We start from the raw sequence: 576,716 nt of genomic DNA on the forward strand, positions 1-576,716 counted from the left end.
TAAACAGCCAATAAGATCGCCTGAAACACTGATGTTTAGCCTATGATTGGTGCTGTATGAGCACCTATCATAGGCTGGAGACTAGCAACGCCAGGATCATCAGGGCCAGCTGACTGGTGCGATCGACGATGCATTGAGACATCAATAATGGGCAATGTCCTCCCCGAGATGACCCCAACTTTGACTGTCTTTTCAAAGTTCAGCCGGTCATTGATCACTTCAGCAACAGGTTTGCTGATGTGTGCATGCTTCAAACGGACATCTACGTGGATGAATTTCTAATCCATTTCAAGATGAGGCTCAAATTCCAGCAATACCTGCCCAATAAGAGGAACAGGTATGGAATTAAGCTCTACAAACTGGGTGAGAGTACCTCGAGGTACACCTACAAGTTCAGGATATATGAAGGGAAGGACTCCTGGATTGAATGCCCCCCTGTCCTGGGAGCGAGTGGGAATATTTTGTGGGACTTGGTGCTCCCACTGCTGATCAAGGTTATCACCTCTACTTAACTTTTATACAAGCATCCCACTATTCAAGTCCCTCTCTGTAGTTTTCCACACAGTCTGCGCTGCTGTCCTAACAATAAAAAAAAAAAATCATAGGCCTCCTTAAGACTTTGTGGACAGCTGCTCAGAAAGGGTGAGAGCAGAGCCCAATGTAGTGACAAACAGGGCTGTGGAGTTGGTAAGCCAAACCAGACTCCGACGTCTCAGTTTTCCTGACTTCATGATTCCGACTCCCCAGCACTGCCTCACTACTGAGCATGTACATAAAGTGCAGCACAGATTCATCTCACTAAAATCGGAGAACCTTAGATCAGGAAAAGAACAGACATTTATAGGACATTTCATAACTTTCCCAAATTCTCATGAAAACATTTACTGCACATCCTGCACTGAACTACTGAACCCAATGTATTATGTATTTTCAGAGTCTGTCCATTTTATCACGACTACCACTCCGACTCCATCAAAATGGACATAGACTCAACAGCCCTGGAGACAACATGCTGGTGGTCAAGTACAAGGACAAGCAGGAAGTCATTTTCTTGACCACCATACATGGTGATGGCAGCAACCCCAGCACTGTACAAGGTACTTCTAATTACCGTATTTTACGCTTTGTAAGACGCACTTTATTTCCCCCAAATTTGGGGGGGAAATGTGGGTGCGTCTAACAAAGCGGATATACCGCTTACCATTACAGGCTGGGATGAGGGGGTGTCCGCCGCTGCTACCGCCCGCCGCCGCTGTCACCCGCCGCCACTGCCGGGGTTGTCCGCTGCTGCCCCGGGTGATGCTGGAGGCTCCGGTGCTGCGGGGGGCTCTGGCGACATTTTGTGAAAGACCAGAGCCCCCCGGCAGTTCGTCCATGCGTTCTAGTATGACTAACTCCTGGAAAATGGCCGCCGGAATCTCGGGAGATGAGATTTCAGCACTGAGATCTCATCTCTCGAGATTCCGGCGGCCATTTTCCCGGAGTCAGTCATACAGGAACGCATGGACGAACTGCTGGGGGCTCTGGTCTTTCACAAAATGTTGCCAGAGCCCCCTGCAGCACCAGAGACAGCCCTGGAGACAGCCCTGCAGCACCACAGCCCCCTGTAGTACCAGAGCCCCCTGCAGCACCAGAGCCCCCTGCAGCACCCCTCATCCCAGCCTGCAGCACAGCAGCCCCCATGCAGCACCGAAGCCCCCCTGCAGACCCCATCATCCCAGCCTGCAGCAATGCTCCACTCCTGCCTCCAGCAACGACCCTGGGACCCTGATCCACCGCAGCCACAACCCCTGGTAAGCAATAAGACGCATGGATTATAAGAAGCCCCCTCAATTTATTAAAAAAAGTTTTTTCCTATTTTTCTCCTCAAAATTTGGGGTGCGTCTTATAATCCGGAGCGTCTTACAAAGCGAAAAATACGGTAGGTCCACAAACCACGCTGTGTACTGGGGTACAACAAGAACATGGGGGTGAGCGAGAGATGATCTTTGATTTAAGTCCCCAAGCTGTACAGTGCTATGAGAAAAGCCAAGGAGTGGTACAAGAAGCTGGCTGTGCACATTGTACAGATGGAAGTTATCACGATGTGTAGGCTAGACCGGTATGTTGTAGTGTCAGTTCCAGAGAGCAGAAAGGAGCGGGCCCCAGTATTTATGGAACTGAAGGTCCTCGTATTGTACCAGGCCAACATTTCCCTGGGGATATCCCTCAAACCACAAAGATCGCAATTAGGTGCCGAGTGTTCTACACAAGGGGAATACGCATGGCTTGTGTATAAAAGAATTCTTCAAACTGTACCACACATCCATGGACTACTAAATTCATTTCTGACTTGCACAACTCACATATATCAACCTGATGCTCTCTACACATCTTACGTATGCCACTATATTTTAAAATTCACATACTAGGAAACAGTAGACCAGATAAAAAATGGTGTAACTTGTGGGGGATATCCGCTGTTTAGGCACACCAGGGACTCTCCAGACGCGACATGACGCCCGCAAACCATTCCATCAAAGGCTACATTCCAAAATGTCACTCCTTCCCTTCCGAGCCCTGCCATTCACCCAAACAGTGGTTTTCCCCCATATGGGGTATCCGTGTACTGAGGAGAAATTGCGCAACAATATTTGGGGTCCATATTTTCCTTGTAAAAATTAAAAATTTGTGACTAAAACATCATTTTTGTGGAAAAAAGGTGACTTATTTTCATGGCTCTACGTTATAAACTTCTGTAAAGGATCTGGGGTTGAAAGTGCTCACCCCACATCTAGATAAGTTCCTTGAGGGGTCTAGTTTCCAAAATGGGGGCTGTGATGGTGTGATATGCTATGTGGGTATCATTTTTGTGTATTTCTGATGGACAGAGGCCGGAGTCCATACACTCCAGGAGGGGTATCTATGGTGCCGTGGTTGGTGGTCCACTCTGGTGGGGGGGTGGTTCCTCTTCCTCAGGCGGGATGGAGTGTACAAGATGCACTGGACGTGGTGGGGCTCCCTCCGAATCCTTGAGGGACAGCAAGACTGCAAATGTCCAGGTTGCCCACACCTGTAACATCTCTCTGTGATACCCCCAGGTCGTGGTCGGAACTGTTGGGGCCCAGGATTGTGAGCTGTGATTGTCATTGGCCTGCGGCTGGGTGGAGGGGCAGATATAATCGGAGGGGGACGGGGCACAGTCGAAGGCTGTGGTTCATTGTCCAGAAGCCTCCTCCATTGCGGTCGGATAGTAAGGGTTTCATCGGCCAGGGCTGCAGCTGTATCCACGGTGCGCGGCGTGCGCTCCCGGACCCATTCCCGTACCGCTGCGGGGCACTTGGCAAGAAATTGTTCTATAAGGAATGCTTGTATAACATCTTCCACAGTAAAGGCATTTTCTGCTTCCAGCCACCTCTGACATGCCTGGGACATCTTATGTGCATACATCCTAAACGATCCCCCCGTAGTGCATGGGAGGTCTCGGAACTTGGCCCTATATGAGTCTGGGGTGATAGCATGGTAATCCAGGATAGTCTGCTTTACAATGTTATAATCCCGATTCCGCTGTGAGTCAATGGTTCGGTAAGCCTCCGCAAGGCTACCATTCAGGAGTCCCACTAACAAACGCATCCAGCCAGAGTGGGGCACCTCCATCACGGCACACTGCTGCTCAAAGTCCTTGAAGAACCTCTCCACATCTCCGGAAGCCTCATCAAATGGCTTAAACTCTGTCCGGGTGATCCGTACAGGCTCCCGGATCGTTGGGTTTACATTCCACATTGCGTTACTTCCTCTTTCAAGCTCCATTGCTTCTTATCTCCGCTGTGCCCGGCGGGCAGCCTCCTCCTTGTACTCCTGAGAGACGCCTGGGCCCAGAACCGCCATCTCTTCTTCGTACCACACCACCCACTGGCTTTTTGGGGTGGGGGTCCCCATCTCCAGTGCTCGTCCTTCAGACATATGGGAGTAGGTGGTCTGGCTAGCACCCACCAGTAGATCAATTAAGGCCTCTTTAGTCAGTCCCTGGTAGTTCAGGCCCAAGTCTCTGGCTCTCTCCTGTAAACTGGATACAGTCCAATTTCTGTACTCATTCTGTGTGTGGTTCTCCATTAGGTTACGCTCTGTTGATCCCTCTGCTGCCACCAGTTGTCACGGGTTCCTTCTCCGGTATCACACAATCAACAGAGCAAGAGAATAGTGAACAATTCCAAGACCTTTATTTAGGCAAAACACGAAAGGTCCATATATACGATCCATCACACAAAGGATTAAATATTCCAGAACACGAATACAGTTCAGTTACAGAATAAAATTCCAACAATCCAGCACAGAGGATAACAGTCCATATTCCCTTCTTTCTCTCTGATATGCTCTTCACATCATGGTTCCATATCAGACTGATCTTTGTGTCTCACCTCCCTGATATTTACAAATCTCCCCCCTCATTCACAGGCCAGGAGGGGGAAGGACCTCCTGGGCCCCTGGGCTCATTGTTTCAACAAGCTAGGTCAACATGTCATTAGCATATTAGCAAACATTATTCAATGACCCTGTGGAGAGATAACAATACAGAACTGTGGGGAGAATATCAGATGGCAAATAACAACTCATCCTACATGATACAGTAAAGGCCCCGTCTCACATAGCGAGATCGCTAGCGAGATCGCTGCTGAGTCACAAGTTTTGTGACGCAACAGCGACCTCAGTAGCGATCTCGCTATGTTTGACACGTACCAGCGACCAGGCCCCTGCTGCGAGATCGCTGGTCGTGTCGGAATGGCCTGGACCTTTTTTTGGTCGTTGAGGTCCCGCTGACATCGCTGAATCGGTGTGTGTGACACGGATTCAGCGATGTCTTCACTGGTAACCAGGGTAAACATCGGGTTACTAAGCGCAGGGCCGCGCTTAGTAACCCGATGTTTACCCTGGTTACCATCGTAAATGTAAAAAAACCAAACAGTACATACTCACATTCCGGTGTCCGTCAGGTCCCTTGCCGTCCGCTTCCCACACTGACTGACTGCCGGCCGGAAAGTGAAAGTACAGCACAGCGGTGACGTCACCGCTCTGCTGTTAGGGCCGGCGCTGAGTCAGTGCAGGAAGCGGACGCCGGGGGACGCGAAGGTGAGTATGCACTGTTTGTTTTTTTAACTTTTACGCTGGTAACCAGGGTAAACATCGGGTTACTAAGCGCGGCCCTGCGCTTAGCAACCCGATGTTTACCCTGGTTACCCGGGGACCTCGGCATCGTTGGTCGCTGGAGAGCGGTCTGTGTGACAGCTCTCCAGCGACCACACAGCGACTAAACAGCGACGCTGCAGCGATCAGCTTGTCTGTATCGCTGCAGCGTCGCTGTGTGTGACGGGGCCTTACCACCATGATAATCAGTAAAATAGAAATATACACAAAAATTATACCCACATAGCATATCACACCATCACAGGGGCTCTCCAAGATTCGTTTGCGTTCAAGAGGTCAAACTAGCTCACAGTTACATTACAACATAGGTATGGATATTCACTAAAAAAACAATATACCTACTCAAAATTAGTGAATAAACAAAATGAGAGAAAATGTATATAAAATTTGAATTAAATCATGATATTAAAATATAAAAGACATATAAAGGGGGAGACCAAATGACAAAATATGCTGAAACCACAGCACACATTATTGTAATGGGTACAATGGCTGAATAACATGATCATGCATATTAAAACCTCATATAAATAGCCTATTGAATAAATATAAATAAGTATAGCAAACATGCATATCTGAAAAAAAGCATAGAAAAAAGGGAGAATATGATAAGATATACCAGTACCCAGTGGCTCCTGTGACTCCAACGCACGTTTCACCTTTTTGTTTTTCCAAGTAACATAACAGTAAAGTACCTGTAATGTTGTTTACCAGAATAACGTTTTATTACAAATCTACACTCACCGGCCACTTTATTAGGTACACCATGCTAGTAACGGGTTGGACCCCCTTTTGCCTTCAGAACTGCCTCAATTCTTCGTGGCATAGATTCAACAAGGTGCTGGAAGCATTCCTCAGAGATTTTGGTCCATATTGACATGATGGCATCACACAGTTGCCGCAGATTTGTCGGCTGCACATCCCAAAGATGCTCCATACAAGGCAGGATGGATCCATGCTTTCATGTTGTTTACGCCAAATTCTGACCCTACCATCCGAATGTTGCAGCAGAAATCGAGACTCATCAGACCAAGCAACGTTTTTCCAATCTTCTACTGTCCAATTTCGATGAGCTTGTACAAATTGTAGCCTCAGTTTCCTGTTCTTAGCTGAAAGGAGTGGTACCCGGTGTGGTCTTCTGCTGCTGTAGCCCATCTGCCTCAAAGTTCGACGCACTGTGCGTTCAGAGATGCTCTTAGGCCTACCTTGGTTGTAACGGGTGGCGATTTGAGTCACTGTTGCCTTTCTATCAGCTCGAACCAGTCTGCCCATTCTCCTCTGACCTCTGGCATCAACAAGGCATTTCCGCCCACAGAACTGCCGCTCACTGGATTTTTTTTCTTTTTCGGACCATTCTCTGTAAACCCTAGAGATGGTTGTGCGTGAAAATCCCAGTAGATCAGCAGTTTCTGAAATACTCAGACCAGCCCTTCTGGCACCAACAACCATGCCACGTTCAAAGGCACTCAAATCACCTTTGTTCCCCATACTGATGCTCGGTTTGAACTGCAGGAGATTGTCTTGACCATGTCTACATGCCTAAATGCACTGAGTTGCCGCCATGTGATTGGCTGATTAGAAATTAAGTGTTAACAAGAAGTTGGACAGGTGTACCTAATAAAGTGGCCAGTGAGTGTATGTCTCAGTTGTCTTGTAATCTATCATGTATTTCTTATGCAAATGAGCTTGCAAGTACAGGGAGCTTGGTCTGCACTTACTACTCTTTCTTTTCTATGGCCTTTCTTCTTCCTTCTCCGGCCTCCTGCCAGTGATTGAAAGTCACTGCTTTCTTTGACCTGCTCCACCTGGCCAACATCTTGTGTAGACAGCATCACGTTGTGATGATGTTGCAAGACCCGGAATATCCATCTGTCCATTCGCCTTCCAGGAAGATACTGTGCCTGTGCAATATGTCAGCTTGGGAAGCAGGTGACAGAGAATAGTGACCTGTCAATCACTAGCACGAGGCCAGCACTGGGAGGAGAAAGAGGCTGGAGAGCTGTAATTGCAGAACAAGCACTTGCAAGCTCATTTGCATAAGAATTTGCCAATGGATTACAAGACAATGGAGACACAGATTTGTAATACAATTATTGCCAAAAATGTTGGCACCCTTGAAATTGTTGCAGAAAAATAAGTATTTCTCCCAGAAAATTATTGCAATTACACATGTTTTGTTACAGATGTGTTTATTTCCTTTGTGTATATTGGAATAAAAAAAAAAACTGAAAAAAAGGCAATTTGGACATTATTTCAAACGAAACTCCCAAAATGGGCTGGACAAAATTGTTGGCACCATTACAAAATTATGGGTAAACAACTTTCATTAAAGCATGTGATGCTCATTAAAACTCACCTCAACTTAATATTTAGTTAGACGCCCTTTGGAATAAATAACTGCAATTAATCGCCTTCTATCACCGTTAACAAGCTTCTTACACCACTCAACTGGAATTTTGGACCACTCTTCTTTTGCAAACTGCTCCTAGTCTCTCATATTTGAAGTGTGCCTTCTCCCAACAGCAATTTTAAGATCTTTCCACAGGTTTTTAATGGCATTTATATCCAGAATCATTGCTGCCCATTTCAGAACACTCCAGCACCTTGTTTCCCTCCATTTCTGGGTGCTTCTTGAAGTATGTTTGGGGTCATTGTAGTGCTGGAAGACCCTTGACCTAGAATGCAAATCCAGCTTTCTGACACTAGGCACTACATTGCAACCCAAAATACTTTGGTAATCTTCAGATTTCATTATGAATTTCACACAATCAAGGCACCCAGTATCCGAGACAGCAAAACAATCCCAAAACATCTTTGAACCTCCACAATATTTGACTGTAGGTACTATTGTTTTTTTCTTTATAGGCCTCATCTGTTTTTGGTAAACAGTAGAAGGATGTGCTTTACCAAAAAGCTCTATCTTGTCTCATCTGTCCACAAGAAGCGTTCCCAGAAGGATTTTGGCTTACGCAGATTTTGGCAAACTGCATCTAGATTTTGTTGTCTCTGTGTCAGCAGTTGGGTCCTCCTGGACCCCCTCCATAATGTTTAATTTAATTCAACTGTCAGCGTATAATTTGCTCTCACACTGATGCATCCTGAAGTTACAGGACAGCTTAAATTTCTTTGGAACTTGATTGGGGCTGCTTATCCACCATCGGAACTACCCTGCTTTGCAACCTTTCATCAATTTTTCTCTGCCATACGTCTAGGGAGATTAGCTACAGTGTAATGGGTTGTAAACTTCTTGGTTATGTTGCGCACCATGGACAAAGGAACATCAATATCTCTGGAAATGGACTTGTAAAAATGAAATGGGTTGATATTTTTCAACCATGTAGGTTCTCAAGTTCTCAGACAGTTCTCTTCTCTTTCTATTCTCCATGTTTAGTATGGCACACACAATGCAAAGATTGAGTCAACTTCTCAATTTATCTGGTTTCAGGTGTAATTTTTATATTGCCCACACCTGTTGCCCACACCTTGCCACAGATGAGTTTGAATGAGCATCACACATGCTTGAAACCAATATATTTTCCCACAATTTTGGAATGGTGCCAACAATTTCATCCAGCCCATTTTTGGGGTTTTGTGTGAAATTATGTCCGATTCGGCTTTTTTTCTCTTTTTTTTTTTGTGTTGTTCAAATACACACAAAGGATTATATCCTTTGTGTGTATTTGAACAACACAAAAAAAAAAAAATGTGTATAACAAAATGTGTAATTGCAATGATTTTCTGGGAGAAATACTTCATTTTCTGGAACAATTTCAATGGTGCCAACATTTTTGACCATGACTATATAAGGATATGGTGGTAATCATCATTACAGATACTTTAATGTGATGTTACTTTTGGGTCTAGAAACTTTGCTGACAGTTTCCCTTTAAAGCCAATCCAGTTCTCTCCTCTTTTGCACAGATTGAGGGTAAATACCTCAAAACAATTGTCTGCAAATAGATTTTCTGGTTGGGCTTCTTATACTAAGTCACATGGTAAAGTCCTTTAAAGGGAACCTGTCACCCCGTTTTTTCAAGATGAGATAAAAATAGCGTTAAATAGGGGCAGAGCTGTGCTTTACATTAGTGTATTTTTTGTGCCTTTATTCCCCACCTATGCTGCCGAAATACCTTTGTAAAGTCGCCGTTTTGGGCTGTCACTCATGCTGGTCTGGTCATATGGGCGTGGTGACAGCGCTGTTTCTCCCCCAGATCTTGCTCATCTTTCCGTTGGTGGCGTAGTGGTGTGCGCATGCCCAACAGGCGAATCCACTGCGCAGCTGAAGGAATTCAAGGAAAAGAGCGCGATCTGCGCTATTCAGCGGTTTATCGGTGGGCGCGGCCATCTTCCTGAGGCCGCGCGTGCGCAGATGGTATTGCTCAGCTTCCCGGGGCTTCAGGAAAATAGCCGCTGGATGCCGCGCGTGCGCAGATGGAGATCGCGGTGGCCATTTTCCTGAAGCCCCGGGAAGCTGAGCAATACCATCTGCGCACGCGCGGCCTCAGGAAGATGGCCGCGCCCACCGATAAACCGCTGAATAGCGCAGATCGCGCTCTTTTCCTTGAATTCCTTCAGCTGCGCAGTGGATTCGCCTGTTGGGCATGCTCACACCCCTACACCACCAACGGAAAGATGAGCAAGATCTGGGGGGGGGAAACAGTGCTGTCACCACGCCCATATGACCAGACCAGCGTGAGTGACAGCCCAAAACGGCGACTTTACAAAGGTATTTCGGCAGCATAGGTGGGGAATAAAGGCACAAAACATACACTTAGGCTACGTTCACATTTGCGTTGTGCGCCGCAGCGTCGGCGCCGCAGCGCACAACGCAAACAAAAACGCAGCAAAACGCATGCACAACGCTGCGTTTTGCGCCGCATGCGTCCTTTTTTAATTGATTTTGGACGCAGCAAAAATGCAACTTGCTGCGTCCTCTGCGCCCGGACGCGGGCGCCGCAGCGACGCATGCGGCGCAAAACGCAAGTGCGACGCATGTCCATGCGCCCCCATGTTAAATATAGGGGCGCATGACGCATGCGGCGCCGCTGCGGCGCCCGCCGCTGCGGCGCCCGCCGCTAATGTGAACGTAGCCTAATGTAAAGCACAGCTCTGCCCCTATTTAACGCTATTTTTATCTCATCTTGAAAAAACGGGGTGACAGGTTCCCTTTAAAGGGTAGATAATGACATTTATGATTGCTACCCCCAATAAGTGACACTACAGTTCCAGTCCTCTTCTGTTTAAAGACCTTTTCTGAGGTTCCTTAGTTTTTAGTTTCTGAGAACACTGTCCTACATTTTACCTAGCCACATTACATTTTCCACATGAGTTGTCACCCTGCTGTCCTAGACTCCCCGATCTGCCTGGTAATGAATGCTATGATAAATCGCTGGCTCCTGCATAACTGTATAACTAGATTTCCTGCTCACTTGATTTTCACTGACTGGGCACCGTAGTCCTGCACCAATTGCATATGTTGTGCCATAGTCTATTAACTCAGATTAATGTATATATCAGCAAGTTAGTTTATCAAGACATATGCATACGTCAAGGATTCAGTCTTTGTTTAGTCCAAACATCTGTATGAGTGATTGATGGTGGTGGATGAGTGGCTATGTATCTCTAATACCGCTGATCACAAAAATAGCTTTAAGGGTATGTGTCCACGTTCAGGATTGCATCAGGATTTGGTCAGGATATTCCATCAGTATTTGTAAGCCAAAACCAGGAGTGGAACAATTAGAGGAAAAGTATAATAGAAACATATGCTCCACTTCTGTATTTATCACCCACTCCTGGTTTTGGCTTACAAATACTGATGAAAAATCCTGACCAAATCCTGATGCAATCCTGAACGTGGACACATACCCTTAGAGAACAGCTATGTAACTGAATGCAACTGCTAGTGAATGTCATGTCAATATACAATATATCAGCTGATGACTAGTTTGCCAGCAGTGTGGTTGTGACATGGTTAAAACACACACATGCAGTTCAATATATGCAGTTTTTACAATATTCAATATATTCTACTCTCATAGATAAACCAGCACTTTAGGCTCATTTAAAAATCCATAAAAGCATGTCATGTATCCAGCCCAACCTAAAGTTTCACTCTTAGGCCGGAATCACACTAGAGAGGAATACGGACGATTGCTATGCGAGAAAAAATCGCCTAGCACTCGGACCAATGTTAATCTATGGGGCAGCTCCCATCATCTGTTTTTTTTTTTTATCTCGGCCGTATTATACGTGCAAGAGACTCGCCAATGAAAATCTATGGGTGCGAGAAAAACTCGCACACCACACGGACCATCAGTGTGACATCTGTATGGCATCTGTATGCAATGAGATCTTAACATGAGCTTTTACATAGAGAGAACTTCTGTATGTAAAAGCTCACGTTAAAATCGCATTGCATACGGATGTCATACGGATGTCACATTGTTACTAGATGCGAGGAAATCACATCATCGCATTGCAAACGGATTAAATATGGATCACTGTTCAGGAACATTTGTGCGATTCTCGGCCGTCAAAATCGGACTGATTTTTTATACGGTAAGTGTGACCCCAGCCTTATGGCTTTGTCCAGGGCTTATCATCGCCATAAAGAGGTGAAACCCTAGGACAGGCTGGAGACATGCTGTTTTATGACCTTAAAGGGAATCTGGCAGCATATTTTGGCTAGTTAATCTGAGAACAGCATAATATAGAATTATAGAGACTGATTACGGGGATGCATCACTTATTAGGCTACGTGTTGTAGTTTCAATACATAGTAAATATAGGTAAACTGACTGAACAGCAATCTAGTCTGAACTGGTGCATAACCAAAAAAGTCTTACATAGCAAATAGATCAATGGCTGCACTCAATTGTACTAAAGCAAGGGAAATGTGAGATACATGAAATGTGAATAGCATAATGGCTTGTGAAATCTATGAAAAAACACATGAGATGCTTAGCACAAGATTTGGCCAAAAATTGTGAGCCCATCCACCAAACGTCAAGGTAATCTCAGATCGGATGGGTACCTGACCTGACTACCTAGTGTGAACACTTACCTATGGCTAATAGCATGGTAAAGCCTGCATTTATAGGAAGGTCAGAACCAACTGTGTTTGGATGTAATTAAAATCACAGCATGGTTGAGGGGCGGGGCGTTCAAGTCAGAAAAAATAGTACATAGTAAATATAGGTAAACTGACTGAACAGCAATCTAGTCTGAACTGGTGCATAACCCAAAAAGTCTTACATAGCAAATAGATCAATGGCTGCACTCAATTGTACTAAAGCAAGGAAATGTGAGATACATGAAATGTGAATAGCATAATGGCTTGTGAAATCTATGAAAAAACACATGAGATGCTTAGCACAAGATTTGGCCAAAAATTGTGAGCCCATCCACCAAACGTCAAGGTAATCTCAGATCGGATGGGTAACTGAGCTGACTGCCTAGTATGAACACTTACCTATGGCTAATACCATGGTAAAGCCTGCATTTATAAGGAAGGTCAAAACCAACTGTGTTTGTATGTAATTAAAATCACAGCATGGTGAAGGGCGGGTAGTTTCAATACAATTAGGAGATTATCACTGCCGGACTAGGTCTCACGTGCACGGGAGTCCAACTAGTATGTGTAACCCCGCCCCACCACTGATTAGCAGCTTGCTGATAATGTACACTAAATACAAGAAGCTGCCAATCAGGTGTGTGGGCGGGATATCCAGATCTCTGTTTACTGCTACATGTTCAACAGAGAAAACGGGGATTCCATCCCTAGAATCTGTCTCTCTTGACCTATATTATGCTGCTCTGAGATTATATAGCAAAAACTTGCTGACAGATTCCCTTTAACGTGCTGTTTTATCTATGTGATTAAAATATATTTGACTTAATAAATCAATCTTCACTATTTTACAATATTGTTAGATGTCTGTGTTACAATAGTAGTGGCCGGAAAATTATTCCCCTGGATGCTATGCGCTCTGTGGAGCAAAAGACGATGCTGCATGGTGGTTTAAATAGAGATCTCCCTTATGAGACGTCTGAACACGCCTATAAGGGCATCTATGAATTAATACAAAAATCTATTTTATGTTTTGAAGGGTGTGATAACTTGTTTAGACTATAGGAAAAGTATCAGGACTTACAGAACTCAGAATCAGGCAATTAAATATGAAACAAGTGTAAAAGTACAGGATTTATGTGGGGAGAGGTAATACCGGTAATTCGGCTCCCCATTGTGGTCCACATTTGCTTTCAGATCTGCACAAATACTAGGGAGTTTCCAATAGCTGGCTTTGAGGATACAGACAAATTAGTCTGTTCTCATGAATTCTTTGTAAACAATAATAACACATTAACATCTCATAGCTTTGAGGATAGCATATCCCTTCATCAGGAGCTATAAAGCTGAGCACACGCCAACAATATATACATACACACACACATATACAGTTAACTTTTTTTTCTTATACTGGAATGTCCCTTTAACCCTTTCAAACCCCCATCCAGCCCCCAGCCTGTTTTTCACCTTCCTGACCAGGCCACATTTTACCATTCTGACCAATGTCACTTTATGTGGTAATAACTCTGGAACGCTTCAACGGATCCTACTTTATGGCAGTAGTGGTACCACTACTTATTGGTACTAGTTTAATTTGTTCAATATGACTTGCATTTATTTCTGAAAATATAAAAAATTTGGTACAAATTTTGAAAATGTCCCAATTTGCAAGCTTTTATGTCTTACGCTCTTAAATTGGAGAGCTATATCAAACAATATAGTTCATAACATTTCCTCTAAGTCTACTTTACATCTGCATAATTTTTTTAACTTTTTTTTGGTTAGGAAGTTAGAAGGGTTAAAAGTTGATCAGCAATTTCTCATTTTTATGACAAAATTTACAAAACAATTTTTTTCAGGCATCATATCACATTTGAAGTCACTTTTAGGGGCCTATATGACATAAAATACCCAAAAGTGACACTATTCTAAAAACTGCACCGCTCAAAGTGCTCAAAACCACATTCAAGAAGTTTATTAACACTTCAGGTGCTTCACAGGAATTAAAGCAATGCAGATGGAAAAAAATAACATTTTACTTTTTTTCACAAAAAAAAGAAAAATAATAATAATCTTTATTTATATAGCGCCAACATATTCCGCAGCGCTTTACAGTTTCAAACACAACAGTCATAAGTAACAACGTTAACAATACAATAATTAAAGCGAAATAAGACGACCCTGCTCGTGAGAGCTTACAATCTACAATGAGGTGGGGGAGATACAAAGTACAGGTGTGTATTTACAATGATATATTTACAATGATGGTCCTGCCATCTTCAGGGGATGGGGGATAGATGGAGATAGTGAATGGGCTGCACACACACACACAAACATAAAATGACTTTGATTAGTGAACGTGGTAGGCCGCTCTGAACAAATGTGTTTTGAGCGAGCGCCTAAAACTATGCAAATTGTGGATGGTCCTAATATCTTGGGGTAGAGCATTCCAGAGGATTGGCGCAGCATGGGAGAAGTCTTGGAGTCGGGAGTGGGAGGTACGGATTAGTGCAGAGGTTAGTCGAAAGTCATTTGCAGAGCGCAGTGGTCGGTTAGGCCGATAGACAGAAATGAGGGAGGAGATGTAAGGGGGTGCCGCACTGTGCAGAGCTTTGTGGGTGAGAGAAAGTACTTTGAATTGTATCCTGTAATGAATGGGCAGCCAGTGTAACGACTGGCGAAGAGCGGACGCGTCCGAGTAACGATTAGCTAGATGGACAACCCTGGCTGCTGCATTAAGGATAGACTGGAGAGGGGAAAGTCGAGTAAGGGGGAGGCCAATTAATAGAGCATTGCGGTAGTCCAGGCAGGAGTGGATCAGGGCGACAGTGAGGGTTTTTGTTATTTCCATGGTGAGAAAAGGGCGGATTCTAGAGATGTTCTTTAGGTGTAAGTGGCACAAGCGGGCAAGAGATTGTATATGGGAGGTGAAGGAGAGATCGAAGTCAAACATAACACCTAGACAGCACGCCTGCTGCCGGGGCGTTATTATGGTGCCACCCACGGAGAGGGAAATGTCAGATTTAGGGAGGTTAGTAGACGGCGGGAGCAGAAGAAGTTCAGTTTTGGGGACGTTGAGTTTCAGATAGTGAGCGGACATGATGTTGGAGACTGTAGACAGACAGTCACTGGCGTTCTGTAGTACAGCGGGGGTAAGGTCAGGGGCTGACGTGTATAGTTGTGTGTCATCAGCATAAAGATGGTACTGAAAGCCAAATCTGCTGATGGTCTGTCCAATTGGAGCTGTATAGAGGGAGAAGAGAAGGGGGCCAAGGACTGAGCCCTGAGGTACCCCGACAGTCAGAGGAAGAGGAGAAGAAGTGGAGCCAGAGAACAGAACACTGAAGGAGCGGTCAGAAAGATAGGAGTTGAACCAGGAGAGAGCAGTGTCCTTAATGCTTAGTGACTGGAGCCTAGAGAGTAGGAGAGGGTGTTCAACAGTGTCGAAAGCTGCAGAAACGTCAAGAAGAATGAGCAGAGAGTGGTCACCATTACATTTTGCTGTCAGAAGGTCATTGGTCACTTTGATGAGTGCAGTTTCTGTCGAATATAGGGGGCGGAAACCGGACTGTGAAGGGTCTAGGAGGGAGTGAGTGGAGAGTTAACGAGTAAGGCGGGAGTAGATCAGGCGCTCCAAGAGTTTAGAGATGAAGGGGAGATTGGAGACCAGTCTGTAGTTGTTTGTGCAGGATGGGTCGAGGGTGGGTTTCTTTAGTAATGGAGTAATGATAGAGTGTTTGAAGGAGGAGGGGAAAATGCCAGAGGAGAGGGAGAGATTAAAGATTGTAGTTAGGCGAGTTGTGACGACTGGAGAGAGTGACAGGAGGAGATGTGAGGGAATGGGGTCGGTGGTGCATGTAGTCGGACGAGAAGAGGAGAGGAGCTTGGAGACTTCTTCTGTGATGGGATCGAATGTGGAGAGTGAGCCAGGGGAGATGCAGGGAGGGATGGGAGTCACTGCACTTGGTGTCTGGGAGCAGATTTCCTGACGGATATTGTCTATTTTCTCTATAAAGTCAGAGGCCAGGTCATCAGCACATTTGTCTGTGATAGGGGCTTGTGCTTTTGGCCTGAGGAGGCAGTGAAAGGTGTCAAAAAGTTTCTTAGGGTTGTTGGATAGTGAGGAGATCAGGGTGGTGAAGTAGGTCTGTTTGGCGAGGTGAAGGGCAGAGTTATAGGTCCTTAACATAAATTTGAAGTGTATGAAGTCTTCTGGTGTGCGTGTTTTCCTCCATAAGCGTTCAGCACACCTAGAGCATCGCTGGAGAAATCGGGTTTACGATGTGAGCCAGGGCTGTTTCACTCTGTGTTTGGAGGTTCAGAGAGTGAGGGGAGCTACTTGGTCAAGGGTGCTTCTAAGAGTGTCATTGAAGTGATGTACAGCCAGATTAGGACAGGAAAAAGATGAGATTGGGGACAATGATGAGTGTAGGGAGTCTGAAAGTGCGTGAGGATTAATAGCAAGTAGATTTCTGAATGTGTGGTAGGTAGGAGTGTGCTGGGGTGAACGAGGATTTGTGAGCATGAAGGAGAGAATGTTGTGGTCAGAGAGGGGAAGCAGTGAGTTATCTAGGTAGGAGATTGAACAGACCCGGACAAAGACCAGGTCCAGGGTGTTACCGTTTTTGTGTGTTTCAGAGGTTGAGAGCTGTGAGAGGGCTAGAGAAGTGGTTAGTGATAGAAGCTGCGATGCAGATGTGGCAGTGGGGCTGTTAATGGGGATGTTGAAGTCTCCCAGGATAAGGGTTGGTGTTATGGTTCTCAATGGCAAGAGAACATAGCCCAGCAAACATAAGAACTAGCTCTTGGAAGGATGGAAACTAAACTGACCATGAACTAAACCTGCCGCACAACTAACAGTAGCCGGGTAGCGTAGCCTGCGTTTTATCCCTAGACGCCCAGCGCCGGCCGGAGGACTAACTAATCCTGGCAGAGGAAAATATAGTCCTGGCTCACCTCTAGAGAAATTTCCCCGAAAGGCAGACAGAGGCCCCCACAAATATTGGCGGTGATTTTAGATGAAATGACAAACGTAGTATGAAAATAGGTTTAGCAAAATTGAGGTCCGCTTACTAGATAGCAGGAAGACAGAAAGGGCACTTTCATGGTCAGCTGAAAACCCTATCAAAATACCATCCTGAAATTACTTTAAGACTCTAGTATTAACTCATAACATCAGAGTGGCAATTTCAGATCACAAGAGCTTTCCAGACACAGAAACGAAACTACAGCTGTGAACTGGAACAAAATGCAAAAACAAACAAGGACTAAGTCCAACTTAGCTGGGAGTTGTCTAGCAGCAGGAACATGCACAGAAAGGCTTCTGATTACAATGTTGACCGGCATGGAAGTGACAGAGGAGCAAGGCTAAATAGCGACTCCCACATCCTGATGGAAACAGGTGAACAGAGAGGATGATGCACACCAGTTCAATTCCACCAGTGGCCACCGGGGGAGCCCAAAATCCAATTTCACAACAGTACCCCCCCCTCAAGGAGGGGGCACCGAACCCTCACCAGAACCACCAGGGCGATCAGGATGAGCCCTATGAAAGGCACGGACCAAATCGGAGGCATGAACATCAGAGGCAGTCACCCAAGAATTATCCTCCTGACCGTATCCCTTCCATTTGACCAGATACTGGAGTTTCCGTCTGGAAACACGGGAGTCCAAGATTTTTTCCACAACGTACTCCAACTCGCCCTCAACCAACACCGGAGCAGGAGGCTCAACGGAAGGCACAACCGGTACCTCATACCTGCGCAATAATGACCGATGAAAAACATTATGAATAGAAAAAGATGCAGGGAGGTCCAAACGGAAGGACACAGGGTTAAGAATCTCCAATATCTTGTACGGGCCGATGAACCGAGGCTTAAACTTGGGAGAAGAAACCCTCATAGGGACAAAACGAGAAGACAACCACACCAAGTCCCCAACACAAAGCCGAGGACCAAACCGACGCCGGCGGTTGGCAAAAAGCTGAGTCTTCTCCTGGGACAACTTCAAATTGTCCACTACCTGCCCCCAAATCTGATGCAACCTCTCCACCACAGCATCCACTCCAGGACAATCCGAAGATTCCACCTGACCAGAAGAAAATCGAGGATGAAACCCCGAATTACAGAAAAAGGGAGACACCAAGGTGGCAGAGCTGGCCCGATTATTGAGGGCAAACTCCGCTAAAGGCAAAAAAGCAACCCAATCATCCTGATCTGCAGACACAAAACACCTCAAATATGTCTCCAAGGTCTGATTCGTCTGCTCGGTCTGGCCATTAGTCTGAGGATGGAAAGCAGACGAGAAAGACAAATCTATGCCCATCCTAGCACAGAATGCTCGCCAAAATCTAGACACGAATTGGGTACCTCTGTCAGAAACGATATTCTCCGGAATACCATGCAAACGGACCACATTTTGAAAAAACAGAGGAACCAACTCGGAAGAAGAAGGCAACTTAGGCAGGGGAACCAAATGGACCATCTTAGAGAAACGATCACACACCACCCAGATGACAGACATCTTCTGAGAAACAGGAAGATCCGAAATAAAATCCATCGAGATGTGCGTCCAGGGCCTCTTCGGGATAGGCAAGGGCAACAACAATCCACTAGCCCGAGAACAACAAGGCTTGGCCCGAGCACAAACGTCACAAGACTGCACGAAGCCTCGCACATCTCGAGACAGGGAAGGCCACCAGAAGGACCTTGCCACCAAATCCCTGGTACCAAAGATTCCAGGATGACCTGCCAACGCAGAAGAATGAACCTCAGAAATGACTTTACTGGTCCAATCATCAGGAACAAACAGTCTACCAGGTGGGCAACGATCAGGTCTATCCGCCTGAAACTCCTGCAAGGCCCGCCGCAGGTCTGGAGAAACGGCAGACAATATCACTCCATCCTTAAGGATACCTGTAGGTTCAGAATTACCAGGGGAGTCAGGCTCAAAACTCCTAGAAAGGGCATCCGCCTTAACATTCTTAGAACCCGGCAGGTAGGACACCACAAAATTAAACCGAGAGAAAAACAACGACCAGCGCGCCTGTCTAGGATTCAGGCGTCTGGCAGACTCAAGATAAATTAGATTTTTGTGGTCAGTCAATACCACCACCTGATGTCTAGCCCCCTCAAGCCAATGACGCCACTCCTCAAAAGCCCACTTCATGGCCAAAAGCTCCCGATTCCCAACATCATAATTCCGCTCGGCGGGCGAAAATTTACGCGAGAAAAAAGCACAAGGTCTCATCACGGAGCAATCGGAACTTCTCTGCGACAAAACCGCCCCAGCTCCGATTTCAGAAGCGTCGACCTCAACCTGAAAAGGAAGAGCAACATCAGGCTGACGCAACACAGGGGCGGAAGAAAAGCGGCGCTTAAGCTCCCGAAAGGCCTCCACAGCAGCAGGGGACCAATCAGCAACATCAGCACCCTTCTTAGTCAAATCAGTCAATGGTTTAACAACATCAGAAAAACCAGCAATAAATCGACGATAAAAGTTAGCAAAGCCCAAAAATTTCTGAAGACTCTTAAGAGAAGAGGGTTGCGTCCAATCACAAATAGCCTGAACCTTGACAGGATCCATCTCGATGGAAGAGGGGGAAAAAATATATCCCAAAAAGGAAATCTTTTGAACCCCAAAAACGCACTTAGAACCCTTCACACACAAGGAATTAGACCGCAAAACCTGAAAAACCCTCCTGACCTGCTGGACATGAGAGTCCCAGTCATCCGAAAAAATCAAAATATCATCCAGATACACAATCATAAATTTATCCAAATAATCACGGAAAATGTCATGCAAAAAGGACTGAAAGACTGAAGGGGCATTTGAAAGACCAAAAGGCATCACCAAATACTCAAAGTGGCCCTCGGGCGTATTAAATGCGGTTTTCCACTCATCCCCCTGCTTAATTCGCACCAAATTATACGCCCCACGAAGATCTATCTTAGAGAACCACTTGGCCCCCTTTATGCGAGCAAACAAATCAGTCAGCAGTGGCAACGGATATTGATATTTAACCGTGATTTTATTCAAAAGCCGATAATCAATGCACGGCCTCAAAGAGCCATCTTTCTTAGCCACAAAGAAAAAACCGGCTCCTAAGGGAGATGACGAAGGACGAATATGTCCCTTTTCCAAGGACTCCTTTATATATTCTCGCATAGCAGCATGTTCAGGCACAGACAGATTAAATAAACGACCCTTAGGGTATTTACTACCCGGAATCAAATCTATGGCACAATCGCACTCCCGGTGCGGAGGTAATGAACCAAGTTTAGGTTCTTCAAAAACGTCACGATATTCAGTCAAGAATTCAGGAATCTCAGAGGGAATAGATGATGAAATGGAAACCACAGGTACGTCCCCATGCGTCCCCTTACATCCCCAGCTTAACACAGACATAGCTTTCCAGTCAAGGACTGGGTTATGAGATTGCAGCCATGGCAATCCAAGCACCAACACATCATGTAGGTTATACAGCACAAGAAAGCGAATAATCTCCTGGTGATCCGGATTAATCCGCATAGTTACTTGTGTCCAGTATTGTGGTTTATTGCTAGCGAATGGGGTGGAGTCAATCCCCTTCAGGGGTATAGGAGTTTCAAGAGGCTCCAAATCATACCCACAGCGTTTGGCAAAGGACCAATCCATAAGACTCAAAGCGGCGCCAGAGTCGACATAGGCATCCGCGGTAATAGATGATAAAGAACAAATCAGGGTCACAGATAGAATAAACTTAGACTGTAAAGTGCCAATTGAAACAGACTTATCAAGCTTCTTAGTACGCTTAGAGCATGCTGATATAACATGAGTTGAATCACCGCAATAGAAGCACAACCCATTTTTTCGTCTAAAATTCTGCCGTTCACTTCTGGACAGAATTCTATCACATTGCATATTCTCTGGCGTCTTCTCAGTAGACACCGCCAAATGGTGCACAGGTTTGCGCTCCCGCAGACGCCTATCGATCTGGATAGCCATTGTCATGGACTCATTCAGACCCGCAGGCACAGGGAACCCCACCATAACATCCTTAATGGCATCAGAGAGACCCTCTCTGAAATTCGCCACCAGGGCGCACTCATTCCACTGAGTAAGCACAGCCCATTTACGGAATTTCTGGCAGTATATTTCAGCTTCGTCTTGCCCCTGAGATAGGGACATCAAGGCCTTTTCCGCCTGAAGTTCTAACTGAGGTTCCTCATAAAGCAACCCCAAGGCCAGAAAAAACGCATCCACATTGAGCAACGCAGGATCCCCTGGAGCCAATGCAAAAGCCCAATCCTGAGGGTCGCCCCGGAGCAAAGAAATCACAATCCTGACCTGCTGAGCAGGATCTCCAGCAGAGCGAGATTTCAGGGACAAAAACAACTTGCAATTATTTTTGAAATTTTGAAAGCAAGATCTATTCCCCGAGAAAAATTCAGGCAAAGGAATTCTAGGTTCAGATATAGGAACATGAACAACAAAATCTTGTAAGTTTTGAACTTTCGTGGTGAGATTATTCAAACCTGCAGCTAAACTCTGAATATCCATTTTAAACAGGTGAACACAGAGCCATTCCAGGATTAGAAGGAGAGAGAGAGAGAGAAAGGCTGCAATCTAGGCAGACTTGCAAGAGATTCAATTACAAGCACACTCAGAACTGAGAAAAAAAAAAAAAAAAAAAATCTTCAGCAGACTTCTCTTTTCTCTCCTTTCTCTGTCAATTAATTTAACCCCTTTGTGGCCGGTCAAACTGTTATGGTTCTCAATGGCAAGAGAACATAGCCCAGCAAACATAAGAACTAGCTCTTGGAAGGATGGAAACTAAACTGACCATGAACTAAACCTGCCGCACAACTAACAGTAGCCGGGTAGCGTAGCCTGCGTTTTATCCCTAGACGCCCAGCGCCGGCCGGAGGACTAACTAATCCTGGCAGAGGAAAATATAGTCCTGGCTCACCTCTAGAGAAATTTCCCCGAAAGGCAGACAGAGGCCCCCACAAATATTGGCGGTGATTTTAGATGAAATGACAAACGTAGTATGAAAATAGGTTTAGCAAAATTGAGGTCCGCTTACTAGATAGCAGGAAGACAGAAAGGGCACTTTCATGGTCAGCTGAAAACCCTATCAAAATACCATCCTGAAATTACTTTAAGACTCTAGTATTAACTCATAACATCAGAGTGGCAATTTCAGATCACAAGAGCTTTCCAGACACAGAAACGAAACTACAGCTGTGAACTGGAACAAAATGCAAAAACAAACAAGGACTAAGTCCAACTTAGCTGGGAGTTGTCTAGCAGCAGGAACATGCACAGAAAGGCTTCTGATTACAATGTTGACCGGCATGGAAGTGACAGAGGAGCAAGGCTAAATAGCGACTCCCACATCCTGATGGAAACAGGTGAACAGAGAGGATGATGCACACCAGTTCAATTCCACCAGTGGCCACCGGGGGAGTCCAAAATCCAATTTCACAACAGGTTGGGAGTTCTGAGGACATGAAGTGCGGCAGCCAGGCAGAGAAATGGTCCAGGAAGTGGGTGGGTGAGCCTGGGGGCTGGTATTTGACCGTTACTCTGAGGCAGAGGGGACAAAAGAGCCTGATAGTGTGGACCTCAAAAGAAGGGAATGAGAGTGATGGAACTGGGGGAATGACCTAGAAAGTGCATTGTGGGGAAATGAGTATGCCGACTCCACCACCATGTCTGTTTGTAGGTCTCGGGGAATGTGAGAATTGTAAGCCACCATGGGAAATGGCAGCAGGAGAGACAGTGTCGGCATCCTGAATCCAGGTTTCCGTGAGGTCCAACAGATTCAGAGAGTTTTTCACAAAGTAATTGTGTATGAAAGGGAGCTTGTTACATACAAACCGTGGATTCAAAAGGGCACAATTAAATGAAGGAGATGAAGGAGTGCAATTAATATTAGTAAGATTATTAAGGTTTCAATGTGGGGTAGGGTAGGGATTGAGGTTGGGGGATGGTGGACCAGAGTTGGGGGAGATGTCCCCTGAAATCAGTAGGAGTAGGAAGATAAAGAGCAAGTAGTTTTTGGAATTGTATGAAGTTTTTTTGTGCAGTGTGTTTGGGCAAGATGGACTGAGGTTTTTCAGGAAGGTGAGAAGTGCATGGGAGCTGTGCATGGAAGAGGGAAGGAGAGATGAGCTGACGTATATGAGTTGTGATGGAGGGGGGATTGGGCGGTGTATGTGGATTGCAAGGGAGCATAGGAGGATAGGAATAAAGCACATGGATAGAAGGGAGTGCAGAGTGTTGGTTACCTGACTCCTGCCCTGACTAACTGCCATGGAATAACTGCTGTATCACGACGCTTAGCTTCGTGATGCTTTGCTTCTGGGATGCTTGCGTGCAAAATGTAACTTTTCCCCCAAATTTTTATTTTCACAAGCGTAACAGGAGAAAATTGACCCCAAAATTTGTTGTGCTATTTCTCCTGAGTATGCCGATACCCCATATGTGGGGAAAAACTACTGTTTGGGGGAACTGCAGGGCTTGGAAAGGAAGGAGTGACGTTTGACTTTGTGAACGCACAATTAGCTGGAATTGAAAGCAGATGCCATGTCAAGTTTGGAGAGCCCCTTATGCGCCTAAACAGTGAAAAACCCCCACAAGTGACCCCTTTTTGGAAACTAGACCCTTCAAGGAATTTATCTAGATGTGTGGTAACCCCCTGTGGGCCCACAGGTGCTTCACAGATTTTTATCATGTTGAACTGGGAAAGTGAAAAAACATTTTTTTCACACAAAAATGCTTTTAGCCCAAATTTTTTAATCTTCACAAGGATGTCTCTCTTCCTTCCAGGCTGGGAGAGAATTTCTTCCAGTACCTGGATCCTTGGTATAATAGGATCAGGTTTAAAGGCTGGATTCTCATCCACAAAAAAACTCTGACAGCGGCATTCTACGCGCGCTTCCGGCTATCTGGCAGGAAATCCGCCCACCGGTGACCCACGTCACTTGATTGCGGGTCACTGGTGGGTTGGCATGACAACCAGAGGTCTTCTACAGACCTCTATGTTTGTCATTGCCAGCTTGCTATGAACACCACCCAGTGGTCAGCGCTCATGGCACGTCAGCAATTCTGCTACATATAGGTGATCTGATCATCGCCTGTATGTAGCAGAGCCGATCGGGTTATGGCAGTTTCTAGCCTCCCATAGAGACTATTGAAGCATGCCAAGAGTGGAAGAAAAATGTTTTTAAAAATGTTTAAAAAAATTTAAAAGTTCAAATCACCCCCCTTAGGCCCCATTAAAAATAAAACAATAAAAAAATCAAACATACACATTTTTGGTATCGATGCATTCAGAATCGCCCGATCTATTAATAAAAAAAGGATTAACCTAATCGCTAAACAGCGTAATGAGAAAAAAAGTCAAAACACCAGAATTACGTTTTTTTGGTCGCCGCCACATTGCATTAAAATGCAATAATGGGTGATCAAAAAATTGTATCTGCGCCAAATTGGAATCAATAAAAATACCAAGTAAAACATCCAAAAACCTGAAGGCCAACCTGGAACAGTCTGGTTTCAATAAGTACCATTCGCCACACACTAAACCAAGCAGAGCTTTATGGGCAAAGGCCAAGGAAGAAACAAATACTGAAGAAAAGACATAAAAATGAACGACTGATCTTTGCCAAAGAGTACCTTGACATACCACAATCCTTCTGGGACAATGTTCTGTGGCAGATGAAACAAAAAATAGAGCTTTTTGGCGATGCAAAGCTACAGTATGTTTAAAGACAGCGCAATAAAGCTTATAAGGAAAAGAACACCCTACCAACAGTTAAGCATGGTGGAGGATCCATAATGCTGTGGGGTTGCTTTGCTGCGTATGGTACTGGAGACTGTGACTGTATCACAGGAAACATGAAATCAGAGAATTATCAAGAGATTTTAGAGCAAAATGTCCTGCCCAGTGTAAGAAAACTTGGTTTGACTCAAAGGTCATTGGCCCTCCAGCAAGACAATGACCCAAAGCACACATCCAAAAGTACACAGGAATGGTTTAAAAAGAAAAATTGGACTGTTTTAAAATGGCCAGCAATGAGTTCTGTCCTCAATACCATTAAAATTCTTTGGGGTGAACTGAAATCTGCCATTAGAAAAAAAGAACCTTGCACATATTCAAGAGCTTGAACAAACTGCAAAGGAAGAGTAAGAGAAAATACCAGCTGAGAAGTGCAAAAAGCTTATCGATGGCTACAAGAAACATTTGGAGGCTGTCATTAATGCCAAAGGATGTGCAACCAAGTATTAATTAGGGGTGCCTTTACTGCTGCACATGCTGTTTATTCTGGTTCTTCTTTGAAATTGCAACATGTAAGATGAAAACAATGTTTTATTGTTTTATTACTTTGGACCACAAATTTTAAAATCCTGAGGATATAACTTTAGTACATTTACATTTATTTCCGAAGACATTGTACAGTCTATAAAAAATATGGGGTGCCAATAATGATGAGCGCCACTGTATTTATACACACATGCTGTAAAACTAGTGTATAGAAGTCAATAGATGTGCACTTATTATTTCTCCACATGTACATACACATGATGCATACTTATGTGTATAGAAGTCAATAGATGTGCAGATATACATACATCGGCTGCAGAAACACTAATAAGCAGATAATAGTTTGGGTGAATTATTGGATAATGAGAGCAACATGTCAAACAAACCAAAACAAAGTCCTAAAAAGGTTTTCATTGCAACTGCCCAGCAGAGGTCAGAGTTGATCAGAAATACAGAGAAGCTAATATTCCAGCACAACCGTAGCCTTTATGATCCTCACCTATTATTTCTCAAAACTCCACATAGTATTCTCAAACCCCAGCAAACTAGTGTCATAATTGCTGATATTCAGACTCAATATATTTATTCAATTATTTTCCATCAGGTCAAAAGCTGGATTAGTAGACATGCAGGATGAAATCTTTATCATTCAAGAAATTAAGAATTTTGGAGGCTATTTCTGCAATTTTAGTGCAATATTATTATTTGCTCTTTTATTAAGCTTAAATATTATGCATTTGAATCAGGAAATGCAAGGACAACACAATGGTTTTATACCAATTTTAACAGGTGAAAAACATCTCTGTGTTTCTTCTGTAAAAAAGATGCAGCATTGATATAAAAAACCCATGCTGTAAAACCACAAAAAAGTAGGATGGAAACCTAGCCTAATAGTATCTGATCTTAGGATGGGTCTAATGCAAGGTTCAGACGGCCATATTTCGTAGTCTGTATTCGGACCACAGTTCACGTAGTTACTGTAGGTCTTGCGACCCAAACTTACAGCCTTGTGTTTGCCTATGAGGCTGTAAGTTTGTGTCAGAAGATGCACGGTCAGCATGTGCATTATTGTTTGTACTACACATGCAGTGTGGCACGGGCGTTACCTGTGAGCAAGGTACTTATGTTTCATGCCCTGGCACGCTACATGAAAATGGAGGTCCTGACTAGGTGTGAGGACTTTAACAACGGGGGTTCTTCAGCACTGCTGACTGCATGGGGTCGGTGACTTAGGCTGGTCAGAACCGGATGTTATAGAGTTCATCTTAAAAATAAACTGTCTTTTAGAACCATAACATGGAGAGGAATATGTACAGTGGATAACAGATACAATCTTCATGGATGTTTCTCTTAACACAGGGAACATCTTTTTGCACATTCTTTCTTTACTTACTCAGCATACACGTTTCTGCCTCAGTTGATCCCTCTGCCTTCACCACAACCCAGCACAGTGCTTCGGGAGCTTCTGGTGTCCCCAAGTCCCCAATAACAAAACTGTAGTTCAGTAAGCGAGAAACCTAACTTTCAACCTCCCCCGGTTTAGCTTCCTTTTTTCTTAAGTGGTGAGCAGCACTTCAGTTACTGTGGCCTTTACTTAGCTTCTCTGCTTGCTGACACCTCAAAACTACAATACGGGGCACTCTCTTCGTCTCGCGCTCCCTGCTCTGATTCGTCCTGTACCTCTTTGGCTTACGAACTCGGGACTGTCCCGTTAGGCCTCCTGTCCCAGATCCCTTCTCCAGACAAATACTCCTTTTACTTCTTTTTCTTGTCGCTACTATAGATCACGCTATCAGTTGCCTCAGTCTCCTCTCACATCAGGGACACCTAATTCATGCAGCTCTGCTCATTAGGCAGTGGTCACACATACACGAGATACGGCCGAGTTTCGCAGGTGAAAACCCTCCTCTGGCGTCGGCACTTGGGAGCGGAGCGTGTAGCCTCACAGCAACACATGGAGCCGCACGCTCCGCTCCCAAGTGCCGGTGCCAGAGGAGGGATTTCACCTGCGAGACTCGGCCATATCACGCGTATGTGTGATCCCGGCCTTAGTCAGACAATACGTCTGCCTCTCCTGCATGCTGGGGACTATCTGACCTCCTGACAGGAAACTGTATCTGTCCCTTCACCTCAGCCCCTCCCAATCTGGGCTAGTGTCAACTTGAGCCCTAACTGAGTCAGGACTGACATATTGATGATCTATCCATGTGTTTTTTGGAAAAATGCAGGTTGGCACAACAGGGCAACATGTTGGGAAATGTATTGCACAAATATCAATTGTGCCAAATTTTGTGATACCAGAATACTGTAGGAAAAAATAAATTATCCCCTAGAAGACAGGCTCAGACTTAAGAGTACAAAGAATCGCACAATTAAATGGACTCAAAACAATGCAGTCTTTAAATGTATTAAACACACAGCTAGTTGGAAAGTAGGATATGTAACCTTCCTATAGCAGGTGGAAAAACCTGTTTCTGGCAATCAAGAATGACACAGAAAGGAAGCTCCTCTACTCTCAGGACAAGGAAATGCTTTGTGGAAATTAATTGTGAAACCTCTTGAATAAATATCTAAACTATAACAGATACCATGATTATAATGAATAGAGGATTTCTTTAGACCAGAGCATTCAATTCTACTGGTGACATACCATTCACTTTGTAGCTGGATTTACCACAATTTTCATGCCAAATATATACAGCTGAGCTCAAAACTTTACATACCCCGGCAGCTGCAAACCACTCATGGTTAGTGGTTGGGTGAAGCCATTTATTGTCAAACTACTGTGTTTTCTTTTTTAAAATCATAATGACAACGCAAAACATCCAAATGACCCCGATAAAAAGTTTACATGCCCTGGTGATTTTGGCCTGATAACTTGCACAGAAGTTGACACAAATGGGTTTGAATGGCTACAAAAGGTAACATCCTCACCTGTGACCTGTTTGCTTGTAATCAGTGTATGTGCATAAAAGCTGAGTGAGTTTCTGGGATCCAGACAGGGTCTTGCATCTTTCATCCAGCCATTGACATTTCTGGATTGTGAGTCCAGAAGCAAAAGAATTGTCAACAGATCTACGGGAAAAGTAGTTGAACTGTATAAAACAGGAAAGGGATACAAAAAGATATCCAAAGAATTGATAATGCCAGTCAGCAGCATTCAAACTGTGATTAACAAATGGAAAATCAGTGGCTCTGTAAAAACAAAACCACGGTCAGGTAGACCAACCAAAATGTCATCCACAACTGCCAGGAAAATATTCTGGGATGCAAAGAAAACCCCACAAATAACATCAGCTGAAATATAGGACTCTGAAAACTAGCGGTGTGGCTGTATCAAAATGCACAATAAGGAGGCACTTGAAGAAAAATGTGCTGCATGGTCAAGTCGCCAGAAGAAAGCCATTACTTCGTAAATTCCACAAGGTATCTCGCCTACAATACGCAAAACAGCACAGGAACAAGCCTCAAAACTTCTGGAACAAGGTAATTTGGAGTGATGAGACCAAAATTGAACTTTTTGGCCACAACCATAAACGTTACATTTGGAGAGAGGTCAACGAGGCCTATGATGAAAGGAACACCATTCCTACTGTAAAGCACGGAGTTGGATCACTGATGTTTTGGGTATGTGTAAGCTACAAAGGCACAGGAAACTTGGTCAAAGATGAAGGAAAAATGAAGGCAGCACGTTATCAGCAAATACTGGAGGCACATTTGCACTCATCAGCCCGGAAGCTGCACATGGGACGTACTTGGCCATTCCAACATGACAACAATCCGAAGCACAAGGCCAAGTCGACCTGTCATTGGCTACAGCAGAACAAAGTGAAGACTCTGAAGTGGCCATCTCAATCTTCTGCCTCAATATCAGTTAATGCTAGACAGCTCAGGAATTTACATGCATCGGAGTCTTTTTGCCAAGAAGAGTGGGCAGCTTTACCATCTGAGAAAATAAAAAACCTCATCCAAAACTACCACAAAAGACTTCAAGCTGTCATTGATGTAAGAAATGGGGTATGTGAACATTTGATCAGGGTCATTTGGATGTTTTGAGTTTTCATTATGATTTAAAAAGAGAAAACACAGTAGTTTGACAATAAATGGCTTCACCCAACCACTAACCATGAGTGGAGAAAAAATTTTGGTGTCATCATTCATATTCTCTGGAAAAAAAAAGCCAAGAAAGCAAAAATTCTGTTGGGGTATGTAAACTTTTGAGCACAACTGTATATTTTATGTCATGTATTTTGTAATTTCTACAATGGCTTTCGAGTAGGATAAATAAGGTGTGACGGTCTCATAACCAAATACGATGCCAGTTCCTCAGATAAGCAAGACCTGAATGGAGGAAGCTAGTGTGGCTACCAATGTAAAATCTGTAACCAGATTTTTGCTACACCATCTGAGAGCAGCGAAATATAGGGGCAGAGACTCTGATCAGAGTGATCGGGCAGCACGGTGGCGCAGTGGTTAGCACTGCAGCCTTGCAGTGCTGGAGTCCTGGGTTCTAATTATACCCAGGACAACATCTGCAAAGAGTTTGTATGTTCTCTCCATGTTTGCGTGGGTTTCCTCCGGGTACTCTGGTTTCCTCCCACATTCCAAAGACATACTGATAGGGAATTTAGATTGTGAGCCCCATCGGGGACAGTGATGATAATGTGTGCAAACTGTAAAGCGCTGCATAATATGTTAGCGCTATATAAAAATAAAGATTATTACACTGGTCAACAGCATTTTTGGTGCCAAAGATATTTAATCGAATTTAGGGTATTTTTGGGGTGCTGATTCTGAATATGTCATCAGTTTTGCCAGATTGGCTCAAGTTTTTGAGATTTTTGGTATCTTATTTATAGCACTTGTTGGTAAATGCGACGCATCATCTCATTAATTTCTTTGGATTAGTACTTGAACTGAGCAGTTCTCAATATAGTTTTGTGTTAATTAGTGTTCTAAAAGTTTGTTCATAGCTTGATTTTTGCACTAACTTTATGTTGTTGTCTGTTTTCCAGTGAAAAGCATGAACTCATCAAGAAGAAGTTGTCTTAACGATCCAGACTCATTCTGTTACATTTGTGGTGAATACACACTGCCAAAACATAGAAGAAACATAACAGACTTCGTAAAAAAAAGTGTATTTTGCCTATTTTGGGGTTATGCTTGGGGACCAAGACAAGTTTTGGGCACCACACATAGTGTGCAAAGCATGTATCGAATTATTACGAAAATGGAGCAAAGGACAAAGAAAAAGCTTCAAATTTGGTGTTCCAATGGTGTGGAGAGAGCCAAAAAATCATCATGATGACTGTTATTTATGGTAAACACAGGTACAGGCACATCTTCACAATGAGGGACAGGCCTTCTTGCAGATTCCATGTTACTCCCATTTTCGTTTCTTATGCTTATTGAATCCTTGCACTTGCACTGCACAGAAATAACAGTCATCATGATGATTTTTTGGCTCTCTCCACACCATTGGAACACCAAATTTGAAGCTTTTTCTTTGTCCTTTGCTCCATTTTCGTAATAATTCGATACATGCTTTGCACACTATGTGTGGTGCCCAAAACTTGTCTTGGTCCCCAAGCATAACCCCAAAATAGGCAAAATACACTTTTTTTACGAAGTCTGTTATGTTTCTTCTATGTTTTGGCAGTGTGTATTCACCACAAATGTAACAGAATGAGTCTGGATCGTTAAGACAACTTCTTCTTGATGAGTTCATGCTTTTCACTGGAAAACAGACAACAACATAAAGTTAGTGCAAAAATCAAGCTATGAACAAACTTTTAGAACACTAATTAACACAAAACTATATTGAGAACTGCTCAGTTCAAGTACTAATCCAAAGAAATTAATGAGATGATGCGTCGCATTTACCAACAAGTGCTATAAATAAGATACCAAAAATGTCAAAAACTTGAGCCAATCTGGCAAAACTGATAGCATATTCAGAATCAGCACCCCAAAAATACCCCAAATTCATTAAAATATTTTGGACACCAGAAAAAAAATTTTTTTTTGTTGACCTGTGTTATTATTATCATTATGTGTCACTTACTGGGCTATTGCTGTGGTTTTAATAAAATCATGGATTTATCTGCTGCAGATCTAGCAGTTCTCTGAATGCTGAACTCTGTATAACTACTCCCCCACCGCTAATTTGCAGCCTTCTACCTATATACAGTTAGGTCCATATATATTTGGACAGAGACAACATTTTTCTAATTTTGGTTATAGACATTACCACAATGAATTTTAAACAAAGCAATTCAGATGCAGTTGAAGTTCAGACTTTCAGCTTTCATTTGAGGGTATCTACATTAAAATTGGATGAAGGGTTTAGGAGTTTCAACTCCTTAACATGTGCCACCCTGTTTTTAAAGGGACCAAAAGTAATCACATCACCAGACGCTGTGTTTCCTCCTTTTTGATGCTCTGCCAGGCCTTCACTGCGGTGGTTTTCAGTTGCTGTTTGTTTGAGGGCCTTTCTGTCTGAAGTTTAGTCTTTAACTAGTGAAATGCATGCTCAATTGGGTTGAAATCAGGTGACTGACTTGGCCATTCAAGAATATTCTACTTCTTTGCTTTAATAGACTCCTGGGTTGCTTTGGCTTTATGTTTTGGGTCATTGTCCATCTGTAGTATGAAACGACGACCAATCAGTTTGGTTGCATTTGGCTGGATCTGAGCACACAGTGTGGCTCTGAATACCTCAGAATTCATTCGGCTGCTTCTGTCCTGTGTCACATCATCAATAAACACTAGTGACCCAGTGCTACTGGCAGCCATGCATGCCCAAGCCATCACACTGCCTCCGCCGTGTTTTACAGATGATGTGGTATGCTTTGGATCATGAGCTGTACCACGCCTTCGCCATACTTTTCTCTTTCCATCATTCTGGTAGAGGATGATCTTGGTTTCATCTGTCCAAAGAATGTTCTTCCAGAACTGTGCTGGCTTTTTTAGATGTTTTTTAGCAAAGTCCAGTCTAGCCTTTTTATTCTTGATGTTTATGAGTGGCTTGCACCGTGCAGTGAACCCTCTGTATCTACTTTCATGCAGTCTTCTCTTTATGGTAGATTTGGATATTGATATGCTTACCTCCTGGAGAGTGTTGTTCACTTGGTTGGCTGTTGTGAAGGGGTTTCTCTTCACCATGGAGATTATTCTGCGATCATCCACCACTGTTGTCTTCCGTGGGCGCCCAGGTCTTTTTGCATTGATGAGTTCACCAGTGCTTTCTTTCTCAGGATGTACCAAACTGTAGATTTTGCCACTCCTAATATTGTAGCAATTTCTCGGATGGGTTTTTTCTGTTTTCGCAGCTTAAGGATGGCTTGTTTCACCTGCATGGAGAGCTCCTTTGACCACATGTTTACTTCACAGCAAAACTTTCTAAATGCAAGCACCACACTTCAAATCAACTCCAGGCCTTTTATCTGCTTAATTGAGAATTACATAACGAAGGGATTGCCCACACCTGTCCATGAAATAGCCTTGGAGTCAATTGTCCAATTACTTCTGATCCCTTTAAAAACAGGGTGGCACATGTTAAGGAGCTGAAACTCCTAAATCCTTCATCCAATTTTAATGTGGATACCCTCAAATGCCTCAAATGAAAGCTGAAAGTCTGAACTTCAACTGCATCTGAATTGCTTTGTTTAAAATTCATTGTGGTAATGTCTATAACCAAAATTAGAAAAATGTCTCTGTCCAAATATATATGGACCTAACTGTACATTGTACACAGAAAACTGCCAATCAGTGGTGTGGGCATACAGAGCTCATGAATATGGAGGACTAAATATAGCATAGGTAAGTACTGCACTCCAAATTCCGGAGCGTGCTTGGATAGGGTCCAAGCCTGTATTATATACAGAAAAGAATACAGCACTCCAAATCAAAGAAAGAAATCTTGAATTTATTATGTACAATCCAGTCAGTCCAGCGTTGTGAATATACTGTATATGTGATGATTCAGTCAATCAGCCCTTTCTCAATCAGACACGGTTTAATTTTGCTACTTGTGACTGCATCGCTAAAAGAAATGTCCCTTTCAGAGCTAAATATTTTCCTTTCTGTAGTAATTGCTATTACCTGCATTCAGTGGAGGGATAGTTTTGAATTAGAGGTATCTAGGCAGGGATTAATACTATTGTTGCAGTACTTGTATACCGCTGCTGCACCGTTAAAAAGAAAGTCCTTATCAGGGCTAAATATTTTCTTTTCCCTATTAATACCAGAACGTTTGCAGGCATATATACCGTTTTCGGACTATAAGATGCCCTTTTTTCCTCCAAAAATGTGGAGGAAAAAGGGGGTGCGTCTTGTAGTCCGCATGTTACGGCTCTGACTGTGGTGGGGAGGTGGGGGAGTGGCATCGGAGGAGCAGTGGGTCACAGAGGCAGGAGCCGGCAGCTGAGGCTAACTCCTGTGCCTGCTGCTAAAGAAAAATGAATATTCATGAATATTCATTGCATTTAGTGTCCATGGGGGTGAAGGGCAATGAGTATTAATTTCTCTTTAATAGCATCCTGGTATGATTGGCCCCATCCCCGTACTGGTATGCATGGCCCCATCCTTATCCTGGTATGATTGTCCCCCACCCCCATACTGGTATGCAGGGCCCCATCCGAAAACATAAAAAAAACCCAAACCAATACACTTACCTTCCCGGTGTTCCCTAGCAGCATCTTGTTCCGATGCCAGCAGCTGCTATATGCTTGTAAGCAGCGAATGGCAGGAACATCATGCGCTGCTTGCAAGCCGAAGGGCAGCTGCCGGAATACTCACTGCTCTGCATGCTGGGACTATGTGCATGGAGAGCAGTTAGTATTCATTGCTCTTTAATAGCGAAAACAGTGACAGCTGTAGCAGCTGCTGGCATCAGAACAAGACCCTACTAGGGAGCACCGGGAAGGTAAGTGTAATGTTTTATTTTTTTTAAATGTTTTCTGCCATGCATACCAGTATGGGGGTGGAGGACAATCATACCAGAATAAGGATGGGGCCATGCATACCAGGACAGGGATGGGGCCATGCATACTAGGACTAGATGGGGGCCCTGAATACCAGGATAAGGATGAGGGGGACTATTCCTACCAGGATAGGGATGAGGGGGTCATGCCTACCAGGCTAGAGATAAGGGGGCATGCATACCAGGCTAGGGGTAAGGAGGCCATGCATACCAGGATGGGGATGAGGGCCATGCATACCAGGATAGGGATAAGGGGGGTATGTACACCAGATTAGGGATGAGGGAGCCATGCATACCAGGATAGGCATGAGGGGGCCATGCATACCAGTGTAAGGATGAGGGGGCATGCATACTAGAATAGGGATGGCAGGGCAATGTGTATCAGGATGGAGATGAGGGGACCATATATACCAGGAAAGAGGATATTAAATAAAGAATTGACCACATTTTTTACTTCAATTTTTTCCCTAATTTCCTCCTCTAAAACCTAGTTGCGTCTTATGGTCTGAAAAATACGGTACCTAATTTAAATTCCGCAAGGCATGCAGTAAGGGATGGGGAAGTGGAGGTGCTGCTGAAGGTGCACGCAGAGGCTGAGGCTGTGGGTCAGGTGAAACTGAGCCCAGGGCAGCCTCCAGGTTTTCATGGGCCACAGGAAAAAGAGTCTCAGTGGGCTCCTTTAACATATGCCACGATTAATGATGCACAGATAAGAAATATAGGTATAAAACAAAGGTATAGTACTTATTAAATTACATGAGTGATATCTATTGTAAATTCTACAATAACTCAGAAACTGGCGAATCCTCGCAATGCACAGCACACAGAGTGACTGCAGACTTCACATTTTAGATTAATCAGTATAGTCTTCCATACTGTAATATGGGCACCACATAGTCCTCCATACAGTATTATGGGCACCACATAGTCATCCATACATACTTATGGGCATCACACAGTACCCCAGACAGAATTATGGGCACCACATATTCCTCCATGCAGTATAATGGGCCCCATATATTGTTCCATACAGTATTAGGGGCACCATATAATGCTCCATACAGTATTATGGGCTCCATATATTGCTCCATACAGTAATAAGAGCTCCATATATTGCTCCATAGAGTTATATGGGCCCCATATATTGCTCCACGCAGTATAATGGGCCACAGATAATGCTCCATATAGCATATTGGCCTCATATAATGCTCCATACAGAATAATGGACCCCGTACATAATTCCATACAGTGTAATTTGCCCCATATAATGCTCCATACAGTATAACGGGCCTCATATAATCCTGCATAATGCCCCCATATAATGCTTCACACAGTATAATGCCCCCAAATATTGCTTAAAAGAGCATATATTGGGCCCATATATTGCTCCATACAGTATAACGGTCCCAATTAGTGTTGAGCGATACCTTCCGATATCGGAAAGTATCGGTATCGGAAAGTATCGGCCGATACCGTCAAAGTATCGGATCTAATCCGATACCGATACCCGATCCCAATGCAAGTCAATGGGACGAAAATATCGGAATTAAAATAAACCCTTTCTTTCCTTGTAGGTAAATTCTACATGAAGGAAAACAACTAAGAATAATGTAGGATGTATTGGGGGAGGTGGCGGAGACATTAAAGGCACAGAGGTTTAGCCCAAACAAATAGAATAGCAGGTTTTTATAGTTTTTTTTTATGACGTTCGGCGTTAGAAAGATTTTGACTATGTTATTTATTTTTATTTTTTTTCAGATATTGATGTTTCACTACTTCCACGTCCTTCACCTTATTTTTTACTTCTCCCACTTTCTTCTTTATTATCCTCATCATCAGCTTCTTTGACATCAACTATCTTCACCTTATTCATCTTCTTCTTCTTCTACCTATATTTTTTTTTTTTTACATTGTTCATATTCTTTTTATTTAACTATTATCTTTTTCATATTCAACTTCTTCATCATATTCTTATTTGTGACAGGCATTCCCGTAGTTGTTATCTATAAAAGTTTGAAGATTACACCTTCCGTTCTGCCTGTCACAAAAGAGTTACATTTGTCCGCGTTCAGTTTGGCCTGCAGCATCAGGCTTTATCCAGGGGCACCACGAGGAGGAACGGACTCACCCCCATACACTGCTTAGTCTTCTTCTGCTTATAATTTAGATAATATCTTTTGCTCTGATATTTAGTCTTATGCTTAATGTTCTTCTGCTCTTTGTTCTGCAGCCTCTTGTTCTTCTGCTTCTCGGTCTCCCATGTCGTCGTCGTCTCCAGGGTCGTCGTCTCCAGGGTCATCGTCTCCGGGGTCGTCGTCATCGGGGTGGTCTTCAGGGTCATCGTCTCCAGGGTCGTCGTCATCTCAGTGGTCGTCGTCTCTGTTGTCGTCGTCATCTTAGGGGTGGTCTTCCGGGTCGTCGTCTTTAGGGTCTTGAACTTGGAAATGTAGCAGAAGGTACAAGAAGGCTGAGAAAATGCCGAGAAACAGCTGATGGAACTGGAACTCGGATGGCTACCCGAAGGTCCAAGAGCCAATGGAACTACCGAGGACCAGCTGACGTTACTGGAACCCGGTTACTAAGCAGGAGGTACCCGTGCCTGAAAGCACTACCAAGGACCACCTGACGTTGGTGGAACTCGGATACCCAGAGGGAGGCACCTAAGCCAAAGGCTCTGCCCGGAACCAGCTGACGGTACTGGAACCAGGATGGGGAGCAGAAGGTACAAGAGCAAAAGACACTGCCGAGAACCAGCTGACGGTACTGGAACCCGGATGGGTAGCCGAAGGTCCAAGAGCCAATGGAACTACCGAGGACCAGCTGACGTTACTGGAACCCGGTTACTAAGCAGGAGGTACCCGTGCTGAAAGCACTACCAAGGACCACCTGACGTTGGTGGAACTCAGATACCCAGAGGGAGGCACCTAAGCCAAAGGCTCTGCCCGGAACCAGCTGACGGTACTGGAACCAGGATGGGGAGCAGAAGGTACAAGAGCAAAAGACACTGCCGAGAACCAGCTGACGGTGCTGGAACCCGGATGGGTAGCCGAAGGTCCAAGAGCCAATGGAACTACCGAGGACCAGCTGACGTTACTGGAACCCGGTTACTAAGCAGGAGGTACCCGTGCCTGAAAGCACTACCAAGGACCAACTGACGTTGGTGGAACTCGGATACCCAGAAGGAGGCACCTAAGCTAAAGGCTCTGCCCGGAACCAGCTGACGGTGCTGGAACCAGGATGGGGACCTATTCAAGCTTTGTCTTCCTAGAGCCCCAACTAGCAGTGTTGGAGCAAAGGGTCAGCAGGAGGAGGAGAGGGAGCAGAGTGTAGGCCGAAGCCTGCACTGGCGGCAGCTTTGGGTCTGTTGTGCCTGCGTGGCTGTTGCAGGACACGTTGCCAGCTACACAGCAGGGGAACAGCTGGGGGTGCTGAACCCCACTGACACATTGGCTGGTGTTTTTCTCTGTGCAGCTAGCAGTACCGGGCCCCAACTGACGGTGTTAGAGCCCAGGCTCTGCAGGGGGAGCAGAGTGTAGGCCGAAGCCTAATTGAACCAATTTTAAAGGTAACCTTTAACCCCCCCTCAGGTGTTACAAACTAGAAGAGCCACAGCTTATGCAGCAGTAGTGCTGCACAAGTCAAAGGTTGCTCTTTTAATTTTTCTCCTTGCACACGCTGAATGAAACACGTATAACATTTAGCCCTTTATACAGTCAAACTGTGTTGGAGGCGGGAGTTCCCTTCGTAATGAGACGCATCACAGATGTCAAGAATCCCACCTTGGTGCTGGGCGCAGCCTCCTGAGCGTTGTTATTTGCTGTACAGGAGTCTGCGCTGTCGTTTTATCCCTTGGCCTTGCGCTGTTAGCGCTGCCCATCTTCTGGCATCATTTAATGTCGGCCGGTGCGGTTCGCGATGACCATGAATCCCAGCCCCGCAGTGTCTTTACATAGTTAAAACACTGCGGGGCTGGGATTCATGGCCTGGCGCAGTACATCTGTTGGCCTCTCACACTCGGGTCCTTACACCCGCTTCAGACTGTGCGGCGTCAGCTGATCCCTTATCGCATGCCGCGGCCATGAAGCCGCGCACAGTCTGAGGAAGGCGGAAGGAGATGAGGGACAGGCGAACATATGCACTGCTCATGCCCATCAATCACACCCTCGCAGTCCAAATAAATAAGACACCGAGGGGCGTTGTGTGGGGCAGGGCGGCCGCAGAGGCGCAGGCAACCAAACAATGATGCCAGAAGACGGGCAGCGCTACCAAGGGGGTTGCAGCGTGTCATTACAAAGGAAAGTCACACCTCCGGGACGGTTAAATGGTCACAGAGGACACATTTTAGACGTGTTCAGTTCCACATGTGTTGTGTATCCGCTTTTTGGGCTCCCCTGGTGGTTGCTGGTGGTACTGGTGACTTGTTTGCACTTTGCTTCTTCTGTTCACCTGCTTCCATCAGTGTTTGGGAGTTTCCTATTTAGCCTTGCTCTCCAGTCATTTCCTTGCCGGTCACCATTGTAACCAGAGCCTTCGGTTGCATGTTCCTGCTACTAGTCTGCTGATCAGCTAAGTGGACTTTGTCCCTTTGTTTTGTACCTTTTGTCCAGTTTGCAGTTTTTGTAATTCTCTGTAGCTGGAAGCTCTTGCGGGCTGAAATTGCCACTCCTGTGTCATGAGTTGACACAGGAGTCTTAAAGTAATTTCAGGATGGTTTTTGAAAGGGTTTTCAGTAGACCGTGAAGTCCTCTTTTGTATCCTTCTGCTATCTAGTAAGTGGACCTCTCTTTGCTAAATCTACTTTCATACTGTGTATGTCTTTTCCTCTTAATTCACCGTTATTACATGTGGGGGGCTGCTATCATCTTTTGGGGTATTTCCCTAGAGGTAAGCCAGGTCTGTTTCTTCCTCTACTAGGCGTAGTTAGTCCTCCGGCTGGCGCGTGGCATATAGGAAGCCGTAGGTATGCTCCCTGGCTACTGTTAGTTGTGTGATAGATTTAGCTCACGGTCAACTCGAGTTTCCATCACCCGAGAGCTCGTTCGTTACTTATGTGTTTTTACGTTCCCTTGCCATTGGGAACCATGACAGTATGACCGGCCTACAAAGTGTTAATTGTTTGGGCTGAAGCAGGAGAAAAAGAAGTGTTGAAGGGAAATTTTTTTTTTTTTTCTTTCCCTCAGAGTTTTGCTGTCTAGCCCTTAATTGCTGTCTAGCTGCTTCTTACCTCCTCTTAACCCTTGAATGGCTCTGACCTTAGCTGTTTAACATGGATGTCCAGAGTTTGGCTGCAGGTTTAAATAATCTTGCTACGAAGGTTCAAAATTTACAAGATTTTGTTATACATGCTCCTATTTCTGAACCTAAAATCCCTACACCAGAGGTGTTTTCCGGAGATAGATCTCGGTTTTTGAATTTCAAATATAATTGTAAATTATTCCTTTCTCTCAGACCTCACTCCTCAGGAGATCCTGTCCAGCAGGTTAAGATTGTAATCTCTTTGCTGCGAGGTGACCCTCAAAATTGGGCATTTTCATTGGCACCAGGGGATCCTGCGTTGCTCAATGTGGATGCGTTTTTCCTGGCTTTAGGGTTGCTTTATGAGGAACCTAATTTGGAGATTCAAGCTGAAAAAGCTTTGATAGCCCTATCTCAAGGGCAAGATGAAGCGGAGATATACTGCCAAAAATTTCGTAGGTGGTCTGTGCTTACTCAGTGGAATGAGTGCGCCTTAGCGGCAAATTTCAGAGAGGGCCTTTCTGATGCCGTTAAAGATGTTATGGTCGGGTTCCCTGCGCCTACAGGTCTGAATGAGTCCATGACAATGGCAATTCAGATTGATCGGCGTTTGCGGGAGCGCAAACCCGTGCACCATTTGGCGGTATCTTCTGAAGAGACGCCAGAGAAAATGCAATGTGACAGAGTTATGTCCAGAAGCGAGCGGCAGAATTATAGGCGTAAAAATGGGTTATGCTTCTATTGTGGTGATTCTGCTCATGTTATATCGGCATGCTCTAAGCGTACTAGGAAGGTTGATAAGTCCATATCAATTGGCACTTTACAGTCCAAATTTATTTTGTCTGTAACCTTGATTTGTTCATTATCAGTTATTACCGTGGATGCCTATGTGGACTCGGGCGCCGCTCTGAGTCTTATGGACTGGTCCTTTGCCAGGCGCTGTGGGTTTGATTTAGAGCCTCTGGAAGTCCCTATACCTCTGAAGGGTATTGATTCTACACCTTTGGCTTGTAATAAACCACAGTTCTGGACGCAAGTGACTATGCGTATGACTCCAGACCATCAGGAGGTGATTCGCTTCCTTGTGTTGTACAATTTACATGATGTTTTGGTGCTTGGATTACCATGGTTACAGTCTCATAACCCAGTCCTTGACTGGAAAGCTATGTCTGTGTTAAGCTGGGGATGTCGGGGGGCTCATGGGGACACTCCTATGGTGCCCATTTCGTCATCTATTCCATCTGAGATTCCGGCATTTTTGTCTGATTATCGTGATATTTTTGAAGAGCCTAAGATTGGTTCACTCCCTCCTCACAGGGATTGTGATTGCGCCATAGATCTGATTCCTGGCAGTAAATTTCCAAAGGGTCGTTTGTTTAATCTATCTGTACCTGAACATGCTGCTATGCGCGAGTATATTAAGGAGTCCCTGGAAAAGGGACATATTCGTCCTTCTTCATCACCTTTAGGAGCCGGTTTTTTCTTTGTCTCTAAAAAGGATGGCTCTCTGAGGCCTTGTATTGATTATCGACTCCTGAATAAAATTACAGTCAAATATCAGTATCCGTTGCCTTTGCTGACTGATTTGTTTGCTCGCATAAGGGGGGCTAAGTGGTTCTCTAAGATTGATCTTCGTGGGGCGTATAATTTGGTGCGAATTAAGCAGGGGGATGAGTGGAAAACCGCATTTAATACGCCTGAGGGCCATTTTGAGTATTTGGTAATGCCTTTCGGCCTTTCTAATGCACCTTCTGTCTTTCAGTCCTTAATGCATGATATTTTCCGTGAATATTTGGATAAATTTATGATAGTGTACTTGGATGATATTTTGATTTTTTCTGATGACTGGGAGTCTCATGTTCAGCAGGTCAGGAGGGTTTTTCAGGTTTTGCGGGAGAATTCTTTGTGTGTAAAGGGTTCAAAGTGTGTTTTTGGGGTTCAAAAAATTTCCTTTTTGGGGTACATTTTTTCCCCTTCTTCTATTGAGATGGACCCTGTCAAGGTTCGGGCTATTTACGACTGGACGCAGCCTACTTCTCTGAAGAGTCTCCAGAAATTCTTGGGCTTTGCTAATTTTTATCGTCGATTTATAGCTGGTTTTTCTGGCGTTGCTAAACCTCTGACGGATTTGACTAAGAAGGGTGCTGATGTTGCCAATTGGTCCCCTGCTGCTGTGGAGGCCTTTCGGGAGCTTAAGCGCCGCTTTTTGTCTGCCCCTGTGTTGCGCCAGCCTGATGTTTCCCTTCCCTTTCAGGTTGAGGTCGATGCTTCCGAGATTGGAGCGGGGGCGGTTTTGTCGCAGAAAAGTCCCGACTGCTCAGTGATGAGACCTTGTGCGTTCTTTTCGCGAAAATTTTCGGCCGCCGAGCGAAACTATGATGTTGGTAATCGGGAGCTTTTGGCCATGAAGTGGGCATTTGAGGAGTGGCGTCATTGGCTTGAGGGTGCCAAACATCAGGTGGTAGTTTTGACTGATCACAAGAATTTAATTTATTTGGAGTCTGCCAGGCGCCTGAATCCTAGACAGGCACGTTGGTCGTTGTTCTTTTCCCGGTTTAATTTTGTGGTCTCGTACTTACCGGGTTCTAGGAATGTGAAGGCAGATGCTCTTTCTAGGAGTTTTGAGCCTGACTCTCCTGGGAATTCTGAACCTGCTGGTGTCCTTAAGGATGGAGTGGTTTTGTCTGCTGTCTCTCCTGATTTGCGACGTGCTTTGCAAGAATTTCAGGCGGATAGACCTGATCGTTGTCCGTCTGGTAGACTGTTTGTTCCTGACGAGTGGACCACTAGAGTCATCTCGGAAGTTCATTCTTCTACTCTGGCAGGTCATCCGGGAATTTTTGGCACCAGAGATTTGGTGGCTAGATCCTTCTGGTGGCCTTCCCTGTCTCGAGATGTGCGTGTTTTTGTGCAGTCTTGCGATGTGTGTGCTCGGGCCAAGCCTTGTTGTTCTAGGGCTAGTGGGTTGTTGTTGCCCTTGCCTATTCCGAAGAGGCCTTGGACGCACATCTCTATGGACTTTATCTCGGACCTCCCTGTTTCTCAGAAGATGTCTGTCATCTGGGTGGTGGGTGACCGTTTTTCTAAAATGGTTCATTTGGTGCCATTGCCTAAGTTGCCTTCCTCATCTGAGTTGGTCCCTCTGTTTTTTCAAAATGTGGTTCGCCTGCATGGTATTCCGGAAAACATCGTTTCTGACAGGGGTACCCAGTTCGTGTCTAGATTTTGGCGGGCAGCCTGTGCCAGGTTGGGCATTGATTTGTCTTTTTCGTCTGCATTCCATCCTCAGACCAATGGCCAGACGGAACGAACTAATCAAACTTTGGAGACTTATTTGAGGTGTTTTGTGTCTGCGGATCAGGATGATTGGGTTGCCTTTCTGCCGTTGGCGGAGTTTGCTCTTAATAAGCGGGCTAGTTCTGCCACTTTGGTTTCTCCTTTCTTTTGCAATTCAGGGTTTCATCCGCGTTTTTCATCTGGTCAGGTTGAATCTTCGGATTGTCCTGGAGTGGATGCGGTAGTGGATCGGTTGCATCAGATTTGGGGACAAGTGGTGGATAATTTGGAATCGTCCCAGGAGAGGACTCAGCAGTTTGCTAACCGCCGTCGTCGTGTTGGTCCCCACCTTCGTGTTGGGGACTTGGTGTGGTTGTCTTCCCGTTTTGTCCCTATGAGGGTTTCTTCTCCTAAATTTAAGCCTCGGTTCATCGGTCCTTATAGGATTTTGGAGATTCTTAACCCTGTCTCCTTTCGTTTGGACCTCCCGGCATCTTTCGCTATCCATAATGTGTTCCATCGGTCGCTGTTGCGGAGATATGAGGTACCGGTGGTTCCTTCTACTGAACCTCCTGCTCCTGTGCTGGTGGAGGGTGAATTGGAGTACGTCGTGGAGAAGATCTTGGACTCCCGTATTTCCAGACGGAGACTTCAATATCTGGTTAAATGGAAAGGCTATGGTCAGGAAGATAATTCTTGGGTAACTGCCTCTGATGTTCATGCCTCGGATTTGGTTCGTGCCTTTCATAGGGCTCATCCAGATCGCCCTGGCGGTTCTTGTGAGGGTTCGGTGCCCCCTCCTTAAGGGGAGGGTACTGTTGTGTATCCGCTTTTTGGGCTCCCCTGGTGGTTGCTGGTGGTACTGGTGACTTGTTTGCACTTTGCTTCTTCTGTTCACCTGCTTCCATCAGTGTTTGGGAGTTTCCTATTTAGCCTTGCTCTCCAGTCATTTCCTTGCCGGTCACCATTGTAACCAGAGCCTTCGGTTGCATGTTCCTGCTACTAGTCTGCTGATCAGCTAAGTGGACTTTGTCCCTTTGTTTTGTACCTTTTGTCCAGTTTGCAGTTTTTGTAATTCTCTGTAGCTGGAAGCTCTTGCGGGCTGAAATTGCCACTCCTGTGTCATGAGTTGACACAGGAGTCTTAAAGTAATTTCAGGATGGTTTTTGAAAGGGTTTTCAGTTGACCGTGAAGTCCTCTTTTGTATCCTTCTGCTATCTAGTAAGTGGACCTCTCTTTGCTAAATCTACTTTCATACTGTGTATGTCTTTTCCTCTTAATTCACCGTTATTACATGTGGGGGGCTGCTATCATCTTTTGGGGTATTTCCCTAGAGGTAAGCCAGGTCTGTTTCTTCCTCTACCAGGCGTAGTTAGTCCTCCGGCTGGCGCGTGGCATATAGGAAGCCGTAGGTATGCTCCCTGGCTACTGTTAGTTGTGTGGTAGATTTAGCTCACGGTCAACTCGAGTTTCCATCACCCGAGAGCTCGTTCGTTACTTATGTGTTTTTACATTCCCTTGCCATTGGGAACCATGACACACATGTGCGAAGAGAATAAGTTTATGAGCCACCTTGCACACATGCAGCATTACCGCTGTACAAGGTGGCTGTAAAACATACAAACGCCTGGGGGAGGGGGGACAGGTTCCCTTCAATTTCAGTTCTTGTGTCTGCGTGGCTTTTGCAGGACACGATGCCGGCTACACAGCAGGGGAACAGCTGGCGGTGCTGAACCCCACTGACTCATTGGCTGGTGTTTTGCTCTGTGCAGCTAGCAGTACCGGCCCCAACTGGCGGTGTTAGAGCCCAGAGTCAGCAGGAGGAGGAGAGGGAGCAGAGTGTAGGCCGAAGCCTGCACTGGCGGCAGCTTTGGGTCTGTTGTGTCTGCGTGGCAGTTGCAGGACACGTTGCCGGCTACACAGCAGGGGAACAGCTGGCGGTGCTGAACCCCACTGACACATTGGCGAGGTGTTTGGCTCTGTGCAGCCAGCACATCTGGGCCCCAACTGGCGGTGTTAGAGCCCAGGGACAGCAGGAGGAGGAGAGGGAGCAGAGTGTAGGCCGAAGCCTAATTGAACCAATTTCAAAGGTAACCTTTAACCCCCCCTCAGGGGTTACAAACTAGAAGAGCCACAGCTTATGCAGCAGTAATGCTGCACAAGTCAAAGGTTGCTCTTTTAATTTTGCTCCTTGCACACGCTGAAAGGAACACGTATAACATTTAGGCCCTTACACAGTCAAACTGATTTTGAGGCGTGAGTTCCCTTCGTAAAGAGACGCAGTACAGCTGGCAAAAATGCCACCTTGGTGCTTTGCGCGGCCTCCTGAGCATCGTTATTTGTTGCACAGGAGTCTGCGCTTTTGTGTTATCCCTTGGCCTTGCGCTGTTAGCGCTGCCCATCCTCTGACATCATGTAATGTCGGCCGTTGCGGTTTGCGATGACCATGAATCCCAGCCCCGCAGTGTCTTAACATTGTTAAAACACTGCGGGGCTGGGATTCATGGCCTGGCGCAGTACATATGTTCGCCTCTCGCTTGGGTTCTTACACCCGCTTCAGACTATGCGGCATCAGCTGATCCCTTATCGCATGCCACGGCCATGAAGACGCACAGTCCGAAGAAGGCGGAAGGAGATGAGGGACAGGCGAAGAAATGCACCGTTCATGCCCATCAATCACACCCTCGCAGTACAAATAAATAAGACACCGAGGGGCGTTGTGTGGGGCAAGGCGGCCGCAGAGGCGCAGGCAGCCAAACAATGATGCCAGAAGACGGGCAGCGCTACCAAGGAGCTTGTTGCGTGTCAATACAAAGGAAAATCACACCTGAGGGACGTTTTAATGGTCGCAGAGGACTCATTTTAGACGTGTTCAGTTCAACCTGGGCGAGGAGAATAAGTTTCTGAGCCACCTTGCACACATGCAGCATTACCGCTGTACAAGGTGGCTGTAAAACATACAAACGCCTGGGGGAGGGGGGACAGGTTCCCTTCAATTTCAGTTCTTGAGTCTGCGTGGCTTTTGCAGGACACGATGCCGGCTACACAGCAGGGGAACAGCTGGCGGTGCTGAACCCCACTGACACATTGGCTGGTGTTTTGCTCTGTGCAGCTAGCAGTACCGGGCCCCAACTGGCGGTGTTAGAGCCCAGAGTCAGCAGGAGGAGGAGAGGGAGCAGAGTGTAGGCCGAAGCCTGCACTGGCGGCAGCTTTGGGTCTGTTGTGCCTGCGTGGCTGTTGCAGGACACGTTGCCGGCTACACAGCAGGGGAACAGCTGGCGGTGCTGAACCCCACTGACACATTGGCTGGTGTTTTTCTCTGTGCAGCTAGCAGTACCGGGCCCCAACTGGCGGTGTTAGAGCCCAGGCTCTGCAGGGGGAGCAGAGTGTAGGCCGAAGCCTAATTGAACCAATTTTAAAGGTAACCTTTAACCCCCCCTCAGGGGTTACAAACTAGAAGAGCCACAGCTTATGCAGCAGTAGTGCTGCACAAGTCAAAGGTTGCTCTTTTAATTTTTCTCCTTGCACACGCTGAATGAAACACGTATAACATTTAGCCCTTTATACAGTCAAACTGTGTTGGAGGCGGGAGTTCCCTTCGTAATGAGACGCAGCACAGATGTCAAGAATCCCACCTTGGTGCTGGGCGCAGCCTCCTGAGCGTTGTTATTTGCTGTACAGGAGTCTGCGCTGTCGTTTTATCCCTTGGCCTTGCGCTGTTAGCGCTGCCTATCTTCTGGCATCATTTAATGTCGGCCGGTGCGGTTCGCGATGACCATGAATCCCAGCCCCGCAGTGTCTTTACATAGTTAAAACACTGCGGGGCTGGGATTCATGGCCTGGCGCAGTACATATGTTCGCCTCTCGCTCGGGTCCTTACACCTGCTACCGACTGTGCGGCATCAGCTGATCCCTTATCGCATGCCACGGCCATGAAGCCGCACAGTCTGAAGAAGACGGAAGGAGATGAGTGACAACAGGCGAAGATATGCACTGCTCCTGCCCGTCAATCACACCCTCGCAGTCAAAATAAATAAGACACCGAGGGGCGTTGTGTCGGGCAGGGCTGCCGCAGAGGCGTAGCCAGCCAAACAATGATGTCAGAAGACGGGCAGTGCTACCAAGGGGGTTGTTGCGTGTCAATACAAAGGAAAATCACACCTGAGGGACGTTTTAATGGTCGCAGAGGACTTATTTTAGACGTGTTCAGTTCAACCTGGGCAAGGAGAATAAGTTTCTGAGCCACCGTGCACACATGCAGCATTACCGCTGTACAAGGTGGCTGTAAAACATACAAACGCCTGGGGGAGGGGGGACAGGTTCCCTTCAATTTCAGTTCTTGTGTCTGCGTGGCTTTTGCAGGACACGATGCCGGCTACACAGCAGGGGAACAGCTGGCGGTGCTGAACCCCACTGACACATTGGCTGGTGTTTTGCTCTGTGCAGCTAGCAGTACCGGGCCCCAACTGGAGGTGTTAGAGCCCAGAGTCAGCAGGAGGAGGAGAGGGAGCAGAGTGTAGGCCGAAGCCTGCACTGGCGGCAGCTTTGGGTCTGTTGTGCCTGCGTGGCTGTTGCAGGACATGTTGCCGGCTACACAGCAGGGGAACAGCTGGCGGTGCTGAACCCCACTGACACATTGGCTGGTGTTTTTCTCTGTGCAGCTAGCAGTACCGGGCCCCAACTGGCGGTGTTAGAGCCCAGAGTCAGCAGGAGGAGGAGAGGGAGCAGAGTGTAGGCCGAAGCCTGCACTGGCGGCAGCTTTGGGTCTGTTGTGCCTGCGTGGCTGTTGCAGGACACGTTGCCGGCTACACAGCAGGGGAACAGCTGGCGGTGCTGAACCCCACTGACACATTGGCTGGTGTTTTTCTCTGTGCAGCTAGCAGTACCGGGCCCCAACTGGCGGTGTTAGAGCCCAGGCTCTGCAGGGGGAGCAGAGTGTAGGCCGAAGCCTAATTGAACCAATTTTAAAGGTAACCTTTAACCCCCCCTCAGGGGTTACAAACTAGAAGAGCCACAGCTTATGCAGCAGTAGTGCTGCACAAGTCAAAGGTTGCTCTTTTAATTTTTCTCCTTGCACACGCTGAATGAAACACGTATAACATTTAGCCCTTTATACAGTCAAACTGTGTTGGAGGCGGGAGTTCCCTTCGTAATGAGACGCAGCACAGATGTCAAGAATCCCACCTTGGTGCTGGGCGCAGCCTCCTGAGCGTTGTTATTTGCTGTACAGGAGTCTGCGCTGTCGTTTTATCCCTTGGCCTTGCGCTGTTAGCGCTGCCCATCTTCTGGCATCATTTAGTGTCGGCCGGTGCGGTTCGCGATGACCATGAATCCCAGCCCCGCAGTGTCTTTACATAGTTAAAACACTGCGGGGCTGGGATTCATGGCCTGGCGCAGTACATATGTTCGCCTCTCGCTCGGGTCCTTACACCTGCTACCGACTGTGCGGCGTCAGCTGATCCCTTATCGCATGCCACGGCCATGAAGCCGCACAGTCTGAAGAAGACGGAAGGAGATGAGTGACAACAGGCGAAGATATGCACTGCTCCTGCCCATCAATCACACCCTCGCAGTCAAAATAAATAAGACACCGAGGGGCGTTGTGTCGGGCAGGGCTGCCGCAGAGGCGTAGCCAGCCAAACAATGATGTCAGAAGACGGGCAGTGCTACCAAGGGGGTTGTTGCGTGTCAATACAAAGGAAAATCACACCTGAGGGACGTTTTAATGGTCGCAGAGGACTTATTTTAGACGTGTTCAGTTCAACCTGGGCAAGGAGAATAAGTTTCTGAGCCACCTTGCACACATGCAGCATTACCGCTGTACAAGGTGGCTGTAAAACATACAAACGCCTGGGGGAGGGGGGACAGGTTCCCTTCAATTTCAGTTCTTGTGTCTGCGTGGCTTTTGCAGGACACGATGCCGGCTACACAGCAGGGGAACAGCTGGCGGTGCTGAACCCCACTGACACATTGGCTGGTGTTTTGCTCTGTGCAGCTAGCAGTACCGGGCCCCAACTGGAGGTGTTAGAGCCCAGAGTCAGCAGGAGGAGGAGAGGGAGCAGAGTGTAGGCCGAAGCCTGCACTGGCGGCAGCTTTGGGTCTGTTGTGCCTGCGTGGCTGTTGCAGGACATGTTGCCGGCTACACAGCAGGGGAACAGCTGGCGGTGCTGAACCCCACTGACACATTGGCTGGTGTTTTTCTCTGTGCAGCTAGCAGTACCGGGCCCCAACTGGCGGTGTTAGAGCCCAGAGTCAGCAGGAGGAGGAGAGGGAGCAGAGTGTAGGCCGAAGCCTGCACTGGCGGCAGCTTTGGGTCTGTTGTGCCTGCGTGGCTGTTGCAGGACACGTTGCCGGCTACACAGCAGGGGAACAGCTGGCGGTGCTGAACCCCACTGACACATTGGCTGGTGTTTTTCTCTGTGCAGCTAGCAGTACCGGGCCCCAACTGGCGGTGTTAGAGCCCAGGCTCTGCAGGGGGAGCAGAGTGTAGGCCGAAGCCTAATTGAACCAATTTTAAAGGTAACCTTTAACCCCCCCTCAGGGGTTACAAACTAGAAGAGCCACAGCTTATGCAGCAGTAGTGCTGCACAAGTCAAAGGTTGCTCTTTTAATTTTTCTCCTTGCACACGCTGAATGAAACACGTATAACATTTAGCCCTTTATACAGTCAAACTGTGTTGGAGGCGGGAGTTCCCTTCGTAATGAGACGCAGCACAGATGTCAAGAATCCCACCTTGGTGCTGGGCGCAGCCTCCTGAGCGTTGTTATTTGCTGTACAGGAGTCTGCGCTGTCGTTTTATCCCTTGGCCTTGCGCTGTTAGCGCTGCCCATCTTCTGGCATCATTTAGTGTCGGCCGGTGCGGTTCGCGATGACCATGAATCCCAGCCCCGCAGTGTCTTAACATTGTTAAAACACTGCGGGGCAGGGATTCATTACCTGGCGCAGTACATATGTTCGCCTCTCGCTTGGGTTCTTACACCCGCTTCAGACTATGCGGCGTCAGCTGTTCCCTTATCGCATGCCACGGCCATGAAGACACACAGTCCGAAGAAGGCGGAAGGAGATGACGGACAGGCGAAGAAATGCACCGTTCATGCCCATCAATCACACCCTCGCAGTACAAATAAATAAGACACCGAGGGGCGTTGTGTGGGGCAAGGCGGCCGCAGAGGCGCAGGCAGCCAAACAATGATGCCAGAAGACGGGCAGCGCTACCAAGGAGCTTGTTGCGTGTCAATACAAAGGAAAATCACACCTGAGGGACGTTTTAATGGTCGCAGAGGACTCATTTTAGACGTGTTCAGTTCAACCTGGGCAAGGAGAATAAGTTTCTGAGCCACCTTGCACACATGCAGCATTACCGCTGTACAAGGTGGCTGTAAAACATACAAACGCCTGGGGGAGGGGGGACAGGTTCCCTTCAATTTCAGTTCTTGTGTCTGCGTGGCTTTTGCAGGACACGATGCCGGCTACACAGCAGGGGAACAGCTGGCGGTGCTGAACCCCACTGACACATTGGCTGGTGTTTTGCTCTGTGCAGCTAGCAGTACCGGGCCCCAACTGGCGGTGTTAGAGCCCAGAGTCAGCAGGAGGAGGAGAGGGAGCAGAGTGTAGGCCGAAGCCTGCACTGGCGGCAGCTTTGGGTCTGTTGTGCCTGCGTGGCTGTTGCAGGACACGTTGCCGGCTACACAGCAGGGGAACAGCTGGCGGTGCTGAACCCCACTGACACATTGGCTGGTGTTTTTCTCTGTGCAGCTAGCAGTACCGGGCCCCAACTGGCGGTGTTAGAGCCCAGGCTCTGCAGGGGGAGCAGAGTGTAGGCCGAAGCCTAATTGAACCAATTTTAAAGGTAACCTTTAACCCCCCCTCAGGGGTTACAAACTAGAAGAGCCACAGCTTATGCAGCAGTAGTGCTGCACAAGTCAAAGGTTGCTCTTTTAATTTTTCTCCTTGCACACGCTGAATGAAACACGTATAACATTTAGCCCTTTATACAGTCAAACTGTGTTGGAGGCGGGAGTTCCCTTCGTAATGAGACGCAGCACAGATGTCAAGAATCCCACCTTGGTGCTGGGCGCAGCCTCCTGAGCGTTGTTATTTGCTGTACAGGAGTCTGCGCTGTCGTTTTATCCCTTGGCCTTGCGCTGTTAGCGCTGCCCATCTTCTGGCATCATTTAATGTCGGCCGGTGCGGTTTGCGATGACCATGAATCCCAGCCCCGCAGTGTCTTTACATAGTTAAAACACTGCGGGGCTGGGATTCATGGCCTGGCGCAGTACATATGTTCGCCTCTCGCTCGGGTCCTTACACCTGCTACAGACTGTGCGGCGTCAGCTGATCCCTTATCGCATGCCACGGCCATGAAGCCGCACAGTCTGAAGAAGACGGAAGGAGATGAGTGACAACAGGCGAAGATATGCACTGCTCCTGCCCGTCAATCACACCCTCGCAGTCAAAATAAATAAGACACCGAGGGGCGTTGTGTCGGGCAGGGCTGCCGCAGAGGCGCAGCCAGCCAAACAATGATGTCAGAAGACGGGCAGTGCTACCAAGGGGGTTGTTGCGTGTCAATACAAAGGAAAATCACACCTGAGGGACGTTTTAATGGTCGCAGAGGACTTATTTTAGACGTGTTCAGTTCAACCTGGGCAAGGAGAATAAGTTTCTGAGCCACCTTGCACACATGCAGCATTACCGCTGTACAAGGTGGCTGTAAAACATACAAACGCCTGGGGGAGGGGGGACAGGTTCCCTTCAATTTCAGTTCTTGTGTCTGCGTGGCTTTTGCAGGACACGATGCCGGCTACACAGCAGGGGAACAGCTGGCGGTGCTGAACCCCACTGACACATTGGCTGGTGTTTTTCTCTGTGCAGCTAGCAGTACCGGGCCCCAACTGGAGGTGTTAGAGCCCAGAGTCAGCAGGAGGAGGAGAGGGAGCAGAGTGTAGGCCGAAGCCTGCACTGGCGGCAGCTTTGGGTCTGTTGTGCCTGCGTGGCTGTTGCAGGACACGTTGCCGGCTACACAGCAGGGGAACAGCTGGCGGTGCTGAACCCCACTGACACATTGGCTGGTGTTTTTCTCTGTGCAGCTAGCAGTACCGGGCCCCAACTGGCGGTGTTAGAGCCCAGAGTCAGCAGGAGGAGGAGAGGGAGCAGAGTGTAGGCCGAAGCCTGCACTGGCGGCAGCTTTGGGTCTGTTGTGCCTGCGTGGCTGTTGCAGGACACGTTGCCGGCTACACAGCAGGGGAACAGCTGGCGGTGCTGAACCCCACTGACACATTGGCTGGTGTTTTTCTCTGTGCAGCTAGCAGTACCAGGCCCCAACTGGCGGTGTTAGAGCCCAGGCTCTGCAGGGGGAGCAGAGTGTAGGCCGAAGCCTAATTGAACCAATTTTAAAGGTAACCTTTAACCCCCCCTCAGGGGTTACAAACTAGAAGAGCCACAGCTTATGCAGCAGTAGCATACCTCCCAACCGTCCCGGATCCCGCGGGACTGTCCTGATTTTGACAGCCAGCCCCGGGATCCCGGGCGGGACACTAATGTCCCGCACTACGTGCCTAGGGCGGGGACAATGCAGGGGGCGGCACCTGAGTAGCTTAGGTTTGTGGCTGTTTTTTTTTTCTTATACATGCTGGGTCTCCTCCCGACCGATCCCACCCCCAAACCCCCCCCCCCCGCCCCCTGTGTGTGCGGCGCTGCCACGCTGAGGAAGAGAGCCAGCAGCGATCAAGATGAGAGGTCAGCGACTCACTACCTGAGGTGTGTGCACGCAGCTCCGGCTTCTCCTGCTCTTAGCTGCTATTCCGGCAGAGAAGGAGAGACGGGGGAGGTGCCGGGACAGTGCAGAGCTGTGAGCAGCCGGAGAAACTGAAGAGCTGCAGTGCACATCATGGACAGATCAGCTGCCCCTGCACCACAGAGGAGTGTGTGTGTGTGATGTGTGTGATGCTGCATGTGTGTGTGTGTGTGTGTGTGTGTGTGTGAGATGTGTGCGTGTGTGTTTGATGCTGCATGTGTGTGTCATTGTGTGTGTGTGATGCTGCATTTGTGTGTGTGTCATGTGTGTATGAGGTATCTGGTGTGTGTGATGGCTGGGTGTGTGTGTGTGATGGCTGGGTGTGTGTGTGATGGCTGGGTGTGTGTGTGTGATGGCTGGGTGTGTGTGTGTGTGATGGCTGTGTGTGTGTGTGTGATGGCTGGGTGTGTGTGTGTGTGATGGCTGCGTGTGTGTGTGATGGCTGCGTGTGTGTGTGTGATGGCTGCATGTGTGTGATGGCTGCGTGTGTGTGTGATGGCTGCGTGTGTGTGTGATGGCTGCATGTGTGTGATGGCTGCATGTGTGTGATGGCTGCGTGTGTGTGATGGCTGCGTGTGTGTGTGATGGCTGCATGTGTGTGTGTGATGGCTGCGTGTGTGTGTGATGGCTGCGTGTGTGTGTTTGATGGCTGCGTGTGTGTCTGTGATGGCTGCGTGTGTGTGTGATGACTGCGTGTGTGTGTGATGACTGCGTGTGTGTGTGATGGCTGTGTGTGTGTGTGATTGCTGCGTGTGTGTGTGTGATGACTGCGTGTGTGTGTGATGGCTGCGTGTGTGTGTGTGATGACTGCGTGTGTGTGTGTGATGGCTGCGTGTGTGATGCATTTGTGTCAAAGCTGCATGTGTTTGTGAGCTGCGTTTGTGATGCTGCGTGTGTATGTGTGATACTGTGTGTGTGATGCTGCATGTGTGTGAGCTGCGTGCGTGTGTGAGCTGTGTGTGTGAGCGTGTGTGTGAGCTGCGTGCCTGTATGTCATTATACAGTATGGAGAACTGTGGCCATTATACAGTATGGAGCATCATGTGCGGTCATTATACAGTATGCAGCATCATGTGCAGCCAGCATACAGTATGGAGCATTATGTGCGGTCATTATACAGTATGGCGCATCATGTGCGGTCATTATACAGTATGGAGCATCATGTGCAGTCATTATACAGTATGGAGCATCATGTGCAGTCATTATACAGTATGCAGCATCATGTGCGGTCATTATACAGTATGAAGCATCATGTGCAGCCAGCATACAGTATGGAGCATCATGTGCGGTCATTATACAGTATGAAGCATCATGTGCAGCCAGCATACAGTATGGAGCATTATGTGCGGTCATTATACAGTATGGAGCATCATGTGCGGCCATTATACAGTATGGAGCATCATGTGCGTTCATTATACAGTATGGAGCATCATGTGCGGCCATTATACAGTATGCATGCGGTCATTATACAGTATGGAGCATCATGTGCGGTCATTATACAGTATGGAGCATCATGTGCGGCCATTATACAGTATGCATGCGGTCATTATACAGTATGGAGCGTCATGTGTGTTCATTATACAGTATGGAGCGTCATGTGCGGTCATTATACAGTATGGGGCATCATGTGGGGTCATTATACAGTATGGAGCATCATGTGCGGTCATTATACAGTATGGAGCATCATGTGCGGCCATTATACAGTATGCATGCGGTCATTATACAGTATGGAGCATCATGTGCAGTCATTATACAGTATGGAGCATCATGTGCGGTCATTATACAGTATGGAGCATCATGTGCGGCCATTATACAGTATGGAGCATCATGTGCAGTCATTATACAGTATGGAGCATCATGTGCGGTCATTATACAGTATGGAGCATCATGTGCGGCCAGTATACAGTATGGAGCATCATGTGCGGTCATTATACAGTATGGAGCATCATGTGCGGTCATTATACAGTATGGAGCATCATGTGCGGTCATTATACAGTATGGAGCATCATGTGCGGCCATTATACAGTATGGAGCATCATGTGCGGTCATTATACAGTATGGAGCATCATGTGCGGTCATTATACAGTATGGAGCATCATGTGCGGCCAGTATACAGTATAAAGCATCATGTGCGGCCATTATACAGTATGGAGCATCATGTGCAGTCATTATACAGTATGGAGCATCATGTGCGGTCATTATACAGTATGGAGCATCATGTGCGGCCAGTATACAGTATGGATTATCATGTGCGGTCATTATACAGTATGGAGCATCATGTACGGTCATTATACAGTATGGAGCATCATGTGCGGTCATTATACAGTATGGAGCATCATGTGCGGCCATTATACAGTATGGAGCATCATGTGCGGTCATTATACAGTATGGAGCATCATGTGCGGCCATTATACAGTATGGAGCATCATGTGCGGCCAGTATACAGTATGGAGCATCATGTGCGGTCATTATACAGTATGGAGCATCATGTGCGGTCATTATACAATATGGAGCATCATGTGCAGCCAGTATACAGTATGGAGCATCATGTGCGGTCATTATACAATATGGAGCATCATGTGCGGCCATTATACAGAATGGAGCATCATGTGCAGTCATTATACAGTATGGAGCATCATGTGCGGTCATTATACAATATGGAGCATCATGTGCAGCCAGTATACAGTATGGAGCATCATGTGCGGTCATTATACAATATGGAGCATCATGTGCAGTCATTATACAGTATGGAGCATCATGTGCGGTCATTATACAATATGGAGCATCATGTGCGTTCATTATACAGTATGGAGCATCATGTGCGGCCAGTATACAGTATGGAGCATCATGTGCGGTCATTATACAGTATGGAGCATCATGTGCGGTCATTATACAGTATGGAGCATCATGTGCGGTCATTATACAATATGGAGCATCATGTGCAGCCAGTATACAGTATGGAGCATCATGTGCGGTCATTATACAATATGGAGCATCATGTGCAGTCATTATACAGTATGGAGCATCATGTGCGGTCATTATACAATATGGAGCATCATGTGCGTTCATTATACAGTATGGAGCATCATGTGCGGCCATTATACAGTATGCATGCGGTCATTATACAGTATGGAGCGTCATGTGTGTTCATTATACAGTATGGAGCGTCATGTGTGGCCATTATACAGTATGGGGCATCATGTATGGTCATTATACAGTATGGAGCACTGTGTGGCCATATATTTTTGTTTATAACTATTGTATATGAAACAGTGTGATCGGCAGTGCTAAATGGGTGTGGTTGGGACGTGGATATGGGTGTGACTAATTATGAATGGGTGTGGTCAGAGGCGTGGTCTAAAATTTGCCACGGCGCGCTTCGCGCGCCGCAAACTTTATCCCTCTTTCCCATCTTCAAAAGTTGGGAGGTATGGCAGTAGTGCTGCACAAGTCAAAGGTTGCTCTTTTAATTTTTCTCCTTGCACACGCTGAATGAAACACGTATAACATTTAGCCCTTTATACAGTCAAACTGTGTTGGAGGCGGGAGTTCCCTTCGTAATGAGACGCAGCACAGATGTCAAGAATCCCACCTTGGTGCTGGGCGCAGCCTCCTGAGCGTTGTTATTTGCTGTACAGGAGTCTGCGCTGTCGTTTTATCCCTTGGCCTTGCGCTGTTAGCGCTGCCCATCTTCTGGCATCATTTAGTGTCGGCCGGTGCGGTTCGCGATGACCATGAATCCCAGCCCCGCAGTGTCTTTACATAGTTAAAACACTGCGGGGCTGGGATTCATGGCCTGGCGCAGTACATATGTTCGCCTCTCGCTCGGGTCCTTACACCTGCTACAGACTGTGCAGCGTCAGCTGATCCCTTATCGCATGCCACGGCCATGAAGCCGCACAGTCTGAAGAAGACGGAAGGAGATGAGTGACAACAGGCGAAGATATGCACTGCTCCTGCCCGTCAATCACACCCTCGCAGTCAAAATAAATAAGACACCGAGGGGCGTTGTGTCGGGCAGGGCTGCCGCAGAGGCGCAGCCAGCCAAACAATGATGTCAGAAGACGGGCAGTGCTACCAAGGGGGTTGTTGCGTGTCAATACAAAGGAAAATCACACCTGAGGGACGTTTTAATGGTCGCAGAGGACTCATTTTAGACGTGTTCAGTTCAACCTGGGCAAGGAGAATAAGTTTCTGAGCCACCTTGCACACATGCAGCATTACCGCTGTACAAGGTGGCTGTAAAACATACAAACGCCTGGGGGAGGGGGGACAGGTTCCCTTCAATTTCAGTTCTTGTGTCTGCGTGGCTTTTGCAGGACACGATGCCAGCTACACAGCAGGGGAACAGCTGGCGGTGCTGAACCCCACTGACACATTGGCTGGTGTTTTGCTCTGTGCAGCTAGCAGTACCGGGCCCCAACTGGCGGTGTTAGAGCCCAGAGTCAGCAGGAGGAGGAGAGGGAGCAGAGTGTAGGCCGAAGCCTGCACTGGCGGCAGCTTTAGGTCTGTTGTGCCTGCGTGGCTGTTGCAGGACACGTTGCCGGCTACACAGCAGGGGAACAGCTGGCGGTGCTGAACCCCACTGACACATTGGCTGGTGTTTTTCTCTGTGCAGCTAGCAGTACCGGGCCCCAACTGGCGGTGTTAGAGCCCAGAGTCAGCAGGAGGAGGAGAGGGAGCAGAGTGTAGGCCGAAGCCTGCACTGGCGGCAGCTTTGGGTCTGTTGTGCCTGCGTGGCTGTTGCAGGACACGTTGCCGGCTACACAGCAGGGGAACAGCTGGCGGTGCTGAACCCCACTGACACATTGGCTGGTGTTTTTCTCTGTGCAGCTAGCAGTACCGGGCCCCAACTGGCGGTGTTAGAGCCCAGAGTCAGCAGGAGGAGGAGAGGGAGCAGAGTGTAGGCCGAAGCCTGCACTGGCGGCAGCTTTGGGTCTGTGTTGCCTGCGTGGCTGTTGCAGGACACGTTGCCGGCTACACAGCAGGGGAACAGCTGGCGGTGCTGAACCCCACTGACACATTGGCTGGTGTTTTTCTCTGTGCAGCTAGCAGTACCGGGCCCCAACTGGCGGTGTTAGAGCCCAGGCTCTGCAGGGGGAGCAGAGTGTAGGCCGAAGCCTAATTGAACCAATTTCAAAGGTAACCTTTAACCCCCCCTCAGGGGTTACAAATTAGAAAAGCCACAGCTTATGCAGCAGTAATGCTGCAAAAGTCAAAGGTTGCTCTTTTAATTTTGCTCCTTGCACACGCTGAAAGGAACACGTATAACATTTAGGCCCTTACACAGTCAAACTGATTTTGAGGCGTGAGTTCCCTTCGTAAAGAGACGCAGTACAGCTGGCAAAAATGCCACCTTGGTGCTTTGCGCGGCCTCCTGAGCATCGTTATTTGTTGCACAGGAGTCTGCGCTTTTGTGTTATCCCTTGGCCTTGCGCTGTTAGCGCTGGCCATCCTCTGACATCATGTAATGTCGGCCGTTGCGGTTTGCGATGACCATGAATCCCAGCCCCGCAGTGTCTTAACATTGTTAAAACACTGCGGGGCAGGGATTCATTACCTGGCGCAGTACATATGTTCGCCTCTCGCTTGGGTTCTTACACCCGCTTCAGACTATGCGGCGTCAGCTGTTCCCTTATCGCATGCCACGGCCATGAAGACACACAGTCCGAAGAAGGCGGAAGGAGATGACGGACAGGCGAAGAAATGCACCGTTCATGCCCATCAATCACACCCTCGCAGTACAAATAAATAAGACACCGAGGGGCGTTGTGTGGGGCAAGGCGGCCGCAGAGGCGCAGGCAGCCAAACAATGATGCCAGAAGACGGGCAGCGCTACCAAGGAGCTTGTTGCGTGTCAATACAAAGGAAAATCACACCTGAGGGACGTTTTAATGGTCGCAGAGGACTCATTTTAGACGTGTTCAGTTCAACCTGGGCAAGGAGAATAAGTTTCTGAGCCACCTTGCACACATGCAGCATTACCGCTGTACAAGGTGGCTGTAAAACATACAAACGCCTGGGGGAGGGGGGACAGGTTCCCTTCAATTTCAGTTCTTGTGTCTGCGTGGCTTTTGCAGGACACGATGCCGGCTACACAGCAGGGGAACAGCTGGCGGTGCTGAACCCCACTGACACATTGGCTGGTGTTTTGCTCTGTGCAGCTAGCAGTACCGGGCCCCAACTGGCGGTGTTAGAGCCCAGAGTCAGCAGGAGGAGGAGAGGGAGCAGAGTGTAGGCCGAAGCCTGCACTGGCGGCAGCTTTGGGTCTGTTGTGCCTGCGTGGCTGTTGCAGGACACGTTGCCGGCTACACAGCAGGGGAACAGCTGGCGGTGCTGAACCCCACTGACACATTGGCTGGTGTTTTTCTCTGTGCAGCTAGCAGTACCGGGCCCCAACTGGCGGTGTTAGAGCCCAGGCTCTGCAGGGGGAGCAGAGTGTAGGCCGAAGCCTAATTGAACCAATTTTAAAGGTAACCTTTAACCCCCCTCAGGGGTTACAAACTAGAAGAGCCACAGCTTATGCAGCAGTAGTGCTGCACAAGTCAAAGGTTGCTCTTTTAATTTTTCTCCTTGCACACGCTGAATGAAACACGTATAACATTTAGCCCTTTATACAGTCAAACTGTGTTGGAGGCGGGAGTTCCCTTCGTAATGAGACGCAGCACAGATGTCAAGAATCCCACCTTGGTGCTGGGCGCAGCCTCCTGAGCGTTGTTATTTGCTGTACAGGAGTCTGCGCTGTCGTTTTATCCCTTGGCCTTGCGCTGTTAGCGCTGCCCATCTTCTGGCATCATTTAATGTCGGCCGGTGCGGTTTGCGATGACCATGAATCCCAGCCCCGCAGTGTCTTTACATAGTTAAAACACTGCGGGGCTGGGATTCATGGCCTGGCGCAGTACATATGTTCGCCTCTCGCTCGGGTCCTTACACCTGCTACAGACTGTGCGGCGTCAGCTGATCCCTTATCGCATGCCACGGCCATGAAGCCGCACAGTCTGAAGAAGACGGAAGGAGATGAGTGACAACAGGCGAAGATATGCACTGCTCCTGCCCGTCAATCACACCCTCGCAGTCAAAATAAATAAGACACCGAGGGGCGTTGTGTCGGGCAGGGCTGCCGCAGAGGCGCAGCCAGCCAAACAATGATGTCAGAAGACGGGCAGTGCTACCAAGGGGGTTGTTGCGTGTCAATACAAAGGAAAATCACACCTGAGGGACGTTTTAATGGTCGCAGAGGACTTATTTTAGACGTGTTCAGTTCAACCTGGGCAAGGAGAATAAGTTTCTGAGCCACCTTGCACACATGCAGCATTACCGCTGTACAAGGTGGCTGTAAAACATACAAACGCCTGGGGGAGGGGGGACAGGTTCCCTTCAATTTCAGTTCTTGTGTCTGCGTGGCTTTTGCAGGACACGATGCCGGCTACACAGCAGGGGAACAGCTGGCGGTGCTGAACCCCACTGACACATTGGCTGGTGTTTTTCTCTGTGCAGCTAGCAGTACCGGGCCCCAACTGGAGGTGTTAGAGCCCAGAGTCAGCAGGAGGAGGAGAGGGAGCAGAGTGTAGGCCGAAGCCTGCACTGGCGGCAGCTTTGGGTCTGTTGTGCCTGCGTGGCTGTTGCAGGACACGTTGCCGGCTACACAGCAGGGGAACAGCTGGCGGTGCTGAACCCCACTGACACATTGGCTGGTGTTTTTCTCTGTGCAGCTAGCAGTACCGGGCCCCAACTGGCGGTGTTAGAGCCCAGAGTCAGCAGGAGGAGGAGAGGGAGCAGAGTGTAGGCCGAAGCCTGCACTGGCGGCAGCTTTGGGTCTGTTGTGCCTGCGTGGCTGTTGCAGGACACGTTGCCGGCTACACAGCAGGGGAACAGCTGGCGGTGCTGAACCCCACTGACACATTGGCTGGTGTTTTTCTCTGTGCAGCTAGCAGTACCAGGCCCCAACTGGCGGTGTTAGAGCCCAGGCTCTGCAGGGGGAGCAGAGTGTAGGCCGAAGCCTAATTGAACCAATTTTAAAGGTAACCTTTAACCCCCCCTCAGGGGTTACAAACTAGAAGAGCCACAGCTTATGCAGCAGTAGCATACCTCCCAACCGTCCCGGATCCCGCGGGACTGTCCTGATTTTGACAGCCAGCCCCGGGATCCCGGGCGGGACACTAATGTCCCGCACTACGTGCCTAGGGCGGGGACAATGCAGGGGGCGGCACCTGAGTAGCTTAGGTTTGTGGCTGTTTTTTTTTTCTTATACATGCTGGGTCTCCTCCCGACCGATCCCGCCCCCAAACCCCCCCCCCGCCCCCTGTGTGTGCGGCGCTGCCACGCTGAGGAAGAGAGCCAGCAGCGATCAAGATGAGAGGTCAGCGACTCACTACCTGAGGTGTGTGCACGCAGCTCCGGCTTCTCCTGCTCTTAGCTGCTATTCCGGCAGAGAAGGAGAGACGGGGGAGGTGCCGGGACAGTGCAGAGCTGTGAGCAGCCGGAGAAACTGAAGAGCTGCAGTGCACATCATGGACAGATCAGCTGCCCCTGCACCACAGAGGAGTGTGTGTGTGTGATGTGTGTGATGCTGCATGTGTGTGTGTGTGTGTGTGTGTGTGTGTGAGATGTGTGCGTGTGTGTTTGATGCTGCATGTGTGTGTCATTGTGTGTGTGTGATGCTGCATTTGTGTGTGTGTCATGTGTGTATGAGGTATCTGGTGTGTGTGATGGCTGGGTGTGTGTGTGTGATGGCTGGGTGTGTGTGTGATGGCTGGGTGTGTGTGTGTGATGGCTGGGTGTGTGTGTGTGTGATGGCTGTGTGTGTGTGTGTGATGGCTGGGTGTGTGTGTGTGATGGCTGCGTGTGTGTGTGATGGCTGCGTGTGTGTGTGTGATGGCTGCATGTGTGTGATGGCTGCGTGTGTGTGTGATGGCTGCGTGTGTGTGTGATGGCTGCATGTGTGTGATGGCTGCATGTGTGTGATGGCTGCGTGTGTGTGTGTGATGGCTGCGTGTGTGTGTGATGGCTGCATGTGTGTGTGTGATGGCTGCGTGTGTGTGTGATGGCTGCGTGTGTGTGTGTGATGGCTGCGTGTGTGTCTGTGATGGCTGCGTGTGTGTGTGATGACTGCGTGTGTGTGTGATGACTGCGTGTGTGTGTGATGGCTGTGTGTGTGTGTGATTGCTGCGTGTGTGTGTGTGATGACTGCGTGTGTGTGTGATGGCTGCGTGTGTGTGTGTGATGACTGCGTGTGTGTGTGTGATGGCTGCGTGTGTGATGCATTTGTGTCAAAGCTGCATGTGTTTGTGAGCTGCGTTTGTGATGCTGCGTGTGTATGTGTGATACTGTGTGTGTGATGCTGCATGTGTGTGAGCTGCGTGCGTGTGTGAGCTGTGTGTGTGAGCGTGTGTGTGAGCTGCGTGCCTGTATGTCATTATACAGTATGGAGAACTGTGGCCATTATACAGTATGGAGCATCATGTGCGGTCATTATACAGTATGCAGCATCATGTGCAGCCAGCATACAGTATGGAGCATTATGTGCGGTCATTATACAGTATGGCGCATCATGTGCGGTCATTATACAGTATGGAGCATCATGTGCAGTCATTATACAGTATGGAGCATCATGTGCAGTCATTATACAGTATGCAGCATCATGTGCGGTCATTATACAGTATGAAGCATCATGTGCAGCCAGCATACAGTATGGAGCATCATGTGCGGTCATTATACAGTATGAAGCATCATGTGCAGCCAGCATACAGTATGGAGCATTATGTGCGGTCATTATACAGTATGGAGCATCATGTGCGGCCATTATACAGTATGGAGCATCATGTGCGTTCATTATACAGTATGGAGCATCATGTGCGGCCATTATACAGTATGCATGCGGTCATTATACAGTATGGAGCATCATGTGGGGTCATTATACAGTATGGAGCATCATGTGCGGCCATTATACAGTATGCATGCGGTCATTATACAGTATGGAGCGTCATGTGTGTTCATTATACAGTATGGAGCGTCATGTGCGGTCATTATACAGTATGGGGCATCATGTGGGGTCATTATACAGTATGGAGCATCATGTGCGGTCATTATACAGTATGGAGCATCATGTGCGGCCATTATACAGTATGCATGCGGTCATTATACAGTATGGAGCATCATGTGCAGTCATTATACAGTATGGAGCATCATGTGCGGTCATTATACAGTATGGAGCATCATGTGCGGCCATTATACAGTATGGAGCATCATGTGCAGTCATTATACAGTATGGAGCATCATGTGCGGTCATTATACAGTATGGAGCATCATGTGCGGCCAGTATACAGTATGGAGCATCATGTGCGGTCATTATACAGTATGGAGCATCATGTGCGGTCATTATACAGTATGGAGCATCATGTGCGGCCAGTATACAGTATGGAGCATCATGTGCGGTCATTATACAGTATGGAGCATCATGTACGGTCATTATACAGTATGGAGCATCATGTGCGGTCATTATACAGTATGGAGCATCATGTGCGGCCATTATACAGTATGGAGCATCATGTGCGGTCATTATACAGTATGGAGCATCATGTGCGGTCATTATACAGTATGGAGCATCATGTGCGGCCAGTATACAGTATGGAGCATCATGTGCGGTCATTATACAGTATGGAGCATCATGTGCGGTCATTATACAATATGGAGCATCATGTGCAGCCAGTATACAGTATGGAGCATCATGTGCGGTCATTATACAATATGGAGCATCATGTGCGGCCATTATACAGAATGGAGCATCATGTGCAGTCATTATACAGTATGGAGCATCATGTGCGGTCATTATACAATATGGAGCATCATGTGCAGCCAGTATACAGTATGGAGCATCATGTGCGGTCATTATACAATATGGAGCATCATGTGCAGTCATTATACAGTATGGAGCATCATGTGCGGTCATTATACAATATGGAGCATCATGTGCGTTCATTATACAGTATGGAGCATCATGTGCGGCCAGTATACAGTATGGAGCATCATGTGCGGTCATTATACAGTATGGAGCATCATGTGCGGTCATTATACAGTATGGAGCATCATGTGCGGTCATTATACAATATGGAGCATCATGTGCAGCCAGTATACAGTATGGAGCATCATGTGCGGTCATTATACAATATGGAGCATCATGTGCAGTCATTATACAGTATGGAGCATCATGTGCGGTCATTATACAATATGGAGCATCATGTGCGTTCATTATACAGTATGGAGCATCATGTGCGGCCATTATACAGTATGCATGCGGTCATTATACAGTATGGAGCGTCATGTGTGTTCATTATACAGTATGGAGCGTCATGTGTGGCCATTATACAGTATGGGGCATCATGTATGGTCATTATACAGTATGGAGCACTGTGTGGCCATATATTTTTGTTTATAACTATTGTATATGAAACAGTGTGATCGGCAGTGCTAAATGGGTGTGGTTGGGACGTGGATATGGGTGTGACTAATTATGAATGGGTGTGGTCAGAGGCGTGGCCTAAAATTTGCCACGGCGCGCTTCGCGCGCCGCAAACTTTATCCCTCTTTCCCATCTTCAAAAGTTGGGAGGTATGGCAGTAGTGCTGCACAAGTCAAAGGTTGCTCTTTTAATTTTTCTCCTTGCACACGCTGAATGAAACACGTATAACATTTAGCCCTTTATACAGTCAAACTGTGTTGGAGGCGGGAGTTCCCTTCGTAATGAGACGCAGCACAGATGTCAAGAATCCCACCTTGGTGCTGCCCGCAGCCTCCTGAGCGTTGTTATTTGCTGTACAGGAGTCTGCGCTGTCGTTTTATCCCTTGGCCTTGCGCTGTTAGCGCTGCCCATCTTCTGGCATCATTTAGTGTCGGCCGGTGCGGTTCGCGATGACCATGAATCCCAGCCCCGCAGTGTCTTTACATAGTTAAAACACTGCGGGGCTGGGATTCATGGCCTGGCGCAGTACATATGTTCGCCTCTCGCTCGGGTCCTTACACCTGCTACAGACTGTGCGGCGTCAGCTGATCCCTTATCGCATGCCACGGCCATGAAGCCGCACAGTCTGAAGAAGACGGAAGGAGATGAGTGACAACAGGCGAAGATATGCACTGCTCCTGCCCGTCAATCACACCCTCGCAGTCAAAATAAATAAGACACCGAGGGGCGTTGTGTCGGGCAGGGCTGCCGCAGAGGCGCAGCCAGCCAAACAATGATGTCAGAAGACGGGCAGTGCTACCAAGGGGGTTGTTGCGTGTCAATACAAAGGAAAATCACACCTGAGGGACGTTTTAATGGTCGCAGAGGACTCATTTTAGACGTGTTCAGTTCAACCTGGGCAAGGAGAATAAGTTTCTGAGCCACCTTGCACACATGCAGCATTACCGCTGTACAAGGTGGCTGTAAAACATACAAACGCCTGGGGGAGGGGGGACAGGTTCCCTTCAATTTCAGTTCTTGTGTCTGCGTGGCTTTTGCAGGACACGATGCCAGCTACACAGCAGGGGAACAGCTGGCGGTGCTGAACCCCACTGACACATTGGCTGGTGTTTTGCTCTGTGCAGCTAGCAGTACCGGGCCCCAACTGGCGGTGTTAGAGCCCAGAGTCAGCAGGAGGAGGAGAGGGAGCAGAGTGTAGGCCGAAGCCTGCACTGGCGGCAGCTTTGGGTCTGTTGTGCCTGCGTGGCTGTTGCAGGACACGTTGCCGGCTACACAGCAGGGGAACAGCTGGCGGTGCTGAACCCCACTGACACATTGGCTGGTGTTTTTCTCTGTGCAGCTAGCAGTACCGGGCCCCAACTGGCGGTGTTAGAGCCCAGAGTCAGCAGGAGGAGGAGAGGGAGCAGAGTGTAGGCCGAAGCCTGCACTGGCGGCAGCTTTGGGTCTGTTGTGCCTGCGTGGCTGTTGCAGGACACGTTGCCGGCTACACAGCAGGGGAACAGCTGGCGGTGCTGAACCCCACTGACACATTGGCTGGTGTTTTTCTCTGTGCAGCTAGCAGTACCGGGCCCCAACTGGCGGTGTTAGAGCCCAGAGTCAGCAGGAGGAGGAGAGGGAGCAGAGTGTAGGCCGAAGCCTGCACTGGCGGCAGCTTTGGGTCTGTTGTGCCTGCGTGGCTGTTGCAGGACACGTTGCCGGCTACACAGCAGGGGAACAGCTGGCGGTGCTGAACCCCACTGACACATTGGCTGGTGTTTTTCTCTGTGCAGCTAGCAGTACCGGGCCCCAACTGGCGGTGTTAGAGCCCAGAGTCAGCAGGAGGAGGAGAGGGAGCAGAGTGTAGGCCGAAGCCTGCACTGGCGGCAGCTTTGGGTCTGTGTTGCCTGCGTGGCTGTTGCAGGACACGTTGCCGGCTACACAGCAGGGGAACAGCTGGCGGTGCTGAACCCCACTGACACATTGGCTGGTGTTTTTCTCTGTGCAGCTAGCAGTACCGGGCCCCAACTGGCGGTGTTAGAGCCCAGGCTCTGCAGGGGGAGCAGAGTGTAGGCCGAAGCCTAATTGAACCAATTTCAAAGGTAACCTTTAACCCCCCCTCAGGGGTTACAAATTAGAAGAGCCACAGCTTATGCAGCAGTAATGCTGCACAAGTCAAAGGTTGCTCTTTTAATTTTGCTCCTTGCACACGCTGAAAGGAACACGTATAACATTTAGGCCCTTACACAGTCAAACTGATTTTGAGGCGTGAGTTCCCTTCGTAAAGAGACGCAGTACAGCTGGCAAAAATGCCACCTTGGTGCTTTGCGCGGCCAACTGAGCATCGTTATTTGTTGCACAGGAGTCTGCGCTTTTGTGTTATCCCTTGGCCTTGCGCTGTTAGCGCTGCCCATCCTCTGACATCATGTAATGTCGGCCGTTGCGGTTTGCGATGACCATGAATCCCAGCCCCGCAGTGTCTTAACATTGTTAAAACACTGCGGGGCAGGGATTGATGGCCTGGCGCAGTACATATGTTCGCCTCTCGCTTGGGTTCTTACACCCGCTTCAGACTATGCGGCGTCAGCTGATCCCTTATCGCATGCCACGGCCATGAAGACACACAGTCCGAAGAAGGCGGAAGGAGATGAGGGACAGGCGAAGAAATGCACCGTTCATGCCCATCAATCACACCCTCGCAGTACAAATAAATAAGACACCGAGGGGCGTTGTGTGGGGCAAGGCGGCCGCAGAGGCGCAGGCAGCCAAACAATGATGCCAGAAGACGGGCAGCGCTACCAAGGAGCTTGTTGCGTGTCAATACAAAGGAAAATCACACCTGAGGGACGTTTTAATGGTCGCAGAGGACTCATTTTAGACGTGTTCAGTTCAACCTGGGCAAGGAGAATAAGTTTCTGAGCCACCTTGCACACATGCAGCATTACCGCTGTACAAGGTGGCTGTAAAACATACAAACGCCTGGGGGAGGGGGGACAGGTTCCCTTCAATTTCAGTTCTTGTGTCTGCGTGGCTGTTGCAGGACACGTTGCTGGCTGCACAGCAGGGGAACAGCTGGCGGTGCTGAACCCCACTGACACATTGGCTGGTGTTTTGCTCTGTGCAGCTAGCAGTACCGGGCCCCAACTGGCGGTGTTAGAGCCCAGGGTCAGCAGGAGGAGGAGAGGGAGCAGAGTGTAGGCCGAAGCCTGCACTGGCGGCAGCTTTGGGTCTGTTGTGTCTGCGTGGCAGTTGCAGGACACGTTGCCGGCTACAAAGCAGGGGAACAGCTTGCGGTGCTGAACCCCACTAACACATTGGCGAGGTGTTTGGCTCTGTGCAGCCAGCACATCTGGGCCCCAACTGGCGGTGTTAGAGCCCAGGGTCAGCAGGAGGAGGAGAGGGATTAGAGTGTAGGCCGAAGCCTGCACTGGAGCAAGTTGAAAGGGAAACTTTAACCCCCCCCCAAGCGTTTGTAGCTGAAAGAGCCATCGTGTACAGCAGTAATGCTGGAAAAGGTAAACTTAGCTCTTTTAATTATGGTCCTTGCACATGCTGAACCTAACACTTATGAAAAGTGTCCCCTCCTACCGTGATACCGTCCGGTTGGTGGAACTTTCCTTTGTGATGTGACGCAGCACAGCCGTCATTCTTACCCCCTTGGCGCCGTGCGCCGCCTCCTCAGCGTTGTTTGAATCAGTCCCGGAGCCTGCGCTGTTAGGTTAGCCCTTGGCCATGCACACATTTTGCGCTGCCCGTCTTCTGACATCATTTGGTGTCAGACTGGCTGCGCCTGTGCGGCTGCGCTGGCCGAGATCCCGCCTCGCAGTGTCGTCTAATGTAATCCCACCGCGGGCCTGGGATCCGTGGCCATGCGCAGTGCATATCCTCACCTCTCACTCCCCTCCCTACGGCTTCTTCAGACTGTGCGGTGTCACGGCCGTGGCATGCTATTAGGGACCAGCTGACACCGCACAGTCTGAAGAAGCCGTAGGGAGATGAGTGAGAGGTGGAGGTTCTGATATGCACTGCGCATGTCCATGGATCTCAGACCCCCAGTGGGATTAAATCAGAAGACAGTACGAGGCGGGATCTCGTCCAGCGCGGCCGCACAGGCGCAGCCAGCCTGACACCAAATGATGTCAGAAGACGGGCAGCGCAAAATGTGTGCATGGCCAAGGGCTAACCTAACAGCGCAGGCTCCGGGACTGATTCAAACAACGCTGAGGAGGCGGCGCACGGCGCCAAGGGGGTAAGAATGACGGCTGTGCTGCGTCACATCACAAAGGAAAGTTCCACCAACCGGACGGTATCACGGTAGGAGGGGACACTTTTCATAAGTGTTAGGTTCAGCATGTGCAAGGAGCACCACGAAAAGAGGCACTTTTTCCCTTTGCATGATTACTGCTGCACAAGGTGGCTCCTTCAGTAACAAACGCCTGGGGGGGGGGACAGGTTCCCTTAAATTTAACTTGTTGTGCCTGCGTGGCGGTCGCAGTACACGTTGCCGTATACACAGCAGGGGAACAGCTGGCGGTGCTGAACCCCACTAACACATTGGCGAGGTGTTTGGCTCTGTGCGGACAGCACTTCTGGACGGCAACTAGCGGTGTTGGAGCCCAGGGACAGGAGGGGGAGGAGGAGGTGGAGGAGATAGGAGGGATTGCCACACACACAGCTGGGGAACAGCTGACGTTACTGAACCCCAATAACAGAGGAGGGACTGTAGGGACTGTGCTGACAGCACTTCTGGACGGCAACTAGCGGTGTTGGAGCCCAGGGACAGGAGGAAAAGCAGAGGAACACAATGTAGGCCGAAGCCTGATTGGAGAAAGTCGAAAGGGAACCTTTAACCCCCCCCCAAGGCGTTTGTAGCTGAAAGAGCCAGCTTGTGCAGCACAAAAGATGCAAAAGGAAAAGGTGGCTCTTTTCATTATGCTCCTTGCAAACACAGAACTAAACACTTATAAAATGTGTCCCCTGAAACCGTGAGACCGTCCCGGAGGTGGGACTTTCCTTCGTAATATGACGCAGCACAGCCGTCATTCCTACCCCCTTGGCGCCATGCCCCGGCTCCTCAGCGTTGTTTGATTCCGTCCCGGAGCCTACGCTGTTATGTTATCCCTTGGCCAGGCACACTTAGCGCTGCCCATCTTCTGACATCATTCGGTGTCAGGATGGCTGCGCCTGTGCGGACGCGCTGGCCGAGAGTCCGCCTCGCATTGTCGTCTAATGTAATCCCACCGCGGGCCTGGGATCCATGGCCATGTGCAGTGCATATCCTCGCCTCTCACTCCCCTCCCTACGGCTTCTTATGACTGTGCGGTGTCACGGCCGTGGCATGCTATAAGGGACCAGCTGACACCGCACAGTCTGAAGAAGCCGTAGGGAGATGAGTGAGAGGTGGAGGTTCAGATATGCACTGCGCATGTCCATGGATCTCAGGCCCCCAGTGGGATTAAATCAGAAGACACTGCGAGGCGGGCTCTCGGCCAGCGCGGCCGCACAGGCGCAGCCATCCTGACACCAAATGATGTCAGAAGACGGGCAGCGCTAAGTGTGCCTGGCCAAGGGATAACATAACAGCGCAGGCTCCGGGACGGAATCAAACAACGCTGAGGAGCCGGGGCACGGCGCCAAGGGGGTAGGAATGATGGCTGTGCTGCGTCATATTACGAAGGAAAGTCCCACCTCCGGGACGGTTTTACGGTATCAGTGGACACATTTTATAAGTGTTAAGTTCTGCGTGTGCAAGGAGCTAAACAAAAATAACTACCTTTTCCTTGTGCAGCATTACTGCTGCACAAGGTGTCTCTTTCAGTAACAAACGCCTTGGGGGGGGGGGGGGGGACAGGTTCCCTTACATTTCAGTTGTTGTGTCAGCGTGGCGGTCGCAGGACACATTGCCGGCTACACAGCTGGGGATCAGCTGACGTTACTGAAACCCAATAACACTGGGTCGTATGTTTTGACTGTGCAGACGGCACTTCTGAGCCTCAACTGGCGGTGTTGGAGCCCAGGAATTAAAGTTCAGGTGGTAGAAAGATGAACACAACAGGAGACCTGGATACTGTAGACAGTGACCTAATTATTTAATCAGGAAGAGGAGTGGCAAATTCCTGGGAGATCCAGGCCTTGTTCATTTTCAGGAAAGTAAGCCGGTCAACGTTATCGGAGGATAGTCGCATGCGACGGTCAGTTAGTACACCACCTGCAGCACTAAAGACACGTTCCGATAATACACTGGCCGCAGGGCAAGACAGCACCTCCAATGCATACTGGCTTAGCTCTGGCCATGTATCCAGCTTTGAGACCCAAAACTTGAAAGGTGAAGAGCCGTCTGGGAGTACAGCAAGAGGGCAAGACATGTAGTCTGTCACCATCTGACGGAACCGTTGCCTCCTGCTGACTGGAGCCGTCTGTGATGGTGTAGACTTTTGTGGCGGGCACAGAAAACTGTGCCACAGTTGGGCCATACTGGTCTTGCCTTGGGCAGAGGCACTGCTTCTGCTCCCTCTTTGTGCAGAGCCTCCACCACTGCCTGGACGCACTGAGCTGCTTTGGAATGCACTAGCAGCACTTCTCTCAGTTGGAATGGAGAAGATGATGGAATTCACCAGTGTGTCTTGGTACTCCCGCATTTTTCGCTCCCGGTTCAACGGTGTGATGAGGCTTTCTACGTTGTCCCAGTAGCGAGGATCGAGGAGGGTAAACACCCAATAATCAGACATGTTGAGAATGTGGGCGATGCGGCGGTCGTTTCTCAGGCACTGCAGCATGTAATCCACCATGTGCTGCAGACTGCCAACTGCCCAAGAAACGCTGTCCCCTGCTGGAGGCGTGATCTCTGCCCGCTCGTCATCACCCCACCCTCGCTGTACACACTGAGTACTGGACAATTGTGTAACTCCCTCCTCTGGACGGATGTCTTCCTCCTCCATTGACTCCTCCTCATCCTCCTCACAAACTGTCCCCTGCCTACGCGTTTGTGAGGAACCACGTGGCGCTGACTGTCCAGAAGATGATGGAAATGCTGAATCCTCATCCTCCACCTCTTCCACAACATCATCCCTTAGCGCTTGCAGTGATTTTTCAAGCAGGCAGATAAGGGGGACAGTCATGCTGACTAGTGCATCATCTGCACTCGCCATCCGCGTGGAATAATCAAAGGGACGCAAAACCTGGCAGACGTCATTCATAGTGGCCCACTCTGTGGTTGTGAAGTCTGTACGGCGCGGAGGGCGACTTCTTTGCGCCTGATGCAGCTGGTACTCCATTACAGCTTGCTGCTGCTCACACAACTGCTCCAACATATGTAAAGTGGAATTCCACCTGGTAGGTAGGTCACATATGATGCGATGTTCCGGCAGGCGGTGTCGGCGCTGCAGAGCCGCAATGCGCGCTTTTGCCGTGCTGGAACGCCGCAAGTGAGCACACTCTAGGCGGACCTTTTGCAGCAGTGCATCAAGATCCGGATAGTCCCTCAAAAAACTCTGCACTATCAAATTGAGCACATGTGCCAGACATGGGATGTGAGTGAGGTTGCCGAGGCCCAGAGCTGCCACCAGATTTCGGCCATTATCACACACTACCATGCCTGGCTGGAGATTCGCTGGCACAAGCCACACATCGCTCTCCTGCTTGATGGCATTCCAGAGCTCCTGCGCTGTGTGGCTTTGATTCCCCAAATAAATTAATTTCAAGACGGCCTGTTGACGTTTGGCCACGGCTGTGCTCATGTCGGTCGTAACAGGTAAACGTTCATCACGGGTCCATGTGGAGGTGGACTGTGACGGCTCCTGCAGCGATGATTCTGAGGAACTGGTGTAAGAGGAGGAGTCAATGCGTACAGAATGGATTCCTGCAATCCTTGGAGTGGGCAGGACACGTCCTGCGCCACTCGCACGATCTGTACCCGGCTCAACGACATTAACCCAATGGGCAGTGAGGGAAAGGTATCGCCCCTGTCCATGTTGACTGGTCCACGCATCGGTGGTGAGGTGGACCTTGCTACTGACGGCGTTCAGTAGCGCGTGTTTTATGTGTCCCTCCACATGCTTGTGCAGGGCAGGGACGGCTTGCCTGCTGAAGTACAAGCGGCTGGGCACATTGTACTGTGGGACTGCCAATGACATCAAGTCACGGAAGCTGTCAGTCTCCACCAGCCTGAATGACAGCATTTCCAGTGACAGAAGTTTGGCAATGCCTGCAGTCAGAGCCTGTGCTCGTGGGTGGTTTGACGAGAAAGGCCACCTTTTCTCCCATGCCTGTACTACCGATGGCTGTAGACTGGGCTGGGAGTGTGTGGATGACTGGGAAAGTGGTGCTGCGGGTGGAATTACAGCGGGTCTCTGGACAACAAGGCCAGAGGTTCTTCCACGGCGTTCCTGGGAGGAAGCCGAACCAGCTGCGTGTGAGCTGGAGGAAGAGGCAACACGAGCTGAAGAGGTGGTAGCTGCCGCTGTTGGTTGGCCTAGCTCTTCAGTGTGTTTTTCTAACTCCGCCGTGTGCCTGGTGCGCACATGTTTCCACATGTTGGAGGTATTGAGGTTGCTGACATTTTTCCCTCTTTTGACTTTTTGATGACACACCTTGCATTTGACATAGCAAATGTCATCTGCAACTGTGTCAAAAAAGGACCAGGCACTGCAAGTCTTGGGAGCGCCCTTTTTGGCTTTTGGAAGAGACATGCTCCTAACGGGTGCCAAAGCGGAGGCTGCAGGATCCGCAGTCTTCCCCCTCCCTCTCCCTCTTTGGGCCGTACGGGGAATCTCTTCCTCAGAGCTGCTCCCACCACCTTCCTGTCCCTCACGCCAAGATGGGTCAAGGACCTCATCATCTACACTACCCTCTGCCCCCAACTGCTCCTCCTGGGTAGTCTCAGCAGCAGAGCACGCACCAGTAAGTGGCACCTGAGTGTCATCATCAGCTGATGCGGCCTGCGATGTGGTGAACGGAGCCACTGGCCCACCCGCCTCTTCAGAGGAAGAGAGAAAAAGCTGTTGGGCATCACTGCACCCTGCCTCTTCTTCCATTTCTCCAATGCTGCTTGGCTGGCCCCCTGTTTCCAAGCCAAGAGATTCAGAGAACAGAAGTAGAGACGGCTCCTGTCCTGGGCTCTCTGTCTGCCTGGGCAATTTGGCAGGTGGTGAAGAGACCGATGGCTGCTCTCCAGTGCTCTGTGTCTGAGAGGATATGGCACTAATTGAGGTTGATGCATTAGCTGCCATCCATCCGACAACGGCTTCAATTTGTTCTTCACGCAGCAGCGGTGTACGGCGCTCTGCGACAAAGCTGCGCATGAATGACTGTTCCCTGGTGAAAGTGGGTGCTGATGAGTCACCGGTGCCCGCAGCAGGCACAGAATCCCCACGTCCCCTCCCTGCTCCGCGCCCACGCCCACGCCCACGTGCCTTACTCACTGCCTTCTTCATCTTGGTTGACTGATAAAGATAAGCAGAAAAGTACTAACGGCTTTGTGTGCTTATTCCTGAACAACTCCTCCTAACAGGTATAAGAAACACTAATTTTCTAAAGTGTGGACTAGACTTTAATATGAGCTAATGTGGCCTACACAAATGTAAAGTGGTGTCACTGGTGTGTTTGGTAAACTTTATTATTTATTTATTTTTTGGGGGCTGAACTGACAACAGATAGAGCTGCAGTCACACGGAGACCGTGCAGACAGCCGTAAACGGCGCTGCAAGGCCCAAAAACCCTCCTCTACGTTATCCTATGTAGTGTTTTTCCACAAGTTAGCTGGAGACGGGTGGAAAGACACTAATAGGAATTTTTTGAAAAAATGTGCAGCAGCCTGCACTACTTAAAACAAAATGAAAATTGATTTTGCGGTATGACGCAGTGAAGAACCCTGAGCTGGAGACAACCAGGCTATGGCTGCTCACAGACTACAGGGCGAGCTGCAGTCACACGGAGACCGTGCAGACAGCCGTAAACGGCGCTGCAAGGCCAAAAAACCCTCCTCTACGTTATCCTATGTAGTGTTTTTCCACAAATTAGCTGGAGACGGGTGGAAAGACACTAATAGGAATTTTTTGAAAAAATGTGCAGCAGCCTGCACTACTTAAAACAAAATGAAAATTGATTTTGCGGTATGACGCAGTGAAGAACCCTGAGCTGGAGACAACCAGGCTATGGCTGCTCACAGACTACAGGGCGAGCTACAGTCACACGGAGACCGTGCAGACAGCCGTAAACGGCGCTGCAAGGCCCAAAAACCCTCCTCTACGTTATCCTATGTAGTGTTTTTCCACAAATTAGCTGGAGACGGGTGGAAAGACACTAATAGGAATTTTTTGAAAAAATTAGCAGCAGACTACACTACTTGAAAAAAAAAAAAAAAAAGAACAGTATGAGGCAATGAACCACCCTCCCTGAACTGAATACAACCAGCTATGGATGGCCTATGTGGCTGCACTCAGACTAGAGAGTGGGCTGCACTCACACACACACACACACAGACCTTGCAGATCGCTGTGAAAACAGCGCTACAAGGCAAAAGCAAGGTGAATAGTAGGTGAACACAGCGGTTGCTAAATTAGCCTTTGAAAAGCACAAAGAAGCAAATCGCTATCTCTAAACTGGCCCTCAGTCAGCAAACAGCGTCCTGTCACTAACTGAATTCACAGCAGAGTGAGCGCAAAATGGCGCCAGCGACTTTTAAACTGCATCATGACATCATTTCAGCAGCCAATCACAGCCATGCCAGTAGTTTCATGCCCTCCATGCTGAACAGGATGTGCCCACACTTGGAATCATTCTCATTGGCTGAATTTGTGCAGTTTGAATCTGGGAACTTCCGATTCCGGTATCCGATACGCGGCAAGTATCGGAATCCCGGTATCGGAATTCCGATACCGCAAGTATCGGCCGATACCCGATACTTGCGGTATCGGAATGCTCAACACTAGTCCCAATATATTGCTCTATACAGTATTATGAGCCCCATATACTGCTCAATACAGTGTAATGACCCCATATATTGCTCCATACAGTATAATGGTCCCATATTTTGCTCCACACAGTACAGTATATGATGGCTCATATATTGCTCCATACAGTATAATGGGACACACATATTACTATATACAGTATAATTGTCCTCACATAGTGCTCCATACAGTATAATGGCCCCATACAGTGCTCCATGCAGTATAGTGGACCCATATATTGCTATGTACAGAATAATGCCAAAAGATATTGCTCCACACAGTATAATGGGCCCCATATATTGCTCCATACAGTATAATGGCCCTAATATAATGCTCCATACAGTATAATGGGCCCCATATAATGCTCCAAATTGTATAATGGGCCCCATATATTGCTCCATACAGTATAATAGGCCCCATATATTGCTCCATACAGTATAATGGCCCCATATATTGCTCCATACAGTATATAATGGCCCCATATATTGCTCCATGCAGTATAATGGCCCCATAAATTGCTTCATGCAGTATTATGGTCCCAGATATTGCTCCATACAGTATAATGGGCCCTGCATATTGCTCCATACAGTATAATGGGCCCCATTTAATGTTCTAAACTGTATAGTGGGCTCTATATATTGCTCCATACAGTATAATGGGCCCCATATATTACACCAAACAGTATAATTCCCCCATATATTGCTCTATACATTATAACGGCCCCATATATTGTCCATACAGTACAATGGCCCTAAATATTGCTCCATACAGTATAATGGGCCCCATTTATTGCTTCATACAGTATAATGGCTCCAAATATTGCTCCATACAGTATAATGAACACTGTTGTGAATTCCGCTTTTGGGCTCCCTCCGGTGGTTGTAAGTAGCACTTTTGTGAATTCTGCTCTTGGGCTCCCTCCTGTGGTTTTGAGTGGTATAGCTGCTTCTTGGATTTAGCATCAGCAGCTGCTTCCACTGATCGTCTTTCTGGCTCAGCTATTTTAGTCTGGCCTTATCCCTCAATCAATGCCAGTTGTCAATTGTTCCTGCTTGGAGCCACTGCTCTTTTGGATGTCCCTGACACTCTGTCCAGTTCAGCAAAAGATAAGTCCTTGCTTGTCCTTTTGCAGTCCACTTGTTGTGGACTTATTTGTTCAGCACATTCTATGTTTTGCTCATTTGTCCAGCTTATCAGTATGGATCTATTCAGCTAAGCTGGAAGCTCTGGGCTGCAGATTTTGCCCTCCACACCTTTAGTCAGGTGTGGAGATTTTTGCATATCTCTGCGGTGGACTTTTTCTAGTTTTTATTACTGACCGCACAGTGCTCTTTCCTGTACTATCTATCTAGCTAGAAGTGTCCTCCTTTGCTAAATCTTGTTTCATACTACGTATGTCACTTCCTTCTCCTCTCACAGTCAATATTTGTGGGGGGCTGTCCTATCCTTTGGGGATCTTCTCTGAGGCAAGATAGCTTTCCTATTCCTACCTTTAGGGGTAGCTAGTTCTCCGGCTGTGACGAGGTGTCCAGGGAGTGACAGGAACATCCCACGGCTACTGCTAGTGTTGTGTTAAGATCAGGAAATGCGGTCTGTATAGTTACCACCTGCTCAGAGCTAGTCGCATGTCGCTCCTAAATTACCAGTCCATAACAGTACAACTGGCCAAAAATGAGTTGAATGCATCTCAAAAGAAGGAAAAGAAAAAGAGTTCTGAGCCATTTTTTTTCTTTAGTCTGTTTTGTCTTTTTCCTTCCTCTTAATCTCTGGGTGGATTTGGGCGCGGACATGGATGTTCAGGGTTTGTTTTCTCGTGTGGATCAGCTTGCTGCAAGAGTTCAGAGTATCCAAGATTATGTTGTTCAGACTCCAGCCTTAGAGCCTAGAATTCCTACTCCAGATTTGTTTTACGGGGATAGATCTAAGTTTTTGAACATTAAAAATAACTGCAAATTGTTTTTTGCTCTGAAACCCCGTTCCTCTGGTGACCCCACTCAGCAAGTTAAAATAGTTATTTCTCTGCTGCGTGGTGACCCTCAGCACTGGGCATTCTCCCTTGAGTCAGGGGATCCGGCATTGCTTAACGTAGATGCATTTTTTCAATCGCTCGGATTATTGTATGACGAACCTAACTCTGTGGATCATGCGGAAAAAACCTTGTTGGCCCTGTGCCAGGGTCAGGAAGCGGCAGAATTATACTGCCAGAAATTTAGAAAATGGTCTGTGCTCACTAAATGGAATGAGGACGCTCTGGCAGCAATTTTCAGAAAGGGTCTTTCTGAAGCCCTTAAAGATGTTATGGTGGGGTTCCCCACGCCTGTTGGTCTGAGCGAATCTATGTCTCTAGCCATTCAGATTGATCGGCGCCTGCTGTGCGAGCGCAAAGTGGTGCACCATATGGCAGCATCCTCTGAACAGAGTCCTGAGCCTATGCAATGTGATAGGATTTTGACCAGAGCGGAACAGAGGGGATACAGACGTCAGAATGGGCTGTGTTTTTACTGTGGTGATTCAGCTCATACTATCTCTGATTGCCCTAAGTGTATTAAGAGGGTCGCTAGATCTGTTACCATTAGTACTGTACAGCCTAAGTTTCTCCTGTCTGTGACCCTGATTTGCTCATTGTCATCTTTCTCTGTCATGGCATTTGTGGATTCAGGCGCTGCCCTGAACTTAATGGACTTAGAATTCGCCAGGCGCTGTGGTTTTTCTTTGCAGCCTTTGCAGAGCCCTATTCCTGTGAGGGGTATTGATGCTACACCGTTGGCAAAGAATAAACCTCAGTATTGGACTCAGCTGACTATGTGCATGGCTCCAGCACATCAGGAAGAATGTCGTTTTCTGGTGTTGCATAATTTACATGATGTTGTTGTACTGGGTTTTCCATGGTTACAAGTACACAATCCAGTGTTGGATTGGAAATCGATGTCTGTGACTAGTTGGGGTTGTCAAGGGGTACATAGTGACGTTCCTTTAATGTCAATTTCCTCTTCCCCCTCTTCTGATGTTCCTGAATTTTTGTCAGATTTCCAGGATGTATTCGATGAGCCCAAGTCCAGTTCCCTTCCTCCACATAGGGACTGTGATTGTCCTATTGACTTGATTCCAGGCTCTACGTTCCCTAAGGGACGACTTTTCAACCTGTCTGTGCCAGAACATACCGCTATGCGGAGCTATGTTAAGGAGTCCTTGGAGAAGGGGCATATTCGTCCATCTTCGTCACCATTGGGAGCGGGATTCTTTTTTGTTGCCAAGAAGGATGGCTCCTTGAGACCCTGTATTGATTATCGCCTTCTTAATAAGATCACGGTCAAATTCCAATACCCTTTACCTTTGCTCTCTGATTTGTTTGCTCGGATTAAGGGGGCTAGTTGGTTTACCAAGATTGACCTTCGTGGGGCATATAATCTTGTTCGTATTAAACAGGGTGACGAATGGAAAACTGCATTTAATACGCCCGAAGGCCATTTTGAATACATGGTGATGCCTTTTGGGCTTTCTAATGCTCCTTCTGTATTTCAGTCCTTCATGCATGACATTTTTCGCAATTATCTTGATAAATCCTTGATTGTGTATTTGGATGATATTTTGATTTTTTCCAATGATTGGGAGTCTCATGTGAAGCAGGTCAGGATGGTATTCCAGATCCTTTGTGATAATGCTCTATTTGTGAAGAGGTCTAAGTGCCTATTTGGAGTTCAGAAGGTCTCTTTTTTGGGGTTTATTTTTTCTCCTTCGTCTATAGAAATGGATCCTGTTAAGGTCCAAGCCATTCATGAATGGATTCAACCCACATCTGTGAAGAGCCTTCAGAAATTTTTGGGCTTTGCTAGTTTTTATCGCCGGTTCATTGCCAACTTCTCTAGTGTGGTTAAGCCCCTGACCGATTTGACGAAGAAAGGCGCTGATGTGACAAATTGGTCCTCTGAGGCTGTTGAGGCCTTTCAGGAGCTTAAGCGCCGATTTACTTCTGCCCCTGTCTTGCGTCAGCCGGATGTGTCTCTTCCTTTTCAGGTTGAGGTTGACGCTTCTGAGATTGGGGCAGGGGACGTTTTGTCACAGAGGAATTCTGATGGTTCCTTGATGAAACCATGTGCCTTCTTTTCCCAAAAGTTTTCGCCTGCGGAACGCAATTATGATGTCGGCAATCGGGAGTTGTTGGCTATAAAGTGAGCATTTGAGGAGTGGCGACATTGGCTTGAGGGAGCCAAGCACCGCGTTGTGGTCCTGACCGATCATAAGAATTTGATTTACCTCGAGTCGGCCAAGGGGCTGAACCCTAGACAGGCTCGATGGTCCCTGTTTTTCTCCCGTTTCGATTTTGTGGTTTCATATCTTCCGGGATCTAAGAATGTTAAAGCGGATGCCCTCTCTAGGAGTTTTTTGCCTGATTCTCCTGGAGTTCTTGAGCCGGTTGGCATTCTTAGGGAAGGGGTGGTTCTTTCTGCCATCTCCCCTGATTTACGGCGGGTGCTTCAGGAATTTCAGGCTGATAAACCTGACCGCTGTCTTGTGGGGAAGCTGTTTGTTCCTGATAGATGGACAAGTAAGGTAATTTCTGAGGTCCATTGTTCGGTGTTGGCCGGTCATCCTGGGATTTTTGGTACCAGAGATTTGGTGGCTAGGTCCTTTTGGTGGCCTTCCTTGTCGCGGGATGTGCGTTCTTTTGTGCAGTCCTGTGGGACTTGTGCCCGGGATAAGCCTTGCTGTTCCCGCGCTAGTGGGTTGCTTTTGCCTTTGCCTGTCCCTGAGAGGCCCTGGACGCATATTTCCATGGATTTTATTTCGGATCTTCCTGTGTCCCAGAGGATGTCTGTTATCTGGGTGGTTTGTGACCGGTTCTCTAAAATGGTCCATTTGGTACCTTTGCCTAAATTGCCTTCCTCCTCTGATTTGGTTCCATTGTTTTTTCAGCATGTGGTTCGTTTGCATGGCATTCCGGAAAATATTGTGTCTGACAGAGGTTCCCAGTTTGTTTCCAGGTTTTACATAGTTACATAGTTACATAGTTATTAAGGTTGAAGGAAGACTGTAAGTCCATCTAGTTCAACCCATAGCCTAACCTAACATGCCCTAACATGTTGATCCAGGGGAAGGCAAAAAAAACCCATGTGGCAAAGAGTAACTCCACCATGGGGAAAAAAATTCCTTCCCGACTCCACATACGGCAATCAGACTAGTTCCCTGGATCAACGCCTTATCAAGGAATCTAGTGTATATACCCTGTAACATTATACTTTTCCAGAAAGGTATCCAGTCCCCTCTTAAATTTAATTAATGAATCACTCATTACAACATCATATGGCAGAGAGTTCCATAGTCTCACTGCTCTTACAGTAAAGAATCCGCGTCTGTTATTATGCTTAAACCTTCTTTCCTCCAGACGTAGAGGATGCCCCCTTGTCCCTGTCTCAGGTCTATGATTACAAAGATCATCAGAAAGGTCTTTGTACTGTCCCCTCATATATTTATACATTAACATAAGATCACCCCTTAGTCTTCGTTTTTCCAAACTAAATAGCCCCAAGTGTAATAACCTATCTTGGTATTGCAGACCCCCCAGTCCTCTAATAACCTTGGTCGCTCTTCTCTGCACCCGCTCCAGTTCAGCTATGTCTTTCTTATACACTGGAGACCAGAACTGTGCACAGTATTCTAAGTGTGGTCGAACTAGTGACTTGTATAGAGGTAAAATTATGTTCTCCTCATGAGCATCTATGCCTCTTTTAATACATCCCATTATTTTATTTGCCTTTGTAGCAGCTGCCTGACACTGGCCACTGAATATGAGTTTGTCATCCACCCATACACCCAGGTCTTTTTCATTGACGGTTTTGCCCAGAGTTTTAGAATTAAGCACATAGTTATACATCTTATTACTTCTACCCAAGTGCATGACCTTACATTTATCCCCATTAAAGCTCATTTGCCATTTATCAGCCCAAGCTTCTAGTTTACATAAATCATCCTGTAATATAAAATTGTCCTCCCCTGTATTGATTACCCTGCAGAGTTTAGTGTCATCTGCAAATATTGAAATTCTACTCTGAATGCCCCCTACAAGGTCATTAATGAATATGTTAAAAAGAAGAGGGCCCAATACTGACCCCTGTGGTACCCCACTGCTAACCGTGACCCAGTCCGAGTGTGCTCCATTAATAACCACCCTTTGTTTCCTATCCCTGAGCCAGCTCTCAACCCACTTACACAAATTTTCCCCTATCCCCATTACTCTCATTTTATGTAACAACCTTTTGTGTGGCACCGTATCAAAAGCTTTGGAAAAGTCCATATATACTACGTCCACTGGGTTCCCTTGGTCCAGTCCGGAACTTACCTCTTCATAGAAGCTGATCAAATTAGTCTGACATGAACGGTCCCTAGTAAACCCGTGCTGATACTGGGTCATGAGGTTATTCCTCTTCAGATACTCCAGCATAGCATCCCTTAGAATGCCCTCCAGGATTTTACCCACAGTAGAGGTTAAACTTACTGGCCTATAATTACCGAGTTCAGTTTTTGCCCCTTTTTTGAATATTGGCACCACATTTGCTATACGCCAGTCCTGTGGTACAGACCCTGTTATTATGGAGTCTTTAAAGATTAAAAATAATGGTCTATCAATGACTGTACTTAGTTCCTGCAGTACTCGGGGGTGTATCCCATCCGGGCCCGGAGATTTGTCAATTTTAGTTATTTTTAGACGCCGCTGTACTTCCTGCTGGGTTAAGCAGGTGACATTTAATGGGGAATTTTTATCACTAGTCATTTTGTCTGCCATGGGATTTTCTTTTGTAAATACTGATGAAAAAAAGTCATTTAGCATATTGGCTTTTTCCTCATCCTCATCCACCATTTCACCCAGACTATTTTTAAGGGGGCCAACACTGTCATTTTTTAGTTTCTTACTATTTATATAGTTAAAGAATATTTTGGGATTATTTTTACTCTCTCTGGCAATGAGTCTCTCTGTCTCAATCTTTGCTGCCTTGATTTGCTTTTTACAGAATGTATTTAATTTTCTGTATTTATTTAATGCCTCCTCACTACCTACTTCCTTTAATTCTCTAAATGCTTTCTTTTTGTCCCTTATTGCGCCCCTTACAGCTCTATTTAGCCATATTGGTTTCCTCCTATTTCTAGTATGTTTATTCCCATACGGTATATACTGTGCACAGGTCCTATCCAGGATGCTAATAAATGTCTCCCATTTTCTTTGTGTATTTTTGTGTCTCAGGCCTTTTTGGCGGGCCTTTTGTGCTAGGATGGGCATTAATTTGTCTTTTTCTTCGGCGTTCCATCCTCAGACAAATGGCCAAACTGAGCGAACTAATCAAACCTTGGAAACCTATTTGAGATGCTTTGTGTCTGCTGATCAGGATGATTGGGTGGCTTTCTTGCCGTTGGCCGAGTTTGCCCTTAATAATCGGGCCAGTTCGGCTACTTTGGTTTCGCCTTTTTTTTGTAATTTTAGTTTCCATCCTCGTTTTTCTTCAGGGCAGGTTGAGCCTTCTGATTGTCCTGGTGTAGATTCTGTGATGGACAGGTTACAGCAGATTTGGACTCATGTGGTAGACAATTTGACGTTGTCTCAGGAAAAGGCTCAGCGTTTTGCTAACCGCCGTCGGTGTGTTGGTCCTCGGCTTCGTGTGGGGGATTTAGTCTGGTTATCTTCTCGTCATGTTCCTATGAAGGTTTCTTCCCCTAAGTTCAAGCCTCGGTTTATTGGTCCTTATAAGATTTCTGAGATTATCAATCCAGTGTCTTTTCGTTTGGCCCTTCCAGCCTCTTTAGCCATCCACAATGTTTTCCATAGATCTTTGTTGCGGAGATATGTGGTACCCGTTGTTCCCTCTGTTGATCCTCCTGCCCCGGTGTTGGTTGAGGGGGAGTTGGAATATGTGGTTGAGAAAATTTTGGATTCTCGTTTTTTGAGGCGGAGGCTTCAGTATCTTGTTAAGTGGAAGGGTTATGGCCAGGAGGATAATTCTTGGGTGGTTGCCTCCGATGTCCATGCTGCCGATTTGGTTCGTGCTTTTCACTTGGCTTGTCCTGATCGGCCTGGGGGCTCTGGTGAGGGTTCGGTGACCCCTCCTCAAGGGGGGGGGGGTACTGTTGTGAATTCCGCTCTTGGGCTCCCTCCGGTGGTTGTAAGTAGCACTTTTGTGAATTCTGCTCTTGGGCTCCCTCCTGTGGTATTGAGTGGTATAGCTGCTTCTTGGATTTAGCATCAGCAGCTGCTTCCACTGATCGTCTTTCTGGCTCAGCTATTTTAGTCTGGCCTTATCCCTCAATCAATGCCAGTTGTCAATTGTTCCTGCTTGCAGCCACTGCTCTTTTGGATGTCCCTGACACTCTGTCCAGTTCAGCAAAGATAAGTCCTTGCTTGTCCTTTTGCAGTCCACTTGTTGTGGACTTATTTGTTCAGCACATTCTATGTTTTGTTCATTTGTCCAGCTTATCAGTATGGATCTATTCAGCTAAGCTGGAAGCTCTGGGCTGCAGATTTTGCCCTCCATACCTTTAGTCAGGTGTGGAGATTTTTGCATATCTCTGCGGTGGACTTTTTCTAGTTTTTATTACTGACCGCACAGTGCTCTTTCCTGTACTATCTATCTAGCTAGAAGTGGCCTCCTTTGCTAAATCTTGTTTCATACTACGTATGTCATTTCCTTCTCCTCTCACAGTCAATATTTGTGGGGGGCTGTCCTATCCTTTGGGGATCTTCTCTGAGGCAAGATAGCTTTCCTATTCCTACCTTTAGGGGTAGCTAGTTCTCCGGCTGTGACGAGGTGTCCAGGGAGTGACAGGAACATCCCACGGCTACTGCTAGTGTTGTGTTAAGATCAGGAACTGCGGTCTGTATAGTTACCACCTGCTCAGAGCTAGTCGCATGTCGCTCCTAAATTACCAGTCCATAACAGTACAACTGGCCAAAAATGAGTTGAATGCATCTCAAAAGAAGGAAAAGAAAAAGAGTTCTGAGCCATTTTTTTTTCTTTAGTCTGTTTTGTCTTTTTCCTTCCTCTTAATCTCTGGGTGGATTTGGGCGCGGACATGGATGTTCAGGGTTTGTTTTCTCGTGTGGATCAGCTCCTAAATTACCAGTCCATAACAGAACACATATATTGCTACATACAGTATATTGGGCCCCATATATTACTCCATACAATATAATAGACCACATATATTACTACAAACAGTATAATGGGCTCCACATAGTGCTACATACAGTATAATGGCCCCACACAGTGCTCCATAAAGAAAAGTGTTCCCATATATTCTTCCATATAGAATATTGACCCAATAAACTGCTCCATACAGTGTAATGGGCCCCATGTATCGCTCCATATAGTATAATGGGCCCCATATAATGCTCCATACAGTATATAATGGCCCCATATATTGATCCAAATAATATAATGGCCCCATATATTGCTCCGTACAGCATATTATGGACCCATATAACGCTCCATACAGTATAATGGGCCTCATATAATGCCCCATACAGCATAATGGGCCCCATATATTACTCCATATAGTATATTGGGCCCAAGATAGTGCTCCATTAAGTATAATGGCCTAAACAGTGCTCCATACAGTACAGTGGCCCCATACATTGCCCCAAACAGAATAATGGCCCCATATATTGCTCAATACAGTATAATAGGCCTCATATAATGTTCCATAAAGTATATAATGGCTCATATATTGCTCCATACAGTATAATGGACCCCATATATTGCTCCATACAGTATAATGGGCCTCATATAATGTTCCATACAGTATATAATGGCTCATATATTGCTCCATACAGTATAATGGCCCTATATATTGCTCCATACAGTATAATGGGCCCCATATATTGCTCCATGCAGTATATGATGGCCCATATATTGCTCTACACAGTATAATGGGCTCCATGTTGCTCCATACAATATAATGGGCCCTGTATATTGCGCCATACAGTATAATGGGCCACATGTATTGCTCCATACAGTATATGATGGCCCCATATATTGCTTCATACAGTATAATGGGCCCCATATAATGTTCCATACATTATAATGGGCCACCTATAATGCTCCATACAGTATAATGGGCCCCATATATTGCTCCATATAGTATAGTCTGCTTCATATAATGCTCCATCCAGCATATAATGGCCACATATAGTGCTCCATACTGTATATAATGGGCCAATATAATGCTCCATACAGTATAATGAGCTCCATATAATGCTGCATACAGTATGATGTACCCCATATATTGCTCAATATAGTATAACTAGACTGTGGCCCGATTCTAACGCATCGGGTATTCTAGAATATGCATGTCCCTGTAGTATATGGACAATGATGATTCCAGAATTCGCAGCAGACTGTGCCCGTCGCTGATTGGTCGGCAACCTTTATGACATCATCGTCGCCATGGCAACCATTATGACATCTACGTCGATACTGTGCCCATTGCTGATTGGTCGAGGCCTGGCGGCCTCGACCAATCAGAGACGCGGGATTTCCATTATGACATCATCGTCGCCATGCTGTGCCCGTCGCTGATTGGTCGAGGCCTGGCGGCCTCGACCAATCAGAGACGTGGGATAGATGGCCTACAAACCGTCGACCACTCCATATAAGGTATGGTCTACAAACCGCCGACCACTCCATATAAGGTATGGTCTACAAACCGCCGACCACTCCATATAAGGTATGGTCTACAAACCACCGACCACTCCATATAAGGTATGGTCTACAAACCGCCGACCACTCCATATAAGGTATGGTCTACAAACCGCCGACCACTCCATATAAGGTATGGTCTACAAACCGCCGACCACTCCATATAAGGTATGATTTCCAGGACAGACAGACAGACAGACAGACAGACAGAAAGACAGACAGACAGACAGACAGACAGACAGACAGACAGACGGAAAAACCCTTAGACAATTATATATATAGATGGGCCCCATATCATGCTCCATACAGTATAATGGCCCCCATATGTTACTCCATATGGTATAATAGGACCCACATATTGCTCCATATAGTATAATGGCCCCAGAGTGCTCTATACAGTATAGTGGCCCCATATATTGCTCTATACAGAATAATGGCCCCACATAGCGCTACATACAGTATAATGGGCCCCATGTAATGCTCCATACAGTATAATGGGCCTCATATATTGCTCTATGTAGTATAATTGGCCCCATATAATGCTCCATACAGTATATAATGGCCCCATATATTGCTCCATACAGTATATAATGGCTCCATACAGTATAATGGCCCCATATTTTGCTCCATACAGTATATAATGGCTCATATTTTGCTCCATACAATATAATGGGCCCTGTATATTGCGCCATACAGTATAATGGGCCACATGTATTGCTCCATACAGTATATGATGGCCCCATATATTGCTTCATACAGTATAATGGGCCCCATATAATGTTCCATACATTATAATGGGCCACCTATAATGCTCCATACAGTATAATGGGCCCCATATATTGCTCCATATAGTATATTCTGCTTCATATAATGCTCCATCCAGCATATAATGGCCACATATAGTGCTCCATACTGTATATAATGGGCCCATATAATGCTCCATACAGTATAATGAGCTCCATATAATGCTGCATACAGTATGATGTACCCCATATATTGCTCAATATAGTATAATGGGCCCCATATCATGCTCCATACAGTATAATGGCCCCCATATGTTACTCCATATGGTATAATAGGACCCACATATTGCTCCATATAGTATAATGGCCCCAGAGTGCTCTATACAGTATAGTGGCCCCATATATTGCTCCATACAGAATAATGGCCCCACATAGCGCTACATACAGTATAATGGGCCCCATGTAATGCTCCATACAGTATAATGGGCCTCATATATTGCTCTATGTAGTATAATTGGCCCCATATAATGCTCCATACAGTATATAATGGCCCCATATATTGCTCCATACAGTATATAATGGCTCCATACAGTATAATGGCCCGATATTTTGCTCCATACAGTATATAATGGCTCATATTTTGCTCCATACAATATAATTGGCCCCACATATTACTCCATTCAGTATAATTGGCCTCACATAGTGTTCCATACAGTATAATGGACCCATATATTGTTCCATACAGTATAATGGGCCCCATATATTGCTCTATATAGTATGAAGGCCCCATATAATGCTCCATGCAGTATAATGGCCCCATTTAATGCTTTATACAGTATAATGGGCCCCATATATTACTCCAAACAGTATAATTCCCCCATATATTGCTCCATACATTATAACGGCCCCATATATTGTCCATACAGTGCAATGGCCCTATAAATTGCTCCCTACAGTATAATCGGTCCAAACATTGCTCCACACAGTATAATGAACACATACTGTATATTGCTACACACAGTATATTGGGCCCCATATATTACTCCAGACAATATAATAGACCACATATATTACTACAAACAGTATAATGAGCTCCACATAGTGCTACATACAGTATAATGGCCCCACACAGTGCTCCATAAAGTAAAGTGTTCCCATATATTCTTCCATATAGAATATTGACCTAATATACTGCTCCATACAGTGTAATGGGCCCCATGTATCGCTCCATATAGTATAATGGGCCCCATATAATGCTCCATACAGTATATAATGGCCCCATATATTACTCCAAATAATATAATGGCCCCATATATTGCTCCGTACAGCATATTATGGACCCATATAACCCTCCAAACAGTATAATGGGCCTCATATAATGCCCCATACAGCATAATGGGCCCCATATATTACTCCATATAGTATATTGGGCCCAAGATAGTGCTCCATTAAGTATAATGGCCTAAACAGTGCTCCATACAGTACGGTGGCCCCATACATTGCCCCAAACAGAATAATGGCCCCATATATTGCTCAATACAGTATAATAGGCCTCATATAATGTTCCATAAAGTATATAATGGCTCATATATTGCTCCATACAGTATAATGGACCCCATATAGTGCTCCATACAGTATAATGGGCCTCATATAATGTTCCATACAGTATATAATGGCTCATATATTGCTCCATACAGTATAATGGCCCTATATATTGCTCCATACAGTATAATGGGCCTCATATATTGCTCCATGCAGTATATGATGGCCCATATATTGCTCTACACAGTATAATGGGCTCCATGTTGCTCCATACAATATAATGGGCCCTGTATATTGCGCCATACAGTATAATGGGCCACATGTATTGCTCCATACAGTATATGATGGCCCCATATATTGCTTCATACAGTATAATGGGCCCCATATAATGTTCCATACATTATAATGGGCCACCTATAATGCTCCATACAGTATAATGGGCCCCATATATTGCTCCATATAGTATAGTCTGCTTCATATAATGCTCCATCCAGCATATAATGGCCACATATAGTGCTCCATACTGTATATAATGGGCCAATATAATGCTCCATACAGTATAATGAGCTCCATATAATGCTGCATACAGTATGATGTACCCCATATATTGCTCAATATAGTATAATGGGCCCCATATCATGCTCCATACAGTATAATGGCCCCCATATGTTACTCCATATGGTATAATAGGACCCACATATTGCTCCATATAGTATAATGGCCCCAGAGTGCTCTATACAGTATAGTGGCCCCATATATTGCTCCATACAGAATAATGGCCCCACATAGTGCTACATACAGTATAATGGGCCCCATGTAATGCTCCATACAGTATAATGGGCCTCATATATTGCTCTATGTAGTATAATTGGCCCCATATAATGCTCCATACAGTATATAATGGCCCCATATATTGCTCCATACAGTATATAATGGCCCCATATATTGCTCTATTCAGTATATAATGGGCCCATATAATGATCCATATAGTATAATGGGCCAAAGATTATGCTCCATATAGTATAATGGCCCCAAACAATGCTCCATACAGTATAGTGACCCCACATATTGCTCCAAAAAGAATAATGGCCCCAAATATTGCTTCATACAGTATAATGGGCCTCGTATATTGCTAAATACAGTAGAATGCACCACATACAGTGGATATGGAAAGTATTCAGACCCCCTTTAAATTTTTCACTCTTTATTTCATTGCAGGAATTTGGGAAATTAAAAAAAGTTCATTTTTTTTTCATTAATGTACACTCTGCACCCCATCTTGAATGAAAAAAAAAAACAGAAATGTAGTAATTTTTGCAATTTTATTAAAAAGAAAAACTGAAATATCACATGGTCATAAGTATTCAGACCCTTTGCTCAGTATTGAGTAGAAGCACTCTTTTGAGCTAGTACAGCCATGAGTCTTTTTGGGAATGATGCAACGAGTTTTTCAAACCTGGATTTAGGGATCCTCTGCCATTCTTTCTTGCATATGCTCTCCAGTTCCATCAGGTTGGATGGTGAACATTGGTGGACTGCCATTTTCAGGTCTCTCCAGAGATACTCAATTGGGATTAGGTCAGAGCTCTGGCTGGGCCAGTCAAGAATTGTCACAGAGTTTTTCTGAAACCACTTCTTTGTTATTTTAGCTGTGTGCTTAGGGTCATTGTCTTGTTGGAAGGTGAACCTTCGGCTAAGTCTGAGGTCCAGGGAAATCTGGAAGAGGTTTTTATCCAGGATATCTCTGTACTTGGCTGCATTCATGTTTGCTTCAATGACAACCAGTCGTCCTGTTCCTGCAGCTGAAAAACATCCCCATAGCATGATGCTGCCACCACCATGCTTCACTGTTGGGATTGTATTGGGCAGGTGATGAGCAGTGCCCGGTTTTCTCCACACATAGCACTTAGAATTATCACCAAAAAGGTCTATCTTCATCTCATCAGACCAGAGAATCTTATTTCTCATAGTCTGGGAGTCCTTCATGTGTTTTTTAGCAAACTCTATGACGGCTTTCATATGTCTTGCACTGAGGAGAGGCTTCTGTCGAGCCACTCTGCCATAAAAGCCTGACTGGTGGAGGGCTGCAGTGATAGTTGACTTTGTGGAACTTTTTCCTATCTCCCTACTGCATCTCTGGAGCTCAGCCACAATGATCTTAGGGTTCTTCTTTACCTCTCTCACCAAGGCTCTCCTCCCACGATTGCTCAGTTTGGCTGGTCGGCCAGGTCTAGGAAGACTTCTGTTGGTCCCAAACTTATTCCTTTTAAGGATTATGGAGGCCACTGTGCCCTTAGGAACCTTGAGTACTGCAGACATTTTTTTGTAACTTTGGCCAGATCTGTGCCTTGCCATAATTCTGTCTCTGAGCTCCTTGGCCAGTTCCTTTGACCTCATGATTCTCATGTGGTCTGACATGCACTGTGAGCTGTGAGGTCTTATATAGACAGGTGTGTGCCTTTACAAATCAAGTCCTATCAGTTTAATTATAGATAGGATATTCAAGATGCCGACAATTCCACGCTCCTCCAAAATCAGGCAAGGGAACCACAAAGTTCAGTAGAGTTGCATACTTTATTCAGGGCTATACATTTCCTGGATGTCCTGTCCACTTCCTCAGGTACATAGCCAATACTAACCACATGGTATTATTCACACATATAGGGTAGGCTGGACATAGAAAAAATGGGCGTCAAACACACCTGGCGCCCTGAATGCGGCAGCTATATACAGTCTACAGTCTAATCCTGGTCTGCAACAAAGACAAGAGAATACTAAGAAAAAGGGTTTTTCAATCCTAGCAGACTTTTTATTTCCCTTCTTTTTAATTTTACTTGCAGAAAAATCTTACATTTTAATGTCATATATAATTTTTAGGCCAATAAATTGTATTTAATTGCTGTTGTATAGATATGCAACAAATTTATGATTGTATATAACTGGCGCATTCAGAGCGCCAGGTGTGTTTGACGCCCATTTTTTCTATGTCCATCCCACCCTATATTTGTGAGTAATACCATGTGGTTACTATTGGCTATGTACCTGAGGAAGTGGACAGGACGTCCACGAAACGCGTAGTTTTATAGCCCTGAATAAAGTATGCAACTCTACTGAACTTTGTGGTTCCTTTGCCTGATTTTGGAGGAGCGCAGAATTGTCGGCATCTTGAATTTCCTATCTAGAATTTCTTGAAGATTCTTTGCGGGTCCGGTGCCATCCGTATCCCTCCTATCATACTCATTATATGTGTTGTGCATAGTCACAACTCTCTTTACCGTTTCTACTGCATCAGTTTAATTAAACACAGCTGGACTCCAATGAAAAAGTAGAACCATCTCAAGGAGGATCACAAGGAAATGGACAGCATGTAACTTAAATATGAGTGTCTGAGCAAAGGGTCTGAATATTTATGATCATGTGATATTTCAGTTTTTCTTTTTTAATAAATATGCAAAAATTACTACATTTCTGTTTTTTTTAGTCAAGATGGGGTGTAGAGTGTACAATAATTAGAAAAAAATGAACTATTTTGAATTTACCAAATGGCTGCAATGAAACAAAGAGTGATAAAATTTAAAGGGGTCTGAATACTTTCCGTACCCACTGTATGTGCTCTCCAGAATTTACTTGGACCGATAGACTTGTATGGGTGCTTTTTATCTGTGGCGCAAAAAATACAGACATGCGAACAACTCCATAAATTATAATGAGTATGTGAAAAACAACTATAATGGGTATATAGAACACGTACAGTATAAACCAAAAGTTTGGACACACCTTCCCATTTAAAGATTTTTCTGTATTTTCATTACTATGAAAATTGTACATTCACACTGAAGGCATCGAAACTATGAATTAACACATGTGTAATTATATACTTAACAAAAAAGTGTGAAACAACTGAAATTATGTCTTATATTCTAGGTTCTTCAAAGTAGCCACCTTTTGCTTTGATGACTGCTTTGCACACTCTTGGCATTCTCTTGATGAGCTTCAAGAGGTAGTCACCGGGAATGGTTTTCACTTCACAGGTGTGCCCTGTCTGGTTTAATAAATGGGATGTCTTGCCTTATAAATGGGGTTGGGACCATCAGTTGTGTTGTGCAGCAGTCTGGTGGATACACAGCTGATAGTCCTACTGAAAAGACTGTTAGAATTTGTATTATGGCAAGAAAAAAGCAGCTAAGTACAGAAAAATGAGTGGCCATCATTACTTTAAGAAATGAAGGTCAGTCAGTCCGAAAAATTGGGAAAACTTTGAAAGTGTCCCAAAGTGCAGTTGCAAAAACCATCAAGCGCTACAAAGAAACTAGCTCACATGAGGACCGCCCCAGGAAAGGAAGACCAAGAGTCACCTCTGCTTCTGAGGATAAGTTTATCCGAGACACCAGCCTCAGAAATCGCAGCTCAGATTAGAGACCATGTCAATGCCACACAGAGTTATAGCAGCAGACACATCTCTACAACAACTGTTAAGAGGAGACTTTGTGCAGCAGGCCTTCATGGTAAAATAGCTGCTAGGAAACCACTGCTAAGGACAGGCAACAAGCAGAAGAGACTTGTTTGGGCTAAAGAACACAAGGAATGGACATTAGACCAGTGGAAATCTGTGCTTTGGTCTTATGAGTCCAAATTTGAGATCTTTGGTTCCAACCACCGTGTCTTTGTGCGACGCAGAAAAGGTGAACAGATGGACTCTACATGCCTGCTTCCCACCATGAAGCATGGAGGAGGAGGTGTGATGGTGTGGGGGTGCTTTGCTGGTGACACTGTTGGGGATTTATTCAAAATTGAAGGCATACTGAACCCGCATGGCTACCACAGCATCTTGCAGTGGCATGCTATTCCATCCGGTTTGCGTTTAGTTGGGCCAATATTTATTTTTCAATAGGACAATGACCCCAAACACATCTCCAGGCTGTGTAAGGGCTATTTGACCAAGAAGGAGAGTGATGGGGTGCTACGCCAGATGACCTGGCCTCCACAGTCATCAGACCTAAACCCAAGATGGTTTTGGGGAGCTGGACCTCAGAGTGAAGGCAAAAGGGCCAACAAGTGCTAAGCATCTCTGGGAACTCCTTCAAGATTGTTGGAAGACCATTCCCGGTGACTACCTCTTGAAGCTTTTCAAGAGAATGGCAAGAGTGTGCAAAGCAGTCATCAAAGCAAAAGGTGGCTACTTAGAAGAACCAAGAATATAAGACATAATTTCAGTTGTTTCACACTTGTTTGTTAAGTATATAATTCCACATGTGTTAATTCATAGTTTTGATGCCTTCAGTGTGAATGTACAATTTTCATAGTCATGAAAATACAGAAAAATCTTTAAATGAGAAGGTGTGTCCAAACTTTTGGTCAGTACTGTACATGAAAAGCGTACATTTGAATGAGACCTTACTTTGCAACCATCATTGTTACACTGTATACCTAAAATGAATAAAATGTTTAAAATAGAAACGGACTTTTATATGCAATGCAGACATGCCAAGATGAATAAATCACACAGTTTTAATTCTAAAGATGCCCATTATTATCTTCTAATTGTTGTATTGAACAATGTCCATCAGAAAATTAACAGAAAGCCTATCACTGTGTACGAAGCATTATGCTCACAGAAGATACATTCATAAGCCTCTTCTATTGGACATCAATCATTCCTTTACCACGTGAGTTAACTCAGAGAACAGGTTCCTTCCAAAAGTCAATTGGAAAAAGGCAGCAAAATAGATTTAAAGATCCATGTAGTGTGAATATATTCTTTGAATAGAAGTCACAATAGATTCAACAGAATCACCACTGTCATGATATATATAGCTTTCATCCAAGTAGAACTATAGGTCACAATAGATTCAACAGAATCACCACTGTCATGATATATATAGCTTTCATCCAAGTAGAACTACCACCCTTACAGGAAGTTAAGTTATGGCATTTGCTACTAGTTCTGTGATTTTTAGACCTTGCCTAAAAATGAATGGAGGGAGTCCCACTTGCGCTGCCATTTTTCCATTTAAGACCGCATGTAATGGTGCCTCTTTCTCTAGATAACTGTATTCCCCAGCTGCAAGACCTACATCTATGCATCATATACTATCGACATGTAATAGGTGTCCCAAGTTGGACAACCCCTTTAAGTACCACTTTATGTCCTCACGTGACACAATGTGTGATGTCTGTTACCTCAAATATATGATAACATGGTGATAGGAGGTTCGGCATGGCTGCTGCTAAAGCATTTTGTTATGTGCTGTTCCTCAGAGCCAACGTTTTGGTAACCACCATGTGGTGGTATCATTTAGACAATGTATGGTGCCGTTAGTAGTATTGCAATATAATTTAGCATTGTCTAGCTGAATTAATTGCCACCTGTATGGTGATAATATTTATACCCCATATCCCACTGGTACTTGGTCCCTGTAAGGTGGTTCGTATGACAGTGCTCTAGCTCTGGTACTTTATGACAGTTATATAGACATTGGGCCCGTTTCATCAAGACCAGAATGTAAAATACAAATGCAATAATAAACATTCTACACTTTAAAAAGGAAGTCATAGGTTATATAGGCTATATAAGCAGTGCATGTAATTTTAGAAAGTGAGATATAGCCTATACTCCTAGTTTCATCAATAGTAGAAGTTTTTATATAGACCACGAAATACTACTATGTTTTAAAATTGATTTATCCTTGGACGAAATGAAAAATTAAACTCAGCTTATGAACTTTCATGGTTGGTCTCCGTGATTGAATTTGGGCCCTTCCCTCTGAAATCCTGCAGTAGGCTGTTTTTCTTCAACTTTTACGTAAACTGTCATGGAATAATCAAACAAGTGTGAATTAATATATGGGGACGTTGATGCAGAACCTGTCTTTCACCAAGTCCTTAATTTAATGAGAAATAGTCACAGATGGTTCCTGTAGGTTTTGGAAGAAAAGATGAAGCAATTATATTTGGAGATGAATGTAAATCCTAATACAATCTGAGGCCATATTTCCGTACCATGGCAAGCAGAGCTTTCTGTCACAATGATATATTATTGCGTCTATCTGTCTCTTAGAATGAATTTGAAGTTTTAAGGCTGTCTTAATGAAATCTCTAAAATATTTGCAACACCTGACCCGTACAAAGAAACATAAATTTTTGTACAAATTATTGGGCGCAATATTGTCTATTTCTTAGATTATACAAACTTAAGCCTATGGAGTCTTAGAATGTACCAGATCGATTATAATACGTCATGTTGTTTGATAAATATTTCATATATAAAGACTGCCTAGTCTTAAGTTTACACCGCTTATTAGCTAACTTACTTTGTGCAAGAAATTGCCGCCAATATCCTTGTGCTAGATCACATCTCTAATCCAATAAATTGTACCCTTTTTCAGTGAAACCACACCCCATTGTTAGTGAAGGAGCAGAAAGTGACAAATATGCATAATAAATATGGCAGAAGTCATAAAAGACAGATTTTGATGCAAATTATGGCAGAATTTTGGGGCATTTAGCATCATAACTATGCCCTATTATGTAACTAGTAAGCCTTTTAGCCTATACTGTCTAAAGTAGTGGAAACAGATTGTCAATGTTATATTTATGGGTGTAGTTATGCAATTAGAGACTATGGAATATGTCTACCGATCTATTATTGCATGATCATTAAAGAGGTTCTCTAAGAATTTAATATAATGGCACCATCACGTACGGTAATTCAAAATTCCCAGTCATGTGTCAGGACAGATTGCAGTCTGAAGAAACACTGCTCCCGAGACCTGTGTCTTAACTGCCAGAAGAGCAGGATCATAAAAACAAATACCTCAGTGAGGCGCCGGAGTGAGGCTATGACATAAGGAAAATACATCTTCTTGCTGACTGATTAAAAAGTTTATTTTTTCTCTAGCCTCAGTCCTCCATGTGCAGTATCAGTGAGGAGATATATTTCCTTCTCATGTCACAGTCCTGCTCTAGCAGCTCACTGGGGAATGTGAGGCCATTTTATCACATTAATTAAGAACCTCTTTAAGGAAGCAGTCAGGCATTTGCATCCCCCCTTTCACACCTGATTGCAGACTTCACCCCGAAGCCTGTTCACCTTCCTGACAATACCAATTTTTACAATTCTGACCACTGTCCTTTTATGAGGTCACAACTCTGGAACTCTTCAATGGATCCAACTCATTCTGAGAATGTTTTCTCATGACATATTGTACTGCATAATATTGGTAAAATGTATTTGATATGACTTGCATTTACTTGTGAAAAAAACGGAAATTTGGCAAAAATTTTGCAATTTTCAAACTTTCAATTTTTGTGCCCTTAACCCCTTAAGCCCCGAGGGTGGTTTGCACGTTAATGACCGGGCCAATTTTTACAATTCTCACCACTGTCCCTTTATGAGGTTATAACTCTGGAACGCTTCAACGGATCTTGGCGATTCTGAAATTGTTTTCTCGTGACATATTGTACTTCATGATAGTGGTAACATTTATTTGATATAACTTGCGTTTATTTGTGAAAAAGATGGAAATTTGGCGAAAAGTTTGAAAATTTCACAATTTTCCAACTTTGAATTTTTATGCCCTTAAATCACAGAGATATGTCAAGCAAAATACTTAACAAGTAACATTTCCCACATGTCTACTTTACATCAGCACAATTTTGGAACCAAAATCTTTTTTTTGTTAGGGAGTTATAAGGGTTAAAAGTTGACCAGCAATTTCTCATTTTTACAACACCATTTTTTTTTAGGGACCACATCTCATTTGAAGTCATTTTGACGGGTCTATATGATAGAAAATACCCAAGTGTGACACCATTCTAAAAACTAAATTCCAACACCATTCGTAAAAATAAAAAATCATATTTTTTCACAAAAATGATTTTTTTGCCCCCAATTTTTTATTTTCCCAAGGCTAAGAGAGGAAATTGGACCCCAAAAGTTGTTGTGCAATTTGTCCTGAGTACGCTGATACCCCATATGTGGGGGTAAACGACTGTTTGTGTGCATGGCAGAGCTCGGAAGGGAAGGAGCGCCGTTTGACTTTTCAATGCAAAATTGACTGGAATTGAGTTGGGACACCATGTCGCATTTGGAGAGCCCCTGATGTGCCTAAACATTAAACCCCCCACAAGTGACACCATTTTGGAAAGTAGACCCCCTAAGGAACTTATCTAGATGTGTTTTGAGAGCTTTGAACCCCCAAGTGTTTCACTACAGTTTATAACGCAGAGCCGTGAAAATAGAAATTATTATTTATTATTAGCCCCCAGTTTTGTATTTTCCCAAGGGTAACAGGAGAAATTGGACCCCAAAAGTTGTTGTCCAATTTGTCCTGAGTACGCTGATATCCCGTATGTGGGGGGGAACCACTGTTTGGGCGCATGGCAGAGCTCGGAAGGGAAGGAGCGCCATTTGGAATGCAGACTTAGATGGATTGGTTTGCAGGCGTTTTTTTTGCATTTGCAGAGCCCCTGATGTACCCAAACAGTACAAACTCCCCACAAATGACCCCATATTGGAAACTAGACCTCCCAAGGAACTTATCTAGATGTGTTGTGAGAACTTTGAACCCTCAAGTGTTTCACTACAGTTTATAACGCAGAGCCGTGAAAATAATTTTTTTTTTTTTCACAAAAATGATTTTTTAGCCCCCAGTTTTGTATTTTCCCAAGGGTAACAGAAAATGGACCCCAAAAGTTGTTGTCCAATTTGTCCTGAGTACGCTGATACCCCGTATGTGGGGGAGAACCACTGTTTGGGCGCATGGCAGAGCTCGGAAGGGAAGGAGCGCCATTTGGAATGCAGACTTAGATGGATTGGTCTGCAGGCGTCACGTTGCATTTGTAGAGCCCCTGATGTACCTAAACAGTAGAAACCCCCCACAAGTGACCCCATATTGGAAACTAGACCTCCCAAGGAACTTATCTAGATATGTTGTGAGAACTTTGAACCCCCAAGTGTTTCACTACAGTTTACAACGCAGAGCCGTGAAAATAAAAAATCCTTTTTTTCCCACAAAAATGATTTTTAGCCCCCCCCAAATTTTTATTTTCCCAGGGATAACAAGAGAACTTGGACCCCAAAAGTTGTTGTCCAATTTGTCCCGAGTACGCTGATACCCCATATGTTGGGGTAAACTCCTGTTTGGGTGCACGGGAGAGCTCGGAAGGGAAGGAGCACTGTTTTACTTTTTCCACGCAGAATTGGCTGGAATTGAGATCGGACGCCATGTCACGTTTGGAGAGCCCCTGATGTGCCTGAACAGTGGAAATTCCCCAATTCTACCTGAAACCTTAATCCAAACACACCCCTAACCCTAATCCCAACGGTAACCCTAACCACACCCCTAACCCTGACACACCCCTAACCCTAATCCCAACCGTAAATGTAATCCAAACCCTAACTTTAGCCCCAACCTTAACCCTAACTGTAGCCCCAACCCTAACCCTAACTGTAGCCCCAACCCTAACCCTAACTTTAGCCCCAACCCTAACCCTAACTTTACCTCCAACCCTAGCCCTAGCCCTAACCCTAGCCCTAACCCTAGCCCTAACCCTAGCCCTAATCCTAATGGGAAAATGGAAATAAATAAATTTTTTTAATTTTATTATTTTTCCCTAACTAGGGGGGTGATGAAGGGGGGTTTGATTAACTTTTATAGCGTTTTTTATATCTGATTTTTATGATTGGCAGCTGTCACACACTAAAAGACGCTTTTTATAGCAAAAAAGTTTTTGCGTCTCCACACTTTGAGACCTATAATTTTTCCATATTTTGGTCCACAGAGTCATGTGAGGTCAAGTTTTTTGCGGGACGAGTTGACATTTTTATTGGTAACATATCTGGGCACATGACATTTTTTGATCGCTTTTTATTCCGATTTTTGTGAGGCAGAATGACCAAAAACCAGCTATTCATGAATTTCTTTTGGGGGAGGCGTTTATACCGTTCCACGTTTGGTAAAATTGATAAAGCAGTTTTATTCGTCGGGTCAGTACGATTACAGCAATATCTCATTTATATAATTTTTTTATGTTTTGGCTCTTTTATACGATAAAAGCTATTTTATAGAAAAAATAATTATTTTGGCATCGCTTTATTCTGAGGACTATAACTTTTTTATTTTTTTGCTTATGATGCTGTTTGGCAGCTTGTTTTTTTGCGGGACAAGATGAAGTTTTCAGCGGTACCATGGTTATTTATATCCATCTTTTTGATCGCGTGTTATTCCACTTTTTGTTCAGCAGTATGATAATAAAGCGTTGTTTTTTGGCTCGGTTTTTTTTTTTTTTTTTCCTTACGGTGTTCACTGAAGTGGTTAACTAGTGGGACAGTTTTATAGGATGGGTCGTTACGGACGCGGCGATACTAAATATGTGTACTTTTATTGTTTTTTTTTTATTTAGATAAAGATATGGATTTATGGGAATAATATTTTTTTTGTTTTTCTTTATTTAGGATTTTTTTTTTTTTTTTACACATGTGGAATTTTTTTTTTTACTTGTTTACTTTGTCCCGGGGGGGGGGGGGGGAACATCACAGATCGCTGATCTGACAGTTTGCACATCACTCTGTCAGATCAGCTATCTTACTGACAGGGCTGCAGGCTTACCAGCGCCTGCTGTGGACCCGGAAGTACTCCCTGCAGTACCCGGATGCAGCCCCGAAGCCATTTTGGATCCGGGGACTGCAGGGAAGAGACGTTCGGTACAAGGTGAGTACATCGCCTTGTACCGATCGTCTCAGGGAAGCACGCAGGGAGCCCCCTCCCTGCGCGATGCTTCCCTGTACTGCCGGTGCACTGCGATCATGTTTGATCGCAGTGTGCCGGGGGTTAATGTGCCAGGGGCGGTCCGTGACTGCTCCTGGCACATAGTGCCGGATGTCAGCTGACACCCGGCCGCAATCGGCCGCGCTCCCCCCGTGAGCGCGGCCAATCGCATATGACGTACTATCCCGTCACTGGGAATTAAGTCCCAGGTCACCTTGACGGGATAGTACATCATATGGGATTAAGGGGTTAAATCAGAGAGTCACAAAATAGTTAATAAATAACATTTCCCACATGTCTACTTTACATCAGCACAATTTTTGAAACATAATTTTTTTGTTAGGATTCGGAAGTTATAAGGTTTAAAAAGTTTACCAGCAATTTCTCATTTTTACAACAAAATTTGCAAAACCATTTTTTTTAGGGACCACATCACATTTGAAGTGACTTTGAGGGGCCTATATGACAGAAAATACCTAAAAGTTACACCATTCTAAAAACTTCTCCCCTCAAGGTACTCATAACCACATTCAAGAAGTTTATTAACCCTTCAGGTGCTTCACGGGAATTTTTGGAATGGAAAAAATAAAAACATTTACTTTTCTTTCACTAAAATTTTCCCTTAGACCTAATTGTTTTTTACTTTCGCAAGGGTAACAGGAGAAAATGGACAATATAATTTGGTTTGCAGTTTCTCCTGAGCATGCCGATACCCCATATGTGGGTGAAATATACTGTTTGTGCACACAGCAGGGCTCAGAAGAGAAGGAGCGCCATTTCACTTTTTGAATGTAAAATTTGCTGGCATAATTAGCGGATGCCATGTCCTGTTTAGAGAGCCCCTGATGTGCCTAAATAGTGGAAACCCCAACAAGTGACACCATTTTGGAATCTAGACCCCTAAGGGAACTTATCTAGATGTTTATTGAGCATGTTGACCCCACAGGTGCTTCACAGAAGTTTATAACGTAGAGTTTTGAAAATAAAAAATAACACATTTTTCCCAGATAAATCTTTTTAAGCTCCAAATTTTGCATTTCCATAAGGGTAACAGTAAAAATTGTTCCATACAATCTGTTGTGCAATTTCTACTGAATATGCAGATACCCAATATGTGGAGGAAAACAACTGCTTGGTCTCACGGCCGGGCTTAGAAGGGAAGAAACGCCATATTATAGTGCAGATCTTGCTACGCTTGTTTGAGGGTGCAATGTCACATTGGCAGAGCCCCTGAGGTGCCAACACAGCAGAACACCCATAAGTGACCCTATTTTACAAACTAAACTTCTCAAAGAATTCATCTAGGGATGCAGTGATTATATTGATACCACAGGTGTATCACAGACTTTTAAATACCATTGGGCAGTGAAGATAAAATAATTTACAGTTTTACCACCAAGATTGTGTGGTAGCCCCAAGTTTTACATTTCATACTGGGAAATGAGTAAAAATGTCACCAAAATTTGTCCCACAATTTCTATTGAATGTGGCAATACCCCATACTGGCTGTACAGTAATACTTAGCCATACGGAGAGACTCGGGAGGGACGGAACACTATTTGCCTCCTGGAATGCAGATTTTCCTAGAATAGTTTGCGGATTCCATATAACGAGCCCCTAAGTGCTAGAAAAGCAGAATCCCCCTCAAGCGACCCCATTTTGAAAATTACACCCCTTTGGGAATTTACAGATGTAATGACAATTTTGATACCATGGGTGTTTAACAGAAACCAGCAGCAGTGGATGTTGCTGAGTGAAAATTGCAAACTGCCGTTGTGGTCACTAGTACATTATGGCCAGCTCATGTTTCGGGAGACACGCACCCATAAATTAGCCAGGCTCTTATCACTACAGAAATGCCAAATATGTGGGTGCTAAATGTTTAGGCACACTAGGGCTCAGAAGGGAGGGGGCATTTGGATTTGGGAGCGGAGAATTTGCTGAATATCTTTTGGGGGACGAGGAGCCATTTTGCTTTTCCACAGCCTTTGAGCTACCAGTAACGTGGAAGCCCCCTATATTTCCGTTAGCAGATGACGGACTTGAGTGAGGGTTTGCTTTTTTTGGCAATTGAGTTGAAGCTTTTATTGGAAACATTTTATTTAACGTTTGGGATCACATTTATCCGGCACTCTACGCTGAGCACTTACATCGGGGTTTCCATCTAAATCTCCAAGTGATGTGACAGATGAAACCCCCGATGGATCCATTCACTATAATGAGGCAGCAGAGTTACTCTGGGCTCCGTCTGACCTCTGTTCAGTGGTGTCCTTCTATTCAGAAATGCTCAAAACTGTGGCCGACGGCACTTTTATGCAATCCTAAAAACACGGACATCGCCAGATCACAGCATCCACATCATGGCATCCACAGTGCTTCCATCTGCTTCATTATAGAGAATCTTTCAACAGAGGTTCGGTCTGAATCACGTATTTCAGAGATTCACATGGAAACCCAAGTGTAAGCACTAAGCGTAGTGCGCAGGATAAATGTGCGCCGAGCCTTAATGCGATCTTTGGGAGGCAGAATGAAAATATCAACAGCATGTGAAGAACTGGTTTTATTTATTTTGTACGCCACATCATGGCATCCACAGTGCCTCCATCTGCTTCATTATAGAGAATGTTTCAACAGAGGTTCGGTCTGAATCACGTATTTCAGAGATTTACATGGAAACCCCAGTGTAAGCACTAAGCGTAGAGCGCAGGATAAATGTGCACCGAGCCTTAATGCGATCTTTGGGAGACAGAATGAAAATAACAGCATGTGAAGAATTGGTTTTATTTATTTTGTACGCCATTCCCCATGCGATATAAGTGATTAGGCAACTTTATTTTTCGGGCGGTGCAGCGATACCAGATTTATATCGGGTTTTTATTTTTTTTCTGCTGTCACACACTGAAGGACACTTATTGCGAAAACTAGTTTTTGAATCACCATATTTTGAGAGCTATAATTTTTCCATATTTTGGCCGACACAGTCATGTTATGATTTGTTTTTTTTTAGCCGGTCAAACTGACATTTTATTGGTACCATTTTCGGCACATGACATTTTTTAATCGCTTTCTGTTCAGTTTTTTGGGAGACAGAAGGATCAAAAAACAGATTTAAAAAAAAAAAATGTTTTGATGCTTTTACACAATAAAAAATAATTTTATAGAAAAAATAAATATTTTGAATCGCTTTATTCTGAGAGCTATAACATTTTTATTTTTCTGCTGACAGAGCTGTATGATGGCTTGTTTTTTGCGGGACAAAATGACGTTTTCAGCGGTACCATTTACAGTCATCTTTTTTATTGTGTTTTATGGCACTTTTTGTTCGGCTACTGACAGCGGCATCAGAGGAGTTAAATACCCGCGATCGGTGCTAGCACCGATCATGAGTATTGCTGCAGGATGTAAGCTTTAAAACATATAGCTGCGGCTCTCAGCATAATCCCACGCAATCATACAGCCGTACATATAGTGCTCTTGAAAAAATGTCTTAAAATATCCAATACTCTTTTTACGTATATTTATTTATTTTTCTTTAAAGGAATGAGTCACATACATTTTCTAAAAATTACCATTAATACCACATACAAGGGACAAATACTGTCACACCATGACCAGACCACATATTACCACCACATAGTTACATAGTTATTAAGGTTGAAGGAAGACTGTAAGTCCATCTAGTTCAACCCATAGCCTAGCATGCCCTAACATGTTGATCCAGGGGAAGGCAAAAAAACCCCATGTGGTAAGAGTAAGCTCCATCATGGGGAAAAAAATTCCTTCCCGACCCCACATACGGCAATCAGACTAGTTCCCTGGATCAACGCCTTATCAAGGAATCTAATATATATACCCTGTAATATTATACTTTTCCAGAAAGGTATTCAGTCCCCTCTTAAATTGAAGCAATGAGTCACTCATTACAACATCATACGGCAGAGAGTTCCATAGTCTCACTGCTCTTACAGTAAAGAATCCGCGTCTGTTATTATGCTTAAACCTTTTTTCCTCCAGACGTAGAGGATGCCCCCTTGTCCCTGTCAGCGGTCTATGATTAAAAAGATCAGCAGAAAGGTCTTTGTACTGTCCCCTCATATATTTATACATTAACATAAGATCACCCCTTAGTCTTCGTTTTTCCAAACTAAATAGCCCCAAGTGTAATAACCTATCTTGGTATTGCAGACCCCCCAGTCCTCTAATAACCTTGGTTGCTCTTCTCTGCACCCGCTCCAGTTCAGCTATGTCTTTCTTATACACCGGAGACCAGAACTGTGCACAGTATTCTAAGTGTGGTCGCACTAGTGACTTGTATAGAGGTAAAATTATGTTCTCCTCATGAGCATCTATGCCTCTTTTAATGCATCCCATTATTTTATTTGCCTTTGTAGCAGCTGCCTGACACTGGCCACTGAATATGAGTTTGTCATCCACCCATACACCCAGGTCTTTTTCATTGACGGTTTTGCCCAGAGTTTTAGAATTAAGCACATAGTTATACATCTTATTACTTCTACCCAAGTGCATGACCTTACATTTATCCCCATTAAAGCTCATTTGCCATTTATCAGCCCAAGCTTCTAGTTTACATAAATCAGCCTGTAATATAAAATTGTCCTCCCCTGTATTGATTACCCTGCAGAGTTTAGTGTCATCTGCAAATATTGAAATTCTACTCTGAATGCCCCCTACAAGGTCATTAATAAATATGTTAAAAAGAAGAGGGCCCAATACTGACCCCTGTGGTACCCCACTACTAACCGTGACCCAGTCCGAGTGTGCTCCATTAATAACCACCCTTTGTTTCCTATCCCTGAGCCAACTCTCAACCCACTTGCACATATTTTCCCCTATCCCCATTATTCTCATTTTATGTATCAACCTTTTGTGTGGCACCTTATCAAAAGCTTTTGAAAAGTCCATATACACTACATCTACTGGGTTCCCTTGGTCCAGACCGGAACTTACCTCTTCATAGAAGCTGATCAAATTAGTCTGACATGATCGGTCCCTAGTAAACCCGTGCTGATACTGGGTCATGAGGTTATTCCTCTTCAGATACTCCAGTATAGCATCCCTTAGAATGCCCTCCAGGATTTTACCCACAGTAGAGGTTAAACTTACTGGCCTATAATTTCCGAGTTCAGTTTTTGTCCCCTTTTTGAATATTGGCACCACATTTGCTATACGCCAGTCCTGTGGTACAGACCCTGTTATTATGGACTCTTTAAAGATTAAAAATAATGGTCTATCAATGACTGTACTTAATTCCTGCAGTACTCGGGGGTGTATCCCATCCGGGCCCGGAGATTTGTCAATTTTTGTGATTTTTAGACGCCGCCGTACTTCCTGCTGGGTTAAGCAGGTAACATTAAATTGGGGATTATTATCACTAGTCATATTGGCTGCCATGGGATTTTCTTTTGTAAATACTGATGAAAAAAAGTCATTTAGCATATTGGCTTTTTCCTCATCCTCATCCACCATTTCACCCAGACTATTTTTAAGGGGGCCAACACTATCATTTTTTAGTTTCTTACTATTTATGTAGTTAAAGAATATTTTGGGGTTATTTTTGCTCTCTCTAGCAATGAGTCTCTCTGTCTCAATCTTTGCTGCCTTGATTTGCTTTTTACATAATTTATTTAATTTTTTTGTATTTATTTAATGCCTCCTCACTACCTACTTCCTTTAATTCTCTAAATGCTTTCTTTTTGTCACTTATTGCGCCCCTTACAGCTTTATTTAGCCATATTGGTTTCCTCCTATTTCTAGTATGTTTATTCCCATACGGTATATACTGTGCACAGGTCCTATCCAGGATGCTAATAAATGTCTCCCATTTTCTTTGTGTATTTTTATGCCTCAGGATATCGTCCCAGTTAATTGCACCAAGATCCTCTTTCATCCGTTGGAAATTTGCCCTCCTGAAGTTTAGTGTCCTTGTCACCCCTCTACTACACATCTTATTAAAGGAGACCTGAAAACTTATTATTTCGTGATCACTATTCCCCAAGTAACCCCCAACCCTTATATTTGATATGCGGTCTGGCCTGTTGGTTAATATTAAGTCTAGCAGTGCCCCCCTTCTTGTTGGGTCCTGAACCAGTTGTGAAAGGTAATTGTCTCTCATAGTTGTCAAAAACCGATTACCTTTACTGGAACTGCAGGTTTCTGTTCCCCAATCTATTTCAGGGTAGTTGAAGTCCCCCATAATAATGACTTCTCCTTGAGTCGCAGCTTCATCTATTTGCTTTACGAGGATATTCTCCATTGCTTCCATTATTTTTGGAGATTTATAACAAACCCCTATCAGTAATTTATTATTTTTTCCCCCTCCCCTTATCTCCACCCACATAGACTCTACATTTTCATTAGATTCACCTATATTATCACGCAGGATGGGTTTTAAGGTCGATTTTACATACAGACACACCCCACCCCCTCGCTTATCTGTACGGTCATTTCTGAACAGACTATAGCCCTGCAAGTTAACAGCCCAGTCATGGCTCTCATCCAGCCATGTTTCAGATATCCCCACCATGTCATAATTATGTTCCAACAACATTAGTTCTAATTCGTCCATTTTGTTGGCGAGGCTTCTGGCATTAGTATACATGCACTTGATGTTCCTCTCTGTACCTCTATTCTTTCTTAAATTACTAACTGTTCTAACCCCACCCCCCATGCCACCGCCACCCCCAGCTTCCATATTTGTGCCCAGGTCTCTATCTGCACTATCTTCCCCTCCTATAAAATGAATACCCTCCCCCCCAATCCCTAGTTTAAACACTCCTCCAACCTTCTAACCATTTTCTCCCCCAGCACAGCTGCACCTTCCCCATTGAGGTGCAGCCCATCCCTAGCGTAGAGCCTGTAGCCAACTGAGAAGTCGGCCCAGTTCTGCAGGAACCCAAACCCCTCCTTCCTACACCAATTCTTGAGCCACTTATTAACCTCCCTAATCTCCCGTTGCCTCTCTGGCGTGGCACGTGGTACAGGCAGTATTTCAGAAAATACCACGTTGGAGGTCCTTGCTTTCAGCTTGCAGCCTAATTCCCTGAAATCATCTTTAAGGACCTTCTACCTACCTCTAACTTTGTCATTTGTGCCAATGTGCACCATGACCGCTGGGTCCTCACCAGCCCCTCCCAGTAATCTGTCCACCCGATCAGCGATGTGTCGGACTCAAGCGCCAGGTAGGCAGCACACCGTTCGACGATCCCTGTCTTTGTGACAGATTGCCCTATCTGTTCCCCTAATAATTGAGTCCCCCACTACCAGCACCTGTCTGGCCTGCCCTGCTCTCCTATTTCCCTCCTTACTGGAGCAGTCACTCCTCCGGCTTTCAGAGGACATGCCTGGCTGCAGCAGTGCTACCCCTGTACTGGCACCCCCCTCATCTGCCAACTTAGCAAACTTATTGGGGTGTGCCAGATCAGGACTAGCCTCCCTGGCACTCTTCCCTCTACCACGCTTCCTAACTGTCACCCAGCTAACTGCCTCACTGTCCTGCAGCTCCATCCTACCATCCCCCTCCTCATCTATCCCATTGAGCGTCTGCTCTGTGAGCAGAAGACTCCTCTCCATATTGTCTATGGATCTCAGTGTTGCCAGCTGCACACTTAGATCCAGTATCTGGGTTTCCAAATGCACAACGTGCTCACATCTCGCACAGCAGTATGCACCCTCGACCGGCTGATCAAGGACTGCATACATAGTGACCAAATACTACCACATACAAGGGAGAAATACAGCCACACCATGACCAGACCACATATCACCACCATATATTGACTGAATAATACCACATACAAGGAACAAATACCGCCACACCATGACCAGACCACATATTACCACCACATAGTGACCAAATACTACAATACTGATCATTAATAAAAAAACACAATGCTAAGTGCCATTATACATAGGAGCTCTGTATATATTGTCAGTCTATAGGTAATACAGTGATCACCAATGACATTATACTCAGGAGCTTTGTATATAGTGTCAGCGTACAAGTAATAGTGATCATCAGTGGCATAATACACAGGATCTCTGCACATCGTATACAGTGTATAGTGTCAGCGTACAGGTAATACAGTGATCAATGGTGACATTATACACAGCTCTGTATATAGTGTCAGTGTACATAGTATACAGTGTATAGTGTCAGTGTACAGGTAACACACTGACTCACTAGTGATGTCTCTAGCTGAAATCCTTCATCTTTGCTTTTCTTTTTCATGCAGCGCAGACCACCATCACTTCTTCCAGCCAGGACTCGTCTCTACATAAAATAACACATAGTTACCTAGAGCCCCATGTCAAGAGTACATTCCCCACTTTTTCCCTTTGTTATACACTACACAGCTGAATACAGACGTGCGCTCACCATTAATATATAATTAGTTATTATGCAACCCAACATTCCAATATAAATTATAATCTAACACTGTGCCCCCACTAACTATATATAGCCACTTCCCTCATCTAATAAACATATAAATTAATTAGCACCTGTACTCTTTCTCCCAATTCATTACCAGCCACTGCATCCTCAACGCCCCACTATGTGCCTCCTGCTCCCCTGATTCATTATATTTACATGCCCCTTCTGCCCCAATTCATTGTCATGTTTTCTCTTTCTCCCACCTTCTAATCATTATCAACTGCTCTCCCCCACATTCAATACATCATTTACTCCCACCACCATTAAAATTCATCATTATTTGCTCCCCCCACCCCCTAGATTCAATTGCTGTGCCGTGTCCCTCACCTTCAATTCATAATTTGCAGTCAGCCGTTCTCCCCTTTCTTCTTCTGCAGCCACACCCGTCACTTCATCATTTGAAGTCTCCCATACCCCCTCACTTCATGATTTGCAGTCCCCCATTTCCCCTCACGATTTGCAGTACCCCATCTCCCCTCACTTCATTGTTTGCAGTCCCTCTCCCACCTCACTTCAATAGTTGCAGTCCCCAACCCCTCTCACTTCATTTGCAGTTCCCTTTCCTCCCACTTCATGATTTGCAGTCCCCCATCCGCCCCCTCACTTCATCATTTTCAGTCCCCCTCACCCCCACACTTCATCATATGCAGTCCCCCTCCACTTCGCCATGTGCAGTCTACTGTTATGATCTGGTGACCTTGAAGCCGCATGAGAGACTTTCTCAGGAGTAGGTGGTACCTGTACTGACCGCAAACCCTAAACTAACACCGCAACTAGAAGTAGCCGTGGGATGTACCTAAGACGTCCTAGACACCTCGACACAGCCGGAGAACTAAATACCCCTATAGATGGAAATGGGAATTCTTATCTTGCCTCAGAGCAGAAACCCAAAGGATAGGCAGCCCCCCACAAATATTGACTGTGAGTATAAGAGGAAAGACACACGCAGGCAGAAAAACAGGATTTAGTAAAAGAGGCACGTCTAGCTAAATAGAACAGGATAGGACAGAATTCTAAGCGGTCAGTATTAAAATCCTAAAAATATCCACAGCAGATAATACAAATATTCCACATCTAACTAAAGACATAGAAAGTATATCTGCATCTCCTGAGAATCCAGCATGACTGAAAAATCCAAACAAAGTCTACGCTGGACAAAAACACAATATATTGCACTGAATTGCAAAGCACACTGCATTTGTGCACAGAGACAAAAAAACAGACACTTATCTTATCTGAAATGGCAGCATGGCATGAGGAGCCAGAGAGAGATGCAATCCCACCAAGTACAATGGACAACTGGCACTGACTCATGGAGCCTGCACACCTAAATACCTAATAGAGCTGCAATCAACAGAAACACCTGCCCGGATTACAACCCCAAGACAACTGCACTAGCACCAACAACCACCGGAGGGAGCCCAAGAGCAGAATTCACAACAGTACCCCCCCCTTGAAGAGGAGTCACCGAACCCTCACCAGAGCCCCCAGGCCGATCAGGACGAGCCAGATGAAAGGCACGGACCAAATCAGCAGCATGGACATCAGAGGCAAAAACCCAAGAATTATCCTCCTGGCAATAACCCTTCCATTTGACAAGGTACTGAAGCCTCCGCCTCGAAAAGCGAGAATCCAAAATCTTCTCAACCACATACTCCAACTCCCCATCAACCAACACAGGAGCAGGAGGATCAACAGAGGGAACAACGGGCACCACATATTTCCGCAATAAAGATCTATGGAAAACATTATGGATGGCAAAAGAGGCCGGAAGGGCCAAACGAAAAGACACCGGATTGATAATCTCAGAAATCCATTAGATTAGCAATATCAAAAAGATGAGGCTTATGAGGCGGCTTCGGAGAACTGTACGACCTTCTACCCCATGTCTCTACTCACGGAACTTCAAATCATTTAACAAAGGGTTACAAAACCTTCCATTGCGTGGATTATTACTGAGCTCGGAAGCACTTTCAGCTCCTTCTGGTGAGTCACATGCAGCCCTGTAACAGTCTCTGATCAGTGCAAGAAAGGTTGTGCAGCAACCAGTACCACAGGGGTTAACAGTTACTCTGTCAGACAGTGATCAAACAGCAGCCATGTAAGCAGCACGCCCCCAGCAGTAACTCTTGCAGGGATGAAGTTTATAATCACTCCTCTACACACAACCCCCACCCCAGAGAATCTGCTCCATAGTGAGTCCTGTACGTGTGATAATCTTATCTCACTCCAGCCACAGACTAATAGCTGATGCGTTAGGTGACTTTCAGGCAGAGGGGGTTAACACAGTCTTCACTGCCCTGCACCGAGCAGCTCCCCTGTGAGAGGAGGGGGGAAAGGCCCCGTCTGTCCGTACACACTGCCCCTGCACAAACCTCCAAGTGACTCTCTCCTTTGTGCCTCCTTTAAGGTTAAGTCCTTGCTGGGGGGAGGAGGTGTTGCTGTCTCTCCGTGTGAGTCTGGGATCCCCGCAGAACAGACTCTCCCTCACCACAGTGATAGACGATCGATAATCTCAGAAATCCTATAAGGACCAATAAACCGAGACTTAAACTTAGGGGAAGAAACCTTCATAGGAACATGACGGGAAGACAACCAGACCAAATCCCCAACCTGAAGCCGGGAACCAACACACCGACGACGGTTAGCAAAACGCTGAGCCTCCTCCTGAGACAACACCAAATTGTTCACCACATGAGCCCAAATCTGCTGTAACCTGTCAACCACAGAATCCACACCAGGACAATCAGAAGGTTCAACTTGCCCCGAAGAAAAACGAGGATGAAAACCAAAATTACAAAAGAAGGGCGAAACCAAGGTAGCCGAACTAGCCCGATTATTAAGGGCAAACTCGGCCAATGGCAAGAAAGCCACCCAATCATCCTGATCTGCAGACACAAAGCATCTCAAATAAGTTTCCAAAGTCTGATTAGTTCGCTCGGTCTGGCCATTTGTCTGAGGATGAAATGCGGAAGAAAAAGACAAATCAATGCCCAGCCTAGCACAAAAGGCCCGCCAAAACCTAGAAACAAACTGGGAACCTCTGTCAGACACAATATTCTCCGGAATACCATGCAAACGAACCACATGCTGAAAATACAACGGAACCAAATCAGAAGAGGAAGGCAATTTAGGCAAAGGCACCAAATGAACCAACTTAGAAAACCGGTCACAAACCACCCAGATAACCGACATCCTCTGGGAAACCGGAAGATCTGAAATAAAATCCATAGAAATATGCGTCCAGGGCCTCTCAGGGACCGGCAAAGGCAAAAGCAACCCACTAGCACGGGAACAACAAGGCTTGGCCCGCGCACAAGTCCCACAGGACTGCACAAAAGAACGCACATCACGCGACAAAGAAGGCCACCAAAAGGACCTACCAACCAAATCTCTGGTACCAAAAATACCAGGATGGCCAGCCAACACAGAACAATGAACCTCAGAAATCACTCTACTAGTCCATCTATCAGGAACAAACAGTTTCCCCACTGGACAGCGGTCAGGTTTGTCAGCCTGAAATTCCTGCAGAACCCGTCGCAATTCAGGGGAAATGGCAGAAAGGACCACCCCTTCCTTCAGAATGCCGACCGGCTCAAGTACCTCAGGAGAATCAGGCAAAAAACTCCTAGAGAGGGCATCAGCCTTAACATTCTTAGAACCTGGAAGATACGAAACCATGAAATCAAAATGGGAGAAAAACAGGGACCATCGAGCCTGTCTAGGATTCAACCGTTTGGCAGATTCGAGGTAAATCAGATTTTTATGATCGGTCAAGACCACAATACGGTGCTTGGCTCCCTCAAGCCAATGTCGCTATTCCTCAAACGCCCACTTCATAGCCAACAACTCCCGATTGCCGACATCATAATTGCGTTCAGCAGGCGAAAACTTACGGGAAAAGAAGGCACACGGTTTCATCAAGGAACCATCAGAATTCCTCTGAGACAAAACGGCCCCTGCCCCAATCTCAGAAGCGTCAACCTCAACCTGAAACGGAAGAGAAACATCTGGCTGACGCAACACCGGGGCAGAAGTAAATCGGCGTTTAAGCTCCTGAAAGGCAGAGACAGCCACAGAGGACCAATTCGTCACATCAGCGCCCTTCTTCGTCAAATCGGTCAGGGGCTTAACCACACTGGAGAAGTTAGCAATGAAACGGCGATAAAAATTAGCAAAGCCCAAAAATTTCTGAAGGCTCTTCACGGATGTGGGCTGAATCCAATCATGAATGGCCTGAACCTTAACCGGATCCATCTCTAAAGATGAGGGACAAAGAGACACTTAGACCCCTTCACAAACAAAGCATTATCATGAAGGATCTGAAATACCATCCTGACCTGTTTCACATGAGACTCCCAATCATCGGAAAAAATTAAGATGTCATCCAAATATACAATCATGAATTTATCAAGATAATTCCGGAAGATATCATGCATGAAGGACTGAAAAACAGATGGAGCATTAGAGAGCCCGAATGGCATCACAAGGTATTCAAAATGGCCTTCGGGCGTATTAAACGCAGTTTTCCATTCGTCACCCTGCTTAATACGAACAAGATTATATGCCCCCTGAAGGTCAATTTTAGCAAACCAACTAGCCCCCTTAATCCTGGCAAACAAATCGGAAAGCAAAGGTAAAGGGTATTGAAACTTGACAGTGATCTTATTCAAGAGGCGATAATCAATACAGGGTCTCAAGGAGCCATCCTTCTTAGCAACAAAAAAAAATCCCACTCCCAACGGTGAAGAAGATGGCCGAATATGCCCTTTCTCCAAAGACTCCTTAACATAACTCCGCATGGCGGTATGTTCCGGCACAGACAGGTTGAAAAGTCGGCCCTTAGGAAACTTAGAGCCTGGAATCAAGTCAATAGCACAATCACAGTCCCTATGCGGTGGAAGGGAACTGGAATTGGGCTCATCGAATACATCCTGAAAATCAGACAAAAACTCTGGAACTTCAGAAGAGGAGGAAGAGGAGATTGACATCACAGGAATGTCATTATGAACCCCCTGACAACCCCAACTAGTCACAGACATAGACTTCCAATCCAACACAGGATTATGTTTCTGCAACCATGGAAAACCCAGCACAATAGCATCATGCAAATTATGCAACACCAGAAAACGACAATCTTCCTGATGGGCTGGCGCCATGCACATGGTCACCTGTGTCCAAAACTGGGGTTTATTTTTAGCCAAAGGTGTAGCATCAATGCCCCTTAAAGGAATAGGGTTCTGCAAAGACTGCAAGGGGAAACCACAACGCCTGGCAAATTCAAAGTCCATTAAGTTCAAAGCGGCGCCTGAATCCACAAACGCCATGACAGAAAATGACGACAATGAGCAGATCAAGGTCACAGATAACAGAAATTAAGGTTGTACAGTTCCGATGGTAACTGAACTAGCGATTCTCTTTGTACGCTTTGGGCAGACTGAAATGACATGAGAAGCATCGCCACAATAAAAACACAACCTATTCTGACGTCTGAATCCTTGTTGTTCTGTTCTAGACAGAATCCTATCACACTGCATAGGCTCAGGCATCTGCTCTGAGGACAACGCCACAGCGCGCACAGTTCTGCGCTCCCGCAAGCGCCGATCGATCTGAATGGCCAGAGACATAGAATCACTCAGACCAACAGGCGTGGGAAACCCCACCATAACATCTTTGACAGATTCAGAAAGACCCTTTCTGAAAATTGCTGCCAAAGCATCCTCATTCCATTTAGTCAGCACAGACCATTTTTTAAATTTCTGACAATACAATTCTGCCGCTTCTTGACCTTGAGACAGGGCCAACAAGGTCTTCTCCGCTTGATCCACAGAATTTGGTTCATCATATAGTAATCCTAGAGCCTGGAAAAAGGCATCTACATTAAGCAAGGCCGGATTCCCAGATTCCAGGGAAAATGCCCAATCCTGAGGGTCGCCACGCAGCAGGGATATGACAATTTTAACCTGCTGAATGGGATCACCAGAGGAACGAGGCTTCAGAGCAAAAAACAGTTTACAGTTGTTTTTAAAACTCAAAAATTTGGACCTGTCCCCAAAAAACAAATCAGGAGTAGGAATCCTAGGCTCTAAAAGCGGAGTCTGAGCAATATAATCAGAAATACCCTGTACCCTAGCAGCAAGCTGGTCTACACGAGAAACTAATCCCTGAACATCCATGCTAGCACAAGACTCCTCAGTCACCCAGAGGAAAAGAGGGAAGAAAAGCCAAAGCAGACTACAGAAAAAAAAATGGCTCTTTCTTCCCTTCTTCTGAGATGCATTTAACTAATTGTTGGCCAGTTGTACTGTTATGATCTGGTGACCTTGGAGCCGCATGAGAGACTTTCTCAGGAGTAGGTGGTACCTGTACTGACCGCAAACCCTAAACTAACACCGCAACTAGAAGTAGCCGTGGGATGTACCTAAGACGTCCTAGACACCTCGACACAGCCGGAGAACTAAATACCCCTATAGATGGAAATGGGAATTCTTATCTTGCCTCAGAGCAGAACCCCAAAGGATAGGCAGCCCCCCACAAATATTGACTGTGAGTATAAGAGGAAAGACACACGCAGGCAGAAAAACAGGATTTAGCAAAAGAGGCACGTCTAGCTAAATAGAACAGGATAGGACAGAATTCTAAGCGGTCAGTATTAAAATCCTAAAAATATCCACAGCAGATAATACAAATATTCCACATCTAACTAAAGACATAGAAAGTATATCTGCATCTCCTGAGAATCCAGCATGACTGAAAAATCCAAACAAAGTCTAAGCTGGACAAAAACACAATAAATTGCACTGAATTGCAAAGCACACTGCATGTGTGCACAGAGACAAAAAACCAGACACTTATCTTATCTGAATTGACAGCATGGCATGAGGAGCCAGAGAGAGATGCAATCCCTCCAAGTACAATGGACAACTGGCACTGACTCATGGAGCCTGCACACCTAAATACCTAATAGAGCTGCAATCAGCAGAAACACCTACCCGGATTACAACCCCAAGACAACTGCACTACCACAAACAACCACCGGAGGGAGCCCAAGAGCAGAATTCACAACAGTCTCCCTTCCCTCACTTTATCATGTGTAGTCCCCCCTCAGACACAATTCATCATGTGCAGTCCCCTACCCCCTCACTTCATTATGTGCAGTGCCCACACAGTTCTTTATGAGCAGTCCCCCTCCCCCACTGCTTCATCATGTGCAGTCCCCCTCAGACACACACTTCATCATGTGCAGTCCCCCAAACACAGTTCATCATGTGCAGTCCCCGCCCCCATTTCATCATGTCCATAATATATAAAATGGCACGATAGAATGCAACTTTTTTTGTATATTATATATGGAGGTAGCTGCTCCTGGTATGCATCTATTCACACTAGTTTGGATGTGCCAGTCGTTTTTCTGTCATTTCTATGTTAGCTGACTGACTGAGCACTCCTCCCTTCACCATCTGGTTTTTAATTACATCTAATCACACTTGGTTCCGGCCAACCCATAGTTAGGCTTTGCTGAGAGAGGTGTCCATATTCACCCAAGCATACAGACATTAGCCTTCGGTAAGTGTTCACATTTGGACAGGGAGGTCAGGTACCCATCAGTTTAATGAGACCACCTTGACGATGGTTGATGGGCTCACACTATTTGGCCAAATTCAGTGCTAAGCGTCTCAAATTTTTTTTCCTAATGTTCAAAAAGCCATTTTGCTATTCATATTTCATGTATTTCATATTTGACGTGTTTTGTCACGATAGAGTGCAACTTTTTTTGTATATTATATATGGAGGTAGCTGCTCCTGGTATGCACTTATTCACACTAGTTGGGTGAGAAACAAAGTCATAGTGCAGCGCCCCAGAGTCCTGGTCGTTGCACTACTGATGCTCCGCCGCTAAGGGGGGCTATGGTACGTCTGATTGCACTGAAGGAGTTCACCTGACCAGGTATCACAGACACCAATACACTTCACAGTCTGGCCTCCAGGGGGAGCTAAGGGTGCTATGTATTAGGCCACTCCTCACAATCTGGTAAAACTGGGGGTTAGATAGGAAGTTAGACAGAAGCTGACTGGGAATCGAACAGGCAACATCCTGTGGCAGAGGGTGTTGCGGGGAGAGACTCAGGGGGGTCACTGTCAGGGGTGGGATCCTGACAGAGGCCTAGCGAACAGAGAGAACGTTACGGGACCGCGCCTGCACGAAAGAAAGGACAAGAAGCGAGGTTTATTGTGCTGAGTGAGAAACGAGATCAACGCAACAAGGAGAAACACCAGTAGGAGTCGTGCTGTAAGACGAGGCAACATCCTACTGAGGCGCGCAGCCGGTGGCCGGAACGCCGAGGAAGTATAGAGCTCCAGGCCTAACTTCAAACCTACAGCAGGACAGTCAGTTATAGGCGGGCTGTCTCACTCAAATCACCTAAGAAGACATAGGGGGCAACATTTGGAGAGGGGCGACTCTAGGGTCCCGGAAGAACTCCGAGCCTACCCGTCATACGGGTGCGTCCTAGCCATATCATCTGGGGGACGAAGCAGAACATCATAATCGAGTTGTGAGGGAACTTCAGAAACAGACACAACAGTTGTGGGGACTATCCCGTAAGCACAGCAGGGGAGGACCACAACACACAAGCGCTAGAAGGTAGGCACAGATTTCCACCTGCAAAGGGAACTCTGGAGGTGCCATCGGACCGGCCGGACTTGCGCAGCCTAGTTAACCGTATTTCGGACTGAGGATCCTGAAGCCTTCAGTAAAGAGGTAAAGAGACTGCAACTTGGTGTCCTCGTTATTTACTGCGACCTGCACCACATCATAACATCATCCCCATACCTCCACTTTCATTGTGCGCCCCTCAGCAGGGTCACGGACCGGGTCTAGCCACTGTGACAACCCCAGAACAGAGACTCAGAGGCCCGGTACCGGGTACCCCTCGGCCCTGCGGCAGTGGGGGCGCTACAATAGCACAAGGAGATAAAACCAGAAGGAGTTCTGCCCTGTAAAAGGCTGCCTCCTTCTGAGGCGCAGAAGCCGGTAGCCAGAACACCGAGGGAGTAATAGTCTCTACGCTTTACTTCAGAGACTGGCAGGACAGTCAATTCCACGTTGGCTGCCCGACCATATACCCAGGAGGCACGGTGGCAACTTGTGGGGGCTGGGGCATCTCTAGGGTCCCTGTAAAAAAACCTCAGGCCATCAGTCATACGGGTTTGTCCTATCCATACCATCTGGGGGACAGAGAGGAAGACCTAACATCTAGAACATCTACAACAGTTGTGAGGACCTTACCGAGAAGCTCAGCAGGGAGGTACTACAACACACAGGCGCTAGAGGAAGGCTACTGATTTCCACCTGGATAAGGGGACTCTGGATTTGCCTTCCGACCGGCCGGACTCTGCCTGCCCTGTGATCTGGTGCCCTGGACTGTGGACACTGAAGCCTTCAGTAAAGGTAAAGAGACTGCAACCTTGTGTCCTCGTTATTCACTGTGCCTTACATCAACCACCATCACCATCTACATTCTGGGAAGCCCTGGGGATATACTTCACCTGTGGGAAGGTATACCATCTAGCTGCCATCACATCACCCCAGCGGACCCCTAAGCAGCGTCGGTCACCCTGAATGAATACCACAGGTGGCATCACAAACACTAAACCAACTTTCCCTTTTATTGGATGTCCCTCAAAGGGCCACGGACCGGGTTGGGCCACCGTGACATTCCCCGAACCGAGTACCCCATTGCCCTTATGTAGGGGCGCTCCATAGACAGGTACCAGGTCCTGCTGGAGAATGAAATTTTTATCTCCAAAAAGCTTGTCGGCAGAGGGAAGCATGAAGTGCTCTAAAATTTCCTGGTAGAGGGCTGTGCAGACTTTGGTCTTGATAAAACACAGTGGACCTACACCAGTAGATAACATGGCTCCCCAAACCATCACTGATTGTGGAAACTTCACACTTCACACTCAAGCAGCTCGGATTGTGTGCCTCTCCACTCTTCCTCCAGACCCTGGGACCTTGATTACCATATGAAATGCAAAATTTACTTTAATCTGAAAACAATGTAACAAGGTGGCACTGGGTGGTAGTCGTGGGCAAGTTCACTAAGCAACAGTCAGTGAGCACCCCGGCACCTTGTACATGAAAAGATAAATAAAGTCCCTCTGTCAGATTCCCCTCAGCTGCTGCCATGCCGGCTCTGCATTCATGAGCTCTGCAAATCATATCAGAGATGAAGTCTTTTTCCAACAGCTTAACTTTACTAGACAGCACCGTATTCCTCTCACTGACAGCACAGTTCAAACACAGAGACATCTTACTGCATTCTTCACATCTGCAACACAGTTCACACAGGGCAATATTTCCTGTACTTTCTCTTCCTTTGCCATACGGTCAGACTCTAGTATGTCATTTCTCTCTCTTTACTCGCGGCATTCACAACCATAACTCTAGCCAGACTCTGTCCTGTCTGCGCTTTCCTTTCTTCTGCCATCCGGGCAGCATCTTTGGACAGTTTGTGTCCCATCTGTACCTTCAGCATCACCAGCTCCCTGTCAGCCCCTTGTCCGGTTCCAATAGGGAAAGGTGCCGGGAATGCCATCTCAGCTGCTCCCACCCCGGTCATAGACCCCGGATCCTTCTTGGGGAAGGTCCTGTTGAGCTGGTGCCCGACTGCACTATTCTTAGGCCGGGGGGTGCCTTACTGCCATCTGCAGACTTATCCTCCACAGCTTGAAACTGCCTCACTGTATGCGTTCTGCCCTTTGGGCAGACTGCCCAGGTGTCTACTAGTGATGTGTCGTTTGCGAACGATTCGACACAAAGGGCCGGCTCCCTGCTGTGAATGACACCCCAGTGAGAGCCACTAAACTCCCTGAATGGCTCTCACTGGGTGTAAAATCCAGGACTTCGGCAGGCATAACTCCGGCCACTTGAGCAAAACTCCACCCACTCTTCAATTTAATTGGTTCCTAGCAAGTGGGAGGAGTTTCTGCAGTAGGTGGGAGGGGTTTCGGACGCCTGATCAGGTATTCAATAGGTATCCATTTAGGATCCAAAAAGAGTCATCTCTTTTTGGTGAGCGGAGCCATGAGAGTTGGATCACCAAAAAGAGCCGGACTGTCCATCACTAGAACCAGGAAGTGTCTGTCCTGCTCTGCTCTGTGCCCCTCCCATCTACTTAACTCCTTGCTGCCTGTGCCTAAACTAATACTCTTATCTATCCTATTCTGTATCTCTAATGTGCCCCCTCTATTCTAATCCCCCTATGGTCTTATACTGTCCCTAAGCTTACACACAGTATATAACACATGCATCACATTACAATACATGACACACATTAATGAACATTAGGAAACCACGCATTACATTAGCATTAGAGAACATGAATAACTGTCAGGGTTCCGCACGTGACACATGTGCTCAATGTTCAGGAGAGAGGAAGCACACGAGGGTCACTGCCACCTAATTACACCAACACCTTGGACCACTGAATTCTTTTTCTCCTTGGCCCAGGTAAGATACTTCTGGCGTTGTCTAATGGTCATGAGTGGCTTGACGCAAGGAATGAGTCACTTGTAGACCATGTCCTGGATACGTCTGTGTGTGGTGGCTCTTACAGCAATGACTCCTGCAGCAGTCCACTCCTTGTGAATCTCCCCCAAATTTTTGAGAGGACTATTCTTAGCAATCCTTTCAAGGCTGCAGTTATTGCGGTTGCTTGTGCACCTTTTTCTACCACTTTTTCCTTCCACTTATCCTTCCATTAATATGCTTGGATACAGCACTCTGTGAACAGATAGCTTATTTAACAATGACCTTTTGTGGCTTACCCTCCTTGTGGAGTGTGTCAATGACTTCCTTCTAGACATGTGTCACGTCAGCAGTCTTCCCCATGATTGTGGAGCCTACTGAAACAGACTATGGGACCTTTTTAAACGCTTAGGAAGCCTTTGCAGGTGTTTTTTGTTAATGATTCTAATTTATTGACTTTTGGGTTTTCAGTAGAGTTGAGCGAATTTAATCGGGTCCCAGCTTATTTGGCAAGCTATAGCGCTTGCCGAATAAGCTGCAGAGAGAACCCAGATACATGAGCGCGCCAGCTCATCAGCTATCCGGTGCCACAGCTGCTTGTGTCACAGGCAGCTGTGTGACAGTCACAATATATGCATGGAGAGCCTGTGTGTTGGGCTCTCCATACATGTGCAGTGCCCCAGGGTCTTGGTTGTTGCAGTAATGTCATTCTTCCACCAGGGGGAGTGATGTTACGTCTGAAGGCAATAAAGGAGATCTCTTTACCAGGTATCACAAACAACACAACACACTTCACACTCCAGTCCACCAGGGGGGAGCTATGCTATTTATTAGGGCACTCTTCACAATTAGGTAAAACTGGTGGTCTGGATAGGAAGTTAGGCACAAGCTTCACCCAGGCAGCACCCGTGAGGCAGCCAGAGGGGAAGGAGGAACATCTAAGAGCTGCAGACAGAGAGGTCCCTGACAGGGGTGGGATCCTGTCAGAGGCCTAGCCAGAAGGCCACGGAGCTGCACCTGCCCGACGTGCGGCAGCATCCTAAGGAAGGACACGAAAGAAAATTGTATTGTAGAGGGTGAGAAACGAAGTCATAGCAAAAGGAGAGGAAACCAGAAGGAGTTCTGCCCTGCAAAAGGCTGCCTCCTTTCTGAGGCGCAGGATCCGGTAGCCGGAACACCGATGGAGCAATCGTCTCCAAGCCTTGCTCCAAAGACCAGCAGGACAGCTAATTCCATATTATCTGCCCGACCCATACCAAGGAGGCACGGTGGCAACTTGTTGGGGCTGGGGCATGCTAAAGTCCCTGTAAAAAGCCTCAGGCCATCAGTCATATGGGTTGTTCCTATCCATCTGGGGACAGAGAGAAAGACATAACATCTAAAACATCTACAACAGTTGTGAGGACCTTATGAGAGGCTCAGCAGTAAGGTACTACAACATCCAGGCGCTAGAGGAAGGCTACTGATTTCCACCTGGATAAGGGGACTCTGGATTTGCCTTCAGACCGGCCGGACTCTGCCTGCCCTGTGATCTGGTGCTCTGGACTGTGGATGCTGAAGCCTTCAGTAAAGGTAAAGAGACTGCAACGTTGTGTCCTCGTTCTTCACTGCGCCTCACACCATCCACCATCTACACCTCTGGGAAGCCCTGGGGATACACTTCACCTGTGGGAAGGTATACCATCTAGCTGCCATAACATCACCCCAGCGGACCCCTCACAGCAGCGTCGGTCACCCTGACTGAGTACCACAGGTGGCGTCATGAACATATCCCTAAAAAGATACCCTTAAAGACCTTTCCCCATTTTACAACGGACGTCCTTAGGGCCATGGACCGGGTGAGCCACCATGACATCCCCCTTGAGAACCGAAGGACCCGTTAACGAGTACCCCACTGCCCTACTGGGGGCGATCCATTTTGGTGTCACGAACAGGATCTACTTAAGCCTGATAATCGGGTCATGTGCGCCTAAGAACTGTGCCAGAATTGAATTTGAACTGTGGTTTACTAAAAGACTGTGTATTGCAAAAGACCACCAAAATTCCCGCCAAAACTGCCGCCATTACAGCGCCACGAGGAGCGCAGAAGGGCGTGGCGTTGTGGGCGTGAACAAACTGAGAAGCGCGAAAAGTAATGGCTGCCCAGTCTAAATATCTATGTACTTTGAGGACATGTCCATCAGCAGCCGAGATCTGCCTCTTGATCCTCAATGGCGGGCGGAGACAAAGAAAACGAAACCACCCTAGGAGAAGAGAGCGGGAAAAGGACGAGGAAGGAGCCAGCCACGTGGAGGACGCCATGTCGAGCCGCCCAGAACCAGAGTATGGGGTCGGAGCAGAGGACTCCCCTAGCCACCTGGAGAGGCACCGCAACCAGGCATCCACAGTTGGCGCTGACTTCCTACAGGCCGGAGTGGATGAGCTGATCGATCAGCTTCTGCAGCTGCGGGTGACCACCAAGGCCGCATGCTGGACAACGCCTGCAGAGGACCCACCGGCACCGCCACAGCTTCCTGCACTGTCATGATCTCAATGGCAAGAGAACATAGCATAAGCATATATAGGAACTAGCTCTTGGAAGATGGGAACTGAGCTGACCATGAACTAAACCTAACGCACAACTAGCAGTGGCCGGGTAGCATGCCTACGTTGATTCTAGATGCCCAGCCCAGCCGGAGGACTAAATAAAGCTAGCAGAGGAAAATATTAGTCCTAGCTCACCTCTAGAGAAATACCCCGAAAGGAGACAGAGGCCCCCCACATGTATTGGCGGTGAGTTGAGATGAAATAACAAACGTAGTATGAAAATAGGTTTAGCAAATTTGAGGTCCACTTACTACATAGCAGAAGACAGAAAGGACACTTTCATGGTCAGCTGAAAACCCTATCAAAAAACACCATCCAGAAATTACTTTAAAACTCTGGCATTAACTCATAACACCAGAGTGGCAATTCCCGTTCACAAGAGCTTTCCAGACACAGTAACGAAACTACAGCTGTGAACTGGAACAAAATGCAAAAACAAACATGGACAAGAGTCCAACTTATCTAGTAGTTGTCTAGGAGCAGGAACAAGCACAGAGAGGCTTCTGATAACATTGTTGACCGGCAAGCAACTAACAGAGCAGCAAGGTTATATAGCGACTCCCAATCTTGATGGGAACAGGTGAACAGAGAAGATGAAGACACCAGTTCAATTCCACCAGTAGCCACCGGGGGAGCCCAGAATCCAAATTCACAACAGTACCCCCCCCTCAAGGAGGGGGCACCGAACCCTCACCAGAACCACCAGGGCGATCAGGATGGGCCCTATGAAAGGCACGAACCAGATCGGAGGCATGAACATCAGATGCATTCACCCAAGAATTATCCTCCTGGCCGTATCCCTTCCACTTGACCAGATACTGGAGTCTCCGTCTGGAAACACGAGAGTCCAAGATTTTCTCCACAACGTACTCCAACTCACCCTCAACCAACACCGGAGCAGGAGGCTCAACGGAAGGCACAACCGGTACCTCATACCTGCGCAATAATGACCGATGAAAAACGTTATGAATAGAAAAGGATGCAGGGAGGTCCAAACGGAAGGAAACAGGGTTAAGAATCTCCAATATCTTATACGGGCCGATAAACCGAGGCTTAAACTTAGGAGAAGAGACCCTCATAGGGACAAAACGAGAAGACAACCACACCAAATCCCCAACAGAAAGCCGAGGACCAACACGACGGTGGCGGTTGGCAAAAAGCTGAGTCTTCTCCTGGGACAACCTTAAATTGTCCACCACCTGCCCCCAGATCTGATGCAATCTCTCCACCACAGCATCCACTCCAGGACAATCCGAAGATTCCACCTGACCAGAGGAAAATCGAGGATGAAACCCCGAATTACAGAAAAACGGGGACACCAAAGTGGCAGAGCTGGCCCGATTATTGAGAGCGAACTCCGCCAATGGCAAAAAAGCAACCCAATCATCCTGGTCAGCAGACACAAAACACCTCAGATATGTCTCCAGGGTCTGATTAATCCGCTCGGTCTGGCCATTCGTCTGAGGATGGAAAGCGGACGAAAAAGATAAATCTATGCCCATCCTAGCACAGAATGCCCGCCAAAATCTAGACACGAATTGGGTCCCTCTGTCAGAAACGATATTCTCAGGAATACCATGCAAACGAACAACATTTTGAAAAAACAGAGGAACCAACTCGGAAGAAGAAGGTAACTTGGGCAGAGGAACCAAATGGACCATCTTAGAAAAACGGTCACACACCACCCAGATGACAGACATCTTCTGAGAAACAGGCAGATCTGAAATAAAATCCATCGAGATGTGCGTCCAAGGCCTCTTAGGAATAGGCAAGGGCAACAATAATCCACTAGCCCGAGAACAACAAGGCTTGGCCCGAGCACAAACGTCACAAGACTGCACAAAGCCTCGCACATCTCGTGACAGGGAAGGCCACCAGAAGGACCTTGCCACCAAATCCCTGGTACCAAAAATGCCAGGATGACCTGCCAACGCAGAAGAATGAACCTCAGAGATGACTCTACTGGTCCAATCATCAGGAACAAACAGTTTATCAGGTGGGCAACGATCAGGTCTCTCCGCCTGAAACTCCTGCAAGGCCCGCCGCAGGTCTGGAGAAACGGCTGACAATACCACTCCATCCTTAAGGATACCTGTGGGCTCAGAGTTACCAGGCGAGTCAGGCTCAAAACTCCTAGAAAGGGCATCCGCCTTAATATTCTTAGAACCCGGTAGGTATGACACCACAAAATTAAACCGAGAGAAAAATAATGACCAGCGCGCCTGTCTAGGATTCAGGCGCCTGGCGGTCTCAAGATAAATCAAATTTTTGTGGTCAGTCAATACCACCACCTGATGTCTGGCCCCCTCAAGCCAATGGCGCCACTCCTCAAAAGCCCACTTCATGGCCAAAAGCTCCCGATTCCCAACATCATAATTCCGCTCAGCGGGCGAAAATTTACGGGAAAAGAAGGCACAAGGCCTCATCACGGAGCAGTCAGAACTTTTCTGCGACAACACTGCCCCAGCTCCGATCTCAGAAGCGTCGACCTCAACCTGAAAAGGTAGAGCAACATCAGGCTGACGCAACACAGGGGCAGAGGAAAAACGGCGCTTAAGCTCCCGAAAGGCCTCCACAGCATCAGGGGACCAATCAGCAACATCAGCACCCTTCTTAGTCAAATCGGTCAATGGCTTAGCAATATCCGAAAAACCAGCAATAAATCGACGATAAAAGTTAGCAAAGCCCAAAAATTTCTGAAGACTCTTAAGAGAAGAGGGCTGCGTCCAATCACAAATAGCTTGAACCTTGACAGGATCCATTTCAATGGAAGAGGGGGAAAAAATATATCCCAAAAAGGAAATCCTCTGCACCCCAAAAACACACTTAGAACCCTTCACACACAAAGAATTAGACCGCAAAACCTGAAAAACCCTCCTGACTTGCTGGACATGAGAGTCCCAGTCATCCGAAAAAATCAGAATATCATCCAGATACACAATCATAAATTTATCCAAATAATCGCGAAAAATATCATGCATAAAGGACTGGAAAACTGACGGAGCATTAGAAAGACCAAAAGGCATCACTAAATACTCAAAGTGGCCCTCGGGCGTATTAAATGCGGTTTTCCACTCATCCCCCTGCCTGATTCGCACCAAATTATACGCCCCACGAAGGTCAATCTTAGAGAACCACTTGGCCCCCTTTATGCGAGCAAACAAATCAGTCAGCAACGGCAATGGGTATTGATATTTAACAGTGATTTTATTCAAAAGCCGATAATCAATACATGGTCTCAAAGAGCCGTCTTTTTTTGACACAAAGAAAAAACCGGCTCCTAAGGGAGATGACGATGGACGAATATGTCCCTTTTCCAAGGACTCCTTTATATATTCTCGCATAGCAGCATGTTCAGGCACAGACAGATTAAATAAACGACCCTTTGGGTATTTACTACCCGGGATTAAATCTATGGCACAATCGCACTCTCGGTGCGGAGGTAACGAACCAAGCTTGGATTCTTCAAAGACGTCACGATAGTCAGACAGGAACTCAGGAATTTCAGAGGGAATGGATGATGAAATGGAAACCACAGGTACATCCCCATGAGCCCCCTTACATCCCCAGCTCAACACAGACATAGCTCTCCAGTCGAGGACTGGGTTGTGAGATTGCAGCCAAGGCAATCCTAGCACCAAATCATCATGTAGATTATACAGCACCAGAAAGCGAATAATCTCCTGGTGATCCGGATTAATACGCATAGTTACTTGTGTCCAGTATTGTGGTTTATTATTAGCCAATGGGGTGGAGTCAATCCCCTTCAGAGGAATAGGAGTCTCCAAAGGCTCTAAATCATACCCACAGCGTTTGGCAAAGGACCAATCCATAAGACTCAAAGCGGCGCCAGAGTCGACATAGGCGTCCGTGGTAATAGATGACAAAGAGCAAATCAGGGTCACAGATAGAATAAATTTAGACGGTAAGGTGCAAATGGAAACAGATTTACCAAGCTTTTTAGTGCGCTTAGAGCATGCTGATATAACATGAGTAGAATCACCACAATAGAAACACAACCCATTTTTCCGTCTAAAATTCTGCCGCTCGCTTCGGGACAGAATTCTATCACACTGCATACTCTCTGGCGACTTCTCAGTGGACACCGCCAGATGGTGCACTGGTTTGCGCTCCCGCAAACGCCTATCGATCTGAATAGCCATTGTCATGGACTCATTCAGACCCGCAGGCACAGGGAACCCCACCATAACATCCTTAATGGCATCAGAGAGACCCTCTCTGAAAGTCGCCGCCAGGGCGCACTCATTCCACTGAGTAAGCACAGACCATTTACGGAATCTTTGGCAGTAAATTTCCGCTTCATCTTGCCCCTGAGATAGGGACATCAAAGTTTTTTCTGCCTGAAGCTCCAAATGAGGTTCGTCATAAAGCAACCCCAAGGCCAGAAAAAACGCATCCACATTGAGCAACGCAGGATCTCCTGGTGTCAATGAAAAAGCCCAGTCTTGAGGGTCGCCCCGGAGCAAGGAAATCACAATCCTGACCTGCTGTGCAGGGTCTCCGGCAGAGCGAGATTTCAGAGACAAAAATAATTTGCAATTATTTCGAAAATTCTGAAACCCGGATCTATTCCCCGAGAAAAATTCCGGCAAAGGAATTCTCGGCTCAGATACAGGTGCATGACAAACAAAATCTTGCAAATTTTGTACCTTCGTGGCGAGTTTATTCAAACCTGCAGTTACACTCTGAAGATCCATTACAAACAGGTGGACACAAAGCCATTCAAGGGTTAAGAGGAGGTAAGAAGCAGCTAGACAGCAATTAAGGGCTAGGCAGCAGAACTCTGAGGGGGGAAAAAGAAAAAAAAAAAAAAAAAAAAAAAATTTCCCTTCAACACTTCTTTTTCTCCTGCTTCAGCCCAAACAATTAACACTTTGCGGGCCGGTCAAACTGTCATGATCTCAATGGCAAGAGAACATAGCATAAGCATATATAGGAACTAGCTCTTGGAAGATGGGAACTGAGCTGACCATGAACTAAACCTAACGCACAACTAGCAGTGGCCGGGTAGCATGCCTACGTTGATTCTAGATGCCCAGCCCAGCCGGAGGACTAAATAAAGCTAGCAGAGGAAAATATTAGTCCTAGCTCACCTCTAGAGAAATACCCCGAAAGGAGACAGAGGCCCCCCACATGTATTGGCGGTGAGTTGAGATGAAATAACAAACGTAGTATGAAAATAGGTTTAGCAAATTTGAGGTCCACTTACTACATAGCAGAAGACAGAAAGGACACTTTCATGGTCAGCTGAAAACCCTATCAAAAAACACCATCCAGAAATTACTTTAAAACTCTGGCATTAACTCATAACACCAGAGTGGCAATTCCCGTTCACAAGAGCTTTCCAGACACAGTAACGAAACTACAGCTGTGAACTGGAACAAAATGCAAAAACAAACATGGACAAGAGTCCAACTTATCTAGTAGTTGTCTAGGAGCAGGAACAAGCACAGAGAGGCTTCTGATAACATTGTTGACCGGCAAGCAACTAACAGAGCAGCAAGGTTATATAGCGACTCCCAATCTTGATGGGAACAGGTGAACAGAGAAGATGAAGACACCAGTTCAATTCCACCAGTAGCCACCGGGGGAGCCCAGAATCCAAATTCACAACACTGCACTGCTACAAGAGCCGCTGCCAGCACGGCTGCAGACGCTGCCGCCAGCAGAGCTCGCCGACATCGAGGACACTGCTGTGGCAGGTAAGATCGCTGACCCTGCCCCGGTGACAGAAGATCTGCTGGTAGGCCCCGTAGCAGCGCCACCTCCCCGCGGTATCCGTCGGCTTCAGCGTCTTGAGCCTTGGGACCAGGCCACGGGGATGGAGCAATTCCTGAAAGCCCCAATTGCGCCCACCACCCTGCCGGGTGAGGTATATGCAGAGCGGACTGTAAACCGCTGGGTGAATCCCGGATCAGACTTTATGGAGTTCCCCGGGGCGGAAACACGGAAGGGAGAAACTGTAGAAGTTCTGAGTTGGGAGGACCACCAGGCCCAGCTTGCCCGCAAGTGGGAGGAAATGGAAGAGAGACATCAGGCCCAACGCAGAGCATTTGATAAACGAGACTTACAAGTCAAAGCCCAGGACCGCAAGGACCGCACCACAAACCAGGTACCGCGTAAGCAGGGCACAGTCGTCACATTTAAACTACAAGGAAGATGGGGTTTATTTAAGGAACAGGGACTCTATGCGGAGATCTTTGTTAACCGAAGGGATGTGGAATCTCACCTCTGGGAAGGACATCCAGACAGAAACTTGTACCCAGGAGACAATGTCACTTACACCAGACATTTTGGTGAAAAAGGCTGGTTTGCCCTGAATGTTCATAAGCAGAGAGGCCCAGTGACATACCATGCCAAAGCTCCAGCTATGCCGTCTCCTGTGAAAACAGCGCCACCATGCGTCAAGACCACCACCACTACTACCACTACCACTGTCACACCTACTTTTACCTTCACTAGGACCACTGTATGCACTGTCACAATCACCTAAACTGTCGTGGCCACAGAGCCAACTCCAATGGTAACCTGTGCTAAGGTTACCCCTGAACAGAGCTCAGTGGGTACTCAGACTCCTATCTGGAGTAAGGGAGCCCCCTATGTAGCACCTGGTAGCCGCCAGTACCCAACCGGGCTACCTGCGCTAGTGCTACCTCCAGAACTGCAATGAAGCCTCGAAACACTGAAAAGATTGTAAATAGTTAACTATTCATCCTTGCTGCTACTTTCAAGTAGTGAACCCGTGTGGGTTAGTTAAGAGTTTTACATTTAGAAGAGGAATAACTGTTTTGCATTTGAATAAAGATAAGATGTTTGCTTTTGCACTTAATAGATAGTATACCTGTATGGGTGGTTATATTCCATAGTTAGTCATCTGTTTTTGGTCAGATTGAAGCAAGTTGGCAATGTAAATATATCTCCTCCCTCATTTCTGTCTATCGGCCTAACCGACCTCTGCGCTCTGCAAATGACTTCCGACTAACCTCTGCACTAATCCGTACCTCCCACTCCCGACTCCAAGACTTCTCTCGTGCTGCGCCAATCCTCTGGAATGCTCTGCCCCAAGATATTAGGACCATCCACAATTTGCATAGTTTTAGGCGCTCCCTCAAAACACATTTGTTCAGAGCGGCCTACCACGTTCACTAATCAAACTCATTTTATATTTGTGTGTGTGTGTAGCCCATTCACTATCCCCATCTATCCCCCACCCCCTGAAGATGGCAGGACCATCATTGTAAATACACCATTGTAAATACACACCTGTGCTTTGTATCTCTCCCACCTCATTGTAGATTGTAAGCTCTCACGAGCAGGGTCCTCTTATTTCGCTTTAATTATTGTATTGTTAATGTTGTTACTTATGACTGTTGTGTTTGAAACTGTTAAACTGTAAAGCACTGCGGAATATGTTGGCGCTATATAAATAAAGATTATTATTATTATTATTATGTTCTTTTTTGTAACGTTCAAGTGTCCTCACCTCCCATAAAGGAAAGCATAGTTAAATCAATTTGTTATATAGCATTTCAAAAATTTGCATGTCTTTTGCTAATGTATTGTTGTTTTCTTTTCCCAGTCCGGGAGTACTGGATTTAACAGGGGGGAGTGCAGCGCCCCAGGGTCCTGGTCGTTGCAGTAATGTCATTCTTCCACCAGGGGGAGTGATGTTACGTCTGAAGGCAATAAAGGAGATCTCTTTACCAGGTATCACAAACAACACAACACACTTCACACTCCAGTCCACCAGGGGGAGCTATGCTCCTATTAGGGCACTCTTCACAATTAGGTAAAACTGGTGGTCTGGATAGGAAGTTAGGCAGAAGCTGACTGGGCTTCACCCAGGCAGCACCTGTCAGGCAGCCAGAGGGGAAGGAGGAACATCTAAGAGCTGCAGACAGAGAGGTCCCTGACATGGGGTGGGATCCTGTAAGAGGCCTAGCCAGAAGGCCAAGGAGTTGCACCTGCCTGACGTGCGGCAGCATCCTAAGGAAGGACACGAAAGAGAATTGTATTGTAGAGGGTGAGAAACGAAGTCATAGCAAAAGGAGAGGAAATCAGAAGGAGTTCTGCCCTGCAAAAGGCTGCCTCCTTTCTGAGGCGCAGAATCCGGTAGCCGGAACACCGATGGAGTAATTGTCTCCAAGCCTTGCTCCAAAGACCGGCAGGACAGCTAATTCCATATTATCTGCCCGACCCATGCCCAGGAGGCACGGTGGCAACTTGTGGGGGCTGGGGCGTGCTAGAGTCCTTGTAAAAAGCCTCAGGCCATCAGTCATATGGGTTGTTCCTATCCATCTGGGGGACAGAGAGAAAGACATAACATCTAGAACATCTACAACAGTTGTGAGGACCTTATGAGAGGCTCAGCAGTAAGGTACTACAACATCCAGGCGCTAGAGGAAGGCTACTGATTTCCACCTGGATAAGGGGACTCTGGATTTGCCTTCAGACCGGCCGGACTCTGCCTGTCCTGTGATCTGGTGCTCTGGACTGTGGATGCTGAAACCTTCAGTCAGGGCCGGCGTCAGCACCCGGCGTACCCGGGCAAGTGCCGGGGCCCTGGCGAGATGGGGGGGGCCATTTTTGGTAGTGCACTACATCCCTGCTGTGTGTGACTACAGTGACTCAGACTACTCAGTCATTCAAATCCCTCATCCCCGGCGCCCAACGGCGCCTCGGAAGCAGGCGGCACAGAGATCTAAGGGTTTCGCTGGCGCCTGGCGCCGCGCAGCTGCGATACTCACCTCCGCCGGCCCATCACCATGGATACAATACAAAGACAGTCACTTCCGGGTCATCTGCCTATCACTTCCGGTCGGCTCGTCATCCTAATAGCCGGCAAGAAGAGCACAGAGAAGAAGATCATCGGATCACATCCATTCCGTTTGTTCCATTCCACTTCCAGGACAGGTCCAGGCTCCAGCAGCGGCAGCGCCAAGCAGGAGAAGACGAGCAGCAGCTGCAGTCAGGACTCAGGAGGTGCACCTTCTCCGTGTCCACAACGAGGGTGACGGCGCCGAGTGAAGCAGTGAGTGAGTGACTCGTCTTCGGTGACGGTCCCAACGCTGCACATTGCGGGGGCGGGGGTGGGGGGGAATGGGATGCAGCCTGCCCCCCAGAGCAGCTTCATGTGCAGATCATCACCATGTCACATTACAGCAGAGCGCTTCCAGCCCGGTAATATATGAGCAGTCTCTGTCTCGTACAATGAGATGTGTATACCGAACTTGTAGTCCTCCAATAGCTGATAAGTTTCGTGGTCACCTTATTACTCCCATGCAGCTTGGTAACCGAGTCCTTAGTTACTGCTTTTGTTAACAGGAATTTGTCTTCAGTTTAGTGTGCAGAGCTAAATATTGGCAGCTGTTTTCCCGAAGACCAGACTGCACGTATTCCAATATCAGCGACCACGGCAATATGGCGGACATAGTGAGGACACAAACGATGGTAGTGTTAACGAGAAAAACCTCAGTGCAGCTGAAGGAGCGAGTGAGAGGAGCACAGCTAACAGAGGTAGTCCGGGTGTAGAAATGTGGGATTTAGTGCTGGGCCTGCTGCGTGCATCCTAATGCCAAGCTGTTTTGCTTGCTTCATTCAGAGTTTGTGAACCAGGCCTTTCCTGGTTTCTGATCCTGACGAGTTAGGTCATCATGTAGACTGAGGGTCTCTGAGGTTATTTCCCCTCCCTATTTTATCCCCCCATAGATAGTCAGAAGAGAACACTGAACACTGACCCTTTTACTTTCCAAATCTCAAATGTTGCAACTTGCATCATACAGACTAAAGGCATAGACTGCTGAGTCTGACTGTATATACTAAATGGCTGGCTGTGTTATATACTGCGTGGGCTGTGCTGTACACTACGTCACATGGGCTGCTATATACTGCGTGGCTGCTATATACTGCATGGGCTGTGTTATATACTGCGTTGGCTGTGTTATATACTATGTGGGCTGCTATATACTATGTGGGCTGCTATATACTACGTGGGCTGCTATATACTACGTGGGCTGTTATTTACTACGTGGGCTTTGTTATATACTATGTGGGCTGCTATATACTATGTGGGCTGCTATATACAATGTGGACTGTGTTATATACTACGTGGGCTGCTATATACTATGTGGGCAGTGCTGTATACTACTATGTAGGTAGTGCTATATACTACTATGTGGGCAGGGCTGTATTCTACTGTGTGGGCTGTGCTGTATACTACTGTGTGGGCTGTGCTGTATACTACATGGCTGTTCTATAAACTATATGGGCTGTTATATGCTACGTGGGCTGTGTTATATGCTACGTGGGCTGTTATATACTACATGGCTGTGTTATATGCTACGTGGCTGTGCTATATACTATGTGGGCTGTGTTATATACTACATGGCTGTGTTTAAATGTGATCATGAATCGTGGTATGTGTTAAAGGGGGGGCCCACTGAGACTCTTTCGCCCGGGGCCCTCAAAAACCTGGAGCCAGCCCTGCCTTCAGTAAAGGTAAAGAGACTGCAACCTTGTGTCCTCGTTCTTCACTGCGCCTCACACCATCCACCATCTACACCTCTGGGAAGCCCTGTGGGAAGGTATACCATCTAGCTGCCATAACATCACCCCAGCGGACCCCTCACAGCAGCGTCGGTCACCCTGACTGAGTACCACAGGTGGCGTCACGAACATATCCCTTTAAAGACCTTTCCCCATTTTACAACGGATGTCCCTAGGGCCACGGACCGGGTGAGCCACCATGACATCCCCCTTGAGAACCGAAGGACCCGGTACCGAGTACCCCACTCCCCTACTGGGGGCGCTCCACATGTGCTATGACAGTGACACAGCAGTGACATATGCTGCTGCGGCTCCGGACAGCTGATCAGCTGCTGCGCTCCATGTATCTGGGTTCCCTCTGCAGCTTATTCGACAAGCGCTATAGCTTGCCAAATAAGCAGGAACCCGATCAAATTCGCTCAACTCTAGTTTTCATTGGCTGTAAGTCATAATCATCAACATTAACAGAAATAAAACACTTGAAATAGATCACTCTGTTTGTAATGACTCTACATAATATATAAGTTTCACTTTCTGTATTGAAGGACTGAAATAAATTAACTTTTTAATGATATTCTAATTTTGTGCTGTGGCAAAAATTAAGAGACCACTGCACAGTTTTATAAAAATCAGCTTCTCTACATGTCTGACAGCCATTCCATTCCAGTGTCAGTTGAATTCCAACCAGAGTACACCTCATTCTACTTAATGTGCTTCTGATTAGGTGGTCACCTGAACCAAATCTTATTTAATGAAGGAAAGTATAAAAAAACCCCTGCTGTGATGTTCACAATCGTCTTGCTATAGGACGAGCTGGATGGCAAAACAAGTGTTAGTAATTTCCCAAAAGTAATAGGAATGAAAAAAAAACAACTTTTCACCATGCCAAAGGAGTTGAAAAGAAAAGTCTTGAGTGAGGGAAAGAAGGGCTCAATTCTGGCTTTACTAGCAGAGCGACACAGTGAGCATCATGTTGCCTCCATCCTTAAAATTTCTAATATGGCAGTCAATTGCGACAAGGTCAAGCAGCAGACATTGGGGACAACAAAGCTACAGACCGGCAGAGGGTGAAAACGACTCTCCACTGAACCGGGATGACGGTTATCTTATTCGAATGTCACTCAGCAACATCAGGATGACATCAATTGACCTACAAAAGGAAACAGCAAATGGCATATGGGGTGAAGAGCACGGCAAGAACAGTTCGTAACAGGCTCCTAGAGGCAGGACTCAAGTCATGTAAATCTCTCTCTTAAATCATGTGCTTGTTTCTCAAAATTGGTGTTAGACAAGCAGATTCTTCGCATATGTAGAAACTGACCGGTAGGTATACTGTTGATCAACTAGGTGGGATGAGAAGATTCCGCGTGTAAAAGCGTGTTTGCAGATGTATGGAACGCATATACACTGGATTTCCTGCCTACGTTATGTGCTCCCTATAAACACTACACTTTAGCACTTAGCATTCCACGTTGGAACTCACCCAGTACCGGATATCCGGTTTCACATTATGCATCTCCCTTAGCAGCTACATTCTAGCACTACTGCGTTCCACGCTGGAACGCACACGCTCGAACTTCCAATATGAGTGATGAACTCCATTGGATGCGCGTTACTCGGCACAGGAAGTGAAGTGTGAGTAATCATGGATTCGTGTACACACAATTGTTTAGGATACAGGACAGCTGTGTATTGGATCTCCTATTGGTTCTCCAGACTTTAAATAGGCACACTTTTCCTTTCTTCATTGTCCCTTGTGTAAGCTGTTGCAAAAAGCGCGTTGGACAGGGCGGTCTGTGCAGGTTAGCAGCCTCTATTTCCTATCTGGCATCACCTATCTCCTATATTGTGCACTAGTCACTTTATTTGTACTCTCTTACCATAAAGAGTTATGCCAGTGTGGTTTAAGTAGGTCAGTTTAGTCCCTATTAGTGATGAGCGAGTATACTCATTGCTCGGATCTCCCCGAGCACACTTGGGTGACCTCTGAGTATTTTGGCGTGCTCGGAGATTTAGTTTTCATCGCCTCAGTTGCATGATTTACTGCTGCTAGACAGGCTGAATACATGTGAGGATTGCATGTTTGTTAGGGAATTCTCACATGTATTCAGGCTGTCCAGCAGCCGTAAATCATGCAGCTGAGGTGACGAAATCTAAATCTCCGAGCATGCCAAAATACTCGTAGATCACCAAAGCATGCTCAGGGAGACCCGAGCAACAATGCTACCCGCCCATCACTAATCTCTATGTCCTAGATTCTATATTCCGGACTATATTTTATTATTGTAGGGACATAGTTGCAATTGTCATTGAGCATTGGTCAGTGCATTTGCTATTATAATAACATAATAATATAATAACATATAATAACATAATAATTATTATGTGACCTTTACTTTGAAATGCACTTGTGATTCTTTACCCCTTTTGCATAAAAACTTGGGTTGCTTGTGTGATTTTGCAATATTTTGAAAGCACTTTATTACGGTACATTCCGTCTACCGCCCAACACATTTTTTCTGTTGAGAGATTTGTTTTGTTATTTATATTCTAATTATGTTAATAAATATTTTAAATTTTTTTAATTTACTACAGTTGTGTTTCCACGGTATAGGTATAAAGTACAATATGTCACAAAAAAAAAAATTCTCAGAATTGCTGGAATCTGTTGACGCATTACAGAGTTATTAACTCATAAAGTGACACTGGTTAGATTTGAAAAATGATTCTCGGTCGTTAACGTACAAAGTGGCTCAGTCCTTAAGGGGTTAAAGAGGGAGATATACTGTTGCTAGCACTCAGCAAGGAACTTAGCTGGCAGTTATGGGTCATTGCGAATCACAGTTGTGTGCTTCTCTCATGAAGAGAATGAGGGATAATGGTATAAACCCAGGAGCACTAGAATTCAGAATTACACCACAATAATTTATTACCATCTCTTCACTATGATTGAATTTGATGCAACATGTTAGTCTGTTTATTTCCATATGTATATACACAGATAGACAAGTGTCACCGGTCAGCAACACTCTAGTTACCTGTCAGGCCTCAGTGCATATCTCTAATCCCACTATTCAGCTTCAGGGCCTACAGGCCCCGTCTCACATAGCGAGATCGCTAGCGAGATCGCTGCTGAGTCACAAGTTTTGTGACGCAACAGCGACCTCCATAGCGATCTCGCTATGTGTGACACGTACCAGCGATCAGGCCCCTGCTGCGAGATCGCTGGTCGTGTCGGAATGGCCTGGACCTTTTTTTGGTCGTTGAGGCCCCGCTGACATTGCTGAATCGGTGTGTGTGACACCGATCCAGCGATGTCTTCACTGGTAACCAGGGTAAACATCGGGTTACTAAGCGCAGGGCCGCGCTTAGTAACCCGATGTTTACCCTGGTTACCAGCGTAAATGTAAAAAAAAACAAACAATACATACTCGCCTTCTGATGTCCGTCAGGTCCCTTGCCGTCTGCTTCCTGCTCTCACTGACTCCCGGCCGTACAGTGAGAAGTGAGAGCACAGCAGTGACGTCACCGCTGCGCTCTGCTCTCAGTGTACGGCGGCTCAGTCAGTCAGAGCAGGAAGCAGACGGCGAGGGACCTGGACACCGAAAGGCGAGTATGTACTGTTTGTTTTTTTTGGTAACCAGGGTAAACATCGGGTTACTAAGCGCGGCCCTGCGCTTAGTAACCCGATGTTTACCCTGGTTACCCGGGTGCTGCAGGGGGACTTCGGCATCGTTGAAGACAGTTTCAACGATGCCGAAGTCGTTCCCCTGATCGTTGGTCGCTGGAGAGAGCGGTCTGTGTGACAGCTCCCCAGCGACCACACAGCGACTTACCAACGATCACGGCCAGGTCATATCGCTGGTCGTGATCGTTGGTAAATCGCTAAGTGAGACGGGGCCTTACCTCTCCACTATCACTTGAATGATTGTGTTTGTTTTGTTGCCCACATGGGGCCACCACTACCTCAATGTGCTTGATGGTTTCAATAATCAAGCACGTCTCAAGCACGTCGCCTAATGTAAAATTGAGTAACCATGAAGTTTTTTGCTTCCCTATGAAAAAAGTTCTTCAATTAGAAAATCTGTGTGCATTTACCTTTTTCCACCATTCTTTTTGTTGGTAACCATTCTACCACTACGGATCACTATATCCTATATTACTGAGCTGTGATGTAACTGTCATGTGTATCATGCCTTATAAAAGAGAACTGTAACCATCATGTGTAATGTGGCAATGTCATGTAAAACATGGCAAAAATAGGAGATGAAAAAGGAGTATCAAGTAATTATAATAAAAGCATATAAATTTTATTAAAGGGAACCTGTCACCCCCCCTCAGGCGTTTGTAACTAAAAGAGCCACCTTGTGCAGCACTAATGCTGCATTCTGACAAGGTGGCTCTTTTAGTTATGCTCCCTGCACATGCTGAAATAAACACTTATGCGCTGTTGCGCTGTAAGTTCGAAGGGCAGCGCAACAGCGCATGCCCGGAAAAATACATACAGCGCAGGCGCCGGGGACGATAATGAAGCAAGAGGAGGCGGCGCCCAGCACACGGGCCCGGAGTGACGGCTGTGCTGCATCTGATTAGGGGGGAAAGACCCGCCCCTGGGACCATTTCACGGTATGAGGGGGCACATTTTATAAGTGTTTATTTCAGCGTGTGCAGGGAGCATAACTAAAAGAGCCACCTTGTCAGAATGCAGCATTAGTGCTGCACAAGGTGGCTCTTTTAGTTACAAACGCCTGAGGGGGGTGACAGGTTCCCTTTAAGTAAGAAAACATGGAATCACAAAATACAAGACAAACAGGGTCATGTGCAGCAAATATTACATATAAAAACATCGCCCATGTGCTTAAGTAGTATGACACTGGGAGTAAGACATAGCGTGTATACTGGCAAGCGCTGTCCCAAAGTTAGAAGCATACATAATAGTAAAAACTCTAAGTAGAGTAGTAGACATATATGAGAGGCAGAGCTTACCAGAAAGCAAAAAGCACAGACCCTGCGCCAGATGGCAGGAACCCCAATGCGCGTTTTGCGTGTTTCCAAATTGCTTTCTCAAGCGAATGCAGTGGAATTGTGTGGCACGGAGCTGAAAAAGCCATGGTAACGGGTCACATGTCAGATCTCATGGCCGGAATAGGCCTGTGACAGTGGCGCTAGCGGGGCATGCGCAGTGCGCCCGGCGGGTCCCGGAAACAAGGGCACAGAACATCAAGCATCACTGTGCACGCGCAGGGAGGTGGAGGTCCCTGAGCGTGTGCAGGAGGCATAGAGATGTCCGGCCCAGTGCGGGACGCGGCGGGCAACAGTGCGCATGCGAAGGGCTCTAAAGGCAATAGATAGGCAGAGAACCACCCTCTGAACAGAACCGAGCAAGAAATATATATATATACTGTATATATATATATATGTATATATATATATATATATACAGTTAGGTCCATATATATTTGGACAGAGACAACATTTTTCTAATTTTGGTTATAGACATTACCACAATAATAATAATAATAATAATAATCTTTATTTTTATATAGCGCTAACATATTCCGCAGCGCTTTACAGTTTGCACATATTATCATCACTGTCCCCGATGGGGCTCACAATCTAAATTCCCTATCAGTATGTCTTTGGAATGTGGGAGGAAACCGGAGTACCCGGAGGAAACCCACGCAAACACAGAGAGAACACACAAACTCTTTGCAGATGTTGTCCTGGGTGGGATTAGAACCCAGGACTCCAGCGCTGCAAGGCTGCAGTGCTATCCACTGCGCCACCGTGCCACAATGAATTTTAACCAAAACAATTCAGATGCAGTTGAAGTTCAGACTTTCAGCTTTCATTTGAGGGTATCCACATTAAAATTGGATGAAGGGTTTAGGAGTTTCAGCTCCTTAACATGTGCCACCCTGTTTTTAAAGGGACCAAAAATAATTGGACAGATTCAATAATTTTAAATGAAATGTTCATTTTTAATACTTGGTTGAAAACCCTTTGTTGGCAATGACTGCCTGAAGTCTTGAACTCGTGGACATCACCAGACGCTGTGTTTCCTCCTTTTTGATGCTCTGCCAGGCCTTCACTGTGGTGGTTTTCAGTTGCTGTTTGTTTGTGGGCCTTTCTGTCTGAAGTTTAGTCTTTAACAAGTGAAATGCATGCTCAATTGGGTTGAGATCAGGTGACTGACTTGGCCATTCAAGAATATTCCACTTCTTTGCTTTAATAAACTCCTGGGTTGCTTTGGCTTTATGTTTTGGGTCATTGTCCATCTGTAGTATGAAACGACGACCAATCAGTTTGGCTGCATTTGGCTGCATCTGAGCACACAGAATGGCTCTGAATACCTCAGAATTCATTCGGCTGCTTCTGTCCTGTGTCACATCATCAATAAACACTAGTGACCCAGTGCCACAGGCAGCCATGCATACCCAAGCCATCACACTGCCTCCGCCGTGTTTTACAGATGATGTGGTATGCTTTGGATCATGAGCTGTACCACGCCTTCACCATACTTTTCTCTTTCCATCATTCTGGTAGAGGTTGATCTTGGTTTCATCTGTCCAAAGAATGTTCTTCCAGAACTGTGCTGGCTTTTTTAGATGTTTTTTAGCAAAGTCCAGTCTAGCCTTTTTATTCTTGATGCTTATGAGTGTCTTGCACCGTGCAGTGAACCCTCTGTATTTACTTTCATGCAGTCTTCTCTTTATGGTAGATTTGGATATTGATACGCCTACCTCCTGGAGAGTGTTGTTCACTTGGTTGGCTGTTGTGAAGGGGTTTCTCTTCACCATGGAGATTATTCTGCGATCATCCACCACTGTTGTCTTCCGTGGGCGCCCAGGTCTTTTTGCATTGATGAGTTCACCAGTGCTTTCTTTCTTTCTCAGGATGTACCAAACTGTATATTTTGCCACTCCTAATATTGTAACAATTTCTCGGATGGGTTTTTTCTGTTTTCGCAGCTTAAGGATGGTTTGCTTCACCTGCATGGGGAGCTCCTTTGACCGCATGTTTACTTCACAGCAAAACCTTCCAAATGCAAGCACCACACCTCAAATCAGCTCCAGGCCTTTTATCTGCTTAATTAAGAATGACATAACGAAGGGATTGCCCACACCTGTCCATGAAATAGCCTTGGAGTCAATTGTCCAATTACTTTTGGTCCCTTTAAAAACAGGGTGGCACATGTTAAGTAGCTGAAACTCCTTAACCCTTCATCCAATTTTAATGTGGATACCCTCAAATGAAAGCTGAAAGTCTGAACTTCAACTGCATCTGAATTGTTTTGTTTAAAATTCATTGTGGTAATGTCCATAACCAAAATTAGAAAAATGTTGTCTCTGTCCAAATATATATGGACCTAACTGTATATATATATAAGCCAGAACATAAATATGGCACCTGCCAATACAAGCAACAGGGAATCAATGTCTTACAGCATGTAAAAAAATCTAAAAATCAGAATTGCGTTTTTTCAGTCATCTTCCTTCCCTAAAGAATACATAATAAAAACACGATCAAAACTATCAGCTCACCACCCAGAAACAAGTCCTCTCGCACCTTTTTCAGCCAAAAAATAGAAATATTACAAGCCTCGGAAAATGGTGACACAAGCACAATGGTGACACAAGCTAAAAAAAAGGTTTTTTTTACAAATTTCTGAATTTCCTTTTGGGACTTTAAATGAAAAAAATCTACGCAAGCTGAGTATTGCCGTAATCTTACTGACATGGATGAACTTTGGAAAAAGAAAAGTCAAAAGACCATGGAGTGGTGTAATTAAAAACTATACCTCGTCCTGCAAAAAAAACAATCCTTCATAAGTCTTTGTGCACAGAAAAGTAAAAAAAAGTTAAGGTCCTTGGAAGAAGGGGAGGAAAAAACTAGAGTACAAAACAAAAAATCACCCGATCCTTAAGGAGTGAAATAATAAAATACATATACTATATATATACAGTATATATATATATATATATATATATATATATATATATATATATATATATACAGTAAAGACCAAAATTTTGGACACACCTTCTCAATTAAAGATTTTTCTATATTTTCATGACTATGAAAATTGTACATTCACACTGAAGGCATCAAAACTATGAATTAACACATGTAGAATTATATACTTAACAAAAAAGTGTGAAACAACTGAAAATATGTCTTATATTCTAGGTTCTTCAAAGTACCCACCTTTTGCTTTGATGACTGCTTTGCACACTCTTGGCATTCTCTTGATGAGCTTTAACAGGTAGTCACCGGGAATGGTCTTCCAACAATCTTGAAGGATTTCCCAGAGATGCTTAGCACTTGTTGGCCCTTTTGCCTTCACTCTGCAGTCCAGCTCACCCCAAACCATTTCGATTGGGTTCAGGTCTGGTCACTGAGGAGGCCATGTCATCTGGCGTAGCACCCCATCACTCTCCTTCTTGGTCAAATAGCCCTTACACAGCCTGGAGGTGTGTGTAAAAATCAGACTGCACTCAGATGTCATCCGAGTGCAGTCCTATTGTGAGATCTTTTGGAATACCTGGGGTGGACCCGCAGATCTACGACAACGAACCTCCCAAGGGTGAGCTGACCAGGTAAACCATCCCCTATACAGGGAGCGTTAGAGGCAGACCCAAGGGAGACTATTGCAGCAGAAGCTGGAACCCGGAGACAGGTAGTGGGAGGTAAGAGCTTTGTACAGGCGAGACCACAGGAGCACTGAGAAGGGGAAGACACAAAGGAAGCAGGACAGGACAGAGACACCAGACTAACAGAGTACGGAGAGGACACTGGGAGGACTGGACGAGGAGACAAGGAAGCCTGGGAGAGACAGAGAAGCTGAACTGGCTGGACAGAGTGGAGACTCAAAACAGGCAGTACAAAGACAAAGGTGGACCTGAGTCACAGAAGCACAAATGACGGACAGGCAAGGAGCAGAGGAAGGAAACGCCTTATATACATGGAGTGCTGGAGGACTTCCGGGTCACGGTCTTCCAGGATCACAGAGGAGATACAGAGCGCCTGTCAATCAGAAAGAGGAAGTGCTGGAGTGGGCGGTGAGCATGCGCAGCCGACGAGAACCAGGGAGCGGAGAAGAATGAAGGCGAGGACGCGCGCCTGCAGGAGGAGCGCGCCGCAGCGGGTAAGAATGAGCGGAAGGAGTGGCCGTGACAGTGTGTTTGGGGTCATTGTACTGTTGAAAAATAAATGATTGTCCAACTAAACACAAACCGGATGGAACAGCATGCCGCTGCAAGATGCTGTGGTAGCCATGCTGGTTCAGTAAGCCTTCAATTTTGAATAAATCCCCAACAGTGTCATCAGCAAAGCAGCCCCACACCATCACACCTCCTCCTCCATGCTTCACAGTGGGAACCAGGCATGTAGAGTCCATCCGTTCACCTTTTCTGCGTCGCACAAAGACACGGTGGTTGGAACCAAAGATCTCAAATTTGGACTCATCAGACCAAAGCACTGATTTCCACTGGTCTAATGTCCATTCCTTGTGTTCTTTAGCCCAAACAAGTCTCTTCTGCTTGTTGCCTGTCCTTAGCAGTGGTTTCCTAGCAGCTATTTTACCATGAAGGCCTGCTGCACAAAGTCTCCTCTTAACAGTTGTTGTAGAGATGTGTCTGCTGCTAGAACTCTGTGTGGCATTGACCTGGTCTCTAATCTGAGCTGCTATTAACCTGCGATTTCTCAGGCTGGTGACTCGGATAAACTTATCCTCAGAAGCAGAGGTGACTCTTGGTCTTCCTTTCCTAGGGCGGTCCTCATGTGAGCCAGTTTCTTTGTAGTGCTTGATGGTTTTTGCCACTGCACTTTCAAAGTTTTCCCAATTTTTCGGACTGACTGACCTTAATTTCTTAAAGTAATGATGGACACTCGTTTTTCTTTACTTAGCTGCTTTTTTCTTGCCATAATACAACTTCTAACAGTCTATTCAGTAGGACTATCAGCTATGCATCCACCAGACTTCTGCACAACACAACTGATGGTCCCAACACTATTTATAAGGCAAGAAATCCCACTTATTAAACCTGACAGGGCACACCTGTGAAGTGAAAACCATTCCCGGTGACTACCTCTTGAAGCTCATCAAGAGAATGCCAAGAGTGTGCAAAGCAGTCATCAGAGCAAAAGGTGGCTACTTTGAAGAACCTAGAATATAAGACATAATTTCAGTTGTTTCACACTTTTTTGTAAAGTATATAATTCCACATGTGTTAATTCATAGTTTTGATGCCTTCAGTGTGAATGTACAATTTTCATAGTCATGAAAATACAGAAAAATCTTTAAATGAGGTGTGTCCAAACTTTTGGTCTGTACTAACAAAAATGATGGAATCACCGGCCTTGGAGGATGTTCATACAGTTCTTTAATTTTAAGAATTCGGAGGAAAACCGAGTATACTGGGTTAAGACTGAATACTTTATTAATAAATCCGTCAGGTAACAAACAGTACAAAAAGTTATTTATATTAAAAGAACGGACAGGATGTATGGAAGATCTGTTATGATCCTAGTGGCAAGGATCGCAAATCTGACTAGCTAAGAAACTGAACCGACGACTAGCTCTGGGGAAGTGGTAACTGAATTGACCGCAACCTGATCCTATCCGCAAACAACTATAAGTAGCCGTGGAACGTTACCTGGAAATCCTAGACGTCTCGTCACGGCCTGAGAAACTGACTATTCCTAGAGAGAAAGTAAGTCCTCACTTGCCTCAGAGAAATGACCCCCAAAGATATAGAAAAGCCCCCCACAAATATTAACGGTGAGTTAAGGGGAAAGCACATACGCAGAGATGAAATAGATTTAGCAAATGAGGCCCACTAACACTAGATAGCAGAAAATAGGAAGAGAACTGTGCGGTCAATGAAAAACCCTATTCAAAATATCCACGCAGAGATTGCTCGAGCCCCCGCACCAACTAACGGTGCGGGGGAAGCAACTCCGTACCCCAGAGCTTACCAGCAGCAAGAAATCACATATTAGCAAGCTGGACTAAACTCATCATAAACAGAAATCATATTGCAGACAGATGAGCAAAAAACAATCAAACAGAACTTAGCTTCTCATGAAGAGACAGAAAACCAAGATAGTCAGGAGTAATCAGAATAGCACTGAATACATCGACAGCCGGCAACAAGTGGAGGTGAAGCAGAGCTAAATAGGAACCTCCCTAGAGAATAACGAGGCAGCTGATCCAGCCACAGACCCGCAAGATAACAAACAAAGCCACCAGGGGGAGCCCAAAAATAAAACTCACGCAATACCACCTGTGACCACAAGAGGGAGCCCGAAAACAGAGTTCACAACAAAGATCCCCAGCACCATCAGCCCTCCATTTGTATGGAAAGATTTTGAATGGCAAGACATCAGCCCTCCCTAAAGTGTGCGCATACAATAACCAAGTGGTTAATACAAGAATAATAAGTATACTGGAGCTGCGCTTACCCAAACAAGATATGCCAAAGTAACAAACACTGGATAGGTGATGGTACCGAATAGGATCTTGAAGACGCCCCAACGCACGTTTCGCTTCTTTAGTATCAAGCTTTTTCAAGGGGATACCGCCATGTCTCAGCAATGACCTTTTATAAGCCATATGACGTCACATACAGCCGGTCACATGTTGTGAGACCGACCAATGGTATCGGCATCAGCGGCGCATGCGTGCCGCAACCCGCAGGTCCTATTCCAGTCAGCGGCGTCAAGCACAGAAGCGCACGCGCGGCGACAGAATGTCACCGCGCACGCGCGAGAGGCCATGGAGACACCGCGACTGAGAAAGGAGACCGCGGAAGCCGGGCGCATGCGCACAGCCAGGTAACCATGACAAAGGCAAGATACATCTACACAATAATACAATGTCCATAAAAAGAGGAACGATCCTGTGGTGCAATAAAATTCTGTGGATCATAATAGGTCTCTGGTATTGTCCACAAATAATCTTCCTGTGGACGTAATTCCTCCACATAATGTGTAGCTTTTGCCAGTACATAACGTTCAGTCCGTATCTATGGGGTGGTTGGAAGTCTTTATAAACATCTATGGACATATTTAGGTCCGTGCCCTAAGAGTTAACAAAACTATAAAAGAAATCAGAAAACATAAGAGTTAAAAACAGTTGTTAAAAACAAGAAAAAAAAAAAGATCCAAACTAGGATCTAGGAGGAGCTAGATCTTACAGAAAATGGGGACGATATCGTAACTCCCATGAATAGATTCAGTGTCACAGAAATGAGGCAAAGCTTAGTCTCGTTTAACCCATTAGGCACCATTGTGTTGAGACGCACAATCCAGCCTGCCTCTCGTTGGGCCAAAAGTTTTTTATAATTCCCACCCCTCACGCCTAGATGTAGGCTTTCGATCCCCCTGACCCGGAGGGACCCCGCATCACAGCCATGAAAAGTCCTGAAGTGACACGGAATCGTCTTCAGACCAGAGGGATCAACCACCGTCCTGGCCGCGTCAATGTCCCGAACATGCTCACGCACCCTAATCCTGAATTCCCGAGACGTAAGGCCAATATAGACCTTGGGACAGGCACATGTGGCATAATATATGACATTCTTCGTGCCACAAGTAATGTGCTGTCTAATTTGGAATTGTTTTGAACCATCAGAGGTTTCAAAAGTAGAGGTGCGTTGGACATTGGCGCATGCCAGGCAGTGGCCACACTGAAAACAACCCGAAGGGGGGCCCCTGGTGCCAAATATGTTATTTATGGGTGGAATGTAGTGACTCCTGACTAATAGATTGCCAATGTTTGGTGCCCTTCTGGCAGTCATAGCAGGAAAGTCACCCAGACTGGCCCCCAGGGCGGGCTCGGTCTTCAAAACAGACCAATGTTTGTTCAGAATGCCCCTGATGTTAGCCCATTCATGGTTATAAGTACCAATAAACCTGATGGTGTCCTTCCCCCCTCCTTTTTTTTACATCTTTTGGTTGCATATAACAGGTCACCGCGCCGAGTTTCCCTTGCTCTATCAAATCCACGCTTGATGCATCTGCGGCTATAGCCGTGGGCCTCAAAGCGGGATTGTAGGTCTGCAGCTTGATTATAGAATTTTTGATCAGATGAGCAGATCCGTCTGACTCTTAGGAACTGTTCGACCGGGACAGCTCTGATAGTGGCAGGGTTGTGAGCCGAATAGGCACAAATCAAAGAATTGACAGAGGTTGGCTTACGAAAGACATCAGTCTGGATACACCGAACATTGTCGAGTTCCAGTGTGATGTCCAAAAAGTCAATCCTAATTGGATTATGTTGATAGGTCAATTTAATGTTATATGGATTCGTGTTCACATTCATTATGTGGGCTTCTGGCATTCTGATGTTATTAGTTGTTTAATTTTGTAGAAAAAAAGCAGATCACAGACATGGCACAAAACTAAAGTCATTTCAAATGGCAACTTTCCGGCTTTAAGAATCACTAAAAGAAATCAAGAACAAAAAATGTGATAGTCAGTAATGGTTACTTTTTTTAACCAAGCATAGGGGAAAAATTATGGAATCACTCAATTCTGAGGAAAAAATTATGGAATCATGAAAAACAAACAAACAAAAAAACACTCCAAAACATCACTAGTATTTTGTTGCACCACCTCTGGCTTTTATAACAGCTTGTAGTCTCTGAGGCATGGACTTAATGATTGTCAAACAGTACTCTTCATCAATCTGGCTTCAACTTTCTCTGATTGCTGTTGCCAGATCAGCTTTGCAGGTTGGAGTCTTGTCATGGACCATTTTCTTCAACTTCCACCAAAGATTTTCAATTGGATTGAGATCCGGACTATTTGCAGGCCATGACATTGACCTTATGTGTCTTTTTTCAAGGAATGTTTTCACAGTTTTTGCTCTATGGCAGGATGCATTATCATCTTGAAAAATGATTTAATCATCCCCAAACATCCTTTCAATTGATAGAATAAGAAAAGTGTCCAAAATATCAACATAAACTTGTGCATTTATTGAAGATGTAATGACAGCCATCTCCCCAGTGCCTTACCTGACATGCAGCCCCATATCATCAATTACTGTGGAAATTTGCATGTTCTCTTCAGGCAGTCATCTTTATAAATCTCATTGGAATGGCACCAAACTAAAGTTCCAGCATCATCACCTTGCCCAATGCAGATTCGCGATTCATCACTGAATATGACTTTCATCCAGTCATCCACAGTCCACGATTGCTTTTCCTTAGCCCATTGTACCCTTGTTCTTTTCTGTTTAGGTGTTAATGATGGCTTTCGTTTAGCTTTTCTTCATGTAAATCCCATTTCCTTTAGGCGGTTTCTTACAGTTCGGTCACAGACATTGACTCCAGTTTCCACCCATTCGTTCCTCATTTGTTTTGTTGTGCATTTCCTGTTTTGGAGACATATTGCTTGAAGTTTCCAGTCTTGACGCTATGATGTCCTCCTTGGTCTACCAGTATGTTTGCCTTTAACAACCTTCCCATGTTGTTTGTATTTGGTCCAGATTTTAGACACAGCTTACTGTGAACAACCAACATCTTTTGCAACATTGTGTGATGATTTACCCTCTTTTAAGAGTTTGATAATCCTCTCCTTTGTTTAAATTGACATCTCTCGTGTTGGAGCCATGATTCATGTCAGTCCACTTGGTGCAAAAGCTCTCCAAGGTGTGATCACTCCTTTTTAGATGCAGAGTAACGGGCAGATCTAATTTGATGCAGGTGTTATTTTTGGGTATGAAAATTTACAGGGTGATTCCATCATTTTTTCCTCAGAATTGAGTGATTCCATAATTTTTCCCCTATGCTTGGTTAAAAAAAGTAACCATTACTGACTATTACATTTTTTGTTCTTGATTTATTTTAGTGTTTCTTAAAGCCAGAAAGTTGCCATTTGAAATGACTTTAGTTTTGTGCCATGTCTGTGATCTGCTTTTTTCTACAAAATTAAACTGAATGAACATCCTCCAAGGCCGGTGATTCCATAATTTTTGCCAGGGGTTGTATATACAACTATTTGAAAAACACTGTAAGAAGTAAATAATTGATTAACAGATTGGGAATGAAATGAAAAATAAATTTTCCCTGTTTGACGTTTTATTTTGCATTGTCAGAATGTATGTCAAAGACCTTGGCGCAGCATGGCTGGATGCAGAAGGAGGATTTAGCAATAGTCTGTGACATATGAACAACTGGCCACATTATAAATGAAAGCCAGTCATTGAACAGTGTGGGACAAGCACTTAGTTTGGGCTGTCATATTCCGCTTTTAATCTCATCTTGACTAATTGGAAAAGTCTTACTTTATCATACAAGCCTATGATATTAATGTAGATGTCAGAATGATGCTGGTTTGTTGTAGCACCATAAAGAGGAGAAATGGAGGTTACCTTCTCGGAGATCGGTATGACACCTTTTTTTTTCACTTAATTTTAAAGCCTAAATATACGTCAAGATGATGAGAATTATTAAGGATGAAGTACGAGATGCTTGAAAGAGTTTAGCTTTGCATATGTCAGAATGAAATCACGTTCAAAGCTATGGGAGATTTGCATACACTGCTCTGTAGGATTTACCTTTCAAAGCTCTACTCCCCAGAGATACGAAGAGAGAGGATTGTTCTCATTTCAAAACCTTATCAAGGACAAGGGCATACAGTGGGAAACAAGGACACCCCGCTGAATTTCCCTGGCTAATTAATTCCAGCCTTGTTAAATTCCCCTATTATTGGTGTTTAAGCAGATGCTGCTTTAATTGTTAAAATAGATTGGAATTTTATTTTCCAAAGGTTGTTAAAGGTCTGTTACTGTTGTGCTTATAGCATCAAGTTGTTGAGGAAGTGGAAGTATCTGCTAATAGAGAGCAATTTGAATGATTCTACATCTCTTCATGTCTTTTGTCGTTTGCCAACTCCAGAGTACATACAGTACAGTAATGACCGCTGATACGCATTAAAACAGCGGTCGAAATAAGTATTTGATCCCTTGCTGATTTTGTAAGTTTGCCCACTGACAAAGACATGAACAGTCTATAATTTTAAGGTAGGTTAATTTTAACATTGCGAGATAAAATATCAAAAATAAAATCCAGAAAATCACATTGTATAAATTATATAAATGTATTTGCATTTTGCAGTGAGAAATAAGTATTTGATCCCTCTGGCAAACAAGACTTAATACTTGGTGGCAAAACCCTTGTTGGCAAGCACAACAGTCACGTTTTTTGTAGTTGATGATGAGGTTTGCGCACAAGTCAGGAGGAATTTTGGTCCACTCCTCTTTGCAGATCATCTCTAAATCATTTAGATTTTGAGACTGTTGCTTGACAACTCGGAGCTTCAACTCCCTCCATAAGTTTTCTATGGGATTAAGGTCCGGAGACTGGCTGGGCCACTCCATGACCCTAATGTGCTTCTTTTTGAGCCACTCCTTTGTTGCCTTGGCTGTATGTTTTGGGTCATTATCTTGCTGAAAGACCCAGCCACGATCCATTTTTAATGTCCTGGAGGAAGGAAGGAGGTTGTCACTCGGAATTTTACAGTACATGGCTCCATCCTATCTCCCATTGATGCGGTGAAGTAGTCCTGTGCCCTTAGCAGAGAAACACCCCCAAAACATAATGTTTCCACCTCCATACTTGACAGTGGGGACGGTGTTCTTTGGGTCATAGGTAGCATTTCTCTTCCTCCAAACACGGTGAGTTGAGTTAATGTCAAAGACCTCAATTTTTTTTTCATCTGACCACAGCACCTTCTCACAATCACTCACAGAATCATCCAGGTATTCATTGGCAAACTTCAGACGGGCCTGCACAAAACTATAGACTGTTCATGTCTTTGTCAGTGGGCAAACTTACAAAATCATCAAGGGATCAAATACTTATTTCCCCCACCTTAACAGCTGACACCCTTCAGTATTGGCCTCGACTGGTTTTGTGATGGATCATTGCCGATTAACCGCTTAAATACAGCAGTCAATCGCGACAGCGGTATTTAAGTGGTTGCAAGGGGGTCACAAGACCCCCTTATTAACCATTGGACCCCTGCAATGAGAATCACAGGTCCTGATAGCTACTATGGTACCTTGAGGTCATGTGATGAAGCTGGGTCTCACAGGCACAGTCAGTGAGACACTGACAGTCTCATGGACTGCAGTGCACAAGTAATGCATTGTATGAGACCAGCAATCAAAATAAAAATTATGCAGGTCCCACGGCAAAAAATAATAAAATATGTAAAAAAGTAAAAATACAAGTGCTTCTCACTAAATTAGAATATTATCAAAAAGTTAATTTTTTTCAGTTCTTCAATGCAAAAAGTGAAACTCATATACACTCACCGGCCACTTTATTAGGTACACCATGCTAGTAACGGGTTGGACCCCCTTTTGCCTTCAGAACTGCCTCAATTCTTCGTGGCATAGATTCAACAAGGTGCTGGAAGCATTCCTCAGAGATTTTGGTCCATATTGACATGATGGCATCACACAGTTGCCGCAGATTTGTCGGCTGCACATCCCAAAGATGCTCCATACAAGGCAGGATGGATCCATGCTTTCATGTTGTTTACGCCAAATTCTGACCCTACCATCCGAATGTCGCAGCAGAAATCGAGACTCATCAGACCAAGCAACGTTTTTCCAATCTTCTACTGTCCAATTTCGATGAGCTTGTACAAATTGTAGCCTCAGTTTCCTGTTCTTAGCTGAAAGGAGTGGTACCCGGTGTGGTCTTCTGCTGCTGTAGCCCATCTGCCTCAAAGTTCGACGCACTGTGCGTTCAGAGATGCTCTTAGGCCTACCTTGGTTGTAACGGGTGGTGATTTGAGTCACTGTTGCCTTTCTATTAGCTCAAACCAGTCTGCCCATTCTCCTCTGACCTCTGGCATCAACAAGGCATTTCCGCCCACAGAACTGCCGCTCACTGGATTTTTTTTCTTTTTCGGACCATTCTCTGTAAACCCTAGAGATGGTTGTGCGTGAAAATCCCAGTAGATCAGCAGTTTCTGAAATACTCAGACCAGCCCTTCTGGCACCAACAACCATGCCACGTTCAAAGGCACTCAAATCACCTTTCTTCCCCATACTGATGCTCGGTTTGAACTGCAGGAGATTGTCTTGACCATGTCTACATGCCTAAATGCACTGAGTTGCCGCCATGTGATTGGCTGATTAGAAATTAAGTGTTAACAAGAAGTTGGACAGGTGTACCTAATAAAGTGGCCAGTGAGTGTATTATATAGAGTCACTACAAACAGAGTGATCTATTTCAAGTGTTTATTTCTGTTAATGTTGATGATTACAGCTTACAGCCAATGAAAACTTAAACGTAATTATCTCAGTAAATTAGAATACTTTATAACACCAGCTTGAAAAATGATTTTAAAATCCGAAATGTTGGGCCTACTGAAATGTACTGTACGTTCAGTAAATCCCCTCAATACTTGGTCGGGGCTCCATTTGCATCAATTACTGCAATAAATGTGGCATGGCATGGAGGCGATCAGCCTGTGGCACTGCTGAGGTGTTATGGAAGCCCAGGTTGCTTTGATAGCGTGGCACGTGTCCGGACTTTGATATACTATGGGTAAGCAATGCTGATGGGGGGATGCTATAGGCTCCAGTGATCATGCGCGCACTTACAATGATCCCTGGAATATTTTGGCCTTTAACACTCATTCCCTCACACATAATTATGCACTAAGCACTTTATGGGTTGCATAGTATATCACTGGTTGTGTGGACATTAGTAGCCATCACTACCTGATCCTAGTCTGTAATGTTTTAATTGTTTTGATTAATAAAAGTTACACGTTTCTATACAACTGGACCTATTACTCCTATTTTTCTTGGGTTGATATGTTTTAGGTGGGAGTGTCCACCAGGTGTATCAGAGAGAGAGAGAACGTGATAAGTCGCTGGATTCCAGTGTTTCACAGTCAGCGATTTTCCAACGTGAACAAAAAACGTTCCTCTGAACGTTTTTTGTTCACGACGGACGGCTATTTTCTCACAGATCCAGTGCACGACAGACGAAACGTGTGGCCATTCGTCGCGATACGTCGCTAATACAAGTCTATGAGAAAATGCAGGATCTTGTTTTCTCATAAAATGACATATCTCGACGGGACTACAAAGACGGAAGTGTGAAAGAGGCCTAAGACAACCACATGGGGAGTAGTCTTTTTGGCACCTATATACGAATGTGGCCCTTTATGGTGTTGTTTTACCTTTGATAGCAGCCTTCAACTAGTCTGCATTGTTTGGTCTGGTGTCTCTCAACTTTCACTTGACAGTACCCCATAGATTCTCTATGGGGTTAAGGTCAGGCAAGTTTGCTGGCAAATCAAGCACAGTGATACTGTTGTATTTAAACCAGGTATTGGTACTTTTGGCAGTGTAGACAGGTGCGAAGTCCTGCTAGAGAATGAAAATCCATCTCCAAAAAGCTTGTCAGCAGAGGGAAGCATGAAGTGCTCTAAAATTTCCTGGTAGACGGCTGCAATGACTTTGGCCTTGATAAAACACAGTGGACCTACACCAGCAGATGATATGGCTCCCCAAACCATCACTGATTGTGGAAACTTCACACTAGACCTCAAGCAGCTTGGATTGTGTGCCTCTCCGCTCTTCCTTCAGACTCTGGGACCTTGATTTCCAAATGAAATGCAAAATTTACTTTCATCTGAAAACACCTTGGACCACTGAGCAGCAGTCCAGTTCTTTTTCTCCTTGGCCTAGGTAAGACGCTTCTGGCATTGTCTATTGGTCATTGGTGGCTTGACACAAGGAATGTGACACTTGTAGCCCATGTCCTCGATACGTCTGTGTGTGGTGGCTCTTGAAGCAATGACTTCAGCAGCAGTCCACTACTTGTGAATCACTCCCAAATTTTTGAATGGCCTTTTCTTAACAATCTTTTTAAGGCTGCAGTTGTCTCGGTTGCTTGTGCACCTTTTTCTACCACACTTTTTCCTTCCACTCAACTTTCCATTACTATGATTGGATACAGCACTCTGTGAACAGCCAGCTTCTTTAGCAATGACCTTTTGTGGCTTACACTCCTTGTGGAGTGTGTCAATGACTGCCTTCTGGACATCTGTCAAGTCAGCAGTCTTCCCCATGATTGCGGAGCCTACTGAAACAGAATAAGGGAACTTTTTAAATGCTTAGGAAGCCTTTGCAGGTGTTTTTTCTTAATTATTCTAATTTACTGAGATAATGACATTTGGGTTTTCATTGGCAGTAAGCCATAATCATCAACATTAACAGAAATAAACATTTGAAATAGATCACTTGCTTTGTAATGACTCTATATAATGTATGAGTTTCACTTTTTGTATTGAAGAACTCAAATAAATTCACTTTTTGATAATATTCTAATTTTGTGAGAATCACCTGTATATGTATATAGACCATTTATAGCTCATATATATAGGCCATATCTAGCTCATATATATGTATATAGGCCATATCTGGCTCACATGTGTGTATATAGATCATATCTCTTATATATGTATATAGGCAATATGTAGCTCATATATATGTATATAGACCATATATAGCTCATATATACATATAGACCATATCTAGCTCATATATACTTATTGTGAGGCAGGGGTGTCACAGGTAAGGGTCGCTGTATGTTCTTCCCAGGATGCAAACGGAGGAGTATGGAGGCCATGAGAGTGCATTGCAGTCACAGGCATAGTGTCATGTCGGATGCTGTTCACACTAGGGCGTCCGACAGACAGCGGTAATTCCTCATTCGTCCACTATATGCTCAGTGGCGCCGGCTAGATTGATCCAGATTGTCCGGGGTTAATCTGGCTGGTACTCGGGTTGGAGGCTTAGTCACGCCCATTGCGTTTAAATAGTTTTGCTGGGCTTTGGGCGTCGCCGATTATAGCTTGTGTCTTGTTCCTGGTGATCTCGGTCTGGAGTGGTGGTCTAGGAGAGGAAATATCGTATCTGGTGGTGTATTATCCTTCGTTATATTTCTCCTTCCTATATTTGTATTGTTTTGCCCTGTGCACATTATAGTGTTTTCCTGTGTGTCTGCGGCGTGGTGCGTTTTTTAGTTTTCCCTGTCTGTGCTTTCTGTAGGGGTTGGTGAGAGGTCTTATCACTGGGTGGCGGGTGGAGGTTTCAGCTTAGTACTGAAACAGGACTAAGGGCCTTGATCCCCCAATCGAAGCATTTCGGTGCGAAACGCGCGTCGGGTGTTGGTGGGCTTCCAGTAGCGCTTCATTTGGTAACTATACCTTTACTTGTTCTGTACTTATACACTGTCAATAGCTTACCTGCTTATTTGCACTTATATATTGTTAGTACTGTTATTACTTGCTCATTTGCACATGACCATTTGCACAATGTCTGGTTATATGGATTTATTGTGGTCTGTACTATTATACCACTGAATATGGAGCTCTTATCTGGTTAGCCCCCTTGTTCCTGTGTCTTAGGTGTTTACCCACACATATATTGTTATTTCTTCTTTTGGATAATAAAATTATTTATATTTTATTGGCCCTGTGTGAAGTTGATGTTTTTGGTGCGGTGTATTTTCGCTTCATGGCTACATAAGTTGGATATTATTAGGTGTTGTATAAATATTCTTATACAAACTTCTCACTCTCTCAACAAACTCAGAAGGAAACCCCATCTTCACCAACACACTAAACAAAAAACCATGCGCCAATCTATCATACGCCTTCTCAAAATCCAATCTCAACACATACACCCCTTTCTTACGATTCATGCAGTCCCCCAAACAATCTCTCAACATACACAAACTTCCATGTATTCGTCTTCCAGGTACCGCACAACATTGCTCCTCACCCACCACACTCCCAACCACGCCACGCATCCTGTTAGCCAAAAGTTTCGCATAAATCTTATAATCACAATTCAGCAATGTGATCGGCCTCCAATTTTTTAGATTTTTCAAATCACCTTTTTTTGGCAATAACACAACCACCCCTGCACGCATACCATTTGCCACCTCTGCATTCGCCCACATATACTTACATACATCCACAAAATCCTTCCCAATCACATCCCACATCGCACGATAAAATTCCACCGGTAGACCATCCTCCCCCGGAGTTTTATTCAGCGCCATACTGCACACCACCTTCCATACTTCTTCACCCGTCACATCACCCATCAAACTTTCCCTTTCTATCCTATTCAAACTATTTTCCAAAACACTCAACACCTCACCCTCCAAACCTTCATCCCTCCATTTCACAGCATACAAATCATCATAAAACTTTGCCACTTCCTCACACAAGTCCGCACCACTAACTTCATTTCCATCCATCCCATTCAAAACACTCATACTCTGTCTCTTCCCAAAAACTTTCTAAGGGTATGTTTCCACGGTCAGGATGGCCGGCGGTATCGCCGCAGCGGCGAAGCCGCTCGGCGCTAAGCCCCGCCCCCTTAATGGGACGCGATCATGCCGGATGTGTTAACTCTTCACATCCGGGATGATCGCTCTCTCCCATAGGGCCCTGTGATATGCCTTGCGGGGACGCTGCGTCTCCGCAAGGTGTACGGACATGCTGCGATCTGAAAAGACGCGCAGCATGTCCGTAGTCGCAGGGCCGCCGCGTGCGGGTTTCCACGCATAGTGGAGACGGGATTTCATCAAATCCCCTCCACTATGCTGGAACATCTGGACGCTGCATGTTTGACGCTGCAGCGCTGCGCAGCGTCAAACTCGCAGCGTTTACTGAACGTGGAAACATACCCTTAAAGAAAAAACGAGAACACTTCTCATTCTTCTCCAAATTCTCTAATTTGGCCCTATACACAATATTCCTCCCTCTTTCTAATAAAAAATCATTCACCTCTTTTTTCACTTTCACCAGATCTTCACTCACATCCCTCCCTCCAGCCCTCAACTTATACAACACACTCAGGGTATGTGCACACGTCCGGATTTCTTGCAGAAATTTCCTGAAGAAAACCGGAAATTTTCTGCAAGAAATCCGCATTTTTTTTTCCGTTTTTTTTAGCATTTTGCAAGCGTAATTAGCTTGCAGAATGCTAAAGTTTTCCAAGCGATCTGTAGCATCGCTTGGAAAACTGACTGACAGGTTGGTCACACTTGTCAAACATACTGTTTGACAAGTGTGACCAACTTTTTACTATAGATGCTGCTTATGCAGCATCTATAGTAAAAGATAGAATGTTTAAAAATAATAAAAAAAATAAAAAAATGGTTATACTCACCCTCTGCAGCCTCCGTTCCTATAGATGCCGGCGTGGTTCAGGGCCTTCGGTGACGTCACGGCTTGTGATTGGTCGCGAGCGGTCACATGAGCGGTCACGCGACCAATCACAAGACAGTGACGTCACCGCAGGTCCTGAACCACACCATCTATAGGAACAGAAGCGGCAGCATGCAGCGGTGAGAGGCGGGAACACTCCGGGGACATCGAAGGTGAGTATAGGACTATTTTTTATTTTAATTCTTTTTTTTTCGACCAATTATATGGTGCCCAGTGTGTGGAGGAGAGTCTCCTCTCCTCCACACTGGGTACCAACCGCACATAATCTGCTTACTTCCCGCATGGTGTGCACAGCCCTGTGCGGGAAGTAAGCAGATCAATGCACTCCTAGGTGTGCAGAATCCCCGCAATTCCGCATTTTTAATGAACATGTTGCTTTTTTTTCCGCGATGCGATTTTTTCGCGGAAAAAATCTCAACATTTGCACAAAAAATGCGGAATACCCTGTAAATAATAGGAGGCATAGGTTAGCGTTTTTTTCGCGTTTGTATCACGTTTTTATAGCGAAAAAACGCGAAAAAAAGGCGAAAAATCCTGAACGTGTGCACATGGCCTCAATCTTGCATTTAAAAAAACAAACCTTTCTCTCTTTGCAGCCGGACACTTGTACCCGAGTTTTCTAAAAAAAACTCTTGGTTTTCCATTTAACCCAATCCCACCATTCACACACATTTCTGAAATCACTCCTACACCCACACCACTCTGCATAATGTCTTTCATACTCCTCTCTCACCCCCCCTCCTTCCAGCAAACTCACATTCAACTTCCACACACCTTTCCCAGCCACCTCATTAACATGCAAATCCAATTCACACTTCATACACACATGATCCGGAAAAAACACCTTCTCCTGTGCATAACTAACAGGAATCAGATTTTTTGAAACAAAACAATAGTCCAATCTAGACTCCACCCTCCCACTGTCAGAAAAAAACGTATGGAGTTATCTTGCATACACGCTGCATATCTTTTAAACCAAAATCACTCACCATATCCATTAACACTTTCCCTGACACATCCACATTCACACTTCCCACATCACAGTTCATATCACCCACAATCACAACAGGCACTCTTCCTGGAATAAAAAATTTATTTTTTTCAAATAAAACTCTACGCTCCTGTTTATCCACAGGCGCATATACATTAATAACGCAAAAACGAACATTTCTAAACTCAAAATTAGCCAACACACACCTTCCATCCTCAATCACCATATAGTCACACAAACTCACATCATTTCGCTTCACCAAAAAACCCACACCATCATTTTTATTACAGGCACTCCCTGACCACACAGACACACCATGAGGCCATTCACTCCCCTTCACACCATCCACAATCCCACACTCCTGCAGACAAAAAATTCCTGCATTCTGGGTTGCAAAAAAATCCAAAATGGCTGCCTGCCGCAACCTGCTTTTAAAGACCCTCAAATTTTGTGATATGATTACAAAACCCATCACATACACAAAAAAACTAAAGAAAACAACCTACGAACATGACATTACTCAACTTACATGAAAAACACACACACAAAAAAAAACATTTTTAAAGGCAAATGCTATATACAAAACCACCTAGCTACTGAAATAATAGCACATAACTACACAGCACCGCCACTGTCCTCCTCCACCATCTGCGCTGAGCAGCTTTCAGAGCCGCTGACCTCCATACACTCCTCCACACGCGTCTTCTTCTGCCCAGCCTTCCTCTGGGGCCCTCCACCTTCACGAACCTCAGAGTCACAGATTTCCCCACCACCCTCCCTGGGACACGTTCGACCTCCAGGCTCCTCTTCTGAGGAAAAAACGCCAATGCTTACTGGATCAGAATCAAGAATCAACGACGCAGCCATCTCCTCCGCCCCAGAAGTGTCAAAATCCATCAAAACACCCAACTCCTCATCTTTGGTAACTGGGGCCTCCTTTTTTTTCTTTTTCTTTTTAACCATAGCACGCTCTTCTTGCTTTGCAGCTCTCCAGAATAACTTGTCCTCCAGCTCCTCCTTCCTCCTTTCAGCCTCCTTGTCCTCCTGCCGTCTATCCCGCCGTCTCTCAACCATGGAGGGCGGAATTACCTCAGCGCTTCGCTTTCCTCCCGCTTCCTCTCCTCCTCCCATTTCTTAACCTCCTCCTCTCTTTTTTCCTCCTCCTGCCTCCGCTCCTCCTTACGTTTCTTTTCTTCCTCCTCCCGCCTCTCCTCCTCTGTAGTTGGCCTCCTTGGCACACCATATGGACAGTCCTTATACAGGTGCCCTGTATTACCACACTGGTCACATTCACGTGGCATCGGACACTGAGCCGCCGCATGGCCTTCCTGCTTGCAGTTACGACAAACCATGCTCTTCTCACACGTGTTCTGTAAGTGCCCAAATTGGAAACACTTCCTGCAGTATAGAGGCTGCCCTGCATACGACAGAAAGCCCCTATGACCCGCCACTGAAAAGTTCGCCGGGGGATGGGTAAAACCTCCCAAACAGCTTGGGTCTTTCCTCAGTTTCACACGAAACACATATTTACAATTAAAAATGCCCAAACAATTTCTCTGTTTCTCTCCACTTTTGACATATTCGCAGTACCGAGCCAGGAACTGCTCCAGCAGCCTTACTTCTGTGTAAGGATTATACACGGTAACAGTCACTACTTTCTCCATGAGCCCAAACAGAGGCTCCACCCGCACTCCCCCCAGGCAGGGGTCACCATCATGGCTTCTTAACCACTCGAAGACAGTTAGGCAGCAAGGCTCACTCACAAAGGTTACGTCATATATACCTTGGTTGTGAAATTCATTCACACTGAAAATGTCAGTCCGATGAGCTCCAGCCTTTCCCTCCAGCAGGTCACGAACCACGTACTCCACGTTGTTTTTGGCACCATCCTCCATGACCACACGAATCGTATTCTTGATAAACATCTTGTCTACACTGCCGATACGAGTACCGCAGACGAAAATTAGCAGAAAGCTGCAAAGAAATACTCGCACCCTCTGACTGCGACACAAGATCGCAGCCAAAAGGCCGAGAGGCACTCCCACCCACAGACAGCTGATTCAGGGTTTTTGCCCCTCATCAGTGTGGAGTAGGAAACTGGCTATTAGGAGCAGTGCCTAGTGAAAAGGCTATAAACATAAGGATGAATGACCCCGGGGAGATCAAAACATCCAACACCGCGGAGACACCATCACGTGTTTCTCAACGCAGTGATCCAGAACACTGCCCCCATCCCTTATGGGAAATATGCAAATGCAAATACCCCGAAACAGCTGTCAGTGGATGGATACCATGTTTTGGCATAGGTGGTTTTCCTTTATTGGATGCTGCCCTTCCCGTGGTTGTTCCTTCCCGGTGAAAGACCTGGCTATTCATTGCTTGCGTTGAGAAACACGTGATGGTGTCTCCGCGGCTTTTCTACATGCATTTGCATATTTCCCATAAGGGATGGGGCAGTGTTCTGGATCACTGCATTGAGAAACACGTGATGGTGTCTCCGCGGTGTTGGATGTTTTGATCTCCCCGAGGTTATTCATCCTTATGTTTATAGCCTTTTCACTAGGCACTGCTCCTAATAGCCAGTTTCCTACTCCACACTGATGAGGGGCAAATACCCCGAAACAGCTGTCTGTGGATGGATACCATGTTTTGGCATAGGTGGTTTTCCTTTATTGGATGCTGCCCTTCCCGTGGTTGTTCCTTCCCAGTGAAATACCTGGCTATTCATTGCTTGCGTTGAGAAACACGTGATGGTGTCTCTGCGGCTTTTCTACATGCATTTGCATATTTCCCATAAGGGATGGGGGCAGTGTTCTGGATCACTGCGTTGAGAAACACGTGGTGTCTCCGCGGTGTTGGATGTTTTGATCTCCCTGAGGTCATTCATCCTTATGTTCATAGCCTTTTCACTAGGCACTGCTCCTAATAGCCAGTTTCCTACTCCACACTGATGAGGGGCAAATACCCCGAAACAGCTGTCTGTGGATGGATACCATGTTTTGGCATAGGTGGTTTTCCTTTATTGGATGCTGCCCTTCCCGTGGTTGTTCCTTCCCGGTGAAAGACCTGGCTATTCATTGCTTGCGTTGAGAAACACGTGATGGTGTCTCCGAGGCTTTTCTACATGCATTTGCATATTTCCCATAAGGGATGGGGGCAGTGTTCTGGATCACTGCGTTGAGAAACACGTGATGGTGTCTCCGCGGTGTTGGATGTTTTGATCTCCCCGAGGTCATTCATCCTTATGTTTATAAAAATAAGTGTTAGTCTTGGGCATGTTAGTGTCCAGGGCAGAGTTTGGAGAACCTGCTCTAGGGTTGTTGTGTTTTGAAACAGACTGCAGGATGGTAGTCGTGCAGTCCGGGTTTTCCATGTGGCTGAAGGCCACAGATCCCAGTTAAAATCCCTGCAGTAAAGGGTTTGGGTGTGTCAGGGTCGGAGTCAGTATCAGTCTGGTGTATGCTAGAAGGTAGAGCAATCGGTTCTGCAGAGCTCCTGTGTGAGGCAACACAGGCAAGCGGAGCTAACCAGCCAGGGGAGCTGAGATGTTTGTCACCTACAGTGTGCACATCGGTACAGTCACCCACGGTAACTGGTCAGAGGAGGACTGGCACGTTTAGTGGCTGTAAACTGAAGGATATCGTGTACTGTGGAAAGCTGTGAATAAAGAGACAGTAACACGGTGGGGCAGTCGCCCATGGCAACCAGTCATGTTTTGTGCCTGGCAGTGAACCAGAGGTAGACTGTCCTGTGCCCGAAGGAGGACTAGCGTGTTTAGTGACTGTAATCCGGAGGATATGATTCCCGGCAGAGATCAGGATGATACTGGGTACTATGTAGTGCTGTGAATTGGATTTTAATGATACATGCTTGTGTGAATTGGACACTTAATGCTGTGAAGTAACCGCATTAAAGAGACTTTGTGTTGAAACTTTGTTGGGTCACTGCCTCTTCAATGCAGAAGTGTGCTACCATTGCTCTACAGTATATAGGCCATATCTAGCTAATATATATGTATATAGGCCATATCTACCTCATATATGTATATAGGCCATATCTAGCTCACTTATATGTATATAGGCCATATCTAACACCTGTATATGTATATAGACCATATTTAGCTCATTTATATATATACAGCTCTGGCAAAAATTAAGAGACCACTGCAAAATGTTCAATTTATCTTATTTTTCTGTTTATAGGTATATTTTTGAGTACAATGTAAATTTTTTTACTCTATAAACTTCTGACAACATGTCTCCGAATTTCCAAGCAATACATTTTACATTTGTTTTCGGAAAATGAGAAATGGTCAAAATAACAAAAAAATGCATTTCCTGTAGACCTCAAATAATGAGAAAAAAAACAACAAGTTCATAATGATTTAGAAACAACAATACTAATGTTTTAACTCAGGAAGAGTTCAGAAATCAATATTTTGTGGAATAACCATGATTTTTAATCACAGCTTTCATGCATCTTGGCAAGCTTTACACCATTCTTTCACACTGCTTTTGGGTGACCTTATGCCACTCCTGGTACAAAAATTTAAGCAGTTCTTCTTTGTTTGATGGCTTGTGATGATTCATCTTCCTCTTGATTACATTCCAGAGGTTTTCAATGGGGTTCAGGTCTGCAGATTGGGCTGGCCATGGCAGGGATTTGATGTGGTGGTCCTTCATCCACACCTTGATTGACCTAGCTGTGTGGCATGGCGCATGGTCCTGCTGGAAAAAACAGTCCCCTGAGTTGGCAAACATTGCCTGAGAAGAAGGAATCAACTGTTTTTCCAGGGTAACCTTGTATGCGGCTTGATTCATACGCCCTTCGCAATGAACAGCCTGCCCAATTCCAGCCTTGCTGAAACATCCTCAGATCATCATCGATCCTCCACTAAATTTCACAGTGGGTGCAAGATACTGTGGGTTGTACCACTCTCCAGCTCTCCGTCTAACCATTAGACGACCAGGTGTTGGGCAAAGCTGAACATTAGACTCATCAGAGAAGATTACCTTTCTCCATTGCTCTATGGTCCAATCCTTATAGTCTTTGGCAAACTTCATTCTGGCTCTCCTTTGCTTCTCATTGATGAAATGCTTTTTTCTAGCTTTACATGACTTGGGTCCTGCCTCTAGGAGCCTGTTTTGAACTGTTCTTGCCATGCACTTCACCCCAGCTGCCATTTGCCATTCCTTTTGTAGGTCATTTGATGTCATCCTGTGGCTGCTGAGTGACATTCGAACAAGATGACGGTCATCCTGGTCAGTGGAGTCGTTTTTGCCCTCTGCCGGTCTGCAGCTTTGTTGTCCCCAATGTCTGCTGCTTGACCTTGTTGTAATAGATTGACGTCTTAGAAATTTTAAGGATGGAGGCGACATGAAGCTCACTGTATCTTTCTGCTAGTAAAGCCAGAATTGAGCCCTTCTTTTCCTCACTCAAGACTTTTCTTTTCAACTCCTTTAGCATGGTTAAAATTTATTTTTTCACTCCTATTACTTTTAGGATATTACTATCACTTGTTTTGCCATCCAGCTTGTCCTATTGCAAGAGGTTTGTGAACACCACAGCAGGGATTTTTATACTTTCCTTCATTAAATAAGATTTTGTTCGAGTAATCTCCTAATCAGAAGCTCATTAAGTAGAATGTACTTTTGGTTTGTCCTGTATATATATATATATATATATATATATATATATATATATATATATATATATATATATATATATATATATATAGACCATATCTAGCTCACATATATGTATATAGGCCACATCTAGCACCTGTGTATGTATATATACAGTACAGACCAAAAGTTTGGACACACCTTCTCATTTAAAGATTTTTCTGTATTTTCATGACTATGAAAATTGTAAATTCACACTGAAGGCATCAAAACTATGAATTAACACGTGGAATTATAAACTTAACAGACAAATGTGAATCAACTGAAATTATGTCTTATATTCTAGGTTCTTCAAAGTAGCCACCTTTTGCTTTGATGACTGCTTTTATTATTATTATTATTTATTGTTATAGCGCCATATATTCCATATATACATAATAAAAACAAGTACAATAATCTTGAACAATACAAGTCATAACTGGTACAGGAGGAGTGAGGACCCTGCCCGCGAGGGCTCACAATCTACAAGGGATGGGTGAGAATACAGTAGGTGAGGATAGAGCTGATCGTGCAGCGGTTGGTTGATCGGTGGTTACTGCAGGTTGTAGGCTTGTCGGAAGAGGTGGGTCTTCAGACTCTTTTTGAAGGTTTCGATGGTGGGCGAGAGTCTGATGTGTTGTGGTAGAGGGTTCCAGAGTAGGGGTGATACGCGAGAGAAATCTTGTATACGATTGTGGGAAGAGGAGATAAGAGGGGAGTAGAGAAGGAGATCTTGTGAGGATCGGAGGTTGCGTCTAGGAAAGTACCGGGAGATGAGGTCACAGATGTAAGGAGGAGACAGGTTGTGGATGGCTTTGTACGTCATGGTTAGGGTTTTGTACTGGAGTCTCTGGGCAATGGGGAGCCAGTGAAGGGATTGACAGAGGGGAGAGGCCGGAGAATAGCGGGGGGACAGGTGGATTAGTCGGGCAGCAGAGTTTAGAATAGATTGGAGGGGTGCGAGAGTGTTTGAGGGGAGGCCACAGAGCAGGAGGTTGCAGTAGTCAAGACGAGAGATGATGAGGGCATGGACTAGGGTTTTTGCAGATTCTTGGTTGAGGAATGAACGGATTCGTGCAATATTTTTGAGTTGAAGTCGGCAGGAAGTGGAAAGGGCTTGGATATGTGGTTTGAAGGAGAGATCAGCGTCAAGGATAACCCCGAGGCAGCGAGCTTGTGGGACTGGGGAGAGTGGGCAGCCATTTACTGTAATGGATAGGTTCGTTGGGGGGGTCACGTGAGATGGGGGAAAGATGATGAATTCTGTTTTGTCCATGTTAAGTTTCAGAAATTTAGCGGAGAAGAAGGATGAAATAGTGGACAGACATTGAGGGATTCTGGTTAGTAGGGAGGTGATATCTGGTCCAGAGATGTAGATCTGTGTGTCATAAGCATAGAGGTGATACTGAAAGCCATGAGATTCTATGAGCTGTCCCAGGCCAAAGGTGTAAATGGAGAAGAGCAGGGGCCCAAGGACTGAACCTTGTGGGATTCCGACAGAGAGGGGGCGAGGTGAGGAGGTGGTGTGTGAGTGGGAGACGCTGAATGTCCGGTCTGTTAGGTATGATGAGATCCAGGATAGGGCCAAGTCTGTGATGCCAAGGGATGAGAGGGTCTGTAATAATAGGGAATGGTCCACTGTGTCAAAGGCAGCCGACAGGTCGAGGAGGAGGAGAACAGAGTAGTGTCGCTTGCTCTTGGCGGTTAAAAGGTCAGTGGTGACCTTAGTTAGGGCAGTTTCAGTGGAATGGTGTGACCGGAAGCCAGATTGTAAGCGGTCAAAGAGGGAGCAAGAAGAGAGATGGGAGGACAGTTCAAGGTAGACGTGTTGTTCCAGTAGTTTTGAGGCATAGGGGAGAAGTGATATAGGGCGATAGCTAGATACAGAGGATGGGTCAAGAGAGGGCTTTTTGAGGATAGGTGTGATGGAGGCATGTTTAAAGCTTGAGGGGAAAACACCATTTGTTAGTGATAGGTTGAAGAGATGGGTTAGGGTTGGGATGAAGATTGTGGTGAGGTTTGGGATGAGGTGGGTTGGGAGCGGGTCAAGTGCACAGGTGGTGAGATGCGATCTTGAGAGTAGAGTGGCGAGTTGATCTTCTGTAATGGTGGAGTAGTTGGTTTTGGAGGTGGAGGGTAGGGAAGTTGGGAGGAAGGGCTCTGGGGCTTGTTGACCAAAACTGTCTCTGATGTTATCAATCTTCTGCTTGAAGAATGAGGCAAAGTCTTCAGCAGAGATAAGTGAGGAGGGAGGAGGTGCTGGGGGACGGAGGAGAGAATTGAAGGTGTTGAATAACTGTTTAGGGTTGTGAGACAGGGAGGATATGAGAGATGAGAAGTAGGTTTGTTTAGCTGTGGCGAGTGCGGTCTTGAAAGTAGTGAGGGACTGTTTGAATGCGATTAAGTGGTCATTGGAGTGGGATCTTTTCCATCTGCGCTCAGCAGCCCTGGAAGCTTGCCTCAGTTCTTTGGTCAGGCTGGTGTGCCAGGGCTGTCTGTTGATTTTGCGAGCTTTGGTATGTGTAAGTGGGGCAGCAGATTCCAAAGCTACAGCTATTGTGGTGTTATATAGAGCGGCAGCGTCATCCGCATTGTGTATGGAACTTATGTCTGTGAGAGGGAGGAGGGATTCAGAGAATGAATGTAGGTCAAGATGTTTAAGATTTCTGCGAGGGTGTGAAAGTTTGTGGGGTGGGGACTCTAGACATGGAGTGGAGAGAGATGAGAATGTGAGAAGGTTGTGGTCAGAGAGAGGAAGAGGCGAGTTAGAGAGGTTAGATAGGGAGCAGAGGCGGGTGAAGATGAGGTCCAGTGTGTGACCATCTTTGTGAGTGGCTGCAGAAGACCATTGAGTGAGGCCGAAGGAGGAAGAGAGAGATAGAAGTTTAGTGGCAGCTGAGAGGGAAGTGTCAATGGGTAAGTTGAAATCGCCCATGATGATAGTGGGGATGTCCGCAGAAAGGAAATGAAGTAGCCAGGTGGTGAAGTGGTCAAAGAAGGTGGTGGCTGGCCCTGGGGGGCGGTAAATGACAGCCAGTTGGAGGTTGGAGGGGGAGTAGATGCGCACAGAGTGCACCTCAAAGGAAGGGAGGGTAACAGAGGGTGGCAGTGGGATTGGGGTGAAGGAGCAGTTATCTGACAGGAGAAAACCAACTCCTCCACCATGCTTGCTGCTGGGGCGGGGTGTGTGAGAAAGGTGGAAGCCACCGTAAGAGAGTGCAGCAGGGGAGGCCGTGTCAGAAGGGGTGAGCCAGGTTTCGGTGATGGCGAGGAAGGAAAGTTTGGTAGTAACAAAAAGATCATGGATGTAGGAAAGCTTGTTACAGACAGAGCGAGCGTTCCACAGAGCTCCTGTTAGTGGGACTGGGGAAGCGGGGGCTGGGCGAATGGGTATAAGGTTAGAGAGGTTACGGAAGTTTGTGATGGAGCGTGGATGGGAGGTAGAAATGACTGTGGTAATATGGTGAGGAGGACCAGGATTTGGAGAGATATCACCAGCAGTGAGAAGGAGCAGAGATAGTGTTAGCAGGTGGGAGCAGGAGAGAGCGTGAGGGGGCTGCCTGTGCTTTGAGACAGAGGATTGTATGTTAAGGAACAGTTCTGAGGAGGAGGTGAGATGGATGGGGAGGATTGAAGAGGAGATGAACAGTTCCTTACTTGGTGTGGGGATTGGGGGAGGTTGCAGAAAGTGAAAGATTATAGGGGTAAAAGTGACAACAAACAGAAACATTGTTTGCAGTGATTGGCCAGTTACCTTCAGTTCCCTTCAGGTTCAATTCAGGTTTTAATTCTAATGTAATCCACACTTTTAGAACACACTTCTAGAAATCACACAGCAGACTAAAGTCCTGCAGACTTGTGCTATGCAATATATGGAAAACTAAGTGCGGTCAGGTGTGGAGCAGAGAGGAGTGGTCTCTGCTCATCTTGGTCAGAGAATTAAGGGTCGACCAGATGCATACAATCAAGACTAAGTAAACAAGGTCATAAATATCACAGAGTAAGTTGGGGGTTAGCTGAAAGGCATACCATCACAATGCTAGGAGCAGGGGAAAGTCTATGCGCAAAGCTGGGTGATGTATTATGTGCGCTTCATAGGAGAGCTGGATGAACATACCATCACAATGCTAGGAGCAGGGGAAAGTCTATGCGCAAAGCTGGGTGATGTATTATGTGCGCTTCATAGGAGAGCTGGATGAACATACCATCACAATGCTAGGAGCAGGGGAAAGTCTATGCGCAAAGCTGGGTGATGTATTATGTGCGCTTCATAGGAGAGCTGGATGAACATACCTGTTGGAAGAATAGAGATGCTTGTTAGAGTGCGATGGTGGCAGGTAGCAGGGCACAGTCTGTATACATCTTTCAGGTTTTAATTCTAATGTAATCCACACTTTTAGAACACACTTCTAGAAATCACACAGCAGACAGCACACTCTTGGCATTCTCTTGATGAGCTTCAAGAGGTAGTCACCGGAAATTGTTTTCACTTCACAGGTGTGCCCTGTCAGGTTTAATAAGTGGGATTTCTTGCCTTATAAATGGGGTTGGGACCATCAGTTGCGTTGTGCAGAAGTCTGGTGGATACACAGCTGATAGTCCTACTGAATAGACTGTTAGAATTTGTATTATGGCAAGAAAAAAGCAGTTAAGCAAAGAAAAACGAGTGTCCATCATTACTTTAAGAAATGAAGGTCAGTCAGTCTGAAAAATTGGGAAAACTTTGAAAGTGTCCCCAAGTGCAGTTGCAAAAACTATCAAGCGCTACAAAGAAACTGGCTCACATGAGGACCGCCCCAGGAAAGGAAGACCAAGAGTCACATCTGCTTCTGAGGATAAGTTTATCCGAGTCACCAGCCTCAGAAATTGCAGGTTAACAGCAGCTCAGATTAGAGACCAGGTCAATGCCACACAGAGTTCTAGCAGCAGACACATCTCTACAACAGCTGTTAAGAGGAGACTTTGTGCAGCAGGCCTTCATGGTAAAATAGCTGCTAGGAAACCACTTCTAAGGACAGGCAACAAGCAGAAGAGACTTGTTTGGGCTAAAGAACACAAGGAATGGACATTAGACCAGTGGAAATCTGTGTTTTGGTCTGATGAGTCCAAATTTGAGATCTTTGGTTCCAACCACCGTGTCTTTGTGCGACGCAGAAAAGGTGAACGGATGGACTCTACATGCCTGGTTCCCACCGTGAAGCATGGAGGAGGAGGTGTGATGATGTGGGGGTGCTTTGCTGGTGACACTGTTGGGGATTTATTCAAAATTGAAGGCAAAGAGTGTGCAAAATATAAGACATATTTTCATTTGTTTCACACTTTTTTGTTAAGTATATAATTCCACATGTGTTATTCCATAGTTTTGATGCCTTCAGTGTGAATGTACAATTTTCATAGTCATGAAAATACAGAAAAATCTTTAAATGAGGTGTGTCCAAACTTTTGGTCTGTACTATATGTATATAGGCCATATCTAGCTCTCATATATGTATACAGGCCATAGCCAGCTCACATATATGTATATAGGCCATATCTAGCTCTTATATGTATACAGGCCATATCTAGCTCACATATATGTATACAGGCCATATCTAGCTCTCATATATGTATACAGGCCATAGCCAGCTCACATATATGTATACAGGCCATATCTAGCTCTCATATATGTATGCAGGCTATATCTAGCTCATAGCTATGTATACAGGCCATATCTAGCTGACATATATGTATACAGGCCATATCTAGCTCTCATATATGTATACAGGCCACATCTAGCTGACATATATGTATACAGGCCATATCTAGCTCTTATATGTATACAGGCCATATCTAACACCTGTGTATGTATACAGGCCATATCTAGCTCTCATATATGTATACAGGCCATCTCTAGCTCACATATATGTATATAGGCCATATCTAGCTCACATATATGTATACAGGCCACATCTAGCTGACATATATGTATACAGGCCATATCTAGCTCTTATATGTATACAGGCCATATCTAACACCTGTGTATGTATACAGGCCATATCTAGCTCTCATATATGTATACAGGCCATCTCTAGCTCACATATATGTATATAGGCCACATCTAGCTCACATATATGTATGCAGGCTATATCTAGCTCTTATATGTATACAGGCCACATCTAGCTCACATATATGTATGCAGGCTATATCTAGCTCTTATATGTATACAGGCCATATCTAGCTCTCATATATGTATACAGGCCACATCTAGCTGACATATATGTATACAGGCCATCTCTAGCTCACATATATGTATATAGGCCATCTCTAGCTCTTATATGTATACAGGCCATCTCTAGCTCACATATATGTATATAGGCCATATCTAGCTCTTATATGTATACAGGCCACATCTAGCTGACATATATGTATACAGGCCATCTCTAGCTCACATATATGTATATAGGCCATCTCTAGCTCTTATATGTATACAGGCCATCTCTAGCTCACATATATGTATATAGGCCATATCTAGCTCTTATATGTATACAGGCCACATCTAGCTGACATATATGTATACAGGCCATATCTAGCTCATAGATATGTATATAGGCCATCTCTAGCTCTCATATATGTATACAGGCCATAGCCAGCTCACATATATGTATACAGGCCACATCTAGCTGACATATATGTATACAGGCCATATCTAGCTCATAGATATGTATATAGGCCATCTCTAGCTCTCATATATGTATACAGGCCATATCTAGCTCACATATATGTATACAGGCCACATCTAGCTGACATATATGTATACAGGCCATCTCTAGCTCACACTTATGGAGGGCGCCCTTTTCCTATCACGAGGTCAGTGCGCACGGCTTGTATCCAGCACACGGCCGGCTCCCCAGTCTCCTCTATGTCTGGGTGATGGTGGCGCCGCCGTCTTATTTTAGTCAAGTAGTCTACTATTGGTCAAAGTGAAAACGCTCTGTGAGGGCGGAGCCAGCAGGCAACAGCGCCAGGACTCAGGAGAGCGGCCTATACCGCGTAGTGAGTGGAGGACGTGAGTACTGGGCCCGGTGGGCTGGCGTTGGGGTTCCTGGACCAATACATGGGCACATCACCATGGGCACCACTTACTGGAGGGTGAGGGAGGCCTACGGCCTTTATGCTGACATCTGCTACATCCGGGCTCTGATGATGAGATCAGAGTGACAGGGCTGCACTGTAATAAATGCTGGTGCTGATCCCGTCCTGGTGGCCATTCTCCCATGTGACAACAGGGGGCACACACACAACAACCCTTCTGCCGTGCGAGGAATGGCAGCACTATGTGCAGCCTCAGTGATTGGGGGGAGAAACCATCATTCCTAATGGTGCTGGTGTGCACTGGTGAAATAATTATTCTAGGCCGTGCAGTCACAGGTGTAATAACAGCTCTAGAGCCGTGCAGGTCACTGGTGTAATAAGTGCACTAGAGCCATGCAGGTCACTGGTGTAATAAGTGCTCTAGAGCCATGCAGGTCACTGGTGTAATAAGTGCTCTAGAGCCATGCAGGTCACTGGTGTAATAAGTGCTCTAGAGCCATGCAGGTCACTGGTGTAATAAGTGCTCTAGAGCCATGCAGGTCACTGGTGTAATAAGTGCTCTAGAGCCGTGCAGGTCACTGGTGTAATAAGTGCACTAGAGCCATGCAGGTCACTGGTGTAATAAGTGCTCTAGAGCCGTGCAGGTCACTGGTGTAATAAGTGCTCTAGAGCCATGTAGTTAAAGGTGTAATAACAGCTCTAGAGCCGTGCAGGTCACTGGTGTAATAAGTGCACTAGAGCCATGCAGGTCACTGGTGTAATAAGTGCTCTAGAGCCATGCAGGTCACTGGTGTAATAAGTGCTCTAGAGCCATGTAGTTACAGGTGTAATAACAGCTCTAGAGCCGTGCAGGTCACTGGTGTAATAAGTGCACTAGAGCCATGCAGGTCACTGGTGTAATAAGTGCACTAGAGCCATGCAGGTCACTGGTGTAATAAGTGCTCTAGAGCCATGCAGGTCACTGGTGTAATAAGTGCTCTAGAGCCATGCAGGTCACTGGTGTAATAAGTGCTCTAGAGCCATGTAGTTACAGGTGTAATAACAGCTCTAGAGCCGTGCAGGTCACTGGTGTAATAAGTGCACTAGAGCCATGCAGGTCACTGGTGTAATAAGTGCTCTAGAGCCGTGCAGGTCACTGGTGTAATAAGTGCTCTAGAGCCATGTAGTTACAGGTGTAATAACAGCTCTAGAGCCGTGCAGGTCACTGGTGTAATAAGTGCACTAGAGCCATGCAGGTCACGGGTGTAATAAGTGCTCTAGAGCCATGCAGGTCACTGGTGTAATAAGTGCTCTAGAGCCATGTAGTTAAAGGTGTAATAACAGCTCTAGAGCCGTGCAGGTCACTGGTGTAATAAGTGCACTAGAGCCATGCAGGTCACTGGTGTAATAAGTGCTCTAGAGCCATGCAGGTCACTGGTGTAATAAGTGCTCTAGAGCCATGTAGTTACAGGTGTAATAACAGCTCTAGAGCCGTGCAGGTCACTGGTGTAATAAGTGCACTAGAGCCATGCAGGTCACGGGTGTAATAAGTGCTCTAGAGCCATGCAGGTCACTGGTGTAATAAGTGCTCTAGAGCCATGTAGTTACAGGTGTAATAACAGCTCTAGAGCCGTGCAGGTCACTGGTGTAATAAGAGCACTAGAGCCATGCAGGTCACTGGTGTAATAAGTGCTCTAGAGCCGTGCAGGTCACTGGTGTAATAAGTGCTCTAGAGCCATGTAGTTACAGGTGTAATAACAGCTCTAGAGCCGTGCAGGTCACTGGTGTAATAAGTGCACTAGAGCCATGCAGGTCACTGGTGTAATAAGTGCTCTAGAGCCATGCAGGTCACTGGTGTAATAAGTGCTCTAGAGCCATGTAGTTAAAGGTGTAATAACAGCTCTAGAGCCGTGCAGGTCACTGGTGTAATAAGTGCACTAGAGCCATGCAGGTCACTGGTGTAATAAGTGCACTAGAGCCATGTAGTTACAGGTGTAATAACAGCTCTAGAGCCGTGCAGGTCACTGGTGTAATAAGTGCACTAGAGCCATGCAGGTCACTGGTGTAATAAGTGCTCTAGAGCCATGTAGTTACAGGTGTAATAACAGCTCTAGAGCCGTGCAGGTCACTGGTGTAATAAGTGCACTAGAGCCATGCAGGTCACTGGTGTAATAAGTGCTCTAGAGCCATGCAGGTCACTGGTGTAATAAGTGCTCTAGAGCCATGCAGGTCACTGGTGTAATAAGTGCTCTAGAGCCATGCAGGTCACTGGTGTAATAAGTGCTCTAGAGCCATGCAGGTCACTGGTGTAATAAGTGCTCTAGAGCCGTGCAGGTCACTGGTGTAATAAGTGCTCTAGAGCCATGTAGTTACAGGTGTAATAACAGCTCTAGAGCCGTGCAGGTCACTGGTGTAATAAGTGCACTAGAGCCATGCAGGTCACTGGTGTAATAAGTGCTCTAGAGCCGTGCAGGTCACTGGTGTAATAAGTGCTCTAGAGCCATGTAGTTACAGGTGTAATAACAGCTCTAGAGCCGTGCAGGTCACTGGTGTAATAAGTGCACTAGAGCCATGCAGGTCACTGGTGTAATAAGTGCTCTAGAGCCGTGCAGGTCACTGGTGTAATAAGTGCTCTAGAGCCATGTAGTTAAAGGTGTAATAACAGCTCTAGAGCCGTGCAGGTCACTGGTGTAATAAGTGCACTAGAGCCATGCAGGTCACTGGTGTAATAAGTGCTCTAGAGCCATGCAGGTCACTGGTGTAATAAGTGCTCTAGAGCCATGTAGTTACAGGTGTAATAACAGCTCTAGAGCCGTGCAGGTCACTGGTGTAATAAGTGCACTAGAGCCATGCAGGTCACTGGTGTAATAAGTGCACTAGAGCCATGCAGGTCACTGGTGTAATAAGTGCTCTAGAGCCATGCAGGTCACTGGTGTAATAAGTGCTCTAGAGCCATGCAGGTCACTGGTGTAATAAGTGCTCTAGAGCCATGTAGTTACAGGTGTAATAACAGCTCTAGAGCCGTGCAGGTCACTGGTGTAATAAGTGCACTAGAGCCATGCAGGTCACTGGTGTAATAAGTGCTCTAGAGCCGTGCAGGTCACTGGTGTAATAAGTGCTCTAGAGCCATGTAGTTACAGGTGTAATAACAGCTCTAGAGCCGTGCAGGTCACTGGTGTAATAAGTGCACTAGAGCCATGCAGGTCACTGGTGTAATAAGTGCTCTAGAGCCATGCAGGTCACTGGTGTAATAAGTGCTCTAGAGCCATGTAGTTAAAGGTGTAATAACAGCTCTAGAGCCGTGCAGGTCACTGGTGTAATAAGTGCACTAGAGCCATGCAGGTCACTGGTGTAATAAGTGCTCTAGAGCCATGCAGGTCACTGGTGTAATAAGTGCTCTAGAGCCATGTAGTTACAGGTGTAATAACAGCTCTAGAGCAGTGCAGGTCACTGGTGTAATAAGTGCACTAGAGCCATGCAGGTCACGGGTGTAATAAGTGCTCTAGAGCCATGCAGGTCACTGGTGTAATAAGTGCTCTAGAGCCATGTAGTTACAGGTGTAATAACAGCTCTAGAGCCGTGCAGGTCACTGGTGTAATAAGAGCACTAGAGCCATGCAGGTCACTGGTGTAATAAGTGCTCTAGAGCCGTGCAGGTCACTGGTGTAATAAGTGCTCTAGAGCCATGTAGTTACAGGTGTAATAACAGCTCTAGAGCCGTGCAGGTCACTGGTGTAATAAGTGCACTAGAGCCATGCAGGTCACTGGTGTAATAAGTGCTCTAGAGCCATGCAGGTCACTGGTGTAATAAGTGCTCTAGAGCCATGTAGTTAAAGGTGTAATAACAGCTCTAGAGCCGTGCAGGTCACTGGTGTAATAAGTGCACTAGAGCCATGCAGGTCACTGGTGTAATAAGTGCTCTAGAGCCATGCAGGTCACTGGTGTAATAAGTGCCCTAGAGCCATGTAGTTACAGGTGTAATAACAGCTCTAGAGCCATGCAGGTCACTGGTGTAATAAGTGCTCTAGAGCCATGTAGTTACAGGTGTAATAACAGCTCTAGAGCCGTGCAGGTCACTGGTGTAATAAGTGCACTAGAGCCATGCAGGTCACTGGTGTAATAAGTGCTCTAGAGCCATGCAGGTCACTGGTGTAATAAGTGCTCTAGAGCCATGCAGGTCACTGGTGTAATAAGTGCTCTAGAGCCATGCAGGTCACTGGTGTAATAAGTGCTCTGGAGCCATGTAGTTACAGGTGTAATAACAGCTCTAGAGCCGTGCAGGTCACTGGTGTAATAAGTGTTTTAGAGCCGTACAGTCACTGATGTAATAAGTGCTCTAGAGCCGTGCAGGTCACTGGTGTAATAAGTGCTCTAGAGCCGTACAGGTCACTGGTGTAATTAGAGCTCTAGAGCCATGTAGTTACAGGTGTAATAACAGCTCTAGAGCCGTGCAAGTCACTGGTGTAATAAGTGCTCTAGAGCCGTGCAGGTCACTGGTGTAATAAGTGTTCTAGAGCCATGCAGTCACTGGTGTAATAAGTGCTCTAGAGCCGTGCAGTCACAGGTGTAATAACAGCTCTAGAGCCGTGCAGTCACTGGTGTAATAAGTGCACTAGAGCCATGCAGGTCACTGGTGTAATAAGTGCTCTAGAGCCATGTAGTTACAGGTGTAATAACAGCTATAGAGCCGTGCAGGTCACTGGTGTAATAAGTGTTTTAGAGCCGTACAGTCACTGATGTAATAAGTGCTCTAGAGCCGTGCAGGTCACTGGTGTAATAAGTGCTCTAGAGTTGTACAGGTCACTGGTGTAATTAGAGATCTAGAGCCATGTAGTTACAGGTGTAATAACAGCTCTAGAGCCGTGCAAGTCACTGGTGTAATAAGTGCTCTAGAGCCGTGCAGGTCACTGGTGTAATAAGTGTTCTAGAGCCATGCAGTCACTGGTGTAATAAGTGCTCTAGAGCCGTGCAGTCACAGGTGTAATAACAGCTCTAGAGCCGTGCAGGTCACTGGTGTAATAAGTGCACTAGAGCCATGCAGGTCACTGGTGTAAAAAGTGCTCTAGAGCCGTGCAGGTCACTGGTGTAATAAGTGTTTTAGAGCCTACAGTCACTGGTGTAATAAGTGCTCTAGAGCCATGCAGGTCACTGGTGTAATAAGTGCTCTAGAGCCGTACAGTCACTGGTGTAATATGTTCTAGAGCCGTGCAGTCACTAGTGTAATATGCTCTAGAGCCGCGCAGGTCACTGGTGTAATAAGTGCTTTAGAGCCGTGCCGTCACTGGTGTAATATGCTCTAGAGCCGTGCAGTCACTGGTGTAATAAGTGCTCTAGAGCCGTGCAGGTCACTGGTGTAATAAATGCTCTAGAGCCATGCAGGTCACTGGTGTCATAAGTGATCTAGAGCCGTGCCGTCACTGGTGTAATATGCTCTAGAGCCATGCAGTCACTGGTGTAGTAAGTGCTCTAGAGCCGTGCAGGTCACTGGTGTAATATGTTCTAGAGCCGTGCAGTCAGTAGTGTTATATGCTCTAGAACCATGCAGGTCACTGGTGTAATATGCTCTAGAGCCATGCAGTCACTGGTGTAGTAAGTGCTCTAGAGCCGTGCAGGTCACTGGTGTAATATGTTCTAGAGCCGTGCAGTCAGTAGTGTAATATGCTCTAGAACCATGCAGGTCACTGGTGTAATAAGTGCTCTAAAGCCGTGCTGTCACTGGTGTAATATGCTCTAGAGCCGTCCAGTCACTGGTGTAGTAAGTGCTCTAGAGCCGTGCAGGTCACTGGTGTAATAAGTGCTCTAGAGTCGTGCAGTCACTGGTGTAATAAGTGCTCTAGAGCCGTGCAGGTCACTGATTTAATTAGAGCTCTAGAGCCATGCAGTCACTGGTGTAATTAGAGCTCTAGAGCCGTGCAGTCACTGGTGTAATAAGTGCTCTAGAGCCATGCAGTGACTGTGTAATAAGTGCTCTAGAGTTGTGTAGTCACTGGTGTAATTAGAGCTCTAGAGTCGTGCAGTCACTGGTGTAATAAGTGCTCTAGAGCCGTGCAGGTCACTGATGTAATTAGAGCTGTAGAGCCGTGCAGTCACTGGTGTAATAAGTGCGCTAGAGCCATGCAGTCAATGGTGTAATTAGAGCTCTACAGTCGTGCACTCACTGGTGTAATTAGAGCTCTAGAGCCGTGCAGTCACGGGTGTAATTAGAGCTCTAGAGCCGTGCAGTCACTGGTGTAATTAGAGCTCTAGAGCCGTGCAGTCACTGGTGTAATAAGTGCTCTACAGCCGTGCAGTCACTGGTGTAATAAGTGGCTCTAGAGCTGTGCAGTCACTGGTGTAATTAGAGCTCTAGAGTCGTGCAGGTCACTGGTGTAATTAGAGCTCTAGAGCCATGCAGTCACTGGTGTAATTAGAGCTCTAGAGCCGGGCAGTCACTGGTGTAATTAGAGCTCTAGAGCCGTGCAGTCACGGGTTTAATTAGAGCTGTAGAGCCGTGCAGTCACTGGTGTAATTAGAGCTCTAGAGCCGTGCAGTCACTGGTGTAATAAGTGGCTCTAGAGCTGTGCAGTCACTGGTGTAATTAGAGCTCTAGAGTCGTGCAGTCACTGGTATAATTAGAGCTCTAGAGCCGTGCAGTCACGGGTGTAATTAGAGCTCTAGAGCCGTGCAGTCACTGGTGTAATTAGAGCTCTAGAGCCGTGCAGTCACTGGTGTTATTAGAGCTCTAGAGCCGTGCAGTCACTGGTGTAATTAGAGCTCTAGAGCCGTGCAGTCACGGGTGTAATTAGAGCTCTAGAGCCGTGCACTCACTGGTGTAATTAGAGCTCTAGAGCCGTGCAGTCACTGGTGTAATTAGAGCTCTAGAGCCGTGCAGGTCACTGGTGTAATAAGTGCTCTAGAGCCATGCAGGTCACTGGTGTAATAAGTGCTCTAGAGCCGTGCAGGTCACTGGTGTAATAAGTGCACTAGAGCCATGCAGGTCACTGGTGTAATAAGTGCACTAGAGCCATGCAGGTCACTTCTGTAATAAGTGCTCTAGAGCCATGTAGTTACAGGTGTAATAACAGCTCTAGAGCCGTGCAGGTCACTGGTGTAATAAGTGTTTTAGAGCCGTACAGTCACTGGTGTAATAAGTGCTCTAGAGCCGTGCAGGTCACTGGTGTAATAAGTGCTCTAGAGCCGTGCAGTCACTGATGTAATAAGTGCTCTAGAGCCGTGCAGGTCACTGGTGTAATAAGTGCTCTGGAGCCGTACAGGTCACTGGTGTAATTAGAGCTCTAGAGCCATGTAGTTACAGGTGTAATAACAGCTCTTGAGCCGTGCAGGTCACTGGTGTAATAAGTGCTCTAGAGCCATGCAGGTCACTGGTGTAATAAGTGCTCTAGAGCCGTACAGGTCACTGGTGTAATAAATGCTCTAGAGCCATGTAGTTACAGGTGTAATAACAGCTCTAGAGCCGTGCAAGTCACTGGTGTAATAAGTGCTCTAGAGCCGTGCAGGTCACTGGTGTAATAAGTGCTCTAGAGCCATGCAGTCACTGGTGTAATAAGTGCTCTAGAGCCGTGCAGTCACAGGTGTAATAACAGCTCTAGAGCCGTGCAGGTCACTGGTGTAATAAGTGCACTAGAGCCATGCAGGTCACTGGTGTAAAAAGTGCTCTAGAGCCGTGCAGGTCACTGGTGTAATAAGTGTTTTAGAGCCGTACAGTCACTGGTGTAATAAGTGCTCTAGAGCCATGCAGGTCACTGGTGTAATAAGTGCTCTAGAGCCGTACAGTCACTGGTGTAATATGTTCTAGAGCCGTGCAGTCACTAGTGTAATATGCTCTAGAGCCGCGCAGGTCACTGGTGTAACAAGTGCTTTAGAGCCGTGCCGTCACTGGTGTAATATGCTCTAGAGCCGTGCAGTCACTGGTGTAATAAGTGCTCTAGAGCCGTGCAGGTCACTGGTGTAATAAATGCTCTAGAGCCATGCAGGTCACTGGTGTCATAAGTGATCTAGAGCCGTGCCGTCACTGGTGTAATATGCTCTAGAGCCATGCTGTCAATGGTGTAGTAAGTGCTCTAGAGCCGTGCAGGTCACTGGTGTAATATGTTCTAGAGCCGTGCAGTCAGTAGTGTAATATGCTCTAGAACCATGCAGGTCACTGGTGTAATAAGTGCTCTAAAGCCGTGCTGTCACTGTTGTAATATGCTCTAGAGCCGTCCAGTCACTGGTGTAGTAAGTGCTCTAGAGCCGTGCAGGTCACTGGTGTAATAAGTGCTCTAGAGTCGTGCAGTCACTGGTGTAATAAGTGCTCTAGAGCCGTGCAGGTCACTGATTTAATTAGAGCTCTAGAGCCGTGCAGTCACTGGTGTAATAAGTGCTCTAGAGCCATGCAGTGACTGTGTAATAAGTGCTCTAGAGTCGTGTAGTCACTGGTGTAATTAGAGCTCTAGAGTCTTGCAGTCACTGGTGTAATAAGTGCTCTAGAGCCGTGCAGGTCACTGATGTAGTTAGAGCTGTAGAGCCGTGCAGTCACTGGTGTAATAAGTGCGCTAGAGCCATGCAGTCAATGGTGTAATTAGAGCTCTACAGTCGTGCACTCACTGGTGTAATTAGAGCTCTAGAGCCGTGCAGTCACGGGTGTAATTAGAGCTCTAGAGCCGTGCAGTCACTGGTGTAATTAGAGCTCTAGAGCCGTGCAGTCACTGGTGTAATAAGTGCTCTAGAGCCGTGCAGTCACTGGTGTAATAAGTGGCTCTAGAGTCGTGCAGGTCACTGGTGTAATTAGAGCTCTAGAGCCATGCAGTCACTGGTGTAATTAGAGCTCTAGAGCCGGGCAGTCACTGGTGTAATTAGAGCTCTAGAGCCGTGCAGTCACGGGTTTAATTAGAGCTGTAAAGCCGTGCAGTCACTGGTGTAATTAGAGCTCTAGAGCCGTGCAGTCACTGGTGTAATAAGTGGCTCTAGAGCTGTGCAGTCACTGGTGTAATTAGAGCTCTAGAGTCGTGCAGTCACTGGTGTAATTAGAGCTCTAGAGCCGTGCAGTCACGGGTGTAATTAGAGCTCTAGAGCCGTGCAGTCACTGGTGTAATTAGAGCTCTAGAGCCGTGCAGTCACTGGTGTAATTAGAGCTCTAGAGCCGTGCAGTCACGGGTGTAATTAGAGCTCTAGAGCCGTGCACTCACTAGTGTAATTAGAGCTCTAGAGCCGTGCAGTCACGGGTGTAATTAGAGCTCTAGAGCCGTGCAGGTCACTGGTGTAATAAGTGCTCTAGAGCCATGCAGGTCACTGGTGTAATAAGTGCTCTAGAGCCGTGCAGGTCACTGGTGTAATAAGTGCACTAGAGCCATGCAGGTCACTGGTGTAATAAGTGCACTAGAGCCATGCAGGTCACTGGTGTAATAAGTGCTCTAGAGACATGTAGTTACAGGTGTAATAACAGCTCTTGAGCCGTGCAGGTCACTGGTGTAATAAGTGCTCTAGAGCCATGCAGGTCACTGGTATAATAAGTGCTCTAGAGCCGTACAGGTCACTGGTGTAATAAGTGCTCTAGAGCCATGTAGTTACAGGTGTAATAACAGCTCTAGAGCCGTGCAAGTCACTGGTGTAATAAGTGCTCTAGAGCCGTGCAGGTCACTGGTGTAATAAGTGCTCTAGAGCCATGCAGTCACTGGTGTAATAAGTGCTCTAGAGCCGTGCAGTCACAGGTGTAATAACAGCTCTAGAGCCGTGCAGGTCACTGGTGTAATAAGTGCACTAGAGCCATGCAGGTCACTGGTGTAAAAAGTGCTCTAGAGCCGTGCAGGTCACTAGTGTAATAAGTGTTTTGGAGCCGTACAGTCACTGGTGTAATAAGTGCTCTAGAGCCATGCAGGTCACTGGTGTAATAAGTGCTCTAGAGTCGTACAGTCACTGGTGTAATATGTTCTAGAGCCGTGCAGTCACTAGTGTAATATGCTCTAGAGCCGCGCAGGTCACTGGTGTAATAAGTGCTTTAGAGCCGTGCCGTCACTGGTGTAATATGCTCTAGAGCCGTGCAGTCACTGGTGTAATAAGTGCTCTAGAGCCGTGCAGGTCACTGGTGTAATAAATGCTCTAGAGCCATGCAGGTCACTGGTGTCATAAGTGATCTAGAGCCGTGCCGTCACTGGTGTAATATGCTCTAGAGCCATGCAGTCAATGGTGTAGTAAGTGCTCTAGAGCCGTGCCGTCACTGGTGTAATATGCTCTAGAGCCATGCAGTCAATGGTGTAGTAAGTGCTCTAGAACCATGCAGGTCACTGGTGTAATAAGTGCTCTAAAGCCGTGCTGTCACTGGTGTAATATGCTCTAGAGCCGTCCAGTCACTGGTGTAGTAAGTGCTCTAGAGCCGTGCAGGTCACTGGTGTAATAAGTGCTCTAGAGTCGTGCTGGTCACTGATTTAATTAGAGCTCTAGAGCCATGCAGTCACTGGTGTAATTGGAGCTCTAGAGCCGTGCAGTCACTGGTGTAATAAGTGCTCTAGAGCCATGCAGTGACTGTGTAATAAGTGCTCTAGAGCCGTGCAGGTCACTGGTGTGAATGTGTGTGTGTGTGTATTGCTTACATGTGTGCATCAGAGTAAGGAGTGATCATAATGTTATTGGATTACATCTTACCTCAGCATCCCCACTTCAGAAACCAATCCACCAGTGATCCACAGACCTGAGTGATCATCAGCTGTGCTCATAGTAATGTGGCCAGCCCGGATTGGCATGTAGTGTTACGTGACACACACTATTATTAATGGACAATTGTGATTTTCACTGAAGCCTATGGGCAACATGACACCTTAATGAGAACCTGTCATTAGCTCCAAAGAGTTGCATTAAATGCCGTGCCAAACTTCCCGAGCGCCCTGATTCTGACGCTTTTTTCCATTTTGCAGATAATAATAATCTTTATTTTTATATAGCGCTAACATATTCCGCAGCGCTTTACAGTTTTTGCACACATTATCATCACTGTCCCCGTTGGGGCTCACAATCTAAATTCCCTATCAGTATGTCTTTGGAATGTGGGAGGAAACCGGAGTGCCCAGAGGAAACCCACGCAAACACGGAGAGAACATACAAACTCTTTGCAGATGTTGTCCTTGGTGGGGCTTGAACCCAGGACTCCAGCGCTGCAAGGCTGCTGTGCTATCCACTGCGCCACCGTGCTGCCCAGATTGTGCAAAAAAGGCACAAAAAGGAAACAAGTCTTAAAGTCAGAGGAGCTCAGAGATTTTTACAAGATATTGAAAGGGGTTATCCAGATTTATTTTAATTTTATCACTCTCGGCCTAAGAACAGGCATGTAGTTGCTAATTACCTGCCTGTTGTGTCGATTTCAGAGCTGTCACAAACCACTCCTGCCAGCGATTTGGCAGCTGCAGATGTCACATCGACAGAGCACCTCTTTCTCTTCCGCTCCGCTCTGACGATGGGGCGTGACTGGCAACATCATGCTGAATGACAGCCAGCTCCCCACTGCCTACCTGCAGGAAGCCAGCTGTCATTCAGCATGATGCAGGCAGTCACGCCCCATCATCAGAATGGAAGTAAAAGAGCTGCTCTGTCAACATGAACTAGTAGAATTGTTGGTAGAAGCGGTCCGTGACCCCCCGGAGCTGGGTAGTCAGCACCTACCTGCCTGTTAGTACTTAGGCCCATAATAAAAAGAAAAAAAAAATAGTTCCAGAAAACCCCTTTAAGTCAATTTTTTGAGCAAGTGACGCATCCTGTTTATGTCAGTACTAATAACATCAGAAGCTTCTAAAGTTAAATGTGAACATAGCCAAAATACAGAATAAAAAGTACTCCAGCTAAAACCTTCATACTGGCCCATTCGGCAAATTACCAGTAATTGATATTTTAACTGAATATTATGTGTTCTGTTTCAGACCAAGTAAGAACGATAAAACATGGATAAACGGCTGTGTGTGAATACAGCAGAGTCAGATGATCGTGAATGTCACAGCCCACTGGGCTTGTTTGAGAAATTCATGTTGAAAATCCCTCCAGATCCTGCATCGTTTACGGATGTACAGAGAGTATCAGAAGCTCCTTCCACATGGGAGTCAAAACATTCCACGGTCATCCCAAATTCTCAAGAAGTCAATGCATCCACCATGAATAAAAGTGGCTTCTTAGAGAAAATGCGCTCGGTTATGAGTACAGGCTCTGCTCTCAAAAATGTGAGTACTGCCATTTAATGCTTTTTTTTCTTCCATGTTTGCAAAATTGTTTTTAGAACCAGAAGTCTAAAAATATATCTCCAAGAAAGGTCATTAGAACAAAAATTGTTTTAGGAGGTATCTTTCTGTGATGAGAGATGAAATTATCTTTTCACTGCACGAGAGCACCTGAATGAGATAGACTTGTCCCCACTGACCCTCTGTCAGGGCACCATGAAGAACTGAGAAGGGCTTCTGCTTAGTGTTAGGTGGAGTAAGGCAAGAATGGAGCAATAGTTAAATTTTGCTGCTCATCTTCACAGCTATTACATCACTCTAAGTCTAAGGGTATGTGTCCACGTTCAGGAAACGCTGCGTTTTTGACGCAGCGCTGAGCCGCAGCATCAAAAACGCAGCGTCCAGATGTTACAGCATAGTGGAGGGGATTTAATGAAATCCCGTCTCCACTGTGCATTAAAAAACGCATGCGTTTTTCCCGCAAAAACGCACATGCGGTGCGTTTTTCCAGAACGCAGCATGTTGCTACTATGAGCAAAACACGCAGGAACACCGCAGGTGACCTGCTAGTGACTTCAGGTGCATTTTTGGTCAGGATTTTACCTGCATAAAATCCTGACCAAAGCCTGAAGCAAACCTGAACGTGGACACATACCCTTAAGGTACCTTCACACTGAACAACTTAACAACGATAACGATAGCGATCCGTGACGTTGCAGCGTCCTGGATAGCGATATCGTTGTGTTTGACACGCAGCAGCGATCAGGATCCTGCTGTGACATCGTTGGTCGGAGCTAGAAGGCCAGCACCTTATTTCGTCGCTGGCTCACCCGCTGACATCGCCGAGTCGGCGTGTGTGACGCCGATTCAGCGATGTCTTCACTGGTAACCAGGGTAAACATCGGGTTACTAAGTGCAGGGCCGCGCTTAGTAACCCGATATTTACCCTGGTTACCAGTGTAAATGTAAAAAAAACCAAACACTCCATACTTACATTCCGGTGTCTGTCGCGTCCCCCGGCATCCGCTTCCCTGCACTGTGTCAGCGCCGGCTGGCCGTAAAGCAGAGCACAGCGGTGACGTCACCGCTCTGCTTTACGGCTGGCGCTGACACAGTGCAGGGAAGCGGACGCCGGGGGACGCGACAGACACCGGAATGTAAGTATGTAGTGTTTGTTTTTTTTTACATTTACACTGGTAACCAGGGTAAACATCGGGCTACTAAGCGCGGCCCTGCGCTTAGTAACCCGATGTTTACCCTGGTTACCCGGGGACTTCGGCATCGTTGGTCGCTGGAGAGCGGTCTGTGTGACAGCTCTCCAGCGACCACACAGCGATGCTGCAGCGATCGGCATCGTTGTCTATATCGCTGCAGCGTCGCTTAATGTGACGTTACCTTAAGTTAGAGGGAACCTGTCAGCTGATACGCACTGCCCTAACCATTTTCAAATTTGGCAATTTTCAAACTTTTAAGTCTTATGCCCTTAAATCGGAGAGTTATGTCACACAAAGTAGTCTACTTTACATCAGCACAATTTTTGAAACATAATTTATTTTTAGGACGTTATAAGGATTTCTAATTTTTCCAACAAAATTTACAAAACCATATTTTTAGGGACCACCTCACGTTTGAGGGGCCTACATGACAGAAAATACCCAAAAGTGGCACCATTCTAAAAGGCGCATCCCTCAAGGTGCTCAACACCACATTCAAGAAGTTTATTGACCCTTTAGGTGCTTCACAGGACCCAAAGCAACGTGGAAGGAAGAAATGAAAATTTAACTTTTTTATCACAAAGATTTTGCTTTAGACTCAAAATGTTTTTTTTTTTTTATTTTCACAAGGGTAACAGGAGAAAATGGACCACAAAATTTGTTGTGCAATTTGTCCTGAGTACGCCGATACCTCATATGTGGGGGAGAACTGCTATTTGGGCACACGGCAGGGCTTGGAAGGGAAGGAGCGCCATTTGACTTTCTGAACGCAAAATTGGCTGGAATCGAGAGCAGACGTCATGTTGCATTTGGAGAGCCCCTGATGTGCCTAAACAGTGGGAACCCCCCACTAGTGACACCATTTTGGAAACTAGACCCCTCAGGGAACTTATCTAGATGTGTGGTGAGCACCTTGAACCCCCAGGTGCTTAATAGAAGCTTATAACGTTGAGCTGTGAAAATAAAAGATCACATTTTTCCTACAAAAATGTTCTTTTCGTCCCAATTTTTTTATTTTTCACAAGGGTAACAGGAGAAATTTTACTATACAATTTGTTGTGCAGTTTCTCCTGAGTAGACCAATACCCTATATGTGGTCAAAAACTACCTTTGAGGCACAGTGCAGAAGGGAAGGAGCGCCATATTGAAGTTCAGATTTTGCTGGAATGGTTTGAAGGTGCCATGTCACATTGGCAGAGCCCCTGAAGTGCCAGAACATCAGAAATCCCTGGATAAGAGATGTCATTTTACAACCTACACCTCTCAATGAATGCATCGAAGGGTGCAGTGAGCATGTTAAAACCACATGTGCCTCACAGACATTTATATCATTGGGCGGTGAGGAAAGAATAGTTACATTTTTACCTCTAAAAATTTTTTTAGCAACAAATTTGTATTTTTTATAAGGGTTAATATGAAAAATGGACCTCTCAGTTTGTTGTGCAATTTCTCCTTATTGCTCCAATACCCTACATGTAATCAGGAACTACCGTACTTTTGGTACACAGTGCAAAACTCAGAAGGGAAGAAGTTCCATAATTTAGTGCATAGTTTATTGTAATGGCTTGCGGGTGCCGTGACCCACTGTTAGAGCCCCTGAATTGCTAGAAAAGCAGAATCCCCCCAAAAGTGACCCCATTTTACAAAATGCACCTCTCATTGAATTCATCTAAGGGTGCAGTGATCATATAGACACCACAGATGTGTCACAGAATTTTATACCACTGGATAGTAAAGAAAAAATTATTCAATTTTTTACCACTAAAATTTTGTTTTAGCCCCAGATTTTACATTTTCACAAGTGGAAATGAGTAAGAATAGAACCAAAATTTGTCCCACAAATGTCTGCTGAACGTGGAAATTCCCATAATGTTGCTGTACAGTAGTGCTTAGCCACACGGCGAGACTCGGGAGGGACGGAGCGCTGTTTGCTCCCTGGAGTGCAGATTTTCTTAGAGTAGTTTTCAGACTCAGTATACAAAGCCCCTAAGTGCTAGTAGAGCAGAATCCCACCTCAAGTGACCCCATTTTGGAAATTATACCCCTTTGGGAATTTATCTACAGGTGTAGTGATGATTTGATGCCATGGTTGTTTTCTAGAAATAAACAGCAGTGAATGTTGCTGAGTGAAAATTGCAAATCGGCTATTTTGGTGCCCATACATTGTAGTGCTCTCATCACTACAGAAATGCCAAACATGTGGGCGCTAAATGCAGTTTAGACCCACTGCGGGACTCAGAAGGGAGGGGGGCATTTGGATTTGGGAGTTCAGAATTCTCTGGATTTCTTTGGGGCGCGAGTAGCCATAGCGCTTTTCCAGAGCCTTTGTGCTACCAGTAACGTGGAAGCCCCCTGTATTTATGTCAATGGATGACAGACCTGAGAGGGGACTTGGTTTTTGTGGATTGAGTTGAAGCTTTTATTGGGAACATTTTACATAACATTTGATATCATATTTATCCGGTTCTGAGCACTTACATTGGAGGTTCCATCTAAGTCTCTGATTGATGTGATTCAGATGAAACCCCTGAGGGAGCTGCTCACTATAATGAGGCAGCAGAGATAATTTGGACTCTGTCTGGCCTCTGTTCAGCGGTGTCCTTCTTTGCAGAAGTGCACAAAACTGTGGCCGACTGCCCTTTTATGCATTCCTAAAAAGACGAACACCGCTGGATCATAGGCCAGACGGCGTCCACAGTGCCTCCATCTGCCTCATTATAGGGAAATCCTCCACCAGTGTGTCAAACCGAATCACGTATTTCCGAGATTTACACGGAAACCCCAGCACAGGATAAATGTGCGCCGAGCCTTACTGCGATGTTTGTGAGGCAGAATGAACAAATCAACGGCAGGTCAATAATTGGTTTTATTTAGTTTTTACGCTGTTCCTCGTGTGATATAAGGGTATGTGCACACGTTCAGGTTTTTTCGTGTTTTTTTTCGTGTTTTTTTTGTGATAAAACGCTATAAAAACTCATTAAAAACGCATACATTATGCATCTTATCATTTAGAATGCATTCTGCATGTTTTGTGCATCGCGGTAAAAAAAGCAGCATGTTCATTAATTTTGCGTTTTTTTCGCGTTTTTCCCGCTATTCTATGCATTGGGAAAAAAAGCACAAAAAACGCACAAAAAAAGCGTCAAAAACACGGTAAAATCGCGGTAAAAAAACGCGGTAAAATCGCGGTAAAAACGCATGCGGATTTCTGACAGAAATGTCCGGTTTTTGTCAGGAAAATTTCTGCCAGAAATCCTGACGTGTGCACATAGCCTAAATGATTAGATTACTTTATTCTTCGGACTGCTGCGATTACAGCAATACCAGATTTAGATCTTTTTTTTATGTTTGTCTCCTGTCACACACTAAAATACACTTTTTATTATGGCATCGCCACATTTTGAGAGCTATAATTTTTCCATCTTTTTGCTGACAGAGTCCTGAGTGGGCTTGTTTGATGAGTTGACGTTTTTATTGGTACCATTTTCGGGCACTTGACTTCTTTTTATCACTTTCTATTCCGATTTTTGGAAGGCAGAATGAACAAAAAGCAGGAATTCATGAACCATTTTTTTAATGCCATTCCAAATGTGGTAAAATGGATAATGCAGCTTTATTCTTCGGGTCAGTGTGATTACAGCAATATCTCATATTGTATTATGTTTTGGCGCTTTTACGCAATAAAAGCTATTTTATAGAAAAAAAAATATATTTTTGCATTCATTCTGAGAACTATAACTTTTTTATTTTTTCACTGATGGAGCTGTACGGCGGCTTGCTTTTAGTTTGACAAGCATAGTTTTTGCCTCGTTTTTCAACTAACTATACTTGTCCATGGAGTCAAGTATAAGTATACATATACTGCCACAATATTGCATGGTATAGTACCTGTTTAGAAGATGGAGAGGGGTCCAAGTCTGTCCCTTGGGATGCATCCACCCCGACGCGCGTTTTCGACATCTTGCTATGGGACTTTCACTTTCACATATCTGATCGCAGTTATAAAGCATAGCAATGCAGTAGCATTGCTGTACTTTAGAACTGTCAGTGCTGCACTGACACAAACTATTTACATCATGCACTGCTCATGACCTATCTAGCTTGCTAGCCCTGGTGACCTGGATGTTGTTATGATGACATCAAGTCACCATGGCAACGATTGGCCCCTTGCGATGATGTAATGGGATGGTGATCACAATGCAGAGGGAGCCCTCTCTCTATCTTCTAAACTCTGCGATCGATATCGGACACATCATTTAGTGAGTGCCAGGTGTCAGCTGTCATGTCAGTTGAACTCCAGTTGGAGATGACGTGTGCACAGCTCCTGTGCGCAAAATCGCCATGACGCATCCATACGTCCAAGATCGGAAAGTACTTCCCAACCTTGAATTATGGATACGTCTAAGGGCGTGAAGGGGTTAAAGCAGTTTTCTTGATTCTTTAGTTTAGGCCATTCATTTCAGATGGCTTAGAGTGCGGGGTTCAGCTCTCTGACTCATCATTCCTTTTATTGTCTACCAGGTAAAACTGTACTTTTACCGGCAGTTGTGCTTACGATCATAAATTTCTGCAGCCATGTCCTATTCAAGTGAATAGGACTGAGATGTCTGTCTCGCCATTGATCTAACATTGATTGCCTCTCTTAAAGATAAGTAAGGAAATTTAGAGAACTGGACAACTTCCTTGATCCAAAAAAATAAATTATCTGAATAGTAATACCAGTAGCAGTGATGCATATAGACATGAAGTGGCTTGCAAAAGTTTTCACCCCCTTGGGTTTTTACCTGTTTTCTTACATTACAACCTGGGTATAAATATTTTTGTAATCCGATTTGTGTGTGGTGCATCAGCACTGAATAGTCTTAAGTTGGTGGAATGAGAAAAACATAGGCATAAGTTATGGGATCAGGTAACGAAAAATTGACATGTGCATATGTATTCACCCTTTTGTGAGGAAAATTTGTGTTCACCCTTTTGTGAGGAAGCCCATAAAAATTCTAGTGCAAGCAATTCCCTTCATAAGTCATATGCTTAGTGAAAGGAAGTCCACCTGTGTGCAATGTAAGTGTCACATGGTCTGTCAGTATATACACATACCTTTTCTGAAAGGCCTCAGAGGCTGCAACATCATTAAAGGGAACCTGTCACCAGAAAATAATACTACTAACCTGCATTCTGCTCGCCAGCATTCGATTTCAGTCATGGAGGTGGGGACACCACGGGTTCAGTCATCCCTCTGAGTATACAGAGCAGCCCCTGTAGCTGTGCCACTGGCCCTGACTGACACTCAGTCTGCGTTGGGGCTCAGTGGTCAGTGAAGGCCAGATACGCGGTTGCAACGGTCGCTTTGTATTCTCAGAGCGATGACTGAACCCTCAGTGCCCCCTCCTCGATGGCTGAAACCAAATGCTGGTGGGAGAATGAAGTTCGTTTTCTCCCCCCTGCATTCGGCAGCATGCGGGTGTCGGGCAGCATAATAATGCTATTAACCTACAGATTAACCCCATATCTGCAGGTTAATAGCGTTATTTCTAGTGACAGGTTCCCTTAAGCAAGAGGGACCACTAATCAAACAACATCATGAAGACCAAGGAGATCTCCAAACAAGTCAAAAACAAAGTTGTTGAGAAGTACAAGCCAGGGTTGGGTTATAAACAAAATATCCTTCCCAATCTCTGATGATTCCAGAAGCACCATCAAATCCATTATCATCAAATCCATTATCATCAAATGGAAAGAACATGGTACCAGAACAGACCTGCCAAGAGAGGGCCGCCCACCAAAACTCTAAGCCCCGGCAAGGAGGACATTAATCAGAGAGGCAGCACAGAGACCAAAGGTAACCCTGAAGGAGCTGCAGAGACTGAATATCTGTGCATACGACAACAATAAGTCTACTTTCACACTAGGGTCGGACGACGCACGACGAATTGCGACGTTGCGACGTACCGACGCTAGCAGTGAATGTGCCACACAACAGGTGCAGCGGATGCTGTTTTTCAACGCATCCGCTGCCCCATTGTGAGGTGCGGGGAGGCGGGGGCGGAGTTCCGGCCGCGCATGCGCGGTCGGAAAAGACGGGAACGACACACCAAAAAACGTTACAAGCAACGTTTTTTGGTGGCGACGGTCCGACGCAACACGACGCAACCGTCGCACGACGGTTGCGACGTGTGGCAATGCGTCGCACTGCGTCACTAATGCAAGTCTATGGAGAAAAAACGCATCCTGCAAGCACTTTTGCAGGATGCGTTTTTTCTGCAAAACGACGCATAGCGACGTGCAGTGCACGACGCTAGTGTGAAAGTAGCCTGAGGCTACTTTCACACTAGCGTTAACTGCATTACGTCGCAAATCCGTTTTTTGCTGAAAAAACGGATGCGTCAAAAAAAGTGAAAAACGTATGCAACGCATACAGCATTTCAACGGATCCGTCGCAAATCCACTAAACGTTTCCGTCGAAATACTGGATGCGTTGCATACGTTGCATCCGTTTTTACCATCCGTTGCATCCGTTTTTACGACGGATCCGTTTTTAAAATGGGAGGCTCCCAAATTTGATTGGCTACTGGAAAATATGGAAAACTATATAGTTACTGTTTTTACAGCCCATCTTTGAGGGTTTTAGTTTTGTGGCAGCGATGGAAGGTGTTCTTGTGAGGATTGCTAGTTTGATTACCGACGTTATCTTTGAGACGAATCGCCTGGATATCATAGTGCGGGAGAAGGAGGCAGCAGCGGAAAAACGTAGGATGCTTCTGCAGCAACGGAGACGGAGGCGACTCTGGATACATCCGATTAATGAACTACGGATGATGATAAAGGGATCCAAACCCTAACCCTACCCCTAACCTCACACCTAACCGTTTAATGAACATTTTCTGACAGTCATAGTGCCACGTATTTCAGTGCCACGTATTTAAGTGCCACGTACTATAAATACTATAACTACGTGGTTATACGTGGCACTGAAATATCGTGGCACGTAAATACGTGGCACTTAAATGCGTGGCACTGAAATACATGGCACTGAAATATCGTGGCATTTACGTGAAATACGTGGCACTTATGTACGTGGCACTTATGTACGTGGCACCTATGTACGTGGCACCTACACTCACTGGCCACTTTATTAGGTACACCTGTCCAACTTCTTGTTAACACTTAATTTCTAATCAGCCATCACATGGCGGCAACTCAGTGCATTTAGGCATGTAGACATGGTCAAGACAATCTCCTGCAGTTCAAACCGAGCATCAGTATGGGGAAGAAAGGTGATTTGAGTGCCTTTGAACGTGGCATGGTTGTTGGTGCCAGAAGGGCTGGTCTGAGTATTTCAGAAACTGCTGATCTACTGGGATTTTCACGCACAACCATCTCTAGGGTTTACAGAGAATGGCCCGAAAAAGAAAAAAAATCCAGTGAGCGGCAGTTCTGTGGGCGGAAATGCCTTGTTGATGCCAGAGGTCAGAGGACAATGGGCAGACTGGTTCGAGCTGATAGAAAGGCAACAGTGACTCAAATCGCCACCCGTTACAACCAAGGTAGGCCTAAGAGCATCTCTGAACGCACAGTGCGTCGAACTTTGAGACAGATGGGCTACAGCAGCAGAAGACCACACCGGGTACCACTCCTTTCAGCTAAGAACAGGAAACTGAGGCTACAATTTGCACAAGCTCATCGAAATTGGACAGTAGAAGATTGGAAAAACGTTGCTTGGTCTGATGAGTCTCGATTTCTGCTGCGACATTCGGATGGTAGGGTCAGAATTTGGCGTAAACAACATGAAAGCATGGATCCATCCTGCCTTGTATGGAGCATCTTTGGGATGTGCAGCCGACAAATCTGCGGCAACTGTGTGATGCCATCATGTCAATATGGACCAAAATCTCTGAGGAATGCTTCCAGCACCTTGTTGAATCTATGCCACGAAGAATTGAGGCAGTTCTGAAGGCAAAAGGGGTCCAACCCGTTACTAGCATGGTGTACCTAATAAAGTGGCCGGTGAGTGTATATACGTGGCACCTATATACGTGGCACCTATATACGTGGCACCTACCGGTATATACGTGGCACTTATATACGTGGCACTTATATACGTGGCACGTAAATACGTGGCCATATATGTGGGGTTGAAGGCCCAGGCCAGGTTTATATAGATTTGGGGGTGTCTGGCCAATTGGCAACAAAATCCAGCTTCTGAGCATGCTCAGTGTAAAAAAACGTATTGCAGCGCTGCATTGCGTCGTACGACGTGTCCCGAGGCATCCGTTGCTCATAGGCTTCCATTGTAGCCAACGACGCATGCCGCAGGATGCGTCGCGACACGTTTTTTAGGCAGAGACAAAAAACGTTACAAGCAACGTTTTTTGCCGACGACGTGTCGCCAAATTTCGACGCATCCGTCGTACGACGTACACGACGTATGCCAATCCGTCGCAATACGTCGCCAATACAAGTCTATGGGGAAAAAACGTATCCTGCAAACACTTTTGCAGGATGCGTTTTTTCTGAAAAAAGACGTTTTGAGACGGTTTGCAGTTAACGCTAGTGTGAAAGTAGCCTAAGGCCTCTTTCACACCTCCATCTTTTACCTCCCGTCATAATCCGTCGATTTTTGAAAAAACAGGATCCTGCAAATTTTTCTGCAGGATCCTGTTTTTTCCCATAGACCTGTATTAGCGACGGATTGTGATGGATGGCCATCCGTTTCATCCGTCGTGTACTGGATCCGTCTGAAAATAACTGTCTTTCGGGTGGAGAAAACGTTCAGAAGAACGTTTTTTCTGCACGTCGGAAAATCGGTCAGCGACGGGTCCTGCGCTGTTCGTCGGCGGCTATAATGGAAGTGTATGGGTGCAGGATCCGTCGCTGACCGTCAGAAACAGGAATCCAGTGACTTATCCCGTTTTTCTCTTCTAAGCATGCCTGGAAGGATTTTCTAGTCAGGGGAATATCACTCTCTCTCTCTCTCTCTCCAGAATTTATGCATTAAAATTCACGTCCTACCAAATTCGACGGATCCGTCAGGTTACTGGATGCGTTACATCCGTTTCCAAAGACATACTGATAGGGAATTTAGATTATGAGCCCCATTGGGGACAGTGATGATAATGTGTGCAAACTGTAAAGCGCTGCGGAATATGTTAGCGCTATATAAAAATGAAAGATTATTATTATTATTTGCCAATCTTTTTACAACGTCCGTCAATACGTCGCGCCGACGCGTTATGATGGCCGTCTCAAGACAGAAGTGTGAAAGAAGCCTAAGGCTACTTTCACACTTGCGTTTTTAGCAATCCGTCGCAATCCGTTCTTTTTGGGCAAAAAACGGATCCTGCAAATGTGCCCGCAGGATGTGTTTTTTGCCCATAGACTTGTATTAGCGACGGATGGCCACACGTCGCGTCCGTCGTGCAACGGATCCGTCGTGTTTTGGCGGACCATCGGCACGAAAAAACGTTCAATGTAACGCTTTTTCGTACGTTGCGTCCGCCATTTTCTACCGCGCATGCGCGGCCGGAACTCTGCCCCCTCCTCCCTGGACTTCAGAATGGGCAGCAGATGCGTCGAAAAACTGCATCTGCTGCCCACGTCGTGCACAAATTTCACAACGCGCGTCAGTACGTCGGCCCGACGCTTAGCGACAGACCCGTACCGACGCAAGTGTGAAAGTAGCCTAAGCTGTACACTCCATAAAGGTGGCCTTTATGGAAGAGTGGTCAGAAAAAAAAAGCTTTAACTAACCTGTACACTCCATAGAGGTGGCCTTTATGGAATAGTGGGCAAAAAAATAGCCTTTACTTACACACAAAAAATTGTAAGGCTTGTTTTGAGTTTGCCCAAAGGTGCTGTGAACAGATGAGACCAAAATTGAACTTTTTTGACACCGAGGTAAACGCTATGTCTGGCTCCAAACCAGCACAGTTTATTACTCCAAGATGGTGGCCGTAACATGCTGAGGGGATGTTTTTCGGCCACAGGGACAGGGAAAAAGGTCCGAGTCGAGGGAAAGATGGATGCAGTGAAATACAGGGATATTCTTGAGCAAAAACCTGTTTCAGTCTGTCAGTTATTTCAGACTGGGACGGAGGTTCACCTTCCAACAAAACAATGACCCAAAGCACGCTGCTTAAGCGACACTCGAGTGGTTGAAGGGGAAACATGTAAATGTTTTGCAGTGGCCTAATCAAAGCCCAGACCTTAATCCTATTGAGAATCTGTGGTCAGACTTGAAGATTGCTGTTCACCAGAGGAAACCATCTACCTTGTAGGAGCTGGAGCAGTTTTGTTTTGAGGAATGGGCAATAAAAGTAATAAGGGAATATTTGTAGAGGATTTCACGTGACGCCACCGGTGGTGTTCGGCAATGGGTAGCCGACGCTGCTTAAAGGGACCGCTGGGGCCGATGCTCCCAACAGGCAGAGCAAGGCCCTGGGGCCACGAGTACAGTTTATCAGGGATCGTGGATGTTGGAGTGCAGGACTGAGGGTGCGGGAAATGACTAGAGGACACAAGGGCTGCAGTTTTCTTTACCTTTAATTCCTGGTTGAAGGTGCAGTCTGGAGCACAGGTAAGAGGTGGTTTTGGCGATCCAGGCAGCCTGGAAGCAATTCTGTATCCCCCTAGCCAGGTGGGGTTCTAGGCCTCCCTACTGCGCTGTTCTCTGGGTTGTTAATGCTTTATGCCCTACTCAAGTCCCTCTCTCACTTTGTCCATTAACTGGATCACTACCTGCATGGCAGGCAGCTTGACCCTGCTGCAGGTGTCACTCCCTCGTGGTGACTCCGGGCTCTTGTATGCTGCTGTACCTTAGGGTGTCAGCTGGGGCCAGGAGACCTGCAATCTCCTGCCCTCCTGTTTTAGTTGCTGAGCCTGCAGTTCCCACACAACCACGGACTCTGGTGTCCGGATTTTGGCGCTCAGTCCTGGGGTGAGCTTAGTCGCAGCTCCAATCCCCCAGGTTCTCCTCCTTGCCTCTTCAACCTTCACTGTCTCAGACTAACTAACTAACCCCGCCTCCAGGCCAGAACTTATAGCGAAGCTCCCCTAAAATCAGGTGTTAGAGCTCCCCCTTCTGCTCTGGAGTAGGAAAGGTGTTGCATGCTGATGTACCTGGAAAGGGGATCCCTCCTTGCTTCCAGGCATGACATCACCCCCTGTGAGGGAGGCAATGCCACTGTGGCAACCGGACTCCTGGGGTGCTACATATGCCTATGAGTCCAGTGGGCGGTCTTACTAGTGATTGACTGCTCTCCTGCATGCTCTGTCACACAGAGGTCGGACTGTCAATCACTAGTAAGACCGCCCACTGGACTCCAATGTATACAAACACAGAGGATTTCAATCAATAAAATGCAAGTCATACTGAAACTATTCCCATACAATGCCTTTGAATCTGCTCAGCTCCTACTGCTCCATAACATGAGGACTGCAGATCGTATACCATTTCGCCATGACAGGTTCCCTTTAATAAATAGCTTTGTCTCTGACCTGATGTAATGGATCCTTGAAGTCTCTGAACCTGGGGCACCTCATATTGAGTCTTTCAATTACTATTCCTTCTTTTCCTCTGACTCTCGGAGACTTGCTTTTCTCCCTAACAGCCAATTACATTGCTTTGGTATATAATCGCTAGAAATTGCCATTTGTTCACTCCCAGATTCTTGTTACTAGATAGAAAGCTTCTTTCAGAGTCTCCTTGCTCCACTTGCAAAAGAAAATGTTGATTCGTGAAGGTAATTGGTCACCAAAAATAGATTTAATCAGCCTGTTTTAGCGGCTAAACAGAGCTTTTTATTCATTGCAATGGATAGCAGGTAATTTCGTGTAATCTGCTCTCCTATCATTCTGATTAGGCGCATTGTCCCCAGTCTCCAGGCCTCTGTACAGTGCCGGGTAAATAATTACACACACAGCCGGATGGAAATGTGTTCACTTACTGATGTGCAGGAAATGTCTACAATACACAGAATGAATGACACATTATCCAAAAGTTCAAGTTGTCCTGTAAAATTAGCGCTAACAATGCAGAGGATTTCATGGCCCGCTATCATTTCCTGACTTCTGCAGGCTTCCATTGCAGTTATTATGTTGATCTTTGCGGAGGTGTATGTATGTGATTGCTTCTACTTTAATTGACCTTTCATGTTTTCGGCCTGAACACCTACAAAGGGGAAAGAAGGAAGCGATATGTGACAGCTCCTGCGTATCATTCGCCACTGTGCCAAGAGACTGCTTCTGGCTTTAGATCTCACTGCACCAAAAAACTAAGCTCCAGCAAGGGGTCCTGACCCCGCACCGGGACACTTTCATTGTAACAGCTTTTGATGATCCCTGTTCTTACCTCCCTAAAAGCCTTTCCAGCCTAGTAACAGGACATATCAGAAAACGGCATTGATGTGGATTTTAACTTCCTGAGTCGCAAATCCCCTCCACAGACTGCTCCAAGCCTCTTGAAGATAGTCCGTAATGTCTCTCACTCTATGTTTTATCATTATCTAATATCATTCATTTTATAAATTGGAGTTTTACAGTTCTGTGCTGCTTCCCACTGTGATGTCACGTCGACAGCTCACATCACCACTGCGGCCAATCACTGATGTCAACAGTAGAGTTGAGTGAATTTTTCAATATTTGGTTTGGACTATTATATTCCAATATTTGCCAAACACAGCCGAAAGCCTTTGGAGTCAATAGGAGTATAAATAAGCGAATATGTTCTCTAACGATTGTCAGACATAAATTCGGCACAAATACAGTACCAATATGGCACGAATATGGCAAATTCGGATTTGGTGATCATTTCCGAACATATTCGCACAGCTCTAGTCAACAGCTCTGCTAAGGTATTTAGCTTAGTGATTAGCTGCAGCAGTGAAGTGAGCTGCCAAATTGATATCATTTCTGCAGCCAAAACACAGAGCTGCCCCTGGAGATGGGAAGGATGAGTGCCTGCTCTGTTAATTATGGTACAGGTGCATCTCACAAAATTAGAATATCATCAAAAAGTTAATTTATTTCAGTTCTTCAATACAAAACGTGAAACTCGTGTATTATATAGAGTCATTACAAACAGAGTGATCTATTTTAAGTGTTTATTTCTGTTAATGTTGATGATTATGGCTGCTTACAGCCAATGAAAACACAGAAGTCATTATCTCAGTAAATTAGAATACTTTATAACACTAGCTTGAAAAAATGACTTTAAAATCTGAAATGTTGGCCTGTTGAAATGTATGTTCAGTAAATGCACTCAATACTTGGTCGGGGCTCCATTGGCATCAATTACTGCATCAGTGCGGCGTGGCATGGAGGCGATCAGCCTGTGGCACTGCTGAGGTGTTATGGAAGCCCAGGTTGCTTTGATAGCAGCCTTCAGCTCGTCTTCAATGTTGGGTCTGGTGTCTCTCATATTCCTCTTTACAGTACCCCATAGTTTATCTATAGGGTTAAGGTCAGACAAGTTTGCTGGCCAATCAAGCACAGTGATACTGTTGTTTTTAAACCAGGTATTGGTACTTTTGGCAGTGTGGACAGGGGCCAAGTCCCGCTGGAGAATGAAATTTCCATCTCCAAAAAGCTTGTCAGCAGAGGGAAGCATGAAGTGCTCTAAAATTTCCTGGTAGACGCCTGCGCTGACTTTGGTTTTGATAAAACACAGTGGACCTACACCAGCAGTTGACATGGCTCCCCAAACCATCACCGATTGTGGAAACTTAACACTAGACCTCAAGAAGCTTGGATTGTGTGCCTCTCCACTCTTCCTCCAGACTCTAGGACCTTGATTTCCAAGGTCTAGTGTGAAGATTCCACAATCAGTGATGGTTCGGGGAGCCATGTCATCTGCTGGTGTAGGTCCACTGTGTTTTATTCATACCAAAGTCAGCACAGCCCTCTACCAGGAAATTTTAGAGCACTTCATGCTTCCCTCTGCCAACAAGCTTTTTGGAGATGGAAATTTCATTCTCCAGCAGGACATGACACCTGTCCACACTGCCAAAGTGCCAATTCCTGGTTTAAAAACAATAGTATCAGTGTGCTTGATTGGCCAGCAAACTCGCCTGACCTTAACCTCATAGAGAATCTATGGGGTATTGTTAAGAGGAAGGTGAGAGACACCAGACCCAACAATGCAGACGAGCTGAAGGCTGCTATCAAAGCAACCTGGGCTTCCATAACACCTCAGCCGTGCCACAGGAAGATTGCCTCCATGATACGCCGCATTGATGCAGTAATTGATGCAAAAGGAGCCCCGATCAAGTATTGAGTGCATTTACTGAACATACATTTCAGTAGGCCAACATTTCAGATTTTAACATCATTTTCTCAAGCTGGTGTTATAAAGTATTCTAGTTTACTGAGATAATGACTTTTGGGTTTTAATTGGCTGTAAGCCATAATCATCAACATTAACAGAAATAAACACCTGAAATAGATCACTCTGTAATGACTCTATATAATGTATGAGTTTCACTTTTTGTATTGAAGAACTGAAATAAATTAACGTAGCTTTGTGATGATATTCTAATTTTGTGAGATGCGCCTGTACATATATAAAAGCATTGGAGTGCACTTATTTTAAAGTGAAAACCCCATTGAACTAATGGCTTTAATAAACTAGGAACTTAGTTGGATTTAATGCTGATAACTGTAAATGTGTAATATTTAGTATTTTACCACCTACCTCTTATGTGCATGAACATTGGAGCTCTGTTGATCAGAAGGAACCTACAGATCTTCCTAACTTCTTCCCACAGCCTTAGTAAACCTTCATTATCTGCATTTAATGTGTGTGCTATGAACCAAGATGCCCTTGTAGTAAATGTAGAGTCACAGCTCACAGACAAGATCTTTATGAAGTTTCCTCACACTGGTGCGGTGATGCTGGAAGATGTACTGGCTCTATTTAAACAAGGCTTAAAGGGTTTCTTTGGACTTAGAAGAAAAGTCTGCAGTCACACTGTGTGACTGAAGACTAGCAAATTGTGACAGTGTGTGATGTGCACACTGTCAGGAATCACAGTGCAAGTGTGTGTGGTCACATGACCGTATATATGTGATTTGCATACTTGCAGTCATGTGCCGACTAGACTTTCATGCTCTTCTATTAGCATAACATTGAAAGAAACAGAGGAGAGTCTAATTGTCATGAGACAGCAGGAATACTGGGGATTCACATATCTCTCACTGTCATAATTCAGCAGTCTGCAGTCACAGAGAGTACCTGCAACTTTTTTTCTCAGCTTGGAAAGCCCCATTAATGGGATTCTTTCAGTAGTATCGTCCTTTCTAAGCCATCTATATATAGTCATAGGAAGCTGAATAAAATGATACTGGATATCTGAAATCTGATGTTTTAATCCAGAGAAATCCATGTTTTTATAATATGTAAATGAGCTGTTAAGATCCATGGGCCAGACATAGATCACTCTGAATTTGCCTCCAGAGCTTATTTTAAATGAAAGGGGGTATCAGCAGTGTGAGACATGTAATTAACACAGAACAGCAGAACTTTTTTTCATAGCAAACACATTAGTAGATGCAGCTCTCTGAGCTCTGCTGGATTGCAACAATATTGCACCATTAGTTGCCTGTGAGATTGAAGCTGAGAGGAACCTGCAGATGTGTCAGGTATAATCACACAGCTCTACCCTGAGATCATGAGAGCAGAGAGCGGGCATTACACATCACACTGGCAACACTCCCTTTCATTTATAGTAGGCTCTGGAGGCAGATTCTCATGCAGATCTATGTCCTGCCCATAGTCCTTGAACTGCTCATTTGAATACAAGAAAAATGTGGATATCTCAGGAATAAGACTTCGGATCTCAGATATCAAGGTATTATTTTATTCAGGTTCCTATGACCTACATGCCCATATAGACGGCTTAGGAAGGTTGATCCTACTGATAGATTCCCTTTAAGTCACTCATGTCTTTTAGATTGGCCTGTATAAAGATCTCCCTTCTTCTTGCGTTTTAGAAATTTGTCACCAGTCATATTCTTCCACACCAAACACATCCAGCCATGCCTTTATGGACCTTCTGTGCACTGGGTCACAGCCATGTCAGAACAGAAAAGGGCCTTTCCTAAACTATTCCTACAAAGATGGAAATATACAATTGTCCGAAATGTTTTGGTATGCTAAAGCATTCAGATTTCTCTTCACTTGAACTAAGGGGCTGAGGCCAAACTGCTGAAAAACAACGACATAGCGTTATCCCTTCTCCACCAAATTTGACACTTGGCATAATGCAGTCAGGAGAGGTAACATTTTCCTTACATTTTACCAAACCCGGATTTGCCCATCAGACTGCCAGACAGAGAAGTGTTATTTGTCACTCCGCAGAACACATTTCCACTGCTCCAGAGTCCTTCCGGAGGTGACGAGCTTTACATCACTCCATCTGGCGCTTTGCATTGCGCTTGGTGATGTAAGGCTTGCATGCTGCTCAGTCCTGGAGGCCCATGTCATGAAGCTCTGCCGTTAATGAGTCAGCTCCGTAACTCTACATGGCCTGTTGCTTCATGGCCCACTTTCTGTGGTTCTTAAATGTTTCTACTTTTCAATAAAATCACTCAAAAGATGACTGTGGAATATGTAGGAGGGAAGAAATGTCACAAACTACAATGGTGGCACCCCATTACGGGCCACTCTCAAATTCAGTGAGCCCTGTAGTACGAGCCGTTCCATCAGAAATGTTTATCGAGGCAGACGGCATGGCTGGGTGCTGGATTTTATACACCAGTCCCAGTGGCACTGAATGAAGAACCTAACATCAGTGATAAAGAGGTGTGTCCTGATACTGTCGTCCAGATTTTGTGTCATTTCCCTGTGCTGTGGACACACATAGTATTTACAGCAGATTTTTCTGCTGCAGAAGAGGTGACAAGAAAAAGGCTGTGTAAAAAGCCATGTTTTCCATGCGTTTTTGGTGCCTTTCTATTTTCCTATTAATTTGAAAGCGTGAAAAACGCTGCAAAAAATCTGAAGGGATTGTCTGCTGCAGATCTGAAAAAAACTTCTTGAAGGTTCAATTCCGCAAGGAAAAAAATAAGCTGCATGTGGATGAAATTTCATAAATCTCATTCACTTTCTGGTAATGTAAAATACCGTACTGTGTTTTATCCCCTGTTGAAAAAATGCGTCAACAAAATGCAACGTGTGAACAAGCGCTTAGAGGCTTTATTCTGTATTCTAACTTTAATCGATATTGTTATATCACAATATGCATATTCTATTTGTAACTCAGGAGGAAGATGATATCCAGCCAAATGGCGTGAAAGTCGTTTTTTATGTACGTATTATATTTACATTCTTGTTTCATTTTCACTTCATCTGCACAAAGATCAGGATCTTGGGAACAACCGCAGCCATGCACAAGGAAGATAAAGAATCTGTGATTCAGCATTGACATTTGACCTGATGTAATGCTAACATGAATCAATTGCACAAATATTGGAATCAAATTTCAATAGTTATCTATGCAACATCATAATATCTAGATTTCTGTCTCTTTTTCAAACTTCTTTTACCAGAATTTGCTGAGAAAAAAAGAGAGCATTAAAGCACCACTCTGGCGGTATTTGTTATTTCACCCACTAGCGTGATATCACTAATGCGTATTCCCTGCCCCTAATATAGTGCTTACTATCCACCATCTCCTGATCTTCCTGGTGCCTCTATGGTCCCGTTGCACCATCTTGTGACCGTAGCTCCTGACTGACCATAAGTTTTCAATGTAAATCTGTGGGAGCCTTGTTCTGGCTCTGCACGAGTAAGTGCTCACGCAGATGTCCGGGGATTTCAGACCTCAGTGCACTAACTGGCTGTGGCACTCATCATCCGAGTGTAACAGCCTCAAAGAAGTATTTGAAGCTGTCATGCTGCAATCAGAAAAGCCACAGGAAGTGCATTAGAGGTCCATATTCAAACTGTTTTGCACAGACATCCGCATGAGCCCTTACTTAATAAGCCCCTTATAGTCCTCCATACAGTATTACTTCATTGGTTTCCATAATGTATAATGGCCCCCAAATAGTGCTCCATACAATATAATAGCCCCATATAGTCCTCCGTATAGTATAACAGGGCCCTGCATTGCCTTCCATACAGTATAATAGCCCCACATGGTGCTCCATACAGTATAATGGACATAAAAATTGGTTCATGCAGTGTAATGGGGCCCACGTAGTGCTCCATGCAGTATAATGGCCACAAAAAGTGCTCCATACAGTATAATGGCCCCACATAGTGCTCCATACAGTATAATGGCCAAAGATAGGGCTCCATACAGTATAATGGCTCCATATAGTGCTCCATACAGACTAATGTCCCATCATAGTGCTCCATACAGTATAATGGGCCTCACATATTGCTACAAACAGTATAATGGGCCACATAGTGCTCCATACAGTATAATGGGCCCCTCATAGTCCTCCATACAGTATAATAACCCCACATAGTGTCCCGTACAGTATACTGATATATAGTATTTTTACATGTTCTCTACATGTTTACTTGTGGTTTATTTTATATTCCCCAACATTTATTTACTTACTATTTCTTGTTTGTCATTATTCAGGGACCCCAATTTTGGCTTATTTTTATATTTATTTTTATTTTTCATCCTTTTCCTTCTCCCTTAATTGTACTCGGGGAGATTTAGAGGTAGGGGTGGAAGCGAAGGAGTAATAGCAGAGGGACATTGGCTGAGGGGACTTTTTTAGACGAGGGCTACCCCCTGAGAAGTCTGGTCAATCTTTCGAATCCCTAATTTCTCCCCAAATAATTAATCTTTCTACACGTGTCCTCTCAATTACTGAAATGACGGTATTATCAAAGGGTCTAACCTTTGTATCCACAACTGACTTTGACTCCTTTGAAGTTGTTAAGGATTTTAATTTATTTATGCGTAAACTTAAATGGCGCAAGCATTTTGCCAGTGAGAATAGGCGGACCTGCTCGGAATTGTGAGTATCTGACGATATTTTGGAAGACGACTGCTATTTAATCTGGGAGATTCTATCCCCAGCCATGAAGGTTTTGGTCCTTTTATGGACCTTAAAAATAAAAGTAAAAAAATTCCATCAAAATGACCTTTGTGCAATTGATGTATTTTCTAGACTGGTGACAGAGGAACTGAGGGATCTTGAACATCGCAGGTATAAGGACAAACACAATCTCACAAAATCGGAGATGGCCGCTTTATGCACCCTTGTAATGGATCGTAACATTATAAAGCAGTCTGATTAAGGGGGTAACATTGTTATTATGAACACTGATGACTACTACAGATTATGTAGCTCATTGTTGCAGGACAGAACTTGCTATAATGTTCTGGCAGCTAATCCAACAAAGGATTTTTAGCGGTAATTGGAGGGACTGGCTAAAAAAGGTCCTGATAGTCGCGTAATTACTAAACAAGAACACGACTTTATTTGCCCCAATTTTCTGATAATGGCAACCTTTTATTGTTTACCAAAAGTCCACAAGGAGCTGACCCCTTTAAAAGGTGAGCCCATTGTCTCAGGGGTTGACAGTCTCACCCATAATCTATCTTGATTGGATCCTCAGGCCCTTAGTCACCAGTCTAAATTCCTATATATGTGATACAAATGATCTTTTGAGGAAACTAGAAGGCTTGACTCTAGAATCTGATATTGTGCTGGCCAGTATTGACATTGAGTCTTTATATTCTTCCATTCCCCACAATAAAGGTTTATTGGCAGTGGAATATTTTCTAAGGGGTAGAGGTCGTCAGTACTCCAACCACAACGAGTTTATTCTGGAAGCATTAACATTTTGTCTATCAAAGAATATCTTTACGTTCAACAGGAAATTCTTCCACCAGCTCAGGGGCACTGCCATGGGGAGCCCCTGTGCCCCAGCATATGCTAATTTATTCCTGAGCTGGTGGGAGGAAACCATGATTTTTGGAGACATCCCCGTGGAAGGTAGTGATAGCGTCTTTTTGTGGAGAGCTTCATAGACGATATTTTTGGAAAGGAGATGTCACCCAAATTAAAGATTTTGTGGGCAAATTAAATGTGAATGACCTCAATTTACACTTTACTTATGAGATCAGTGAAAATCAGATCCCGTTCTTGGACCTTTTGATCCGGAAAAGAACTGATGGCAGTTTGGTGACAAAAACATGCAGGAAGGCCATGGCAACAAACTTGTTATTAAGATGGGAAAGTAATCACCCGACATCATTGAAGAGAGGGATCCCCAAAGGGCAATATATGCCAATTCGCCGTAATTGCTCTGATGATACTGATTTCAAGGAACAGGCGGAGGACCTAGGCAACAGGTTTGTGTAGAGAGGCTACCCTAAATATGTGTTTACAAAAGCATATAGTGAGACCAGAGTTCTGGAGCATTCCAGCTTGCTCAATCCCGCAACTAAAAAAGAGACTGACAAAAATACTTTCAGATTTATCACTACGTTTTCTAACAGGGCCTATCAAGTGAGAAAGATTTTGTGTAAATACTGGTCAATTTTGCAGATGGACGAGGATATAGGCAAAATTATGAAATCAGTTCCCTCGATAACTCATAAAAAAGGACGTTCACTTAAAGACAGACTGGTTCACAGCCACTATATCCTGCAATCAGGAGACAACTGGCTGGTCTCTAATATCAAGGGTTGTTAAAAATGTGGTGATTGTGCGGTCTGTGAATTTGTGACACAGACTAACACCTTCACCAGTAATGTTACAGGCAAGTCATTTTTGATCAAGTCTTTCATTAATTGTAGATCTAAGGGTATTATCTACAAGAAGAACTGTCAGTGTGGGATGGAGTATGTTGATATACATACCGGTGATGTGAAGGCACTTAAATTCATTGGAATAGATCAAATCAGTGTGCCACACAGGAGCGGGGATTGGGATGGTTGAATCCTTCAGAAAGAGACTCGCTGGATTTACCAAATCAACACGGTTACCCTGAGAGGCCTCAACGAGCAACTCTCCTATTCATGCTTTCTCTAGCTTTAGGGCCGGTATAGGGTCAGTGTAGTAGGGACAGCCGTCGTTGAGTGGGGCGCTTCTTGCGCAGGTTTTTAGGGTGCCAACCTCCGCTGTTAGGCACTAATCATTTATAAAATAGTGTTTAATAGGTGATATGATTAGGTGTACAGTATTTGGAGATATGTATACCTTTATTAGGTGTGCTGCCTCTTAAAAACTATAACCCCCTTTATTCTTCTCCTATTTGGTGCCTCCTCTATACTCCATCCGCAGGCCTGTTGCCCTCTCCTCTGCTTGTGCTCTGTGCTATTCTCCCTGGCTAATGCAATTGCTCTAATATCTCCTACTGCTGTCATTGGGTGTGCTTCTTCTGGACGGCGATTAGATTACGGTTATTCCCTGAACCCGGTTGTTTGATATTATGGAAAGGTTATGAGCTTTTTGCCTGTATCCTTTAAGAGGTTATGGGAATGTCTATTTGTTAAATGGAGTCCCCCATATGTATTGAATAGATCTCCTGTTGGTGCGATATTTATTTGTTTTTTCCAACACCGGCATATACTGTATTGTAGGGACATAGTATCGAGTGTTAATACCCCTTCCTCCTTGTGTTGCTGTCCTTGTTGTCAAGCAGTGTAATGCTTTGCTATGCGCGTCACTCGGGCTGCTATCGTGCAGCGCAGGACCTTCTGCGCAGTATGCGTCATGTGATTATGGTGGCCGCCAGGATGTGACGTGATTACCGGAAGTGATGTCTGCGTTCCACTTACCGGAAGCAGCGTTCCATCTAGCGGAAGCACATGAATAAGCTCCTGGGGACGGCGCAGGTTTCTCTATTTAAGTGAGATCGAAATGATAGGTGCAGCCAGCGTAACGTTGCACCGCTTTGTGGACTGTAATGTACCTTATCAGCGGATGCTATTAGTCATAATGGTGGGGTGGTCCCACTGGTTTTAGTCCAACTGTTTTGGTTCTTTACTCCCCTGAAGAATTTTGACCAGAGGAAACACGTTGGGAGTAGTGTACCTTTCTATTGTGCCCATCACCATTTGAATCTACAGTCTCTCCTCCTGGCTGATTTGGTGAAACTGTTCGAATGTATTCTCTTAAAAGTGATGGTTACATATGATGTTTGTCTACTAAAGATAAAACTTTGCATTTTGTATTGAGTGACATGTCGTTGGTACCACTTTTTTTTGCTTCGAATAGTATATACGTAGTATTCGTACATGTTCTTTACATGTTTACTTGTTGTTTATTTTATATTCCCCAACATTTATTTACTTACTGTTTCTTCTTTGTCATTATTCAGGGACCCCGATTTTGGCTTATTTTTATACTAGCTGAAGAGCCTGGCGTTGCCAGGGCATAGTAACTAACTGTGGTTTGATATAACAAATTATAATGGTTATCCTTCATCCCATAGTCCCATGCCGATATACCCATCATACATATCCTCCATCCCATAGTCCTGTGCCCATATACCTATCATACACATCCTCCATCCCATAGTCCCATGCCCATATACCCATCATACATATCCTCCATCCTATAGTCCTGTGCCCATATACCCATCACACATCCTCCATCCTATATATCCCGTGCCCATATACCCATCATACATAACCTCCATCCCATAGTCCCGTGCCGATATACTCTTCATTCACATCCTCCATCCCATAGTCCTGTGCCCATATACCCATCATACACATCCTCCAGCCCATAGTCCCGTGCCCATATTCCCATCATACATATCCTCCATCCCATAGTCCCGTTCCCATATACCCATCGCACATCCTCCATGCTATAGTCCCGTGCCCATATACCCATCATACATATCCCCCATCCCATAGTCCAGTGCTCATATAATCATCACACATCCTCCATCCCATAGTTCTGTGCCTACATACCTATTATGACATCATCTTCGCCATGGCAACTTCCGACATCATCGTCGCCATGGCAACCTATTATGACATCGACGCCATGGCAACCATTATGACATCCTCTTCGCCATGGCAACCTTTATGATATCATCGTCGCCATGGCAACCATTATGACATCATCGTCGATATACACACACACACACATATACACTCGTTTTTATATATTTAGATAACACGCTGTAGGCTAAATTACCCCAATCTTCGGGTGCCAACCTAAGAGAAAACAACAGTACTGAATATCCATGCAAAGAAATTAAAGGGTGGCACTTACCAGAATAAAATCCAACGTTTTAGTCACCTTTAAAACATCTTCGGTTAAGCAGTGGGACAGTGGAATGTGAGGACATAACTCTATTAATTCTTTTTTTTAAGTCTACGGTATTTTATATATGCTCGCCTGTCTTTTTTTTCTTTTCCACTTTGTGGGCAGAGTCTAGACTTCTAAAAAGTTGCAAAATTTGATGCAATTTCATTCCAGTCAACCCCGGTGTATTTTCAATTACCCCCAAATTTTGCCACAATTTTTGCAAAAGTAGTTTAACACAAGGAAAAAGTCCATCTTTGACTATGCTCCAAATTCGTTAAGCGCAGACCATTTTTGTGACTTTGGCGCACAACAAACGGCAACTAATACCTTAACACAAAAAAAGTAAAGTAATTTAAAAAAACCTGCAAATGATGAATCGGTGCCTTAGTATTTTCTTTGTTGTATACCGATCTATCCAAATGATGCACTGTATAGGATTCAAAATGTAAAAGGAGAAAGAAAGTCAGCTCTCCCAAATGCATGCACCGTGTTGCAAATAAACACCCGGAGTCGTCCTAGTCAGGAACGTAGGTAGGCAAAATAGAAGCAAAGAATCTCCACCGTAGAAAACGTAGATAAGTTAAAAGTTAACTTTTATAAACAATGTTTATAACGGCATTTTAGCTGCAGATTTGACTGAGTCAGTTGAAGTCAATGGGTGAAAAATGCTGCAGAAACGCACAATGAATTGACATGCTGCAGAAAAAAACTCACTGCAAATACTCAAGGAAAATTACTGATCATGTGCACAACACTTCAGGATTGTCATTGAATTGGCTTGTGTAGGGAGGTCGACCGGACCACGGGTACCTGCATGCCGGGTCTGGAACTAAAAAGGCTGCATCCTCTGTTCCTGGGAGGAAGCTTGAAGGGGGCAGACCTTCCCCTGCTGCCTGAGGGAAACCTGAGTGAGCTGGACCTTCCTCCTGACGAAGGCAGGGAGAGCCTAAAAAGGGCGTGCAGCATCGGAGGCATAAGACGAGAAAGCACGCGAAGCAAAGGAGTCTGGCGCCGCTGCAGAGGAGTGCGGAGGGCAGCACAGAGAGCAGAGCGGTGAGCGGCGCTCTCTGCTTCCCCCGCAAAAGAATACTGGCATGGCGATGGGCTGTATAGAAGGATCCCCCGTCGTCTTCAGAGTAGAGCCATGCACACCGAGCAGAACCGTGCACGCAGAGCAAAGCCATGCAGAGCCAGATAGTGCACAGCAGGGACCAGTTTGTGCTGCGGCCCTGGAGCATCCGTACAGCGCATGTCCGTGCCCAAGCACCGCCACCGCCGTCGCTTACAGAGACTGTGAGGAGAGACGTGCAGAGTGCCCGTTGGTCACCATGGAGCCACATGTGAAACGTTGAGTGAGTACTGAGAGCATGCTGCCAGAGAGAGATGGGGTGCAGTACCCCGCCAGAGAAGCAGTGCCCCAGTGGTTGTCGGCGCTTCAGTCTTGGCGGGAGCAGGCAGCGCACAACATAGAGAGAAGAGTGCAGCGCACCTGGTAGCTGACAGAGATCGAGGTGCTGTGTGCTTCATGACTGTGAGTACAGTACACGTGCCATATAAGAGTGACCTCATATGGGACTGATACTTGTGCCCTGATGTTTCCATTGACTATTTGCCTAGACACTTGTAACCTGACTTCACCAGTGAATATAATTGAAGAGCCACGTTGGGCTCTTACAGGACTTTGGCCCGTGCCTCTGTCGGCCACTGCAGTTCATGGACTAGGCCCAGTGGAAGGTACCAGAGACCAACCACTACTGCCTGAAGACAGACCACCATCATCATCAAAACCATCCTGGAAATGACACCGCGCCAGCCGTTGCCGGCGCTACTGAGTTCCCAGCAGGAGTTACAGTTTTGCGGAACTCCTGTGTTATGATCTGGTGGCCTAAGAGCAGCATGAGACGTACTCTGGAGAAGGTGGTACCTGTACTGACCGCAGACCCTGAACCTAACACCGCAACTAGAAGTAGCCGTGGAATGTACCTAGCGCTCCCTAGACATCTCGACACAGCCGGAGGACTAATTACCCCTAGAGATAGAAAAGGGAAAACTATCTTGCCTCAGAGAAAATCCCCAAAGGATAGGCAGCTGTTATGATGACCTGGTGGTTAGGAGCACTAGGAATGACCTGATGAGCAAACTAGTAATACAGGACAAGCTCTGGGAAGTGGGAGCTTTGCTGACCGCAACCCCTAAACCTATCACAACAACTAGAAATAGCCGTGGAGCGTACCTGACTCTGCCTAGACGCCTCTTCACAGCCTAAGAGCTAACTACCCCTAAAGATAGAAAATAAGGCCTAACTTGCCTCAGAGAAATTTCCCAAAGAAATAGGCAGCCCCCCACACGTATTGACTGTGAGTTAAGATGGAAGTCACAAACACAGGAATGAAATAGGTTTCAGCAAAGGAGGCCAGACTTAACTAATCAGACTTGAGGATTGAAAAGGTATCTTTGCGGTCAGCATAAAAAACTATCAAAAAACCACGCAGAGTGTGCAAAAGAGACCCCACACCGACTCACGGCGTGGAGGTGCCACTCTGCATCCCAGAGCTTCCAGCTAGCCAGGCAGAATCATGATAGCAAGCTGGACAGAAAACAGTGGTAAACAAAATAAGCTAGCAGGGACTTAGCTTTTGCTGGAGTAGACAGGTCATCTGAAAGATCCAAGAGCAAACTGAACCAGTACTAGGACATTGACAGCTGGCATCAAGTAACGATCTAAGTGGAGTTAAATAGAGCAGCCAGCCTAGGACTAAACGAGGTCAGCTGAGGAAAGAACCTCAGAACCAGCAGCTCCACTCACAGCCACCAGAGGGAGTCTATGGACAGAACTCGCCGAAGTACCATTCATAACCACCGGAGGGAGTTCGAGAACAGAATTCACAACAGTACCCCCCCCTTGAGGAGGGGTCACCGAACCCTCACCAGAGCCCCCAGGCCGATCAGGACGAGCCAAATGAAAGGCACGAACAAGATCGGCAGCATGAACATCAGAGGCAACCACCCAGGAATTATCCTCCTGACCATAACCTTTCCACTTGACTAGGTACTGAAGTTTCCATCTCGAAATACGAGAATCCAAAATCTTCTCCACCACATACTCCAACTCCCCCTCAACCAACACCGGGGCAGGAGGGTCGACGGAGGGAACTATAGGAGCCACATATCTCCGCAGTAACGACCTATGGAACACATTATGGATGGCGAAAGAAGCTGGAAGGTCCAAACGAAATGACACAGGAATAAGAATTTCAGAAATCTTATAAGGACCAATGAAACGAGGCTTAAACTTAGGAGACGAAACCTTCATAGGAACATAACGAGACGACAACCAAACCAAATCCCCAACACGAAGTCGGAGACCAACACAGCGACGGCGGTTAGCGAAACGTTGAGCCTTCTCCTGGGACAATGTCAAATTGTCCACCATGTGAGTCCAAATCTGCTGCAACCTGTCCACCACAGAATCCACACCAGGACAGTCCGAAGGCTCAACCTGTCCTGAAGAAAAACGAGGGTGGAAACCAGAATTACTGAAAAAAGGCGAAACCAAAGTGGCCGAGCTGGCCCGATTATTAAGGGCGAACTCAGCCAAAGGCAAGAAGGACACCCAATCATCCTGATCAGCAGAAACAAAGCATCTCAGATATGTCTCCAAAGTCTGATTGGTTCGTTCGGTTTGGCCATTTGTCTGAGGATGGAAAGCTGAAGAAAAAGACAAATCAATGCCCATCTTAGCACAAAAGGACCGCCAAAACCTCGAAACAAACTGGGAACCTCTGTCCGACACGATGTTCTCCGGAATGCCATGTAAACGAACCACGTGCTGGAAAAACAATGGAACCAAATCAGAAGAGGAAGGCAATTTAGGCAAAGGTACCAAATGGACCATCTTAGAGAAGCGATCACAAACCACCCAGATAACCGACATCCTTTGAGAGACAGGGAGATCTGAAATAAAATCCATGGAAATATGCGTCCAGGGCCTTTTCAGGACCGGCAAGGGCAAAAGCAACCCACTGGCACGAGAACAGCAGGGCTTAGCCCGAGCACAAGTCCCACAGGACTGCACAAAAGAACGCACATCCCGTGACAAGGAAGGCCACCAAAAGGATCTAGCCACCAAATCCCTGGTAACAAAGATTCCAGGATGACCAGCCAACACAGAACAATGAACCTCAGAGATAACTCTACTAGTCCATCTATCAGGGACAAACAGTTTCTCCGCTGGGCAACGGTTAGGTCTATCAGCCTGAAACTCCTGCAGCACCCGCCGCAAATCAGGGGAGATGGCAGACAAAATTACCCCCTCTTTGAGAATACCAGCCGGCTCAGGAACTCCCGGAGAATCAGGCACAAAACTCCTTGAAAGGGCATCAGCCTTCACATTCTTAGAACCCGGAAGGTACGAAACCACAAAATCGAAGCGGGAGAAAAACAGCGACCATCGAGCCTGTCTAGGATTCAACCGCTTGGCAGACTCGAGATAAGTCAAATTCTTGTGATCCGACAAGACCACCACGCGATGCTTGGCTCCCTCAAGCCAATGTCGCCACTCCTCGAACGCCCACTTCATGGCCAACAACTCTCGATTGCCCACATCATAATTGCGCTCAGCAGGCGAAAACTTTCTAGAAAAGAAAGCACATGGCTTCATCACCGAGCCATCAGAACTTCTTTGAGACAGAACAGCCCCTGCTCCAATCTCAGAAGCATCCACCTCGACCTGAAACGGGAGCGAAACATCTGGCTGACACAACACAGGGGCAGAAGAAAAACGACGTTTCAACTCCTGAAAAGCCTCAACGGCCGAAGAGGACCAATTGACCACATCCGCACCTTTCTTGTTTAAATCAGTCAATGGTTTAACAACACTAGAAAAATTAGCGATGAAGCGACGGTAAAAATTAGCAAAGCCCAGGAATTTCTGCAGGCTCTTCACAGAAGTAGGCTGAGTCCAATCATAAATGGCCTGAACTTTAACAGGATCCATCTCGATAGTAGAAGGGGAAAATATGAAGCCCAAAAATATAACCTTCTGACCTCCAAAGAGACATTTAGACCCCTTCACAAACAAGGAATTAGCACGAAGGACCTGGAACACCATTCTGACCTGCTTCACATGAGACTCCCAATCGTCCGAAAAGACCAAAATATCATCCAAATATACAATCATGAATCGATCCAGGTACTTTCGGAAGATGTCATGCATAAAGGACTGAAACACAGATGGAGCATTAGTGTTATGGTTACCCCAATGACCATGGGAAAAAATACAAAACGGACTAGCTCTCGGGTGATGGAAACTAAGGTCGACCGTGACCTGAACCTGACCCAACACTTACAGTAGCCGGGGGATGTACCTACGATGCCCTAGACACCACGCGCCAGCCGGAGATCTAACTACCCCTATAAGAGGAACATACAGGCCTGCCTTACCTCCAGTGAGGAACCCCAAAAGATGATAGTAGGCCCCCACAGATATTGACGGTGAGTTCAGAGGAAATGACATACGTAGGATGAACAGCAGATTTAGCACAGTGAGGTCCGCTTACTAGATAGCAGAAGGACAGGAAAGAGTTACTTCACGGTCGACCTAAAAATCACTATTCAAAAACACCATCCAGAAATTACTTTAAACTCCAGTGACAACTCATGCCACTGGAGTAGTAATTTTCTGTCCACAAGAGCTTCCAGCACTGAAGAGTCACATTGCAGATAGCTGGACAAAAATAGCAAAACAAGAAACAAAATTCAACTTAGCTGAACTGGAACTTGAGGCAGGTGAATGCAACAGAATGCTACTAGCACATTGTTGGCCGGCATGTGACTAACAGCCAAGCAGCCTTAAATAGGAAACTCCCCAAGAGGGTGGCGACAGGTAATCAGAGATGGAGGAAGGCACATAAGAGACACTACCATAACAGACCACCGGGGGAGCCCACAAACCGAATTCACAACAGTACCCCCCCCTTAAGGAGGGGGCACCGAACCCTCACCAGAACCACCAGGGCGACCTGGATGAGCACTATGAAATGCACGAACCAAATCGGGAGCATGAACATCGGATGCTGTCACCCAAGAATTATCCTCCTGGCCATAACCTTTCCACTTAACCAGATACTGAAGTTTCCGTCTGGAAACACGGGAGTCCAAGATCTTTTCCACCACATACTCCAATTCACCCTCAACCAACACAGGAGCAGGTGGATCAGCAGAAGGAACAACCGGTACCTCATACCTCCGCAATAATGACCGATGGAAAACATTATGGATATTAAAAGATGCTGGGAGGTCCAAACGAAAGGACACAGGATTAAGAACCTCCAGAATCCTATAAGGGCCGATAAACCGAGGCTTAAACTTAGGAGACGAGACCTTCATAGGAACAAATCGAGAAGACAGCCACACCAGGTCCCCAACACAAAGACGAGGACCAATACGCCGATGACGATTAGTGAACTGTTGAGTCTTCTCCTGGGACAACTTCAGATTGTCCACAACCTGTCCCCAAATCTGATGCATCCTATCAACCACAGCATCCACTCCAGGACAATCCGAAGACTCCAATTGACCGGACGAAAACCGAGGGTGAAACCCTGAATTACAAAAAAATGGAGAAACCAAAGTGGCAGAACTAGCCCGATTGTTAAGGGCAAACTCTGCCAATGGCAAAAAGTCAAGCCAATCATCCTGATCAGCGGACACAAAACACCTCAAGTAAGTCTCCAAGGTCTGATTAGTACGCTCAGTCTGGCCATTAGTCTGAGGATGGAATGCAGACGAAAAAGACAAATCGATACCCATCCTGGCACAGAACGTCCGCCAAAATCTAGACACAAACTGAGTACCCCTGTCAGACACTATATTCTCAGGAATACCATGCAAACGCACCACATTCTGAAAAAATAGAGGAACCAACTCAGAGGAGGAGGGCAATTTGGGTAAAGGTACCAAATGAACCATCTTGGAAAAACGGTCACAAATCACCCAGATGACAGACATCCTACGAGAAACCGGAAGGTCAGAAATAAAGTCCATAGAGATGTGCGTCCAAGGCCTCTTAGGAATAGGCAAGGGCAACAACAACCCACTGGCCCTAGAACAGCAGGGCTTGGCCCGAGCACAAACATCACAAGACTGCACAAACATGCGCACATCTCGAGACAAAGAAGGCCACCAGAAGGACCTAGACACCAAATCCCTGGTGCCAAAAATTCCAGGATGACCTGTCAACGCGGAAGAATGAACCTCCGAGATAACTCTACTGGTCCAATCATCAGGGACAAACAGTCTACCAGGCGGACAGCGATCAGGCCTATCCACCTGAAACTCCTGCAAAGAACGCCGCAGGTCTGGGGAGACAGCTGACAATATCACCCCATCCTTCAGGATGCCGGTAGGTTCGGAATCACCAGGCGAGTCAGGCTCAAAACTCCTAGAGAGGGCATCCGCCTTCACATTCTTGGACCCAGGCAGATATGACACCACAAAGTTAAATCGGGAGAAAAACAACGACCAGCGCGCCTGTCTAGGATTCAGACGCCTGGCCGACTCAAGATAAATTAGATTCTTGTGGTCAGTGAGGACCACCACCTGGTGTCTAGCACCCTCAAGCCAATGACGCCACTCCTCAAACGCCCACTTCATGGCCAGAAGTTCCCGATTTCCCACATCATAATTTCGCTCAGCGGGCGAAAATTTTCGGGAGAAAAACGCACATGGTCTCATTACTGAGCAGTCAGGATCTTTCTGCGACAAAACTGCACCTGCTCCGATCTCCGAAGCATCCACCTCAACCTGGAACGGAAGTAACACATCAGGTTGGCGCAACACAGGAGCGGAAGAAAAGCGGCGCTTAAGCTCTTGAAAGGCCTCCACAGCCGCAGAGGACCAATTAGCAACATCAGCACCCTTTTTGGTCAAATCAGTCAAAGGTTTAGCAATGGCAGAAAAACCCGCTATAAATCGGCGATAGAAATTAGCAAAACCCAAGAACTTTTGCAGACTCTTCAAAGAAGTAGGTTGCATCCAATCACAAATAGCCTGGACCTTGACAGGGTCCATCTCCATAGATGAAGGGGAAAAAATATATCCCAAAAAGGAAATTCTCTGAACTCCAAAACTACACTTTGAGCCCTTTACAAAAAGAGAATTAGCTCGCAAAACCTGAAAAACTCTCCTGACCTGTTGAACGTGAGATTCCCAGTCCTCCGAAAAAACAAGAATATCATCCAAATACACAATCATAAACTTATCCAGATATTCACGGAAAATATCGTGCATAAAGGACTGAAAAACGGAAGGGGCATTTGCGAGACCGAAAGGCATTACCAAATACTCAAAATGGCCTTCAGGCGTATTAAATGCGGTCTTCCACTCATCCCCCTGCTTAATCCGCACCAAATTATACGCACCACGTAGATCGATCTTAGTGAACCACTTAGCCCCCTTTATACGAGCAAACAGATCAGTCAGTAAAGGTAACGGGTACTGGTATTTAACTGTAATCTTATTCAAAAGTCGATAGTCGATACAAGGTCTCAATGAACCATCCTTTTTACCTACAAAGAAAAATCCTGCCCCTAGTGGAGACAACGAGGGGCGAATATGACCCTTTTCCAAGGATTCTCTGATATACTCCCGCATAGCAGTATGTTCAGGTACAGACAAATTAAACAAGCGACCCTTAGGAAACTTACTACCGGGGATCAATTCAATAGCGCAGTCACACTCTCTGTGGGGAGGGAGAGAATCAACTTTAGGCTCTTGAAAGACATCATAAAAATCTGACAGAAATGCTGGGATCTCAGAGGGAGTAGATGAAGAAATAGGAACCAAAGGTGCATCCCCATGAATACCCCGACATCCCCAGCTCAACACAGACATAGATTTCCAGTCCAAGACGGGATTATGAATCTGTAACCATGGTAATCCAAGCACTAAGACATCATGTAGGTTATATAATACAAGGAAACGAATAATCTCCTGATGGTCTGGGGTAAGACGCATAGTCACTTGTGTCCAATATTGTGGTTTATTGCTAGCCAAAGGTGTAGAATCAATACCCTTCAGGGGAATAGAAACTTCCAACGGCTCCAAATCAAACCCACAACGCTTGGCAAAGGACCAATCCATGAGACTCAGAGCGGCGCCAGAATCCACATAAGCATTCACAGTCACAGATGATAAGGTACAAATCAATGTCACGGACAAAAGAAATTTTGACTGCAAGGTACCTGTAGAAAAAGATTTATCAACCTTTTTATCAACCTTATTTATACGTTTAGAGCATGCTGATATAACATGAGCTGGATCTCCACAGTAGAAGCACAATCCATTTTTGCGCCTGTAATTTTGACGTTCGCCTCTAGACAAAACACGATCGCATTGCATATGCTCTAATGCCTTTTCAGAGGTCACCGCCAAATGGTGCACAGGTCTTTGCTCAGAAGACACCGCCATATGGTGCACAGGTTTTTGCTCAGAAGATACCGCCATATGGTGCACAGATTCTTCCTCAGAAGACCCCGCCATATGGTGCACAGATTTGCGCTCCCGCAAACGCCGATCAATCTGGATAGCCAATTTCATGGCATCATTCAGACCTGTAGGCACAGGGAACCCCACCATGACATCCTTCACGGCATCAGAGAGACCTTCTCTGAAATTAGCTGCTAAAGCGCACTCATTCCATTTAGTAAGCACCGACCATTTACGGAATTTCTGGCAGTATATCTCAGCTTCATCTTGCCCTTGGGAAAGAGCTATCAAGGCTTTCTCAGCCAAAATCTCCAAATTAGGTTCTTCATAAAGCAACCCCAAAGCCTGAAAAAACGCATCTACATTTAACAACGCAGGATCCCCTGGCGATAATGCAAATGCCCAACTTTGTGGGTCGCCGCGCAGTAGAGAGATAACAATTTTAACTTGTTGAGTCTGATCACCAGCAGAGTGAGATCTCAGAGACAAAAACAATTTGCAATTTTCTCTGAAACTCAAAAACCGGGATCTGTCTCCGGTAAAGTATTCAGGCAGAGGAATCTTAGGTTCAGACATTGGAGCACGTATAACAAAATCTTGTAGGTTCTGTACTTTTGTCGCAAGGTTATTCAAACCCGCAACTAAACTCTGTGGATCCATGTTTCAAATGGGTGTAACCCAAGCATTCAGAGGTTAAGAGGAGAGGAGAAAAAAAAAAAAAGGCTGAAGACTGCAGTTTAAGCAAGGAATACAAATGATCAAACTAAGGTGCACTTTCAAACACAGAAAAAAAAAAAAAACCTTTTCTTCACCTTCCTACTTTAGTGCATATTTTAACACATAGATTTTTTACTGGCCGGCCAAACTGTTATGGTTACCCCAATGACCATGGGAAAAAATACAAAACGGACTAGCTCTCGGGTGATGGAAACTAAGGTCGACCGTGACCTGAACCTGACCCAACACTTACAGTAGCCGGGGGATGTACCTACGATGCCCTAGACACCACGCGCCAGCCGGAGATCTAACTACCCCTATAAGAGGAACATACAGGCCTGCCTTACCTCCAGTGAGGAACCCCAAAAGATGATAGTAGGCCCCCACAGATATTGACGGTGAGTTCAGAGGAAATGACATACGTAGGATGAACAGCAGATTTAGCACAGTGAGGTCCGCTTACTAGATAGCAGAAGGACAGGAAAGAGTTACTTCACGGTCGACCTAAAAATCACTATTCAAAAACACCATCCAGAAATTACTTTAAACTCCAGTGACAACTCATGCCACTGGAGTAGTAATTTTCTGTCCACAAGAGCTTCCAGCACTGAAGAGTCACATTGCAGATAGCTGGACAAAAATAGCAAAACAAGAAACAAAATTCAACTTAGCTGAACTGGAACTTGAGGCAGGTGAATGCAACAGAATGCTACTAGCACATTGTTGGCCGGCATGTGACTAACAGCCAAGCAGCCTTAAATAGGAAACTCCCCAAGAGGGTGGCGACAGGTAATCAGAGATGGAGGAAGGCACATAAGAGACACTACCATAACAGACCACCGGGGGAGCCCACAAACCGAATTCACAACACATTAGAAAGCCGGAATGGCATCACCAGGTACTCAAAATGGCCCTCGGGCGTATTAAATGCTGTTTTCCATTCGTCGCCCTGTTTAATACGCACAAGATTATACGCCCCTCGAAGATCTATCTTAGTGAACCAGCTAGCCCCCTTAATCCGAGCAAACAAATCAGACAGTAGCGGCAAAGGGTACTGAAATTTGACGGTAATTTTATTGAGAAGGCGGTAATCTATACAAGGTCTCAGAGAACCATCCTTCTTGGCCACAAAAAAGAACCCTGCTCCCAACGGTGATGACGACAGGCGAATATGCCCTTTCTCCAAGGACTCTTTTACATAACTCCGCATAGCGGCGTGTTCTGGCACAGATAAATTGAACAGTCGGCCCTTCGGAAACTTACTACCAGGAATCAAATTAATAGCACAATCACAATCCCTATGAGGAGGTAGGGCACTGGATTTGGCTCATCAAATACATCCCGGTAATCTGACAAGAACTCAGGGACTTCAGAAGGATGGGAAGACGAAATTGACAACAATGGAACATCCCCATGTACCCCTTGACAACCCCAACTGGACACAGACATTGATTTCCAATCCAATACTGGATTATGGACCTGTAGCCATGGCAAACCCAAAACGACCACATCATGCAGATTATGCAACACCAAAAAGCGAACATCCTCCTGATGTGCAGGAGCCATGCACATGGTCAATTGAGTCCAGTACTGAGGCTTATTGTTGGCCAAAGGCGTAGCATCAATTCCTCTCAATGGAATAGGATACTGTAAAGGCTCCAAGAAAAAACCACAGCGCCTGGCAAACTCCAAGTCCATCAAATTCAGGGCAGCGCCTGAATCCACAAAAGCCATAACAGAATAGGATGACAAAGCAAATCAGAGTAACGGACAAAAGAAATTTTGGCTGTACCGTACCAATGGTGGCAGACCTAGCGAACCGCTTAGTGCGTTTAGGACAATCAGAGATAGCATGAGTGGAGTCACCACAGTAAAAACACAGCCCATTCTGACGTCTGTATTCTTGCCGTTCAGCTCTGGTCAAGGTCCTATCACACTGCATAGGCTCAGGCCTCTGCTCAGAAGATACCGCCAAATGGTGCACAGTTTTGCGCTCACGTAAGCGTCGATCGATCTGAATGGCCAAGGACATAGACTCATTCAGACCAGCAGGCGTGGGGAATCCCACCATAACATCCTTAAGGGCTTCAGAAAGACCCTTTCTGAAAATTGCCGCCAGGGCACACTCATTCCACTGAGTAAGCACAGACCACTTTCTAAACTTCTGACAATATACCTCCGCTTCATCCTGACCCTGACACAAAGCCAGCAAGATCTTCTCTGCCTGATCCACTGAATTTGGTTCATCATAAAGCAACCCAAGCGCCAGAAAAAACGCATCTACATTACGCAATGCAGGATCTCCTGGCGCAAGGGAAAATGCCCAGTCTTGAGGGTCGCCACGTAGCAAAGAAATAATGATTTTTACTTGCTGAATGGGGTCACCAGAGGAGCGGGGTTTCAAAGCAAAAAACAGTCTACAATTATTTTTGAAATTCAGGAACTTAGATCTATCCCCAGAAAACAAATCAGGAATTGGAATTCTGGGTTCCAACATCGGGTTCTGAACTACATAATCTTGAATGCCTTGTACCCTTGCAGTGAGTTGATCCACACAAGAGGACAGACCTTGAATGTCCATATCTACACCTGTGTCCAGAACCACCCAGAGATTTAGGGGAAAAGAAAAACAAAACACGCTGCAGAGGGAAAAAAAAAAAAAATGGTCTCAGAACTTCCTTTATCCCTCTATTGAGATGTATTAACACTTTACGGGCCAGCTGTACTGTTATGATGACCTGGTGGTTAGGAGCACTAGGAATGACCTGATGAGCAAACTAGTAATACAGGACAAGCTCTGGGAAGTGGGAGCTTTGCTGACCGCAGCCCCTAAACCTATCACAACAACTAGAAATAGCCGTGGAGCGTACCTGACTCTGCCTAAACGCCTCTTCACAGCCTAAGAGCTAACTACCCCTAAAGATAGAAAATAAGGCCTAACTTGCCTCAGAGAAATTTCCCAAAGAAATAGGCAGCCCCCCACACATATTGACTGTGAGTTAAGATGGAAGTCACAAACACAGGAATGAAATAGGTTTCAGCAAAGGAGGCCAGACTTAACTAAACAGACTTGAGGATTGAAAAGGTATCTTTGCGGTCAGCATAAAAAACTATCAAAAAACCACGCAGAGTGTGCAAAAGAGACCCCACACCGACTCACGGCGTGGAGGTGCCACTCTGCATCCCAGAGCTTCCAGCTAGCCAGGCAGAATCATGATAGCAAGCTGGACAGAAAACAGTGGTAAACAAAATAAGCTAGCAGGGACTTAGCTTTTGCTGGAGTAGACAGGTCATCTGAAAGATCCAAGAGCAAACTGAACCAGTACTAGGACATTGACAGCTGGCATCAAGTAACGATCTAAGTGGAGTTAAATAGAGCAGCCAGCCTAGGACTAAACGAGGTCAGCTGAGGAAAGAACCTCAGAACCAGCAGCTCCACTCACAGCCACCAGAGGGAGTCTATGGACAGAACTCGCCGAAGTACCATTCATAACCACCGGAGGGAGTTCGAGAACAGAATTCACAACAGGCAGCCCCCCACAAATATTGACTGTGAGAGGAGAGGGAAAAAACATACACAGACTGAAATGAGAATTTAGCAAAGGAGGCCACTTCTAGCTAAATAGAAAGGATAGGACAGAGTACTATGCGGTCAGTATTAAAACACTAGAAAATATCCACCACAGAAAATACAAAATCTCCACAGCTAACTAAAGATATGGAGGGTATATCTGCATCTCCAGAGATACCAGCTTGGCTAAAAAAATCCTTATACAGACCAAGCTGGACAAGACAAAACATAGAAAAGAACTGAACAAAAAGACCACAGCATGTGGACTGTTGTGAATTTACCTTTTGGCTCCCTCTAGTGGCTACTAGTGATTTGACTCTGGGTATGTCATTCATCCCTTGTATGCTCACCTGGGTCGTTAGGTCAGGGGTGTTGCTATATAAGCTCCCTGGACCTTCAGTTCAATGCCTGGCAACGTTGATATCAGAGCTAATCTGTAGTGCTCTTGTCTACTGATCCTGGTTCCTGCTTGATTAAGCTAAGTCTGCTTTCTTGCTTTTTGCTATTTGTTTTTGTTTGCAATTTTTGTCCAGCTTGCATATTATTTGTTTCCTGACCTTGCTGGAAGCTCTAGGGTGGCTGGTGTTCTCCCCCCGGGCCGTTAGACGGTACGGGGGTTCTTGAATCTCCAGCGTGGATTTTAATAGGGTTTTTGTTGACCATATAAGTTATCTTACTACATTCTGCTATTAGTAAAGTGGGCCTCTCTTTGCTAAAATCTAGTTCATCTCTGTGTTTGTCATTTCCTCTTACCTCACCGTTATTATTTGTGGGGGGCCACTATCCTACTTTTGGGGTCTATTCTCTGGAGGCAAGAGAGGTCTTTGTTTTCCTCTTCTAGGGGTAGTTAGTCCTCCGGCTGGCGCGAGAATCTAGCGACCAACGTAGGCATGTTCCCCGGCTACTGCTAGTGTTGGCGTTAGGAGTAGATATATGGTCAACCCAGTTACCACTGCCCTATGAGCTGGATTTTTGTACGTCGCAGACTTACTTGTTTCTCTGAGACCCTCGCCATTGGTGTCATAACAGTTTGCCAGGCCAGTATTAAATGTTAAATGCATTGCAGAAGCGGGATTATAAGAAAGAAAGTTCTGAGTTTTTTTTCTCTCTCTCATATTTTTTTCTTTTCCCCTTTACCTCTGAGTGGCTTGTGTTTGCTGCAGACATGAATGTCCAGACCTTGATTACAAGTGTGGACCAGCTTGCTGCTCGTGTGCAGGGCATACAAGATTATGTTATCAGAAGTCCTATGTCAGAACCTAAGATACCGATTCCTGAACCGTTTTCCGGAGACCGATTTAAATTTAGAAATTTCAGGAATAATTGTAAATTGTTTTTGTCCCTGAAACCCTGTTCATCTGGAGACTCCGCTCAGCAAGTAAAAATTGTTATTTCTTTTTTACGGGGCGACCCTCAGGATTGGGCCTTCTCGCTGGCGTCAGGAGATCCGGCATTGGCTGACATTGATGCGTTTTTTCTGGCGCTCGGTTTGCTTTATGAGGAACCTAATCTCGAGATTCAGGCAGAAAAGGCCTTGCTGGCTATGTCTCAGGGCCAGGACGAGGCTGAAGTGTATTGCCAAAAATTTCGGAAATGGTCCGTGCTGACCCAGTGGAACGAGTGTGCATTGGCTGCTAATTTTAGAAATGGCCTTTCTGAAGCCATTAAGAATGTGATGGTGGGTTTTCCCATTCCCACAGGTCTGAATGATTCTATGGCCCTGGCTATTCAAATCGACCGGCGGTTGCGGGAGCGCAAAACCGCTAATTCCCTCATGGTGTTGTCTGAACAGACACCTGATTTAATGCAATGTGATAGAATCCTGACTAGAAATGAGCGGAAAATTCATAGACGCCAGAATGGCTTGTGTTACTACTGTGGTGATTCTACACATGTTATCTCAGCATGCTCTAAACGTCTTACTAAGGTTGTTAGTCCGGTCGCCATTGGTAATTTGCAACCTAAATTTATTTTATCTGTAACTTTGATTTGCTCACTGTCATCGTATCCTGTCATGGCGTTTGTGGACTCGGGTGCTGCCCTGAGCCTTATGGATCTGTCATTTGCCAAGCGCTGCGGATTTGTTCTTGAGCCATTGGAAAATCCTATCCCTCTTAGGGGTATTGATTCTACGCCATTGGCAAAAAATAAACCGCAGTTTTGGACACAGGTTACCATGTGCATGACTCCCGAACATCGGGAGGTAATACGTTTTCTTGTTCTGCATAAAATGCATGATTTGGTTGTTTTGGGGTTGCCATGGTTACAGACCCATAATCCAGTCTTGGACTGGAAGGCTATGTCAGTGTCAAGCTGGGGCTGCCATGGAATTCATGGAGATTCCCTGCCCTTGTCTATTGCTTCTTCTACGCCTTCGGAAGTTCCGGCGTATTTGTCTGATTATCAGGATGTCTTCAGCGAGTCTAAGTCCAGTGCACTGCCTCCTCATAGGGAATGTGACTGTGCAATAGATTTGATTCCTGGCAGTAAGTTTCCTAAGGGGAGACTGTTTAATCTGTCAGTACCTGAACATACCGCGATGCGTTCATATATCAAGGAGTCTCTTGAGAAGGGGCATATCCGTCCTTCTTCTTCCCCTCTTGGTGCGGGATTCTTTTTTGTGGCCAAAAAGGACGGATCTTTGAGGCCTTGTATTGACTATCGGCTTTTAAATAAGATCACTGTCAAATTTCAGTATCCTTTGCCGCTGTTGTCAGATTTGTTTGCCCGGATTAAAGGTGCCAAGTGGTTCACCAAGATAGACCTTCGTGGTGCGTACAACCTTGTGCGCATTAGGCAGGGCGATGAATGGAAAACCGCATTCAATACGCCCGAAGGTCATTTTGAGTACTTGGTGATGCCATTCGGTCTCTCTAATGCACCTTCAGTTTTTCAGTCCTTCATGCATGACATTTTCCGGAAGTATCTGGATAAATTTTTGATTGTTTATCTGGATGATATTCTGTTTTTTTCTGATGATTGGGACTCGCATGTGGAGCAGGTCAGGATGGTTTTTGAGATTCTGCGTGAAAATTCTTTGTTTGTAAAAGGCTCAAAGTGTCTCTTTGGTGTACAGAAGGTTCCCTTTTTGGGGTTCATTTTTTCCCCTTCTGCTGTGGAGATGGATCCAGTCAAGGTCCGAGCTATTCATGATTGGACTCAACCCTCGTCAGTTAAGAGTCTTCAGAAGTTCTTGGGTTTTGCTAACTTCTACCGTCGTTTTATCGCAAATTTCTCTAGTGTTGTTAAACCGCTGACGGATATGACCAAGAAAGGCTCTGATGTAGCTAACTGGGCTCCTGCTGCCGTGGAGGCTTTCCAGGAGTTAAAACGCCGGTTTACTTCGGCGCCTGTTTTGTGCCAGCCTGACATCTCACTTCCTTTTCAGGTTGAGGTGGATGCTTCGGAGATTGGGGCAGTGGCCGTTTTGTCACAGAGAGGCCCTGGTTGTTCTACTATGAGACCTTGTGCCTTTTTCTCCAGGAAGTTTTCGCCGGCAGAGCGAAATTATGATGTGGGCAATCGGGAGTTGTTGGCCATGAAGTGGGCATTTGAGGAGTGGCGTCATTGGCTCGAGGGTGCTAAGCATCGTGTGGTGGTCTTGACTGATCACAAAAATCTGATGTATCTCGAGTCTGCTAAACGCCTGAATCCTAGACAGGCCCGCTGGTCATTGTTTTTCACCCGTTTTGACTTTGTGGTCTCGTATTTGCCAGGGTCTAAGAATGTGAAGGCCGACGCTCTGTCTAGGAGCTTTGTGCCTGATGCTCCTGGAGTCGCTGAACCTATGGGTATTCTTAAGGAAGGAGTTATCGTGTCTGCTATTTCTCCAGATCTGCGACGTGTGTTGCAGAGATTTCAGGCTGGTAGGCCTGACTCTTGTCCACCTGACAGATTGTTTGTGCCTGCTAGATGGACCAGCAGAGTCATTTCCGAGGTTCATTCCTCGGTGTTGGCAGGGCACCCGGGAATTTTTGGCACCAGAGATCTGGTGGCCAGGTCCTTTTGGTGGCCTTCCTTGTCAAGGGATGTGCGGTTATTTGTACAGTCCTGTGGTACTTGTGCTCGAGCTAAGCCTTGCTGCTCTCGTGCCAGCGGGTTGCTCTTGCCCTTGCCTGTCCCGAAGAGACCTTGGACACACATCTCTATGGATTTCATTTCTGATCTTCCGGTGTCTCAGGGCATGTCTGTCATCTGGGTGATATGTGATCGTTTCTCCAAGATGGTCCATTTGGTTCCTTTGCCTAAGCTGCCCTCTTCTTCTGATCTGGTTCCTGTGTTCTTCCAGAACGTGGTTCGTTTGCACTGCATTCCTGAGAATATTGTGTCGGACAGAGGATCCCAGTTTGTTTCCAGGTTCTGGCGATCCTTTTGTGGTAGGATGGGCATTGAGTTGTCGTTTTCATCCGCTTTCCATCCCCAGACTAACGGACAAACGGAGCGAACTAATCAGACTCTGGAGGCTTATTTGAGGTGTTTTGTCTCTTCTGATCAGGATGATTGGGTGACCTTCTTGCCGTTGGCTGAATTTGCCCTTAATAATCGGGCTAGTTCCGCCACCTTGGTTTCGCCATTTTTCTGCAACTCTGGTTTCCATCCTCGTTTTTCCTCGGGACATGTGGAGCCTTCTGACTGTCCTGGGGTGGATTCCGTGGTGGATAGGTTGCAGCGGATCTGGGGGCATGTGGTGGACAACTTGAAGTTGTCACAGGAGAAGGCTCAGCGTTTTGCCAACCGCCGCCGCGGTGTGGGTCCCCGACTTCGCGTTGGGGATTTGGTATGGCTGTCTTCTCGATTTGTTCCTATGAAGGTCTCCTCTCCCAAATTTAAGCCTCGCTTCATTGGTCCTTACAAGATATTGGAAATCATTAATCCTGTATCCTTTCGCTTGGATCTTCCGGTGTCGTTTGCCATCCACAACGTATTTCATAGGTCCTTGTTGCGGCGGTACGTTGTGCCTGTGGTTCCTTCTGCTGAGCCTCCTGCTCCAGTGTTGGTTGAGGGCGAGTTGGAGTACGTGGTGGAGAAGATCTTGGATTCTCGTCTCTCCAGGCGGAGGCTTCAGTACCTGGTTAAGTGGAAGGGATATGGTCAGGAGGATAATTCCTGGGTCGTCGCCTCTGATGTGCATGCGGCCGATTTAGTTCGTGCCTTTCACGCCGCTCATCCTGATCGCCCTGGTGGTCTTGGTGAGGGTTCGGTGACCCCTCACTAAGGGGGGGTACTGTTGTGAATTTACCTTTTCGCTCCCTCTAGTGGCTACTAGTGATTTGACTCTGGGTATGTCATTCATCCCTTGTATGCTCACCTGGGTCGTTAGGTCAGGGGTGTTGCTATATAAGCTCCCTGGACCTTCAGTTCAATGCCTGGCAACGTTGATATCAGAGCTAATCTGTAGTGCTCTTGTCTACTGATCCTGGTTCCTGCTTGATTAAGCTAAGTCTGCTTTCTTGCTTTTTGCTATTTGTTTTTGTTTGCAATTTTTGTCCAGCTTGCATATTATTTGTTTCCTGACCTTGCTGGAAGCTCTAGGGTGGCTGGTGTTCTCCCCCCGGGCCGTTAGACGGTACGGGGGTTCTTGAATCTCCAGCGTGGATTTTAATAGGGTTTTTGTTGACCATATAAGTTATCTTACTACATTCTGCTATTAGTAAAGTGGGCCTCTCTTTGCTAAAATCTAGTTCATCTCTGTGTTTGTCATTTCCTCTTACCTCACCGTTATTATTTGTGGGGGGCTACTATCCTACTTTTGGGGTCTATTCTCTGGAGGCAAGAGAGGTCTTTGTTTTCCTCTTCTAGGGGTAGTTAGTCCTCCGGCTGGCGCGAGACATCTAGCGACCAACGTAGGCATGTTCCCCGGCTACTGCTAGTGTTGGCGTTAGGAGTAGATATATGGTCAACCCAGTTACCACTGCCCTATGAGCTGGATTTTTGTACGTCGCAGACTTACTTGTTTCTCTGAGACCCTCGCCATTGGGGTCATAACAGTGGACAGCAAAATCAAGGCCAGAACTTATCTTTGTTGAAATGAACTGCAAAGCAGAAGAGACCAGGCAGGGATGTGAATCCTCCAGGAACAATGGACAACTGGCACTGACTAAAGGGTGAAGCAAGACTAAATAGCCCAGTCAAAATTGCAAAAAGTGAACACACCTGATAAATGCTGAGATTCAGAGACAGCAGCGCTACCACTTACAACCACCGGAGGGAGCCCAAGAGCAGAATTCACAACACTCCTGGCAATAGTGTTTCAGAAGGAACTATTGTTACCTGAACCGTCGTTCTTCTACTCACATATCTTGTGCCATTTTAACTGTTTATTCCCTTGTGTACCCTTTACCTCCCACCAACCGTTTCCATTTATACCGTTTAACACATTACCTCCCTGTGTGGAGTATTGACTTATTAATAAATCTGTTTACCCTTGCTCTGCCTCCCTGTCCATCAATGCATCCTGCTTTCCTGCTAGCACCTTACATTTGGCGTAGTCGGCAGGATGCAGTCTACGGTGGCAGAGGTGGCAGACCAAGTGGTTGGGGGAGCTCTAAGGGCCAGTATACTGCTGGGATCAGTTTTGAGTAACCCCCCCTGAAGTTTACAGGGAGTAACATTCTGTTATGGAGCTGGACTGAGCGGATCAGGGGAATGATGAGGATGTACCCCATGACTCCTGCGTTAGCAGTGGAAATTGCCCTAATGGCCTTAAACGGAGGAGCAAGAAATTCTGTCATGCTACGACCCCCTAGAGAACGGGACACCTTTGACAAAGTATTACAGATACTTGAGGAGATGCATGGGGACCCCACGAATGTGGGAGAATTGTGCACGCGTCTTTTCCGCCGTGTCTAAAAGGAGGGAGATACTGTGACCCAGTACATGAACGTGTTACAGGAGATTCACGCTGCCATTGTTAGAAAAGACGGTATAGGTGTGGGACCTACTGACATAGTGCTGCGAGACCAGTTAGTGACGGGCCTTAGGGATGCGCTGCTTGGACGGGCTTTGCGCGAGCGCCTACGATCTACCTCGCGCATGACTTTTGCAGACATTGGGGCAGAGGCGCGCATAGGTGAGCAGGAGCAGGGGATCGCAGCCTTGATAGGGATGGTCCGTAGCTGCGAGGAAGAAATGAAGTGGTCCCGCGAATTGCAGCAAGGAATGCAAAAAATATGGGAAGAAGTCTAAAGCCCGAAGAAAGCCCTTGCTGCTGTCTTGAAGCCCAGCATCATACCCCGAGGTAATTTACGGCGTAGGATAGAAGAAGTTAGAGGAAAGGTGTGGAGTATGCAGATCACTTCAGCAGCAGTTTCAGAATTCGATCCCATATCGTGGAGTGGAGAGCGGTTGCAGAGGAGGTATGCTTCCCGTAGAGGACGACGATAACAACCAAAGCGTCCACCAGACAGGCGCACAAGTGAGTGCTGGATGTGTGGAGGAATGGGACACCTGTCCAGAAGTTGCCCTACCCAAGATAGCCAATGGCGAAGACCCACCTGTCTCTCCGAAGGTTCTGCTAATTGGAGAGAACACCGCCCCTTGGAGAAAGTGTATGGCAAGAAGAGAGAAGCCGCACCCAGAGCCAGACAGAGCCATGACGTTGGATGCTGAGAAGAGGTGGAAAAGGCGTCGTCTGTTTATGGTGAGATGTCTGCGTTGGTCAGGCGCGTGGAAGGAATCGGGTAAAATTCCAGCTGGGATTCAAATGCTCTGTCTGTGATACTCAGCCCAAAGGGAAAGAAGGGACGTCTTCCCGAGTAGTCCACCAGAGTGTATCACTACCTTGCCTACCACAAGTTCCCGAAGAAGGGGAGAAAGTGCCAAGTGTTCCGGAAATGCACACTCCTACGGTTCCAGATTGTGAGGAGGAAAAGCCATTTGCTCCGTTTACCAAAGTGGAGAGTTTGCCCAAGGGATTCTGACCAAATGGAAGAGTTGCAAGATACCCCTGAGGTACCCCCTCCAGAAGTGGTAGACTATGAAGAGGAAGAAGGTCCTGAGGCATTACCTCCAGCAGCTTTGGAATATCAAGAGGGAGAATCTCTCGACCTGTCATATGTTGACCCAGAAGAGGAACAGGCCTTGGAGATTGCTACTCCATGGGACCTGGATAAACCCCCGTACCCTACCACTCCACCCGAAGTTTGGAGTGACCCTTACGAGCCTTACTTGCAGAAGATGGAACCAGAGAGGCAGGAGTGGTTGCACAAATTGTGGGCATCGGTCGGCCCTCAGAAGAGTACAGTGGAGTACGAAGAGTTCTCGCCCGTGGAACGGCGAGCTAAAAGAGAGGAGGAATGTAGGAAGGTCGACCGGACCGCGGGTACCTGCATGCCGGGTCCGGGACTAAAAAGGCTGCATCCTCTGTTCCCGGGGGGAAGCATGAAGGGGGCGGACCTTCCCCTGCTACCTGAGGGAAACCTGAGTGAGCCGGACCTTTCTCCTGACGAAGGGGGGTGGGGAAAGTCTTAAAAGGGCGCGCAGTGTCGGAGGCATAAGAGGAGAAAGCGCGTGAAGCAAGGAAGTCTGGTGCCGCTGCAGAGCAGTGCGGAGGGCAGCACAGAGAGCAGCGCGCAAAGCGATGAGCGGCGCGCTCTACTTCCCCCACCAGAGAGTACCGGCGAGATGACGGGCCATATAGAGGGAGCCCCCGTCGCCTGCAGAATAGAGCCGTGCACACCGAGCAGAGCCGTGCACACACAGCAAAGCCATGCAGAGCAAAGCCGTGCAGAGCCAGATAGTGCACAGCAGGGACCAGGGAGTGCTGCGGCCCCGGAGCATTTGTACAGCGCAGCCCCGCACCCAAGCACCGCCATTGCTTGCAGAGACTCTGAGGAGAGATGTGTAGTGTGCCCGTTGGTCACCACGGAGCGAGGTGTGAAACGTTCGGGGTGAGTGAGTACTGAGAGCGTGCTGACAGAGAGAGATCGGGTGCAGTACCCCGCAAGAGAAGCAGAATGCCAGTGGTTGTTGGCGCTTCAGTCTTGGCGGGAGCAGGCAGCGTGCAACATAGAGAAAAGAGTGCCGCGCGCCTGGTAGCTGACAGAGATCGAGGTGCCGTGTGCTTCATGACTGTGGGTACAGTGCACGTGCCATATAAGAGTGACCTCATACGGGACTGATACTTGCGCCCTGGCGTTTCCAGTGACTATTTGCCTGGACACTTGTGACCTAACTTCACCGGTGAATCATCATTGTCATCATCAGGACCATCCTGGAAAAGACACCGCGCCAGCCGTTGCCAGCGCTATTGAGTTCCCAGCAGGAGTTACAGTTTGCGGAACTCCTGACAATAGTGTTTCACAAGGAACTGTCGTTACCTGAACCGTCGTTCTTCTGCTTACATATCCTTTGCCATTTTTGTAAACTGTTTATTCTCCTGTGTACCCTTTACCTCCCGCCATCTGTTCCCATTTACACCGTTTAACCCATTACCTCCCTGCGTGGAGTATCCCCTTATTAATAAATCTGTTTACCCTTGCTCTGCCTCCCAGTCCGTCACTGCATCCCGCGTTCCTGCTAGCACCTTACACTTTCATAAGGATTCCATAGCTTTTTTGGCCCATTTCTGCACAGAAAAAAACGCAGCGAAAATGCATCAAAAATGCACAGTGTGCACACAGCCTCAAAGTTAACTTTTAAGTTATCCAAGTTTTCTACGCTGGAGATTCTTTGCTTCCACCGTATAGGATTGTCTCCTTTATATGCCGTAATGTGATGTGTACTCTATCGTAAACAAAAAACTTGAGGGGCCTTTTAATTGCAAGTAGATTGATGGTGGTTCTTTTCTTTCTATTGTATCCTTAAAACGCTCAGAGTGAGTTCTGCGGCAGGAGTTGAGCGCTTCTGTCACCTGAGCTGCGCACCTCTCGGCTATAGCAGATGTAGGTTTATATTTTTCGGCTTTCAATTAATTTGGCAAAAATTAGGATCGGCTGTTTTGTCTACTGAGATATGCCAGTAATGTGTGCACAAAAATCTCCAAGCATTTCCAAATAGTGGTGGTCAGAGATGGCAGACATCATCAGTAGAATCGAATTTATAATTCAGAATTTCCCACGTATCCTATTGATGTTTGTTGTCTTGTTCTTTGGTGCGTAGTATGATTTGCAGACAGGTTTTTCATAGCAAAAACAGTAAGTAGGCATGTGGTGTAGAGTCATGCACACTTTCACATTCATTCTGAAGGGAGTTCTGACCTAAGACATGCAGGATGCCCAGGAGGAGGATCAGCACGGATTGTGATAGGCATCAGGGAGCTTGTAAGTAGTTTTAAATTACTGTCAATTAAATAAGTCAGAGTTTAATTAAATAGTAGTTGCTGGAAGGTTTACTTTTCTGCTGGACCCTCTAGAGTCCTCTAAACAGACGGAAAACGTAAAATGAAAGTCATTTAGGTCTCATTCACATTAGCATCTGTTATTCTTTTCTGCTTTCTATTTCACTGAAAACTGGAACAGAAGATCCCAGAGGAAGAAAATTTGTAATCACTAAAAAAGGAGAGGTGTTTCTTATTCTCTACTCTTTTTGTTCTTATAATAAATAGAGATTAATAGAATATTCCCATCTCGTACATTTACGAGACATGTTCATTAATGTAGTCATGGCCGAAAGTTTTGTCAGCCTTGAAATTGTTTGAGAAAATGAGGCATTTGAAGAAGTACATGAAGAAAATTATTGCAGTCACGCATTCTTTGTTATACACTTGTCTATTTTTTTTAAATTGTATTATATATTGGAACAACACATAAAAAAACTGAGAAAAAAAATGGCAAATTGGACACAATTTCGCATAGAACCCCAAAAATGGGTGTGATGCATCGGCACTGTCAGGGGAGATGTCGGAATTCCTATTCATTTGTGTATATAGTCTGTCCAACTCTGCACAACCTGGCCACATTCTCAAGATATATACAGGTCTGTTTGTTGGAATCTGAATCTACTCTACAGTCATGGCAAATCTTGTAATCTTATGGATATGGCATAGATATACGAAATGGGAATATTGCTTTTAAAGTTTTCAAAAACCTACAGTGAACAAGTCTCAATGGTGCAGCGTTTAAAAGACCAGACTGCGGTAAATGGATTGGCAAACAAATCAGTGATCTACTTACAGTAACAGATCACTACTTCTAATGCTGTTCCATACAACCAGATGTATATGGTCAGCATTCCTTCACCATTCTGCATCCCTTTCTAAAAGAACGACCACGTTTCTTTTTACAAAAAGTAAATAGCTGCATGATACTTCCCAGAAGACAGGAACGGAAAATTAGATTTTTAAGGATTTGTTACAAAACGGATCGTAATGGATTGTGAATTTTTCGTGGATCCTGAAAACTAGAAAACAAGCTACCAGTGTATACAGAGGCTAAAATATACCTTTCAATCTTCTAATGCAAGACTTTAGTTAGCTGTTGGCCAAGTAAGATGTCTTTCCGGGCGACTATCCTGTAAGACATCCATACCTGGCCAAGCGTGCTTGTGTTCTCAGTTGGAAAAGGGGAGCTGTTGCCAGAAACCTTAGACTGTGGACTATCTTAAAACAAAAGGATTGGCAGATGAAAAATACTGTTGGGTTCCCCCCGTACACAGATGGTCAACTGGTCACACCTAAGCCTTTCTAATTACTATATTATTTTTTTTATCCCAAGATATCTACCATTATGTAGTTCTACTATGGGCAAATAAAAAACTTTACGTTTGATTTTTTTCCATCTACAGAGAGCAGAAGATGAATCTTGCATTCTGTTGGGATCCTGGAATGTAAATTCCAAGAAGGTGGAGATGCTGGATGAGTTAGAGAGACCTTCTGACCAGACAGAATTGGACCTTCAGATAATAGTACAGGTAAATATAATTGCATAGTCTATTGATCCACCTTTTTCAGTGCTATCTCCTCAGAATGGGAGGTGCCTAATATTTGGAAACTTACCACTGGAATTTCTGTCAGAAACCAAATCTAAACTCCTTTTGCAATGTGATGTGCCTTCATGACAAGGTGATTTTCAATTTTTTTTTTTTATCTTCCCGTTCTTCCACGACCATTACCTTTTGATTTTCCTGTCCACACAGTCACTTCACCCATGGCTGTTAAACCTTTCACAACCTTTGACATACCTATACGCGATTGCAGCCAGGAACTCCGCTTACGTCATAGCCGAGCCCTGGCTGTCACTGCCAGGAGCGGTGCTCGCACTGCCTCTGGCTATTTAACCTTCTAAATGCCACAATCGATATCGATCACAGCATTTAGGAGGCTAGGAGAGGGTCCCCTCCCCGTTCAATCTGCGCCTCTGTGACATCATCACAAGGGCCCAGTCGTTGTCATGGCAAACATACTGGTCTGCCAACTACGGGAGCCTGTTTAGACCATGCCAAGAGCATAATATAAGAGGATTCTGTCAGTGCAACACTGTCGTGTATAATGCATTGCAATCCATTATGCCAGCAATAAGACTAATCTAATATATAAAGGTGAATGTGTGTGTGTGTTTATGTATGTGTGTATGTCCAGGATTGGCATCTGCTCCGTCACAGCTACAGCCACAAAATTTTGCGCAGTCACACGTCTGGACCCCGAGAGCGTCATAGGCTATGTTGTGAGGTGAAATTTTAACCTGCTCTTTCCAATTCACCAAACAATTTTGCCCCTATCTACATAATGGGGAAAAAGTGTTGGAGGCAAATTGACAGCTGCCAGATCTAAACAAGAGGGACTTAAAGAATGAGAGCGATGGTGCCAAAGAGTATATACCATACAGTTGCTAAGGTGGGGCCCCGACATGGGATACTCACCACACACGGGGATATGAACACACACACAAAATGCGCCACAAACTACCACGTGCTTGAACACATATACCACCCTCAGTACACATTTCACCACATATACACCAACCTCGCCACATAAAAGTCGAAACACAAAATGTCACCGCTCAATACTCGCCACGCGCAAAATTTGCCAAATGCAAAACTCGCCACATGCAAAACTAGGCTCACTCAAAACTCACCTCATGGAAAATTCGCCACATGCAAAACTAGGCTCACGCAAAACTCGCCACAAGTGCAAAACTCACCTCATGGTAAACTCGCCACACGCAAAACTTGCACACGCAGAAAAATTGCCACATGCACAAAAGTTGCAACACATGCAAAAGTTACCTCACACAAAACTTGCACATACTCAAAACGCACCACACATAAAACTCGCCTTGCGCAAAACTCGCCATGCGCAAAACTTACTGCACACAGCTTGCTACAACCTGTCACATGCAACTCGACACACAAAAAGTTGCTACATGTCGCCACACAAAACTCATCTCACAAAAGTCGCTACATGCATGTTGCCACGCGCAACTCAACACACACAACTGTTGTGTGTCGCCTTCAAAAATAAAAATCTGATTAATAAGGAACAAATGTACCATATAGGAAATCAGTCACTGTCAGTCACATGACCTGTCTCTTATGTGTATGTGTGAGCTAATATATACTGTACTGCCAGGGGGGAGGGCTTCCTGTTGGCTGGGGATTTATTATTAACAGGGTTCCCAGAGTCATAACGATAGTCTGGATCCAAGCACATACACATTAATTGCCTCCAGGCTAATAAAGCTCCATCAAATACATATATAAACAGGAGAAAATAAGGAGCATGTAGTATTGCATATCAAATATCCTTTATTGGTACAAAAATTTAAAAACAGTAATATGTTTCAAATAGATGGTGTCTCCCAATCAAACACGAGAGGGGGAAACTAACCCCTATATTGCCTCCATAAGTAAATACTGAAATCAACATAAGAGGGGAGCTGGAAGAAAAAACAGCAAACCCCCCACAGTAGAAGATAGAATTATAAACGCACCAAGGTATGTCCTCTGCTAATGCAGTAGCCAAAACAGGGCCACAGTAAAGTGCATAGTGCATGGTAATGTAGTGAATACCAAAGGTGAGCTTACCAGTTGAGGGGGCAAGAAGGGGGAGTCCCACCGGAACAAAAGAGCGCCCCGACACGCGTTTCTCGGCAAAAACCACGCCGCTTTCTCAAGGGGATAACGTATGGATGGTACAGGACCTTGTTATAACCCCCCCCGGCCCCGGTCACATGTGTGATCCCGGCCAATCCGAGCGGCGCCACCGGCGCATGCGCACTGCGACGGACGGGTCAGAAATGCAGGACGGCGTCAGACACAGTGCTTATTCTCCTGTGTACCCTTTACCTACAAACAAGAGGGGTCCAACGGCTGCATCAGGGCCTTATAGGGAATATAGGGTGAGCCGACGCGGAGCGGGGGCGCCATAACGATATCCCATAGGGTGCCAACCCCCGCTGACAGGTAGTTCAATGCTAGACAGCAGATAGGGTCTCTCATTTCCCATCACCAGTTTTTTTCACATTGTGTTTTGTTTGATTTGTGGGACAGCCACAGGGTTGTGATTTTTTTTTTAAATTTTTAATAAACTATTTTTTATTTTTTTGAGTAAAATTATGCTTTCCAATAATAGAGACAGACATAGATACTTTACAGACTCATAAATTATAAAAAAAACAAAAAAAAACAACATTAATAAACAGTAAAGATCATATAAACATATGTATGTTTATACAAATAAGCACAGTCCATATATGCATCTTGTGCACCCGGATAGCTGGCACAGAACCACAGGAAGAAGATCCATAATTTCAAAAAGCAAGCTGTAGATGGAGTTTTTTTTGTCTTTCTGGTTCGTGTATTCCATCAAATGCAGGGATAAGGGGAGGGCCCAAAGGTACGAAACTGTTACTGGTGATAAAAACACAAGACCTTTTAAAATCAAGAAATTAAAAGCAAGAAAGTTACGATGGACAAAAAATGAGGGACCACAGGGACTAATCTAAGAACGATGCTAAAGATAAGGAGCAAAACTCAGGGATTCATTCAGACCCCTGGGGGTCAGAGTATCAAGTAGAAAAATCCACTTGGATTCGATCTGTGCAAGGCGCTTCTTATAATCGCCACCTCTACTACCCAGGTGTAGTACGTCAATCCCCCTGACCAGGAGCAATTTATCGTTGCAATTATGGTGTAGCCCAAAGTGCCGTGGAATTGTTTTTAGGTCAGCTACTGAGAGCGCTGTCTTGGCCGCGCCAATGTCCCGCACATGCTCCCGCACACGAACCCTCAATTCTCGGGTAGTAAGTCCAACATAGATTTTTGGACATGGACAGGTAGCATAATAGATGACAAGTTATGCGCTGTCTAATTTGGAATGTTCTTAAACCATCACTTGAGGTAAAATCGGAGCAGCGGAGGACATTGGCGCAGGCTGGGGATTTATCAGGCTGCCAATTTAGCTTACAAATACTGAGGTAAAAATACTGACCAAATAACGTGTGAACGAGGTCTAATACAGGAGGAGATGACATACAGGTACATACTATATACAGTGGAGATGACACACAGGTATATACTATATACAGGGGGAGATGACTTACAGGTACAGTGGGGCAAAAAAGTATTTAGTCATTCAGCAATAGTGCAAGTTCCACCACTTAAAAAGATGAGAGGCGTCTGTAATTTACATCATAGGTAGACCTCAACTATGGGAGACAAACTGAGAAATAAAAATCCAGAAAATCACATTGTCTGTTTTTTTATCATTTTATTTGCATATTATGGTGGAAAATAAGTATTTGGTCAGAAACAAACAATCAAGATTTCTGGCTCTCACAGACCTGTAACTTCTTCTTTAAGAGTCTCCTCTTTCCTCCACTCATTACCTGTAGTAATGGCACCTGTTTAAACTTGTTATCAGTATAAAAAGACACCTGTGCACAACCTCAAACAGTCTGACTCCAAACTCCACTATAGTGAAGACCAAAGAGCTGTCAAAGGACACCAGAAACAAAATTGTAGCCCTGCACCAGGCTGGGAAGACTGAATCTGCAATAGCCAACCTGCTTGGAGTGAAGAAATCAACAGTGGGAGCAATAATTAGAAAATGGAAGACATTCAAGACCACTGATAATCTCCCTCGATCTGGGGCTCCACGCAAAATCCCACCCCGTGGGGTCAGAATGATCACAAGAACGGTGAGCAAAAATCCCAGAACCACGCGGGGGGACCTAGTGAATGAACTGCAGAGAGCTGGGACCAATGTAACAAGGCCTACCATAAGTAACACACTACGCCACCATGGACTCAGATCCTGCAGTGCCAGACGTGTCCCACTGCTAAGCCAGTACATGTCCGGGCCCGTCTGAAGTTTGCTAGAGAGCATTTGGATGATCCAGAGGAGTTTTGGGAGAATGTCCTATGGTCTGATGAAACCAAACTGGAACTGTTTGGTAGAAACACAACTTGTCGTGTTTGGAGGAAAAAGAATACTGAGTTGCATCCATCAAACACCATACCTACTGTAAAGCATGGTGGTGGAAACATCATGCTTTGGGGCTGTTTCTCTGCAAAGGGGCCAGGACGACTGATCCGGGTACATGAAAGAATGAATGGGGCCATGTATCGTGAGATTTTGAGTGCAAACCTCCTTCCATCAGCAAGGGCATTGAAGATGAAATGTGGCTGGGTCTTTCAACATGACAATGATCCAAAGCACACCGCCAGGGCAACGAAGGAGTGGCTTCGTAAGAAGCATTTCAAGGTCCTGGAGTGGCCTAGCCAGTCTCCAGATCTCAACCCTATAGAAAACCTTTGGAGGGAGTTGAAAGTCCGTGTTGCCAAGCGAAAAGCCAAAAACATCACTGCTCTAGAGGAGATCTGCATGGAGGAATGGGCCAACATACCAACAACAGTGTGTAGCAACCTTGTGAAGACTTACAGAAAATGTTTGACCTCTGTCATTGCCAACAAAGGATATATTACAAAGTATTGAGATGAAATTTTGTTTCTGACCAAATACTTATTTTCCACCATAATATGCAAATAAAATGATAAAAAAACAGACAATGTGATTTTCGGGATTTTTTTTTCTCAGTTTGTCTCCCATAGTTGAGGTCTACCTATGATGTAAATTACAGACGCCTCTCATCTTTTTAAGTGGTGGAACTTGCACTATTGCTGAATGACTAAATACGTTTTTGCCCTACTGTATATACTATATAAAGGAGGAGATGACATACAGGTATATACTACTCTATATATATTGGAGGAGATGACATACAGGTATATACTATATACAGGAGGAGATGACACACGTATATACTATATACAGGAGGAGATGACATACAGGTATATGCTATATAAAAGAGGAGATGACACAGGTTTATAGGAGATGACATACAGCAGGTATATACTATATACACGGGAGATGACATACAGGTATATACTATATACAGGAGATGACATACTGGTATATACTATATATAGGAGGAGATGACATACAGGTATATACTATATACAGAAGAGATGACATACAGGTATGTACTATATACAGGAGGAGATGACACATAGGTATAAACAATATACAGGAGGAGATGACATACAGCAGGTATATACTATTTACAGGGGAGATGACATACAGGTATATACTATATACAGGGGATGACATACAGGTATATACTATATACAGGAGATGACATACAGGTGTATACTATATATAAGGGAAATGACAAACATGTATATATTGAGGAGAAAATGAGAGGTGTGAGGTAAAAATGAGAGGTGTGAGGTGAAAATGTGAGGTGAAAATGAAAAGGTGTGAGTGCAAAATGAGAGGAGTGAGGGAAAATAGTGGAGTGATCGGAAAATGACAGATGTGAGGTCGAAAAGACAAGTGTTAGGGGGGAATGAGAGGAGTGAGGGGGGAATGAGAGGAGTAAGGGGGAAAATAAGAGGAGTGAGGGGAAAAAAGGGAGGTGTGAGGGAGAAAATGAGAGATGTGAGGTTGAAAATGAAAGATGTGAGGGGAAAATGAGAAGCGTGATGGGAAAATAAGAGAAGTGAGATGCTATAACTAACCACAGATATTTAATATGCCCAGGCAACGCCGGGCTCTTCAGCTAGTAATAGTAGAGGGACAAAGTTAAAAAAAAGGGTATACATTTTTTTTAAAATATATTTAAAAAAAATTATCACAAAATAAATTTAAAAAACTGTAAAAAACATTATACCGATAAATAGGTATATTTATGTAAAAAAACAAACAAAAGAAAAGCAAAAAAAGTATACATATTTGTGCATTGTCAAGTCCAGAACTACCCACCCTATAAAACTGTCACACTAGTTAATTCCTTCAGTAAACGTCATAAAAAAGTGGCAAAAACTCTGCCTTTTAACCATAGCTGCCTTATTACCATTACCACACTGTGAACGGCATTAAAAAAAAAAGAAAGAGAAACAATTCCTGAATTGCTGGTTTTTGTTCATTGTGTCTCAAAAAAATTGGTACAAAAAAGTGTTAAAGTGATCCTGTCAGCAGAATTTTGCTCAGTAAACTGCAGACAGTGTCAGGTTGGTACCGTTATCCTGATTAGGGTTCATACCCATATGTGAGAAAAAATGTTCTATAATCTGGACCGTAAAAATGGACGAGTGACATGTGAGTGTCATGCGAGTACAATGCGATTTTCACACCTAACATCCGATTTACATCCGATTGCAATGCGATTTTAACATGAGCTTTTACATACAGCAATTCTCTATGTCATTTACACATTGTTTTCCAAGGAAATATTCGTCAAAATACATATATATATATATATATATATATATATATATATATAGATACAGCTCTGGGAAAAATTAAGAGACCACCACATCAAAACCCTGTCATGGGCAGCCCAATCTCCAGACCTGAACCCCATTGAAAACCTCTGGAATGTAATCAAGAGGATGACAGATAGTCACAAGCCATCAAATAAAGAAGAACTGCTTACATTTTTGCGCCAGAAGCAGAGTGAAAGACTGGTGGAAAGCATGCCAAGACGCATGAAAGCTGTGATTAAAAATCATGGTTATTCCACAAAATATTGATTTCTGAACTCTCCCTGAGTTAAAACATTAGTATTGTTGTTTCTAAATGATTATGAACTTGTTTTCTTTGCATTATTTGAGGTCTGAAAGCACTGTTTTTTTTTATTTTCACCATTTCTCCTTTTCAGAAAAAAAATGCAAAGTGTATTGCTTGGAACTTTGGAGACATGTTGTCAGAAGTTTATAGAATAAAAGAACAATTTACATTTTACTCAAAAATATACTTATAAAGAGAAAAATCAGACAAACTGAACATTTTGCAGTGGTCTCTTAATTTTTGCCAGAGCTGTATATATATATATATATATATATAAGCCACCAACGGTGTCATGTTTTCAGGATTTCCTTAGTATTGCCCAGGTGAGAATTCCATCATCTAGACAGGCAACAATTCCATCTCCTGGGCCATACTAAGGAAATCTTGAAAACACGACCTGTTGGTGGCTCTTGAGGACTGGAGTTGGGGAACACTAGTCTAAGGGGTACTTCTCTCTGTTTGTCTGTCTGTCTTTCTGTCCTTTCTGTCTGTTTGTCTGTAACAGAAATCCCGCGCCGGGGACTACCTCTTGAAGCTCATCAAGAGAATGCCAAGAGTGTGCAAAGCAGTCCTCAAAGCAAAAGGTGGCTACTTTGAAGATCCTAGAATATAAGACATAATTTCAGTTGTTTCACACTTTTTTGTTAAGTATATAATTCCACATGTGTTATTTCATAGTTTTGATGCCTTCAGTGTGAATGTACAATTTTCATAGTCATGAAAATACAGAAAAATCTTTAAATGAGAAGGTGTGTCCAAACTCTTGGTCTGCACTGTATATATATATATATATATATATATATATATATATATATATATATATATATATATATATATATATATATATATATATGTCAGTGACACACATACAGGGGATGGACAAAATAATGGAAACACCTAACATTTTGCCATAATAATCTTCGAACATGTTATAAACATGCAAACCGTGACATATGGTAATGTTTTGTAGTTGATTATTTGTGTTATGTGATATGTGTATGTAAATCAACTGTTTGCTTTGCTGAATTGTAAGTACATTGATGAAAACCTGATACCAATGGCAGACCTCTCAGATTTTCAAAGAGGCCAAATTGTTGGTGCTCGTATGGCAGGCGCTAGTGTAACTCAAAGTGCCCGAATGCTTCGCGTGTCAAGAGGTACTGTCTCCAAAGTAATGACTGCGTTTGAAAGAGAAGGAAAAACGTTCGCAGCAAAGCACAGGTCCGGCCGAAAGTCGAAGTTGACTGAGAGAGACCGTCGGACTCTAAAGCGAGACTTGTGAGAGAGGATCGCAAGACCACGGCTCCGAAAATCACTGCTGAGCTCAATGAATACCTACAGAATCCAGTTTCCACGAAAACTGTTCATCGGGAGCCGCACAAATCTGATCTCTACGAAAGAGCTGCAATTAGAAAACTGCTGCTCTCAATGACAAATGTTTCCAAGCGTTTAGAGTGGTGTAGAAACCTCCAGAGTGCCCTCGAGCAGTGGAAACGTGATATTCTCAGACGAATCATCGTTTACCCTATTTCCGACCTCCGGCCGAGTGTACGCTTCGAGACAGCTGAAAGAAGCATTCCATCCAGACTGCCTTCTCCCAACCATAAATCATGGCAGAGGTTCTGTGATGATCTGGGGTGCTATTTCGTGGAGATCCGCTGGGCCAATGATATCCCTTCATGGAAGAATTAACAGCCGAGATTATTTAGGCATTTTGGGCAACCAAGTGCACCCAATGGTTCAAGCACTGTTCCCGGAGGGGAACGCCATCTTTCAGGATGATAATGCACCAATTCATACAGCTAGAATCGTTAAAGCATGGTGCGAGGAACATTCTAATGAAGTTGAGCATCTCATCTGGCCCCCACAATCCCCAGACCTCAACATTATTGAGCATTTATGGTCGATTTTAGAGATTCAAGTTAGACGTTGATTTCCGCCGCCATCGTCGCTCAAAGAACTGGAGGGTGTTTTAACTGCAGAATGGGCTAAAATTATTTTGGAAACAATTCACACCTTGTATGAATCCATACCTCAGAGAATTGAGGCTATAATTGCCGCAAAAGGTGGACCTATACCAAATTAAACTAACTTTTGTTGATATTTCCAGGTCTTTCCATTATTTTGTCCAACCTCTGTATATGTATTCTGAGACATAATTCTGAGACATGTTGTCAGAAGTTTATAGAATAAAAGAACAATTTAAATTTCACTCAAAAATACCTATAAAACCACTGGTAAATGAGCTATTGAGAGAAGAGCTTCAGTGACTAGCGGTGACGTCACTGAAGCTGTGCTCCCTCACGACCTGAACTGCGGTAAATTCTGGACCATGGGAAAATGTACTGTCGTTTTGAACAGTGTAAAAATGGATTCAGCGCACATACCAGGGTGTTAATAAAAATCTTTCATTTGGCTCTATTTGGAAGAATTCTTTTTAAAATGGTGCAAAATCAAATAGGATGTCTCAGACAACATTGCAAATATAAAATAGGGGGTGATTTATAAGAAGAACCATACGCATTTCGAACAATAAAGTTCTTGAACACTGGTCACATGGTTCATAGTTCACCGGTCCATAGTTCACCGCAGTTCAGGCTGTGAGGGAGCAGAGCTTAAGTGACGTCACTGATAGTCACTGAAGCTCCGCTCTCAGCAGCTCATTCACTAGTGGTTTTCAACTGGAATGGTCGCATCTTGGCTTGGCACCATCCAGGTTGAAATCTGTATATTTCCCAGATATGGATTACTACATGGGACACAACGATGGACAGGTGTGGGTATATTGTTGGTTTGTTATTTTACTTTTATTACAGGAGATCAAGGGCTTCGCAGGAATTAGGTGTGGTTGTAAGTATGGTTTAATTAAGAATATTAACCCCTTCCCGACCCATGACGCCACATAGGCGTCATGAAAACCCGTGCCAATCCGACCCATGACGCCTATGTGGCGTCATGGAATGATCGCGTCCCTGCAGATCGGGTGAAGGGGTTAACTCCTATTTTACCCGATCTGCAGGGAGAGGGGGAGTGGTACTTCAGCCCAGGGGGGGTGGCTTCACCCCCCCGTGGCTACGATCGCTCTGATTGGCTGTTGAAAGTGAAACTGCCAATCAGAGCGATTTGTAATATTTCACCTAAAAAACTGGTGAAATATTACAATCCAGCCATGGCCGATGCTGCAATATCATCGGCCATGGCTGGAAACACTAATGTGACCCCCCCCCACCCCACCGATCGCCCCCCCAGTGCTCCGTTATAGCGTCCGGTCCCCTCCGTCCGCCTGCCGGCTCCCCCGTCCTGCTGTCCGCTCCCCCGTCCTCCTGCCCGCTCCCCCCCTGCTCGTATGTCACCCCCCCGTGCTCCGACGCCCCCCCCGTGCCCCGATCTCCCCCCCCTTATACTTACCGAGGCTCCCGGTCCCCGTCCGCCTCCATCATGGGCGCCGCCATCTTCCAAAATGGCGGGCGCATGCTCAGTGCGCCCGCCGGCCGGCAGATTCATTAGAGGTACATTTTGATCGCTGTGGTAGGTTCTATCACAGCGATCAAAATAAAAAAATAATAAATAAACCCCCCCCTTTATCACCCCCATAGGTAGGGACAATAATAAAATAAAGAAAATATTTTTTTTTCTTTTTCCACTAGGGTTAGGGTTAGAACTAGGGTTAGAACTAGGGGTAGGGTTAGGGGTAGGGTTAGGGTTACGGGTAGGGTTAGGGTTAGGGGTAGGGTTATGGCATGTGCACACAGAGCGGATCGGCCGCGGATCCGCAGCGGATCGGCCGCGGATCCGCAGCGGATCGGCAGCGGATCGGCAGCGGATCGGCAGCGGATCCGCCGCGGATCGGCCGCGGATCCGCAGCGGATCGGCAGCGGATCGGCCGCGGATCCGCAGCGGATCGGCAGCGGATCGGCAGCGGATCGGCAGCGGATCGGCAGCGGATCGGCCGCGGATCGGCAGCGGATCCGCAGCGGATTGGCAGCGGATCCGCAGCGGATTGGCCGCGGATCCGCAGCGGATCCGCAGCGGATTGGCCGCGGATCCGCAGCGGATTGGCAGCGGATTGGCCGCGGATCCGCAGCGGATTGGCAGCGGATCCGCAGCGGATTGGCCGCGGATCCGCAGCGGATCCGCAGCGGATTGGCCGCGGATCCGCAGCGGATTGGCAGCGGATTGGCCGCGGATCCGCAGCGGATTGGCCGCTGCGAATTCGAAGCAGTTTTCCATCAGGTTTACAGTACCATGTACACCTAAGGAAAACCAAATCCGCTGTGCCCATGGTGCGGAAAATTCCGTGCAGAAACGCTGCGTTGTATTTTCCGCAGCATGTCAATTCTTTGTGCGGATTCCGCAGCGTTTTACACCTGTTCCTCAATAGGAATCCGCAGGTGAAATCTGCACAAAAAAACACTGGAAATCTGCTGTAAATCCGCAGGTAAAACGCAGTGCCTTTTACCTGCAGATTTTTCAAAAATCATGAGGAAAAATCTCACACGAATCCGCAACGTGGGCACATAGCCTTAGGGTTAGGGTTGGAATTAGAGTTAGGGTTGGAATTAGGGCTAGGGTTTGAAATAGGGTTAAGATTAGGCTTGTGGTTAGGGTTACGGATAGGGTTAGGGGTGTGTTGGGGTTACAGTTGTGGTTAGGGTTGGGATTAGGGTTACGGTTGGGATTAGGGTTAGGATTAGGGTTGGAATTAGGGTTACGGGTGTGTTGCGGTTAGGGTTGTGGTTAGGGGTGTGTTGGGGTTAAGGTTGTGATTAGGGTTATGGCTACAGTTGGGATTAGGATTAGGGGTGTGTTGGGGTTAGTGTTGAAGTTAGAATTGAGGGGTTTCCACTGTTTAGGCACATCAGGGGTCTCCAAACGCAACATGGCGCCACCATTGATTCCAGCCAATCTTGCGTTCAAAAAGTCAAATGGTGCTCCCGCCCTTCCAAGCCCCGACGTGCGCCCAAACAGTGGTTTACCCCCACATTTGGGGTACCAGCGTACTCAGGACAAACTGGGCAACAACTGCTGGGGTCTAATTTCTCCTGTTACCCTTGCAAAAATAAAAAATTACTTGCTAAAACATAATTTTTGAGGAAAGAACAATTATTTTTTATTTTCACGGCTCTGCGTTATAAACTTCTGTGAAGCACTTGGGGGTTGAAAGTGCTCACCACACATCTAGATAAGTTCCTTCGGGGGTCTAGTTTCCAAAATGGGGTCACTTGTGGGGTGTTTCTACTGTTTAGGTACATCAGGGGCTCTGCAAATGCAATGTGACGCCCGCAGACCATTCCATCAAAGTCTGCATTTCAAATGTCACTACTTCCCTTCCGAGCCCTGACGTGTGCCCAAACAGTGGTTTACCCCCACATATGGGGTATCAGCGTACTCACAACAAACTGGGCAACAAATATTGGGGTCCAAATTCTCCTGTTACCCTTGTGAAAATAAAAAATTGCTTGCTAAAACATCTTTTTTGAGGAAAGAAAAATGATTTTTTATTTTCACGGCTCTGCGTTGTAAACTTCTGTGAAGCACTTGGGGGTTGAACGTGCTCACCACACATCTAGATAAGTTCCTTGGGGGGTCTAGTTTCCAAAATGGGGTCACTTGTGGGGGGTTTCTACTGTTTAGGCATATCAGGGGCTCTGCAAACGCAACCTGACGCCCGCAGAGCATTCCATCAAAGTCTGCATTTCAAAACGTCACTACTTCCCTTCCGAACCCCGACGTGTGCCAAAACAGTGGTTTACCCCCACATATGGGGTATCAGCGTACTCACAACAAACTGGGCAACAAATATTGGGGTCCAAATTCTCCTGTTACCCTTGTGAAAATAAAAAATTGCTTGCTAAAACATCTTTTTTGAGGAAAGAAAAATGATTTTTTTATTTTCACGGCTCTGCGTTGTAAACTTCTGTGAAGCACTTGGGGGTTGAACGTGCTCACCACACATCTAGATAAGTTCCTTGGGGGGTCTAGTTTCCAAAATGGGGTCACTTGTGGGGGGTTTCTACTGTTTAGGCATATCAGGGGCTCTGCAAACGCAACCTGACGCCCGCAGAGCATTCCATCAAAGTCTGCATTTCAAAACGTCACTACTTCCCTTCCGAACCCCGACGTGTGCCAAAACAGTGGTTTACCCCCACATATGGGGTATCAGCGTACTCAGGAGAAACTGGACAACAACTTTTGGGGTCCAATTTCTCCTGTTACTCTTGCAAAAATAAAAAAATTCTGGGCTAAAAAAATATTTTTGAGGAAAGGAAACACATTTTTTATTTTCACGGCTCTGCGTTATAAACTTCTGTGAAGCACTTGGGGGTTCAAAGTGCTCACTACACATCTAGATAAGTTCCCTTGGGGGTCTAGTTTCCAAAATGGAGTCAATTGTGGGGAGTTCCTACTGTTTAGGCACATCAGGGGCTCTGCAAACGCAACCTGACGCCCGCAGAGCATTCCATCAAAGTCTGCATTTCAAAACGTCACTACTTCCCTTCCGAACCCTGACGTGTGCCAAAACAGTGGTTTACCCCCACATATGGGGTATCAGCGTACTCAGGAGAAACTGGACAACAACTTTTGGGGTCCAATTTCTCCTGTTACCCTTGGGAAAATAAAAAATTGTGGGCTAAAAAATCATTTTTGAGAAAAGAAAAATTATTTTTTATTTTCATGGCTCTGCGTTATAAACTTCTGTGAAGCACTTGGGGGTTCAAAGTGCTCACCACACATCTAGATTAGTTCCTTGGGAGGTCTAGTTTCCAAAATGGGGTCACTTGTGCGGGAGCTCCAATGTTTAGGCACACAGGGGCTCTCCAAACGCGACATGGTGTCCGCTAATGATTGGAGCTAATTTTCCATTCAAAAAGCCAAATGGCGTGCCTTCCCTTCCGAGCCCTGCCGTGCGCCCAAACAGTGGTTTACCCCCACATATGGGGTATCATCGTACTCAGAACAAACTGGACAAAAACATTTGGGGTCCAATTTCTCCTATTACCCTTGGGAAAATAAAAAATTCTGGGCTAAAAATCATTTTTGAGGAAAGAAAAATTATTTTTTTATTTTCACGGCTCTGCTTTATAAACTTCTGTGAAGCACCTGGGGGTTATAAGTGCTCACTATGCATCTAGATAAGTTTCTTGGGGGGTCTAGTTTCCAAAATGGGGTCACTTGTAGGGGAGCTCCAATGTTTAGGCACACAGGGGCTCTCCAAACGCGACATGGTGTCCGCTAACGATTGGAGCTAATTTTCCATTCAAAAAGTCAAATGGCACGCCTCCCCTTCCGAGCCTTGCCGTGCACCCAAACAGTGGTTTACCCCCACATATGAGGTATCGGCATACTCAGGAGAAATTGCCCAACAAATTTTAGGATCCATTTTATCCTGTTGCCCATGTGAAAATGAAAGAATTGAGGCTAAAAGAAATTTTGTGTGAAAAAAAAGTACTTTTTCATTTTTGCAGATCAATTTGTGAAGCACCTGGGGGTTTAAAGTGCTCACTATGCTTCTAGATAAGTTCCTTGGGGGGTCTAGTTTCCAAAATGTGGTCACTTGTGGGGGAGCTCCAATGTTTAGGCACACAGGAGCTTTCCAAACGCGACATGGTGTCCGCTAACGATGGAGATAATTTTCCATTCAAAAAGTCAAATGGCGCTCCTTCCCTTCCGAGCCTTACCATGTGCCCAAACAGTGGTTTACCCCCACATGTGAGGTATTGGTGTACTCAGGAGAAATTGCCCAACAAAATTTAGGATCCATTTTATCCTGTTGCCCATGTGAAAATGAAAAAATTGAGGCTAAAATAATTTTTTTGTGAAAAAAAAGTACTTTTTCATTTTTACGGATCAATTTGTGAAGCACCTGGGGGTTTAAAGTGCTCACTATGCTTCTAGATAAGTTCCTTGGGGGGTCTAGTTTCCAAAATGTGGTCACTTGTGGGGGAGCTCCAATGTTTAGGCACACGGGGGCTCTCCAAACGCGACATGGTGTCCGCTAAAGATTGGAGCCAATTTTTCATTAAAAAAGTCAAATGGCGCTCCTTCCCTTCCGAGCCCTGCCGTGCGCCCAAACAGTGGTTTACCCCCACATATGAGGTATCAGCGTACTCAGGACAAATTGGACAACAACGTCCCTGGTCCAGTTTCTCCTTTTACCCTTGGGAAAATAAAAAAATTGTTGCTAAAAGATCATTTTTGTGACTAAAAAGTTAAATGTTCATTTTTTACTTCCATGTTGCTTCTGCTGCTGTGAAACACCTGAAGGGTTAATAAACTTCTTGAATGTGGTTTTGAGCACCTTGAGGGGTGCAGTTTTTAGAATGGTGTCACTTTTGGGTATTTTCAGCCATATAGAACCCTCAAAATGACTTCAAATGTGAGGTGGTCCCTAAAAAAAATGGTTTTGTAAATTTTGTTGTAAAAATGAGAAATCACTGGTCAAATTTTAACCCTTATAACTTCCTAGCAAAAAAAAAAATTGTTTCCAAAATTGTGCTGATGTAAAGTAGACATGTGGGAAACGTTATTTATTAACTATTTTGTGTCACATAACTCTCTGGTTTAACAGAATAAAAATTCAAAATGTGAAAATTGCGAAATTTTCAAATTTTTTGCCACATTTCCGTTTTTTTAACAAATAAACTCAAAAATTATCGACCTAAATTTACCACTAACATGAAGCCCAATATGTCACGAAAAAACAATCTCAGAATCGCTAGGATCCGTTGAAGCGTTCCTGAGTTATTACCTCATAAAGGGACACTGGTCAGAATTGCAAAAAACGGCAAGGTCATTAAGGCCAAAATAGGCTGGGTCATGAAGGGGTTAAAAGAGTCTGTGTTTTTATTTCAATTAAAGGATTTTTAACTGGGTGTCTGTATTTTCTTAAGAACTTGACTGTGGGGTTAGTAATAGGGGCATCTTATTGCCGCCTCTCCACTACTAACCTCAGGGCTTGATGTCACAAAGGTGACATCAACCCCAACAACTATTACCCCACTTGCCACTGCTACAGGGCAAGTGGGAAGAGCGAGGCTAAGTGCCAGAATTAGCGCATCTTAGAGATGCGCCATTTCTGGGGCGACTGAGTTCTGATGTTTTTAGCTAGGTGGAGAAATATCCATGGCCCCTTCCTAGTCTATTACCGTCAGCCACAGCTGTCTGCATAGCTTTTGCTGGTTATTATAGGGGGACCCCACATCTTTTTTGGGGGGCTCCTCTATTTTAACAGCCAGTAAAGGCTAAGAATACAATTGTGAGCTGATATTAATAGCCTGGGAAGCTCCATGGGTATTACCCCCTTCCCAGGCTATAAACATCTGCCCCCAGTAACTGGCTTTTCCTCTGCTGGTTGCGAAAATTATACGGGAGCTCACGTCATTTTTTCCCAAAAAATAATTTTTTCATTAAATACATGTACAGTAATTTGCACACACACTGTACTAATTGTATTTGTCACTGACATCTATATATCTGCACATTTTATTTGTCTTTACTGTATGTAATCCATCTCTTCTATCCTTTTCGCTCCTGCAGTGATTTTACAGAAGCCGACAGATAAATTACCGGCTTTTCTTCTATCTTTCTTTGCTATATATATATATATATATATATATATATATATATATATATATATACTGCATATGTATCTGTGTTACTGACATGTATATATATATATGTGTATTCTATGTGTATATATCCTATCTATTCTAACCTGTCAGTGTGATTTTATGCAGTACATGAATTACCGGCTTTTCAAAGGACACCAGTGCGTAAAAATCAAACAGCAATCGCGTGGTCCGAGTGCTGTGTGATTTTTTTTCTCGCATCCATTGACTTGCATTGGCGAGTCTCATCCGAGATACGCAGCAAATCGCAGCATGCTGCGATTTTTTTCTCAGTCTGATATCAGCTGCGAAAAAAAATCGCAGATGAGATGTAACTCATTGATCATTGGTCAGAGTGCACTCATCCGTTTTCCTCGCAAACGAGTATGAGCTCTTTAAATGATTGTTGTGTGATGATGAAATCAGTCTTGTGGTTGTTGTTTAATATGTATTTGTAGTTTTCAGTTAATGAGACTCTCGTGCTCCAGGGCGGCCTCTGGGGGGGGGGGGGTCTTAAAGGGAACCTGTCACCACGTTTTTGGAAGATGGGATAAAAATAGCGTTAAATAGGGGCAGAGGTGGGCATTACATTAGTGTGTTTGTTATGCGTTTATTACCCACCTAAGTTGCCGAAATACCTTTGCAAAGTCTCCGTTTTCGCCTGTCAATCAGGCTGGTCTGGTCAAAAGGGCGTCTTGTCTTCCCCCAGATTTTGCGTAGTTTTCCGTTGGTGGCGTAGTGGTGTGCGCATGCCCAAAGTCCTGAATCCTCTGCCAGGGGATTTAAAAGAGCGCGCTGTTCGTTTTCATTGGTGATCGGTGGGCGCGGCCATCTTCCTTTGGCCGCGCGTGCGCAGAAGCGGCGCTCTGCTGGCCGCGGCTTCAGGAAAATGGCCGCGGGATGCCGCGCGTGCGCAGATGGATATCGCATAACAAACACACTAATGTAACGCCCACCTCTGCCCCTATTTAACGCTATTTTTATCCCATCTTCCAAAAACGTGGTGACAGGTTCCCTTTAATGTAGTGCTCTGCTTACATATTCATCTGTATGGGCTTATGACAGGTCACTGATCCTTCAGTGACCTGCCCCCTATTTTGCATGCTAAATAGACTATCGTTTGAAAAATAAAATAACATTCATCACGTAGGCATCGGCGGTGCCTGCGTTGTAGCATGATACGATATATGATATGCATATATTCATTATATTATTTTATAAAATGGGAAAAAAATTCAAAATGCGGTGTAATTGAAAAAAAAGCTGCAATTCTACAATTGTTTTACTATGTTCACTAAATGCTAAAACTGACCTGCCATTAAGATTCTCCAGGTCATTACGAGTTCATAGGCACCGAACATGTCTAGGTTCTTTTTGCGCCATTTTCTGATACCCGTAGTATCTCCATTTTTCGTGATCTGAGGTTGGTTGAGAGCTTATTTTTTGCGCACCGAGCTGACTTTTTTAAAGATGCCATTTTGGTGCAGGTACAATCTTTTGATAATCCGTTATTGCATTTTAATTCAATGTTGCGGCGACCAAAAAACGGAATGATGGCGTTTTTACTTTTTTTTGAGGCGTGTTAAGATATCAGGAAATTGACAAGTATCTTTCCTTGCTTGCTGCTATAATTTACTTATTTATGTGTACATTGGTAGACAATCAAATATAGAGCCAGTAATTATGTATCTATTGTCCAATTAAGGATATGGCCACCAATGTAAGACATATTAGTGTATATCATTCTGGCCTATATAGCTACCCATAGGGCATCAGAGGGTTAGCCGTCGTGGAGTGGGGACGCCGTATCCGCTGAACAGTAGGGTGCCAACCCCCACAGTTAGGCAGGATCAACTATAGCAGGGAGCGGCATAGCAAGGTTATATATGTTCAATTTAGCACTATTTTGCACTTTATGCACTTGTTTGTCTGTGTCTCTCACCCTGTCACTACCAAGTGTCTTTGTTGGCAAAGCAATAGCCAACATGGGCTGTGTGGTATCTCTATCCCCTGGTTATCCATTTTCTGTTGAGCAGTTGTGAGCCTAAGTGTGACACCAGTTCAGGGCAGCTACAGGAGTTTTAGGGGCAGACGACGACGAGCGGGGGCGCCATTCTCAATTGTATATTAAGGTGCCAACCTCCGCAGATAGGCAGTATGATATAGGGGCTGTTGACAGGGTTATGTTCAGAGAGCACGGTTGTCTGTCGTGTTTGTCTGTGGTTGTCTTTCATGGTTTTAGAGATATATTGAGTAAAGGTTATGTTTTATCTGTTATATCATTAAGGATTAAGGTCACTTGTTTGTATTCTTGATTCCCTCTTGACCTATAGCTATTACTAATTTTTGAGTTTTGTTTTTTCGTTACACCGTTTAGCGATCGGGTTAATTTTTTTTTTATATTGATAGATTGGGCGATTCTGAACATGGCAATACCAAATCAAATGTATATGTTTGATTTTTTTATTGTTTTATTTTGAATGGGGCAAAAGGGGGTGATTTGAACTTTTATATTTTTTTATTGTTTTTATATTTTTAAAAACATTTTTTTTTACTTTTGGCATGCTTCAATAGTCTCCATGGGAGATTAGAAGCTGCCACAATCCGATCGGCTCTGCTACATACCAGCAATGATCAGATCGCCTGTATTTAGCAGAATTGCTGACTTTCTATGAGCGCCGACCACCGGGCGGTGCTCATAGCAATCCGGCAGTGACAACCATAGAGGTCTGCTGGAAGACCTCTGGTTGTCATGCCAACCCATCAGTGACCCGCGGTCATGTGACACGGGCGCTGATGGGTGGGATAGCCGGAAGCGCGTGTCAAATGCCGCTATCAGAGTTTGACAGCGGCATTTAACAGGTTAAAGCCGCGGGAGGATCGCAATTCCTCCTGTGCCTGTTAGCGGCTGTTCAAAACAGCTGACATGTGCCGGAAAAGATATGGGCTCACCGCCGGAGCCCACATCAAAGGGAGGGTGTCCAACACCAGCTTATTTTTTACTCTCGATGTCGGAAAAGGATTAATAAAAATTTATATATCACGTTTTGATAGAGCCTAATTTTTTTTTTCTGTAGCAAAATGGCACCGGTGGCGCCTGCACAGTAGCATCTATCAGAATGTGATAGATTCTGCTGCGCAGGTGTGGCCGCCAGTACCATCTTAAGATATTTTTTTTATTTGCCAACAAAACAAAATGACTAAATATAATGAATATATGCATATCATACATCGTATCATGCTAAAGCACAGGCGCCGCCGCCGGTGCTTGCATGATAAATGTTATTGTTTGGAAAAAAGAAGTATATTCAGTATGTATAATAGGGGATGAATCAATGACCTGTCATTAGCCCATACTGAGGCATATGTAAGCAGAACCCCACATAAAGCCCCGTCCACAGGTCCCCCCCAAAGCACAAGAATCTCATTAACTGAAAACTGCAAATAAAGATTAAACAACCACAAGACTGATTCATCAACCCAAGTATAATTTTATTTAGCACAACAGCCCCAACCTGACAGTATATGTAGTTTACTGAGCACAATCCTGCTGACAATTTCATATGAAGTTCCCGAAAATGGTGCCAATAAAAACGTCAACTCGTCCCGCAAAAAACAATCCCTCAGATGACTTTGTCGACAGAAATGTACAAAAATTATAGCTGTCAATATATGGTGATACAAAGACCAGAGTAACTCTGCTGCCACATTATAGTGAATGGATCCCTCAGGAGTTTCATCTGAATAACATCATTTGGAGACTTGGATAGAAACCTTGATGTAAGTGCAGGATAAATTTTATCCAAAATTTTAGGTAAAATGTTTCCAATGAATGGTTCAACTCAATCCACAAAAAGAGCAAGTCCCCACTTTCCCCATTTCATTTGTCAAAGGAAATGTAGGGAGCTTCTACGTCACTGGTAGCACAAAGGCTCTGGAAAAACACTATGGCTCCTTGCCCACCAAAAGAAATACATTGAATTCTGTGCCCCCAAATTCAAATGCCCTCATCCTTCCTGAGCAGTGTGCCTAAACCACATTTAGCATCCACATGCTTGGATATATGGCTGGGCACTACAATGTAGATTCACTACAATGACAAATTTGCTATTTTCACTCAGCAACATCTGCTTGGTTCTGTAAAACACACATGAAGTCAAAATCATCACTACACCTGTAGATGAATTCGCAAAAGAGGGTAATTTCCAAAATGGGGTCACTTGAAGGGGGATTCTGCTCTTCTGTCACTTAGAGGCTTTGTACGATATTTTGTTCGCTGAGAATCAGATTGCGCTCCTTCCCTCCCGTGTCATGCCGTGTGGCTAAGCAGTACTGTACAGCCACACATGGGGTATATCTACGTTCAACAGAAATTGTGTGACAAATTTTGGTGTAATTTTTACCTATTTCCCAGTGTGAAAACGTAAAATCTGGGGCTAAAACATAATTTTTGTGTTAGAAATGCAATTATTTTTTCTTTCCTGCCCTGTGGTATAAAATTTTATGACACACATTTGGCATCAATATGATGACTGCACCCTTAGATAAATTCTCTGAGAGGTGTAGTTTATAAAATGGGTCACTTTTGGAGTGGTTCTTCCATTCTGGCGCCTCAGGGGCCCTTCCAGTGAGTCATGGCACCTGCAAACCGTAACAGAAAAATCTGTACTTTAACATGGCAATCCTTACCTACTGACCTTGAACAGTAGGAGGAGAAAACGCACAGCAAACTGTGAGGTCCATTTTTTCCTAATATCCCTTATAAAAATTTTAAAGTTGGGGCTAAAACAGCATTTTATTGGTAAAAAGGTTTATGGTATGGTATACTGTGAGGCACGTATGTCAATGTGCTCACTGCACCCCTAGATGAAGTCATTAAGTGTAGTTTGTAAAATGGGGTCACTTATGTGGCGCTTCTGCTGTTCTGGCACCTCAGGGCCTCTGCCAATGTGACATGGCACCCTCAGACCATTCCAGCAAAATCTGAACTCGAATATGGCGCATCCTCCCTTCTCAGCTTTGCACTGTACCTCAAAAGTAGTTTTTGACCATCTATGGGGTTTTGGCAAACTCAAGAGAAAATTGCGCAAAAAATTGTACACCCCGTTTTCTTCTATTATCCCTTCTGAAAATTGAAAACCAGGGGTAACATTTTAGTGGAAAAAATAGTAATTTTCTATTGACAAAATTGTGCTCTGGAATCCAATTGGGGCTCCTTCCCTTCCAAACTTTTCTGTGTACTCATACAGTAGTTTTCCACCAGTTATGGGGTATCGGCAGATTTTATGGTCCATATTCTATTATCCTTGTGAAAATGAAAAATTTGGGGCAAAATCAACATTTTGCAGAAAAAATTAATATTTTCATTTTCATGGCTCAACTCTGTAAAGTTCTGTGAAGCCCCGTGGGTTCAAGGTGCTCACCACACCTCTAGATAAATTCCTTGATGGGTGTTGTGTCCAAAATGGGGTCTGTTGTGAATTCTGCTCTTGGGTTCCCTCTGGTGGTTGTTGGTAGTAATGCAGTTGTCCCTGGGTTGCAATCCTGGGCAGGTGTCCCTGCTGATTGCTGCTCTGACTGGGATATTTAGGTGTGCAGCATTCATTGGCCCTTGCCAGTTGTCTATTGTTCTTGGAGGTTTTGCATTTCTGTCTGGTTCCTCCTGCCCTGCTTCCAAATCAGCAAAGATAAGTGTCTGGTTTTGTTTCTACAGCACACATGCTGTGTGCTTTACAATTCAGTACTATTCAATGTTTTTTCTTGTCCAGCTTAGACTGTGTTTGGATATTTCAGTCAAGTTGGATTCTCAGGAGATGCAGATATACATTCCATGTCTTTAGTTAGATGGTGGAATTTTTGTATTATCTGCTGTGGATATTTTTAGGGTTTTAATACTGACCGCTTAGTATTCTGTCCTATCCTTTCCTGTTTAGCTAGCGTGGCCTCTTTTGCTAAATCCTGATTTCTGCCTGCGTGTGTCTTTCCTCTAATACTCACAGTCAATATTTTTGGGGGCTGCCTATCCTTTGGGGTTCTGCTCTGAGGCAAGATAGAATTCCCATTTCCATCTATAGGGGTATTTAGTCCTCCGGCTGTGTCGAGGTGTCTAGGATGTGTTAGGTACACCCCACGGCTACTTCTAGTTGCGGTGACAGTTTACGGTTTGCGGTCAGTACAGGTTCCACCTACTCCTGAGAAAGTCTCATGCGGCTCCAAGGTCACCGGATCATAACAGTACAACTGGCCATCAATGAGTTAAATGCATCTCAGAAGAAGGGAAGAAAGAGCCATTTTTTTTTCTGTAGCCTGCTTTGTCTTTTCTTCCCTCTTTTTCTCTGGGTGGCTGAGGAGTCTTGTGCTAGCATGGATGTTCAGGGATTAGCTTCTCGTGTAGACCAGCTTGCTTCTAGGGTACAGGGTATTTCTAATTATATTGTTCAGACTCCAGTTTTGGAGCCTAAGATTCCTACTCCTGATTTGTTTTTTGGGGACAGGTCCAAATTTTTGAGTTTTAAAACAACTGTAAACTGTTTTTTGCTCTGAGACCTCGATCCTCTGGTGATTCCATTCAGCAGGTTAAAATTATCATCTCCCTGCTGCGTGGCGATCCACAGGATTGGTCATTTTCCCTGGAATCTGGGAATCCGGCCTTGCTTAATGTAGACGCCTTTTTTCAGGCTTTAGGATTATTATATGATGAACCAAATTCTGTGGATCAAGCGGAGAAGACCTTGTTGGTCCTGTCTCAGGGTCAAGAAGCGGCAGAATTGTATTGTCAGAAATTTAGAAAATGGTCTGTGTTGACTAAATGGAATGATGATGCTTTGACGGCAATTTTCAGAAAGGGTCTTTCTGAATCCGTTAAAGATGTTATGGTGGGGTTTCCCATGCCTTTCGGTCTGAGTGATTCTATGTCTCTGGCCATTCAGATTGATCGGCGTTTGCGGGAGCGCAGAACTGTGCGCGCTGTGGCGTTGTCCTCAGAGCAGATGCCTGAGTCAATGCAGTGTGATAGGATTCTGTCTAGAACGGAACAACAGGGATTCAGACGTCAGAATAGGTTGTGTTTTTATTGTGGCGATGCTTCTCTTGTCATTTCAGTCTGTCCTAGGCGTACAAAGAGGATCGCTAGTTCAATTACCATCAGTACTGTACAACCTAAATTTTTATTATCTGTGTCCTTGATCTGCTCATTATCATCATTTTCTGTCATGGTGTTTGTGGATTCAGGCGCCGCCTTGAACTTAATGGACTTTGAGTTTGCCAGGCGTTGTGATTTTCCCTTGCAGTCTTTGCAGAACCCTATTCCTTTAAGGGGCATTGATGCTACACCTTTGGCTAAAAATAAGCCCCAGTTCTGGACACAGGTGACCATGTGCATGGCGCCAGCCCATCAGGAAGATTGTCGATTTCTGGTGTTGCATAATTTACATGATGCTATCGTGCTGGGTTTTCCGTGGTTGCAGGCACATAATCCTGTGTTGGATTGGAAGTCTATGTCTGTGACTAGTTGGGGATGTCAGGGGGTTCATAATGATGTTCCTTTGATGTCAATCTCCTCTTCTTCCACTTCTGAAATTCCAGATTTTTTGTCTGATTTTCAGGATGTATTCGATGAGCCCAAGTCCAGTTCCCTTCCACCGCATAGGGACTGTGATTGTGCGATTTACTTGATTCCAGGCTGTAAGTTTCCTAAGGGCCAACTTTTTAACCTGTCTGTGCCTGAACATACCGCCATGCCGAGTTATGTTAAGGAGTCTTTGGAGAAAGGACATATTCGGCCATCTTCTTCACCATTGGGAGCAGGTTTTTTTTTGTTGCTAAGAAGGATGGCTCCTTGAGACCCTGTATTGATTATCGCCTCTTGAATAAGATCACGGTCAAGTTTCAATACCCTTTACCTCTGCTTTCCGATTTGTTTGCTAGGATTAAGGGGGCTAGTTGTTTTACTAAGATTGACCTTCGGGGGGCATATAATCTTGTTCGTATTAAGCAGGGTGATGAATGGAAAACTGCGTTTAATATGCCCGAAGGCCATTTTGAATACCTTGTGATGCCATTCGGGCTCTCTAATGCTCCATCTGTTTTTCAGTCCTTCATGCACGATATCTTCCGGACTTATCTTGATAAATTCATGATTGTATATTTGGATGACATTTTAATTTTTTCCGATGATTGGGAGTCTCATTGAAACAGGTCAGGATGGTATTTCAGATCCTTCGTGATAATGCTTTGTTTGTGAAGGGGTCTAAGTGTCTCTTTGGAGTGCAGAAGGTTTCTTTTTTGGGCTTTATTTTTTCTCCCTCATCTATAGAGATGGATCCAGTTAAGGTTCAGGCCATTCATGATTGGATTCAACCCACATCTGTGAAGAGTCTTCAGAAATTTTTGGGCTTTGCTAATTTTTATCGCCGTTTCATTGCTATCTTCTCCAGTGTGGTTAAACCCTTGACCGATTTGACGAAGAAAGGCGCTGATGTGACGAATTGGTCCTCTGCGGCTGTCTCTGCCTTTCAGGAGCTTAAACGCCGATTTACTTCTGCCCCGGTGTTGCGTCAACCAGATGTTTCTCTTCCGTTTCAGGTTGAGGTTGACGCTTCTGAGATTGGGGCAGGGGCCGTTTTGTCTCAGAGGCATCCTGTTGGTTCCTTGATTAAACCGTGTGCCTTCTTTTCCCGTAAGTTTTCGCCTGCTGAACGCAATTATGATGTCGGCAATCGGGAGTTGTTGGCTATGAAGTGGGCGTTTGAGGAGTGGCGACATTGGCTTGAGGGAGCTAAGCACCATATTGTGGTCTTGACCGATCATAAAAATCTGATTTACCTCGAGTCTGCCAGGCGGCTGAATCCAAGACAGGCTCGATGGTCCTTGTTTTTTTTCCCGTTTTGATTTCGTGGTCTCGTATCTTCCGGGTTCTAAGAATATTAAGGCTGATGCCTCTAGGAGTTTTTTGCCTGATTCTCCTGAGGTCCTTGAACCGGTCGGCATTCTGAAAGAAGGTGTGGTCCTTTCTGCCATTTCCCCTGATTTACGACGGGTTCTTCAGGAATTTCAGGCTGACAAACCTGACCGCTGTCCAGTGGGGAAACTGTTTGTTCCTGATAGATGGACTGGTAGAGTGATTTCTCAGGTTCATTGTTCTGTGTTGGCTGGCCATCCTGGTATTTTTGGTACCAGAGATTTGGTTGGTAGGTCCTTTTGGTGGCCTTCTTTGTCGCGTGATGTGCGTTCTTTTGTGCAGTCCTGTGGGACTTGTGCGCGGGCCAAGCCTTGTTGTTTCCATGCTAGTGGGTTGCTTTTGCCTTTGCCGGTCCCTGAGAGGCCTTGGACGCATATTTCTATGGATTTTATTTCTGATCTTCCGGTTTCCCAGAAGATTTTTTGTCATCTGGGTTGTTTGTGACCGGTTCTCTAAGATGGTCCATTTGGTGCCTTTGCCTAAATTGCCTTCCTCTTCTGATTTGGTTCCGTTGTTTTTTCAGCATGTGGTTCGTTTGCATGGTATTCCAGAGAATATTGTGTCCGACAGAGGGTCCCAGTTTGTTTTTCGGTTTTGGCGGGCCTTTTGTGCTAAGCTGGGCATTGATTTGTCTTTTTCTTCCGCATTTCATCCTCAGACAAATGGCCAGACCGAGCAAACTAATCAGACTTTAGAAACTTATCTGAGATGCTTTGTGTCTGCTGATCAGGATGATTGGGTGGCTTTCTTGCCATTGGCCGAGTTTGCCCTTAATAATCGGGCTAGTTCGGCTACCTTGGTTTCGCCCTTCTTTTGTAATTTTGGTTTTCATCCTCGTTTTTCTTCGGGGCAGGTTGAGCCTTCTGACTGTCCTGGTGTGGATTCTGTGGTTGACAGGTTGCAGCAGATTTGGGCTCATGTGGTGGACAATTTGGTATTGTCTCAGGAGGAGGCTCAACGTTTTGCTAACCGTCGTCTGTGTGTTGGTTCCCGACTTCGGGTTGGGGATCTGGTCTGGTTGTCTTCCCGTCATGTTCCTATGAAGGTTTCTTCCCCTAAGTTTAAGCCTCGCTTTATTGGTCCTTATAGGATTTCTGAGATTATTAATCCGGTGTCTTTTCGATTGGCCCTTCCGGCTTCTTTTGCTATCCATAATGTCTTCCATAGATCTTTATTGCGGAAATATGTGGTGCCTGTTGTTCCCTTTGTTGATTCTCCGGCCCCTGTGTTGGTTGATGGGGAGTTGGAGTATGTGGTTGAGAAGATTTTGGATTCTCGCTTTTCGAGGCGGAGGCTTCAGTACCTTGTTAAATGGAAGGGTTATGGCCAGGAGGATAATTATTGGGTTTTTGCCTCTGATGTCCATGCTGCTGATTTGGTCCGTGCCTTTCATCTGGCTCGTCCTGATCGGCCTGGGGGCTCTGGTGAGGGTTCGGTGACCCCTCTTCAAGGGGGGGGTACTGTTGTGAATTCTGCTCTTGGGTTCCCTTCGGTGGTTGTTGGTAGTAATGCAGTTGTCCCTGGGTTGCAATCCTGTGCAGGTGTCCCTGCTGATTGCAGCTCTGACTGGGATATTTAGGTGTGCAGCATTCATTGGCCCTTGCCAGTTGTCCATTGTTCTTGGAGGTTTTGCATTTCTGTCTGGTTCCTCCTGCCCTGCTTCCAAATCAGCAAAGATAAGTGTCTGGTTTTGTTTCTACAGCACACATGCTGTGTGCTTTACAATTCAGTACTATTCAATGTTTTTTCTTGTCCAGCTTAGAGTGTGTTTGGATATTTCAGTCAAGTTGGATTCTCAGGAGATGCAGATATACATTCCATGTCTTTAGTTAGATGGTGGAATTTTTGTATTATCTGCTGTGGATATTTTTAGGGTTTTAATACTGACCGCTTAGTATTCTGTCCTATCCTTTCCTATTTAGCTAGCGTGGCCTCTTTTGCTAAATCCTGATTTCTGCCTGCGTGTGTCTTTCCTCTAATACAGTCAATATTTGTGGGGGGCTGCCTATCCTTTGGGGTTCTGCTCTGAGGCAAGATAGAATTCCCATTTCCATCTATAGGGGTATTTAGTCCTCCGGCTGTGTCGAGGTGTCTAGGATGTGTTAGGTACACCCCACGGCTACTTCTAGTTGCGGTGACAGTTTAGGGTTTGCGGTCAGTACAGGTTCCACCTACTCCTGAGAAAGTCTCATGCGGCTCCAAGGTCACCGGATCATAACAGGGGTCACTTGTGGGGGGGGGTGTTGCACTGTTTAGGCACTTCAGGGGCTTTGGAAACGCGACATGGCCAATTTTGCGCACTAAAAGTTGAATGGTGCACCTTCCCTTCCAAGCCCTGTTGTGCACACAAATAGTAGTTTTCTACCACATATGGGTTATCGGTGTGCTTAGGAGAATCTGCACAACAAATTGCACATTCTATTTTATCCTGTTACTCCTTTGAAAATGCAAAATTTGGTGCTAAAGCAACATTCTTGTGGAAAAAATAACATTTTTATTTTTTGCTTCCACATTGATTACATTTTGGTGAAGCCCTTAAAGGGTTAAGAAACTTCTTGAATGTTGTTTTGAGCATTTTGAGGGGGTGTCATTTTTAAAGTGATGTCATTTTTGGGTATTTTCTGTCACATAGTCCCCTCAAGGTCACTTCAAATGCTATGTGGTCTCTAAAAAAGTAGGTTTTGTAAATTTTGTTTTAAAAAATGAGAAATTGCTGATAAACTTTTACACCCTTCTAACTTCCTAGCAAAAAAATGTGTTAAAAAAATGGTGTGAAGTAGACGTGGGAAATATTATTTTTTAACTATTTTGTTTGGTTTAACTATCTGGTTTAAGGGCATAAAAATTTAAAGTTTAAAAATGGCAAAATGTTCACATATTTTCATAAATAAATGCAAATCATTCTGACCACAATTTACTACTAACATGAAGTACAACATGCCATGAAAAAACAGTCTCAGAATCACTGGTATACGTTGAAGCGTTCTAGAGATATTACCTCATAAAATGACAGTGGTCAAAAATGAAAAAAATTGGCCTGGTCAGGAAGGTGGAAACAGCCGGTGGTGTGAAGGGGTACATGATGCCTGTTGCCCTAGATGTGGTACTGATGCTTCATTTCTACTTCATATGATGTGATCAATTCCTGAATTTGAGAGATGTTTGAGGTAAGTAATAGGGTTGGTTATATGAGTCTTCAAGGACGATTTGGGAATAATGCCTCTAGTCTGTATATTGGGATATGTGGAAGGTATCCATACAACTGAGCCGGGTAAAGTAGCTATAGCGCGCATGCTGTACTTAGCGAGGAAATTAATAGCGCAACATTGGTTGGATAGTAAGAGCCCCACAAAAAAGGAATACAGTATACTAACAATATAAACTGGTTTCTATATATGGAAAAAGGGGTATACAATAAAAGAGGTGCCATTCATAAATTTGAACAACTTCGGACTTTGTAGATTGACGAGTCAGGGCTCACGTCTAGGGAACTAGCGAGACATAGACTGGGCTTGATTTAATAAGGAGCACTCCTAGGGATTGGACCTCTATATGTTTCAGGTGTAATAGAAATCTATATATCGGCATGTATTTCATTTCATTTACCCCCAAGGGGCGGTCCCGCTGCGGTCCGATAGGCGTCGCGGTCCGGTCCAGGGCCTCCCATCTTCTTACGATGACGTCCTCTTCTTGTATTCACGCTGCGGCTCTGGTGCAGGCGTACTTTGTCTGCCCTGTTGAGGGCAAAGTACTGCAGTGCGGAGGCGCCGGGAAAGGTCAGAGAGGCCCGACACCTGCTCACTGCAGTACTTTGCTCCCCTCAACAGGGCAGATAAAGTATGCCTGCGCTGGAGCCGGAGCGTGAAGACAAGAAGAGGACGTCATCCTATGACGTGCCAGCGGCACCATCTTACTGTAGAAAAAAAAAAATCCTCCTTCAACATGGCGCCGACCGCGCCTGTGCAGTAACAGCTCTCGGATCACAGCAATGGACACCGATAGCTGCTATTGCAGCCATTTTCAATTTGTTTGTTTTTTTTTTTCCTAGCTGGATAACATCAAGAAAATGTATTATTGGCACATGAAACATGCGACTATGCTGCAGAGCAGGGGCCACGGCTGGCATCTATCTGCAGAAGCGTTTTTTGTCTCTTTCTTCAATATGTTAGATATTCATTATGCAAACTAGGGGGCAGGTCAGTGAGGGATCAGTGACCAGTCAGCAGTCTGCATTATGAATATCTCATCAGAGCACCACATATACCAGCCCCGCCTTAGGGCACGAGAATCTCATTAACTGCAAATTGAAAATAAAGATTAAAGAACAGCCATAAGACGGATTTCATCACAGGTATCATTTTATTCAGTATAACAGCGCAGACCTGACACTGTCTGTAGGTTACTGTGCACAATCCTGATGACAGGTTCCCTTTAATCTTTGCTTCATCTGTCTAAAGAATGCTTTCCAGAACTGGTTATCACAGTGTCCAAGAAATGAGGTTAATGGCACTTCACACAATATGTCAAACAACATGATCTAACTAAATGTAAGCAGCCAGAGAAAAGAAGAGCGCCGTTATACTAAATCTTTATTGGAAACAACATATAAAAACACATTAAAAAAGCAGAGTGCCTTGTATCGGGGGGCACCACTATATCCTGACTGGTGGATGGATAAACTGCTACATTGATAACGTTGTGATAATCAACATATGGAGTATTTTAAAAATAGAGTCCAGTGACTCCCCACAACAAACCACACAAATTAAATCTCAAAAATAATTAATTGAATTGTTATAAACTAGTATAATCACAGGAGTATATCCGAGGGAAGCAAATTCCAGCAATTTAAACTGACACCTAAATCCTAGGGAACAAGGGATGAGGTCACTAACAAATATATATACTATGGTATCTATGGTATAAATACAACAATAAAGATAGCAATATGTATACAGGTTAGTAAATGCATTTACAGTCATGTAACAAAGGGACCAAGGTGCTACATGTCATCTAATGTGATCTATTAATGGCCCTGCCAATAAGTGTATATAGGAAGGTGCCAAAGTAACCCGCATCCAATGGAGGGGAGAAGCCCTCTAAATAATACCTGTATGGTAAGGACCTGTTGAGTCAGGAGTAGTCAGCACGGCATCCCTACTCGTCACTGTTGTCTTCCGTGGATGTCCAGGCCTTTTTGAGTTCCCAAGCTCACTGTGCGCTCTCTTTTTTGCAGAATGTACCAAACTGTTGATTTGGCCACTTCTATCATTTCTACTATCTCTCTCGTGGATTTCTTCTTTTTTTCAGCCTAATGATGGTCCATTGAGAGCTCCTTTGAACGCATGTTGTGGTTCACAGAAACAGCTTCCAAATGCAATTGCCACACCTGGAATCAGCTCCAGACCTTTTACCTGCTTAATTAATGATGGATTAATCTTTTTTTTTTTTTTTTTCTGCCATCCAAAGCTAAAGGAATTAAAAAAAACAAAAGGCATAGTTGGTATTGCTTAATAGTAAAATTCGGATGTATGAAAAGATGAAATTATTCAACCCATAAGGAAAACATTGGAAATGACAGAATTGTTTGCCTTTTTTCGCACCTCCCCTCGAAAGTTCAATAAACAGCAATCAAAATGTCATATTCACCACAAAATAGTGTCATTAAAAAAACGATCCCACACAGCTACTTCAACGGAAAAATAAAAAAGTTATGGGTCTTGGAAAATTGCAATGCAAATTACTTTTTTATTTTTTTTGTTTTACAACATTCAGATTTTTTTAAGCCACTAAAATATTTAAAAAAACTCTACAAGTTTGGTATCGCAGTAATTATTCTGACATGAAGCAGTTTGTTGTATCGTAAGTCCCACGAATGAGACCCAGTGCTGGAAATTTAGAAGTGGCCAGAATTCCCATACAAATGAACGTGAATTTGGACATCTCTTCCCACCTCTGATTGCACTGCACGTTAGTGCCCCATTTTTTAGAGAGATGTTGGTCCCATTGGTGAGGCTTGCGTCTTACTATACATTTTCTGTGAACATGTCATAAATGTATGACAGGAGAATTTCCCCTCAAACTCCCCGGTGGTTACATGCTGTTACTTTGATTGACAGATTTTCTTGTATAAGTTTGTATACATGTAAAGCTACCAATCAATATGTGAGAGCAGGAGAAGCCAGATGCACAGACTTTCTCTATGAGTCCTTATTACATTTTAGGCCGGGGTCACACTTGCTAGTGTCTCTCGCATCAATACTCGGGAGCGGAGTGTGCGGCTGCATGTATTTCTATGCAGCTCAATGCTCCGGTCCCAAACGCCAGCGGCAGTGCCGGGTATTGAGGCGAGAGACTCGCGCGAGTTTCTCGCATCACACTCGCAAGTGTAACCCCGGCCTAGTGGAGTCAGTCAGCTGACCATTTCCATGTGTATTTAGCTCTTTCAAAGCCAAGAAATCAATGTTTTAACTGATATGAAAATGAGGTTGTAGATCTATAACCTCTGCCGCTCCAGCTCTAGTCTCCATTCAGCATTACCTCCTCCTACTTGACTGACAGCTTCTATACTGTATGACTTCAGGCAAAGGAGTTGTGAGTCAAGCAGGACGAGTAGGCGCAGCAAACGGGAATTAGAGCTGGAGTGACAGGGACTCCAGATCCCCAGCCTCATTTGCATATAAATACAAACACTGATTTCTTAGTTACGGAGGATAGGACTGGCCATGTAATGGTATTGCTGGACTTGGGTTTTTAAAGAGCTACATGCGCATATACATAGTTTGGGGTGAAATCCTGCTGACAGATATCCTTTAAAACAAATTTTCATTTGAAATTGCTTAATCAGACATCTGACCACTTGGAACCCCACTATTTTCCAGAATGAGAACCCCCAGTGATTTCTTGCTCCCCCAGCTGCAATGTGTTTGCACCCTTAGTACCCAAATTTCTTCCGCAGCATTCATTTGCAATATTTGTTTGATCCATGAGCTGTATCCAAGAATTAGGGATGCTTGCAGAAATTGGAATGGATGCCTCTCTATTAAAATGTACGGTCTGTGTGATAGCGCTGTGCTTCTCCTCACCACAAATGTCTTTTAATGAGATCTATAATGCTGTATATCCGTGTGTCGTCAGTAAAGGATATATGTATGAAATGCAAATGGCTAGATTTACAGTGTAGACTTTACTGGCCATGGATGTTTAACTTCAATAAATGTGACATTTTCGCTGATAGAGTATGACATTAGCTACTGCTGTATTCTCTTATTCCTATTGCCTTGTGTGTTCTTTTTCTCCAGGTTTTAACAATGACCTTTTGCAAACATATAGCAAGGTCATGATAAAAGGTCATAGAAAATGTTATGGTAAACATCTTTTATGGAAATGAAGTTTTGCTATTAATTTTCTATGTTTTTTGTTTTTCAGATTTAGTTACTGTATAGTCTGACATCTTTTTCCCTTTCCTTCCTTGTCCTTATTAACCCCTTAAGGACCGAGCCACTTTGTACATTGATGACCGAGCCTCGTTTTCCAAATCTGACCAATGTCACTTTATGTGGTAGTAACTCTGGAACGATTTAACTTATCCCAGTGATTCTAACATTGTTTTTTCATGACATGTTACACTTCATGTTAGTGGTAAATTTTGGTCGATATGATTTGCGCTTATTTATGAAAATTTGAAAAAAAACTTCGAAAATTTCACAATTTCCAAACTTTAACCTCTTTCTGACTTCGGACGGGATAGTACGTCCGAGGTCAGATCCCCCTCTTTGATGCAGGGCTCTGGCGGTGAGCCCGCATCAAAGCTGGGACATGTCAGCTGTTTTGAACGTTTTGAATGTGCCCGCAATAGAGGCGGGTGAAATCGCGATTCACCCGCCGCTATTAACTAGTTAAATGCCGCTGTCAAACGCTGACAGCGGCATTTAACCGGCGCTTCCGGCCGGGCGGCCGGAAATGAGCGCATCGCCGACCCCCGTCACATGATCAGGGGTCAGCGATGTGTCAGAATGGTAACCATAGAGGTCCTTGAGACCTCTATGGTTACTGATGCAGGCCTGCTGTGAGCGCCCCCCTGTGGTCGGCGCTCTTAGCACACCTGCATTTCTGCTGCACAGCAGAGCCAATCGCGTTGTGCCAGCTTCTAGCCTCACATGGAGGCTATTGAAGCATGGCAAAAGTAAAAAAAAAGTTAAAAAAAATGTGAAAAAAATAAAAAAAATATAAAAGTTTAAATCACTCCCCTTTCGCCCCATTCAAAATAAATCAATAAAAAAAAAAAAATCAAACCTACACATATTTGGTATCGCCGCATTCAGAATCGCCCGATCTATCAATATAAAAAAAGGATTAACCTGATCGCTAAACGGCATAGTGAGAAAAAAATTTGAAACGCCAGAATTATATTTTTTCGGTCGCCGCGACATTGCATTAAAATGCAATAACTGGCGATCAAAAGAACATATCTGCACCAAAATGCTGTCATTAAAAGCATCAGCTCGGCACTCAAAAAATAAGCCCTCAACCGACCCCAGATCATGAAAAATGGAGACGCTACGGGTATCGGAAAATGGCGCAATTTTTTTTTTTTTTTTTTTTTTTTTTTTAGCAAAGTTTGGAATTTTTTTTCACCACTTAGATAAAAGATAGACATGTTTGGTGTCTATGAACTCGTAATGACCTGGAGAATCATAATGGCAGGTCAGTTTTAGCATTTGGTGAACCTAGTAAAAAAGCCAATCAAAAAACAAGTGTGGGATTGCACTTTTTTGCAATTTCACCGCACTTGGAATTTTTTTCCCATTTTCTAGTACACGACATGCTAAAACCGATGATGTCGTTCAAAAGTACAACTTGTTTTGCAAAAAATAAGCCCTCACATGGCCATATTGACGGAAAAATAAAAAAGTTATGGCTCTGGGAAGAAGGGGAGCAAAAAACGAACACGGAAAAACGGAAAATCCCAAGGTCATGAAGGGGTTAAATTTGTATGCCCTTAAATCAGATAGTTACAGTATACCACACAAACTAGTCCCATTATTATTATTATACATTTTTATAGCGCCATTTATTCCGTGGCGTTTTACATGTGAAAAAGGGGGCAAATATAGACAAATACATTAAACATGAGCAAAAAACAAGGCACACAGGTACAGAAGGAGTGAGATCACTGCCCGCGAGGGCTCACAGTCTGCAGGGGATGGGTGAGGATACACTAGGAGAGGGTAGAGCTGGTTGTGTGGCGGTTCAGTAGGTTGAGGATCACTGCAGGCTGTAGGCTTGTCGGAAGAGGTGAGTTTTCAGGTTCTTTTTGATGGTTTCTACACTGTGTGCAGAATTATTGGGCAAGTTGTATTTTAGAGGATTATTTTTATTATTGATCAACAACTATGTTCTCACTCAACCCAAAAGACTCAAATACCAAAGCTTAATATTTTTGGAAGTTGGAGTGTTTTTTTTTTTTAGATTTGGCTATCTTAGGCTACTTTCACACTTCCGTCTTCTGGGCTTCGATGCAATGGGCAAAAAACGGATCCTGCAAAGTTGCCCGCAGGATGCGTTTTTTGCCCATAGACTTGTATTAGCGACAGATCGCGACGGATGGGCACACGTCACGTCCGTCGTGCGACGGATCCTTCGTGTTTTGGTGGACGCGACGCACAAAAAAGTTCAATGTAACGTTTTTTTGTGCGACGTGTTCGCCATTTCCGACCGCGCATGTGCAGCCGGAACTCCGCCCCCTCCTCCCCGCTCATCACACTGGGCAGCGGATGCGTTGTAAAACTGCATCCGCTGCCCACATTGTGCTAAATTTAGCACAACGTCCGTCGGTACTTCGGTCTCAGTTGTTTATTTTCACCAGGTAAACCAATATAACTGCACAAAATTTAGAAATAAACATTTCTGACATGCAAAAACAAACCCTCAAAAAAATTAGTGACCACTATAGCCACCTTTCTTTATGATGACACTCACCAGCCTTCCATCCATAGATTGTCAGTTGCTTGATCTTTTTACGATCAACATTGCGAGCAGCAGCCACCACAGCCTCCCAGACACTGTTCCGAGAGGTGGACTGTTTTCCCTCCCTGTAGATCTCACCTTTTATGAGGGACCACAGGTTCTCTATGGGGTTCAGATCAGGTGAACAAGGGGGCCATGTCATTATTTTTCTTCTTTGAGACCTTTACTGGCCAGCCACGCTGTGGAGTAGTTGGAATAAAAAGCGATCAAAAAATGTCGTGTGCCCGAAAATGGTACCAATAAAAACGTCAACTCGTTCCGCAAACCTCACATGACTCTGTGGGCCAAAATATGTGATTTTTTTAATCACATTTTATTGCACTTTTTGTTCGGCAGTATGATGATAAAGCATTGTTTTTTGCATCGTTTTTTATTTTTTGCGGTGTTCACTGAAGGGGTTAACTAGTGGGATAGTTTTATAGAGCGGTTCATTCTGGACGCGGCGATACCAAATATGTGTACTTTTATTGTTTGTTTTTTTATTTACATAAATAAATGGATTTATTGGAAAATATTTATTTTATTTTTTTCTTTATTTGGGGATTTTTCTTTTTTCTTTTTATACATTCTATTTTTTTTTTTTTAACTTTATAACATTGTCCCAGGGTGGGACATCACTATATTTCATCAGATCGCTGATCTGACACTTTGCATAGCACTGTGTCAGATCAGCGATCTGACAGGCAGTGCAGAAGGCTTTCCAGCGCTTGTTCTCAGCAGGCGCCGGGAAGCCACCTCAGTGAAGGACCCGGAAGGAGTCTCACAGTCATTTTGGATCTGGGGACTCCTTCCAGAACACCAGAACAACGCGATCGCATCGCGTTGTTCTGGTGGGAGAGTGCAGGGAGCCCCCGTCCCTGTGCGATGCCCCTCTATGTCGCTGTCACTACTGACAGCGGCATCAGAGGGGTTAAATGCCCACGATTGGCGCTAGCACTGATCGTGGGCATTGCTGCGGGGTGTCAGCTGTCACATACACTCACTGTGAGACCGCGCGATCGTGCCACCGTACTAGTACTGCGGTTTGCGGGAACTCAGTTCCCGCAGAACAGTGCTAGTACGGCTCATGTTGGGAAGGGGTTAAACAATCCATATGTTCAACTTTTCGAGACTGCACTTGAATGCATGCCAAGTGATGATTACAAAGTTGTAATCAGATCTGACAAAACACCACAAGGTGAGCATCAGCGGCATTTCAATGACCCCACATCTGATGAGGTAGCTATATTGATTGTGGGTAAAGAGTTTCACAGCCGTGACATTGTGCTTCAGAAAAGGTACAATGGTTTGCAACGCGTGGCAGAAACTCACAGGTCCTATGATGCACTGCAATATCCAATCATCTTTTGTCAGGGACAGAATGGCTATCACCTTGAAATACCTCAGACAAATCCTGCAACAGTCAACCCTTCAGGGAAAAAGTGTCAGCCTTGGACTTCTATGCCTATAGGATCATGACAAGATTTGGTGAGGAAAATCACATCCTCAAAGGCAGACATGTCTTCCACCAATTTATCGTTGACATGTATGCAAAAATTGGGAGTGAACATCTTTTGTATATCCGAATAAATCAAAAGAAGCTCAGAGCTGAGGAATACACAGTTAGTTACTATGCCTGGGCAACGCCGCGCTCTTCAGCTAGTTCTATATCATGATGACTGGCGATTAGCATACTTTTCTGTGATATATGAAAAGCATTTTTACCTTGGGATATTTCTTGTAATAGTTCAGTGCTCATGAGTTGCCATTGTTATCGGCAGTGCAGGTCCTGTTTACACAGGATAATGCGCTGCCTAGAACAGCAATATTTTATGCAAACCAAAAGATCATTTCACCTGATGAATGAGGATTTTCCCAACGTCTTTTAGAGTACAAGATTATCGTGAAACGAATGTTCTTAGAAATCCTCGTTCACTAAAATCTTGAAGTGTAAAAGAACCTTAACTCATCCAGAATGTCCAATAAATCCCCCCCAAAACACAGTTTTCTCAACTAAGTATAACATTTTGATGATTTCTCTAATTGAGAAACATTTTTTATGTAGCTAGATTGTATAAGTATATAATCTTCTCTTGGTTCATTAGGATGTATCCGATAATGACGACATTCTGATTTGTGGAGAAGACACACATGTTATACAGAAGAAGGTAAAAAATCTGCTTCACTCTGAAAGGTCAACTGACAATCTGCTGCAATCTGTTCCTCCAACAAGTAAGTTTCTCTTATTTCTTTAATGGATTTTATAATAACCCAAATCGAACTAAATTAGATTAGTTAAACTACAGAAAAATAGAGAAGTAAAGGCGAAATAACACATATTTCGTAGCATATGGGAGAACTGTTATGTTCTCAATGTCCTCTTGTTTCTCACTTTGTGAAAAGTGGTCAGTTTAATAAATGTGCTGCTGAAATTGTGTATAAAATGTGATAAAGAGAAACCATCTGCTGGAAAATAAATGACCTTTAATAAAGCTGTTTCTTCTGGTCATGTAAATGCCTTCACAGGATTTGCATAATTCAGAAACCAGCTTTCTCTGTGTTTGATTTAAATTGTACGTACGAAAATGTGTTTACACCTGATGACCGGCGGCAGAAAATAACCAATGATCAGTTCCTTGTTTGCTAATTGACGGTTCTTTAAAGGGGTTGTCCAGCCTTAGGATACAATTCTGCACTCACTCTATGTAACTGCGGACTTGTGAATCTTCACATTGCGTACACTGGGACTGCAGACTTGTGAATCTTCACATTGCGTGCACTGGGACTGCAGACTTGTGAATCTTCACATTGCGTGCACTGGGACTGCAGACTTGTGAATCTTCACATTGCGTACACTGGGGACTCTCTGGTGGCGGTGGCGGGTGTGTGACTGCAAGTATGCAGTTTGCATACATACAGTCACGTGGCAGCTAGACATGTGCAGCCCCGCTCAATGCAACTGTATTCAGCGAGACTGAACATGTTTAGTTGGAAGGTGGCCAGAAATATGCAAATCACATACTTAGAATCATAGAATGGTAGAGTTGGAAGGGACCTCCTGGGTCATCTGGTCCAACCCCCTGCTCAATGCAGGAGTCACTAGACCATCCCAGACATTGTTCAACCTCCATTTGAAGACTTCCATTGGAGGAGAACTCACCACCTCTCGTGGCAGCCTGTTCCACTCATTGATCACCCTCACTGTCAAATTTTTTTTAAGAATGTCTAATCAGTATCTTCTCATTTAATTGCTTCTCTTGTTTCCATGTGCAAATGAGAATAAGGATGATCCCTCTACACTGTGGCATCCCTTCAGATATTTGTAGACAGCTATTAAGTCTCATCTTAGCATTTTTTTGCAAGCTAAACATTCCCAAATCCTTAAATCGTTCCTTGTAGGACATACTTTGCAGTCCGCTCACCATCCTGGTAGCTCTTCTCTGAACTTCCAGTTTTTCAATGAATTTTTAAAAATGTGGTGCCCAGAACTGCACACCGTATTTCAGATGCGGCCTGACCAAGAAGGAGTAGAGAGGGGGTAATTACTTCATGTGATCTAGACTTAGATACTGGGGCCGCCATTTGAGAATCCTCACAGCACGCAGTGGGCGCAATGTGAAGATTCAGAAGTCTGCAGTCACAGAGAGTAACTGCAGACTTGCAGCCTAAGGCCAGGCAACAAATCTAATTGCCTGTTTACACAGGCAGACAGCGCTTCAGATGCGCACTGAACAATCTGTAATAGATCTTTCAGCGTTCAGTACACATATCTTGGCAGTGCACTGCCGACAACGATAATATTTAGTGCAGAACAAAAGATTATTTCACCTGACGAACAAGCATTTTACTTGTTTGTTTGGTGATTAGCAGCCTCCTTAGGGTACTGTCACACAGTGGCACTTTGATCGCTACGACGGTACAATCCGTGACGTTCCAGCGATGTCTGACACGCAGCAGCGATCAGGGACCCTGCTGAGAATCGTACGTCGTAGCAGATCGTTTGGAACTTTCTTTCGTCGCTGGATCTCCAGCTGTCATCGTTGGATCGTTGTGTGTGACACCAATCCAACGATGCGTTCGCTTGTAACCAGGGTAAACATCGGGTTACTAAGCGCAGGGCCGCGCTTAGTAACCCGATGTTTACCCTGGTTACTATCGTAAAAGTAAAAAAAAAACAAACAGTACATACTCACATTCCGGTGCCCGTCAGGTCCCTTGCAGTCTGCTTCCCGCTCTGACTGACTGCCGGCCAGAATGTAAGAGCAGAGCACAGCGGTGACGTCACCGCTGTGCTGTGCTTTCACTTTACGGTGGCACTCAGTCAGAGCGGGAAGCAAGGGACCTGACGGACACCGGAATGTGAGTATGTACTGTTTGTTTTTTTTTACTTTTACGATGGTAACCAGGGTAAACATCGGGTTACTAAGCGCGGCCCTGCGCTTAGTAACCCGATGTTTACCCTGGTTACAAGGGACCTTCGGCATCGTTGGTCGCTGGAGAGCGGTCTGTGTGACAGCTCCCCAGCGACCACACAATGACTTTCCAACGATCACGGCCAGGTCGTATCACTGGTCGTGATCGTTGGAAAGTTGCAGAGTGTGACAGTACCCTTAGACTGTAGTGTTATCGTAAATTGATTGTTTCTAGGAACGCTCATTCACAAAAAAATTTCAGTGTAAATTTACCTTAATTTATCCAGAATGTTCAGAGTCCCCGAAAAAAGCGAAATATCCTGGACTCCCTTAAAGAAGCTCTCTCATCAAAGTTTTTATCTTCTTAATGTTTTGCAATCATCATATTATATGTCACTGTGTACTTACAATTGCTCATTTTGCCCTTGTACCCAGTTAATCTCTTTTCCATTACGTCTATAACATCACGTGATTAAAAACGGACTAGCTGAATCCTTCTAAGCTTTATGTAGCAACCAAAAGTCTCATTTTACTGCATGACTCATCAGTGGTATAGTTTTGATAGAATGCCTGTTTTACCCTATGTACATTGTCAACAAGATGCTAATCAGTGGTGGGAGGTGGGTTACGAGGATCAGCCTGACTGGACTGCACTGAGACCTATTCAGGCAGTGATAATCTCCTGCTGATAAAACACTGATTGTACTGAACCTACAACACACGGCAGAGTAAGGCTAGTGTCACACAACCCTATATTTTTTCAAGTGAGAAAATCTGTCCAATTATGGTAATCATACTCTGATTAGAGTTTGATCACAGTGTGATCTGATTTTCTCAGATGAGGAGAAGATATAAAATAAAAATGTTCCCCATCTACTCCATTCTGCCAGTCCATGAAAATCGGACCGTATTCCGATGTCATCCAAGTGTGGTCCGATTTTTATCCACAGACTTAACTTGTATAGTTGAGTATCATCTGAATATCGGAAGCAAATCGTTCATGCTGCGATTGTTTCCTCGGACAGACTCTATAGAATAACATTGTTCCGAGTACGATCCAGTGTTTTATCGGATCGCACTCGGACTTAAAGTATGGTCGTCTGCACAAGCCATTAGTGACACATTGCTGTAGTCAGGCTCTCTTGCTCTATATTAGGCTGCTTTCAGATTATATACCAAATTTCTGCTGACCTATTCCCTTTAACCCCTTAATCCCATATGACGTACTATCCCGTCGAGGTGGGGTGGGCCTTAATTCCCACCGACGGGATAGTACGTCATATGCGATCGGCCACGCTCACGGGGGGAGCGCGGCCAATCGCGGCCGGGTGTCAGCTGACTATCGCAGCTGACATCCGGCACTATGTGCCAGGAGCGGTCACGGACCACCCCCGGCACATTAACCACCGGCACACTGCGATCAAACATGATCGCAGTGTTCCGGTGGTATAGGGAAGCATTGCGCAGGGAGGGGTTCCCTGCGGGCTTCCCTGAGACCCCCGGAGCAACACTCCGAGCGTCTCTTACCTCCTATCCCTGCACGCCTCGGATCCAAAATGGCCGCGGGGCTGCATCCGGGTCCTGCAGGGATTACTTCCGGGTCCAGTGCAGGCGCTGGTAAGCCTGCAGCGCTGTCAGTCAGATCGCTGATCTGACAGAGTGCTGTGCAAACTGTCAGATCAGCGATCTGTGATGTCCCCCCCAGGGACAAAGTAAAAAAGTAATAAAATTCCACATGTGTAAAAAAAAAAAAAAAAAATCCTAAATAAAGAAAAAAATATATATTATTCCCATAAATACATTTCTTTATCTAAATAAAAAACAAAACAATAAAAGTACACATATTTAGTATCGCCGCGTCCGTACCGACCCAACCTATAAAATTGTCCCACTAGTTAACCCCTTCAGTGAACACCGTAAGAAAAAAAAAAAGAAACGAGCCAAAAAACAACGCTTTATTATCATACCGTTGAACAAAAAGTGGAATAACACGCGATCAAAAAGATGGATATAAATAAACATGGTACTGCTGAAAATGTCATCTTGTGCCGCTAAAAACAAGCCACCATACAGCATCATAAGCAAAAAAATTAAAAAGTTTTAGTCCTCAGAATAAAGCGATGCCAAAATAATTATTTTTTCTAGAAAATAGCTTTTATCGTATAAAAGCGCCAAAACATAAAAAAATGATATAAATGAGATATCGCTGTAATTGTACTGACCCGACGAATAAAACTGCTTTATCAATTTTACCAAACGTGGAACGGTATAAACGCCTCCCCCAAAAGAAATTCATGATTAGCTGGTTTTTGGTCATTCTGCCTCACAAAAATCGGAATAAAAAGCGATCAAAAAATGTCATGTGCCCGAAAATGTTACCAATAAAAACGTCAACTCGTCCCGCAAAAACAAGACCTCACATGACTCTGTGGACCAAAATATGGAAAAATTATAGGTCTCAAAATGTGGAGACGGAAAAACCTTTTTGCTATAAAAAGCGTTTTTTAGTGTGTGACAGCTGCCAATCATAAAAATCCGATATAAAAAAACGCTATAAAAGTAAACCAAACCCCCCTTCATCACCCCCTTAGTTAGGGAAAAATACGGTAATAAAATTAAAAAAATGTATTTATTTCCATTTTCCCATTAGGATTAGGGCTAGGGCTAGGGTTAGGGTTAGGGCTAGGGTTAGGGCTAGGGTTAGGGCTAGGGTTAGGGCTAGGGTTTGGGCTAGGGTTAGGGCTAGGGTTAGGGCTAGGGTTAGGGTTGGGGCTAGGGTTGGAGCTAAAGTTAGGGTTAGGGTTGGGGCTAAAGTTAGGGTTAGGGTTGGGGCTAAAGTTAGGGTTAGGGTTTGGATTACATTTACGGTTGGGATTAGGGTTAGGGGTGTGGTTAGGGTTACCGTTGGGATTAGGGTTAGGGGTGTGTTTGGATTAGGGTTTCAGGTAGAATTGGGGAGTTTCCACTGTTCAGGCACATCAGGGGCTCTCCAAACGCAATATGGCGTCCGATCTCAATTCCAGCCAATTCTGCGTTGAAAAAGTAAAACAGTGCTCCTTCCCTTCCGAACTCTCCCGTGCGCCCAAACATATGGGGCATCAGCGTACTCGGGACAAATTGGACAACAACTTTTGGGGTCCAAGTTCTCTTGTTATCCTTGGGAAAATAAAAATTTGGGGGGCTAAAAATCATTTTTGTGGGAAAAAAAAGATTTTTTATTTTCACGGCTCTGCGTTGTAAACTGTAGTGAAACACTTGGGGGTTCAAAGTTCTCACAACGTATCTAGATAAGTTCCTTGGGAGGTCTAGTTTCCAATATGGGGTCACTTGTGGGGGGTTTCTACTGTTTGGGTACATCAGGGGCTCTACAAATGCAACGTGACGCCTACAGACCAATCCATCTAAGTCTGCATTCCAAATGGCGCTCCTTCCCTTCCGAGCTCTGCCATGCGCCCAAACAGTGGTTCCCCCCCACATATGGGGTATCAGCGTACTCAGGACAAATTGGACAACAACTTTTGGGGTCCAATTTATCCTGTTACCCTTGTGAAAATACATATCTGGGGGCTAAAAAATCATTTTTGTGAAAAAAATATTTTTTATTTTCACGGCTCTGCGTTATAAACTGTAGTGAAACACTTGGGGGTTCAAAGTTCTCACAACACATCTAGATAAGTTCCTTGGGAGATCTAGTTTCCAATATGGGGTCACTTCTTGGGGGTTTCTACTGTTTGGGTACATCAGGGGCTCTGCAAATGCAATGTGACGCCTGCAGACCAATCCATCTAAGTCTGCATTCCAAATGGCGCTCCTTCCCTTCCGAGCTCTGCCATGCGCCCAAACAGTGGTTCCCCCCCACATACGGCGTACTCAGGACAAATTGGACAACAACTTTTAGGGTCCAATTTCTCCTGTTACCCTTGGGAAAATACAAAACTGGGGGCTAATAAATCATTTTTGTGAAAAAAAAAATAATTTTTATTTTCACGGCTCTGCGTTATAAACTGTAGTGAAACACTTGGGGGTTCAAAGCTGTCAAAACACATCTAGATAAGTTCCTTAGGGGGTCTACTTTCCAAAATGGTGTCACTTGTGGGGGGTTTTAATGTTTAGGCACATCAGGGGCTCTCCAAACGCGACATGGTGTCACATCTCAATTCCAGTCAATTTTGCATTGAAAAGTCAAACGGCGCTCCTTCCCTTCCGAGCTCTGCCATGCACCCAAACAGTCGTTTACCTCCACATATGGGGTATCAGCATACTCAGGACAAATTGCACAACAACTTTTGGGTCCAATTTCTTCTCTTGCCCTTGGAAAAATAAAAAATTGGGGGCGAAAAGATCATTTTTGTGAAAAAATATGATTTTTTATTTTTACGGCTCTGCATTATAAACTTCTGTGAAGCACTTGTTGAGTCAAAGTGCTCACCACACAACTAGATAAGTTCCTTAGGGGGTCTACTTTCCAAAATGGTGTCACTTGTGGGGGGTTTCAATGTTTACGCATATCAGGGGCTCTCCAAACGCAACATGGCGTCCCATCTCAATTCCAGTCAATTTTGCATTGAAAAGTAAAATGGCGCTCCTTTCCTTCCGAGCTCTGCCATGCGCCCAAACAGTGGTTTACCCCCACAAATGGGGTATCAGCGTACTCAGGACAAATTGTACAACAACTTTTGGGGTCCATTTTCTCCTGCTACCCTTGGTAAAATAAAACAAATTGGAGCTGAAATAAATTTTGTGTGAAAAAAAGTAAAATGTTCATTTTTATTTAAACATTCCAAAAATTCCTGTGAAACACCTGAAGGGTTAATAAACTTCTTGATTGTGGTTTTGAGCACCTTGAGGGGTGCAGTTCTTAGAATGGTGTCACACTTGGGTATTTTCTATCATATAGACCCCTCAAAATGACTTCAAATGAGATGTGGTCCCTAAAAAAAATGGTGTTGTAAAAATGAGAAATTGCTGGTCAACTTTTAACCCTTATAACTCCCTAAGAAAAAAAAAATTTTGGTTCCAAAATTGTGCTGATGTAAAGTAGACATGTGGTAAATGTTACTTATTAAGTATTTTGCGTGACATATCTCTGTGATTTAAGGGCATAAAAATTCAAAGTTGGAAAATTGCGAAATTTTCAAAATTTTTGCCAAATTTCCTTTTTTTTCCACAAATAAACGCAAGTTATATCGAAGAAATTTTACCACTATCATGAAGTACAATATGTCACGAGAAAACAATGTCAGAATCGCCAAAATCCATTGAAGTGTTCCAGAGTTATAACCTCATAAAGGGACAGTGGTCAGAATTGTAAAAATTGGCCCGGTCATTAACGTGCAAACCACCCTCGGGGCTTAAGGGGTTAAGAGTTGGTCGATTTCTCATTATTCCTAGCGTCTTGACTCATGCGCATGTCTCCACATTTCTGCGATTATCTCCACTCCTAGGCACTGTCACAATCAAAGTTCTGATGCTTTGTGATGTCGGGACGCAATGTGTACATCTGATGGGAGGTCTATATGCAGGGAGGGTCTGCTCTGGAATCCTAATTCTTGGGGTAACAGTCTGAGAGCTATATACAGGGGTGGCGGTTGGTTTTGGGTGTTTACACTGGAAGGTGTCTCGTCTTGCTTCTGTAAATTAAGGAGGGTCTGTATGCATGGAGCATCTAGCCAGGGGTCTGCTCTTGTGTTGTTTTTTTTCTGGAGGATCTGGTCTGCAGTCTGTATACACATATGATTTGGGTTGAAATTTATATTTATATTTCATGAGGTCAATGTGGCTTCAAACACATTAGATCATGGAATAGATGAAAAATGTGTTTAATCTTTCAGATTTTGCTTGCATCAGACTTGAACCTCTTATCATAAAATGACATACATGTATGTCCTAATGGGGTGAGACTTGCTTCTTCAGGATATGCTAGTGCGTCACAGAGAGGGTGCGGGAACAGCAGCTCCGCCCATGCCATGTGCAGTGGGAGCCGGCACTAATACTGCTCAGCTCCCACTGCATCTGCTGTTTTAATTCTAGCAGTTTCATCCCTCACATGTCAATAGTGACTGGCATTTGAGGAATTAGACAGATGAAGAATCCATCCTGTCAGTGTGATTGTGGAAAACTGAAAGACTAACAATGGCCTGCATGTCTCCAATATACAGTAGAGTCCGAAACGGAACTCCATATGTTTCCTCCCTTCCAACACTAATAGTTTGTTGAATTTATAGCAGTCTTTTCATGTAAGAGCCTATCAGCATATCACATCTAGAATTGGCAATCGGTGCCCACACTTCCTTCAGTAGTCCTCCAAATCGGTCAGATTGCGAGGCCTCCCCTGTGTGGATTCAAGTCTGGGCTCTGGCTGGGTCATTCCAAAACTCTGATCTTTTTCTGGTTTAGTCCATTCTTATGTTGATTAGGAGGTATTTATCATGGTCCAGTCCGGAGTTTATTTTCTTCTTTCGTCTCTCGGGACTGGTCATGCAGGGGTTTATCTCCTCGGCCTCGTTCTGGAGCTCACTGGGCTATTTCAGTCCATCACAGCCTGTTGACCAGTGTTAGTGATAGCTCAAGCTTCCAGTTTAGAGCCTCTGACCCTTGTACCTTGGTGACCCTCCTGCCTTTGACTTGTATTCACGTGTATGACCCCTGCTTGTCTCTGACCCCTTCTCTTGGTATCCGTCTCTGCTGCTACATTCTCTGTCTGGCTTTTTGATTCTCTGGCTTGTACCCCAACCACGTCTTCCGTCTCATGTTTTTGAACCCCGCTCTCATGTTTGGCTCTTTGACCCTCGGCTTAGTATTTTGACTATGTGTATGGCTGCTCCTTCTTGTACTTCTGTTCCTGATTGTTTTTGACTCGGTTCGTCTGACCACTCTCTCATTACCTGTGACACCTGTGCTGTTGCTCTGTGTTGCTACGCTTAGTGTTTAACCTCTCTTCCCTCACCAGCTCCCCCTGCTGGAGGTTTCACTACATTACTCTAGCGTCTTTGTCGTGCTGAAGGATGAAATTTCTCATTATGTCCAGCTTTTTAGAAGATGACTGACAGTTTTGTTGCAAAATTGATTGATATTAGGAACTGTTCTTAATTGACTAAAGGCCATCCATTTGCACCATTTGCACCCCCTGCACTCCTTTGTACCTGGACCGTTCGTTAATCCATTCTATTGCCTGCTAGTTTAGTCACTGCTTTCATTCCTCTGGTTTTTCATAGCTTGTTAACCACCCTTCTGCTGACCCGCTCCAACGGCCAGCAGCTATGATATGAACACAATCCCGGGGAATTTGTAGCAAAGGCAGAATCGTTGTAATTGGGGGTAAAAGGTAAATATCAAACTGTTCCCTGGGACTTGCCAAGCAGTGTGGCTAGTGAAAAACTGAATGCGGAAGCCCCATATAGAGTTAAGTTTTATTCATTATACTGACTCCACATGACCTGCGTGGGTTAGCCAGAGTTTGATGAACTTGCGTGGCAGACATATTTAGGAGATATCATTGTATCCAGGCAAGTTTCTTTTTTGCCCTTAAATAAACTTACTTTGTCTCCGATGCCTTGGATCTCATAACATTTCTTTTTCTTAATCTTTTCATTTCTTGTTATGAAGAATGTAAACAAGCATAACACAGACAGATGACCGAGAAACCAGGAGCAATACAGGCAGCAGCAATGAAATATAAACAGAAGCCGTAGCGATAACATCAAAATGACATATTGACCCAATCCTCTGCCGAGAGACTGATAATAAGATTAGAAGGGGGAAATCAAATGGACTTTATGAAAAACATTCCTGCTAAGCAAACCTGCTTGCTTTCTTGGAAGACTAAGTCATCTTTAGATTCTGTATCTTGCAAAACACTATTGTAAAAGTAGGAAATGCCTAAATGATCAAACGCATGGTTCAGCGGTAAAACACCACTTCTCTGTTCCGTAACGCTCAGCTAGGCATACAAAGTGGCAGTAGTATTTGTCTGTAGCTTCAGAGGGATTTAGAACATGCGTCATTAAATGATGGATTTTAGTGCAGGATAACACATGCTTTAAAGTTTCGGTGTTGTTGAGATCTCCTTACACGCACTTTCTTGTGTTATTAAGCACTATTATGCACCAGTACTTGCTTTTATGTGCGTAGTCTTCTAACCACAGTTACGTCTTTTATGTATCATTCCAGAAAGCCCCATCAGAAGAGCTTTTGGAACATAAATCTAATGATGCATTCTCAAAACTTTACTTGGTTTAACACTTTAGTCACTTGTTGTGATTTCATCAATATTAGGTTATTTACATTTTAGTTTTAGTGTTTTTTCTTGGTCTCCATATCCAGTAAGGCTACGTTCACATTTGCGCCTTTGGGCGCAGCGTCGTCGACGCATAGCGACGCATGCGTCGTGCGCCTCTATCTTTAACATTGAGGGCGCATGGACATGCGTTGTCATGCGTTTTGTTGCGTTTTGCGACGCATGCGTCGTTTGAGCGCACCTGGAGGGGCGCGTCAAATGCAACATGTTGCAGTTTTCCGGCGTCGAATTTTTTTAAAAAAATGCATGCGTCGTGTTTGCGTCACCGATGCGCCCAAAAAACCCATTGAAGTCTATTGACAACGCAGGCGATGCCGGTACTTGCGTCGCTGTGCGTTGTATGACGCATGCGTCTTTTGATTAAAAAACAAGAAAAGTGTCTAGACACTAAAAAACACCCTATAAATATAAAAAAAAGGGGTTGGCATTGTCTTTCATTTGCCAGCAGCAATACAGACAGACAACACCTGAACAGAGATCTGCTTTCAAAAGCTGTAAGTATCTATTCTCATTGCATTTTTTTAATGTTTTTTTTCTTCAGTTTCAATTCAATTTGTGCAATGTTTGCTTACTGCTATGGCACTGTGGGTTTTTATTGGAAATGTTTTTTTTTACATCTGGTTCTGATGTATTTCTGGCGTGATATGATGGCGTTTTCTTGTTTCCGGCCTTGCTTGTTTTTGGATTGGTTTTAATGTATTTTGGGTTCTTCAGTTGACATGCGGTTGTTCCACTGTGTTTTTAAGGATTTTCTTGTTTAATTTCTGGTTTAAAGTATATAATTTCTCATTGCATTTCTTTTCTGTGTTTTATTTCTTCATTTTTAATTCAATTTGTGCAATGTTTGGTCTGTACTCTATAACGGCTATGACACTGTGGGTTTTTATTGAAAATCTGTGGTTTTATATATGGTTCCGATGTATTTCTGGCGTTACGTGATGATTTTCTTGTCTCCGGCCGTGCTTGTTTTTGGATTGGTTTTAATTTTATTTTGGGTTCTTCTGTTGTCATGCGGTTGTTCCACTGTGTGTTTTTTTCTTGTTTAATTTCTGGTTTATGTGGTTTTAATTCTGGTTTCTATTTCTGGGGGTAATCGTATGGTGTTTTCTTGGGTCATGTCTTGATGTTTTTTATTGTAAAGTATGGCGGTTTATGCTAGTTTGCCTTTTCTTTGCCCTTTGTATTTTTTTTTTTTCTATGCCAAAAAGGTATATGTCTAATTTTTTTGATTGCTACATAGGGGGCTGTTGTTGCTGAATTGTTTTTTTATCTTTTCTGGAACTGAATTCAGCTTTTGCTATACTCTGCATTGTGTCTTATCTGCCATTGATTTTAATTGCAATGTATGGCATAGTGGTTTGATCAGCGCTTGCTGAGTTGTCATTGTCCTATGAGTGATCAGTCCGTTGTGGTAGTAATGATCTATTTTAATTTTTTGCTATTTTCTTTTATGTGGCAGTGTTTTTGTGCTTTTCCTGTAAATTTTTTTTAAATTTTTCCTTGCAGAATTGTCAAGGTATATAATGGCGACCGACTCATCAAGCCACACGGCGCAGGGGAGTTCGGTGAGTATTATGTACAGTTGCTTACTATTTGCTGTCATTTGTACACTTGGCACTAATTTATTTTGTAAACAATTACAGGCTTCTGGAAGTGAGGAGGAAGGGACCCAGCAGGAGCAGCGACCTCGGGGCCAAGCTGTGGCGGCAAGACGGCGAGTAAGTATTTTTCAAAACAAAAGGAATTTTTTTTTTATTTTTATTTCCTTTTTTTTCCGGGTGGAGGGGGGGTGGGGGCCTGGTGGGTGGTGTTGGTGGTTGTTGTTGTTGGCAATTTGTTCAAAACGTTATCATTAATGTTCTTATATTATTCTAGGTTTCACAACGGGACCGCGATGAGAGTATAGATGTAGATCTCCTTATTTCCAGCATACAGGAGCGTGGCCCGTTGTGGGACAGCCGTGACCCCCGGCACGCGGACCAGGTTGTGTTGAGACGGATGTGGGCGGAGGTGGCAAAATCGCTGTGGGATGGCTTTGACAGCGCATCCACTGCGGACAAATCAAACTTTGGTAAGTATTTTTGAAACTCCGCTCAGACCCATCAGTCCAGGATAACACAACCGTGTGTGATGTGATCAACGCCTTCAACTTTGTTGCATCGCACACGGCAGTGTTAGCATTTGGAAATGTACATTTTCTTACCTTTTTTTGTTTGCATTCACAGTCAAAAAGTTGAAGACCAGATGGTGATCCATGAAGGACCGTTTCAATCGGGGCCTGCGGAAGGAGGAGAAGCAGGCTCGAAGTGGTGCTGCTGCGGCAAGGACGTCCACGTACAAATATACAAGGGCATTGCAGTTTCTGAGACCGGTCCTTGGCCGCCGAGAGTAAGTATTGGTGCAAAGCATCTGGTACTGCACAATATGCATGTCCACATAGCTAATTGCCCAGCCACATAGTACATGGCCAAGCCATTGACCATCCACATAGTATGTTGCCAATCCACTTAGTTTATTGCACAGCCACATAGCATATTGCCCAGCCACACAGTACATGTCCTAGCCACGTATTATATTTCTCATCCACATCGTATATTGCCCAGCCACATAAAACATTGTCCAGCCACATAGCATATTGTCCATCCACGTTTTATATTGGCCATTCCAAGTAGTCTATTGGCCAGCCACGTTACATTTTCACTAGTGCCATGGTATATTGCCCATCCAGTTTTTTTTTTTTTTTTTAAATTTTACCGCGACAGTCCTTGTAGTCCACGACAGTTTCCGTTCCGAGCCAGGGTAGTTCTGATCGCAGGAACTGTGATGACGTCCCTGTCACATGTCACAGACGTCATGGCACGTCCTGCGATCATCGTAAAATCTGGCGGTCGGTCGTTTCAATAGCCAACAGAGGGCAACAATGTTTTTTTTTCAAATCAAATTGTAACTTTCAATTTTTAAATATTCATGCGGCATAGGCAGCGTCAATACTAAAGAGTTGCTGACATCTATGTTTTTAGTCCAAAAACTTTTTGTATGAACGCCGGCCGTTAACAATGACAGTGGTGAGTATGCGGGCGACAGGCATTGACTGCGGGAAGGTTTCGCTCATTTTCTTCTGCAATGTGCCCGTCGCTGATTGGTCGCGTCAGCCATGACAGGCAGCTGGCGAGAACAATCAGCGAATTATGAGTTAAGGACAGACAGACTGACAGACAGATGGAGTTATATTTTAAATAATTTTACTGTTGAGTTATGTAATGTTAACTTTATTATATTACAGGAATTGGCGTATGTGATCTGTTTTTTTGGAATACTAATGTTTTCCTTATCTTTCCACAGAACACACAGCAACAACCTCGAGCCTGTTGGCCCATCTGGACCGGTCCTTCATGAATCGCCATCTGACCCGTCACAGCCATCCCACAGCGAGAGCAGGCATGCACCACCATCTGGAGAACCGGCAGCCGGTCCATCAGGTGTTCCCCTGGCCGAGGCCACTGGCGCTCCTTCCTTCGGGTATTCCCGACAGCGTCAGCGGGCCTCGGACAGGCCGCTAATGCCCGAATTTTTGCATTTGAGCACGGTCTTCCAGAACTGTTTCAAGGCGCTGGGCGATAGAATGGACACAGCTCTGTCTAATATCGACTGGCGCCTTGAAACGATGGAATCCGAGCTCTCAAGGCCGGCAAAACATTTTTTTAGTGCCATTGCGAAGGGCATGGTGGAACATCTTACGCCGGAACTCCAGATTTCGGTGATGCAGGCCTGCAACAATGCCTACGTGAGTGCTCTGCAGCAGGCTCGGATCATGCAGTCAGCGACTACAATGCCCGTAGTGCCATCGCTGGCTAGCATGACTCCGACTCCTGCTGCAGAGCCACTCTCCCGAGGTCCGGGTGCCGAGGGATGCCGCCACTGACACCATCACACAGAGCCGCCGAGGCCTGCTCCTGCTAGGCCCTCAGCCTCCAGAACCCGTCCTGCTGGGGAAGGCGCAGAGGGACAAAAAAAGAGGAGGAAGACTACAAGATCAGCAGCTGAGGCTCTGGTTGCTCCAACACAGACACCAAGATCTCGGCTGGGGTCGAGCCGGAGCAGGAGCAGCCAGAGCCAGTCAAGAACAAGTGGCAGGCTTGTGTTGCCTCCTCCCTCCCCTGCAGAGGTGGCTTTGTCTTCGCCGGCATACACAGAGGGCTTTGATTTGCCCTCAAGTCTCTTGGACTACGGCTCCACATCATCCTCCTCTTCCTCTCCCCACTCCCACGCAGAGACTTACCACTCACCCATGGTAGCTGAGGTTGATACCCCATAGGTTGATACCCCATTTTTTTAGTGCCATTGCGAAGGGCATGGTGGAACATCTTACGCCGGAACTCCAGATTTCGGTGATGCAGGCCTGCAACAATGCCTACGTGAGTGCTCTGCAGCAGGCTCGGATCATGCAGTCAGCGACTACAATGCCCGTAGTGCCATCGCTGGCTAGCATGACTCCGACTCCTGCTGCAGAGCCACTCTCCCGAGGTCCGGGTGCCGAGGGATGCCGCCACTGACACCATCACACAGAGCCGCCGAGGCCTGCTCCTGCTAGGCCCTCAGCCTCCAGAACCCGTCCTGCTGGGGAAGGCGCAGAGGGACAAAAAAAGAGGAGGAAGACTACAAGATCAGCAGCTGAGGCTCTGGTTGCTCCAACACAGACACCAAGATCTCGGCTGGGGTCGAGCCGGAGCAGGAGCAGCCAGAGCCAGTCAAGAACAAGTGGCAGGCTTGTGTTGCCTCCTCCCTCCCCTGCAGAGGTGGCTTTGTCTTCGCCGGCATACACAGAGGGCTTTGATTTGCCCTCAAGTCTCTTGGACTACGGCTCCACATCATCCTCCTCTTCCTCTCCCCACTCCCACGCAGAGACTTACCACTCACCCATGGTAGCTGAGGTTGATACCCCATAGTTTTATTTCCCCCTTTTTTTCCTGTTTCCCCTATTAAAACTGTTATTTTGCAAACAATATGTGTTTTTATTGTGCAGTGTACTTCTTGGCAACTCACATCGTGCGCTGTCTACACATATATTTTGTTTTAAACACCTCATATATATGCAATGTCAGACACTATTTCAACAATTTTTATTTTGCCTTTTTCTGGCTGTCTCTCATTGCTCTATGAGGTGTTTACAAACACTAACTGACATAGATTGTATACATAGAATAAGGTCAGTGCTCCGGTAAGTGGTTGCAATGGTCACGTTGCAAAGTGTTGACACTATTTGAATCAGGATGTATTTCTGCATCCTGACTTCAATACTTTAGACTCGCAAGAGTGGAGGGAACAAGATCAGCTCCCTCGTTGGCAAGCTGAACACTTTCCAAATACTTGCATATGGACCCGGCTTCCTGGTGGGTGGTTGATGATCTTCTTTTTTCTGGCACCGCAGACGCAAGTTCCAAGGCTGTGTGAGTGGCACAAACCATGCACAACCGAAGCCTATTTGTTGGCCTCGCCATGGTGTGGTGCCAGTCACACTGCCGTGGCACATGCAGCTGCGGCGGGTGAAAATTGATGATCAGCCAGCGCGCTCAATGAAGCCGTGTTCCACTTGCAACTAGTCTGGAAACTTGACAGTTTGACAAGGAGGGAGCCGATCTTGTTCGCTCAACTATAGAACACACGGCCATGTGAACAAAAGTGGGGTTTTTTTGGGAGCTGGTGATCACCAGAGTACGTTTTTGGCGGTACACCGTTTTAGCACAGTTGGTAGAAAAATGGACTTTGGAGAAGTCTAGAAAACTGTAAACTATTTTTTATTAAACAACAACATTTTTAAAAAAGGGTAGCCAGTTTGTAGATAGGGCACATTAAAGTAAGTTTAGTCAAAACACAAACATTTATAAAGTATAGGTAGATGCCAAATTTGAAAGAACATTACATTACCCACCTAAACTGATGACATTTATTGCACATAATACTGTAGAAATATTTTATTATCATTATATTATATTTGTAGCACAGTCACAGTAGAGGTATTTATTGTTGTAGTTAAAACCATAATAAAGTACAACAGTAAAACATAAACACTACACCATGGTATCTTGCCATGACACACGGCCAACATCTGAAACAAAATAGGAAGCAAATCGATCCCTCATCTGCGCAATTTCAACACTTGTCCTCAGAGGATCATTTTGGTAATCGGGCAATGGGTTTGGTATGGGTTCATCCAGTTCCACGATCAGTCTTTCTTTGGCCATAATATAATTGTGGAGAACCACACAAGCCTTCACCACCTCATCCACTGTCTCAATTTTCAGATTAATGGCGGATCCTAATATACGCCATTTGGAGACAAGGATGCCAAAGGCGCACTCCACAGTTCTTCTGGCCCTGGACAGTCTGTAATTGAAAATACTTTTTGTGTGGTCCAAGCCCCGACTGGAGTAGGGTTTAAGTAGGTTGGCACACATTTGAAACGCCTCATCCCCCACCACAACAAATGGCATTGTCGTGGCTGGGGGGAATTAAAATTGTTCTCATATAATCTTCGCCCCATATCAGACTCCTTAAATGTCCGTGAGTCATTTGCACGGCCAAACGCACCAATGTCCACGGCGAGAAACCTGCAGTCCGCACCTGCAATGGCCATGAGCACGGTGGAAAAGTATTTTTTGTAATTAAAAAACAGAGATCCACTTCTTGCAGGCTTTGTAATCCGAATGTGCTTCCGATCCACCGCTCCAATACAGTTAGGGAAAGAACACTGTTGTTCAAATTTATTGGCGTTGGCCTCCCATATTTCAGTTGTAGGGAGGGGTAAAAATTCTTCATGGAGATTATCCCACAAAGCGCGACATGTGTCGGCAATAATTCCCGAAAGTGTGGAGACTCCAATCCTGAATTGGAAATGCAGGGATCTTAAGGTCTCTCCGGTAGCCAGGAAACTGCCAAGAAGAAAAATAAAGAAATTAAATTAAAGTACATTGTAATAAAAATAAATACATGTACCATACCCAACCTCAAAAACTTACAAAAAAAAAAAAAAGGGCACAAGGGCAGAAAATATCACTGTCATGCTACATTACGTACCGTAGAGTCACCAGCAGCCGTTCCTCTGCAGAAATTGATCGCCGAAGCTGCGTGTCCTGCCTGGTAATGGCTCCTTCCACCAGACGCAGCAGATAGCGGAAGCTGTCTTGAGACATCCTGGTATATTCAAAACATTTGTCCAGGTTGTCATTTAGCTCGCCAAACAAGCAATGGTAGGCTCCACGGCTCTCCCGGACTTCCACGATAGGGTGTAGCCAAAAGCGCCGATGACTCCTTCTCCATTTATCCCTTTTCATTTGATGGTAATAGGCGATAGCATAGGCATTAGCCAAGGCAAAATCCAACTCCATATCCATGTAGATACTGTCCATGGGACGCTCCATCATGAATACCAGCAAAATGGGAGGAATTCATCTCTGCCAGGGTATATATAGACAATTACATTACACCCAGCCTCTTCTAGCCATTGGTGGTCTTTATCTAGTGTCTAGACACTATTTTGGTTTTTTTTTTTGAAGAATGACATCACTTTAGGAAAACGCATGCGTCGGAAAACGCTGCGTTTTTGGGTTAAAACGCAAAGATTTTACCAAAAAACGCTGCGTTTTTCGACGCATGCGTTGAGCGCATGCGTCCAACAAACATGCATTTTTTCAAGCGTTTTCATGCGTCGTGCGCCCAAAGGTGCAAATGTGAACGTAGCCTAAGCCATGCTAGAAAGAAGAAGTCTTCACACTCTGTTAACTCCTTCACTACGAAGCCGGTTTTCACTTTCCTGACCAAGCCAATTTTTACACTTCTGACCACTGTCCCTTTATGAGGTTATAACTCTGGAACGCTTCAATGGATCCCGGTGATTCTGAGAATGTTTTCTCTTGACATATTGTACTTTTATGATAGTGGTTACATTTCTTTGATATGACTTGCGATTATTTGTGAAAAAAATGGAAATTTGTTGAAAATTTTGAAAATTTCGCAATTTTCAAACTTTTAATTTTTATGCCCTTAAATCAGAGAGTCATATTGCACAAAATAGGTAATAGATAACATTTCCCACATGTCTACTTTACAGCAGCACAATTTTGGAAACATAATTTTTTTTGTTAGGAAGTTATAAGGGTTAAAAGTTGACCAGCGATTTCTCATTTTTACAACAAAATTTGCAAAACCATTTTTTACATATGAAGTGACTTTGAGGGGCCTATATAACAGAAAATACCCAAAATGACACCATTCTAAAAATGACACCCCTCAAGGTGCTCAAAACCACATTCGAAAAGTTTATTAACCCTTCAGGTGCTTCACAGGAATTTTTGGAATGTAGAATTAAAAAATAAACATTTACTTTTCTTTCACAAACATTTTCATTTAGACCTAATTTTTTTAGGTCAGGAGAAAATGGATCATACATTTTGTTGTGCAATTTCTCCTGAGCATGCTGATATATGCTCCCCCATATGTGGGAGAAATCTATGGCAGGGCACGGATGTCATGTTTGGAGAGCTTCTGATGTGCCTAAACAGTGGAAACCCCCCACAAGTGACACCACTTTCGAAACTAGACCCCTTAGGGAACTGATCTAGATGTGAACCCACAGGTGCTTCACAGAAGTTTATAACTAAGCCGTGAAAATAAAAAAAATCACATTTTTTTCCCACAAAAATCTTTTTTAGCTCCAAATTTTGTATTTTCACAAGGGCAAAAGGAGAAAATGGACCCCAAAGTTTGTTGTGCAATTTCTCCTGAGTTCACCGATACCCCATATGTGGTCGAAAACGACTTTTGAGACACAGTGCAAAGCTCAGGAGGGAAGTAGCGCAATATTACAGTGCAGATTTTGCTGCACCTGTTTGAGGGTGCCATGTTACATTGGCCGAGCCCCTGAGGTGCCAGAACAGCAGACCCCCCATAAGTGACCCCATTTTGGAAATTATAATCCTTTGGGAATTTATCTACAGATGTAGTGACGATTTTGACTCCATGGGTATTTTCCAGAAACTGGATCAGTGGATGTTGCCGAGTGAAAATTGCAAACTGCCGTTGTAGTGACCAGTACACTGTAGTGACCAGTACATTATGCCCTGTAATTTACGCACCTGTAAATTAGGCGGACTCTCATCACTACAGAAATGCCAAACGTGTGGGCTTTAAATGTGATTTAGACACAATGGGGCTCAGAAGGGAGGGGCATTTGGATTTGGGAGCGGAGAATTTGCGGAATTTCTTTTGGGGAGTGAGGAGCCATTTCGCTTTTCCAGAGCCTCTGTGTTACCAGTAGCATGGTAATCATTAATCTATTTGTAATACTGCCTGAAGAAGGAGCCATTGTGCTCTGAAAGCTTGCAAACATATTATTTTCTGGTTAGCCAATAAAGGTATCACTCCTAGAATACTTCTGTCATCATTGGGCAGAAAAGTATTCACATTGATACAACGGAGGGAACGCATCCAGTGTTATGACGGATGCGTCGGCTGAGCTTTTCCGGTGTAGATATGGGACTTGGTATTCCAGGGATGAGAGAGACAGAGAGATGAAAATCCTTCCGGGCATGCTCAGAGGGAAAAAACGTGATACGTTGCTGGATTCCTGTGTGTGACGGTCAGCGACCGATTTTCCGACGTGCAGAAAAAACATTCCTCTGAACGTTTTCTCTCCACGACAGACCGCTATTTTCCGACGGATCCAGTGCACGACGGATGAAACGGATGGCCATCCGTCACAATCCGTCGCTAATAGAAGTCTATGGGAAAAAGCAGGATCCTGCAAATTTTTTCATTTTGCATTGTGCAAGTGTGAAAGAGGCCTTACTGTGATCTTTGGGAGGCAGAATGAAAAAATCATCAGCATGGGAATAAATGGTATTATTTATTTTTTACGCCGTTCGTCATGCAGTATGAGGCTATGTGCACACGTTGCAGATTTTCCTGCGGATTTTTCTGCACTAAAAACCGCAGATCTTGGCAGAAAACGCAGGTGCGGTTTTTGGTGCGGTTTGGTGCGTTTTTTGATGCGTTTTTCCCTGCAGATTGTCTGTGTTTTTGACACAAATAAAGCTTGAACTGCAGTGGTAAAAAAAACAAAACCACATGATGTCATTTCCTTGTCCAACGCTGTGAGAACATCAAAATGAGATGCGCCAATTCCGGCACTTAACCCCTCTCTTCCCAATCCCGTGTAGTGGTGGGATATGGGGTAATGAGGGGTTAATGCCACCTTGCTATTGTAAGGTGGCATTAAGCCCGGTTAATAATGGAGAGGCGTCAATAAGACACCTATCCATTATTAATCCTATTAAAAGGTTAAATAAATATATAGGGGGACCCAAAAAAAATAATGACATAGGGTCCCCCTGTATCTTTATGGCTCTAAACTACAGTGTGCCCCCCAAAAAAATTGCGTAGGGTCCCCCTATATTTTTAGGCCAGAAAGGCTAGGCAGACAGCTGTGGGCCAATATTTTTGGCCTGGGAAGGGGTTAAAATACCCCTGGCTGTTCCCAGGCCATGAATATTAATCCCACAGCTGTCTGCGTAGCCTTTCTGGCTCTCAAATATAGGGAGAGCCCCCCCCCCAAAAAAAAAGTGTTGGGGTCCCCCTATATTGTTAGGCCAGAAAGGCTACGCAGACAGCTGTGGGCTTATATTCATAGCCTAGGAAAGGGGCCATGGATATTTGCCCCCCCCCCGGCTACAAATAGAAGCCCACAGCCGCCCCAGAAAAGGCGCATCTAAAAGATGCGCCAATTCCGGCACTTAGCCCCTCTCTTCCCACTCCCGTGTAGCGGTGGGATATGGGGTAATAAGGGGTTAATGTCACCTTGCTATTGTAAGGTGGCATTAAGCCCGGTTAATAATGGAGAGGCGTCAATAAGACGCCTATCCATTATTAATCCTATCAAAGGGTTAAAAAAACCACAGACACTAGAAAAAAATATTTTAATGTAATAAAGACACCCACTTTTTGACAAACCCTTTATTATACGCTCAATCCATCTGAAGACCCTCGACCTGCAAAAGAAATAAAAAAACAAACCAAATTCATACTCCCTAGCCCTGTCCGCAGAAATCCACCGAGCATCCCACGACGATCTGCCATGGAGAGCAGACACATCCGGAGATGTGTCTGCTCTCCACGGCTGCAGCAACACACTGACAGGAGCTCCGGCTCCTGTCGGTGTGTAACTGCGCATGCGCGAGAGTTTACCGGCGTTCATTGACCCCGGTACTCTCGCTTTACGGCAGTGCTGCGTGGGAAAGTTCACACGCAGCTGTACTGCCGTAAATAGAGCCGCCGGAGCCGCTGAACTCCGGTAAAGGACGCGATACACTGCTAGGAGCTTCGCTCCTGGCAGTGTATCGCCGGAGAGCAAGCGATCGGCGTGGGACACTCAGTATTGGATTCTGCGGACAGGGAGTATGGATTTGGTTTATTTTTTGGGGACTTTTTCCCTAGGGGACCGAGGGCTTCGCGTACCAGTCTGCTGTATGGTGAGTATATACTCTATGTTTTATGTTGTATGTAATGTCTGTCATGTATGTTACGTTTATTGTATGTGTATTGTATGTGTATGTGTTTGTGTTTTACTGACAATTGTGCTAAGTCGCCGGACACAGGGACAACTCTCCCATCCTAATATCGGATGGGAGTAGTAATCCCATACGGCAACTTAGCACAATTGGGTGGCACTATCGTCGCATGGGGACACACACACAGACAGACGCACACACACAGACTTCACATACATACACACACACATACATGCCTCCATGCTGACGGTCACACTCCGCCCACGCACTTCCGCCCACGCACTTCCTCCTGCTTCCCCACACTTACTGCTGCAGCGGTTTCTACACCCAAAACCGCAGAAAACCCGCAGATATTTTTTCATCTGCGGGTTTTACTGCGGGTTTGACCCTCACAATGGAGGTCTATGGGTGCAGAACCGCTGCAGTTCCGCACAAAGAAGTGACATGCTGCGGAATATAAACCGCTGCGTTTCTGCGCGTTTTTTTCTGCAGCATGTGCACAGCGGTTTGCGGTTTCCATAGGTTTACATGTAAATGTAAACGTAATGGAAACTGCAGCGGACCGGCAGCGGCAAAATCGCTGCGGTTCCGCGGTAAAAACCGCAACGTGTGAACATGGCCTAAGTGATTAGGCGACCTTATTCGGTGCGATTACAGTGATACCAGATATATATATTTTTTATGCTTGGCTGCTGTCACACTAAATTACACTTTTTATTGCAAAAACTAGCTTTTGCAACACCACATTTTGAGAGCTATAATTTTTCCATATTTTGGCCGACAGAGTCATGTGATTGCTTGTTTTTTGTGGGACGAGCTGACGTTTTTATTGGTACCATTTTCGGGCACATAACATTTTTTGATCTCTTTGATTTTTGAGAGACAGAATGAACAAAAACCAGGAATTGCTTTTTTTTTTTTTTTTTTTTTATACCATTCTGCATGTGGTAAAATTGGTAAGGCAGTTTTATTCTTCAGGTCAGTACGATAACAGCAATACCTCATTTATATCTTTTTTTATGTTTTGTCACTTTACACAATAAAAACTGATTATTTTTGCATCGCTTTATTCTGAGAGCTATAACTGTTATCTTTCTGATGATGGGGCTGTATGGCGGCTTGTTTTTTGTGGGTATATCAAAAAGAGAACATGTATATATAGAATAGGTATATGCCAATACAAGTGGAATACAAATAGCAAAAAATCAAAAGAAGATAAGATTCTTGAGTTGCATGGCCAGTGCCATAGAATATTTAGCAACTAAATGCATGAATGCAAAAACGCCAATATACATGTTAAAAATCCATATGTTTACCGAAAACAAAACCGACCTCCCCGCAGACGAAGCTACACGCGAAACGCGCGTCGGGTCATCGCCACTGCCACCGCATGCAGGTAATCATTATATATGCCATTTATTGAATACTGTCTTATATATATACTATCCCATAGATAGGCTGTTTGAATATTTAAGGGATCATCTAGTCTTTGTACCACAGGGTTGAACCACAAGGTTTTTTATTAATTTTTATAGGGTTGATTTCCCCTTCCCTTTGTTCATAGGCCCTTTCTACTTGCTTTACTATGTTTAAAAACATACTATGCTTTTAGGACACATGTATTCTTTTTCGGTAAACATATGGATTTTTAACATGTATATTGGCGTTTTTGCATTCATGCATTTAGTTGCTAAATATTCTATGGCACTGGCCATGCAACTCAAGAATCTTATCTTCTTTTGATTTTTTGCTATTTGTATTCCACTTGTATTGGCATATACCTATTATAGGAATTCACTAATTTTGATCATTTTTTTGACATCAAAGGAAACCCTTACTTTACCCATGCGGTGGTCGGCGTTTTCTGTATAGTTTTCCCCATTTACTATTGTATGTACTATTTTAATTATTCTAATAAAATGTTGTAATTTTTATGGCCATTATGCTTTCATGTTCTCTTTTTGATATATGTATTGATTTTTGAAGCAGTGCCACTTGAACTAGGCAGTATTTTTCTTTTTGATGCATTGTTTTTTGTGGGACAAGATGACGTTTTCAGCGGTTCCATTTTTATTTACATCTGTCTTTTTGATCACGTGTTATTGCACTTTTTGTTCGGTGGATGATAAAGCATTGTTTTTTGCTTCGTTTTTTTTTTTTACGGTGTTCACTGAAGGGGGTAACTATGTGGTGATACCGAATGTGTACTTTTATTGTTTGTTTTATTTACATAAATAAATGTATTTATTGGAAAACTAATTATTTATTTTTTTTTTTCTTTATTTGAGGATTTAAAAAATTTTTTTTTACACTTTGTAATTTTTTAAAAACTTTTTTACATTGTCCCAGTATGGAACATTAATTTATAACATCAGATCGCTGATCTGATGTTCTGCAATGCAGAGTATTAGATCGGCTATCTGACAGGCAGAGAAAGAGGCTTCTCAAGTCCTGCTCTCTGCAGGCACTGGGAAGCCACCTTACCTGCAGGACCCGGAAGGACCCCGCTGCCATCTTGGGGCTGGGGGTCTCTATGGAGACCATCAGGACAACACGATCGCATTGCATTGTCCTGATGGAAGCGTGAAGAGAGCCCCCTCCCTGCGCGATACCCTCTATGTCGCTGTCACTACTGACAGCGGCATCAGAGGGGTTAAATTCCCGCTATCGGTGCTAACACCGATCGTGGGCGTTTCTGCGGGGTGAGGCCGCGTGATCGGTGCAGCGTACTAGTACTGCTGTTTGCGGGAACGCAATTCCCGCAGAGCTGTACTAGTACGGCGCATGTTGGGATGGGGTTAAAATACCAGGTTTCTTTCTCATGTAAACAAATCATACCAAGAAAAATCATTTGAAAACTTTTCCCACCTTTAACGTCACCCATATTCAATTGAAAAATGAACTGAAATCTTTGCAAGTGGAAAAAGAAAAATAAAGAACTAAAGTAATGTGGTTGTATAAATATGCACAACTTTAGTCTAATACTTTGTTGAATTTCTAACAGTCTTTTTGTGTTAGAGCCTATCAGCATATCACATCTAGAATTGTCAATCGGAGCCCACACTTCTTTGTAGTAGTCCTCCAAATTGGTCAGATTGCGAGGGCATCTCCAGTGTGGGTTCTGGTTGGGACATTCCAAAACTTTGACCTTTTTCTGGGTTAATCCATTCTTTTGTTGATTTGGAAGTATTCTAGGGTCTTTCTTGTGCTGGAGTGTGAAATTCCTCATTATCTAGAGCTTTTTAGCAGATGACTGAAGGTTTTGGTGCAAAATTGATTGATATTAGGAACTGTTCTTAATTGGCTAAAGGCCCGTTCCAGCTGCCAAGGCCTAATACTGCTGGGAGATGTCGTCACGTGCAGTATACTGCCAGTATTTGTCAGAAATTCATGCAGCGGAGTACTGGCTACTATCTAGCATGATTTTAAATGTGATTGGGCTGCCAACACTTAAAATGATTTTGATTAACTATAAAACGCTAAATGTTTCCAATGCATTAGATATACCATTGATCCTATCCCAATATGTAGTAGGTGTAATAATAGTAATATTAGCAAATACCTCCCAATTAGAAATGTAGTATAGTTCTCCTGATTCCCTATGTCGCTTACCCCATGTGCAGGGCATGGCAGTAGTTTAGGTTAAGACCACCAACAGCTAGATAGCTGTCACTATATGAGTGGTCCTAACCATGGATCTTTTAGATGGGATTATAACTTTAAGCATTTAGTTGTCGCTGTCAATAACTGACAGTAGCATTTAAATGGAGTGATTGCCTGTACCTGCACACAAGCTCCCATCGAACCCCTGTAATGCGATTGTGGTGAGTCACCATGGGGGAACCTGATTTAGACCTCCACAGTTACCATCTTAGTTTTTCTGTGAAATGCAGCCACAGGCTGTGCTAGAGAGGAGATTGTGAAATACACTATATATTATGGTAATGCAGTCTACAGAACAATCAATCAAGTGATCGCAGATTAAAAATAAAGTAAAAATAAGTAAGTAACTAAGCAAGTAAAATGAAAAAAGTTTGAAAAAAATATAAAAAATGTTTTAAAAAAACAAATAATTTTAAACACCCCCTTATCTCCGAAGAAAAAAAACAAACCAAAAACCATCGATGGCATTGCCGTGTGTATAATAGTCTAGTTTAACGTTATACAACTTCAATTCCCAACAGACTGTTGTAAAAAAAAAAAATGGGGATGCTGCACAATGGCAGACATGGCCCTGTTCTATCTTTTTTGAGATGTGTTGCTTGCCATCAATTTCTAAATGAGTTAATTTTTTTCAAATGTAATGGAAAATGTTTAATATTCAACTTCTGATCTCTGTGTTATGTAGTGAAGAAACTAAGGCTACAAGAGATTTCCAAACCATTGCATTCTTGCATTTACATTTTGCACCGCGTCTCATCTTTTTTGTACTTGCAGTTATATAAAAGTAATTACTGTAACCCACGTGACAGCAAATATGAGATTTGTATACATATGGTCATGTGATGTCTAGACATTCACAACCATGCTCAGTTCAATTGTCTTTCTCGAGACCCAAGTATGTCTAGTTGGAACGAGTCCAAAATTATGTGAATTGCATAACTGTTGTCACATGACTGCCCGCCCCGGAGAGTCCTAACAGTGTGTGGTGCACACAAAGATTGAAGAGTTTTCAGTCACATAGAGTGACTACAGACTTTCATCCCAAATCTCGACATTCCCTTTAAGTGTTGAGGTTACATATCCCCCTTAAGATTTATAATATTGTACAGGTGGCATTAACTTAGGCAACAAAATTTCAGCCCACCCTTCTTATGAGGCAAAATGCATGGTCTAATGAGCCAGGTGGTAAACGGAATGTAGCTGGTAGCCCGCCCCCAAGAATGTAGAAAAGATGTATCCAGCACTCATCCCAAGGGTCAATAAATAATTGCCATTTATTAGATTCTTTAAAAATCAAGGGTACAACAATAGAAAAAATACAAGTGTGTAGATTGTAACTCGTTTCAAACCCAAATCCACTGTTCTTCAGAAACTACAGTGGGGAAAAAAGTATTTAGTCAGCCACCAATTGTGCAAGTTCTCCCACTTAAAAAGATGAGAGAGGCCTGTAATTGACATCATAGGTAGACCACAACTATGAAAGTAAAAATGAGAAAACAAATCCAGAAAATCACCTTGCCTGATTTGGCAAGATTTATTTTGCAAATTATGGTGGAAAATAAGTATTTGGTCATTAACAAAAGTTCATCTGAATATTATTATGTTATATATCCTTTGTTGGCAATGACAGAGGTCAAACTTTTTCTGTAAGTCTTCACAAGGTTGGCACACACTGTTGGTGCTATGTTGACCCATTCCTCCATGCAGATCTCCTCTAGAGCAGTGATGTTTTGGGCCTGTCGCTGGGCAACACAGACTTTCAACTCCCTCCACTCTAGGACCTTCATATGCTTCTTACGAAGCCACTCCTTCGTTGCCCTGGCGTTGTGCTTGGCATCATTATCATGCTGAAAGACAGATCCACGTTTCATCTTCAATGCCCTTGCTGATGAAAGGAGATTTGCACTCAAAATCTCATGATACATGGCCCCATTCATTCTTTCATGTACATGGATCAGTCGTCCTGGTCCCTTTGCAGAGAAACAGCCCCAAAGCATGATGTTGCCACCCCCCATGCTTCACAGTAGGTATGGTGTTCTTTGGATGCAACTCAGCATTCTGTCTCCTCCAAACATGACAAGTTTTGTTTCTACCAAACAGTTCTACTTTGGTTTCATCAGACCATATGACATTCTACCAGTAATCTTCTGGATAATCCAAATGCTCTCTAGCAAACTTCAGACGAGCCTGGACGTGTACTGGCTTAAGCAGGGGAACACGTCTGGCACTGCATGATCTGGCAGCGTAGTGTGTTATTCATTGTAGCCTTTGTTACAGTAGTCCCAGCTCTATGCAGGACATTTACTGGGTCCCCCCGTGTGGTTCTGGGATTTTTGCTCACAGTTCTTGTGATCATTTTAACCCCACGGGGTGAGATCTTGCATGGAGCCCCAGATCGAGGGAGATTATCAGTGGTCTTGTATGGCTTCCATTTTCTTATTATTGCTCCCACAGTTGATTTTATCGCACCAAGCTGCTTGCCTATTGCAGATTCAGCCTTCCCAGCCTGGTGCAGGGCTACAATTTTGTTTCTGGTGTCCTTTGACAGCTCTTTGGTCTTCACCATGGTGGAGTTTGTAGTGTGACTGTTTGAGGTTGTGGACAGGTGTCTTTTATACTGATAACAAGTTCAAACAGGTGCCATTACTACAGGTAATGAGTGGAGGACAGAGGAGCATCTTAAAGAAGAAGTTACAGGTCTGTGAGAGCCAGAAATCTTGCATGTTTTTAGGTGACCAAATACTTATTTTCCACCATAATTTGTAAAATAAATCTTGCCAAATCTGACAAGTTGATTTTCTGGATTTGTTTTCTCATTTTGATTCTCATAGTTGTGGTCTTCTGGTCTTCCTATGATGTCAATTGCAGGCCTCTCTCATCTTTTTAAGTGGGAGAATTTGCATAATTGGTGGCTGACTAAATACTTTTTTTCCCCACTGTAAGGACTACAGTTTGAAGTTGAAATTGATTTTTAATTAATCAAATGGCAATTTTTTTAGTTGAACCTTGGGATAAGTGCTGCATACGTCTTTTCTGACGCCTTTGTAGGCTATTTTATGCTTTAGTAAATGACTTGGGTATTATATTCACATGTACTGTAGGTTTTTAATTTTTGGCTGAAAAATTCAGTTGAAAAAAACCTTAAAAATTCAAATTTGGAGTTTTTTTCCAGTCTCAACTTCTTCAAGAATTAACATGTAGCTTCTTTCTTTCATGGGGAAAATCCAAACACCTTGGACACTTAAGCCGTGATTTCCCTTATAAATGATTAGGAAGTATTTTAAAGAGGTTATGCCACCAAAAAAGTACATTTTAATTGCTGGATATTGGAATAAGAATTAATTCCACAATTGGATGTGTTTAAAAAATATTCCTGTGCTGAGATAATCTTATAAATGTGTCCCTGCTGTTTACTGTGTATTGGCTGTGTCTGACCATACAGGAACATGGTCTTGTTATACCACATCTCCTGAGTAGAGGAGGAAGAAAAAAAGTATACAGACATTACAGCATGTGATCGCAGTTGATTCTTTTTGTGAGGTAAAACATTTCCCTGCATGTTTTTAGGCAATGTTTTACCTCACAGAAAGAATAACCTGTGATTCCTTGCTGTAATGTCTGTATCCTCTTTAGTGAGCCCCCCCTCCCCCCCGGCCAGGAGATGTGGTATGATCGGATCATGTTCTTATACAGTCAGACACAACCATTCCACAGTCCATACATTATAAGATTATCTTAGCACAGGAACATTTTCTTTAAACACATCCAGTTGTGGAACTTAGGGTACCGTCTCACAGTGGCACTTTTGTCGCTACGATGGTACGATCCGTGACGTTCCAGCGATATCCATACGATATCGCAGTGTCTGACATGCAGCAGCGATCAGGGACCCTGCTGAGAATCGTACGTTGTAGCAGATCGTTTGAAACTTTCTTTCGTCGCTGGATCTCCCGCTGTCATCGCTGGATCGTTGTGTGTGACAGCGATCCAGCGATGCGTTCGCTTGTAACCAGGGTAAACATCGGGTTACTAAGTGCAGGGCCGCGCTTAGTAACCCGATGTTTACCGTCGTTACCAGCGTAAAAGTAAAAAAAGACAAACCGTACATACTCACATTCCGGTGTCCTTCAGGTCTCTTGTAGTCTGCTTCCCGCTCTGACTGACTGCCGGCCGGAAAGTGAGAGCAGATCACAGCGGCGACGTCACCGCTGTGATCTGCTTTCACTTTACGGCGGCACTCAGTCAGAGCGGGAAGCAGACTGCAAGGGACCTGAAGGACACCGGAATGTGAGTATGTACGGTTTTTTTTTTTTTACCTTTACGCTGGTAACCACGGTAAACATCGGGTTACTAAGCGCGGCCCTGCGCTTAGTAACCCGATGTTTACCCTGGTTACCCGGGACCTCGGCATCGTTGGTCGCTGGAGAGCGGTCTGTGTGACAGCTCCCCAGCGATCACACAACGACTTTCCAACGATGACGGCCAGGTCGTATCGCTGGTCATGATCGTTGGAAAGTCGCAGAGTGTGACAGTACCCTTATTATTCCAAGATCTAGTGATTAAAATGTTGATTAAAGATAATTTTGGGTGTAGGAAATCCCCCTCTTTAGTCACTTCTTCATGTGGATTGTGAAATTAAATCAATTACAGAATCCACGTTAACTTTGTGAACAGTTTGTGGGGCAAACATTATTTTTAGCTTCGCCTCATTCTTTGCTGGCATGTAAATGAAGCCAGGTGCCGCTGTGGTTTTTGGTCCGCTGTCAGGGATCCACTTTTTTTTTTGTGCATATGTCAGATATTAACCAACTCTATCAAAGAGAACCTGTCACTAGATTCATGATACCTGAACCACTGGCAGCATGAATCAGAGCCTGACTGCGCATTTTCAGCCAAATATGTTGTACTGTGAGATTGTGCGGCATTTCAGTGAAAACATAGTTTGAAAAGCTGCTCTGGGACCAAAGGTAAAGACCAGACTAGTTTGGCATGGTCCTCAGCCGACCGACCTCTCCCTGCTCCGTTGCAGATGATTAACAGGTCTCACTCTATCTTCACAAATGCAAGAGACCTATCAATAGGTCTCTCCTTATGATACCCGTCCAGCTTTTCAAAGTATGGGGAGTCTGTCACCCCCAAAGCCTATACCAATTATAAATTCATATAGGGGACTTAGCAGATATGGCAATCATACCTTGTGGTACAGATTGGAATTATTTATGTTTTATTGCAAGGCCACCCTCACGCAGTCATTGGGTGTTATGAGCTGGTGGTTTAGGAGCAACATGGGACGTGCTCTGGAGGAGGTGGTACCTGTACTGACCGCAGTTCCTGAGCTTAACACAACACTAGAAGTAGCTGTGGGATGTTCCTGTCACTCCCTAGACACCTCGTCACAGCCGGAGGACTAACTACCCCTAAAGATAGAAACAGGAAAGCTATCTTGCCTCAGAGAAAAATCCCCAAAGGATAGGACAGCCCCCCACAAATATTGACTGTGAGTGGAGAGGGAAATGACATACACAGAATGAAACCAGGATGTAGCAAAGGAGGCCAGTCTAACTAGATAAATAGAACAGGAAAGAATACTGTGTGGTCAGTATTAAAAACTAGAAAAATCCACCACAGAGTTTACAAAAATCTCCACACCTGGCTAAAGGTGTGGAGGGTAAATCTGCTTCCCAGAGCTTCCAGCTTAACTGAATAAATCCATACTGACAAGCTGGACTAGAAAAAACATAGAAAGTGCAGAAAGATTAAGTCCACAACAAGTGGACTGCAAAAGAACAAAGCAAGGACTTATCTTTGCTGAACTGGTCAGAATATCAGGGAAATCCAAGCAGAGATGTGAATCCAACCAGGAACCATTGACAACTGGCACAGGCTGAAGGATAGAACCAGGCTAAATAGTCGAGCCAGAAAGACAATCAGTGGAAGCAGCTGCTGACTACTAAATCCAAGGAGCAGCAGTACCACTTAAAACCACCGGAGGGAGCCCAAGAGCAGAACTCGCAAAAATGCCACTTACAACCACCGGAGGGAGCCCAAGAGCTGAATTCACAACATTGGGTGAGCTTTCAGTTCCTCCAATGTCAGTATATTCAGGACAGAGTAATCAACACAGCGCTGAAAATCATCACAAGAGGAGGGGTAGAGGATAGTAATTGAAGGGGTGGAATGGTGCATCAAACACACACCAAGAATGCCCCATTGCCCCTTTATTTACATATGTAATAGAACTGTTTTTACATAAAATAATTATAATTTATACCAGATTTTGTTTTTAACTGGTAAGTCTTCTACATGTATGTAAATGTAAATGGTTTCATTTCAGTTTCGGGATGATAGAGTCCCTTTAAACGTCGACATACCTGCTGGAAATCACGCCAGCCAGTGTCTAATTCATGCTGCCTGTGGTTCGGGCATCATGAATCTAGTGACAAGTTCCCTTTAAGAAAAGTGAGATCGCTTAGTCTACTCTTTCATTGTATGCAGAATGTTATTTATGCAAATACTTTATCTTCCATATAAATACAAAATAATTTTTATCCCATTTGGCAAACATTACTTTTAATGAACCATAAAACAAAATACAATAAGTGCTGATGCCGGAGATATTGCAATTTCTGTTGTAATAATCCTTTTCAGCCAAACTTCAGTTTCTGAACTTGTATTAAGCTGATTTAGATTGGACATGTTATAGAAGATATATATAGATGTGTTTTTACATATTCCTGTCTTTATTAAAAGGGTAATAACTATATAGGATATACCATTCACACTAGGTGAGGTCACAGCTCCCTTTCTCCCCTTATCTGCACAATGAAATCTGCACAGGTTACAGTTCTTGCTTTGAACACTCGGAGAGAAGTCAGTCATCTCCTTACTATTGTCCCTGATGGTCCTCTTGACTCCTGTAATCACTCTAATGACCATGTACAGAAAATAAAATGCAAAGAATTCTGCAATCCGGCAATAAAAACAGATTCTAAAACTAATTTATTTCAATTTTTTTTTTTTTTATATTATTAAAACAATAATATAAGTGACATGTTACATTTGAAGTGCTTTGTCATCAAAATCATTGTCAAAGTCAAGAAATATAATGTAGAAAAGGGGATCCAGAATCCCTAAATAATGTGCCGTCAGGAAAAATGTTAGATCTTCTTGAGGAAGAACCTTTGGCACAGCATGCAATCTTGCTGTGTATTTATTGAGGACACAGACTTGACATAGAAAACAGAACCCAACGTTTTGGCCAACATTGGCCTTTATCAAGGTAATCTAAATAAACCATAAATGATAAACAATATTTATATACAATGAAAACATGATTTCTATCTACTGAAAACATCAGACAGAGGTCATGTTGGGCAGTATAATAGAAAAGGAGTCTTTTAGAGGGATATGGAGGATCGAGGGTTTATCAAATTCAAGTGAACCTTCACAATAAGTTGGTGGTATCCCATTGTATATTCTTATATGGCATAAAGGTAATATCCACTTGGTGGAAAAAGACATTTTTAAATAATATACAAAATGGATAGGACAGTAAAGGTCACCAACTTATTTTATTGTTTCAACAGGGTTTTCATTGGCTGAAAGCCATAATCATTAACATTAACAGAAATAAACACATGAAATAGATCACTCTGTTTGTAATGACTCTGTATAACATATGAGTTTCACTTGCTGTATTGAAGAACTGAAATAAATTAACTTTTTGATGGTATTTTAATTTTGTTAGAAGTACCTGTACATAGCTGCTCGCTATACCTGGCAGATAACGGCAGCCAGGACTTGAGTTCACACGTTCAGTATTTGGTCAATTTTTTACCTCTGTATTTGTAAGTCAAAATCAGGGGTGGGTGACCTGTTTCTATGATACTTTTCCTCTGATTGTTCCACTTCCGGTTTTGGCTTACAGATACTGATGTGAAATACTGACCAAATACTGAATGTATGCTCTGCCCGCGATTGTGAACCTGTTAACTGCCACTGTCAAACTTTGACAGCTACAATAACAGTGCAGTAGCATGGGGGCGCCTATGAGTTGTTATGATAGCTGGGGTTCTGTTGAAGACCTCTGTGCCTGTCATTATGGAGCTCCTTTGAAACCCAGCCTGTGGCCAAGCTTCAAAGGAGACCATGACTTTTACTATATGCAGCAATACTGTGGTATTGCAGTATGTATGTAGCATAAACAATCAGACGCAGTAAAAATAAAAGTTTGAAAAAATAAAATAACATTCATTAAAATAAAATAAATAAATAAAAATAAATTATAAATAAATTATAAATAATTTATAATTTATTAATAAATAAAATAAATAAAAAATAAAATAAATAAATAAAATTCATTAAAATGAAAGGTAATAAGAAAATACACATATGTCGTATTGCCGCTTCCAGAAAAGTCCAACCTATTACTGTTCAAAAGTAATGAACCCAATCGGTAAACACTGTAAACAAAAATTGTGATTTTTGGTCACCGCAATATCGCAAAAATGCCATAAGAAGCGATCAAAATGACATAGCTATCCCAAAATGGTATCAATGAAATAAAAACGTTGACTCACCCCACTAAAAATAATCTCTCGCACAGATCTATTGACTGAAAAATTAAAACATTTCGGGTCACAGAAAATTGTGGCCCTATTAAAAAAAATCCTTTATATTATAAATTTCTGATTTTTTTTCAATTTCACCACATTTGGAATTTTTTCTATTTTCCAGTACACTATATGGTAAAATAAATTGTGTTAAGTACAACTTGTTTCGCAAAAAAAAAAGGCCATCATACCTCTTTGTGGACAGAAAATTAAAAACATTATGGCTATGAAGGGGAGGAAAAAAGAAAATACATAAATGGAAATTGGCAGCGTTGGGAAGGAGTTTATATAACCTTAGGCCCATAAGAGAAAAATAAAATAGTCCTGGATAACCCCTTTAATGTATGTAAGTACCGTATTTGTCACTTTGTAAGACGCTCCGGATTATAAGACGCACCCCAAATTTTGAGGAGAAAAATAGGAAAAAAACTTTTTTTAATAAATTGGTGATGCTTCTTCACTGAAGACAGATTATTATACTACTGAGCTAGGAGATGGCAGTTAGTGCTGATAAGTTTCTATAGAGGGGGAGGGAGGAGTTAGATGTAGAGCTCCTCCCTCCTCCTCTCTAGTTCCCCTGTCTAGATAGAATCTTATCAGTAGCAACTGTAACCTTCTATGTCAGTAATGTGACAATATGCCCTAGAGCAGAAAAAAGTGAATTTCTCATAAGATATATCACAAAGTTTCTTATTTTCTTGTGTATTATATTTTATGAAATAAAATTTAAAATGATAGTTATACTTTAAACATAATTCACTTCCAGACTCTATCAGGGTTTATAATATTCGTTCCCAATCAAATCATTAAGATAAGTCATCAAAATCAGATGGGGTTCGTCCAACACCCGATACTTCTACCTATCAACTGATTATTATTATTATTATTATTATTTATTTATATAGCACCATTAATTCCATGGTGCTGTACATAAGAAAGGGGTTACATACAGAGTTATAGATATCGTTTACAGTAAACAAATTTACAATGACAGACTGGTACAGAGGGGAGAGGACCCTGCCCTTGTGGACTTACATTCCATATGATAATGGGAAAGAGACAGAAGGTTGGGGGTGCGGCAGCTCGGGTGGTGGAGAGGCGGCACCTCGGGTGGTGGAGAGGCGGCAGCTCGGGTGGTGGTTAGGCGGCAGAATGGTTATTGCAGGCTTTCCTGAAGAGATGGATGTGTTGAGACGTGGAATTCCAAGGATGGGGGATATTCGGGAGAAATCTTGGAGGCAGTTCTGTGAGGAACGAATAAGTGTGGAGGAAAAAAGGAGGTCTTGGGAGGATCGAAGATTACGTGAGGGAAAATATTGGGAGATTAGTTCAGAGATATAGGGAGGGGACAAGTTGTGGAAGGGTTTGTAGATCAGTGTTAGTAGTTTGAACTAGATTGGAGGGATTTGCAGAGGGGAGAAATGGGAGTAGCGAGGAGAGAGTTGGATTAGTCAGGCAGCAGAGTTGAGGACAGACTGGAGTGGTGCAAGAGAGTTAGCTGGGAGGCCACAGAGAAGGATGTTGCAGTAGTCAAGGCGGGAGATGATGAGGGCATGCACAAGAGTTTTAGTAGATTGAGGGCTGAGGAAGGGACCGATTCTGACAATATTTTTTTTGTTGGAGGCGACAGGAGGTGGCAAGAGTTTGAACGTGCAGTTTGAAGGACCGGGCAGAGTCGAGAGTTATTCTGAGACAGCGAATTTTAAGTGCGGGAGAGAGCGTGATGCCGTTTACCATAATAGATACTGATATCTATCTGAACTGATGTCAGCTCTTGCACCGGCCTGGTATAAATAGTGTACAAAGCTGGGAACAGCTAGACCTTTCCTAAGGATTGGTCATCAATTTCAAACCCCTTTAAGAAACTTCCTATATAAAGTACGCCCTTTTATCTTTAATTTGACTGACAATGTCTCTGAGATGTTATACTTGGGCCCAATTTGCATTTTTATCATAAAGTGTTTTACAAGATTTTGCATGTGAAAGTTGCTATTCAATTATGTAATTTTAACCCCTTCCCGACCCATGACGCCACGTAGGCGTCATGAAAGTCGGTGCCAATCCGACCTGTGACGCCTATGTGGCGTCATGGAATGATCGCGTCCCTGCAGATCGGGTGAAAGGGTTAACTCCAATTTCACCCGATATGCAGGGACAGGGGGAGTGGTACTTCAGCCCAGGGGGGGTGGCTTCACCCCCCGTGGCTACGACCGCTCTGATTGGCTGTTGAAAGTGAAACTTCCAATCAGAGCGATTTGTAATATTTCACCTAAAAAACTGGTGAAATATTACAATCCAGCCATGGCCGATGCTGCAATATCATCGGCCATGGCTGGAAACACTTATGTACCCCCCCCACCACCGCTGATCTCCTCCCCGGTCCTCCGTCCAGTGCTCCGCTCCCCTCCGTCGTCCTGTCTGCTCCCCCGTCCTCCTGCCCGCTCCCCCGTGCTCCGATGCCACCCCCGTCCTCTGATCCACCCCCCATGCTCAGATCCCCCCCCCTCATATTTACCGGGCCTCCCGGTGTCCGTCCGTCTTCTCCATGGGCGCCGCCATCTTCCAAAATGGCGGGCGCATGCGCAGTGCGCCCGCCGAATCTGCCGGCTGGCAGATTCGTTCCAGCTATATTTTGATCACTGAGATATAACCTATCACAGTGATCAAAATAAAAAAAATAGTAAATGACCCCTCCCTTTATCACCCCCATAGGTAGGGACAATAATAAAAAAAAGAAAATATATTTTTTTCTTTTTCCACTAGGGTTAGGCTTAGAACTAGGGTTAGAACTAGGGTTAGGGTTAGAACTAGGGTTAGGGGTAGGGTTAGGGTTAGGGGTAGGGTTAGGGTTAGGGGTAGGGTTAGGGCATGTGCACACAGTGCAGATTTGGCTGCGGATTGGCCGCTGCGAATTCGTAGCAGTTTTCCATCAGATTTACAGTACCATGTACACCTATGGAAAACCAAATCCGCTGTGCCCATGGTGCGAAAAATACCGTGTGGAAACGCTGCGTTGTATTTTCCGCAGCATGTCAATTTTGTGTGGATTCCGAAGCGTTTTACACCTGTTCCTCAATAGGAATCCGCAGGTGAAATCCGCACAAAAAAACACTGGAAATCCGCTGTAAATCCGCAGGTAAAACGCAGTGCCTTTTACCTGCGGATTTTTCAAAAATTGTGCGGAAAAATCTCACACGAATCCGCAACGTGGGCACATAGCCTTAGGGTTAGGGTTGCAATTAGAGTTAGGGTTAGAATTAGGGCTAGGGTTGGAAATAGGGTTAAGATTAGGCTTGTGGTTAGGGTTACGGATAGGGTTAGGGGTGTGTTGGGGTTACAGTTGTGGTTAGGGTTGGGATTAGGGTTAGGGTTGGGATTAGGGTTAGGGTTAGGGTTGGGATTAGGGTTACGGGTGTGTTGGGGTTAGGGTTGTGGTTAGGGGTGTGTTGGGGTTAGGGTTGTGATTAGGGTTATGGCTACAGTTGGGATTAGGGTTAGGGGTGTGTTGGGGTTAGTGTTGAAGTTAGAATTGAGGGGTTTCCACTGTTTAGGCACATCAGGGGTCTCCAAACGCAACATGGCGCCACCATTGATTCCAGCCAATCTTGCGTTCAAAAAGTCAAATGGTGCTCCCTCCCTTCCAAGCCCCGACGTGCGCCCAAACAGTGGTTTACCCCCACATATGGGGTACCAGCGTACTCAGGACAAACTGGGCAACAACTATTGGGGTCCAATTTCTCCTGTTACCCTTGCAAAAATAAAAAATTACTTGCTAAAACATAATTTTTGAGGAAAGAACAATTATTTTTTATTTTCACGGCTCTGCATTATAAACTTCTGTGAAGCACTTGGGGGTTGAAAGTGCTCACCACACATCTAGATAAGTTCCTTGGGGGGTCTAGTTTCCAAAATGGGGTCACTTGTGGGGTGTTTCTACTGTTTAGGCACATCAGGGGCTCTGCAAATGCAACATGATGCCCGCAGACCATTCCATCAAAGTCTGCATTCCAAAACGTCACTACTTCCCTTCCGAGCCCCGGCATGTGCCCAAACAGTGGTTTACCCCCACATATGGGGTATCAGCGTACTCAGGAGAAACTGGAAAACAACTTTTGGGGTCAAATTTCTCCTGTTACCCTTGGGAAAATTAAAAAATTCTGGGCTAAAAAAATATTTTTGAGGAAAGAAAACACATTTATTATTTTCACGGCTCTGCGTTATATACTTCTGTGAAGCACTTGGGGGTTCAAAATGCTCACCACACATCTAGATAAGTTCCCTTGGGGGTCTAGTTTCCAAAATGGGGTTACTTGTGGGGAGTTCCTACTGTTTAGGCACATCAGGGACTCTGCAAACGCAACGTGACGCCCGCAGAGCATTCCATCAAAGTCTGCATTTCAAAACGTCACTACTACTATTCCGAACCCCGACGTGTGCCCAAACAGTGGTTTACCCCCACATATGGGGTATCAGCGTACTCAGGAGAAACTGGACAACAACTTTTGGGGTCCAATTTCTCCTGTTACCCTTGGGAAAATAAAAAATTGTGGGCTAAAAAATCATTTTTGAGAAAAGAAAAATTATTTTTTATTTTCATGGCTCTGCGTTATAAACTTCTGTGAAGCACTTGGGGGTTCAAAGTGCTCACCACACATCTAGATTAGTTCCTTGGGAGGTCTAGTTTCCAAAATGGGGTCACTTGTGGGGGAGCTCCAATGTTTAGGCACACAGGGGCTCTCCAAACGCGACATGGTGTCCGCTAACGATTGGAGCAAATTTTCCATTCAATAAGTCAAATGGCGCGCCTTCCCTTCCGAGCCTTGCCGTGCACCCAAACAGTGGTTTACCCCCACATATAAGGTATCGGCGTACTCTGGAGAAATTGCTCAACAAATTTTAGGATCCATTTTATCCTGTTGCCCATGTGAAAATGAAAAAATTGAGGCTAAAAGAAATTTTGTGTGAAAAAAAAGTACTTTTTCATTTTTACGGATCAATTTGTGAAGCACCTGAGGGTTTAAAGTGCTCACTATGCTTCTAGATAAGTTCCTTGGGGGGTCTAGTTTCCAAAATGGGGTCACTTGTGGGGGAGCTCCAATGTTTAGGCACGCAGGGGCTCTCCAAACGTGACATGGTGTCCGCTAGCGATGGAGATAATTTTTCATTCAAAAAGTCAAATGGAGCTCCTTCCCTTCCGAGCCTTACCATGTGCCCAAACAGTGGTTTACCCCCGCATGTGAGGTATCGGTGTACTCAGGAGAAATTGTCCAACAAATTTTAGGATCCATTTTATCCAGTTGCCCATGTGAAAATGAAAAAATTGAGGCTAAAATTATTTTTTTGTGAAAAAAAAGTACTTTTTCATTTTTACGGATCAATTTGTGAAGCACCTGGGGGTTTAAAGTGCTCACTATGCTTCTAGATAAGTTCCTTGGGGGGTCTAGTTTCCAAAATGGGGTCACTTGTGGGGGAGCTCCAATGTTTAGGCACACGGGGGCTCTCCAAACGCGACATGGTGTCCGCTAAAGATTGGAGCCAATTTTTCATTCAAAAAGTCAAATGGCGCTCCTTCCCTTCCGAGCCCTGCCGTGCGCCCAAACAGTGGTTTACCCCCACATATAAGGTATCAGCGTACTCAGGACAAATTGGACAACAACGTTCGTGGTCCAGTTTCTCCTTTTACCCTTGGGAAAATAAAAAAATTGTTGCTAAAAGATCATATTTGTGACTAAAAAGTTAAATGTTCATTTTTTACTTCCATGTTGCTTCTGCTGCTGTGAAACACCTGAAGGGTTAATAAACTTCTTGAATGTGGTTTTGAGCACCCTGAGGGGTGCAGTTTTTAGAATGGTGTCACTTTGGGGTATTTTCAGCCATATAGAACCCTCAAAATGACTTCAAATGTGAGGTGGTCCCAAAAAAAAATGGTTTTGTAAATTTTGTTGTAAAAATGAGAAATCACTGGTCAAATTTTAACCCTTATAACTTCCTAGCAAAAAAAAAATTTGTTTCCAAAATTGTGCTGATGTAAAGTAGACATGTGGGAAATGTTATTTATTATCTATTTTGTGTCACATAACTCTCTGGTTTAACAGAATAAAAATTCAAAATGTGAAAATTCCGACATTTTCAAAATTTTTGCCAAATTTCCGTTTTTTTCACAAATAAACTCAGAAATGATCGACCTAAATTTACCACTAACATGAAGCCCAATATGTCACGAAAAAACATTCTCAGAATCGCTAGGATCCGTTGAAGCGTTCCTGAGTTATTACTTCATAAAGGGACACTGGTCAGAATTGCAAAAAACGGCCAGGTCATTAAGGCCAAAATAGGCTGGGTCATGAAGGGGTTAAGGACGTTTAGACATTTGTCTTCCTTTGGAAATTTGTCAATGATTTATTATTTTTCCTAAAGTCTGTACGGAAATAACCTTGGGAGAAACAACGAGCTTTGTACTTTTAGCTCAGTCTTTTGTGGCCTGTAATTCACAGCGTTTAGACTCATCAAAGAGATTAACGTTGTGGAGAAGCTTTCATTTTTCTTTTTCTTTAATCTCTGTAAATTCTGGTTCCGTTTTTTTGTCTCTTGTATGCCCTAGTTATACAATAAATACAAGAGGACATTGGTCTGCTAGAAATTACGTGGAAAGATCAGATGTAAACCTTGCACAACAGTTCCAAGTAGATGAGATAAAATGCATTTAGCTGAAGCATCATTTCTAATATCACAAGGTTCTTTGTTCCTTTCCTTTACTAATCATTATGTACCAGGATTGTTTTAAAGCAATTGCAATGAATTGACGATAGAAGGTATAAGGTATTTTTAGACTTTGGTTGTACATGATAACAAAACAGAGCAAAAGGTAGCTGCTGTGTACATGGATAGCGATAACGTAAAAACCCAGAGGATAATATTGTGTAGGACCACATTGTACCTTCAGAACAGCTATGATCTACTGAGATACAAACTCTTCAAAACCTCTAAAGTAGCCAGACAGCAGCAGATCCTCTGTAAGATGTGAGTTGGGGCCTCCAGGGATAAGACTTGTTTTTCCAGCAAATCCCACAGATACTTAATTGGATAGAGATCTGGGAATCTTATAGGCCAAGTCAGCACCTTAAAGCAGTTGTCATGTCCTTTAACCCCTTAACCCCCAGAGCTTTTTTGGTTTTGTGTTTTCGTTTTTCGCTCCCTTCCCAGAGCCATAACTTTTTTATTTTTCCGTCAATATGGCCATGTAAGGCCTTATTTTTTGCGGGACAAGTTGTACGTTTAAGTGACACCATTGGTTTTACCATGTCGTGTACTAGAAAATGGGAAAAAATTCCAAGTGCGGTGAAATTGCAATAAAAGTGGTGAAAAAAAATTGGTGGCGAAAAAAACTTTGCTAAAAAAAAAAAAAATACCTGTAGCATCTCTATTTTTTTGGATCTCGGGTTGGGTGAGGGCTTATTTTTTGTGCACCGAGCTGACGTTAATTATACCATTTTGGTGCTGATACGTTCTTTTGATCGCCCGTTGTTGCATTTTAATGCAATGTTGTGGCGACCAAAAAAACGTAATTGTGGTGTTTTTAATTTTTTTCTCGATACACCGTTTAGCGATCAGGTTCATTCATTTTTTTTAATTGATAGATCGGGCGATTCTGAATACGGCGATACCAAATACATGTATATTTGATTTTTTTTATTGTTTTTGTTTGATTGGGGCGAAAGGGGGGTGATTTGAACTAATATTTTTTTTAATATTTCATATTTTTTCAAACATTTTTTTTTTACTTTTAGCTTGACAATTTTTCCTGTTTTCAACACATAATATTCAGCTTGACATTCACTCAGGATAAATAGCTATATTGTAGGTGGATCCGTCACAGCTAAGAGTGAGACAGGTTGTGATTTCACACTCGGTGCTGACTTCATAAATGGGATCTTCTAGACATCCTAGGCAGTTGCATCTGATAGCGGCTATGGCCTTTGCCGAAGGGTTTCTAGAGTCTCCTTCTGTACAGTTTAATTACTTAGTGTATCTCTGTTATAGCCCTAATTATGCAAATTGTCTCTTCAGAGAGAAGAGAGCTAGAACTCTAGTGCCACCTATTGGAAGGTAGCAATCCTACAAGTGAATGTTGACCCTCTAACGAGCCTTGTCACATGACTTAGGATAATAGCCAAACCAGAATCTCAATTTGCAGACACTGTGTTTCGGGGTACTGCCCCTCATCAGTGCAAAGTGGAAATCTGGTTATAGCCCTAGCATGCCTTGTTAAATTTATGGATGTCCTTGTCAAAAAGTGTAGACCCAATATATTAAAATGCAACTGAAAGTGGGAGTCTTATGTTGGCAGCACAGTGCTTTCTCTTTAGGGCTAAATAGTTGGTGGTGACAGGGTGGTGTATTTTGCAAGGATCATCATTTCTACCTTGTGGATGTCACTGCATTAGTGATGACGCTAGGGGATTTTCTTGGATATGCACTGGTTGGCTCCATGAAAAACGCATGTTACCAATTGCACTGTACTTCGGAGTTTCAGGCAAAATGTTCAAACATTTGGTCTAAAAAAAGCAGTTTAATGTAGAGAGGGAACAGTATGGACTTTTTAATTAATGTATATTAGAAAAGCAATTAGATTGTTACATTAAATTGATAGACATTGCGGATTAGATCAATGTTAGTTTTGGACCACGATTATAAGGTCTGGATTTTGAGTTGGCCATTCCAAAACTATATTCTTTTTTAACCATAATTTTTAGAATTGCTTCTGTGTAAACAACATTTATCATTTAAACCAAAAAGCTCACCTTAACGTCTTTCATCGCGAAACATTGTTCTTATTGTCTTTTGAATTGCCCAGGTGATTTTCTTTTTGGAGAGTTGTGATTTTCTCTTTGCAATCCTGCCATGCATCGTTGTTCAGTGTCCTCCTGATGATGGACTCATGATCATTAATATTAGCTAAGGTGAAAGAAGCATTTAGGTGCGTAGAGGTTACCTTGGGTACCTCTGTAATCTGGCAGACTATTAAATGCTTTACTTTTTAAGTGATCTTTATTGGTCAATCGCTCCTTGGGAGAGTAATAGTTGTCTTGAATTTCCTCTATTAGTGCACAATCTTTCTGACTGTGGATTGGTGGAATCAAAACTTTTATGTATGATTCTGTAACTCTTTCCAATATCAATAACTCTTCTTCTGAGGTCCTCAGATTTCTCTTCTGTTCGTGACATGATAGACTTCAAGAAACGTGTTGTAAAGATCATGCTTTGATAGATCCCTGTTATTTAAATAAAACAAGTCATCCACTCAGACCTGTCATCCTGTTGATTGCAAACACCAGACTCTAATTTTACCTTTACATTATCTACTAATTTTAAAGGTTCACTTATTTTTACCACTCGCAGTCATGTGATATTAGGTAATTTTCCTCATTTGATAAAATGCCAACATTTAATATTTTTGACTAATTTATTTTATGAAGTTCTCTTTATCTACCTGTAGGACTTCTGTGAAAATCAGTTATAGTTTAGATCAAATTTATGCAGAAATATGGAAAATTAATAGTAATAAAAAGTAATAAAACTGAGGTAATGTTAAAAATAAAGGGAAATAAAAGAGATGCCATCACCAAAAATGGCAAAGCCAAGGAGAAAATTCCACCTACAAAAATCCCTTGTCACAAGCAGAACACATATCTTCTTGGGCATCTGGTTCCTCCTCTTTTTATTAGTTGCTTACAGTTTAAGGGACAGGACTCAGGAGAACACTGGCATTCCTATGTGAAAGTTATGGATAAGAACCAGGTTATTACCTTGGCATCATATGTATTATCTCCTTCAGAGGACTCGGTTTTGCTAAAGGCTTTCTCTTTAGTTTCCACAACATGGTTTGATTGTTTTACTTGGGTTAAGAACATCAATCTTTTCTACAGAAATCTGAAGTGGAGAAAGTTATAAAACTCTGAGGCCATGTTCACACGTTGCAGTTTTTACCGCGGAATCGCAGCGATTTTGCCGCTGCCGGTCCGCTGCAGTTTCCATTGCGTTTACATTTACATGTAAACGTATGGAAACCGCAAACTGCTGTGCACATGCTGCAGAAAAAAACGCGCAGAAACGCAGCGGTTTATATTCCGCAGCATGTCACTTCTTTCTGCGGAACTGCAGCGGTTCTGCACCCATAGACCTCCATTGTGAGGGACAAACCCGCAGTAAAACCCACAGATGAAAAAATATCTGCGGGTTTTCTGCGGTTTTGGGTGTAGAAACCGCTGCAGCAGGAAGTGTGGGGAAGCGGGCGGAAGTGCGTGGGCGGAAGTGCGTGGGCGGAGTCTGACCGTCAGCATGGAGGCATGTATGTGTGTGTGTGTGCGTGTATGTGAAGTCTGTGTGTGTGCGTCTGTCTGTCTGTGTGTGTGTCTGTGTGTCCCCATGCGACGATAGTGCCACCCAATTGTGCTAAGTCGCCGTATGGGACTACTACTCCCATCCGATATTAGGATGGGAGAGTTGTCCCTGTGTCCGGCGACTTAGCACAATTGTCAGTAAAACACAAACACATACAATACACATACAATAAACGTAACATACATGACAGACATTACATACATCATATAACATAGAGTATATACTCACCATACAGCACACTGGTACGCGAAGCCCTCGGTCCCCTAGGGAAAAAGTCCAAAAAAATTAAACCAAATCCATACTCCCTGTCCGCAGAATCCAATAAAGAGTGTCCCACGCCGATCGCTTGCTCTCCGGCGATACACTGCCAGGAGCGAAGCTCCTGGCAGTGTATCGCGTCCTTTACCGGAGTTCAGCGGCTCCGGCGTCTCTATTTACGGCAGTACAGCTGCGTGTGAACTTTCCCACGCAGCACTGCCGTAAAGTGAGAGTACCGGGGTCAATGAACGCCGGTAAACTCTCGCACATGCGCAGTTACACACCGACAGGAGCCGGAGCTCCTGTCAGTGTGTTGCTGCAGCTGTGGAGAGCATACACATCTCCGGATGTGTCTGTTCTCCATGGCAGATCATCGTGGGACCCTCGTTGGATTTCTGCGGACAGGGCCAGGGAGTATGAATTTGGTTTGTTTTTTTATTTCTTTTGCAGGTCGAGGGTCTTCAGATGGATTGAGCGTATAATAAAGGGTTTGTCAAAAAGTGGGTGTCTTTATTTCATTAAAATATTTTTTTCTAGTGTCTGTGTTTTTTTTAACCCTTTAATAGGATTAATAATGGATAGGCGTCTTATTGACGCCTCTCCATTATTAACCGGGCTTAATGCCACCTTACAATAGCAAGGTGACATTAACCCCTTATTACCCCATATCCTACCGCTACACGGGAGTGGGAAGAGAGGGGATAAGTGCCGGAATCGGCGCATCTTTTAGGCTACGTTCACATTTGCGGTCAGCGCCGCAGCGTCGGGCGCCGCAGCGGCGCCGCATGCGTCATGCGCCCCTATATTTAACATGGGGGCGCATGGACATGCGTTGTGCTGCGTTTAGCGCCGCATGGCCGCAAGCGTTGGACGCAAGAAACGCATCAAGTTGCATTTTTTTGGCGTCCAACTTGCGGCCAAAAACGACGCATGCGGCGCAAAACGCAGCGTTTTAGCGTGCGTTTTGCCGCGTTTTTTTTTGCGTTGTGCGCTGCGGCGCCGACGCTGCGGCGCACAACGCAAATGTGAAAGTAGCCTCAGATGCGCCTTTTCTGGGGCGGCTGCGGGCTTCTATTTGTAGCCGGAGGGGGGGCAAATATCCATGGCCCCTTTCCTAGGCTATGAATATAAGCCCACAGCTGTCTGCGTAGCCTTTCTGGCCTAAAAATATAGGGGGACCCCAACACTATTTTTGGGGGGCTCTCCCTATATTTGAGAGCCAGAAAGGCTACGCAGACAGCTGTGGGCTTAATATTCATGGCCTGGGAACAGCCAGGGGTATTTTAACCCCTTCCCAGGCCACAAATATTGGCCCACAGCTGTCTGCCTAACCTTTCTGGCCTAAAGATACAGGGGGACCCTATGTCATTTTTTTTTGGGGTCCCCCTATATATTTTTTTAACCTTTTAATAGGATTAATAATGGATAGGTGTCTTATTGACGCCTCTCCATTATTAACCGGGCTTAATGCCACCAAAGGCTTCGTTCACATTAGCGTTGTGCGGCGCAGCGTCGGGCGCAGCTGCGGCGACGCATGCGTCAGGTGCCCCTATATTTAACATGGGGGGCGCATGGACATGCGTTGTCTTGCGTTTTGTGACGCATGCGTCATTTTGGCGCAACTGTCGGCGCAGAGGACGCTGCATGATGCAGTTTTGTCTGCGCCAAAAATCATGCAAAAAATGAACGCATGCGTCACAAAACGCTGCGTTGTGCATGCGTTTTGCATGCGTTGTGCGTTGCGTCGCCGACGCTGCGCCGCACAATGCAAATGTGAACGTAGCCTTACAATAGCAAGGAATTGGCGCATCTCATTTTGATGTTTTCACAGGGTTGGACAAGGAAATGACATCATGTGTTTTTTTTTTTTTCCCACTGCAGTTCAAGCTTTATTTGTGTCAAAAACAGACAATCTGCAGGGAAAAACACATTAAAAACCGCACTAAAAACCGCATAAAAAAAAGGAACCAAAAACCGCACCTGCGTTTTCTGCGAAGATCTGCGGTTTTTAGTGCAGAAAAATCCGCAGGAAAATCTGCAACGTGTGCACATAGCCTAATAATGCACAATATTAACATCTTGGTATCTCCTTAGAGGGTCTGCCTAATACATAGTTACGTAAGTCAAAATATTGTCCTTACGGACTAGGGAAGAACCATTTCGAGTGAAAACATATAATTCCATTAAAATAACTCTTTTATTAGATACATTTTAAAAATTCACCAGCCCAGTGTGAGGCAAAAATTGTAACAAAAACAAAATATTAACCTGCCCAACAATCCCTACAATAGCCTGCTGTCCCTTCCTGGCAGTGGAGGTTGGCACCCTAAAAGATACGATTGTTTTGGCACCTCCACTCCACGACTGCTGTCCCAGATTAACCCTGGTAGCCCCTAATAATCTACAGGTGGGAATACAATAGGCATAGTAAAGGGATGAATGGATAGAGATAAAAGATACCTGACAGGTTATGCACCAGTCCACTCTTGTCTTGAAGACAGTCAGAGATAATGCTTCTTGTCTTAAGGTACCGTCACACTAGGCGATATCGCCAGCGATCCGTGACGTTGCAGCGACCTGGATAGCGATATCGCTGTATTTGACACGCAGCAGCGATCTGGATCCCGCTGTGAAATTGCTGGTCGCTGCTAGAAGGTCTGCACTTTATTTGGTCGCTAGGTCGCCGTGTATCGCCGTGTTTGACAGCAAAAGCAAGGATACCAGCGATATTTTACACTGGTAACCAGGGTAAACATCGGGTTACTAAGCGCAGGGCCGCGCTTAGTAACCCGATGTTTACCCTGGTTACCAGCGTAAAAGTTAAAAAAACAAACAGCACATACTCACCAGCGCGTCCCCCAGCGTCTGCTTCCTGACACTGACTGAGCGCCGGCCCTAAACTGAAAGTGAAAGCACAGCGGTGACGTCACCGCTGTGCTGTTAGGGCCGGAGCTCAGTCAGTGTCAGGAAGCAGAGGCTGGGGGACGCGCTGGTGAGTATGTGCTGTTTGTTTTTTTAACTTTTACGCTGGTAACCAGGGTAAACATCGGGTAACTAAGCGCAGCCATGCGCTTAGCAACCCGATGCTTACCCTGGTTACCCGGGGACCTCGGCATCGTTGGTCGCTGGAGAGCGGTCTGTGTGACAGCTCTCCAGCGACCAAACAGCGACGCTGCAGCGATCGGCATCGCTGTCGCTATCGCTGCAGCGTCGCTTATGTGACGGTACCTTTAGAGTTTGATACACTATAGCGAAAAACTATATGGCAGCAGGAAACATGTACCTTAAGCGGATATTTCACATAAATTATGGGGATGACAATTCAGGTATATAGCTGGATCAATATTTTCCCCCCTGAGAAGAAGTAGTTGACCATATAACAGGAGTAAATCACAAAGTCCAACATATCAGTCGGGAACAACAAGATTTGTTAGTAATAATTCCCAACCAGAAAACACATCGGGGATTTTAACCCCTACTTAGCTCCAGCCTCGACGCGTTTCCCCGTCTTAACGGTTCATCAGAAGGCTCAGTCAGGAACCTAGCAGTGCCGCGGATGTGAGGTGTCCAGATGAAAAGTCATACCTGATATATGCCTTTTCATCTGGACACCTCACATCTGCGGCACTGCTAGCATCAATTTATACAAAGACATGACAGGTGTGTCTTTGTATAAATTGATGCTATGCCTGCTAACTGAGACTAAGAGCACTTGTGTGTTCGAAACGCACACAGTTTATACATGCACTCTGCTTCCGGTATATCCGGTTTTTGTATGTCTCACAGCCTATTTCTATTTTAAATGAATACTATTAAAGTTAAGTGATTTTATCTCTTGGAGCTGGATTCCCTTTTTTCCACATGTGCATCTCTAGGCGTCTGGCAGAGACGCGAATCCGTGCTCAAGATTTCCTGGACTCATAAGGAAATTCATCTAAAGGGTGAGCTGAATGTACAGTACCTTGTTTTCTGCATTTTTTTATACCATTATCGGGCGCATAATATTTTTTTCGATTTTTGGGAGGCAGAATGAACAAAAACCAGCAATTCAGAATTTTTTTATTTATTTATTGATTTTTATGCTGTTCATCGTGTGGTAAAAGTGATAAGACAGCTTTATTCTTTGGGTCAATATAAATACAGCCATACCACATTTATTTCGTATTTTTATGTTTTGCCGCTTTTACACAATAAAAACAATTTTTATCAAAAAATAATTATTTTTGCATTACTGAGAGTTATAGCTTTTCTCTGTTTTTGATGATTGAGTTTTATGGTAGCTTGTTTTTTACAGGACAAGTTGACGTTTTTACTGATACCATTTTTATATACATTCGACTTTTTATTTGTGTTTTATTCTACTTTTTGTCCAGCAATATTATGAAAAAGCATAGTTTTTGCATCTTTTTTAATGATGTTCCCTAAAGGGGGTAACTAGTGTGACAGTTTTAGAGATTGGATCGTTCTTACCATGTCGATAACAAATATGTGTACTTTTTTGTTTATTTTTGTTTTTACATTAGTATATGTATTTATTGGCATAATATATATATTTTTTTTATTTTTTTATTTTTGTGATTTAAAAAAAAATAATTTTACAAGCTTTTAAAACTTTGTTTTTAACTCATTTACTTTGTCTCTCTATTGGACACCAACTTTCCCTGCCCTGACTAGTGACTTGCACACAGACAGCTCCAGCTCTCAGGAGGGTACTTGGGTGACAATGCCGCCATCTTTCAGCCTGAGGTCACTATGGAGACCATCAGCACAACGCAATCTTGTCTTAGATTCACCAGTGAGGTTGATAGTGATAACATCTCATTTCTAGATGTCAATATACAGAGGGACCCTTACTACCTTGATTTGTGAATAACAACTTGCTACGATGGGACAGCTGTCATCCTAACCATCTTAAGAGGTGTATACGAAAAGGACAGTTTTTACGAATCAGGAGAAACTGTTCCCCTATCACTGATTACAGCCAATAGGCATTGGATCTTAGGCAGATATTTTTGGATAGGGGATGCGCTTCTTCTATCATTGATAACGCCTTCAAGCATGCACTCAATAGCAAGAGTCAATCTTTATTAATACTTAAACTACGACAGATATCCGACTCCACCACTAGACTGATTGGTACAACCTTTCATGAGCAGGCTGATAAAATTATGATGATTTTGAGAAGGCATTGGTGTATTATGATGGTTGATCCTGATCTTCGTGATTTTGTCTCACCGCTCCCTTCAGTTACTTTTACGAAAGTCAGATCCTTGAAGGATAGATTAGTACACAGTCTATATGCTCCATCTAAATCTCCTAACACATGGTTAGACCAATGAAAAAATATTTCTGGTACTTATAGAGGTGGTCGTTGCAAATGTTATAAATTCAGTCAACCCTTCCTCTCTGAAGAGACAATCTTCAACCCTCTAAGACTTTCAAAACACCACAAAGGGTGGGATATATTTTAACAAAGATTTTGCCAACTGTAAAACCTCTGTTTGCGATATACTTACGTACATGCAGCTATCACTTAATAATGTTGGTAAAAAAATTCCATGTACATGTAGAACACATGGGTGATATTAGAAATTGCAGGCATACGCCTATTGCCAGGCATGTCCGTGATAGAGTTCTCGTAACCGCCATGTCTATCTGCTTTCATGGAATTGAGTTGGTTCCTCCTTCTAAAAGACAAGGGGATTGGGATAGGAAAATCCTGCAGACAGAGACCAGATGGATTTATTGGTTGGACACTGTTACTCCTATGGGATTAAATGGCCAACTGAGTTTTGACAGCTTTATTTATATTAATGTCCTAATATCCGTAGTGAGAGATATTATTACGGGCCTTTTTTGGTCACATATTCTTTTATATCTTTACACAATGTTTTGAATTATTGGTCTACTTCCTTTATGAGATGTATTTCATTACACTGCCTTTGGCTTCTTTTTTGACTGAATTATTAAGTATGTATATTATTTGTATATAATTATAATTTCTCATTTTAGTTATTATTATCGTATGGTGTTCTGTTGTGAATTCTGCTCTTGGGCTCCCTCCGGTGGTTGTAAGTGGTAGCGCTGCTGTCTCTGAATTACAGCAGTTATCAGGTGTGTTCACTTTCTGCAATTCGGACTGGGCTAATTAGTCTTGCGTGACCCTTTAGTCAGTGCCAGTTGTCCATTGTTCCTGGAGGATTCACATCCTTGCCTGGTGTCTCCTGCTTTGCTGTTCTTTTCAACAAAGATAAGTTCTGGCCTATTTTGCTGTCCACATGCTGTGGTCTATTGTTCAGTTCTTTTCCATGTTTTTGTCTTGTCCAGCTTGGTCTGTATAAGGATTTGTTTAGCCAGCTGGTATCTCTGGAGATGCAGATATACCCTCCATATCTTTAGTTAGCTGTGGAGATTTTGTATTTTCTGTGGTGGATTTTCTAGTGTTTTATACTGACCGCATAGTACTCTGTCCTATCCTTTCTATTTAGCTAGAAGTGGCCTCCTTTGCTAAAATCTGTTTTCAGTCTGCGTATGTTATTTCCCTCTCCTCTCACAGTCAATATTTGTGGGGGGCTGCCTATCCTTTGGGAATTTTCTCTGAGGCAAGATAGTTTTCCCTTTTCTATCTCTAGGGGTAATTAGTCCTCCGGCTGTGTCGAGATGTCTAGGGAGCGCTAGGTACATTCCACGGCTACTTCTAGTTGCGGTGTTAAGTTCAGGGTCTGCGGTCAGTACAGGTACCACCTTCTCCAGAGTACGTCCCATGCTGCTCCTAGGCCACCAGATCATAACAGTGTTCTTTATAATCTGTTTAGTTTGCTCCTAAGGACATAATAGTTCTCTGTCTATTATGATAAATACTCTCTTGCAATGTACACAGTATGTTAATTTTCATCTAATGGTTATCCTGGGTAACTTTCGATATACGACGACAAGAATATCATGGCTGTGCATTCTATTACTGGTGACAAAGTTACAGTGCGTTCTAGTTTGGAACATACTGAATCCCTGCGGCGGTCTTAGGCTGGATGTACCTGTATATCAATGGCGCATGCCAGCGGTAGGGACGTTAATGTCATGGCTGTGCGTTCCAATCTGAGATGCACGCCATGGGATTAATGATATACTCCCTATTTGTGGTGCATACTTGGTTCTGGTTACGTCATTTCCTGTCCTCTGCGCTTTAAATTGAGCGCATTTAGAATGATATGTCTAAATTCATCATGGCATCCGTATAAGAATTTGAAACTGGTTTTCCATCTAAACTTGCTTTATGAGTGAGTCTGTAGATTGATTCCTCTGTGAACCTCAGCTGTATTAAATACATTGCAGGGGAAACGAGTTGGGAATCTTAGAATATCTAGGGATCGATCTACAGTAATAGCAGATGAGTACTTTGTGCAGTATTTGCTGTCATATTATTATTTATTCCATATTGGGGTGTTACTATTTAGTTCTCTTTGATGTCTATGCATTGTATCTTCTGTTTTTTGGCATTTATAGGGACAATCATAGGGACTGTTTAGGCCACAGTCTTCATTGAGCAGGGGCGCCATTGTCGTACTTTTTCAGAAGGGCAGTGGAGTCAGTAAGCCAAACCACCGACTCTGACACCGACTGCTCAATTTCCCTGACTTCCAAATCCAACTCTCCCGACTCCAGCAGCAGATTCGGGAGAGTTGGAACAAAAGCATGAATAAAACGCGATCAAACAGATGAATGTATATAAAAATTCCTGAATCCATAATCTTCTCCCTCAAAAAAACAATCCGCCATACAGCTCCATCAGTGGAAAAATTAAAAATGATAGCTCTCTGAATATAGCGATGCACAAAATAATTATTTTTCCTGTAAAGTAGTTTTCATTGTCTAAAAGTGCCAAAGCACAAAACAAGATGTGGCCTCACTGTAATCGTACTGACCCAAAGAATAAAGCTGCCTTATCAATATTACCACAAAGTAAAGGCCTTAACCCCCTTTCCCCTCAAAAGAATTACTGTATTGCTGCTTTTCGTTCATTTAGCCCTCAAAAAATCAGAATAGAAAGTGATAAAAAATGTCATGTGCCCGAAAATGGTACCAATAAAAACGTCAACTCGTCACGCAAAAAACAATCCCTCACATAACTCTGTCAACAGGAATATGGAAAAATTACTGCTCTCAACCTATGGCTAAGCAATAAAAAAAAAAATTTTTAATGTGTGGCAGCAGCCAAACATAAAAAAAACAATATAAACCTGCAAACTCACCTATCTGAAGAATACAATTGTCTAATCACTTTTACCGCACAAGGAATGGCGTAAAAAATAAATAAAAACAATTCTTCACTGGCTGTTGACTTTTTTCATTCTGCCTCACAAATATGGCAGTAAGGTTTGGCGCACATTTATCCTGTGCTGAGCTCTTACATTGGGGTTTCCGTGTAAATCTCTTAAAACCATGATTCAGATGGAACCCCGGTGGAGAATTCCCTATGCTGAGGCAAATGGAGGCACTATCGGTGAAGTGTGGCCTCCTGTTATCTCGCGCTGTCTTTTTAGGAATGCATAAAAGCGCAGTCCGCCACAGTTTTGTGCACTTCTGAAAAGAAGGACACCGATGAACAGAGGCCAGACGGAGTCCTGAGTATCTCTGCTGCCTCATTATAGAAATAGTGGTGAAATAACGCTGAAAAAACGCACCAAAAGGTATCAGATTTTGCTGCGTTTTTTTGTTCCAAAATTTGATTCTATAGAATAGGATTTTTTTTCCAACATTAATAAACTTTATCAGCATGCACAAAAGACAAATCTAGCATTCCAAAAAACACAGCAAACAACCACAAAAAAAAAACGCATAAAAAGGGCAGCAAAAAAAAACGCAAGAAACAACAAGGAAAACATGCTTCTTTCCTGACAAGAGATCAGGTTTTTCTGCAGAAAAAAAAACGCTGAAAAAATGGCTAGTGTGAACTTACCCATATACTTTCACTCATACCTGTGTATTTTTGTGTTGCTAGACACTTTCTACCCCTTACCTCCCCCCACCCCACCTTCCTTCACAACTCCTCCCGCAGTTGGATTCTACTGACTAAAATACCTAGGGCCAATTTTGGCCATTGAGAAGACGTCAGTATAACAACGTCATTTCTCATATCTACACACAACCCTTATCTTAGGGCCACAATTGGTCATGCAATCATTGTGGGGTTCTCCTATAATTGACTAATATTGGGGCTCATTTTGGGTATATGTCCCAACTCATATTTTTAAGCCTTTCTGGTAACCCCTATATTCAATAACTATACTGTTTCATATAAATAGAGCCCGGAGACTTTCCTGATAATATAATCGTTATCCCTTAATGGGGTTAACGTTCTCATCATCAGACCACACTCTCTGACGGCTAAGGACCAATCAGGGCATGTTAGGCTGCCTATTGGTAAAGTATTGGTAACGGCGTCCCCTAGTCACACCTCTGTGATAGTCTTAAACTAAGGTGGACTGAAAAGGGTTAAACCTGGTTGGTCAGTAGTTGGCCCTTGTTACCCTTGTTAGGCCGAGAGCCACACAGGGCACAAGTCCATCTGTTATGGACTGACCTGACTTGGAGTAATAGTATTGCAATCGCTAGGGACAGCATCGGCAGGTAGCGTCTTCAGGAATAGCAGGAAGTCGATACACAGAAGCAGCAGTATAGTTGGTAGGAAAAGCAGGTATCGTAGCCAGGAAATAGCCAGAGGTCAGTACACGGAGCAGCAGTATAATCTTGAAGATAAACAGCAGGTGGAAAGAAGCTTAACTAAAGGCTGGAAGCTCAATAATCTCACAAGGAAGGAAGTGCAATGCAACGTTTAAGTAGGGAGTTCAATCAGGAGATCAAAGGTTTGAGCCAATCAGGAACTCAGGGTGTAGACAATGAGGAACTCAGAGTTGAGAAAATCAGGAAAAACACAGATACTAGTATCTGAGTCAGCAAGGAACTGTCCAGCGAGTTGAATAGCTCGGAGGGAAGAGCTGCCGCCTGGTGCACCAGAGCTGCTGGGTACGAGTCCTGACACCACCCTGTGTCCTTTGTTGTGAACTCTATTTCTGGGCTCCCTCTTGTGGTCACAAGTGGTACTGTGTGAGTGCTGTCTTTCTGCAGGTTTGTGACTGGCATCAGCTGTCTCGTTATCTGTGGGCTGGTTTTCTATTTAAGCTCACTTGGACTCTCAGTCTATGCCTGCTGTCGTTGTATTCAGTGCTATTCTGATTGCTCCTGTCTACATCCGTTATCAGTCTCTCCATGAGAAGCTAAGTTCTGTTTGCTTATTCTTGCTCATCTATGTTCAATATGTTTCCTAGAATATTATGAGTTTTGTCCAGCTTGCTAATATGTGATTTCTCTCTTGCTGGTAGCTCTGGGGTGCTGAGTTGCTCCCCCCACATCGTTAGTTGGTGTGGGGGTTCTCAGATTCTCTGCGTGGATATTTTTGTATAAGGTTTTTTACTGACCGCATAGATCCCTTGCTATTTTCTGCTATCTAGTGTTAGTGGGCCTCATTTGATTAACCTGTTTCATCTCTGTGTTTGTCTTTTCCTCTTAACTCACCGTTATTATTTGTGGGGGGCTGTTCTATATCTTTGGGGTTATTTCTCTGAGGCAAGTGAGGTCTTACTTTATCTCTAGGGGTAGTCAGTTTCTCAGGCCGTGAAGAGACGTCTAGGATTTCAGGAAACGTTCCACGGCTGCCTTTAGTGTGTTTGGTTAGGATCAGGTTTGCGGTCAGTCCAGTTACCACATCCCCAGAGCTTGTCCTATTATCTCTGACTTAGCTGGTTAGATTTGTGATCCTAAGCCACTGGGATCATAACAGTCCTTTGTACTCCGGCTTCCGTCCGTGATTTAGCTTCATTCCAAGAATTGGATGAGCACTTTGTTACTGTATCACTATGGTTTTATTGACTTGATAACATGGTTGGTATAACTGTCGAGGGTCTCCTGAGTGGTTGCCTTTTTTATCTTTAAAGGGAATCTGTCACCCCAAAAATCATTTATGAGCTAAGGCCACCGGCATCAGGGGTTTATCTACAGCATTCTGTAATGCTGTAGATAAGCCCCCGATGTAACCTGAAAGGTAAGAAAAACAGGTTATATTATACTCACCATGGGCCGCTGCGGTTCCGGTCCGATGGGTGTAGAGGTCCGGGTCCGGTTCCTCTCATCTTCATACGATGACGTCCTCTTCTTGTCTTCCTGCCGCGGCTTCGGCGCAGGCGTACTTTGCCCTGTTGAGGGCAGAGCAAAGTACTGCAGTGTGCAGGAGCTGGGCCTCTCTGACCTTTCCCGGCTCCTTAGCACTGCAGTACTTTGCTCTGCCCTCAACAGGGCAGACAAGGTACGCCTGCGCCGGAGCCGCGGCAGGAAGACAAGAAGAGGGCGTCATCGTAAAAAGATGAGAGGCTCCGGACGGCGACGCCCACCGCAGCGGGACCGCCCCTGGGTGAGTATAATCTAACCTCTTTTTCTCATCTTTGAGGATACATCGGGGGCTTATCTACAGCATTACAGAATGCAGTAGATAAGCCCCTGATGCCGGTGGCCTTAGCTCATATATGATTTTTGGGGTGACAGATTCTTTTTAACTATTAAAAGTTAGGTTTTATTTTACTATGTACTAGGAACGCAATTATATAAAAAATAGATATGTCAGTAGAGCCAACTAGTCCTTTTAATGCTGCTTCCAGAACTAAAGATAAGTGCTTCTACATAAATGTTTAAAAAAGCTTGAGAAATGTTATAAATAATACTTTTTCGTGATGCAAGGACTCTGCACATATGAATAGTTCGTTTTCCCATCATACAGTTCTATGGCATGAGAAATACGTTTTCATTTTCAGATCCAAAGGTGAAACTGGGAAAAAGAAAGTCCAAAAAAGAGACACTTGATATAGAAAATCCACATGAGTCTCTTATCCTGTTTTCAGCAAAGTCCCCTATAACTGTTCGCGAAGGCACAGTACAGACATTGTATGAAGTCCTGATGAGAAGGTATCGTTACTATATACTTATTATGCTTTATCCTATAACTTCAGCCTCCAGCGGGCCTCGGGTATTGGGTAACTGCTGACTGATCTATCATTTGGTTCATTAGCTCAGTAACCTTGTATGTTTGACTAGTGAGATCCTGTAGTTAAGGGGATATGTATGCTTGTCAGACTCGTCTTTCACTGCTTCTAAGGGTAAAAGTGACCTCATTGGTCAAAACCTGTCGGATCATTGTATCCTGGAAATATAAGATTGCAGATTGTCTACCAGCCCAAATACACATTTAGGGTACGTTCACACAGGACTTTTTTGCTGCTTTTTTTTGCTGCTTTTTTTTATGCTAATTTAGGTGCGGTTTTTTGGTGCGTATTTGGTGCGTTTTTTGGGTACGTTCACACAGGACTTTTTTGCTGCAGTTTTTTGCTGCAGTTTTTTGCTGCAGATTTTTGCTGCAGTTTTTTGCTGCTTTTTTTATGCCAATTTTCAGCTGCTAGGACACCTCACAATCGCTCTTTACACCTCACAATGGCTCTTCACACCTTACTACCAGGAACTCCCTCACAATAGATCACAATCAGGACACCTCACAATGGCTCTTCACACCTCACAATGGCTCACAATGGCTCTTCACACCTCACTAACCACACCCCTAAGCTCTTGGCTGTGAGATCCCTTCCTGCTGGCCATGATTTTCTGCACAAAAAACGCAGCAAATAATGCTACATGCGTTTTTTCAGCGTTTTTGCAGCGTTTTTTTCATCACCCATTCAAGTCAATGGGTGAAAAAACGCTGCAAAAACGCAGCAAAAACGCTGAAAGAAGTGACATGCCCTATGTCCAAAAAAAGCAGCAAAGCAGAAAATACTGATCAAACAAAAAACCAACGTGTGTGCATGAGATTTCTGAAATCTCATAGGCATTACTGGTACTGTAAAAAGCAGCTGAAAATTAGCATAAAAAAAAGCAGCAAAAAAAAGCAGCAAAAAAGTCCTGTGTGAACGTACCCTTAGTATTACTACATCCCGTTCATTTCTGGCGCAAAGAGAATTTCCTGTACAGTTTTGATTTTCTGCAGTTTTTATTAGACTTATTCAAGACAAAGACATACTAGTAGGAGACAAGAGTGTCTTGCACTTCTTGACTGGTGGTCGCAAAAATGTATATGGTATAAATGACTTTGCTGACGACCATTGTATACATTTTTTTACATAACAGGATGTCTCAGTGGTTTTTATTTCCAATTCCAGAACTACAGATCTGTGAAGAGGTGAAAGGGTTATTCCCATCTTAATAGATAGATATGTTACTGCTTATTAAAATGTTCAGCGTTCTTGAGATACTAACATTTTTTCTTTTCTTTTGTTTATAGCTCGTTACCTAGAAGACCGACCACCACTGCTGTCTGACTTGTAAGCATTCCAGTTCAACTGGCTCTGATTAGGAGGTGACAGCGCGCTCCAGCAATCTTGGCCAGTTTCAAAACAGTGCTTACCTGGTCAATAGAAAGAAGCTTGTAGGCACTGAGCATTTTCTGCTGTCTTGCGAGAGTGGTCGGTCTCTAAGGCTACGAGCTGTAAAGACAAGAAAAGTTAGTATCTCAAGAACTGGTAGAAATGTTAATAAGCCATAAGCTTGTATTTACAAGCACTCTCTACCAATACCGTTTATGATCATGTGAATAACCCTTTAAAGGGAACCTGTCAGAAATTGCCATCTGTATACAGACTGTGAAATGCATTCGTCTGTACGGCCTTACTCTAAAGCACTGCAAGGTGTTTAAGAAAAAAATGTAGTTTGAAAAGATATTTGCCTGAGGAGAAGACATTTTGGTGTAGATACAATCCTTTGATCACCCATTATTGCATTTTATTTCAATGTACCAATGACCAAAAAAACGTAATTCTGAAGTTTTTAATTTTTTTCTCGTTACGCCATTTAGCGATCGGGTTAATTTTTTTTATATTGATAGATTGGGCGATTCTGAACGCAACAATACCAAATATGTGTATATTTGATTTTTATTATTTTATTTTGAATGGTGCGAAAGGGGGGTGATTTGAACTTTTATTTTATTTTTTTTAATGTTTTTAAGAAACATTTTTTTTTACTTTTTGCATACTTCAATAGTCTCCATGGAAGACTAGAAGCTGCAATACTGTGATTGCCTCTGCTACACACAGGCGATGATCAGATCGCCTTTGTGTAGCAGAAATGCTCACTTGCTTTGAGCACCGACCACTGGGAGGTGCTCTTAGCAATCTGGCAATTACAACCACAAAGGTCTGCTGCAGACGTTTGGTCATGCCAACCCATCGGTGACCTGCGATTATGTGACGGGGTCACCGATAGGCAGGATTGACAGCGGCATTTAAAGTTAACAGCGATTCCACTCCCGGCTGTTGGGGGCACATGTCAGCTGTATACTGCTCGGGCAAAAATTAAGAGACCACTGCAAAATGATCAGTTTGTCTGATTTTTCTCTTCATAGGTATATTTTTAAGTAAAATGTAAATAGTTCATTTCTTCTATAAATTACTGACAACATGTCTCCGAAGTACCAAGCAATAAATTTTGTAATTTTTTTCTGAAAAGGAGAAATAGTCAAAATTTAAAAATAAACAGGGCTTTCAGACCTAAAATAATGCAAAGAAAGCAAGTTGATAATCATTTAAAAACAACAATACTAACGTTTTAACTCATTTTGTGGAATAACCCTGATTTTTAATCACAGCTGTCATGCGTCTTGGCATGCTTTCCACCAGTCTTTCACACTGCTTCTTGTTATGACCCCAATGGCGAGGGTCTCAGAGGAACGTGGAAGTCTGCAGAATACAAAAATCCAGCTCATAGGGCAGTGGTAACTGGGTTGACCATATATCTACTCCTAACGCCAACACTAGAAGTAGCCGGGGATCATTCCTACGTTGATTCTAGATGACACGCGCCAGCCGGAGAATCTAGCTACCCCTAGTAGAGGAAAACAAAGACCTTTCTTGCCTCCAGAGAAGGGGACCCCAAAGCTGGATAGAAGCCCCCCACAAATAATGACGGTGAGGTAAGAGGAAATGACAAACACAGAAATGAACCAGGTTTAGCACAGAGAGGCCCGCTTACTGATAGCAGAATAAAGAAAGGTAACTTATATGGTCAACAAAAACCCTATCAAAATCCACACTGGAAATTCAAGAACCCCCGAACCGTCTAACGGTCCGGGGGGAGAACACCAGCCCCCTAGAGCTTCCAGCAAAGGTCAGGATATAGATTTGGAACAAGCTGGACAAAAATACAAAACCAAAACAAATAGCAAAAAGCAAAAGGCAGACTTAGCTGATATAACTGGAACCAGGATCAGTAGACAAGAGCACAGCAGACTAGCTCTGATAACTACGTTGCCAGGCATTGAACTGAAGGTCCAGGGAGCTTATATAGCAACACCCCTAACTAACGACCCAGGTGCGGATAAAAGGAATGACAGAAAAACCAGAGTCAAAAAACTAGTAACCACTAGAGGGAGCAAAAAGCAAATTCACAACAGTACCCCCCCCTTAGTGAGGGGTCACCGAACCCTCACCACGACCACCAGGGCGATCAGGATGAGCGGCATGAAAGGCACGAACTAAATCGGCCGCATGAACATCAGAGGCGACCACCCAGGAATTATCCTCCTGACCATAGCCCTTCCACTTGACCAGGTACTGAAGCCTCCGCCTGGAGAGGCCAGAATCCAAGATCTTCTCCACCACGTACTCCAACTCGCCCTCAACCAACACCGGAGCAGGAGGCTCAGCAGAAGGAACTACAGGCACAATGTACCGCCGCAACAAGGACCTATGAAATACATTGTGAATAGCAAACGACACAGGAAGATCCAGACGAAAAGATACAGGATTAAGGATTTCCAATATCTTGTAAGGCCCAATAAAACGAGGTTTAAATTTGGGAGAGGAGACCTTCATAGGAACAAAGCGGGAAGAAAGCCACACCAAATCCCCAACGCGTAGTCGGGGACCCACACCGCGGCGGCGGTTGGCAAAGCGCTGAGCCTTCTCCTGTGACAACTTCAAGTTGTCCACCACATGATTCCAGATCTGCTGCAACCTATCCACCACAGAATCCACCCCAGGACAGTCAGAAGGCTCCACATGACCCGAAGAAAAGCGAGGATGGAAACCAGAGTTGCAGAAAAAAGGCGAAACCAAGGTGGCGGAACTAGCCCGATTATTAAGGGCAAACTCAGCCAACGGCAAGAATGTCACCCAATCGTCCTGATCAGCAGAGACAAAACACCTCAAATAAGCCTCCAAAGTCTGATTGGTTCGCTCCGTCTGTCCATTAGTCTGAGGATGGAAAGCAGACGAAAACGACAAATCAATGCCCATCCTACTACAAAAGGATCGCCAGAACCTGGAAACGAACTGGGATCCTCTGTCTGACACAATATTCTCAGGGATGCCGTGCAAACGAACCACGTTCTGGAAAAACACAGGAACCAGATCGGAAGAGGAAGGCAGCTTAGGCAAAGGAACCAAATGGACCATCTTGGAGAAGCGATCACATATCACCCAGATAACGGACATGCCCTGAGATAGCGGAAGATCAGAAATGAAATCCATGGAGATATGTGTCCAAGGTCTCTTCGGGACAGGCAAGGGCAAGAGCAAACCGCTGGCACGAGAACAGCAAGGCTTAGCTCGAGCACAAGTCCCACAGGACTGCACAAATGACCGCACATCCCTTGACAAGGAAGGCCACCAAAAGGACCTGGCCACCAGATCTCTGGTGCCAAAAATTCCCGGGTGACCTGCCAACACCGAGGAATGAACCTCGGAAATGACTCTGCTGGTCCACTTATCCGGGACAAACAGTCTGTCAGGTGGACAAGACTCAGGCCTATCAGCCTGAAATCTCTGCAACACACGTCGCAGATCCGGAGAAATAGCTGACAAGATAACTCCATCTTTAAGAATACCAACAGGATCAGCGACTCCAGGAGCATCAGGCACAAAGCTCCTAGAAAGAGCATCGGCCTTCACATTCTTTGAACCTGGTAAATACGAGACAACAAAATCAAAGCGGGAGAAAAACAATGACCAGCGGGCCTGTCTCGGATTAAGGCGTTTAGCAGACTCGAGATACATCAGATTTTTGTGATCAGTCAAGACCACCACACGATGCTTAGCACCCTCGAGCCAATGACGCCACTCCTCAAATGCCCATTTCATGGCCAACAACTCCCGATTGCCCACATCATAATTTCGCTCGGCAGGCGAAAATTTCCTAGAGAAAAAGGCACAAGGCTTCATAACAGAACAACCAGGGCCTCTCTGCGACAAAACGGCCCCTGCCCCAATCTCCGAAGCATCCACCTCAACCTGAAAGGGAAGTGAGACGTCAGGCTGGCACAAAACAGACGCCGAAGTAAACCGGCGTTTCAACTCCTGGAAAGCCTCCACGGCAGCAGGAGCCCAGTTAGCTACATCGGAGCCCTTCTTGGTCATATCCGTCAAAGGTTTCACAATGCTAGAAAAATTAGCGATAAAACGACGGTAGAAGTTAGCGAAGCCCAAGAACTTCTGAAGACTCTTAACTGACGAGGGCTGAGTCCAATCAAGAATAGCTCGGACCTTGACTGGGTCCATCTCCACAGCAGAAGGGGAAAAAATGAACCCCAAAAAGGGAACCTTCTGTACACCAAAGAGACACTTTGAGCCCTTGACAAACAAAGAATTTTCACGCAAAATTTTAAAGACCAACCTGACCTGCTCCACATGCGAATCCCAATTATCAGAAAAAACCAAAATATCATCCAGATAAACAATCAAAAATTTATCCAGATACTTCCGGAAAATGTGATGCATAAAGGACTGAAAAACTGAAGGCGCATTGGAGAGCCCAAAAGGCATCACCAAGTACTCAAAATGACCTTCGGGCGTATTGAATGCGGTTTTCCATTCATCACCTTGCTTAATGCGCACAAGGTTGTACGCACCACGAAGGTCTATCTTGGTGAACCACTTGGCACCCTTAATCCGGGCAAACAAGTCAGACAACAGCGGTAAAGGATACTGAAATTTGACAGTGATCTTATTTAAAAGCCGATAATCAATACAAGGTCTCAAAGATCCGTCCTTTTTTGCCACAAAAAAGAATCCCGCACCAAGAGGGGAAGAAGACGGACGAATATGTCCTTTTTCCAGAGACTCCTTGATATATGAACGCATAGCGGTATGTTCAGGTACCGACAGATTAAACAGTCTTCCCTTAGGAAATTTACTGCCTGGGATCAAATCTATAGCACAGTCACAGTCCCTATGAGGAGGCAGTGCACTGGACTCAGACTCACTGAAGACATCCTGATAATCAGACAAATACTCCGGAACTTCCGAAGGCGTAGAAGAAGCAATAGACACAGGCAGGGAATCCTCATGAATACCACGACAGCCCCAACTTGAGACTGACATAGCCTTCCAGTCCAGGACTGGATTATGGGTCTGTAACCATGGCAGCCCTAAAACGACCAAATCATGCATTTTATGTAAAACCAGGAAACGTATCACCTCGCGGTGTTCAGGAGTCATGCACATGGTAACCTGAGTCCAATACTGCGGTTTATTTGCTGCCAATGGTGTAGCATCAATACCCCTAAGAGGAATAGGATTTTCTAATGGTTCAAGAGTAAATCCACAGCGCTTAGCAAATGAGAGATCCATGAGACTCAGGGCAGCACCTGAATCTACAAACGCCATGACAGGATAAGATGACAGTGAGCAAATCAAAGTTACAGACAGAATAAATTTAGGTTGCAAATTACCAACGGTGACAGGACTAACAACCTTAGCTATACGTTTAGAGCATGCTGAGATAACATGTGTAGAATCACCACAGTAGTAGCACAAGCCATTCCGGCGTCTATGAATTTTCCGCTCATTTCTAGTCAGGATTCTATCACATTGCATTAAATCAGGTGTCTGTTCAGACAACACCATGAGGGAATTTGCGGTTTTGCGCTCCCGCAACCGCCGGTCAATTTGAATAGCCAGTGCCATAGTATCATTCAGACCTGTGGGAATGGGAAAACCCACCATAACATTCTTAATGGCTTCAGAAAGGCCATTTCTAAAATTAGCGGCCAGTGCACACTCGTTCCAATGTGTCAGCACGGACCATTTCCGAAATTTTTGGCAATACACTTCAGCCTCGTCCTGCCCCTGAGACATAGACAGCAAGGCCTTTTCTGCCTGAATCTCAAGATTGGGTTCCTCATAAAGTAAACCGAGCGCCAGAAAAAACGCATCAAGATCAGCCAATGCCGGATCTCCTGGCGCCAGCGAAAAAGCCCAATCCTGAGGGTCGCCCCGTAAGAACGAAATAACAATTTTTACTTGCTGAGCAGAATCTCCTGATGAACAGGGTCTCAGGGACAAAAACAATTTACAATTATTCACGAAATTCCTAAACTTAAACCTGTCTCCGGAAAACAGTTCAGGAATCGGTATTTTAGGTTCTGACCTAGGATTTCTGATAACATAGTCTTGTATGCCCTGCACACGAGTAGCCAGCTGGTCCACACTTGTAATCAAGGTCTGGACATTCATGTCTGCAGCAAGCATAGCCACTCTGAGGTAAAGGGGAAGGAGAAAAAAAAAACTCAGAATCTTCTTTCTTATAATCCCTCTTCTGCAATGCATTAAACATTTAATACTGGCCTGGCAAACTGTTATGACCCCAATGGCGAGGGTCTCAGAGGAATGTGGAAGTCTGCAGAATACAAAAATCCAGCTCATAGGGCAGTGGTAACTGGGTTGACCATATATCTACTCCTAACGCCAACACTAGAAGTAGCCGGGGATCATTCCTACGTTGATTCTAGATGACACGCGCCAGCCGGAGAATCTAGCTACCCCTAGTAGAGGAAAACAAAGACCTTTCTTGCCTCCAGAGAAGGGGACCCCAAAGCTGGATAGAAGCCCCCCACAAATAATGACGGTGAGGTAAGAGGAAATGACAAACACAGAAATGAACCAGGTTTAGCACAGAGAGGCCCGCTTACTGATAGCAGAATAAAGAAAGGTAACTTATATGGTCAACAAAAACCCTATCAAAATCCACACTGGAAATTCAAGAACCCCCGAACCGTCTAACGGTCCGGGGGGAGAACACCAGCCCCCTAGAGCTTCCAGCAAAGGTCAGGATATAGATTTGGAACAAGCTGGACAAAAATACAAAACCAAAACAAATAGCAAAAAGCAAAAGGCAGACTTAGCTGATATAACTGGAACCAGGATCAGTAGACAAGAGCACAGCAGACTAGCTCTGATAACTACGTTGCCAGGCATTGAACTGAAGGTCCAGGGAGCTTATATAGCAACACCCCTAACTAACGACCCAGGTGCGGATAAAAGGAATGACAGAAAAACCAGAGTCAAAAAACTAGTAACCACTAGAGGGAGCAAAAAGCAAATTCACAACAGCTTCTGGCACAAAAATGTAAGCAGTTCTTCTTTGTTTGATGGCTTGTGACTATCCATCATCCTCCTGATTACATTCCAGAGGTTTTCAATGAGGTTCAGGTCTGGAGATTGGGCTGCCCATGACAGGGTTTTGATGTTGTGGTCTTTTAATTTTTGCCAGAGCTGTATATCAACTGTAGTGATGAGCGAGTGTACTCATTGCTCGGGTGACCTCCGATTATTTGTCATTGCTCGGAGGTATAGTTTTCATCGCCTCAGTTGCATGATTTACGTCTTCCAGATAAGCTGAATACATGTGGGAATTACCTAACAAACAGGCATTCCTCACATATATTCAGCGTATCTGGAAGACGTAAATCATGTAACTGAGGTGACGCCCATCGGACCAGAACCGGACCGGGACCGCCCCTGGGTGAGTATAATCTAACCTCTTTTTCTTATCTTTCAGGTTACATTGGGGGCTTATCTACAGCATTAGGCTAGGTTCAGATTGCGTTAGTGCAATCCGTTTAGCGCGAGCGCTAGCGGATTGCGCTAACGCAATGTCTTTTTCGGGGCCGCGTTCAGGGGTCGCGTTAACGTCCCCGCTCTCGCAGATCCCCGATCTGCGAGAGCGGGGAACGGACCTCTGGCGCGCCGCGGACGCTGCAAGCAGCGTCCGAGGCGCGCTACAAAAGACCGGCACATCGCTAGCGCGTGCCGAAAATGACACGCGCTAGCAATGCGCTCTAACATTGCCGGCAATGGGAGCGCTAACGGACGCGGTGCACGGTGTTAATTTCGCCGTGCAACGCTGTCCGTTAGCGCTATCCCATTAACGCAATGGGAACCTAGCCTTACAGAATGTTGTAGATAAGCCCCTGATACTGCTGGGCTTAGCTCACCTTCTATTTTGGGGGTGACAGGTTCCCTTTAAACAGGATGAACTACTTTGATAAATCTGGTGCATTGTAAGACTTTTTAGTCTAAGTTTACACCGTCTAAGGATTAGACATTATTGAGAAACCTGTCCCATTCTGTGCTTTCTCATATATTTTCTTGTAGATCTAGCTAAAGAAATAGAAAATAAGATATTTATTGTGTTAATCTACATTTTCACATTATTGAGACTGATATTTACATGTATTTTAGGGTTAAGGAGACAAAGTATCTGGAGTTGCCTGAGGAAACATTAAAAAAACTGGCTGAAAATATTGAAGAAGAAATATTTAGCTTGTATCGTGATACGAGTGTAAGATATAAAACTAAGTATAGAAGTCTTCTTTTCAACCTGAAGGACCCCAAAAATAAGGTATGTAAATTCCCACTGAAATTCTTTCTATGCATTAAATAGCTTAAACTCACATAAACCTTCAAAATGTTTGAGTTATAAGCAACTTCAGTGTATTTTTACTAAATAAAGTCTTTTTTTAGTGCAATTTTTTTTTCGTAAATGAGGCTTTGGGTAAAGGCTCCTTTTCACTTGCAAGAAATACGTGCGAGTCTCGCAGGTTAAAACCAAGCTCTGGCGCCGGCACTTGGGAGCGGAGCGTGCAGCTTCATGTATTGCTATGCAGCCGCACGCTCCACTCTGGAGTGCTGGCGCCTGAGCTTGGGTTTAACCTGTGAGACACACATGTTTTTCTCGCAAGTGAAAAGGAGCCTTTAAAGAAGAACACCTATCAACTTTTTTCCCCTAACCTTTGTTAAATGTTAGTGTAGTATAGTATCTGTGTTAGGCCACGTTCAAACATTCAATATTCGGTCAGTATTTTACATCAATTTCCCTATCGCTTCAGGAACCATGGGTGTATGTTGCTGCCACTAGGAGGCTGACACTATGCAAATAAAAAAGTTAGTTCCTCCTCCGCAGTATACACCCCACCGACTGGCACTAGGTTAATCACTTTAGCTTAAATGTCTGTACTCCCACAAAGAGACTATGTGTACGGCGTGCAATGCCACCCCGTATCCTCATACGTCTAGTCGGCAGGACCCCAGCCCCTAACACAGAAGCGTGTTTAGGTGATCCGATTGTTGGTCCTGCCCCCATCTCCCACCCGCTCGCTCACCAGAGCCTGTCGGTTTGTAGAGATGCGGATGTCCCACTACGCTGGATTATCGGACGTCCGATCTTTCTTGGATGGGGAGGTACTTTCTCTCTCCCCCCAGTACAGAGTGGAAGATAAGAAGATCAAAGAAGAAAGAAGATCAAAGAAGAAAGAAGATCAGAAAGGAAAAAAAAATCCTTTATTTAATAGTGGGCCCATTAATTCAGGTTACCTTTGCAGTGTTTTAGGGCTCTCCTCGCCGCTTCCCCCGTGCTCCGGCGGTCATCTGATGTCATCTGGGGTGAGAGTTGGGGTGGGTTGATGTCAATAAGATGCCCTCATTATGATTCCCATAGTTACATTGTAAGAAAACACAGACAATTTTTCACAGTGATCTGCTGTGAAGACACTGAGCTTGAACTGCGGTGACCTCATCACTGACTTTTTCCCACGGTCCAGAGGTCACCGCAGTTCAGCCCGGCTGGGAGCGCAGCCTCAGTGATGTCACTGAGGCTGCACCCAAAGCATCTCATTCACCAGTGATTGTCAGCATGGACAGTAGCATCTTGGCACCGTCCAGGTTGAAAACTAATTATCCCCCAGACATGGATTACGGCGTGGGATAGAACAACCGACAGGTATAGTATATTGTTGCTTATTTATTTTACTTTTATTACAGGAGATCAAGGGCTTTGGTGGAATTAGGTGAGGTCGTAAGTATGGTTTAATTAAGAATGTTAAAGGAGTCTGTGTCTTTCTTTGAATTAAAGGATTTTTTTCTGGGTGTCTGTGTTTTCTTACAATGTGATTATTGGGTTAGTAATGGGGGTCGTCTTATTCACGCCTCTCCATTACTAACATCGGGGCTTGATGTCACCTGACGGTGACATCAACCCCCCCAACTATTACCCCACTTGCCACCGCTACAGGGCAAGTGGGAAAAGCAAGGCCAAGTGCCAGAATTGGCGCATCTTAGAGATGTGCCTTTTCTGGGGCGGCTGAGAGTTGATGTTTTTAGCCAGTATCCATGGCCCCTTCCTAGGCTATTAATAACAGACCGCAGCTGTCTGCATAGCCTTTGCTGGCTATTAATTATGGGGGTACCCCACATCATTTTTTTGGGGGGTCCCCTATTTTAATAGCCAGTAAACGCTAAGTATACAGTTGTGAGTTGATATTAATAGCCTAGGAAGCTCCATGTGTATTACCCCCTTCCCAGGCTATAAACATCTGCCCCCAGTCGTCGACTTTCCCTCTGCTGGTTACAAAAATTGCACAGGAGCTCACGTCATTTTTTGGGGAAAAATAATCTTTTATTAATTAAATGTCCAGTAATTTGCACACACACTGTACTAATTGTATTTGTCACAGACATTTATATATCTACCTATTTTATTTGTTTTTACTGTATGTAATCCATCTCTTCTATCCTGTTGGCTCCTGCAGTGATTTTACAGAACATGGCAGCTGATTTACCGGCTTTTCTTGTATCTATTTCTCTATGCAAAATAAATACACATTTATACAGCTCTGGCAAAAATTAAGAGACCACTGCAAAATGTTCAGTTTGTCTGATTTTTCTCTTTATAGGTATATTTTTGAGTAAAATGTAAATTGTTCATTTATTCTATAAACTTCTGACAAGTAATTTCCAAGTAATAAATTTTATATTTTTTTTCTGAAAAGGAGAAATGGTCAAAAATGCAAAAACAAGTTCATAATCATTTAGAAACAACAATACTAATGTTTTAACTGAGTAAGAGTTCAGAAATCAATATTTTGTGGAATAACCAAGATTTTTAATCACAGCTTTCATGCTTTCCACCAGTCTTTTGCTTATGGCGCAAAAATTTAAGCAGTTCTTCTTTGTTTGATGGCTTGTGACTATCCATCATCCTCTTGATTACATTCCGAGGTTTTCAATGGGGTTCAGGTCTGAAGATTGGGCTGCCCATGACAGGGTTTTGATGTGGCGGTCTCTTAATTTTTGCCAGAGCTGTATATGTGTGTGTCACTAAGATATATATATATATATATATATATATACTGTATATACATCTATACATATATACACTGCTCAAAAAAAAAAAGAGGGAACATTTAAACAACAGAACATAACTCCAAGTAAATCATACTTCTGTAAAATCAAACTGTCCACTTAGGAAGCAACACTGATTGACAATCAATTTCACATGCTGTTGTGCAAATGGAATAGGCAACAGATGGAAATTATTGGCAATTATCAAGACACAATAAAGAAGTGGATCTGCAGGTGGGGACCATAGACCACATCTCAGTACCAATGCTTTCTGGCTGATATTTTGGTCACTTTTGAATGTTGGTTGTGCTTTCACCCTCGTGGTAGCATGAGACGGACTCTACAACCCACACAAGTGGCTCAGGTAGTGCAGCTCATCTAGGATGGCACATCAATGTGAGTTGTGGCAAGAAGGTTTGCTGTGTCTGTCAGCGTAGTGTCCAGAGGCTGGAGGCGCTACCAGGAGACAGCCAGTACACCAGGAGATGTGGAGTGGGCTGTAGGAGGGCAACAACCCAGCTTCAGGACCGCTACTGTTGTGAATTAGACTTTTTGGCTCCCTCTTGTGGTTACTAGTGATATTACTCTGGGAGTTTCTTCCCTCAGTTTGCACCCACCTGGGCCGTTAGTCCAGGGGTGTTGCTATATAAACTTCCTGGATCCTTAGTCCAGTGCCTGGCATCGTTGTAATCAGATCCTTTCTGTTTGCTCCTATCTGCTGGTCCCGGTTCGTGCTAAATTAAGCTAAGTCCTGCTTCTTTGTTTTTTGGGTTATTTGCTTGCTCTCATTTTTGTCCAGCTTATACTAAATGTGATTCCTGACCTTGCTGGAAGCTCTAGGGGGCTGGTGTTCTCCCCCCGGGCCGTTAGACGGTTCGGGGGTTCTTGAATTTCCAGCGTGGATATTTTTGATAGGGTTTTTGCTGACCATATAAGTTATCTTACTATATTCTGCTATTAGCTAGTGGGCCTCTCTTTGCTAAATACCTAGCTCATTCTTACGTTTGTCTTTTCCTCTTACCTCACCGTTATTATTTGTTGGGGGCTTGTATCCAACTTTTGGGGTCTTTTCTCTGGAGGCAAGAAAGGTCTTTCTTTTCCCTTCTAGGGTTAGTTAGTTCTCCGGCTGGCGCGAGACGTCTAGAATCAATGTAGGCACGTTCCCCGGCTGCTGTTATTTGTGGTGCTAGGATTAGATATATGGTCAGCCCAATTACCACTGCCCTATGAGCTGGTTTTTGTGTTTGCAGACTTAGTAAATATTTCTGAGACCCTCTGCCATTGGGGTCATAACAGTATGCCAGGCCAACATTGAATGTTTATGCATTGCAGAAGTGGGATAATAAGAAAGGAAATTCTGAGTTTTTTTTTTTTTCCCTCTCTTTCTCCCCTTTACCTTTGAGTGGCTTATGCTTGCTGCAGACATGAATGTCCAGACCTTGATTACAAGTGTAGACCAGCTTGCTGCTCGTGTGCAGGGCATACAAGATTTTGTTACCAGTAGTCCTATGTCTGAACCTAAAATACCTATTCCTGAACTGTTTTCTGGAGACCGATTTAGGTTTAGGAATTTCAAGAATAATTGTAAATTGTTTCTTTCTCTGAGACCCCGTTCATCTGGAGATTCAGCTCAGCAAGTTAAAATTGTTATTTCTTTTTTACGGGGCGACCCTCAGGATTGGGCTTTCTCGCTAGCGCCAGGAGATCCGGCATTGGCAAATATTGATGCGTTTTTTTCTGGCGCTCGGATTGCTTTACGAGGAACCCAATCTTGAAGTTCAGGCAGAAGAAGCCTTGCTGGCTATTTCTCAGGGCCAGGATGAAGCTGAAGTGTATTGCCAAAAATTTCGGAAATGGTCCGTGCTTACTCAGTGGAATGAGTGTGCTCTGGCCGCAAATTTCAGAAATGGCCTTTCTGAAGCCATTAAGAATGTGATGGTGGGTTTCCCCATTCCTACAAGTCTGAATGATTCCATGGCGCTGGCTATTCAAATTGACCGGCGTTTGCGGGAGCGCAAAACCGCTAATCCTCTGGTGGTGTTGTCTGAACAAACACCTGATTTAATGCAATGTGATAGAATTCAGACTAGAAATGAGCGGAAAAATCATAGACGTCAGAATGGGTTGTGTTTTTACTGTGGTGATTCTACACATGTTATATCAGCATGCTCTAAACGCCTAACAAGGGTTGTTAGTCCTGTCGCCATTGGTAATTTGCAACCTAAATTTATTTTGTCTGTGACTTTAATTTGCTCATTGTCTTCTTACCCTGTTATGGAGTTTGTGGATTCAGGTGCTGCCCTGAGTCTTATGGATCTGTCATTTGCCAAACGCTGTGGTTTTGTTCTTGAACCGTTGGTAAATCCTATTCCTCTTAGAGGTATTGATGCTACGCCATTGGCGGAAAATAAACCGCAGTTTTGGACGCAGGTAACCATGTGCATGACTCCTGAACATCGGGAGGTGATTCGTTTTCTTGTTCTGCATAAAATGCATGATTTGGTCGTTTTGGGGCTGCCATGGTTACAGACCCACAATCCAGTCTTGGATTGGAAGGCAATGTCTGTGTCAAGTTGGGGCTGTCAGGGAATTCATGCTGATTCCCCGCCGGTGTCTATTGCTTCCTCTACTCCTTCGGAAGTTCCTGAGTATTTGTCTGATTATCAGGATGTGTTCAGCGAGTCCAGATCCGGTGCTCTGCCTCCTCATAGGGACTGTGACTGCGCCATAGATTTGATTCCAGGTAGTAAATTTCCTAAGGGAAGATTATTTAATCTGTCTGTACCTGAGCATGCCGCAATGCGTTCGTATATCAAGGAGTCTCTGGAGAAGGGGCATATCCGTCCATCCTCTTCCCCTCTTGGTGCGGGATTCTTTTTTGTGGCCAAGAAGGACGGATCTTTGAGACCTTGTATTGACTATCGGCTTCTGAATAAAATCACTGTTAAATTTCAGTATCCTTTGCCTCTGTTGTCGGACTTGTTTGCCCGGATTAAAGGTGCCAAGTGGTTCACCAAGATAGATCTTCGTGGTGCGTACAACCTTGTGCGCATTAAGCAAGGAGATGAATGGAAGACTGCATTTAATATGCCCGAAGGTCATTTTGAGTACTTGGTGATGCCTTTTGGGCTCTCTAATGCTCCCTCAGTGTTTCAGTCCTTTATGCATGATATTTTCCGGAAGTATCTGGATAAATTTATGATTGTTTATCTGGATGATATTCTGGTTTTCTCTGAAGATTGGGACTCACATGTGGAGCAGGTCAGGATGGTGTTTCAGGTTTTGCGTGAGAATGCTTTGTTTGTTAAGGGCTCAAAGTGTCTCTTTGGAGTACAGAAGGTTCCCTTTTTGGGGTTCATTTTTTCCCCTTCTGCTGTGGAGATGGACCCAGTCAAGGTCCGAGCTATTCATGAGTGGACTCAACCCACGTCAGTTAAGAGTCTTCAGAAGTTCTTGGGTTTTGCTAACTTCTACCGTCGTTTTATCGCTAATTTTTCTAGCGTTGTTAAACCTTTGACGGATATGACCAAGAAAGGTTCTGATGTTGCTAACTGGGCTCCTGCAGCCGTGGAGGCGTTCCAGGAGTTGAAACGCCGGTTTACTTCGGCGCCTGTTTTGTGCCAGCCTGATGTCTCACTTCCCTTTCAGGTCGAAGTGGATGCTTCTGAGATTGGGGCAGGGGCCGTTTTGTCACAGAGAGGCCCTGGTTGCTCGGTAATGAGACCATGTGCTTTCTTCTCTAGGAAGTTTTCGCCTGCTGAGCGGAATTATGATGTTGGCAATCGGGAGTTGCTGGCCATGAAGTGGGCATTTGAGGAGTGGCGTCATTGGCTCGAGGGTGCTAAGCATCGTGTGGTGGTCTTGACTGATCACAAAAATTTGATGTATCTCGAGTCTGCTAAACGCCTGAATCCTAGACAGGCCCGCTGGTCATTGTTTTTCTCCCGTTTTGACTTTGTGGTCTCGTATTTACCAGGTTCAAAGAATGTGAAGGCTGATGCTCTTTCAAGGAGCTTTGTGCCTGACTCTCCTGGAGTCGCAGAACCAGTTGGTATTCTTAAAGAGGGAGTTATTTTGTCAGCCATCTCTCCTGATTTGCGACGCGTGTTGCAGAGATTTCAGGCTGGTAGACCTGACTCTTGTCCACCTGACATACTGTTTGTTCCTGATAAGTGGACCAGCAGAGTCATTTCCGAGGTTCATTCCTCGGTGTTGGCAGGTCATCCGGGAATTTTTGGCACCAGAGATCTGGTGGCTAGGTCCTTTTGGTGGCCTTCCTTGTCACGGGATGTGCGGTCATTTGTGCAGTCCTGTGGGACTTGTGCTCGAGCTAAGCCTTGCTGTTCTCGTGCCAGCGGGTTGCTCTTGCCCTTGCCTGTCCCGAAGAGGCCTTGGACACACATTTCCATGGATTTCATTTCTGATCTCCCGGTGTCTCAGGGTATGTCTGTCATCTGGGTGGTATGTGATCGCTTTTCGAAAATGGTCCATTTGGTGCCTTTGCCTAAGCTGCCTTCCTCTTCCGATCTGGTTCCTGTGTTCTTTCAGAATGTGGTTCGCTTACACGGCATTCCTGAGAATATTGTGTCTGACAGAGGATCCCAGTTTGTTTCCAGGTTCTGGCGATCCTTTTGTGCTAGGATGGGCATTGATTTGTCGTTCTCGTCTGCCTTTCATCCTCAGACTAATGGACAAACGGAGCGAACTAATCAGACTCTGGAGGCTTATTTGAGGTGTTTTGTTTCGGCAGATCAGGATGATTGGGTGACCTTCTTGCCGTTGGCTGAGTTTGCCCTTAATAATCGGGCTAGTTCCGCTACTTTGGTTTCGCCATTTTTCTGCAACTCTGGTTTCCATCCTCGTTTTTCCTCGGGACATGTGGAGCCTTCTGACTGTCCTGGGGTAGATTCTGTGGTGGATAGGTTGCAGCAGATCTGGAATCATGTGGTGGACAACTTAAAATTGTCACAGGAGAAGGCTCAGCGTTTTGCCAACCGCCGCCGCGGTGTGGGTCCCTGACTTTGTGTTGGGGATTTGATGTGGCTGTCTTCTCGATTTGTTCCTATGAAGGTCTCCTCTCCTAAATTTAAGCCTCGCTTCATCGGTCCTTACAAGATATTGGAAATCCTTAATCCAGTGTCCTTTCGCTTGGATCTTCCGGTGTCGTTTGCCATTCACAACGTGTTCCATAGGTCCTTGTTGCGACGCTACGTTGTGCCTGTGGTTCCTTCTGCTGAGCCTCCTGCTCCGGTGTTGGTTGAGGGCGAGTTGGAGTACGTGGTGGAGAAGATCTTGGATTCTCGTCTCTCCAGACGGAGACTTCAGTATCTGGTCAAGTGGAAGGGCTATGGTCAGGAGGATAATTCCTGGGTGGTTGCCTCTGACGTACATGTGGCCGATTTAGTTCGTGCCTTTCACGCTGCTCATCCTGATCGCCCTGGTGGTCTTGGTGAGTGTTCGGTGACCCCTCCTTAAGGGGGGGGTACTGTTGTGAATTAGACTTTTTGGCTCCCTCTTGTGGTTACTAGTGATATTACTCTGGGAGTTTCTTCCCTCAGTGTGCACCCACCTGGGCCGTTAGTCCAGGGGTGTTGCTATATAAACTTCCTGGATCCTTAGTCCAGTGCCTGGCATCGTTGTAATCAGATCCTTTCTGTTTGCTCCTATCTGCTGGTCCCGGTTCGTGCTAAATTAAGCTAAGTCCTGCTTCTTTGTTTTTTGGGTTATTTGCTTCCTCTCATTTTTGTCCAGCTTGTACTAAATGTGATTCCTGACCTTGCTGGAAGCTCTAGGGGGCTGGTGTTCTCCCCCCGGGCCGTTAGACGGTTCGGGTGTTCTTGAATTTCCAGCGTGGATATTTTTAATAGGGTTTTTGCTGACCATATAAGTTATCTTACTATATTCTGCTATTAGCTAGTGGGCCTCTCTTTGCTAAATACCTAGCTCATTCTTACGTTTGTCTTTTCCTCTTACCTCACCGTTATTATTTGTTGGGGGCTTGTATCCAACTTTTGGGGTCTTTTCTCTGGAGGCAAGAAAGGTCTTTCTTTTCCCTTCTAGGGTTAGTTAGTTCTCCGGCTGGCGCGAGACGTCTAGTATCAACGTAGGCACGTTCCCCGGCTGCTGTTATTTGTGGTGCTAGGATTAGATATATGGTCAGCCCAGTTACCACTGCCCTATGAGCTGGTTTTTGTGTTTGCAGACTTAGTAAATATTTCTGAGACCCTCTGCCATTGGGGTCATAACACGCTACCTCAGCCTTTGTGCAAGGAGGAACAGGAGGAGCACTGCCAGAGCCCTGCAAAATGACCTCTAGCAGGCCATAAATGTGCAGGTGTCTGCACAAACGGTTAGAAACCGACTCCATGAGGATGGTCTGAGTGCCCGAGGTTCACAGATGGGGGTTGTGCTCACAGCCCAACACTGCAGGATGCTTGGCATTTGCCACAGATCACCAGGATTGGCAAATTCGCCACTGGCACCCTGTGCTCTTCACAGATGAAAGCAGGTTCTCACTGAGCACGTCACAGACGTGACAGAGTCTGGAGATGCAGTGGAGAGCGATCTGCTGCCTGCAACATCCTTCAGCATGATCGGTTTGGCAGTGGGTCAGTAATGGTGTGGGGTGGCATTTCTTAGGAGGGCTGCACAGCCCTCCATGTGCTCAACAGAGGTAGCCTGACTGCCATTAGGTACCGAGACGAGATCCTCAGACCCTTTGTAAGACCATATGCTGGTGCGGTTGGCCCTGGGTTTCTCCTAATGCAGGACAATGCCAGACTTCATGCGGCAGGAGTGTGTCAGCAGTTCCTGCAAGATGAAGGCATTGAAGCTATAGACTGGCCCGCCCGTTCCCCAGACCTGAATCCGATTGAACACATCTGGGACATCATGTCTCGCACCATCCACCAACGTCACTTTGCACCACAGACTGTCCAGGAGTTGGCGAATGCTTTAGTCCAGGTCTGGGAGGAGATCCCTCAGGAGACCATCCACTGCCTCTTCAGGAGCATGCCCAGGCGTTGTAGGTGTAGGTAGATCATACAGGCACGTGGAGGTCACACACTACCGAGCATCATTTCCTTGTCTTGAAGCATTTCCACTGAAGTTGGATCAGCCTGTACTGTAACTTGATTTTCCACTTTGATTTTGAGCATCATTCCAACTCCAGACCTCCGTTTGATATTAGTTGTGATTTTTTTTTAATCATTTTTAGGTTTTATTGTTCTCAACACATTTCACTATGTATTTACAACTGGAATATTTCATACAGTGATATCTAGGATGTGGGTTTTTAGTGTTCCCTATATTTTTTTGAGCAGTGTGTATATATATATATATATATATATATCTAATATATAAAGCTGAATGTGTGTATGTGTGTGTGTATGTATGTATGTATGTATGTATGTCCGGGATTGGCATCTGAACCGTCGCAGCTACAGCCACAAAATTTTGCACAGTCACACATCTGGACCCCGAGAGCGTCATAGGCTATGTTGTGAGGTGAAATTTTAACCCCGCGCTTTCCAATTCACCAAACAATTTTGCCCCTATCTACATAATGGGGAAAAAGTGAAAGGAAAAGTGTTGGAGGCGTCGCAGCTACAGGCACAAAATTTTGCACAGTCACACGTCTGGACCCCGAGAGCGTCAAAGCTATGTTGTGAGGTGAAATTTTAACCCCGCGCTTTCCAATTCACCAAACAGTTTTGCCCCTATCTACATAATGGGGAAAAAATGAAAGGAAAAGTGTTGGAGGCAAATTAACAGCTGCCAGATGTGAACAAGGGGGACTTAAAGAATGAGAGCGATGGCGCCAAAGAGTATATACTGTACAGTTGCTAAGGTGGGGCCCCGACATGGGATAATCACCACACCACCACAGGGATAGGAAGACACACACAAAATGCGCCACAAACTACCACGTGCTCGAACACATATACCACCCTCAGCGCACATTTCACCACACATACACCAACCTCGCCACATAAAAGTAGAAACACAAAAGTCGCCGCTCAAAACTCGCCACGCGCAAAACTCTCCACATGCAAAACTCGCCACACGTGCAAAACTCACCTCATGGAAAACTCGCCACACGCAAAAAAATTGCCACACGCAGAAAAATTGCCACATGCACAAAAGTTGCAACACATGCAAAAGTTGCCTCACACAAAACTTGCACATACTCAAAAGGCACCACACATAAAACTCGCCACGCGCAAAACTCGCCATGCGCAAAACTTGCTGCACACAACTTGCTACACTAACCTGTCACATGCAACTCGACACACAAAAAGTTGCTACACGCATGTCGCCACACAAAACTCATCTCACAAAAGTCGCTACATGCATGTCGCCACACGCAACTCAACACACACAACTTGACACACGAAACTCGCCCTAAAACACACACAAGTCTGGTATTATCCTTCAAAAATAAAAATCTGATTAATAAGCAGACAAACTACAAGAGCAACAAATGTACCATATAGGAATCCGGCAGCTGTCAGTCACATGACCAGTCTATTATGTGTATGTGTGAGCTAATATATACTGCCAAGGGGTGGGCTTACTGTTGGCTGGAGATTTATCAGGCTGCCATTTTAGCTTACAAATACTGAGGTAAAAATACTGACCAAATAACATGTGAACGAGGGCTAATACAGGAGGAGATGACATACAGATATATACTATATACAGGAGGAGATGACACACAGGTATATACTATTTACAGGGGAGATGACACACAGGTATATACTATATACAGGAGGAGATGACACACAGATATATACTATATACAGGAGAGATGACACACAGGTATATACTATATAGAGGAGGAGATGACATACAGGTACATACTACATACAGGAGGAGATGACATACAGGTATATACTATATACAGGAGGAGATGACACACAGGTATATACTATATACAGGAGCAGATTACCTACAGGTATATAGTATATACAGGAGGAGATGACATACAGCTATATGCTATGTATAGGAGGAGATGACATACAGGTATATACTATATATAGGAGAGATGACACACAGGTATATACTATATACAGGAGATTACATACAGGTATATCTAATATATAAAGCTGAATGTGTGTATGTATGTATGTGTGTATGTCCGGGATTGGCATCTGTACCGTCGCAGCTACAGCCACAAAATTTTGCACAGTCACACGTCTGGACCCCGAGAGCGTCATAGGCTATGTTGTGAGGTGAAATTTTAACCCCGCGCGTTCCAATTCACCAAACAATTTTGCCCCTATCTACATAATGGGGAAAAAGTGAAGGGAAAAGTGTTGGAGGAAAATTGACAGCTGCCAGATGTGAACAATGGGGACTTAAAGAATGAGAGCGATGGCGCCAAAGAGTATATACCGTACAGTTGCTAAGGTGGGGCCCCGACATGGGATACTCACCACACACGGGGATATGAACACAAACACAAAATGCGCCACACACTACCACGTGCTTGAACACATATACGACCCTCAGCACACATTTCACCACACACACACCAACCTCGCCACATAAAAGTCGAAACACAAAAGTCACCACTCAAAACTCGCCACGCGCAAAACTCGCCATATGCAAAACTAGGCTCACGCAAAACTCGCCACACGTGCAAAACTCACCTCATGGAAAACTCACCTCATGCAAAACTTGCACACACAGAGAAATTGCCACATGTACAAAAGTTGCACCACATGCAAAAGTTGCCTCACACAAAACTTGCACATACTCAAAACGCACCACACATAAAACTCGCCACGCGCAAAACTCGCCATGCACAAATCTTGCTGCACACAACTTGCTACACTAACCTGTCACATGCAACTCGACACACAAAATGTTGCTACACGCATGTCGCCACACAAAACTCATCTCACAAAAGTCGCTACATGCATGTCGCCACACGCAACTCAACACACACAACTTGACACATGAAACTCGCCCTAAAACACACACAAGTCTGGTATTGTCCTTCAAAAATAAAAATCTGATTAATAAGCAGACAAACTACAAGAGCAACAAATGTACCATATAGGAAATACGGCAGCTGTCAGTCACATGACCTGTCTATTATGTGTATGTGTGAGCTAATATATACTGCCAGGGGGGAGGGCTTCCTGTTGGCTGGGGATTTATCAGGCTGCCAATAGCAACCAATCACAGCTCAGCTTCTATTTTGCTACAGTTAATTAACCTGAGCTCTGATTGGTTAATATAGGCAACAAAGACATTCTCAGTATAACAAAGCTAATATATGTTGTGAAATTCTTCTATTAGCTTAGTTTTTGCCTTTTAATAATTACATTTCTATCTATTTGTTTTGTGGTTTTTGTGTGCAGAATAAATTTTTGTTAACACATTCTATTTTGCTAACAGCAGTCATTAACCCGGGCGAAGCTGGGTAGTACAGCTAGTATATATATATGTCATTGACACACACTTGTTTTTTATATACACTGCTCACAAAAATAAAGGGAACACTGAATGAAATATTCCAGTTGTAAATACATAGTGGAATGTGTTGAGAACAATGCAACCTAAAAATGATCAACTTAAATCACAACTAATATCCCACAGAGATCTGACGTCACTGAGAATGCGCAGACTCACAGCCTGACCTGAGGTGAACTCGGCAGTGTGGGAAAAAGTTCAGAAACTTCCCCACGCTACAGAGTTCACGTTTGGTCAGGCAGGGAGGCTGTGCAGGCAGCTTTTCATTCATTACACAGTGGTTTACAGTTGGGGCGGTAGCATTAGCACCGTTCCCCAGACCTGAATCCAATAAAGCACATCATGCCTCGTTCCATCCAACAATGCCATGTTGCACCACAGACTGTACAGGACTTGACTGATGCTTTAATCCAGGTATTGGAGGAGATCTCTCAGGAGAACATCTGTTGCCTCATTAGGAGGATGCCCAGGCGTTGTAGGGAGTTTATACAGGCACGTGGAGGCCACACACACACTACTGAGCATCATTTCCTTATCTTGTGGCATTTCCACCAAAGTTGGATAAGTCTGTAATTTGATTTTGCTGTTTGATTTTGATTAGTATTCCAAATCCAGACCCTCTATGGGATATTAAATTTGATTTACATTGACCATTTTTATGTTTAGCAGAACGTTCTCTACGGCGTCTCCAGACTCTGTCACGTCTCTCACGTGTGCTCAGTGTGAATCTGCTCTCATCTGTGAAGAGCACATGGCGCCAGTGTCGAATCTGTCAATCTTGGTGTTGCAAATTCCAATCGCCCTGCGCGGTGTTGTGCTTAAAAGTAGCTGAGCAGGCATTACATGGAAAAAAACATTTTGAATTAAAACATTCTTATGGCATTGTACGAAAGCCAAAAAAGAAAGAGTAAAAGCATCATGTGTTACTTGAATTGTGATACGCTATACACTGTTGACAAACGCAAACACGTTCAAAAGTCAAATGAGTGAAAATGATGGTGATTAAACTAACGATATAGACTTGTGTGTGAAATCTTTAAACAAACATGTTTCCGCCTGGTATCTAACAAGACTCCTCTTTAACAGAGTAGCTCTTCCTCTTCTGGGGTGCTCTGTCAGCAGGCTGGCTGCGATCGTCATAACGTCAGCATTCACGCCCCTTCAACAGAGCAGAGCAGAAAAGAAGCTGCTGCTCTGTGGACGTGATGTCAGCAGTAGACGATGGAGTGGTCTGTGACCGCTCTGTGTTGTTGGAGATCGATGCCTGGTACAACAGGCAGGTAGTTGACATAATTTTAGTTCATTTTCCAGCTTATGAATGGAGAACATTTTTTGACTCTGCCCAAAACATGCCAAATTCGTTAAGAAATTCATCTGTATTGTATGTGCACAGTGTGCACTGCACACTATGTCTTTTTCAGACTGGTCCCCTCTAATACCTCCCTGAAAAAGCACCCTAAAAATGCTTAAATGAGTAAACATGTGCATTTCTATATCAAAACAATTTACTGTGCTGATGTCCAGTCTTTTTCTACCACTTCAGGTTTCTAAAGACGCAAAACAGTGACTTGCAAAGTGACCTGACCATTCTTCAGGTGTCTTCTTCTTGGAAGACACAACAAACTAAATAAAGAATTCTATAGTGAGCCCAAAAAGACAGCCAGAAGACGCATGGTTTCTTTTCTGTAAAAGTTGTAAAAAGTTAGCATTTCCTGAAGTACGTTCTGCTTAGAAAACTCAGCAGGTTGGCCAGAGTTTAAAACACTTGTCCTCATACCCTACAAATGCTAGTTTTGATGAATTCCAACGTATTCATATTAACCCCTTTACTCCCCCAAGCCTGTTTTCACCTTCATGATTGTGCCAAATTTTATAATTCTGACCAGTGTGACTTCATGTGGTATTAACTCTGGAACGCTTAAACGAATCCTAGTGATTCGTAGTGTTGAGTCCTTATCTGTCCCTGGCTTCCTAACTGTAGGAATCCGAGTGAAATGACACGCAGCACAAAAGGTTGTGTGATCATATACAGGGAAAGCCCAGGAGCGCGTCTGACCCACTGAGCTCTACCCCTCCTTTATAAAAAGAGTTAGACATTTTACAGACATGCGTACAAGCGCTCATATTTCACATCCTTAAAAAAACAGTCTATACTAGAGATAAGGTTCAGCTTGGTATGTAGGTAAAAGGTTACAATTACAAGAAGAAATGCACCCGTGATTAGTTCCATAAAAGGAAATGTCAACTTTGCTCTAGTTTCTTGCAATAAGCCAGATGTTTCAGGAGAAAGACACAAAGGATTCTTTCAGTCTGATCTCCACAATTCCCCCCTTTGACATATTCCTTTTATTTATTACCATAGGGCCAAAGACAAAGCCTTTATTTTTGGTATTACACATACACACACTTATATTATTAATAAGAGAATCAAATCTAGTATTAATTCTTCTATTGCAAATTATTTTCTTCTTTAGCAGTATACTAAAATATAAAAACAAAAATTAGTACGGTAATATTAATTTATACTCTTGCATCTATTACACAAAGTTTATCTGTGCATACTGAGATACCCTTGAGCACAATCTGGAATAGTACGTATATGACTACAATAATTATAACTATATGTATTATGCTCTGCATAATCCCAGCAACCCACCCACCGATTCCTCTGAACCAGTTGGCTGGGTTAAGAAAAGAAAAGGTATCTGACCACCAGTTATCCTTATTCTGGTCATTATCTTTGTCATACTGATCTCTGAGTCGTTGTACGTCCTAATGTACAAGTACCCTTTATACCTACGGGAAGCCATTTATATGCTCCTTCTCCGCATATCCAAAATGTACCTTCAGGCAGATCCCATAAAGCTGAGTGCTGCAATACCAATCTGTGAGCCAAATCCACAAATCTAGATACATTCTGAAGCATACACCAAGAGGGTTTTTGTCCCAAGGGGCTACAGTACCCGGCTGCGGGATTTCCACATACAGGCATTCCATTGACATACTCATCAGATTCATTACAAACCAGGTTCCCCAGTTTGCTTGTACAATCTCTTTCATTACCTTGAGGGAACAACTCAGAATGTTCCCAATTTCTATTGTGTATGTATCTTTCCAATACTACAGGTTTGAAAGCATCAGAGGAAGGGACGGTTGTACTAAAACTGAGCTGTAGATTTTCAGTGGGGACCTGTCCTAGATCAGTTAATCTAGTCTTATTCCTAGGTACCCATTTTCCTCCCCTGAATGCTAAATATTGTAGATGTGTATTACTCCCTGAGAGATTACCCTGCCACCAAGGAAATTCTACCCATCCCACAATTGGTATGGCGATTGTAGTATTCCACAGCCTAGCATTACCAGTTTGGTTGTTGGCCAGGTTGTCTGAACAACTAGGCCAAGCGAATATTTCTTCTGCTGATACGGGAACTGCTAGAAAAGGTATACTTGTGGCTGATACCGGTGAATGGGTACAGATCCAACAATCTGCCAGGGGTTGTGTATTATTTAACAAGTCATGCACTAATTTTCTATGATGTTGTACGAATCTATTGTTCAAAGGGGCTAGAGATTTTAGTCTATCCCATGCCTCCGTTGAGATTAACATTATTAACATCAATATCATGAGTTTTGTACTGCTTTTTTGCAGTGGCTTGCATGTATCCATGATGCCTTTCCTTCAAGCTTGACTGATGTAGGTGTTGTCAACAGGACTTGGAAGGGTCCGTCAAACCTTGGTTCTAGAGCCTTTCTGGTGTGTCTTTTTACATAGACTTGATCACCTGGTTCCAACTTGTGACTTCCTTCAATGTTGTCAGGATCTGGAAGGGAAGCAAAAACTTGTGCATGCACCTTAGTTAATTGTTTCTGAAGATTTTGCACATAAGAAGTCAATGACTCAATATTTAACACAAGTTGTTGTGGAAAATAACATCCTAAATTGGCAGTCCTGCCAAACAAAATTTCATATGGAGACAGTTTAGTCTTACCCCTTGGGGTATTGCGTATTGAGTAAAGGGCCAGTGGAAGGCATTCTGTCCAAGGCTTTCCTGTTTCAGCCATGGCTTTCTGTATTTTTAATTTTAAAGTTCCATTCATGCGTTCCACCTTACCAGAACTTTGAGGATGGTACGGAGTGTGTAACTGACTTTCAACACCCAACATTTTCAGTACATTTTGAAATATTTCTCCAGTGAAATGAGTACCCCTATCTGACTCGATCACTTCAGGGAGACCGTAACGGGGTACCAGTTCGGCAACTAGCTTTACAGCAGTGTTTTTAGCTGAAGCCTTCCGAACTGGATAGGCCTCTGGCCACCCTGAGAACATGTCCACACACACCAACACATACTCATACCCATTATTTTTTGGCAGCTGGATAAAGTCTATTTGTAATCGCTGAAACGGATAGAGAGGTCGGACGTGGTGCTTCATAGGGGTCTTTGTCGTCTGTCCGGGATTATGTGCCAGGCATATAACGCATGCAGCACAATAGTCTCTTGCGTAGTTGCCAAAACCTGGAGCCAACCAGACTTGCTTTGCCAGTAGTGTCATTGCATTTGCAGACACATGAGTAGGGTGGTGTAGTCCACCAACTACAATCGGGTACCAGGCTCTAGGTAGACATATTAGTCCATCTTTCTTCCAAATTCCTGCTTGTTCTTCTGCCCCTTCCTTTTTCCACCTGTCCCTCTCCTCTTCTCCTGCATCTTCCTGTGCTTGTCTCAGTCTATCTTCAGTATTTTCTGTGGGGTTTACAGTATGAACCTGCTGTAAGGGTTTGACTGCTGCTGCTTTGGCTGCTTTATCAGCCCTATCATTTCCCCTAGATTCCCTAGTGTCGAGTCTCACATGTGCAGCTACCTTAATTACTGCTACTTCTTTTGTTTCTTGTGCAGCCTCTAAGATCTGTTTGATCAGAGAAGCATGTTTTACAGGTTGGCCTGACGCTGTCATGTAACCTCTAGCTCTCCAGATTACTCCAAAGTCAAACACAATACCATGTGCATACCTAGAATCAGTGTATATATTAGCTGTCTGATTCTCAGCTATTTTTAGCGCTTCAATCAATGCTGTTAGTTCTGCTTCTTGTGCAGACTGTTTTGGTGGAAGTGGTTCTGCTTTGAGAGTTTCAGATTCTGACACAACTGCATACCCTGTATGAAAGTTACCTGTGTCATCTGCAAACCTACTACCGTCTATAAACAGCTCTAAATCTGGATTTTGAAGTGGTGTTTCGGATACATTGGGTAAGCCTGCTGTTTCTTGTAAAATGAGCTCTGTACAATCATGTGTGTCTGTAGGGAAAAAATTTGCGTGTGGATCAGTGTCCTTATTCCCCCCTTCAGACTCGAGAGGTAGCAGTGTAGCTAAATTGAGAGTCTGAAGCCTAGCAAATGTGATAGTAGAGGGAAGCAGCAAAGAACACTGTAGCCGCAAATGTCTGGCCATGGAAATGTGTTTTGGTTGGACCTGGTTTAATATCCCATAAACATCATGTGTAGTTTGAACTGTGAGTGGATACTCTAGGACAATTTCTGATGCTTTGTCCAACAATAGTGAGACAGCAACAACTACACGTACACAGGTTGGCGCTGCTCTAGCTACGGGATCTAACCTTGCTGAAAGATATGCAATTGGTCTTTGTTTCCCTGCATGCTTCTGGGTAAGAACTCCTGTAGCATGGGAATCAACTTCTGCAGCCATAAGCTGAAATGGTTTGGTGTAGTCTGGTAGCCCTAACGCTGGAGCTGAAACAAGGGCATCTTTTAATTGTTGGAACGAAATCTGACCTTCTTTTGTCAACAAATAAGGTTCACTTTTTACACAGTCATACAGTGGTTGCATTAGTTGACTGGCATGTATAATCCATTGTCTACAATGAGACACTATTCCTAAAAATGCTCGTAGCTGTTTATGATTTCTAGGCTCATTCATCTGTCTTATTGCTTCAGTTCTTTGAGGTGTAAGATGCTTTTTACCTTGAGAAATGCAATGACCTAGAAAGACCACTTTGATCTGACAAACTTGTAGCTTTTGTCTATTCACTTTACACCCTTCTTTTTCTAGAAAACATAGTAAACTCACAGTGGACCTTTCTGCAGTTTCTAGATCTGGGCAGCAAAGTAGTAGGTCATCCACATACTGCAAAATTACTACCTGTGATTCAGGTTCAAACCTTTGAAGAACTGTTTGTAGGGCATTTGAATAAAGAGTAGGGGAGTGTATCATTCCCTGTGGAAGGCGTGTCCACGCCAACTGTTTGCCCTTAAATGTAAATGCAAACAAATGCCAACTATCTTGGTGTAAAGGAACCGAGAAAAATGCATTTGAAAGATCTATTACAGTAAACACTTGAGAACTGGCTGGTATCTGTGATAGTAACGTATGAGGATTGGGTACAACTGGGGTGATTGGATCTAGAACTTTGTTTATTTCTCTTAGATCATGTACCATACGATATTTGGGCATAGAACCCTTATCAAGAGTTCTCTTCTTGACTGGATACAGAGGAGTGTTAGCAGGTGATTGTATCTCTACCAAAACTCCTTTCTCTCTATATCCCTCTATCTGTTTTGTAATCGCTAATTCCTGCTGGGCACTCACAGGGTATTGTCTGAGCTGTGGGAGAACAGCTCCTGGTTGCACAGATAATTTTACAGGAGAAATATGCAATAATCCCACATCAGTGTCACCCTGTGCCCACAGTGTTTCTGGGACCGTTGAGAGGTCTAGATCTGTGGTGTACTCTTTTTCTTCAGTATAATCCTCAAAAGCCTGAATTCTGACATATTGTTCTAATGATTCTGCATCATCAGGGATAGTCAGCATAACTGTGCCATCTTCCCTAAATTTGATGTTAGCTTCTAATTTCTTTAGTACATCAGTTCCTAACAGACATGTTGGGGCACCTCTGGCATACAAAAATCTGGATGCAAAACATTTAGGTCCTAATGAGACCTCTAGGGGCACAGTATATGGCAGTGTTCGAATTACCCCATCATAACCCTCAGCAAAAGTTGTTTGTTCTGAAATATCTTCCGGATTCGGAAGAAAATCTTGATTCAAAATTGAGGAAGTTGCACCTGTATCTATCAAAAATGGAATCTCTCTCCCCCCCACATTCACCTGTATCATAGGTCTTCTAGCTGGTAGGGAAGTTTGTAACACATCGAGTCAATCTGAATCTGGTATGGGACCATCTATGATGGTAGATTTCTGCTGGTTGTCCGTTTGGGAAGGGTTATTTCTGGGAACAAATTTGCCTGACTTTATATCTGCCAACTTCTTCCTGCACTCTCTTTGGAAATGACCTGGCTTTTTACAGTAGTGGCAAGGAAAATCGTGTCTCACTCTTCCTCCTGTATTAGCTTGTGCTATTCTAACAGGCTTACGATTCTCTCTCATATCCATGACTATTCCTAAACATCGTTGTTTCACAATATTTGGTTGTTCAATTGTTCTCCAATCTGGAGTAGAGGATTTAAATTTTTCTCTGATTTTCGGATCTAGCCCCTCTATTAATTGTTTTGTAAAAAGTCTCCTTACTGAAGCATCAGTCAAATCCAATCCTTCATCCCTAAAGCTATTTTCTAGTTCTTGACTATATTCTTCAATACTTTGCCCAAATTTCTGCATAATCACACCTGTAGACCCCCTTTCCCTCTGTTTTCCTCTCATGAAAATTATTAATGCCTCTGTGAACTGGGTACCTGATGCTTCTGTCTGTAAGGCACCCCCTTCTGCCACTGGTCTATTGGGCTGTAGGTGTGTCAATAATTCCTGAAAAAGTCCGGGGGACATTTTCATTCTACATAATTCTTCCCCGTCCGCCCAGACCCCAGCATGAGTCTGCATGATTTGTTGTATATACTGCGCAAATCGGATAGGATATTGAGTGGGATCAGGCGCATTATGCAGGAGGGACATACCCTCAGCAGGGGACCAAGGAAAGTATTGTCTGGTCTGGTGATATCTGGTGTTCATTACCCCGTCAGCACCAGGTTCCCTAAAGGGTCTTGGTACTACCCTAACAGGGGCAAGTACAGCGCCATATCTAGGTGTACCACAGGCTAGGCAATCATTTCTCCAATCTGGATTTTGTTGTCCACAGTGTGAACATTCCCATCCTCCTACCCCACCAAGATTGGGATACAAGGCTGGAAATTGTTTTCCTCCTTCTGCTCTTCCAGATGGTACAAATGATTGGGCTTTTGGATCTAGGTAAGGTGGCGGGATTATGTCACAACTTTTTCCCTTCCCCATGATCCATTTGGAAGTGTCTGGATCGTACTTCCAATTCTCCTCTTTAGCTGTTTTTGAGACCTCTATCATACAGTGTATGATTTCTTCCCACCCATTGTCTTTGATAATTCCACCTCGTTCTTTACTCAGTCTTTCCCATTCTGTACTGAACATAAGTGCTTCTGAAATTCCCAATTTTTCTCTCACCCTTCTAATCTGCCTTCTGACTGTCTTTCCACATCTTTCCTGTATGATATCTGCTGCTTCCACTTGTCCTAAGACAGTTTTGGTCTGTTTATTTCCCATTTTTCTTTTCAATATTAGCTATGACTACCCTAGGTGACGTTTGGACAACCACTTCCTCTGTTGGTGGCGTCTCGTTGCCTTCTCTCCTAGGGAGCTAAAATATTGAAGGGCTTGTCTGCTCCATTTCTTCTAATATGCAGGACGTACTTAAGTGCTATTATGCACGCAAACAGACCCAGCAACACCATACAGATCACAAAACTTTCTGTGTCAGTTAGCATACTTGTCCCAGGCTCATGATTCCGCGTCCTGGGCTCATTCTATCAAACCTTATCCAGAAATGAAGGAGGTTTAAGCACTTAATAAGAGTCAAGCATGGGCGGAGAAGAAGAACGCAACCACATGACCCAGTTAGGCTGACTTCCGTGTATAAGGCTTATACCCCAACTATTTCGGCTTATTTTCTACGCACTTTTGCTCTTCTTTCACAACATACCACAACCTTCACACTGTTCACACACTGCCAGGGACAGGACTCATAAATCTATACAATATGGTAACCCGAGTTTTATAGGTATCTACTCACTACTAGACTAACCCAGCGTGACACGGCTCATAGAGATCTTTCGGATAATACAGGGCAGATAAAAGAGAACTAATAATGTCTCTTACCTGGCCAGGTTTTTCAGTTCATTTGCCGTCCATTATCCCAGATCTCCGTTGTCCGTATCCGCAGGTAAATCTCGAGCAAATACTCTTTTCTCAGGTCCCTGTTCGGTGCGCCAGAGAAATGTTGAGTCCTTATCTGTCCCTGGCTTCCTAACTGTAGGAATCCGAGTGAAATGACACGCAGCACAAAAGGTTGTGTGATCATATACAGGGAAAGCCCAGGAGCGCGTCTGACCCACTGAGCTCTACCCCTCCTTTATAAAAAGAGTTAGACATTTTACAGACATGCGTACAAGCGCTCATATTTCACATCCTTAAAAAAACAGTCTATACTAGAGATAAGGTTCAGCTTGGTATGTAGGTAAAAGGTTACAATTACAAGAAGAAATGCACCCGTGATTAGTTCCATAAAAGGAAATGTCAACTTTGCTCTAGTTTCTTGCAATAAGCCAGATGTTTCAGGAGAAAGACACAAAGGATTCTTTCAGTCTGATCTCCACAGTAGATTGTTTTTTCTTGACATATTGTACTTCATGATAGTGGTAAAATTTGTTTGATATGATTTATGTTTTTTTGTGAGAAAATCGGAAATTTGGTGAAAATTAAGAAAAGTTTGCAATTTTTAAACTTTTAATCCAAAGAGTTATGTCACACAAAATGCCATATTTAGTTTCAGCAGGGTTTTTTGCTCATTTTGTTTTAAGTGCTAGAAGATCAGAATCCCCATTCAAGTGACCCCATTTTGGAAATTATACCCCTTTGGGAATTTATTTACAGGTATAGTGACGATTTAGACTCCATGGGTCTTTTCTTTCCAGAAACAAGCAGCAGTGGATGTTCCTGAGTGTAAATATTTAACTTCCATTGTAGTGCCCAGTACGATGTAGTCCCCTGTACTCTGTAGTGCCCAGTACGTTGTAGTGCCTGGTACATTATGCCCATGTCATGCTTCTGGAAACAAGCACCCATAAACAAGCACTACAGAAATGACAAACGTGGGTGCTAAATGTGGTTTAGCAAAATTGGGACTCAGAAGGGAGGGGGCATTTAGATTTGGGAGAAATGGCAGAATTTGCTCAATTTCTTTTGGGGGGCAAGGAGACATTTCACTTTTCCAGAGCCTTTGTACTTCCAAACTTTTTTTGTGGACTGATTTGAAGCTTTTGTTGGAAACATTTTACATAACGTTTGGAATCATATTTATCCTGCGCTCTACTCTGAGCACTTACTTTGGGGTTTCCGAGTGACGTGATACAGATGAAACCCCTGAGGGATCCATTCACTATAATGAGGCAGTAGAATTTCTCTGGACTCTATCTGGCCTCAGTTCAAAGTTGTCCTTTGTTACGCCGCTTCCTTATACTTACCTGTCCGGCCGGCGCGCTCCCGATGCTCCCTCCTGCTCTCCGTCTTCCAGCTTCTCCGGCGCTCGTCCCTTTGGCGGTCCGCGAATGCGCAGACGCGCTCCTCTGATCGCTGGGGCTCCCGTACTTCTTCCCAGCGCCTGCCCTGCTCAGACGCCTTTGCATCTATTGCGTTCACTGGCTTAGTGCCAGCATCACCTTAGGTTCCTAGGCTCCATTCCTTGCATCTTAGCCTGTGACTCTGACTGTCTCTGCTGTCCCTGCCAGTCCTGTGTTCCTGCCGTACCTTGCCAGCCCTGTGTTCCTGCCGTGTCCTGTCAGTCCGGTGTTCCTGCTGTGCCCTGCCAGTCCTGTGTTCCTGCTGTACCTTCCAGTCCTCTGTTCCTGCCGTGTCCCGCCAGTCCTGTGTTCCTGTCGTACCCTGTCAGTCCTGTGTTCCTGCTGTATCCTGCCGGTCCTGTGTTCCCGCCGTGTCCTGCCAGTCCTGTGTTCCTGCCGTGCCTTCCAGTCCGGTGTTCCTGCTGTATCCTGCCGGTCCTGTGTTCCTGCTGTACCTCCCAGTCCTGCGTGCCTGCCTTTCCTGCCAGTCTAGAGTCTCCTTGTTTCCATCTTACATGTGCTTCCATCCTACCGGTCAGTACTTTGTCTTTGCTGCCTCCATCTGTCCAGTACCTCTGCCATTCTAGTCTCTTCAGTAGCTCCGTCTTTCCCCCGTCTTCCGTTGTCTCTTTGTTCTATCTTCAGTCGTCCCTTTGGCTCCGGCAGTTGCGGCTTCACCCTCCTTGGGCCTGTCCCTAACTCTCCCTGTATAGGGGGTGGCATCATCTGCTTCACTCGTTCTCGGGGGGCTCTGAAGCCGTGACCCAGAGGGTCCACTTCCTTAGTCCTGACATCCTTCTTTTCAGAAGTGCACAAAACTGTGTCAGACAGTGCTTTTATGCACACCTAAAAAGACGAATACCGTCAGATCATAGGCCAGACAACGTCCACAGTACCTCCATCTGCCTCATTATAGGGAATGTTCCTTTGGGGGTTCCGTGTGAATCACTTATTTCAATGATTTACATGGAAACCCCAGTGTAGGCGCTCAACTCAGAGCCCAGGATAAATGTGAGCTGAGCCTAACTGCGATCTTTTGGAGGTAGAATGAACAAACCAAGCAATTCAGGAATAGTTTTTTTTTAATGCTGTTCCGCGTATGGTAAAATTGATAAGACAGCTTTGTTTTTCTAGTCAGTACTATTACAGCGATACCACATGTCCTTTTTTTGTATAGAAATTCAAATTTGGGGTATAATATAATAATAATATGTTTTTCTTTTATTTTTTTGTGATTTTTAAAAAATATTTTAATATTTTTTTTAACTTGTTTTTACTTATTTTGCTTAGTTTCTTCATGGGACTTTGACTTTCAGCAACCTGATCGCTGTTATAAACCATTGCAGTGGTTTATAACTGTCAGTGCTGCACTGATACAAGCCCCTTAGACCATGCTCATGGTCTAAGGTGCTTTCCGTATCCTGGTAACCGGGATGACAACATCTGGTCACCATAGCAACAATAGTTTTCCTGCGATGACGTTGCTTCAGGCACTGAACGAAAGGCAGAGGCAGCCCCCTACCTCTGCTTGCCTTCTAAATGCTGCAATCGATATGCAATCGATATACTATAAATGTGCGAGATGGGAATACCCTTCTAATGAAATTGGCGCTGGAATAAACTGTGCCAAATTTATTAAAAGCCATGTACCTCTTTAACTCGCTTAGGACGCAGCCACTTTATATTTTTTAATTTTCATTTTTCCTTTCCTTTATCAAATAGCATAGCTTTTTTCACTTTTAGGGCGGGGTCAGACTAGTGATGAACTCGGACCAGTATTCATCTATGGGGCAGCTCACATCAGAGATTTTTTCTCCGCCGTTATCAGTGTGCGAGTGAAATCACTGCATGCTGTGCAATTGTCACCGACACTCGGCCAAGTCTCTGCTCACTCGCACCCATATAAGCCTATGGGTGCGAGTGAGACAACGCACATCACTCGGATATCATCCGAGTGCTGTGCGATATACGCCAACAGTGGAGGAGATGGAGTAATTCATTTCTCCGCCTCCTCCACAGCTGTGCTTCGATACTCTTTGTGCGAGAGGCTCGGAGCACAGACGCATTACACTTGGCTCCCGCTCGCAGCAGAGCAGGAGCCGAGGGTCACTAGCATATCGTATCTGATGCCATACGCTAGTCTGACCCCGGCCTTACGTCAGCATAAACATGAGGGTTTGTTGTTTTGCTGGACGATGGCTAGTTTTGAATGAAACCATTAATTTTACCATATAGAGAAGGGAAAAAGGGCAACTTAAACAAAAATCAAAAGTTTGTAAAAAAAAAAATGCAACGCTGCCATTTTTTTTTTACATTGTTTGTTAGTTGGGTCAACTAATTTTACAGTTAAGTCCATATATATTTGGACAGAGACAACATTTTTCTAATGTTCAATCCAATCCAATTTTAATGTGGATACCCTCAAATGAAAGCTGAAAGTCTGAACTTCAACTGCATCTGAATTGTTTTGTTTAAAATTCATTGGGGTAATGTCTATAACCAACATTAGAAAAACGTTGTCTCTGTCCAAATATATATGGACTTAACTGTATATTGTCACCAATGAGACGTTTATGGGCACCGTGATACCAAATATATATAATTTTTATTTTTAAGATTTTTTTTTTTATTTTTAACTGTGGAATTTTTTTTCTTTTACTTTTTTTTCTTTTGCTTTTATTATCAGTTCCTATATCGAATTTTCACCTGTGATCGTCTGATTGCTTGTTCCATATATGTCAATACCACAGTATTGCTGTACATAGATAAAAATCACAGTCTCCTATGACGCTCAGCTTGTGGCTGGATATCACAGAAGAAATAACATAACAGCCATAGGGGCCTTTAACTGGCTTCAGGGTGTTATAGCATCCTATTGTCTCCCTGCGATCGAATGGATGCCAGAATGAATGCTGGGAAGGATTGCAGAGCTTAATTTAAAATGCAGAAATGTGTTTTTCAGGGTGGCAGCGAAATGTAGAATTTAAGTTATCTTTTCTAGTAATGTACAGAATGACATTTTGCACAAATGCTACATAACATTGCCCTCCCAAAATAAAAGGAGGTTATTGATATAGCGCCTATGTGAACTCATGCCCATAAGTTATAAAAAGCAAATTAGACTGTAATTCCGTATTCTTCAGATTAAATCTCACAAAGCAGTTCTTGTACGTCATACACTCTGCTCTTATCTTTTTCAGGGTTTCTTTCAACGTGTGGTATTAGGGGAGATCACCCCACAACGTCTGGTTCTGATGAGTCCTGCAGAAATGGCTCGCCAGGAGCTAACTGACTGGAGGAACCAGGAGAGGCAGCACGTAAGCTAGAACTTTGGCAAGACAGCAGTATTTTGCTTTTAGCCAGACTCCATACCATAACTCTTCTCCCTCTGCTCTAGACTTTGGAGATGATTCAGAAAACAGAGAAGGAACTACATCAAAAACAGCAAATGATAAAGCTCACACACAAGGGACTGATTGAAATCGATACATCACCAGATCAAATGTTCACCTTGGAGGATCTGTCTGTGAGTAAATATCTGAGATGGAATACTGCAAGTTTGTGAATGTCGGGATAATCCGATCTCGGAAAGGAAATGAACAGACATGCACAGTTATCCTCATTAAAGCCTAGGGGGGATACAGAAACAGGCTTGCTGTGCCAGCTATTTTGTTATCTCCCATACACTTTAACCCCTTCACCCCGAAGCCTGTTTTCACCTTCCTGACCAAGCCAATTTTTACACTTCTGACCACTGTCAATTTATGAGATCATAACTCTGGAACGCTTCGTCGGATCCCGGTGATTCTGAGATGTTTTCTCGCAACATATTGTACTTTATGTTAGTGGCAAAATTTCTTTGATATGACTTGCGTTTATTTATGATAAAAATAGAAATTTGGCGAAAATGTTGAAAATTTCACAATTTTCAAACTTTTTATGCCCTTATATAAGAGTCACAAAATAGTTAATAAATAACATTTCCCACATGTCTACTTAATATCAGCACAATTTTTGAAACACAGTTTTTTTGTTTGTTAAGACGTTATAAGGGTTGAAATTTGACCAGCGATTTCTCATTTTTACAACAAAATTTGCAAAACCATTTTTTTGGGACCACCTCACATTTAAAGTGACTTTGAGGAGCCTATATGACAGAAAATACCTCAAATTGACACCATTCTAAAAACTGCACCCCTCAAGGTACTCAAAACCACATTCAAGATGGTTATTAACCTTCAGATGCTTCACAGGAATTTTTGGAATGTGGAAGGAAAAAATAAATATTTAACTTTCTTTCACAAAAATTTTCCTTTAAACCTAATTTTCGCAAGGGTAACAGGAGACAATGGACCATACATTTTGTTGTGCAACTTTTCCTGAGCATGCCGATACCCCATATGTGGGAGAAATCTACTGTTTGGGCACACGGCAGGGCTCGGAAGGGAAGGAGCGCCATTTGAGTTTTTGAATGTAAAATTTGATGGAATAATAAGCGGATGCCATGTCCTGTTTGGAGAGCCCCTGATGTGCCTAAACATTGGAAACCCCCAACAAGTGACACCACTTTGGAAACTAAACCCCTTAGGGAAATTATCTAGATGTGTATTGAGCACCTTGAACCCACAGGTGCTTCACAGAAGTTTCTAACGTAGAGCCTTGAAAATAAAAAAAAAATCACATTTTTTCCAGATTAATCTTTTTTAGCTCCAAATTTTGCATTTTCATAAGGGTAAAAGGAGAAATTGCTCCATAAAATTTGTTGTGCAATTTCTCCTGAGTACGCCGATACCCCATATGTGGGGGAATACTATTGTTTGGGCGCACAGCAGGTCTTAGAATGGAAGGAGCGCCATTTGACTTTTTGAATGCAAAATTTGATGGAATAATTAGCTGACGCCATGTCACGTTTGAAGAGCACCTGACAGGGGCGGACACACCGCATGTGCAGCCGGTGCGGCTGCATCGGGGCCCGGAGGTGCAGGGTAGCCCCTGCAGGGCGGCTGTCACTGAGGGCAGTCTGGCCCAAAGGGCCCCTGGCCAGATTGTACTCATGTACGACGGGCAGGGAGCGATCCCAGCAGCTCTGCTGCCTACAAAATGACAGCGGAGCAGAGCTGCAAGGATCCGTCCTGCTTCCTGTCTGATACAGCAGCGCTGCTGGATGACGTCAGCATTCAGCCTGCAGCTGTGCCAGAAAGAAAGCTGCAGGCGATGAAGATGCTGCAGCTGCCGGGGAACGTGTAGAGAGGTGAGTGGTGCTGTGTGTCAGTCAGTGTGTGGCTGGCATGGCTGCGGGGAACGTGCAGAGAGGTGACGTGTGTGTGTGTGTGTATATGTAGAGGGAAATGATGGGGTTGATGGAGAGGAGGCAATGATGGAATTGATGGAAAGGACAATGATGGGGGTGGTGGGGAAGGAAGCAATTATAGAGGTTGTGGAAAGGGCAATAATGGGGGTGGTGAGGGAGAAAGCAATGATATATAGTATAGTGTACTCACTTATTATGTAAAGCACAGTCCCTTAGTATACAGTGTACTTACTTATTATGTATAACACAGTCCCTTAGTATATAGTGTACTCACACAGTCCCTTAGTATACAGTATACTCACTTATGTATAACACTGTCCTTAGTTACATAGTTTCCTCTTTTATTATGTATCTCACCATCCCTTACTGCGTAGCATCCTCTCTAGTTATATATGGTGCCATCCTGTCAGTATTCCGGGTTTTCCAAGTTACCTTGTGAATGATTTTGCCCTTCGTTAAGATGGAGTTTGCTGTTTTTGTCTGCCCTACTTCCTGTTCATTTGTTTAAAACCCGGGTCAGGTGTCAGCCTCTCTGCTGGAGTATTCTGCTTGGTTTCTTCATCAGCTCAGCTGCTTGTCTGCTGTACTTCTACCCGTGGCTCTGGACATTCTCTGCCTATGTAAGTTACGCTCTCAGTCTGTTGGCTTGGGAACTTAACCCTTGGTTCTCTCCTCCGGGTAAGAACTCTGTTTTGGAACTGTGTTTGGGGCTTTGCTGCTGGACTTAGACTGTGTTTGCTACTTAATCCTTATTTACTCCCCCTGGTGGGAGCTACTGGAAATTACACCAGTATAATTCTTTATGTGAACTTGTTTCTGGACTTACCCGTGTTTATGCCACAACTGAGATAAACTTGAGAACTTGTTTCTGGACTTACCCGTGTTCATCCCACACCTGGGATTAACCTGAGGACTTGTTTCTGGACTTCCCTGTGTTTACTTCATACCCGGATTTGACTCTTTCTGCACCATCTGTGTTTGGATCTGCACGTCACCCGTCTTACTCACCTTGCCAAGGACTTTGGCCTAAGAACTCTTCTGTTTTGCTGTACAGTTAGGTCCATATATATTTGGACAGAGACAACATTTTTCTCATTTTGGTTATAGACATTACCACAATGAATTTTAACCCCTTAAGCCCGTATGACGTACTATACCGTCGAGGTGGGGTGGGCCTTAATTCCCGGTGACGGGATAGTACGTCATACGCGATCGGCCGCGCTCACGGGGGGAGCGCGGCCGATCGCGGCCGGGTGTCGGCTGCCTATCGCAGCTGACATCCGGCACTATGTGCCAGGAGCGGTCACGGACCGCCCCCGGCACATTAACCCCCGGCACACCGCGATCAAACATGATCGCGGTGTACCGGCGGTACAGGGAAGCATCGCGCAGGGAGGGGGCTCCCTGCGTGCTTCCCTGAGACGATCGGTACAAGGTGATGTACTCACCTCGTACCGAACGTCTTCTCCCTGCAGGCCCCGGATCCAAAATGGCCGAGGGGCTGTATCCGGGTCCTGCAGGGAGCACTTCCGGGTCGGAGCAGGCTGCAGATGAAAGCTGCAGCCTGCTCCGATGAAAGTATGATCGCAGATCTGATAGAGTGCTGTGCACACTATCAGATCTGCGATCTGTGATGTCCCCCCCTGGGACAAAGTAAAAAAGTAAAAAAAAAAATTTCCACATGTGTAAAAAAAAATAAAAAAAAAATTCCTAAATAAATAATAATAAAAAAAAAAATATTATTCCCATAAATACATTTCTTTATCTAAAAAAAACAAACAAAAACAATAAAAGTACACATATTTAGTATCGCCGCGTCCGTAACGACCCAACCTATAAAACTGGCCCACTAGTTAACCCCTTCAGTAAACACCGTAAGGGAAAAAAAAAAAAAACCAGGCAAAAAACAACGCTTTATTACCATACCGCCGAACAAAAAGTGGAATAACACGCGATCAAAAAGACGGATATAAATAACCATGTTACCGCTGAAAACGTCATCTTGTCCCGCAAAAAACGAGCCGCCATACAGCATCATCAGCAAAAAAATAAAAAAGTTATAGTCCTCAGAATAAAGCGATGCCAAAATAATTATTTTTTCTATAAAATAGTTTTTATCGTATAAAAGCGTCAAAACATAAAAAAATGATATAAATGAGGTATCACTGTAATCGTACTGACCCGACGAATAAAACTGCTTTATCAATTTTACCAAGCGCAGAACGGTATAAACGCCTCTCCCAAAAGAAATTCATGAATAGCTGGTTTTTGGTTATTCTGCCTCACAAAAATCGGAATAAAAAGTGATAAAAAATGGTCACGTGTCCGAAAATGTTACCAATAAAAACGTCAACTCGTCCCGCAAAAAACAAGACCTCACATGACTCTGTGGACCAAAATTTGGAAAAATTATAGGTCTCAAAATTTGGAGACGCAAAAACTTTTTTGCTATAAAAAGCGTCTTTTAGTCTGGTTTCACACTTGCGTTTTTATCTGCATGCGTTTTTTAAAAAAACCGCATGTGTGAAAAAATGCATGTAAACGCGGTAAAACGCATGCGTTTTTATAGAAAAACACAAGAAAACAAGAAAAAAACAAAAAACCCTAACCCTACCCCTAACCCTACCCCTAACCTGAAATACGTGGCACTGAAATACGTGGCACTGAAATATACGTTTATATACGTATATACTTATATAAGTGCCACGATATTTCAGTGGCCACGTATTTAAGTGCCACGTATTTAAGTGCCACGTATTTAAGTGCCACGTATTTAAGTGCCACGTATTTCAGTGCCACGTATTTACGTGCCACGTATTTACGTGCCACGTATTTACGTGCCACGTATTTTTCAGTGCCTGAAATACGTGGCACTGAAATATCGTGGCACTGAAATATCGTGGCACTGAAATATCGTGGCACTGAAGTATTTACGTGCCACGTATTTTTCAGTGCCTGAAATACGTGGCACTGAAATATCGTGGCACTGAAATACGTGGCACTGAAATATCGTGGCACTGAAATATCGTGGCACTGAAATATCGTGGCACTTAAATACGTGGCACTTAAATACGTGGCACTTAAATACGTGGCTCTTAAATACGTGGCACTTATGACTGTCAGAAAATGTTCAGTAAACGGTTAGGGGTGAGGTTAGGAGTAGGGTTTCAGGTAGAATTGGGGAGTTTCCACTGTTCAGGCACATCAGGGGCTCTCCAAACGCGACATGGCGTCCAATCTCAATTCCAGCCAATTCTGCGTTGAAAAAGTAAAACAGTGCTCCTTCCCTTCCGAGCTCTCCCGTGCGTCCAAAAAGGGGTTTACCCCAACATATGGGGTATCAGCGTACTAGGGACAAATTGAACAACAACTTCTGGGGTCCAAGTTCTCTTGTTATCCTTGGGAAAATAAAAATTTGGGGGGCTAAAAATCATTTTTGTGGGAAAAAAATATGTTTTATTTTCACGGCTCTGCGTTGTAAACTGTAGTGAAACACTTGGGGGTTCAAAGTTCTCACAACACATCTAGATAAGTTCCTTGGGAGGTCTAGTTTCCAATATGGGGTCACTTGTGGGGGGTTTGTACTGTTTGGGTACATCAGGGGCTCTGCAAATGCAACGTGACGCCTGCAGACCAATCCATTTAAGTCTGCATTCCAAATGGCGCTCCTTCCCTTCCGAGCTCTGTCATGCGCCCAAACAGTGGTTCCCCCCCACATAGGGGGTATCAGCGTACTCAGGACAAATTGGACAACAACTTTTAGGGTCCAATTTATCCTGGTACCCTTGTGAAAATACAAAACTGGGGGCTAAATTTCATTTTTGTGAAAAAAAAAAAAATTATTTTCACGGCTCTGCGTTATAAACTGTAGTGAAACACTTGGGGGTTCAAAGTTCTCACAACACATCTAGATAAGTTCCTTGGGGGGTCTAGTTTCCAATATGGGGTCACTTGTGGGGGGTTTGTACTGTTTGGGTACATCAGGGGCTCTGCAAATGCAACGTGACGCCTGCAGACCAATCCATTTAAGTCTGCATTCCAAATGGCGCTCCTTCCCTTCCGAGCTCTGTCATGCGCCCAAACAGTGGTCCCCCCCACAAATGGGGTATCAGCGTACTCCAGACAAATTGGACAACAACTTTTGGGGTCCAATTTATCCTGATACCCTTGTGAAAATACAAAACTGGGGGCTAAAAAATCATTTTTGTGAAAAAAAAAAAATAATTTTTATTTTCACGGCTCTGCGTTATAAACTGTAGTGAAACACTTGGGGGTTCAAAGCTCTCAAAACACATCTAGATAAGTTCCTTAGGGGGTCTACTTTCCAAAATGGTGTCACTTGTGGGGGGGTTTAATGTTTAGGCACATCAGGGGCTCTCCAAACGCAACATGGCATCCCATCTTAATTCCAGTCAATTTTGCATTGAAAAGTAAAATAGCGCTTCTTCCCTTCTGAGCTCTGCTATGCGCCCAAACAATGGTTTACACCCACATATGGGGTATCGTCGTACTCAGGACAAATTGCACAACAACTTTTGTGGTCTAATTTCTTCTCTTACCCTTGGGGAAATAAAAAAATGGGGGTGAAAAGATCATTTTTGTGAAAAAATATGATTTTTTATTTTTACGGCTCTGCATTATAAACTTCTGTGAAGCACTTGTTGGGTCAAAGTGCTCAACACACATCTAGATAAGTTCCTTAAGGGGTCTACTTTCCAAAATGGTGTCACTCGTGGGGGGTTTCAATGTTTAGGCACATTAGGGGCTCTCCAAACGCAACATGGCGTCCCATCTCAATTCCAGTCAATTTTGCATTGAAAAGTCAAATGGCGCTCCTTCCCTTCCGAGCTCTGCCCTGCGCCCAAACAATGGTTTACACCCACATATGGGGTATCAGCGTACTCAGGACAAATTGCACAACAATTTTTGGGGTCCAATTTCTTCTCTCACCCTTGGGAAAATAAAAAATTGGGGGTGAAAAGATCATTTTTGTGAAAAAATATGATTTTTTATTTTTACGGCTCTGCATTATAAACTTCTGTAAAGCACTTGTTGGGTCAAAGTGCTCACCACACATCTAGATAAGTTCCTTAGGGGGTCTACTTTCCAAAATGGTGTCACTTGTTAGGGGTTTCAATGTTTAGGCACATCAGGGGCTCTCCAAATGCAACATGGCGTCCCATCTCAATTCCAGTCAATTTTGCATTGAAAAGTCAAATGGCGCTCCTTTGCTTCCAAGCTCTGCCATGCGCCCAAACTGTGGTTTACCCCCACATATGGGGTATCAGCGTACTCAGGACAAATTGTACAACAACTTTTGGGGTCTATTTTCTCCTGTTACCCTTGGTAAAATAAAACAAATTGGAGCTGAAATAAATTTTGTGTGAAAAAAAGTTAAATGTTCATTTTTATTTAAACATTCCAAAAATTCCTGTGAAACACCTGAAGGGTTAATAAACTTCTTGAAAGTGGTTTTGAGTACCTTGAGGGGTGCAGTTTTTAGAATGGTGTCACACTTGGGTATTTTCTATCATATAGACCCGTCAAAATGACTTCAAATGAGATGTGGTCCCTAAAAAAAAAATGGTGTTGTAAAAATGAGAAATTGCTGGTCAACTTTTAACCCTTATAACTCCGTCACAAAAAAAAATTTTGGTTCCAAAATTGTGCTGATGTAAAGTAGACATGTGGGAAATGTTATTTATTAAGTATTTTGTGTGACATATGTCTGTGATTTAAGGGCATAAAAATTCAAAGTTGGAAAATTGCGAAATTTTCCAAATTTTCGCCAAATATTCGTTTTTTTCACAAATAAACGCAAGTTATATCGAAGAAATTTTACCACTGACATGAAGTACAATATGTCACGAGAAAACAATGTCAGAATCGCCAAGATCCGTTGAAGCGTTCCAGAGTTATAACCTCATAAAGGGACAGTGGTCAGAATTGTAAAAATTGGCCTGGTCATTAACGTGCAAACCACCCTCGGGGCTTAAGGGGTTAAACAAAACAATTCAGATGCAGTTGAAGTTCAGACTTTCAGCTTTCATTTGAGGGTATCCACATTAAAATTGGATGAAGGGTTTAGGAGTTTCAGCTCCTTAACATGTGCCACCCTGTTTTTAAAGGGACCAAAAGTAATTGGACAGATTCAATAATTTTAAATAAAATGTTCATTTCTAGTACTTGGTTGAAAACCCTTTGTTGGCAATGACAGCCTGAAGTCTTGAACTCATGGACATCACCAGACGCTGTGTTTCCTCCTTTTTGATGCTCTGCCAGGCCTTCACTGCGGTGGTTTTCAGTTGCTGTTTGTTTGTGGGCCTTTCTGTCTGAAGTTTAGTCTTTAACAAGTGAAATGCATGCTCAATTGGGTTGAGATCAGGTGACTGACTTGGCCATTCAAGAATATCCCACTTCATTGCTTTAATAAACTCCTGGGTTGCTTTGGCTTTATGTTTTGGGTCATTGTCCATCTGTAGTATGAAATGACGACCAATCAGTTTGGCTGCATTTGGCTGGATCTGAGCACACAGTATGTCTCTGAATACCTCAGAATTCATTCGGCTGCTTCTGTCCTGTGTCACAACATCAATAAACACTAGTGACCCAGTGCCACTGGCAGCCATGCATGCCCAAGCCATCACACTGCCTCCGCCGTGTTTTACAGATGATGTGGTATGCTTTGGATCATGAGCTGTACCAAGCCTTCGCCATACTTTTCTCTTTCCATCATTCTGGTAGAGGTTGATCTTGGTTTCATCTGTCCAAAGAATGTTCTTCCAGAACTGTGCTGGCTTTTTTAGATGTTTTTTAGCAAAGTCCAGTCTAGCCTTTTTATTCTTGATGCTTATGATTGGCTTGCTCCGTGCAGTGAACCCTCTGTATTTACTTTCATGCAGTCTTCTCTTTATGGTAGATTTGGATATTGATACGCCGACCTCCTGGAGAGTGTTGGTCACTTGGTTGGCTGTTGTGAAGGGGTTTCTCTTCACCATGGAGATTATTCTGCGATCACCCACCACTGTTGTCTTCCGTGGGCGCCCAGGTCTTTTTGCATTGATGAGATCACCAGTGCTTTCTTTCCTTCTCAGGATGTACCAAACTGTACATTTTGCCACTCCTAATATTGCAGCAATTTCTCGGATGGGTTTTTTCTCTGTTTTCACAGCTTAAGAATGGCTTGTTTCACCTTCATGGAGAGCACTTTTGACCGCATGTTTACTTCATAGGAAAACCTTCCAAATGCAAGCACCACACCTCAAATCAACTCCAGGCCTTTTATCTGTTTAGTTGAGAATGGCATAATGAAGGGATTGCCCACACCTGTCCATGAAATAGCCTTGGAGTCAATTGTCCAATTACTTTTGGTCCCTTTAAAAAACAGGGTGGCACAGGTTAAGGAGCTGAAACTCCTAAACTCTTCATCCAATTTTAATATGGATACCCTCAAATGAAAGCTAAAAGTCTGAACTTCAACTGCATCTGAATTGTTTTGTTTAAAATTAAATTGTGGTAATGTCTGTAACCAAAATTAGAAAAATGTTGTCTCTGTCCAAATATATATGGACCTAACTGTATATGGCTAAGGGACTTGTTTCATTGCGAGTTACCAGTATATTGTTTGTGTCTTTTTGCTGTGTTACAAATACACTATTTGCACTAAAGAAACCCGTCTATGTCTGTTCATTGCCCCATGCTACCAGAATCTTAGAGTTCCTACAATAGTATTACACATCCCTTATTATTTAGCTTCTTCTGCTGTTATGCACAGTGCTGTCTCTTACATAGTTTATTCTTGCTATTTTAGTTATTCTCAGCGCTCTCTCTTATTGCACAGTCCCCTCTCTTGTTAGATATAAAATGACTGCTGATGGAGCAGTCGGTGACCAGACGACCAGTCCAACAGACTCCTCCATAAGAAAGGAAGCTTTCCCATGCTCCGTCAGCCGTCATTGCATAATACGTTTAGCAAGACAAGGCGGTATGTAATAAAGACAGGGCTCTATATAATCCGATATGTAAGGGACGGTGCTGTACATAATAACAACAGAGGGCACTGTGTAATAAGGGCCGGCAATATACTGTACATAATAAAGCAGACTATGTAAAATATATACATGTATGTATGTGTGTGGATATATATATATATATATATATATATATATATATATATATATATATATATATATATATATATATGTGTATATATATATATATATATATATATATATATATATATATACATACAGTACAGACCAAAAGTTTGGACACACCTTCTCATTTAAAGATTTTCCTGTATTTTCATGACTGTGAAAATTGTACATTCACACTGGAGGCATCAAAACTATGAATTGGCACATGTGGAATTATATACCTAACAAAAAAGTGTGAAAGAACTGAAATTATGTCTTATATTCTAGGTTCTTCAAAGTAGCCACCTTTTGCTTTGATGACTGCTTTGCACACTCTTGGCATTCTCTTGATGAGCTTCAAGAGGAAGTCACCGGGAATGGTTTTCACTTCACAGGTGTGCCCTGTCAGGTTTAATAAGTGGGATTTCTTGCCTTATAAATGGGGTTGGGACCATCAGTTGTGTTGTGCAGAAGTCTGGTGGATACACAGCTGATCGTCCTACTGAATAGACTGTTAGAACTTGTATTATGGCAAGAAAAAAGCAGCTAAGTAAATAAAAACAAGTGGCCATCATTACTTTAAGAAATGAAGGTCAGTCAGTCCGAAAAATTGGGAAAACTTTGAAAGTGTCCCCAAGTGCAGTGGCAAAAACCATCAAGCGCTACAAAGAAACTGGCTCACACGAGGACCGCCCCAGGAAAGGAAGACCAAGAGTCACATCTGCTTCTGAGGATAAGTTTATCCGAGTCACCAGCCTCAGAAATTGCAGGTTAACAGCAGCTCAGATTAGAGACCAGGTCAATGCCACACAGAGTTCTAGCAGCAGACACATCTCTACAACAACTGTTAAGAGGAGACTTTGTGCAGCAGGCCTTCATGGTAAAATAGCTGCTAGGAAACCACTGCTAAGGACAGGCAACAAGCAGAAGAGACTTGTTTGGGCTAAAGAACACAAGGAATGGACATTAGACTAGTGGAAATCTGTGCTTTGGTCTGATGAGTCCAAATTTGAGATCTTTAGTTCCAACCACCGTGTCTTTGTGCGACACGGATTAGAGACCAGGTCAATGCCACACAGAGTTCTAGCAGCAGACACATCTCTACAACAACTGTTAAGAGGAGACTTTGTGCAGCAGGCCTTCATGGTAAAATAGCTGCTAGGAAACCACTGCTAAGGACAGGCAACAAGCAGAAGAGACTTGTTTGGGCTAAAAAACACAAGGAATGGACATTAGACTAGTGGAAATCTGTGCTTTGGTCTGATGAGTCCAAATTTGAGATCTTTAGTTCCAACCACCGTGTCTTTGTGCGACATGCATGTAGAGTCCATCCGTTCACCTTTTCTGCGTCGTACTGTATATAACTTTTGGTCTGTACTGTATATAGCTTTGTTGCCATAAAAGTGGGGAGGGCCCAGACACATTTCTTGCACAGGGGCCCCAAGTTGTTATTGTCCACCCTTTGCCCCTGATGTGCCTAAACAGTGGAAATCCCCCACAAGTGACACCATTTTGGAAATTAGACCCCTTTGAGACCTTATCTAGATGTGTATTGAGGACATTGAACCCCCACTTGCTTCACAGAAGTTTATAATGGTAAGCTGTGAGAATAAAAATAAAAAATCACAAAAATCTTTTTCGCTCCAAATTTTGTATTTTCACAAGGGCAAAATGAGAAAATGGGCCCCAAAGTTTGTTCTGCAATTTCTCCTAAGTTCACCGATACCCCATATGGGGTCGAAAACTACTTTTGAGGCACAGTGGAAAGCTCAGAAAGGAAGTCGCTCCATATAACAGTCAGTTTTTTCTGCACTTGTTTGGGGGTGCCATTTTACATTGGCAGACCCCTGATGTGCCAGAACAGCAAAAAAGAAATGCATTAGTGACCCCATTTTACCAATGAAACCTCTCAATGAATTCATCTAGGGGTGCAGTGATTATATTGACACCACAGGTGTGTCACAGACTTTTATACTATTGAGCAGTGAAGATAAAATAATTTACATTCTTACCACCAAGATTGTGTGTTAGCCCCAAGTTTTACATTTTCACACTGGGAAATGGGTGAAAATGGCACCAGAATTTGTCCCACAATTTCTGCTGAATGTTGACATACCCCATATGTGGCTGTACAGTACTACTTTGCCATACGGGGTGACTCGTGAGAGATGGAGCGCTATTTGCCTCCTGGAGCACATATTTTCTTAGACTAGTTTGTAGATTCCATATAAAGAGCCCCTAAGTGCTAGAAAAGCAGAATCCCCCCTCAAGTTACCACATTTTGGAATTTATAACCCTTTGGGAATTTATCTACAGATGAAGTGATGGTTTTGACTCCATGGGTGTTTTCCAGAAACAGGCAGCAGTGGATGTTGCTGAGTGAAAATTGCAAACTGCCTTTGTAGTGACCAGTACATTGCAGTCACCAGTACATTATGCCCAGCTCATGTTTCTGGAGACACGCACCCTTAAGTTAGGCAGGCTCTCATCACTACAGAAATGCCAAACATGTAGGCGCTAAATGTTGCTTAGATAAACTGGGGCTCAGAAGGTAGGGGGGCATTTGGATTTGGGAACGGAGAATTTGCTGAAATTCTCGTTTGGGATCACATTTATCCAGCGCACAACGCTGAGCACTTACATACATGGGGTTTCCATCTAAATCTCCGAGTAACATGACAAATGAAACCCCCAATGGATCCATTCACTATTATGAGGCAGCAGAGTTACTCTGGACTCTGTCTGGCCTCTGTTTAGCGGTGTCCTTTTCAGAAGTGCACAAAATTGTGGCCAACGGCACCTTTATGCAATCCTAAAAAGACGCACACTACTGGATTACAGGTCCTATGACGCCCCCAGTGCCTCCATCTGCCTCATTATAGAGAATCTTCTGCCAGGGGGAATCACGCATTTCAGCACTCAGCGCAGGGCGCAGGATAAATGTGCGCCAAGCCTTACTGTGATCTTTGGGAGGTAGAATGAAAAAATCAACAGCATGTGAATAATTGGCTTTATTTATTTTTTATGCCGTTCCTCGTGCGGTATAAGTGATTCGGTGACTTTATTCTTCGGGTCGGTGCGATTACAGTGATACCAGATTTATATTGGGTTTTTATATTTGGCTGCTTTCACACACTAAAAAATGCTTTTTACTGTGAAAAGTAGTTTTTGCAGAACCATATTTTGAGAGCTATAATTTCAGCTGACAGAGTCATGTTATGGCTTGTTTTTGCGGGACGATCTGTCGTTTTTATTGATACCATTTTCGGGCACATTAAATTTTTTGACCGCTTTCTATTCTGATTTTTAGGAGACAGAATGAACTAAAACCATCAGTTCAGGAATTGCTTTTTATTTTATTTTTTATACTGTTCTGCATGTGGTAAAATTGGTAAGGCAGCTTTATTCTTTGGTGCTTTTACACAATAAAAACAATTTTAAAGAAAAATATAGAATCACTTTATTCTGAGAGCTATAACTTTTATTTTTCTGCTGATGGAGCTGTATAATGGCTTATTTTTTGCTGTACAAGATCACGTTTTCAGCTGTACCAATTTTAGGTACATACGTTTTTTGATCGCTTTTTATTGCACCTTTTGTTTGGCGGTATGATGATAAAGCATTGTTTTTTGCCTGTTTTTTTTTTACAGTGTTCACTGAAGGTGTTAACTAAAGGGACAGTATTATAGAGGGGGTCGTTACGGAAGCGGCAATAACAAATATGTGTACTTTTATTATTGATTTTTTATATTTATATAAACAGATGTATTTATTGGAAATATATTTGTTTATTTTTTTTTTCTTTATCTGGGGATTTTTAAAAAAATATTTTTACACTTTTTTTATATATTTTTTTAAACTTTTTTATATTGTCCCAGTCCCAGCACTGCAGAACATCAGAGGAGCGACTGACAGGCAGGGAATGAGGCGTCTCAGGTCCTGCTCTGAGCAGGCACTGAGAAGCCACCTTCCCTGAAGGACCCCGCAGCCATCTTGAGGCTGGGGGTCTTTATGGAGACCATCAGGACAACGTAATTGCAACGCGTTGTCCTGATGGAAGCACGCAGGGAACCCCCTCCACTACTGACAGCGGCATCAGAGGGGTTAAATGCCCGCAGTCGGTGCTAGCACTGATCGTGGGCATTGCTGCGAGGTGTCAGCTGTCACATACAGCTGACACCCACACCCGATCGCTTCGGCGCTCAGCGTGAGGCCGTGCTGCCAGTGCACCATACTAGTACTGCTGTTTGCAGGAACACAGTTCCCGCAGATCAGTACTAGTACGGTGCATGTCTTTAAGGGGTTAAACATCATCCGTCTGGAAAATTCCTGGGAAATTCACAACACTGCATGGGCGTCTTCACTTATGCAGGTGTCACAACACTGTACACGTATAAGTATAGATACCCAACTTTCTGCTTCTACCTTAGTCATGTTTCTCTAGCCTTTTGTAGTGATTTGCACTATGTGTAACTCTGGTTCAGCCTAACCCTCTTGTGGCCAGCCTTTGGGAGTAAGGCTACTTTCACACATCAGGTTTGCAATCCGGCGCTAATTTAAGTCTATGAGAAAAAACGGATCTGGCGGTAAATTTTGCTGGATCCGTCAAACTTCGCCGGATTGTGCCTGACGGCAAAAACCTGATGTGTGAGGGTATGTGCACACGTCAGGATTTCTTGCAGAAATTTCCTGAAGAAAACCGAAAATTTTCTGCAAGAAATCCGCATGTTTCTTTTTGCATTTTTTTCCCGTTTTTTTCGCGTTTTTTTTAGCATTTTGCAAGCATAATTAGCTTGCAGAATGCTAAAGTTTTCCAAGCGTTCTGTAGCATCGCTTGGAAAACTGATTGACAGGTTGGTCACACTTGTCAAACATAGTGTTTGACAAGTGTGACCAACTTTTTACTATAGATGCAGCCTATGCAGCATCAATAGTAAAAGATAGAATGTTAAAAATAATTTAAAAAAATTTAAAAAATGGTTATACTCACCTTCTGCAGACAGCCGATCTCCTCAGCGGCTTCCGTTCCTATGGATGGTGTGTGCAGGACCTTCGATGACGTCGCGGTCACGTGACCGCGACGTCATCGCGGTCATGTGACCGCGACGTGATCGCAGGTCCTTCACACACACCAGCTATAGGAACGGAAGCGGCAGCGTGCACCGCTGAGAGGCGGGAAGACTCCAGGGGCCATCGAAGGGGAGTATATGACTATTTTTTATTTTAATTCTTTTTTTTTTACCAATTATACGGTGCCCAGTCCGTGGAGAAGAGTCTCCTCTCCTCCACCCTGGGTACCAACCGCACATGATCTGCTTACTTCCCGCATGGTGGGCATAGCCACATGCGGAAAGTAAGCAGATCAATGCATTCCTAGGTGTGCGGAATCCCCGCAATTCCGCAAATTTAATGAACATGTTGCTTTTTTTTCCGCGATACGATTTTTTCGCGGAAAAAAATGCAACATTTGCACAAGATATGCGGAATACATTGAAAATAATGGGAGGCATATGTAAGCGTTTTTTTCACGTTTTTATAGCGAAAAAACGTGAAAAATACTGAACGTGTGCACATGGCCTGAAAGTAGCCTAAAGGTACCGTCACACTAGGCGATATCGCCAGCGATCCGTGACGTTGCAGCGACCTGGATAGCGATATCGCTGTATTTGACACGCAGCAGCGATCTGGATCCCGCTGTGAAATTGCTGGTCGCTGCTAGAAGGTCTGCACTTTATTTGGTCGCTAGGTCGCCGTGTATCGCCGTGTTTGACAGCAAAAGCAAGGATACCAGCGATATTTTACACTGGTAACCAGGGTAAACATCGGGTTACTAAGCGCAGGGCCGCGCTTAGTAACCCGATGTTTACCCTGGTTACCAGCGTAAAAGTTAAAAAAACAAACAGCACATACTCACCAGCGCGTCCCCCAGCCTCTGCTTCCTGACACTGACTGAGCGCCGGCCCTAAACTGAAAGTGAAAGCACAGCGGTGACGTCACCGCTGTGCTGTTAGGGCCGGAGCTCAGTCAGTGTCAGGAAGCAGAGGCTGGGGGACGCGCTGGTGAGTATGTGCTGTTTGTTTTTTTAACTTTTACGCTGGTAACCAGGGTAAACATCGGGTTACTAAGCGCGGCCCTGCGCTTAGCAACCCGATGCTTACCCTGGTTACCCGGGGACCTCGGCATCGTTGGTCGCTGGAGAGCGGTCTGTGTGACAGCTCTCCAGCGACCAAACAGCGACGCTGCAGCGATCGGCATCGCTGTCGCTATCGCTGCAGCGTCGCTTAATGTGACGGTACCTTAAGATGAATCAGAGACACCAGGCAAACATTAGACAATGGGGCAATAAACCCACACAATTCAAAAAGCTCTCAAGATAACATAAGTCCACAACAGACAGAGGTTAAATAAACCTCCATGTTTTACAATAACAAACAACAAACATAGAAAAACATAGAACTATTTGTGAGGTTAAAGGTACCGTCACACTCAGCGACGCTGCGGCGATATAGACAACGAGCCGACCTAAACTAGATCACTGGAGCGTCGCTGTTTAGGTTGCTGTAGAGACGTCAAACACAGCAACTCCAGAACGATGCAGGAGCGATCCAGTGATGTAACGGCGACTCACTTCTCGTTCTCGCTGGTTGTTAGCTCCATGTCAAACATTGCTGGCGTCGTTGCTTTTGATGTCAAACATGACGATACACGCCGACCTGGCGACGAAATAAAGTTCTGGACTTCTAGCTCCGACCAGCGATGGCACAGCGGGATCCAGATTGCTGCTGCGTGTCAAACACAACGAGATCGCTATCCAGGACGCAGCAACGTCACGGATTGTTGTCGTTCTCGTTGCAAAGTTGCTGAGTGTGACGGTACCTTTAAGCTTTCAGACAATGAAGTAAACATTTCTCAAGTTTGTGTCACTATGACAATTGTCTGTCTGAAAATGTATGACCAGCATTGCTGCTCTGTCATGGTCTGAATGCATTCTGTAAATTTCAAAGTGGACCCAAAATATCCATTTTTATATTCACACTACACAAGGGAACAATACTTTGCTAACCATGTAATCAGGTCTGTATTTCTTCTTCTCTGGCCTTCATTATATATCACTACAGGTAATATCACTCACAGATAATGTTATTTATTTTAAAGCACCATTAACCCCTTCCCGACCTGTGACACAGCGTATGCGTCATGAAAGTCGGTGCCAATCCGACCTGTGACGCATATGCTGTGTCACAGAATGATCGCGTCCCTGCAGGCCAGGTGAAAGGGTTAACTCCAATTTCACCCAACATGCAGGGACAGGGGGAGTGGTACTTCAGCCCAGGGGTGGTGGCTTCGCCCCCCCGTGGCTACGATCGCTCTGATTGGCTGTTGAAAGTGAAACAGCCAATCAGAGCAATCTGTAATATTTCACCTATGAAAATTGGTGAAATATTACAATCCAGCCATGGCCGATGCTGCAATAGCATCTGCCATGGCTGGAGACCCCGATCTGCCCCCCCCCCACCGACTGACGGCGGCAATCTGCAGCCGCCGTCAGTGTTCCGTACCCCTCCTACCTGTCCTAAGCGCCTTCCTCTCCCATCCGACCCTCCCCCGTCCTCCCCTCTGCCCCCCCCGCTGTCCGATGCACCCCCCCATACTTACCTAGTCCCGGTGTCCCTCCCGGTGTCCTCGGTCTTTTCGCATGGGCACTGCCATCTTGGAAAATGGCGGGCGCATGCGCATTGCGCCGACCGAATCTGCCGGCCGGCAGATTCGTTCCTTGCACATTTTGATCGCTGCGTTAGGTTCTATCACAGCGATCAAAATAACAAAAATAGTAAATAACCCCCCCCCCCTTTATCACCCCCATAGGTAGAAACAATAATAAAATACTGAAAATATATTTATTTTTGTTTTTCTGTTAGGATTAGGGTAGGGTTAGGGGTAGGGTTAGGGTTAGGGGTAGGGTTAGGGGTAGGGTTAGGGGTAGGGTTGCACTTAGGGATAGGGTTGCACTTATGGTTGCACTTAGAGTTGCATTTAGGGATAGGGTTGCACTTAGGGTTGCACTTAGGGTTGCACTTAGGGATAGGGTTGCACTTAGGGATAGGGTTGCACTTAGGGATAGGGTTGCACTTACGGTTGCACTTAGGGTTGCACTTAGGGATAGGGTTGCACTTAGGGATAGGGTTAGAATTAGGGTTAGGGTTACAATTAGGGTTAGAGTTAGGGTTAGAATTAGGGCTAGGGTTGGAATTAGGGTTAGAATTAGGCTATGTGCACATGGTGCAGATTTGGCTGCGGATCCGCAGCGGATTGGTCGCTGCGGATTCGTAGCAGTTTTCCATCACGTTTACAGTACCACGTAAACCTACGGAAAACCAAATCCGCTGTGCCCATGGTGCTGAAAATACAGCGCGGAAACGCTGCGTTGTATTTTCCGCAGCATGTCAATTCTTTGTGCGGATTCCACAGCGTTTTACACCTGCTCCATAATAGGAATCCGCAGGTGAAATCCACACAAAAAACACTGGAAATCCGCGGTAAATCCGCAGGTAAAGCGCAGTGCGTTTTACCTGCAGATTTTTCAAAAACAGTGCGGAAAAATCCACACACAAATCCGCAATGTGGGCACATAGCCTTAGGGTTAGGGTTGGAATTAGACTTAGGGTTGGAATTAGGGTTAAGACCAGGGTTAGGGGTGTGTTGGGGTTAGGGTTGGGATTAGGGTTAGGGGTGTGTTGGGGTTAGTGTTGGAGTTAGAATTGAGGGGTTTCCACTGTTTAGGCACATCAGGGGGTCTCCAAACGCGACATGGCGCCACCATTGATTCCAGCCAATCTTGCGTTGAAAAAGTCAAATGGTGCTCTCTCCCTTCCGAGCCCCGACGTGTGCCCAAACAGTGTTTTACCCCCACATATGGGGTACCAGCGTACTCAGGAGAAACTGGACAACAACTTTTGGGGTCTAATTTCTCCTGTAACCCTTGGGAAAATAAAAAATTGCAGGCTAAAAAATTATTTTTGAGGAAAGAAAAATGATTTTTTATTTTCACGGCTCTGCGTTATAAACTTCTGTGAAGCACTTGGGGGTTCTAAGTGCTCACTACACATCTAGATAAGTTCCTTTGGGGGTCTAGTTTCCAAAATGGGGTCACTTGTGGGGGGTTTCTACTGTTTAGGCACATCAGGGGCTCTGCAAATGCAACGTGACCCCCGCAGAGCATTCCATCAAAGTCTGCATTTCAAATAGTCACTACTTCCCTTCCGAACCCTGACGTGTGCCCAAACAGTGGTTTACCCCCACATATGGGGTACCAGCGTACTCAGGAGAAACTGGACAACAACTTTTGGGGTCAAATTTCTCCTGTTACCTTTGGGAATATAAAAAATTGCGGGCTAAAAAATCATTTTTGAGAAAAGAAAAATTATTTTTTATTTTCATGGCTCTGCGTTATAAACTTCTATGAAGTACTTGGGGGTTCAAAGTGCTCACCACACTTCTAGATTAGTTCCTTTGGGGGTCTAGTTTCCAAAATGCGGTCACTTGTGGGGAGTTTCTACTGTTTAGGCACATCAGGGGCTCTGCAAACGCAACGTGACGCCCGCAGAGCATTCCATCAAAGTCTGCATTTCAAAATGTCACTACTTCCCTTCCGAACCCCGACGTGTGCCCGAACAGTGGTTTACCCCCACATATGGGGTATCAGCGTACTCAGGAGAAACTGGACAACAACTTTTGGGGTCAAATTTCTCCTGTTACCCTTGGGAAAATAAAAAATTGCGGGCTAAACATTTTTTGAGAAAAGAAAAATTATTTTTTATTTTCATGGCTCTGCGTTATAAACTTCTATGAAGAACTTTGGGGTTCAAAGTGCTCACCACACATCTAGATTAGTTCCCTGGGAGGTCTAGTTTCCAAAATGGGGTCACTTGTAGGGGAGCTCCAATGTTTAGGCACACAGGTGCTCTCCAAACGCGACATGCTGTCCGCTAATGATTGGAGCTAATTTTCCATTCAAAAAGCCAAATGGCGTGCCTTCCCTTCCGAGCCCTGCCGTGCGCCCAAACAGTAGTTTACCCCCACATATGGGGTATCAGCGTACTCAGGAGAAACTGGACAATAATATTTGGGTTCCAATTTCTCCTGTTACCCTTGGGAAAATAAAAAGTTCTGGGCTAAAAAATCATTTTTGAGGAAAGAAAAATTATTTTTTATTTTCACGGCTCTGCGTTATAAACTATAAGCAGCTGGGGGTTTAAAGTGCTCACTATGCATCTAGATAAGTTCCTTGGGGGGTCTAGTTTCTAAAATGGGGTCCCTTGTGGGGGAGCTCCAATGTTTAGGCACACAGGGGCTCTCCAAACGCGACGCGCTAACGATTGGAGCTAATTTTCCATTCAAAAAGTCAAATGGCGCGCCTTCCCTTCCGAGCCTTGCCGTGCACCCAAAAAGTGGTTTACCCCACATATGAGGTATCGGTGTACTCAGGAGAAATTGCCCAACAAATTTTAGGATCCATTTTATCCTGTTGCCCATGTGAAAATGAAAAAATTGAGGCTAAAAGAATTTTTTTGTGAAAAAAAAGTACTTTTTCATTTTTACGGATCAATTTGTGAAGCACCTGAGAGTTTAAAGTGCTCACTATGCATCTAGATAAGTTCCTTGGGGGGTCTAGTTTCCAAAATGGGGTCACATGTGGGGGAGCTCCAATGTTTAGGCACACAGGGTCTCTCCAAACGCGACATGGTGTCCGCTAACGATGGAGATAATTTTTCATTCAAAAAGTCAAATGGCGCTCCTTCCCTTCCAAGCCTTGCCGTGCACCCAAACAGTGGTTTACCCCCACATATGAGGTATCGGTGCACTCAGGAGAAATTGCCCAACAAATTTTAGGATCCATTTTATCCTGTTGCCCATGTGAAAATGAAAAAATTGAGGCTAAAAGAATTTTTTTGTGAAAAAAAAGTACTTTTTCATTTTTACGGATCAATTTGTGAAGCACCTAGGGGTTTAAAGGGCTCACTATGCATCTAGATAAGTTCCTTGGGGCGTCTAGTTTCCAAAATGGGGTCACTTGTGGGGGAGCTCCAATGTTTAGGCACACGGGGGCTCTCCAAACGTGACATGGTGTCCGCTAAAGATTGGAGCCAATTTTTCATTCAAAAAGTCAAATGGCGCTCCTTCGCTTCCGAGCCCTGCCGTGCCCCCAAACAGTGGTTTACCCCCACATATGAGGTATCAGCGTACTCAGGACAAATTGGACAACAACTTTTGTGGTCCAGTTTCTCCTTTTACCCTTGGGAAAATAAAAAAATTGTTGCTAAAAGATAATTTTTGTGACTAAAAAGTTAAATGTTCACTTTTTCCTTCCATGTTGCTTCTGCTGCTGTGAAACACCTGAAGGGTTAATAAACTTCTTGAATGTGGTTTTGAGCACCTTGAGGGGTGCAGTTTTTAGAATGGTATCACTTTTGGGTATTTTCAGCCATATAGAACCCTCAAACTGACTTCAAATGTGAGGTGGTCCCTAAAAAAAATGGTTTTGTAAATTTTGTTGTAAAAATGAGAAATCACTGGTCAAATTTTAACCCTTATAACTTCCTAGCAAAAAAAAATGTTGTTTCCAAAATTGTGCTGATGTAAAATAGACATGTGGAAAATGTTATTTATTAACTATTTTGTGTTACATAACTCTCTGGTTTAACAGAATAAAAATTCAAAATGTGAAATTTCAGTTTTTTTCACAAATAAACGCAGAAATTATCGACCTAAATTTACCACTCACATGAAGCCCAATATGTCACGAAAAAACAATCTCAGAACCGCTAGGATCCGTTGCGTTCCGGAGTTATTACCTCATAAAGGGACACTGGTCAGAATTGCAAAAAACGGCCAGGTCATTAAGGTCAAAATAGGCTGGGTCATGAAGGGGTTAAAGAGTTTTTGCTGAATTTGGACGTTATCCCGTTTGTATGGGTTAGAGAAGTGTTTCCCAAACTACAGTCCTCACGGACCCCACGGGTCATGTTTTCAGGATTTCCTTAGTATTTAGCTCAAGTAGTGGAAGTATCATCAAGGCATCAGGAATTGTTTCACCTGTGCAACACTATGGAAATCCTGAAAACATGACCCGTGGGGTCCGTGGGGACTGGAATTTGGGAAACACTGGGTTAGAGGATATGTTCTCAATCGCTAAGGGTCTGATCAATGGGATCCCACTTATCCTGAGATTGGGGCTCTGAAGAACTCTCTTTGAGCTAATCTAAGGTCGGGCATAGGATCCTTCTCTCCATTCTTTGAATTCTGGGCTGCTGGAAAGCTCAAGATCAGTGGTATCCCATTGGTTGAACCCCCAAATGATTGGCAAAGTAAATTCCTACAACGTAGGCAAGCTTGACATTTTACACTGTTTGTAAAATTGTACATTGGTTTACTTTTTTGTGCAAGAAGAACTTGAGGAGAGCGGCGAAGGATATTGTGTGTGGAATGGAGATTACGTGTAGGGAGGTAGCCGGATATTAGTTTGGAGTTGTATAGTGAAGACAGGTTATAAATGCTTTTTGTTTTCGTAAATATTTAAACTGAGTAATATGATGCACTCATCTATATAACTTTCATCCATAGGATGCACCTTGGAAATCCAAAGATTCACTGAGTTCAGATATTAATAACATAAATGAGAGCAAAATAGATACAACAGCTCATCACAAAACTCACCTTCTGGACCTCAATTGCCTCATTTGCATGGGTAAGATGTAGTTCATAATCTTTACCTCTGAGTTCATTCAAACTTTTCAGTATGTTCTATGTTTTAAAGCTTCTGTATTTTTATAACTGCATTGGAGGGGAAAGCCAACAGGATGCCTAGTCTCTGTGCAACCATGTCCTACTCAGAGCTTTTAGGACAGTGTTCTTAAACCCTTCAAGACATATGATGTACATTTAAGTCGTACCGCATGTCCTGTCCCTGCTTTTTATGCCGGCTCGCATGCCAAACCCACATCTTTCCTGGCAAAACGATAGCTGATTTAATCCGCCATCATGTGCCTTTAACAGCAATGGCTGGGGCAGTGCTCCGCCCGTGGCTGTTAACCTTTTAAATCCCGAAGGTCAATCTCTTGATGACTCCTGTGCCTGTCATTACGATCCTTCTGTGAAAGCCTGCCCGTAACTAGCTTTCATAGGAGATCATAATGTCTTCTATACATAGCAGTGTTGTAGATGAAGCAGCTCCATAACTGAGTTCTTCCGGATGCCACAGTCAGCAAGAACTTCTGATCTGGGTATCCCATCCGCTAAGAATAGGTCATCAATGTTAAAGTAGAGGACAACCTTTTTGACTCTTAACATCCCAGTCAGCTTTCTCCAGCCCATTGATTTATATACATCAGATAGCTGCTCACCTCCCTCTCATCTTCAGAAGAGATGCAGTCATTAATCACCAGCCCTTCAGAGCAGTTTTCACAATCACTGCTCTCAGCTCTATGCTATTGGTGTGGGAGCTTTGTTCTTGTTCAAATTCCCCGTTATCCCTATGTGTCAGTACAGTGACAGCAGTGTGGACTCAGAACAAACCACTGACAGCTGAATGTGTTACGACAGAACTTGTGCTGAGCTTTGTAGTTCTTCTAATTCTACAGTATTCCTATTCACTAAAGCTGTCAATCAAGGAGAAATGTCCACTCTGCCAGAAATCAGCAAGTGAGGAAACTAAGTAGAATACATTGCTCTGAACTACTCAAGAGAAAACTTGTGAATACCCCTTTAATACTGTATAAGGATCTCCATTCTGGTAGCATATGAACAAACTGAGAGACCAGGCTTACTCTTTGGGTAAGCACCTATATAAGCACCTAAATACAACAGATTGTGACGTCACGGGAGGCAGGACACGCGCGCATTTTTAAAATTACGTCACGGCTTGTGATTGGTTGCGTGCCGCCCATGTGGCCGCGACGCGACCAATCACAGCAAGCCGTGACGTAATTTCAGGTCCTAAATGCAGAAATAGGCATTCAGGACCTGAAATTACGTCACGGCTTGCTGTGATTGGTCGCGTCGCGGCCACATGGGCGGCACGCAACCAATCACAAGCCGTGACTTAATTTTAAAAATGCGCGCGTGTCCTGCCTCCCGTGACGTCACGGCTTGTGATTGGTCGCGTCGCCCATCTGACCGCGACGCGACCAATCACAAGCCGGAACGTAATTTTAAAATCCTGAATGCCTAGAATTAGGCATCCAGGACCTTAAAATTACGTCACAGCTTGCTGTGATTGGTCGCGTCGCGGCCACATGGGCGGCACGCGACCAATCAGAAGCCGTGACGTCGCGGGAAGCAGGAAACGCGCGCATTTTAAGCAAACAACGCTGCCGGTTCCCTCGGTGAGGTCCAGGCTGCGTCGGAGAGGTGAGTATAGCAATATTTTTTATTTTAATTCTTTATTTTACACGTTAATATGGATCCCAGGGCCTGAAGGAGAGTTTCCTCTCCTTCAGACCCTGGGAACCATCAGGAATACCGTCCGATACTTGAGTCCCATTGACTTGTATTGGTATCGGGTATCGGTATCGGATTAGATCCGATACTTTGCCGGTATCGGCCGATACTTTCCGATACCGATACTTTCAAGTATCGGACGGTATCGCTCAACACTACTCATCACTAATAAGGATACCACTCTTAAATGAATAACCTACAATGTACCCCAACAGTTATATGCCAATGGTTTACTTTTTTATTGCCAGGTTATATAGCAGTTTATTCCTTTTTGCATAAGTTAGATTTTTTTTTTTTTTGTATTGGTCAACTTAATTTTTTTTTATGTTTTCGCTACATGAAATGCATGCTTAATGGTGACGTTTTATTGTATTATACAGGAAAAATCAAACCTTCAGATATGAATAATATGGGCCAATGGGCAAAAATAAAATCACCAATCACAAATGCCAAGGAAAAGAGTTATGGTCAGAAGCTACAAACCTCAGAGGCAGCAGAGACCATTGATTGCATGGAAAAGTAAAGTATTTTGGAATTTTAGGCTCTAGCCTAAATTTTGAGATAACTACTATCAAGTATAGATTATAATGTTTCCTTCTCACACCCAGTCTTTGCTTCTTTTTTTTTTAAGTGATGTCTTAGGCAGTACAAGTGAGAACGCCTCCTCATCTGAAACTGCAATATGGAAAGGCTTGATTCAGATGTTTGCTATTAAGTCGTTCAAAGTGAAAGCCATGCAAGTTTCGGGGTATAGCGCCCACCTTTGTCAGGTCAGCACCGCCATTACATTGAGAAACATCGTAATCTTACAGCTGTGAGTTCTTTCTAATGGTCAGGTGTAACATAAAAGAGCAGCTGAACGCTTCTTTTATTACAATGTTTTGGGATTTTTCCAGATAATTTTATTTTTAAGTTTTCCATCTGTACTATTTCATTGCTCGAATTGCTTTTCCCTACATCTCATGTCTTCTGAGCTACTGCAGACCATCAATTACCTGTACTTAAATGTACTTTCCCAATACAGAAATAATCTACATTTGATTTTAACAACCATTGATTTGTCATAAAGAAATAAAATACATCTAGCATGAAATAGCAATAATGATCTCAGCTGTAATTTTATTTGATATCATTAGATAGATCACCCTCTGGAGTACAGACCATATTACACATCTATCACCCAGATTTTTCGAAGTGTGTTGTAACAGGCAGCGCCACTTCTGAAAGGTTTGTCACCTGTCACTTGGAAAACCTCCTATGACTCCCTTGATGGACACAACTTATTTTCTTGTTCCTCATGGGAGTCCTTTCTTGTTGAATGGTTCTTCGACTTTGTTTATTACTTTATAAAGTCAGCCATTGATTTAAAGATTGTTCCAGTGAAGATGCTATGTTATTTCCCCCAGCTCTATGATCGTTCATGTAATATGTTTTGTACTGTACGTTCAGTAAGGTATTTCCCTAATTGTAGCCCTTGCATTGTCTGCATCGGACAATATCAGCCTGATGTACATTTACATCTACAAAGGAAACTCCCAGCATGTTTGGACAACCTATGTTTTATTTGGTTGCACACATTGATTTGTGTCTAAAGACTCACTTAGTGGCACAAAAGCTTATTATCTGCTGAGTTATATGTATATTTAAACCTGTCTTGCAGAGAAACTGTACACTAGGAATAGCCATCCTCCTAGGTGCTGTAACTTACTTAATGGCGTATTCCCAAGATTGGAAGTTATTCCCTATCATTGGGACTAGAGATAATTTCCGAGCACTAGGTGTCGATTGCTGGATCTCATGTGTCGGGGCTCTGAAGAACCCCCTTGTGAATGAAGCAGTGATTGATTATGCACACTGCCGCTCCATTCATTCTCTAAAGGACCACCGCAGATAGCTGAGCTCTGCGCTCGTCTGGTCTTCGGCACTCCCATAATAATAATTGACCATATCAGTGACCACTGCTCTGTTCACATGGAGCTCCCCAGAGTTCTCGGAATTGGTATGAGCCCCAGCGGTCGGACCCGCAGTGATCAGGAAGTTATCCTCTATCCCATGGTAATGGGATGACTTCCAAACTTTGAGAATATCCCTTTAATGGTAAAACCATCTTAAGGCCCTCATGCACATTAGACTAACTTTGATGTGGAAATACTTGGCACTCTTATAGCACTTCCTGTCTTAGCAGTGGACACTGCAGACTCTCACACAGTGCGCTTCCACACAGATCTACTCTATTCAGATGACTGATGAAGGTCGGGTATTGACCGAAGCGTCTCATTTTTCTGAAATTTCTTCATTCAATAAATAAGTTCTTGAACACACCTATATGAGTGCCGAGTATTTCTACATCATAGTTGATGGATTTGGTTATCCTACTTGTGCACCACCAGAATTCCAGAAGTGCCGTGTTTTCGTAATTACTTCATTTAATTAACTTTGACTGAACCCATTAATATAGGCGAGCTTAACCAACTGTCTACCGTGTATGAGGCCACCACTCTCTACCGTCAAATGATGTCGGAGGCAATAAGGATCCATATTGTCTGCCGATCCCTGTGTTCTCGTCGAGATAAGCTGCATCCAGAGAAGTCTGGTAACGACTCTCTGAAGGAGAACACAGGAGCACTCAACTAAGTAGAGGCAGGAGTGTTAGATCGAACCACCTTATGTCTGACAGCTATCTATTGTGTATGTGACCCCTTAAACCTTGCCTGAAACCTCTGTCATTAGGTTGTCTTGATTTTACTGGAAAAATGATAGGTCTTAGTATATACCATTAATATCATATCAGTGGGGTGCAACACCGTGCAACCCCTCTGATCACCTGTTACCAGCAAGAAGTTGTTGGATGCTCCCAGAACACAGCAGCTCCATCAAAACTATGGTCAACGTGGCTGGGTAGATCCACCCCCTCTTCAAGTGAATAGGGGTATATGTGCAGTACCCAGCTGAGGCTACTATCAAAATTCCACCCATGAGATTTTGACGGCCTGTTCTGAGGATAGAGGATAGGCCATCAATAAAGAAAAGTAGTGACCAGACCCTTTGACAAGAGCTAAGATTTTTTAACACTTGATAAAAAGTGATATTTTTGAGTAGTTGGAAATAGATTTTGTTTCCTCGTCAATTTTATGGGTTCAATCTGTTGTGTCATATGAAATGTCAAATTGTTCAGGTTCATAATGTGTTTTATTAATATTACACAGAAATTACCGAAGAGCATCACAACTAAAGGCGTTATCTGTCAGGAATCAGTCTGGGAATATGTGGATCTCATCTGGCCTGCAAGTACCAAGGTAGTGAACAGCTTACTACATTGACAATAAATGATACATGTATGCAACACTAAAACGATGGTAAAATTATACAGAACAGGACAAACTGCTTGTGTCAATTCTCACTTTTCATTTTTAGTAAAAATAATGATCTTTTGATCTTTCAGTTTGAAAGATTAGTAAAATCACTGATTTATACTGGATTAAAAGCATCATACAGCCACGTGTCTCTAGAGCTGTTCCAGAAAGTGGGAGATGTCCATGGTACCATATATTATCTTCTTACTACATGTTCATTCATCAGTCACCAGACATAGAAGAAGGACATTGATCAGTCTGAATGAAATCCTGATTATTTTTGTTACATCTAGAGAGGTTGTCCTACTTAGGACACTTTATGAAGATTGGAGTCCAGCCTCTGTGACCCTCATCGTTCTTGATAATGAAGAGATTGCTTTTTTTCACCCCTTAAAGGTTTTTCCTTTCCTTAAAGGGAATCTTTCAGCAGATTTTTGCTATGTAATCTGAAGACAACATGCTGTAGAGATTAAAACACAAATTTCAGCAAAGCCTTTCTTATCAAACTAAGTGGTTTTGTTTGCTTATAATGATTGTTTTAGCACCATAAGGTTATCATTATTGGGACACAGCAGCACCTGCATGCTAGTCTGACACGCCCACTCTTGTGATGAGCACCTCACTATCTATGGGCATTGTACACTCACTGGCCACTTTATTAGGTACACCTGTCCAACTTCTTGTTAACACTTAATTTCTAATCAGCCAATCACATGGCGGCAACTCAGTGCATTTAGGCATGTAGACATGGTCAAGACAATCTCCTGCAGTTCAAACCGAGCATCAGTATGGGGAAGAAAGGTGATTTGAGTGCCTTTGAACGTGGCATGGTTGTTGGTGCCAGAAGGGCTGGTCTGAGTATTTCAGAAACTGCTGATCTACTGGGATTTTCACGCACAACCATCTCTAGGGTTTACAGAGAATGGTCCGAAAAAGAAAAAAAATCCAGTGAGCGGCAGTTCTGTGGGCGGAAATGCCTTGTTGATGCCAGAGGTCAGAGGAGAATGGGCAGACTGGTTCGAGCTGATAGAAAGGCAACAGTGACTCAAATCGCCACCCGTTACAACCAAGGTAGGCCTAAGAGCATCTCTGAACGCACAGTGCGTCGAACTTTGAGGCAGATGGGCTACAGCAGCAGAAGACCACACCGGGTACCACTCCTTTCAGCTAAGAACAGGAAACTGAGGCTACAATTTGTACAAGCTCATCGAAATTGGACAGTAGAAGATTGGAAAAACGTTGCTTGGTCTGATGAGTCTCGATTTCTGCTGCGACATTCGGATGGTAGGGTCAGAATTTGGCGTAAACAACATGAAAGCATGGATCCATCCTGCCTTGTATGGAGCATCTTTGGGATGTGCAGCCGACAAATCTGCGGCAACTGTGTGATGCCATCATGTCAATATGGACCAAAATCTCTGAGGAATGCTTCCAGCACCTTGTTGAATCTATGCCACGAAGAATTGAGGCAGTTCTGAAGGCAAAAGGGGGTCCAACCCGTTACTAGCATGGTGTACCTAATAAAGTGGCCGGTGAGTGTATATACAGAACCTGATGTGGGCGGGGTTAGCTTTCTCAGCTATGCTACCTTGCTAAATCTAATAACTCTTGATTGTGTCTGAATGTCTGCACCCAGTAAACTAAGTGATACATCATTGGATTAAGCTTCTCTTTGCCTACATCAGGCTTCTCTCAGATGAAGTAGCAAAAGCCTGCTGACAGATTCCCTTTAAATGTAGCTGTGCTGCAGTTCAAGCAGAGAAAAGCAATGAAGAGAGGAAGCTTTGTGTCCTCATTGTTCTAAAGCTGTATCCTACAGGTTGGGCCCCCACCAAAGCCATGGTAAAACTTAGCAAAATATATAAGATAGGAATAATCCTTTAATGTGCCTATGGCCTTGTATCCATTGATGCTTACTGCTACTTTTCTGACAGTTGCACCTAGTAATATGTAAGGCAAGCATAATGATTGAATGGTATTTTCACTGCAAAACAAGGCAAAATAATGGCTGAAAGAGCATGACGAAATTATTGATCTAAGGCCATGTTCATATTGACGTTGGGCTCCTGTGTAGCCCGGTCCTCTACATGGCAGAACACTAGCTATGGATGATGGACCCTATTGATTTACAATATGGTAAGTAAGGTTCTGCCAGGTTGTCTGCTGTTTTGAATGGAGAATTGACAAAAGGGTCAGTGTATGAAATGAACTTAAAGCTGTAAGAGGGAGCAAGCTTAGAATAAAAAATAAGGCATGGCAAAGAAACGTTCCGATCATGTACGCTTTTATTATACTGCCTGATCTCTGATGTAAATAGCGCCTAATAAGATCCGTGTAATTGTTACACTTGTGCTGGTGAAATCGTACACTGGATTGTGTCCTGCTGATAAAAGAAGACACTGATTCATAACCTTGTTGTTTCTCATTTTTATGTTATCTTTCTTGGCCGAAACATTTCATATTTATCTTCCTTCCACGCCTCATTTATAGCGTACACTCGCAGCCTTCATGTTGAAATCACAAAGTTATCTGATCTTTCGAGCATTGCCGCTGTAGATTATCAATAGCTAACTGCTCAAGGCACTTGCTGCGTGTGTGATCTTGAAAGGATAATTTTATCTGCTTGTGAAATTCTTAAGATATTTTTGCAGACTAGATATAGCTATGCAAACAAATAGAAATGATCTTCTATAAATGATAATTTCCACTTAAACTAAGCGTTTAGCATATTGTAAAGCGCGCCTCCTGCTGTGAAAAATCAGGCTTAAGGTGGCTGTGTGAAAAACACAAGGCTGTGAGCACGTCTTTGCAACGACATCTATTACTACTTTATCTTCTACAAGATCAAGAGTGGAGAAATGTCCGTTTTTCATTCTTTAGCAATTTAGGAAATGTTCAGTGAAACAGCCCCAATTCCAAAAAAAGTTATGTAAAATATAATAATGAGCCATTGCCACGTACTTTAAATCAGTGGCCATACTAATCTGTAGTTTCCCCCCTCATCGAACAGTCTCGCTCCATTTAGTGTTTACATCTGGTCACCACCGGAGCTAATAAGTTGGGGGTGCTGGGTATCGGATCCCCACCGATTTGATATTTATGACTTATCTCAAGCATAAGACATCAATATCATATGACTGGAAATACCCTTAAATAAATCATTTATACTGTATTTCGACTCTAAAGACTTGTGATTTGGTAAATCTTGTTACTCCCACTTGTGTGCACTGACACATCTATATATATATATAGTTGTCTAAGGGGTACTTCCGTCTTTCTGTCCCCAACTTCCGTAACGGAAATCCCACGTCACTGATTGGTCTCGCCAGCTGCCTGTCATGGCTGCCGCGACCAATCAGCGACGGCCACGGTCCGATTAGTCCCTACTCCCCTGCAGTCCGTGCCCAGCGCCCGCATACTTCCCTCCAGTCACCGCTAACACAGGGTTAATGCCAGCGGTAACGGACCGCGTTATGCCGCGGGTAACGCACTCCGATATCGCTGCTATTAACCCTGTCTCTCCTCAACTTTTTACTATTGATGCTGCCTATGCAGCATCAATAGTAAAAAGATGTAATGTTAAAAATAATAAAAAAACAAAAAACCTGCTATTCTCACCCTCCGTAGTCCCAGAGATGCATTGCAAAATTACCCAGAAGACTTAGCGGTCTCGTGAGACCGCTAAGTCATGTGGGTAATTTCACAATGCATCCTGGGAACGGAAGATGGCGGCAGCCGCGCGCGCATCGCCAGAGCTTCGCTCAATCCCGGCGGGTGAGGATATAACTATGTTTTATTTTAATTATTTTTTTTAAACAGGGATATGTTGCCCACACTGCTGTATACTACGTGGGCTGTGTTATATACCGCGTGGCTGCTATATACTACGTGGCCAGTGTTAGATACTATGTGGGCTGTGTTTTGTACTGCGTGGGCTGTGCTATATACTACGTGGCCAGTGTTAGATACTATGTGGGCTGTGTTTTGTACTGCGTGGGCTGTGCTATATACTACGTGGCCAGTGTTAGATACTATGTGGGCTGTGTTTTGTACTGCGTGGGCTGTGCTATATACTATGTGGCCAGTGTTAGATACTATGTGGGCTGTGTTTTGTACTGCGTGGGCTGTGCTATATACTACGTGGCCATTGTTAGATACTATGTGGGCTGTGTTTTGTACTGCATGGGCTGTGCTATATATTACGTCGCCTGTGTTATATACTGTGTGGCTGCTATATACTGCGTGGGCTGTGTTATATAGTACGTGGGCTGTGTTATATACTGTTTGGGCTGTGTTATATACTGCGTGGCCACTGTTATATATTGCGTGGCCTGTATTATCGCATCGGGTATTCTACAATATGTATGTATGTATGGATATAGCAGCCACATAGTATATACCACAGGCCACGTACTATTTGTCTGCTATATACTACATGGCTCCTATATACTATGTGGCCTGTGCTATATACTATGTGGCTGCTATATACATACATACATATTCTAGAGTACCCGATGCGTTAGAATCGGGCCACCATCTAGTATATATAATATGTGAATACACTTCTAGAATCTGGGGTAGGTCCATAATTGGGGCACACACTTAGGATGCCTGGAATTGACCCTTAATATTATGTTAAACTTACAGTTTGCTCATTACAAGGTGAACCGTGTCTCTATTCTTTATTAAAGTTCCAAGTTGACCTGTGGACTACAATAAGAGTACAATAAAAATTCTCAGTTTTTTTTACGGCTTCCCATAAATAGACATTAGGAAAATGACGGCTTGTGTCATGCTTCCTCCATCTTTGACAAAGTAAATCAGTGCCCTTTAGCGATCCATTAGCTAATGATTGCCTATTACTTCCTTTGTAACATTACAGCATGCTTTCAGGAGCTCGGCTGGGATTTTATTTCCCCAGTGGTTGTGTTCATGATGGGAGGAAGAGCTTTGATTAACCCTTTGAGGACAAGGCTGTTTTGACATCTTTCTGGGAAACATCCTTTTAGAATAATGCAGTTTTGATGGCAATGAAGATTCTTTTTTAGTTATGTGTTGAATTAAAGCAATTTGGAATTCATTTATTTTTGCTGTTCTCTGTAATAACACGTAGTTGGTTGTCATATTTTGTTTTTTTAAAGGGAATCTGTCAGCAGTTTTTTGTTATGTAATCTGACAGCAGCACAAAGAAGGGACAGAGATCCTGATTCCAGTTTACTTGGTGCAGCAGTTTTCGATAAAATCACAGTTTTATTTGTTGCAGATCTTGCAGGGCTCACATACTGAGCTGTGTATAACCCACCCACTCAATTATTTTTAATTATTATTATGCTTATATACTGCTATCATATTTCGCAGTGCTTTACATACATTACCATCGCTGTCCCCTATCATCTTTGCAGTGTGGGAAGAAACCGGAGTACCTGGATTAAACCCATGCAAACACGGGGAGAACATACACAGTCCTTAGAGATCTTGTCCATGGTGGGATTTGAACCCAGGACCCCAGCACTGGAAAGCAATAGTGCTAACCACTGAGCCACCGTGCTTCCCACTGCTTTCTGTGTATGATGATTAGTGACAGAAAGCTGCTAATCAGTGCTTGAAGCTTGGTTGGACTAGGCTGCACAAGGCCAGTTGTCCTATAGTGATTAACCTCCCGCTGATAAAACACAGATTGTATTGAAACAGCAAAAATACAGCCCAGTAAGTGACATATTACTGTAATCAGGGTCTCTTCTCCTACGTTTTGGTGCTCTCAGATTACACAGCAAAAACCTGCTGTCAGAGTCCCTTTAATTTCCAGAATTAACTGTAGAATCCTAGTGAATTGCTGTTTTTCTATTTGAGGTGACCCCGGGACTTTGGTGTGAAATCCACATACTTTTTTGTAGGAAAAAATAGCCACTTGGTGAAGTAACTGATATTCTGTGGTACTAATGGAGGCATGTGAAGTTGATGGACTGACACTGAAACCCTGGATACAAGCTCCCACACTGTCAGCGTCAGAGCAGAGTTCAGTCTAACTATGAACTCCAGTATGTTGTAATTTGATTGGCTAGTCATACTATGAAGTAATACTTTTACCTTTAGGCTACAAATGACCCACTCTTAATATTATTATTATTGATTTTACTATTAAAGTCATGCATTGCAACATATGCAATATATGACTGATAATCGTGCTGTTTAAACAGGCTGCCATCACCCGACGAACGAGCAAAATGCTCCTTTTGTCGGGTAAAATGCTCTTATGGGCTGCACAAAACATCATCGTTCTCGGCAGCACGTCATCCGGTGCAAGCAGGATTTTCGCTGCCAAGAACAATAACAGCCTATGCGCACTGAAGAAGATATTACAGATCATTCAGTATGCAACTGAAACCGGGTGGGTCTGTGAAAACAGACTATTAAATACCTACCGACCGGTAATCATGTTGTATTTGAGCAAGTATTGGTGATAGACAAATCAATGACTCCCTGTAAATGATAAGAGAGAAAAAAAACTATATATTCCATGAAACCCCTGTATTGTCTTACTCCCCCTATAGCAGAGATGCCTGATTTTAAGGATTTCTCAATATTTAGTGCTTCTCATCTGTATAACTTCTTCTTCTGTCTTACTTGGACTCCGTGCAGACTTTTCTTCCCCAAATCATTTATATCTCTGCAGTGCACTCATTCAGCTTCTCAGCACAACATTGTTATCAAGACAATTTTTAGCTATTTTATTTCACTATATTTATTTAAATGTTTTTTAGACCCCCTCACATCCATGACAAGCTGGCAAGTGCGACATTGCCCATAGAGTTTTCACAAATATACACAAATAAAACCTTTAATAGTTATGATTATAATCATATTATAACTACTCAGTGATAAATATCTTTTTTAAATCTGTTGCTAACCACATTCATGCAATCATTAAGGTGAAAAAATGCAGAAATCCTGATGTTTGCATATAGACTGATCCAAGGAGAACATTAGACAAAACTCAGAACTAAAAAAAACTAGTAAAACCCTTTACAGGCAACAATATTAACGCAGTCATCCTTAGGATAGGTGATTACTATAAAATGGGTGGGAGTCCCACACCCGCATCTCCACCCATCAGCTCTTTGTAGGTTCGGTGGCAGCTGGAAGGTAAGAATGTGCAGAGCTGGAATACAATAGCTCTGTGCACTGTGTAGGGCTGTTCTCCTTTACTGCAGATCAGCTACTATTCACTTCAAAGGCAGCTGATCTGCAGTACCCAAGAATGCCACCTAAAGTGTACAGAGCTGTGGTGTTTCGGCACTGTGACTGCTTCCCTCTGTTCCACGTCCAGACCAGTAAACAGAGACCTGATATTGATGACTTATCCTAAGAATAGGTAATCAAAATCAATGGCCTGGACAACCCCTTTAAGAATAAGACATGGCAACAGGCTATCACAAAATCATGTTGTTTTGTAAAGCTGGTAATCTTGTGTCGCTCATCTCAGGATATGTTAAGCCAAGAGATAAAGTAAGAAAGAACACACCTGTATATGTCACTGATGCCTATGTTACTAGCACATATTTTCAGAATATCATTACACTGTTGGGACCAGCAAACTTCAAACTCCAAACACTGGGGCACGAAGGTATGAATACATAGGAAACTGCTAATTACTCACCCCTTTGGCAGAAAAAGAGACCCCCAAGACAAAAATGTAAGCTTAAATTACTACTAGACTGCTTTCTTCGTTCTATTATTTGCAGTTTAACCTCTCTCACCAGTTACTTAAAGGTTGCCGAAACACATAATATTAGGATCGGCCAGAATGTGGCCAATTAATGGTACAGTAGATTGTTCATGTGCACAATTCGTCCATGAACTAATCTGGCAAATAAGCAACGCCCCACCCCCTGCAACAATAATCGCTGTGATTGTCTGTTCAATTCTGCTGTAAGAGCACCGATTATAGGCTCTAGCCTATCAACCATGGCGACACCATGGCCATCCACTGATTGGTGTAGTCGGACGATGACATTGATTGCACCAATCAGGGTGCACAGACGCGATCTGACCCCACAGTGACCACCCTGCACTTCCTCACTTTAGCTGCGGATGTGTACACGCCAGTTACTTTGTCATCTGTGTTGTGCTAGGCCTTGTAGTGCCACAGACTGTTTGAAGCCTGTGCCATCACTTCTGCTGGTGCTACTGCTGAAGAAGAAAGGAGACGTTCCTTATCCCTGATCTTTTCTAATCCACCCCAATCCCCCTCTTTCCCCCCTTTCCCCTCTCCACCCTTCCCCATCTTGCCGCCGAGAACTGATCAGTACTTGATCACTCGATTTTTGGCAGGTTTTCCTTTTTCGTGTGTCGTGAATCCGCCAAGCGCTGCAGTCACTGATCTGCACACCACCTCCGTGCGTGTGTCCAGTAGCAGCCAAACGCCGATCAGTCACACAAATCACTGACCTGCACTCGCTGTTTTCCAGGACATTGCACGATTCCGTGTTTGCATCCTTCAGCCGACACTGATCAGACGCACTTCACTGATAAGCATCTGTGTTTGCTTTATGCAAGGACTTTTTTTCTTTCCTGTCTTTTTTTTATCCCTTTTTGCACCACACCCGTACATGCATCCAACAGCCGTCAAGTGCTGGTCACTGACGCACATCACTGATCGGCCTCTGGTTGTTTTCTGTGAAAAAATAATCAAAATAAATAATTTAGATTAGGGATAGTGAAAACATACTGTACTAATTGGCGTCTACTACAGTATTTTTTACTGAATTGAGTCAAAGTTAGTGTCAGATAGTGAAGAGAAAAAAAAATAAAATAATTTAGATTAGTTGAGAAGATTAGATTAGGGACAGTAAAAATATACCATAGTAATCTGTGTGTACTATGGTGTTTTTACTGAATTGAGTCAGGGTTAGTGTCAGTGCGGAAAAAAAGAATCATATCTTTGCGTATGTCCTACAGCCGTCGAGCGCTGATCACTGATGCACATCAGTGATCGGCATCTGGTTGTTGCCTTTTTTTTTGTGTGAAAAAAATATATACTTTTTAAATTAGATGATAGGACCAGATTAGAGACAGTAAAAATATGCTGTAGTAATTGGCATCTACAACAGTATTTTTTTACTGAATTGAGTCAGGTTTATTGTCAGTTGCGGGCACTCAGTACGGTAATTATTTTTTTTTACTGATGTCCGTTTAGTAAGTTTGTTTTTATTTTACCAAATTTTGATATATTTTTATCTTTTTTTTCTAGATTCTTTTCTTTTTTTTCTCTTCTAAATAAAAAAAAGTTTACCCCAAGCACTCCCATACACCTGAATAAAATTTGGTTCACACATACACCGCATACGTGAAAAAATGTCCCGCTCGTCCTAATCACTGTATTCAGTGGAGGAGGCATACGCCTTCCCTGCTTCCGACACTGATAGTGAGGGAGAGGATTCCACCTTTTTGTATTTTTCCTCTTCCTCAAGTGATACTGAACCGCAGTGCAGACGCCCCAGGACTGAGAATGAACCAGCGCCCACCGTTACTGACCCTGGACCTCACCCCCCAAAGATTATGAGCCACTGATTCCTGATTTTGTGGCACAAACAGGAATAAACAAAACCGGCCTCTCTGAGGATTTTGTAAACCTCATGGTGGTCCAAACAAATATGCAAGCCCCGCAATTTTTGGCACAAAACTGCCCTTCATCATTTTCTAACTGGACCCCTGTACACTCAATAGAAATTATGACGTTTTGGGGCCTTTTCCTTCGCATGGGGTTAATAAAGAAGCCAGAACATCAGCAATATTGGAGTGTTGATGTTTTATACAACACTTCAGTGTACCACATGTCTATGATCCGTAAACGATTTGAGACAATCCAAAAAATTTTGCATTACATCCGTAATGCCCTCCCCAAGATTTGATTGATTGATTTTTGTCTCATCATTCCAAATCACTTGTTTCCAATCTTATACTGTTCACTTTTCATACCTTTTTTGCAAACTCGAGCTGACTCTTATGACGATATTGAAGTTGAAGCTTCTTCAACTATTTTTGGGCCACCATGCTAGACATGTTATATGTAAAAATAACACTAAATGGATATACGCAAAATAAATCCTAAAAATAAATAAACATGTGCATGCATATGTATTTATATATGTATGTGTATAAGACTATATCTCAGTACCACAAAATAATAGCCAAAAAGTGTTGGTAACAAGGAGTGGGAACCACTCAAGCAGAAAAAACTCCAAAAAGATGGACTTGATTATCAGACAAAAGATGAATATAAAATTGCCTTTATTAAATATACATTGGCAGACAGTAATACAAATTAAGAAACAATGCGTGCACGCGTCTAGACAAGTGCTCCAGCAAAAATATATACACAAGTTAAAAACCAGGAATAAAATTTAAAAAATAATAAAAAACCGGATCAGAGGAAAAAATATATATGATTCATGTCTATATCAAAGTCCCAAAAAATATATATATATTTATGCGCAAGGGGAATTATACGAATGCATACACTCAAAAAAATACAAAAGAATGAGTGAATGTGCAAATAAAATTCAATTCAATACAAATCTCGGCACAATATAAAGTGCAAAAGTGCACTATATCCTTTAAAAAAGGGGGAATAATGAGACTTAACTCATGGTGAAAAAGCAAAGTGAAGGAAATGACTTATCAATATGAGTCCATATAGGATAGTGAGGGTGAGAGATTGCAAACAAAAAATTCCCACAAATGTATAGAGGCACTTTTTTTGGGCAATATACCTTTAACATCCGGTCTGGAGGAGTCACGGGCAACGCGCACAGCCCGACGCGCGTTTCGGATACAAAATCCTTTGTCAGGGGGTGGTGTCCTGTATGACCAGTGGATCTATAAATAGTGTAACCAATAATGATGGCCGCGGCATGAACGGTGGCTGGCGGAACCCAGAAGTGCAAACATCTGCGTCATGTGACCGAACGCACTTGGTCAGAGTACCTGGCGTTGCCTAGGACACACTGACGCAGGATTTATTTACTATTTTTATTTATTTTATATTATATATATATATATATATATATATATATATTTTATTTTTTTTTCATTTATTTTTTTTATTCTTTTTGTATTATTTATCTTAATTTTTTTTATTATTATTACTATTTTTTTCATTTTCTTTTCATTTTTTTCAGTTTTTATTTTTCATTTTCATTATTTCATCTTTTATTTCATATGGTTATATGCGTGTATTCTGTTGACCTCTTTATTCACTTCACATTTTACTATCGTGATTTTGATATTTTGATATAACACAGCCTCTTCCTGTTATGTCAGGATTATTTTTCACTATTATATTATTTATTATTATTCCTCATTTATTATGTTGCATTATTATTTTTATATTTTTTGTGCCAAAAAATTGTTATTACTCATCCTGCTCTCCCTGTTTCATCAGGACTATTTCATTTCTATTTTTATTAATTATTATTTATTATATTTTTTCTTTCTTCTTATTACTTTAATTTTTTCTGCTTCATTTCCCCCCCCCCCTTTTTTCTGCTGTAACTGCACGTTTGTTACAGCACTCATTGACTACCGTTCATTTCTTTACCTTATTCACCCATACTTTGTGGCCCGTGCTGTGTGCATGCGCTGTTTGTGTCCCCGTCTTCTGGCATCCTGCGTCAGTGTGTCCTAGGCAATGCCGGGTACTCTGACCCCGTGCGTCCGGTCACATGACGCGGATGTTTGGACTTCCGGGTTCCGCCAGCTGCCGTTCATGCCGCGGCCATCATTATTGGTTACACTATTTATAGATCCACTGGTCATACAGGACACCACCCCCTGACAAAGGATTTTGTATCCGAAACGCGCGTCGGGCTGTGCGCGTTGCCTGTGACTCCTCCAGACCGGATGTTAAAGGTATATTGTCCCAAAAAAGTGCCTCTATACATTTGTGGGAATTTTTTGTTTGCAATCTCTCACCCTCACTATCCTATATGGACTCATATTGATGGTTGTCATTTCCTTCACTTTACATTTTCACCATGAGTTAAGTCTCATTATTCCCCCTTTTTTAAAGGATATAGTGCACTTTTGCACTTTATATTGTGCCGAGATTTGTATTGAATTGAATTTTATTTGCACATTCACTCATTCTTTTGTATTTTTTTGAGTGTATGCATTCGTATAATTCCCCTTGCGCATAAATATATCTATTTTGGGGGGCTTTGATATAGACATGAATTATATATATTTTTCCTCTGATCCGTTTTTTATTATTTTTTTAATTTTATTCCTGCTTTTTAACTTGTGTATATATTTTTGCTGGAGCACTTGTCTAGACGCGTGCACGCATTGTTTCTTAATTTGTATCACTGTCTGCCAATGTATATTTAATAAAGGCAATTTTATATTCATCTTTTGTCTGATAATCAAGTCCATCTTTTTGGAGTTTTTCCTGCTCATGCTAGACATGTGTAATGTGCGTCACATGGTGCACACGTGGACATCTTTGATCTCAGTATTACGAAGCATATGAGCCACCTCCACTGCCGTGTTTGTCGCCCCAGAACTGATAGACCTTGTGATGAGCCGACTTGTTGACTGTTATTTTCCCTGGACATCCACCTTTTGGCTTTTAAGTGCATGGATGGTATTTCATTTCGTATTCTTCCTTTTGTCATGGCACTCACATGATGCAGTTTGGCAATTTTCTTGGCCGAGAAACTGATACCGTAGAGCTGTGTAATGCATTTTCTCTTTTGTTGGGAAATCTTCATGGCTGCTCCTTGATTCTATCCAGTGACCTTTCACTTGGGAATTAACCCAATAACACACTGAGCTATTAGGGAATGTGAGATCAGATTGTAATTTGTAGTACATAGGAAGAAAAAGATCAGGAAAGAAAAATAACAATGTAGTGACATGACAAGAATTTGCATAGCTAATCTCAAATGCATTTATGAGATAGCCAATATGATTGTCTATAAAATGATAGTAGTCTCACGGTGTTAGCAGTAGTGGATGGTGAGATATGGAGCCTGAAAGTCAAACGTTCAAAACATTGTTACCCTTCTGCTCATCAGTGTAAAGTCTTATCAACCACACTTATTCTTTTACAATATTTTGCATTTAGTGGCCTTTGTACTGCACTTTTGTTATGTATTGTTAGTATAATTCTATTAGTGAGAACTTTAGCACTTTGTTATTAATCAATGCCTTTCAGAATGCATGTTATCATGTATTCTGTTTAAACTTTACTGTCATAATCCTCAAAGACTGTGTGCTGTGCTTTTATGTGTTAAATGTCAAAGAAAAACATTTAGCTAGGAGAACGAGCAAATTACCTTAGGAGAATATTGATAGCTTTCTAAAAGTCCATAAATCCAATTAGAAGAACCTGTGATAGTAGATAAAAGCCATCATTTGTCTCCAAAGTTCAATCTTGTGACTGGAACTAGGGTTCCTGGACATAGAGCTGGTTCATGCTTTACAATTTTGAAAATGACACATCTCATGATAATTAGGGCAGATTAGGGTTTATTCACATCAGTTGTTCATGAACGAGTGCCAACTTGTTTTTTCACGGCTAACTCTTGCATCTGTCATAGCAAAGTCGGGAGAAGTCGTTGGCAGGGTAGGCACCCGCCTAGGGTGCTATGTCTTGCTTCCCTGAAGTGGACGCACTTTGAATAATGACATTGCTGACTCCCTGCAGCCGCCGGCACCTACCTACGGCCGCGGGCGTTCAACACAGTGACAGCCTGGGCGCAGGCACAGAGTTGAGCGGTGTCACTCACTGCTGGATTTGGGACATTATGTCTGGGTTGTGGGGACATCATACTGTCTATGGGGCTGTGGAGGACAGGAGGACATCATATTGTATATAGAACTGTGGTGGCTATATTGTATAGGGGCTATAGTTGACATCATATTGTATAGGGGGTTATGGAGACATACTGGGGCTGTGGTGATATCATACTGTGTAATGGCCGTGAGGGGCATTAACTGTTTGGGTGCTCTTGGGGACTATACTTGGGGCTGTGAAGACATCATGCTCTATATGGTACTGTATAGGAGCTGTGGGGGCATTATGCTGTATAGGGGGCTGTGGGGGACATTATACTATATCAGTGTGAACTGTGGCAGCCATAATACTGTATGTGGTGCTGTGGGGTCCACCATACTGAAAATCATAATAACGCCTAAATAAATGTTATTTATACCTATTTCTTACATACTAACACTTCATGACTAGTGTTGAGCATTCCGATACCGCAAGTATCGGGTATCGGCCGATATTTGCTGTATCGGAATTCCGATACCGAGATCCGATACTTTTGTGGTATCGGGTATCGGTATCGAAACAACATTAATGTAAAAATGTGTAAAAGAGAGAATTAAAATAAAAAATATTGCTATACTCACCTCTCCGACGCAGCCTGCACCTTACCGAGGGAAGCGGCAGCGTTCTTTGTTTAAAATTCGCGCTTTTCTTTCCTTACGTGAAGTCCCGGCTTTGTGATTGGTTGCGTCGCAGTCACATGGGCGACGCAACCAATCACAGCAAGCCGTGACGTAATTTCAGGTCCTTAAGGATTTTAAAATTACGTCCCGGCTTTGTGATTGGTTGCGTCGCAGTCACATGGGCGACGCAACCAATCACAAGCCGTGACGTCACGGGAGGCTGGACACGCGCGCATTTTAAAATGCGCGCTTGTCCAGCCTCCCGTGACGTCCCGGCTTGTGATTGGTTGCGTCGCGATCAACCAATCACAAGCCGGGAGGCTGGACACGCGCGCATTTTAAAATGCGCGCTTGTCCAGCCTCCCGTGACGTCCCGGCTTGTGATTGGTTGCGTCGCGATCAACCAATCACAAGCTGGGAGGCTGGACACGCGCGCATTTTAAAATGCGCGCTTGTCCAGCCTCCCGTGACGTCCCGGCTTGTGATTGGTTGCGTCGCGATCAACCAATCACAAGCCGGGAGGCTGGACAAGCGCGCATTTTAAAATGCGCGCGTGTCCAGCCTCCCGGCTTGTGATTGGTTGACCGCGAAGCAACCAATCACAAGCCGGGACGTCACGGGAGGTTGGACAAGCGCGCATTTTAAAATGCGCGCGTGTCCAGCCTCCCGGCTTGTGATTGGTTGGCCGCAAAGCAACCAATCACAAGCCGGGACGTCACGGGAGGTTGGACAAGCGCGCATTTTAAAATGCGCGCGTGTCCAGCCTCCCGGCTTGTGATTGGTTGACCGCGACGCAACCAATCACAAAGCCGGGACGTAATTTTAAAATCCTGAAGGACCTGAAATTACGTCACGGCTTGCTGTGATTGGTTGCGTCGCCCATGTGACTGCGACGCAACCAATCACAACGCCGGAACGTAATTTTAAAATCCTGAAGGACCTGAAATTACGTCACGGCTTGCTGTGATTGGTTGCGTCCCGGCCACATGGGCGGCACGCGACCAATCACAAGCCGGGACTTCACGTAAAGGAAAGAAAAGCGCGAATTTTAAACAAAGAACGCTGCCGCTTCCCTCGGTAAGGTGCAGGCTGCGTCGGAGAGGTGAGTATAGCAATATTTTTTATTTTAATTCTTTCTTTTACACATTAATATGGTTCCCAGGGCCTGAAGGAGAGTTTCCTCTCCTTCAGACCCTGGGAACCATCAGGGATACCGTCCGATACATGAGTCCCATTGACTTGTATTGGTATCGGGTATCGGTATCGGATTGGATCCGATACTTTGCCGGTATCGGCCGATACTTTCCGATACCGATACTTTCAAGTATCGGACGGTATCGCTCAACACTACTCATGACATATTCACCATAACAGAAAAGAACAAAATATCAATGATCCAGAGTTGATAAATGTTCTTGGTTTGTGGCTCAGGTTTGGTCCTTTCTGGTCAGATAATTTTTCACCAGATCTGACCAAGAGCCTGCAAGAAAATACAAGATAATTTTTTTGTGGATTTTATTGAGAATTGGCCTTGGCAGATCTGAATAACTAATCATCTGCAAAAAAGAAAAAATACTCACGTTATCGATCCCCTACCAATTCTATGGTAAGTACGTACGGTACATCCTGCAGGGATCTTTGGTGCTGACTCCCAGTATCTGAAAGGGCCAAGGCACAACCAAGGTCATGTTCCCAAAGAAATGTCCAGCTGATCTGGAACTTTTCCAATCCAACCTGCATCCTGATACGTTTTTGTTTTTATAGCTGTCTGCCTTGACCCTCTGCCTGACTGCTGATTTATGTGAATTGTGCTTACCTAGACCTCATCCCATCTTACTACATTTGTGTTTTTTTTTTTAATCTTATTGGCCTTTCTTATTGGAATCCATCAAATTATTGGAGATTACTGGAGATTATAATTACTGGAAATTATTGGATATTACTATGTCCCCAGACAAGCTCAATTTGGTGTTTGCAGCGCGTGAGCAGGAGTCTTGTTCAGTCGCCATCATTGTGAGCTACCAATAGAAAAATGTCTGAATAGACCTTGTAAAACATTTCAAGATATTATAATAGTCTGTTAGCCAGCTAGCTGTATACCTGGTCTTAGTTTTACAATTATATTGAATTGTTTTATTTTAAATGTATGGCTAGACTAGAATCTAACAGAATTATTTTTCAGTCCATACATTATGAGTATAGCATTGGCCAGGTTTAAAGTATACCTCATTTGTGGCAAAAAAAATGTTTATTCCTAATCCAGATTTAAAATGATATTATAACTTAACTAGAGAAACGCTCAACTGTTTGTTTCATCAAATGTTACTGACTAACGTAAAGGAGTGCTAATTCACGAGAAGAGCAATACAAGTAAAAAGGGTAGCCCTTGCCTACAATGTCAGTCTAGAAGAAATTCTACAAGTTTCTGAAACCAAATGTACTCTGGAGACATTGCTGAGAACATGAGTGGTAATTTCTTTCTAATCTCTAACATTGTTTGCCTGAGAGGTGGGGTCAATCAAGAGATGGTGTTAAAAAGGGGTGTTTAAGGAATACAAATTCTAGCTTAGAGGGAATTCTCAGGTTTTTGCTATGTAACCTGAAACCAGCATGTGGTAGGGGTTAAAACACAGATTTCAGCAATGCCTCTTCTATCAAGCTCCTTGGTTTTGTTTGCGTGCAATAATTGTTTTAGCACAAGGAGTTTATCATTGCTGGGAAACAGCAGCATGTGCATGCTAGTTGGACACACCTCCTTCTGTGATAGGCACCTCACTGTCTATAGACATTGCTTGGTGGGGGCGGGGCTAGCATCTGATGTATTGCTTAGGCTACTTTCACACATCAAGCTTTTTGTTTCAGGCAGAATCCGGCCAATGTTAGAAATACGGATCTGTTGCAAATAGTGAAAAAACTGATGCAACGGATCAGTTTTTCTGCCGGATCCGGTTTTCATTGTTAACATGGAGTTTACATTGACCTTCTCGAGAGAGAGAGAAAGAGACCCCAGAACGGAAAAAGGTTTGAAAACCAGATCCGGACACCGGATTCAATGTTTCACATGTCCGTTTCACGCGTTTTTCGCCGGTTCCGTCACTGTGCGCTTTTTTTGCCGCACAAAAAAAGTCCACCGGAAACGACTATTTGGACGGATCCGGAAAAAAACGGAAGAAACGTCTGGCCATCAGGCGCAATCCAATGCTAATACAACTCTATGAGAAAAAAACGGATCCGGCGTAAAAAAAAGCAGATGTTTTTTTTTTAAATTGTCGGATTGTGCCTGAAACAAAAAGCCAGATGTTAGGTGTCGAGTTCCCGCCTCTGCACAGGGGGAATCTCGAACCATCTCCGCTGCGGTCTCCCATTTTTCTCCAGCTGCAGTGGAGTCTGCTCAGCGGAGACACGGTCCCAGCGTCTATCTCAGGCTGATACTGGGCAACTGGTTACTACTGCCCTTCCAGGCTCTGCCTTTGTAGCCAGCAATGATCAGCAGCGAGCAGATCTTTCTGGGACTAAGTCCTGCTTTTCTCCTACTGGGCATGCCCACGGGACGACCTCCCATTGGAGGTCGGGGTCACATGTGCAGGTCCTGAAGCGGTTCCAATTAGACCACTAGGAAGGTCCTTAACTGCTAAAGCTATAAAAGGTTTGCATGGCCGCACGGCCATGCGCTAGTATCAACCTATGTAACGAGCTCAGCGCCAGTGTGGTCATGTCTGCATGTGGTCAGGGTTTGGCTGAAATAAGCCCCTAGAATACCGGCACCTCCGGTGAGGAGTTTTGTGTATGTGGATTCAGGGCTGGCGTATAGCCACTAGAATTCCGGCTCCACCAGAGAGGAGCTGTGTGTGTGCTATGTTGACTGCATGACCACTCTCGGCTCTATTAGGTAGCTGTGTTCCCCTGTGAAGTTAACAGGGCACAGCGTTCTCTTTTTTTGCGACTCTGTGAAGTAACAGCAGGCTCGGACTGGCCCACCGGAGAACCGGAGGATCCTCCGGTGGGCCCAGGCTCTGACACCTGCTGGCAGGGCCCCCACTGCTCCAGGGGCCCCCACTGCTCCGGGGGTCCCCCCGGCCGCCCCCCACCCACCCTCCTTGAAGACGATACTCACCCTGCTCCAGCGATGGTCTCGGCGTCTGCTCTGCACTGCATCTTCTTCCTGCTTGTGCGGTCACGTGGTACCGCTTCATTAAGGTCATGAATATGCGCATATTCATGACTTTAATCGGTATCACATGACCGCACAAGCACAAGCAGGAAGAAGTGCAGTGCAGACTGCAGACGCCGAGAGCCCGAGACCATCGCTGGAGCAGACAGCAGGGTGAGTATCGTCTTCAAGGAGGGAGGGTGGGTGGCGGCCGGGGGGGGGCCCCAGAGCAGTGGGGGACACTGGGGGGGCAGATTGCTGGAGACACACTGGGGCAGAATGCTGGAGACACACTGGGGCAGAATGCTGGAGACACACTGGGGCAGAATGCTGGAGACACACTGGGGCAGAATGCTGGACACACACTGGGGCAGAATGCTGGACACACACTGGGGCAGAATGCTGGAGACACACTGGGGCAGAATGCTGGAGACACACTGGGGCAGAATGCTGGAGACACACTGGGGGCAGAATGCTGGACACACTGGGGGCAGAACGCTGGACACACTGGGGGCAGAACGCTGGACACACTGGGGGCAGAACGCTGGACACACTGGGGGCAGAACGCTGGACACACTGGGGGCAGTGCTGGACACACTGGGGGCAGTGCTGGACACACTAGGGGCAGTGCTGGACACTGGGGGCAGAATGCTGGACACACTGGGGGCAGAATGCTGGACACACTGGGGGCAGAATGCTGGACACACTGGGGGCAGTGCTGGACATACTGGGGCAGATTGTTGGACACACTGGGGGTAATATGCTGGACACACTGGGGCAGATTGCTGGACACACTGGGGGCAATACTGGACACACTGGGGCAGATTGCTGGACACACTGGGGCAGATTGCTGGACACACTGGGGCAGATTGCCGGACATACTGGGGCAGATTCCTGGACACACTGTCTGGGGGCAATGCTGGACATACTGGGACAGATTGCTGGACACTGGGGCAGATTGCCGGACATACTGGGGCAGATTGCTGGACACACTGTCTGGGGGCAATGCTGGACACACTGGGGCAGATTGCTGGACACTGGGGCAATATGCTGGACATACTGGGGCAGGTTGCTGGACACACTGGGGGTAATATGCTGGACACACTGGGGTAGATTGCTGGACACACTGGGGGCAGGACTGGAGGCATGGGCAGAATGTAGATACAGGGCATGATTGGAGACACGGGGCAGAATGAAAGACATGGGGCAGGATTGGATCATGGGGCAGGATGGATACGATGGAGACAGATGGGGCAGGATGGGGAGATCATATGGGGTACAATGGATACTCATGAGGGCAGGATGCGAGAACATATGGCTGGAGCCAGGAATGAGATAAACGGGGCCAGGGTGGGGAATATTATTACCATAGGGGCTAATTAAGGGATATTATTACTGCAGTGATGTATTTATTTTATTTTTTGAGTATACTGTTTTAATTGGGGGGGCGGTCCTGTTACTGTGTAGAGTGACACTATGTCGCCTTTGTTTCTTCATGTGGTGTAATGTAAAAGTTGTGAAAAATTAAGTAATGTGTTCTGCAAGCAGAGCTCGAGATAACTGTTATTTCCTGCAGAAATGAGTCCTGGCTGGAAGAAATGATGGCGGTCTGTGCTGGATGAAAGATGGAGGACTTCACCTAGAGACGTCACTGGTGAGTCAGTGTTACCTATACACTGACACTATACACTGTATACTATATACAGAGCTCCTGTGTATAATGTCACCAGTGATCACTGTATTACCTCTACACAGACACTGCATACTAAGTACAGATCTCCTGTGTATAATGTCACTTAGGCTGCCGTCACACATTCAGTATTTGGTCAGTATTTTACATCAGTATTTGTAAGCCAAAACCAGGAGTGGGTGATAAATGCAGAAGTGGTGACATGTTTCTATTATACTTTTCCTCAAATTGTTCCACTCCTGGTTTTGGCTTACAAATACTGATGTAAAATACTGACCAAATACTGCTAGTGTGACAGCAGCCTTATGGTGATAGTATTGTGTTTTTTTTTGTTTTTTTTTATTTCTGATCAGTATTGTAGTATTCAGTCACTATGTGGTGGTAATATGTGGTCTGGAAATGGTGTTGTGGTATTTGTCCCTTGTATGTGCTATTTGGTCACCAAGTGGTGGTAATATGTGGTCTTGACATGGTGCGGTGGTATTTGTCCCTTGTATGTAGTATTATTCGGTCACTATGTGGTCTGGTCATGGTGTGGTGGTATTTCTTCCTGTATGTGGTAATATTGGTCTTGGTATAGTGGATTGTGTTGTGTATGGCGGTCATTTGTTCTCTCTGATATTAATTAGGAGAAGATTCTTTATTTCCATTAGGGTGAGTGTCCACGGTAAGTAAACGCTGCGTGTTTGACGCTGCAGCGTCAGACACGCAGCGTCCAGATGTTCCAGCATAGTGGAGGGGATTTTTTGAAATCCCGTGTCCACTATGCGTGGAAACCCGCACACGGCGGCCCTGCGACTCCGGACATGCTGCGCGTCTTTTCAGATCGCAGCATGTCCGTGCTACCTGCGGCGACGCTGCGTCGCCGCAAGTAATATCACAGGGCCCTATGGCGAGGGGTGCGATGATCCCGGATGTGTACAGTACACATCCGGCATCATCGCGTCCCAGAAAGGGGGCGGGGCTTAGCGCCGAGCGGCTTCTCCGCTCCGGCGATACCGCCGGCCATCCTGACCGTGGACACGCACCCTTAGAGTTTTAATGCTTTGTACAGAGCGGCGGAGATGCACTTACAGGGGGTTTCCTGTGGAAAAACGTAACCACCTCTCCACAGGATAAGTGATAACGTATTGATTGGTGGGGTCTGACTGCTTGGACCCACTCAGCAAAATGTGGAACTTTTTATCCCCATTAGACTGAAGTGGCATGTCCGACTAGATCACTGATCCATTCATTCCCTCAGAGGCTGCACTTGTTTTTTCTGGAAGCCCCAAGGAGAATGAATGGAGCCGCGGTCAGAAATCCCACCTGCCGCTGCATTTTAAAATAGTGATAAAAGTGTCCTGTCAGGGATAAAACTTCCCCAGTTTCTAATGGTCGAATCCAAGCGATCACCTATCCTGTGGAGCCCATGGATCAGTGATAACTTGTTTTACCAAGAACCACATTAATGTAAACTACCGTAATTATACATCCCAGTTATTGGGGCACACGGTAGATGTGCGGCAGCCGCCGGTGTTTTACAGCCGATGCTCCACTATAATGACAGATATTTGCATATAGCTGTAGGGTGGGCCCCTAGAGTCCATTCCTCTTGTGGGCCCCAGACACCCCAGTCCGACGCTGAGTAACAGAGTTCGTTTATACCGCCATATAGTACCGCCTTTACTAGCAGCAGGTTCTCTCCTGCACGGTGGACCCCGGGTTGCGAACGCACCTACTACTTCGTAGGCTACTTTCGCACTAGTCCGTCGGTACGGGTCGTCGCAAACCGTCGGCCCCACGCACCGACGGACAGTGTGTTAATGTAGCACAACGTGGGCAGCGGATGCAGTTTTTCAACGCATCCGCTGCCCCATTGTAATGTCCGGGGAGGAGGGGGCGGAGTTCCGGCCGCGCATGCGCGGTCGGAAATGGCGTACACGATGCACAAAAAAAGTTACATGTAACATTTTTTTGTGCTGACGGTCTGCCAAAACACGACGCATCCTTCGAACGACAGATGCGACGTGTGGCCATACGTCGCAATGCGTTGCTAATGCAACTCTATGGAGAAAAACCGCATCTTGCGGGCAATTTTGCAGGATGCGTTTTTTTCTCCAAAACGACGCATTGCGACGTACAGCAAGCGACGCTAGTGTGAAAGTAGCCTAATATATATATTCGGTGCGTTCCGCCAACCCTAACACCTGATGTGTGAAAGTAGCCTAAATTTAAAAACCCTGCTCTGATTGTGTCAGAACTGCTGCACCCAGTAAGCTAGGTGGTACATTGTTGGATTCAGGGTTTCTTTGCCTACATCAGGCTGCTCTTAGATGAGTGGGTGCAGTTGGGCCCAGATGGCTTTGTAGACTGTGGCCTCTGTTCACACAGGACGCAGTACAGTTAGCACTCGGCAGCCCGCCACAGGGCGTTACTAATAGGCTGTGATCCAGATGCTTTGCATTCTCTGTGTGAACGCTGCTGCAGATTATTTGTTTGCACTACTGTGCCAAATAGCCAATCCCTGATTGTAGGCTGGCTGTCTCATTGGTATTATCAGACCTGTGCAGTTGCCATCTTTACGTGGGCCCGCTGCACCATTATAGTACATTTGATTCAAGGCCTAGACAGGTAAGCACCTTTGCCTGTTTTTCTGGTGTTTTTTCTAGAATAGTTGAGGTTTTTTCCTTTTTCCTCCTTTTGTGGTTTTTGATCTCAGATGAGGTAGCAAAAACCTGCTGACCGATTCCCTTTAAATCTGTCAGTCTGCTTATGAAAATAAAATAAATATTACTCCAAGCCCCTAGTACTCCGTAAGTCCCACCTAGCACTTACCAGTCACACAGAAAATGACTGGAAATGCCAATCACTGGGCACAATAGTCTCGCTCAGAGGCATTTTCACCTATTTGTCGCCTATTGCAAACTGAGCAGTGGAGGAGGTTTCATTCTGCAGCTAGTTGTCTATCATCCAGGGGATTATTAGAAGAAGAGTTGAACAAATGGTTCTCTGAGAATTGTGGTGTATGGGTTGTTTGCCCAAGAGAGAATATTTTAAGGTTTTATTTTGTGTATTTTCTAGGTAAATTGATTTTTTCTAATCCCATTGGATTGTCCTAATATATCACCGTTTTATACATATTTTAAAAACTATTTTATCTTTTATGACATAGGATATGTGCCTCCTGCGTTTTTGCCCCCAGACCTCCAGTGATGCGGTGTTCTACAGTCGGCTCTATTCCTACCTCAACCGTAAACTAAGATATGCAATTATCAATACCAGCAACATGGAGGCCTTTATAATTCCACTTCCAGCATGCCAGCCAATACCTGCCAAACTTCGCCCCTTAGGGGGGCCAGGTAAGACTAATCAAAGAAAAGCGTGCACAAAGTTAAAATCCTAACTGAGAATAAATGTGGAATGAATAAAGATATGAAAATCCAGGTTGTGTGAATACACCGGACAAGTCTATAGTAGGTTGGAGTAGTTTATCTGATTGATCTCTGATATACTGTTCTACATCATGCCAATAAATTCATTAGCTCTTATTAAGAGTACCGTACATGTCAGGTAAAGATTTCAAGTCTCTATTCACATTAGACTAATGTTTGCCGAATATTTTTGAATTTGGTCTACAGTCTAATGAGTACGATGTGTATGATAATTGTCATGTGAGTTAAGGATCCGGCATGTCCGATCCAGCATTGTTCTTTGGAGATAAGCCGCCACCAAAGATATGGGTCAGCGGTTCCCTCATAGAAAACACAGGTGCACTCAGATGAGGGAGCGCTCCTGTATATGGAAGTGTTGGGCAAGATAGCAGCGGGCCAAACTATTAATCGCTTAGTTTTTGCATAGTTTTGAAACTTTGCGGTTTCACAGCGATCGTAGCAAAAAAATCACTAAGGCCGCAATGTGAGGACATACACATTGTATAGGTGTCAGCTAAGTTCTTCCTCATATGAAACCATACTTGGTCAGGCATACTTTTGTTCTCAGTAGAAAGAGGAGAGTAAGACACTGCCAGGCAGCTCTGACAGTGGCTTATTTCCTTAAGAACAAAAAGATCTGGCAGTTAGAATCCAAATCAGGAAGCCCACTTACTAACAGACATGTAGTGCAGGTGACAAGCTCTATACTTGCGGTGACCATACAGTAGATTGTGGTCTACCAGTATACCTTAGATTTCAATGCCAGGTTGTCCCTCTGGGTTACACAGTGAGACAATTATATAATTTATAGTTAATTCACCTGTCGCTGCCATTCCTTTTCCAGTACAATCAGTGATCCATAATGGGTTTATGACTCTCCACCATTGTTGCCTTAAGGAATATGTCACCAAGTTTTTGCAATCCTGTTTAAGAGCAGTATGATGTAGTGGCAGAAACCGTGATTCAAGCAATGTGTCACTTATTGGGCTGTTTGCTGCAATTTTGATAAAATCAGTGGTGCAGATCTACCAGTTCTCTGAAATTAGAGGTATGTATAAACCTGCCCACACCACTGATTGGCAGCTCTGTACACTGCATAGGCAGAAAGCTGCCAATCACTGGTGGGTGGGGTTATACAGAGCTCATGATTATGAAGAACTACCTGGCAGCAGGTTTACTAGTCCTCTCGAAATTTTATGAAAACTTCAGCAAGCAGCCCAGTACGTGACACACTGCTGGAATCATGGCCTCTGTCTCCCTGCTGCTCTCAGATTATGTGGCAAAAACCAGGGGACAGATTCTCCTTTAATTGCTGACTTATACTCAGGATTGAGCAAGCGTCATGTCTGTGACACATTTTGCATGTACCCTGTTCCCTTGGTAGATAACTTGGTAGTGAAAAAGTCTAATTTATAGCTTGCAGTAGGAAAAAAGTGGAAAACAGAAGCTCAAAATAGGGTCTTACCCAGATAGAGGATATGAGAACGATAGGTGCAGGGATGTGCTCACCTGGCAGGGTTGTGAGACCACAATACCATAGAAAGCTCAGGGGTATCACTTTATTCAGCTTCCTATGACCTACATGCCCATATAGACGACTTGTGAGGCTTAATCCTACTGACAGATTCCCTTTAAAACAGCAAAAGACATTGAATTTGGTTTCTTAGATGTCAAGGTACACTTTTCTGTATCGGGATGTCTTCCTGCATTGTGATTTCTTTGTCATTTTAGGCAAAACTCAATATACAAGCATCTAAATTCATAGAAAAACTCGCATGCAATAAATAAAGGAAAGTTCATCAATCCGTAAACATTTATTATGAGTGACCATGATAATGGTATGGCTCAATGAACATGATATAAATCAATTCTGAGGCATAAAAGGACCAAAATGGAATCATATAAACAAAGGGATATATAAAAAAAGAGTAGCCATAAAGACACTGTGGAGATTAACTATATTTATCAGTAGACAAGCCATAATTAAAATAAATGCTAGCCTGGATTCATGATGTTGTATAGAATTTCTCCGACCGCACCACACTCCGACACACATTTCTTAACTTGCTTCCTTAGTGAGTGATGAGGAGGAGGAGGAGGAGTGTACAATAGTGATGAGCGAGTGTGCTCGTTACTTGAGTTTTCCGAGCATGCTCGGGTGTTCTCTGAGTATCTCGGGCGTGCTCGGAGATTAAGTCTATGTCACCGCAGCTGCATGATTTGCTGCTACTAGACAGCCTGAACATATGCAGGGATTGCCTGTTAGACTGCCTGAACATATTCAGGGATTGCCTGTTTGTTAGGGAATCCCCACATGTATTCAGGTTGTCTAACAGCCGCAAATCATGCAGCTGCAGGGACTCAAACATAATCTACGAGCACGCCCAAGATACTCAGAGAACACCCGAGCATGCTCGGAAAACTCAAGTAACGAGCACACTCACTCATCACTACTGTACACCTTTAATATCTGTTAGGCTCTTGCACTGTTCAGTGACTCGCACTATATCATCCTTTTCATACCAATATTGCTCGAGTGTACGAAGTAACTTGTTCTGTAGGATACTCACAAACAATTCAGCATTTAGACCACCATTGATCCTGGTGAAGTATCCAACGCATTTGGCTGTGAAGCAAGCCCATATCATCAGGTTTCCTCCAACGAACTTGACCGTTCCTTCAATTGCTTGATCCGTTAGTCCCTTTTTCCCTTGTTTCTTCCAGACACATTAGCACACATGAGAACATGGTCTAACTGACTTTTGTCTCATTAGTTCAAATCACCCATTTCCAATCTTCTATTATCCAGTTTTCATACATTTTTGCAAACTCAAGTTGACACTTGTTATGATGATATTGAAGTCGACGGTTCTTCACCTTTTTTCTGGCCACCATTCCAGAGTTGCGTACAGAGCTTGCATGGACATCTGTTATTTTACTATTATGAAGCATATAAGCCACCTCCACTGTCGTGTTTGTCGCGCCAGAACTGATACACCTTGTGATGAGCCGATTTCTTAACACTGATGTTTTGCCTGGATGTCCACCTTTTGGCTTTTGAATGAATTGGCAAACTTCATTTTGTATTCTTCCAACTGTCATGGCACTCACATGATGTAGTTTGGCAATTTTCTAGGCCAAGAGACCAGTATCGAAGAGCTGGATGATGCTGTTTCTCTTTTCTTGGGAAACATTCTTCATGGCTACTCCTCTATTTGCACCATTGACCTTTCACTTAGGAATCAACCTAAAAACATACTGAGCTATTAGGGAATGAGAACAGGTTGTATTTTGTAGTATATAGAAAGAAAAAGACTTTTCTACCACCAGGAAAAAAGCAGTAACAATGCAGTGACGTGACACGAATCTGCATAACTAATCATATACTAAATAGCTACAAGTTAAATTTATGTTTGAGATAGCCAAGACGATTGTCTATAAAATGATGGTAGTCTCATGTCCGAAGCAGTAGTGGATGGTGAGATATGGAACCTGAAAGTCAAAAGTTCAAAACATTGCTCGTCAGTGTAAAAAAAAGGTATGAACTATCCAAAATAGTGTAGAAGGCTGGAAACCCGACGTCAGTAATGTGAGATGAATCTGTAAGCATGTCATCTATTATTGAAGGTTTATTGCTATAGGACTCTTATTTGTACTACAATTAAAAATGCAACAATTCCAGTATAGTTTCATTGTTTGTGATCATTGCCTTTGAAGGGGGCACTTACTGGTTCATATATCTTTTGCATTTTCCAGGTCTTGAGGATGAACATCCTCATCTTTTACTGGCTCTACTTCTTCCAAACCATCCATTCTGGTCTTCATGTCCCAGAAAGGTCAACAAAATACCGAGACAGGAGGAGCTGGATATTCCTGATGACATATTCACATCTATATTAGAAGATGTGGAAAGGGAGGACAGTTTTTTGGCAGAACAAGGACACCCACCTGTAGGGCAGGAGAGCTCTGCGGTGGGAGAAGTGGGCATGCCAGAGCTGATAAATATTCTGAGTTATCTGTCAAATAACCTGCAGAAAATTGCTGACCAAAACAACAATAATTTTCAGTCTATGCCCCCAACTAACCAGCCAAACCCTATACCAGCAGCAGCCCCTGTTTGGCCATCATGTCCTATGGCACCTACTTTTCAGGCTCCTGTTTCTTTTGCCAGTGATCTTGCTGCCATGTTTGATCCATCGACCATGTATGGTCCATCTGGCAATAACCCTTATACTTTCTAAAAGCAATGTGCCAATAGGTTTCTAACACATTTCTTAAGGTTTTGCACTAGGTATAAAGAAACCTTTGTTCTTGTTTTGAAGGACATTTATGCCTACAGTTTGAAAAATCAAAACTTTATTCTTACTACAGAGCTATTTAACATTTTTAAAGATGGTTTTTATATTTTTCCGTTGGTTAATGTTTGTATTGTTCACAAAGCATATTAAAATATAAATCTCATATTTTTCGTGTTTTTATGATGTAATTAATTTGTGATAAAGATTAGATGTAGAATTGTAATTAGAGAAATATATCTTGGGGATACATGACATCAAAAAATTGTAGTAAAATCTCAGTTACACTTCAAATTTAAAAAGATGTTGCAACTATTGCAAAAATTCTGCACAATGCTTGCGATTGCAACTTTTTTTTAGCAAGACTTACCACTATGTAGCTATGTACTTTTATCTAAGGCCGGCGTCACACATAACGTATAAAAAATCGGTCCGTTTTTCACGGCCGAGAATCTCAGAAATGTTCCTTAACAGTGATCCGTATGTAATCCGTGTGCAATACGAGGATGCGATTTTCTCGCATCTAAGCATCCGTGTGACATCCGTATGGCGAGATTTTCTCGCCGGCTTGCAAAATGAACATATAATGGATCCCGGCCCCGAAAATCCTGAATAAATAATTTGGAAGCCTATTTATTGGCTCCACAAGTTCCATACTACAAGCGAAAAAAATTGCATGGTCCCCTGCACAATTTTCTTCACCAGAGAGGGAACGCTGATGGCCAGGACCGATATTTGTAGCCTGGGAAGGGGTTAATACCGATGGATCTTCCCAGGCTATGAATATCAGCCCCCAGCTGTATATTTAGCCTTTACTGGCTATTCTAATAGGGAGACCCCCCAAAACAAATGATGTGGGATCCTATCATGATCTCTGCAGGCAGAGATCATAGCAAGCCTATAGAGGGACAAGCTCTCGGAAGATGGAACTATACTGACCATGAACTAAGCCTGCCGCGCAACTAGAAATAGCCAGGTAGCATTTCCTATTTATCGCTAGATGCCCAGCTCTGGCCTAAGACCTAAATAGCTAGCAGAGGGAAATATAAGACCTGGCTCACCTCTAGAGAAATATTCCAAAGAAGACAGTAGCCCCCCACATATAATGACGGTGAGTTCAGATGAAACAACAAACGCAGCAGGAAAATAGTCTTAGCAAATTTGAGGTCCGCTTACTAGATAGCAGAAGACAGATAGTATACTTTCATGGTCAGCAGAAAAATACTAACAAAACACCATCCAGAGATTACCTTAAACTCTGGCATTAACTCATAACGCCAGAGTAGCAATCCCTGATCGACGAGAGCTTTCCAGACACAGTAACAAAACTTCAGCTGCGAACTGGAACAAATAGGCAAAACAAAACATGGACAAAAGTCCAACTTATCAGTAGTTGTCTAGAAGCAGGAACAAGCACTGAGAGGCATCAGATAACATTGTTGACCGGCAAGAAACCACCAGAGAAATGAGCTTAAATAGCGACACCCACTACTGATGGAATCAGGTGAAACAGGAAAGAGGATGACAAGTCCAATTCCACAAGCGGCCACCGGGGGAGCCCAGAATCCAAATTCACAACAGTACCCCCCCCTCAAGGAGGGGGCACCGAACCCTCACCAGATCCACCAGGGCGACCAGGATGAGCCCTATGGAAGGCACGAACAAGATCAGAAGCATGAACATCAGATGCATTGACCCAAGAATTATCCTCCTGGCCGTAACCCTTCCAGTTGACCAGATACTGGAGTTTCCGTCTGGAAACACGAGAGTCCAAAATTTTCTCCACAACGTACTCCAACTCACCCTCAACCAACACCGGAGCAGGAGGCTCAACAGAAGGTACAACAGGTACCTCATACCTGCGCAATAACGACCGATGAAAAACGTTATGAATGGAAAAGGACGCAGGGAGGTCCAAACGGAAAGAAACAGGATTAAGAATCTCCAATATTCTATAAGGGCCGATGAACCGAGGTTTAAACTTAGGAGAAGAGACCCTCATAGGGACAAAACGAGAAGACAGCCACACCAAATCTCCAACACAAAGCCGAGAACCAACACGACGATGACGGTTGGCAAAACGCTGAGTCTTCTCCTGTGACAACTTCAAATTGTCCATAACCTGCCCCCAGATGTGATGCAATCTCTCCACCACCGCATCCACTCCAGGACAATCCGAGGATTCCACCTGACCGGAGGAAAATCGAGGGTGAAACCCCGAATTACAGAAAAACGGGGACACCAAGGTGGAAGAACTGGCCCGATTATTGAGGGCGAACTCTGCCAATGGCAAAAAAGCAACCCAATCATCCTGGTCAGCAGAGACAAAACACCTCAGATATGTCTCAAGGGTCTGATTAGTCCGCTCGGTTTGGCCATTAGTCTGAGGGTGAAAAGCAGATGAAAAAGACAAATCTATGCCCATCCTAGCACAGAATGCCCGCCAAAATCTAGACACAAATTGGGTACCTCTGTCAGAAACAATATTCTCAGGAATACCGTGCAATCGGACAACATTCTGAAAAAACAGAGGAACCAACTCAGAAGAAGAAGGCAACTTGGGCAGAGGAACCAAATGGACCATTTTAGAGAAACGGTCACAGACCACCCAGATGACAGACATCTTCTGGGAAACAGGCAGATCTGAAATAAAATCCATCGAGATGTGTGTCCAAGGCCTCTTAGGAATAGGCAAGGGCAACAGCAGTCCGCTAGCCCGAGAACTACAAGACTTGGCCCGAGCACAAACGTCACATGACTGCACAAAGACTCGCACATCTCGTGACAGAGAAGGCCACCAGAAGGATCTTGCCACCAAATCCCTGGTACCAAAAATTCCGGGATGACCTGCCAATGCAGAAGAATGTACCTCAGAGATGACTCTGCTGGTCCAATCATCCGGAACAAACAGTCTATCAGGCGGACAACGATCCGGTCTATCCGCCTGAAACTCTTGCAAGGACCGCCGCAGATCAGGAGAAACGGCCGACAAAATTACTCCCTCCCTAAGGATACCTGTGGGTTCAGAATTACCAGGAGAGTCCGGGTCAAAACTCCTAGAAAGGGCATCTGCCTTAACATTCTTAGAACCCGGTAGGTATGACACCACAAAATTAAAGCGAGAAAAAAAATAAAGACCAGCGCGCCTGTCTAGGATTCAGGCGTCTGGCAGTCTCAAGATAAATCAAATTTTTGTGGTCAGTCAATACCACCACCTGATGCCTAGCCCCCTCGAGCCAATGGCGCCACTCCTCAAACGCCCACTTCATGGCCAAAAGCTCCCGATTCCCAACATCATAATTCCGCTCTGCGGGCGAAAATTTGCGAGAAAAGAAGGCACAAGGCCTAATGACGGAGCAGTCGGAACCTTTCTGCGACAACACTGCCCCAGCTCCGATCTCCGAAGCGTCAACCTCAACCTGAAAAGGCAGATTCACATCAGGCTGACGCAACACAGGGGCAGAGGCAAAACGGCGCTTAAGCTCCTGAAAGGCCTCTACAGCATGAGGGGACCAATTAGCAACATCAGCGCCTTGTCTGGTCAAATCAGTCAGTGGTTTAACGACATCCGAAAAACCAGCAATAAATCGGCGGTAAAAGTTGGCAAAGCCCAAAAATCTCTGAAGACCCTTAAGAGAGGAGGGCTGAGTCCAGTCACAAATAGCTTGCACCTTGACGGGATCCATCTCAATGGAAGAGGGAGAAAAAATATACCCCAAAAAGGAAATTTTCTGGACCCCAAAAACGCACTTAGACCCCTTCACACATAAAGAATTAGACCGCAGAACCTGAAAAACTCTCCTGACCTGCTGGACATGAGAGTCCCAGTCATCAGAAAAAATCAGAATATCATCCAGATATATTATCATAAATTTATCCAGAAAATCGCGGAAAATATCATGCATAAAAGACTGGAAAACTGAAGGGGCATTAGAAAGACCAAAAGGCATGACCAAATACTCAAAGTGGCCCTCGGGCGTATTAAATGCGGTCTTCCACTCATCCCCCTGCCTGATCCGCACCAAATTATACGCCCCACGAAGATCAATTTTAGAGAACCACTTAGCACCCTCTATACGAGCAAACAAATCAGTAAGCAATGGCAATGGGTATTGATACTTAACAGTGATCTTATTCAGAAGCCGATAATCAATACATGGTCTCAAAGAGCCGTCTTTTTTTGAGACAAAGAAAAACCCAGCTCCCAAGGGAGAAGAAGATGGACGAATATGTCCCTTTTCCAAAGACTCCTTTATATATTCCCGCATAGCAGCATGTTCCGGCACAGACAAATTAAACAAACGACCCTTTGGATATTTACAACCCGGTATCAAATCTATGGCACAATCGCACTCACGGTGCGGAGGTAACGACCCAAGCTTGGGTTCGTCAAAGACGTCTTGATAATCAGAGAGGAACTCAGGGACTTCAGAGGGAATGGACGACGAAATAGAAACCAAAGGTACGTCCCCATGAATACCCTTACATCCCCAGCTCAACACAGACATAGCTCTCCAGTCCAAGACTGGGTTGTGAGACTGCAACCATGGCAATCCCAATACCAAATCGTCATGTAAATTATACAGCACCAGGAAACGAATAATCTCCTGGTGATCCGGATTGATACGCATGGTTACTTGTGTCCAGTATTGTGGTTTATTATTAGCCAATGGGGTGGAGTCAATCCCCTTCAGAGGAATAAGAGTCTCCAAAGGCTCTAAATCAAAACCACAACGATTGGCAAAGGACCAATCCATAAGACTCAGAGCGGCGCCAGAGTCAACATAGGCGTCCGTGGCAATGGATGACAAAGAGCAAATCAGGGTTACAGACAAAATAAACTTAGACTGAATGGTGCCAATGGAAACAGACTTATCAAGCTTCTTTGTACGCCTAGAGCATGCCGATATAACATGAGTAGAATCCCCACAATAGAAACACAATCCATTCTTCCGTCTAAAATTCTGTCGCTCGCTCCTGGACAGAATTCTATCACACTGCATACTTTCTGGCGTCTTTTCCATAGACACCGCCAGATGGTGCATCGGTTTGCGCTCCCGCAGACGCCTATCAATCTGAATAGCCATTGTCATGGACTCATTCAGACCTGCAGGCAAAGGGAACCCCAGCATAACATCCTTAACGGAATCAGAGAGACCTTCTCTGAAAGTTGCCGCCAAGGCGCACTCATTCCACTGAGTAAGCACAGACCATTTACGGAATTTTTGGCAGAAAACTTCAGCTTCGTCTTGCCCCTGAGATAGTGCCATCAAAGTTTTTTCTGCCTGAAGTTCCAAATGAGGTTCCTCATAAAGCAAGCCCAAGGCCAGAAAAAACGCATCCACATCGCGTAACGCAGGATCCCCTGCTGGCAATGAGAAGGCCCAATCTTGAGGGTCACCCCTGAGCAAGGAAATCACAATCCTAACCTGCTGAGCAGGGTCTCCAGCTGAACGAGACTTCAGGGACAAATAAAGCTTACAATTATTTCGGAAATTCTGGAAGCTAGCTCTATTCCCTGTGAAGAACTCCGGCAAAGGAATTCTCGGCTCAGATACCGGAGCATGTACTACAAAATCTTGTAAATTTTGTACTTTCGTGATGAGATTATTAAAACCCGCAGTTACATTCTGGAGATCCATTATTGTCAGGTGCACACAGAGCATACAGAGATTAGGAGGAGAGAGAGAAAAAAGACTGCAGCAAGGCAGACTGGAGGAAAAAAAAAAAAAAAAATTCCAGCAGACTTCTTATAACTCTCCTTTCTCAACCTGGGTCTTTAACACTTTACAGGCCGGTCAAACTATCATGATCTCTGCAGGCAGAGATCATAGCAAGCCTATAGAGGGACAAGCTCTCGGAAGATGGAACTATACTGACCATGAACTAAGCCTGCCGCGCAACTAGAAATAGCCAGGTAGCATTTCCTATTTATCGCTAGATGCCCAGCTCTGGCCTAAGACCTAAATAGCTAGCAGAGGGAAATATAAGACCTGGCTCACCTCTAGAGAAATATTCCAAAGAAGACAGTAGCCCCCCACATATAATGACGGTGAGTTCAGATGAAACAACAAACGCAGCAGGAAAATAGTCTTAGCAAATTTGAGGTCCGCTTACTAGATAGCAGAAGACAGATAGTATACTTTCATGGTCAGCAGAAAAATACTAACAAAACACCATCCAGAGATTACCTTAAACTCTGGCATTAACTCATAACGCCAGAGTAGCAATCCCTGATCGACGAGAGCTTTCCAGACACAGTAACAAAACTTCAGCTGCGAACTGGAACAAATAGGCAAAACAAAACATGGACAAAAGTCCAACTTATCAGTAGTTGTCTAGAAGCAGGAACAAGCACTGAGAGGCATCAGATAACATTGTTGACCGGCAAGAAACCACCAGAGAAATGAGCTTAAATAGCGACACCCACTACTGATGGAATCAGGTGAAACAGGAAAGAGGATGACAAGTCCAATTCCACAAGCGGCCACCGGGGGAGCCCAGAATCCAAATTCACAACAGGATCCCCTATAATTAATAGCCAGAAAGGCTATGCAGACAGCTGCGGGCTGATATTCAGAGCCTAGAAAGGGGCCATGGACCCCCCTGGCTAAAAATACTAACACCCAGCCACCCCAGAAAAGGCGCATCTATAAGATGCGCCAATTCTGGTGCATAGCCTCTCTCATCCCACTGCCGTGTAGCGGTGGCATATGGGGTAATAAGGGGTTATTGTCACCTTGCTATGGTAAGGTGACATTAAGTCCAGTTAATAATGGAGTGGTGTCAATAAGACTCCTATCCATTATTAATCCAATAGCATGAAAGGGTTAAAAAATACACACACTTTAAGAATAAAGTCTGAAATATTTAAACAGGTTTTTCATTTTTATTACACTCCCAATCCATGCGAAGCCCTCGTTCTCCGGTAAAAAATGAAAAATAAAAAAGCAACAATATTCCATACCTGTCCGCCGTACAGTTAAGTCCTACATCTCAAGGGGTTAAATACTTTACAACTGGGAGCAGTGCTAATGCTACCGCCCCAACTGTAAACCACTGTATAATGAATGAAAAGCTGCCTGCACAGCCTCCCTGCCTGACCGGACGTGAACTCTGTAGCGTGGGGAAGTTTCTGAACTTTTTCCCACGCTTCTGAGTTCACCTCAGGGCAGGCTGTGAGTCTGCGCATTCTCAGTGACGTCAGATCTCTGTGGGAGTTGTGATTTACGTTGATCATTTTTAGGTTGCATTGTTCTCAACACATTCCACTATGTATTTACAACTGGAATATTTCATTCAGTGTTCCCTTTATTTTTTTGAGCAGTGAGTGTGTGTATATATATATATATATATATATATATATATATATATATATATTAGAAAAAGGAGAACCGGGAGCCGGAAGTAAATAAACATATAAAAATTCTTTATTAATACAGCAATATTAAAAACAGGACATAAGTGATCATAACCGGTGTTCCACAACACCATACGGATGGGGGAAGAAAAAACCCCTGGACCCCAAAAACCCCCAATGTTAGAAACGGTGCAAATGTGGCTCATTATACATAGTGCATGCCATTAGGCAAATATAGCAGGAGGAAATATCCTTAACATGTAGGTACCACAGCCCCCATGATACCGGGGCTAATAACAGCAAGGGAAGCAAAAACAGCTAATTGTTGCTCTGTGCATAGTGACAGAGGATCTAAGATGAGTGTATATCGCTGATCATCATAAGTAAATCCATATGGAGCAATGCAACAATGAGCAAAAAGCTTACCCGTGCTTGGGGAGAAAGAGGAGAGGGGAGTTCCGCCGGTAGATGGGCCCCGACGCGCGTTTCGCAGCGTATACACGCTGCTTCTTCAAGGGGAAGTAATCTCAGGTGCTCCAGGACCTGCCTATAACCTCCTGACCTGAGTCACGTGTGCGGCAGCCGCCAATCCCAGTGGCGCTGTTGGCGCATGCGCACTGCGGCAGGCAGACCTCGCACAAGGACCTGGCGCCACACCGAGCACACAAGTCAGGAAACAAAGGCTCCGGACCTGCGCGCATTGGCGCGGCCAGGAAGGCGTCACCCGGGGTGGAACTCAAAACAATCCCCCGTCACTTTAAGCTTCACCATCGCTGTAACGAGAAGTTACTACAAGTGAGGGGGATTGATGTCCTCCATCTGGGTATCAGGGGTGGGGATAACAAGAAACGTCTAGCTCAAATTGAAACTAAGTGGATTACGTTGCTTGACACCATGACCCCTAAAGGTCTCAACGAATCCCTTAGTTTCGCCCCCTTCCTGTAGTTTTGGATTGTCTTGTGTTTTGCCACTCATCTTTTGCCATTTAGCCCTAATCCTGTCTCTCTCTATGGGATGTCCCATCGTTTATTGTTATTTTGTTCCCTCCGGTGGCTTTTCTCTTATGTTTTTAACTTGTTTTTAATTTGTTCATTTTTTTCCTCTTTTTTGTCATTAGTAATCCTTGGGCTCTGCCTTGGTCCTCCTCCTTTCATTTTTTACCATTCATTCCCCTGGAATCATCATACTCATCATATCTGTGGATTTCTGGAACATCTTGATTGGCCAATCATTTGGAAGATACCAACACTCCCTCTGATGCCATAGCCATATTGATAGCTATTGGTGTTATGTCTGTTATAAACTGTTACTACTGTTTGGCATACTGTGTTAGGTTGATGTATGTATTATTCAATGGCCACAATGTTCAGTTTATTTTCCCCCATATGTATCCATGGGTTTACCTGAGTGCATATACATTTTTGCAGCGCACGCCCCCTTGTGGCCGTGCGCATCGCCCTGCTTGCGGGCGGCTGTCGCACATGGGCGGGCGTCAACTGCTCCCTGCGCGCAGGTCCGGAGCCTTTGTTTCCTGACTTGCGTGCTCGGTGTGGCGCCAGGTCCTTGTGCGAGGTCTGCCTGCCGCAGTGCGCATGCGCCGACAGCGCCACTGGGATTGGCGGCTGCCGCACACGTGACTCAGGTCAGGGGGTTATAGGCAGGTCCTGGAGCACCTGAGATTACTTCCCCTTGAAGAAGCAGCGTGTATACGCTGCGAAACGCGCGTCGGGGCCCATCTACCTGCGGGACTCCCCTCTCCTCTTTCTCCCCAAGCACGGGTAAGCTTTTTGCTCATTGTTGCATTGCTCCATATGGATTTACTTATGATGATCAGCGATATACACTCATCTTAGATCCTCTGTCACTATGCACAGAGCAACAATTAGCTGTTTTTGCTTCCCTTGCTGTTATTAGCCCCGGTATCATGGGGGCTGTGGTACCTACATGTTAAGGATATTTCCTCCTGCTATATTTGCCTAATGGCATGCACTATGTATAATGAGCCACATTTGCACCGTTTCTAACATTGGGGGTTTTTGGGGTCCAGGGGTTTTTTCTTCCCCCATCCGTATGGTGTTGTGGAACACCGGTTATGATCACTTATGTCCTGTTTTTAATATTGCTGTATTAATAAAGAATTTTTATATGTTTATTTACTTCCGGCTCCCGGTTCTCCTTTTTCTAATATTTAGTAGTTGGAGCAATGGTTTAATAAATCCGGGTTACTATTATAGGTACACTGGTACTTTTCCCTGGATTATCTAATATGTATTCGGATCCTTGGTTATTATATATATATATATATATATATATATATATATATATATATATATATATATATATATATATATATGTATGTGTGTGTGTCAATGATTTATATATATATATATATATATATATATATATATATATATATGTATGTATGTATGTATGTATGTATGTGTATATATATATATATATATATATATATATATATATATATATATATATATATATATATATATATAAAAGAGTTTTTGGCAAAGCCAGCTTTTCCGCTTTGAAGAAACCGGAATACATCCAACCTGTGGTTACAGTTCGCACGGAAAATTGGGACAAATCCACACATTTAAAGAAAAAACTTTTTGTTTCTCCAGTGATCAGTCCAATGGTAGAGTAAAATATACCTTTTATTTATCCATTAAAAAGTTCCAGATTTCTTCAGTTTACAATATTGCATACATTCAATCCCTTATGGATGACATGTGTTGAAACATGTCGTCCATAAGGGATTGAATGTATGCAATATTGTAAACTTAAGAAATCTGGAACTTTTTAATGGATAAATAAAAGGTATATTTTACTCTACCATTGGACTGATCACTGGAGAAACAAAAAGTTTCTTCTATATATATATATATATATATATATATATATATATATATATATATATATATACACATATATATACACTGCTCAAAAAAATAAAGGGAACACTAAAATCCCACATACTAGATATCACTGAATGAAATATTCCAGTTGTAAATGCATAGTGGAATGTGTTGAGAACAATAAAACCTAAAAATGATCAACGTAAATCACAACTAATATCCAACGGAGGTCTGGAGTTGGAATGATGCTCAAAATCAAAGTGGAAAATCAAGTTACAGGCTGATCCAACTTCAGTGGAAATGCCTCAAGACAAGGAAATGATGCTCAGTAGTGTGTGACCTCCACGTGCCTGTACGATCTTCCTACAACGCCTGGGCATGCTCCTGAAGAGGCAGCGGATGGTCTCCTCAGGGATCTCCTCCCAGATTTGGACTAAAGCATTCGCCAACTCCTGGACAGTCTGTGGTGCAACGTGACGTTGGTGGATGATGCGAGACTTGATGTCCCAGATGTGTTTAATCGGATTCAGGTCTGGGGAACGGGAGGGCCAGTCCATAGCTTTAATGCCTTCATCTTGCAGGAACTGCTGACACACTCCAGTCACATGAGGTATGGCATTGTCCTGCATTAGGAGGAACCCAGGGCCAACCGCACCAGGATATGGTCTCACAAGGGGTCTGAGGATATCTTCTCGGTACCTAATGGCAGTCAGGCTACCTCTAGCGAGCACATGGAGGGCTGTGCGGCTCTCCAAACAAATGCCACTCTACACCATTACTGACCCACTGCCAAACTGGTCATGCTGGAGGATGTTGCAGGCAGCAGATCGCGCTCCACGGCATCTCCAGACTATGTCACAAGTGCTCAATGTGAACCTGCTTTCATCTGTGAAAGTTAATTTTTAAAATTATCTGTCTCTGACTGTGACGAATTTGCCAATCCTGGTGTTCTGTGGCAAATGCCAAGCGTCCTGCATGGTGTTGGGCTGTGAGCACAACCCCCATCTGTGGACATCGGGCATTCAGACCATCCTCATGGAGTCAGTTTCTAACCATTTGTGCAGACACATGCACATTTGTGGCCTGCTGGAGGTCATTTTGCAGGGCTCTGGCAGTGCTCCTCCTGTTCCTCTTTGCACAAAGGCTGAGGTAGCAGTCCTGCTGCTGGGTTGTTGCCCTCCTACGGTCCCCTCCATGTCTTCTGGTGTACTGGCCTGTCTCCTGGTAGCGCCTTCAGCCTCTGTTCACTTCGCTGACAGACACAGCAAACCTTGCCACAGCTCTCATTGATGTGCCATCCAGGATGAGCTGCACTACCTGAACCACTTGTGTGGGTTGTAGAGTCCGTCTCATGCTACCACGAGTGTGAAAGCACAACCAACATTCAAAAGTAACCAAAACTTCAGCCAGAAAGCATTGGTACTGATAAGTGGTCTGTGGTCCCCACCTGCAGAACCACTCCTCTATTGAGTGTGTCTTGATATTTGCCAATAATTTCCATCTGTTGTCTATTCCATTTGCACAGCAACATGTGAAATTGATTGTCAAACAGTGTTGCTTCCAACGTGGACAGTTTGATTTCACAGAAGCTTGATTTACTTGGAGTTATATTTTGTTGTTTAAGTGTTCCCTATATTTTTTTGAGCAGTGTGTATATATATATATATATATATATATATATATATATATACTAGATGGTGGCCCGATTCTAACACATCGGGTATTCTAGAATATGTATGTAGTTTATTTATGAAGATTTCAGAATAATGCAATGAATCCACAGGATTCGGCCAGCCGGCGCAAACAATTAGCAAAGCGTGGTTAAAATCCCGCACCCATTAGCGGCCGGACTGTGTCTGCCGCTGATTGTTTGCGGCCGGGCGCGACTAATCAGTGAAGCCAGGGCCAGCTGCAGGTTTTTGAGGGGTGCGGGCGAAAGAGTCTCACAGCCCACGTAGCATATAACACAGCCCACGTAGTATATAGCACAGGTACGTAGTATATAGCACAGCCACATAGCATATAGCACAGCCACATAGCATATAGCACAGCCATGTAGTATATTGCACAGCTACATAATATATAGCACAGCCCACGCAGTATATAACACAGCCCACATAGTATATAACACAGCCACGTAGTATATAGCACAGCTATGTAGTATATTGCACAGCCACGTAGTATATAGCACAGCCCACGTAGTATATAGCACAGTGGCGTAGTATATAACACAGCCCACGCAGTATATAACACAGCCCACGCAGTATATAACACAGCCCACACAGTATATAACACAGGCCACGTAGTATATAGCACAGCCCACGTAGTGTATAGCATCACCCATGCAGTATATAACACAGTCACGCAGTATATAACACAGCCCACGCAGTATATAACACAGCCACGTAGTATATAACACAGCCACGTAGTATATTGCACAGCCCACGTAGTATATAGCACAGCCCACGTAGTATATAACACAGCGACATAGTATATAACCCAGCCCACGTAGTATATAACACAGCCCACGCATTATATAACACAGGCCACACAGTATATAACACAGCCCACGTAGTATTTAGCAATGTGGGCACCATATCCCTGTTAAAAAATTAAATAAAATAAAAAATAGTTATATACTCACCTTTCGGCGGCCCCCGGATCCAGCCCAGGCCTTTAGCGATGCTCCTTGTTACGCTCCGTTCCCAGTATTGCCTTGCGGCAATTATACGTGATGATGCAGTGGTCTCGCGAGACAGCTACGTCATTTCCGTTCATTGCCGCAATGCATTCTTTTTGACCGCAGCGTCGCGAGGAGTGGGAAAGGCTGGCGCGGAAGGTGAGAATATTATGATTTTTTTATTATTATTTTTAACATTATATGTTTTTACTATTGATGCTGCATAGGCAGCATCAATAGTAAAATGTTGGTCGCACAGGGTTAATGGCACCGTTAACGGACTGCGTTATGCCGCGGTGTAATGCAGTCCGTTAACGCTATGTGGGCGCTGACTGGAGGGGAGTATGGAGGGGGCACTGACTGGAGGGGAGTAGGGAGGGGCGAATTCGCGGCCGGGCTGTGCCTGTCGCTGATTGGTTGCGCCCAGCCGGCCGCGACCAATCAGCGACGCGGGATTTCCGTGACAGAGAAACAGACGGAAGTGGACCTTAGATGATAGATGTATATATATAATTACATTGTAATGTCTTCACATCCTGTTCCGTCCAGATGTGTCCGGATCCCAGAATTCCAAGTGGCGGAAGTTCACCGACCTCCATATTGGGACACCCTCCATGTTAGGGTATTATTAGTTTATGTCTGGGTATGTTTACTCTATATCACTATTTATACCCATCGCATCACTGATTAGTGTATTACAACTGATATTAGAGGCACTCAGTCACTTTATATTTCTCACTTAATGTCACACGGGTCAATTCAGATACATAAGGTGGACTGCATATTGGTTGATTAATATAATTAAAAACACATATACACATACAGATATCTCACTATAATGTTTAAAGATAGTTTATTAGGTACTTCACATAATAATATTTATTATAGAATTAGGCATTATGGAGTACACTGGCACATGGATCCAGCGCTGTGCAGCGGTGAGCGCTTCTATAGACTTCCGGGTATGCGTAGTCCTGGAGACGCGTCTGTACTGCGGCTGGCTCCGCCCCTTCATCCTGACGCATCGGATGGAGGTGTGCGCGCCGGCGGCACGTGGCGCTAACAGGGGCTGACGTCATGCTCGGTGTGTAGGCGGAAGCGCCGCATCAAACCACTGCCACCACTGACTTATGGGTAGATAAAAGCACGCTAGATATGCTCACACACATGGTAAATCCCCCAGGAAGAAGCGGTACGCAAAACGCGTGTCGGGGACCCACGCTGCCTAACTAGGTCGTATACCCTTTTATACTTATGTTTATTTAGACTGATATCCTGTGTCCATTTGTGGTTGCTGCTAATATTGTTATACTGGAGGCACATGTTCAGTACTGTGCACTTTATGTGTGGCTGCCGCTATTATTAGATACCTTGAAGCAATTGTATGATCATGTTAAATTGACCCTCTGGTGAGATTACATTGAGGCGTTTTGCCCTGTTAATTATACACTCACTGGCCACTTTATTAGGTACACCTGTCCAACTTCTTGTTAACACTTAATTTCTAATCAGCCAATCACATGGCGGCAACTCAGTGCATTTAGGCATGTAGACATGGTCAAGACAATCTCCTGCAGTTCAAACCGAGCATCAGTATGGGGAAGAAAGGTGATTTGAGTGCCTTTGAACGTGGCATGGTTGTTGGTGCCAGAAGGGCTGGTCTGAGTATTTCAGAAACTGCTGATCTACTGGGATTTTCACGCACAACCATCTCTAGGGTTTACAGAGAATGGTCCGAAAAAGAAAAAAAATCCAGTGAGCGGCAGTTCTGTGGGCGGAAATGCCTTGTTGATGCCAGAGGTCAGAGGAGAATGGGCAGACTGGTTCGAGCTGATAGAAAGGCAACAGTGACTCAAATCGCCACCCGTTACAACCAAGGTAGGCCTAAGAGCATCTCTGAACGCACAGTGCGTCGAACTTTGAGGCAGATGGGCTACAGCAGCAGAAGACCACACCGGGTACCACTCCTTTCAGCTAAGAACAGGAAACTGAGGCTACAATTTGTACAAGCTCATCGAAATTGGACAGTAGAAGATTGGAAAAACGTTGCTTGGTCTGATGAGTCTCGATTTCTGCTGCGACATTCGGATGGTAGGGTCAGAATTTGGCGTAAACAACATGAAAGCATGGATCCATCCTGCCTTGTATGGAGCATCTTTGGGATGTGCAGCCGACAAATCTGCGGCAACTGTGTGATGCCATCATGTCAATATGGACCAAAATCTCTGAGGAATGCTTCCAGCACCTTGTTGAATCTATGCCACGAAGAATTGAGGCAGTTCTGAAGGCAAAAGGGGGTCCAACCCGTTACTAGCATGGTGTACCTAATAAAGTGGCCGGTGAGTGTATATGTTTAATATGACATGTGATAGACCCTAAAACAAGCACTATGCACTTTATCTTATGGAATCAGTTTACAATGTCTTGATAAGCAGTTACCTACGTATATTATAGGCATCACATATAGCTTTGTGTCTTTGATAGTCCTTGACAGCTGAATCAATCATATACCCTCTTGGGAACATGCTCATGGGAAGGTTGTAGGCCTAGGTGGGCCACCCTGAACAAGAGGAACGTATATAGTGGGGCATTATATGTACTTATAGGAGCCCTTAGTCTATATGTGATGTTCAACCTAATGGGTGGTAACTTATGGTGACATTGTTAGGATACATAGAGGTGTACTACCCAGTTGGGCGGCTGTATTGTGCACTAGTATCTTCATTTTTTAAACTTATTTGTACCCTTTTATTGAATTGTTTCTAATAAAGTGTTTAAAAAATTTTATGTTGGCATCTGCTTCCGTTTTTTCGGATTGGATTGTGTATTGTTGTGGGAAGCGCCACTACTTAAGCCTTGTTTTTGTTCATAGGTGATCTGAAAACAAAGATTATTCAACATAGTTGTTCAGGGGAAGGATACAAAAAGCTGTCTCAGAGATTTAACCTGTCAATTTCCACTGTGAGGAACATAGTAAGGAAATGGAAGAACACAGGTACAGTTCTTGTTAAGGCCAGAAGTGGCAGGCCAAGAAAAACATCAGAAAGGCAGAGAAGAAGAATGGTGAGATCAGTCAAGGACAATCCTCAGACCACCTCCAGAGAGCTGCAGCATCAACTTGCTGCAGCTGGTGTCACTGTGCATCAGTCAACTATACAGCGCACTTTGCACAAGGAGAAGCTGTTTGGGAGAGTGATGCGAAAGAAGCCGTTTCTGCAAGCACGCCACAAACAGTCGGCTGAGGAATGCAAAAGCACATTTGGAGAAGCCAATTTCTTTTTGGAAGAAGGTCCTGTGGACTGATGAAACCAAGATTGAGTTGTTTGGTCATACAAAAAGGCGTTATGCATGCCGGCAAAAAAACACAGCATTCCAAGAAAAACATTTGCTACCCACAGTAAAATTTGGTGGAGGTTCCATCATGCTTTGGGGCTGTGTGGCCAATGCCGGCACCGAGAATCTTGTTAAAGTTGAGGGACGCATGGATTCCTCTCAGTATCAGCAGATTCTTGACAATAATGTTCATGAATCAGTGACAAAGTTGAAGTTACGCAGGGGATGGATCTTTCAGCAAGACAATGATCCAAAACACTGCTCCAAATCTACTCAGGCATTCATGCAGAGGAACAATTACACTGTTCTGGAATGGCCATCCCAGTCCCCAGACCTGAATATAATTGAACATCTGTGGGATAATTTGAAGAGGGCTGTCCATGCTCGGCGACCATCAAACTTAACTGAACTGGAATTGTTTTGTAAAGAGGAATGGTCAAAAATACCTTCATCCAGGATCCAGGAACTCATTAAAAGCTACAGGAAGCGACTAGAGGCTGTTATTTTTGCAAAAGGAGGATCTACTAAATATTAATGTCACTTTTCTGGTGAGGTGCCCATACTTATGCACCTGTCAAATTTTGTTTGAATGCAGATTGCACATTTTCTGTTTGTACAATAAACCTCATTTCAAGGCAGAAACATTACTGTGTCCAACAGTTATTAGATATATGAAACTGAAATAGCTGTTGCAAAAAAAACAATTTTTATAAAACATTAAGCTTAAGATTAATAGGGGTGCCCAAACTTTTTCATATAACTGTATATATACCTATACTACTGTATGTGTATACATTTACTTTATCCTATTTTAACCTGTCAGTGTGATTTTTACATTACAGCGCCCTGAATTGCCGGCTTTTCTAAAGGACACCGGTGCGTATTTCTCGCAAGTCACACGCATGGTCTGTGTGTAATCCGTTTTTTTCTCGCACCCATAGACTTGCATTGGCGAGTCTGGCGCATGTATAATACGCACGAGAAAAAAACGGGTGATGGGAGCTGCTCCATAGATTAACATTGGTCCGAGTGCTAGGCGATTTTTATTGCATAGCACTCGTCCGTATTCCTCTCTAGTGTGACTCCGGCCTAACTCTGAACTTGGAGAAATGGTATGTCATTTTCATAATGTATAACTTGTGGTGTGGTATAATGGCTTTTATCTAGTCTGGGTTAGGGACCAACTTGAAAGAACTTTATATGCATAATGTTGAAGATTGAAGCAACGAGATGGAGGCTTTGGTACATTCAGTAGGGTGATGAGGGTTGAGGATGAGATTGTTCCCACCCTAAGTAGTTGAGATTATAAGGGAGTCAAGGTTAGCTATTTTTTTTAAATCTTTGTGATCAGTCCATTTGGTGTCTATTGTTGGAACCAGAGATTCTAAAACAAGGTAAGATATCTGCTGATCTGGTGGAACAAGATATTGCCATATTACTCATAGTAAATGAGGTTTAAAATGGGTATTCACTACTCAGGCAACCACTTCTCAACTACTCCCCTGTATAAAATAAAAGCAGCCTATACTCACCTCTGGTGCTAGTGGCATTCCAGCCACTGGAATGGAAGAAGTACGAGCTGCTGCTGCACTCTGACTTTTTAGGAATGTCAATTCTGTCACTTTGCGCTGACGAGGGGCAGTACCCCGAAACACAGGGTCTGCAAATTGAGATTCTGGTTTGGCTCTTATCCTAAGTCATGTGACAAGGCTCGTTAAAGGGTCGACATTGACTGTTAGGATTGCTACTTCCAATAGGTGCCACTAGAGTTCTAGTCCTCTTCCTCTCTGAAGAGAAAATTTGCAATTCTGTCCATAGGAAGTGAGAGTGCAGCGGCAGTTACTTGGCTGCAGTGCTCATGTGGCATAACAACGTCTTGTGAGCCCTGGGAGAGCAGGTACCGATGTCGCTGGAACTGCACTGGAGGGAAGTATAGGCTGTTTTTATTTTATACAAAAGAATATACAGTAGTAAGGTGGTTAAATCAGAAAGAAAAAAAATGTATGCAAGAACCAATTATAATAAAAAAAATACAAAATTTTATTAACAAAAAATCAAAAACACAAACAAGGTTATTAAAAATTGGGAAACCAAAAAATTGGCACAAGCAACCCACCACATGTTATAAAGAGGTTGTACATGGAGATTGATGAAATAACTCACTTAGCAAGATAATACATATAGGAAAAAAATCATAAAAATCCTAGAGGGAAAGCATTCTCCTAAAAACGTTTGAAGAACTACAAGAAAAAATCAAGATGGTACAAAGGATAGCTCTGTTGGTTGGCGGTGCCTACCCTTACTCACGTTTCAGTTATTGCCTTCTTCTGGGGTAGTAATTTGGTTGTCTGAGAAGTGGACAACCCCTTTGAAGGTGGTCATAAGAGTCTGGATAGCTCTCCACCAGATTCCTCTGAGGGCTCATTCAGACGTCATCGATTTTTTAAAACGAGAAAATTTGTCTGAGTCTCATCAGTGGTTTTTTCTCTGAGTATGGGCAGATTTATCTCACATTACTGACGTCTGTTTTCTACTATCAGAGTTTGATCAGAGTTTCATCAGTTTTTCTTGGGAATATTAAACAAGATTTCTCATAGGTAGAACTCTTACATGAAAAACTAACATCTGGATGAGCCCTTAGGTAGTAACATCATCTGATAGGACGGTTTAGTATGTGAGGCACCATTTCAGCTTCCCAGCTAAGAAGATCTAAAGGGGAAGCAGGCGTTAAATAAGAGGGATTGTCTAGAGATCCGTATGCATACATAGAATACAGTGTAGTGGTAGTGGAAAAGCTTGATTCCGGCTGGAGAAGATTAGTTGTCTAGTGGGCTTTATATGTGTATATTAGTTTCTTAATTTGGGCAGTGGACATGTGAACCATACTATGATGCACTTTAGATGTACTGCCTTTTTAAAGGGACCATCCACCCTGGGACTAAAAAAGTGACTATACATTTCTCATGCAAACACTACCGGGTGTCCTCAGTTTGCCTCCTGCTGCCTCCTCCTCCTCTCAGATCGGCGTCCTGTGCCTATTGCTTCCATGATGGTTGCAGCTGTGGCATGGGGAGTGCAGTAATAGGTTGAAACTATGCCTCACATGCCCAAAGAAGGCAGGAGAGGTGTGGTATAGACCTATCACTGCACTCCCCACTGCAGCAGCCATCTTGGAAGGAGGAGGAAAGGAGCTGATAGGGCACAGGTAGGATGGGTAGCATGTATGGTGCTTATACATGAGAAATATATAGTCACTTTTCAGTCCAAGTTGGAAGGTCGCGTTAATTTTTCGTCATTGTTAGGGTCCTATTGGACTCCTATCTGGACGGAGATGCAATATCTTGTATGTGATGGAGGGTTTGATGTTTCTGCAGATGTAGTCAGAACAGATCTTACTCGGCTGGTGAAGGAACATGCTGGGTAGCTGATGTAGAAGAGCTAGCTAACTTCAGGAATAATAGGTGCACTTAATATAGAAATCACAGCCATTGTGAAGCATAAATTATTGTCTTTTATGTGACAAGCAATAGCATATTGTATATTACAATACAAGTTTACAAATTATTAGTTACAGGAGCAAACAAATGTATTCAATGCTGTTTTTGTATTTCAAAGGTCAAATATAATATCTTGGCATGTTGAGACAAAATAGTGACTGTAATAGTTTTGTATCACCTACAGTATAATCAGCGTCACGTGGAAGGTTGCCCGTACGGCTTCTTACATATATATGAAATCTAGTACAAACACAAAAATAAAAAAGAAATAAATAAATATTTTTAGTTTGTAATGTATACTGTAAAATGCATTGTGCATCAGCTGGACTTTTTTATTTCCTATATTTTTACAGCATTTTTTAAATACTTCCTTGTTTGTTAGGTGTATTTTGGTTATGTGCCTTCTTTAGCCATTGACTTTAATTGGGAAACTTATCCTAAAATTAACTCCTGAAATAAGCAGAAGGCTGCGGTCAGACGGCTGTATATTCTCTCATCCGAGTGTCAGGTTAGTGTGATCCAATTCTCTCGGATAAGAGAATCATAGCACAGGGGTGGAGAAGATGGACAACAAAATTTCTCTGACTTCTCCATTGTGTAATTCCATGGAAATCAGACTGCACTAGGATGTCATCCGAGTGCAGTCCAATGTTTTTCCATGCATTCTATGTAGACTTGAATGGTTGAATGTGATCCCATTTGCGCAACAGTTCACAGCGTGTGAGCGAGTCCTAAAACTATCACTGACAAAAGACTGCAGTACCAAGTATATGAGGTGTTATAGTGGTACGTTTCATCCAATTTATTAACGTTTTCATCCCTTTTATTGTATTCAGTAGACTGGTGAATTAGACTAAACAATTATATTAATGCCCAGTAGGACTATGGAGCGTACAATGAAGCACTGCTATTTTGTCAGTGGTGGTGTTCGATTTCACAAAAAGGATTGTGTACATGCATGAATACTGATATGCACATAGCAATCCACTATATAATGAGCAATTGGTACCCCCCAGAAGTACCAAGATGGTAGCAATCATAGGGAAATTGCTCTTGGTGTGACTGCAGACTTGTCAATCCTCACAGCGCACTCACTGCTTGCTGTGAAGATTCGCCCGTGTTGGCACTGGGAACGGTGGTTACATGACTGCGAATATGCGATATGCGTAATCCTGGCCAGAACCTGACTTAACTATTTCCGACTTTGCGCAATACACCTGCATTGCAGGGGCGGACATACCGCATGTGCACCGGGGCCCGAAGGTGGAGAGGGGCACCTGCAGGGTGGCTAATAATGAGGGCGATGTGGCCTGTTTATGCGGCCCCGAGGGTCCTGGGGCCCCTGGCTAGATTGCCCTCATGTGCGGCGGGCAGGGAGCAATCCCTGCAGCTCTGCTGCCTAAAATAGAAAATGGCATCAGAGCGGAGCTGCAGCGGTCCGTCCGGCTTCCTGCCCAAACTTCCTGTCTGACACAGCAGCGTGGCTGGACGACGTCATTATTCAGCACGTGGCTGTGCCAGAGAGAGGAAGCTGCCAGCAATGGTGATGCTGCGGCTGTGGGACAGCGTGCGGAGAGATGAGTGGTGCTGTGAGTTTGTGCATGGGTGCATGTGTGTGTGTGTGTATAGAGATGAATAGTGGTGTGTGCGTGCGTAGCACTGCGGGGGAACATGCAGTGAGGTGAATGGTTCTGTGTATGTGTGTGTGTAGGTAAAGGAGAGGGTAATGATGGGGTGGTGGGGAGAAAGCAATGATGGAGGTGTTGGAAAGGGCAATGATGGGGGTGGGTGGGGGAGAAGGCAATGGTGAGGTGGTGGGGGAGAAAGCAATGATAGAGGTGGTGAAAAGGGCAATGATTGGGGTGGTGGGGGAGAAAGCAATGATGGAGATGGTGGAGTGAGCAATGATGGGGTGGGGAGAAGGCACTGATGGAGGTGTTGGAAGGGCAATGATGGAGGTGGTGGAGGAGAAGGCAAAGATGGTGGTAGTGGAAAGGACAATGATGGGGTGGTGGGGAAGGAGGTATTGATGGAGGTGGAAAGGGCAATGATAGGGATGGTGGGGGAGAAGGCAATGATGGAGGTAGTGGAGTAGGCAATGATGGGGATGGTGGGGGAGAAGGCAATGATGGAGATAGTGGAGTAGGCAATGATGGGGTGGTGGGGAGAAGGCAATGATGGAGGTGGTTGCGTGGGCAATGATGGAGGTGGTGGAGAGGGCAATGATGGGGGTGGGGGAGGGCACAATAATGGGATGCGGGGGGAGGAGGACAATGAGGGGTGTAGGGGATTGGGATGGGAGGAAGGGTGATTTATAATGGACTTAGGAACGGGGAGGTGGAGGAAGATGTTATTATTGCTTATTATGTCTAACACAGTCCCTAGTATATAGTGTACTCACTTATTATGTATAGCGCCATCCCTCAGTATGTAGTGTAGTCACTTTTTATATATAACACAGTCCCTTTGTATATAGTGTACTCAATTATTTATAGTACAGTCCCTTAGTATATAGTGTACTCACTTATTATGTCTAACACAGTCCCTTAGTATATAGTGTACTTACTTATTCTGTATAACACAGTTCCTTTAGTACAGTGTTCCCCAACTCCGGTCCTCAAGAGCCACCAACAGGTCATGTTTTGAGGATTTCCTTAGTATTGCACAGGTCATTGAATGCTTGCCTGTCCAGGTGATGCAATTATCACCTGTGCAATACTAAGGAAATCCTGAAAACATGACCTGTTGGTGGCTCTTGAGGACCGGACTTGGGGAACACTGCTTTAGTATATAGTGTACTCACTTATTATGTATAGCACAGTCCTTAGTTACATAGTTTCCTCTTTTATTATGTATAACACCATCCCTTATTATGTATCATCCTCTTTAGTTATATATGGTGCCGTCCCTTATTATATAGCTTCCTCTGCTGCTATGTACAGTGCTGTCTCTTACATAATGCATTCTTGTTATTTTTTTGTTATTCATCGCCCTCTTTTATTACATTGCCCCCTCTCTTGTTAGATATTAAATGACTGCTAATGGAGAATCCAGTGACCAGACAACCTGTCCATCAGCTCTTCCATTAGAAAAGAAGCTTTCCCATGCTCCATCAGCCGTCATTGCATTATACAGCTAACAAGACAAGATGGTATGTAATAAATACCAGGGCTCTATATAATCTAATATGTAAGGGACGGTGCTGTACATAGCAAGAGAGGGCACTGTATAACAAAGGATGGCAATATACATAATAAAGGAGAGTATGTAATATACACTGCTCAAAAAATAAAGGGAACACTTAAACAACAGAATATAACTCCACGTAAATCAAACTTCTGTGAAATCAAACTGTCCACTTAGCAAGCAACACTGTTTTGACAATCAATTTCACATGCTGTTGTGCAAATGGAATAGACAACAGATGGAAATTACTGGCAATTATCAAGACACTCTCAATAAAGAAATGGTTCTGCATGTGGGGACCACAGACCACATCTCAGTACCATTGTTTTCTGGATGATGTTTTGGTCACTTTTAAATGTTGGCTGTGCTTTCACACTCGTGGTAGCATGAGACAGACTCTACAACCCACTCATGTGGCTCAGGAAGTGCAGCTAATACAGGATCGCACATTAATGGGAGCTGTGGCAAGAAGGTTTACTGTGTCTGTCAGCGTAGTGTCCAGAAGCTGGAGGCGCTACCAGGAGACAGGACAGTACACCAGGAGACGTGGAGGGTGCCATAGGAGGGCAACAACCCAGCAGCAGGACCGCTACCTCAGCCTTTGTGCAAGGAGGAACAGGAGGAGCACTGCCAGAGCCCTGCAAAATCACCTCAAGCAGGCCTCAAATGTGCATGTGTCTGCACAAACGGTTAGAAACCGACTCCATGAGGATGGTCTGAGTGCCCAACGTCCACAGATGGGGGTTGTGCTCACAGCCCAACACAGTGCAGGACGATTGGCATTTGCCACAGAACACCAGGATTGGCAAATTCGCCACTGGCGCCCTGTGCTCTTCACTGATGAAAGCAGGTTCACACTGAGCACGTGACAGACATTATAGAGTCTGGAGACACTGTGGAGAGCGATCTGCTGTCTGCATCATCCTTCAGCATGACCGGTTTGGCAGTGGGTCAGTAATGGTGTGGGGTGATATTTCCATGTGCTCACCAGAGATAGCCTGACTGCCATTAGGTACCGAGATGACATCCTCAGACCCCTTGTGAGACCATATGCTGGTGCGGTTAGCCCTGGGTACCTGTAATGCAGGACAATGCCAGACCTCATGTGGCTGGAGTGTGTCAGCAGTTCCTGTAAGATGAAGGCATTGAAACTATGGACTGGCCCCCCCGTTCCCTAGACCTGAATCCGATTGAACTCATTTGGGGCATCATGTCTCACACCATCCACCAATGTCACGTTGCACCACAGACTGTCCAGGAGTTAGCAGATGCTTTAGTCCAGGTCTGGGAGGAGATCTCTCAGGAGACCGTCCACCGCCTCATCAGGAGCATGCCCAGGCTTTGTAGGGAGGTCATACAGGCACATGGAGGCCATACACACACAATAGAATATAATTTCCTTGTCTTGAGGCATTTCCACTGAAGTTGGACCAGCCTGCAATTTGATTTTCCCTTTTGATTTTGAGTATGATTCCAAATCCAGACCTCCATGGGATATTAATTTTGATTTACATTGATCATTTTTATGTTTTATTGTTGTCAACCCACTCCACTATGTAATGAATAAAGATTTGCATCTGAAATATTTAATTCAGTGATATCTAGGATGTGGTATTTTAGTGTTCCCTTTATTTTTTTGAGCAGTGTATAATGGTGGTGCACCTTGTAGTCCAATATTACAGTTGCTCCCGGGCTAGGAGGAGCGGGTGTCCCGGCACTATGAGGCTGCGGGTACTAGGCTGTCCAAACATGTCAGCGATCAGCGGAGTCCCCGCACTGATTTCCCTGTGGTGGCTTTGGGAAAATGTGATGTTTTCTCACATTGCACTCCTCCGTATTATACGCCAGTGTGAGCGAGCCCTTAATATACCAATTATATATTTTGGGAACAGCATTTTTCCCAGCTTGAAAGGAATTTGAAGACTGCAAATGACAGGCAGTTGGTGATTAACTGCAGTGGTCTATGAACATCGCCGAGAAATTTGTTGAAAACGTGAAAAGTGTTAACATTCAAGAATAAGACTAAAAAAAAGGCTGGGAAATCAGAAAATTAAAACTGTTGTTAGCGAGCAATAAAGAATGTGTTTTAGGAGAGAGAATCCACCAACCCACAGTCCTATGTACCATGAGTGCCACCATTTCCATTCATTCTGCAGATATTTTATCCACATTATCAACGAGCTTATACATCTCCTGGAGTACGGTAATGAATTCATCATGAATCAGTATCGAGTACAGAAAATTCTCTTTCCAATGATTAATGAAATATTACAGACTAAAATCATAAATCTCACAAGTTTTTACAGCTTGAACAAGTGATTTATAAAGTCTCCTAAAAGTGACAATATCTATGGGAGAACAAGCATTGCTAGAGCGTCTTCACCTGTCGACACCCCAGCAATATTTATGGACCTGATGCTCAACCCACCAAGAAAATCTCTGAAGAGGCCTTTATGTGACCACTGTTATATCACCATGATACTAGTATTACCAAGTATTTTGGCTACAAGGGGTTAATATGATTGAAACAAGCATACCCGCCGAGCAGCGCTGCTGTTAACCTCTTAAATGCCAGCGTCAATCACTGACAACGGCACTTAACTACTGTGATTGTGTGGAGCCAACGACTTGCTATGTTAAACGTGGACCAGCTGAAGGCTCACGTGCCTGATTTATGATCTCTTCTGTGACATTCAGCCTGTGTCTGGGTGTCATAGAATACATTGATTTTCACTATACTAAGTTATTACTGTATATAGTACGGTACATATAATTGCAGGTTTAAGTCGCCTAAAATTTCTAAACATATATATTAAAAAATATACCGGTATATAAAGATTTGAATCACCCCCAGGGTTGCCCACTTGACTTTTTAATTTTTCCAGACAGCTTATCAAAAAATCACGGACAGAGAATATATTGGAAAACCATGGTAAACCAATATGTTTATAAGTGACTAGATGGTGGCCCGATTCTAACGCATCAGGTATTCTAGAATATTCATGTCCACGTAGTATATTGCCCAGTGACGTAGTATATTGCCCAGTGACGTAGTATATTGCCCAGTTACGTAGTATATTGCCCAGTGACATAGCATATTGCCCAGTGACCTAACATATTGCCCAGTGACGTAGTATATTGCACAGCCACATAGTATATTGCCCAGTTACGTAGTATATTGCCCAGTGACGTAGTATATTGCCCAGTTACGTGGTATACAGCACAGAGCCATGTAGTATATTGGCCAGTTACGTGGTATACAGCACAGAGCCACGTAGTATATTGCCCAGTTACGTAGTATATTGCCCAGTGACGTATATTGCCCAGCCACATAGTATATTGCCCAGTTACGTAGTATATTACCCAGTGACTTATTATATTGCCCAGTCACGTAGTATACAGCACAGAGCCACGTAGTATATTGCCCAGTGACGTAGTATACAGCACAGAGCCACGTAGTATATTGCCCAGTGACGTAGTATACAGCACAGACCCACGTAGTATATTGCCCAGTGACGTAGTATACAGCACAGACCCACGTAGTATATTGCCCAGTGACGTAGTATACAGCACAGAGCCACGTAGTATATAGCACAGAGCCACGTAGTATATTGCCCAGCCACGTAGTATATTGCCCAGCCACTTATGTCACAGGTTAAAAAATAAACATATACTCACCTTCTGAGGGGCCCCTTGTAGTTCTGTCGCAGCTTCCGGTCCGAGGGTGTGATGACGTCGCGGTCACATGACCGTGACGTCACGGCAGGTCATTCTCGCGCAGGGCCTGCGATGACGTCGCGGTCACATGACTGACGTCACGGCAGGTCCTTCTCGCGCAGGCGCGCAGGGCCTGCGATGATGTCGCGGTCACATGATTGTGACGTCACGGCAGGTCCTTCTCGCGCAGGCGCGCAGGGCCTGTGATGATGTCGCGGTCACATGACTGAGACGTCATGGCAGGTCCTTCTTGCGCAGGCGCGCAGGGCCTTTGATGAAGTTGCGGTCACATGACCGTGACGTCATGGCAGGTCCTTGTCGCACACCAACCTTAGCACCGGAACTTGCCGCTTGCATGGACCGGTCACCGGAGCGTCGGAAAGGCGGCGGAAGGTGAGTATATAATGATTTGTTATTTTTTTTTTTTTAACATTAGATGTTTTTACTATTGAGGCTGCACAGGCAGCCTCAATAGTAAAAACATGGTCACACAGGGTTAATAGCGGCGGTAACGGGGTGAGTTACTCGCGGCATAACACGGTCCGTTACCGCTGGCATTAACCCTGTGTGAGCCGTGACTGCGGGGAGTATGGAGCGAGCGCCAGGCACTGACTGCAGCGGAGTAGGAAGGGACTAATCAGACTGTGCACGTCGCTGATGGGTCGCGGCAGCCATGACAGACAGCTGGCGAGACCAATCAGCGAATGAATATCTGTGACGGAAGTTGCCGACATAAAGACGGAAGTACCCCTTAGACAATTATATATATAGATACACATCTACAAACCCATCATTCTGATATGAAGTCAAAAGATGCAGTATAGAATGATGACAGTCATAATAATCTGTGTAGCTTCAAAAAAATCACCGACGCCTAACATTTTTTTTACAAACAGGTCAAAATAATGCCCAATTTTTACATATTTTCTTGGAATTTCTGGACTGTTAGCAACCCTGATCACCCCACTATTCCAAAATAAACAACAAAGAAATGTGAAAACTAAAAAAATAATACGGTAATTGGTATCACGGTATCCAGAGAAGTTCGATCTATAATAATAATAATAATAATCTTTACTTATATAGCACCAACATATTCCGCAGCGCTTTACAGTTTAACAGTTTCAAACAACAATCATAGGTAACAATGTTAGCAATACAATAATAAAGCAAAAGAAGACGACCCTGCTCGTGAGAGCTTACAATCTACAATGAGGTGGGGGAGATACAAAGTACAGGTGTGTATTTACAATGATGTATTTACAATGATGGCACAGCCATCTTCAGGGGGTGGGGGGATAGATGGAGATAGTGAATGGGCTACACACACAAACATAAAATGACCTTGATTAGTTAATGTGGTAGGCAGCTCTGAACAAATGTGTTTTGAGGGAGCGCCTAAAACTATGCTAGTTGTGGATGGTCCTAATATCTTGTGGTAGAGCATTCCAGAGGATTGGCGCATCACGGGAGAAGTCTTGGAGTCGGGAGTGGGAGGTACGGATTAATGCCGAGGTTAGTCAAAAGTCATTTGCAGAGCGCAGAGGTTGGTTAGGCCGATAGACCAAAATGAGGGAGGAGATGTATGGGGGTGCCGCACAATGACTGGCGAAGAGCGGATACATCTGAGTAACGATTAGCCAGATGGACAACCCTGACTGCTGCATTAAGGATGGACTGGAGAGGGGAAAGTCGAGTAAGGGGGAGGCCAATTAATAGAGCATTGCAGTAGTCCAGGCGGGAGTGGATCAGGGCGACTGAGGGTTTTTGTTGTCTCCATGGTAAGAAAAGGGCGGATTCTAGAGATGTTCTTTAGGTGTAAGCAGCACGAGTGGGCAAGAGATTGTATATGGGATGTGAAAGAGAGATCGAAGTCAAACAAAACACCCAGACAGCGTGCCTGCTGCCGGGGTGTTATTATGGTGCCACCCACGGAGAGGGAAAAGTCAGATTTAGGGAGGTTAGTAGATGGCGGGAGCAGAAGAAGTTCAGTTTTGGAGAGGTTGAGTTTCAGATAGAGAGCGGACATGATGTTGGAGACTGCGGACAGACAGTCAGTGGCGTTCTGTAGTACAGCGGGGGTAAGGTCAGGGGATGACGTGTATAGTTGTGTGTCATCAGCATAAAGATGGTACTGAAAGCCAAATCTGCTGATGGTCTGTCCAATTGGGGCTGTGTAGAGGGAGAAGAGAAGGGGGCCAAGGACTGAGCCCTGGGGTAACCCGACAGTGAGAGGAAGAGGAGATGAAGTGGAACCAGAGAACAGAACACTGAAGGAGCAGTCAGAAAGATAGGAGGAGAACCAGGAAAGAGCAGTGTCCTTAATGCCTAGTGACTGGAGCCTAGAGAGTAGGAGAGGGTGGTCAACAGTGTCAAAAGCTGCAGAAAGGTCGAGAAGAATGAGCAGAGAGTGGTCACCGTTACATTTTGCTGTCAGAAGGTCATTGGTCACCTTGATGAGTGCAGTTTCTGTCGAATGTAGGGGGCGGAAACCAGACTGTGAAGGGTCTAGGAGGGAATGAGTGGAGAGGTAACGGGTAAGGCGGGAGTAGATCAGGCGCTCCAAGAGTTTAGAGATGAAGGGGAGATTGGAGACCGGTCTGTAGTTGTTTGTGCACAATGGGTCGAGGGTGGTTTTTTTTAGTAATGGAGTAATGATAGAGTGTTTGAAGGAGGAGGGGAAAATGCCAGAGGAGAGGGAGAGATTAAAGATTGTGGTTAGGTGAGTTGTGACAACTGGAGAGAGAGACTGGAGGAGGTGTGAGGGAATGGGGTCGGTAGTGCATGTAGTCGGATGAGAAGAGGAGCGGAGCTTGGAGACTTCTGTGATGGGATCGAATGTGGAGAGTGAGCCAGGGGAGATGCAGGGAGGGATGGGAGTCATTGCACTTGGTGTCTGGGAGCGGATTTCCTGATGGATATTGTTTATTTTCTCTATAGGGTGGGAGGCCAGGTCATCAGCACAAATGTCTGTGATAGGATCTTGTGCTTTTGGCCTGAGGAGGGAGTGAAAGGTGTTAAAAAGTTTCTTGGGGTTGCTGGATAGTGAGGAGATCGGGGTGGTGTAGTAGGTCTGTTTGGCGAGGTGAAGGGCAGAGTTATAGGTTCTTAACATAAATTTGAAGTGTGTGAAGTCTTCTAGTGTGCGTGTTTTCCTCCATAAGCGTTCAGCACTCCTAGAGCATCGCTGGAGAAATCGGGTTTGCGATGTGAGCCAGGGCTGTTTCACTCTGTGTTTGAAAGTTCTGAGGGTGAGGGGAGCTACTTGTTCAAGGGTGCTTCTAAGAGTGTCGTTGTAGTGATGTGCAGCCAGATCAGGACATGAAAAAGAAGAGATTGGGGACAATGATGAGTGTAGGGAGTCTGAAAGCTTATGAGGGTTAATGGCATGTAGATTTCTGAATGTGTTGTAGGTAGGAGAGTGCTGGGGTGGGGGAGGAATTGTGAGTGTGAAGGATAGAATGTTGTGGTCAGAGAGGGGAAGCGGTGAGTTATCTAGGTAGGAGATTAAACAGAGCCGGACAAAGACCAGGTCCAGGGTATTACCGTCTTTGTGTGTTTCAGAGGTTGAGAGCTGTGAGATGCCTAGAGAAGTGGTTAGTGATTGAAGCTGGGATGCAGATGTGGAAGTGGGGCTGTTAATGGGGATGTTGAAGTCTCCCAGGATATGGGTTGGAGGTTCTGAGGACATGAAGTGCGGCAGCCAGGCTGAGCAGTGGTCCAGGAAGTGGGTAGGTGAGCCTGGGGGCTGGTATATGACCGCTACTCTGAGGGAGAGAGGACGAAAGAGCCTGATGGTGTGGACCTCAAAAGAAGGGAATGAGAGTGAGGGAACTGGGGGTATAATCTGGAACGTGTATTGTGGGGACAGGAGTATGCCGACTCCACCACCAGGTCTGTTTGTGGGTCTCAGGGAATGGGAGAATTGTAATCCTCCATGAGAAATGGCAGTGGGGGAGACAGTGTCAGAGTCCTGGATCCAGGTTTCATTGAGGGCCAACAGATTCAGCGAGTTGTTCACAAAGTAGTTGTGCAGGAAAGTAAGCTTGTTACATGCAGACCGTGGATTCCAAAGGGCACAATTGAAAGAGAGAGGTGAGGGAGTGCAAGTAATATTAATAAGGTTAGTATGGTTTTGATATGAGGTAGGGTAGCTGTTGAAGTTGGGGGATGGGGGACCGGGGTTGGGGGAGATGTCCCCCGAAATCAGTAGGAGTAAGAAGATATAAAGCAAGTAGTTTTTGGAAGTGTATGAAGTTTTTTTGTGCTGTGTGTTTGGGCAAGATGGGCTGAGGTTTTTCAGGAAGCTGAGAAGTGCATGGGAGCTGTACATGGGAGAGGGAAGGAGAGAGGAGCTGATGTATATGAGTCGTGCTGGAGGGGGGATTGGGCAGTGAGAGTGGATTGCAAGGGAACATAGGAGGATAAGAATAAAGCACATGGATAGAAGGGAGTGCAGAGTGTTGGTTACCTGACTCCTGCCCTGACTAACTGCCATGGAATAACTGCTGTATCACGACGCTTTGCTTCTGGGACGCTTGCGTGCACCCCCACTTGTGTGCACCCCTAAGGATGGTTCTTAATTAAGGCCATGTGCACACGTTCAGTATTTTTCGCGTTTTTTTCGCGTTTTTTCGCTATAAAAACGTGATAAAAACGCGAAAAAAACGCTAACATATGCCTCCCATTATTTTCAGTGTATTCCGCATTTTTTGTGCAAATGTAGCCTTTTTTTCCGCGAAAAAATCGCATCGTGGAAAAAAAAGCAACATGTTCATTAAAATGCGGAATTGCAGGGGATTCCGCACACCTAGGAGTGCATTGATCTGCTTACTTCCCGCACGGGGCTGTGCACACCATGCGGGAAGTAAGCAGATTATGTGCGGTTGGTACCCAGTGTGGAGGAGAGGAGACTCTCCTCCACGGACTGGGCACCATATAATTGGTCAAAAAAAAAGAATTAAAATAAAAAATAGTCCTATACTCACCTTCGATGTCTTCCCGCCTCTGCATGCTGCCGCTTCGGTTTCTATAGCTGGTGTGTGGTGAAGGACCTGCGATGACGTCACGGTCTTGTGATTGGTCGAGACCGGTCATGTGACCGCTCACGTGACCGCGACGTCATGGAAGGTCCTGAACCACACCGGCATTTATAGGAACGGACGCCTGCAGGTGAGTATAACCACTTTTTTTATTTTTTTAATTATTTTTAAACATTCTATCTTTTACTATAGATGCTGCATAGGCTGCATCTATAGTAAAAAGATGGTCACACTTGTCAAACGCTATGTTTGACAAGTGTGACCAACCTGTCAGTCAGTTTTCCAAGCGATGCTACAGATCGCTTGGAAAACTTTAGCATTCTGCAAGCTAATTACGCTTGCAGAATGCTAAAAAAAACGCGAAAAAAACAGAGAAAAAAAAGGAAAAAAAAAAAGCGGATTTCTTGCAGAAAATTTCCAGTTTTCTTCAGGAAATTTCTGCAAGAAATCCGGACGTGTGCACATACCCTTATAGTCCAGACTGCTGGGTCAGGAGAGATGGATTGTGGGACCAGGGTGGGGATAATTTGGCAGCTGGGGCCAGCACACCAGGGGGTTGTTAAATGATCAAACACATTGTGGCTGGCAACATGCTATAACGCCTTCACCTGATAGTATCTAGAGTGGCCACAGTAATGGATATACTGTACATCAAACAGTGAGTAAATCGTACAATGCAACAAATGAAGTATACCAATCATTAAGCAGGCACATTAAAATATGTTGCTAGATGGTAGAGTGGCAGATGACAGACAGCAGACAGAAAGCAGATGAAGTTTATACCATTAGAGTCTATAGCAGCAGATGAGACAGCAATCAGAGGTAAGAAGTTGCACCATTTGAATATGTTGCAGGAGACAGCAAGCAGAGGGACTTTATACCTGTATGAAGAGAGAAGATGGATGTTAGTTCTGTGCCATGGAATAACTGCTGTATCACGACGCTTATCTTCGTGACGCTTTCCTTCTGGGACGCTTGTGTGCACCCCCACTTGTGTGCACCCCTAAGGATGGTTCTTAATTTATCTATCAAAATATAAAATTAATTAAGCCAATTGCTAAATGCTGTAACAAGTAGAAAAACACAATAAGTTGGATTTTTTGGGGTCTGCTCAATAATGATAAAAATGTAATAAAAACAATCAATATGTACCCCAAAATTGTATGAATAAAAGTATCAGCTCACCATTAAACAAATTAACGCAATTTTGATGGTAATATAAAAATGTTAGAGAATGCCGACACAAAACAACTTTTATTTTTTATGTTTTTTGCCTATAAAAAAATCTTGATTTTTTAAAATCCAATAAAATAGTAAAAAATTAAATACGTTTGGTTTTTTGGTTACTGCACTGACCTGGAGTATTAGGTTTCCAGCTAATTTTTACTGAAAAATTAACGCTGTAAAAATAGAACCTAAAAATCAATGTCAGAATTGCATTTTTTTTCACTCCACTAATTTTTTTTTTTGCCATTTTTCCGTTTACCCATCTCTGCGAAAAACAAGCCCTAATGTGTCTGTAAGAAAGTTGTGGCTATTTAAAAAGGAGAGGAAAAAAAAAATCACAAAAAAAAATCTCTCTAACTTGCAGGTTAAATACCAATAATTTTATAGTTTGGGCAGGTGTTTGTTATTTGTTTGTTTCTAAAAATATATATTTTAATATGTTATTAAACTTTATTCACATTTTTTTCTGTCCCAAATGTTTTTGTGTCTCCTGATCGCTTGTATTACACTCTGCGGTACTTTTGTACTGTAGTTAACTCCTTTACCCCACAAGGGTGATTTGCACATTAATAACCGGGCCAATATTTACAATTCTGACCACTGTCCCTTTGTAAGGTTATAACTCTGGAACACTTGCATGTATCCCAGTGATTCTGATATTGTTTTCTCATGACATATAGTTAGTGGTAAAAGTTCCTTGACATTACTTGAGTTTATTTGTGAAAAAATGGAAATTTGGTGAAAATGTAGAAAATTTAGCAATTTTCCAACTTTCAATTTTCATGCCCTTAAATCACAGAGATATGTCACACAAAATACTTAATAAGTAACATTTTTTTAAAGGACCACATCACATTTGAAGTCACTTTGAGGGGTCTGTATGATAGAAAATACCCAAGTGTGACACCATTCTAAAAACTGCACCCCTCAAGGTGCTCAAAACCACATTCAAGAAGTTTATTAACCCTTCAGGTGTTTCACGTAAATTTTTGGAATGCTTAAAAAAAAAATGAACATTTAATTTCACAAAAAATTGACTTCAGATCCAATTTATTTTATTTTACCATTGGTAACAGGAGAAATTGGACCCCAAAAGTTGTTGAACAATTTGTCCTGAGTACGCTGATACCCCATTTGTGGGGGTAAAGCACTGTATAGGCGCATGGCAGAGCTCGGAAAGGAAGGAGCGCCATTTGACTTTTCAATGCAAAATTGACTGGAATTGAGATGGGACGCCATGTTTCATTTGGAGAGCCCCTGATGTGCCTAAACAGTGGAAACCTCCCAAAAGTGACACCATTATGCAAAGTAGACCCCCTAAGGAACTTATCTAGATGCGTGGTGAGCACTTTGAACCCCCAAGTGCTTCACAGAAGTTTATAATGTAGAGCCGTAAATGTGCCTAAACAGTGGAAACCTCCCAATTCTAACTCCAACTCTAAACCCAACACACCCCTAGCCCTAATCCCAACCCTAACCACACCCCTAACCCCAACACTCACACCTAACCCCAACACATCTCTAATCCCAACCCTAACCTGAACACACCCCTAATCCCAACCCCAACACACCCCTAATCCCAACCCTCACCATGCTCCTAACCCTGACACACCCCTAACCCAACTGTAAATGTAATCCAAACCCTAACCCCAACTCTAGCCCCAACCTTAAATTTAGCCCCAACCCTAACTTTTGCCCCAACCCTAACCCTAACTTTAGCTCCAACCTTAACTTTTGCCCCAACCCTAACTTTAGCCCCAACCCTAACTTGAGCCCCAACCCTAACTTTAGCTCCAACCTTAACTTTTACCCAACCCTAACTTTAGCCCCAACCCTAACTTTAGCCCCAACCCTAATTTAAGCCCCAACCCTAACCCTAATGGGAAAATGGAAATAAATAAAAAAAAAATATTTTATTATTTTTCCCTAACTAAGGCGGTAATAAAGGGGGGTTTAATTTACTATTTATAGCGGGTTTTTATGTTTGGCAGCTGTCACACACTAAGAGACGCTTTATATTGCAAAAAATATTTTTTCGTTACCACATTCTGAGAGCTATAATGTTTCCATATTTTTGTCCACACAGTCATGTGAGGTCTTGTGTTTTTTTGCGGGACGAGTTGACATTTTTATTGGCACCATTTTCAGGCACATGACATTTTTTGATCACTTTTTATTCCGATTTTTGTTAGGCAGAATGAACAAAAACCAGCAATTCGTGAATTTCTTTTTAGGGGGAGTTTATACCGTTCCGCATTAGTTAAAATTGATAAAGCCGTTTTATTCTTCGGGTCAGTACGATTACAGCGATACCTCATTTATATTTTTTTTATGTTTTGGCGCTTTTGTACAATAAAAACAATTTTATAGAAAAAATAATTATTTTTGCATCACTTTATTCTGAGGGCTATAACTTTTTTATTTTTTTGCTGATGATGCTGTATGGCTGCTCATTTTTTGCAGGACAAGATGACGTTTTCGGCGGTACCATGTTTATTTATATCTGCCTTTTTGATCGCATGTTATTCCACTTTGTGTTTGGTTGTATTTTTTGGCTTATTTTTTACATTTTTCACTGAAGGGGTTAACTAGTGGGACAGTTTTATACGTCGGGTCGTTACAAGCGCGGCGATACTAAACATGTGTACTTTTATTGTTTTTTATATTTACATAAAGAAATGTATTTATTGGAACAATATATATATTTTTAAATTTATCTGGGATTTTTTTTTTTTTACACATGTAAATATTTTTTTTTTATACGTTTTTACTTTGTCCCAGGGTGGGACATCATGGTATAGTGTCAGATCACTGATCTGACATTTTGCACAGCACTGTGTTAAATCAGCGATCTGACAGGCAGTGCTGCAGGCTTGCCAGCGCCTGCTCTCATCAGACACTTGCAAGCCACCTCCCTGCAGGGCCCGGAAGGCCCCCCCGCGGCCATCTTGGATCCAGGGCCTGCAGGGAGGAGGACGGAGGAGATGCTCGGAACAACGCGATCACATCGTGTTGCTCCGAGAGTGTCAGGAAAGCACGCAGGGAAGGGGCTCCCCTACGCCGCCACAATGCTGCGATCATGTTTGATCGCAGTGTTCTGGGGGTTAATGTGCCGCTCATGGCACATAGTGCCGGATGTCAGCTGTGATAATCAGCTGACACCCGGCCGCGATCGGTCGCGCTCCCCCCGTGAGCGTGGCTGATCAGTGATGACGTACTATCCGGTCGGTGGTCATAGGGGGCCAGACCATTTGGACGGGATAGTACGTCTAATGTCAGAAAAGGTTTAATTATACCTACTGTATTAGTTTCAAATTGGCAAGCAGACTATTGGTCCAGTTTGGTCCAGATATATTTGGATAGTGACACAAGTTTTACCATTTTAGCTGTTTACCAAAACATATTCAAGGTGATGTTATATAATCATTATGGGCTCAAAGTGCAGCCTTTCAGCTTTAATTTGAGGATATTGGAGTAAGGGTTTTGGAATTACAGCTCTTTTATATGTAGCTGTCTTTTTTTCAAGGGATTTAAAATAATTTGACAATTATCTCAAAAGCACTTTAATGGGCTGCATGGGTTATTCCCTTGTTAATCCATTATCCATAAAGCAGGTAAAAGGTCTGGATCTGATTCCAGGTGTGGAATTTGCATTGTAAATCATGGGATCTGAAAATGAATGAAAAAATGAAGATTACAGACTGCAATTATTTGCTAATGGTCATTTTTACATGTTTAAGGTGTCTGTAGTTTTTAAGTCCCTGTAGAGTTAATAGGGGATAACAACATCTTGGATAAACCCTTTTGGCCAATTAGCCAAATAGCTGAAGTTTTTTCTCTTATGGGAAGACAGTGCATAACTAATTCTGTGTGACTGCACCTTAAACACAGAAACACAGCACTATGAGTTAATGATTACAAGTAATGTAGCTCTGTCTCCACATGACGTTGGTGGAATTCTCATAATAAAAATATGTTGTGTCACATATAAATACTTTTTTTTATTCTTTGTTTATACCTTTCAACTGATATTTTAGACCAGGCAGAGATACAGTATGTTGTAGGAGCTGCGTAAATAAGTAGCCATAAAATCTCCATCTCCATCAAGTTGTACTGCCATGCATGACATTTTGCACAGTGTTAGAGAACATGAGCACACATCAACCTAGCAGAATAAAATCCACGGCAGGCAAAGGACATTCTGCCTGAACAATGTGCTTATTAGACGACAAATATGTAATAGAAGTACAAATAAATAATACTACCAACATACCTACAAGTGATAATGGTAACACACAAATGAACAAAACTTTTATTGTGCGCTGTTACGGCCATGTGCACACGTTCAGTATTTTTCGCGTTTTTTTTCGCGTTTTTTCGCTATAAGGGTATGTGCACACGTCCGGATTTCTTGCAGAAATTTCCTGAAGAAAACCGGAAATTTTCTGCAAGAAATCCGCATTTTTTTTTTGCGTTTTTTTCCGTTTTTTCGCGTTTTTTTTAGCATTCTGCAAGCGTAATTAGCTTGCAGAATGCTAAAGTTTTCCAAGCGATCTGTAGCATCGCTTGGAAAACTGACTGACAGGTTGGTCACACTTGTCAAACATAGCGTTTGACAAGTGTGACCAACTTTTTACTATAGATGCTGCTTTTGCAGCATCTATAGTAAAAGATAGAATGTTTAAAAATAATAAAAAAAATAAAAAAAATGCTTATACTCACCCGCAGACAGCTGATCTCCTCACCGGCGTCCGTTCCGTATAGATGGTGTGTGCGCGCAGGACCTTCCATGACGTCGCAGTCACGTGAGCGGTCACATGACCGGTCTCGACCAATCACAAGACGGCGACGTCATCGGCAGGTCCTTCACCGCACACCAGCTACAGGAACCGAAGCGACAGCGTGCAGTGGAGAGGCGGGAAGACATCGAAGGTGAGTATAGGACTATTTTTTATTTTAATTCTTTTTTTTTTGACCAATTATATGGTGCCCAGTCCGTGGAGGAGAGTCTCCTCTCCTCCACCCTGGGTACCAACCGCACATAATCTGCTTACTTCTTGCATGGTGGGCACAGCCCCGTGCGGGAAGTAAGCAGATCAATGGACTCCTACGTGTGCGGAATCCCCTGCAATTCCGCATTTTAATGAACATGTTGCTTTTTTTTCCGCGATGCGATTTTTTTGCGGAAAAAAAGGCTACAGTTGCACAAAAAATGCGGAATACACTGAAAATAATGGGAGGCATATGTAAGCGTTATTTTCGCGTTTTTATCACGTTTTTATAGCGACGTCCGCGACGTCATGGAAGGTCCTGCGCGCACACACCATCTATACAGAACGGACGCCGGTGAGGAGATCAGCTGTCTGCGGGTGAGTATAAGCATTTTTTTTATTTTTTTTAATTATTTTTAAACATTCTATCTTTTACTATAGATGCTGCAAAAGCAGCATCTATAGTAAAAAGTTGATCACACTTGTCAAACGCTATGTTTGACAAGTGTGACCAACCTGTCAGTCAGTTTTCCAAGCGATGCTACAGATCGCTTGGAAAACTTTAGCATTCTGCAAGCTAATTACGCTTGCAGAATGCTAAAAAAAAAAGCGAAAAAAAACGGAAAAAAAAACGCAAAAAAAAAATGCGGATTTCTTGCAGAAAATTTCTGGTTTTCTTCAGGAAATTTCTGCAAGAAATCCGGACGTGTACACATACCCTTACAGTTATGTGTTTGGCTTTTCTAATTTCAAAGTAGAAACGCCTGCAATTTGGGGCTGATATGGTTATATAACTCCTCAGTGACCTCTAGTATTCTAATATTTAGAGCAGAGGTGGGGAATCTTCTCTGCCAAGGGCCATTTGGATATTTATACCATTCTTCAGGGGCCGTACAAATTTCTCACTAATTCCGCCCACAAAGTATGTCCTGACCCTGGCACTAGTATCAGGATGTAATCTTTCATTGCACGCGCCTCAGCATTCAGTAGTGAACGCTGCATGCTTGCGCTCACAGAGTAAGACGAAATTGATAGGCCGGCAGCCGTCAAAATACAGCTGCCAGCCGAATCATTGTGGTCCTCGGGAATCTGCCCGGTGGCCAGATAAAAGGTCTTTGAGGGGCGTAAACAGCCCGCATGCCTGAGGTTCCTCACCCCTGATTTACAGCATAGAGTACCTGAGCTCCACTACAATGTTGTGTAAGACTATGTACGTACATTTGTGATATGCACTCAACATGTCCACAGAGAAAGCTTACACTGCACATGCGAATCATTTCAAAAGAGGTCTGTTTGACCTCCATGTGGTTGGTTTACATCAATATGTTGGCAAATGAAGGTATGGAATAGCATAGTATGTCGGTGTATAAGATATATAGCACTCCTTCCCTTAGGAACATGGATAACATACCACTCTGTCCATGAAAAAAACCTCTACGCCCTGTTATGTCAATTTTAAAAATGATTTTTAATGTGTGAGCAATCCAATTAAATACACAATGTTTCTGTCCTCAAACCTTCATCCAACACACTGATTAAAAGTTTGGAAAAAGCATCAAAAGAGTGAAGAAATGCACCTTGCACAATGCAGTTCCATAGCTCATTGAAATAGAATAGTAGACTCAAAAGAAAACCATGCAAATTTTTAAGGGATTGTACAGGAATTTTATCCTGATTGCCTATCCTTAGAATAGTTCATCAATATCTTATCTATAGGGTGGTGATCATCCGGCACCCCCGTGGATCAGCTGTTCCCAATGCTGGCAGCAGCCAGAAGGGCTCAATTGTAAAGCGGAACTACACAGTTCCTTTAACCGTATAGTGTCCGGGTACTACACATCTTCCCCCTATTTAAATCAGCAGGGTGTGGATGTGCAGTACCTGCCAGCGGCCACTATGCAGTTATTTGCAGCTGCAACTATTCCTCCAGATCCAGGAACAGCTGATCAGCAACTCCACCAATCAGACTAGTTTTGAAAATGAATGTTCACATTACTATTAGGGAATTTGAAAAAAGTGTGTGTGTGTGTGGGGGGGGGGGGGGGTCCACAGTTAACGATCCTCATCTATTAGCCAAAGTTAACAGCCTTTAGAGAGAAATCTTTCAGCGTTGAGGACCTGTCCTGTCCTGCATCATATAGACATCCTATTCGTTTGAATGACCACTGTATGATTTTTCCGGCAGGGAAATACATTCTGCTAGGTTTCCCCACAGATTACAGGTGATTGCTGAGGGTCCCAGCGGGGGAATATTTTCTGATCAGAATTTTGCCAAGAGCGATTCTCCAAAAGGGAGAACACTTTTAAAGAAAGTCTGTGTTACAGAAAGGAGAGATGTTCCTGAAATGAAGATCCATCCCACTCTTAGTAATCGTAAGAAGCTACCTGGCAAACACATCTTTCTATGTCTGTCATGTTATACTGCCCATGACCTGGTCTGTAAGGTATGATAACTCTTAAATGAAGAATTGGTCCATGCCAAATAAAAGCAATAATAAATGCATTTGATGCATTAATCACTCAAATTATAAGCAATGGAACAAATGTGGGAAGACATTTTAAGGAGTATTCAATCATTAGAATAGGATTAGCCCAATCACTTGGCTAGGGTCACCAGAGAACTTGAAGGCCAGGGTATTGCTGCCGTAATACAGACACTGAAAAACGACTGTCTTGAAGAAATCTGAAACTGGCCTTGGTAGCAGATGTGCTCCTTTTACAGATTATGAAGGAGCAATCCAAAACTGACAGGCGGCAACTACAGGGAAAGCAAATTCCCTTGCTTCTAGGTATCTGCATTATAGCTACTGGTTATTTAATTTATCACATAATGTGGTTCCTAAATACCTTTTATTAGCTTGTATGCCTCACCAATAAGATTATGCATTGACTTAATAGATCTATCACATCCTCATTGAATCTATAATACAAGAAATCCAAGAAATGTCTATGTGAACCTGCTGTAACTGTTCTAACATATCTAGGATGTGTGTAGAAATGTGTAATTCCCAATGTCGTTGCCCTAGTAGATATGGTAGTACGTAGATCTTTGTGGACAAAAATTTTATTTGAGTAAATTAATCTCCTATAGTACAATGGCCAAGAATATGGGCTGAATGAATGAGCTGGTAATAATCTTTCTCAGTTTATTAAGCTATACCCTGTGGTCACAAAACAGCATAAATACGGTATATTGCATTGTTCCTGTTCACTCCCTGGAGATGCCTCACATCCGAGCTGTGGACATCTCATTACTGTGTCCACACTATGTTCATTGAATTACCTTCTCTGGATGAGAAAGAAGTCAAATGAGAAAAACCCAATATGCATGCTAACTGCTTTCCAGGAAATGCACTGAAATGTGGTTACCTTTTATTCCAATAGGGTATTATAATAAAGTACTAGGTAATTAACCACAGGAAGGCTGATACAGTACGCCTTTCAGATTGTTAACAATAATGTACGTTAAGATATTGTCTGGTTAAAGCAGATGTCTGGTTTAGACAAACCCTGAATTGTCCTATTTGGGCATAATTAGCAGATAAATGGGTTCTTAAATTAATACCCTTACTATAAAAGGGTTCTCCATCCAGTTAAAATTTGAACATCAAAATAAGCCAGAGACAGGCTTAAAATGTTAATTTTATTCACACTAAGCTATGTCCGAGCTCCTGGTAAGCACCTTCCAGGTCCCCACTAGTCCTGTCTTCTTTACATTGGAAATAGGCAGAAATTTCTGCTCATCCAATCACTAGCCACAATTGTGACCTGCTGCAGCTACTGATTGGCTGAGCAGCCTTTTCCAGTCATTTTTCATGTGTTTAGGACAGAACAAGGAAGCACATATCATTGGGGATTGGATTCACGCTATAAGGAAAGTTGTGGGGAGATGTCCACAGTGAACATGCTCTTACACTTTGCACGTATAGTCCATTTCAGGTTTTTGGTTTTGTTGTACCTTTTTCTATTCTATACAAACAAGGCGTGGCCCCCCTTTCTGAGCTAACTATTCCATCTGTATAGCTTCCTGATGGATGGGTGTTTTATTCGGGGCTCTATCCTGCTCTGCCCTTCTTCACATTGATGTCGTATGACACCTGGTAAGGTCTTTAATTCTAGACAAGTTAGGACTGTCCTGTTGGGTACACGTGACATGGTGGGATGTGTTTTATGCTTTTTTGATCAAAATAGCTTTAACTAAGTAAACTATGTTATTTATATGCACTTTTACTATTTACTCATTTATTTGTTGTAGGGTCTATGCTCATTTTGGGTTTTTTTCTTGGGTTACACCTAATCATCTTGTCTCCATGGGATTAAAAATATGAAAGGAAGTTTGCACTTCCTGAACAACTTCTTACTTGACCTTTCACAATATTTCAGCTGTGAAAAAAAAAAGTTGTTAAAGATTTTTTCAAATACTTTTTCATTTCTTGATGCTTATTTGACCATGCAAACAAAAAAGTAAGTGCAAATGTTTTAAATTACCTTTCCAGAGCACTTTGAAACATAACATTTGTACACAGGTAAGATTTTAGGTCATATGCCTGCCACGTAACAAAAAATGGCCAATAAGTACTAATTACAGTCCATTCAAATCTGAAAGATTTAAGCCTAAACTCGGACTTCCCTCTCTATTTTTTTTGCCTATTCACACATTGAATGTAATCTTACACATTGGGAAAATGGCCAAATGAGTACTAATTACCATGTCATTTAAATGTGAATAATATTACTTAAAAACTCTGACTTTCTGCACAATTTTTTCAGATTCATATTGAATATAATACACAAAGGAACACTAAGTAAACCCTTAGCATCGTTCTTCATTTAGTACTGCATATTTATGTGGGTGTATTCACAAGGGGCGGATTAGCAGAACACAGAGCTGCAACTAAACAAATGTGTTTTTCCTCTGAAGTTTTCTATAACTGAGATAGCCAAGAACAATAGTCAATGTAAGGCCTGGAAATAGGTATGATGTCCAGTGGCTGAAACAATCTTTAAGGATCAGACTATAAAAGCGTGATTCCACATTCCACGATGGGTGCATAGAAAACTGAAAACAACTTGTGGAGTGAAGTAGGGATGTGTTCCAAGTTAAGTAGACAAGTGGAAAAAATTTGTAGGCAGCGGAGCATCAATGAGCTAGACTAAGCAGAGGTGCTAGAGCCAAGCTATATAGTAAATATAATTATCCTAATAAGGCAAGGGATGTCAAAAGGCAAAGATCTTTCCTGGTCCTGATACTGTCAGACTGTACAACTCCCAAGGGTCACAATAAAACTGTTTCCACATTTATTATTATTATTTATTTATTTATATAGCACCATTAATTCCATAGTGCTGTACATGAGATAGGGGTTACATACAAGGTTATAGATATCATTTACAGTACACAAATTTACAATGACAGACTGGTACAGAGGGGAGAGGACCCTGTCCTTGCGGACTTATATTCTACATTCTACGGGATTTATAAGATATCATGAGTATATACTTCACAGATATCTGATAGGTGGAAGTTCCAAGTGATATAACCCATCTATATGGAGAATTGGGGTCTTTGGCTTTCTTATTCAGCGCTATATCAGAATTCCCTTTATAGGAGTGATCTGTGTAGCAAGTGCTAGAGGTTAAAGTTAACCTGTCAGTTGTAATTTAGTGTGCCAATGAATAATAGTGCTTTTTTGGATAGAAATCGGATTTAAAGGGGTTTGCCACTAATTGGACATCCCCTTCTCATTCCCCATGCTTGGCCCCGATAAAAAAAAGCTTATACTTACCTTCTGTAGATGTGTCGTTCCAGCGGTGTTGGTACTCGCGGTTCTGGGATCTTGTGCGGCTGTTGTTTCCCCGGTGCCCCATTAGCGCTGGTGTCACTGTCCCCTCTTTTTGTCGAATTTACCATGAAGAGGAAATCTGGGCTACAGCTGACCTCTGACTTCCTCTTCATATTCAATTTGACAGAAGGTGGGGACAGTGGCACCAGCGCTGATTGGGCATCGGGCTCACGTGTTACAACAATCGCATGGATGCACTGGGGAGAGCGAGGGCCGACACCGCAGGAACGGCACCAGCACGGGAAGTAAGTATAAGTGTTTTTTATTTTATCGGGGCCAAGCGTGGGGTATGAAAAGGGGTTGTCCAAGTTGTGGACAACTTCTTTTAATAATAACCGTCATTTACATTTGTATTCCATAGATCAATATTACACATGAAAAGAAAAAACTTTGTAAGACAGATACATTTTGCTTCTTTCTCCTTCTAGATTGATTGTTCACTCTAAATTATTGGGTAAAATATCTGTATTCAATGAAGACAGATTTTCCCATTAATTAGATAGGAGATGATAAAACTATGGAAGGAAGTGGAAGATCTAGAGGCAGAAACTGACATTCTGCTGCAAGTTCTCCTGAAACCACAGTTACATTTTTCCATCGCCTAACATATAAGCAGCGACTATAATTTCCTATGTCTGTAATGAGAAAAAACTGTTTTCACCGAATACAGAGTTTCCTTGGCAATGTATAGTTTTGAGTATGAATAATCAGTGCTGGTGGAGAAAGAAGTAGATTTCTCTAACATGATATCTTACAAAGTTTCTTATTTACATGTGTACTATTGTTTTATTAAAAAAATAGAAGGACAGCTACTTCATGATCATGAAATGCTGTCTCTTTTGTCTCTATTACATAGAAATGTTGCTTTTTATCACTAAGCAAATTGCACAGCAAGTGGACTTGGGGTGTGAATGCATCTGCCATTCATCACTCTTCTTCATTGCTCTCTACCTAGTCCTGTCTCTTCTGCTTGATTTATCTACTGGAACACTCAGGAGCACTCAACAGCTGAATCATCGTTCGATCAACAGCATCTCATCTGTATGGCGGGATTAACAGTTTTGCCTAGATTCACAGTTTCAAAAAAAAAAAGAACTCCTCCTAAGGTTTCTAGCCACACAGTGCCCCCTACGCCTGATGGTTGGGGCCAAGACAAAATGGCATGATGTGCAACTCTAACCTAGATAATGGCTCCAGCAAGTTTGCTGCCTAGCTTCCCTAATCACTCAGTGAGTAGAGCTACTACTTAGGACACGTGGGTCTCTGGGTTCAAGGCTTGACAATCAAATGAAATCCCGAAATAGACAAGATAGTTATTCGAATATATCAGTCAGAAAAGCTGTGTGCCGCCATGGGACTAAAGAGCTATTATCTCTAAATGAACTAGGAACTATACTCCAAGGGTGCGGCATCAGCTCATCATGGGAGTCATGAGATGGTAAAACCACTGTCCAATAATGTGTATCTTACATTAGGCAGAATGTTCTACGGTCAGGGCAAACGGGAGTCTGTTTACTCAGGTTCTTGTTATACTTTCATCAGCATTATGTAGGAGACAGATGAAGATTTTATTAGCCTGTTTGTCAATTTTCTGTGATTTTTTGCTTTTATTAGTCTGCATGTTTTATTTCTGCTTGTGAGGAAGACCTGCAAAGCTGACATTGCTTCCCGGTGAGCTCTAAGGGCAATCTATTTGTACAATGTATTCACAGCTTATGAATAATACATAAAGGTCTGTCTGGATGGAGTCCACTGCATCCCTGGAGTGTCTAAACGATAGCGAAATCTTGACTCCACAATCCATCCAAATGGTATGGAAGGTTTATCCCTCTCGGAGTCTTGCACTCGTGTAGTATTTCATCTAGGGATTTCTCCTAGAACCAGTGTATCATGTTTCTACTGTCTTCTATTAGAATGTTTAACTCTTTCTTCATTCACGTCTCTGTCTAGTATTAATTTTGGAGCAGCCGAGTTGTCATGGCAGCACAGACGGACCTGTCATTAGGTAAAGCTAGTTGTGATAGGTATGAGATTGTTGCTATAGTTTTCCATATTGCTGCTAGTTCCAATAATGCCAAGTTTACAGTGACTGTATTTGTATTTGATAGATACTCACATATGAAGGTTTAATAGTTTGTGTAGAGAATTAGGAAAGCACAGTCCCAGCTCTTGCCTCTGGCAGGAGAATACCGGACCCATCACCGCATAACATTACATCTACTTATCGTTTGGTAATGGCAAAAGAATAGAACATTATGAGCTGTATGACTAAGGCTTTGACAACAACATCAATGTGGATTAGTAAATGTATTGCTTATTAAAAATGTTCTGTTTGGCAATGTTTAGGTTAAAAGGAATATGGTTGAGCTCTACGCCTTAGGTCAGGGTTGTGAAATCTTTGCTGCAGTTGCAGAGAAAGGAGACACTGCTCCAGAGACCCCCTGATGTTCACATAAAGAAAAGAAAATGTAATGGACAAGGAAAGAAGCCACAAACAGTGGGGATGAAGCTGTAAGAGGCAGCAGATAATGGCGAGCAGTTAGTAATATCTAGCAGATTGCAGGCTCTCTCTGCTGACCTTCCGTTCTGTAAATAGAAGCTGGTTTTCTCCCTGTTCTCGGAGAACCATCTTTTGTATGATCAGATGCTTGCTCACCATCTCAGCGGCATTTCCTATCCCCCACCCCGCTCTGCATTAATGTCTCTCACAGCCCGACAGCAGGTCACAGACAAATTGATTTCTTTTCCCATTTCAGACTTTGCTTTAATTTCTGTTTATTTGCAAACTTTCATTCCAACGACCAGGCTTGTTTAGCTACAAGATTTGAAGCTGAAAACCAAAATGCACCCTCCCCTTTTGCAAAAACCACATTCCATTTCTTCGCCCTTTGACAATTCAATATTGCTCAAATTTCATAATTTGAGGACCAAACTTTCCCATTTTAAAGAAATTCACTTTTAGATTGGATAACTGACCTCTGACTTTTGTTTTTGTCACTTGGTGTGCTTGCTTCACTTGCAAAATAGATTTTAGATAAATATTAGGGTACACCGAGCATAAAGAATATTTACATCAAGGTTTTCTTACTGACAACTAGTAGTATTCTTAGAAATGATACATTTACAATAATATCATTGTATACTGCAATGATGTGTGTCAACCTTCCCTACTGAAACAACTCAATCCATCCCCATAACACACGTACTGCGTGATATGCCAAAACATACATTAGGTATTTAAAAACCAGTCCACAAGCATAGAAATAAGATAATATTGTAAGTGTAAAATTGTATATAGCAGCAGTATTTATTTATTATGCTTGCTTTTATAGAGCGTCATATTATAAAGCCCTTTACAGACATCATCATCACAGTCCCCATACATATCAGTATGTCTTCGGAGTATGGTATGAAACCCAAAACACGTGGAGAATGTCCTTATAGATATTATGCTTGGTGGGATTTAAACCAGGACTTCAGCTATGCAAGGCTAACCACTCAGCCACCAGTTTGGTTATGATCTTATCATGCAGGTGATATCTCACCTGCTTATGTGTGCCTTATACTCCCTCCTTCACAACTGTTTCCCTAAATAAGAAATGAGGGGCCAAAGTAATAGTGCTGTTTTTAGAAAGCAAGTCCCCAACATAATATTTGGTGGACATGGTGGTATCTGCAAGAGCATGATAAGCCAGCATGGTCATCTCTCTTGGTGAGATTATTTAGACAGGCAGGTGTCCATTTAGTTGAAGAAGAAAAATTGTAGAGCAATCTGGGAATAAAACTGATTTGCTGTTAGTATGAGAGAATCACACTTCTATAGAAACTACTTGTAATGCTAGTTTTTATAGTTTCTTTTTGGCTTTAGAGATATGTACCTCAAAGGATACACACCATGGCCCTGGTTCATCAAAGTGTTAAGGTGTTTTGCCAGATTTCTAGTATAAAACACTTTGATAAGTCCCAAAATTTCTGCACAAAGCGAGGTTGCTCCCAAAATTTGCGACTTTTGCTGTTTTCTCACCAGTTTCCTCCAGCTTTGGTAAAATAGGTGGAGCTGAGGCAGAAGGGGGGAGTGATAGCCTGTCTAATTTATGATGAGCTTTGGCATACCTAATGCCAGAACTCTTAGTCCAGCTCCTTGACTGGAGTAAAATGTATCAATAAAACAGGTAATTGGTAAATCCAGTGTTGTGAATTCTGCTCTTGGGCTCCCTCCGGTGGTTGTTAGTGGTAGTGCAGTGGTCTCTGGATTATAGGCCAGGGCAGGTGTTTCTGCTTATTGCAGCTCTATTAGGTATTTAGGTTTGTAGGATCCATCAATCCCTGCCAGTTGTCCATTGTATCTTGGAGGGATTGCATCTCTGTCTGGCTCCACTGCCCTGCTGTCATTTCAGCTAAGATAAGTGCCTTGTTTTGGTTCTCTGTAGCACGCATGCAGTGTGCTTTTATGTGCAGTGCAATCTATTGTGTTTTTGTCCAGCTTGACTTGTTTGGATTTTTCTGTCATGCTGGTTTCTCTGGAGATGCAGATATACATCCTATGTCTTTAGTTAGATGTAGTATATAGTATTTTCTGCTGTGGAATTTTCTAGTGTTTTAATACTGACCGCTTAGAACTCTGTCCTATCCTTTCTATCTAGCTAGAAGGGCCTCTTATGCTAAACTCTGTTTTTTCTGCCTGTGTACGTATTTCCTCTTAAACTCACAGTCAATATTTGTGGGGGGCTGCCTATCCTTTGGGGCTCTGCTCTGAGGCAAGATAGGATTTCCCATTTCCATCTTTAGGGGTATTTAGTCCTCCGGCTGTGTCGAGGTGTCTAGGCCTGGTTAGGTACATCCCACGGCTACTTCTAGTTGCGGTGTCAGTATTAGGATTGCGGTCAGTACAGGTACCACCTACTCCAGAGATAGTCTCATGCGGCTCCAGGGTCACCGGATCATAACAATCCAGCAAATTAGCGTTAGCTTGAAATGGGTGCAAGTTCCTCTGGAGCCAATCACTGATCTCCTATAGACCAATACTAGACAGAGTGAAGGAAGTGCACACCAAAAGTCACGTGGAGATGCTTCAAATAGGATTTATTGACAGTATTTCAAATTCATTGGTTACACCTTGGTAAGTACAGTATTACATAACGTTTGGAGTGGAAAATTCTTCATCAGACGTGTAGGCTATGTTCACTGCACCTAGGTCAAGGGTCTCCAGGGTGCGGGATGGGCTTCCTTAAAACAGTGACAACCAAGATCCAACTGTATCAAGGCCTACAGTGTGTATGTCTACTTACAGTTCTCTTACTCTGCCTACTATTGGAGTTAGGTTTTTGGCACATTGCACGGAGGTGAATGCCACTTTTCAGACGCGCCTAACTTAAGAGGCGTGTGTCTTAATGAATTAGAAGCCTATGACTCCCAACACATCCCTCATCAAGATTAGCTTTGTTCACACCCATGTCTTGGGGCCAGTGTTCCCCAACCCCTGTCCTTAAGAGCCACCAACTCATGTTTTCAGGATTTCCTTAGTATTTCACAGAGGCAATACTAAGGAAATCCTGAAAACATGACCTGTTGGTGGCTGAGTTGGGAAACACTTGTAAGCAGTTGCTGAGATGCAGTAGGCAGGGATTGCAGAGCATTGCGGTGTAACAATATTATTTAATTTAACAGTAAAGATGAAAGTAATCTCCTCGCAGGGAGTTAATAAACAGTAAACAAGGATTAAAGGAATAGTAAGAATTCATGCAACAGTCTGAGGTTTAAACAACACTTATGACTCCCTCTGGTCCTCCGTGATATACAGTCCGATGAGGATTGTAGTGCTAGGAACGGCCGGCGCAGTGTCCTCAGATGGGGTCCTTTGTAAACGGGTAGTCTCTGGTTTTAACCACTGAGCCTCTAGTCCATAATCCTGAGTAAGCAAAGTGAAGGAAGCTGCAGGAGTCCTTGTAACAAGCGTGGGGTGATGTGCAATGGTCAGCAGAGGGAACCGCACCTCGGTGTCCTGTAGCTGATCCACACTTCTCCGCACAAGTGATGCCCGACGTGTATCCAGGCGCACGGTGCTCTCCTTAGTGACAATCACGCTGAAGCGTGTGGGTAAGCCTGGTCGCGGCACGTCTCTGCTCTGCTGCGTTGGTGTGGAGCGCGCTGCTCACCCTGCTGCACTCTCCCTGATGACTAAAAGCTCTCTGACGCTTTGCTAACATTCAGCTCTATTTCTGGCTTAAACACATCCCCTCTTCCCAGGTCATGGGACTTGTCCGGTCCCCTATTCCTTCCTCCGGGCAACATGGGATGCAGCCTCGACAGTTCCGGACCTGGCTCAAGGCAGGCACCTGCAGCCCGGTCTTCCTCCTGACACTACCACTCCTTTAGCTTGCAATTCCACCTGTGAGAGTTCCTTCATCAGATGCTCACACTCCTCCATTTCTCAAACTATTTGCTGTCAAATAAACTGGTCTAGTTCATAACGAGTGGAAGATATTCCAGCTGTCGTCCGCTCAGTACGGCATACTTCAGGCTGAGTGGTAGAGTCAGGTTGAGGGGTAGAAGACGGCAGCATGTCCGGGTCCAATGAATCAGCCATCTCTGGAGTTTCAGGCCTACGCACTTCCCTTGGACTGGTGGACGGCGGACTATCCAAGTCTGAGAGCAGGGCAAGTGGTTCTTCATCACAGTCGGGGGAGGTGGGAGTGAGCATTTCGGTGGTGCCTGGCACTCTCTCTTCTCTGGGATGCCGTGACAGGCAACGACGCAACATGCTACGGTCGACTGTTCGGGTTGGCGCCCCTTCTTCCCCTTTTGGTTGAACTTCATATACTGGTCCATCGGATCCAACTCAGCGTTTTACCCGATACGGAGTCTTTTACCATCGATGTTCTAACTTGCCCTGAGGCTGCTTGTCTCGGACCAACACTCGATCTCCAGCCCTGAGTGCTGAATCTCAAATTGGCATCTCCTCATGGTGCTGGAGTTCCCAGAACTTAGGCTGGTTTCACATTTGCATTGGGCAGAGCTGCAGAGGGCTGTGTACTTTTTCTGTGAAGCCCCGCGCACTGCCGCACCTCTTCTATTCAGCTCCGCCTATGTCTGCATGCGTCCTGCGTACCTATCTTTAACATTTGGTATGCAGGCCATGTAGATGTATGCGGATTCATCCGCAAGCGTTGTTTTGATGCGCCAAACTGCGTCAAATGCAACATGTTGCATTTTGTTGCGGTCGCATGGCCTGCGTAATCAATGTTAAAGATAGGTACGCAGGACACATGCAGACGTAGGTGGAGCTGAATGGAAGAGGTGCGGCATTGGGTGGGCTTCACGGAAGAAGTACGCAGCCCTCCGCAGCTCCGCCCAATGCAAATGTGAAACCAGCCTTAGTCTGCAGCAGCTGGTGAAGAGTGTGCAGCCGATGTCAATGTTCTTGGACCCAGGAAGGCACCCCATCCGTGGGTAGTCTTCTTCCGGGTCCAGTTCTGTGATTTCCTGTCCTTTTCACCTGAACAGTAAGGTATATGGAGTATATCCTGTTCTACTGTGTACTCAGTTGTTAAACACCCCGAATAATTGAGCCATGTATTCAGGCCACAGCAGTGGCGGACACTGACAGCTTTGGGCCCCTGTGCAAGAAATGTGTTTGGGCCCCCCTCCCTGCCCAGCATCATACCTCCCAAGTTTTGAAGACGGGAAAGAGGGAAAAAGTGTGCGGCGCGCAATGCGGGCCGCGGCAAATTTTAGGCCACGCCTCTGGCCACACTGTTGTGAATTTGGATTCTGGGCTCCCCCGGTGGCTACTGGTGGAATTGAACTTGTGACATCATCTTCCCTGTTCACCTGTTCTGATTAGATCTGGGTGTCGCTATATAACCTGGCTTCTCTGTTAGATGCTTGCCGGTCAACAATGTTTTCAGAAGCCTCTCTGTGCTTGTTCCTGCTCCCAGACATCTACTAGATAAGTTGGACATTCGTCCATGTTTTGTTTTTGTATTTTGGTTCCAGTTCACAGCTGCAGTTTCGTTACTGTGTCTGGAAAGCTCTTGTTGATCAGGAATTGCCACTCTGGTATTATGAGTTAATGCCAGAGTCCTAAAGTAATTTCTGGATGTGTTTTGTTAGGGTTTTCTACTGACCATGAAAGTATGCTTTCTGTCTTCTGCTATCTAGAAAGCGGACCTCAAATTTGCTAAAACTATTTTCCTGCTGCATTTGTTATTTCTTCTAAAATCACCGCCAATATATGTGGGGGGCCTCTGTCTCCTTTTTTTGGGCATTTCTCTAGAGGTGAGTCAGGTCTTATATTTCCCTCTGCTAGCATTATTTAGTTCTCCGGCCGGCGCTGGGCATATAGGGATAAAAAGTAGGACATGCTACCTGGCTACTTCTAGATGATGCGGTAGGTTTAGTTCATGGTCAGTATAGTTACATCTTCCAAGAGCTTGTTCCTATAGAGGCTTATGCTAGTTCTCTGGCCATGGAGATCATGACAGTTTGACCGGCCCACTAAAGGGTTAAAATCCTTGGCTGAGAAAGGAGAGAAATAAGAAGTCTGCTGAGAGTTTTTTTTTTTTTTTTTTTCTCTGTGCTCTTAATTGGATCACTTGCCAGTCTGTCTATGCTGCAGTCTTTCTTTTTTTTCTCTCTCCTTATAATCTTTGAATGGCTTTGTGTTCACCTGTTAATAATGGATCTTCAGAGTGTAACTGCAGGTTTGAATAATCTCACCACGAAAGTACAAAATTTGCAAGATTTTATTATTCATGCTCCGGTATCTGAGCCGAGAATTCCTTTGCCGGAATTCTTCTCAGGGAATAGATCTAGCTTTCAGAATTTTAGAAATAATTGTAAGCTATTTTTGTCCCTGAAATCTCGTTCTGCTGGAGACCCTGCACAGCAGGTTGGGATTGTGATTTCCTTGCTCCGCGGCGACCCTCAAGACTGGGCTTTTGCATTGGCACCAGGGGATCCTGCGTTGCGCAATGTGGATGCGTTTTTTTTTGGCCTTGGGCTTGCTGTATGAGGAACCTCATTTGGAACTTCAGGCAGAAAAAACTTTGATGTCCCTATCGCAGGGGCAAGATGAAGCTGAAATTTACTGCCAAAGATTCCGTAAATGGTCTGTGCTTACTCAGTGGAATGAGTGTGCCTTGGCGGCTACTTTCAGAGAGGGTCTCTCTGATGCCATTAAGGATGTTATGGTGGGGTTCCCTGTGCCTGCGGGTCTGAATGAGTCCATGACAATGGCCATTCAGATCGATAGGCGTCTGCGGGAGCGCAAACCAGTGCACCATCTGGCGGTGTCCACTGAGAAGACGCCAGAAAGCATGCAGTGTGATAGAATTCTGTCCAGAAGCGAGCGGCAGAATTTTAGACGGAAAAATGGGTTGTGTTTCTATTGTGGGGATTCTACTCATGTTATATCAGCATGCTCTAAGCGTACTAAAAAGCTTGATAAATCCGTTTCCATTGGCACTTTACAGTCTAAATTTATTTTGTCTGTGACCCTGATTTGCTCTTTGTCATCTATTACTACTGACGCCTATATCGACTCTGGCGCCGCTTTGAGTCTTATGGATTGGTCCTTTGCCAATCGTTGTGGGTATGATTTAGAGCCTTTGGAAACTCTTATTCCTCTGAAGGGGATTGACTCCACCCCATTGGCTAATAATAAACCACAATACTGGACACAAGTGACTATGTGTATTAATCCGGATCACCAGGAGACTATTCGTTTTCTGGTGCTGTATAATCTACATGATGATTTGGTGCTGGGATTGCCATGGCTGCAGTCTCACAACCCAGTCCTTGACTGGAGAGCTATGTCTGTGTTGAGCTGGGGATGTAAGGGGACTCATGGGGACGTACCTTTGGTGTCCATTTCATCATCTATTCCCTCTGAAATCCCTGAGTTCCTGTCTGATTATCGTGACGTCTTTGAAGAACCCAAGCTGGGTTCGCTACTTCCGCACCGTGAGTGCGATTGTGCTATAGATTTAATTCCGGGTAGTAAATACCCAAAGGGTCGTTTATTTAATCTGTCTGTGCCTGAACATACTGCTATGCGAGAATATATAAAGGAGTCCTTGGAAAAGGGACATATTCGTCCATCGTCATCTCCCTTAGGAGCCGGTTTTTTCTTTGTGTCAAAAAAAGACGGCTCTTTGAGACCATGTATTGATTATCGGCTTTTGAATAAAATCACGGTTAAATATCAATACCCATTGCCGTTGCTGACTGATTTGTTTGCTCGCATAAAGGGGGCCAAGTGGTTCTCTAAGATTGATCTCCGTGGGGCGTATAATTTGGTGCGGATCAGGCAGGGGGATGAGTGGAAAACCGCATTTAATACGCCCGAGGGCCACTTTGAGTATTTGGTGATGCCTTTCATAGGGCCCATCCTGATCGCCCTGGTGGTTCTGGTGAGGGTTCGGTGCCCCCTCCTTGAGGGGGGGGTACTGTTGTGAATTTGGATTCTGGGCTCCCCCGGTGGCTACTGGTGGAATTGAACTTGTGACATCATCTTCCCTGTTCACCTGTTCTGATTAGATCTGGGTGTCGCTATATAACCTGGCTTCTCTGTTAGATGCTTGCCGGTCAACAATGTTTTCAGAAGCCTCTCTGTGCTTGTTCCTGCTCCCAGACATCTACTAGATAAGTTGGACATTCGTCCATGTTTTGTTTTTGTATTTTGGTTCCAGTTCACAGCTGCAGTTTCGTTACTGTGTCTGGAAAGCTCTTGTTGATCAGGAATTGCCACTCTGGTATTATGAGTTAATGCCAGAGTCCTAAAGTAATTTCTGGATGTGTTTTGTTAGGGTTTTCTACTGACCATGAAAGTATGCTTTCTGTCTTCTGCTATCTAGAAAGCGGACCTCAAATTTGCTAAAACTATTTTCCTGCTGCGTTTGTTATTTCTTCTAAAATCACCGCCAATATATGTGGGGGGCCTCTGTCTCCTTTTTTTGGGCATTTCTCTAGAGGTGAGTCAGGTCTTATATTTCCCTCTGCTAGCATTATTTAGTTCTCCGGCCGGCGCTGGGCATATAGGGATAAAAAGTAGGACATGCTACCTGGCTACTTCTAGATGATGCGGTAGGTTTAGTTCATGGTCAGTATAGTTACATCTTCCAAGAGCTTGTTCCTATAGAGGCTTATGCTAGTTCTCTGGCCATGGAGATCATGACACCACACCCATTCATAACTAGTCACACCCATATCCACGTCCCAACCACATCCATTTAGCACTGCTGATCACACTGTTTTATAAAGAATAATTATAAACAAAAAAATATGGCCACACAGTGCTCCATACTGTATATTGGCTGCACATGATGCTCCATACTGTATAATGACTGCACATGATGCTCCATACTGTATAATGGCCGCACATGATGCTCCATACAGCATAATGGCCGCACATGATGCTCCATAGTGTTTAAAAGTTTAAAATGGGGCCCCAAATGCTAGCATATTGCACATCATACAGAAGCATTTCGGTTGTATTTACCTGCGCTGATCTCAGGCCGCTAAACGAGTGTGATCGACAATACTGAAGTCATGGACGCTTGTTTCCCTGCCTCTTTCCACCATCTGAGAAAGAATGAAGGGGACAGAACGATCACTAATAGATCACTACAGATCACCATACAGCATCATGTTATCAGCAGCATATCTACAGTTTACACCAGGCGATGTGCTGCTGAGAACAAGGATTTTTATTCCAGCATAAACAATCCAATCACCCAATGAATATGCAGCATTTTGCTTGTTTAGTATAATACACCCCATAGTCCTCCATATAGTATTATACACTTCCCATAGTCCTCCATATAGTATTATACACTTCCCATAGTCCTCCATATAGTATACAGCACTGACCACAGTAGTATACAGCACTGACCACAGTAGTGTACAGCAGAGCCCACAGTAGTGTACAGCAGAGCCCACAGTAGTGTACAGCAGAGCCCACAGTAGTGTACAGCACAGGCCACAGTAGTGTACAGCAGAGCCCACAGTAGTATACAGCAGAGCCCACAGTAGTATACAGCAGAGCCCACAGTAGTATACAGCAGAGCCCACAGTAGTATACAGCAGAGCCCACAATAGTATACAGCAGAGCCCACGGTAGTATACAGCAGAGACCACAGTAACAGCACAGGGCTCAGTAGTATACAGCGCTGCCTACACAGTAGTATACAGCAGAGCCCACAGTAGTATACAGCAGAGCCCACAGTAGTATACAGCAGAGCCCACAGTAACAGCACAGGGCTCAGTAGTATACAGCACTGCCCACAGTAGTATACAGCACAGCCCACAGTAACAGCACAGAGCTCAGTAGTATACAGCAGAGCCCACAGTAGTATACAGCAGAGCCCACAGTATTATACAGCAGAGCCCACAGTAACAGCACAGGGCTCAGTAGTATACAGCACTGCCCACAGTAGTATACAGCAGAGCCCACAGTAGTATACAGCAGAGCCCACAGTAACAGCACAGGGCTCAGTAGTATACAGCACAGCCCACAGTAGTATACAGCAGAGCCCACAGTAGTATACAGTACTGCCCACAGTAGTATACAGCAGAGCCCACAGTAGTATACAGCAGAGCTCACAGTAACAGCAGAGGGCTCAGTAGTATACAGCACTGCCCACAGTAGTATACAGCAGAGCCCACAGTAGTATAAAGCACAGCCCACAGTAACAGCACAGGGCTCAGTAGTATACAGCACTGCCCACAGTAGTATACAGCAGAACCCACAATAGTATACAGCATGCTCATCCCCCCTCCCCACCTCTCCTCTCCTGAGAATGGCCCCACAGTCCAGTAAAAAAAAAAAAAACACAAGCTCCTCACCTCTCCACACGTGCCCGCGCTGCTCCCTGCTCCTGTGTCAGTGGCTGCCGCTGCTCTGCCTGGGACACAGTGAGTGCGCGCGCACCCGCTGTGTCAGAGGCAGAGCGGGGAATGATGGGAGAGGGGGCGTCGTCAGGTGATGCTCTCTCCTCCATCATTGCATTGAACTGTATCGGCAGACGCCGGTATAGTTCAATGCAGCGGGGGAGTCGGCGCTGGCGGCAGGCAGGCCCCCCTGCCTCACAGGGGCCCCATAGCGGCTGCGTGACTTGCCGCTAGCTGGGGGAGTGGGGGCCCCAGGCAGCTGCCTGGTCTGCCTGCCCCTAACGCCGGCCCTGCCTGCAAGGGCCCCCCTCCACCTCCGGGCCCCGGTGCGGCTGCACCGATTGAACCGGCGGTAGGTCCGCCCCTGGGCCACAGTACTTTCCAATCTTCACCCAATGTTCAGATCATCTGAATCAGCGTCCGGTTGAAGCATTCACAGGCTCCATTCCCCTGAGGATGATAGGGCGTCATCCTTGACTTCTCAATCTGGTACAGGCGATGCAACTCTTCCATCACACGACCTTGAAAACAAGCGCTTTGGTCGGAATAGATCCTCTTTGGGCAACCGTACACCTGGATGAAGTCTCGGCAGATGGCCTGCGCCACTGACTCAGCAGTCTGATCCCGAGTTGGAGTCACCACAGTGAACTTGGTGAAGTGGTCGGTCACCACCAGACAATGTTCATACCCGAGATGAGCCGGGCACACAGTCAAGTAGTCGATCATCAACAGCTCTAAGGGGGAAGAAGTTACAATGGTCTGCATGGGAGTTCTCTGTTCTGGAGGCTTGTCTAGTTCACAGCTCCGACGTCGCTGACAGGCCTCCACTGCAGTCTTCAATCGGGGATTATATACCAGCTTCTGCAACCACTGGAATGTCTTCTGTGGACCAAAGTGAGCCCCTCTCTCTTGGGCCTCCATAGCCACTACTGGGATCAACTTCTCTGGGAGCACCATCTGCCAGGTGACCCCCAACTCCCGCACCAACTGCATTGTTCTATACAGCAAGCCATCTTCCAACTGGAGTCTTTCCCACTGCCTTAGAATCTGCAGAGTTCCCGGGTACAGGGCGTCTCTTTAGCACCAGCTGGGAAGTCGCTTCAGGGCCACCCACTGCCTCAGCTGAGCCAGTTCCTTATCTTCCTGCTGAAGTTGCACCCAATCATCTCTTGTTCACCCCAGCACCTGTTCCCCAGATGCCTCTCCGTTCTGTCCCCTGCATCACCGCCAATGACCTGGCAAGGTCCCGGAAACCAGGAATCTCTTCTGCCTCCAATTCTTCATCTCAGTCGCGTCCAGGTCGCTCATGGGTCACTCTCGACAGAGCATCGGCATGCATGTTCTCAGCTCCGGCTCGATATGCGATCTTGTACTGATACTTTGCCTAGTGGGCCACCCATCATTGCTCCAAGGCCCCGAGCTTTGCATTTTCCAGGTGGGCTAGAGGATTGTTGTCTGTGTGCACCAAGACTTCGGATCCAGACAGGTATTCAGCGAACTTCTCGGTCATCGTCCCCACTAGCGCCAGCAGTTCTAACTTGAAGGAGCTGTAATTGTTCGGGTTCCGTTCTGAGTCATGAAGGGACCAGCTCACGTAGGCAATCACTCGTTCTTTCCTGTTCTGCATCTGCGACAGCATGGCCCCCAGACCGCGTAAACTTCCATCGGTGTGAATAATGAAGAGCTGTGAGAAGTCCGCATAGGTGAGTATTGGGCCTCAGTCAAGGCCATCTTCATGGTTTGAAAGGCTTCTTCCTGGGTGCTTCCCTATTGGATAATCTGATTATTTGAACCAGATGGCACTCCCTTTAGTAGTTCCAAAAGGGGATTAGCGATACTGGCGAAATTCCTCATGAACCTCCTGTAGTACCCAGTCAGCCCCAGAAAGACCCGAACATCCTTTACTGTCTTTGGGGTAGGCCAGTCCTGTACCACTGCTATCTTCTCACTTGCAGGTCTCACTCCTTCAGTGGATACGATGTGTCCCAGGTACTCGATCTGCTTATGGAACAGTTGACAATTTTGGGGCTTCACCTTCAGGCCATGCTTCTGTAATCGACTCAACACTTGCTACAGCTGCCATGGGTGCTCTTCAAAGATGGCCGCATAGACGATGTCATCCAGGTGTTGCTTTGAAATTCAGATCCCCCAAGCACCTTGGGAGAGTAAGATTGTCCTCCCCCAGGTTGATGCACCGCAACACAACATTACCATCATGGATGACGGCTAATGTCCGGGCAATGAGGAGTCCCAAGGGTATCTGGACCATTAAAGTTGGCGCTTTCTGGACTTCCACTCCTTCGAGGGGGGTACATGTTCGTACGGGCAATGTGAGCACAGTCTGGCCAGGCGGGAGGATGAGATAGCAGCTGCAGGGACTATCACTTTTCCTAGGGCATATTGTCCACTGTCCCTACACTTGAAACAAGTCGGATCTCTCTGCTTGGAATTGTCCCCTTTCCTGGCGAGGTACAATGGATAAGTGGGACTAGGGGTCACTCCTGTCTCTGGATGGATATGGAGCCATGATGGGAGCTCTTCGGAGGTCAGACCACTCTTCCCATATCTCCTGTATTTCTTTCCAAATCTCTTGGGCCCATCCTGGCTCGGCCACGAGTAAGGCGGGTACCCCACTATTCCGAACCATCCATGCCAAGGCTGCCGTTCCATGCTCTTGCTCTTGCATGCGCGCTTCTGCCCCAATCTACAGTATGTGCCTTTCCAAATCAAGTCCTATCAGTTTAATTAAAGACAGCTGGACTCTAATAAACGAGTAGAACCATCTCAAGGAGGATCATAAGGAAATAGACAGCATGTGACTTAAATATGAGTGTTTGAGCAAAGGGTCTAAATACTTATGACCATGCGATATTTCAGTTTTTCTTTTTTAATAAATTTGCAAAAATCACTACATTTCTGTTTTTTTCAGTCAAGATGGGGTGCAGAGTGTGTACATTAATGAGAAAAAAATGAACTTTTTTGAATTTACCAAATGGCTGCAATGAAACAGAGTGAAAAATTTAAAGAGGTCTGAATACTTTCCGTACCCACTGTACATCCCTGTTACCTTGGCCTTATTGACCAGGGACATAAACCATTCCAGTAAAATCTGAACTCCAATATGGCGCCTCTTCCCTTCTGAGTATTGCACTGTGCCTCAAAAGTAGTATTCCCCCACATATGGGGTATTGACGTACTCAGGAATAATTGCACAACAAATTGTATGGTGCAATTTCTCCTGTTACCCTTGCGAAAATAGAAAAAAATTGGTGCTAAAATAACATTTTTATGGGGAACGTGATTTTTTTTATTTCCACAGCTCAACCTTATAAACTTCTGTGAAGCACCTGGGGTTCAAGGTGCTCACCACACATCAAAATACATTCCCTGAAGGGTCTAGTTCCATAATTGGGTCATTTGTGGGGGGTTTCCATTGTTTAGGAACATCAGGGACTCTCCAAACTGGACATGGCATCCGCTAATGATTCCTGGAAATTTTACATTCAAAAAGTCAAATGACGCTCCTACCTTTCCAAGCCCTGCCGTGCTCCCAAACATTGGTTTTCTTCCAGATATTAGGTATCTGCATACTCAGGAGAAATTGCACAACAAGTTGTATGGATTAATTTCTTCTGGTACCCTTATGAAAATGCAAAATTTAGTGCTAAAATAACATTTTTGTGGGGAAAATGTGATTTTTTTAATTTTCAATGCTCAACTTTATAAACTTCTGTGAAGCACCTGAGGCTTCAAGGTGCTCACCATACATCTAAATACATTCCTTGAGGGGTCTAGTTTCCAAAATAGGGCCACTTGTAGAGGGCTTCAATTGTTTACGAACATCAGTGGCCAGTGTTGGACTGGAGCACCTTGCACCCACCAGAGAAAATTATTCTTGGGGCCCACTATGTAGATACATAGAAATAAATACAAGACCACCAATTGTGCTGGAAAACACACTAATATCAGTGTATAATATAAGGTAGCACACATCTTAATTAAGTAGCAGGGATTGGGGTAGCTCCCTCATAGAATATAAATTAGCCCCCTCATAAAATATAATGCAGTCCTCATATAGTATAATGTAGACCCCACATAGAATATAATGTAGCCCCATCATAGAATATAATGCAGCCTCCCCATAGAATATAATGTAGCCCCCTCATAGGGTATAATGCAGCCCCCCACAGAATATAATGTAGCCCCTTCAGAGTATAATACAACCCCCTCATAAGGTATAATGCAGCTCCCCCATAGACAATAATGTAGCCCACTCATAGGGTATAATGCAGCCCCCATCATATAGTATAATGCAGCCCTGCCCCAGAATTTAATGTAGTCCCCTCAGAGTGTAGTGCAACCCCCTAATAAAATATAATGCAGCCCCCCATAGAATATAATGTAGCTACCTCAGAGTATAATGCAGGCCCCTCATAGGGTATAATGCAGCCCCCTCATAGGGTTTAATGCAGTCCCCTCTTATGGTATAATGTCGCCTCCCTCATAGGGTATAATGCAAGCCCCCAACAGAATATAATGCAGCCCCCTCAAATGGTATAATACAGCCCCCCATAGGGTATCTATAGATTGTAAGCTTGCGAGCAGGGCCCTCACTCCTCTTGGCATCTATTTTGAACTGTGTTTTTACGCTGAAATGTTTATTGTCTGTACAAATCCCCTCTATAATTTGTAAAGTGCTGCGGAATATGTTAGCGCTATTTAACCCCTTCATGACCCAGCCTATTTTGGCCTTAATGACCTTGCCGTTTTTTGCAATTCTGACCAGTGTCCCTTTATGAGGTAATAACTCAGGAACGCTTCAACGGATCCTAGCGATTCTGAGATTGTTTTTTCGTGACATATTGGGCTTCATGTTAGTGGTAAATTTAGGTCGATAATTTCTGCGTTTATTTGTGAAAAAAATGGAAATTTGGCGAAAATTTTGAAAATTTAGCAATTTTCACATTTTTAATTTTTATTCTGTTAAACCAGAGAGTTATGTGACACAAAATAGTTAATAAATAACATTTCCCACATGTCTACTTTACATCAGCACAATTTTGGAAACAACATTTTTTTTTGCTAGGAAGTTATAAGGGTTAAAATTTGACCAGTGATTTCTCATTTTTACAACAAAATTTACAAAACCATTTTTTTTAGGGACCACCTCACATTTGAAGTCAATTTGAGGGTTCTATATGGCTGAAAATACCCAAAAGTGACACCATTCTAAAAATTGCACCCCTCAAGGTGCTCAAAACCACATTCAAGAAGTTTATTAACCCTTCAGGTGTTTCACAGCAGCAGAAGCAACATGGAAGGAAAAAATGAACATTTAACTTTTTAGTCACAAAAATGATCTTTTAGCAACAATTTTTTTATTTTCCCAAGGGTAAAAGGAGAAACTGGACCACGAACGTTGTTGTCCAATTTGTTCTGAGTACGCTGATACCTCATATGTGGGGGTAAACCACTGTTTGGGCGCACGGCAGAACTCGGAAGGGAAGGAGCGCCATTTGACTTTTTGAATGAAAAATTGGCTCCAATCTTTAGCGGACACCATGTCGCATTTGGAGAGCCCCCGTGTGCCTAAACATTGGAGCTCCCCCACAAGTGACCCCATTTTGGAAACTAGACGCCCCAATGAACTTATCTAGATGCATAGTGAGCACTTTAAACCCTCAGGTGCTTCACAAATTGAACCGTAAAAATGAAAAAGTACTTTTTTTTCACAAAAAAATTCTTTTAGCCTCAATTTTTTAATTTTCACATGGGCAAGAGGATAAAATGGATCCTAAAATTTGTTGGGCAATTTCTCCTGAGTATGCCGATACCTCATATGTGGGGGTAAACCACTGTTTGGGCGCATGGCAAGGCTTGGAAGGGAAGGCGCGCCATTTGACTTTTTGAATGGAAAATTAGCTCCAATCGTTAGCGGACACCATGTCGCGTTTGGAGAGCCCCTGTGTGCCTAAACATTGGAGCTCCCCCACAAGTGACCCCATTTTGGAAACTAGACCCCCCAAGGAACTTATCTAGATGCATAGTGAGCACTTACAACCCCCAGGTGCTTCACAGAAGTTTATAATGCAGAGCCGTAAAAATAAAAAAATAATTTTTCTTTCCTCAAAAATTATTTTTAGCCCAGAATTTTTTATTTTCCCAAGGGTAACAGGAGAAATTGGACCCCAAATGTAGTTGTACAGTTTGTCCTGAGTACGATGATACCCCATATGTGGGGGTAAACCACTGTTTGGGTGCACGGCAGGGCTTGGAAGGGAAGGCACGCCATTTGGCTTTTTGAATGGAAAATTAGCTCCAATCATTAGCGGACACCATGTCGCGTTTGGAGAGCCCCTGTGTGCCTAAACATTGGAACTTCCCCATAAGTGACCCCATTTTGGAAACTAGACCTCCCAAGGAACTAATCTAGATGTGTGGTGAGCACTTTGAACCCCCAAGTGCTTCACAGAAGTTTATAACGCAGAGCCATGAAAATAAAAAATAATTTTTCTTTTCTCAAAAAAATTTTTTTAGCCCTGAATTTTTTATTTTCCCAAGGGTAACAGGGGAAATTTGACCCCAAGAGTTGTTGTCCAGTTTCTCCTGAGTATGCTGATACCCCATATGTGGGGGTAAACCACTGTTTGGGCGCACGGCAGAGCTCGGAAGGGAAGTAGTGACGTTTTGAAATGCAGACTTTGATGGAATGCTCTGCGGGCATCACGTTGCGTTTGCAGAGCCCCTGATGTGCCTAAACAGTAGAAACCCCCCACAAGTGACCCCATTTTGGAAACTAAACCCCCAAGGGAACTTATCTAGATGTGTGGTGAGCACTGTGAACCCCTAAGTGCTTCACAGAAGTTTATAACGCAGAGCCGTGAAAATAATAAATACGTTTTCTTTCCTCAAAAAATTTTTTTTAGCCCTGATTTTTTTATTTTCCCAAGGGTAACAGGAGAAATTTGACCCCAAGAGTTGTTGTCCAGTTTCTCCTGAGTACGGTGATACCCCATATGTGGGGGTAAACCACTGTTTGGGCACATGCCAGGGCTTGGAAGTGAAGTAGTGACGTTTTGAAATGCAGACTTTGATGGAATGCTCTGCGGGCATCACGTTGCGTTTGCAGAGCCCCTGATGTACCTAAACAGTAGAAACCCCCCACAAGTGACCCCATTTTGGAAACTAAACCCCCAAGGGAACTTATCTAGATGTGTGGTGAGCACTTTGAACCCCCAAGTGCTTCACAGAAGTTTATAACGCAGAGCCGTGAAAATAAAAAATCATTTTTCTTTCCTCAAAAATAATTTTTTAGCCCGCAATTTTTTATTTTCCCAAGGGTTACAGGAGAAATTGGACCCCAAAAGTTGTTGATCAGTTTCTCCTGAGTACGCTGGTACCCCATATGTGGGGTAAACCACTGTTTGGGCACACGTCGGGGCTCGGAAGGGAGAGAGCACCATTTTACTTTTTCAACGCAAGATTGGCTGGAATCAATAGTGGCGCCGTGTCGCGTTTGGAGACCCCCTGATGTACCTAAAAAGTGGAAACCCCTCAATTCTAACTCCAACACTAACCCCAACACACCCCTAACTCTAATCCCAACCCTAACCACAACCCTAACCCCAACACACCCCTAACCCTAGTCTTACCCCTAATTCCAACCCTAAACCTAAGGCTATGTGCTCACGTTGCGGATTTGTGTGGATTTTTCCACAGTTTTTGAAAAATCTGCAGGTAAAACGCACTGCGCTTTACCTGCTGGTTTACCGCGGATTTCCAGTGTTTTTTGTGTGGATTTCACTTGCGGATTCCTATTATGGAGCAGGTGTAAAACGCTGCGGAATTGCACAATGAAATGGCATGCTGCGGAAAATACAACGCAGCGTTTCCGCGCTGTATTTTCCGCACCATGGGCACAGCGGATTTGGTTTTCCATAGGTTTACGTGGTACTGTAAACGTGATGGAAAACTGATACGAATCCGCAGCGACCAATCCGCACATAGCCTAATTCTAACCCTAATTCCAACCCTAACCCTAATTGCAACCCTAATTCTAACCCTAATTCTAACCCTAATTCTAACCCTAGCCCTAAGTGCAACCCTAGCCCTAAGTGCAACCCTAGCCCTAAGTGCAACCCTAAGTGCAACCCTAGCCCTAAGTGCAACCCTAAGTGCAACCCTAGCCCTAAGTGCAACCCTAGCCCTAAGTGCAACCCTAAGTGCAACCCTAACCCTAAGTGCAACCCTAAGTGCAACCCTAGCCCTAAGTGCAACCCTAAGTGCAACCCTAAGTGCAACCCTAACCCTACCCCTAACCGTACCCCTAACCCTAACCCTAATGGAAAAACAAAAATAATTACATTTTCTGTATTTTATTATTGTCCCTACCTATGGGGGTGATAAAGGGGGGGATTTATTTACTATTTTTTTTATTTTGATCGCTGTGATAGAACTTATCACAGCGACCAAAATGTGCAGGAACGAATCTGCCGGCTGGCAGATTTGGCGGGCGCACTGCGCATGCGCCCGCCATTTTCCAAGATGGCGGCGCCCATGAAGAAGACGGCCGGACACCGGGAGGGACATCGGAGCTAGGTAAGTATGGGGGGGTGGGACCGGAACACGGGGGGGGGGATCGGAGGACCTGGGGAGCGGACAGGAGGACCGGGGGAGCCGACAGGAGGGAGGAGGGGAGCGGAACGGAGATCGGGGCAAAAAGGACGACTGGGGAGGCGATCGGTGGGGTGGGGCAGATCGGGGTCTCCAGCCATGGCAGATGCTATTGCAGCATCGGCCATGGCTAGATTGTAATATTTCACCATTTTCATAGGTGAAATATTACAAATCGCTCTGATTGGCAGTTTCACTTTCAACAGCCAATCAGAGCGATCGTAGCCACGGGGGGGTGAAGCCACCCCCCCTGGGCTGAAGTACCACTCCCCCTGTCTCTGCAGATCGGGTAAAATGGGAGTTAACCCCTTCACCCGATCTGCAGGGACGCGATCATTCTGTGACACAGCATATGCGTCACAGGTCGGATTGGCACCGACTTTCATGACGCATACGCTGTGTCACAGGTCGGGAAGGGGTTAAATAAAATTATTACTATAATGCAGTCTCCCTCATAGGGTATAATACAGCCCCCCACAGAATATAATGCAACCCCTTCATAGGGTATAATGCAGCCCCCTCATAGGTTATAATGTAGCCCCCTCATAGGGTATAATGCAGCCACTTTACATGGTAAAATGCAGCCCCAATCATAGGGTATACTGCAGCCCCCCTCAGGGTATAATGCAGGCCCCCTCATAGGGTATAATGCAGCTCACTCATAGGGTGTAATGCAGTCAACTCATAGGGTATGCTGCACCCCCCTAATAGAGTATAATGCAGCACCCCCACAGAATATAATGCTGCCCCCCACAGAATATAATGCTGCCCCATCATAGGGTATAATGCAGCCCCCCACAGAATATAATGAAACCCCCTCACAGGGTATAATGCATCCCCCTCATAGGGTGTAATGCAGCCCCCTCATAAGGGATAATGCAGCCACCCCATAGGATATAATGAAGCCCCTCTCATAGGGTATAATGCAGCCCACTAATAGGGTATAATGCAGCACACTCATAGGGTTAACTACAGCCCCCTAATAGGGTATAATGCAGCACCCCCCACAGAATATAATGCAGCCCCACAGAATATAATGCAGCACCCTCACAGGGTATAATTCAGCCCTCTCATAGGGTGTAATACAGCCCCCTCATAGGGTATAATGCAGCCCACTCATAGGGTATAATGCAGCCCACTCATAGGGTATAATGCAGCACCCCTGCAGAATATAATGCAGCCCCTCACAGAATATAATGCATCCCCCATAAGGGCATAATAATAAAGCCCCCCACAGAATATAATTCAACTCCCTCATAGGGTATAATGTAGCCCCCCTCATAGGGTATCATGTAGCCCCCTCATAGGGTATAATGTAGCCTCCTTATAGGGTGTAATGCAGCCACTCATAGGGTATAATGCAGTCCCCCTTCATATAGTATAATGCAGCCCCCCTCATAGGGTATAATACAAGCCCCCAACAGAATATAATGCAACCCCCTCAAAGGGTATAATGCAGCCCCATAGGGTATAATGCAGTCCCCCTCATAGGGTATAATTCAGCCCCCTACCGAATATAATGCAGTCTGTTCATAGGGTATAATGCAGCCCCCCTTTTAGGGTATAATGCAGCCCCCTCTTAGGTTATAATGCAGTCCTATCATAGGGTATAATGCAGCCCTTTCTTAGGGTATAATGCAGCCCCAATCATAGGGTATAATGCAGCCCCCCATAGGATATAATGCAGTCCCTTTCATAGGGTATAATGCAGGCCCCCTCATAGGGTATAATGCAGCCCACTCATAGGGTATAATGCAACCCACTCATAGAGTATAATGCAGCCCATTCATAGGGTGTAATGCAGCACTCCTACAGAATATTATGCAGCCCCCCACAGAATATAATGCATCCCCCCTCATAGGGTGTAATGCAACCCCCCACAGAATATAATGCAACCCCCTCACAGGGTATAATGCAGCCCCCCTCATAGGGTGTAATGAAGCCCTTTCATAGTGTATAATGCAGCCCCCATAGGGTATAATGTAGCTCCCCTCATAGGGTATAATGGAGCTCCCCTCATAGGTTATAATGCAGCCCCCTCATAGGGTATAATCTAGCCCGCCCTCATAGGGTATAATGCAGCCTCCCTCATAAGGTATAATGCAGCCCCCCTTATAGGGTATAATGCAGCCCCCTCATAGGGTATAATGTAGCCCCCTCATAAGGTATAATGTAGCCTCCTCATAGGGTATAATGCAGCCCTCCCATAGGGTATAAAGCAACTCCCCTCATAGTTTATAATGTAGCCCCCTCAAAAGGTATAATGTAGCCTCCTTATAGTGTATAATGCAGCCCTCCCATAGGGTATAATGTAGCTCCCCTTATAGGGTATAATGCAGCCCCCTCATAGGGTATAATGTAGCCCTCCCTCATAGGGTATAATGTAGCTCTCCCTCATTGGGTATAATGTAGCCCCCTCATAGGGTATAATGCAGCCCCCCTCATAGGGTATAATGCAGTCCCCCTAATAGGGTATAATGCAGCCCCTCTAATAGGGCATAATGCAGCCCCCCTCATAAGGTATAATGCAGCCCCCTTATAGGGTATAATGCAGCCCCCTCATAGGGTATAATGTAGCCCCCTCATAAGGTATAATGTAGCCTCCTCATAGGGTATAATGCAGCCCTCCCATAGGGTATAAAGCAACCCCCCTCATAGGGTATAATGCAGCCCTATCATAGGGTGTAATGCAACCGCCTTATAGGGTATAATGAAGCCCCCTTCATAGGGTATAATGCAACTCCCCTCATAGGATATAATGCAGCCCCCTCATAGGGTGTAATGTAGCCCCCTCATAGGGTGTAATGTAGCCCCCTCATAGGGTGTAATGTAGCCCCCTCATAAGGTATAATGCAGCCCCCTCATAGAATATAATGCAGCCCCCCACATAGGGTATAATGCAGCCCCCTTCATATAGTATAATGCAGCCCCCCTCATAGAGTATTATACAAGCTCCCAACAGAGTATAATGCAGCCCCCTCAAAGGGTATAATGCAGCCCCCCATAGGGCATCATGCAGTCCCCCTCATAGGGTAAAATGCAGCCCCCCACAGAATATAATGCAGCCCCTTCATAGGGTATGATGCAGCCCCCCTCATATGGTATAATGTAACTCCCTCTTAGAGTATAATGCAGCCCCCTCATAGGTAATAATACAGCCCTATCATAGGGTATAATGCAGCCCCCTTCATAGGGTATAATGCAGGCCCCCTCATAGGGTATAATGCAGCCCACTCAGGGTATAATGCAGCCCACTCATAGGGTATACTGCACTCCCCTCATAAGGTATAATGCAGCACCCCTACAGAATATAATGCAGCCCCCCACATAATATAATACAGCCCCCTCTTAGGGTATAATGCAGCCCCCCACATAATATAATGCTACCCCCTCACAGGGTATAATGCAGCCCCCTCATAGGGTATAATGCAGCCCCCCATAGGGTATAATGAATCCTCCTTCATAGGGTATAATGTAGCTCCCCTCATAGGGTATAATGTAGCCCTCCCTCATAGGGTATAATGTAGCGCCCTCATAGTGTATAATTCAGCCACCCTCACAGAATCTAATGTAGCCCCCTTATAGGGTATAATGCAGCCCCCCTAATAGGGTATAATGCAACCTCCCTTATAAGGTATAATGCAGCCCCCATATAGGGTATAATGCATCCCCCTTATAGGGTATAATGCAGCACCCTCTTAGGGTATAATGTAGCCCCCTCATAAGGTATAATGTAGCCACCCTCATAGGGTATAATGTAGCCTCCTCATAGGGTATAATGCAGCCCTCCCATAGGGTATTAAGCAACCCCCATCATATGGTATAATGCAGCCCTATCATAGGGTGTAATGCAGCCCCCTTATAGGGTATAATGAAGCCCCTTTCATAGGGTATAATGCAGCCCCTTTCATAGGGTACAATGCAGCCCCTTCATAGGGTATAATGCAGGCCCCTTATAGGGTATAATGCAGCCCACTCAGGGTATAATGCAGCCCACTCATAGGGTATACTGCACTCCCCTCATAGGGTATAATGCAGCACCCCTACAGAATATAATGCAGCCCCCCACAGAATATAATGCAGCCCCCCTCATAGGGTATACTGCAGCCCCCCACGGAATATAATGCTACCCCCTCACAAAGTGTAATGCAGCCCCCCTCATAGGATGTAATGCAGCCCCCTCATAGGGTATAATGCAGCCCCCCATAGGGTATAATGAATCCTCTTTCCTAGGGTATAAAGTAGCTCCCCTCATAAGGTATAATGCAGCCCCCTCATAGGGTATAATGTAGCCCTCCCTCATAGGGTATAATGTAGTGCCCTCATAGTGTATAATTCAGCCACCCTCACAGAATCTAATGTAGCCCCCCTCATAGGGTATAATGCAGCCCCCTCCTAGATTATAATGCGGCCCTATCATGGGGTATAATTTAGCCCCTTCATAGGGTATAATGCAGGCCCCCTCATAGGGTATAATGCAGCCCACTCAGGGTATAATGCAGCCCACTCATAGGGTATACTGCTCTCCCCTCATAGGGTATAATGCAGCACCCCTACAGAATATAATGCAGCCCCCCACAGAATATAATGCTACCCCTCACAAAGTATAATGCAGCCCCCCTCATAGGGTATAATGCAGCCCCCTCGTAGGGTATAATGCAGCCCCCATAGGGTATAATGAATCCTTCATAGGGTATAATGTAGCTCCCCTCATAAGGTATAATGCAGCCCCCCCATAGGGTATAATGCAGCCCCCTCATAGGGTATAATGCAGCCCCCCATAGGGTATAATGAATCCTTCATAGGGTATAATGTAGCTCCCCTCATAAGGTATAATGCAGCCCCCTCATAGGGTATAATGTAGTGCACTCATAGTGTATAATTCAGCCATCCTCACAGAACCTAATGTAGCCCCCCTCATAGGGTATAATGCAGCCCCCCTCATAGGGTATAATGCAGCCCCCCTAATAGAGTACAATGCAACCCCCCTCATAAGGTATAATGCAGCCCCCCTTATAGGGTATAATGTAGCCCACCCTCATAGGGTATAATGCAGCCTCCCTCATAGAATATAATGCAGCCCCCTCATAGGGTATAATGCAGCACCCCTCATAAGGTATAATGCAGCCCCCCTTCTAGGGTATAATGCAGCCCCCCCTCATAGGGTATAATGCAGCCTGCCCCCCACAGAATATAATGCAGCCTCTCCCACAGAATATAATGTAGACCCTTATAGAGTATAATGCAGCACCACATGGAATATAATGAAGCCGCCCCCCTCCCATAGAATATAATGATGGATAGTCACAAGCCATCAAACAAAGAACTGCTTACATTTTTGCGCCAGAAGCAGTGTGAAAGACTGGTGGAAAGCATGCCAAGACTCATGAAAGCTGTGATTAAAAATCATGGTTATTCCACAAAATATTGATTTCTGAAACATTTGTATTGTTGTTTCTAAATGATTATGAACTTGTTTTCTTTGAGTTATTTGAGGTCTGAAAGCCCTGGGTTTTTTTTTTATTTTGACCATTTTTCTTTGTCAGAAAAAAAATGCAAAATGTATTGGTTGGAAACCTGGAGACATGTTGTCAGAAGTTTATAGAATAAAAGAACAATTTACATTTTACTCAAAAATATACCTATAAAGAGAAAAATCAGACGAACTGAACATTTTGCCGGGGTCTCTTAATTTTTGCCAGAGCTGTATATACTGTATATGTATATTTAGATATATAAACAATATATAAACACAATATTCACCTCTCCTCATTCACACGCTAATTCTGGCTCTGCTCCAATATCAGTAGCTGCACTGCCGTCTGCCTGGCACACAGCGGGTACACAATGAAGTGACATCACCTGCTGTGTCATAGGCAAAGGTGAATGGTGGGAGAGGGACCGTCATCTGACGTTTTCTCCTCCATTATTGCTTTCAACTGTATTGGCATCTATGATGCCAATACAGTTGAATGTGGCTAGCACTGGGGGCGGCATTATGGGCTCCATAGCAGCCGCATGTGCTGGGGGAGCAGAGGCCCTGGTTTGCCAGCCCTGGTTTGCCAGCCCTGATAGCTGGCAGTGTTAGCCTCAGCCTTCACCTAACACTGCCCGCTATTAAAGTGAAATAAATGGGAGCATAGGGAAGAGTGAATATTAATTTATTTTTAGCAGCGGAGACAGACTTTAGCCACAGCAGCCCTCTTCTGCCTCCTGTCACCCACTGCTGCTCCGCTGGTACCGGGTGGGACCCCCTGACCCACGGGCCCCATATCAGCTGCATGGTGTGCCGCGCCACTGGCTGGGAGCCCCTGGAGCAGCAGGTGCCCTAGGCAGCTGCCAGCCCTGTATGCCAGCAGGTGTCAGTGCCTGGGCCCACTGGTGGGCCAGTCCAACACTGTCAGGGGCTCTCCAAATGGGACATGGCATTCGTTAATGATTCCATCAAATTTTACATTCAAAAAGTCAAATGACGCTCCTTCCCTTTCAAGCCCTGCCGTGCTCTCATTCAATAGTTTTCTCCCACATATGAGGTATTGGCATACTCAGGAGAAATTGCACAACAAATTTTATGAAGCAATTTCTCCTGTTGCCCTTATGAAAATGCAAAATTTTAGGCTAAAATAACATTTTTTGTGGGGAAAATATGATTTTTCTTATTTTCACGGCTCAACATTATAAACCTTTGTGAAGCACCTGGAGGTTCATGATGCACACCACACATCTAAATACATTCTCTTAGGGGTCTAGTTTCCAAAATGGTGTCACTTGTGGGGGATTTCCACTGTTTAGGCTCATCAGGGGCTCTCCAAACGAGACATGGCATCCGCTAATGATTCCAGGAAATTTTACATTCAAAAAGTCAAATGATGCTCTTTCCCTTCTGAGCCCTGTCGTGCGCCCAAACAGTAGTTTTCTCCCTCATATGGGTATTGGCAAACTCAGGAGAGATTGCACTAAACATTGTATGGTGCAATTTCTCCTGGTACCCTTATGAAAAAAGCAAAATTTTGGACTAAAAGGCATTTTTTTGTGGGGAAAATATGATTTTTTTTATTTTCACTGCTCAACATTATAAATGTCTGTGAAGCACCTGAGGATTCAATGTACTCAACACACATCTAGATCAGTTCCTTGAGGGGTCTAGTTTCCAAAATGGTGTCACTCGTGGGGGATTTTCACTGTGTAGGCACATCAGGGGCTCTCCAAACACCACATGGCGTCGGCTAATTGTTCCAGCAAATTGTGCTTTCAAAAAGTCCAATGGCGCTCCATCCCTTCCGAGCTCTGCCGTGTGCCCAAACAGTGGTTTTCCCCTATATCTGGGGTATCGGCATGCTCAGGAGAAACTGCACAACAAGTTTTGGGATGCATTTTTTCCTGTTAATCTTGTGAAAATAAAAAAAAATTGGGTCTAAAGTAAATTTTTTGTGAAAAAAGTTAAATGTTAATTTTTATTCTACTATTTTCCACATTCAAAAAATTCCTGTGAAATACCTGAAGGGTTAATAAACTTCTTGAATGTAGTTTTGAGCACCTTAAGGGGTGCAGTTTTTAGAATGGTGTCACTTTAGGGTATTTTCTATCTTATAGACTCCGCAAAGTAACTTCAAATGTGAGTTGGTCCCTAAAAAAATGGTTTTGTAATTTTTTTGGGAAAAGGGAGAAATATCTGGTCATTTTTTAACCCTTATAACTTCCTAACGTCCTAACGAAAAAAAAATTGTACTGATGTAAAATAGACATGTGGGAAATGTTTTCATTTAGACGTATGGGAAATTTTTCACATTTTGTCAAATTTCTATTTTTTTCATAAATAAACTCAAGTTATATTGAAGAAATTTTACCCCTATCATGAAGCACAATATGTCACGAAAAACAATCTCAGAATCAGTAGGATCTGTTGGAATGTTCCAGAGTTATGACCTCATATAGTGACACTGGTCAGAATTGTAAAAATATGCCTGGTCTCTAACGTGCAAACTGCCTTGGGTGGTAAAGGGAATAAAGGGATTAAAGTTATGGAGAGATTTTAAACTTGCAGTGCTGAAGGGTAAAAATTGCAAATCCATAGCAAAATCCATATTAAATCTCAGTGAATGTACCCTATTAGTTGAAGCAAAATGTATAATCATATTGCAGCCTTGGCAGTGGGTTGTTGCAGCTTTGAATCAGTTGGATATTGGGGTTCCTTAGACCATTTAACCCAAACCTGTACAGAATGTTCATATCGACTTTAATGTCTGTTTGTCGTCATTATTGTGCATTAGTTGCCCATCACATAACACATATAGTATCATCAATAAATGTTATTTATGAATAAACTCATAGGGTGTTGACATATGTAAGCGTATGTTTAGGTGAAGTTGGTGCTAATCCAATTCGTCTATGATCATGTGAACCCGGTTATCTCCATTCGTGGAGTGTAAAACTGCTTAATATAGTGACTACAACTAAACATATCAAAGGAATAACAAACATTTTTAGTGTAAATGCATGAAAACTACATTTTTAACTGCATTTTCCTCAGTTTGCTCTCTGGAAATAGTAATAAATAATTCTCTTTAATTATCAGAGGCAAACCGATCAGGCGGGCAGTTTGTGTAATAAAACACCCATCCGTGGGTCTCCTGGGCAATAAATGTGTTATTAAAAATGTTTGAATCTAAAAAACAACTGTCATTTGAGTTGAACACTTTTGCTTTGCTTATAGCAATTGTTAAGCTTTATCCATTGGGAGTTGGCATCTGTATACTTTTTTTCTTAAGGAAGACGATGTGTTAAAAGCTTCTATTTGTATGTATTGTTTGACAACTTGAGATGAAATATGCAAGAGGCAATCATATTCAAGGATGCTTTGATCTCTCTAATTTTCAGCAGAGGGGTTGACTCACTCAGCTGCTTGCAGAGGTAAACTCAGGAACGGGCATTACCTTAAAGGGTTAATTAGGGCATAATTCCTTTAAGGTAATGGGACCCACTTTTATCTAAAAAAAAATGGGACCTGGTCATGCTCTGTTTTTCATGGAAGAGGTGGTCGGAATTCATAGGCTGCTGTCTACTGCTGAGCCCAGTGATTGTCTGCAGTGTTGTTGACCTGCAGCATGTCTTTCATAGTTATGTACAATATGCAACCGGGATTCTTTCAGCAGTGGCAGGAACAAGAACTAAAAGAGCCACCTTGTCAGAATGCAGCATTAGTGCTGCACAAGGTGGCTCTTTTAGTTACAAACGCCTGGGGGGGTTACAGGTTCCCTTTAACCCCTTAGTGACAGAGACAATTTGGTACTTAATGACCGAGCCAATTTTTACAATTCTGACCAGTGTCACTTTATGAGGTTATAACTCTGGAACGCTTTATCGGATCCCGCTGATTCTGAGACTGTTTTTTCGTGACATGTTGTACTTCAAGTTAGTGGTAACATTTCTTCGATATTACTTGCGATTATTTATGAAAAAAATGGAAATATGGCGAAAATTTTTAAAATTTTGCAATTTTCAAACTTTGTATTTTTATGCCCTTAAATCAGAGAGATATGTCACAAAAAATAGTTAATAAATAACATTTCTCACATGTCTACTTTACATCAGCACAATTTTGGAAACAATTTTTTTTTTGTTAGGGAGTTATAAGGGTTAAAAGTTGACCAGCAATTTCTCATTTTTACAACACCATGTTTTTTTTAGGGACCACATCGCCTTTGAAGTGATTTTGAGGGGTCTATATGATAGAAAATAACCAAGTGTGACACCATTCTAAAAACTGCACCCCTCAAGCTGCTCAAAACCACATTCAAGAAGTTTATTAACCCTTTACGTACTTCACAGGAACTAAAACAATGTGGAAGAAAAAAATGAACATTTAACTTTTTTTTGCAAACATTTTACTTCAGAACCATTTTTTTTAATTTTCACAAGTGTAAAAACAGAAATTTAACCACAAATTTTGTTGTGCAATTTTTCCTGAGTACGCCGATACCCCATATGTGGAGGTAAACCACTGTTTGGGCGCACCGCAGAGCTTGGAAGTGAAGGAGCACCGTTTGACTGTTTCAATGCAGAATTGGCTGGAATTGAGATCGGACGCCATGTCGCGTTTGGAGAGCCCCTAATGTGCCTAAACAGTGGAAACCCCCCACAAGTGACACCATTTTGGAAACTAGACCCCCCAAGGAACTTATCCAGATGTGTGTCGAGCACTTTGAACCCCCAAGTGCTTCACAGAAGTTTATAACGTAGAGCCGTGAAAATAAAAAATCGCATTTGTTTTCACAAAAATGATTTTTTCGCCCACAAATTCTTATTTTCACAAGGGTAAAAGGAGAAATTAGACCACAAAAGTTGTTGTGCAATTTCTCCTGAGTACGTCAATACCCCATATGTGGAGGTAAACCATTGTTTGGGCGCACCGCAGAGCTTGGAAGTGAAGGAGCACTGTTTGACTTTTTCAATGCAGAATTGGCTGGAATTGAGATCGGATGCCATGTCGCGTTTGGAGAGTCCCTGATGTGCCTAAACAGTGGAAACCCCCCACAAGTGATACCATTTTGGAAACTAGACCCCTTAAGGAACTTATCTAGATGTGTGGTGAGCACTTTGAACCCCCAAGTGCTTCACAGAAGTTTATAACGTAGAGCCGTAAAAATAAAAAATCTCATTTTTTCTACAAAAATGATCTTTTTGCCCCCAAATTTTTATTTTCACAAGGGTAACAGGAGAAATTAGACCACAAAAGTTGTTGTGCAATTTCTGCTGAGTACGTCGATATCCCATATATGGGGGTAAACCACTGTTTGGGCGCACCGCAGAGCTTGGAAGAGAAGGAGTGTCGTTATACTTTTTCAATGTACAATTGGCTGGAATTGAGATCGGACGCCATGTCACGTTTGGAGAGCCGCTGATGTGCCTAAACAGTAGAGACCCCCCACATATGACACCATTTTGGAAACTAGACCCCTTAAGGAACTTATCTAGATGTGTGGTGAGCACTTTAAACCCCCAAGTGCTTCACAGAAGTTTATAACGTAGAGCCGTGAAAATAAAAAAATCGCATTTTTTCTACAAAAATGATCTTTTTGCCTCCAAATTTTTATTTTACCAAGGGTAACAGGAGAAAATGGACCCCAGAAGCTGTTGTACAATTTGTCTTGAGTACGCCGACACCGCATATGTGGGGGTAAACCACTGTTTGGGCGCATGGCTGAGCTCGGAAGCAAAGGAGCGCCATTTGACTTTTCAATGCAAAATTGACTGGAATTGAGATCGGACGCCATGTCGCGTTTGGAGAGCCCCTGATGTGCCTAAACAGTAGAAACCCCCCAAAAGTGACCCCATTTTGGAAACTAGACCCCCCATGGAACTTATCTAGATGTGTAGTGAGAACTTTGAATGCCCAAGTGCATCACAGAAGTTTATAATGCAGAGTCGTGAAAATAAAAAATATATATTTTTTAACAATAAAGATTTTTTAGCCCCCAAGTTTTATTTTCACAAGGGTAACAAGAGAAATTGGACCCCAAAAGTTGTTGTCCAATTTGTCCTGAGTATGCTGGTACCCCATATGTGGGGGTAAACCACTGTTTGGGCGCACGGCAGAGCTCGGAAGGGAAGGAGCGCCATTTTGGAATGCAGACTTTGATAGAATTGTCTGCGGGCGTTATGTTGCGTTTGCAGACCCCTAATGTACCTAAACAGTAGAAACCCCCAACAAGTGACCCCATTTTGGAAAATAGACCCCCCAAGGAACTTATCTAGATATGTGGTGAGAACTTTGAATGCCCAAGTGCTTCACAGAAGTTTATAATGCAGAGTAGTGAAAATAAAAAATATTTTTTTTCCCACAAAAAAGATTTTTTTAGCCCCCAAATTTTTATTTTCACAAGGGTAACAAGAGAAATTGGACCCAAAAAGTTGTTGTCCAATTTGTCCTGAGTATGCTGGTACCCCATATGTGGGAGTAAACCACTGTTTGGGCGCACGGCAGAGCTCGGAAGGGAAGGAGCGCCATTTTGGAATGCAGACTTTGATAGAATTGTCTGCGGGCGTTATGTTGCGTTTGCAGACCCCTAATGTACCTAAACAGTAGAAACCCCCAACAAGTGACCCCATTTTGGAAAATAGACCCCCCAAGGAACTTATCTAGATATGTGGTGAGAACTTTGAATGCCCAAGTGCTTCACAGAAGTTTATAATGCAGAGTAGTGAAAATAAAAAATATTTTTTTTCCCACAAAAAAGATTTTTTTAGCCCCCAAATTTTTATTTTCACAAGAATAACAAGAGAAATTGGACCCCAAAAGTTGTTGTCCAATTTGTCCTGAGTATGCTGGTACCCCATATGTGGGGGTAAACCACTGTTTGGGCGCACGGCAGAGCTCGGAAGGGAAGGAGCGCCATTTTGGAATGCAGACTTTGATAGAATTGTCTGCGGGCGTTATGTTGCGTTTGCAGACCCCTAATGTACCTAAACAGTAGAAACCCCCAACAAGTGACCCCATTTTGGAAAATAGACCCCCCAAGGAACTTATCTAGATATGTGGTGAGAACTTTGAATGCCCAAGTGCTTCACAGAAGTTTATAATGCAGAGTAGTGAAAATAAAAAATATTTTTTTTCCCACAAAAAAGATTTTTTTAGCCCCCAAATTTTTATTTTCACAAGGGTAACAAGAGAAATTGGACCCCAAAGTTGTTGTCCAATTTGTCCTGAGTATGCTGGTACCCCATATGTGGGGGTAAACCACTGTTTGGGCGCACGGCAGAGCTCAGAAGGGAGGGAGTACCATTTGACTTTTTTAGCGCAAAATTGGCTGTCGTGTTTGGAGACCCCCTGATGTACCTAAACAGTGGAAACCCCCCAATTCTAACTCCAACCCTAACCCCAACACACCCCTAACCCTAATCTCAACCCGATCCATAATCCTAATCACAACCCTAACGATAATCACAACCCTAACCCCAAAACAGCCCTAATCTCAACCCTAACCATAACCCTAATCAAAACCCTAAATCCAACACACCCCTAACCCTAATCCCAACCCTAACCCTAATCCCAACCCTAATCCCAAACGTAACACTAATCCCAACCCTAATCCAAACCCTAACCCTAATCCCAACTCTAACCCTAACTTTAGCCCCAACCCTAACTTTAGCCCCAACCCTAACCATAACTTTAGCCCCCGTCGTCACAAAAAAAGTTCAATGTAACCTTTTTTTTGTACGTTGCGTCCGCCATTTCCGCGCATGCGTGGCCGTAACTCTGCCCCCTCCTCCCCAGGACATAGACTGGGCAGCGGATGCGTTGAAAAACTGCATCCGCTGCCCACGTTGTGCACAATTTTCACAACGTGCGTCGGTACATCGAACCGACGCATTGCGACCGCCCCGTACCGACGCAAGTGTGAAAGAAGCCTAAGGCTACTTTCACACTAGCGTCGTACTCGGCCCATCGCAGTGTGTCGGGCCGACGTACCGACGCTAGCGTTGTAAGCGCCGCACAACGGGTGCAGCGGATGCTGTTTTTTCAACGCATCCGCTGCCCCATTGTGAGGTGCGGGGAGGCGGGGGCGGAGTTCAGGCCACGCATGCGCGGTTGGAAATGGCGGACACGTCGCACAAAAAAGTTACATGTAGTTTTTTTTGTGTCGACGGTCCGCCAAAGCACGACGCATCTGTCGCACGACGGATGCGACATATGGCAATCCGTCGCAATGCGTCGCTAATGCAAGCCAATGGAGAAAAAACGCATCCTGCAAGCACTTTTGCAGGATGCGTTTTTTCTCCAACGACGCATTGCGACGGAAGCCAAAAAACGCTAGTGTGAAAGTAGCCTAACCCTAACCCTAGCCCTAACCCTAACCCTAAATTTAGCCCCAACCCTAACCCTAACTCTAACCCTAACCCTAATTTTAGCCCCAACTTGTCTTCTCCTGCCGGCCGGCAGATGGCAGCAGATGGCGGGCGCACTGCGCATGCGCCCGCCATGATGAAAAAGCCGGCTGGCAGGAGAAGACAGAAGAGGACCCAGGGACCCCGGGTGAGTATGATAGGGTCCCCGAATCCCCCTATTTCTCTGTCCTCTGATGTGCGATCACATCAGAGGACAGAGAAATAACTGATCGCTTTTTTTTTTTTTTTTTTTTTGCAGTCGCCGGTAAACTGTTAATTACCGGCGATCGCAAAGCAGGGGTCGGTGCAAACCGACCCCGATCATGTTCTTTGGGGTCTCGGCTACCCCCGGCAGCCGAGACCCCAAAGATCTTCCGGGTGCCGGGCGGCGGGCGCACTGTGCGTGCGCCCGCCATTTTTTCCCGGAAAAAAGATGGCGGCGCCCATGGGGAGACACGAGGAGCAGCGGGGGAGGTAGGTGAGTATTGGGGGGCTATTGGGGGCCATCGGGGACCACATTTCTCTGTCCTCCGATGTGCGATCACATCGGAGGACAGAGAAATTAAACGGCAAATCGCGTTTTTTTTTTTTTTGTTGCGACCGCCGGTAAACGGTTAATTACCGGCGATCGCAACTCGGGGGTCGGTAAAAACCCCCCGAATCATGTTCTCTGGGGTCTCGGCTACCCTCGGCAACCGAGACCCCAGAGAAAATCCGACTCTGGGGGGCGCTATTCACTTTTTCCACAGCGCCGTTAATTAACGGCGCTGTGGATTAAGTACCCTTAGCGGCCGCCGTTAAAAGGCGTATCGGCGGTCGTTAAGGGGTTAAGACTGCGATCTAAAGGTACCTTCACACTAAGCGACTTTACAACGATAACGATAGCGATCCGTGACGTTGCAGCGTCCTGGATAGCGATATCGTTGTGTTTGACACGCAGCAGCGATCAGGATCCGGCTGTGATATCGCTGGTCGTTGCTGAAAGTCCAGAACTTTATTTCGTCGCTGGATCTCCCGCTGACATCGCTGAATCGGTGTGTGTGACACCGATCCAGCGATGTCTTCACTGGTAACCAGGGTAAACATCGGGTTACTAAGCGCAGGGCCGCGCTTAGTAAGCCGCTGTTTATCCTGGTTACCATTGTAAAAGTAAAGAAAAAAAACACATACTCACATTCTGGTGCCCGACGTCCGCTTCCCTGTATCGCTGCAGCGTCGCTTAGTGTGAAGGTACCTTAAGGAGTAATATTTCTGCTTGTGGAGAGTGACATGCCAGGCCTGACATGTAAGAGTGAGGAGACTTTAAGTTATGCATGCTCCTCTGTGAAATTAAATATGCAAATTGTCTGTTCAGAAAGGAAGATAAAGTGAATTGTAGTGCCACCTATTGGAAGTAATCAGACTTGGCATGTCACTATCCACTTGAAGAAACATTACTCCTTAGATCCCAATCTTAAGCCTCTCACCTATCCAAATCAGATTCCATACATTGCACTGAGAAGGGGCAATACCCCAAAAAACTATGTCGGGAAATTGAGATTCTGCTTTGGATTTTATCCTAAGTCATATGGCAAGGCTTCTTAAAGAGTCAGTATTGACTTTTAGAATTACTACTTCCTATAGGTGGCACTAGAGTTCAAGTCCTCTTTCTCTCTGAAGAGGCAATTTGCATATTTAATTTCCCAGAGGAGCATGCATTGCTCTACAACCAGGCTCACCCTGGAGGGGCATGACAAAGCAGCTACATGGTATTCACTGGAGCCTTTGATGGTGAGGTCAGGCTTGTGCAGTAGGTAGCTGCCAAGTACCACTTCAGGATAGTGTTTGATACAGTAGGAGCTGGCCTCAAGGGTCAGAGATGCTGCTTTGGATTGTGTGTCATAATGGACAGAATGGCCACTGGTACGAGTTCGGACTGTGCGGCTTCAGAATAGCAGGGACCAGGTACGGACTGAGGCTGAAATTCAGCCCTGGCATTTGAAATCACACAGGCCCATGCTCTCCCCATCCCCAAGCACCAGATGGGAATATACTGTATTACTAATATTACCCTGGATGGAGGAAAGCAAGATTTCTGACAAGACCAATATTTCTAATGATACCCATTGCCTGCTAGGGTAAGTGAATAAGTCAGCAACTTTGTGCTCCATCTCAACTCTTAACAGTATGGGTGTCTTGAGAACACAGATTCTGCTAACAACGTTAAGGATTCATTCAGGATTTGCTATGGATTGGACGCTGCCTACAGCCACAGCGTCCAATCCACAGCGTCCAGATGTTACAGCATAGTGGAGTGGATTTTATGAAATACCGTCTCCACTATGCGTGCAGGGCTGCATCCGGCAGCCCTGCATAACCGGACATGCGGCGCGTCTTTCCAGACTGCAGCATGTCTATTTATCTTGCGGAGGCGCTCCGTCTCCGCAAAATAAATAACACAGTCTATGAATATGATGCGGTGATTCCGGATGTGTTCAATGAACACATCCAGAATCACCGCATGTACAACAGGGAATGGCATTTTGGGTGGAGCAGGGTATCTGCTGCGTCCAAAGCGCAGAGATTATGCCCCATGGAAACATACCCTAAGGGTTGGGGCTAAAGTTAGGGTTAGAGTTGGGATTAGGGTTAGGGTTGGGATTAGGGTTAGGGTTTGGATTAAGGTTAGGGTTGAGATTAGGGTTGGGATTAGAGTTAGGGTTGGAATTAGGGTTAGGTTTGTGGTTACGGTTATGGTTAGAGTTGGGATTAGGGTTGAGATTAGGGTTGGGATTAGGGTTCGGGGTGTGTTGGGGTTAGGTTTGTGATTAGGGTTACGGTTAGGGTTGGGATTAGGGTTAGGGTTGTGTTGGGGTTAGGGGTGTGTTGAGGTTAGGGTTGTGATTAGGGTTATGGTTAGGGTTGGGATTAGGGTTAGGGGTGTGTTGGGGTTAAGGTTTGAAGTTAGAATTGGGGGGTTTCCACTGTTTAGGTTCATCAGGGGGTCTCCAAACGCAACATGGCGCCACCATTGATTCTAGCCAATTTTGGTTTCTAAGAGTCAAATGGTGCTCCCTTCCTTCTGAGCTCTGTTGTGCATCCAAACAGTGGTTTACCCCCACATATGGGGTATCAGCATACTCAGGAGAAATTGGACAGCAAGTTTTGGGGTCCAATTTCTCCTGTTACCCTTGGGAAAATAAAAAATGATTATGATTATGATTTTTTATTTTCACAGCTCTGCGTTATAAACTTCTGTGAAGCTCTTGCTGACCACACATCTAGATAAGCTCCATGGGGGGGTCTAGTTTCCAAAATGGGGTCACTTGTGGGGTGTTTCTACTGTTTAGGCACATCAAGGGCTCTGCAAATGCAACATGACGCCCACAGATCATTCTATCAAAGTCTGCATACGGCGTACTCAGGACAAACTGGACAACAACTTTTGTGGTGCAATGTCTCCTGTTACCCTTGTAAAAATTAAAATTTGGGGGTGAAAAGATAATTTTTGTGGAAAAAATATGATTTTGTATTTTCACGGCTCTACATTATAAACTTCTGTGAAGCACTTGGGGGTTCATAGTGCTCACCACACATCTGTATAAGTTCCTTTGGTTGTCTAGTTTCTAAAATGGGGTCACTTGTGGGGGGTTTCTACTGTTTAGGCACATTAGGGGCTCTGCAAACGCAACATGACCCCGCAGACCATTCTATCAAAGTCTGCATTCCAAAACGGCGCTCCTTCCCTTCCGAGCTCTGCCATGCGCCCAAACAGTGGTCCCCCCATATGTGGGGTATCGGCGTACTCAGGACAAACTGGACAACAACTTTTGTTGTCCAATTTCTACTGTTATCCTTGTGAAAATAAAAAATGGTAGGCTAAAAAAATCATTTTTGAGGAAAAAAATATTTTTTGTTTTCACAGCTTAGCGTTATAAACTTCTGTGAAGCACTTGGGGGTTCAAAGTGCTCACCACACATCTAGATAAGTTCTTTAAGGGGTCTAGTTTCCAAAATGGTGTCATTTGTAGGGGATTTCCACTGTTTAGGCACAACAGGGGCTTTCCAAACGCGACATGACATCCGATCTCAATTCCAGCCAATTCTGCATTGAATAAGTCAAACGGCGCTCCTTCCCTTCCTAGCTCTGCCTTGCGTCCAAACAGTGGTTTACCCCCACATATGGGGTATCCGCATACTCAGGACAAATTGCTCAATAACTTTGTTGATCTAATTTCTCCTGTTACCCTTGTGAAAATAAAAATTTTGGGGTGAACAGATCATTTTTTTGGAAAAAATAAGATTTTTTATTTTCATGGCTCTATGTTACAAACTTCTGTAAAGCACTTGGGGGTTCAAAGTGCTCACCACTCATCTAGATAAGTTCCTTCAGGGGTCTAGTTTCTAAAATGATGTCACTTGTGGGGGGTTTCCATTGTTTAGGCACATCAGGGGATCTCCAAATGTGACATGGCGTCCAATCTCAATTCCAGCCAATTCTGCATTGAAAAAGTCAAACAGCGCTCCTTCCCTTCCGAGCTCTGCCGTGCTCCAAAACAGTGGTTTACCCCACATATGGGGTATCGGCATACTCAGGACAAATTGCACAACAACTTTTTTGGTCTAGTTTCTCCTGTTACCCTTGGGAAAATAAAAATTTGGGGGAGAAAAATCATTTTTGTGGAAAAAATACAATTTTTTTTTTCACGGCTCTACGTTGTAAACTTCTGTGAAGCACTTGGGGGTTCAAAGTGCTCACCACACATCTAGATAAGTTCCTTAAGGAGTCTAGTTTCCAAAATGGTGTCACTTGTCACTCTAAACACAACATGGCATCCGATCTCAATTCCAGCCAGTTCTGCATTGAAAAAGTCAAATGGCACTCTTTCTCTTCCAAGCTGTGCCATGCGCTCAAATAGTGCTTTACCCCCACATATGGGGTATTGGCGTATTCAGGAGAAATTGCACAACAAATTTTTTGTTGTTCATTTTCTCTTTTTACACTTGTCAAAATAAAAAAATTGGTTCTGAATTAAAATGTTTGTAAAAAAAAAGTAAAATGTTAATGTTTTCCTTCCACATTTTTTCAGTCCCTGTGAAGCACGTAAAGGGTTAATAAACCTCTTGAATGTGGTTTTGAGCACCTTCAGGGGTGTAGTTTTTAGAATGGTGTCACTTTTGGTTATTTTCTGTCATGCATACTCCTCAAAGTGACTTTAAATGTGAGATGGTCCCTAAAAAAAATGTTTTTTGTGAATTTTGTTGTAAAAATGAGAAATCGCTGGTCAACTTTTAACTCGTATAACTTTCTAACAAAAAAAAATTTGTTTCCAAAATTATGCTGATGTAAAGTAGACATGTGGGAAATGTTATTTATTAATTATGTTGTGTTACATATCTCTGTGATTTAAGGGAATAAAAATTCAAAGTTTGAAAATGTCAAAATTTAAAAATTTTTCACTATATTTGTTTTCCAGAAATTAATGTAAGTAATATCGGAGACATTTTACCACTATCATGAAGCACAATATGTCCTGAAAAAACATTCTCAGAATCAGTGGAATCCGTTAAAGAGTTCCAGAATTATAACCTCATAAAGTGACAGTGGTCAGAATTGTAAAAATTGGCCCCGTCATTAAGCTGCAAATTGGCTCCGTCACTAAAGGGTTAAGTCTCGCACCTAGGCACATCAGATCTGATACTTTGCACTGATGAGGGGCAACACCCTGAAACACTGGGTGTGCAAATTGAAATTCTAGATCGGCTTTTATCCTAAGTTGTATGGCAAGGCTCATTAAAGGGTCGATATTAATTTGTTGGATCGCTACTTCCAAAAGGTGGCGCTAGAACTGAAGTCCCCTTCCTCTCTGAAGAGGCAATTTCTATATTTAATTTTCCAGAAGAGCATTCATGGAGTATAAGGCTATGTGCCCACATTGCAGAAATGCTGCGGAAATGTCCGCAGCATGTCCGCAACTTCCTGCTGCGGGTAAAACTCATGCGGAATTCGCATGCGTTTTCCCGCAAAACACAAGCGTTTTGCAAGCGTTTTTAGCTTGCAGAATGCTTGCTCTTTACAAGCGATTTGAAGCATCGCTTGGAAAAATGGTTGACATTCATTGTATACATCTATCGAACATGCCAGGGGTCTGTCTACTGTCGGTGTGGCTCTCGCTGGGTCCGACATGGCTCCGGACTGCGCGCGGTTCGCCCTAGCGCTGCTGGAGTTCATCCTTGGGAGGAATTTTTTTCTTTTTGGGGATGAGTTCTATTTGCAGCGCCGCGGAACAGCCATGGGGTCCAATGTGGCCCCCCCTGGAGGGCGAACATGTGTACGGATCGCGGTTCTGGGGCCATGTTAGGGGCTGGCGGCACTACATCGACGACATTTTCCTGGTATGGGATGTGGATCGGAGTGAACTTGAGCAGTTCCATCTTTACTTGAATAGTGTTCACCCTGGGTTGGTGTTCACCATGGATTGCTCGCAGTCTAAGATGCAATTTTTGGACACTTGTGTCTATAAATCTGATGGTCTCCTGCACACCGACTTGTTCGTTAAGCATACGGATAGAAATAATTTGTTTCACTTTTCTAGTGAACATCCACGCCGTATGGTGGAATCCTTGCCATGGAGCCAACTGCTGCGAGTTAGAAGAATTGTCTCTAGCGACACTCTCGTAGATGAGAGATTGAATGGAATGTGTCAAAAGTTTCTTGCAAGAGGGTATTCTAGGACCGATTTGGATGAGTTTAAAGCTAGAGCCTTCTCTAAAGAGCGTAGTGAGCTCCTTAATCCTAAGGTGGCGGTTGCAACAAACAAGAGAATTCCGTTTGTTACGGCATATAATGGCTTTAGCAACCGGATCTCGGGTATCATATGGAGGCATTGGCCACTACTTAGTAGAGGTCATGCCAACGTTCATGAATTCCAATTCCCCCCTTTACTCTCCTATAGGAGAAATAGAAATCTTAGGGATGAATTGGTGGTGTCGGATGTCGGTAGCTCTAAAAAGGATCTACAGACCTCTTTGAGTCGCCCGAGCTTGGGGAATTTTCCATGTCTTAATTGCGCGTGTTGTAAAAGTAGCTTTGCGGTCTATGTTCTTAGCTGTCCATGTGGCCTCTACTATGTTGGGGAGACCACGATGGAAGTTAGGGCTAGGATCAGCAAACATAAGAGCACTATCAGAACCAAAACTATTGAGCTCCCGGTACCTAGGCATTTCAGTCAATCAGCTTAGATATAGGATTATAGACGATGTTCCTGTGCTCAGGGAGGTGGGGATCGGGTTTCTCTTTTGAAAAAGAAAGAGCTTAAATGGATATTTGAGCTCGATACGCTCTTTCCGAGAGGCATGAATATCGAGTACCTACAGAACTGTCTCCTTTAGCGTTCGTTGGGTTGATTGTGGTTCCTCATTGGTGTATTGTTTTTAACTGCATTATTGTTATTGTTTTTGTTTTTATTATTGTTTTGGATAAGTGATTTTCAATCTAATACCCCTTATGATTAGGTATCCCCTCTTCCCCATGCTTTATGTGATATGTGAGATTGGGCATCTTTGTACTTCCCTGATAGAAGGGGAATGACACTGACGGTATCTGTAATAGGTGTTTTGATTGCTATCATCTGTTTGGATATGCGTTTTTGATATTATATATCCACCTATGTTAGTCAGTGTTTTTGTTAGAATAGAAAGTTATTTAGATGTCCATTACATGTTGTGATGTAACGTATACCATATACCATATTAGGTGTTGGTTTAGATATATGATATATGCTCTGTTATTCCCATATGGATGTGTTTGTTTTGACATTATTATGTGCATTATGCGATCGGAACGGTTTTTCTTTTTTAACGTATCGTTACAGGGTCTGAATAAGGTCCAAGGAATAAAAGGATACTTTGTAGTGCCTGTGATGAAATATGAGTATTATGTATAATACGTAACGGATCCAGTACTATATCCATTTAAATGCACCTATATATCATCTGACTCTGGAATTTAAAAATGCTGTCGGTAGTTCCACCCTTCTGAATATGCGCATGGAGCACAAGTTATATTGGTATGGATGGCGCATGTCATGCGCACTGGAACCCTTTGGAGAATTTGAAGCAAGGACTTGCACACTGAATTTTATTGAGACTGTAGCATTACGGACGTGCGCATTGGAGTGCCGATCTTTGACTGTGATGGGTGGATCCTAAACAAGGACATGCGCATTGGTGGACTGTATCCGGACCTGTGCAGTGATGAACGCTGTGGAGTATAGCGCGTACAATGATCTCTTCTACGGCGGCGTATACTGAAGCCTTGGATTGGGACTTAAGTGGGTGGATCCTCCATTGGGACATGCGCGGTGGTGGTGGCGTTTGTGGACCTGCGCGGTGGTGGGCGCTGCATGCTGGGTGCAGTGCGGTCACATGGGATCAGCGTTGTTGCCTGCATGTGTTGCGTCTATCCTGCGCACGCCTACGGAGCCATAGCAACCGCCGATGCATTGTCCTAATAGGTTGATGGAATGTGTTTACATCTGGGAAGTTGGGAGTGTTTGTATTGTATTTATGGGTTAGAATGTGATAAGGGGAGCGATCAAAGGGGTTTTCCCTATATTTGGGGAGGGTAGACATAAGCTGCTTAATATTTTGTAATGATTTTATTTGTTTCTATGAAGTTTGTAATATTATAGGTTTTTTCTATTGGATCATGTCACTCCTATTGGCTGTTTGTTAATTATGGGGGTGGTCTTAATGATATGTAATGGTGGTTGAAATGTGATTGTACTGTGCTTGATAAAGGTCCTCGGACCGAAACGTTGCCGCAGGAGGCAGAATAAAGTGTGTTGCTGCTTGTCACTTCCTGGTGTGGCGCTGTCCTTCTCTTCAATTTCTATCGTGGATTCTTCTACTGGGATGGACCCCCTGGTGTGGACGTGCGCCCCGATGTCCATAGAGACAATGTCAGTATTGGGTGCGGTCTGATTTATTTTTGTTGGATACTTAGGTTGGTCACACTTGTCAAGCATAGTGACCAACTTTTTACTATTGATGCTGCTTATGCAGCATCAATAGTAAAAGATAGAATGTTAAAAATAATAAAAAATTAAAAATATGGTTATTCTCACCTTCCAACGGCCCCCGATCTCCTCTGCAGCGTTCCCGGTACGTTATGTTCCCTGGGCTGCTTTGCGCAAAGGACCTTTGTGACGTCAGGGTCGCATGACCACGACGTCATCTCAGGTGATTCGCGCAATGCATCTCTGGGAACAGAAGCTGCCTCGTGCACTGCTGAGAGCCAGGAGGACTCCGAGGGCCATCAGAAGGTAAGTATAACCCTAGTTTTTATTTTAAGTCTTTTTTTTTTTTTACAGGAATATTGTACCCAGGGCCTGAAGGAGAGTCTCCTCTCCTCCAAACCCTGAGTACCAACCGCATATGAAGCGCTCACTTTACGCATGGTGGGCATAGCCATATGCATAAAGTGAGCGTTTCAATGCAATCCTATGGTGGCGGAATCGCCGTGATTCCACAGAAATAATGAGCATGCTGCGGATTTTACCGCTATGCGATTCCGCAGTGGCAAAATCCGCAGCATGGGCACAGCAACTGCTGAATCCCATAGGATTGCATGGGAATGCGTTTTTAAGCGTTTTTTAAGCGTTTCCGCTGCGGCAAAAAATGCAGCAGAAGCACATAAAAAACGCAACTTGGGTTCACAACCTAAGCCTATTCACTCTGACATGCCAGGCTTGGCATGTAACTCTCCACAAGGAGATACGTTACACCTTAGATCCCACCATTACTGCTACACATTCTATTACATCTCATTCTAAATCCATAGGCATTAATATGGAGCTGCACTCCACTTTGCAGCTATAACAACTTGCGATCTTCTGTGAAGTTTTTTTTAATGAGATTACAGGTAGGGCGTCTATGGAAATTTTTGCCCATTAATCCAGAAATACATTTGAGAGGTCAGACATTGATGTTGGATGAGAAGGTTTGGCTCACTGTCTCCTTTTTAGTTTTCCCAAAAAATGTTTTTATTTGGTTGAGGTCAGGTGAGCAAAGTCAAGTTCCAGATGAAACGCACCCAACCATGCCTTTATGGACCTTGCTTTGTGCACTGTGGCACAGTCACGTTGGAACAGAAAGTGGCCTTTTCTAAACTGTTCCCACAAGGTTGGAAGCATACAATTGTTCCAAATGTCTTAATCTGCTGAAGTATTAAGATTTCCCCTTCAATGGAATTATGGTGCCTAGGCCAACACCTGAAAAACAACCCCATAGCATCTCATCATCTTCTGCCAAACGTTCCAGTTAGCACAATGGAATCAGGCAAGTAACGTTCTGCTGGCATTCACCAAACTCAGACTATCAGATACAGAACCATAATCCATTACTCCACAGAACACATTTCCACTGCTCCAGGATTCAGGATGGCGTGCTTTATATCATTCCATCTGATACTTGGCATTATGCTTGATGATATAAGGCATACATTCAGCTGCTCAGCAACAGAAAACCATGCCATGAAGTTCCCAGCATGTAGTTTTTGTGCTGATGTTAATGTTTGGAATTCTGCATTTATTGGGCCATCAGAACGTTAGTGATTTTATCTACTATGTACCTCAACATTTGGTGACCTCTCTCTAACGTTATGTGGTGTTCACGTCATCAATGACTTGTTGTGGTTTATTACACTTGTATATAATATAATTCATAGTCATTTGTGGAATAATTAGGATGGAAGGAATATCACAAACTGACTTGTTACAATGGTGGCATCCTATTACAGTACAATGGATGTCAATAAATTAAGGTATGTGTAATAATGAGAAATGACACAGGGAAAAGTGTCATGAATCCCAATGGCTAGGGATAGCACAGGACAAGCAAAGTACAAATATATTACGGACGAGCTCTAGGGTGATGGAACCTGGGCTGACCGCTGCCCTACGCCTGACAAACGCAACTAGAGATAGCCAGGGAGCGTGCCTACGTTGGTTCTAGACGCCACGCACCAGCCTAAGAGCTAACTAGCACTGCAGAGAAAATAAAGACCTCACTTGCCTCCAGCGGAATGAACCCCAAAAGATATAGTTGCCCCCCCACATGTATTGACGGTGAAATGAGAGGAAGGCACACACATAGAGATGATATATATAGTTTTAGCAAATTGAGGCCCGCTGTAAACTAGAAAGCAGAACGATACAAAAGGGGACTGAGCGGTCAGCAAAAAACCCTAATCAAAAAAACCATCCTGAGATTACAAGAACCCATGTGCCAACTCATGGCACATGGGGAGAACCTCAGTCCACTAGAGCTACCAGCTAGCATAGAGACATAATAAGCAAGCTGGACAAAAAACCAAACAACTGAAAATCAGCACTTAGCTTATCCTGAAAGATCTGGGAGCAGGTAGACAGGAACCAAACAGAGCACATCTGAATACATTGATAGCCGGCAAGGGAAATGACAGAAAGGCCAGGTAAAATAGGAAACACCCAGCCACTGATGGACAGGTGGAAACCAAAGGCCGCAACCCACCAAAGTCACCCAGTACCAGCAGTAACCACCAGAGGGAGCCCACAAACAGAATCCACAACAGTACCCCCCCCTTGAGGAGGGGTCACCGAACCCTCACGAGAACCCCCAGGACGATCAGGGTGAGCTCTATGGAAGGCGCGGACCAAATCAGTCGCATGAACATCGGAGGCGACCACCCAGGAATTATCCTCCTGACCATAACCCTTCCACTTAACCAAATACTGGAGTTTGCGTCTGGAAACACGAGAATCCAAGATCTTCTCAACAACATACTCCAATTCTCCCTCCACCAGCACCGGAGCAGGAGGCTCAACCGAAGGAACAACGGGCACCTCATACCTCCGCAACAACGACCGATGGAACACATTATGAATAGCAAACGATGCTGGGAGATCCAAACGAAAAGATACAGGGTTAAGAATCTCCGAGATCCTATAAGGACCGATGAACCGAGGCTTGAACTTAGGAGAAGAGACCTTCATAGGGACAAAACGAGAAGACAACCACACCAAATCCCCAACAAGAAGTCGGGGACCCACGCGGCGACGGCGATTAGCAAACTGCTGAGTCTTCTCCTGAGATAACTTCAAATTGTCCACCACCTGATTCCAAATCTGATGTAGCCTGTCCACCACCACGTCCACTCCAGGACAATCCGAAGGCTCCACCTGACCAGAGGAAAAACGAGGATGAAACCCCGAATTACAAAAAAAAGGAGAGACCAACGTGGCCGAACTAGCCCGATTATTAAGAGCAAATTCGGCCAGTGGCAAAAAAGCAACCCAGTCATCTTGATCAGCAGAAACAAAACACCTCAAATAAGTTTCCAAGGTCTGATTAGTTCGCTCCGTCTGGCCATTCGTCTGAGGATGGAATGCAGACGAGAAAGACAAATCAATGCCCATCTTGGCACAAAACGTCCGCCAAAATCTAGACACAAACTGGGATCCCCTGTCAGAAACGATATTCTCCGGAATCCCATGCAAACGAACCACGTTCTGAAAAAATAAAGGGACCAACTCAGAGGAGGAAGGCAACTTAGGCAAGGGCACCAAATGAACCATCTTAGAAAAGCGGTCACACACAACCCAGATAACGGACATTTTCTGTGAAACCGGGAGATCAGAAATAAAATCCATGGAAATGTGCGTCCAAGGCCTCTTCGGGATGGGCAAGGATAACAACAACCCACTGGCCCGAGAACAGCAAGGCTTAGCTCGAGCACACACTTCACAAGACTGCACAAAGGTACGCACATCCCTAGACAAGGAAGGCCACCAAAAAGACCTGGCCACCAAGTCTCTAGTACCAAATATTCCAGGATGACCAGCCAACACAGAAGAATGGACCTCGGAGATGACTCTACTGGTCCAATCATCCGGAACAAACAGTCTTTCTGGTGGACAACGATCCGGTTTATCCACCTGAAACTCCTGCAATGCACGTCGCAAGTCTGGGGATACGGCGGACAATATTACCCCATCCCTAAGGATACCAGTAGGCCCAGAGTCTCCAGGAGAGTCAGGCACAAAACTCCTGGAAAGAGCATCTGCCTTCACATTCTTTGAACCTGGCAGGTATGAAACCACGAAATTGAAACGAGACAAAAACAACGACCAACGAGCCTGTCTAGGATTCAAACGCCTGGCAGACTCAAGGTAAATGAGATTCTTGTGATCAGTCAAGACCACCACACGATGTTTAGCACCCTCAAGCCAATGACGCCACTCCTCAAATGCCCACTTCATGGCCAAAAGCTCCCGATTACCCACATCATAATTGCGCTCGGCGGGCGAGAATTTTCTAGAGAAGAATGCACATGGCTTCATCACCGAGCCATTAGAACTTCTCTGTGACAAAACCGCCCCCGCTCCAATCTCGGAAGCATCAACCTCAACCTGAAAAGGAAGTGAAACATCTGGTTGACACAACACAGGAGCAGAAGAAAACCGGCGCTTAAGTTCCTGAAAGGCCTCCACGGCCGCAGGAGACCAATCAGCAACATCAGCACCCTTTTTAGTCAAATCAGTCAAAGGTTTAGCAATACTGGAAAAATTAGCAATGAACCGACGATAAAAATTAGCAAACCCCAAGAACTTCTGAAGGCTCTTAACAGATGTAGGTTGTGTCCAGTCACAAATCGCCTGAACCTTGACGGGATCCATCTCAATAGTAGAAGGAGAAAAAATGTACCCCAAAAAAGAAATCTTCTGGACTCCGAAGAGACACTTTGAGCCCTTCACAAACAGAGAATTGGCCCGCAGAACCTGAAACACCTTCCTGACCTGTAGAACATGAGACTCCCAGTCATCAGAAAACACCAAAATATCATCCAAATACACAATCATAAACTTATCCAGATATTCACGGAAAATATTGTGCATTAAGGACTGAAAGACTGACGGAGCATTGGAGAGTCCAAAAGGCATTACCAAATACTCAAAATGGCCCTCAGGCGTATTAAATGCGGTTTTCCACTCATCACCCTGTTTTATCCGCACCAGATTATACGCACCGCGAAGATCTATTTTAGTGAACCACCTAGCCCCCTTAATGCGAGCAAACAAATCAGTCAATAATGGCAATGGATACTGATACTTGACTGTAATCTTATTCAGAAGGCGATAATCTATACAAGGCCTCAGGGAACCATCTTTTTTTGCCACAAAAAAAAACCTGCTCCCAGAGGGGACGAAGATGGACGAATATGTCCCTTTTCCAAGGACTCCTTAATATAATTCCGCATAGCAGTATGCTTTGGCAGTGACAGATTAAATAAACGACCCTTAGGGAACTTACTGCCAGGAATCAATTCTATAGCACAGTCACAATCTCTATGCGGAGGGAGCGAATTGAGCTTAGGCTCCTCAAAAACATCCCTATAGTCAGACAAAAACGCAGGGATCTCAGAAGGAGTAGATGAAGCGATTGAAATCGGAGGTGCATCATCATGAACCCCCTGACATCCCCAGCTTAACACAGACATTGTTTTCCAGTCCAGGACAGGATTATGAGTTTGTAACCATGGCAGACCAAGCACTAGTACATCATGTAAATTATAAAGTACAAGGAAGCGAATCACCTCCTGATGAACGGGAGTCATGCGCATGGTCACTTGTGTCCAATACTGCGGTTTATTCATAGCCAATGGTGTAGAGTCAATTCCCTTCAGAGGAATAGGAACTTCCAGAGGTTCCAGACTAAAACCGCAGCGTTTAGCAAATGACCAATCCATAAGACTCAGGGCAGCGCCCGAATCCACATAGGCATCGACGGAAATGGAAGACAGTGAAAAAATCAGAGTCACAGATAAAATGAACTTAGGCTGCAGAGTACCAATGGCAAAAGATTTATCAACCCTTTTTGTGCGTTTAGAGCATGCTGATATAACATGAGCTGAATCACCACAATAGAAACACAATCCATTTTTCCGTCTATAATTTTGCCGTTCACTTCTGGACTGAATTCTATCACATTGCATAGTCTCAGGTGCCTGTTCAGAAGACACCGCCAACTGGTGCACGGGTTTGCGCTCCCGTAAACACCGATCAATCTGAATGGCCATAGCCATAGACTCATTCAGACCTGTAGGCGTAGGGAACCCCACCATAATATCCTTAATGGCCTCAGAAAGACCATTTCTGAAGTTTGCAGCCAGGGCGCACTCATTCCACTGAGTAAGCACCGACCATTTCCGAAACTTCTGACAATATATCTCCGCTTCATCATGCCCCTGAGAGAGGGCTAATAAAGCCTTTTCAGCCTGAATCTCCAGGTTAGGTTCCTCATAGAGCAATCCCAATGCCAGAAAAAACGCATCCACACTGAGCAATGCAGGATCCCCTGGTGCCAATGCAAATGCCCAATTCTGAGGGTCGCCCCGCAGGAAAGATATTACAATCTTGACCTGTTGAGCAGGGTCTCCAGAGGAGCGAGATTTTAAAGAAAGAAACAATTTACAATTGTTCCTGAAATTCAGGAAGGTAGATCTATCTCCAGAAAAGAACTCTGGAATAGGAATTCTAGGTTCAGACATGGGAGTGTGAACAACAAAATCCTGTATGTTTTGAACTTTTGCCGCGAGATTACTCAGGCTGGAAGCCAAACTCTGGACATCCATGTTAAACAGCTAAGATCAGAGCCATTCAAGGGTTAAGAGGAGGTAAGAAGCAGCTAGACAGCAATTAAGGGCTAGGCAGCAAAACTCTGAAGGGGAAAAAAAAAAAAAAAAAAAAATTTCCCTTAAACACTTCTCTTTCTCCTGCTTCAGCCCAAACAATTAACACTTTGTGGGCCGGCTATACTGTCATGAATCCCAATGGCTAGGGATAGCACAGGACAAGCAAAGTGCAAATATATTACGGACGAGCTCTAGGGTGATGGAACCTGGGCTGACCGCTGCCCTACGCCTGACAAACGCAACTAGAGATAGCCAGGGAGCGTGCCTACGTTGGTTCTAGACGCCACGCACCAGCCTAAGAGCTAACTAGCACTGCAGAGAAAATAAAGACCTCACTTGCCTCCAGCGGAATGAACCCCAAAAGATATAGTTGCCCCCCCACATGTATTGACGGTGAAATGAGAGGAAGGCACACACATAGAGATGATATATATAGTTTTAGCAAATTGAGGCCCGCTGTAAACTAGAAAGCAGAACGATACAAAAGGGGACTGAGCGGTCAGCAAAAAACCCTAATCAAAAAAACCATCCTGAGATTACAAGAACCCATGTGCCAACTCATGGCACATGGGGAGAACCTCAGTCCACTAGAGCTACCAGCTAGCATAGAGACATAATAAGCAAGCTGGACAAAAAACCAAACAACTGAAAATCAGCACTTAGCTTATCCTGAAAGATCTGGGAGCAGGTAGACAGGAACCAAACAGAGCACATCTGAATACATTGATAGCCGGCAAGGGAAATGACAGAAAGGCCAGGTAAAATAGGAAACACCCAGCCACTGATGGACAGGTGGAAACCAAAGGCCGCAACCCACCAAAGTCACCCAGTACCAGCAGTAACCACCAGAGGGAGCCCACAAACAGAATCCACAACAGAAAAGGTATTGGACATGCTTACTGAAATTTAATTAATACTTCATACAAAATCCTTTGCTGGTGAAGACAGCTTCAAGACTCATCCTGTATGGAGAAACTAGTTGCATGCATTGCTCAAGTGTGATTTTGGCCCATTCTTCCACAAAATCACGCGTTAAATCCTGAAGATTCCTTGGGCTTCTATGAGCTCTGAGCTTTAGGATGTTCCATACATTTTGTATTTGATTCCGTTCAGGTGATTGGCTGGGCCATTTTAGCAACCTTATTTGTTTTTTCTGAAACCAATGGAGAATTTTCTTGGCTGTGTGTTTGGCTTCATTGTCTTGCTGAAATGTTTACCCTCATTTCATCTTCATCATCCTGCAGCAGATTTTTATAAAGAATGTCTTAGTTCATTTGTCTGTTCATCGTTCCTTCAACTATATGAAGTTTGCCAGTGACGTATGCTGAAAAAAAAACAACACACCATGATATTCCCATTTCCAAACTTCACAGTTGTTATGGTGTTTTGAGGTGATATGTAGTGTCATTTGACCTCCAAACACGGTGTATATTAAGGCATTCAAAGAGTTAAATTTTGTCTCATCTGACCAGACTATAGTCTCCATTGCATTGCTTATTGTTTCCTTTGAAACAATTGTACCTTCTGATTCCAGGTCTTTCTGTAGCTCTTTACAGGTTGTCCCTGGCTCTTGGACAACTCTTCTGATAATTCTTTTCACTCCTCTGTCTGAAATATTGCGGGGAGCACCTGGTCGTGGCCATTTTTTGGTGAAATGTTGTTCTTTTCACTTCCAGATTATGACCCCCAAAGTGCTCACTGGAACCTTTAGTAGTTTAGAAATTCTTCTGTAACCAATGCCATCAGTATGTTTTAAAACAATAAGGTTGCGAAGGTCTTGAGACAGCTCACTGGTTTTACCTATCATGACATGTTTCTTGTGCAGCACCTTGGTAATAAGACACCTTTTAATACGCCATCAGTTGAGCCACCTAATATTAATTTTTCACTAGGTAGCTGGATTTCTTTCTAATTACTAACAGATTTCATCTAGTATCATGACTTTCCATAGCTTATATGCACTTATTTTTCTTCATGTGTTCAATACTTTTTCCCTGTGTCATATCTCATTATTACACATAACTCAATTTATGAATATCTATGGTTTGATTTCTTTTCTTGTGTGGATTGGATTTGTTGTTACCCACATCTGGTGAGAATTTGATGTCAATAGCACCTTTAGAAATATATTTACTTAGAAATTGGTGACGTGTTCAATACTTATTTCACCATCTGTATGTGTCAATGTGCCTGTGTATAGGCCACATGTTTCTCGTGATACTATGAGCAACCTCTGTGGCCCAAAATTGCACAAAACAATTGGTGTATGAGATTGCAGTTAATATTACAAAGGTATTCTCCACATGCTTCTCTCAAAAATTATTTAGCCGCTTACAGCGTCAGCATGTGGCAAGTCAAGAAATGCTAAATGCATGTGGCATTACTGTATGCATATAACCAAAGACAGTGTATTGGAGGAGTCCCCAGTCTACTATAAGGCCTCATTCAGACTTCAGTGATTTTTTGCGTTCTCAAAAATGGTCTGAATATCAACAATTATTTTTATCAGACTTTTATCAGAGTTTGGTCACTGTGTCATTTTTTAACATCAGATTTTCTTCTGAGTTTCATCAGTTTTCCTGGATGAAATTTAAAAAATCTGATAGATATTTCTCAAGCTTCTCACATCAAACAGTTCCCAAAAAATGGATTGCACACAGATGGTAACTGAGTGCAATCTAATTTTTTTCATGTATCCATAGATTTGCAATGGTATATTTGATCCGAGAGTCAAATTAAATTCTATCATTTTGTGAGAATCAATCAGTTGTCAAGATAGAATACACAAATGCGCACAGCTCCATAGACTGTAAAAAGTTTGATTTTTATATGTGAAAAACTGACAACAAAACGATCCCTTATACTCATTCACTTTCTCATCTCTCAGTTACAGCTAGAGTTAGGTCCATAAATATTTAGATGGTGACCGGATCTTCGCGATTTGGGTTCTGCATGCCACTATTTTGGATGTAAAATGAAACAACTGAGATGAAATTGAAGTGTAGACTTTCAGGTTTAATTACAGGGTTTGAACAACAATATCCTGTGAAATGTTTAGAAACTGCAACAATTCCATGAATACAGTAGCCCATGAATATTACTGCTGCTGCAGTCCCGTCGGCAAGTGATAGTTATTCCTCTATTGCATATTGATTAGTAGAAAAAGGCAATTGATGTTTCAAAGTATTCCACGCTGCTGTAGAGAGGAAACAGTTCCAGAGTGGAACAGTAATTTCATAGTTTTTATTTTGATGAGTTTCGTGCTCGCACCGTGCTCTTTTTCAAAAACAAACTGCATAGCAGAAACATGTAGTGTGATATGTAGTTTGTTTTGAAAAAGGGCTCAGTGCGAGCACAAGATATGTTAAGATATAAACTACAAAATTACTATTACACTCTGTAACTGCTTCCTCTCTAAGTAGCTCGGTCTACTTTGAAACATCCATCTCCTTTTCTACTAGTCCAATCAACTGTGAGAGAGAGCCAGGGCCGTGGTCATAGGTGAGAGTATGTGCTTTAACAAGCCCTGGTCTCCCATCACATGAATATAATGTCCCCTCTGCAGCATACCTTTTGCTTCACCTTCTGCACCATCAGGGTCCTATCGGGCTGGCTGAAGTTCTGCTGCTGGCATTGTTGCATATAAAGAGACAGTCCATTTCAAACTTATAATGTAAAACTTTACTTTCCTCTTTTCGCAGCACATCCTTTTCAGATACAGCATCAGCATAGAGTTCCATATAGTCCACATTCTCTACTTTTCCTGCACTTCTGTCTGCATCCTTCAGTACGTGCCCAGGTTGTACCGCATCTTGCGGTAATGCAGCATCCTCTCTGTCCAGACTCACTACGCTTGGGTGTTCCCTCGTCCGTTTCGCCCGGGATCTGAGGGCATCAGCCCATGCGATGATCTGCCACATGATGAGCGACCTGCATCCCCATACTGTTTAGGACCTTTTCTCTCGCTTCTGCTCCACACTGCTGTCACACGGCTGCTTCAGCTAAGCTTCTGTTCATCCGGACTCTGGATGGCTGGGTACTTTTCTTTAATGTTGCGGAGTATCTGCTCTACACGGGCACCTGGGCCTCTACTGCCTTTCAACAGGAAGACTTCTCCTCTTAACCACAGCTAGCTCCTCCTAAATAACTATGTACACTAATGTGCCCTATCTAGTGTCCGATTTGGGGTACTACACTTACCCTATCTCTACTTACATACGTACATAACAGAATGACTTATATACACAGCAGTAAAACATTATACTCTACTTCAAGAGGCTAAGGACGTGGAACAGTTTCTGTATCCCCTTACATTCCCACTCCCTTTAACAATGGTCATACCTTACCATTTACCCAGAAATTTTAATATGTACATTGTATACTCCTCGTAGAGAGGTCAACAAGGAAGAAAATAAACGAAGCAAAGTTTCTTTACAAAAACGCATGAGAGTCCTGTCTCTCTTGAGAGATGCCTGGCTCACAGTCCTTAGGGGAGGCATCCCCCTCTCTTTGTGTATGGCAAGGTCCCATGTGCCACGTGCATGCTGCCTAGTCCTAGAACGTAGTCTATTGCTACAGCCGCACCTGATCTGTTAGTCCAAAGACCCATCGCTTCCACAAGGGCTAAGTCCAGCTATCCAGCAGAAATTAATTAACCAGTTCAATGGGGGACAAAACAATACTAAACATTGGCCACACTGCACCCAACATTCTGGTGCTCCAGGGCTCCTTTGCCCACAGGGATGCGGAACAGTCCCGTTTTTTTTTTTCAGTGATCCGGTGCAATAGGCACAACTTTTGGCAAGGGAGTAATATCTTTTCAATGGCATCAACTCTCGACAGGAGAGGGGCAGAACTTGGTCGTTCATTGACAGGGGAACAGGGGGATGATTGCGCCTGTTCCGGGTCCACATAAAACTCCAGATGATAATGTGACAGGCTGGGGGGCGGGGCGGGGCGTTGCTGAACACTGACCGGCATTCCAGGACTTGGGACCGAGGTTCACTCAGAAACATCTGCCTGTCCTGCTTCTGCCGCTCCAGCATCCTGGCTGCAACTGCTCTGCGACCGCCAGATCCCTCTGTCACAGCAGCTGCGCACTCCAACTTGGCCTCCATTTCTGGTGCGGGCTCCTCCGGGGCAGTCGCTGCTGGTTTGCTGGTTTGCTGGCCTCCAGCTCCCAATGACAAAGTTCCAGATCCCGGTGGAGAGATTCCATCTCCCGATGTTGCAGCTCCTGAAGGGAATGCTCCGGCTCTGGAAGGCATCAAAGTTCTGGCTCCACATAACGAGGTCCCTGCTCCTGAGGATGGTGTCCTGGTTCTGGCAGCCGCCAACTCTGCTCCTCAGCAGGTACTGGGAATCGGTCGGTCCAAAAATTGTCGGCAACTCCCCTCAGCCTTCCAGGTTGGGCCTTTTCTTCCTCCAGCTCACATTCTTCTGGATTGCCGACCTCCTCTGGTACATGATGATGTGTGCAAATGTACATGGGGTTTTCATCTGGACACCACCCAATCCAAGGTGGGGTCGCTTCCAGCTGCTCCACTCATTTCTCAGCATTCCGTGGTAGAGGGCGAGGCCTTTTCCTTCTCTGGCACGCCCACCGTGGGCGGCCGGGGGGGTATCGCCAGACAGCTTTTCACGCCATCTCTGCATCGGAATGCCCACGAAGGGTGAGCTCACACTTCTCATTCTCTGTTTTGGCGCCATTTTCCATCATCTTCATGGCCGCCATCTTGATCACAAACAAGGTGTCAAATAAATCCAGGGTTTCTGTCACATCCGATATACAAGTCAATTTTGGGGTATCAGTTTCTTATTTCTTCACGGCATCCCCGCTTTGCAAGCCTGCGGCATCCTGCCGACTATGTCAACAGTAAGAGAGAGCCAGGGCAGTGTTCATGGCTGAGAGTATGTGCTTTAACACGCCCTGGTCTCCTGTCACATGAATATAATGTCCCCTCTACAGCATACCTTCTGCTTCACCTGTACTGTTTAGGACCTCTTCTCTCGCTTCTGCTCCACACTGCTGTTACACAGCTGCTTCAGCTGAGCTTCTGTCCATCTGGACTCTGGATGGCTGGGTACTTTGCTTTGATGTTGCGGAGCTATCCACCCTACAGGGGCACCTGCCTTACAACAGATAACAACGGCTAGCTCCTCCTAAATAACTATGTACACTAATGTGCCCCATCTTGTGTCTGATTCGGGGTACTACACTTACCCTATCTCTACTTACATACATACATAGCAGAATGACATATATACACAGCAGTAAAACATTATACTCTACTTCAAGGGGGTAGGGACGTGGAACAGTTTCTGTACCCCCTTACACAACCTTTCTACATTTGGTTGAATCCGAGCAGAAAGTATAGTTCTGTACACTTCATAATTGATCCAGCTTCTTCTGTCTTCAGTCACATCATCAATAAATGCTGGTGTCCCAGTGCTACTGGTAGCCATGCATACCCGTGTGCCTAAACTATGTTTTACAGAGGATGGGGTGTGCTTTGAGTCATGAGACATTCCAAGCCTTCTCCATGCTTTTTTCTTGAAATCCCATCAACCATGCTGTAACATCTGGATGCTGTGGGTTGGACGCTGCGCAAGTATGCAGCGTCCAACCCGCAGCGTTTACTTATCGTGTGAACATACCCTTAGATGTTTTTTTGGAATGCCTAATCTGGTATTTTTATTTTTAAGGCTGATTAGTGGTTTGCACCTTGTAGTAAACCATCTGTATTTGCTCTTATTATGTCTCCTCTTTATGGTAGACTTAGATATTGAAACACCTAGTTCTTGGAGAGTGTTCTACCTTTGGGTGGATACTGTGAATGGGATTTTCTTCACCATGGAAAGGTTTCTGCGATCATCCACCACTCTTGTATTCTATGGACATCCAGTCTTTTTGAGATCCCAAACTCACCAGTGCGCTCTTTTTTTTTTGCAGAATGTACCAAATTGTGAGTTGGCCACTCCTAACATTTTTGCTATCTTGCTGATCGATTTCATCTTTTTTTTCAGCTCAATGATGGTCTGTTTCTCTTCCATTGAGAGCTCCTTTAACCACAAGTTGTGGATTCATAGCAACAGCTTCCAAATGCAAATGTCTCACTTGGAATGAGCTACAGACCTTTTAACAAAGAGAGACAATGCATCCCATTAAAGAGCGTTTAATTTAATTGTTCAATTATTTTGGTCTCTGTAAAAAGAGGCAGCCACATATGAAAGCTGTAATTTCTAAACCCTCCCTCCAATTCGGATGCGAATACTGCAATCTCAATAAACCTATAAGTACACCACTTCAGATGTGCTCAAGCCCGGAGACGCTACAAGCCATGGTAACATGTTTAGGCAGCTCACAGTACCACAAGCAAGATACAACATGGTGTTGTCATATTGAATAATGGTTCCTATAACACGTGGGAAAAAAAGACCGTACCACTGTTTCCACGATTGATCCATCCTGTACTGCAAGTTAAATTAGCCATCACATTCCAAGCCTTAGGTGTCAAACAGAATCTACACAAAACACAAGAAGGCGTTTGCACAACATTGTGCTGTGCTCCAGATGCTCAGCTACAGATTGACCTCATGCCACAACTCTCAAAGGCTATCATTGTACAGAGTAAGATGGCAATGCAGCCTGGAATAGAGGTAATGAGTCCTGCTTTTGTCTTGGATGCAATGATAGCTGGAGATTGTGAGGGAGGTAACGTCACACCGGTCCTACTTCAGAAGTAATGAGGGGAACAGGGTGAGCTAGGGCACCCCAAGTGTTAGGGATAGGGAATGAGCTCCTGGAATACCCAACAGCAGAGTCATTACATCTGTGGAGGTTCTCTATCTCTTTGACTGCACACAGGTGTTTTGCTCATGATTCAAACACACTTTTAAGTCCTTTTATTTTATGAGTATCAGCTGTGGAGAACAGGAGCGGAGCAATATGGGAGTGGTGGTTGTTTGGGGGCATAAAGCACCTGACAGGTTCAAATCAACTAGGAAATTTGATGACTACAGCTAAAAGAAACCCAATACATGATGTATTTAGTAATGCATATTAGGTGTTTATTTCCAGTAAAGTGTGAATAAAGGGTTAGTCTTACAGATGTAATTGGGTCACTAGTAATGTGCTGGAGGGGAGATATGTTTCACAGAGGTTATTAACTTCAGTGATATAATCCTTTGAAGTTTTGCAGCAGCATATTAAATACTGAGAGGGATTAATCGGCCATGACAGATCCATGTCTATTATGAACAGCTGAAGTGGTGGGTGGGACAGCTGTTCACCATTTCTCCAACCTAGGGAGGGATCCAGGAGGTAAAAATGAAGCCTTTGGACTTAATGATTGTTCTGTGTACTCTGGATGGGAGCTAGCCTCCACAGCTGGGCTCTTGGTGAAAACGGCTGAATCCTGTTTCTTGTGCGGAACAACCCTGCAGTTATAAGGAGTATAGTGAGTGCTGTTTTGTTTATATCAAGAAGACTGAATATGTCTACTTCTTTTGCTCGGACTGGTTTATGAAGCCTGTTTTCATAAACCAGTTGAAAATTTAAATGAGAAGCATTCCTGTGACTACGTTGTTTAGCAGCCGAGTGAGCCGGTCTACCACACAGGTGTATTTTTTGCGACGTGATATTTATACACCGGTTTTGGTTAGCTTTGCCAAAATTGGAACATATGGTGTGGGACGTGGTAGGGCGAATACTTCAAAGCTTAAGCCACTTTATTGGCATAAATTACACCAGAAATGTACTCCAGTCCCTGTAGAGTAACATTTCCAATATCATAGACTGACAGTCACTTTCAAACAGAAAATAGGTGTGAACACGTGCATACTAAGAGCACCCACCTCCATATATAACTACCAAATAAAGCTGCACTCTGTAGCTCTATAGCATGCAAACATAAAATATGTGAAATTAGAATTACATTACTGCACTGTAAAATATGATAAAATGAAGTTACTTGCTTGTCGGAGTATTATGTAGGTTGCAATGCGAATCAGTTTACTTGCACTGTTCTGTAATGTAGCAGCATACAGAGGTCTATGGCTGTGCAACGTATGTTGTGGAAAAACTGACTATGCAGCCCCAGCCTTATTGTGAAAGACCCCAAAAAATCAACAGATTCTAAAACCTGGATTGGCAATGAAAGATAAATTCCTCAACCAAAATTGTTATTGAATCTGCATGTTACATGTACAGATTTGTGTATTTGTCTGAATTTGTCGGCTGCTTTGTGTGAACACAGACTTTGTGCAGCATTACAGATTCATTGCAGTTAATATTACATGTAGTAATATCAGGAAAGAAGAAGACAGTGGCTGTGTATTTGCTCTAAGGTAAGTCATTATTTGGTATTCAGATTGATATTTAAACAGCCATTCGACCCTTGATAGCACTGCGAGGACTCGGCTATGAATTGGGGGTATGCTAGTTTTCATGTAGCTCACACATGTAACCTATATCCCAGTCTTATTGCAATACTAGGAGTGTCATGATACAGAAAATGCAATAAAGCAAATCTGTTGAAATACAGACACAGTTCTCCTTTGTGCAGAAAAATCCATCTGGTTTCTAGCTTCAGTATATTAAATGTCTTACAATGAACTCCACCCTAAGCCCTCATATGACATGCATCTTCACTGCCTGTCATATCCACCGCTGCTGTTCTGCCCTCAAGCGCTAAGCACAGGCTAGATAAGACGGGACCTCTGTAATCTGGCTTTGTTTTACTGCGTCTGATTAATTAAACATCAATATGAAGATGTCTGTGCTAATATGCCTGGCACATAAAGAGAGGGAGTGATCTCGTCACAGGTTTCCTTAAGATAAGTAGACAGACGTAGACAAGTAGGGTTGCAGGAAGCACTAATTATGCGATGCAGTTATTCATCTATTAGAGGGCCACAGACTATGAACGTAATAGAACAAGAAAAGCCAGCTTTCTATGCCTAGAGTGCACTTATATTATCATTTCTGCTGCAAAGTCTACATGATGTGCTCTATAGTCTAACGACATTATCATGGTAATCACTTCATGGATTTCTTCATCAGGATGTAGTGAAGGGAATGCAAGAAATGAATATTCAATCTATACATTTTGTAGTCTGAAAAATGTATTACAAGGGCCCAATATTATGAACATTATTGCTACAGGGTGTGATGGTTTCCACAGTACATACCCTGGTAACAAGAAAAATATTAGTTACACACGTGGTCAAAATTGTTAGTAGCCCTCGTTTAATGATAGAAAAACCCACAATGGTCACAGAAATAACTTTAATCTGACAAAAGTAATAATAATAAAAGAAAATCTATGAAAATGAACAAATGAAAGTCAGACATTGCTTTTCAACCATGCTTCCACAGAATTTGAAAAAAAAAAATAAAACTCATGAAATAGGCCTGGACAGAAATGATGGTACCCTTAACTTAATATTTTGTTGCTCAACCTTTTGAGGTGATCACTGCAATCAAACGATTCCTGTCAATGTCAATGAGACTTCTGCACTTCTCGACAGGTATTTTGGCCCACTCCTCAAGAGCAAACTGCTTAAGTTTTCTCATGTTTGAAGGTTGCCTTTTCCAGATGGCATGTTTCAGCTCTTTCCAAAGATGCTAAATAGGATTTAGGTCAGGGCTCATAGAAGACCACTTCAGAATAGTCGAATGTTTTCCTCTTAGCCATTCTTGGGTGTTTTTAGCTGTGTGTTTTGGGTCATTATCCTGTTGCAAGACCCATGACCTGCGACTGAGACCAAGCTTTCTGACACTGGGCAGCACATTTCTCTCTACAATCCCTTGATAGTCTTGAGATTTCATTGTCCTGTACCCTGCACAGATTCTAGACACCCTGTGCCAGATGCAGCAAAGCAGCCCCAGAACATAACAGATCCTCCTCCATGTTTCACAGTAGGGACAGTTTTCTTTTCTTGATATGCTTCATTTTTCCTTCTGTGAACATAGAGCTGATGTGCCTTGCCAAAAAGTTCAATTTTTGTCTCATCTGTCCATAGGACATTCTCCCATTCTTTATGATTTTTTTTCAATTATGGTGTCCTCCTTGGTCATCTCCCATGAAGTCCACTTTGGCTCATACAATGACGGATGGTGCGATCTGACACTGATGTTCCTTGAGCTTGAAGTTCACCTTTTATCTGTTTAGAAGTTTTTCTGGGCTCTTTTGTTACCATTCATATTATCCATCTTTTGATTTGTCACCAATTTTCTTCCTGAGGACACGTCCAGGGAGGTTGGCTACAGTTCCATGGATCTTAAATTTATGAATAACATGTGCAACTGTAGTCACAGGAACATCAAGCTGCTTGGAGATGGTCTTATAACTTTTACCTTTAACATGTTTGTCTATAATTTTCTTTCTAATCCCCTGAGACAACTCTTTCCTTTGCTTCCTCTGGTCCATGTTGAGTGTGATACACACCATGTCACCAATCAGCACAGTGAGTATCTGTAGCCCTATATACAGGCCCACTCACTGATTCCAAGATTGTAGACATCTGTGATGCGAGTTAGTGGACACACTGTGATTTAACATGTCCCTTTTGTCACACTATTTTCAGGGGTACCATCATTTCTGTCCAGGCCTATTTCATGAGTTTTATTTTTTTTTCAAATTCTGTGGAAGCATGGTTGAAAAGCAATGTCTGACTTTATTTGTTCATTTACATGGATCTTTTATTTATTATTACTTTTGTCAGGTTGAAGTTATTTCTGTGACCATTGTGGCTTTTTCTGTCATTAAACGAGGGGCACCAACAATTGTGACCACGTGTGTATATCATAACACACGGGTAGCACGGTGGTTCAGTATAGCACCATTGCTTTGCAGCTTTGAGATCATGGGTTCCCTCCCACACTCCAAAAACATACTGATAGGGAGTTTAGATGGTGAGGCCAAATGGGGACAGAGATGATGATGGCTGTAAAACAGTGTGGAATATGATGGCACTATATAATAAAGCGAAATAAATAAATGTAATAATAAAATTTCAAGTCAGTAGTTAAAGGAGTTGTCCACTACTAGGACAACCCCTTCTTGATCTAAATGTTTGGCCCTGATAAAATAAAAAAGTTTATACTTACTTCCCGTACCGGCGCAGTTCCTGCAGTGTTGGCACTCACAGTCCCAGGAATCTTGTGTGGTTGCATTACACGTGGTGTCTGGCTCCTGATCAGTGCTGGCATCACTGTCGCTGCCTTCGGACGTGTCATGCAACCACCCGGAACCACGAGTGCCGACAATCCTGGAACAGCGCCGGCACGGAAGGTGAGCATAAGCTTTTTAATTTAATTAGGTCCAAACATTTAGATCAAGAAGGAGTTGTCCTAGTAGTGGACAACCCTTGTAAGGTTGAACTTTCTTACCCTAGTTCTCATCATCAGATCCCTGATAACTAACCATATCTATACTAGAACGACTACCATAAAAATGTATTTCATAATAGTAGATTTTTCTTACAAAGCCCTGCTCGGAGTCATTCTTCAATAATTCCTGTCCACATTCAGCATCTGCACACAGTGTCTCTCCCTCTAGGAGCATAAATGTGCCAATACAGGTGAATTTAGGCTAGGGACACATTGCATCTAGCCCACTGTTGGGCACATTAACACAGGAGGTATGCACATGCAGTGGGTACAGAAAGTATTTAGACCCCTTTACATTTTTCACTCTTTGTTTCATTGCAGCCATTTGGTAAATTCTAAAAAGTTCATTTTTTTCTCATTAATGTACACTCTGCACCCCATCTTGACTGAAATAAACAGAAATGTAGTAATTTTTGCAAATTTATTAAAAAAGAAAAACTGAAATATCACCTGGCCATAAGAATTGAGACCCTTTGCTCAGTATTGAGTAGAATCTCCCTTTTGAGCTAGTACAGCCATGAGTCTTCTTGGGAATGATGCAACAAGTTTTTCCCACCAGGATTTGGGGATCCGCTGCCATTCTTCCTTGCAGACCCTCTCCATTTCCGTCAGGTTGGATGGTGAACATTGGTGGACAGCCATTTTCAGGTCTCTCCAGAGATGATAAGTTATTTTATGTGATTGTTTATTGTTAGGGGTCGAGTTCCCGTCTCTGCACAGGGGGAATCTCGGGCCATCTCCGCTGCGTTCTCCGATTCTTCTCCTGCCGCAGTGGAGTCTGCTCAGCGGAGATGTCGGTCCCAGCGTCTTGCTCAGTCTGACTCTGTACAGAGAGTTGCTGCTGCTTTTCCTGCTTCTGCCATTGAAGTCAGTGCTGGGCAGCAGCGAGCAGACGCTTCTGGGACTAAGTCCTGCTTTTCTCGTTCTGAGCATGCCCAGAGTAAGATCTCTCAGTGGAGATCGAGGGTCACATGATCAGACACTGCAGCTAAGGTCCTGTAGGTGCTCACGCTCTGTGGTAGCCTCTCATTGGTCCTTCTTGGTAGGTCCTGTACGTGCTGCAACTATTTAAGGCTTGCATGGCCGCACGGCCATGCGCTAGTATTGCTTTCATTTATGTACTTTGCGCCAGTGTAGTCTTTTATGAGTGTGTTCAAGGACCCGGCTGAAATAAGCCCCTAGAATGCTGGCACCTCCGGCGAGGAGTTTGTATGCTTGTGTGTTCAGGGACCTGGCCGAAATAAGCCCCTAGAATGCTGGCACCTCCGGCGAGGAGTTTCGTGTGCGTGCAAGACCACTGACTGTTCTTGTTTAGACAGTTAGCCTGTTCCTCTGTGGTGTCCAACAGGGCGCAGTGCTTTGAGTTCTCGGCTGCTCTGTGAAGTAACAGAGTTAGCTTACACCGCCATTTAGTTCCGCTATTTGCTAGCAGCAGGTTCTCCTGCACGGTGGACCCCGGGCTGCGAACGCATCTATCCTAATAAAATATATACGGTACATTCATTAGGTGCAATCCGCTAGCCCAAACATAACAGTTTATACTATATTGTTTTGTTCCCACTCTGTAACATCTTTGTATATTTTTTAAGCACACCACCTACCTTTCCGGATTAAATATATAACATTTAATAGCTCCGTTCCTCTTACTCTGTAAACCTCATCCCTAAATCCATGCACTACCTGTAACGGATGTCCAACCGGCCTGCATAAATGATTGGTGGTGGCAGCTAGTAGTTCCTTTTGTTATTGTGGAGTTGGCAGTGGTCGTATCAGGGTATATATATACAGTACAGAGCAAAAGTTTTGACACACCTTCTCATTTAAAGATTTTTCTGTATTTTCATGACTATGAAAATTGCAAATTCACACTGAAGGCATCAAAGCTATGAATTAACACATGTGGAATTATATACTTAATAAAAAAGTGTGAAACAACTGAAAATATGTCTTATATTCTAGGTTCTTCAAGGTAGCCACCTTTTGATTTGATGACTGCTTTGCACACTCTTGGCATTCTCTTGATGAGCTTCAAGAGGTAGTCACTGGGAATGGTTTTCACTTCACAGGTGTGCCCTGTCAGGTTTAATAAGTGGGATTTCTTGCCTTATAAATGGGGTTGGGACCATCAGTTGTGTTGTGCAGAAGTCTGGTGGATACACATCTGATAGTCCTGCTGAATAGACTGTTAGAATTTGTATTATAGCAAGAAAAAAGCAGCTAAGTAAAGAAAAACGAGTGGCCATCATTACTTTAAGAAATGAAGGTCAGTCGGTCAGAAAAATTGGGAAACCTTTGAAAGTGTCCCAAAGTGCAGTTGCAAAAACCATCAAGCGCTACAAAGAAACTGGCTCACATGAGGACCGCCCCAGGAAAGGAAGGCCAAGAGTCACCTCTGCTTCTAAAGATAAGTTTATCCGAGTCACCAGCCTCAGAAATCACTGGTTAACAGCAGCTCATATTAGAGACCAGGTCAATGCCACACAGAGTTCTAGTAGCAGACACATTTCTACAACAACTGTTAAGAGGAGACTTTGTGCAGCAGGCCTTCATGGTAAATGAGCTGCTAGGAAACCACTGCTAAGCACAGGACACAAGCAGAATAGACTTGTTTGGGCTAAAGAACACAAGGAATGGACATTAGACCAGTGGAAATCTGTGCTTTGGTCTGAAGAGTCCAAATTTGAGATCTTTGGTTCAACCACCATGTCTTTGTGCAATGCAGAAAAGGTGAACGGATGGACTCTATATGCCTGGTTCCCACCGTGAAGCAAGCATGGAGGAGGAGGTGTGATGGTGTGGGGGTGCTTTGCTGGTGACACTGTTGGGGATTTATTCAATATTGAAGGCATACTGAACCAGCATGGCTACCACAGCATCTTGCAGCGGGATGCTATTCCATCCGGTTTGCATTTAGTTGGACCATCATTTATTTTTCAACAGGACAATGACCCCAAACACACCTCCAGGCTGTGTAAGGGCTATTTGACCAAGAGGGAGAGTGATGGGATGCTACGCCAGTTGACCTGGCCTCCACAGTCACCAGACCTGAACCCAATCGAGATGGTTTGGGGTGAGCTGGACCGCAGAGTGAAGGCAAAAGGGCCAACAAGTGCTAAGCATCTCTGAGAATTCCTTCAAGATTGTTGGAAGACCATTCCCGGTGACTACCTCTTGAAGCTCATCAAGAGAATGCCAAGAGTGTGCAAAGCAGTCATCAAAGCAAAAGGTGGCTACTTTGAAGAACCTAGAATATAAGACATATTTTCAGTTGTTTCACACTTTTTTGTTAAGTATATAATTCCACATGTGTTAATTCATAGTTTTGATGCCTTCAGTGTGAATTTACAATTTTCTTAGTCATGAAAATACAGAAAAATCTTTAAATGAGAAGGTGTGTCCAAACTTTTGCTCTGCACTATATATATATATATACCCTGATACGACCATATATATATATAGATAGATAGATATAGATGTATATACATACATACAGTGGGGGAAATAAGTATTTGATCTCTTGCTGATTTTGTAAGTTTGCCCACTGACAGAAACATGAACGGTCTATAATTTTAAGGGTAGGTTAATTTTAACATTGAGAGATAGAATATCAAAAATAGAATCCAGAAGATAACATTGTATAAATTATATAGATTTATTTGCATTTTGCAGTGAGAGATACATATTTTATCCCTCTGGCAAACAAGACTTAATACTTGGTGGAAAAACCCTTGTTGGCAAGTACAGCAGATGCAGTGAAGTAGTCCTGTGCCCTTAGCAGAGAAACACCCCCAAAACACAGTGTTTCCACCTCCATGCTTGACAGTGGGGACGGTGTTCTTTGGGTCATAGGCAGCATTTCTCTTCCTCCAAACATGGGGAGTTGAGTTAATGCCAAAGACCTCAAGTTTTGTCTCATCTGACCACAGCACCTTCTCTTAATCACTCACAGAATCATCCAGGTGTTCATTGGCCAACTTCAGACAGGACTACACATGTGCATTCTTGAGCAGGGGGACCTTGTGGGTACTGCAGCATTTTAAATCTTTACAGTGTAATGTATTACCAATGGTTTTCTTGGTGACTGTGGTCCCAGCTGCCTTGAGATCATTAACAAGTTCCCACCGTGTAGTTTTAAGCTGATCTCTCACCTTCATGATCAAAAATATGCCGCGAGGTGAGATTTTGCATGGTGCCCCAGATCAATATCAATTGACAGTCATTTTGTATTTCTTCCATTTTCTTACTATTGCAGTTACTTACTACTACAGTTATCTCCTTCTCACCCAGCATCTTACGTATGGTTTTGTAGACCATTCCAGCTTTGTGCAGGTCTATGATCTTGTCCCTAACATCGTTATAAAGCTCTTTGGTCTTGCCCATGTTGTAGAAGTTAGAGTCTGGCTGATTGAGTCTGTGGACAGGAGTCTTTTATAAAGGTGACTTATGTGACAGCTGTCTGTAATGCAGGTAATGAGTTGATTAGAAGCGTCTAACTGGTCTGTAGGAGCCAGAACTCTTAATGGCTGGTAGGGGATCAAATACTTATTTCTCACTGCAAAATGCAAATAAATGTATAAAATTTATACAATGTGATTTTCTCCATTTTATTTTTGATATTCTATCTCTCAATTTAAAAATTAACCTACCCTTAAAATTGCAGCCTGTTCATGTCTTTGTCAGTGGGCAAACTTCCAAAATAAGCAAGGGATCAAATACTTATTCCCCCCACTGTATATATACACATACTGTATATTCCATGCGTTGGAATCAGAGGTAAATATACTAAACACTCATTGTGAGTTCCCCAATAACTGGCCTAATAGTGCAAACAGCCATGGCCTTGTCCATCACTCATCAATCAAAACTACAATTAATTGTCCTGAAGATTGGGGGCAGCGGTGGGATCTCTGTGATGTTCCCCCTGACATTTTGAAACACTTTTTTTACATTTTGTTTTAACTTTACGTTTGATTTTATTAATTTTATATATTGAGATATTAAACTGTTATGGCTACAGCAATTTCATCTATGCTTATCTTTCAATTTTTTTGGTTCCTTATTTTTAACAGGCGGAAGAGAGGTTAATTCAAATTTTTATATTTTTTAAGTTGTTTTTTTAAATTTTTTTAAAAACTTTTCTTTTAATTTTACTTTTGAGTCTCCTTCGGGGAATTAAAAAATATCAGTCATCAAGCTGTAACTGCCTTTTTTATTCAATAAAACAGCACCAGATTGGTAAAACTACTAAGCAGTAAATCTCAATTTCCTGCCAATTGAAAAAACTTACTAACAAAGTCTGACCTGAAGTTGCGGAAAACTCTAATAGGATATGTCCACAAAGGACTTTTCTGCAAAGTGGCAACATTTTCACGAAGTTGTGGATTTAGCTGCCCAATTGCTGCTGATTTGTCATTGATATTAACATTTTGAACATAATGGGTGAAAACCATGGTAAAAATATGAAGCATAAATTTGAATTTAGAAGCTCTAAATTTCAAAATTGCAGTGCAGGTCAATTTCTGCTGCTAATTTTCTCCAGAGTGATTTTGTAAAAAATCTCATCCTCAATGCTAATAGTGTAATACACTGTGAATTTTCAGGACAGAATCTGCAGCGTTTCTAATTTATGTGGATATCTACTTAAATTTGAGGAATAGCGTATTGTACAAATTATGTACAATAACATAAAGAAAGAATAAAACATAACATATACATGACATACTATAATAAACAAACAGTATGCTGAAATGAATCTGTAATATAGTAAAGTAACAGTACATATTGTATTGGGTAAGGCTGCATTAACATCTCATTTAGCGTGTACGCCAGGAAAGATGCCAACATACAAACTAAATGTGTCCATAGGGATACATCAGCCAGACGGCGGCCAAGCCAATGTCTTCTGACCTTTAGTTGGCTGGTGTTCTGATATAGTTTTGGAATAACATAGTAGACTGCATTATTCCATACAATGGTATCTAGTGTAAAACAAATATAGATTAGACATTAATTTTGCTTGCAAATGGATCCCATGGATGACAAATCCTACTACATTCCATCTGTAACAGGCATTGATGTCTTGGTACATGACATAGTGAATAAGTTAAATGTAGGCCATAAATGTGATATCAACAGAACTTTATGCAGTCCTTTCTAAATATCCCATAACACATATTTTGCAGCTCATTACAATTACTGTACTCTGTATCCATAAAAAACGGATATACACACTCACAGACGCACTCCTTAACGTTGAAATTGCAACAACTCGAAGTAAAAATTGTGGAATTATGGAAATCACAATATTAAGAAATATATTAATAATATGCTAATGATAACAAATGGAAAAAACATTTTCAAAACATCTCGATTTATTATGTATCAAGTATAAGTGCCATACGCAGAACTACTTGGACTTGCATGGCTTAGAATGTTATTAATTAAGTTATTAAAGGGATTGTCCAGTAATAGGACAACACCTTCTTAAACAAAATGTTCCCCAATAAAATTATAAAGCCTATACTCACCTCACGTGCTTGCGCTGTTCCTGCGATGTCGGCACTCTGATACCAGTGCTGTGATGCAGTGGAATGACATGTGATGCCTGGCGCCCAATCAGAGCTGGCATCACTGTCTCTGCCTTCGGAAAAACTGAACATGAAGATGGAGCCAGGGATGAGCTTCAGATAATACTGTAATCACCAGTGCCATTATGCACAGGAGCTCTGTATATAGTGTTAGTGTACCAGTAATATAGTGATCATTAGTGACATTATACACAGTAGCTTTGTATATAGTGTATAATGCACAGATAATATAATGATCACCAGTGACATTATACACAGGAGCTCTGTACATAGTACACCATGTATAGTGTAAGTGTTCAGGTAAGACACTGATTCACCAGTAATGTCTCTAGTTGAGGTCCTTCCTCTTTGCTTTTCTTCATCCAGCGCAAACCGCCATCACTTCTTCCAGACAGGTATCTGCAGAAAATAACACAGTTATTTAGAGCACCGCTTTCAGAGCACATTTCCAACTTTTTCCCTAACTTTTATACTATGTCAGATGAGGAAAAAAGTGACATACTGTACATAATGTGCATCCTTTGTACACTTTATGGAGGATCTGCGAAGCAAGGGGCCCTTTTGTGGAGGCAGGCACAGAGCAAGTGCCCATTTTGCGCTTGCTAATCCCAGCCCTGAGGATCCCCAAGCTCCTTTTTCTCAAGTCCTGACACAATATGATACAGATAATTCCTTAGCTCCTAGTCCCCTATTCTCGCCCACATACAGTAACATTGCCCCCAATTGGCCCCATACAGTAATAACGTTCCACAATTGGCTTCCTACAGTAAGTATATCAACCATTTGCTACAGAGGCGTAGCTAGGGTTTTGGTTTGGGGGGTGAAACTTCTCAGTGGGCCCTTAACCAGGTAACCGTGATTACAACTGGGTGACACACCCTAATAGTGGATGTAGGAGAACCTCAGCAGATAACCGCGATGTTACTGAAAATAATCTCTATAAAGACCAATATGGTCAGTGGTAGATACCAGTCCTACAGAACATATAAGAGATTACAGCACAGTTATAGCTGGTGACTTACCGCTGACGTTCTTTCTGATGGAATTGCTCACTTTTCCCGTCTTTTCCGTCTGGCCTAGACCGACGTGACAACTTCTTCCAGCCAGGACTAATCTGCAGAGATTACAACAAAGACACATTTCATATTTTCAGCACTGTCCACATCTATTCCCAACCTACAGAAACTCCTTATTCTGCTAATACCCCAATACTGAGCCGCTGCTGCCGTATGTGCCCCTATTACTGCAACTACTGTGTGGTACTATGCGCCCTCTAAATTCTAAAGCAACCCTCTAATATAGTAATGCTGTGTGCAAGTGCCCTAGAAAACAGTGCCCACATTTTGTCCCCTAGAAAGTAATAATGCTCTCTGTGTGCCCCTTTGACAGTCACAGTAACCTGTGTTCTCCTATAACAATAAGTGCCCACTTTACATTTAATAATATATTTATATACTGACCTCTTAGTATTCCCCAAACTGTTTGATGGCTCCAACACTGTATGATGGCCCTGTCACTGTAATGTCCACACTGTATGATGCCCCCTAGATAGCCTCCATATATATATATATATATATATATATATATGCGCCAGATAGTCCTCAATATAGTATAATGTATAATGCATTCCCTATAGGCCTCCATGTAGTATAATGCATTCCCCATAGGCCTCCATATTGTATAATACACTCCCCATAGGTAAACTATATAGTATAATGCACTCCCGATAGGCAGACTCTATATTGAACAATGCACTCCCCATAGGCAGCCTCTATATGGTATAATGCAGCCCCCCATAGGCAGACTCTATAGTATAATGTGGTCCTTATAAGCAGACTCTATAGTATAATGCAGCCCCCATAGACAAACTCTATAGTATAATGTAGCCCCCATAGGCAGACTCTAAATTATATAATCCACTCCCCATAGGCAGATTCTATAGTATAATGCAGCCCCCCATAGGCAGACTTTATATAGTATAATGAGGTCTCCATAGGCAGACACTATTTAGTATAATGCAGCTCCCCATAGGCAGATTCTATAGTATAATGCAGCCCTCCTTAGGCAGTTCTATAGTATAATGCAGGCGCCATAGGCAGACTCTGTATATTGTAATGCACTCCCCATAGGCAGGCTCGATAATATAATGCAGCTCCCCATAGGCAGACTCTATAGTATAATGCAGACCCCATAGGCAGACTCTATATAGTATAATGCAGCCCTCCATAGGCATACTCTATAGTATAATGCAGCCCCCCATATGCAGACTCTAATATAATGCAGCTCCCCATAGGCAGAATCTAATATAATGCATCCCCTTAGGCCTCTATACTCTAGCACACATCCGTAAAAAAATAAATCAATACAATACTCACCTGTCTTCCTCCTGATTCCTCCGCTGCTCTGAGCTCCATCACATCTCCGTACATCACATCTGGGGGCCCACTGCTGGCACCAGGCCCCCCACTTGCTCAGGGGCTCCATAGCAGCCAGGTGGTAGAGCAGGGAGATCGATTCTCCCTACTCTGCCGCATAATGTAACTATGCTGCACACGCTGATACAGTTGCAGTATCCTAGCTCCGGGTGGGCCCCCTCAGAGCGCGGGGCTGGGGGTGACTGCCTTCTCTGCCCCCCCAGTAGCTACAGTACTCATTTTCTACCATAACTTAATAATGTATGTTCCTCATTCTGGCCCTCATACAGTAATTATGTTACCCATCCTGGCACATATCATGTAATAATGTTAATGGCTCCATCCTGTAATAATGTCCCTTATTCTGGCCCCCATCATGTAATAATGTTGCCCATCATAGCCTCTGTTCCTTAATAATGTCTACAATCCTGCCCCCTATACTGTAATAAGGTTCCCCATCCTGATTCCAATTATGTATTAATGTCTCCCACCCTGACCCCCATCCTGTAATAATGTCATCCTTTTGAAGCTCTGTCCTATATTATTGTACTCTGTCCTGGCCCCATCCTGTACTAATATTCCTATTCCTGAGCCCCATCTTTTAATAATAAATCCTATCCTGTAACAATGTCCCCATCCTGGCACCTATTCTTTAATAATGTCCCCCATCCGGCTCCCATCCTGAAATATTTTCCCAGTCCTGGCTCCCATATTGTAATAATGGTCCCCATCATGGCCACTATACTGTAATAATACCCACATCCTGACTCCTATCATGCAATAATGTCCCCCTTACTGTAATAATGTCATCTGTCCTGGCCCCATCCTGTATTAATGTACTCTCCCTGACAGAAGTTATGTCACTTATCCATGTTATGTAAATCAAAGCTTATAACCTGATTTTAAATTCATCCATTGGTTGTATAAATAATTCTTTTGAAAGCTGAAACCCTCCGAAATGTGGTTTAGGTTAAGAAAATAAATTGACATCAATGCAGAAATATTGATCAGTTAATGGACACAGAATGGTCAGATTTTGGCAAGACAAAAGTTTTGTCGCCTGGTCATATAATGCACCCAATCCTAGTTCACATCCTCACCTGTGCTCAGTAAATGATCGGTCAATTAGTGTGTGTGTATAAAAAGAAACCCAGCACCCCAGACCTTCACTTGAACTGCAACTTGAGCTCTGACAACATGCCAAAAATCCACCCTGTGATCAAAGCCTGGATTATCAAGAGGCTGAAGACCAGATCCACTGCATTGGTGGCTGGCACCTTTAATGTGTCTCAGCGTCAAGTACAAAGAATTAAAAAAAGATTTGAAGAGACTGGAGATGTGTTTGACAAACCCAGGTCCGGCAGACCCCGAATGACAACTGCTCAGGAGGAACGTTTGTTGGTTAGAAAATCCAAAGCAAGCCCCTCTTCCACTGCAGCAGAGCTCCAACAGGCCTGGTCACCTCAAGTCACTGTGTGAACTAGAACAGTTTGTAGGATTCTGTCTCGAAATGGCCTCCATGGTCGAATCAGTGCCCAGAAGCCAGCACTAAACAAAAGGCAAATAAAAAACGTGTGGCATTTGCAAAGTCCCACAGCCTACTAAACAGATGGACGCTGGCAGTGTGGCAGAAGATGGATTTCTCTGATGAATCTTCAGTAGAATTACACCACAGTGGCCGCAAATACTGCAGGACACCTACTGGAGCCCGTATGGATTGAAAATACACCCAGAAAACAGTTAAATTTGGTGGTGAAAAGATCATGGTCTGGGGTTACATTCAGTATGGGGGTGTGCGAAACATTTGCAAGGTGGAAGGCAATGTCAATAGCCTAAAATATCAAGAAGTATTAGCTACCTCTTATATTCCAAATCATAAAAGGGGTCAAATTCTGCAGCAGGATGGTGCTCCATCTAATACATCCATCTCTACAACAAAGTTCCTCCAGGCAAAAAAGATCAAGTTGCTCAAGGACTGGCCAGCCCAGTCACCAGACATGAACATCATTGAGCAAGTTTGGGGTAGGATGAAAGAGGAAGCGTGGAAGACAAAACCAAAGAATCTAGATGAACTCTGGGAGGCATGTAAGACTGCATTCTTTGCTATTCCTGATGACATCATTAATAAATTGTATGAATCATTGTTGAACCGCATGGATGCAGTCCTTCAAGCTCATGGAAGTCACACAAAATATTAAATATGACTCTAATAGCACCACAACTTCATTCACCAATGTTATGCAACATATATTTGTATTTTAAATTAATTATTTGTTTGAATATCACATTACTTTCTGTGGGCGACAAAACTTTTGTCTTGCCAAAATCTGACCATTCTGTGTCCATTAACTGATCAATATTTCTGCATTGATGCCAATTTATTTTCTTAACCTAAACCACATTTCGGAGGGTTTCAGCTTTCAAAAGAATAATTTATACAACCAATGGATGAATTTAATGTCAGGTTATAAGCTTTTATTTACATAACATGGATAAGCGACATAACTTCTGTCAGGGAATGTACTTCTTCCTAGCTCCCATTCTTTCGTAATATCTCACATCTTGACCCTTTTCTTTAATAACATCTCCCATCTTGGCCACCTTTTTTAACTTCTTCCCGACTCTACAATTTTCCTTTTTTGTTCTTTATTTATTTCATCTCCTTCTTTAAAGAGCCATAGCTTTTTTATTTTTCTATTGACATAGCTGTTTACAGGCTGTTTGATTTTTGCAAGATGAGTTCTCATTTTGAATGCCACCATCCATTTTATCATGTAATGTACTGGAAAGTGGGAAAAATGTCCAAATACCACAAAATAGCATATAAGGAGCAATTGCACATTTTTGTTTACTTACAGCGTTCATAATATAGTAAAAGTGACCTGGGAATATGATTCTCCAGATCATTACAAATATGTTGATACCAAACATGCATAGCTTTTTTTTAATTTAAGAGATGAAAAAATTGGGAAATTTGAAACTTTGCTTGTTTTGCCATTTTCTGAGACCTGTAACTTTTAAAATTGGACGGTAATGGAGCTGAATGAGCTTTTGTTATTTTGGTCCTCATGCCAATGTTTTTATTGATATCACTTTGGGGCAGATACAATGTTTTGATCATCTCTTATTGCATTTTTCTGCGCTGTGACCGTAAAACCACAATTCTGGCGTTTTGATACTTTTGCTTGTTACACCGTTTACCGATTATGAATGTTGAACTACCACATATATTGCTTGTGCTATATGTAGCAATACTATATTGTTGTATGTAGCAACTATCATGTCTCATATAAATGCCACATCGCAGAGCCGCTTATAGGAGAATAGAACAGTGTTCCACACAGGATGCATGCTGTAAAAGACCCTGTCACAGATTAACAGCTGTACTAACATCTTGGAAATACGTGGCTCAGTTTCTGTAAGGGAGCCAACATATGACGTAACTGCATGTCATATGTCAGTAAGTGGTTAATAATATCCCTTATTCTTGCCCCATTCATTAATAATGTTCCTCGTCTCGGCTCTTTTGTTTAATAAAGTCTTTTAGTTTATAGCCCCTTACTATAATAATGTCCCCAATCTAGGCTGCTGATAGCCATCCTCCTGCTGTAATTGATGGCTTCATGCACATAGCTGGGTGAAATCTCGTGCCTGAACACTATGCTCTGCCCTACTGAGGGCACCTCTGAAAACATAAGTGCGCATGAAGACCGCAGAAACAATGCCTATCGAACAGGACCGACAGCATTAGCATACAGCGCAGGAGAACTTCAAAAGGTTTTTGGAGGCAAATAAACAGCATTGTCGCTTCTTCCTCAGCAGTCGCAAGGTGTGCGGCATCTCAGTGATGTCATATGCAGTGTTCACCAGCTGCCTGACTCTGATAGAATGGCGGTGTGTGTATAGCTATTGTGGTGTAGGGATCCTGTGGCTCTGCGCCGCAATATTTTCAGCTAAATGTGACTGAAGACAAACAATCAGTTGAAATAGGCATCCAGGAGAGCCTTTACAATTTTTTTTTTCTTAAGTACATTCATGGCCAAAAGTGTTGGCCCACTTTAAATTGCACCAAACAATTAAGTATTTCTCCCAGAAAATTATTGCAATGCACATGTTTTTTATACACATGTTTATTTTGTTTGTGTGTATTGGAACCACACAAAAACAGAAAAAAAGGGCAAATTGGAGATAATTTCACACTAAACCTCAAAGATGTGCTGGACACAATTGTTGCTACCTTTCCAGAGTTTCGTGTAAACAATTTTATTTCAAGCAAGTAATGCTTGTTCAAACTCAACTGTGGCAAGTGACAGGTGTGGGCAATAAGAAAGTCACATCTGAAGCCAGATAAAAAGGGGAGAAGTTGACTCAATCTTTTCATTGTGTGTCTGTGTGGACTTGAGAACCAAAATTGTTGAACAATCTCAACAATCTAAAATGTTACAAGTTCATCTCCAGAGATCTTGATGTCACTTTGTCCATGGTACACAACATAATCAAGAAGCTTACAACCAATGGCAGTGTCGCTAATCTCCCTGGATGTGGACAACAGAGAAAAATTGATGAAAGGTTGCAGCGCAGCATAGTCCTGGATGGTGTGTACGCAGCCCCAATCAAGTTCCAAAGAAATACAAGTTGTCCTGCAGGCCCAGAGTGCATCAGTGTCAGCGCAAACTACACGTTGATATTTGAATGAAATGAAAAGCTATGGCAGGAAACCCAGGAGGAACCCACTGCTGACACAGAGTCATGCAAAAGCTAGACAGTTTTCCAAAATTTGTGTGAGTAAGCCTAAATCCTTCTTGGAAAGCGTCTTGTGGACAGATGTAACCAAGACAGAGCTTTTTGCTAAAGCACATAATTTTACAATTTACCGAAAATGGAATGAGGCCTACACAGGAAAAAAACACAATACCTACAATCAAATATGGTGGAGGTTCAAAGATGTTTTGGAGTTGTTTGTTTTGCTTCCGCTGGCACTAGGTACCTTTACTGTGTGCAAAGCATCATGAAATCTAAAGATTACCAAAGGATTCTGGGTCACAATGTAGTGCCCAGTGTCAGAAAACTAGGTTTGCGTCCTAGGTCATGGGTCTTCTAGCAGGATAATGACTGCAAACATACTTCAAGAAGCATCCAGAAATGAATGGAAACAAAGTGCTGGAGAGTTCTGAAGTGGACAGCAGTGAGTCCAGATTTAAATCCCATTGAACACATGTGGAGAGATCTTAAAATTGCTGTTGGGAGAAGGCTCCCTTCAAATAGAGATCTGGAGCAGTTTGCGAAAGAAGAGTGGCCCAAAATTCCAGTTGAGAGGTGTAAGAAGCTTGTTGATGGCTATAGGAAGCGATTGATTCCAAAGTGTGTGCAACTAAATCCTTTTGGGGTTTTGTGTGAAATTATCTCCAATTCTGCTTTTTTCCCTTATTTTTTGTGTTATTCCAATACACACAAGAAGGAAACATGTGTATAACAAAACATGTGTAATTGCAATAGTTCTTCTTACGATGGGCAGACAAAGTATGCATGCGCCGGAGCCGCAGCGTGAAGACAAGAAGAGGACGTCATCGTAAGAAGTTGGGAGGCCCCGGACCGGACCGTGACAGGACCGGACCGTGACACCCATCGGTCCGGACCGCAGCACCCGGACCCTGGGTGAGTATAATCTAACCTCTTTTTCTCATCTTTCAGAATACATCGGGGGCTTATCTACAGCATTCCAGAATGCTGTAGTTAAGCCCCTGATGCTGGTGGGCTTTGCTCATTATCGATTTTGGGGGTGACAGGTTCCCTTTAAGCGATTAAGGTGATTTAACATGAACCCATTGCCTTACTTAGCTTCACCTAAACTTCATCTATCAAGAACAGTGTAGCTGAACACTAACAATTGCTGGTAATGGCTTGCTCAAAAATATCATAATACTAATAACAAAAATCGTAAGGCAAATGGTCTGTGACAGCCTTATCCTCATCAATATATTTATAGTTAGCAATGTTTTACATATTTCCCATTTTGTAATTCTGTAGCACAGTTGCAATCAAAACGATTCAACCTTAATGGCAAATTGCTAAAATTAGGTTTATTAATACAATTTACAAACTTTCTGTTGTTTGTAATAAATCAATCAAACAAGTACAATTTTATTAGCTAAACTCAATTAATATAACAAGTGCTTTCTCAAATTCAACACAAAAATGTCTAATGACTATTGCATTACAAACGTTTTTAGTATTTAGTAGAGTAGCCTGTGGTTATTACGACTTGATGCAAGCGAGATGCATAGCTAGACCCCTGCCTTTGGCATCGTCTTTGAGGAATCTTAGCTCACTTTTGATGGGCAACGGCCTCCAGTTCACTCATAAACTTGGATATGCAATGACTATTTTCAATTGAGATTAAGGATTTTCCATGGGGTTCAAGTCATACAACTGTAATAGACACGTCAGAAACTTCTAGGACTTCTGAAAACAATCCTTGGTGTATTCTGAGATATGCTTGTGCTAATTGTCCTGTTGGAATGTCCAATGATGTCAAACTAGCTTTCTCACAAAAGGCATGACATTTTCTTTTAGGTTTTCCTCATACTTGCCTGAATCCATCCTGCCCTCCTCATGCTGCAGGTTCCAGTGCCAAAGAAAGCACAGGAATCTGTGCTATCACCGAGCCACTACCATGCTTCACTGTAGGCAGGATTGTATTTTCATCATATACTTCGTCCTTCCCCCTCCAGACATAACTCTTATCTATATTCTCCAAAAGTTGCAGTTTTGTTTTATTTCTCTACAGAACAGTATCCCAAAACACATGTGCCTCATTTATATAGATTTGAGCATGCTGTAGCCAAATTTCCTTGTGCTTTGTGTCCGTAGAGGTGTACGTCTTGGAGATTGGGCATGAAGATCTTCAGCTTTTGGTATGCAACTTACTGTGGAAATTGAACCTCAGGTCCTGCCTCCTCCAGATCTTGCTGCAGGTCTTGAACACTCACTTGAAGATTTTTGAGCACCTGCCTCCTGAAGAATCTGGTGGCAGCTACTTTTTTTCTACCACGTCCGGCTAATGTAGCCAGTGTTATTTTTATTATTTCTTTATTTATGAAATCACATAAAAGATAACATAGACCAAAGACATTGAATGTGCCACAATCATTGGCAACGACAAATATAATAAAACAACATTCATATAGATTGCTATAAGGTATGTGGAGTATTAGTTTGACAACAGGACCATTATTCAACCCATAATCTGAACAACAATTATATAGTAGAAATACATAAAGTAGAGTTATGTCACGGCATAAATCAAGTGTAAAATCAAGGCCAATAAGGGTAAAAAGTAGAGAAAACACAAGAGGAGCGGGGGGGGGGGGGGGGGGACGACATCTTAGCCAAATTTAAACAAATTTAAAAGGTCCTAAGCTCAGTTTTCCTCATTATGGATCCGTTATTCGACCGATATTCCAACCCGCAAAATCAGGTTTTGCAAAAGCAGTCATAACAGTTGTTAACTGTTGAGGTCAATTACTCCATTGACATAATTCCATTTTATTTATTTTCATTGACGCCCCCGTAAGAAACTAAGGGCGAAACGTGCGTTGGGTGGCGGAGGGTTCTCTTCTTCTGTTCTGGTTCTGACTCTGGCACCGGTCGCTGTCTTGTGGTATTGCAGGTAAAAGGTTTACATTTACACTCATCTCTTCATGTGCTCCTTTCATGGGGGATTATTTGTGATCACCATTGGGGAGGTTTTTTATTTTTTTTATTTTATTTATATATGTTACCTCTACCACATCCCTTACATTATATATGTACATAGTTGTCTTATATATACTGGGAGAGCATTACATTTGCTTGCAGTTTTCTGTGCCAGTGTCTTTTCAGCTCCTGGTCATTTGGTATAAATGATTTAGTATATTTGTTAGTATACAGCCGGTTTTAGAATGGACTAATATCCACTATATATTGGGAATTGTATAACTGATAAATTGGAGCTGTATATTTACTATCTTGGATATGTGTAGCCATTGATGCCGCTTTGAGGCTTTGAGGGCCCCCTCTACTGGACATTTTTGTTTCTTTATATTTTTTGTCATGTACATTTTATGATAAATGCTTGTGATTTTTATACTATGGTTCGCTTCTTTGGACTACTGGTTCGGTAAGTCCATCTTTGTAAGTAATCATTTCACTTATGTTAGAGAACCAGAGAGAGACCGTGGGAGCGGAGTCTTTTTTTCCACAGCAGGGGTATGCTCGCATGTGCCATTAAGTGTCTCAGTATAGAATGCTGGTATGTTTTTAGAGGGATATCACAATGATGGAGAAGGATGAGACCAGGATTCAAATCAGACACAAGATCTGTGATCTTTCTTATTACTAATTGCACTTTTTCCCAAAAGGGAGTCATTAACTTACATGGCCAAAAAAATATGTAAGAGATCACCCTCTTGTTCTTCACATCTCCACCACATGGGACTGGCTTCAGGGAAAAAAGAGTGCAGACCATTTGGGACTTTGTACCATCGAGACAGTAGTTTATAACTGGCTTCATGAAAACAAGAACACTTTATGTGTTAAAGAAACAAATTGCTTCCATTGGTCTTTTGATATAGACTGACCCCAGTCCCCCTCCCACAATTTTGTTTGGAATTGGATGACCAGAAGATCTGGAGTGTTATGACCCCAATGGCAGAGGGTCTCAGAGGTTATTACCAAGTCTGCACACACAAAAAACCAGCTCATAGGGCAGTGGTAACTAGGCTGACCGTATAACTGATCCTAGCACAACAAATAGCAGTAGCCGGGGAACGTACCTACGTTGGTTCTAGATGTCTCGCGCCAGCCGGAGAACTAACTAACCCTAAAGGGAAACAATAGACCTTTCTTGCCTCCAGAGAAAAGACCCCAAAAGTTGGATACAAGCCCCCAACAAATAATAACGGTGAGGTAAGAAGAAAAGACAAACGTAAGAATGAACTAGGTTTTAGCAAAGAGAGGCCCACTGACTAATAGCAGAATATAGGAAGATGACTTATACGGTCAGCAAAAACCCTATCAAAATTTCCACGCTGAATATTCAAGAACCCCCGAACCGTCTAACGGCACGGGGGGACAATATCAGCCCCCTAGAGCTTCCAGCAATATCAGGAATCACATTTAGTACAAGCTGGACAAAAATAAGAGCAATGCAAATAACCAAAAAATAAGAAAGCAGGACTTAGCTTATTTTGCAAAGAACCAGGACCAGCAGACAGGAGCAAACAGAAAGGAACTGATAACAACGATGCCAGGCACCAGACTGAGAATCCAGGGAGTTTAAATAGCAACACCCCTGGACTGACGAACCAGGTGGGAACCAAGCTGGGGAAAGAAAATCAAAGTGTCATGTCGCTAGTGACCACAAGAGGGAGCCAAAAAGTTCAATTCACAACAGTACCCCCCCCCTTAAGGAGGGGTCACCGAACCCTCACCAAGATCACCAGGGCGATCAGGATGAGCAGCGTGAAAGGCACGAACCAAATCGGCCGCATGAACATCAGAGGCGACCACCCAGGAATTATCCTCCTGACCATAGCCCTTCCACTTGACCAGATACTGAAGCCTCCGTCTGGAGAGACGAGAATCCAAGATCTTCTCCACCACGTACTCCAACTCGCCCTCAACCAACACCGGAGCAGGAGGCTCAACAGAAGGAACCACCGGCACAACGTACCGCCGCAACAAAGACCTATGGAACACGTTGTGAATGGCAAACGACACCGGAAGATCCAAGCGAAAGGACACTGGATTAAGGATTTCCAAAATCTTATAAGGACCGATGAAGCGAGGCTTAAATTTAGGAGAGGAGACCTTCATAGGAACAAACCGAGAAGACAGCCACACCAAATCCCCAATGCGAAGTCGGGGACCCACACCGCGGCGGCGGTTGGCAAAACGCTGAGCCTTCTCCTGTGACAACTTTAAGTTGTCCACCACATGATTCCAAATCCGCTGCAACCTATCCACCACAGAATCTACCCCAGGACAGTCAGAGGGCTCAACATGTCCCGAGGAAAAACGAGGATGAAAACCAGAGTTGCAGAAAAATGGCGAAACCAAAGTAGCGGAACTAGCCCGATTATTAAGGGCAAACTCAGCCAATGGCAAGAAGGTCACCCAATCATCCTGATCTGCAGAAACAAAACACCTCAAATAAGCCTCTAGAGTCTGATTTGTTCGCTCAGTTTGGCCATTAGTCTGAGGATGAAAGGCAGATGAAAACGACAAATCAATGCCCATCTTAGCACAAAAGGATCGCCAGAACCTGGAAACAAACTGGAATCCTCTGTCAGACACGATATTCTCAGGAATGCCGTGCAAACGAACCACATTCTGAAAGAATATACACTTCAGCTTCATCCTGGCCCTGAGAGATAGCCAGCAAAGCTTTTTCTGCCTGAATTTCAAGATTGGGCTCCTCGTAAAGCAACCCGAGCGCCAGAAAAAACGCATCAATATTTGCCAATGCCGGATCTCCTGGCGCTAACGAGAAGGCCCAATCCTGAGGGTCGCCCTGCAAGAAAGAGATAACAATTTTTACTTGCTGAGCTGAGTCTCCAGACGAACGAGGTCTCAGAGATAGAAACAATTTACAATTATTCCTGAAATTCCTAAACTTAAATCGGTCTCCAGAGAACAGTTCAGGAATAGGTATTTTAGGTTCTGACATAGGACTACAAGTAACAAAATCTTGAATGCCCTGCACACGAGCAGCAAGCTGATCCACACTAGTAATCAAAGTCTGGACATTCATGTCTGCAGCAAGCTCAAGCCACTCAGAGATAAAGGGGAGGAAGAAAGAAAAAAAAAAAAAAAACTCAGAATTTCCTTTCTTATAATCCCACTTTTGCAATGCATTAAGTATTACTTTCGGCCTGGCATACTGTTATGACCCCAATGGCAGAGGGTCTCAGAGGTTATTACCAAGTCTGCACACACAAAAAACCAGCTCATAGGGCAGTGGTAACTAGGCTGACCGTATACCTGAACCTAGCACCACAAATAGCAGTATCCGGGGAACGTACCTACGTTGGTTCTAGACGTCTCGCGCCAGCCGGAGAACTAACTAACCCTAAAGGGAAACAATAGACCTTTCTTGCCTCCAGAGAAAAGACCCCAAAAGTTGGATACAAGCCCCCAACAAATAATAACGGTGAGGTAAGAAGAAAAGACAAACGTAAGAATGAACTAGGTTTTAGCAAAGAGAGGCCCACTGACTAATAGCAGAATATAGGAAGATGACTTATACGGTCAGCAAAAACCCTATCAAAATTTCCACGCTGAATATTCAAGAACCCCCGAACCGTCTAACGGCACGGGGGGACAATATCAGCCCCCTAGAGCTTCCAGCAATATCAGGAATCACATTTAGTACAAGCTGGACAAAAATAAGAGCAATGCAAATAACCAAAAAATAAGAAAGCAGGACTTAGCTTATTTTGCAAAGAACCAGGACCAGCAGACAGGAGCAAACAGAAAGGAACTGATAACAACGATGCCAGGCACCAGACTGAGAATCCAGGGAGTTTAAATAGCAACACCCCTGGACTGACGAACCAGGTGGGAACCAAGCTGGGGAAAGAAAATCAAAGTGTCATGTCGCTAGTGACCACAAGAGGGAGCCAAAAAGTTCAATTCACAACACTGGAGATTCTATCAGCAAGAAATATGAGAAGGAAAGAGTACATACTAAAGGTCCCGCAATCGAGCAGACTTTCTCAAATGTTGTTTTGTCAGTATTAAAGAAATGTCTGGGAGGAAGCGATTGGAAAAAATGAGACAGCTGACCTGCTGTCCAAGGTCCCAGAGTAGAAGGAGAAGATAAATCCAAAAGATGAGCACTTGACGGCCAGTGGTCCCTACTTCAAAAGTACAAATTCTGAAAAAAACCCTGTTCACACAGGATAGAAAGACATTGAGATGGGTCTAGCTAGGGAGTCGATATGAGAGGGACACTTGTAAAGCTTTGCTGAATCCTGACCCAGACCTTCCCAGTGCCATTCCTACAGTACTCTAAAAAGGTGGGAGGCTATATAGTAATATCTGAGGCTATACCTCCTGAAGATTTAGGGTAGTACAATATGGCTCTTCTAATTTGGGGAGGTTTGAAAGACCATTTAAATTTGGTTTGAACCGAAGCCACATACCTAAAGAAGAAGGACAAGCGAACCTCAATAGGGAGAGCCTGTATTACATACAGGATCTGAGGGAGAACGTTAATTTTAATAATCACGCTTCTACCAAATCACGTGAAATCGCTCCTCGTCCATCCTGAGCAGTTCTCACATACTAATTGTAAGTGTAGCCAGTGTTCAATTAATTTTAAACTTGTCAACTCTGTTTCTAATGGGTTCATGAGGGACATGCAGTGTCTTTGCTATATTTTTGTACTCTGCTTTTTTGTGGAAGGTCATGATATCTTGTCTTGAATTTTTTGACCACTCTCTTGACAACCCAATAATGCTAGTGAACTAGAGGCCATAGCTCATCTAGAATGGGCTAAACTACCTCAAGTACACCGGCAGAGGCTGGTGTCTGGAGATGCATCACGTTTGCAACAGATCATAGGAGCCAAAGACTGCTTTACTAAGTATTAAAGACTCTTGTCATGAAAGGGTGGATTTATTCTGACACTGCAGTAGTTATTAAAAATTGCATTTAGTGTTAAATTTGGATAAACTACTTATTATATTACATGTGTTGAGCTAGTTAGTGTAAGTTTAGTTGATTTTGGGGCAGGTCTAGAAAAATGACTTGCTGTGCATACTGTATGTTCATACTTTTGAGCGTCTATTAACTGCTTCACGTATCTAAACAGATGAAGTGGTTAAAATAATCATTCTTCTGGCAGCATCTGCTCTGAAGATTTTATACTTTCTAAAACAAGTTATTTCGAAGGCTCAAAAGACACCTAGAAAAATCCTAGGCCTCTTTTTTTTATCTTGTCTGTGTTTTCATTTCAAAAGCAGCTAGAATTTCAATGTTAAATGTATTAAAGAAAAAAACTTCTGGAAAAAGGAAGTTCAAAGATGCCCTAAAAATTCTGGAAAACACACAGCAAAAATGGCAGCAGTCAATACATCAAAAAAGTGCTTTGAAAACTGGAAACTCAGGAAAATACCAGAGAAAAAGTATGTCTCCTAACCTGTCCTCTGCTGAGATGTCGTGTGCATATATCGTTAAATTGTTCTTGTTTTATAATTTTACTGCTAAAAGCATTAAATGTGTTAATTATGGTAATAAACCTAATTTGCAATGGGGATTGCATAATTTTGAATGTACCTGTATTTCTTCTTTCTGTCACCAATATAACTAAAAAGTTTTACCCACAGATTTCCTCAATTTTTCTTTCTTTTTAGCTTTTGTAGCAGAAATAATATGTTCAGTGGCTCTTTCATTTATTTATTCATTCACTGTGGTATATCCTTCTAGAATAGGGTTTCGTAATAATATGTTTGTCTACAGCCTCATTACTGACCATGTTATATGGTCCATGGATGGCCACTGGTTCCTGATCTGGCATAATCCTATCCGTGCCTACCTTAAAGGGAATCTGTCACCCTTTTGAGTTATTAATATGGGCATACAGGTTGTATACAGCTGAAATTAGTCATAACGCTATTCCTCCTTGATGATGTATTCTTTAGTAAAAATCATCTTTTATAGCTTTGATCTTCCAGGGTATAAGACTGCCTCCGGTCTTCATTATACAAGATTTCTCCTCCCCTTCTCTTCAGACGTTCTTCTGTGCGCGGCCGAAAATCCCGCGCCTGCACATTCTGCATGTTGTCTCTCCCTTGCTCTGTTCCACGCTTCCATGAGCACTGTCTTCAATTTTGATGTGCACAGGCGCTGAAGAGTCACTGTAAATTCCGGTCCCAGTGATCCCTAGTGCACAGTAAAGATGAATTCCTCACAGTGCAGAGGAGCGATGGCAGGCAATTTGTGCTGGTGTGGGATTTCTGGCCACGCACATGATGTCAAAGGGAGGTCTGAAGAGAAGGAGAGGAGAAATCTTGTATAATTAAGACCTGAGGGAGTCTTATCTTCCGGGTAGCCTACGCTCCATAGCCTGGAAGATCGAAACTATAAAATATGATTTTTACTAAACAAGGCATCATCCAGGAGGCATACAGGTATGACTATTTCCAGCTGTATACAACTTGTATGCCCATATTAACTCAAAAACCTCAAAAAGTGTGAAAGATTCCCTGCAAGATTGCTGTTTTTATTAGTGAGCACTGGGCACTCATTCCTACTATTTCATGTTACCCTTTTATTAATTTTGTTTTTAAATCAAATTAATTTCCTTAAACATTATAGTTCATAAAATCCATTAATTGTACATCACTGTTCCAGGTAAGTTTTCTGTCAAATCGCAAAGATTGGTGGTCATTGGAACTTTTCTTTCAGCTTAACCTCATACATTAGGTTCCCATTTGTGAATAATGTTCTCTCCTCTAGGTTTTGACTTAAAGTAAACCTGTCATGCTTCTGTAACAAGGCGGCACGGGTGGTAGTTGTGGGTGAGTCCCTTAACCCTGCTATTCTCCTGGTTACCACTATACACTTGTTATCTTCCTGTCATTTTTGACCGGACCTAATAAAGTCTTGATTTTTAGCTAATTTAAGTGTTTTAATTGAATAATTTTTGCAGTATTATATTGTATGTGAACCTGGTTGTTTATAAACAAATGAAAAATGGAAAGAAAAACTTACTTTTTATTGTTTTTTTGTCAAAACATTTAACATGGCTTTATTGGAATATTTATGCATATTGCATATTTGCACATACAAAAATAATGATTCATCCAACTGTAAACTATAACTAATAACAATAAATGTATGTGTAAATCTGCATGGACCAAAAGGACCTTAATAAATTGATAAATAGTAGTAGATGTAATATATAGTCCAAAATGAGATTATAGCTCCTTTATTTTACTCATAAAATGGCTGGAGATCACTATAAAAGGCTATCGGTCATTTTTGACCGAAGAGTACAAGTGTATAAAAAATTGTGGAGCAAAAAGTAAACATAAAAAAATATATATAAAAATACGCATAGTAAGAACCTTTCAAATGAGGAAAAGTCAATCAACCACAAGTTTCAGAACCGCATCTTGAATGTTTTTAAAAATATTAAAGTTCAAAATCGGTCGTTTTTGACCGAAGACAACAGCAGGGTTAAGTAACAGTCAGTGAACACCCCGGCCGGCACCTTGTACATGGTAAGACAAGTGAAGTCCCAGTCCTGCAGTACAGTCAGGAAACACAACAAGCCACAGTTCCAATGGTAAAAATTTACTGAACAGTCACACCCGTGACACGGTACAAGCAAGGCAATGTTTCCTATCCTTTCCCTGCGGCCTTAGTATGTTGCACACCACAAGCTTCTATCCTGGTCCCAAACCCTGTAATTCTCCTGGGGATGATCCCACAGAGCCAGTGTGCGTCCACGCCACCCATCAAGCTAGGGCAGCTTTTAATCCCTCCGACCGGGGAATCCTCTGTCCTCGCTATGGAACATGTCTTGCTCTGGGCAAGCCTGCCTGGGCTCTGCTCTAAAGAAATTGTCTCCCTATATCCCAGAGGATTTCCACCGTTCCCCTCTAACTCCTCCCAACTATTTAACCCTTAATACCTCATTCTGTCCCTGAGCTAAAGAATACATATTATCTTACAGTAGTAAACATCACATTATAGTACAGCACGTCACATCATACAAGAACATTGTTAAACCACACATTAATAAAACATTAGTGAGCCGCCCGCGACACTCATGCTCGATATTCAGGAGAGAGGAGGCACATGAAGGTCCCGGCCACCTCCTTACACTCCTCCCTCCTAAGATATGATCTTCCCCACACATGGCGGCATCTGTAAACCATAAAACAACATATGTTAAAAATCAACAATAAAATTAATACAGTCTTTGTTGAACACTGCCACACTCAATCGGTAGACTTGACTAGAAGATTTGAGGAACACGGATACAGCAAGAGGCTAATCCGCAAAGGATATCACAGGGCTGCTCGAACCCTGAGAAATGACTTGCGCTATGGAAATACACAAAAGAAAACATCAGACGACCAAACACAGGTACGGTTCATATCAACATATAGCAATCAGTGGGGGGCATTAATGGGAATTATCAGAAAAAATTGGAATATCCTCCTGACGGATCTCATCCTAAAACAAGTCTTACCACCCTCACCTCAAATGGTGGCTAAAAGATCTACTAATTTAAAGGATATATTAGTACACAGTCATTATGACTCTTCAAGAAATAAGAACATGGACAATGCAGGATCCATAATTTTTTTTTTCCTCTGTGGGATTTGTAAGGCCTGCCTTAATTTAATGAAGTCTACAACTTTTAATAACTTTGATGGGTCCCGCACCTTTTTTAATTTTTAAATATCTTAATTGCTCCTCAAAAGGGGTAATATACCACGCTGAATGTCCTTGCGGGAAATTATATGTGTGTTTGACTACACGTTAACTGAAGGTTCGCTTCAGAAAACAAATTTGTGACATTGACAAGGCCATATCCATAGAAGACTAAACTGTCTTGAAGACTCTTCCACATCATTTCAAAAGGTATCACCAATCCAATTCTAAGGGTTTACGGATTAAAGCCATAGATCAGATCCAATTAAGCCCGAGGAGTGGAGATTTGGCCCGAATTCTAGCCCAAATAGAGAGTCGCTGGATATATCGCCTTGGCACTCTCAAATTCCAGGGTTTAAATGAAAACATGGGCTTCTCAGCATTCCTTTAATCATTATTTTTTGGTAGCACATTGTCCAGTGTTGGTTTTAATTTGCATTTGTCGTTACAACTGCTTCTTTCATGCTATCGGTATTGGTGTTTTGAATGATCTTGTCGGAAATCCACCTTGTTGATGGCGCGAACCTTTGTCCTCCAAGCATCCACATATCCTTAAGTACTATCAACATTCTCTTCAAGCTTCTGGTACATTCCATATATAAACATGCCAGAACTGATAATATACAAAGACCATATTAATAGGAAAAACTCTCTAAAGAGCAATATGACAACCATAAGAAAGAAAAAAGAGCTTACAATTCCCAAATATAATTATTATTATTAAATAAGTAACCAATGCCATAGAGATATTTTATAGAAAAATTGTACAAAGCTTTATTAACACAAAAATACAAAAACACATAGGCAAATAAATACACACAGTAAAACCCAAAATTACTGGACAGGTGAATTATATGATGATGCAAACGGGCAGTGACAGGCTATCTATAACACCAGGGTACTCAATAAATAACGCCATATACTATTAGAAAGATAATACACATATGAGTATGTCATGATCTGTACTTTTGCCCTCTCCTGTATTTGAATAATATGCCATTTGATGTATGTAACTGTTCTCTGGTTTCTATTAGCTGTAATATATGTATTTTCTTGTGCTTTGAGTTAATCTGTAACAAAATGTCTCCTTTCCCCAATACTTGCAGCCCTAAGCTATAATGTAATTAAGCTTTGTCAACATCACTAGGAAGGAATAGCCATTGTTCCTCACAGCAGGTGGCTAGTCAAATGTACATACTACGTAGACTATGTGGAGCTGACCAAAATAGAATCTTCTGGTGAACTCAACCATTGAACAGAAGGTGTGACCCCTACCCCCCCCTTCATGGGCGGATCCAAGGAGCTCAGACAATCCATTCTTATTTTTGAGATCAGATGTGAGTTGACTTTTGAAGGAGAAGGAGTGGGGATTCTTAGCTGAGGCAAGACCCCATATCCATCTGTGACTGCGGAAGCGAACGGGGCGAGACTTGAGCTGAGGACATATCTCGTCGTTCGTGGGATTGTTTTGTGATCGCTTGGACTCGTGTGGACTATTGTTTTGTTAGCTGGCACAAGGATTATCGAGAGGTGCCCCCGAACCTGTTCCGTTGGACTAATTGTGGACTCTGTAGATCTACCTGCATGTGTTGTTCCAGCATTCTTGATAATAAATCTGTGGAATCATCCCTTGGCCTGTTGTCCCTTCTTGCTCTGCCGTACACCCCGTCACAAACTGGTGGCAGCAATGGGATCAGAGCAGAAGGAATGGAGGACAACGGCCCAACATCGGGAACCAGCACCGCAGAGTACAAGAACTGGACTGTGGTGAACTTACAAACAAAGGCCCGTGAACTGGGAGTCAGCTACAAGGGGCTCTCCAAGGAGCAGCTAATTGAGGCTTTGGAAGGAGTTCGCCTGCAAGATTACGCTGAAGAAGGATCCTCACAGCAAATGGAGGAAAGACTGCAGCCGGAGGTAAATACCCAAAAGAGTCAGTGGGTTGTGTGGTACGAGGAGGAGTTGGCATTGCTGGGAGAGGAGGCCACCATAGACGATAAGAGAGAGGCCATTCACAGAGCTCAGGAGATGGCATTGCTGGAGAGGCAGATCGCTTTGGAAGCAGCTAGAAGCTCCAGACAGACTATAACCTGTCATGTTCTCAATGGCAAGAGAACATAGCATCAGCATATATAGGAACTAGCTCTTGGAAGATGGGAACTGAGCTGACCATGAACTAAACCTAACGCACAACTAGCAGTGGCCGGGTAGCATGCCTACGTTGATTCTAGATGCCCAGCACCAGCCGGAGGACTAAATAATGCTAGCAGAGGAAAATATTAGTCCTAGCTCACCTCTAGAGAAATACCCCGAAAGGAGACAGAGGCCCCCCACATGTATTGGCGGTGAATTAAGATGAAATAACAAACGTAGTATGAAAATAGGTTTAGCAAATTTGAGGTCCACTTACTACATAGCAGAAGACAGAAAGGACACTTTCATGGTCAGCTGAAAACCCTATCAAAACACCATCCAGAAATTACTTTAAAACTCTCGCATTAACTCATAACACCAGAGTGGCAATTCCTGTTCACAAGAGCTTTCCAGACACAGTAACGAAACTACAGCTGTGAACTGGAACAAAAATGCAAAAACAAACATGGACAAGAGTCCAACTTATCTAGTAGTTGTCTAGGAGCAGGAACAAGCACAGAGAGGCTTCTGATAACATTGTTGACCGGCAAGCAACTAACAGAGCAGCAAGGTTATATAGCGACTCCCACATCTTGATGGGAACAGGTGAACAGAGAAGATAAAGACACCAGTTCAATTCCACCAGTAGCCACCGGGGGAGCCCAGAATCCAAATTCACAACAGTACCCCCCCCTCAAGGAAGGGGCACCGAACCCTCACCAGAACCACCAGGGCGATCAGGATGGGCCCTATGAAAGGCACGAACCAAATCAGAGGCATGAACATCAGATGCATTCACCCAAGAATTATCCTCCTGGCCGTATCCCTTCCACTTGACCAGATACTGGAGTCTCCGTCTGGAAACACGAGAGTCTAAGATTTTCTCCACAACGTACTCCAACTCACCCTCAACCAACACCGGAGCAGGAGGCTCAACGGAAGGCACAACCGGTACCTCATACCTGCGCAATAATGACCGATGAAAAACGTTATGAATAGAAAAGGATGCAGGGAGGTCCAAACGGAAGGAAACAGGGTTAAGAATCTCCAATATCTTATACGGGCCGATGAACCGAGGCTTAAACTTAGGAGAAGAGACCCTCATAGGGACAAAACGAGAAGACAACCACACCAAATCCCCAACACAAAGCCGAGGACCAACACGACGGTGGCGGTTGGCAAAAAGCTGAGTCTTCTCCTGGGACAACCTCAAATTGTCCACCACCTGCCCCCAGATCTGATGCAATCTCTCCACCACAGCATCCACTCCAGGACAATCCGAAGATTCCACCTGACCAGAGGAAAATCGAGGATGAAACCCCGAATTACAGAAAAACGGGGACACCAAAGTGGCAGAGCTGGCCCGATTATTGAGAGCGAACTCTGCCAATGGCAAAAAAGCAACCCAATCATCCTGGTCAGCAGACACAAAACACCTCAGATATGTCTCCAGGGTCTGATTAGTCCGCTCGGTCTGGCCATTCGTCTGAGGATGGAAAGCGGACGAAAAAGATAAATCTATGCCCATCCTAGCACAGAATGCCCGCCAAAATCTAGACACGAATTGGGTCCCTCTGTCAGAAATGATATTCTCAGGAATACCATGCAAACGAACAACATTTTGAAAAAACAGAGGAACCAACTCGGAAGAAGAAGGCAACTTGGGCAGAGGAACCAAATGGACCATCTTAGAGAAACGGTCACACACCACCCAGATGACAGACATCTTCTGAGAAACAGGCAGATCTGAAATAAAATCCATCGAGATGTGCGTCCAAGGCCTCTTAGGAATAGGCAAGGGCAACAATAATCCACTAGCCCGAGAACAACAAGGCTTGGCCCGAGCACAAACGTCACAAGACTGCACAAAGCCTCGCACATCTCGTGACAGGGAAGGCCACCAGAAGGACCTTGCCACCAAATCCCTGGTACCAAAAATGCCAGGATGACCTGCCAACGCAGAAGAATGAACCTCAGAGATGACTCTACTGGTCCAATCATCAGGAACAAACAGTTTATCAGGTGGGCATCGATCCGGTCTATCCGCCTGAAACTCCTGCAAGGCCCGCCGCAGGTCTGGAGAAACGGCTGACAATACCACTCCATCCTTAAGGATACCTGTGGGCTCAGAGTTACCAGGCGAGTCAGGCTCAAAACTCCTAGAAAGGGCATCCGCCTTAACATTCTTAGAACCCGGTAGGTATGACACCACAAAATTAAACCGAGAGAAAAATAATGACCAGCGCGCCTGTCTAGGATTCAGGCGCCTGGCGGTCTCAAGATAAATCAAATTTTTGTGGTCAGTCAATACCACCACCTGATGTCTGGCCCCCTCAAGCCAATGGCGCCACTCCTCAAAAGCCCACTTCATGGCCAAAAGCTCCCGATTCCCAACATCATAATTCCGCTCAGCGGGCGAAAATTTACGGGAAAAGAAGGCACAAGGTCTCATCACGGAGCAGTCAGAACTTTTCTGCGACAACACTGCCCCAGCTCCGATCTCAGAAGCGTCGACCTCAACCTGAAAAGGTAGAGCAACATCAGGCTGACGCAACACAGGGGCAGAGGAAAAACGGCGCTTAAGCTCCCGAAAGGCCTCCACAGCGTCAGGGGACCAATCAGCAACATCAGCACCCTTCTTAGTCAAATCGGTCAATGGCTTAGCAATATCCGAAAAACCAGCAATAAATCGACGATAAAAGTTAGCAAAGCCCAAAAATTTCTGAAGACTCTTAAGAGAAGAGGGCTGCGTCCAATCACAAATAGCTTGAACCTTGACAGGATCCATTTCAATGGAAGAGGGAGAAAAAATATATCCCAAAAAGGAAATCCTCTGTACCCCAAAAACACACTTAGAACCCTTCACACACAAAGAATTAGACCGCAAAACCTGGAAAACCCTCCTGACTTGCTGGACATGAGAGTCCCAGTCATCCGAAAAAATCAGAATATCATCCAGATACACAATCATAAATTTATCCAAATAATCGCGAAAAATATCATGCATAAAGGACTGGAAAACTGACGGAGCATTTGAAAGACCAAAAGGCATCACTAAATACTCAAAGTGGCCCTCGGGCGTATTAAATGCGGTCTTCCACTCATCCCCCTGCCTGATTCGCACCAAATTATACGCCCCACGAAGGTCAATCTTAGAGAACCACTTGGCCCCCTTTATGCGAGCAAACAAATCAGTCAGCAACGGCAATGGGTATTGATATTTAACAGTGATTTTGTTCAAAAGCCGATAATCGATACATGGTCTCAAAGAGCCGTCTTTTTTTGACACAAAGAAAAAACCGGCTCCTAAGGGAGATGACGATGGACGAATATGTCCCTTTTCCAAGGACTCCTTTATATATTCTCGCATAGCAGCATGTTCAGGCACAGACAGATTAAACAAACGACCCTTTGGGTATTTACTACCCGGGATTAAATCTATGGCACAATCGCACTCTCGGTGCGGAGGTAACGAACCAAGCTTGGATTCTTCAAAGACGTCACGATAGTCAGACAGGAACTCAGGAATTTCAGAGGGAATAGATGATGAAATGGAAACCATAGGTACATCCCCATGAGCCCCCTTACATCCCCAGCTCAACACAGACATAGCTCTCCAGTCGAGGACTGGGTTGTGAGATTGCAGCCAAGGCAATCCTAGCACCAAATCATCATGTAGATTATACAACACCAGAAAGCGAATAATCTCCTGGTGATCCGGATTAATACGCATAGTTACTTGTGTCCAGTATTGTGGTTTATTATTAGCCAATGGGGTGGAGTCAATCCCCTTCAGAGGAATAGGAGTCTCCAAAGGCTCTAAATCATACCCACAGCGTTTGGCAAAGGACCAATCCATAAGACTCAAAGCGGCGCCAGAGTCGACATAGGCGTCCGTGGTAATAGATGACAAAGAGCAAATCAGGGTCACAGATAGAATAAACTTAGACGGTAAGGTGCAAATGGAAACAGATTTATCAAGCTTTTTAGTGCGCTTAGAGCATGCTGATATAACATGAGTAGAATCACCACAATAGAAACACAACCCATTTTTCCGTCTAAAATTCTGCCGCTCGCTTCGGGACAGAATTCTATCACACTGCATACTCTCTGGCGACTTCTCAGTGGACACCGCCAGATGGTGCACTGGTTTGCGCTCCCGCAAACGCCTATCGATCTGAATAGCCATTGTCATGGACTCATTCAGACCCGCAGGCACAGGGAACCCCACCATAACATCCTTAATGGCATCAGAGAGACCCTCTCTGAAAGTCGCCGCCAGGGCGCACTCATTCCACTGAGTAAGCACAGACCATTTACGGAATCTTTGGCAGTAAATTTCCGCTTCATCTTGCCCCTGAGATAGGGACATCAAAGTTTTTTCTGCCTGAAGCTCCAAATGAGGTTCGTCATAAAGCAACCCCAAGGCCAGAAAAAACGCATCCACATTGAGCAACGCAGGATCCCCTGGTGTCAATGAAAAAGCCCAGTCTTGAGGGTCGCCCCGGAGCAAGGAAATCACAATCCTGACCTGCTGTGCAGGGTCTCCGGCAGAGCGAAATTTCAGGGACAAAAATAATTTGCAATTATTTCGAAAATTCTGAAACCCAGATCTATTCCCCGAGAAAAATTCCGGCAAAGGAATTCTCGGCTCAGATACAGGTGCATGACAAACAAAGTCTTGCAAATTTTGTACCTTCGTGGCGAGATTATTCAAACCTGCAGTTACACTCTGAAGATCCATTACAAACAGGTGGACACAGAGCCATTCAAAGATTAGAAGGAGAGAAAAAAAAAAAAAAAAAAATCTCAGCAGACTTCTTATTTCTCTCCTTTCTCAGCCAAGGATTTTAACCCTTTAGTGGGCCGGTCAAACTGTCATGTTCTCAATGGCAAGAGAACATAGCATCAGCATATATAGGAACTAGCTCTTGGAAGATGGGAACTGAGCTGACCATGAACTAAACCTAACGCACAACTAGCAGTGGCCGGGTAGCATGCCTACGTTGATTCTAGATGCCCAGCACCAGCCGGAGGACTAAATAATGCTAGCAGAGGAAAATATTAGTCCTAGCTCACCTCTAGAGAAATACCCCGAAAGGAGACAGAGGCCCCCCACATGTATTGGCGGTGAATTAAGATGAAATAACAAACGTAGTATGAAAATAGGTTTAGCAAATTTGAGGTCCACTTACTACATAGCAGAAGACAGAAAGGACACTTTCATGGTCAGCTGAAAACCCTATCAAAACACCATCCAGAAATTACTTTAAAACTCTGGCATTAACTCATAACACCAGAGTGGCAATTCCTGTTCACAAGAGCTTTCCAGACACAGTAACGAAACTACAGCTGTGAACTGGAACAAAAATGCAAAAACAAACATGGACAAGAGTCCAACTTATCTAGTAGTTGTCTAGGAGCAGGAACAAGCACAGAGAGGCTTCTGATAACATTGTTGACCGGCAAGCAACTAACAGAGCAGCAAGGTTATATAGCGACTCCCACATCTTGATGGGAACAGGTGAACAGAGAAGATGAAGACACCAGTTCAATTCCACCAGTAGCCACCGGGGGAGCCCAGAATCCAAATTCACAACAATAACCCCAGCACCCACCATGAGGGAACTCCCCAGAGTGTCCCGCAAAGACTTCAAGCCGTTTAATGAGGCTGCAGGCGACATTGAGAGCTTCTTCCAGGACTTTGAGCATCAGTGTCGATTAATGGAAGTCCCGGACAGGGAGCGAGTCCGACATCTGGTGGGGCTCTTAGAGGGTGGAGCTGCCGCAGCCTATAGAGCCATGGGCCCTCGAGAGAACTGTGAGTATGCGGAGATTAAACTGACTATTCTAGAACATTATGCTGTGACGCCAGACACTTACAGGACTCAGTTCCGTACTTTAGCCTGCGATGAGGAAGTGTCTTTCAAGATGTATGCCCACAGACTCAAACAAATATGTCATCGCTGGCTGGAAGCAGAGGAGGCCTTAACCTGGGAGACCTTTCTCCAGGTTATCCTAAAAGAGCAGTTTTACTTCAAGTGCCCTGCTGAGATCCGGGAATGGGTGCGTGAGAGGAGACCAGCCACTGTGGAGGAAGCTGCAGCTCTAGCTGATGAGGTTCTCACCATCAAGCCTCAGTGGAAAAAACTACTACTCAGTGAGAAAAAAACTACCAGCCCCCCAACGCTGGCGGCCCCTGGTCCTTCGGCCTCCAATATTTACCATCCCACTAGACCACCAACTCATGGTGACCTTCGTGTGACTGTGCCTCGCACTACTCCTGCTCCACCTTTGGGAATACGACATGGAGGAAGAATCCCAGAGCGCAGATGTTATGGATGTGGGCAGCCTGGGCATCTGCAATTCCAATGCCCAGGTGTTCGGAGGCAGAACCGCTACAGACCGCCTTTGCCTGTTCATTATCTACCGACCCCCTCACCAGGAGAAGAGCTGGATATAGTCCCTGATGACTTGCCAAGTGACTCTGATACCCTGGATCCCCTACCAGGAGTCTATGGGGTGCGAGCCCCAGCCACCTGTTCTTCTGAGCTTCAGCACAAACATCTACAGGAGGTCGTGCTGGATGGCTGTCACGATTCACCCCGTGACTGTCACCAATTGTCAAGATCCCTTAGCCGCTGCCTACAATATGTCACGGATTGGGGTGACTTTAGACCAGCAGACGGCTATCACATGTGCAGGGGGCTTATCCTAGTTATCCCTCCACTGCCACAATGTGATGAAAAAAAAAAACACCCACGAGGCTATTGACCTCTTAGTTTACAGCAGGGGCTTATTTTAGGTATCCCACTGCTCTTCAGTATACCATGAACTGCAGGGATTTGTGTCTATCCCGCTTACAGTTCCACTTAACACTTGCAGCTCTCTGGCGCCCCCCTTACTCTCAGGTCAGATTCGGTACTGCACCTGGGGTAATTAGTCGCCAGAAAGGCTGCCTGCTATGTACTGGCTATTGGGCGCACTACAGCAACGCGATAACTACTCCCACTCAGGCAGGAACAATAATTATCAAGCCGCAGTCGCTACAGTGACCCCCCAACAGCCTGCACACGGTAAGCTGCCACCAGCGCCGATTAAACGGGTTCGGCTGCTAACCCAAAACAGTAGCGTAAATTTTCTTCAAAGACAGGGTACGTTTTTAGAGCATGGAGAACGAACTAGTAATAAATATTATACCCCATAAATGATTTTTAGGCAGTGTTTATAAAATATTTCACAAAGATGTTACAAATGAGACAATTGCAAATATGTACAAGGTAATTTTAAAAATAAAAGGATTAAATGAAGAAAAGGTAACACTCACATATTCTCAGATCATTGCATTGCAGGCAACAGGCTAGGAGCTTTCCATCTATCCCAGTGCATTGGCACTCGCAGTCTGGTCGCTTCAGGTAAAAACTCACAACTCAACTCCTGGAAACCTGCCAGCAACTTTATAACCTACAGCCTGTGACCTCACAGAAAGGGCTGGTTTTTCCAACCCCTCCTACTTCTTCAGTATTGCTCACTGGGCATTAAATATATCTGATGCCCGTAACTTCGCTACAGAACATAAAATAATCGCACCCTACCCATCGTTCATCTCATAGTATCGTGGGCATTCCGATGAGATCAAATATGTCCTATTTGTCACGCACACTGACAGAGAAATCCCTACCTCTGTACCAGATGGAGCTACAAGCCTGTGATTAGAGTGATGCGTAGATCCTCCGAGTGTGATTATGACGATATATTTTGGTGTTCGTAACTTAACCGGTTTGCATAATATCTTCCAAAAACAGAACAAAAGACTTTCATTTTCTGGAAGGTTCTAATCTAGTTAAAGCTGGGCACTTTCCCCCCACAAGAAATACTGGTCGTAAATACCTTTCGTCAATAAAACTCCCCCACAAGGCAAGCTCTTCTACACAGTTAGAAACACAGGGAAGGAAAGAGAACCAGAGAGAAGGGGGGTTTCTTAGCCCACATCCTGGGCTGACAAGAGAAACTAAACTTATATGATATTTCATACCATATCGTGACACCTCCCCCTTTTAGCGTGCGCTACGGCGGCAGAACCTCTCGGTATGCCTCCATGCGCACCTCCGTGGGTTCACCCTGGCGGGACAGTCCATCTGCATTCCCATGCTCTTTGCCCGCTTTGTGTTTAATGGTGAAGTCAAATTGCTGAAGGGCAAGGCTCCAGCGTAGCAACCTGCCATTGGTTCCACACATGGTGCTTAGCCAGCGCAGAGGGTCGTGGTCGGTCACCGTGAAGGTGCGCCCGTACAAGTAGGGCTGCAAGCGCTGCAGGGCCCAGACTATGGCCAGGCACTCCTTCTCAATGGTGGAATAGGCCACTTCCCTCGGCAAAAGTTTCCGGCTCAGGTACAACACGGGGTGCTCTTGGTCCTCCGAGTCAACCTGGCTGAGCACAGCACCAAGGCCAAACTCGCTGGCGTCGGTCTGTACCAAGAACGGTTGACTGCTGTCGACTGCTTTCAACACAGGGGCGTTGCACAGTGCGGTCTTCAACGCCTGGAAGGCCCCCTCACAGCCATCTGTCCAGTTGACGATGTGGGGTAGCTTCTTCCTGGTGAGGTCCGTCAAAGGTTTTGCCAGGCTACTATAGTGCTGCACGAAGCGCCTATAGTACCCTGCAGTGCCCAGGAAGGACATCACCTGTTTCTTGTTCCTGGGAGTGGGCCAGTTCACGATCACGCCCACTTTGTCAGGCTCTGGCTTTAGGGTGTTTCCACCTACCCGGTGCCCCAGGTAGTGAACCTCCCTCATGCCCATCTGGCACTTTCCCGGCTTGATAGTCAGTCCTGCTCGGTGAATTCGCCCGAGCACCTCCTTGAGATGCTGCAGGTGTTCATCCCAGGAGGGACTGAAGATGGCAATGTCATCTAAGTACGCCACAGCGTACTTCTCCAGTCCCTGAAGCAGGAGATTGACCATCCGCTGGAAAGTGGCAGGGGCATTCTTCATGCCGAAGGGCATGACCGTGGACTCGTACAGTCCAAAGGGTGTGATAAAGGCGGACTTCTCCTGCGCCTCGGGGCTCAGGGGAATCTGCCAGTATCCGCGACTCAGATCCATGATTGTCAGGTATTTTGCGCCAGCTAACTTCTCAAGCAGCTCTTCGATGCGCGGCATTGGGTGCGCGTCAGAGGCTGTAATGGCGTTGAGCCCCCTGTAGTCCACGCAGAACCGGGTGGTCCGGTCCTTCTTTGGCACGAGAACTACAGGTGAGGCCCACGCGCTCTTTGACCGTCGAATCACCCCCAGCTGTAACATCTCATCGATCTCCTGGCGCATAATCTGCTGCACCTGGTCAGAGATTCGATAGGGTGTTCGCCGTAGTGGGGCGTGATTCCCGGTGTCCACCTCGTGGACGGCTAACTCAGTCCTTCCAGGCCGGTTGGAGAACACGACCCGGAAGGGTTCCAGCATGGTTTGCAACTGCAACCGCTGTGGTTCATCTAGCGAGGCGCTTACCTCCACGTCCTCAATGGACCCATGGGCCTTGGCTTGGGCCAGCATGTCCAGGAGGGTGTCTTCCTCCCCTTCATCGGGTGCGCTGCAGACCGGTAGGACGAAAGGTTCACGTTCGTGATGAGCCTTCATCATGTTGACGTGAAAGGCCTTTCGCCTACCCCGAGTGTGGTCAAGCGTGACCACATAGGTGACCGGGTTGAGCTGTTGGTGGACGACATACGGGCCCTCCCAGGCTGCCTGAAGCTTATCCGTTGGTACAGGAACCAGCACCCACACCTTTTGACCCATGTGGTAGGTCCGCTCCCGGGCGTTCTGGTCGTACCAGTGCTTCTGATCAGCCTGAGCCTGCGTCATGTTGTCATGCACCAACTGCGTCAAGGTCTGCATCTTGTCACGGAAGCGCATGACATACTCCACTATGGACACTTCAGAAGGGTTCGGCTCCTCTTCCCCGGATTCTCTTACCAACCCAAGGGGTCCCCGGACTCGCCTGCCGTACAGGAGCTCGAAGGGGGAGAACCCCGTCGAGGCCTGCGGAACCTCTCTGTAAGCGAATAGCAGGTGTGGGAGGTACCGCTCCCAGTCGCGCCCTTGTGTCTCAACCAGCATGCGTAGCATCTGTTTGAGGGTACCATTGAAGCGTTCACACAAGCCATTGGTCTGTGGGTGATACGCACTCGATACCAGGTGCTTCACCTGCATTTTCTTACAGAGAGCCTCCATTAGGTGAGACATAAATTGGGTCCCTTGGTCGGTCAGCATTTCCCTGGGAAATCCTACACGTGAAAAGATGGCCAACAGGGCATCTGCCACCTTATCTGCCCTAGTTGAAGACAGAGCTACTGCCTCTGGGTACCGGGTAGCGTAGTCTACCACAGTAAGAATAAATCGCTTTCCAGAGCTGCTGGAGACGGCCAGCGGGCCCACAATGTCCACCGCAATCCTCTGGAAAGGCTCCTCTATCACTGGCAAAGGGATCAGGGGAGCCTTAAGAGCAGGCCCCGCCTTCCCCACTCTTTGACGGGTGACACAGGAGCGGCAGTAGTTTGACACATCTGTCCCCATCTTAGGCCAATAGAAGTGTTGAGACAGCCGGGCCTTAGTTTTGCTGATCCCCAAGTGTCCAGCTAGCGGGATCTCATGGGCAATCCGCAACAACTCACCCCGGAATTGCTGTGGGACGACCAGCTGTCTTTCCCTCAACCACTCCTTTTGTGATTCTCCGGGTACTGTCTCCTGGTACAACCTTCCTCCTTCCCAGAACACCTTCTCCTTGTCAGTCTCGGAGAAGCGCGTCCCGGCGAGTTGTCTCAAACTCTCTAGGCTCGCATCTGTGTGCAGAGCGGCCTGAAACTCCTGGCTAGGGGAAGCCAAAAGCGATGTCAGGGTCCCTTCCCCACGGGAGCCCTCTGGGACCTGCACTGGGTCCACCTCTGGTTCAGTCACACTGATGACTGAGGAGGGTCCGGAAGGCAGACAGGTATCTGCGTTCCGGGCACTCTGACTGCGGGTGACAGCAGCTACGTAGGCTGTCTCCCCGGGGATTTCTACAGACCCAACAGCCGACGCTGCTATGGGCTCTACCTCCCCATCCACCCCCATTACCTCAGGAGCATTGCTACTTATGGGCCAGTTACCTTCCTCGGTGGCACTGGTCAATTGCATGGCATCACCTTGCTCACGGTTCCCATGTATCTCCCCATTTCTTGTAGCACCGACACTTGCCCCTGCTAGGGGTTCCTCAGCCGTCTCACTCCGCAGAGCAACGTGGCTGAGCACTCCTGTACCTATGGACACATCAACTTTCACAGAAACATCATTATCAGGTACAGTTGGCACAGGTACAACATTTTCACCATCAATCCTAGGGAAAAAATGGTTAACAGATGCATCATTACAAGATAAAGCATGGTCAGGTAACACATGCGATTTCCCATCATCATCATCATCATTAGGGTTAACTTTACCCTCATTAGTAGATTGGGGAGGAGGGTCATCCACGAAGTATGCAACCAACCTCCCCAAATCAGTCCCCAACAAAACATCAGTGGGCAAATTATCAGACAGCTCCACTTCCTTCACCCCGCTCCCGGCACCCCAATCAATAAAAACCCGGGCCATTGGCAAGGGACAGCTGATGCCCCCAATCCCAGTGACAGTTAGGGTTTTCCCCGGAATGATTTCTTCAGGGGCCGCCAGTTCGGGTCGGATGAGGGTTCGTTCAGCCCCGGTGTCCTTGAGGCCTGTAGCAACACGACCTCCCACAGTGACGGGCTGTACGTTGTCACACACCCTCCCAACCACACCACCCACCAAAAGAACGGCTGCATTAGGCCCTGGGGCCTGGGATGAGGGGTTCTTCTGCCTGGCTGGACATCGGTGACTGAGGTGTCCAGTCTGCCTGCAGTGGTAACACTGGCGAAGTTAGGTGGTGGGTCTGGTGCTGTTGGCCACGGGGACAGGACCTCTGGTGTGTTGGCTGGCAGGGGTACTGGCGTTGGCTGCAGGCTTACCCCCTCTCCAGCTGGTGGTGACTGGCTTCCGCCCTTCCGATCTACGGTTGGCCTCATAGGCATCGGCAATCTGCGCTGCTTTCGTCACGTCTTTGGGTTCTCTGTCCATCACAAACTGTCGCACCTCAGTTGGGCAAAGACGGAAGAACTGGTCTTTGATCATCAGGTCACGCAGCTGTGCAAAGGTGGTCACTGACAGTCCTTGGGTCCACCGGTCAAAGTGGGTCCCCAGTCCATGCACCACATCACTGTAACTGTCGTGTGGGCCACGTTGGAGGGTCCGAAACTTTTTGCGGTACACCTCGGGCGTAAGCTGGTACTTAGCTATGAGAGCCTGCTTGATGGCCTCATAGTCACCATCTTGTTCTTGAGGGAGTGCAGCAAACGCCTCCAGAGCTTTTCCTCTCAGCCCTGGTGTCAGGTACCGTGCCCATTCTTGTGTAGGCAGCTGGTACTGTCTGCAGGCTTTCTCAAAGGCCCGCAGAAAAGTGTCCAAGTCCCCATCCTTTTCCATAACAGGAAAGTGGTCGGGCCGGGGCTTTGGTGTCTGAGCGCTGCTGGGCTCACGACTTGACTGGGATGACCCCTGCATTTGCAGTCGGGCCATCTGCAGCTGGTGCTCCCGCTGCGCTTGGGCCTCTCGCTCGGCTCGCTCCTGGTATTGCTGGATCAGCTGCAGGCGTCTCTCTAGGTCATCTGCGGAGCATTGTTGCAGAGCCAGCTGCAGGAGGAGGTCTGCGCCTCCCTGGTTGCCAGTAGGGCCCGTATTCGGTGGTTGGACCTCTGCTGCAGCACCATGCTCGCTTGTGCCGGCTTCTGCGGCCTCTGGGCTCTGTGGCCTGGCTTGGTCTGCTTCAAATTGCACCAGTTCAGCGACCATTTGAGTCTTGGTCTTGTTCTGGGGGTTTAGGCCATGGTACATGCATATCCCAGCAAGAGTGTCCTTCTTCTGCTGGGCGTACCAGGCTTCTCCTTTCGCAGCCATGGTTGCCAAATAAAAGATAGAATAGAAAAACGAAGAGAAAGGGAAGGGATAATTACCAGTACACAATTGTCTCACAACTAATAAACACTGAGTTCGTTCTCCAAACTTATTTGCGCAGAGTTCTCGCAAGAACTTTCTGCAAGTTTTTAGTGAGAGGAATGATTGCTCAAACCAAATCACTAATGCTCTAATATCCCACCGCCTTGCCACCAATTTGTCACGATTCACACCGTGACTGTCACCAATTGTCAAGATCCCTTAGCCGCTGCCTACAATATGTCACGGATTGGGGTGACTTTAGACCAGCAGACGGCTATCACATGTGCAGGGGGCTTATCCTAGTTATCCCTCCACTGCCACAATGTGATGAAAAAAAAAAACACCCACGAGGCTATTGACCTCTTAGTTTACAGCAGGGGCTTATTTTAGGTATCCCACTGCTCTTCAGTATACCATGAACTGCAGGGATTTGTGTCTATCCCGCTTACAGTTCCACTTAACACTTGCAGCTCTCTGGCGCCCCCCTTACTCTCAGGTCAGATTCGGTACTGCACCTGGGGTAATTAGTCGCCAGAAAGGCTGCCTGCTATGTACTGGCTATTGGGCGCACTACAGCAACGCGATAACTACTCCCACTCAGGCAGGAACAATAATTATCAAGCCGCAGTCGCTACAGTGACCCCCCAACAGCCTGCACACGGTAAGCTGCCACCAGCGCCGATTAAACGGGTTCGGCTGCTAACCCAAAACAGTAGCGTAAATTCCCTTCAAAGACAGGGTACGTTTTTAGAGCATGGAGAACGAACTAGTAATAAATATTATACCCCATAAATGATTTTTAGGCAGTGTTTATAAAATATTTCACAAAGATGTTACAAATGAGACAATTGCAAATATGTACAAGGTAATTTTAAAAATAAAAGGATTAAATGAAGAAAAGGTAACACTCACATATTCTCAGATCATTGCATTGCAGGCAACAGGCTAGGAGCTTTCCATCTATCCCAGTGCATTGGCACTCGCAGTCTGGTCGCTTCAGGTAAAAACTCACAACTCAACTCCTGGAAACCTGCCAGCAACTTTATAACCTACAGCCTGTGACCTCACAGAAAGGGCTGGTTTTTCCAACCCCTCCTACTTCTTCAGTATTGCTCACTGGGCATTAAATATATCTGATGCCCGTAACTTCGCTACAGAACATAAAATAATCGCACCCTACCCATCGTTCATCTCATAGTATCGTGGGCATTCCGATGAGATCAAATATGTCCTATTTGTCACGCACACTGACAGAGAAATCCCTACCTCTGTACCAGATGGAGCTACAAGCCTGTGATTAGAGTGATGCGTAGATCCTCCGAGTGTGATTATGACGATATATTTTGGTGTTCGTAACTTAACCGGTTTGCATAATATCTTCCAAAAACAGAACAAAAGACTTTCATTTTCTGGAAGGTTCTAATCTAGTTAAAGCTGGGCACTTTCCCCCCACAAGAAATACTGGTCGTAAATACCTTTCGTCAATAAAACTCCCCCACAAGGCAAGCTCTTCTACACAGTTAGAAACACAGGGAAGGAAAGAGAACCAGAGAGAAGGGGGGTTTCTTAGCCCACATCCTGGGCTGACAAGAGAAACTAAACTTATATGATATTTCATACCATATCGTGACAATGGCCAAAAAGTTGTTGGCTCCCGTGACACTGGGGCTTTCCTCACCATAGCCGATCCCCGAGTAATTCAACCAGAAGCAATTCAAAAGGGACCAGGAATTGCCATTGAATTGGCTGGAGGCACCCAGAGATATATTCCAAGAGCGAGTGTGACCCTGGATTATGGCTTTGGGGCCAAGCAATGCATGGTCGGTGTGATGAGCGGCCTCCCTGCAGATGTTCTTCTAGGAAATGATGTGGGAAATCTTCATTGCCAGTTTGTCGGTGCGGTAACCAGAAGTCAAGCCAAGAGGGCAGCGGATGTGGACGTGTACAACCCATCCATGGAAATGAGGCCACCAGAACTGCCGTCACAGCCGCACGGTGGCCAAGCCTCTTACCGACCTGACCAAGAAAACGATGCCCCGGCTGGTGGTCTGGACTCCAGCCTGTGATGAGGCTTTTAACCGGCTGAAGGACGCTCTGGTCTGCGACCCTGTTCTGGCTGCTCCAGACTACAAGAGGAGATTCATTGTGCAGACTGACGCCTCTGCTTATGGACTGGGAGCTGTACTCAGCCAGGTGGATGCAGCTGGGGATGAGCACCCCATTACCTACCTCAGCCGGAAATTGCTGGACCGAGAAGTGGCCTATGCAACTGTTGAAAAAGAATGTCTGGCTGTAGTGTGGGCCCTCAGGAAACTAAGACCGTATCTGTATGGACGAGAATTCACTGTGGTTACTGATCACAATCCCCTCATCTGGCTGAACAGAGTCTCTGGGGACAATGGACGCTTACTACGATGGAGCCTGGCTCTGCAGCCCTATAACTTTACCATACAGTATAGAAGAGGCAGCCAACACCAAAATGCAGATGGACTGTCCAGGCAAGAGGAGCCCTGAGCCCGGTCAGCCATGCCTGTGTGTACTTAACCAGCGACCTGTGGAGGTCCCTAGTACGTACACAAATTGGGAGGGGAAGGGATTGTCATGATCTGTACTTTTGTCCTGTCCTGTATTTGAATAATATGCCATTTGATGTATGTAACTGTTCTCTGGTTTCTATTAGCTGTAATATATGTATTTTCTTGTGCTTTGAGTTAATCTGTAACAAAATGTCTCCTTTCCCCAATACTTGCAGCCCTAAGCTATAATGTAATTAAGCTTTGTCAACATCACTAGGAAGGAATAGCCATTGTTCCTCACAACAGGTGGCTAGTCAAATGTACATACTACGTAGACTATGTGGAGCTGACCAAAATAGAATCTTCTGGTGAACTCAACCATTGAACAGAAGGTGTGACCCCTACCCCCCCCTTCATGGGCGGATCCAAGGAGCTCAGACAATCCATTCTTATTTTTGAGATCAGATGTGAGTTGACTTTTGAAGGAGAAGGAGTGGGGATTCTTAGCTGAGGCAAGACCCCATATCCATCTGTGACTGCGGAAGCGAACGGGGCGAGACTTGAGCTGAGGACATATCTCGTCGTTCGTGGGATTGTTTTGTGATCGCTTGGACTCGTGTGGACTATTGTTTTGTTAGCTGGCACAAGGATTATCGGGAGGTGCCCCCGAACCTGTTCCGTTGGACTAATTGTGGACTCTGTAGATCTACCTGCATGTGTTGTTCCAGCGTTCTTGATAATAAATCTGTGGAATCATCCCTTGGCCTGTTGTCCCTTCTTGCTCTGCCGTACACCCCGTCACAGAGTATCCCTAGCAAACAAATAGATAAATGGGTGAGCTCCATATAGTCAAAACCAGCCTATTCCTTATTTAGTACGTACAATGTAGTATAATAACCACAACACCACCGTGGTATGTACACAAATGTGGAAAAAGGAAGGAAAGGATGCTGGATAAAGTAATGTCTCACCCATAGGACAACACTAGACACTGCTCAGATACCCCAACACGTGTTTCGCTGCCGCTTCTTCAGGGGGCAGTGTGTAAAGGTGCCCAGCCATAAGTTTATATATCCGGTCGCGTCTTGCGAGCGCATGGGGGCGGAGCCACACAACTCCCCAGCATCACATCTGGCGTCACGAGGCGATGCATCCCGGGAAAAGGTTCCCGTGGAGATGGTAAACACATCGCCACGTCAAGACGCCTGACAGAATGCAGGGAGGAGGAGTCAACCGCGCGCATGCGCAACCCTCGGCCGGATGAGGCTCAAAATGCACTTTATCCAATATAACGCACTATAATAAGAAGCAATAAAAAAGGACACAAAAAACACATATTAAAAGAGATAAAAACACCGACTCCAGTAAGACACCAATGAAATCACCGCTAAATAAGGCACAGGACACCCCAGAACAGACACACCGGATTATAAAAAGGAGTAAAAACTGATTTGTTCATTTAACCCTAAGGGGGTTATAGTATCTAATGTAATGATCCAGCGACATTCAAGTTGCGCAAGATTACGCTTGAGATCACCGCCTCTGATCCCACAATGTATGCGATCAATCCCGCGGACTTTGAATAGGTCCGGGTTACACGCATGGCGCAACCTGAAATGTCGGGGGATTGTTTTTAAGGAGACCACGTCAACAGCGGATTGGGCTGCCTTAATGTCCCTCACATGCTCCCTCGTTCTCACACGCAATTCTCTTGAGGTAAGACCAATATAAATCAAGCCACAGGGACAAGTGGCATAGTAGACAACAAAATCACTGCTGCATGAATTCCCTGATCTTAAAGCTCTTCTTACCATCTGATGACTGAAACTCCACTGCCCGCACAATGTTGCGACAGGCTATGCAAGAACCACATGGAAAACACCCCTGTCGTGGCCTCCCCATATGAAATGGAAGGGAGGGAGTTGCCACATAGTGGCTCCTAACTAATAGGTCCCTCAAATTCTTACTCCTCCTAGCTGTCAAGAGGGGTCTCTCAGGGAGCAGACCACCAATAACAGGGTCAGTCTTTAAGATGGACCAATGTTTATTGAGGATGCTACGAATCGTGTCCCACCTGTTGTTATATGTAGAGATGAACCTGATTTGATTCGAGTCATCCCTATTTCTCCTGGAGCCCGACAGGAGCTGGCCACGAACGGATGCCCTAGCCCTCCAATAACCCTTCTTAATGCACCGGTTGCTGTAACCACGTGCACGAAACCGATCCCGAAGGTCCAGTGCCTGCTCCTCAAAGCGCTCGGCCGTGGAGCACGACCGCCTGATGCGCAGGAACTGCCCTATCAGAATCGCCCGTACCGTGGATGGAGTGTGGGCCGATGAGGCATGAAGAAGAGCATTTACGGAAGTTTCCTTCCTAAACACATCAGTTTGAATTGTATTGTCATCCTCAACTGAAATCTGGATGTCCAAGAAATCTATTTTTCGATCATGATGTTTAAATGTCAATTTGATGTTATAATCATTTCTATTCAAAACAGAAAAAAACGCAAAAAGGTCAGCCTCCGACCCCTGCCAGATAATCAGTAGATCATCAATGTAGCGATACCACCCGACAACCTGGGAGGCGGCGTATGTCATATTGCTCTTTAGAGAGTTTTTCCTATTAATATGGTCTTTGTATATTACCAGTTCTGGCATGTTTATATAATCTATGTACTGTGTATTTTCACAGCTGTGTCTCTGGGACAGATGGACTTTCAGGCACGGGACAAAACGTGGCTGACTAAATTGGACTAGGTTTTTTGTGATGATGCATCTCCAATTTTTAATTCAGACTCCGGGGACACCGGTGATCTCATTGCTAGGCTCAGGGACCTTTTCAGGATAGGGCAGTTCCTGCGCATCAGGCGGTGATTTCATTGGTGTCTTACTGGAGTCGGTGTTTTTATCTTTTTTAATATGTTTTTTTATTGCTTCTTATTATAGTGCGTTATATTGGATAAAGTGCATTTTGATACCATGCCATTACCCACCTATGACCGGCTACTGTGTGGACAACTGACGCCTTTCCGGTGTACCGTTCATCTTTATGCGATCACATGCACCAGGAATAGCTTTGGACTTCTGTTCGTATGGATTATTCATTTACTGTCCGTAATGCCTACATCATGTTATTTGCTATTTCTTGTATTTATTTATTGGTTATGTATATGCATTTTTATATTTATACTCACATCTTTGTGGGCTATGTACGGCGTTTTGTCCTGGCTTGCTGACCTTACCCAATATGGCGTCAGAGCCTCATCCGGCCGAGGGTTGCGCATGCGCGTGGTTGACTCCTCCTCCCTGCATTCTGTCAGGCGTCTTGACGTGGCGATGTGTTTACCATCTCCACGGGAACCTTTTCCCGTGATGCATCGCCTCGTGACGCTGGATGTGATGCTGGGGAGTTGTGTGGCTCCGCCCCCATGCGCTCGCAAGACGCGACCGGATGTGCTTATGTTACTTGTCGGCAATTGGTTATCCGGTCTGGAGTGGGATATATAAACTTATGGCTGGGCACCTTTACACACTGCCCCCTGAAGAAGCGGCAGCGAAACACGTGTTGGGGTATCTGAGCAGTGTCTAGTGCTGTCCTATGGGTGAGACATTACTTTATCCAGTATCCTTTCCTTCCTTTTTCCACATTTGTGTACATACCACGGTGGTGTTGTGGTTATTATACCACATTGTACGTACTAAATAAGGAATAGGCTGGTTTTGACTATATGAAGCTCACCCATTTATCTATTTGTTTGCTAGGGATACTCATATGTGTATTATGTTTCTAATAGTATATGGCGTTATTTATTGAGTGCCCTGGTGTTATGGATAGCCTGTCACTGCCCGTTTGCATCATCATATAATTCACCTGTCCAGTAATTTTGGGTTTTACTGTGTGTATTTATTTGCCTATGTGTTTTTGTATTTTTGTGTTAATAAAGCTTTGTACAATTTTTCTATAAAATATCTCTATGGCATTGGTTACTTATTTAATAATAATAGTTATATTTGGGAATTGTAAGCTCTTTTTTTCTTTCTTATGGTTGTCATCTGGTACATTCCAGTATGAACACATAAGGTGATGGAGGTAAATGTTACATCTAGTGATGAGCGAATATTCTCGTTACTCGAGATTTCCCAAGCACGCTCGAGTATTTTTTAGTGCTCGGAGATTTAGTTTTCATCGCCTCAGCTGAATGATTTACATCTGTTAGCCAGCATAAGTACATGTGGGGGTTGCCTGGTTGCTAGGGAATCCCCACATGTAATCAAGCTGGCTAAGAGATGTAAATCATTCAGCTGTGGTGAAGAAAACTAAATCTCCAAGCACTAAAAAATACTCGAAGGACACCCGAGCGTGCTCGGGAAATCTCGAGTAACGAGTGTATTCGCTCATCACTAGTTACATCATCTATATAATGATGAAGATGGGAAGTTGTTTTATTTATCTGGACCATTTTTCTTGGGTTGGACTGCACTACCCTAGTTACATTACCGCTTGGGCCTGCAGGATAATGCACTTAAATAGCCTGCCCGGATAGACTGGACCTTTCTTCAGTGCTTGCAAGTAGATTTCACCTTTTGGCATTACCGGTATATTATGCACTGTAACTAATAGGTATGAAAGGTGCCTTCTCCTTAATGTTTTTAAATGAATTTTATTTGGAGACAGTATATTGTCTACTGTAGTTGGTATTTATAAAAAACGTATTTACATAAATGACATAAATATATAAATACATGCTTCCCCTTATGAATAGGCTTAGCATATATTCTACATTCCTGACTGGGTATTTCTACACCGGGTTCTTTCCATCTCTTACCCTTTTTTCCCCAATCGAGTTCTTTTCCCCTCTCCCTTTTCTCTCATTTATCTCCGTCCTAAGCTTACCGCATCCATTTCCTTCCCCTTCCCCATTTCCCTCACCTTTGCATTTTAAATTTCAACATACTATATCATACTATGTATTGTAGCTGTGGTTAAAAAGAGACAATAATTGCAGACGCTGATTAATAAGCATTTTATGCACATTTGCACTTCCCATCCACTAGGCCCTTTAACTCAGGCCATTTTCACTTCTTTCTTCTTTTCTTGGTCCCCCCATTTTTTCTTTGAACAGAGGTTCACTGTAGCAACACTATTATTATTTAAGACCACCTTTTCACAAATTTTTGTCCCATACTTCTTGTCTATTCACATCACATCTAGTTTGTTTTTAATTGATAGTTAGTCAATATTCAACATTGTTTCACACCTTTATATTCCAATTCATATTCTTCATCCACACCACACATAATTTGCTTTTAATTTATACCTAGTTAATATTCATATTGTTTCATATAATTTATGTCCAATCCCTATGTAACACTCACCTCTACATACATATTATCACTCTATCACACATGTTTTACCATCCTCCACCACCTCCCAATTCATTACAAGTTCCTGACAGCGTCTTCTCCCACCTTTCAATTCATTATAAAGGGTCCTATGCACCTTACCGCCTCATCTCCCAATATAAGTCCCCGATAGCATCACAATTAGTTGTGAGATGGAGGAGGACACTATCAGGGGCTTAGCACCCTCCTCCACCACCCAATTAATTTTACATCCATAGCTAACGTTCTCCGCCCTCTGTTCGTAAGTCCATTATAAGTCCCCCTTCCTTCCATCCCAATCCCCACATCCCTCATTGTCCTCCTTCCCCCACATCCCATCATTGTCCTCTCCCCACCTCCATCATTACCCTCTCCACCACCCTCATCATTGTCCTCCCCACCACTTCCATCATTGCCCTCTTCACCACCCCAATCATTGTCCTCATCACCTCCATCATTGCCCTCTCCAGCACCCCAAACATTGTTCTCCCCCACCACTCCAATCATTGTTCTCACCCAACACCTCCATCATTGCCCTCTCCACCACCCCAATCATTGTCCTCCTCCATCACCTCCATCATTATCCTCTACACTACCCCAATCATTGTCCTCCCCACCTCCTCCATCATTGCCCTCTTCACCACCTCCATCACCTTTTCCCCCACCTTCATCATTGCCTT

The 576,716-nt window shown here is 44.3% G+C and overlaps 1 protein-coding gene across 7 annotated transcripts; it reads left to right on the forward strand.

Annotated features, from left to right (window-relative positions):
• Positions 1-169,918: 169,918 nt before the first annotated feature.
• On the forward strand, positions 169,919-420,397 carry SPOCD1 (SPOC domain containing 1). Of its 7 annotated transcripts, none has more exons than XM_077299608.1 (15): positions 169,919-170,096; positions 181,986-182,279; positions 200,746-200,790; positions 232,218-232,343; positions 270,183-270,309; positions 327,142-327,292; positions 336,892-337,051; positions 364,133-364,249; positions 364,330-364,458; positions 387,000-387,123; positions 389,255-389,393; positions 389,506-389,644; positions 392,081-392,170; positions 415,679-415,865; positions 419,694-420,397. In XM_077299608.1, exons 2-15 carry the CDS (start codon positions 182,007-182,009, stop codon positions 420,176-420,178), a joined length of 2,292 nt encoding a protein of 763 aa, XP_077155723.1. In that variant the 5' UTR covers positions 169,919-170,096; positions 181,986-182,006; the 3' UTR covers positions 420,179-420,397. The 7 variants fall into 7 exon arrangements, with proteins under 7 accessions (XP_077155723.1, XP_077155725.1, XP_077155726.1 ...); XM_077299609.1 differs by lacking the exon at positions 169,919-170,096 and adding an exon at positions 170,104-170,179; XM_077299610.1 differs by lacking the exon at positions 200,746-200,790.
• The last annotated feature ends 156,319 nt before the right edge of the window (positions 420,398-576,716 follow it).

The sequence above is a fragment of the Ranitomeya variabilis genome, chromosome 3 (genome assembly GCF_051348905.1).
Source record: "Ranitomeya variabilis isolate aRanVar5 chromosome 3, aRanVar5.hap1, whole genome shotgun sequence".
In the NCBI taxonomy this organism is placed as follows: Eukaryota; Metazoa; Chordata; class Amphibia; order Anura; family Dendrobatidae; genus Ranitomeya; species Ranitomeya variabilis.

Coding starts and splice junctions, on each gene's coding strand:
- SPOCD1 (XM_077299608.1), top strand. CDS start 182,007: ATGGATAAACGGCTGTGTGTGAATACAGCAGAGTCAGATGATCGTGAA. Junction 327,293..336,891: donor TATGAAGTCCTGATGAGAAG/GTATCGTTACTA, acceptor CATGTATTTTAG/GGTTAAGGAGACAAAGTATC. Junction 364,250..364,329: donor GGAACCAGGAGAGGCAGCAC/GTAAGCTAGAAC, acceptor CCTCTGCTCTAG/ACTTTGGAGATGATTCAGAA.